The sequence below is a fragment of the Camelus bactrianus genome, chromosome 32 (genome assembly GCF_048773025.1).
Source record: "Camelus bactrianus isolate YW-2024 breed Bactrian camel chromosome 32, ASM4877302v1, whole genome shotgun sequence".
Classification (NCBI taxonomy): domain Eukaryota; kingdom Metazoa; phylum Chordata; class Mammalia; order Artiodactyla; family Camelidae; genus Camelus; species Camelus bactrianus.
Window position 1 is genome coordinate 14147263 of NC_133570.1, and position 565237 is coordinate 14712499.

Consider the following 565237-nt stretch of genomic DNA (forward strand, 5'->3'; position numbering starts at 1 on the left):
AGCTGGCAGCTCTCAGCCTCCCTGCCTCCCTGGTCTCAGCCCCTCCCTCCCGGCTCCCCTCTGCCTGTCTCCCTTACAGAATTCTCCCCGAAACATTTTATGTTCCCTCACATCCTCCCTGGTCTCCTTTCCCCCTGTCCCTTCCTCATCCCAGTTCGCCTCTCCCAGGCCCCCACCCGACTTCTCTCACCCCTTCCTTGGTCATCACACACCTCTAGCCCCTTCCTCCTTTTGGTCTCACCTCCGTTCTTCGGGGCCCCTCTCTCCCCAGCCTCTCTTCCTTCTCTCTCCTCTTTTCTCCCCTTTTCCCCTCCGCCATCCTCCTCCTCCCTCTCCGCCCCCCACCCCATCCATCTTCCCCTCTTCCTCTCCCCAACCCCCGCCACTTTCCTTGCTTCCTGACAGGGAGCGGTTGGAGAAAGATGGATGGAAATGACACGCTGGCTCTGGCGTGACTGCCACCCGCTGATGCATTGGGAGCCGTCGCCCGGCTTTCTGTCTGTGGGAGTCATACAGATGAGACGGTGCCCCCTCGCCACGCAGGGTCAAGGACACCGGAAGGGCAGAGGGCTGGGGCCTGGGGAGGGAAGCTGGGCCAGCATGGACTGGTGGGCTCTCTCTTCTGTCCGTGGGCCTCCTCTTTCCGGGCCCCGGCTGTGCACAAAGGGCCCAGTTTGTCCTCTCTGAGGACTGCAACCCTGGGAGGAGCACATGGAGGGAAAGCCAGGAGCAGGTGTGCTGGGCCCAGCCTCAGGCAAGTCATCAAACCTCTCTGTTCCTCAGTGGCCTCGTTTGTAAAATGGGAATGGTAGCACCCTCCTCAGTGGGCAGTTGGAAGGATTAAACGAGTGAATCCACGTGCAGAATTTAGCCCCGAGTCGTGTGTCACTGGGACCGAATGGCGTCTGCTTGGAAAGCTGCTGTACAGGTTAAATGAGAAACGCACCGCCCAGGGCCCAGGACAGAGGGACATAAGCACCCGCATGGCCCATGGTCTTGCACGTGCCCGGCCATGTTCTCCGTGCCCTCTGAGGACAGCCCAGGCAATCCCCTCCAAGACCCTCTGACGGGGTGCCTTTATTCCCATTACACAGAGGAGGCAACTGAGGCCCAGAGAGGCTCATTACTCCTCCACAGGGATGTCATAAGGAATAAAATGTGACACTTCTCTTCCCCAGACGTCTGCCGACACCAGCTCTGCGTCCAAAAGCTGTGCCCCGAGACAGACACTTATATAAGTCATGTGTGGATTCTGGATGAGAAACTTTTGGTCGAATGTCCAGGGTCTGGGTTGGGCTGGTCCCCTGGGCATCCTGTCTCATGACAGAGACAAGCCCCCAGGCACCTGCCAAAGGGCTGGGTATAAAGAACTTGAGCTATCGCCTGCCGGATACTCAGGCAAAGGGACCTGAATCAACTCGAGATTTCTTGGGGCAAACAGAGTGAGAAGGAAGACCCCAGCCAACAGCATCGCCTAATCTGTGGGCCCCACACTGTCTTCCCGGAAAAAGTAGCTGGTGGCCCCTCAAAGTAGATCCAGCCACAGAACAAGCCTGCCTAGAAACGCTGCTTGTGGACAAGACCCTGTCTGAACTCTCCGAAAGTATTCAGGCTGTGGGATTACGAGGGAATGTTTTTCTCTTGCCTTTTGCCTGCTGTCCCCATGGACGTGCTGCTTGCGAAACTGGAGAACTTCAGGAGCAAAGGGGAAAACCTTGGGCTTTGACGTCAGACAGCCTGCCATTTACTAGCCATGGACCTCACCCAGTTACTGTAATCTCTGAGCCTCAGTTTCCTCATCTGCAAAATGGGGGTGATAATAGTACCTACCTGTGTGAGAATTTAATTCACTCACTCATTTGTTTGTTCCGTCAACAAATATTTATTGAGCATTTACTATGTGCCAGGCACTGTTCTAGGCACCGGAGATTCAGCAATGAACAGCTCGTCAGAAATCCCTGCCCTTCTGGAGCCTAAGCCACACAGAGAGAGTCAGCTAAGTTCCCAAAACATCCCAGGGAGGAGGAAGCCCACACTCCTACATGACCCCCTCACTCTCATCATGTGCTCATTCCTCCTTATTAAGCGCCTGGTGTATGCCGGGCACAGAGCTAAGAGAAAAAGCTACATGACGGTAAGATGGCCCCTGTGCTCTGGGAAGCTGCAAGCTCATCTCACTGCCCTGCCTCCCCTTGAATTGAACGCATTTCCTTTCTCCTTCCTCCTTCCCGTCTCTCAAGACCTAAAGCTGATCTCTTCCAAAAATCCTTCTGATACCACCTCCTCGAAACCCCTGCACCTTTAAGAATCAAACAAGGTGATGCTCATCTTCTTGAGGTCTCCAATCTGCTCTTATTTGCTCCTGTCAACCTTCTACGTTCTCTCTGCATCCAGATTGCAGGTTAGTGGGCAGTTGTGGCCGATGGCTTCATTGGCCCCAATTCTACACACTTCCTTATAGCCATACTTGTCATTGGACTTTGCAGTTTCTCTTTCTAAAAAGGAGTCCATATCCTTGTCCCTTGAACCTGGGCTTGGCCACGTGACTTGCGGTGGCTGACAGAATGCAGCAGGAGTACTGCTGTGCCCGGTCTAAGCACAAGCCTTAAGAGGACTTGCGTGTTTCCACTTGCTCTCTTGCACACTCGTCATCACCACGAGAAGGACATGCCCACTGGCCCAAGGAAGACACTGAGAGATCCATGGGCATGGCTACCATAACTAGGGGTGTCCCAGCCAAGCCCAACCTAGTGTTGACCCATTAAGCCAACCAACCCTTAGCAGGATAAGCAAGTCCAGCTGGGATGAGCTAAACCCAGCCAGCCCACAAGGAAGTGAAATATAATAAGTGATTGTTATGAAACCATTGCACTTTGGGGTAGTTTGTTAAGCAGCATTAGCTGACTGATACAGTAGTCCTAGAAAGGGCATGGGCTTTGGAGTCCTCAGACTCTAATTGAAGCCCTGCCACAGACTCACTCTGTGAACTGATGCAAATTACTTAACCTCCCTGGGCCTCATTGTCCTCATTTGTAAAGTGGGTCTAATGATACCTGCCTCACAGGGTTGTCATGACAACCAAATGAAGAGTAAATCTCCTGGATCTAAGTGGATACCCACTGGATGCTGGCATTATTCTTATCATTGGAATTATTAGTAAAGGCTAGGATGGGATTTTCTTTTCTCTCTGAATGACAAAAGGCTTTGCTTCTCCATGTTCAGTAAACATTCACTGGTCAGTTCAGAAAAGTTGCCTCCATGCTAGGATCTATGACACGATGGGAAGGCAATTCGATCAAGTGAGAAATCTGGGTTTGAATCCCAACTCTGCCACTTCAAAACTAGCCTCTTCCTTCTGTCTGAAGACATGGAACAGAAAGAAAAAAAAAAAAAAAAACACTAGCCTCTTCCAAAAATCCTGTTGTGTGACCCAGGCCAGGGACTTAAATTCTAACAGCCTCAAATTCCCCACCTGTGAAATGGGAATGATTGGACCCACAGGGTTCCCTGGTGTCCCCTTGATGAGCCTGGGATGGACAGACTACCTGCCACCGTCCACCACCAGCCAGTTCTCCCCTCCCTCCCCAGGAGCAGCGAGAGTCTTCAGGGCAGAAGTGCTTTAGATCCTCCCCTCTCAGTTTTGAAGAGCTGGTTTCTCTCTTCGCTGGGCTCAGACTACTGGTTTAACTCACAGCTCCTTCTTGTGCATCTTTGAGCAAACAGTTTTTAACACCTCTAAGCCTCAGTTTTGCTGTCTTTAAAATGGAGACTATAAAATAAATCTGTAAGATTTTCATAAGGTTTATTTTAAAGTTTATTTTCATAAGGTTTATATAATAGTTTGCTGAATAAGGATTCAGGGGGAGACAGAAGGAGGGAGGAAGGGAATGAGGGAAAGAGAGAAAAGAATAGGAGGGAGGAAGGGAAGAAGATTACATACCCCAGGGCCCCCCAAAATGCTTGTGTTCAAATTTCTGCTCTTTGAATAACTAGCTCCTTCTCATAATTCAGCCCTGTGTCATCTCTGAGTCCCCTGAGTCTCCCGGTCTGAAGTAGCCACTCAGTCACCCTTTCCCATCCTCCGCTGTATATCCTTCAGAGAAACTGCAACAATGAAAACACTGACCTGTTTGTTCATTTCATTATTTACTGAGTGTCTCTCCCACAAGACCAGAAGCCCCTCGGGGACAGGGACTGTGTCTGCCTGGCTCCCAGCTGTGTCCACAGCACCTCGCCCAGAGCATGGCACATGATAAGGGCTCTGTAAAGATTTGCTGAGTGAATAATAAAAAGAACACACAAAGGCTGAGACACCTGAGCCACAAGACCACACGCACATCTCCGTCCATCCCAGGCTTCGTTCCCACGTGCCTCCCTCTCGAGGCAGCACCGCCCAGGCCAGCTGCCTCTCAGAAGGGCCTCTGGTTGTCTCGTTTCTTAATCAGTCACCTCATCTCCCCTCCACACCGGTGTCACACTTGTTAGAAAAGCTAGGAGTCCCCACAGCCGTGTTTACCACCAATTGGAAATTATCTATCACTCAGCCTGCCTCCTTCACCTGCCCATCAATCTTATCACCTGTGGAAGGAGCTGGCCTGGGGGCCACTCTCCCTGCTCTCCTTTGTCTCCTGCAGGCATCAATTTTCCTCACTCCTGGCTCTCAAACCCCTCCTGTATTGAGCTGCCTGCCCCCTTCCTCTGCATTGATGGATGTTTCTGGATGGATGGGCCCCCAGCCTCCCATCTTCCTTGCATCCACAGAGCAGTGGCCCCCATCGCCCACCCCGACCCCTGCTGGACCTAACCAGAAATGAGTCCCCAGAACATCCCCCGGAGATCAGGAATAGAGCGTGTCTGGTTCCAGGCTCAGGGAGCCTCACAGCGAGCAATCTCTCCCATCCCCTGCCTCTTGGCAGCAGTGGTTCCAGATTTCCTGTCTGCAGAAGCCCTTGCCCTTAAAAAAAAAAAGAGGAAGCCACACTTCCCGGGTGCCTACTGTGTTCCACACACTTTAACTGCATTATGTGATTTCATTTCCATCACAGCCTTGTGAAGCAGGAGCTGTGACAATTACCCCCATTTTACAGCTGAGAACACTGAGGCTCAGAGAGGTTAAACCCACTTGCCTAAAGCAACCCAGCAAGAAGGTGGCAGAGTGGGGCTTTGACTAAAAGTCTGGCTGACTCCCAGATCCACATTGTCACCACCATCTCAACAAGGAAGTTCTTTGTGTTCAAACCTCAGTCCTTCTGGCTGCATTAATGCGCTCATTTCCCTTAGCTCTGAGCCAGAAAAGAATTTTTTTTTTTTAATCATCAAGACCAGTAGTTCCCAACCAGAGTGATTCTGACCCTCCTAGGGGACATTTGATAATGTCGGGGAACTTTTTCAGTTGTCGCTACCGGAGAGGGATGCTACTGGCATCCAGTGGGTAGAAGGAATTAACCAACCTGAAATGTCAGTAGTGCCAAAGCTGAGAGAGCCCGCCCTAGACCGGGCTTGCCAATGAACCCCGTGAGGACAGACCTGCTCCAGACCTGAGCTGTCCAGGAGGGTGGCCCCTGAGCCCTCAAAGTGTCTAGGGCAGCTCAGAAACCGAACTTTATTATTTTGCTTAATTTTAATTAATTTAAAATTAAATAGCCACATGTGGCTAGTGGCTTTAGGCTGTTTTTTCTTTTTTTTTTTTCTTTTTTTTTTTTTTTAGCTAAGTTTATCCTTTCTATTCTTAAAAATAATTTCCAAGGGGGAGGGTACAGCTCAAGTGGTAGAGTGCACGCTTAGCATGCATGAGGTCCTGGGTTCAATCCTCAGTACCTCCTCTAAAATAAATAAATAAACAAACAAACCTAATTACTTCCCCCCTTAAAATTAAAAAATAAATAAATAAAAACTGCCAAAAATGGTTTCCAAGAAACGGATTGAGGAGTGAAGGGAAAGAGAACAGAGAGCAGGAGCTTGCTGAGAGCGAGGATGTGTCTGCTCATGACTTTTCACTCCTGAGAAAGAAAGAAGGTGAGGCAGAGAGAAAGGGGAGGAGGGAAGGACTGATAAAGACGATGACTTTAACCTACAGGCACACAGTGGCGCCAAGACATCCGATCTTGCCGAAGTTCTTAGCTGTTCTGAGCCTCAGTTTGCCAGTCTGAAAAATGGGATGACTGTACTTACCTCCTGGCTGCTCTGGGTGTATGGATAGAGCTCCCAACAACGGCCTCTAGGATTTGTCATCTCATCCCACAGCCCTCTGAGGCGGAGGGGGCAGGGACTAGACCACCCGCCCGGAGCTGAGGTGCTGGGCAGGCTCAGCTCCATCCAGGCTGTGTGGCCTGCTGGGTCCCTGAGCCTCTTGGAGCCCTAAGTTTGCTTATCTATGAATTGCGGGTGATCAAAATATCTACGTTGCGGTAATTAAATGAGAGCACGCAACACAGGCTAAATGCCTGTCAGGAGGTAAGCGCTCAACTTTAGCCATTTTTATTTTACTTCACAAGCACTCTGAGGCACCTGTTTCAGGCCAGACACTTTCCAAAGTGCTTTTCTCATTCTCCGCACACTAACTCATCCAACCAAACCCACAGCAGACCTATGAGACGGTGTATCAATCAGGATCTGACCAGGAAAACAGACATGCTTTAAGCATAAACCCACAGGGAAGTTAAGGTAATGAACTGGTTGCCAGCCAGCGCTTCCCCCACTTCAGGCTGGAGGGACAGACGGAACGAAGTGATGTTTCCAGAGAGCCCCACAGCCAGGAGTCGCCTGACGGAAGCTGGACCCACGGCTGGGGGCCCTCCAGGTGGAGAGGTGGCTGCTCCCAGGAAGCTCCCAAGGCAGGAAGAGAGAGGGAGAAATAGCCTGGCTTCTCCTGTCGCCCCTCTTCCCATTGGCTGAGCCCGGCTGACACCGGGGAGCCTGTGGGAATGACACAGGACAGGGAAGGGGCCGGGGTTGGGGGGGGGACAGGGCTGGAGTATAAGGCCCAAGACTGGAGCAGCAGGAACTATTATTAGTGCCCATTACACAAAAGAGGACCCTGAGATGCAGAAAGATTAAGCAATTTGCCTGAGGTCACACGGTCTCCTCTTAACCCAATTCCAATCCGTGCCTATAAACCTGAGGTTATGACACCTCCCAAATGATGGTTCAAGTATCATTCTGTTTGTTCTTTTTTTTTTTTTTGCCGGGGGAAGTAATTAGGTTTATTTATTTATTTTTAGAGGAGGTTCTGGGGTCAATGCCCAGGACCTTGTGCATGCTAAGCACGCCTTGTTTTTTTTTCTTTTTTAATTGCAGTGTAGTTACTGTACAATATTATATAAGTTTCGGGTGTACAACAGAGTGATTCACAATGTTTAAAGGTTATATTCCATGTACGGTTATTATAAAATATTGTGTATATCCCCTGTGCTGTACAATACATCCTTGTAGCTTATTTATTTTATGCACAGTAGTTTGTCCCTCCTCATCCCCTGCCCCTGTGTTGCCCCTCCCCCCTTCCTCTCCGCACTGGGAACCACCAGTTTGTGTTTTTGAAGGTACCAGTGATACACGCCAAAGGGACGGGACCTGAGTTCTGAGTGACAGGGCGGGCTGCCCAGCTGGGGAGAGAAAGCAGGCGCCGGCCCTGAAGGCAGGCAGAGGGGCTGGGGTTTGATCTGACCTGGAGGAGGACAGCCCCGAGCGACCGGGAGAGGAGACAGCCACCTTCTCCAGAAGCGCATTAGCAGCGATTTCCCGAGGTGACGGGGACGGGACTCACCCGCGCCAACGTTGCCCATTTGTAATCGCAAAGCAAGCATTTTTCCACCCCTTAATGGGGGACCCAACCAATCCGTGAGACACCCTATTTCTCTTTGTCTTTCCCCTGCCAAGTCAGCAGGCTGACTGATCTCCCCCGGGTGATTAATTTTCCCCTTGACACCCTGGGGAATGAGACGTTTGTCCCAAGGGTAGAGAGACAAAGAGGCCAGGCTCCTGTGCAGGCGGGCAGAGGGGCATCACGAGCCTGGCCCGCCGTCCTGGGCACCCTGCTCCGTGGAGGGCTGCATGAAGGGCAGGCCGGTTGGGAGCAGGGTTTCCAGGGTGAGGGGATCCCGGGAAAAGTTTGCCGGACCTGAGGGTCAGCAGAAGGAAAGAGCCAAGGCAGAATGGAAGGCCCAGGAGCACAAATCAGTGGATGCCCGAATCCCACGGAGGGAGGATATGGGATGTCACTAGACCCAGCTCAGACCTGTGTTCACAGCTTCATGGACCATTTTACTTCCTGAATTGCTAAGATTCTGGATCAGACCAATTAGGGAAACAGTCCAAGTGTGGCCATGGGGCAGGGAACGCATAGAACATATACTACCTCTGAGTGTCACCTCTTCCTCTTCTGGGATGTCAGCCTAGTGGTGGCGAGCACAGTCCCTAAGAGCCAGACTACCTGGGTTCAAGCCCTGCCTTGGCCATTTGCTAGCTGTGAGATTTGGGGCAAGTTGCTTAACCTCTCTGAGCCTCAGTTTCCTCATCTGTTAAATGGGCTAATCATTCTACTTACCTCATAGGGTCGTCGGGAAGTCCTCAGTTTTAGGTATCTGAAACCCTAGAAACATGCCCAGCACAGAGTGGGTGCTATGCAAATTTTAGCCATTTATCGTTTTGAGATTGGTAACAATTCTTATCAGACATGAGTAGAACTCTTAACATAATTTACTTAATACGTTTATTTTAATCGATTCTGTTTTTACCTAATGTTATTTTAGGAGAAAACTTCTCATCCTGACCTTAAACAGGGAATGGCTTAAGTGTTCTAATCAGAAGCTAACCGGACAAACAGATACCACAAGAAGGAAACATTATTGCTAAAGTCTAGCCAGTTTCTGTTATCTGCTGGAGGAGCTGTGTCTGGCCCTGCTCTGTCTTGCTAAACAGGGGATGAGCCAGTGCTGGCTGGTGGTAAAGACCAAGCAGTACCTCACTGAGACCCTCACCTTGACGGAGTCAAAAGGGCTGAAGAGGATGGGAAAGGAAATCACTTTCTCACCATGAGATTCTGTCACACCGCAGTGAAAACCCCCTTCTGGAGCCCTAGGGGTCACGTCCCACCCAGGGGCCATGCCTTTCTGGGGACATTCTAGCCCTGACTTCGATCAGTCGCTACGTCTGGGTCTTGGAATGAGTGAGACCCGCCTGCTGTAGAGGTTGAGAAGCAGCTGTGGTTTTCCCAAACGGGGTGGGATCTGAATAGTCAACCAAGGACTAGCTAGGGTGTGGGTTAAGTAACTTGCTTGGGGATGTATGGCTGCCGAGTGGCAGGGCTGGGACTCGAACCCAGAGACCTAGTTTGCGCTAAAATTTCTGTGTCCCAATAGCCCCCTTTCCCTCAATGAGACTGAGGAGAGAGGCAGGGAGTGGGTGTCAAATTCTCTGGAGGTCCTGCTCCCAGGCCACCACCCCTGCTACATGAGCCATCGAAGCAAATCCCCCTCAATTCTTACAAAAGGTCTCATCCTCCTTAACCTTTCATTTCTTCCCAGATGCACCCCAAAATCCATGGGTTTGGGCCGCATCCCCCAACTTCAAACACACTATAAGCTTCCCATTTCAGACACATAATCACCTCTGCCGCTACTGTTCCTTCTGCCCAGAATCTTTGTTGCAGAAGTGACTCAAATACACACGAACAAGAAGTAACCTTTACAAAATGTGCTCACAGCCGCCGCGTGAGGCAGGAATTCGTTCCCCCATTTTACAAATGAGCTGCTCGGTTTGGGGGCTGCCTCCAGCTCACGAGGGATGGCGTCCACAAGGGTCAGGTCTTTCCCAGCCCTGGGGGAGTGGAAATAGGATGCAAACAAGGGCTCAGTTTTGCACAAGTCTTCCTAATCCAAAGCAAACAGATAAAGCCAGGGAAGAGAGAACAGGGAGTGGGCACTCCCACATTTCAACGCCCACCGCCAGCTCAGGGGGCTCTAACTGCCTTAGGAACCACCTGGTCTCCATTTAGCAGAAAATTGCCCCCTTCACTTGGTGCGGTGGCAGTGGGGGCGGCAAAGGGACGTAGGGTGCTTCTTGGCTGGGAGCGGAGAGGAGGCTGGGACTCACGCCTCCGGCCAGCCTGGGCTCTCATGGCCGTGGGGTGGGCCGAGCAGGCCAGCGGGGAGGCTCCTTTCCTGCCGGATAGAAGGGTTCGCTCGCCACGTTGCTGCAGTTTTTGTTGTCTTTCTCCTACTCTTGGCAGGGGAGGCTGGCAGAGTTGGCTGCAAGCCCTGTGCCTGGAATTTGCCGTCTCAATTAGGACCCAAGATGAGCAAAACACCTGACAGGGAGAGGAGGATGGATGGAAGACCCTCCACGTGATGCCTCCGGGAAGCGGAGCTCTGAAGAGAGAGGAAGGCAAAGGAGGACCTCAGGATCCCCCAGACCTTCTCTTTCTGTAGATGAGGGGACAAGGCGGGAGGGGGCCACCCAAAGAGATGCAACAGTGGGCTGGACAAGCTTTGTGACTCTCTGACAACTATTACTAATAAGAATTACCTTCCAGGGAACACCTGTTTATCTACGTCTTCCTGACAACCCTTGCATGATAAGTATTCATTCATTCATTTATTCATTCCCACAGTATTTCTTGAGCACATACAGACTCGGGCACTATTCTCCATCCTGAGGATTTAATGATGACCTTCCTAGACCAACACTGTCCTTGCTCTCATGGAGTTTACAGTCTGGTTGGGGGAGACAGGCAGTAATCAAATAAATAACCAAATAATATATTTTAGAAGGTGATTGGGAAAGGTCTTTCCAAGGAGGCAGGTAACATGTGAGCAGAGATCTGTATGAAATGAGGGTACAAGTCATATGGATGGGGAAAGAGCAAGTGCAAAGGCCCTGGGGTAGGAATGAGCTTGTGGATTTGAGGGACAGCCCAAGGACCAGGGTGGCTGGCACATAGTGAGCAAAGGGGTGTGATAGGAGGTACAGGCAGGAAGAGAGCAGGGAGTCAACAAGCGAGGCCTTAGAAGTCACGGGAAGAAGGTAGGATGTGGAGGGTCTGAGCTGGGAGTGATGCGATCTGACTGGTCACTTCCGAAGATCCCTCTGGCAGCATGTGCAGGACCAGGGGCAGGAGCCAGGAGGCCAGTGAGAAGGCTGATGCTCTTAGTACAGGGGAGGGAAGACCGCTGCTCAGACCAGGGCAGTGGGGATGGAGAGGAATGTTCGATGTGGGATACAAGTTGGAGATGAAGCCAATGAGAATAAATAATCTTCATTCAGAAACAGGCAAACTGAGGCTCGGAGAGTAAGCATGACCAGCCGAGGCTTCCCAGTGAGCTGGTGGACTGGGACCACGACCCAGGATTCCCAGACCAAAATCTCCTCTGCACCCACAAGTCACCATCTTAAAGCACTGTCTGTAAAGCTTTCCTGTTAAGGAACGGGTCATAAATATCTGGGGCTTTGCAACTACTCAGCTCTCCTGCTGTCGCTCAAAAGCAGTCCTGCGCAGCACATAACCCGAGGGGCGTGGCTGCGTGCCAATCAAACTCTATTGACAAAAACAGGTGGTTAGCCCAGGGGCCAGAGTTTGCTGAATCTTGACCTAAGGATGACTCAGGATGACTTTCAGAAGAAGGGAGTGCCGAGAAACCGTGTCGAGAAGCAAAAATAACCTTCTTAACTGGTTCAGGTTAACGGGGCAGAACTTCTGTGCCCTGAGAAAATGAAAACGCTCAATGCCAAGAAACAGGAGCATCTGACCTCAGCTAGGAAACACGCAGCTCCGAGAAGAAGCTCTGCCTTCAACCCACTGAGAGGGGACGCTGTATGGGGGTCCCCGCCCAGATGTGTCTGGCTGGCTGATGACAGGACCTGAGGAGGTGGGGGATCAGCGGCCATCCCAGTGCCATCAGCATCACAGACGTGTGGGCTGGCGACACCTCCCGTCCACTGGCACTCAGCGACTGTCCCGGGAGAGAAAGCAGGACACAGATGCTGTTCCGGAGCATGAAATGGGTTTGGGAAATGCAGACCTCGCCGAGGGAAAGAAAGCACCCCTGGTGGGGGGGGTCCTCTGTCATCTGTGTTAAGAAGGGGCTGGCACCACGTGCCAAGCAGGGGTTGCCATTTGGTTTGGTGTGAGTCCACGCGTGCATCTGTTGGGAGGATGTGGATAATTTCTCTTTAGATTTGTTGTTTGGTTTAACAAAGGCTTTTCCACAATACCTGGTTTGTGCTGCTCCCATCACCTGGTGGGAGACTTGCATCACAACACTTGGGCTGTCTGAGCCTCAGTTTCCTTCTCAATGAATCGGGAAATAATTGAGGGAGAAGTGGCATCTCGCTGGGTGAGCCCGGTGGCTCTCAACCTTGACTGTGCTTCAGAGTCACCCTGGAAATTTCAAAACACCCTAATGGCCAGGGGTCCTCCCCAGATGTTCTGATTCAATCAGTCCGGGGTGGGGCTTGGCCATCGTTTAAGTTTAAAGTCGCCCTTTTGGGGTGATTCTTGGGGATGGTCAGGATTGAGACCCACTGGGCTAGAGGTTTTACATAGATATCAGGGATTCTCAGCTGGGACAATGTGGCCCACAGGGGACATGTGGCAATGAGTGGAGACATTTTGGGGCTGTTGCAGCTAGGAGGTGGGGGATGCAGGCATACCTAGTGGGTGGAGACCAGAGATGCTGCTAAACATCCCACACTGCACAGGATACCCCCCGACCCCCAAACAAAGAAGTATCCACAGTGTCAAGGCAGAGCAATGCTGACCGAAAGGATTGCTAATGCTGTGATGGGGCCGAGCTCAGGAAAGATCCAAATTGGAATCCTTGACAGCGAAGGTTCAGCAGCCCCCAACGTGCGTACAAGTCCCTCTGTGAGGCTGCTGCAGGTTCCCACCAGGAATGGGGGGTCCCCTCCCCGGGGTGCCCACAGCCCACACTCCGTGTGTATCCATCAGGGTCATCAAAGCCACTTGCAGGGTTCACAGCAGAGGGAATGACGCAGGAAATCGGTTACTCTGGTGATGAGGAAGCTGAGAGCCCACGGGAGACAGGGACGAGACACCGGAGATTAGCAGGAGCAGGAAGCTGCCTCCCTCCTAATCAGGAAGGACAGAGGAGGGGAGTGGTAGCACTGGAGCCCCAGGTGCTGGGGATCCCCAGGAGAAACCAGAGCCACCGCTGGGGGCTCTCCGGAAGGAGCTGGAGCCACGGAGGAGATGCAACTGCTACCAGAGAAGAGAGAGGGAGAAACACCCTGACTTCTCCCTTCCTCCCACCCTCCAGTCCCCTGACGGTGCCTCCCATTGGCCAAACCCAGCTGACCAGGAGCCCAGAGGCATCAACTCCCCTGTGGCACAGGATCGCGCAGGGGGAGGGCAGGGAATGGCTCTGAGAGCAAAGGCGCTTAAGACCAGCCCACCAAGCCCTCCATCCTGCTCCAACTGCCCACTTGCCTTGTTCACAAGGATACCCTGGTGCCTGCCCAGGGGCAGGCACAGAGAAAGTGCTCATCTGTGTCTGACAATGCAAGATGGGGTGCATTTGAGTTGGACACACCACCCTATTCCTCCTTTCTGCCTCCCGCCTGGAGTCGTTTCAGAGACGGGACCCTTGGTTAAGCCAGTCTGGGACTTTCCAGCCATGTCTCCCGGTAGGAATCTATCAATAAACCAAGTCCTGAGGACCTGTTGTATACTCAACCCAGTGCTGTGAGCTCTGGATGCTCAGAAGCCCAACAAGACCGAACAAGGTCAACTAGACAGGCAGCTGTCATTTTCATGGGAGACAGATTATAGAAAATTCTAGGTGGCGGGAGGAAATAAATAGGGTTATGTGATCAGAAGCAATCAGGTAGATGGACTCTTTTCCATAGAGCAGTCAGAGGGGTCTCCTCTCTGAGGAGATGTTCAAGCTGAGCCCTGAATGAAGTAAAGGGAGGAGTCACGAAGCTTCCTGAGGGAAGGGCATCCCAGGCAGAAGGACGAACAGCAAGTGCAAAGGCCCTGAGGTAGGAATGTACTTGGTGTGTTTGAAGAGCAACAGAGGGCAGCGTAGTCAGAACCAGGGGAAGATGAGTGGGCGGGGTATAGCACAGTGGTGGAGTGCACTCTTGGCTTGCATGAAGTCCTGGGTTCAAGCCCCAGTGTCTCCGTTAAGGAGGAAGAAAAGATAACGTAGGGTTACAATCAGTATCAAAAACTGGCTTTTAGTTTAAAAGAGATAGGAAAGCTTTGGGCAGGGTAATGTTATGCTCTGATCCCTGTGTTTATAAGATCACTCTGACTGTTGTGAGGAAATATGGATTACCTTGAATAAATGAGTCATGTTACCATTGAGTCACTTGGATTTTACAGATGAGTAAATTCTCCCCCCACCCCATTAGAAAAAAAAAAAGAAAAAGGGGACCCTTGTAAGGTTGTCAAACCTTCATCTCACCTAGATTGAAAATGGTCCAAAAAAAAAAAAAAAAAAAGATCCTACTGGCTCTCATTATCATAATTTTATAACAGAAAAGATATTTTGGCACCAAAAAAAAAAAAAAAAAAGAAGTAGGAAGGACGTGATCTCAGAATGAGGGACCATGCTTTGTACTGCATACGTTTAGCTTTGTGCAAAGCTCCTGCCTTTGTCCCGGCTCTTTTTATTTTCCCCGAAGAAAGGTGACCACTTCCTCAGGCCCTGGTTCACCCTTGCCCCTCTACCCCGACCTAAGCTGGCCAGGAGGTCAGGGGAGCAGCCTGGGGTGGGATGGAGCCCAGATTCTCAAAGAGGGGCTGTGATGAAGCCCTTCTTTCATCCATAGTCCTTTTTTCATTAAAGTTTAGTCAGTTTACAATGTTGTGTTAATTTCTGATGTACAGCCCAGTGATTCAGTTACACATATATATATATATATATTCGTTTTCATATTCTTTTTCATTATAGGCTATTACAAGGTACTGAGCATAGGTCCCTGTGCTCTATACACGTAGGACCTTGCTATCATCCATAGCCCTTTTGAAAAACCTAAAAGAAGAATCAGGATCAAGTCCCCATCTTCCCCACCATCCCGCCAACTCAGATGCCCCGCCCAGGCATGAGGATCTCTGAGTCATAAAAGGCAGGTATCCTCCCTGGACGCTCTGAAGATGACACTGAGCATGAGTTTACATTACAAATGATAAAAAATGCAGATAATATTTATTGCACACTCATGTATGCCAGGCACTATTCCAAGAGCTTTATCCATAGTAACTCATTTCACAATGATTATATAATAATTGCAATGCATTGTATATAGAATATATATATATTAGTGTTAGATATTGTATATGATATCTGTGCTATTATATACTCATAATAACCCTGTAAGGCAGTTGCCACAGTTTGAGGAGGAGAAACCCTGAGGCACAGATAGATTAACTCGCCTGTGGTAACACAGCACGTAAACAGAACTGGGATTAGAACCCATGCAGTTTGACACCGGTGTCAGTGATTTTAATTTTTCCAATGTGCTGCTGAGGCTTTTTCTCCTTTGCTTCGCAAATAGAAAATTACATTACAATATTGAATGTGCGTTTTCAAACTGCACACACCCCCACCCATTCCTTCCCCAAGATCCAGACCCAGTTCCTAGTTATTTATTCAGCAGAAAGGCATTGAACACCTACGACATGGAAGGGTCTTTACTGGGCACCGGGGGGTGGCCCCCAGCCCCACTGCCTGGCAGAGAGAACTAGAGAGGGCACTCTGGGGAGGGGAGTGGCAGGGGGCAAAAGCTTGGAGGTACGAATGATGACGGGGACTGGCCGGAGGGATGGGGAGGCAGGGGAGTACATGGAGCGGAGGGTGCACAGAGGCGAGGCAGGGGAGGCCAGGAGATGCACTTGGAAAGGACATCGAAGCCAGGCAGTATTTGGGCATTTCATCACCCCACCCACATCCCAGCCTCTGAGCAGCAAAAGGGCGCATCAGTGAAACACATAAAAGCCCCTTTTCAATTCTATTCCAAGGCCTCAGTTCAATGCCACGCATTCTTTCAAGGTTTACTCCTTCATTAACCAAAACCTTGATGGGCACTTACCATATCCCATGATGTGCCCAGCACTGAGGCTGCAGCTGTGAGCCCAGCAGACAGGTCCCCTGCCCTTTCACAGGCAAATGTCGAGGGCACGCACGTGTAAATCAAATACTCGTGCCAATGAGCATGTGATTGCAAAGAGCTGGGGAGAGGAGGCCAGAGAGGCTGGGAGACAATGCAAGGTGACCTGCCCGGCGGTCAGGAGGTAGCCTTTGGGCTCAGATCAGACATGAGAGTAGGAACTGGCTGGGTCAGAGCTTCTCAACCCTCCCACAGCTTCAGAATCACCTAGAGTGATTTTTAAATTATCCACGCTCTGGTGCCACCCCCGAGAGACTCTGCTTCAGTTGGGCTGGAGTCGGGTTCAAGGGCTGGTGAGCTTGAGAAACCTGACCAGGTTTCTATGTGATTCCAGCGTGCAAAGTTGGGAAACATAACCTGGATGAAGAGGTGAGGAGAGCTTTCCAGGCAAGGAGGGCAGCCTGAGGAAGGGCCCAGGGCTAGAAGAGCTTGCTGCTGGGAGGAAGAAAGAGAAGGGAGAGTGAAGGAGGTAAGGTCTGCAGGGCCAAGGCCATCAGCCAGCCGGTCCCATGGGCCACGTGGGGAGCTGGGTTTTAAGCAGAAAAGGGAAATTCTCGAGTTAGGATGTGTCAACGGTCACTTTGTTTCACCCTCTTGGATAAGAAAATGGGGTAATTCCTCCCGTCTTGGCTGGCTACAGATTTCTTTTTCCAAACCAAAGAGCTTTCTAGAATCAGAGGGTTGGACAGATAGAAATGGCTTTTTCTCTCTCATGAGTGCCAAGAGCCAGCTTCCAGAGCCAGCTCCACCCACACAGTCCATGCAACTCTACAATGACTCTGACCCTCAGTTTTCCCATCTATCCAATGGGGCGAATGTTTTCTGATTGCCAGAGGAAGCAAATGAGATCTCCCATGACGTGCTTGCAAGCACACTTTCCCTAGGTGCCTGCCCTGTGCCAGGCCCTTTGCTGGGCGCTGGGGACAGAGCCATGTACAAGCCATAGCCTCTGCCCTCAAGAAATTCCAGTGCTGGTGGAGAGGATGGAGAAGTTGACAGATATCCTGTATCAAGACAGGGGTCTGGGGCCAGGCTGGTGAGGCAGGGCCCTCGTGGTGATGTTTGTCTCCTGTCCTGCACACAAGGCTGAGGTAGGGCAGCAAGGGGCCTCCAAGACAGCAGGCCATGGAGAGAGGTGCGGGGCAGGCATGTCGTGGGGTGGACAGCCACCCAGAGAGGGGACAGGGAGCCGGCTCAGGGTGGATGTGGGGGGAACCTTGCCTTGGGGATCCTAGAGGAGGCAGCCCCAGAAGGAAGTTGACCACACAAAGGGAGCCAGGAGACAGCAGGGGGAGCCTAATGCAACCTTTTAAAAAACAATAAATAATAGTGCCCCGTGATAAATGCATCCCCTCATCTGAATGGCGGCTGGAGAACTGGCTCCTTCTTTCTAATCACTTAATGACCCCCAAGAGGGTGGAGGGGGCTCACTCAGGGCCCCCCTCCTCCTTCCCCTCTTTGCACTGGGGTCTATAAAGAGAAACTCGCTCCTTAAAGAGGGTCATTTACAAACCCTCCTTAATGGAGGGCGGCAGAGCTCCCGGGTGACACCCTTCTGGTCCCGGACAAGGGTCATGAAAAAGGAATTGGCTTCCGAGGCCGAGCACATGAGCTCGGCCAGCCCTGAGCAGCTCCCCCGCCCCCCACACCTCTCTAGCCGGGAGCCCCGCGGCTGGCACGCTCCGATGTATTTATTATTTTTTCCCCTCATTGTCTCGGCCTCCCCCCACCCCTGCCTGAGCCCCTTCACTCCTCAGGGCCTGCCCCCTCCCCAGCCACCCCTCCGGCCCGCCCTCCGCCTGCATCCAGCCTCTCTCATAATAGCATCCTTTTCACAGAGACAAATTGTCCGGCCTCAGGATGCACCTGAGGACTTTCGCCCCTTAACAAATGGTCTTTTAATTTTCTACCAGAAGGGCAGAGGGAAGGGGGGCTGAATCAATCACACATCCATCTTCATCATTGCTGCCGAGGGACTCTTTTTGCTGGCTGGCTGCCCCTGGGGAAGATGGGGTGAAAAAGAGGAAGGGGGGGCGCCGTCGGAAGGGCCGTGGGGGAGGGGCAGCTGCGGGGAAGCCATGCGGAGAAGCCCATCCGCCGGCTTCTGCTTCTCCGAGGGGGCTGCCCCCGCCCCGCACACCTCGCCTTCCAGTTTGATTTGAGTCCAGCCAGCGCCACCCGGAGCCTGAGGTAACGCTGTTTGGGCAAATGGGGAAGCTGAGGCCCACATCGCCAGTGGCCTTACAGCCAGGCAGAGAGAGAGCAGAGGCGGGAAAGCAGTCCATGCCTCTTTGCCACTTCTGGCAAAGTCTTTGGAGTCAGACAGACTGACTTTCCAATCTGCCCGGCCCCTGTTACTAGCTGCATTCTGGCCAACTTCATCCTTCAGCCTAAGCCTCAAACTTCCCATCTGTAAAGTAGGGTAATTATAGTGCCTGTCTCTTAAGAGTGTTATAGGGACTCAGAGAGCCGATGCATGGGGAACGCTTGGCCCAGTCGCAGGCACGGAGCGAGCATTTGATCCATAGTAACTTTTTCCCTGGAGATTCCCATACCAGGTTTTAGGTTTCAAATCTCCCCATATTACCCCTGCTTTGCAAAAAAGAAATGGTACCTCCACTTAGGAATTCATTCCCCTGGACTCTGGGGAGCAGGCATTGGCTGCCTCAGGGCCTTTGCATTGGCTGTTTCTTCGCTCAGATATCAGCCCTTCACCTCCTCTGGTCTCCACTCAAGTGTCAACTTCTGACTGAGTCATTCCTTGATCATCCTATATAATATTGGAACACTTCCATGGCTTCTTTTTCTCTGGGGCACTCATCACCATCTAATACACTATGCGTGTTTCTTATTTATCTAATAAACACTTTGTATAACATTATCCATGAGCCAGACACAGTTCTAAGCACATTTCAGGCACTGGCTCATTTAATTCTCATACAATCTAGGCGGTAAGGACAGTTGTTCCCCATTTAATAGATGGAGAAACTGGCACCCAGCTAGATGTGCTGTAAGAGCCTGTAGGCAGTGACACCCCACTAGCATTGAGCATACCTGGAGCCCAAACCATGGCTTCTACGTACCATTCTCCACTAAAAGGAACCAGGGCCCCTTGGACAAATGGCTGATTCCAGGTCTGGGGCAGGGAAAGTGCAAAGTGAGTCTGAAATATGTGCCTGTGCAAGACAGTAAGGAAGTGTTCAAAGAATGATGGGGACCCATCAAAGGTCACAGGAGTCAGCCTGAAGGGGTCCCGTTGGCCAAATCTAGGACACCTTGAGCATCCAAATAAATAGTGATAGTAAGGGACTATTGCCCATTGAATAAAAGAGTCCACGAGCCCATGCTGACATGGTAAATACATAAATGATTAAGGAATTCTCTTCTTTGCTGTAGAAAGCCAGCTCATAGATGTGGAAGGAAGATTGGAGTATGAAAATCTGCATTTGGGAAATATCATAATAATTGATTCAGGCAAGAATCATCAAATGATGCTAAAATCAGTCAACCAAAGTCTGGAGAGGAGCAAGATATTTACATAATCTTAAAGCATCTCCCCACAATGTGCTCTCTTATTACAGAGGGAAAACAGTAAGTGTTCCGTGGGAAAACTTGACTTACACCACCCGAAGCAAGTGATCAAAGTTAACATCACCAGTAATGGGACAAACCTCGTGCCTCCTGATACAATGTACCAAGAAGAACATAGCATCACCAGTTAGAACTCCTGCCAAAATGCACAATCTGAATCAAATCATAAAGCAATATCAGAGACACTCAAACTGAGGGACATCTTACAGATCTTACATCTGGATCTCAATATCTGATGTTTCACAAACATTAACATCTTGAAACCCAAAGACTGAAGAACTGATTCCAGATTAAAAGAAGCTGAAAAGATACGACACTGAATGCCCTGTGTGGTTCCAGAATTTCTTTTGCTATGAAGGACGGTAACAGGACAAATGGAGCACTCTAGATTAGATCTTGATTAGATAAAATTGCACCAATGTTTATTTCCTGATTCTTCTCCTGTGGTTATGTAAGAGAAAACCTTTGGTTTTAGGAAACAGACATTGAAGCACTTAAGAGGGAAGAGCTACCGTGTTTGTAACTTACTCTAAAAAAGGCGTAGAAAAAAAAAAAAGAGAGACAGACAGAGTAGTTAAGAAAATGTCAACACCTTAGGTTATACAGGAGTTTTGCACTATTCTTTTCAAGATTTCTGTATGTTAATACTTAAAAATTAAAGAAAAAGAAATGAAACTGATCACAGAGAGACGGAAGAACGTACACAGGGTCACACGGCCAGTAAGTGGAAGAACTGAGGTTGGAACCCGGTCAGTTCATGCTCTCAGATGCCTATTGGCTTGTCCTTTATTGTCTGTCTTCCAGCCCACCACTTACGCATCCCTCAAAGCCCCAGGAAGGCAGGGTTTTTGCTGTTATTGTTTGTTTTTCAATTTGGTTTGGTTTGGGGTTTTGATCTGTTTTGTTCACCACTGTATTCCCAGCACCCACAGCAATGCTGGCACACAGGAGACGCTCCATGAGTATTTGCTGAGCGAAGGAGGGGCGGACAGAGGAGTTAAGGTGCTCAGGGTCACAGAGCTGTCAGGGGTGGAGTCACAGGAAGCCCTGGAATCAGATGACCCCCATACTCAGTGTCCCGGGAGAATTCCCACAGGAAGCAGACTCTGCAGCACCACATCCCCACCAAGGAGAAAAGCAAAACCCAAACTCTCCATCTTCCCTGTCTCTAGGGCCACCTACCTGGCCCTACTGAACGACTTGAGCTTGCCCCGCACGTTGGGGCCATTAAACAGGAAAGCAGATCTCAGATCAAGCCTGAGGCCACTGAGAAAACCAGCCCTGCTGGAGGGCTGGAGGTTGAGCTCAGCCCCTACTGGAGGGGAGCTGGTTAAAAAAAAAAAAAAAAAAAAAAAAAAAGGCTGGGCTACCTCTCTCCCTCCCTCCCCTCTCCTCCTCCTCCCTTCCCCCAAATCCATCCCCGGAGGGAAGGCAGGGAGCCCTGGGAGGGCCGCCTCCCTCTCCGCAGAGAGGGAACCGAGGGAGAAGGTTAATTAGATGTTTGCATCCAATTTACGTCTTGTTTGTGAAAGCACCGTTTCAGCTGCAGCCCCGGCGGCAGCCCCTTGGCCTCCATCACGGGTCTGAGTTACTTCACAGCTCCGGAGCTGGTCAGCCCGGGTCAAGACGCGCCCATTATCATTTTATCACTGCCTCTCCCTCTATAATTACGGAGCTCTGCTTTCCCCCCACCACACACACACACTTTTCTGTTGTTTCAACACCCACCCTCCACATCCTCCCTGGGCACCCACCCTGGGAGAGATGGCCTTTGGGGATGTCCATGTGAGCCAGCAACAAGCACCTGCCTTCCTCGGACTGGGCTCTGAGCTGGGTGCCCTGGGAGACACCTGGGGACATAGGTGTTGGGGAAAAGCCCCCATGCCAAGTGGTTGCTCCATCAGGAATTAGAAGACCCTTGCAATCTCAGATGCCGAAAGATAAATGAGGCATGTTGGAGCGTGTGAATCACAGGGACGGGAGGAGACGGCAGACAATGGAGGGCACAGCCCTGCCTGAAGGGGGCACCATTCCTCGGCTCTGGCCAAAGGATAACTGTTGATGGGCAAGTTGGCCAAACTCTGTCTTTGGGGAAGATAGGGGTTTGGGTGGGGTGGCATGTGGGTAGGAAGGCAAGATGGTCCAGGATGAACAAATAGCCCAACCCAGGAAACTATCCAAATGCCCATCAACAATAGACTAGCTAAACTAAATACAGCTCATCCATACAGTGGAATATTACACAGCAATGAGTAAAAGCAATGGACAACTCTACAGGACAACATGGGTTGGCCTCACAAACTTAATGTTGCAAAAGAACATACACATTCCAAGATTTGATTCTAAAAGTCCACTTTCAGAGTCTCCCCTCCAGCTCAGAATCCAACCCTGACCTCCTTGAGACTGCCCCTCCCTGTCCCTCCCTGCTCCTCCCTGCCCCTCCCTGCCCCTCTGTGCATATATGTATATACTGCATCACCTTCAGACAAACTCTGGCAGCATCCTCTTCCCCGGCTGAGGCTCAAACAGCTGCCTCTGAGCAGAAGCTGCCTGCTGCCCCCAGCCCATGAGCACAAGAACACAGGACTCCATAGGCTATTTCTTTTTTCTTTTTTCTTTTTTCTTTTTTTTTTTTTTTTTGGAGGGGGGTAGTAATTAGTTTGTTTGTTTTTTTTAATGGAAGTACTGGGGATTGAACCCAAGACCTTGCAATGCTGGACATGAGCTCTACCACTGAGCTACATCCTCCCCTCTCTGTAGGCTATTTCTGGGACCAGCATTCAGCCGTATGTAATGCCAGAAGGCAGGTTCCTGCACATTCCACCATCGGGAATTGGAAACCCTGAAACCTTTTGCTTGGGGGGAGCAGGAGATTATACCTTCTCCAGCCCCGGCTCCTGCTGCTGACCTCAATGAGCAAAGGGACAGATGGTGACAAAAGATCTGACGAATTTATTGGGCCCCTGCCACAAAGTGCTTTCAGGGAGTAACAGGTTGAAGGGAGTGGGAAGGGGAGTGGTCTAAAAATAGCTTAGTCGGGAGGGGATTAAAGGAGACAGAGTTGGGGGGAGGGGGAAGCGGTGACACAGATGTTTGGTGGAAGGAAATTTCGCTGGCTGGGGAATCAGGAGGCAGCCTTTAGACCCCATGCAGATCGGGGTCAGCTCTGGATCCTAGATAAGGCTTTGGGGTTCTGGGAAGCCACCCCAGTCCTGGCACCTGCGAGAGTGGGTTTCAGGGACTGGGAATTACCTGCAGGCTTTGTCTGAAAGACCTGGGCTGATCCAACAGGAGCCTGAATGTGGAGAAAGCGTAACATTCAACCAGTAATAGTAGCAGCTCACATCTGCCAAGGGCTTCCTGTGTGCCGGCCACTGCGATTGGAGCTTTACCTGGTGTATGAGTTTCTGAGAGCTGCCCTAACAGGTTACCACAAACCCAGTGGCTTAAAACAACACAAAATTTATTATCTTATAATTCTGGAGCTCAGAAGTATGACACAGGTCTCATCCGGTAAAATCAAGGTGTTGGCAGGGCTGCATTCATTCTGGAAGCTCTAGGGGAGAATCCATTCCTTACTTTTTCCAGCTTCTAGTTGCCACCTGCTTTCCTTGGCTTGTAGCCCCCTCCTCCCTTTTGAAATCCAGCAGTGTAGCAACTTCTCTCCTTTCTCTCTCTCTCTCTGACCTCTGCTTCCATCCTCAAATCTCCTTCTCTGGCTCTGACCCTCCTGCTTCCCTTTGATGAGGACCCTTATGATTCCTTGGGCCCACACATATAATCCAGGATAATCTCTCCGCCTCAAAATCCTTTATTTAACCACATTTACACAGTCCTTTGGGCCATATAAATTAATGGTTCCCATGGTTTAGGACATGGACACTTTTTTTCTTCAGTCTGCCATACTTGGTTTGACTCACTTCACCCCTGCAGCTACCTTATGAGGGAGGGACCACTATTCCCCATGTGACAGATGAGAAAACTGAGGCTCTGAGAGGTAATCAACTTATCCAAGATCACACTCCCAGGAAAAGGAGACTCTCCCTTTCTCTGGCCTTGAATTTAGAAGGATGAGCCCCTGGATCCAGTTGTGCCTGAAGGAGTCTAGGAGTCTGCCTTCAACTTTTCAGTTTGTAAGCTAACAAATGTCCTTTTCTGGAGCAAATTAATCAAGCTGGATTTCCTGTTACTTGCAACCAAGGAAGTTCTGGAGGACATGGGAATCCTATAGGAAGAGGATGTGGAGGATCCATTTCCCCAAGGGGCAAGGATTGTACAAGGCTATAACTCCTGGTTACTTAACCTTAAAGAAAAAAATGGTCTCATATTCATTTATTTCTTCCACAAATAAATTTTCAACACCCACTGTGTGTCAGGCAGTGTTCCAAGTCAAGGATCAGCAAATTTTTTCTGTAAATGGCCAGATAGTAAGTAATTTTGGCTTTGCACACCCTCCTATCTCCATTGCAACTACTCAACTCTGTAATTGTAGAAGGAGACCTGGACAGTTCAGAAATGAATGGGAGTGGCCGTGTTCCAATAAAACTTTATTTACAAAAACAGGCTGCAAGCTGGTTCTTTCCAAGGGGTGTAGTCTGCTGGGGCTGTTCTAGGTAATAAAAATACAAGTGAGCAAGTCAAGTTCCCTGCCCTCGTGGAGCTTACATTCTAGGGAAAGACACAATGAACAAATAAGTGACTTTTGAATAATGTCAAGAAGTTATAAGCGCCACGAAGAAAAATAAAACCAGATCGGGGGAGGGAGGGTATAGCTCTGTGGTAGGGTGCATGCTTAACATGCACGAGGTCCTGGGTTCAATCCCCAGTACCTCCATTTAAAAAAATAAGTAAGTAAATTAAAATTACCTTCCCCTTAAAAAAGTTTTTTTCAAATAAAGTAGAAATATTTTTAGGGGAAAGGGGGTGGGAAGGGATACATTTGGGAGTTTGAGATTTGCAAATGTTAACCACTATATATAAAAATAGATTTAAAAAATGAATTTCTTCTGTATAGCACAGGGAACTATATTATTCAATATCTTGTAATAACATTTCATGAAAAAGAATATGAAAATGAATCTATGTGTATATATATATATATATATATACATGCATGACTGGGACATTGTGCTGTACAGCAGAAATTGACACATTGTAACTAACTATACTTCAATTAAATAAACAAATAAATTAATAGTTTTTAAAACTCTATGAAGAACAGGGGTATCTATGCAGGGCAGTCAGGGAAGGCTGTGCAGGAGTCATTTGATCAGAGACCTGAAGGAGGTGAAGGTGAGAGCAGCAGAAAGAACAAACCAAGCAGGGGCAACAGCAGTGTGATACTCCAAGACGGGACCTGCTCAGGGTTGTGAGGAACAGCAAGGAGGTGGTGACTAGAGCAGAGTGGAGAAGAGAACAGAGGGAAGGAGTGAAGACAGAGAATCCTGGAGGCCACTGGAGGGACATCAGCTGTGATGGGGGTGATCTGAGGGCTCGGGCAGAGGAGTGACAGGGTTTGGCTTATTCTTTAAAACAGCTCCGGTCGCTGGGTGCAGAATGGACTAAGGCAGGGAGGCCAGTGAGGAGAATGCTGCAGCGATCAGCCAAGAGATGATGGGGCCTTGGACCAGGGGCAGCAGTGTAGAGGGTGGGAGCTGGTCGGATTCAGGATAAATACTGAAGGTCGTTTCGAGCTGACGTGACTGTCTGACGGGTGCCACCCTAACCCAGGCCTGGCTTTTCATCACCTTCTGCAGTTGCCCCCACCCACCCCCACAGCAGTGAAAACAGCTGTCAAGATTTCTTTTTTTTTTTTTCAGAGAATGAAAAAAATAGCCAACAATCTATTAACTCATCAATACGGAACCCCGCCAATCTGTCCATCACCCGGCCTTCCGTCGATAACTCCATCTCGGGACTGACAGGGCGGGAGGGAAGAGGGGAAAATGAAATATTTATAATTTCTTAAGGGACAAAGCCCTTCCCCAAGGTGATGTTCTCAGGTTCAAGCACATTAAGGTTTCCATCACGAAACACGCTCCCTGACTCCTGCCACCATCTTGATAGGGCAGAAACACCCAACGGAAGAGAAAAGTTCTAAAAGACATTTAGAAACAAAGTTTATGAATTTAATTTTGAACCTAGACTTGGGTATCAGATTCATAGATTTCCATAGCTTCTTGGCTGTGTGGCCAAGGGCCAATCACTTAACCTCTCTGGTCTCAGTTTCCCATCTGTAAAATGGGGACAGCAATGGTACCTATCTCATGAGGTTCTTATGAAGATAAAGTGAAATGATACGTGTGAAATACTTTACACGGTTCACAGTACATGAAGAAAGCTACTATAACAAACATTTCCTAGGTGCCTATTTGATCTAAGCCTTGAGGATAAATAAAATTCAGCCATGGGAACTGCATATTAGGCAGGAGGAACAGCCTGGGAAATGGCCCTGAGGGTGTAAAGGAGAGTGGTTTTGAGGAGCTCTGTAGAGCCTTGTGGGGGAGATCAGACAGATGTAAGTAAATAAATTCCTCCCCTACCACTGGAGACTGTAAGATTAAGTGCTCCAGGGTGTAGGAAGGAAGGTAGGACTTCCCCAGTTTAGGATGAGGAAAGACAGAATCTGGACTCAGTCGCCCTGCCAAGAAGTGAAGGTGCCCTGCAGGATATAGGGAGTTTGTGAAGGGGCGGGTTGGTTTCTTCTGAGCATCAGGTGTTGCAGTTAAGTTGACTCTTCTCAATTCATAGGGTATGTTACTACCATTTATTCACACAAGGCTTCCTCTTTGCTTTTTATTTTATTATTATTTTTTCCCTTTATCCTTGTATGAGTCAGCTACCACTACACTAGTGCTGCATAACAAACAACCTCCTAATCCCAGAGGCCTACAACAACAAATTTACCTTTTTTTTTTTCACACAAAAGGGTCTGCAGGTTGGCTGTGGTTTGGCTGATCCAGCTGGATCAGGTTGGCTCCAAACTTGCTGACGAGCACAGTTCTGCTCCACAGAGCCCAGACTGAGAGGGCAGCGGCTGCCTAGGGAGTGAGCTTATCATGGCAGATCATAGATGTACAAGAGAGGGCAAACCTAAATGCACATTTGAAGCCTTTGTTCGTGTCACATCGTTTAACACTCCACTGATCAAGTCACATGGCCAAGTTTAAAGTCAAAGGACAGGGAAATTCACTCCATTATATTGAAGACCTACAAAGGTGGAGAATTATAATTCTGTAACAGGAGAGAGTGAGGATTGGGAACAATGATCCAATCTTCCCCAGTTCCCTATTCACAATTCCCTTTTCCTCCCCACTACAGGTACCTACTCTGTCCAAGAGATACATAGATACATATACACATATGTATATTCATATGTAGACACAGAGAGACAGACAGATACAATCTATGGTCATTAAAATTCTAAAGCATTATGTTTATTCTTTATTTTATTATCTACAATAAAATATTGTTTTAAATAAATTTTGTTGGTGCTAATTTACATTCAATAAAATCAGGTACCTGTTTTAAGTATCTAGTTTGATCAATTTTGATAGATGTGTATATTCATGTAATCTCCATAATCAAGACTTAGAATACTTCAGTCACCCTAGAAAAACTTCCCTTGTACCTCTTTGGAGTCAACTCTACCCCACCCCTGCCCCCAGCCTTTTTTCTGCCCCTTTAGGTCAGGTTTGCTTGTGCCCGACTTCCATATAAATGGAATCATCTTACTTACCGAACGAAGTCTCTTGCGTCTGGATTCTTTCACTTGGCGTAATGCTTCTGAGACTCATCACAGTGGTGGCCTGAACCAGCAATCTATTCCTCTCCCTTCCTTACGCTTCTCCACTGCATGAATGTCCCATGGTTTATTCATGCATTCAGCTGTTGAAAGACTTTGGTATTGTTTTAAATTTGTATAAGGGATGCAGTTTTAAGCATCCTACTCTGTAAGTAAAATTTATTTTTCACATGAAATATTTGTATGGCCATCCCGTTGCTACGCGTAGCTCTGGTTTGCTTTTCTGGCTGCTGCATGATCATCCACACCTTCCTTCATCTCATTTCCTCTGTCCAATCACCTGATGAAGGACTGTCAGTTTGCCTGTTTGCCATACTAACAACGCTGCAGTGAACAGCCTCCTACAGGTGTTCTTGTATATCTATGTGACTGGTACTCTGGGCTGTATACTCAAGAATTGGATTTCTGCAGGATGATGTATGCAAACATTAAACATCTTAAAATACTGGCAAACTACTCCTCAAACTGACTGCCCACCAGCACACATTGGGGCTTTTATTTCCCCACATGCTCACCAGCTCCTGATGATTTCCACTTTCTAGTTTTTACCCATTAGATAGAAGTAACTTCCTACCATTTATGTTTTAGTATGCATTTCTCAGATTAGTCGTGATTTTTTTCTAATATTTTTATTCTAACTTGCTGTCAAGATTGAGAATTGGGCCACTTGCCTTTTTTCGTTTTTCCCTTTTTTTTCCTGGAACAAATCCTACAATGCAAGAAACATCTGCTTCTTCATATTTGTAGAACTCACCCGTAAGACCATCTGGGCATGGTACTTTTTTTTTCTTACAGCAGGGTGAAGCATCGATCCCAGAAGCCTGGATGTCTTGAGCGCTATCTGTCACATACACATGGGACAGAGAAGATAATGTTGCAGCTGGGGTTAAGGGAGGAAGGGACAAGGGGAGGGGGAAACTAGGGACAGGTGTAGTCACTGAGCCTGGGATCCAGAGATGCAATGTGCGTGCAATACTTAATGCAAGCTTTGTTCAGATTAGAGGTGACAAGGGAGAGAGAAAAGGGATGGGACTCTGAAGGTGTGATATCTCTGTGTCTGTGTGTGTGTATCTAGTGACTCTAAGTATACCCGGTCATATATTGTATAGATAAATGCCTGTGTATATTACACCCAATGTCCGCTTACATAGAAGTCATACATGACACGTGTATGTTTCCATGCATCCACATTTGCACACACCTATATACCTGTCATTTTTACCAGGGCCCACTTGTATAAGCTCTGTGGAATGCGTGTGTGTGTGTGCATTTTACAGTTGATCATTATTTACATCTGCATTATCTGAATGTCACACTGTGTTTCATGCATTTGTATCTATTATGTTGTTGTTAAAGTCTCTGCCCACAGAACATGGATGCATTTGTGTGTGCATGCACGCGTGTGTATGATGGGAGGAAATTACATAGAATATGTATGGTTGTATCAACTGGGGACCTCATTATGTGGGATTATTTGTTAAACAAAACCCATGCATCAATAGTGTGTGTGCATGTGTGTGTGTAGGATGGTGTTACCCTTGTGTTTGTCTCCACAGACCACACACCGCATTTGTGTGTTGGTATCTGTCTATTACACCCACACATCTGCCCCCTCCCCAAGCCTGTTTGTAAAGACACCCGTTGAAATGTGGATGTGTGTGTGTGACTGTGTGCGTGTGTGTGTTTGCCTTTTATTTTGCTCACTGTTCTGTGACAACAGAATGCTTTCCCCCTCCCCGCTTACCTCCTCTTCCACATTGCAATCCTTTGGGGGATATCAAGGGCAAGCCAGAGAAGGGTTACCTGGAGAAAAGGGTTGCTAAGCAACCGAACACCCACCACCCCGGAGCACCACCAACCCAAAACTCCGTTCCAGGCCTGCAACCAGATTAGCATATTAATGAGGCTGTAATTTCCCCCGAATTGTCTGCTCGTACACACTCAACTCACAGCACACTGGCCCAGGAGTTTGCTATGCAAATAAACTGGTTTTACAGACTGCGACTTAATTAACTCATCAGGTTCATCCTCCTAACAGAAAAGGCAGACGAACTACAGATTAATGAACCTGTGTTTGCTCGCCCCTCTCTCTCTCCCCTGCCACGGCAAGCCGCCTTTCTCTTTTTATGGCCCTTTTCTCTTCCTTCTCCTCCTGAACCTGGTAGTTTCCCAAACCCACCTGAGGTTCTTTTCCCGCCTTCCTCCGGTGTTCCCCAGTCCCAGCCTGGTGCCCCCCACCCCCGAAGTGCCCCTTCTTTCTCATCCCTGTCTGGAGCCCCCAGTCCCCACATCCAGCTCCGGGAATCAAAGCCACACGCCATCGGATTCCCCCACCCAGCAAGAGGGCTGGAAACAGGGACGCTGTTCCTTTAACAAGAAGAGCGTGCCGGCTTTATTTTTGACACACGATTCATAGTTTCGCCCCAGCCCTGATATTCAATCAGCTGAACACAGACTCTTGGAAGAAGACGCATTCTCCCTGCCTGCGTGTTAATTAGAAACGCCAGTCCTGGCTGCCCGTAAGACCAACCTGATCAACTTTCTCCAGTCTTGGTGGAAGACATACACCCAGGAGGGGTCCCTAAAACTCTTGGTGGAGAAGTTCTTAAAGCCTGGGACACAGGAAGCCCCTTAGGAGGGAGTAGCTTTGAATCCTGGACCATTTCTCCTTAAATTCCTTTTCTTTTCTGTCTGGATTCGTCCCTCACCAAGGCCTGCGGGCAGTGTCACCTCCTCCAGGAAGCCTTCTCTGCTTTGTTGAAATTCAATGGATGGATCTAAACCGGGAAAAGGGCCCGACGTTGGATGATGGAGATGTTTGCCCCGTAGGCCTGACCTCCATACAAGAAAGGACCTCCCACAACGTCTCCAGCACCACAGCTGATCTGCTTAGTAACTGTCTGCCCCCTCTCCAGACTTCCCTGTCCAACTTCAGGTCCTACTATTTCTCATGTGAATTGTGGCACACATGTCCTATATCAATTCTCCCTGCCTGCTGCCTTGTATCTTTCCAACCAGCTTTCACTCTGCCCCCAGAGGGAAAAAAACAGGTCCCCCACCCTGCTCAAACACCTTTGATGGCTCCCTATGGCCCTCAGGACAAAGTCCAAATGTCACATAGCATCCAAGGCCATCTATGATCTGGCACTACCTAACCTCCCCCAGATTCTCCACGCACCCCAAATGTCTGTGGTTCTGACATATAAATGGGTGTAAGAATCACTGTAAGCCTTTGTCAAAATACAGATTCCTGCCCCCCACCCCCCGCTGAGACCCTGTCAGTCTGGGGTGGACCCAGGAATCTGCACCTTTAACCTGGATCCCAGGTAACGTGGATACAGGTCGCCCTCGGACCGCTCTGTGAGAGGCCCTGCCCTGGGAGCTGAAAGCTCCTCCCGCCGGCACCTGATTAACCCTCCCCCCCCCCCCCCCCCCCCGCCTAAGCACGTGTGCGGAACCAGCCCCCCGGCATCTCCACCTGGTGCTTCTCAACAGCGTCTCCTGTAAGGGATGCTGCCTGGAAAAGTAACTGGGGGACCCTTCCCCCAACACCCCTGCCCTATGGGTCCCCTCACTCTTAATGGGCCGGTTCCAGGAGGAGCAGGGGACATTTTTCTAACTGTCCTCGAAAGCAGGAGATGTTTGGAAATCTAGGGGAAAAATAAATACTCCCAAATGACTGCTCTCTCTGTCAATCAGTTAAGATCTTGAGCACAAATAAAAAAGAAGGTGAGTTGCAGAGTCCAGTTTCCTGGATTTGATCAGCTCCCCGCCGTCTCTCCAGCCACTTGCTGTGTGACCTTTGGCCAAGTGACTTTCCCTCTCTGTGCCTCAGTTTCCCCACAAGCAAAGTGAGAGTAACAGTGGTACCCACTTCATAGGAGTGGAAACGCGATTTTAAAACATCCGCAGAAAGTACTGGAGACACCCAGTTAATGTCTCCGTTGTGTCCTGTGTCCTCCAAGCCACTGGTTTACCTGCTGGTCAGACTCCCAGGGGCGCTGCGAGCACCTTGCTAACCAGATGGTTTGGTTTTGGTTTTACTATCAGGTCACCCCCAGCATGGAACACAGTGCCTGACACATAGCAGGTCCTCAGCCAGAGAGTGCTTAATTAAATTGGGATGCGAACAGCTCAGAGGATGCAAGGAAGCTTCGTTCAGGCATCTAGGGAGGCCTCACCCTCACGCATGCACAAAGACAGACACAGACAGGCACATGTAAAGACCGACACAGTCAAACACACAAAGACAGACACACAGACGGACATGCTCAGATACACACAAATGTGGGCAGGCAGTCACACACACATTCAAAGACACACACAGGAGACAGACATACAGAGATACATGTAGGAACACATACGCACACACAGACACACACCCCCATGCACGCGCGCACACACACACACACACACACACACACACACACACACACAATTCCAGTCCCTTTTATTCTCTTGTACCAGAATCAGAGGCAGCGGCCACGGCAGCAGCTGCCTCCCCATCTCTATAACAAGCCTGCATTTATTTGAAGAGTGTCAGGAGGTCATTCCTCAGCTAAATAGTGTCATTCCCGTCGTTCCCATCCCCTCCTAGGACCTAGTCCACGATCCATTCATCATGCCTGTATCTCCAGCCGCAAGGCCTCCCACGGACGCCAGCCCCTCCCGCCCAGGGGGGCAGCCACAGCCTCTCCGCGGGGGAGGGGCCTCAGAGCCTGCCCCCCACGCACCGATTACTGCCCCCACCTGACAGATGAGAAGGCAGAGGCTCAGAGAGGAGACATGCATTCACTCATTCATTCATTCAAGATCAGGGCTACCCATTTGGAATTGCCATCTTCAAAAGGTCAATGCCAGTCAAACATCAGCAAATTCAAATGGTTCATCTGGATATTTAAGAAGTGAGCCCCTCGTACGGGGCGCCAGGCTAGGCCCAAAGATAACAGGGATTGAACTGAAGCTGACATTGTAGTTGACGAGACAGATGATACACACAGAGAAAGGAAGACACAGAGGGCAGACTTGTGGGCGGTAGTGAGTGCTGTGAATTAAAGCACGCTGGACCAGGGGAGGGGATGTGATAGGAGGGCATGGGGCTGCTTTAGACAAGGATCAGGGAGGACCTCTCCGGCCATCGGTGTCTGGGCCAGTGGGTTTATAAGCAGAGGGAAAGGCCAGTGCGATGGCCCAGAGCGCTGAGTGTGCAGGAGTGTGAAGGGAGTCGGAGGGAGCGAGAGCAGGAGGGAGAGGACAGGGGTGGGGATGGGGGCCGTGGGCCAGGAAGAGCCCAGTCACATGGGCAGCTTAGATTTTATTGATGGGAGCCGCCATCCCCAACAGCTCACAGAAGAGAAATGATATGATCTGACTTACACTGAAAACATCACCCCTTCCTGGGCATACATTCAAAAGAATTGAAAACAGGGACTCCGATAGATATTCAAGTGTAAATGATCGTCGCAGCCCTATTCACAACAGCCAAAAGGTGGAGACAACCTAAGTGTCTGTTAACAAATGGATAAACAGATGTGGTCCAGCCATAGAATGGAATAGTATTGAGCCATAAAAAGGAATGGAGCATCCATTGACCCAAACTATAACCTCAAAGACATGACATTAAGTCAGAGAAGCCAGACGCAAAGGCCAGGCGTCGTACTATCCCACTTACATGAAGTATCCAGAGCAGAGAAATCCATGGAGACAAAAAGGAGGACAGAGGTCCCCAGGGACTGGGGGAGCGGGGTGGGGAGTTGTAGCTCAGAAGGAATAGAGTTTGTGTTTGGAGTGATGAAGCTTTAAAAATAGATGTGGTAATGGTTGCACAACACTGTGAATGTACCTAGTGACACTGAACTGTACGCTGAAAAATGGTTAAAATGGCAAGTTTTAATAATGATAACGATGCTTTAAAAAAAGCCATTTAGGGGTAGAGAAGGAAAGGGGCAAGATGGCAGTGTGAAGGCCACTGCCTCTGTCCACATGAGAGACCATTGTGGCCAGTCTCAGTGACACTGTTAGAAGTAGGGCTCAAACCCAGGATTCTGGCAGCACACCCTCCCCTGTGCCTGAAACACCCAGCTTCGGGGACCTTGGGAGTAGAGCAGTGGCCCAGGTTGGGGAACATGTGTTCAGATTCCCGATCTGCCACTCCCAGCTGTGTGACCTTGCGTTGGTGACCTCACCTCTCTGGGCCGCAGTTTCCTCATCTGCTGAGTGGGACTCATAACAGCACCTATTTCATGGGTTGCTGGGGGGATGCACTGGCGTAAGATAAGTAAAGATTTGCCTGGTGCCTGATAGCAGAAGGTCCCCCCAGGACACTGCCAAGCTGGGGTCACCAATGCAGACCTTGGGTCCCCAGCTCTGGGTTCCCTCCCTTCTCCACCCTTTTGCTCCCTGCTCCTCTCCCCCTCACCTCTCCCCCTACCCCACTTTCTTCCTCCTCCTCTCTCTTCCCTCCAGGATGGGCTCCGTGGGCAAGTCCCACAGGGCCCCCCCGACTTGGTTTGCTGCTCTGCCATCGCCATCATGAACTTCTTGATAATTGCTGAGAGCAATTTCACACAGGCTGGTTCTGCCACCCCCTTGTCCAGACCCTCACCCACGAAAAGAACCCCTTTGCCCATCTCTGGTTTGTGGTAAAGGCTTTCTAGAACTCCCAGCCAGAAGGAGCCGGACCCAGGAGGTTGCCCCAAGTCCTATTCCTTCCTGACTTCATGGCCCATCCTTTATTTTAAAATTCCTCCCTGGAAGAATAATAAAAGCAGGGAGGGGGAACGAGAAGAAACAAAGAAAATACTCCAGATTCCTTCTAGCTCATTCTAGAGATGGTGGGTGCCTTGGGGACGGGGGAGCGGGGAGGAGAAAGACAGCTGGCACAAGGAGACGCCTCAAAGGTCCTCGTATTTGGAGACTGTCTATACTGAGTACGTATCAGAATCACCAGGAAAATGGACCAAAAAATAGATGCTCCAGCCCTACTACCTCTGGGGGGTTTCTGATGGCTCCACTGGAGGTAGATAAAATCCAGGCTCCTGGAAGGATCCCACGCCATCTGGTCCACCCACCTTTCCAACCTCAAGTCCCCCTGCACACTCCCCTGCTATCAATCCCTTATCAAATGCCCACGTTACTGTCTCTTCTACCAGGAACCCTCCCCGGCTCCTCCTAAGGCTGGCTTATTGGTATCCGCTTAAATGTCACCCCCTGAAGCCTAAATCAAAAGCGGGTCTCCAGCCCCTGACCTTCTCCATCAGTGACCTGAGTTAGTTAACTCTGGGGCACTGATCACAACACACACAAAAAAGGTATCTTTTTTTATGTCTCATTGCCAGCATCCCTGACTAGCACGTGAGCTACGTGAGAGCCAGGATCCCATCTGTCCTGTCACAATGGTGGCCTCGCCACCCGGTAGGTACACAGTAGGCACTCAATAAATATCAATTGCATACATGAATGCATGCGTCTGGGTTTTTAGCAAGTGCCCCCGTGATTCTGATGCACCCAGTCTGTGAGTGTTGGGGGACCAGTGGTCTAGCTGGATCACTGTTGGAATGCCCTCTACATCTCATCAGATTTTTCTTGCATACCTCCAATGACAGGAAGACTCAGTCCCTCCTTCAGCTGCCCTAACAGTTGGATACTAAATCTGCCTCCCCACAGCGTCTACCCACCAGCCCTTGTTCAATCCTCAGGACCCCTCTGAACAGATCTAATTCCTCCATCAAACGGCACCCCCTTGAAAACCTTCACCTCCTGAGGTTCCTCAACAGGCCCCATTTCTAAGTTTCCAAACTTCTCCTAGGGGAGGACTAGGGTTTCACTGATGTAAGGCTGTTCTGGATTAGGCACCTCCCATTTATTATTCTTTGACATCTGGCTTCATCTCCAAAATGTTCCACCATGAACATGGATTCCTTCCATAATCAAGAAGAAAAGTATTCAAGAAGCACCCTTATTCAAACCAACAGCCATTGATGGGAGTGCTCTCTCCTCCCACATCACATCACCCCCAAAACTGAAAACAAGTTTCTTCATGGTCTAGAAAGATAACGAGTAATGAGAAGTGAAAGTTCACAGAAAATGCAGAGATGAAAGGATTTTTCTTCAAGATGCTAGTCTGGTTTCAAAGAAGGAAAGAAAGTATGTGTTCTTGTCCGTGAGGTCCACTCGGGGAATCACAGTCAGTCTTTATGACAGACCTCAGGCCAGCCACATCAGAACCAATCAAACACTTGTTTCCGTAAAAGACAGAGTGAGGGATGGTTGCTTCCAGTTAGGGAATTTTCAACACCAAGTCCTAGCTGGGTTGTTGGGAGAAGCAGGTAGATCAAAACAGGACTGAGTGTGAATTTGAACATCTCTTTCTGACCATTGGTAATTGCTCCCACAGACGGGACTAGGACCCCACTTCCCAGAAACTCTGACGGGAAGGTCCTGGAGTGAGCTAGGTTTGGAGGTTGCATAAAGTTCTGCCTGGGATGCCACCTAGGAGTCTAGTGTCACCCAAGGAGACTCCCAGATAGCTCAGGGGTGAGGACTCTGGAATACAGCCCATCCCTACTTCCAGACCATTTTCTGGTGCTTTTAACCAAGGCTTCAACATGTCGCCACCAGCTTTGGTCAACATGCCCAGAGAAGCAACTGGAATGGCGGCTTTTCAGACAGGAGAGAGGGTCCTCGCAGGGAGGGAGCCAGAAGGAATGGCTGCCCAGCCTCCCTCTGACCTCCTGCCAGGGATCCTTTTGGCCAAACCCAACCAGAAGTCAGAGGGAAGAGAGCCTAGGGAAGCTGTGTCCACACAGGTCAGCTCTTGGACCACAGAGGAGCAGTTGGAGAAGGATGGAGAGTGCATCTGGAGGAACAAGAAAACCTCACACACACACTCTAGCCCCGCCCTTAGCATCATGCTTAGCACATAGCTGAAGCTCAACAAATATTTGTTGAATGAATGAGCGAGTGACCCTTGATCCAACCTGGTCTCGTTACCTTGCATTTTTCTGCCTTTGAATTTCTGTTCACACTAGTCCCTTTTCCCCAGAATGCCTTCTGCTTCCTCTCTAAGTCACACCCCCATCCTTCATAGCACAGCTCAAAACCAATTCCCCCTTTATGCTGAATGAAAGGAGCCAGATACAAAAGAATGTATACTGTATGATCCCACTTATGTAAAAAAATTTTATGCAAACTTATCCATAGTGACAGAATGCAGATCTGTGGTCCCTAGGGGTGGGGGAGGGGGAAAGAAGGGATTACCAGGGGACATGAGGTGACCTTAAGGGTGCTGAAGATGCTCCCTATTTTGAACATCATTGTGATGATTGTTTTATGTTATATGTAAACATATGTCAAAACTCAAAGAACTGTACACTTCAAATATGTGCAGTTCATTACACGTCATTTGTATTTAAAGAAAGCTAAATCTCCCCCGCAAAAAAAATTCCCCACAAAATCTTCACCTTCCCTACCTCCTAAAAAGGCTTGATCGCTGGTTGTTGGCACTCGGGCAGTCATCCATTCAGTCATATGTGTTGAGCGTTTACTATAAGGCACACACTGGTCTGAATGCTATGGACAAGCCCCAGCCCACAATCAGCTCAGGGCCCTGAGGAGAAACAGACAAGGGGGATGTGGGAATATGAAGGTTCATGGAGGGGAACATGTCTGAGAGGAGCTCCGAGAGGCGAACCAGGCTGGTGCACGTCGGGGAGGAAGAGTGGTTAAGATAAAAGTCTCAGAAGGGAAAGAACACGTTGGCAAACCCAGTCAAAGCTCAGGATGTGTGGACTGTAGGGAGATGAGGTAAGACGGAGGGACAGGGGCTTGGAAACCAACCAAAGGGCTTGGGTTTTGTCCTGGCAACAATGGGGGAGTACCTGGAAGGCTTTAAGCATGGGAGTAACCTGGTCATTTTTGTTCTATGACACCATTGCTCTGGCTGGGCCATGGAGAATGAATTGGAGACAGGATGGGAGCAGTGTCCTGGAAAGAGATGGCTCTGGCCTGAACTGAGGTATGGCCATGGGGAGGCGAGAGGCGTGAAAGAGAGAGAATCGCCAGGATCTTGGAGGGATAAGAGGTGGAGTGAAAGAGAAGGTGCCAGCGTGGTTCCTGGCTCGGGCAGCTGGATGGATGACAGCGCCCAGAGAGGCAGCAGGTACGGGAGGGAGAAAGGGGTTGATTTAGTATTTAATCATGCCGGGTTTGAGGGGTATCTGTTCCGAGTGTAGTTGAGTAGATGGGCCTGACATTTGGGAGCCCCATTCAGGTCTTGGAGTCCTCTCCTTAAGCTAGGAGATCGTTGAAGAAGCTATGAGATCCTTGAAGATCTTTGCATCCACAGCAAACTGTACTCAATGCCTGAAGCATGATTTTCTCCTAATCGATGTTTGTTGATTGACTCATTGCTGAGTTCTCACTCCAGACTTATATTCATAAGCCCAGGCTCAGAAAACATCTATTTATTTGTTGGTGAGGTGTCCATCTCTCCTCGGTCCAAGCCCCAGGTGAGGGCAATGATGGGGAACAACCCTAAATTCCCATGGGCCCACTCCACCAAGCCCTCCCCATGACCCCCACCTGGGTTCCCCATTCCTAGAGAAGAGCACGTTTCTGGTTGACCTGCCCTCTTCATAATCAATTTGCCCTCAGAAAGAAACAGAATTCTGTGTCTGCCAAATATTATCCAACTCAGATAGCTCCAATATAGTTCTCCAAGAAGCTCTGGTCAATGCAACTTAGGCTGGGCACACATGATTCTCAATTCAAAGATTGAGGGGGTACAACAGAGAGGTTTGGGAACTTTCTCAAGGTCACACAGCAAACGCAAAGGCAGAACCAGGCCTCCTGATGTCCCCAACACCAGCCAATCTTCCCTCCGCCTTCACTCTCCAAAATTTGCCTCTGAGGACCCTTGCGGGTCTCAGATTAGAGAAGCCAGAAAAAATAGAGAAGGGTAAGGTGACTTGCCCACAGTGTCACAATTAGGAGAGGACGGGGTGCTTTTTCATTGGAGCAGAACCTGGAATTCCTGCTTTCCCCTGATTTTCCGTTTCTCCAGGGAACGTGTACATCAGTGATCTTTCTATTTCTCTACACCGGTGAGCCTGGTCACCACAAACTCTTCCTTCCCGCAGCATTTTGTATCTTTTCCTGGTTTCATATTTAATCTTCTCCACTGAACTCCTGGGGCAAGAACTGGGTCTGATTCACCTTCCTGTTCCCCAGCCCCTCTCAGTCTTGGAAGAAGCTCAATAAATGTCTGGTGATTCATTCTGATCCTTCGATGCGGTGGAAAAGGAGAAATCGTTGGAGGAGGGGAGAAAGAAGCCATCGACTTAATAATGTCCACAGCTCTGGGCATATTATTTCCAATAATGCCCTTTGGAAGCCCAGGTTTCTATCCCTGCCCTCTTTGCCCCCATGTGGGAGATACCAAGACAGCCATCTGCCCCAAGCCTTGGATGTTTGTAAAATGGGAGTAACGAGAAAAGGAAGGGCTTGAAATCTAAGCAGTCAGAATTCACAGGAAAAGAATCACTCCCTGCACCAAGGAAAGAGGGGCGGGGCCCTCGGCCACTGTCTCCCCGCTCCTCTCCGAACACCGAACACCACTGAGATCAGAGCCCAGAAAGGGCTGCCACTTTCTACAGTGGAGAATGACCAGTTCAAATAAACACATCCCCGTCAAGTCCCTGCAGGGTCAGGGTGGCTGATTCACCGACTTCGCCTCATGCCCAGAGAGGTAGAGTGATTCCCCCAGCCTCACACAGCAAGAGAGTGGCAGTCAGGCAGCTTGAGGTTAATCAAATGAAAGGATCCCCGTTGGAAGAGTATCTTGGCGAGTTCACCTCATACAGCTCCAGATTCCATCTTGGCTTTGCAACTTACAGGTTGTAAAATCCTGGAGAAGTTGCTCAATCTCTCTGTGTCTCCGTTTCCTCATCTGTGAGATGGGTGAAATAACATCTACCCGCAAAGACACATGTGAAGTGCTTTACAGAGTTCCCAGCACATGCAATTTCGATAATTTGTTGTTGCCACTGTTTACTTTCAAAAAGGCCCCTGGAGAAGTCAATGATAGGAATGTTTTGCACTGAACCAGACAAGGCTGGAGATCTTTTAGACCAAAGGACTTCTGGTGTCCCTCACAGCTCACAGGCATCTGTCAGCAGACCATCCGGTCACCCCTGCCTTGACCCCTCCTGCAGATGCCACAGGGACGTGGTGTGGCCGAGAGCCACGGACAATAGCTGGATGGGCTCCCTGCAGAAAAGGACGGGACAGCATCTTTAAAAAACAAAGCCTTCTCAGGTGTGGTTTCGTGAGATCTCAAAAATGCCAAAGCCTCCTGGAAAGGAGAAAGGCAAAGAGGTTCTGAGAAATTTTCACAGACATTTCGATGCCAGGAGGACCCTCTGGAGAAGCTCATGCACTGGCCCTGGGACCCTGACCAGCCAGGATTCCCCATCGGCTCAGGAGGGAGTGGGCGTGGCACCCTTCTCCCAGGGGGAGCCTTTAGCGCAGGGATTTGGGCACCGGGGCCGTAACCCTGGGCAGTGGAATGGGGGCTTCCTGCCTGCCTTGGGATGTAAGGCAGGGTTTCTCTACCTCTGCACTATTGAGACTTAAAGCTGAATAATTCTGGGGTTGGGGGAGGCTGTCCTAGCATTTTAGGGTGTTTGGCAGCACCCATGGTCTCTATGCGCTATTAGCACATTTCACCGAGTTTTGTCAGCCAAACATGTCTCCAAATAGTGCCAAATGTCCCTTGGGAGACAAAATTACACCTAACTGAGGACCCCTGACGTACAGGGAGCGTCCCAGAAGAGGAGGGAGAAATAGACACCCAGGTTAACAGTGATGGTTAGAAAGAGAGAGAAAAGGAAGGGGGAGCCCCTAACAGATCACAACAGTAGCCCTGGAGGTCTGGTCCCATAAGAGACCTTACATCCTCCTTCATTCTAAGGGATCACTCTTTATTTTTCTTAATAAGGGCACAATTCTATTCTGTAAATATTTATTGATTGCTTTTTGTAGACGAGGCACTCTCACGCATTCATTCCAAATTATTCAACAATTATTTAACAAATCTGTACTGTTCTGATTACTTAATATTTCATCACTAATACTTAGTAGCAGCCATCACGAGTTGAGCATCTACCCTGTGCTAAGCACGTTAGCTTTATCATCTCAGCTGACCCTTCCCACAACTCCATGAGCTGGTTCATTTCTTTTAGCATTATTATTCAGAGAGATTAGGCAACTAAGCCCAAAGCACCCAGCTTAATACACTGGGGGGGAAATGAATGAATGAATGAATGGGCCAGCAGTCCATAGTTCTTCCTCCTCCTATGTGTCCATAGTAACTTGTAGACACTGTATACATTGTACGGAAATTCGAGCTGAAAGCAGGTCTTCCCTGCTAGGCTATGAGCTGCTTAGGGGCCAGGAGGCAGGGAGTGCCCGTTCCCATGGTAACTACAGCCTCTGGCACAGTGCGTGGCACACAGTAGGTGTCCAACCCGTGTTTTACCAAATGAGCAAAGGAAGGCGGGCTCTTTGCACACATCTACTTTACCTTTACAAACCCCACCCCCGAGACCCAGCACAAGCCTGGTCCAGAGTAGGCGCTCAGTATCGCTGTGCTTTGTTTGAAAAGGGTAAGTTGTGGAATCCTGGGGCTGCCTGGGGCTTGAGGATGTCTGGCTGATCTGGTTTTAGATCAGTGGTTCTCAAGTAGGGGTGATTTTTGCACCCCAGAGGAGGAATCTAAAGACATGTTTGGTTGTCACCATTTGGCAGGGGAGGTGCTACTGGCATCTATTAGGCAGAGGCTGGGGATGCTATTAGGCACCCTCCTGTGCACACAACAGTCCCCCTCCCCAACAACAAGTAATTATCCAGCCCCAAATGTCAACAGTGCCAAAGTAAATGAACACTGTTCTAGATGTATTAGCAGATGAATTACAATGGGGGGGATTTGTTACAAGTATTGGGGGACAAAATGCTATGGGGTCACCAGGCTGTTCATTCATTCATTCATTCAAAACACCTTTATCAAAACCTTCTGATATAAGGGGTGGGTATAACCCAGTGGTAGAGCACATGCTCAGCATGCATAAGGTCCTGGGTTTAACCACAAGTACCTTCATTAAATTGGGGGGAAAAAAACCTGCTGATATAAAACAACCATGAGAAGGAGTGGGTAAGAAAGAGACAGAGATGAATATGGCTCAGCCTCCACCCCAGCCTTCCACAAGCTCACCATCTCCTGGGGTCTCCAGAAAGGACGGGCAACACCAGAGTCCGGGGTGGGAAATGGGAGGTGTCTCAGTCAGCCAAAGAGAGAAGAACCCAAGAAGAAGGGGAAGGAAAACCAACTCGGAGCTCCTCCGAGAGAGGGAGACACTGTCCCACTTCAGTGTTACTGTTACATGATCTTTTCAACTACGGGTCCATGAGATGCACCAACACGGGGAACCACACTGAGAGAAGCCTGGCTTTCAGGGACTTAGTCCTGTTTTAAGTGTTTCTCCTCGGTTCACAACTGATTCGTGTGCAGCCTTTGCAGAAGGCTTTTACACACAGTCCATATGATATTGTGACAATTTCTGTTTTTAAACTCTTACAAAAAGGAAAAAAAAAAAAAGGAAAGATACATTTCACATCACGGCCAGGAACTCAGACTGAGTCATCAGATCCAGGTACCAATCCGGGCGGGCTCTGACACTCACAGGCTCCATGACATCCCCTCTCTTCATCTCTCCATGTGTAAAATGGGGCCAATAACAGCCCCTGCCCCTGCACTGCTCTGAGAATGCCAAAAGGTGATGTGTTTTCTATGAATCCTCTCACTGGGTGGCACAATGTCAGGCACCTAAAATGATTCAATGGCTTTTTAAGATTTACAGATTAGGGAGTGATCGTTAACTTAACAAAGGATTATCTCGCCAGGAGAATTATCTTAATGTCACATTCCAGTTGTGCATGTAACACCGGGTGACACTGACCATCGTGGGATGGAGATACATCTTGCAGAGCACTTCTATCATGTAAAGGATGGTTCCCCTGCAGGATGGCAGTGACCACAGTGGCCCACATAATGCCTCTGGAAACCAGCTCTGTCTGAAGCTGGGCCAGCCCCAGCCCCTGGGATTGGGTATTGGAAAACACTTTCGTGACTCCTAGTACATAGTTATTTACCCTCCTCTCCAAGAAGATAGCTCCCTCTTCCTCCTCTGTCTACTCCAGGGCTCAACAGGATGGATTCACTCACTTCTACCACTTCAGGGAGATACTTTGTAAAGAGTAAAGAAATTAGTCCCCCAGTAACAGCAGCTGTCTATTGCTTTCCAGGTTCCCAAACATCTCCCCAAATGCTCCAGGCAACTCTAAGAGGCAGGCCCGATTACCGCCCCACTTTACAGATGGGAATGCTGAGGCTCAGAGAGGCTGAGCGTTCCTACCTGCCATGACTAAGCTGGTCAGCTTTGGAGCTAGGACTCTGGGGAAGACCCTCTAATTTCAGACCCTCTTCTACCTTGACAGATAAGAGAAGAGCTCTTGAAGGAGAAAATTAAATTTTTAAAGGTGTCTCATCTTTTTCCCTTCGTGTCTCAAGTCTCTCTGCTCCATCACCTGCCAATCCCACATCCCTGAACTTATTCTGCTCACCTTTTCCTCTCCTATACCAAACCCTGACACAAACAAAATAGACTAAAACAATTCCTCATGGCCACTCTGTAAGACAAGTAGACTGCTTTTATCTCTATTTCATAGATGAGGAAACTAAGGAACAGAGAGGCTAAGTGACTTGCCCTGTGTCACACAGCCAATAAGAGATGGAGCCAGATTCCAATGCCAGGTGAATTAGGCTCCAGAGTCTGAACTGATAATACAGCATTGTATTACTTTCCTTGCAAATACGACTGGTTAGATTTATCAAAAAGATTCTCTAATTTAAACATCTTCTTGATTTGCTGTGTTTTTCCATTTTCATCCTTTTTTTTTTTTTTTTTTTTTTTTGGTAACCAAGTGAATGTTTCAGATTCAACAAAAACAGATAAAAACTACTCTCCAAGGTCATAGAACCATTTCTCCGTTCTGATTTGATATCTAGTCTACAGAATCTACCCAAAGACTGCACCCTCTTGGGACCCTTGGGCAAACTTTTCTTTCTTCCTTTTTCCAAACTGGGAGCCCACTCAGCCAGCTGTTCCATTTGCAGAGCCCGGGTGATAGGCAAATAAAGTTCAGTCCCTTCTCAGCTTTGCCCATCCATCTCCATTCACTTCTGCAGCTCTCTCGCTGTCTGTGCATTCCTTCATTATTCATTCAGTCAACAAATACGTATTGAACAGCTATGTTCCAGGTACTGAGCTGGGCACTGGGGATTCAACAGTGAACAAAACAAATACAGTTTCTGCCCTCATGGAACTGATATTTTATTAAGGAGGACAGACAATATGCACCTAAACATATACAAAGGATAATTCTAGATAATGATGACAGCTACAAAGAAAACAGACAGAAAGGTGAGCTAGAGAATCACTGGGGATGGGGCACTTTTAGATAAGGTGGTCAGGGAAGATTTGTTGGAGAAGCTGACATTTGAGTTGAGACCTAAGTGACAAGAGAGAGCCAGTCTTGGAAGGATCTGAGGACAGAAGGACCAACCGAGTGCAAAGGTCTTGAGGTGAGAAAAACTAGGTGTGTGTGAGGTGAAATAGAATGGTCAACGAAATGGGAACGTGTTATGAGAAGCCAGCAGGAGCCAATCACCAAGGACCCTGCAGATCAGGGTGAGGAAAATGGGGTTTATTCTAAGTTCATTAGAGAGTCTTTGAAGAGTTATAAATAGGAGAATGACAAGATCTGATTTATGATTTTAAAATATAACTTCAGTTATAGGTAGAGAATGGATTGCAGAGGAGGGCAGGGATAGAAAACACAGGGAGACTGGTCAGGAGGCTACTGCTATAAAACAGATGAGATGATGGTGGCTTAGGCGAAGGTGATAATAGAGAAGAAGATGAGAAGTAGATGGTTTGGAATATGTTTTGGAGGCAGGGCTAAGTGAACTTGCAGATGGATTGGAGACAAGGAAGCAACAATAACTCCTAGGTGTAGGTCTAGGAGATGGCTCTTTTCACATTAAACTGGCCCCATTTTGTAAAACACCCACCCAACCCATATAAAGGGAGATTTCTCTTTCCTTTCCATACTAGTTTCTTGCTTTCACATTTAGGGCTTAAACCAACTTCCAAATCCAGACCACAGGTCATGATGGCCTGGAAATCCAAAGGGATTGTACTAAAGAAATTTAGCAGCGTAACCACTAGTATATTCCTCAAATAGCTGTCAGTGTGGCCCCCAGAAAAGGGTGGGGCATTAGAGGAGGCACAGGCTCCACCATCAATGAGACCCAGGTTATAATCACAGGCCTTCACTGTGTAACTGTAAGCAACTTAATGAACATCTCAGAGCTTCAATTTCCTCATCTGCAAAATGAAGCCATGTTAAAGTTGCAGTGAAGATCAAGGAATCAAATGTACATAATAGTCATCCAATAAAGGCTTTTTTTTTTCATTTCCCCTTCACCCACCCAAGGTCAGGGTTTCTCTCCTTGCACAATGAGGTTCTGCATTCTGAGAGGTTACAATGTATATTATCCAAAGGGATGGCTCTTTGGCTTTAAGGAAAGATTTCAGACTGTTTTGGAGAGAAGATAACAGTCAGTGTCTAGAAGAACTGGGATGTTATTACCCCAACCCCAAAATACAATCCCTTATTACAAATCACTCTGCTCTGAGAATTCTAGTTCCTCTGCCTTTATGGGCAAATTAGCTCTAGAATGTCCAGGTGGGGAGCCAGAGTGAATCTATTCCACTGAACTCACAGGGACCACTCTCCATATGTATTGATAATGCTAACAACTGGGCTTAGCTGACACCCCTGTGGTGGGGAGGGTTGGAGGGTGCTGAGAAGACCAAATAAAGAGGTGGCCCCAGGGCATCTGGACTCTCTGGGAAGCAGTGTATCTATGAGATGCCAGAGGGATTGTGTACAGATCTGTGTGCACTAACATGGGGTGCCTCCCACCCTGAGAGGGCATATGTGATTTTTTTTTCTCCCCTGCGCAAACTTCTTTAGACAAGTGTTGCATATAGATTTGAGCAGGGGAATCAATGCTTGGTTGTACGCTATGCCAGACATCTAGATGACACCACGCACATTAAGAAAATAAAGCACCAGATTAACCCTTTTGTACCCAGACTTTCAAAAGGAGTCATTTCCCTGTTAATAATCCAGAAGATTATTATCCTTGCAAATCTCATCTCTTCCTCAAAGGGTTAAGGCAACTTAATGTCCATTGCTTTCACCCTCATAAGCCATCTATTGACTCATAAGCAAGCACTTAGCCTGTTCACCTTCATATTTGGCCACCAACCCTCCCCCTCTTATACTTTCCTACCCAAGAAGTTAAGATGCCAATGATATGATACTCCTGAAATTAAAAATTCTAAGTCCCTTGCCTCTTCTTCAGAATAAATCAAAAGACAATTTATGGCATTTGTTATTGCTTAGTTCTATTGTTTTAAGCATGAATTTCCACTTATTTGGGGGTAGGAATAGCTGTTTGTATCTGCTTTAGAGTACATTTAAAATAAACATTTCTTGCATCATTTATTTGGGAAGAAAGGAGAAGACACCGTTTTAAATCAATTGTTTTGTTCTTTGATGTATATACCTGCGTAACAGGACGTGAGTTGTAAGGAAAGACAAAAGGTGGAAATAAACGCAGGAGAGGGAAAGAATCACGGGAAAGGAGAGAGAATCAGGACGTTAAGGAGAGGTCAGGTTGGAGGAGCCCATCTGGCCCCGAGGCGGCGCGGCAGGTTCAGCACCGCGGACAGCTCCTGTCTTTGTCTTGGTCCAAACTCCGGCGCCCACGCGTAGCCAGGCAGCGACCCGGGGGCGCGCCCGCTGCCTTCTCCACCAAACCTGCTTCGGGAGGAAAGAGAGACAGACGAGAGCGGGCAGGCAGAGGCTTTACTGTCCTCTCCCCGCGTCGTCCGAACTCGGTCCCGATCCCATCCCACTGCATCACGGCGGACAATTTTAACCTGGTTTCACGCAGAACCTCGCTTCTGTCTACCTGGCGTTGGGGGCCGGGGAAATGGCCGTGGCGAGTTCCGATTAGGTTTGGAATTCGTTTTGCTGTCAGTGCCCCAGGCCCTAGCCGCCCACTATCTGTCCCCAGATAACGCCTAGCCTAGCCTTCGACCAAACTGGGGGGAAAAGGCGAGGGGGTGGGGGGAGTGTCAAACGCTTTGCCGGTACGTACCAGGGCTATGGACAAGCAAGGACACGCAGACCAGCTAAGCTTCTCCCCAAGACCCGCAGCATCAAATCCAGACGAGGAAAACCGAAACTCAGAGAGGGAAGCCAGAAAGATGAGAAAGTGTTTCTTCTGATGCAACCAAAACCCAGCAAAAAGCAATGAATTATGTTATGATCGGAGAGAGACTACACCTTCTGCCGCTCGGATTCCGCGTCGTTTTTTTCTCCCTTTTTGCCAGGAAGGGCATCTTTCCCCGAGTTCGACAAGCTTCACGGATAGAGGCTGCTCAAGAAAAAATTCTTTTTCTGGACCCTTTCGTAGGATCCAGGGTAAAAAGAATTTCTCCTCACGTTCTCTTCCGCCTAAAACCTTGCTTCCCCAAGGAGTGGGAATTGCCCCGCGTGAGGCTCATTCTCCAAATCTTACATCCACATGCATAAACACACACACACAACACACACACACACACACACACACACACACACACACACACACACACTAGCCCAGGGTCAGTAAAGTCATGCGCTCCCGCCAAGCTTCAGAGAAGCCGGCCAGCCAAGCTACGATTTCTTCTCACAGAATTCGCTCCCCAAGTAGAGCCCTAGGCTAGAGGTAGACAGAAGTTTAAGAATAAATCTCCCAAGCAAGGAAGAGCCGGCTGCGAATTTGTTGGGAGGAAATAAAGAGGACTCTTGCAGAACTCCTAAAGCTTAGGGCACCCACCCCTGCGTCCGAGGCACAGGGATATTGCCACCAACCAACCAGCCAACCAAAGGCCCCGAGCCCAGACAAGTCGCCGCGAACTGACTGGTATTCGCCTCCAAAGTAAGACTCCTCACCACCTACCTCAAAAAAAAAAAAAACCCTGGAATTCTTTTTTTCCGAAACAGAACTTTGCCCTTCCCCACCTCTTCCCACAAGAAAACTGGAGGAGAAAGGCCAACGCGCACTGTTGGGAAGCTCAAAGGAGTTTTAAAGAAAGAACGATCTCCCTGCTGTGGTCCCCGCGGAACAGAGGGCCGCGCAGCGGGGTAAACATACTCGCCTTAGGAGGAAGGTGCTGGGGGTCGCCTTCCCTGGGCCCCTCCCCCCCTCCCAGGGTCCGCGACGGTGGGCGGCGCCCCCACCCCCCAGCCGGCTCCGGCGTGTTGTTCAGTCAGGCTGCGGTGTAAACCGCCGCTTTCCGATGCATATGCATATTTCCCTTTTAACACCTTCTAAACAAAGGCTAATGAGGCCACTGCATTACTCTATCAACACACAATCATTAGCAGCCGACAAATACACACACTCACGCGCGGGCTCGCGCGCGCGCGCACACACACACACACACAAACACAGCGAGCAGGCTGCCAAAATCCGGCGAATTCTAAAGGAACACATATTAGGCTAACAAAAAGGAGGTGGGATACGGAGGGCGGGGAGAGGAGGTGGAAGAGAACGAGGGGAGGAGAAGGAACAGAGAGGGAGAGGGAGGGAGGGGGGAGAGAGAGAGAAGGAGGGAGAGAGAGAGAGAGAGAGAGAGAGAGAGAGAGAGAGAGAGATGCTATAGAGACCGTGAAAAAGACGCAGATAAAAGAAAGGGGAAGCAAGATACTGATTCAAACGCAGACTAGCTAATGCAAGAGAGGAAAAGTACAAATTCTGCGAATCCTTAATCTGGAGGTTAGCTCTCCCCATTTGGGCTCCAAAAATGGAGCGGGGTTGCAAGCATCTTCTTAGAAACAGCTCCTGGAGCCCTGCGGATGGCCTTCACCGTCGGATACCTCAATCAGGCCAGAGGGGCCTGCTCCACAGCACTGTGAGCCCCAGCGCTGCCTGCTCCAAGGTCCAGGGCCCGCCCACAGGCTAGATCCCCCGGGGCAAGAATGAGGCAGGTGCCTGAGGTTCTCAGCTCAAATCCTTGCTCGGCTCGTCTGGTCACCTGGGATCTGCGCTTCACCGGGCAGTTGAGGGGATAGCTCTGCAGGAAGTATGGGGTTTTCCCTCTCTGAACAAAAGGTCAGCGTTTCCCTCAGAAGTTGGAAGACAGGCTTGCACCTTTCTTTCTGTCCTCTCCAGGCTCCTCTCTGGCCCCCAGGGATCAGCCCCAGTCTGCACCCTCCCAGTGACTCATGCCTAACATTGGGCCCTGAGTTGCAGGGCTGAAGAGGGTGCTGTAGCCTGCATGAGCTGGCAGGGCAGCCTGAGGAGCAGGGGCCTCTGAGAGATGCAGTCGGGAGAGGGGCTTGCAGGAAGGAGACCGGGGACACCATGCCCCACCCTACCCTGGCCCCAACCAGCCAGGTCTCTAAGCTGGCCAGCTCTCACACGTGCACGCAGTCACTTTGGGGCTGGATCTTCCCAAACTGCCAAGCAGGATCAGCCACTGTCCTTTCACCTGCTCCCTCCCAGAAGTGGCTAGTGGGGCTCTTCAGCAGATTTCCACCAGCCTGCCCCATAAAGCTGACCACAGCTTTTTGGCCCCAGTGCCTGTCCCAAAGCCACCCCACTTGACAGCATTGCCCAACTTCTGCCACTTCTCACGCCCCTTAGCGTCTCTCCCCAGTCTGGGGACTCACAGCCGGAATCCCCAGCGCTAGGAGGGGTGGCTTAGGGAGGGAGGAAGCTTTGCCATTGTTGATGAATGAATAAATAAATGAAGGAAAGAAGAAAAAGGAAGGAAGGGAGGGAGGGGAGGGGAGGGATTCCCTGCCTTTTTGATTAAACGTTCCAGGTCGGGCCTGCCCAGTTAACGAGACCGTTAATTAAGCCGTGCGCAATTCAACTGACAGGAAGGCCCTGCGCCCCACAGAGATGTTCTGGAAACCAAGCAGTCCACCGCAGAATTAGAGGGGGCACATCGGCCTTGCCGCCCCTGCCTTCTAGGGTTCAGCCTATGCCCTGCCCCCTCGAGGACACCCAGGCCCACACACTTTCCCTTCCTGGACTCGGGGCTGCCCCCAGCAGGCCGCACCCGCGGGGACCCCAGAGCGCTCATCCACTCTGACCCCACTCCCATACCTTCCCCATCCCTTCTGCATCCCTGCCCGGATGCCTAGGCCTGAGCCTGCGCCCTGATCCACGCATGGCACCCGGAGGACGTCCACCCGGGCCAGCCTGGGCCCACACGTTCCGGGGATGATCGGGCAAACCGGAACTCCTGAGGGCAGTGACTGGGGACTGGACACGCCGGCTCGGCTCTCTGGGTGCGCCAGAGGGCCAAACCAGTTGCTCTTCTCCGGCCTTCGAGCAGCAGGGCCCAGCCTCCACGCCCGCTCCTACTCAGGGGCTGCCGATTCCTTGCGGCGGCGGGCAGTGCGCGGAGGCGCGGCGGGACGCTGAGTGTGTGTGCGCAGCGCGGCCTATATTTACACCCCAAACAAAATAATTACACTTTTGTCGGAGGGAGAAAGCCAGTGATTAGGCGCGGGCTCTTTGCGGCAAAACAGTTTCTCAGTGGTACACCAGTATAATTTTTCACGGCTGGCTGAAATCAAAGAGGGGAGGTAATGAATCCGGCGAGCAATTTAAATTTACAATTTGTAACGCCGCCGCCGCGCAGACCCGGCCGAGAGCGCAGCTCTGAGGCGCTCGCTGCGTTTGTTTAATGTTAAAGCCGCGCTGGCTAGGGGGGCGGGGGTGGGGGGGATGCGCAGTATGCGTGTTGAGTGGGGGGCGGTAATGATGGAAATCGGGAGAGGACCGGCTGAGCCGCCCAAGAGACCACAGGAAGGAGAGGACAAGGGACGCGCCTCCGGGGTCCCCCCAATGCGCCCGTTCCCCAGGAAAGCAGGCCACTCTTGTCCATTCAAAGGGAGGGGGTGCCTTCAGAGGGGCGAAGGGAGATACCCTGGTTGCCAGAAAAGCCCCCGTTTCTGCTTGGCTGCAGAATCTCCCCAGGCAGGAGGGTTTCCGTTGAGGTGCTCTACAGCCTGCGGGAAGGTCAGCTCCAAATGCCGGGAGGAGTACCCACTCCGGCCGCTGCCCCATGTCCCGGGCTGAGGAAGTCGAGAAACGTGCCTCCCAAACCCCAGCTCAGCGCGCCTCGAAACTCCCACCCCAGGCGGGTGTGTGCCTCCTCGCCGGTAATTAATTACCGAACTCAAGGGGGAATATAAAAACTGCATATTACTAACTCTACAGGGCTTAAGTGATTGGAAACAGATTATTATCTTGTTTGTCTTTTGTCAGTTTTACTTATCCTGCCGCCGTCTGTCGAGTTGTAATGTTGATACTCTTTACTCTAGGAGGAAGATTTTTATATAGTAAATTCCATCAACATCTTGTATAAGTGACATTGCGTCTCCATGCATTACCCTGTTAAGACACAAGCGGTTTATTAGTTACATATAGGAGGGGATTTCGCTGCCTGGTCGCCATCTGTTAGCGCTGTTAGGATGAGGAAATTCGTCTAATAGTTGGTCTGCTGGCGTTTTTTGGAGGCTGTGCGCCCTGGAAGGTGGACTGGCAAAGGCGAAACAGGATGCCCTGCGGCTGGGCTGGGGTGAGGGGGTTCTGGACTGAGGTTGGGCTGTGCTGATTCCAAGGGGCTGTGACCTGGACAGGATGGGTAAACTCAGCTCCAGGAGGCAGAAGGCCAGACACGGGCTTCTGGAAGTGAAACCTTCCTCTCCTGCCACCGGGCATTCTGCCCCAGGTGACTCACCACATCCAGGCCCGGGGGACCCAGGGCTGCTCTCTGAGACTGCCTGCATTTCTCCTGTCTCCCTGGCCTAGCATCACAGCCACTGGGGCCTGGCTGTACATCGGCATTTAAGCACATCCAAGAGCTGAGGGCAGGTGGATCTGTCCTAGGCGGAACCTGACACACAGGCACCTAGCAGCCGGCAGGGTGAGCAGAGCCGGGACTGGAAAAACACAGCAGACCCAGTATTTCAGGTACCCAACTGGGGTTAGGGGAGGGTGGGCACAGCGCAGGGGAGAAGGCTATCGTCTAGATGGAGGCTTTTAATGACTGTGTGGGAGTTCCCCACACCCCCCTCCCAAAATCCACACGCTGCACAATGAGAATCCTTCATCACAGATTTGAGCCCGCTGCTGGATGTGGATGTCCAGCAGAGAGGCAGAGGCAAGGAAATAAAAACACAGAGAGAGAAACTGAGAAAGAAGGCGATGGGGAAACAGAGAGAGAGGAAAACAGAAAAAGAACAGAGGCTGAACATAAGGAAGAAACAGAGACAGAAAGGAAAAGATGTGAAGAGAACTCAGGAGAGAGAAACCCCAGCGAGACAAAGACCAAGTAGGCAGCGTAACTCGCCTTCACTTGGAGCCTGGGCGCCTCTCTCCTCTGGGGTTCTTGTTTCTCTGTTCCTGCCCTGCCAGCTCAAGGACCCTTCACGCTACACCCCCAGGAGGGCAGGGCCAGGCACTGTGTTCATTTGGGGCTCCTGGAGTTCTCCTAGCCAGGCCTGGGAGACGAGGCAAGATCCATTCTGCTTTTTCCTGGCCCGGCCCCGCTCTGTCCAGCCACCAGCCACATCGCTATGCCGTGTAGACAGCTGTCCGTTGCTCGGCAAGCTGGAGGATGGAGTAACGGCAGAATCTGCCCAGTTTGGGGGCTCCTTTTCAGAAGCCCAGCTTGTAAGTCAATGTCCCACCCAGTGACCAGCACCTGTCAATTCCCTGTCCCAGATCACCTCCTGTAGAGACCGTGGACTGTGGGGGAAAGCCCAAAGTCTGGACAGGAACCAGGGGGAAAGTGAGCATCTCTGTGCCTCCACCAACTGCCCCAGTACAGGCGTCCACAAACCCTGCCCCCCTTAAAATCCACAAAAGGCCAGCACTGCCAAGAGTACACACAAGCATACCCCTCCCCCCAAAAAAACTACAGGAGTCACGTAAAAAAAATACCACTATCCTCAGAAACACACACACGCAGACATACACACGGAGTAACTGGCCCACAAACACAGATCCACAAAATTCCACACTCACAAACACACCCAACCCAGCTCAGTCCCATGCACGCACGCTCACCTGCACACAAGCATACAATTCAGATTTTTCCAAGTCCACTTGCACATCAACACTGGCCCACACATACACAAATGCACACTCACACAGATGCACACTCACACAGGCAAACACCCTCACATTCATGTGGCCGCAAGTAAGCATACACATATATACAGCAAACAACAAAAACAGGGGCACGCAGACTAACACACACAAACATTAGAACTATACACAGATATAAATACACAAATGTGCAGGCAAAAAGTACACATGTCAAAGGGTATTCACATGATTGACTCCTGAGTACCTATAAACAGGCAAAAACGTGATTCTCCAGCAGCAAATATACACTAATAAACACAGCAAATGCACACAAACACGCATCCACAGCCAGTTCTTGGCACAAATACACACTCCTCTGGCTCCAAGCCCTTGGGCCCAGGCCCTACAGACCCCATCAGACCTCTTTCCTGGAGCTGGAAGGAAAAATCCCCAACTTGCCTGGCTGGCCTCTCTAACTTAGAGCACCCCATTAGTGGCTGGGTTGGTCCCTTGGGAAAGGGTGCCTGGCCCTCTCCCTCCCCCCACCAGAGTCACACTTCCATTCCACAGACACCTGCCAACACCCCCCTCACCCTCGGTGTCTCCTGCCTCCTTTGAAGGATAGAATGTGCACACCCAGCCCGGACGCCCTGCATGTGCAAAGGGCACCCACACAATCTCGAGCGTCCCCGCCTTGGCCAAGCTACCCACTCACCACAGCACCCAGACTGGCTGACCTGAGATCTGGAAGGTTCAGCGAGGAAAGCAGAGACGTGGTGGTGAACGTCACTTCTGGGCTGGCTTCAGGAAGACCGGTGCACCCTGGACCTCCCCCTCCCCACATCTCCCCAGAGGCCGGCAGCCAGCATGCTCTGGCCAGAGGACACCCGCCCCCACAACCTGGGCCTGGCCCTGCATGGGGAAAGACACCCAAGATACTCAAGCAGCGCGGTCTCTCTCTCTTTCTCTCTCCATGAGAAAGGCCCTGCTGGGCCCCAGCCCCGTGTATGACAAAAGAAGCTGGGGCCGGCTCCGGGAGTCCGAGAACCTCTCTGTCGCAGCTCCAGGGCGCAGACCCCAGGGGCGCACGGATCGCGGAGTCCAAAACGGCGGGCTGGGCTAGGGAAGAAGGGGCAGACGACGTAGAGCGCGATCCCGGCCTCGGGCAACTTCTGCAAGTTCCGGGGATGGCGAAGGGGGCAGAGGGCCCTCCCCCACTAAGCCTTGGAACCCTAGCCCCCAAATATTTGTGAGGAGAGAGAAGAGAGACCCAGTTTTCAGATCGCGCGGCCCCCAGCCCCCAGCCCCAAACTGAAAGGTAAATACTTACTTAGGCTCCGAACCAGGTACAAGCTAATACTCAACAATACTGATGCCTTGTTTTTTTTGCTCTGTCCGGACCGCAACGCTGTAGCCAATTTAGATATGCTATAAATTTAAGAGGTTGCCATGGCCACCGCGCGCCCATTGGCCGCCGGGCCCCCTACGTGCCGCGCCACGTCACCAAATCTGAATAAGGATGCGCGAATTAGGCGGCGGCCAGACAAAGATGAGGATCGGGACCGCTTGAAAGTGGGGGAAAGTGCCGGCGCCACCGCCACCGAGGAAAGCCGCTCGGCAACGCCGAGGCGAGCAGCCACCCAAGACACCTGGGGGAGCACGGAACAAGCACTGGGGCGCGCGGTCCGGGGCATGAGGCTGTGAACGCCACCGCTCCCTACCCCGCCCCCGGGCAGCCCAGCGCCAGCCCAGCGATCACCCAAGGACTTGACCGGCTGAGTCTTGGTTCGGACCGGACTCGCCCGGCCGCGGTCGAGAGAAGAGGCGGAGCGCAGCGGCGGGGCCGGGGGGCCCGAGGGCCGGGGGCCCAAAGGGAGGGCAAGGCGGCCGGAGCCGCCGGGGCGCGGGGCTATGATGGTGCACTGTGCCGGTTGCGAGCGGCCCATCCTCGACCGCTTTCTGCTGAACGTGTTGGACCGCGCGTGGCACATCAAATGCGTTCAGTGCTGCGAGTGTAAGACCAACCTCTCGGAGAAGTGCTTCTCGCGCGAGGGCAAGCTCTACTGCAAAAATGACTTCTTCAGGTAAGAGGCCGCGGCTCCTTGCTGCCCGCGCGTCCGCCCCGCGCGCTCCGTGGGGGCACCGGGGAAGGGGAGACCATGAAACCCATCCCAGCCGCCCAGGCTCACCAGCTTAAATGGGGACCTGCGGAGCTCGTCGCTTTCCTCCTGTCTTCAGTCCGGTCGGGGAAGGGCCCCAGCCCCGGGCAGAATGAGAAGGACACTGCTTGCCTGCTTCCCACTGGCTTTTCCAGGCCGGCTTGGAGCGGTGGTGGGGCAAGGGAAGAAGCCTGACAAACTTGCCCGCACTCGCCTCTGCCTCTTCCTAGCTGAGGACTCCGCAGGGTCAAAGATTCTAGCTCGGTTCTGGGAAAGGAAGGATTTTTCCAAAGTTAGGGGCAACTGGGGGCTCATCACCCATCATGCAGAGTTTGTGAGTCCAGAGGCTGGCCTCCTGGACAAACAAAAACTTCCCAGCTCCAGAGGGGGCTCAGCCAGGAAGGTCTCCTCTGGTGATGCGGGAAGGAGCCATCTCCTTGTCACCCACCCCCCATCAACTCCTTAGACATGTCCTCCCCTGCTGAAAGTACAAACGAAATGAAAGCTGGAATCAGGACCTCCGAGGTCTAGCCTGGGTCATGTCACCTCCCTTTGCTGCCCATGGGGGCCTTTAGGCAGGTCAGAGCAGATCACTTCTCTGGGCCTCAGTTTCCCCAGCTGAGAAATGCCAAGGGTTGGCCTGAAAGGCTGCGGGGTTTTTGGCAGCTCAGCCCTGCCTGCTTCCCCCGGTGCCCAGAGCCAGCTTTGTGAGTGCGAATTCCGGGCGCGGAGGGAAGGGGGGCGTGATTAATGCCACCACGGAGAAAGGCTGCTTGCTGGCCCCAGTGACTGGCACTAGGGAATTTGAATAGAAGAAAATGTCAGACGCGCCTTTACACGTGTAAACTCCCCAGCCCCAGAGGCCCAAGGCCCCTAATGTGGCAGTGCTTGCAAAGCACCTAATGATTTTTGATAAGGTGCATATGGCCAATTACGCTGCCGGATAAGGCCAAAAGTGACTTATGGCTTCTAATGCCCTCACTACATCAACGTCACCCAAATTCGCCCTGTTTAGAGATGTGGGCGTGAGTAGATGCAGGGCCCCAAAGTCCTGGGCCCTCCCCCTCCCCCAACCTGAGCCTCACTCCTCCCAGCGCCAGTCTGCACCACCCATTTCGGGGCAGGCCGGCCTTCTCCCAGCGCTCAAGGAAGAAAGAAAAGGATTTAGACCAGGAACGCAGGAAAGGGGGGATGGTAGAGATCCCGCATTATGGCCGTGCAGGTTTAGGATTGCCTTCTGGTCACAGTCTCCCGCTGCCTGCCAGGACCTGAGATTTGGGGAACTGGAGATTCAGTCCCTGCTCTCTGGACTTGCTCCAGTGGGGCACAGAGCAAGGACTGGAAAGTCTACGGTGCTGGTGATGCTGGGAATGAGTAGAAGGTTCCCTCTTTCCAGCTCAAGTTCAGCTCAGGAAAGGAGCTCCCCACCCCAAGGGTAGGGCCCACCAGCCAGACCAATGGGCCCTACTTGGAGGATCCCAGTAGATTAGAAAGGATCCAGGAGGCAAAGTCAAGAATTGGTCCAAACCCAGGCTGTCTGGCTTAAAATCCTCAAGACTAGAGAGCAGAATTAGCCTCCAGCAGCCTAGGCAGATCTGGAAAAGATGTGGGGCAGGGGAGGGGCACAACTTGGGGTGCTCTGGGCCCTCTGCTTGGATGAAGGCTGCACCTATTGCTGGGGGCCCAGCAGAATCCAAGTACACCTGACTGAGGCATGACAGTTCCAGTCCCAAGAACAGCCCAGGGCATTTGTCTCATCTCTTGCACTCCGGCCAGGGAGGATAGGACTGGGACCTCATCTGACAGATGTGGACATGGAGGCTTCTCAAAAGCTAGGGCAGGGTGGGGGAAGAGGGGAAGAGGTCAGGGGTTCCAGAGGATGGGACACTGGGCTGGCCCCAGGTGACAGGCCGGGTTGTGTCTGCAGGCGCTTTGGTACTAAGTGTGCGGGCTGTGCGCAAGGCATCTCGCCCAGCGACCTGGTGCGCAAGGCCCGCAGCAAAGTCTTCCACCTCAACTGCTTCACCTGCATGGTCTGCAACAAGCAGCTGTCCACAGGCGAGGAGCTCTACGTCATCGACGAGAACAAGTTCGTGTGCAAGGACGACTACCTGAGCTCATCCAGCCTCAAAGAGGGCAGTCTCAACTCAGGTAGGAGGCCCCCACCCCACCCCACCCCAACCCAGGCCCCAGTGCCTTCCCTCCGTGGCCAGCCTGCACTCCCTACTTTGTCCCTGTGTGCCTTAGGTGCCCGGCTCAGAGCTCACTCCCTCCGGGCAGGTCAAGGCAAATGGAGGGGCCCCGGGCTTGGGAAGTGAGTCAGCATTCGGAGCCAGCCTTCCAGGAGACCCACACTGCCAGCTCTTCCCCACCCTCCTCCAATTCAAGAGCCTTTTCCAAGTTGCCCTCCTCCCCCAGTTTGGAGCCGCACATTTTCCCCTTTCTGAGTCTGATCATTTCTAGCTGCACTGGGAGGACACTAATTGGGGTCTGGAGGAAGGAGAGAAGGGAGAAGAAGATTCCAGGCCTGGAGGGCATCTGCACCCTCCTCCCAGCCACCCTCCAAGAAGGCCAGGCTCTCCAGAGAGCGTGCCTCCCCCTTTCCCAAGCAATAGCGGAAAAGTGCTGAGAGGGCTTGAGAAGGGCCCCTCCAAAGGCCTGGCCCCTCCTGGAGGGAGTGGGCGGGCGCCTGGCCCCTAGGGGAGGGGCTGTCGCTGGGTTTGGGAGGGCACCCCGCCAGGTTGGTGGTGGCCTGGGCCCGCAGGAACCTGCTATGGGATTGGAGAGGTCTCGGGCTGCTGCTTACGCCCTGTCCCCTTCCCGCTCCGTCCCCCTCGCAGTGTCATCCTGTACGGACCGCAGTTTGTCCCCGGACCTCCAGGACCCACTCCAGGACGACCCCAAGGAAACGGACAACTCGACGTCGTCGGACAAGGAGACAGCCAACAACGAGAACGAGGAGCAGAACTCGGGCACGAAGCGGCGCGGCCCGCGCACCACCATCAAAGCCAAGCAGCTGGAGACGCTCAAGGCCGCCTTCGCCGCCACGCCCAAGCCCACGCGCCACATCCGCGAGCAGTTGGCACAGGAGACCGGCCTCAACATGCGCGTCATCCAGGTGCGGCCCGGCCCGGGTCACCCCTCCCCAGCCCCGCTTTGCCCGGGCGGCCAGGAAGCTTGGAGGAGTCGAGTCTCCCACCCAGCCTCGTTTGCTAAGAGAGCGCCGAGTTCGGGTCTAGGGGCAGACGGTGCGCCCAAGGTCGGGGCCAGCTGGTTAAACTCTTAACCGAAAGACTCAGCCTAGCCCTGCTGTCCTCCTGGTGGTGTCATCTTGGGCGGGTCACTTCACCACTCTGAATCCCACCCCACGCCATTCAAGGAGGGTTTTAAGCCCCGCTGGAGTACAGGACCTTCCCCTTGTTCCCATCCTCCGAGCAGAGAAAGAGGCAATATTCTTCGCGTGCCCCCTCCCTGCGCGGATGCGCGGGCAGACAGACAAACGGCCAGAGTCCGGCCGCGGAGCCGAGGGGCCGAGACCACAGCCATGCCGGGCGGGAGGCCTTTATAAAGCCGTCAGACCGCGGACGGGCCAAGGACTAGGAAGCCCAAGTCTTTATGAGTCGCCCCACGGGTCCGCGAAATCCTTCACCCTTGGCTGGTTCGCCGAGGCCCCTCTCCACCCCTCCGGCCTAATCCGGCCCGGCCCCCCTGCTCAGGGCAGCCTTGGTGCAGAGGAGGCGCTAGGACCCAGCGGGGGCAGCCGGGGCAAGGAGAGAAGGGCACCCCGAACCGAGCTCACAGCACCCTCCTGTGTCTCAGGTGTGGTTCCAGAACCGACGGTCCAAAGAACGCCGGATGAAACAGCTGAGCGCACTGGGCGCCCGGAGACACGCCTTCTTCCGGAGTCCGAGGCGCATGCGTCCGCTGGGCGGCCGCTTGGACGAGTCTGAAATGCTGGGGTCCACTCCGTACACCTACTACGGAGGTAAGCACCCCGTGTGCGCGCCGGTGCCCTACACCTCGGTAGGTGTACGCCCGTTGGCAGGGCCAGATCTCCACATTCTCGGCCACTCAGGGACCCCCCTTCTACCCATGCAGGGCATACACATTCATGAACACACTTTAATAGACACGCATCAACACACAAATACTTACCCACAGATACCTCCTGGACATAAAATCAGACACATGGGTTTATTCACCCACACAGTGGTACCCACAGAGAAGCACCGGGGGCAAGCTGTGACACATCCCCACAGGACACATACTCGAGTTCAGAGACCTCAGGAACACGCGTCTAGACAGATGGTCACACACAACCACACACAAGTATACCGCCCCCCCATACACTGACAGATACACTGACATTCTCACGCATCACACCAAGTCAGGCACACACAAATCCACCTGCACCTCCTCCCAGCCTGACACCCCAGCCTTCCTGCTGCCCTTGCCCAAGGCCTGGTGTATTTGGCACCCGCAGGAAAGCAGGCATTGGAGGGTAGCACCGGCAGTAGGGATGGAGGGGTCAGGACTCATCTGAGGTCGCCCCCATGCTATCTTCCAAGTCAGCATCTCCTTTTCCACCTCGGGACTGGGGACTGGGGACAGTGAGGACAGCATCTGGCCCTGTTACCCCAGATGCGGGCAGTTGCTCCAGACAAGGACTCCTGCCCACCCTCCAGCTCCAAGCACACCAGGGTTCTTCGGGGCTAGGCTTGGCGGGGCAAGGATTGAGTCAACCCAGTTTTCCACTCTCTGTCTTTGGGGGTGCAAGGAGCTCACTTTGCACAGGCCAGTTCCTCTGTTGGTGTCACCTGGCTCAGGCCTGGGTGAACTCTCCTCTTGATCACCCCTTCCCTTCTTCCTTCTATCCTCTCCTCCCTTCTCCCCACCCTGTTAAGCGAAGGAGCTTTCTCATTTGCACTCAGTGGCCTCTCCTGACTCCCCCTCCTCATTGTTTTGAGACTGGGTTGCTCTGGGGCAGTGCAGCACTGACTCACCATCCTACACTTTCCAGACTTGGGGGGTGTCAAGGAAGAGGGGTCAAGGAAGGCACCTCTCCCTTCTGTTTTCAAGTCTCTGAATTTAGGGAGCCCCCAGGAATGCCTCTGCCTGAGACGGACCTGTGTTCTGAGTCACTCAGTGCCTCCCAGCCAGGAGGAGGGGAGCTGGGGCTAGTGGCCTAGTTTGGGGAGAGGCACCTTCTCTTAGAAAAGTCAGCTTGAGGGCAAGGTGGAGGGAGAGGCCAGGAGTGGGTGCCCAGGCGAACCCAGAAGGGAAAGTAAGAGAACCCTACAACCAGCTTTGGTACATCCTCAGGCCTGGAAGATTAGATCTTCATGTCGGGCCAGGACCCCCAGAAGTTGTGGACAAAATGTGCTAATGTGCTTTTGGGGAAGAGATTGAGATGGCAGGGCCCAGGCTGGGGGCTACAGACGCCCAGGGCAGCTTGGATGGTGGACTCCACTCACCGACTCTCTTCTGCACAAAATCTCCGCCGGGAGGTGCGGGGAGGTTGGTGGGGCGGTACTAGTACGGAATTTTCTCTCCGCCTGGGTAATTAACCAAGGTTTCCCCCAGGACCTGTGTGTCCCCCACCAATCCCGCCGCCTCCTCTGCCCGCGTGTCTGCCGGATGGGGTGGGGGCCTGGACACGCGGGCCCTTCTTTCCCCGGAATGGGGGGGGGCGGGAACCCCCAGCCCCAACGAGGCAGCCCCGCCTAACCCGCGCTGGGAGATCGCGGCGGCGGCGGCGGCCGGCAGCGGGCGAGAAAGGGGCCGGGCGGCGGAGCCGGCGGCTCCCCGTGGGAGCGCGGACAAAGCCCCAGCTGCGGCTTTTGTGCCCTGTTCAGACGGCGTTTGTTCCAATTACCTCCGGCCCGGCCGCCATATGGGCGGAGGCGGCGCGCTCCGCGCGGGGGCCTAGGCCCTTGCTGGCTAGCCCGCTCGCTAGGGGCCGCGGCCGTCCCCCACCTCCGTCCCTTAGGAGCCCCAAATTCGCCGCTTCCAACCCTTCCCTTCACTTACGGGGAGAATGGAATGAGTGGTTTTTAAAAAATAATTGGCGACCGTTTTAGCTGTTGCCTAAACCATCCCCAAGCCCGCCTCCAGACACCCCCCATTTGGAATGATGTCAGGGAGGGTTTGGAGAGGGAAGAGGGGCGGCAGGGGGCGTCCAAAACTCGCCCTGGTGACAGACCCCAACACTAAGCTGGGGGCGTGGGTTTGCCAAGGAGACCCCGGCTTCCGGACTCGCTGGTTTTCCCGCCGTACAAAGCGGGTTATTGTCACCGATCTGAGCTACAAGGTGCTCCTTTCTTGGGATCTCACACCCCAGTCCTTAAGGGGAGCACCTGGTTGGGGGTGGGGGAGGCTGTTCGGAAGGATTTGGGGAAGGGGGCTTGGGGAAGGGGGCTATACAGGGTTGATGCAGAAACTGGTGCTGCCTGAATTTGTGGGCAAAATTCACGTTTGTGCATTTTTCTGGAGAGAGAAACCATAACTTTCACCGGGTTATCAAAAGGGCTCAGTGTCCCCAGATACTCCAAAACCTTATTGTCGGGGCAAACCCGTGGGTAAGCGGGGGGGACAGAGCTTTTACCCCGAGGCGCATGAAACTTAAAGCATAGCCACCGGGGGAGTGCTCGCATCCTCCTCTTCCCCATCTCCCAAGTTCCCGGGGCTCGGCTTTCTCCATTCCAGGCCAGGCAAGGCAGATGCAAATGGTCAGACAGAGACGGACCCGGGGCGAAGGGCTGGGCCAGGTCGGCGGGGCTCAGGGGGCAGAGGGTTCTGAGGCCGCCTTGCGAGCTCACGTCCAGCGGCCAGGGCCATTCTCTCCAGTCCGTCTGCGCTCTGGCCGCTGCTGGGTCCCAGCCTTTCCCGGCCAGGTCGCCGCCTGGTCTCAACCATTTCACACTCTGGGCTCTGATCGCTCCCGCCTCCCCAGCCTGTCAGCCCCCGCGTCTCTGGCCATCTCTCTGACTTCTCGCCAGTCTCCAGCTGCCTGTCTCTTCTGACCTTCCATCTCTTTCCTGCCAGGTTTTCCCTGTGTCTCTAACCATCCAGCCGTCTCATCTCTTTCTCTTTGCCTCTTCTAGACCTTCTCTGCCTTACTCGACCCCGGATCTCTTGGGTCTGCGTCTCGGCCGTGGTTCGGCGACTCTGAGCCTCTTTTCTTGCCCCTGCCCACGCCCTGACTCTGAGTCTGGGGGCTCCCCTTCCTCCCGGTCCTCTGCCGATCTCTCCCAGTCTCTTTATCCGGCAGTTTCCGTGTCCCTCGCTGTATATTTCTCGCCAACTCTAAGACACTGCCTGGAATTGTCCATCTCTGTGCCTCCCGCCACCGCTGTCTCCTCTCCGTCTATGCCAGGGAACCTCTCACTTTGAACTCTCAGGGTCTTTCGCTATGTGTGCCTCGTCATCTGAGTCTCTTGCCTTTCAGTATCTCTCGTCTCTCTCCCCAGTATGAGCCTGGGTCTGGTCCTCCGTCCCTCCTGCCTGCCTCTCCCTTGTTCTCTGCGGGTCTCTCCGCAGCCCTCTCTCTAACCTAGAGTCAGTGTCGCGCTGTCCCCCAGTAATGTCCCGTCCAGCCGGCCCCAACCATGTCCGCACGTCTCTGGCCTGGGTCTGCCCAGGTCCCCTTCCACCGCCCCCCCCCCCGAGTCCCTTAGCGACCTCGCCATCTCTCACGTCTCCCCGTCTCCCCGCTACCCCGTCCCCTCCCGCAGACTACCAGGGCGACTACTACGCGCCAGGAGGCAACTACGACTTCTTCGCGCACGGCCCGCCGTCGCAGGCGCAGTCCCCGGCCGACTCGAGCTTCCTGGCTGCCTCGGGGCCCGGCTCGACGCCGCTGGGCGCGCTGGAGCCGCCGCTCGCCGGCCCGCACGCCGCCGACAACCCCAGGTTCACCGACATGATCTCGCACCCGGACACGCCGAGCCCCGAGCCGGGCCTGCCGGGCGCGCTGCACCCCATGCCGGGCGAGGTGTTCAGCGGCGGTCCCAGCCCGCCCTTCCCCATGAGCGGCACCAGCGGATACAGCGGACCCCTGTCGCACCCCAACCCGGAGCTCAACGAGGCCGCCGTGTGGTAAGGCTGCCGGGCCGGGCCGCCCCCCCTACCCCGCGCTCTCGACCCCGGGGGTCTCGCCCGGCCGGCCCCCCACCCTGGACCCAGCCTTCGGAAGCCAAAGCGCCCGACGCGGATGCGGCCCAGGGCGCCCTCGAGGCTCCCTCTCGGGTCCGCACTCAACCGGCAGCTGCTCCTGGGCGCCGCGAGGGACCGACCCCCATCTCCATCCACTCCGCTGGCTCTCCGGGACCCCCGGCCCGCTGCCAGCGCTCTCCTGGCAGCCGCGAGCAATTTGTTGGGACCAAAGTTAATTCTCCGGAGGGTCGAGGGATTTCAAGCACGCTCTAGACTTCCCTCGATCCCCCAACCCACCCACCACGTCTTTGGACCAAGAGAGGGTTGAGGCCAAGGGGCGGAGACGATTTTTTTTTCCCTTCTCTGCAATCCGAGTGGCATTTTGTAATCTTATTTCTCACTCTGCTTTCCCGTCTTTAAAAAAAAAAAGATAAGTGAAAGAGAGAGATTGAAGGGAGAGAGAGGAAAGGGAGCAAAATGAGTTAGAAGATGGAGAGAGCGCCAGCCAGAGACAGAGAGAGAGAGAGAAGATGGAGAGGGTGAGAAACACTCTTGAATGGGGGTGTCGCTGGAAGACAGATCCACCTGCGCGTTGGCGCCCCCTGGTGGCCAATTTCGAGGATCAAGGTCAGCTTTTCCAGGAAGGGGGGCGGTCCATATATTGCCAGCTCGGGGGCCCGACCCCCACCTCTTCTTTCCTTTGACATTTATTTTGAGCCCGGGGGTCCCGACCAGACTTGAACACTCGCCCACCCTGCTCTCCCCCTGGGCAAGGCGCCAAGATTTCTGGGCTCTGGCCGACAGACCACCCTCCCTGCCCGGGTCCTGGAGGCTGGGCGGTCAAGATGTACAGTATTATACTTTTTTGGAAGTTGAACGCTTCTAGTTTCCTTATTTTGTATAAAGAAGAAACAAATAAAGTATGTTTTTGTGTTTACTGTTTATTTATTGTACTCTAGTTATCTGGGGTTGGACATTTTTATATTTTTAAGAGGAGGGTGGGCAGAGTGAGGGAGGGGAGGCAGAAAGAGGTTTACCTAAAAAAAAAAACAAAAACAAAAAAAACAAAATAATCAACTTTTTTAAAAAGAAAGATTAATAAAAAAATTCTTTTTTCCCTCCGTGCTGTGTGGTTTTCTTTTCTTGCCCCTGATTTCATAGTCACTCAGAGTGAATGGAACTATTCTTTTTGCTGGTTCTTGTTTCCAACATAAAACAGACTTGATGGGTGTAAAGACTTCTCATCTAGCAGAGGGAGTTCTGGTAATTCGCAGAGAAGGAAAGTGCCTGCTATTTTTTTGACAGATACTATGCACCTGGCACCGTATCTCCCCATGCTTTATGTAATACACCAGCCCGCCTGGCACATAGTATGCCTTCGAAATATTTGATGGATGAATGGATGTGTGATTTGTTTGTGCCCAGAAGAATTCTAGCTTCACTCCTGATTTATGCCCCCATGTAATTCCAGGTGACAAAAAAAAAAAACAAAAACCAAAAACAGGCTGGTAGGCGGGCGCTTAGTTATCTGCAAGGCTATGTTAGGGCAGAAGTGCCCCCTGGGAGAGCAATGCCCTGCAGTTCTCCCACTGTGCCTGCTTGTGTCCTTAGATAAAACCAGCAGGGCGGAAGGGGTCTTGGATGAGATTTAAAGGGTCTGAGGCCACTACCTAAAGACAAGTCCATCCTCTCCTTGCCTCAGTGTCCCTACTTTCAAAAGTGGAGATGGGAGTGGGCACTTCCTATCGCTCATCCCTTTCAGCTCAAACACTGTAGGATCAGAAACACAGATAAGGAAGATAAGAATAAATGGAAAAGCATCCTGAATTTGGGTGACTTTTCACCCAAGCTTAGGGTGGGGGGAGCTGGCCCATTTTCGCAGCAGGAGGAAAAGGAGGGGGAACTAGGGAGCCGGAGGGAAGTGAACCACCACAGAATGCCACCCCCACCCCCCAAGCCTGACTCATCTGTCCTTCTTTTATGTGGGCATCACAAGAAGAATGTGCGGTGGCCTGGCTTTTTCTTCTGTCTCCTTAGAGCACATTTGTCTTTATCAGACGGATGCTACTTGCTAACTGTGGAAAATCTAGAAATTTCAGATACACAAAAGAAAGAAAGTGTAATCACCCAGAATCTCAAGTCGTGGATGTGTTTCCTCTCAAACTTTTTTTTTTCCCTCCCTTTTCATTTTGAAACTAGACACAGGTTTACACGCAGCATAGACTTGCCCTTGGCATGCCCACAACTTGAGTCTGGGAGCACCAGGAGTCAGGGAGGATCACTCTTGTGTCAGGGGATACTTAAATAATCCCAGAGTGGCCACATCAAGATCTCAGGCAGTGGCTCCAGAAACCAGATTCCAGGAGGGGTGCTGATCTCTGAGGGTCATGATCAGTACTTGAGGTTAATTTCCCGAGAGCTTTTCCTCTGAGCGCTTGTGAGTAAGGAGTGTTGGGAGCAGAGGTCACCTAGGAGTAGGACGGGGGCGGAACAGAGCACAGAGCAAGGGCCCTGGGGTCCAGGAGACTATCTGGCTGGTCACTGCATCACTTTCCTGAGCCTCAGTTTGCTCCACTGTGAAATGGGCGCACAATGGCACTTCTTCCCCATTGGAGAGATGCAGTTTAACCTGTGGCCAAAAGTTCAGGAAATCTAGGTCTTGGGTTCAATCCTTACCCTCTTCCTCCACACAAACACACACACACACTCCAGCTTCCTTGGAGGATGACAAGGTGAGAGAGAGGGACCCTTGTCAACATCAGCTCAAATCCACTCCCCCTGCCATGTGCTCCTTTCGACTCCCCAAGTGCCTGCAGAGCTGAGGGGCTCTGGGAGGAGAGATCCCATCCACATCGCACCCTGTGGCAGTGCCCTGCAAGTGTCACAGTCATGGTCTTGAGTGTGCTTAGTAAGGGAGGCAGCTCCTAAGGAAGGCTAGATAGAGAAGGGAGAGAGTTGCAAGGGACATGTGTCCCTAGACACTCACAACCATGTTCTCAAAGTGCAATCAGAGGACAATGGTTGCTAAAACTACATGTCCCCAGGCCCACAGCAGGTGGCTGGAACTGCTCTCTGGCGTGGTGCCCAAGATGCTTCACCTTTGTCAAGCTCCCCAGTTGCTCCCAACACCTCCCAAACTTGCAGGACCTCTGCCTGACAAAGTCTTGTCCAAAGTCTAAGTTGACCTTCACACCACCCCTTCCAGATGAGGACTGTTATCCCATCTTACAGATGAGGAGACTGAGGCCCAGGAAGTGACGTGAGTGACTGGGGGACACACCGCCATGGAACAGCAGAGCCAACTTTTGAATCAAGAACTTCTGCTTCCAGAGAGGGGAGGGCATAGCTCAAGTGGTAGAGCACGTGCTTAGCACGCACGAGGTCCTGGGTTCAATCCCCAGTGCCTCTGATAAACAAACAAACAAACCTAACTACCTCCTCCCCCCAAGAAAAAAAAAAGGAAATATAAATTTAAAAAAACAAAAAACAAAGAACTGCTTCCAGAGCCCACATTGTCCCTAGACACAGGACAGAGTCCAGCACAGCTAAGGTCTCATTCTGTGTCTTGCAACTACATGAATGAATGAATGAACAAACGAATAAATGAAATGAATGCACTCCAGCTGCCATAAAAAAGAGATTCAAGAAAGACTTTCATGAAGACTAATTCTTACTAGTATAGCGAACTCACTGGATTTTGTTTAAAACCCCCTAAGGGGTTAAACAAAGCCAGCCAGAAGGGCAAAGGGCACAATGAAAATTGTCAAGGTCAAAAGATAGAGGACTTTCGGCTTCCCCATGTTTGCCCTTGCTTCTTTCTTGCTCGTCTCTTTCCTCCTCCATTAATGTATCTGTTCATCTCCTCTATCTCCTCATCGCCTGTATTTATTAGCATTTAAAAATAAAAGATCTCTGGGAGGAAAAAAAAAAACTGCTCTGAGCTGTGCAGGTAAGGAGGTCAGCCAGCCCCTGGCTGTGCCCTCCAGCTCTGGGAGAAGGGGGGGGGGGGCTTGGCTTCTCCCTCGCTGCCCCTAGGATGTAATTCTGGCCAACACGGGACAGTGAAACCACATAGATTCCAGCCCCACCCCACCCCCCACATGCATGCTCTCCCTGACCCCCATCCCTGTCCTCCTGCCCCAAAAGGAACACCCCACAGAGCCCAAGCCAGAGATCTGGCCCACTGTGCTTAGGACTAATATTTAAAATGCAGAATGGCTGTGGAGGGCTCCTGCTCCCAAGCCTTGTCGTGCAGTAAAAAGATATAAACAGAATAAATTACCTCTCCAGCTCAGATTATGAGAATACCCATCTCCTGACCAGAATTTTAAGTCCTGCCTCCCTGGTAGCGCCGCACACGGCTGATTTATGGAAACCCGAGCACTTCTCTGCATATTTCTTCTGTTCAGCCAAGTGACCGAGTTTACCCTTCCTATGCCATTAGCGTTATTAACACCTGGGCAACCGATCATTGCAAATGGGCCATTTCTGTGATGAACAGAAACCTCTCCCGCTGCTTCTCCCAGGCCTTGCCTCCTCTGGCCTCCTCTTTCTGCATTTGTGCCAGGGCTCAGGACCACCCCAGCACCTGCTGATGGACTCCTGGGGGCTTTGGGAGGAAATCCCTCACCCCAGCAGGTGTCCATGGCTTTTTGGCAAGCACGCAGAAAGTGACGACACCACTCGTTTTTTTAATTCTTCCGAGAATGTTCCAGATGGAGGGCAATGCCTTCACTGACCAGGGAAAGAAATTGAGGCTCAGATATGGCAAGAGACTAGCCTAAGTTGCCAGAGAGAACTTACAGCAGAGCCAGGATCTGAATTCAGAGCCTCTAGCCCCTTGCTACTCAAAGTGTGGTCCACGGACCAGCAGCAGAAGCAGCATCTGAGAGAGGGATAGGAATGCAGACTCTCAGGCCCCACCCCAGAACTCCATCACCAGAGCTTGAACCATCCCTAGGAGATGGGGGTGCACATTCGGTTTTTGAAGCATGGGCTTAGAAACACACCCAGATTCTCAACAATCCCTTTTTCACAGGAGGAAAACCTTGTGGTATAAATTCTCTTTGCTCAGAAGGATCAGGGACCGCTTCCACCATCATCCTAACTGAAGACAAAGCAGCTGGCCAAGCTAGTGTCACCCACCCGGATGCCTGTAGCCCTCTGTCCCCTTCTTTCTCCATTGGGACACTTCAACCCATGCTGTGTCTGTGTTCTCATCCCCAGGCTGTGAGACACTCGAGACCAGGGTCTGTGTGACAATTTTGGGCACTTAACCTCTCTGAGCCTCAGCTTTGCCATCTACAAAAAGGCACGATACAATCTAAGGGTGATTGCAAGGGTCAAATAAGGTTTCATATGTCAGTCTGAGCACAGTGCCTGGCAGAGAGCAGGCCACTGAGCCATAAACACTGAATGAAATAATCATAATATAATCACAATGGCCATTCATTGGATGCTGTAACTATTGCCACCATCATCCTATTTTCTTCTCTGAAGAAGTGCTTAAAACATTTTTTAAAAGCAGGACAAACTTCCAGGAAGAGAAAGAAAAATACCATATGATATCACTCCTATGTGGAATCAAAAAAAAAAGAACACTATGAACACATCTACAAAACAGAAACAGACTCGCAGACATAGTCAACAATCTTATGGTTATCAGGGGAAGGGAGTGGGAAGGGATACATCTGGGAGTTTGAGATTTGCAAATGTTAGCCACTATATATAAAAATAGATTTTTTTTAAGTTTCTTCTGTATAGCACAGGGAACTATGTTCAATATTTTGTAATAAACTAATGAAAAAATATATATTTATATACATATATACATGACTGGGACATTGCACTGTACACCAGAAATTGACACATTGTAACTGACTGTACTTCAATTATTAAAAACTTTTAAAAAATTAAAAAGCAGGACAAACTTCACAGCCTATTTGGACAGATAGGCAATTTATTCCTTTCCAGAACATACTTCAAGATATCAGTGTTGTCTACTGGAAAAATGTGGCCATCTGTTTAAAAAGAAATTCACCATCAACGGATGAAAAGATAAAATGTGGTACATCCCTGTGTGGAATATTACTCAGCCGTAAAAAGGAATGGAGTGTTTGCACATGTTAAGACGTAGGTGAACCTTGAAAACACGATGCTAAGTGAAAAGCCATTCACAAAAACCCCCCACATATTGTCTGAATCTTTTTATATGAAATGTCCAGAATAGGTAAATCCCTAGAGACAGAAAGCAGATTGGTGATTACCAGCGGTTGAGGGGAAGTCAGGATGGAGAGTGACTGCTTGATGGATGCAGAGTGCCCCTTTGGGATGACAAAAATGTCCCGGAACTGGATAGAGGAGGTGGCTGCCCAGCAGTGAGAATGGACTAAATGCCTCTGAATCGTTCACTTTTAAATGGTTATTTTTTTATGTTCTGCTTCACCTTGTTTTATCAAATATGGGAGATAAAGAAATGCGGTTTTACTAGATGCGGGGACCTACCGGACACTCAAACCTCACTAAAGAAATAGATCCTGGTGCCTAACGGAGCATCCTGGGAGCCTATGCTGATACCTCCTGCAGGTGCCCAGGCCCCAGGTGCTTCTCTTGGCTGAAATTACTGGAGGAAGAGCTGGCCTCACACGATCTTTTTTGGGTCCCTGAGATCAAAATCAGTATTGGTGTGCAATGCTGCCAGGCCATTATTTAACCAACAGTATGGGACACGGACCCACGAGAGGAACCAGGCATTTCCCCAGGTACCTGACGTCTCATGAGCAAGTCACTGAATTTTCAGTTCTTTTTCAGCCCTTCTGATTGTTTTCGGGAGAGTCTCCGCTTGGTGCTAGCTTGTCTTAAACGCCTCTCTGACGCTTGCTTATCAAACACACCGCCGGCAGGCTTGGAGTCTTGGCTCAATGGAAGCTAGCTGCAATGTAACAGCATCGTTTTGTTTTCGCTTTTATTTATTGCTACATTTATTACCTAATTCCGGGAAGTGCTACTGCTTCTCCATTTAGAGCGGTGATAACGTTTTCTTTCTAAATAGCATTTAAGGTTTCAAGAAACGTGTGAATTAGGTAATAATGAAGTTGATGTGTGGATCTGGCCTAAGACTAGGTGACAATATGGCTTTGGGGATGATATTTCAGGAATGCGGGTACTCAGAGAAAATGAGCCCCTTCCGGTCCACTGCAGATCACCAGAGACTTCTTCTCTTTGATGAACTCACAAGCCCCATGGGAGTTTCAGTTTTGGACCAGCTTTGATGTGGCTGTGCTGTGTGACTATGATTAGGTTACTCACCCTCTCTGGACCTCAGTCTCCTCAACTGAAAAATGCAGATGAGGGGTGGAATGAAGGCCCTGCAATCAAGTTGCCTTCCTAAATCTTCTCTTCATTCATTCATCAAATATTTGTTGAAATAATATGCACTGGGTACTCCTCTGGGCTCTGGGTTACAGATGTAATTGGCATAGATATGATCCCAGCTCTCACTGAGCTGAAAGTTTACTGGGGGGAGACAGACAGTAACCAAGGGAGGAAATAATTGATAATTTCAAATAGTGGTAGGTATTTGGGTAGTGGGTGGAGATTCCTTTAAAAAACTAAAAATAGACTTATTGTCTGATCCAGCAATCCCACTCCTGGGCATATATCCAGAGGGAACTCTAATTCAAAAAGATACATACACCCCAATGTTCACAGCAGCACTATTTACAACAGCCAAGACATGGAAGCAACCTAAATGTCCATTGACAGATGAGGATAAAGATGTTGCAGTATAGTTATGCAATGGAATATTACTCAGCCATAAAAAAGAAATAATGCCATTTGCAGCAACATGGGTGGACCTAGAGATGATCATACTAAGTGAAATAAGTCACACAGAGAAAGACAAATATCATAGGATATCACTTATGTGTGGAATCAAAAAAAAAATGACACAAATGAACCTATTTACAAAACAGAAACAGACTCACAGACATAGAAAACAAACATGGTTACCAGAGGGGAAAGAGGAGGGTGGAGGAATAAGCTGGGAGTTCAGGATCTGCAGATACTAATTACTATACATAAAATAGATAAACAAGTTTTTACTGTAGAGCACAGAGAACTACATTCAACATCTTGCAATGGCCTATAATGAAAAAGAATAGGAAAAGGAATATATACATATATGTATATATAACTGAATCACTCTGCTGTTCACCAGAAACTAACACAACATTGTAAACCAACTATACTTCAATTTAAAATTCTTTAAAAAGAGAAGGCGGTGAGATTGAAAATCACTGGGTGTTGAAATAGGCAAATAGCCAGGCAGGGCCAGGGTGAGGCAGACAGGGTACTCATCTTGCGTGCAAAATTTGGGGGGGGGGGAGTACATACCAAAAACTCAGTAATCAAGATAAACAGTATTTTCATATAATATTTTGAAAAATCAAAATTAATGCAAAATAATTCATAATGAACAAAATGGCCACATTTTCAGTAAAGACAGGTTCTGACAGTCTGCCCTTGGGGTGAGGTGGGACAGCCAAGTGCAAGGTGAGATCCTGTCTTTTATTTAAAATGTCACTATTGTATTCATAGTGAATTTCTTTTGCATTAATTTTAATTTAAAGATTGTTTTAGCACAATATCATTTCTCTTGATTTCTGAGTTTTGGGGGCGTCCCTCACACTTTGTTCCCAAGGGTGAGCGCTCGCTCATCTCACCCTAGACACAGCCCTGAGTGGCAGGCAGTGGGTCAGAAGGGCCCCTCGGAGGAAGCGACACTTCAACCAAGGCCAGAAGGAGAAGTTGCCAGCTTTGCTGAGATCTGGAAGAGTGTGGTAGGCAAAGGGAACAGCACAGACAGTGGCCCTGAGGCAGGATCAAGCTTGGTGAGTTCTAGGAAGAGAAAAAGGCCAGTGTGGCTATAATTCAGGGAGTCTGGGGGGAGAGAAGAAGGGGATGAGGCCCACAAGGTCTGCAGAAGCCAGATGATATGGGCCCCTGCAGGCCTACGTGAGTGGTTAGCCCTTAATCCTAAATGCAGCCAAGGGATGGGAGGGTTTAAGCAGAGGGGGTGAGGATCTGCCTTGGCCTTGTTTAAGATTATCCTGGCTGCTGAGCTGCAAATAGAGCGTGGATGTGAGTAAGGGTGGGGGAGCTCAAGATTGGCGGCAGGGAGGCAGGGAGGCCAGTGGGGAGGCTGCCAGTCACCCAGGCAGGGGACATGCCAGGCTTGTGCTGTTGTTTGCTGTTGCGTGTCTTCTCCCTGGAAGAAGCCTTTGAGGGGTGCTTTTATTCCTCATTTTGCAGGAGAAGAAACTGAGGCTCAGAGAGGTTAATTTACCTGCTCGGTGTCCTGGCTAGCAAGAAGCAGAGGTGAGCTTTGAACCCAGGTTTTCAAATACTCAGCCTGACCGGGTCTCTGCCCACCTTCCCACCTCAGAAGAAGGGTCTGGATCATGCAAGCCTCAGTTTCTCTCATCTGCATCATGGGATGAATTATAACACCCACTTCCTAAGGCGAAAGAGTTGAGGAAATTGAATACGTGCCACACACGCTGAGTGGCCAATAACTTTTACCATAAAAGGAAGAAAAAAGGCACTTTCCCACTTTCCCACGACTTTCTCTCTGCTGGTTCTCCCCTAAAAGGAGAAACTTTGGTATTTGTTCTTCAAACATTTATTTTATTCTTTAGGGTTTTTTTGGTTTGTTTTTTTTTTTTTTTGGAAGGCGGAAGGATTGGTGAAGGTAATCAGTTTTCGGACTTAAGATAAAAAATCGCAGCAAAGGGTCGACTTGACTTTTTATAATTAATGGGGCGGCTTGTAATAGGATTCTCCTGCCCGTGGCGCTCCCAGGAAACACCTTTTTACATAAGATATTGCCCATGCCGGAGTGGCAGTGGGGTGATTTATGGGGTTCCTTGCTCCAGAAAACCTCTCCTGGGGTTGCCCAGCCAGTGGAATTTATCAGGGAGTTTGGAAGCCAGGCAAGAAACCTTCCCCGTGACATTTTTGGTGGAGTTTAAAAAGCAGAAACACTGGGGAAGGGTGGAAAGGGCCCATTTAGGTCGGGTTTTCCACAGCAGAGCCTGGGATGGGGGTTCTTGGCATGTGATTTATTCAGGGGGGGCTCAGAGTACGAGGTGGGTAAACAGAAGGAGGGGACACAGATGGAGTCAGATCCCAGTCTCACTCCATGGGGACCTCTGCTCTTTGGTTGGTACCACAGGGCTGCCCTGCCTTTAGGTTGCAAGAGAAGCTGCCTTTTCTATCCCTCCATCAGTCAATCATTGACTCTGCGCCACCTGGGGAAGGGGTAACCTCCCAGGCATCTCTGAACACAGTGGCTCCGGTTGGTTATTCTCTGGAGAAGCGGGCAGCTGTGGACCATCAGCAGCCAACACTGGAGGACGGCTGCACCAACCTGATCCAGGAGATTAGAGGTGGGGCCCAGGTGGGCACCCACTGTGCCCACTGCAGAGGCAAAGGCTTCTTGGGACAGGAGATGAAAATCAAGGCTGGGGACAGAGCTAAGGGAGGCAAGAGGCAGGGCTGTGGTCTCACACTCCACTCTCTACCAGCCCCCCATCACCTAGCTCCAGACTGTTAAGTGAAAGGGAAATAAATTTCTATTTTGTTTAAGCCACTTGTGTTTCCTGAATCACAAAGCTGAACCTAATCTTACTGATACACTTATTCATATTCATTCATTCATTCATTCATTCATTCATTCATTCTGAAACAAACCAGGAACACAAAGTAACGGAGCCAAGCGGGCAGATCTGCAGTGGATCCCCCGTAACTCTCTGCATGGGGCACCGAGTGCCCAGCCTGCCCCAGAAAGCCCTGGAGGAGCTGGACATTGGGGTCCCCAGGACACGAGAGCATCTTCATGAGAACAAAGCACCCTACCAGGGCGGCACAAAGATCCTTGGGCCCTCGGGCCAGGTGTCCCCCTTTCTGGGCCTTAGCAACTGCATCACCATCAGCTAACAGCCCTGCCAGGCCTCCTCCCCAGGAAGGGCGGGCATGGGGCTTTAAGTCAGGGTGATAACTGACTTCAAGACCCTAAGGGTGGATGGAAAATTAGGCAACTGTCTTTCTAAAGGGCTTGAGTTTAAGTGGTGGTGGTGTCTCTGGGGTCCACCAGCCCCGACTACCACCACAGCAGCCACTTCCTGAAGAGGCTCCTACACGATGTGATTTAACATGACCTCCCAACTTCATAAAATACTGCGCACCCCCCCACACACACACACACATACCCTGTCAGCAAAATCGCATCAGGTGATGGTTTGCTCTGCTTATAAAGGCAGGCAGCATGAACACCCACGCCTGGGAGCCAGAACAAAAAGTGGGTCCAAAGAGAGGCCAAGGGAATAAAAGATAACTGCCCAGGTGGTCCTCAATTTTGCTGAGGGCCAACCTCAGAGAAGGCTCACACTTAGCAGCGCAAGGCAATTCAATTCAAGAGACATGCGTCAAACGCATACACCAGCAGTCAGGATCCTTCCAGGCTCAAATGACAGAAATCCAGGCTTCAGCACAAAGGGGACTGGGAAATGTATTGGCTTATATAAATGAATGGTCCACGGGTGCCTCCCCGTTCCCAGCCCAAGTCATCCGCTGCTCTGATTGGACAGTTCGGCTCCTGGGCCTGCCCTTGAACCAATCACCACGGCCAGGTGAAATGCAGTGCTTGGATTGGCTCAGGCTGGGGTCACACGCTCCTCCTCTAGATTCAGGTTGGAGTCACGGGGCTCCTCCTTTCCTGCAGGACCTGTCAGAGCCTTTATATGACTATGTGGGCAAATAGAGAACACAGTGTTTCTTAAATTGCTTTGAATTTGAGCTAACACTAAGAAATTGGGAAATCTGTTATGCTGGGCCAGCAGTTAGATAGACTTGAGCAGTAGCCACTTCCTTCAGACAGAATATGAGCTTTCCAATTGGCTCCAATCCCCACCACCCCCTAATGTCTAGCCTCCAACATGAACCCTTGTATACAGATGAGTTTAATGCCTGGGCAGTGCTTGGATTGTAAGTCCCGAGTGCAAAAATGCGAAGCACCATACTCTCCGAGGGAGATAAACTAGGCTTCAATGAACTGGAAGTATTTCCTCATAAATACAAGAGCAAGCACTCTCTCACACATGGACACAAACATGCGTGCATGCCTGCGAGTACACAAGTACACAGGTGCACACATGGCCACACGCAGGTGACTTGAGATGCAAAGCCAGCCTAAGCCATCATGTCCCCAACATGAGGGTCAGACCCTCCCCTGCAGGTCCTGGAATGTGTACCCGCCCTGAACTGGGCTCTTGCCCAGGCCGGGGGTATGGGGCGGCAGCATGAACCTGGTCCTCCTCCCCAGGTCCCTGCCATCCCTGAAGCCAGCTCTCGGGTCAGAACACCTTTGCCAGCCAAAGGCTGGATGTCAAGCCTCCGTGTCACCTTGGCTTAAGTGGAGTGAAGGATTGGTGGGGGTGAGCGCTCTGGAGGCAGGGGTGTTAGAGTTTGCCTGATGAGGGACAGAGGGATCCTCAGCCAACAGACCCCACAGGGAACCAAAGGGGCCCCCCCCCAGGAGAAGGGATCCTGCTGGGATGAAGGCAGGTACACACACCTGGTGGCCCAGTGGCCAGTGCTCTCTATGCAGCCCTTACCAACACAGAGAAGGTTCTGCTCCCAGGACCCTCCTTGCAGCCTCCCCATCTCCCCCACTGAGTGGTCCAAGGGGGCAGGGACAGATGCTGGCAATCTCTGCCCCGGTGCCCACGCTGCTACTTCAGATCACAACCACAACCTCAGCTTTGACCTGCCATGTCCTGCTCTCTCCCTGTGCCCTGCCCTGCCCTTGGCATTCCTTGGGTGTCAACCAGGAAGGGCTACGCTAATGTAGTTGACGTGTGTTACCTGGACAAGGTAAACAGGCCCCTCGGCTTCTTATCTCCAGCTTACCGAGACCAGGAGAGGAGCAAACAGCAGCTGACAAATCTCCCAAGAGAGCAGCCAAGGGCGGCATCCTGAGTGGCAGACAGAGCACCTGGGATGGAGATGGGCTCAGCCGCCCACCTGGAGAAGCGTGGGGTTGGGGAGCTTGGCTCTGGCTGAAGCAATCCCGGGGGGTTTCCAGGAGGAGGCTGCCCTCATGCTGGGCTTGGCAGAATGTGTAGGATTTAAAAGCGTAGAGGGCATGGCAGGCAGGGGACGTGGCGCGAGCAAAGGGAAGGAGGTAGGAGAGTGGTCGCGCTGAGATGCACAAGCCCAGAGGTTTACAGAGCAGGGTTCCAGCTCAGCTGTGGGACCTGGAGGAAGTGTTCAACTGCTCTGTGACTCGGTTTCCTCATTTGCAAAAACAAAGGTAATGATAGTATCTACCATGTGGGTTATTGCGGGATTAAATGAAATGACTGCTAAGACCCACAGCAAACAGCAGGTGCTCTGTGCAAGAGTAAACACTACTTTTGCCACACCTCTCATTGTCGAGGGAGGACTGTTCCAGAGACGGTAAGAACTAGCAATTATTGAAAGTCTACCCATGCCGGGTCTATAGTAAGAGTCTGCAAACAACCTGCTTTACCGATCAGAACGCAGAGGCACTGAACGGGAGCATCACTCACTCAAGGTCACCAGGCTAGTACGTCGGAACAGAGTCCAGGCTCCAATCTGGCTGGGTCCAGCTCTGGAGCTCTCAGTGTCTCCTCTCTTCTGGGAACTCACACAGTATGACTCCAAGGAAACAGGTCTGTGTCCTGGAAGCTTCTGGAGGGGCAGACCTGGCAGTCCAGGGCAGTGTCTGGGGTCAAAGGGCAGATGAGACCAAGACAGCAGAGAAGCAGAGGGAGGCCACAGCCACTCTCAAACCCTCCTCTTGAGAAAAAGAGGAGGCACTTGGTGGAAGGAACCGCTTGAGCAAAGGAAAGGAGGTGGGGAGCAGCACGTGGGCCTCCTCCAGCACAGAGGGGCAGCCCGAGGCCCAGAGAGGGGAGGCACTTGCCCAAGGTCACACAGTCCTTATAAGGCAGCTCCTCAGTGGGACTCAGAAGTCAGGTTCTGCCGTGGGCTCACAGGGTGGGCCCCGCACTCCCTGAGCCTTTTTTTCCTGCAGCGCTGTGAGGGGTTGGAGAGGGGTCCCCCATGCCAGGACACTGTAAGCCCATCCACCTCTAGGACCTCAGCACCTCCAGCTGGGGGTAGAGTCAAGGAAGACCCAGGGGTGGATCTCACCTGACTTGAGCCCCCGCTTCCCCATTGGAGACACTTTGCTGCCCCCTGGTGGCTCAAAAAAAATTCTCATTTTTCTTTCCCATTTCCAAAGAGATCCTTCCCACTGGCGGCAGGTACCCCAACACCAGGACCGGTACCCACCTCTTTGTGACTCGCAGATGTGTCCAGACCGGCCTGCAGGTCCTACCTCCTTCTCCAATGTCCCACCACCACCGACTCCCATACAAAGAAGGCGGAGGTCCAAGAAATAGGGGCATATTGAAAACCACAGCGTTTGAAGCTGGCTGGGCCACATTCCAGCCTGTGTGATCTTGAGGGAGTTATGTCACTGTCCCATGCTTCAGTTTCCCCATCTGTAGGACAGGGATGACAGTAATGGTTTCCACTTCCTAGTGCCTTTGAGAACGTTAAAGAGGACAATGAATAGAGTTCTTCTTTTCTGGCAAATGACAAGCACCTGATAAAGACAAGTGATATTGTCCTCACCTGCCCAGACCTGAAGTGACAGAGCATCCCCTTCCCTACCTGAGCAAGTCTCCCAGGTAAGGCAAGCTGGTTAGGAGCTCAGCCTGGCTGGATTCCCTTAGAAACTCGAATTTGAAAAAAAAAAAAAGTTTAAAAAATTTTAAAGAAATTTTTAAATGGGGGAGGGTATAGTTCAATAGTAGAATGCTTGCTTAGCATGCACAAGGTCCTAGTTTCAATCCCTGATACCTCCAGGGATTATTAAATAAATAAACCTAATTACCTCCCACCTAAAAAATAAAATAAAATAATAAAATTTAAAAGTTTTTTAAATTATTAAAAATTTATTAAATTTTATTAAATTTTTTTAAATTAAAGATTTAAAAAGTTAATATAAAAAAAAGTTTTTTAAAGAAGAGAAACCCGAGTTTGAAATCCTCGGCTTTGTCACCCAAGTTGAGAGACGTAAAAAGAATTGCCTCGTCACAGTTGCTGTGTGCCTTCTCTGGGTTCATGGAGGTGGGGAAAGTGGACCTGCTGGAGTTACAGATTCATCTCAGAAAGGGGTTATTGGCCAGAGGGGCAGGGGAGCCAAAGGGAGCAGTTCAGGAGGGCTTCCTGCAGGAGGCGTCCAGCACAACAGCACAGGGTAGTTTCCACTGCCATCTATGAGCACAGAGGCCCCTCAGCTAGCTATCAGAGTGTCCAGGAGCCTCTTGGGGATCCCTGGGGCCCAGCCAGTCCTCTCAAACCAGGAGCCATCAGTCCTGGCCCAGCTGGGTTTTCAGAGTCTGCAGCTCTCCACTGTTAATATTATTGCCTCCGCACACGATGACCACAACTGAGGCCAGGGAAGGGAGTAGGCAGCCCTCAGCCTGAAGCCTCCCCAAGGTGCCTGAGTAGATGGCAGCTAAGGCTGCCCCGCAGGCAGGCTCCACCAACATCCGTTCGTCATCTGCCCAGAATAGGGGGACGGGGGTGAAGGAGAGGAGAGAAAGGGAGCTAAGTCAGTTAGGGCTCAGCAGGCTCTGGGCACTGCACATCCGTCCAGCCGGCCATCCAGCCATCCACCTCACAAGCCAGCATTTGTCTGACTCTCTCTCTATCCATCAATCTGACCGTCTATCCCTCCATCCATCCGCCTTTCACCTATCTTTCCATCCATCCATCCATTCCTCTATCCATCATTAGACTCTGTCTGGCCATCTATCAATGTATCCATCAATCAATGTATTCATCCATCCATCCATTCATCCATCTATCCCCTATCCATCATTTGACTGCCTAGCTGTCCATCCATCAATGTGTCCATTAATCAATGTGTCCACCCATCCATCCATCCATTTCTATGTCATTTGTCAATTGACTGTCCATCAATCTGTCCGTCCATCCACCCATCCATCCATCTATCCATTATCCACCTTTCTACTCACTCATACATTCATCCATTCATTCAACAAATATTTTCCCAGTGCCCACTCCCCGCCAGGCCTCGTGCTAAGAAGGCCCTGAGGACACAACAGTGAAAGCAACACACCAGCCCCCGCCCTCATAGAGTTCACAGTCTAGTGATGTAAATGGATAAGAACCCAGCAGTTATGAGATTGGTGGGACTGGCGCACAGGAAGTCTTCACCCCAGGTTGGGTTGGGGTGGGAGATCAGAGGAGGCTTCCTGGAGGAGGTGCCGTGATGGCTGAGTAGCATTTAGTTATGTGAAACCAATAGGGAACAGGGCCCGGGATGGGCAACTAGAAGGGAAAAGAGGGTGTACAGAAGCCTGGAGGCTACAGACAGCACAGCACACTCCTTCTCCACCCCCACCCCTTCCATCTATTCATCGCGCATTTATTGCATGATTACTGTATACCCAGCCCTGCCATAGGCACTGAGGAGACAGACAAGGGAGTATAAGCTCTCTCTAGGGGATCCAGGGACTTCTTAAGGTACCGAGCGGGGTGGTGGGGTGGGTGGGCAGTGCTCACTCACCCAGGAAACGCTGCACAGCATTCACAGCCTCAGCATCCTCCACCACTTCAGAGAAGATCTTAAACTCCTTCGCACACACCAGGGCCCGCTCAGCCACCGTCTTGGCACCCAGGGACTTGGCCACACTGAGGAGCAGGCGAGGCAGGGCAGGGAGTGCAGGGATGTGGAGGAAAACTGGAGAATCAGTTCTCCTCCCTGCAAAGCCCCGGCCCTCCCAGCCCCAGGCCCCCTCCCATCCTGCAACGGGCCCCAGCTCGGCATTTCAAGAGTCTAGAGCAGCACTTGGATGAGAGGAAGCGCTCAACAATAGCGTGTCCCAGAAACACTCCCTCTGACTCTACAACCATGATGGTGCGGTTCCTCGCAGACCCCAGAAGGCCAAGCGTAGGAAAGGACTTCCAAAATTTTATTCATTAATAACCGTTTATCATATCTAGACGATAGCTAATATTTATTGAATGTCTACAAGGTTCTGGATGCATGGATTTTCCATTTTAATCCTCACAGTCACCCGTGGAGCTAGAAATTATAAGTTCCACTTTAGAGGTCAGGAAACTGAAGCTCAGAGATGTTGAGTAACTGGCTGGAGGACACACAGCTGGTCAGGAGCAGAACGTGGGTTCAAATGCAGGTGGGCTGGCCCCAGAGTCCATGCACTTGAACTCCATGCCTAGGATCACCTCTCTGCTTGTAGTTTTCCAGAGCTGGGCAGTGTCTCAGGCCTGGGAGAGCCTTTGCTGAGCCCATGAGAAGTGACTCTGAGCCCTCAGGGGCCCGGAGCACAGCCTCTGCTGCCTGGTTTCAAACCTTGTCCCCACCCAAGCTGTGTGAGCTTGGGAAAGTCACTTCACCTCTCTGAGTCTCAATTTCCTAACCTGAAAAATGGGGATAATATTGATAGCTGGCTCACAAAGTGGTCGTGGGGACTGAGTACAAACATTTCAAGGGCTTAGAATAGAGCCTGACAGATAGTAAGTTCCACAGAGGTGTTAGTTGCAGTTTTTGTTATTGCTGAGGTCACGAACCAAGGGTGGGAAGGGGAGTCAGCAGTAACTAAGGAGAAGTAAATAAATGCCCACGGGAGGAAGATGCTGTGAGAAAGAATTTGGAAGGGGAACCTCCTAAGCCAGGGTTATGGGAAAATCTCCCTGAGTGGTGAGAACCCAGCTAAAAGGAGAACGGGGAACTCTGGGGCTTCTGGGCAGAGGACATGGCCTGTGCAAACGTGTGGATGTGGGAAAAAGCGTGACCCATTCAAGGGACAGGAGGACAGACCAGTGGCTGGAGTGCAGGGTCCAGATTTGGGGAACGCATTGATGGGTTTAAGCAGAGAATGAAAAGTCCCGTAGATCAGCTATGTTTGCAGGATTAAGGAGACCCTCTTGAGTGTCCCCACCCCCACTAACTGGGACTGAGAAGCCCCAGCGTCCCACAAATGCTCCAGCCCCCGCCTACCTGGTGATGTCCGGCAGCGTAACCAGCCTGCCTGCCTTGATGGCCGCGTTGAAACAGTGTGCCCCTTGCGTCTCCATGGCGATTATGGGCACGTGTTGCCAGCCCACCTCTGCCAGACCGGCCGACACCCCGGCCAGGAGACCTCCGCCCCCAACTGCCAGCACCAGGGCGCCTGGTGGGGTCCCCAGCGCTGCCTTCAGCTCCCGCACCAGGCTACCATGGCCCTCCCTGCAGGAAGAGGGAGGGGAAGAGGCGGGCAGAGTTGGGGGCGGCCCTGGTCCCAAAGGCTCACGAACACACAGACTCCCGACATCGCCATCCCCTCCCTACCCACAGCTTGGGGTGGGGGGGAGACCTTGCCAGCCTTAGCTCGCTCAGCTCTCATCCACTCAGTTTTCTCATTCACTCATTCTTCCCCGCTTCCTCAGCCTCCCAGGCCCTTCCTCAGTCTGCCCATTGAATCCATTCCACAACGTGGGAAAGAGGCAACGTTCATGTGTCTGCTTAAGAGGAGGCCAGCGTGTCGCTTGGAACCAGCCCGACTTAAGTCCAGGGCCTTGGACCCAAGGTCTCTGCCATTTACTACCTGTGTGATCTTTGGAAAGTGGCTCGACCCCTCTGTGCCTCCATTTCCTCACCTGGAAAAATGGGTATAAAAACCCATCTCTAGGGTTTGAGGGAGGAAAAAGTGGATTAAGTGTGCCCCAAAGTACACAATCCATAAAAGGGATTTCTTATCAGCATTTCCACTTTACACACATGGAAACTGAGGCGTGGTGTGGGGAGACGCTTCACACACAGTCACACAGCTCACAAGTGGCAGAGGCAGGGGCTGGACCCCGGTGTGCCTGGCTTCCAAGCCTCTTCTCCTCTCTGGGCCTCAGTCTCCCCTTCTGTCCAATGGGAGGACCTGACTCAAGGTTCTCTCAGCTCTGAGCTCCGTCGGGGAAGGCGGGGGGGGGGGACGGGGACCAGCCTTACCATATCAGGGGGTGGTCAAACGGGGGGACGTTCACCCAGCCATCCTTCTTGGCCAACTCTTGCGCCCTCAGATTGGCCTCATCCCAGACCTAAAGAGAAACCGAGGCCTTCAGAAGACTTGGGAGTCAGACGGCTACAGAGGTTGGAGCAGAGCCCGCGGCCTCCTGGATGGCTCCAGGATCCAAGGGGCTAGAGAGACCCCCACGGATGGGGCCAGAGCTGGCGTGGGCCCAGCCAACTCCTGGGACAAAGGCAGAGGCTTCCGAGTGGACAAACGGAGGCCATGTGCTTTCCAGAATCCAGGCGGGAGCCATTTGCTGCCACGCTGCAGAACGCAGCCTGCCAGCCTGTGGTGCTGTCTTACTGAATGGTAAAAAATGTTTCGGTGGATAATGTGAAGTGTTAGAGAGGATGCAGGGAGACAGATACGCTCCTGGTAATCTCCAGCTTCCCGTCCCTCCTGGGTTTGCGCAGGAAAAGTCTTCTCAAGGTGGGAAGAGGCAAGCTGAGAGGTCCTAGTCGTTCATACACATCACATCCTCATCCCCCAGCTCAGCCATCGTAAGAGAAGGCTGGGTCAGAGGCAGAGTTCATCCAAAGGAAAAGGAGGCAGACTGTCTTAGGGGCGAGGCAGGGGTGAAGGGGAAACAGCCCTCTCCCACTGGTTTCCCCTTCTTGGGGTCCTTACCTTTCCAGTCAACTGAACCTCGGCCCCCTCCCCCTGCAGCCTCCTCACCACGTGCAGAGGGGTGCCTTCGGGGAGCACAACGGTGGCCGGGATGCCCAGCTTCCGAGCAGCGTAAGCAGCAGCGATGCCTGCATTTCCCCCTGAGGAGGCAGTAGAAGGGCGTGCATGGGCAGTGGCATTAGCCTCTTGACGCACTGCTCCCCCAACCCCTCCATTTCCCTTTGGGAGTCAGTCCTTCCCTACATTCATATGCCCCGCCATCGGCCCCAGAGGTGGACACGCGATCGAGGTCGAGTCACTCAGAGAACTCAGTCACCTGGCCCATGACTGGTTCAGGGATGAGTACATGATACAAGCTGGGCCAAAAAGAACAATTCATGGATTGAGGAGACCGTTGGGAAGCGATGCTCCCTTTTCAGTAGGGTTGGTAGGATGGTAGGAGGCAAGCCTAAAACTCCTGATGGCCATCTTGCTACCATGAGGTCTATACAAGAGTAAAGTTGGTATAGAGGAAAGACAAGCCAAGAAAAGGAGAGATACAGAGGAGAGCTCCTGGATCCAGCTGTGCCTGAAAGCCAGCTATCCCAAGAAGTTTTGAGTTCTTGGAGCCTGTAACTTAAACCTGTATGAATTGAGTTTCTATCACTTACCACCAGGAGGTCTGAATGATGGGAAGAGGGCTGGGAAAGGACCTGCAAAAAGGCCATCTGACCATGATCATGATGAGGCTGGTCCTTTAAGAGGTGGAGCTCTGGACACCTACTGCGGCTCCAGCCAGCCTCTCCTCCCCTACCCCCAGCCCTGAGGATCCTCATGAGGTGGAAAGGGGTGGGCTCACCTGAGGAGCACACCAGGTGTCTGCATCCTTTCCTGGCCACCTGGGAAGAGAGGGAATGGGGGTGGGGGCTGACCCAAGCTGGTGTCATGGAGGCCTGTGCGGGATGGAGTTAGACCCTCCCCACCCCACACCGGTCCTCCTTGCCCCTCATCCTGCCCACAGCTCTCCCCTCCCATCTCTACAACCTCACCTCTCCCCTCCTGCCCCTACACCCTTACCTGCTGGCAGAAGTGCCCGATGCCGCGGATCTTGAAGGAGCCAGTCGGCTGCACATTCTCATACTTGAGGAACACAGTCGTGCCCGCCACCTGGGACAGCGCCCAGCTCTCCAGCAGGGGCGTGATTACGTGGAAGTGCCGCCCCTTAGCACACTCGGCCAGGCAGTCCTCCATTCCCGCAACCACCTGGAGGGCTGGCGGGAGGACACGAATGTCACAGCCCAGGCAGCTCCAGGCAAGGGTCCCTTTAACCAGGGGAGGGGGAGAAGCCCCTCCTCTTGGCTCTCTTAGTCTCATGTCGCTGCCAAGCTGTGAGGCTCTGGGCAGGTATCTAGGCCTCTCTGGGCCTCAGTTTCCCCATCTGGACAAGGAGGTTTGGACCAGGGGCTTTTTATTTCTGTAACTATTGCCACCCACAGCGCTGGGGATGTAGAATGTGGCCAATGCATGGTGATGAATGAATGAGAGTAGGAGAAGTCATTCATTCATCATTCATTCATTCAAAAAAACATTATTTGCTGTACACCAGAAATTGACATACTGTAAACTGACTATACTTCAATTTTTTTAAAAATTGCTGACGGCCTACTATGTGCTAGGCAGTTCCAGGTTCGGGGACTCAGGGGTAGGCAAGTCAGAGGCAGCCCTTGCTTGGCCAGAGCACACATTCTAGTTGGAGAGATAGGATCACAGAATTTCAAACAGGAGGGACCTAGTTGGGGCGGGGAGGGAGTGCCATCTTAGGGAGGGTAGTCAGGAAAGACCTCTCCCAGGAGAGATACATTCTTTAAACTTATAGGATGAAAAATTTAAACACAGCTAAAGTGTCAAGAACTGTCTAACGAAGCTCCTGGGTAACCATCGCTCAGCTTCAACCATCATCAGCTGCCTTGTTTCCTCCATACCTGCACCCACTCTGTCTTCCTGAATTAATTTTTCCTCCTTTATTATTAATATATTTTCCTCCCCTATTATTTCATTTGTAAAAATTTCCGCACGTCTCTCTACAAGTAAAGAACTCTTTTTAAACACTGTAGATACACAGTTTCAAAACAGTATACATTTATCTGTTCAGACTCTTGAAAGTCTAACCTCAAGCAAGCTAATTTTATGTTAACGGAAATTATACCACAGCGATGCTAATTTTTTTAAATGTAATTACAATACCATTATCGCATCTAAAAATATTAATGACAATCTCTTAATAGCATCAAATACCTGCTAATTGTTCAATTTCTAAGCGTCTCATTAAATGTGGTAAACGGTCCGTTTTGTAGTTGGTGACAGTTGAGGGTTTTTAACAGTTTGAATTGGGATGCAGATGGGAGCTGGGCATTTTGGTTGGTTGAGAGGTAATTTCATTCTCTTTTGATCTGCAAGTTCTCAAAGGGGGAACTTTTATGAAGGGAAAAGCATTCCTGCGGAGGGAACAGCAGATGGAGCCACCACCTTGAGAGAGACGTGTTCTTGGGGTGTTGTTGGTGCAGAGAGAAGGGATGGGGGGAGGTGAGAGCAGGAAGTGAGAGTAGAAAGCGAGCAAGGAGAAGTGGGCAAGGATGCTGGCGGGGAGGGGTGTTGCAGCCCACAGATGGGAGGTGGGATGTTACTCTAAGTCCACTTGTTACGGGAAGCCGTTGGGAAGTTTTAAGCCAAGATGCAGGTGAGTAAGTGAGTGCATGAATGAACCAATATGTAAGGGTGAGAATCAGAGAGGGAGGAAAATCAGGAGGGAGGGAAAATAGAAGGATATATATATTTTTTAAGGAGCAAACACTATGCCTATTTTTCTCAGAAGAAAAGTGCTGGGCCACCCCTGCCATTCCACTACTTGCCACTAGGAGGAGCACACTGCAACCTCTCCCACCCACTGCAAGCCCAAACTTCTTGCCCACACTTAACTTAGTTCAGGGCTGGGGTCACCGCATCAGAGGGTTCCAGGTCTCTCATCCCTGGATTTGACCCCGGGCCCTTTTGGGGGTGGCCCTGGGATTCCCCAAGCAGGGCAAAGGCTGAACCACCTCCACCCAGTTCTATCCAGGGCAATTCTTGAGGAGGGCATGTCTTTGGAGGAGAGCAGCCCATGGGTCACCCAAACCCAGCATACCCTGGCCTGGGCCTCACCTCAGCCCCAGGGCTTAAGAATGTTAGCTTTGGGGTCAATCAGAGACCAAAGTTAGAAACTAGGTACGACTTCCTGGCTGTGTGACCCAGACAAGTGTCTCAATCTCTCTGTGCCTGTTTCCCCTTCTGTAGAATGGGAATAACAATCCCAACTCACAAATTATGGTGCAGATGAATAATAATAATGGCTATCCTTTGTTGAATCTCTATTATCTGCCAGAAATTGGCTGAGTCCTTTGGAGGTGTTATCTCTTTTGGGCCTTCTAACAATGCTAGGACGCTCATCCTTGCTCTAGCATGTTTACAGGGCACCTACAAGGTGCAGGCCCTGACCTAGGAACTGGGGATACCATGGTGAACAAGACAGACATCTACTCTTGGAGTGACTTATAGTCTGATAAGGGGGTCCGCATTTGACAAATCCCTGTATAGATAAACAAAATAATCAGAAATGGTAAAAATGGCTAAGCACTAAACATGCATGTAGGGAGTCTCAAAGAGAAGAACAAGGGGACCTACTTTGGGCTGGGAAGTCAGGAAAGGCCTCTTGAAGGAGGTGACCATTAAAACTGAGACCTGAATAATGAGAAGGAACTAACCACACAACAAACTAAGAGAAAAGCTTGTGTACCACAGGATCATCGGGGGATTAAGTGGGGCCATATAATTATGGCATCAACTCTGCCTGACACATAATAATAGCTGATAGTTATGCAGGACTTACTGTGAGCCAGGCACTGTGCCAAGCCCCTTATATTTTCTCATAACATCATTACAACCCTGAGATAGGTTCAGTTATTAATTCCACTTTATAGACAATGAGCCTGAGACCCAGAGAGGTCAAGTAACTTGTCCAAGGTCACACAGCTAGAAATGGCTGTCAGGATTCAAACTCAAGCAGGAGTGATTTGACATCTGTGCTCTTATCCATCACGTATATTTTATTATATTATTATTATTATTATTAAAGGTGTGAACATTAAGTATTTAACTACTGCTTGTCCTTAGGAGCTAAATGCTCCTGGCTTGATCCCCAGGCTCCCCCAGCCTCTTGGTTGTACCAACTGCCCAGTAAAGGATGGCAGGTGTCAGTCAAATGAACAAACCCCGAATTGCCAACAGCCTTATCAAACCCAGACACCCCCAGGGCACCGGCCTCCCAGACCTGAGGCCTTGACCTGGAGACACATAGCTCCCTCGGCATGTGGCAGCTGCTGACAATGAGGTGGGGGCCCTGCGCCCTGTTTGCCATGGAGCAGTGCACTGGGAAACGCAGGGCTTGGATTTGGTCCCAGCAAGTCCCTTGGCCAAGTCACTTTTCCTTACTGGACCTCACCTGCTGCTCCTGTGAATTGGGGTAAACACCAACTAACTACATTTTCCCCCTTCTTGCCCATCAGGGTGACACTCCACAACCAAGTCCCTGGTGCCAAGCCTGGAAGACCCCGGCCAGCCCTTGGCTGGTAGAATGACCCGCCCTGCCCCTCTGGAGGCAGAAAATGCTCCCCTACCCTCAAGGTCTGGGGAACCGCCTTCTTCTCCACATCATAACAGGGCCCCTGAGCTGAACTCATGTTCCTAGGAAGACTTAAGTCACTCTCACCCTCCCACTTCCCATCCACTCAGCTGTCACTCAGCCCCGGAACCTTCCAGACTAGCCTCTGCTCACATTCACACATGCACACAGAGCCCCAGGGCCCTATTTGGGCCCCAGGCCCCCTTACCTTCCTTCCTAAAGGTCCCCAGGCCAGCTGGGCCTCAGCCTGCCTGGCACCAGCTCTGCCAGCTCCCTGCAGCCTCCTGCAGCCTTGGCCCCTCCTCCAGTGTTAAAGGGACAACTCTCGCTGGAGGAGAAAAAGGACAAGATCAGACTTCACTGCCAAGCCCAGTGCTTGTCCCGAATGCCAAGCCACTTCCCCTGGACCACGGTCAGGATCAGCTTAGCCCTGAGACGAGAAAAAATGAGGACAAAGAAACAATTGTTATCTGTCACGTGAGAAAGACATGGTTTTTTCTGAAGCTTCTCATCTCTGATATTTTACACCCAACATTGGAACCCAAACAATTATTTATTGTTCAAATAAATGACTCTGACAATTGATTCATTCATTCAATGAATATTTATTGAACACTTACTATGTGTCGAGCCCTGGGAACTTTAGCCTCAAACAAGGCAGTATGTCCCCTGCCCTCAAGAAGCCCCAGAAGACCACTGGAGAGCAATTATGATCAGTGCCATCAGAGGTTGGCAGGCGGAGGTAGGTCAGGGCTGTGGGTGCCCAGAGTAAGTACTTTACCTGGCCCCTGGGGCCGGGAAGGCTTCCTGGAAGAGGAGACTGAGCAGAGCCAAGAATTAGGAACATGGAAAGCAAAGGTCTGAAACTGAAATGCATGGTGTGTTGCAGGAACGGAAAGGTGTCCAGTAGAATTGGAACAGAGAAGGCAAGGATGGGGCATCAGGTGGGCTTGGGGCTAGAGAAGTGAGCAAGGATCAGAGCACACAGGTTGCCTATGCCAGTCCAGAGTCTGGACCTCACCCAAGGGCTCCAGGGAGCCATGGAAGGCTTTAGGCAGGGGGGTGACGCAATCAGATTCACGCCTTGTCTCTACCACCATCTCACTGGGTAAATCTGAACTGGTCACATCCATTTGGGGGCCTCAGTTTCCTTATAAGTAAAATGGGAGGTGAGGTCCAGGAAGCAGCTGGCAGCCCAGATGGTCTGTGCCCTTCTTGGCCTGTGTGTGATCTCCTCAGGTTTGATTTAACTCCTGGCCACGTGGGGACAAGTGGAACTTCTTGGTCATGATCACTGATAAGGACTTCAGCATCTTCATCCACATCCTCACATTAAACATACACCATCCTTGTCAGGTGTCCTGGCCTGGACTGGGCACTGGGGACACAGAAGTGATAAAATCCAGTTCATGCCCTGAGGTGGCCCCCAAGCTGGAGGGGAGAGGAAGACACCAATTCAGTGACAACCTTAACACCTCCAGGAGGACAGAGAGCAGAAGGTCACCCTAGGGCAGCTGGGGGTGGAGTGTGATCAGGGAGGGCTTCCTGGAGGAGCAGGGCCTTAGCACACATCTCAAGCTTGGAAAAGAAGCATGACAGCTGCATTTGTTGCATACCTACTGTATGCCAGCCCTAGTCATTTTCAGCAATTTTGTTGACCAGTGATTCCCAAAGGTTTTTTAATAGTTGGGTATTTATTTCTGTGTGTATTAGGAGATATATATATAAAATCCCATGATTTCATGGAAGCCAAGGCAGGTATTAAAGTTTAAAAATGGAGTCTGTTTAAAAATAATTAAGTAGTAGCAGTAAGTTTCTGGCATGGAGAGGCAGTATGCTTGACAATTAGAACACAGACCCTGAAGCCAGGCTCCAATACCAACTCTGCCACTTACTGGCTGTGGGACCTTGGGTAAGTTACTTTAACCTCTCTGTGCCTTTTTTCCTCAGCTCTAAGATGGGGATAAAATACTGCTTTCCTAGTGAAGTTGACGTGAGGTCAAAAGAGTTAGCAGATGTAAAATAGAGGAAGTCCTCTGTGTTTGCTGGTGTTGCAGGTGTTGCTTTTCCAACTAATATTACAAAAAAGTGTGATTCAACAATGTGGACAAAATTGCAACGGCAACATGAATGCCCGAAGTCTGGGTACACGATTTCATACTGTCACAGAATGCTTCCAACAATTTGGGGCTAATGAAATCAACATTGTAAAATCAGACTTGGTTCAGAGAGGCCAGGTCACTTTCCTAAGGTCACACAGCAGTGGCAGAGTCAGGGGCTTGGATCCAGAGGGGCTGGCTCCAGAGCTCCTGGCTTGGAGGAGGATGGGGTGGGGAAGCCAGGGTGACTGCATTAGAGAGTAGGAAAAGCTGGAGAGAGGGCCAGGTCATTGACTCTGTCCCTTCCCAGAGCCACATTCGTCAGCCAGCCCCTGTCCCGGACATCTCGGCTGCCAAACACCAGCCATGGCCAGTCTCCTGGATTATTTATTAAGCTTCACGTCACCATCCTCACCCTGAGCTGGACTTCTTGTTCCCAGGGCAAGGGAACTGCGTAGAGAGGAGGCTTGGAATCTTGGATACTGGCGATTGGCCCTTCTGATTGGCAGGTTTACCTCTGGACTTTATGTCATATGAGTTCCAAGCCACAGAAGCTCAGTTGCAGTCACAATGAAAGAACTAGGGATCAGGCAGTCAAGCAACCAGCCTAGCCAGAGAGCAGCCCAACTTTTACACATTTCTACACGCTTTTATACATTTATTAGCACAAGTGCACGGGCAAGCCATGCAATTGGAGGGAAAGCCCATTCAGGAGTGAACTTGAGGCATCCTCGGTTGCTAACAGAAGCTCCTCGTGACTTCAGACTTGAAACAAATCATAGAATCCACCAGTATACAAAAACCACTGAGTTCAGGACAAACGGTAGCAGCAGGAATTAAGGAATTGACTCTTGCCAGTTAGGAGTGTGGGGGCCAGTCTGAAGTGAGCAGGGCTCACTGGAGGCTGGAAATCCAGACATTACTGCTCAAGTCCAGGCTCTGTAGGTTAGAGTAGCCAACAAGAGACGGAATGGTTAGTGCATCCTTCAAAAATCCCCAGTTTTCCAAACGAGTTCCTAGGATGCTTTCCTCAAACAGGGGTAGAATGACTTTTTTTTTTAAACAAAGAAAAATGACTAAAATTCCTGACATACCAGTCTATGACTGTATCCGTACCTGGATAGACTCCTGGAGATCAATGCTGATAACATTGTTGTCCCGGGGAAACCGGGGAGGTGAGAGTGAGGGAGAAGGGGGGCTAGGAGGCAGGGCCATCATGGAAACACACCATAATCCTCACTGTCCAATACGGTAGCCCCTCACCACCCGTGCCTACCGAGCTCTTGAAATGTGGTTGTGCAACTGAGGAGCTGAATTATAACTTTTGTTTAATTTTGATTAAATTTAAATAGCCGCACGCGGCGAGGGGCTACCGTGTCGGACAGCACGGGGCTGGAGAATCCATCTACGAGTGGGTGTGGACCAGCATGAGAGTTGTTATTGTCATTGGTGGGGGGGCGTTAGTCAATCCTCAGATTTGTGTACTGATTTCCTCACTGAGGTAGGATCTGCATGACGTGAAAGCAGAAGGGCAGTCACCCAACAGACAGGAAGTCCCCCAAGTAAACCGGGGATCTTGTGGGTATGCAGATGACCGCAATTCTAAAAACCCCACACCCAGAAAACAGAGGAAATTTACAGTTTACGGTTTCTCTTTCAGTTTTCACTTCTTGGAAGCGACAGTGAGAGGCAGAAACAGAGAGAGAAAGAGAAAGAAAAGAAAGGAAGGAAGAAAGAAGAGAAGGAAAGAAAGCAGTCCTGACCTGTAGCATCTTCTGACTCTAATGGTGTTACCACTGCCCCAGTGGCTAGTTTCAAGGTATCAAAGATTAACAGCAGATAGGATTCTATGCCACACTACACTGCTAGGGGCAGTGGAGGTGGGGGATTCCCACGAGCAGGGAATGTCCTTTGCCTCAGGGAACAGAGATCTGAGAAAGTAGACACCTTGAGTCCCCCACAACTCTCTGGAATGGTTACCGCAGGTCCCAGACTATGGGACAAGGCGCGCCCGCCACCCCACCCCCCCACCACCACCACCACATCCCCAAGGCTGGGAATGAGGAAGGTCCCCCAGGCAAGCTGGGCTGGGGGACAACTGAGGACCAGGAAACATCCCCACTCCACCTTGTGTTGACTCAGCCCTGGAATGTCGCTGCCACGCCCACCCCCGGGGCAGGGGGAATCCCCTCACTGCCTCCAATCAATTATCTGTTTGAAATAAATATTAAGCCAAGTTAGAGGGAAATGAAGAAGTTTTCATTTGTTGCACATGTGGTTTGTGCTCTGAGATTGACTCCCACTGCAAATATCTTGATTTTTTTTCAGTGAACTTTGGACAAAATCCCTCACAGGCCATTTGGACCAATTCCACCCATCACATGTTGGTTGACGGGTGATGGTAACCCCAAGGGGGAAGCTCCAGTGTGGCCAAGGGATCCTGACCTGAGCTGTGGCCAGTTTTAGTCATAAGGGCCCATCAAAGAGCTGTTTGTCATTTTGGGGGATGACTTATCACCACAGACAGCACCCTCAAATGGCCCGAGGAGGGTTCCAAAAGATCTCAGCCAAATCGAGTGATGGATTGAAGCCAGGGGAACAAAAATGAAGAGGGCTAGCTCCCAAGTCCTACAGTCAGGGTCACAGAGGTGAAATGCTTTAAGTCCAAAACAATGGAGGCCTGGCTGGGTTGTATCAATCTCACCAAGAAAAAAAAAACCTTTTAACTTCCGTGGGATTGATTGAGTAGCAGCTGGAGATAGAACAACAGCTTTCCAGATAACGCACATTTTGCCCGCATGGGATTGATTAATTTTACCTGGTCCTATTAACAGAAGTAGAGAAGATAGAACAAGGGAGGATATAGTCTCGTTTCATGTTAACCTTAAGCGGAATTTCTCAATCTCAGTGTTACGGACATTTATGGCCAGACGAGTCTTTGTTGTGCCGTGCGGGTGCTGTCCTGTGCAATATAGGATGTTGAGTGAATGGACAGAGGCGTGGGGACTCCACAGAGAACAAGTTAGTAACAAACCTGCCCTCAGGCTGCTCATGGTCCCCCTGGGGAGATTCTCCAGCAGCTGCCAGGCTGCAGAGTCTCAAAGAGGCTCCAGTGCGGACCTGATGGGGAATAAACATGAATGAGGAGTCAGGTCTGGAGGGAGGACTCGGGAAAAGCGGACCAGAGGTGTGAGAGAGTCCTGGATAGTAATACCACCACCAAAGGTAACCATAGTAACAACTACTCTTCTTTGAGCCCCTCCCTCATGCCTCACACTGAGCTGCCATTATCTCTGTCTTGCAATATCCAGTAGATATCATCGTCCTCATTTCTCGGGGCAGGAGACTGAGGCTAAGGGAAGTTAGGTGACCAGCCCAAGGTCTCACAGCTGGATGTCAGTTTCAGCCCAGATCTGATGGACTCAGGAGCCAGAGGCATTTAAGCAATCAGGAGACTCTGGGGCTGGTCAGCCAGCGCAAACAGAGGTGAGAGCTGTTGGTTCCTCTACAATCTGTGGAAACAATCGTCAGCACTCCCACTTTCCACAGCCAAGGACACGCTGATCTGACCACTCTCAGGGACACTTCCCGGGACGGTGTGATGTAACAGAGCCAGCAGGCAGAGGTGAGGAAGGCAACTTACCCAAGGTTCTGCAGCCAAACTCCCACCCATCCTCCTGGGACTACCGGCTCTGCCCCTGCCTTTCTGCATTGGACAGACCCGGACCTCAGTTTGCCCATCTGTTGAATGGGGAATCACTCCTCCCTTGCTTCTCAAAACCTTTCAAAGGAGGACTAGATCAGAGAGAAAAGCCCTTGTGCCCCATTACCCAGAACTAGTGATGCAAATGCCCTCTTGAGTAACAGAAAATGAAAATGGCCATCACCTATTAAGTGCCCACCATTCGATGGGCACTGTCCTTGCAAATTTACATTAATTAGGTCCCCCATAACAAATCTAAGAGGTGGGTACTACTATCAGCTAAAGAGACTGAGGCCCAGAGTGGTTAAGTGACTTGTCCAAGGTCACACAGCAAGTTCCGGGCAAAAGTTGGATTTGAACTTGGGCCTGGCAGGAAAACTGACTCACTGAAACATAGAAAATCATATGCCTTGGATGCTGGGGTCACAGGCATGGACTGATCTCCCTGAGGTTTGCACAGTGACGACAACCACTCTTCCCCCAAGACCCTCTAGCAGCTGACTGTCAGAATGTCCCCATCAACTGCCACTCTACCTGGTTCTCTGCTCCATTTGCTCCCCAAGTGACGTGTGAGCCCCCTGCTTCTTAGGGTCTCGGGTTCCCATTCACATGATGGAACACGGAAACCTGTACATATTTCTTAATATATTTTAAAATGACGATATGCTCAGAGACCAATGTCCATCAGCTGCTGAATGGATAATAAAAAAAAATGTGGTCTATCCCTGCAATGGAATACTATTCAGACATAAAAAGGAATGAAGCATGAAGACATGTTAAACGTGGGTGAACCTTGAAAATGGGATGCTCAGTGAAAGACACAAAAGGCCACATACTATATGATTCCGTTTCCATGAAATGTCCAGAATAGGAGAAGCCACACAGACGGAAAGTAGGTTGGTGGTTGCCAGGGGCTAGAGAGAGGGGAGTGATTGCTAACGAGTATGGGCTTTCTTTGTGTGATGATGAAAATGTTGTAAAACTGATACTCTGTATAGGGGTGAATTGCATGCTTTGTGAATTACATCTCAATAAAGTGATTTTTTTTTTAAATGCCCAGACAAGATGTCAACAACAGTGACAAATATTTTGTCTTTTTCTTTCTTACATGATTGACTTTCTTAATTCGATGTTTTTCAAATCACAGGAGTAATGCATTCTTTTAGAGGGGGTGGGGGAGGTACTTAAGTTTATTTATTTATTTAATTTTTTTTAGTGGAGGTACCAGGCAATGAACCCAGGACCTTTGCATGCTAAGCACATGCTCTACCACTAAGCTACACCCTCCGCACTAGCAGTGATACACTCTTGTTGAAACAAATGGAACTACATAGGAGGTCAAAAGAAAGAATTAATCATCTTGTATCCACCATCTCCAGCTCCCCACCACCCAATCGGGGCACTCCTGCACTGGAACGGAGATTAATTCAATACTCTTAAGATTGCTGCCTTCCTCCTATGGAGGTTGCATCAAAAGCCCAAATCTGGGACTTCTGAATGTGACCAGGCAGGGCCAGATGTCCTCTCCAACCCCCACCTCCACCCCCTCCATCAGCCCATCAGCAACGTGCTCATAAAGGACTCAGAATTCCTGAATTTGAATTTGACAACTAAAAAAAAATGTCGCTCATCATCTGGTTCTACAAGAATGAAGTCACGAGCCACGGCAGTCGCTGACCTTCCACACACCCCGAAAGGAGTACAGGGCGGAGATCCGGAACAAGGCACTCTGTGCTCTGGCAAAACTGGCAGAACAGGCCGACAGCCAGATATCTTCAAGAGGAAATTTTAGGAACCTGATTTCTTGCATCTTCCTAGAAGAGCACTAAAATCATTAACGGAGATATCTGGTCCTCGTGACGAGCAGCAACCTTCTACTGAGATGTGTTGATTGCACGTGCCCCCATCACCAAAATTATATGTGCATGGACCCCACCACCACCACCTCTTTGGGGCAGCTCCTCAGACTCCTCTGGAAGGCTGTCTCCAAGGATGCCTCCTCAGTAAATCCGCCAATAAACCTGAAACTCACAGCCCTCACATTGTATGTTTTTATTTCGGTCGACACATTTCATCCCTGCCTACTGGGCCATCTGGGGCAAATTTTACTTCACCTCTGAGCCTCTTTCCTCACCTGTGACACGAGGCTCAAGATGCCCACTCACCTGGCTGCCTGAGACTTAAGCAAAACCCCACATGGGAAACATTTGACATGGAATCGGGCACAAGCAGATGCTCGGGCAATGTTGAGTGCCAGCTGTATACACTCAGATGCACATGGGGGGGCTGCGTCTACGCGTGAGTTTCACGACGCCCACATCACTTCAGCTCCTCACCCTGTATCCCCAACACACACCTGTGGACGTCCCACCAAGGAGGGGGCTGGGGAGTGCCTGTGGGAGGTCAGAGGAGGCCAGCACGTGCTGGCGACTTTAAGATGCATTATCCCACACCATCTTCTGCAGTCTGCTGAAAGCCCTTGGGGACGTGGGTTATTTGATCCCATTTACAAGTGAAGAGGCTGCAAGTGGGGAAGGGGAGGAAGAAAGCTTGGCTTGGTGAGGCAGAAGAAGCTTCCAGGAAAGCGCACCGGCTTCTGGTTACTCTCCTGGAAGTCAGGGGCGGGTCCTGGCAGGGGTGTGGCCGGCCCTGGGGCCCTATTGGCTGCCTAGGAGGCGCTGGGGGAATAAAGCCAGGACCGGTTAGCCCCTGAGACTAACCTGAAGACGGTCCACCTGTCCTGCTCTGCATCTGTCTGTGGACTGTCTACCCAGTCCACCCATCTAGACCATCTCCAGTTTATCCCAGCCGCCTAGCTCATTGCCTTTTACCGGTAAGCAGCCCCATCCTGAGCTTCATCCCCAGGACTGGAGTGCCTGCGGCCAGCCTGGATTTTCCCAGGGGAGGAGGGGGAGGTAGAAGCAGTTGAGCATAAAAACTCATATGCTTTGAAGCCAGACTGGCTGGATTCACCACCCGTTCTGTGCCTCAGTTTCCTCATCTGTAAAACAGGGTAGTAATAGAACCTTCCTCTTAAGGTCATTATGGAAGTGAAATGAGATAGGGCACTCTGAGTGTCCAGTCTAGATATAATAATAGTTATAAACTTTTATAGAACTCTTCCTATGAGCCAAGTGAGAGGGGAAGTAACTTCTGACTGCAGGGTGACAGGTAGGCAGACAGCAGCTTCTCACGCCCCTCCCTCCTCCACGCCTGGGACAAAATCTTTTCTGAAGTCTCACCTCCAGCAGCAGGTGAGAATGGCTGCCCCATGCGGTTTACAGATGTTGGCTTTACCCCAGGTTGACAGAGGAGGATCCCTGTCCTGTCACCCAAGGCACCCAATGGTGCAGTGGGAGACAGGTTGGGGGGTACCTCCCCAAGTCCACCTGAAAGGGGTCTTTGGGGTCGATGCCTCCCACCCCTAACCGGGAGAGCTTCCTGAGGCCAGGACTTGGCAACCTGCCCAGGACCTTGGATTTCAAGGTCCAGACAGCCAGACCAGGGATGAGGGACAATGTCCAGGACCTAAAAGTTAATTCAAACAGATGTGGGGGTGCCCCTGTTTTGGAGTACCTCCAGTCTCTGACTTTTATTCAAGATATCTAGGGGACAGGTGGTATGTTTTTGGCCCCCCTCCCAGGCCCTGAATGTCAGTTAATTCAGACAGACATGGTGTGCCCATATCTGGGAGCTTGCTAAGGCTGCTGGGGTGATCAGGGACCCCACCCCCAACTTTTCTTCCAACCCAGGCGTATCTGGACAATTCTGGGAGGAGGGAGGCCTGAGCCAGGAGTGCCCAGGTCCAGGGGCTGGACCACTGGAAATAGAGCGGAGGGTTGGAGGCAGGTAGCCACCCTTGCCTGTTCCTCGGGGATAGTAGAGGATGGAGGTGTTACCGAACTAAAGATTGTGTGCCCGAGGCACCGTGAGGCTGAACAAACCGAAACATAGGAGTTTGGAGCCCAGAAAGGTTTATTGCAGGGCTCAGAAAGGAGGAAGGGCGGCTCACGCTTGAAAAACCTAAAGCCCCGGATGGTTTTGGGGAAGAAGTTTCTATAGGAAAATCTGGGTGAGGGCTGCAGGGTGTGTGACTGTCTTCTGATTGGTTGGTGGGGAGGGAACAGGGCGGGGCTCCAGGAATCTTGTGCTCAGCCTGAAGTTACCATTCTCCACCTGGGGGGGGGGGGGCTTAGTTCCTGCAGAAGAACTCAGAGACATTATGTCTATTCCTTGAGGAGGAACCAGCACCCTGCTCCAAGGCTGCACTATTGTTTCTCGACTCTTCCTCCTTTGTCTCTGCATCACCCCCGCTTCCCTGATGAGCAGCTGTTTGAATCTGCCCATTGGAACTCGGGGAAGATCAAAGAGGCTGAATGAAGCCTATTTCTTATAAACAAAAAAGAAGGGACATGGAAAGGACTTGTACCACAGAGGACCCCACAAGTTCCTGCTCTGTTTCGGGGAAATCGGATGGGCTTCTTACCCAACCACCGTCTGGTCAGTTCTGGCTCAGACCAAGTTAAGGAGAATCAGTTTCCCCCGTGACTCAGCAGGAGGTGCAGTGATGGGAAGCTGGCCTGAGTATGCAGGGCTGTGGCCGGAGTCTGGGCCACTTCATCCTCACAGTCACCCGGAGTCTAGACAGACGTGCTGACCGGAGGGCCTGAGTCACACCCATATGCCCTGGAGAGAGCCTGGGCTCTGGGCCTAGACTGACTTCCTGAGCTCAAATCCCACCTCCCCAGCTCACTAGCAGTGTGACATTGGGCAAGTCACGTCAGTACTCCAGTCCTGCCGTGTGACAAGCTGCCGAGTGACGGAAAACAACAGCAAACATTCACTATCTGTGAATGACTCTGGGCCTTGATTCGACTCAGCTCAGCAGTCCTCCCTTGGGGGCTGCAGTGTGAGGACAGTGGCTGGGCTTGAGCCATCCCTAAGCTGGGTCCCATGTCCGGCCAGCATCAGGGGTCTCAGCTGGAGCTGCATTCGGGGCACCTACCTGTGGCCTCCGCACGCAGCCTGGGCTCCCTCCCATCAAGGCGGCCGGGTTCAGACAGGGAGCTTCCGGAGAGAGAGCAGATGGGGAGGCTAGGTCACCTTTTAGGACCCAGCCTTGGGAGACTTGCTACTGCCCTCGGTCTGGTGCACACAGGCTCTCAGGAGTGGAGTGTGTCCACCTCTTCCCAGCCCCTTGTTCAGCGACATCCTATTGATGGCTTGAAATTGGCCTTGGTCAGGGTATATACAGAAGGGGAGTGCCCACACTGGAAATCAGGGCTTCCTTTCCCTTTGGAGAGGCCGTTGTTAAACATTGCCCAGCACACACTGCTTAGCGGTCACATAGTGTCACTTCTACTGCAACCACAGTGCTCTACTTCCCCCAAGTTCAAGGGGAGAAAGCACAGACCCCCCTTCCCACCTAGAAAACCATCACTGTCACATGGTAGGAGGTGCATGTGGGGTGGGAATCGCTCCCAGGGGTCAACCTGAAAACACACCCAGAGCCTGTTTCCTCAACAGGAAGACAAGCTAATAATGGCATCTCCTGGGACTGTCAAAAGAATTAAATGAGTTAATATCTGTAAAACTTAAAACTGCCTGGCACATGATAATCAACTGAGAAGTGATTGTTAAATAATATACTCATAATTATTAAAAATAACAATAATAAAAAGCTTCCCCTAACTGGGTACAGGCTTTCCAAAGGTTAGATACAAAAAACATGGTGGAATACTACTCAGTCATAAAAAAAGAATAAAATAATGCCATTTGCAGCCACATGGATGGACCTGGAGATTGTCATACTAAGCAAAGTAGGCCAGAAGGAGAAAGAAACTGTGGTTGCCAGGTGGGGAATGGGATGGGGAGGGATAAATTGGGAGTTTGGGATTTGCAGATACATACTACTATATATAAAACAGATAAACAACAGAGCCCTACTGTATAGCCCAGGGAACTATATTCAATATCTTATAATAGCCTATACTGAAAAAGAATATGAAAAGGAATAAATATATATATGTATAACTGAATCACTGTGCTGTACACCAGAAATTAACACAGCACTGTAAACCGACTATACTTCAATTAAAAAATGTATTTAAATAAGTAATGGATATGCACATGGCAAACATTCAAACGGTACAGAAGGGGAAGCTGAGTGCCAGTTCTCCCCAGAGGCCCCCCTACCCTGCCCGGATTCTTGTGTGTGTTTCCTGAGATGTTCTGCGCACACGGAAGCATGCGGATTGCATGTGTGTGCGTGCGTCCCTGCATTTTTCGCAAAGACTATATCTGATATCCCGCCCCTGTTTCAGCCACTTAACCATCTTGCATCTCATTCTGAATCAGCACCTGCAAATTAATTTCCACAGTGGGCTCTTCCAAAACTACAAGGTCTGAACGTTGTTTCTGATGTTCACAGCCTCCCAGCATGGTGTGTGTGTGTGTTTATGTGGTGGGGGTGGGGGTTGGGGGAGATGACCCTTATGCCCATTTTACAGATGTGGCAGCTGAGGCTGAGGGAGCGTGTTGGTCTGACATCACGTGGTGAGCAGGTGGCGGAGTTGAGATTTGAGCTCAGGTTTCCAGGACACTATAATCTGGGTCCCGTCCACGGCCTCCTGGGAAGTGAGGGACAGGGTCCCTCCTAGCCACACTGCCTGCTGAATGGCAGCAGCTGGCACCAGGGCCAGCTCCCCTGACCCTCTGGGTTTTCTTCCTTTCTCACAGCAATGGCATCAGGAGAACCCCTCCATGTAAAAAGCCCCCTCCGTGACAGCATGACTCTGTCCAAAGTTGCCGGCACCACCGTCTACCTCAAGATAGACAGTTCCCAACCTTCCGGCTCCTTCAAGATCCGAGGCATCGGACACCTCTGCAAGACGGTACAGGACAGGCTCTGTATCATCTGGGCGAGGGTGGCAGTTCCTCCTTCTCGACAGGAAACGGCCAGTGCCTTGTAAAACCCAAGGACTTGCAGGCTGGCCCCTGCTGACTCCCCACAATGCCTGAGCATCCACCATTAGCGCCTCCCCTGCTTAAGGGGTGCCCGTCCAGAGGGTCCCCTGGTAGACTGATCCCAGGACCATCAGTTGCCTGCCTCCCCGTCACCCTTCCCTCAGCCAGTCTCTTTGTGGGGGATGGTGTCATCTGAGAGGCTAGGGTGGCACAAATTCCCCGTGATGGAGGGAGAGGTCAGTATATGCTGAAATCATTGGGAAGTAAGCCAAGTAAGAGGGAAGAGCCGTGCCCAATGCCCCCCTGCTTTGTCTCCACAGTGGGCCGAGCAAGGCTGTGAACATTTCGTCTGCTCCTCAGGTAAGCAGCCTGCGTGCCTCCTCCTGTCCTCTGCTGTGTGTCCCGGGGCCAGGTGCTCCACTTCTCTGGGCCCTGGTTTTCCCAGCAATGAGCTGTTGCAAACATCCGCAGAAGTCCCAATCTGGAATTCCAGGGGGAGGCCAGCAGTTACCCAGGGAGGGTTCAGAGCCTTGAGGTTGGGGGTGAGCAGCCCCATGCTAACTTTCCACCACCACCCACCCCGGCAGCGGGCAATGCAGGGATGGCAGCCGCCTACGCGGCCAGGAAGCTGAACATCCCAGCCACCATTGTCGTGCCCAGCACCACGCCTGCCCTCACCATCCAGCGGCTCAATAATGAGGGCGCCGCGGTCAAGGTGGTGGGTGAGGTGAGTGCCAACCTGGGGCAGGAGGGCACAGAGGGCACCTGGTAGCAGGGCTAGGTCCCCCAGCCCTTCATCCCTCCTGCCTCCCCTGTGATTTTGCAGACACTGGATGAAGCTATCAAGCTGGCCAAGGACCTGGTGAGGAACAACCAAGGCTGGGTCTATGTCCCTCCCTTTGACGACCCCCTCATCTGGTACGTGGAGCCCAGGGTCACCCAGGGTGGGTCGTGGTCACCCCACTACACCACTGAGTGGACATCTGCCATGATGCACCCCATCACACACAGCGGGGTACACGTGTGTGTACATACCATCACACAGAAGCACACACACGGACATGCAGCTGGTACCCACACCCGTGCACCCAAGCCCATGGTCCATGGCCACAAGTGAACGCGTGGGCTCAGATACACAAGTGTGTGTGACCGGGACCCCAGAAGCAGACGCCGAGGCAGAGATTTCAGAGAACGCAGTTGACCTGGGCAGTGAGGACACGAGATGAGGAAGGAAGCCAGTGAAGGGTGTGAAAGGGCCGGGGGCGGCTGGGGGTAGCTGGAGCTCAATCCCTCGGGGCCCCTGGGAGCCCGCGTGGAGCCTGAACCAGAGTGCCTCCAGGAAGCCCAGCCCTGACCTGCCTCCCACCACTCTCCAGGGAAGGCCACTCTTCCATTGTGAAGGAGTTGAAGGAGACGATGAAGGAAAAGCCGGGGGCTATCGTGCTGGCGGTGGGAGGTGGAGGCCTGCTGTGTGGAGTGGCCCAGGGACTGCTGGAGGTGGGCTGGGGGGACGTGCCCATCATCACCATGGAAACCATCGGAGCTGAGAGCTTCTACGCTTCCACCAAGGCTGGCCGGCTTGTCACTCTGCCACGGATTACCAGGTAAGCAGCCAGGCCTGCCGCCCAAGAGCTCCCCTCTTTGGTGCTGACTGCGAGGTAGACCCTGATGCTGGCCCCATTTTACAGGTGAGGAAACTGAGGCTTTGGTCACTTGCCCAAAGTCACACAGCCCATGAGTGCTATGACCAGGACTGAACCCGAGTCTTTGTGACTCTGTACCATGAACATCACGCTTCCTCAAATGACAAGTCTAATAGTAATCATTTATTGGATTCCTCTGGGGCAGAGTTTTACACACCTCATTAATTCACCAACCGTTGGCTGAATCCCCAGTCTGTGCAAGACACTGGCTGATCCTGGGGAGAGAGTCGTGAATAAACACAGCTTCTGCTCCCAAGGAGCTCCTATCCCAGCTCCAAACCTTTGACAGATGGTGTTCAGGATGAGGTTTGGCCACATTATGTAAGAGCCCAAAACAGCAATGGCTTAAACAAAATTGAACTTTATTTCCTCTCTTGCGTAAAAAAAATTTTAGAGGTAGGCAGTCCAGGGGCAACTCCATGAAGCTAGGAGCTCAGGATCCTTGAGTGTGTTCACCATCATCCTTATCATGTAGACTTATGGCCTAAAATAGCCGCTGAAGTGCCAGCTATCACACCCACACTCCATCTGCCAGGAAGAAGAACATCAGGACAGAAAACATGCCCACTCCCGTTAAAGACACATAATACTTCCACTTACCGCTTATTGACCAGAACTTGGTCACATGGCCACACCTACTGCAGGGGAGGCTGGGAAATCATCAGGCGACCTTATGTGCAGCTAGAATAAATACTGGGTTAGACGAGTTTGTCATTAATAGGAAGGACTGCACTTTCTGCCTCACCTTTCCCTTCTATAAAATCAAACAAATTAATGACAGAAACTGTTGTGAAGATGAAACAATGCTTGCGAAGTGCTTTTTCAGGAAGTAACCACTATGTGTTACCGGGGGGGAATCATTTGAGAATTCCCCTTGGGGCCATGGGACTGGGTGCTTTCCTTAGAGGATTCCCTGGAGGAGGTGGCCTTAATCCTAAGCCTTGAAAAAGGACAGGGCCGGGGTGGGCAGGCAGAGCAGTGCTAAGCTTAGCAGAGGTTAATTAAGAAGGTAAGATGACAACCTGGAGCCAAGGGTGGGAGTCCTATGAGGCATTTGCTCCTGAGTCAATATTGAACAGAAAATGATGCTATTTACTCCAATTCAAGTGATCTATGCCTTTTTGGGAGGCTGCACTCTGTTCAGTGATTCCCTGGGACTTAGTGTTTTCCAGCTGCAGAGGGTACGCCCCCTCCCCCTACCCACAAACCCCAGTTGCCTCCTCCCTCTTACATCCATCTTCGTGTCTCTCGGGCCTCTGCCTCCCTCCTCTCTCACCCATCTCTGTTTCCCCCCTTCTCCATCCTTGCCTCTCCCAGTGTTGCCAAAGCCCTGGGCGTGACCACTGTGGCGGCTCAGGCTATGAAGGTGTTTCAGGAACAGCCCATTCTCTCTGAAGTTGTCTCAGACCAGGAGGCTGTGGCTGCCATTGAGAAGTTTGCAGGTATGTGCCAAGTCCTTTCAAGACCCCACCCTACTGGTTAAGGACCTAAGAAGCTGTCCACTTTGCATGCCAAGGAATTCTATCCATAGCTCCATTTCCTGTCGCTTCCTAGACCTTTCCATTAATGCAAGTTAATACAGTGCAGTGGCAAAAATAGAAAGACCAAAGGGATAAACGAAGAGGTTATTCTAATAATTATAACAACAAGGAACAATAACTGAGTATTTAAAATGTTGATTCTGAGCTTCCTGGTAGCCAGGGTGAAAAAGGAAACTATGGATCTCAGTGTTGGATTCAGAGGTGGGTCTGTAACTAAGTTGGACTCTTAATGGGTTCATCCCAGGACAGGGATCACACACACATACACACACACACACACACACAGAGAGGAGTATTTATGCTGCCACAATTCTACACCCACAGTTTGGTTAACCAACTCTGGCACTCTGGCTCAGATGATGCTTCAGAATCCTTCTCAACACAGTGCTCCAGAAATTATAATCATTTTTATCAGTGTGAGCACTGATGATGAAAGCCAGCCCTGGCTCAGGCCTTGAAAGGTCAATGCAGGGTAATGATGGGGGTATTGGTCCAGGATGAGTCTGTGACCAGGGCTGAGAGCTGACTGGCTCATACTTTACCACTGGCCAGACAGTTCCCTTGCACCTTGCTCTGCTCTACCCTCACCATCCCCTCCTCTGGCAGATGATGAGAAGATCCTGGTGGAGCCCGCCTGTGGGGCAGCCCTGGCCGCCATCTACAGCAAAGTGGTTCAGAAGCTGCAAGGAGAAGGGAAACTCTGCACCCCGCTGTCCTCCATCGTGGTCATTGTCTGTGGGGGCAGCAACATTAGCCTGGCCCAGCTGCAGGCTCTCAAGGAACAGCTGGGCCTGAACAGGCTGCCGCAGTGAGGGCCCCTCCCCGGGTGCCCTCCTCCCCTACTCAGGAGACCCCTGGAAGGGCTGGAGTTGTATCCACTGTAAATATCTTTCCTGTCTGTGGTGAGCCTGTGGCCCACCTGGGCCAGCCACTAGCTTCCACGTTCTCATGAATCCGCTGTGCAGAGGGGCCAGAAGGACACCAGCCGGCGAGGCTGGGAACGCAACATCTTCGATGTGAGTGCTCTATTTCCACCCTTATCCACCCCTGCCAGGGTGACAACTGCCCAGGTGCCCAGAGCAGGGTGACCAGGAGGGAGGGACCTTGAAATGAGGTGTCCCTCATCTCGGCTTTCTCCCTGGAAGAGCAGACAGGGCCATGGTCCAGGGTTGAAGAACCATCTTGTCTTCCCTCCCAGGAAAAGACCACCCTTACTCGCTTTTCTATTGTGCAAGCTTTTTTACTGAAAAAGAAAATCTGTTTATTGAAACGGAGATCCTTTGAGTTCTTCCATCATGGCTGTCTTCCTCCCTCCCCTCCCTCCACCCTACCATGCCTGCTGCCACTCCCCGGCTCTCAACACTGAGCACCCCTATCCTCCACACCCCACCCCTGGGGCCCCACATGGAGGCCAGGACCCCTACGACAGCTGGGTTTATGAGCCAGAAGAGGGCATGGCAGGGAGCAGGTGAGGGGAACGGTGCTAAACAAGAGGGGCTTGGGATGGGATGAGGGCTGCCTCCACCGGAGGCAGAACCAGCTGGGAAGGCAGATGAAGCCTCATTCTGATAGGAAGTCCTTCTTAATAACAATGATTTTATCACCGAACCACTGGAAGCGTAGTAGTAAGCCCCGCCATCTCTGGGTGTGTGTAAACTGACACTCTGATGTCTTTGATTAATGTCCTGTAAACCCTCTCTTCCAAGCACAGCACAGAAACTAAGCCAAAAACGAGACAGCAGAGGAACTGCCAGGGCTGCCTCAGGGTCCTAGAGGGAGTCCTCCCCGCCACCCTCTCCTCCTGGCTTCCTGCAACCATTCAAAGACGTCCCTGCACCACCTATAGCAACTCCTGGGATCCCCAGGTTCAAAGTGAAGTTTGAGAACCAGTCTAACCCCTCAGGACACCACACAGATCCACACAGGCTGGCAGAGCGCCCCAAACACTTCTATAAAGAGCAGGTGCTGGGAGATTTCAGGGAAAACCCACCCCAGCAAAAAGCCCACATACTGATTTCCAGCCAGGAGGGACAGCAGGTGTACTTAAAAAAAAAACCAGGAGACAGGGCACCAAGAAAGGGCACGCAGGGACAGGAAATTATCGGCCTTCTAGCCCCACAATTGTTCCCAGGGCATATAGAGGGTTTAAAATTGCACTCAGTTCTGGAAGACCTACCCAGAATAAGATTGCTTTCGGTTTCCACAATCCCGCCTGAGTCAGGCACAAAATCCCCCGAAGAAGCGAGGCGGGACCAACTGGCCAGAGCCTTGTCCTGCAGGGGAGAGCAGAAGCCATAGATGGTCCTGCGGTGGCGTCTTGAAACAGGATTGTGGGAAACTCCCAGCGCACAGGGGCTGAAGGAAACTGCCTTTCTAGCTGCCCCTGCAAAGGTGGCTTCTGCCTTTCCCGGATCAGCTGCAGCTCCAGTGGAGGACCGTCTGCACGATCCCTCATACTCTGTTCAGTCGCCCTAGCTCCACATCCACCCTCAACTCCTGGAAAGCAGAAAGAGGGACCAGAAATCATTTTAGGGGAACAGACGAGACATGTTTAAATTCCACCACCAGCCTGAGCCTCTAAGTGCTCATCTGCCAAATGGGTGTCACAGAAGCTTCAGCCTCAGGAGTGGCTGGGAAGATCCCTTGACTGGCACACAGCAGGTGGGGTGACCACTGTCCCACTGAGGCTGGCGCCGCTGTCAGGAGGAGATGGGGAGGGAGCGCTGCGTCCCACGAGAGAGTGCAGACCTGGGCCCCCATCCTGGCTCTGACGTGAATATCTCGGCCTCTCCCACCTAACAGGGCTGTTGGGAGCTCAAGAGACTCCAGGAAAGACAAGACCCTCTAGGGAGCTGGGAAATGTACTGGCAGAAAAGTTAGTTTTTAGAATCTCAAGTTGTCGAATCCCAGGTAACAGGAGTTGTAAAGCAGCAGTGAGAAACAGGAAACTCAACCTCAAACCTCAACCGTGCTTTATTTTCTCCAGAGCAGTTACCAGCATCTTACACACTGTAAGTTTATTTTCTGTACTGTCTACCACCCAATGTAAACATCACAAGAGCAGGGATTTGGGGGGGGGTACCTGTTGTTATAAGGTATCCACAGGACCTTATAACCATGCCTGGCGTGCACTTAGTGTTCGATAAATTGTTGCCAAAGAATGAACGTTGTGTAAGCCCCTGTATGGGCTACGTCACAGCCACCAGTACAGCAAATCCTTACCACCGCCCCCGCCGCCCCCACACACAGGGAAGTGCTGTTCACATTATTCACCCATCTCACAGATGAGGTAACAGAAGCTCAGAGAGGTTAAGTCCCACAGCTAGTAAGAAGTGGAGACAGGATTCGAACCCAGGCCCTTGGCTCCAGGGCTGTGTGATTTCCTCTCTCCAAGCACATAGCATTGAGCAAGTCTTGATTCCACTGTAGGCTCTGGGTAAGATCAGAGGGGGAGGGGTTCTGTGTTGTGTTGACCTATACCCCCCAGTAGGACATGGGAAGGTCTTGGTGGTTAACAGGGCCCTACAACAGGACCCAGAAGCAGGTGTTCAATAAACATATGGTAAATGGATGGTCTGACAGACATGAACAGATGGAGGAATGGGTAGATGGATGAGTGGATGGATGACGGACGGACGGATGATTGGAAATGGATGGATAGATGGATAGATGACTGGGCAGATGGACAAGGGGTGGGTGGCTTGGCAGATGGATGATGCTAGACAGACAGAAGGATGGGCAGGAGGATGGAGGATACATGGGTGAATGGTGCAGAACCCAAACCTGAGAAAAGGCGCTCACCCAGCCGTCCCCACTGCCCCAAAAAGCACAGCACAGGGGCCACGGCCTCTCTTGTTTAATTGGGGCACAGCCTGCGATCTCATTCCTACCATAGGGGACCGGAGGACACTGCCCTGAGGCCAGGGGCAGGCCCGGGCTTGGGGCTGGAGGGGCTGACACTCCTGCCTGCCCCTGGAGAGAGGACACTCAGGCCCCTCTGGCCACAAGTTGCCAGGGACTTTGGTTTTTGTTTGTTTCCTGTCCTCAAGGAAGCTGTCCAGGAGGAGAAACGGGAGCTGCTTCCAGAAGGAGCAGAGTGGGCGGAGCTGGGGGCTGGGAGGAGAGATGCCAACCTGAGGCCACGCCCAGGTCTGGGGCGGGGCTGAAACCCCCAAAGCTCCAGAGTCTCTAGCCAGAAGGATGTTGGGAGGTAGGGACGTAGGGACAGGAACAGGCCCCTCCTGCCTGCCCCACTGGGGGCCCCAGAACCTGATCCCAGGACTCCTCTCTGGCCCTCGGGAAGGGGCAGCATGATGATGCAGCCCCAGAATGAAAGAGAAAGCAGGGCAGGGAGAGCAGAGAGACAGAGACACACAGAGAGAGGTAGGGGGAGAGAGAGAGAGATACGCAGATGGAGAGGGAAATGTGGAAGGAGTCAGTCTTGGGCTCCATCAGGTTCCACGCCCCACCCAGGAGGCCACCTAGATGAGAATAAACCTGGTCTGGCTGACCCAGGTCCCAGATCTGGGCACAGCACAGCAGGGGGCAGTGCCCACTCAGGGAGGCAGGCAGGCAGGAGTTCAGGGTGGCAGCCGGTGGGGTGGCCCTGCTGGGGTCAGCACGGGCGGAAGGCAGCAGAGCAGAGAAGGAGCCTCAGTCCCACCAGACCTCGATGGGCGAGAACTTCCAGAGGTCGGGCTGGCCCATGTGCAGCAGGCGGCTGAAGGGCGAGGTGCTCCACTGGAACGGGGGCAGCTGGTCCCACGTGGGGCCACTGGCCGCCAGGAGGCGCAAGGCCTTGGCCAGTGCCGTGTTCGTCACCTAGGGGTGGGGGGAAGGCAGGTGGTTAAGCTGTCCCAACCTGAGCGGCACTGATGCCCAGCCCCCAGCTTTGACCCCACCCACAGCCCCAGGCCCGGCACCTTCACATCGATGCCCCCGTGGGAGCGCTGGTGCAGGGCCTGGAAGGGGTAGGAGCCGTTGGCTGGGTTGAGGTCGGAGCGGGCCGAGATGGCGTTCTCCCCGTTGGCCTTGGGACTGCAAGCTTTGCACAGTGACAGGGGGTCATGCAGGAAGTCATTGTACCTGGATGCGGAAGGGGAGGAAATATCAGTGCTGGGCAGGGAGGCCAGACCCCTCATGGCCACAGCCCCCCAACCCTAACCCAGCCACCTGCTTTCAGTGTGCCCGGCTCCCTCCCACCACCTGGGCTTCCGTCACCCCCCTTCACCTAGTCACCCCACACCCATCACTCAGGCCTCCTCCGCTCAGCTGTCCCTCCAGGAATCCCTCTGGGCCCCCATCCCAAGCCAGGCTGGAGACCCCGCTTTGTCCTTTTATAGCATCGCCTGGAGCCTGGACGGTCCTAGTTACACATCCACACCAGCATGAATACGTGATGGATTTCTGCATCCCCCACGGGCAGGGTGCTCCCCGAGGATGGGGCAAGGGGCATGTTTTGTGCCCGTTTCCCAGTACCAAGCACGGAGCCCAGCAGGGGCGGTCGCTGCACAGCTGCCCAGCATCCTTACCTATAACACGAGGAGGGCAAGAGGGCTGAGCGCTACCTGGGTGCCGCTGTACCGGCTGCTCCACATTTCACCGCCCCCCGCCGGCCCCTGGGCTTGTTTGTGAGGTTGAAATGGGTATCAATACATAAAGCTCCACAGGACCCTGGGCTCATGGTCCCCCACGCACCTCATAAGCCGGATCATGGAGTCCAGGTCGTGTACCAGCGACTGGTTCCGCCGGAAGATCTGCGCCCGGGGGCTCCCATCGTAGGAGAACCAGTCCCCGTACTGGGCCACAAGGGCAGGCAGCCCGCTGGCATTGAACACAGACTCAAAGGACCTGTTGGGGACCAGGAGGGTCACTCACGACCCTCACTGACCTCACCTGGCCATGGCCAGGGAGGTGAAGGGAGCAGCCATGCCAGAACATTAACACCAACCACCCAGACAGTCAGGAGAGCAATAATCATGTCTTTTGTTTGTGTAGAGGGGGTGGCTTGGTGGGACGGCCAAGCCAGGGCTCTGGGGTCCAAGAGACGTGGGTTCAAATCCTGACTTCACTGCTGACCAGCTATGGAACTTTGGGAAAATTAGGCACTTTCTCGGGGCCTCAGTTTCATCATCTGTGAAATGGGAGCAGGGGCCATAGCTACCCAACACAGTGGTCATGCAGATCAAGTGAGATAACCCAGGTGAAGTGCAGTGAGGGTCAAGAGGTGATGGGTGTGCAGCCCAAAGTAGCTTCGCCGGGGAGCCACCACAGGGTTGGCACCTGAGTGGGTGCAGCCTGGGAAGCCATACCAATGCCGACCCCATAGCTGTACCCCAAAACTGTCCTGGTGAAGAAAGGGTTGGGGTGGGTTTCTTTGCTTTGTGGGTTTCCAGAATCACCTGGGAGGGACCCCTCCCCAGTATGGAGAGCCGACCAAAAGATGGGGCAAGATACCAGAAAGGGAGACTTACGGGATGTTGTAGCTGGCCCAGTAGGTCTTCTGGTACAGTTCCAAGGTCTTGTCGGCCACCACCACCATGCCCCTGCGACCAACAAGACAGACAGGGCAGGAGTGGTGAGAAAAGAGGCTCCTGTGGGCACTGCCCTGCTCAAGGACCCGACATGGCTCCCCACTGCCTGGGGGTAGATTATGTCCTGAATCTTTAGCCCCAGTCACGGACTGCCTTCTCCTCCAGCCTCGCCTCCCTGAGGTTGGCCCCTTCCCGCACACATTGCAGCAGGCCTCTGGGGCTCTGCCTGAGCAATTCCCTCCGCCGGAGCGCCCTGCCCCTTTCCGGGTACTCACGGGATCTGTTCCAGGACGGTGAGCACCCTTCTCCCAGGACTGGGCCCGCCGGGCACAAATGCCTTGTAGTCCACGATCATCCACTGGTTGTTGTACCTGCCGTGCACAAGGACCGGGGACTGAACAGACCCTGAGGCCACGGCCACAACCCACCCCCCAACCCTGCCCCTAGTGCCAGGCATGGCCAGGAATCACGGGGCCGGGGTGGTCTGGGAGTGCCCAGCCCTCCAACTGTCACTCAGACACTGTGGCTTGACCAGGCATCCTCAAACTCTTCTCTCATCCTGCTGTCTGCCTGCTCTAGAGGAGTCCACGGCTCCCTAGTGCTTTTTGCAACAAAGGTCAATTCTTCTGCCGAACGTTCTAAGATTCTGCACTATTCAGTCTGTGTCCCTGGCCCACACGGCCTCCATCCACTCATGTCTACCTCTTCTGACAGCCCTCCCACTGTCCCCAGAGCGCTCAAGTTCTACGTTTATTCCTGTCCTTCCTCTGGGAGCCCTTCCCTGAGTGGAGGAGCCTAGGAGAGAGGGACAACTCCTTTTCTTTCCCCGTGCCTGGCTCCCTGCGGATGCAAGGAAAGGACTCTGCAGAGGTGTGGGGTGTGGCCCCGGCGCCACATCAGGTCCCCCAGGGGAGCAGCGGGAAGGTCGGGTGGGCAGGCCCCAGTGCCAGGAGCCCACTCACGTGCCGCTGTTGAACCTCTTAAAGATATTGGCCCAGGTGTCCCCGTCTGGGGCCAGGCGGTTGGCCACGACATTGCGCATCCACTCCAGCACAGAGCCCTTGGGCTGCACGTACTTCCACAGGGCTGGGTTCCTGTTACCGATGGTGGTCTCCAGTGTCACCTGCGGGAGGGTCGAGGGCACTGTTCATGCAGGGGACACACCACAGTGGCATCAGCGGTACCTGAGACCATCACCAACAGAAACCACAGACATTTTCCCACCACACAACAGGGTTGCACACATCTCAAAATGTTGTTTACGCTCCTCGTACTTCTAAACTACGGCAGGTAGCCCCCCTGCAATCGCAGTTTGTTATTTAATGTGCTAATAAAGCAGCACGTATAGCAGACCTCCACGATATTGTAGGTTCTCTTCGGGACCGCTGCAATACAGCAAATATCACAAGAAAGCAAGTCACATGGACCTTTGGTTTCCCAGTGCATATAAAAGTTGTTTCCAAAAAAAAAAAAAGTTGTTTCCGCTGTACTGTATTCTATTAAGTGTGCAATAGCGTTATGTCTAAAAAAAATAGCATTATGTCTAAAAATGTACATACCTTAATTTTAAAAATACCCGATTACAATAGTCACATCAAAGATCGCTTATCACAGATCACGATAAAAATATAATCGTCATTTTAAAAAGCTTGAAATACTGTGAGAATTACCAAAATGTGACACGGAGACGTGAAATGAGCAAATGCTATTGGAAAAATGACGCTGATAGACTTGCCCAATGCAGGGTTGTTAGAAAACCTTCAATACGTGAAAATCACCATGATTTGTGAAGTGCATTAAAATGAGGTGTGCTTGTATATTACATTAGAAGTGTACTTATATAATATTTCGATAGATGCATGTCAATATAACTGGTTTCCTTTATAATCCTGTATGTTGGTTTATGCATTTGAAGGCATCATTCCAAGAAGGGGTTCCCAGCTCCCCGGACCACCACAGGAGTCTGTGGCACAAAAACAGTTATGAATCCCAGTGGAAAGTATATTTCCTGCCCGGACACTTTTCAGGTAACTGGATTAAACCACTTCATCTGTCCCTCCCCAGGCTTCACTCCCATTTTCCCCACCGCGGGCTGCAGGGAGGGGGGTCTCCTCACCCACTGCCTGGCCCCTCTCATGCTTTTTCCCACGTTTAAGCAGACGAATTCCCACGCTCCTCTCAAAAGGAAATAGAAAAAAAAAAAAGGCCCTTCCTTTCCCCTCCCCGAGAATTGGTGTCTTCTGCATCTAGGGGTGGTTTTTTTTTTTATTTTAAGTGATGTTTTTTCCTCCCCTGCATTGTTGCCCTGACGTTCCCAGCCCTGATTGCCCCGGCAGATGGTGGTGCCAGGAACAGATTTCTAAGAGAGTTTGAAACCCTGCCAGGACAACCGATAAAAACAACACATTGTAAGCAACATTTATTCCGAAAGCCTGGCCAGGTTTAGAGGGGGTTTTCTGGAAAGCAGAACCAGAAAGAGCAGAGTCATAGTGGGGAGAAGGATGACGTCCTAAATCCTAACCACCAGATGAAATCACTGAGGTCAAGGATATTTCAAAAGGGCCCTGAGGCTGGAGATTTATGAGCAGTTGCATTACAGTGCAGTGTCCCAGGCCGGCTGCAGGGTTTGGAGGCCCGGCCGGGGGGGGGGGGGGGGAGTGCGGCGCCGGCTCTACATTTTACAAGCGCCCCCTGGTGGAGAACAGCGTCAGCCCTGGAGGAGGGGTGTGGCAGCTGAGTCTACCTGCTGGGTGAGAAGCTGGCCCCAGGAGAAAGGTTACACTAGAGAATGACTCACCAGCCCGCTGCCTAGGATGTAGAAGTCATCACAGGAGAAGATGGTACCAGGATAGGAGGAAAAGATGACCCTGTTGCCGGGAGCCGGGGTAGACTCTGTGGGGGAGAGTGAGCCCGGTTGGGGGCAGGCGGTGCTGATCAGACAAGCCCATATGGGGACCCCCACACCCCTACCTAACGAGTCTTGAGAGTCTCTAGGAAGAGCAGCGGGCTTCAGAGGAAGCCCCCACTCCGTCCTTTCTGACAGTTAGCAAACCAGGCCATTTGATGTGTGTGTGTGTGTGTATGCATGTAAAAGCTAGCGGCAAATACATACACACATTTAATTTTTTTGTACATACATACATTTAATTTTTTTGTTTACCTTTTTTTAACTGCAAAAATCTATTGTTAAAAAGATAACTCAGACAGCAAATACCCAGAGGTCTGAGAGCATGGACTTTGTTTTGGGGGAGATTTTTTTTACCCTGCTTTACCGAAGTATAATTGACAAAAATTGTCTGTGTTTAAGGCGCACACTGCGGTGTTTGGGGATAGTTGTAGACATTGTGAAAGGATGACCACAATCAAGCTAGTTTACCTGTCCAACACTTTGTACAGCTACCCTTTTTGTGTGTGTGGTGAGAACAGTTTTACTCTCTTGGCAGATTTCAAGTACACCATGCAGTGAGCTTAACTAGAGTCACCACGCTGTGCTTCAGAGTCCAGAACCTTTTTGTCCTGAAATTGGAGGCTCATACTGTCCGACCAACCTCTCCCCATCTCCCCGTCCCCCACAGCCCCCAGCAACCACCTTTCTACTCTCTGCTTCTAAGTTCAACTTTTTTAGATTCCACATATAAGTGAGATCATACAGTAATTTGTTTTCCTCTGACTTATTTCACTGAGCATAATGTCCTGCAGGTTCATCTCTGTTGTCGCAAGTGGCAGGATTTCCTTCTTTTTTAATTAACAGCTGAGTAATATTCCATGGTATGTGTATGTGTGTATGTGTGGGTGTGCAACATTTTCTTTATCCATTCACCTGTTGATGGACACTGAGGTTGTTTCTGTATCTCAGCTACTGTGAATATGGCCATGAACATGGGAGTGCAGATTCCTCCTCAAGAGTTCATTTCCTTTGGATGTACACCCAGAAGTGACATGGCGGGACCATACGGGAGCACAAGCTTTGAAGGGGGGAGACCCAGGGAGAATCCGAGGTCAGTATCTTATCAACTGTTCAGTTTATGGCAAGTTACTTAGCCTTTCCAAGCCTCAGTTTCCTTATCTGCAAAATGGGAATAATAATCCTTCACTCCACACAAGGCAGCTGTAAGGATTTAATTTTCAAGATCATGGAGGTAAAGGGCTCCTAGTACAACAGCAGGTCCACAGAAGGGCCTACAATCAAGGGTACCATGTAACCACACCAGCACTTGTCAAGGGATGGGCTTCAGGTACAAGGGGCTCAAGGGTAGGGATGAGGGCCCCTGGAGGGGATAGGCTGAAAGAGCCATTCCTGTATAACCAACGAATAAATAAAAGTAAAAGGGGCAAAGTCATAACGGAACTGGAAGGGAAAACAACCCATAGCAATGGTGTTTCTTCAGGGGCAGTGGGGATGGTGGGTTACAAGAGATCTGTATTCCTTCTTTGTGTTCCACTAGATTTTCTAACTTTCTACAGTGAACACATATTACCTAATTTGTTATAATTATTAAAAATCAGTGTGGGAGACAAAAAGAAAGAATCCAAATGCCCAACAATAGATGAATGGATAAACAAACCGCAGCATCTCCATAGAGTGGACTATTAGGCAGCCATAAAAAAGAATGAAGTGTTGACACTGGCTACAACAGGGAGATGCCTTGAAAACATGATGCTGAATGAAACAAGCCAGTACGATTCCATCTTTACAGCATGTCCAGAACAGGCACATCTACAGAGACTGAAAGTAGATTAGAGCTTGCCAGGGGCTGGGAGGAGGAGGAAAAGGGGGAGTGATTATTCAATGGCTACAGAGTTTCCTTTTGGGGAGAAGAAAATGTTTTGAAACTAGAGAGAGGTGGCGGTTGCAGGAAACGGTGAATGTACTAAATGCCACTGAATCGTTCACTTTAAAATGGTTACTTTTATGTCACGCATGTGAATTTCACCTCAACAAAGTAAATTAAAATTAAAACGACAACCAGAAAAGTGCTTTAATTAGGGCAGGTTTAGATGAGGTTCTGGAACAGGCCAAAATGACCTCATGGGAAAGAAATCAGAAGCAGGGTTGCCTGGGGAGAGAGGGGTGGAGACTAATTGCAAAGGTCACAGGGAGCTTTCTAGGGTGATGGAAATGTTCATATGTTTATCAAATGGTGGTTACATGACTGCATGTTGGTCCAAACCCATCAGATTATACACTCTATAAATTATCAAAATATACACTCTAAATTGATTATCCATCAATAAAGTGAATACAAAAAAAAACCCTGAGTTTGGGATGTCATTTATCATCCATTGGAATGGCAAAAAATTAAAATGAACCATAATACCTAGTGCTGGCAAAGCCGTGGGGAAAGTCAGCATATTCACAGAATGGCAGTGGAAGTGTAAACTGGCCCAACCATCTTTGGAGGCAATTTGGCTGTACCTATCTAGAGACTAAAATTTTAATTACACCCATTTTTAACCCAGCAGTGCCACTAGGAAACACCTCTGGGGGCCCACTTGTTTGCTGTAGCACTGTTTGAAACAGCAAAGACCTGGAAATGGCTCAAATCCTCCACTGGGGACTAGTGACGATTTCACAACCAGCTGTTAAAAGGTGGGCTGCACATGGTATATAGTAAACTCACCAAGGCCAGCTGTGGAGAAAGAGGAGCCAGACGCAGACAGTCCCCACAGCATGATCTGACTTATGTTTTTGTTTTGTTTTGTTTTTAAAGAAAGCAGGCTTTTTAGGGCCGTGCAACTATTCTCTAGAATGCTCTAATGCTGGCTACATGTCATTGTACACTTGTCAAAAATCCATAAAACTCTATTACTATACAAAGAGCGAGCTTGAATGTAAACCATGGACTTCGGTTGCTAATAATGTATCAATATTGGTTCATCATTTCTAATAATGAACCACACTAATGCAAGATGCTAATAACAGGGGAGAGTGGAAGGGGGATAAATGGGAACTCTCTATTGTCTACTCAATTTATGTCAACCGAAAGTTTTTCTAAGAAAGAGTCTATTAATTTTTTAAAAGGTTCATATATAAATGCATCCAAAAAAAAAAAATCTATGGATCCAAAATGGTATCAGTGCTTTCCTCTTAGGAGAGGTCTGGAATTTGGGAGGAGAGTATTAAGGGAGGCGTATTTCTTCATCTCCATTGCTGGGATTTGCGGCAGAGACAATGTGTTCACATATTACTTGTGTAATAAAAATAAGTTAAAACAAATGGAAAATTGAGATACATTTTTTTTTAAAAGTCTAGGGAAAAAATATAACCAAATGTTCACAGAAATGATCTCCTGTGGCTTTTTGGGTGTTTCAGTGACTTTCACTGTATGTGTATGTTTTGCTGTGTTTTCTGATTTTCCATAACATACGCGTATGGCTTATGTAGGTTTTTAAAAGATATTAAGATGTTAGTGGATACACAGCAATGAGGATGAGAGAGCTAGAGCTACAGACGACAATATGGATCAAAGTCACAGGTGTTATGCTGAGTGAAAGAAGCCAGATGCAGACAGGTACATGCTGCGTGATTCCATTTGTAAACATTCAAAATCGGGCAAAGCTAATCCAGGTGGTGAGAGAGAGTCATGATGGGGTGGGGTTGGAGCCTGGAAAGGGACTGGAGGGAAGCTGCTGGGAGCTGGGGATGCTGTTTCTCAATCTGGGTGCTATACAGAGGTGTGTGCTCAACATGCAAACACTCTAGCTGTATACTTAACACCGTGCACAAACACTTCTCTGTACAAATGTCAATTCTGAAGTTGACTGAAGTTTAAATTAATGGGCATTAGGTTGTCTCCAAACCCCTACTGCAGCTGACGACCTTGTACACAGTCCCCGTGCAGAAATGGAAATGTTTCTCCAGGGACAGATCTGAGCCAGAGGGCTGCTGGATCACGGGCGTGACAGATTTTATATTTTGTTAGATGCCGGCGGGGCTCCTCTTCAAAGTGGCTGTGCCAGCTCAGACTTCCATTAGCAGTGAATGAGGGTAGATGTTTCCCCACCTTCTTCCCCCTCCTGGCAACATGAGGTTGCCACGCCAAGGAGGCACTGCCAACATTTGGCAATGGCTACCTCTGAGGCTGACACCAGGGCCAGGAATGAGGGGGTTGTTCTATGGGGTACGTGGGCCTGAGTGGCAAAGTTTTCACGTGACAGAAAGAAAGCATTTGTGCATTCCTGTGTAGTTGATTGTTTGTTGCAAAAATGGCTGTAATTCTCCCTGTGCTTGTATCCACACCATCTACAGTGTGACTCTGCCATTCCTTATATCTAATGGTAGGGTCTGTTTCCCCACCACTTGAATCTGAACTGGTCATTTGACTTATTTTCAGCAATGGAATGATGTGCAAGTTTCAATCAGCCCTCAAGAGGCCTTCTATACTTCTCGGCCCAGAGGTCACATGAACAAGACTGAGCTAGCCTGTGGGAGGATAAAAGACCAGGTAGCCCAGCTGTCACATCATCCCAGCTGATATCCAACCCCAGTCATACAGAAGAGGCCATCCTAGGTCAGCCAGCTCACCCCAGCTGACTAGTGAAGCATCATGAGCCCGGCCAAGATCAGCAGGCTTAATTGAGAAAAACAAAACCACTCAGCTGACCTATAGACATGTGAGCAAAAATACAGCTGTGTTTTAAGACTTTGTTGTTTTAAATTTGGGATGATTTGTTATGCAGCAGTAGCTTACTGATACATCTTGTGAGATAAAAATGAAAAGGAAATAGACATGTTAAAAATAAAATGAACTCAGAATGGCCTTACAGTGACCCCAGTGTGTATGGGCCAAGGCCCACATGTCCTAGTGCTGTCCCCAGTGTGGACCCACATACATGCTCACACACACACAGATCCATCCACATCTACCCACCTTGGGGCCCTTCCCTGAACTGGAACCAGTACTTCTTCATGATGCGCAGCATGTACTGGTAGGAGTGCCAGGTGTTATGGGCGACCAGGAGGTCACTTTGGCCAGGCAGCAGCTTGATGAGGGCGGAGCAGGAGCCAGAGCCCAAAGCATGCTTGGTCTTGGTCTTATTCAGGGCCAGCTCTAAGTCTTCGAGGTCCCCAGAGATCTGCAACAGGCTGTGGAGGGCCAGGGTGCCGGAGGGTTACCACATCTGCTGGGAGTGCTATTACATACCCATTATACAGAGGAGGAAGCTGAGGCTCTGGGAGGTCAGGTGACCAGTCCAAGGCCACCTAGCCAGGAAGTGGCAGAGCCAGTACTGGAACCCAGGTCTGTCTGACTATAAGGTGTGTGGCCCTTTCCCCTACCCTGTCCACTCTGGGGGTGGCACTTACAGGAACCCCAAGGGTTTGATGGTGAACTTCCCAGTTGGAAAGATCACACTGCCTTCATAGCTGTCCTCTAGGCCTTTCAGCTGCAGGAGGGTCAGCCGCACCTAGGGGGAGGGGGAGGGGGCAGAGGGCAGGGGGCAGAGGGAGGGTGAGGCCTCTCCCCCAGGCTCACACCTTCTCCTGCAATGGGAGGGGCTCCAGCAAGAGAGGCCCAGGTGCACCCTCCAGGCTCCAGCCAGCCCTGACATCCCCCCCTTAACCACCACCCAACTCTCCATGCCAAGCACCCTCCTGCCATCACTTAGCTCTATGTCTCTGCCCTGTGCCAACCCCATATCATCCCAATTTAAGAGTTCAGCTCAAAGCCACCTCCTCCAGGAAGCCTCCCAGCCCACTCTGACCCACTGTTGACTGCTCCCTGTTCTGAATTTAGTTACTGGCTGTGCTGCTGGCTCAGGACACCTGTCTCATGTGCCTGACTCCCCTCCACTGTCACTGTCATTGTTCTGTAACCATGGAGTATATCACCATGTCCTGCACAGGGCCTTGGCCTGCGCTGGGCATACACCAGGCACCTGGTAAGTATCTGTAAGATGGATGGACAAAAGGATAGACGGATGGGTGGATGGATGGACAGGCAGGGCTGAAAGATGGATGGTGGCTGCTGAGTTAAACAACAGAAGGACAGAGAGAGAGGCAGTCACCTGGATGGATGGGAGGGCGGAGGGAAGGACAGGTGTTCAGCCAGGACATGAAGTAGGAACGGGACAAGGTGGATTCGCTCCTTCATCTGTAAGTACTCAACAAACCTTTACTTATAAGGCACCTACTATGTGCCAGACCCTGTGCTAGGCACTGGGGATATCCCAGTGGACAAAGCAGATGTGGTCCTTGCCTTGTCCTCATGCAGCCCAAGTCCAGCTGAAGACAGACTCTGAAGGCCTCACTAGAGTGCTACAGAGAAGTGCAGGGAGAGGACACCGATGTGAGGAATGGTGGGGGAGGGCCGGGCAGAGGGGGAGGAAGAAGAGTGTTCCAGGCAGAAAGAACAGCACATTCAAAAGCCCTCAGGCAAGAGGGAACACAGCTTGTTCAAGGAACCAGAACGAGGCCAGGGAGGCTGGAGCACGGATCAAGAAGGTCAGTAGGAGATGAGGCTGGGGAGGGAGAGGGTGCAGGAGGGTCCTGAGGCCATATTAAGGAGTGTGGGCATCATCCCCAGAGAACCAGGCAGCCCCTGGTGAGATTTACAAGGAGCAGAAACAGAGCAGAGGTGATAGACAAACAGATGGACAGACTAAGAGGTGTCTAGACTCTGGGCAGAAGAAAGATGATGAAGCAGGCAAGGTAGCTGGTCAGAGGGATGGCTGGGCAGGTCACTAGGAGGGTAGATGGACAGACAGGTAGATGATAGACAGAGAGATGGGCAGGCAACCAATGGGGTATATCAACAGGGTGGGTGGATAGAAGAACTGACAACTGGGCTAAGATGGGCAGGGAGGTGATAGATCGGTAAATGAAAAGAAGAGGGTGAAAAATGGATAGGCTTGTGGGTGGGTGAATGAAGGAGCTGACAAACTAGATGCATAGATGGATAGATGGAATGGATGGGTGGATGGGTGGATGGGTGGATGGGTGGATGGGTGGATGGGTGGGAAGGTGGCTGGATGGGTGGCTGGATGGGTGGCTGGATGTGTGGATGGATGTGTGGATGGGTGGATGGGTGGATGGATGGAAGGATGGGTAAGTAGAAGGATAGGTAGATGGGTAGATAGATAGGTAGAGGGGTGGATGAAGGAGGGAGGGAGGGGAAAGGGGCTGGCAAAGAAGAGTGGGAAACTAACAGGTCAGCCAGCTGGAGCAGTAGCAGCTGCACTGGCAGCAGGTCCCCAAAGCAGACCCACCTGCCACCCCACCCCTCTGTGCAAGGGGCGGTGCCCACCTGGTGCCAGTAAGCAGAGTCCTTGTTCAGCTCCATCTCCTCCTGCATCCACTCCAGGTTGGCCTCCAGGAAGTTCTTGAGCCTCTCGCAGTAACTGACTTCATACTCGAAGGGGCCGCAGTAATTCACCACCGTGTTCATCCAGTGCATGTAGATGAGCTGCGGGGCGGGCGAGGTGGGCAAGGGCAGGGGCGGGGCAGCAGGGCTGCTCTCTCCCCTGAGGACCCCACTGGCTCCCCACTCGGGCTCAGATTCCTCACTCCCATCCAAGTCTCCAAACAGCCGAGCAGTCCCGGTGAGGCCACCTCTGCACCTCTGCTCACACGGGCTTTTCTCCCCCGAGGCCCTTCTCACCCAGCAAGCTCTTACCCCCAGCAGAGCCCAATGCCTCTGGATCTTTCCCTCCTCTGAAAGCCTTCAGCATTCAAAGTCTGCCCTAGGTTACACCCCCTTTGTTACTGGGGACCCCCCATCTATACATGTACTCAGTCAACTAACTACTGTTTTTGGAGCACCTACTACGTCCTGCCCTGAGCACTGCGGACACAGCACTGAACTTGACAGGAGAATCCTGTGCCAGTCCCACCAGCCCTCAAGAGGCCTTCCACTCCTCCCTGCCCAGACATCACATGAACCAACCTGGGCCAGCCTGCTGGGGGTGGGGGGAAGGCCCCCTGAGCCCAGTCGCCCCCATCAGCCCAGATGATGGAGAGCCGACCCCAGACACGTGACTGAGGCCATCCTAGACCAGCCAGCCTCCCAGCTGCCCTGCCAGCTGACCGCAGGGTCATCAGTGAGCCCTGCCAAGGTCAGCCAGGCCTGGCCCAGGATGCCAAGACCACCCAGCTGACACGCCAGCAGGAGGAGGAAAGTCTGCTGATCTTGTCGCCTGCAGAGGAGGGGCTGGTGGCCCAGAGTTAAGGTTAACGGCACTCTTTATACAGACACAGCTCACGACTATGCCGTAAGGAAAGTGGTACTGTCACTATCGCTGCCTCCCAGCTGAGGAGACAAGACAGGGGCAGGTGAGTATCTTACCCTAGGTCATCCAGGTAATGAACCAAAGAGCCAAGATTTGAACCTACCAAATGATGTAGATTTGTAATTTCCCAAAGCACAGAGTTCACTGGACTTTATAAAGTTTTAGGGGTAACTTCCAGCCTCATTCCCCCACCACATTGGAGATATTCCAAAACACACACGTCAGTGAGGAAGCATCCATAGCCCCAAGACTGAAAGCTTAGGGACCCCTGCTCCATCACCATTTCATTGAAATACATCCAAAGTCTACTCATCTTTTGAGGCCCCATTAAAATGCCACCTCTTCCATGCAGCCTTCCACTACTTCCAGAAGCACTTCCCAAGTGCCTGTCCTACATCAGGCTCTGGGCTGGATACAGGGGACACAGCTGGGGACAGGACACAATTCCCACCCACAGAAGCCCACAGGCCAGTGGGGAAGGTGGCAGAACAAACCACTTTGAAGCAGAGGCTCCGGTCAGACAGAGCTGGGTTTGCATGCTGACTCCTCTGCTGACTGGCTGTGTGACCCTGGGTAAGTTACTTCACTTCTCTGAGCCTCAGCATCATTTGTTCAGTGGGGGTGGTCAGGCCTCCCTCCGGGGGCTGGTGCACAAGCTTAGCGAGATAACATGGGCGAAGCCTCTGGCGTGTGTGTCTGGGGTTCCTCATTTGAGAACCACTGCCGGCCTTGCCCCAGGGTTCCTGGCCAGCTATGAGGCCCTTGAGAGATGGAATCATGCCTCATTCTCCACTGAGTACCCAAAACAGCGCTGGCCTGACCCAGTGCGTGACCACCTCCCCATACATTGAGAGCCTCCCCTACCCCAGAGGCACCCACCACCCCATCCGTGGTAGCTACAGCTCTCTGTCCTTCACTCATTCACTTATACTAACATAGAATTCACATGCTATAAAATTCACCACTTAAAAATGTACAATTCAGTGGTTTTTAGTATGTTCATGAAATTGCACAACCCTCACCACTGCCTAATTCCATAACATTCTCATCGCCCCAGAAAGAAACCCCATACCCATTAACAGTCACCCTTCTTCTGCCCGCCACCCCTCCACCTTCCACCCAGCCCTTGGTAACCACCAATCTCCTTTCTGTCTCTATGGATTTGCTTATTCTGGACATTTCCTATAAGAGGAATCATACAGCATGTGGCATTTTGTGACTGGCTTCTTTAACTTAAGATTATGTTTTCAAGATTCATCTGTGTTTTAGTGTGTATAGGTATTTATTTATATTTTAAATGGAGGTACTGGGGCTTGAACCCAGGACCTCGTGGATGCTAAGCACGTGCTCTGCCACTGAGCTCTCCCCTCCCCCCATGTTACGTATTTTTAATATGCATCAAAGAGTACCTAGTGTAAATTTCTAACAAACACAAGTGAGCCTTTTCTCCCCAAAGAGACGGAAGGCTGGGGGCGCAGGGGAGCCCCCTCTACACATATCTCAGAACCCTCCAAAGATCCCTGGGGAACACACTTGATGAGCAGGGGAGTCCCGGGTCCCCCCAGGAGGTAAGGTCCCCCCGCCCCTTACCTCCTCGGACACGGCGGCCTCCACCACACCCGCTGCGTAGGCCTGCAGGCTGTCGTTGTACTGGCCATTTGTGTGAAGCTCCAGAAAGGCCCACCTGCAGAGGGAGGAGAGGGGACACTCGGTCAGCACGGGGACAAGCATGAAACGGGCACTCAGCTCGCCATGCCACTGTCTGCAGTTTTCAGGCATAAAAACCAACCAACTGCTGTGCACGTGAATGTGCGTCAGTCTGTCTCTGTGCACGTGTCAGGCTAAATCCCTAAAAGACGAACTGCTGGGTCAAAGGGCACCGGAATTTTTATTTTAACAAATATCAATCAACAGCCTCCCCCAAAGCTGTACTAAGCTTCATTCCCACTGCCCCCGACCTCCCACAATATACCAGCTAATATTTACTGAGGGTTTGATCCATGCCAGGCACTATTCTAATCACTTCCATATCTAGTAACTCATTTAATCCTCATGACAATCCCACAATCCTGCACAAGCCAGGCACTGTTACTGTCTCCATCGGACAAAAGAGGAGGAAGTTAAAGCACGGAATCATGTACCTGCTGTGGCAGCCTTGCTGCAGCCCACTCCCCATGTGTCCCTGCCTTTTGCTGTGACTTTACGTCCCTCTCACCAATGGCCAAGTGTCCTTCCTCACCTCCTTGACTTGGTCTCAGTCATGTCATACGACTTGCTTCAGCGGATGGAATATGGTGGAAGTGACTGTGTACCAATTATGAGATGAGCCTTTGCGGGGCCTTCCATGTTTCCATGTGCTCTCTTGTGCCCCTGCTATTGCCACGAGAAAAATATGCCTGGCCAGCTCGCTGGTCCCAAGAATATGAGACACACATGTTGTTGACCAGGTCTGCAGACCCGTAGCATGAAGCAGAGCTGCCTCAGTGCCCCATGGACCCGTGAGGTTATTGTTTCAAGCTGCTGGGTTTGGTGGTGATTTGTTACACAGCACCATTGCCTGATACTAGCTGATACACATTTCAAAGATCACAGAGCTAAGAAAGGGCACAGCCATGATTCAATTCCAGACAGGCTGGTGCCCACTCCTCCTCTGAAACAACACTTCTCAAACTCTGATGATCATCCAGGTCACTTGAAGACCTTGTTAGGAAGTAGATTCTGATTAGGAAGTCCAGGGTAGAGCCTGAGACCCTGTATTTCTATCCGGCCCCCAGGTGATGCCTGGGTGTACACTGCATTTCTAAAATGTACAAACTCCTGGCTGCCCACTTCCTTGCTTAAAATGATTCTTATCAATTTTTTTCATCCTTACTATGGTGACAGTTGAGAAATTCAATCATGTCAGTTATAGTCCTTGAATTAGTTAAGCTATAGATATTTTATTTTTATTGATCATTTATAGTTCTTTGTTTTTTTAACATTTTTTTATTGAGTAATAGTCATTTTACAATGTTGTGTCAACTTCCAATCATTTATAGTTCTTTGGTTCATGATCTTTACTTATTTTTCTCTACTGTGGTTTTTTTTAACCTTTTCTTATTGACTGGTGGAATTCTCTATAATACATATTAGCCCACGACTTGTCATTAATACTGAAAATGCCTGTATTTTAACTGATTTTTGCTTTTGTCTTTGCTGTAGGGAGGTTTTTGGTTTTGTGCAGCCAAACCTATCAATCTTTCCTTTATGGTTCTGGATTTCATTCTTGCTCCAAGGACACAAAAATATCTACCCAGGTGATTTCTATAACTAAGGAAAACACTTGTGAAGGCAATTTCTATTAAGAAAATGAGGGCATCAAAAGATAGTAATGAGACCTTGAAGGGGCTACTAGACAGAGAGACCCAGACTCAGCCAGGACTGTCTCATGGGAGGCTGGCTAAAAAGCCACCAAAGAGCTCCAGGACAGGAAGAGCCATGTCCTAGGGAAGATGCAGAAGAGGAAATGACTATCAAAATACTCACATCAGATAGTTGTGGCAAAAAAAAAAAAAAAAAAAAAAAAAAAAAAAAGCCTATCTGAGGGCCTAGTAGGTGCCAGACATTGAAGGGATCGAAGAATGAATGTAACTGCAATGATGAGAAAAGGAGTAACACACCACGGAGGTTCTCTGAGGAGGTACACCTCCTGCTGCTACTAAGTAAAATCTAGGAAGGCTTTACAGAAGAGGTGACAGCTGCTCTGGGCTTTGACGTTTAAGTAGGAGCTTGCAGAGGGGTGCGGGGAAAGGAGGAGAGAGGAAAGGGAAAATAAAAGGAAGCTGAGCCCTGAATGTTCCAAAGCAAAGAACTTGAGCCACAGGATAAAACAGAGCTATGGGGATTGGTAATGAGGCCCCCTACGACAAAGAACAATGACCCCCAGCACTAAGCACATCACATGTTTATTTATCTCTCTAAATTCTCTTAAAGACCCTACACTATGAATTTTATTATCCCAATTTACAGATGTGCGACCAAGGCTCAGAGAGATGAAGCCACTTGCCAGAGGTCACACAGCAAGTAAGTGGCAGACTTGAGACTAACAATACAGAGTATGTGCTCTGAGCCTCTAACTAAGTTTTGTGGTGGCTGGTTTTGTCCTTGAAGGTGAAGAGGCTCGTTCTTATCAAAGGAACATGGGATCCATGAACTTCTGGGGAATGATTCACATATAACCACAGATAAGGATAGCAAAACACAGGAGACTAGGATAAAGATCTTAAGTTTTAAGGTGAGTGGAGGATAAAGAGAGTCTGGGCTTGTGGGTCCCTCAGCCTTTGTCTGAATCCCCAGGTCTCTCTCTTATCAACTGCATACCTTCAGGCAAATTGCTTAACCTCTCTGGGCCTCAGTTTCCTCGCCCGTGAAATGGGCACAGCGATTCCCACTGCAGAGGGCTGCTATGGCGCATGCCAGAAAGTAACTCATGTTTTATGCTCACTAAATACTTGTCTCATCACGAGTCTGAGAGGGGAGGTTTGGAGAGCTCCAATAGGTTTGGTGATGGGAAGAAAATTAAAACAGGGCCCAGCGTCTAGATCCCCTTGCAATTAAAAAAAAAAAAAAGCGGAGGATCAAGGGAGACTGTACACAAATTACATAAAACCAGAAAAGCTGTTCAGAAGCCAAGTCCCAGTTATAACGGAGAGGTCGGTGGCCTTCCACCAGACAGCATCCGGTTAAAATCTGCTCCTTCTGTGGGGAACAGGCTGAGTCAAGGCCACGTTGCTGAGGCAGCAGTGAGGAACTCATCCCCTGACCGGTGCTCACACAGCCTTTGGAGATGCGAATGAGGGCCCTTGATCACAGCAGTGTTTTTCACCAGAGCTGAGTAAAACTGGACCCTCCCGAAACATCCACCATTAGCGGCCTGACGCGATAATCCATCCATATGGGAGACTGCTTTGTGCTGATGAGATGTCAGACACAAAGTTGTTTTTAAAAAAATAAGATCAGAGAAGAATAAATGGTAGAATTAGAATAACCCCACATACAGAAGCATCACACACACCCCTACCTATAGACACATGCGTGTATGTACGCTTAGGGCTGTTTATACACAGAAAATTCTGCAAGAAAGAGCTGACCGTGGTTATTTATGGAAAGAGAATGAGAGGGATTTACCTTCCACACACCATCTCACCTTTCCAAACTGCTAGATTGTTTACTATAAGTTAAGTACCTGTTATAATAATTACAAAAATTTACTGGGGAGGGTATAGCTCAGTGGTATAGCACGTGCTTAGCATGCAGGAGGTCCTGGGTTCAATCCCCAGTACCTCCATTAAAAAAAAAAAAAAGGAAAAACATTTCAAAAATTTAAAAGAGAAGAGCAGCATGATTCTTTATAGCTGGACAGAAAGAAAAAGGATGAGGGGAAGGTCACAATTTTTCCAACCTCACCCCCCTAAGCCAGGCGACAGTATTGCAAATGTGAAATTAGTCACCGCCTTTGTTCAAGAGTGGACCTCCTGCCTTTCCTCGTGGGCCGCCTCACTCCAAAGGGCAGGTCGGTCTGGATGGGGTTTATTTACTTTGCCTGGCTCCTCAGAAAACCTGGCTGGGTGGGCTTCTGTCTGTCTTCCCAGAACACTTTGCAAAGAGAGAGGTTCCCATTTATGAGCTTTTGCTCCAAGCTAGGGGATTTCAGTGCTGGAGCCTCTGAGGCTGTTGCCTTCGGCCCTAGGCCCTAACCAAATGATTTTTTTTCCATGACCCTGCAAGGCTGTGACCAGCCTCATCACAGAGACAGGCAGCTGTCCCCGGCCACCTGCAGTAAGTGTCTGGGCAGAGATCTGAACCTAGATCTCTCTAATATTAAACCTGAGACCCTGCCTCATACCTTACCTCCTTCCTCTTCCACCTCAGCTTCTCCATCTGTAAAATGGGAAGGCTTGGCCATCAGCAAATGGTTTCTGGGATCCCTCACTGCTGTGGTGGCTGACAACTCTGAGAAACTTTACCCCAGCCACTGACCAAAAACAAAACAAACAAAACCCCAAAAAAACAAACAAACAAAAAACACTGACAAGCAAGTGTTTCTAAAGCAAAATGTCCCCATTAGCTTGTTCTTGATTCAGAGATCACATTCTTCCTGCCTGTTTAATTTTAAAACAGCAGGTGTTTTATTAGCTAAAAATGGGCCAAAATCGATACATACTGTTCTGGTTTGTTTTTAATGCACTTTCTTGACAAAAATAAAGAGTTGGCTGCACTGAATGTGTCTCTCCAATCTTTCCTTTTTTTTTTTCTGGAAAGTCTATGGGTCGCACTATGATTTTATGTCAAGGGCAGCTAATACCACTGAGATGACTCCAAGGTCTAACGAAGAAGCCACATTTGGGAAAAAGCCAGATCATTCACAAGAGATGAGCAGGGGGTCACACATTCCCCCTCGTTCCCCTCCCCCCATCTGTGTACAGTGAGCCCTGGACACCCTCTACTATGTGGGAGGCACCACCTCACCTGTGGCTGCCACTCCTTTCCCATTCCTGATGGTGCAAGTTTAACTTTTGCGACTTTTCAAAGAAACAGCTGGGTGGCACTTCTCCACTTTGCTTGTTGGGTGGGAGATCTGGGCTGTTTCCCAGCTTCCTAATAGCTTAACTCCCTCTTACAAGTATTTACTTCCTCTCCCAACTCAAAGGTGATTTATGTCACACAGCTGGTTTGGGGGGCGGGAGGTGGGGAATCAGGTCAGAGAAGGAGGTAAAAGTTAAGGTTGGAGAGTTCGGCCTCCCCAGGACCAAGGCCAGAGCCAGGCGGGCGCAGGTGCTGCTTCTAGGGGCATCTCCCATCCCAGAGAGTCAAATCCTAAATATTTTAGGCTATGTGGGGAGCATCGGTCCAGAGTCAGGGAACAACTGAAAGAGGAGAGATCATGAGGGAAGGGGAAGCTATCCTGACAATCCTGGGATCTGGTGAAATCCGCGGGCCAGAAAGAAGGAGGGATCCCAATTCTAGGTGAACAGAAGAGTCAAACCATGATTTCCGCCCTCCAAAAACTGAGACAGTCACCCGCAGATCAGAGGTTCTGCTGCTCGGGGGCCAGGACACTCCAGATGTCTTTCTTACATCTTACTTCTGAGTTCTCAAGAGGGTGTCTTTGAGGACCTCAGTTTCCTCGCTTATAAAACAGGGGCTTCCTATACAGTTTTCCCTAAATCTAGTCCTAAGTGCTGTCAAACTCAGAGGGAAAGGGGCAGACTGGACAGAAAAGGTGCTGGAAACGTGAGGTGAGAGCAAGAAGTGTGGAAGAGGCCAGGGCTCACTTCTCAGGCCACCATTTCCCCCTCTGAAAATGGGGGCAGAAGAGACCCACTCCTTTCTCTTTTACTCAGTCCTTCCTTTAGTAAATAAACAGAGGTGCTTTCTGTGATCCCCCTGAGTGTCCCTTTGTGCCTCACCTTCAAGGGAGGAAAGAGGCCCAGAAAGGTGAAGTGATTTGCCCAAGGGCACACAGCACCAGAGCTGAGCCAGCAAGAACCTTCCATCCATCAAAATCAAGGGAGTCCTCTTCCCACCTGTTTTCCATAACTAAGAGCAACACAGCCTGGTGGGGGCCTGCTGGGGCCAAAGCCCCTCCCCCTCCTGGGCCTTACCTCTGTGCCTTATCCCCTAGGCATCCAGGCACAAACTGTCATGCTCTCTTAGCTCTGCTAAGTGGGGCCAAAAACATATGTGACTCAGCAGAGACCGGGTCACCAGATTCCAGAGTCACAGTCACGTCGCCACAGAGTTCTGGTTCCCTCCATAGATGCCAGCCCACTCTGTGGCTTCTTCTTCCTGGGAGCCCTCCCAGATTAGCCCCACACAACTCCTGTGTCTGCAGCAAATCCTCTCCTCACAATCTCCGAACTATCTAACACCCTCCCATGTGCCACAAAGCACCTGAATGGAGGTGTCCCCAGTGTCCTGTGTCTCCCCAACACCTGCAGAAATTAGTGCATGCTGGCAAAATGGATGGGGACAGCAGCGGGAGGAGCCATGCCTGCTGGAGAGGGCAATGTATTCTAAGGACCAGGATGAGCCCAGGATGGGATGGTGTGGGTGGGAGGTTGTGCGGACATGGGGTTCTCTAAGATCCCCAGCACAGCCTGGATCCAGGGCCTGGGCCTTGATGACAAGGCTTTGAGGCAGGTTTTTCCCCACTCCCAGGATTTTTCTGCCTGCCACTACCTCCCCCACTGAATGGGGATCCCTCCTCAACTTTGTGTCCCCAAGGCCAAGCACACTAGGTGAGTGGATGAATGAATGGGCATAAGTCCTGGCACAAGTCCTGGCACAAGGCCTGAGAGGGGCATTACCAACCTCCTAGCCAGAGCACATCCTCAAAATTCAAGCCACAGATGGGGAAATGAGAGCCCAGACAGGCAGAGGAGTTCGGTAAGAGTCACACATCGGAATGACAGCCTGAGTCCCAGTGATAAGGGTAGTGATCATGACTGCCAAGGATGGAGCACTTGGCTCCATACTAAGTATCTGGTCAATCGACTTTCCGCTAGACCAGGAGAGAGGAGAGAAGCAAGGAGCAGAGGCCAAGCAATGATACTATCTGGCTCTATGTAAATTTAGGGACCCTCTGTTTTCAGACTGGCCTGGAATCCAAGCTCAGCCCTGCAGCTCTGATTGTGGAAAGGAGGCGGGGGGCTGGCACCCATGGGGTGAGCTACAATCAACGAAGTGAGAGTTTCTGTTGGAGAGCTATTACCATCCCCCTGGTCCGTGGTGGTGAGATGGGCGTTGAGGAGGAGAGTGCTGGCCTCCGTAGAGATAGGAGTTACTGTATCATTAGGGGAACAGAGTTACTGTTATCTCTGGCTGAAGGCAAAGGACTGGTCCCCATGAGCTGAGGGATGCTACATCAGCCCCACCCAACCGCGATGCTCAGAGGCGGGAAACTGGCCCCCAGGGAAACAGGGATGGGACGCTGTCACTGACAAGAGGCTGGTCCTAGGGCGAGGCGAGGCCCGGAGCCCACGCAACCCCCTCCCCCGGCTGGTCCGCGCGAGGTCGGGCCAACCCTTACCCGGTCTCGCGGATGGCGTTGGTAAGGTTGGCCCAGGCCACCGCGTCAGGGTGGCGGCCGTCCACCAGGCGCAGCTGGCCCGTCTCGGCGTCCAGGAGCACCGAGCGGCTGCGGGAGGCGGGTGGGACGGGCCTGCCGCGCCCCCGGTGGCCCCCCGGGATCTGGATCGCGCTGGTCTGGCCGCTCAAGAACAGCCCGACCAGCAGGGCCAGCACCAGGGCCAGCGCCAGCGCCCGCGTCAGCGCCCGGGCCAGGCGGCCGCCGGGGGAGCCGTACATCGGGGCCACCATGACCGCGCGGAGCCGGGCGCAGCTGCCCGGCTCACGTGACTGCTCTCCGCTGCGGAGGGCGGGGCCGGGGCGGGCGGGGAGAAGGCGGGCTGGGGGGCGGAGGCGCGGGGTTCGGCCGAGTATTTCCGGGTAGGCGGGGCCCAGACGGGACGTAAGGGGCGGGGCCACCTTAAAGGGGCCCGGCGTCCCCGTCCGCCTACCCAAGCCCTGCGGTGGCACACTTCCTCCCAGCTTTTTATTTCTCAAATTTTTAAGCCTTGAGGAAAGTTGCAAGAGTAATAAAGTAGATACCCATATGCCTGCTATCGATTGCTAATATTTTGTCACAGTTTATTAATCCTTCTCTTATGTATCTATAATTTTGCTCAATCATGTGAGTTAATTGAAAACATTTTAACGATCAACCGTAAATACTGCAGATCTCATAAAAGACATTATCCTTCATAAGAGCAATACCATTATACCACTGAGCACATTTATCATTTATTTAATAGTGTTGTCTAATACAGGGTCTTTATTCAGATTTCTCCAGTTCTCCCAAGAATGCTTTCTCGGTTTTTTTCTTTTGACTCAGGATCCACTCCTCACACAATACACAAGAATAAACTCCTAAGTGATGAACATCTAAATGTAAAAAATGAAACTGCGAGTATTAAAAGAATACATGGGTGAATTTCTCCATAACTTGTGTGCAGGGGGAAAAAAAGTCCTCTAACTATGACTCAAAATCCAGATGCCATAAAAGATTAGTAAATTTGACTACATAAAATTTCCTTTTAATATTTACATGTCAAAAACACCATAAGCAAAGTGAAAAGACAACTGACAAATTGGGAGAAAATATTTATGACATATATAGTGCATAAAGGACTATTCTCATTAATATATGAATGACTCTCTAAATTTGATAAAAATGGACAAAAAATAGGAACAGACAATTAATGAAAAAAGATGCTAAAATGATCTTTAAACAAGGAAAATGCTCACCTCACTCACCATAAAAGAAGTGCAAATTATAGTTACTCTGAAGATAAAATTTCATAGAAATGTACACCAAAAATAATGAGTGCATTAAAAACTGTTGAGATCTGGCTAAGGTCTATAATTTAAAGTATTAATGTCATTTTCCTGATTTTGATCATTGTGCTCTGGTTATATATGATTTTATCATTGGGAGAATCTGGGTAAAGGATGCACAGAAATTGTACTACTTGTCAAAAAAAGTTTTTTAACTACACTGAAATATCACTTCTCACCTATAAGATTAGTAAAAAGTTAAAAGCTTGATTATATATATATATATACATATATTTTTTTTTTTTTGGTGAGCCTGGGAAAACAGGAACACATGTATGGCTGATAGGTGTGCAAAAGTGGTTGACTTCGGGGCTGGTACACATTTGTAGTTACAAAATAAATGATGTACGGTATAGGGAAAATAGTCAACAAATATGTAATATTTTTCTATAGTGACTGGTGACTACTAGACTTATCATGATGATCATTTTGAAATGTATAGAAATATCAAGTCCTAATGCTGTGAACAAGGAACTAACATAGTATGGTAGGTCAATTTGACTTGAAAAACAAATTCATAGAAAAAGAGAGTAGATTTGTGGCTACCAGAGGCGGCGTGGAGGGGAGAGAGAACTGGACGAAGGCGGTCAAAAGTAACAAACTTCCACTTATAAGATAAAGGGATGTCATGTACATGATAAAGATAATTAACACTGCTGTATGTTGTATGTGGAAGTTATCAAAAGAATAAATCCTAAGAGCTTTCATCACAAGGGAAAAAACTTTTTTCTATTGCTTCAATGTTGTACCTACATGAATGATGGAAATTCACTAATCCCACTCTGGTCATCCTCTTATGATGCACATAAGTCAAATCATTATGTTTACACTTTAAACTTATACAGTGCTATCTGTCAATTACATCTCAATAAAACTGGGAAAGTGCGGGGGGTGGAAAGATGAGCCTGGAGTATCTCGTTGTGTCTGAAAGCAAGGAGGTACTCAAAAAAGGATGGGGACATGTCAAAAGAACCAGGAGCCAGCTTGAAGGGGGCTCCCACGGGCTAAAATTGGGACAATTTGAGCATTAAAATAATGACAGTAATGTTTAGAAGCACTGAATTAAATAAAAGCCCATTCTGAAAACAATGGCATCTTTACCTTGGACTTCCCAGCCTCCAGAAATTGAGAACTAAATGTCTCTTGTCTAAGCCACCCAGTCTGCGGTATTTCGATAGGCAGCCCAAGCTGACTAATACGCTGGGTCATATGGTAAATCTATGTTTAGCACTTTGAGAAACTGCCAAACTATTTTCCAAAACGTCTGCACCCTTTTACATTCTCACCACCATCAGAGGGGTCCGTTTTCTCCACATCCTCGCCAGCACCTGCTAATATGTCTTTTAAGTCACAGCCATCCCCTGCTAGTGGGTGTGGAGTAGGACCTTGGCGGGTCCTACAGCCCTCTGGGCACTCAGCCCAGGGTGGCCATGGAGGAGGTGAAAGGCAGTCAGGCGGGGGACGTTTTGTTTCTGTCATTCTCAGGGGAGGATTTGCTGAGGGAAGAGTCGGGGTGGGCAGTGTGAAGGAATCCAGGAGGACTCCAGTTTTACTTGGTCTGGGCACTTGGAGGGGGGAAGGGTGAAGAGATGGGCACAGTTATAGGGGGAGCAGGGTGGGCTGTAGGGGAGGTCATTGGGAGGATCCAGAGTTCTAGGCAATGTGTCTGTGTGTCCTTCGGGTGTTTTCTGAGCGTATGAAAGCATGTCTACATTGGTATCATTCATTCCTCCCTCTCCCCCTCCGCGCCTCACAAATGAACACATGGAGAGCTGTGGGGTTGCGAGGACAAAGGAGGGGGCATCATCCTTCCCCCTCTGAGGCCCAAGAGATAAAGGACAGCCAGGGGAGTGACAGGCTTCTGGACAAGTGTCTGGGAATGTTGGGGCAAAGTCTGTGCCCCAGGTGAGTGGGGGATAGGGTAACAAAGGGAGGGAAGGAAGGAAAGAGGGAGGGAGGAACCTGGCCTTGGGGAAGGGGTCAGGTGGAGGCTGCTGGAGATGGTCAGGGAAGCTGGGGCGTCACAGAGGCTGGGCAAAGGACAGGCTGTGATCTCAGGGCCATTGAGGCAAATTCAAGCAGAACCAGCTGGTGGCAGTGGCCAGCCTAGTGGCCCCTGTACCCTGGGAAGTCCTCAGAAACCACCCTTTCCAGAAATGCTCATGAAAATCACAAGATATCACCTGGCACCCATTAGAATGGCTATAATCAGAAAACCAAAATATTGCAGGAGAGTGTAGCTCAATGGTATAGCTCAAAGCGCATGCTTAGTGTGCATGAGTTCAGTCCCCAGTACCTCCTCTAAAAATAAACCTAATTACCTCCCCCCCACCAAAATAAAAAATAATTAAGTAATACAATAATTAATTAATTTTAAAAATAGAACAAGTGCTGGTCAGGATATGGTGAAACCGAACTGCTGTGCACTGCTAGAGGGAATGGAGATTGGAGCAGCCACTATGGAAAACAGTATAGAAGTTCCTCAAAAAATTAAAACCAGAACTATCATATGAGTCAGTAATCCCACTTCTAAAGGAATTGAAATCAGAATCTCAAAGAGGTTTCTGTGCCCCCCTGTTCATTCGCAACAGCCAAGATGTGGAAACAACCTGCGTGCCCACTGATGGATGAACAGCTAAAAGAAATGTGGTATCTATACACTATGGAATATTACTCAGCCCCCAAAAAGGAAGAAATCCCACCACTTGCAGCTACATGGATGGACCTGGAGGACATCATGCTAAGTGAAATAAACCAGACAGAGAGAGACAAATACTGCGTGATATTGCTTTTATGTTGGGTCTAAAACATACAGCAAGCAAGTGAATATAACAGAAAAGAAACAGACTCACAGATCTAGAAAACAAACTAGGGGTTACCCATGGGGAGAGGGAGGATGAGAGGGGCAAAATCAAGAGGTCCAAATTACTATGTATAAAATAAATAAGATACAAGGATGTACCATACAGCACAGGGGATATATGCAATATTTTATAATAATTACACATAGAATATGCCCTTTAAAAGCCATGAATTACTATGTTGTACACCTGTATATGATGTTGTACACCAGCTATACTTCAATAAAAAAAGACAAATTATTTTCTTACTTGATTTTAAGATTTTCTTGAAACGAATTTTTCAAAACTGGCCCTTAGAGAAAAATCTGGAGTTACTGTGTCAAATTAGAACTGTCTACAACATCACCATGACACCACAACACAACACGGGCTTCCAAATTTGTGTCCTGTTCTGTTTTATAGTCATTCTCCTTTTGATGTTAAAAAAAATCCTACAGGTCTATTTAAATGCGTATACTTACATGTCTATGTGTATGCCTGTTTATATGTCTGTAAGTATACCCATTTGCCTGCCCATATGTTTTTCTCTGTGTGTATGTCTGTCTATAGCCCTCTGTCTATCCACATGTCAATGTCTGTATCTGCGTCTTCAAGCAGTGGTAGGTTAGATCGATCACACTTTGGTTTCCTGCAGCGGGTTTCTGCCATTTCCAACTTTGGACAGAGTTGGGTTAGAATCAAAGGGAGGGGAGGGCATCCCTGGCAGTGAGTGTACAGCCTGTGCAAGGCTGACTCTGGGGCAGTGAGGAAACCGGCTTGGCTGGATCCGATGACAAGCCCCATCTTCAGCTTTCCGCCTGCCTGGAGCCTGACTCAGATCTTGGCACCTGCAGGGTGTGTGCTTGTGAACTTTCTGTAAGCAGAGGATGAGAGTGGAAGGTAGTCCAGAAGGATAGGTTGAAGACAGATGGTGGACAGTGAGCTTTTGGGAGCCATGGGGAGTTATGGATGGTTTTTGAGCCGGGGAGTAAAGGGTGTGAGAAAGGCAGGACTTGGGGAAGATTAGGCAAGACCTGGTAAGTGGTCAGAGTCATGATGGGGGTGGCCGACTGGGCTGCTCTGAACTTCCTGGCTGGACTGGGGTGGTCTTGGAAGAACAGAAAGGAGGAAAGTGAACGAGGGGACAGGGTAGCTTGAGATAATAGGATAGTCTTTGATTTGCTCCCAAAGCAACTTTTTAAAGCTTTGAGGGTGCCCTCCCACCACTTGCCATACCCTTGGTGAGTTGGACTGGAGGGGGCACTCCAGCTCCCTTCCCATCTCTGGAAAGGAACCCCTCCCTCGGCATGAATAACAATCATTGCTACCATTTGTTAATCCAAACCTGTGAACACTTTCTATCACAGAACCCTCACAGTTACCCAAGAGGTCCCCGCTATTACTACCCCCATTTTACAGTTGGGGAAACTGAGGCTCAAGCAGGTGAAGTGACTTGGCCAAGTCCCACAACTAGGAACTGTCAGAACAGGGATTTGAACTCAGTTCTGCAGTACTGTTGACGCCGCCCATCACAGCCACCACCGGGGGCGCATTCCACCTATTTCCAGCTGCTCTGCCAGTTAATTTCATTCCTTGCCTCCCTCAGACAGGTGGTACAGACACAGACTGGGTCCTGTGTCCCCACTCTAGTCCTCATTCCCGGGGCGTGGGGCTGGGGATCCTTGGCCAAAGCGATGTGCCATTCTGTGCCTCAGTTTATTCAACTCCAAAAAGGAACCAAGAGCAGGACCTACCTTGTAGAGCTGCCAGGAGGTTAATGACTCTTGCACAGCACCTGAAACTTACTGGCACTTAGTAAGTGTTAGCATTCATGCCTTCTAAGCATGCGCCACTTGTCTAAGGCTGCTCCCAGGAGAATTCTGGGTGACACATCCTATTGGCATTTGGTTCATGTGCTCACTGTGGACTGACCCCCTGGAAGCAAGAGCAGTTACCTTTCTTATTAGCCAGACTGTGCGGAGTAATGGTTAGGAGGGTGGAGTTGGGGGCTCAGGGAGACTTGGGTTCAAATCCCAGCTCCATCATTTGCTGGCTGTGTGATCTTGCGGAAGTGACCTCACCTCTCTGAGCCTCAGTAAGAAGGGGATAATAATTGTTTGCATCATGTGGGCTTGTTGAGAGGAATGTGAGCAGTGCCAGGCACTAGGGAAGCCTGGAAGAAATGGGAGCCTCTCCCGCCCTGTCCCCAGTGCCACCTCCTTGGGCCTGTCAGCTTACTAGGGGCCCCAGGCAAAGGAGCAGACCTTACATCTCAGGATCCTGGCCCATCCCCTCCCCTCCCCCTACCCCTCTATGGCCCCTATTTAGAGGTTACTCTGTTCCAGTCAGGTTTTGAGGTCCCCATCATTCAAGAGAATGGGGCTCCCAGGCAGAGAGTACATAGGCCCGGCTCAGGCATGGCCCGGTCAGCACGAAACAGGTCCATGTGCTGTGACAGCACTGTCCCAGGGCAGCGCCTTTGACCTTCCCTATGGGTCATATGATCCCCCGTGGCCACCCCTGTGGCTCAGGTGTGACCAGGCTCCCCAGGTATGCAGCATGTGACCACTGAGCAACTCCATGTTCCTGTAGACTTGACCGCTGATAACGACATCTGACACCTCTTGCTGGGCACATGACACATTTTCTCCTTAATCTTCCCAACAGCCCTAAAGCGATCCAGGAAACCCTTAACCTCATTTTAAAGAAGAAAAATGGAGTCCAAGAAGAGACATGAATTCCCCCATCCCGGGGAGCAGACTCAAGTGAGCAGGGGACCTGGGTCTCACCGATCCAAAGACTGAATTCTTGTCTGCTGTTTATGGGGGCCCCAAAAGGGGAACTGCTCTAACATGCAGAGTCCTGGCAAAACTGATGTCACAATTTTGTTAATGGCACAATTGCAACGGCCCCAGAGAAGAATACTCAAAGACTGTGAGCAGACAGCTCACTGAGCAGAAAATGCAATTAACTACTCAGCCGGGAAAAACCTGTTAGCCTTGCCAACAAGGAAAAAATACAAATTAAAGCAACGATAAGAAAGTTTTTGTTTGTCTGTCTGTTTGTTTGTTTTACCCATCTGGGATGGCAAGAGTTAACCCAATTGTTAAAAATTAGTACTGAGTTGGGAGGAGGGTATAGCTCAGTGGTAGAGTGCTTGCTTAGCATGCACAGGGTCCTGAGTTCAAGCCCAAGGATGTCCATTAAAAAATAAAAATAATGATAAATAAATAAACTTAACTACCTCCCCCTTCCAAAAACAAAAAACAAATAAAAATAAAATGGAAAAAAAATCAGTGTTGGGGAGAAAGCAGAGAAGCAGATACTCCCCATAGGACGTTGCTGGTGGGAGTGTGGTGTTGCTACAACTTTCCAAGGAACGGATCTGCTAGACTGTTGACATTTAAAATATGCATGCCTGGTGATCTGCCTCCTGCTTTCAGAATTCTGTCCTACAGAAACAAAAAGCTCTGCACCAAAGGAAATGTCTTCAAGGATGTGCACAGAGCATCGTTTGCAGGGGGCAAAACCCAGAGGCGTAGCAAGTACTCCCCAACATGGGAGTGTTTGCAAAGTTCTGGCACCTTCCTTCCCTATTCCAACAGAATATTGAGCAACTATTATAACGGATGGTTTTAGACTTAAATGTACCAGCAGGAAGGGCTCCTATGAAGCATTATTCATTTTTTAAAATGCAAGTGACAGAACCACATCAGTAATGTGAGCCCACTTGTACCAAATAGTAAATGACATTCAAGTTAGAATTCCTATATGTGTATACTTGCAGACAGCTGCTCATCACTTTGGTTATCCTAGTTGGGGTGGGGGCAGGGTGAGAGTGTGGTGGGTCCCTAGGAGGGAGTAGGGGGCAGAGTTAATTTCATTATTTATTTTATTGATTTTCAGACTTTAAAAAAATTTTTTTCCTGTCCTTCCAATAACAAAGACACACTTGTGACAAATGAAATGATATGTCTAAAGAGGCACACTTGTGACTCCCTTCTCTCCTTGCTCCTGCACAAGCAATCCCACTCCCAGGTTTATAACTGTGAAGGTCAGTGTCAACTTGGCTGGGCTACTGTCCCCAGTTATTCAATTAAGCACTAAGCTAGGTGCTGCTGTGAAGGGATTTTGTAGACGTGCTTAAAGTCCACAATCAGTTGACTTTAAGTAAGGGAGGCTATTTTGGATCATCTGAGTGGGCCTGGTCCAGTTGGTGGAAAAGGCTATAAATGCAGAGCTGAGGCTTCCCTGAGGAAGCAAGTCCACTGTGGATGGCTGCTCCCCCAGAATTTCCAGTCAGCCCACCCCATGGATTGTGGACCTGCCAGCCCCTACAGTCACGTAAATCCATTCCTTACAATAAATCTCTCGCTCTCTCTTTTTTAATTGAAGTATAGTCAATTTACAATGCTGTGTTAATTTCTGGTGTATAGGATAGTCATTCATATATATATATTCCTTTCCATACTGTTTTTCATTATAGGCTATCACAACGTATTGAATGTAGTTACCTGTGCTATACAGTAGGACCTCGTTATTTATCTGTTTTATACATAGTAGTTGGTATCTGCAAATCCCAAACTCCCAATTCATCCCTCACTACTCCCTTCCCCCTCTGGTAACCATAAGTTTGTTTTCTATGTCTGTGAGTCTTGTCTCTGTTTCCTTACAAAAAAATCTCTTAACAGATATCTGCTACTGGTTGTTTCTCAGGCTGAACCCTGACGGACACAATAACCTAGAAAAATTCTTTTACAGATGCACCAGGAGATGTGTAAAAAGAAGCCAATGGTAGCAAAAACCTGGTAACAACCCACATATATCCGTCAACAGAAAAATGGATAGATAAACCTCGGTGCAATCATGCCATGAACTATTTATTACACAGCATGGAAAATACATGAACAGCAACCACACAGATGACAGGGATAAATCTCAGGAGCAGAATGGTGAAAGAAGGAGGCAAGTCACATAGGAATATACAAAATACTGTTTGATTTCTATAAAATTCAAAGACAGGCAAAGCAAAACAAGTCATTGCCTAGGAATTTTTATATAGTGGCAAAACTATATAAACATATATAATACATATTGTCATAACAGTTTTATACATTATACATTATATTTATTATATTATATGTAAAATATTATATTATAGAGAATATATGTGTACACTATGTGTGTGTGTGTGTGTATATATATATACATATATATATAAAACAAAGAAAGTTTTACACATATAGTGAAAGTGATTTACACAATCACCAGGTTGATGGCAATTTCAGGGACTCCTAAGATACTGATAGTTCTGTGTTTTTGGTTTTTTTGATAATTCTGTTTTTAAACCTTAAAGGCAAGGGGTGGGGGTATTTGCTTTTTCATTTTATTATTTTTAATTTGTAAAGGAAAAAAAAAGTTTTCTGCCATTCCAGTGTTACAAGGACCAAGCTATTAGCTACTGCAGTTGCCCACCTACAGTGCACCCTGAGGGAAATTCAGGATGTGGAAAAAACTGGGTGCAGCTTTCTGCATATGGCCCCTAGTTAGTAGAGATGTCTATCTAAGGAAGAATTTCAACGATCCCAGATTCTTATATTTTCCCATACATAGAAAAGGACTAAAATCAGTAACTTGAGATCTCTGGGATTTTTTTTTTTTTTTTTTTTTTTTTTTTTTGCAATTAGCACTTAATCTTCACTGAGTTATATGGTTGCCTACTTATAGTATCCCCCCAACAAGACTCATATATATGCCGGCTCCTCCCTTACCTCTTGGGAGCAGTTCCTCAGAGCTCTCTCAGAGGCTCTCTCTCTGGCTATAGTTCCCAGTAAGTTCCTCCAATAAAACTCAACTCACAACTTTTACGTTGTGCATTTTTATTTCAGTCAACTAAATAATTTTGGCCCCATTTTGCAAGGATCATATAGTCCACAATAAAACATTTTTTAAAACTAAGAAAGCAAGGAAATAAATTATAAGCCTCCGTCAGGAGATGAAGCAGAGCACATTCAGAATATCTGGGTGGAGACTAACCAGATGTTGTGATGGGAGAGAGTTCTATAGCACAAGGCTGGGGAGGGACCAGGAAGAAATCGACTCGACGAGCTAGGGTGGGCTGGCCTCATCCCTTCTTCCCTCAATTAGTTCGGAGTTCTTCTGACTTCTGTACACTGTACACTTCTGTCTACACTGCTTCCACAAGGCAGTGCCAGAACTCAGGTGAACATGTTCTAGAAAAGCAGATTTCACCTCTCTGAAGGAGGCAGAGCAGGAGGAAGAGGGAGGGGAGGAGAAGAAAGAACAACAGGGTATTAAATGGCTGCACAACAATATTTCATAGGAGATTCACAAACTATTTACTCAGTCCACTGTAGTTGGTGATTTAGGTGCAATTTTTGCCCAATCATGCAGGTGGCTGTAGTAAACATTCTTGGGCTTAGAACATGGTCCAAACGCTCTCCTCTTCAGAAGAGCTCCAGGAGCAACTAGTGACACAAAAGTCACATGTTTTCAAGGTTCTTAAGATTGACATTTATCAATTGCCAAGTCTTTCTAGAAGGATTTTTCTTAGGCAGACTCGCAGCAATGGCAGTGAAAACATTTCCTTACAGTTAGGACTGTCTATTGTTGGCTTTTGTGTGTGTGTGCCCATAATTTTTTTTTTAATTGAAGTATAGTCAGTTACAATGTGTCAATTTCTGGTTACAGCGTAATGTCCCAGTCGTACATATTTATACATATATTCATTTTCACATTCGTTTTCATTAAAGATGATTACAAGATATTGAATGTAGCTCCCTGTGCTATATAGAAAAATTTTGTTTTTTTATCTATTTTTATATATAGTAGTTAATATTTGCAATTCTCAAACTCCCAAACTTATCCCCCTGGTAACCATAAGATTGTTTACTCTGTCTGCGAGTCTTTTTCTGTTTTGTGGATGCGTTCATTATTGTCTTTTTTCTTTTTTTAGATTCCACAAATGAGTAATATCATACTGATGCAGGAAAAATGGATGTGGGGCATGAGAAGGGCCGTGTACCAGTCCTTGGTCAAGCCCCTGGGACGTGCCCCGCCAAGCATGGGTCCTTGGCTTCGCACAGGAAAGAATTCAAGAGTGAGCCACAATTGAGTAAAGGTAGATTTATTTAGAGAGATACATCGAAAGGCAAGAGAAAGGCCATGAGGTGTGGGGGTTGGGTGCTCAGATTAGAGTAAAAGTAGATACACACTCCATAGACAGAGTGCGGGCCTTCTCCAAAGGGGGACAGAGAAGGTGCGTTGCCAGTTTTTATGGACTCAGTGGGTTCATATGTTAATAAGTGGAAAGACCAGTTTAACTAGCCTGGGGAAGGGACTGGGATTCCCAGGAAGTTGGCCATTTCCCACTCTTTGACCTTTTGTGGCCAGCATTGGGACTGTCATGGCGCCTGTGGGCGTGTTATTCACCTTGTTAATATATTACAATGGATGTATAATGAAGCTCAAGATCTGCTAGAAGTCAAATCTCCCACCATCTTGAGCCTCAAGGCCTCCTGGGGGTTGAATCTTCCACCATTTTGATATTAATTGCTGTATCATCCCTTGAATGGCTGTGCCCTGCCCCCTTCCTTTCTCAATATGACATATTTCTTTCTCTTTCTGGCTTACTTCACTTAGAATGACGATCTCCAGGTCCACCCTTGTTGCTGCACATGACATTATTTTATTCTTTTTTATGGCTGAGTAGTATTCCATTATATAAATATACCAAAGCTTCTTTATCCAGTCATGTCAATGGACGTATATGTTGCTTCCAAGTCTTGGCTATTGTATATAGTGCTGCTATGAACATTGGGGTGCATGTATGGGACTGTCTGTTGGTTACCATGGGAGGTAATGAGCACCCTGCCCCTGGGGGGTTCAAGTAGGTGTAGGGTGTGACTGTTTGCCCAGGGCTGCTAGGATCAAGAAGGAACTTACATTGGGTTGCAGGTGAGACTCAGGTGTCCTTAAGGAATCTTCAAAGTCTCTGGGCCTCTTCCGCTAAGACTGAAAGTTCTAATTCTCATTCTCTTTCCTTTTTTAAGTTCCCCTTCAAGCCTACTACTTCTGCTCACACTTTCCCCAGATACTTGCACTGTTCCTGGAGCTGCCACTGTAGACAAAAAGAACAGACTTTCGCTCACCTTCCAGTTATGCAAAGGGTCAAGTCACAACCCACTGCAGTCTCTCACCAGCAGCTCACCCAAAGGAGAATTCAGGCAGCAGAAAAATAGGATGCAGCGTTCGCTATTTTGGATGCATGGTCCCCAGATAGTTAAGATGCAAATCTAAGGAAGAATTTCAATGACCTAAGATTCTTGCATTTTCTCATGCAAAGAGAAGCACTAAAATCATTAACTTGAGAGCTCCTTTTTTTTTTTTTTTTGTGATTAGCAGTAATCTTTTACCAAGATGTATGCTTGATAATCTGTACTCCTCCAGCCCAAAAATTCGTATATATACTGGGTCCTCCCCTACCTCTTTGGAGCAGTTCCTCAGAGCTCTGGAGGAACTGTCTCTGGGATTATAGTCTCAGTAAGTTACCCCAATAAAACCGAGACTCAATGGTTGTGCATTTTTTTCAGGAGACACCACCCTGGCCCTAGGCCTTCCAAACAGAGGTGCTGAGTGTCAGGCAGATCTGGCCCATGGTGGTGAAGGGGACTCATTGGGGTCACACAGGTTTCAACTCAGCTTCTGTTTTAGCGGCGAAAGCAGAGCCGATAGGGTGATGACTGCGAGGAGAGTGGAGAGCAGGGAAGACCCTCAGGATCTCCCAGGAAGCCTGTGCCTTTAAGGGAAGGGGCGGGGTGAGGCTTCGGGGGGGCGTGGCCTAGGGGCAGGCCCGCGTAAGGGGCGTGGCCGGAGCCGGGCGCGCTGAGGCCAAGCCCGGGCCGAGCCCTGGGGCCAGACCCGGACGCTGCAGCGGGCGGCGTCCGGGACCGAGGGTCTGGCGGCGCGGTTGGGCGGACGGGGACTAGAAAGAAAGGCCGTGAATCCCGGCGGGGTGGAGGTGCGGAGTTTGCGGGTCCGAGGCCGGGCCTGAGGTAAGAGAGGAGCCTGCCCTCCTGCCTTGGCGCCGCTGGAGGACCAGACACCCGGAGTTCAACTTCTCAACATCCGTTGGGATTGGGAAACAGCACTTGGGCGTTCCCGTGGTCTCGCACCTGGAAAGTGCAGCCACAAAAGTGATGGCATCCCCGATTAACTGTCCCTGCCCCTTCCTTTCAGGTCTGCAGGTCCTCCGAGGGTCTAAACGCCTGGCCTCTGACGGGCGCACATGCAGCGCTCAATAAATGCTCTTTTGTGAATGAGTAGAAGAAATTGGCGGCCAGTAGAGCGGAGACATATGCTGCTCCTCAAATTGGGACACCTGAGGCGAGAGCACTTATTGCCCTCTCTGCTCTGACGCGGCAGCATTTGTCTCATTTTACAGGTGATGAATCAGAAGCTAAGAGAGATGAAGTGACCTCTCCCCAAGGCCGCACAGCCTGTAAGTGACTGAGACGGAATTGCAAATCTGGAGTGTCCGGTTCCAAGTCAGTGCCAAGGGCAGTTAACAGAGAACAACGGGAGGGAAGAGCCTGTCAACAGGTGAGGAAAAAGTGCTGAGAAAAGCCCTCTGCTCCCTTTTCTTTCCCCGGAGCCGCTTCCTCCCCCTGCGGCCCTTTCCAGGAGGTTAAGCAAAGAATTACGGGGGAAAAAAAAAAAAAAAAAAAGCTCTGTTTTCTGAGCTTTATTTTTCTTGGTAGCAAAATGAAACATGCTCATCGACAACATGGGGTGGAACCAAAAGAAGAAAATTAGTTTGCCAAGGACTTTTTTCTTTCTTTCCAGTATAATTTCTTTGGAGGAAAAATGAAGCTGGTTTTGCCCTGCGGTTAAGGGAAAGACAGAGGCTGAAATCCAGCCCAGCTCAGCTGCTAACAGAGTTCTGTGACTTTGAGCAATTGAAAAACAACCCCCCCACCCCCACCCCCACCCCCGGGCCTTGACTTACCCGTCAGAGGAGTTCTTAGCCTGGGTTTCCATGGAAACACTAGAGGAAGAGCAGTCCCTCAGCTAGAAAAGTTTTCAGGCCCCTTCTGTCAGGTCCTGCAGTCTTTGGTGACACTGCCCCTCCTTCTCACCCCTACCCTGCAGGCTGTTGGAGGTGCCAGCTGTTTGAAACTGAAACACTGCAGAGGGGAAGCAGAGAGTGAGGGCCAGCCCCCTTGGGGGCTGATGGCCGGAGGACTGCTGAATCAGTACTGGGTGCTGAGTTTGCTCTATGTGCTGCTGATGGTCGAGACAGTGTCTGGGGCGAGGAGCCCAGCTACAGGGGCCTACATTAGCCCCCAGTTTCCAGCCTCAGGTGTGAACCTGATCCCCGTGGTAGATGTGAGTATCCTAGCAGGAAACTAGCATCAGGTGGAGGTATATTCATCCAATCAAATATTTATTGAGTGTCTACTATGTATCAGGCACTGAGGCACTGAGCTGAACCCTGGGATATGCCTGGGACCATATACTGTAGACAAAAATCTCTGCCCTCCTGGAGTGAACAGTCTCCTGGGAGGTTGGATAAAGACGTAAACATGTAAATTTCAGGTGGTAAGATGCTAAGTGCTTCTCAGATAATAGGATAAAGTGATACAGGAGAGTGGGGGCCATGAGGAAGAGGGAATATTCCCAGCTATTTCAGATTGGGTGATCACAGGTGGCTTCTGTGACAAAGTGAACTTTGAGCCAAGCTCTGGATGGAGAAAGGAAGCCACTTATACAGACATCTGGAGGAAGAGCATTCTGGGCAGAGAGAACAGCAAGTGCAAAGGCCCAGGGGCAGGAAATAAGCCTAATGTGTTTCTGGAGCAGTGAGGAGGCCAGAATGGCTGGAACAGGGTGAGTGAGAGGGAGAGTACAGAATAAGGATGGAGATGTAGTAGTGGTCAGATTACAAAAGGCCTTACCAGCTGAGTCTAGGAGGTGGGGCTTGTTTTATGACAGCGGGGAGCCAATGGAGGGTTTTAAGCAGAGGAATGTCAAAATCTGATTGATTTCTTCAAGGAATGTTTCCAGCTTCTTTGGGGGAGAATGGATAGAGAGGGATGAGGGTAGCAGCAGGGAGACTAGGGCGAGGGCTTCTGCAGCTCCCCAGGTCGGTGATGGTATTTGTGGGAGATAAGAAATGGTGGGATTTGGAGTCAGTGTTGGAGGCACAACAAGCAGGATACACTGATAGATTGGGTGGAGGAGTGTGGTGGTGGAAGAGAGGAATCAAGGATGGCTCCCGATTTCTGGCCTTAGCGTCGAGGGGATGGGAGTGCCATTGAATGCAAAGAGGGAGATGCAATGGGGATACTTGGGGAGGGGCAAGAAATCTTCCTCCCCAGCCAGGGATGGTCTGGGCCATTGAGACAGGATACAGGGAACTTGCATCATTCCACTCTGATATCTGTAAGGGGAGGAGAGGTCACAGCGGATCCCGAGTCAAAGGCTGAAGGCGGGAGACAGCTCAAGATGACCCCTGGAGTCCCCATCAGCTGCAGGGGGCTGGCGTTCGCACCTTGTATTTTCTTCAGGTGGGAGACAGAGTAACAAACTCCTCCCCACCTAAACCGACAGCTAAGCGTGTTTAGCACGCCTACACCAACTTTATGGGGCTGCAAATGCCTTCAAGCCGATTGTTTAATGCAGGCAAATAGGTAATTATGTCCATTTTACAGATGGGAAAGTGATTTTGCGGTTACTGTGGTTATAAAGTTGACTGCTGCCTCTTGGAGGCAGGAAAACTGGGGTTATTTGTGGCTTGTGTCAGACAATCTTTCTGAGTTATTGAGCACTTAGGCCGGCACTGTGCCTCGCGCACCAAACCCTGCCGCAAACCCCCGCGATGAGCATGATTATGTCCATGCTGTAGATGAGGATGCTGAGGTTCAGAGAGGGGAAGGTGGCCCCGAGGGAAGTAGCAGAGGCAGGCTGTGAACTCGGGGCTGCCTCATGCTGAATCCGTACCCTTCGCCTCTAGCTCACCGTCTCCCAGGACTGACACAGGCAGCTGCCCTCCTAGAAGCCCTGCTGGCCTCTGGCTGGCCATTGTTCTGGGAGCCTGCAGGCTGGGAAAGGCCACCCACTCCTCACCTAGGTCCTTTTGAGGTCAATCAACAAATATTTATGGAGTACTTATTATGTGCCAGGAACTGTGCCACATGCTGGGAGTACCGCAGGGAGCTGATAAGCTCAGTCCCTGCCCTCATGGAACTTACTTATACTCTAGTCAGGGACACGGAGAAGAAACAAGTCAACAGGTTAATCCACAGGATGATTTCACGCAGTGATGGGGAAAAAAAAAAAAAGCCAGGATGGGGATGTGATGGAGTGAGATGGGGAGGGGTGCTGCTTTGTCTCGGGCTGTCAGGGAAGGCAAAGATCTGGGGGAACAGCAGGTGCAAAGGCCCTGAAGCAAGAGCAGGATGACATTTCACAAACAAACTTTGAGAGGCCAGAGTGGCTGGAACAGTGAGCTGGGGGTGAGATATGACAGGGGAGGAGACAGGAGAGGTAATAGGGGCAGGTTGCATGGGGTTGTGGGACCACCGTGCGGACTTTCCCTGTACTCAGGGGTAAGATGGGAGCCATGGCAGGATTTAGTGCACAGGAGGGACAAGATCTGATTTCAGTTTTTACAAGGATCCCACTGGCTGCTGTGGGAGAATCAACTATAGGGGCAGAGACAGGGAGCAGGCTGGCAAAGTCATCCAGGTGAGACAGTGGTAGCGGCTTTGGGAAGGGGTCCAAGTTAAGATTTTGGGGGAAGTAGTAAGAACTGGTTCTGCTGGACCACTCAGTGCCCAGTACCCTCAGCCCAGGCTGGTCCAAGTGTGACCTCAGAGGACCAGGGACAAGTCTGACATCAGACTACCAGGGCCCAGTGTTTCCAGGACATTCCTTTTGGGAAAAAGGAGAGTCTGGGGAAAAACTCTCCTCTTAGAACAGATCTGACAGAGGCTGGACATTTAGGACTGACCCTTGGAGGACTGAAGGGGCCAAGCTAAGTGCAGGGAGCACTTTCTCTTTAGTCTCTGCCTCCCCCTCTGGAAAAAGGAGTAATCAAAGCTCATTTTACTGAGCAGTGATTATGTACCAGGTGCATGGATTCCAAGCACATGGATTAATTCATTTAATCCTTCATTTCAAGGGTTGGCAAACTTCAGCCCACAGCTCAAGTTGGGTCCACTGCTGGGTTTTATATAGCCTGGGAGCTGAGAATGGTTTTTGTATTTTCAACTGGTTGAAAAAAACTTTTTTAGAAGAACACTATTTCCTGACATATGAATACTATGTGAAATTCAAACTTTAGTGTCCCTGTGTACAGTTTGATCAGAATTCAATCATATCTGTTTATTAATTATTGTGGATGGTGCTTTTGCAAGACAGAGTCAAATGATTTCCATAGGGACCATCTGGCCCGCAGAGGGCAAAATATTTGGCCTTTTACAGATTTTGCCGACTATAAAATGAGGCAGGAACTAGGGCACAGAGGGGTGAAGTGAGTTGTCCAAAGTCACACAGCAATGAGTGGGGAAGCAGGATTTGAACCCAGGCCACGTGGTTCCAGAGCCCTGTCCTCATAACCACGGCACCATCCAGCAGTGAGCGCGTGGCATGAGGCTGAGGGGCCTCTGGGAAATGCCAGTCTTCGTTTTCTGCTCCTGGGTTGGTGTCCTGGTGGAAGACTTGGAAAAGTCTTTCCACTCCTTGGAAAACTTGCTCTGTGGGGGTCCCACTGCAGGATTGGGAGTGTAGGAGGTGGTGGAGGTGCAGCTCGGGGTCACATCTACAGCGCCTCTTTTTCAGGCTGATGGAATGAGGTTAAGAACATCAGAAGTCTTTGAAAGCATTACAATGTCTCCATTTAAACTGACTCTAGAGTGTATCAGTTTCCTATTGCTGTTGTAACAAATGACCGCAAAGGACTTAGTGGCTTAAAACAACCTACATATGAGGGTGGGAGGGTATAAATTTGGGAGTTTGAGATTTACAAAAATTAGCCACTATATATAAGAATAGATTTAAAAAAAAAAACAAACCCATGCACTTGTTATCTTAAAGTTCTGGAGGTCAGAAACCCAAAATGGGTTTCACTGGACTAAATTCAAAATGTTAGTGGGACAGTCTTCCTTCTAGAGGCACTAGAGAAGACCCATTTCTTTGCCTTTTTCAGTTTCTAGAAGTTTCCTGCATTCCTTGGCTTGTGGCCCCTTCCTTCATCTTCAAAGCTACCAGCACAGCATCTTTCTCTCTCAGTCTAACCTCTGCTTCCATCTCATTTCTTTTCGTGACTGACCCTCCCACCTCCCTCTTATAAAGACCCTTGTGATTATGTTTAAAGGCCCTACAAATAATTCAGGACAATCCCCGCATCTCAAGATCCCTAATCTAATCACCTCTGCAAAGTCCCTTTTGCCGTGTAAGGTCACACATTCACAGGCTGTGGGGAGTAGGACATCTTTGGGGACCACTTTTCAGCCAGGGAGGATGAACCAGGAGCTTGTGACTCTCCATTGTCCCTCCCAGCCCCCTCACTCCCTAAGCCACCCCCGTCCTGCCTGTGCACCTGCACAAGGAGGAGCCTTTGGCCTCGAATAACGACGCTTGGAGAGGACATCTGGATCATGAAAACCTGAGCTTTTCTTGATGGATCACAACTAACAAAATGGAAATGATTTCCAGTTGTTCCCTTGATATCACGTTTGGCTTCTTATTTGGCTTCTGAATGGAGCCAGCGTGGAGGTTGATGGGCTGCATTCTGATCTTTGGTAATAAAGGGAGTGTGGAGGGGCACTTAACAAAGCATGTGTGGCACCAAGATGCCAGTGGCCGGAGTGGGTTTGATGAAGACCACTCTGTAGGGGGGGAAATAAGGCCCAGACACCTGAGGGGCTTGCTGAAGGTCACCCAGCCGAAGGTCACCCAGCCGGCCCCAGCCGGGTCTCAGCCCCAGGGCTGCTCTTCCTCTCTGCTGCCCCTGTCTTCCACACCAGGCTTACTGGTGTAGGATTGAAAACTGATGGCCCAGGGTATTGTCTAGCTGCAATGGTTTTGTTTGAGGTTTTTTATTTGCAGCATGGGGGGTGTTGTCTTTCATTTTACAACTTGAATGCCTTTCAGCAGGGCACGCGCCCTCCAGCTCCGCACCATTCCCTGCAGCCCCTGTGGTTTTCCGCGATTATGCAATCTGCCTGGCCCCCAAGGCATTGCATTTGCGATTCTTTCCTGTCCAGCCTGACCCTTGAAACTTTTCCCACAGCGGGGAAAATGTTTGGCCTTTTTTGGGTTTCCTGGGCATCCTTAGTGACTCAGGGAAGAGGATGAGAAGGGAATGAGGCTGAAAAGTCACCCAGCCCTGACTCAGAGCAGTGCTACTTTAACTATACCAAGAGTTGGGTTGGCCAGCTTGTGGTGGGTGGAGGGGGGTAGGAATGCGATTCTGGAGGCCAGGTTTGGGGAACCCACCTTGCTGACTCACTCTGCTATCAGCTGGGCTGGGAGTGTCTCCCTGCATCTTCCCTGGCGTGCCCTGAGGACAGGGAGGACGGAGGGCAAGAGGTGGGGAAGAAGGCGGGCAGAGGCTGCCCCCATCCAGTTGGGCTGTTTCCCCAGGAGTTTCAGCTAATAATGTTCAGGTAGAGCTGAGTTTGAAACCAGCTAGCAGTGGTGGGCTGTGTGCCTTGGGGCAAGTCCCTTTGCCTCTCTGTGCCCAGTTTTCTCACCTGGGAAGTGGAAACAATTGTGCCAACCTCCTAGGTCTGTTACAAAGACTAAGTTGGGGCCCAGCACAGTGTGTGGCAAATGACTTTGGTGGGAGAGGCAGACATTAATTAAACAAGCCTGTGATCCTACAAATAATTGGGAATGTCAAAACACAAGAAGTGCTTTGAAGAACACCCAGGGTCCTCACCGACACTTGTTATTTGCTAGTTTTGTTTGGTTTGTTGATGTAGTAGCCGCCCTAATGGGCGTGAAGTGGTACTGACAAAGCTTTTGAACAAAAAGTTTGAGAAGCAGACCATCTAGGCATTGCCTAAGCAAATGCACAACCTGCCAGACAGCTGATATCCATTAAGAACTTCTACAAGTCAAGAAGCAGCCAACATTCCAATAGAAAACACTGGCAATTTAAAGAAGGAGTACAAATGGCCATTAACACAGGAAGGAGCACTTCATGTGTCATCAGAGACTGGCAATTTAACTACAGGAGGTTCCCACCATGCTGGCTGGAACCAGATTTGTAGCAGCCAGTGTGGGTGCAGGGTGGGTGGAAGTACAGAGGTATAAATACCCCAGCTCCCTTGCCCTTGGGGTTACCAGCCCAAGGTGGAAACTGTCTCCGTCCAGCCTTCACTGGTTGCTTCCCTGTTCCACTTACCCATCTCGGCTCTTGTATGCCATACCTCCCAGCTCTGCTGCTTATTTAGAAATCCTTGTCTCTGGGTTGTTTTTGGAGGAACTCAGTCTAGGATACTTCTAACTCAGCACTTTCACTTCTAGAATATTCTAACATGTACTCAGAGAGTCATATGCAAGGAAGTTCCCTGTTGGTAATATTGGAAAAATAGACACACCCAACTGCCCACCAGCAGGGAAATGTCATCTCCACTGTATCATCCGTGGTATGAAACCCCATGCTGCTGTTAAAAAGATTCTACAGAGAGGTGGGGGGACCGGGGACAAGGAGTAGTGATGGTTAAGGACAGGGATTCCAGAACCTCAAACCACCTGGGTTCCAACTCTTGACTCTACCACTGAGTAGACCCTGGGGTGTTGCCTTAATCTTCTTATCTGTGTAATGGGCATGATTAATAGTCCCTTCCTTAGAAGATCATTGTGCAGATTAACTGCGATACATTTTAAGCTCCTCAGCCCTGTCCCTGACATATAGAAATCACTAAAAATGTTTAGACTTTTATCATCCTCTTCATCATTATGTGTATCAATATATTAATATATGGCACATATATGAAGTGGTAAAAGTAAGATGCAGAAATAAGAGCTTTAAGATGGACCCATTTCAATAAAACAAAACAAACTGTATGTATAATCAGATGTATATACCAGCATCATTGGACTGAGAATTGTCTGAGGGTACGCTTCAAACTAATCATGGTAGGACCTCTGGGGAGAGGTGGGATTGTGGAGGGCAAGGATGAGAAGGAGGAATTTAGAAATCTTAAATATTATTTGTTTTTGTTTTGTTTTCAATATATGCGTTCATGAATTACTTGTGTTAATTTCAAACACAAGTTTATTTTCAAAAATTCAAGCGTGCGATTGGTACCTGGAGGGCGTGGGAGGCTTAGAGAACGGGCCGAAGGGAGTTATCTTCAGCTGCTTAGATAGGGCTGGTCCAGTCACCCACAGGGTGTCAGCCCCTCATGTCCTCCCTCCCCTCCCGCAGTGTCGAGAGGTGTGTGGCCTGAATGCCTCTGACCGCTGTGGCTTCATCCGGACCAACCCTGACTGCCGCAGCGACGGGGGCTACCTGGACTACCTCGAGGGCATCTTCTGCCACTTCCCACCCAGCCTCCTGCCTCTGGCCATCACCCTCTACGTGAGGCCCTGCCCAGGGGAGCTGGGGGGTGGGAGCTGGTGGCTCTGGCTGGACTTAACACTCCCTTCCCTCTCCGGCCCCCCATGCAGGCTTTCTGGCTGCTTTACCTGTTCCTGATTCTGGGAGTCACTGCAGCGAAGTTGTGAGTTTGGCCTTGGGCTCACGTGCAGCTTATAGATGGGAAAATGGAGTCCCAGGAGGTTGACATTGGGATGACCCTGGGTTTAGGGGGAAGGATGAGGGCAGGGACCACTCACTGTGGATGCTCTGACTGTTCACTTTTTCTCCATAGCTTCTGCCCTAACTTGTCAGCCATTTCCACCACACTCAAGCTTTCCCACAATGTGGCAGTATCCTTTGGTCCAGGTCCTGTACCCAGGAGGGAGGGAGGGAGGGAGGGAGGGCGGGCGGTTAGGACAGGTGGCTGGGAGACAGGTGGCAGCTCACGGCCAGGAAAGGCCCGGGCCCCTGCACTGACGCCCCTTGACACGCTCCCCCCCATGGCGTCACCTTCCTGGCCTTTGGGAACGGTGCACCGGATATCTTCAGTGCCATGGTGGCCTTCTCTGACCCGCGGACAGCCGGCCTGGCCCTTGGGGCACTGTTTGGTACGAGCAGCCCCGGCTGGTGGGGGTGGGGCCGCAGGAGGGGGCACAGGGTAGACCAAGCTTGGCATCTTCTCCTTCAGGCGCTGGTGTGCTGGTCACCACTGTGGTGGCCGGTGGCATCGCCATCCTGCGCCCCTTCACAGTGGCCTCGAGGCCCTTCCTCAGAGACATCATCTTCTACATGGTGGCTGTGTTCCTGACCTTCACCGCACTCTACCGTGGCAAGGTCACGCTGGCCTGGGCCTTGGGTGAGCAGCCATGGGGCCAGGGCCGGGTCATCTCGGGGCTGATGGGTGGGTGGGAGGCTCAGGGACTGGAGGGAGTGGTCAGCAGAGTGCTTTTATTCCCCCATGTGGTGGAAACCCTACCTATCAAGGTGGCTTGAGCAAAAAAGAGGGCAGATCACCGAAGGGGGTTGGCTATAGTCAGGGCAATGCTCTGAATTTTCACAATTTAAAATTTTAATAAGCAGTACAGCTGGGATGCTGACTGTGGCCATCAGGGTCCTGGCAGCATGTCCATTCCAGCCAGATGGTTCAAATGACATGGATGGAGGGACAGTTTACAGATGGTTAGGAAAACCAGCAAGGGATGCTGAGAGGCAGAGACACCCAGGGACCAGCCACAGCAGGAGCCCTTGAAGGCAGGAACTGGGGTCACCAGAGCCTGGTGAGGGCTGGAGGCCCGGTCCAGGGGCCACTCGATGTGAGTGACAGTTATGGAGGGTCACAGGCCCTGCCACAGGCACCACAGCAGGGAGGGAGCAGGGACGAAGTGGCCCAGACCCTTTCCTGCTGCCTTCTGATTTGCCGTCCATTGGCAAACCCAGTGCCACCAGGGCCCAGGGGATGCAGAGTGCAGCGCTCAGCCTTGTAAGAATCCGACCCTTAGCGCTTGAATTGGGTCCTAGAGGCCAGTGTCTGTGCCAGGCATTACACCGATGATTGCCGGATTGATGGAGGGAAAGGAAAATGGGCCACGAGGGCAGGAGAGGGGGTGTTTACCTACTGGAGCCAGCTGGGCTGACAAAGTCCGTGCCACCAGGCGCCAGCAACAGAACAGGCAGCTCTTGTTGTCTGGGTCCTGCGGCCAGGATGCCACTTGGTGACAGCCTGTGCCCTGGTCTGCAGGTTACCTGGGCTTCTACGTGTTCTATGTGGTCACCGTGGTTCTCTGCACCTGGATCTACCAGTGGCAGCAGAGGAGATCCTTGGTCTACTCCATGCCTGCGACTCCAGGTAAGGCCTGAATCGAGCTGCCAGTGGGAGCCAAGGAGCCTGGTGCTGCCATGCCCCTTCTGGCTTTCTCTGAGCCTTTGTGTGTGCTGTCCCCTCTCCCCCGTGCGCTTTTCTTCTGAAAAACTTAAGGACTCAGCCTGGAGGGAGCACCATGGAGACCCCCAGGTGTCCCTTGCAGGCTTGCAGGGCTTCCAGACTCACCTCAGCACAGACTTAATCTCTCCATTCTGTTATTAATTTGCTTATATTTCTGTCTATTGAACTGTGAGCTTCCGAAAGGCCGGACTTTGTCTCATTTCATACGTGTCAGTGACTCCACCTACAGGAAGTCTGCCGTGATTTTCCCTCTTCTTCCCTCTTTATCAACTGAGCCTTCAGAGTTCAGCACCTATTACCCTGTGCTGTCTTCTAAACCCATCATAGCCCATCAGGCTGGAATGGAAGGGGGGAAATGAGGCCCAGAGAGGGACCCAAAGTCACACAGAGGCAGAATCAGGGTTAGCACTGACTCCTCGCTTGAGGAAGGCTGTTTTCCTTTTAGGAAGCCCTTCTTTTGAGGACTCAGGCCTCTAAATCATTCCAGAGGACTCCTGAGAAAAGTTTCAGACTGGAACAGAAAAATCTGATGGGTTCCAAATTCTGAAAATTTTCAAAATTGAAGTCAGTAAATGTTTGAGTTACATCTTCACATATCCTTATTAAATTTAGCATCATAGCTGCATCGTTGCATTTGAAAATGTTTTATGAGTTAGACTTCCTCACTCTTTAAGAATTCTTGAGCGTGCAGGGTGATTATTGAGAAACCCAGAATACCAAGGGGCTGGACACTTACACCCTGGAAACTGTCCTGTCCCAGAGGTGCCCTGCCCTGGGACGGTGGTGGGTGGGCCTGGGCTCCCCACCTGGCTTGTGGGAAACGCCCCTCTCTCCTACAGAGATGCTCTCAGACTCTGAGGAGGATCTGGTGTCGTCTCATACCAGCAGCTATGACTACAGTGAGTCCAGTGCCCTGTGCCCAGCTGGGGTGGGGAGGTGGGGAGAGGGGCGTCCTCCAGGTCCCAGGAATGAGGCTACGAAGCAGCCTTACCTCTCCCTGTGTCTCATCTGAGCTCTGGGCCAGGTTCGCCTGCCCCCGCCGCCAGACACTGGGCTTTTCCTTCTTCCCAAGGGCTGGGAGGACTGGTGGGAGGGAGGGGAGAGGGATTTCTGGAGACTGAGCCAGCCACGGACGCCTGCCCCTCCCTCCCTGGGCCCCCAGGTGAAGAGTACCGGCTGCTGCTTGATCACGAGACCACGGCTCAGATCCTGCTGCGGGCCCTCAACCCCCTGGATTCCAGGACGTGGAGGAACAAGTCGGTGTACTGGAGGGCCCTCAAGTTGTTCAAGGTAAGGGGGGTACCCTGGAGCCAGGCTCCGGCTTCATGAGAGCCCAGGACAGGGGCCCTTCAACCTTCTCCAGAGCAAGGAGGGGGCGCTGAGGCCTTGATGGGGCAATAGATGAGCTGAGACTTCATGGGGAAACTGAGTCATGGAGTTTGGCTGGGGTTCTGCCCCCCATGAAGGAAGGAGAGCATCTTCCTAGGAACAGAGAGGCAGAGGGGAGAGGCAGGGGCCCCTCCTGATGGGGTAAGGGTGGGAACTAGGGCAGAGGTCAGTAGGAGTAGGTCATAGTGAGTCCAAATGAGGCCAACATTGAGTTTTTTTCCCAAGCACATTTTACGCCTCTGTTCACATCATATTCACCAATAGCCCGTTGGCCAAAGCAAGTGACATAGCCAAGTTCAACATCGGTGCGGCTGGGAAATCTATTCTGCAGACTCTAGTCATTTGACAAGGTGTGGGGGTGTTTTATTCTGTTACAGGATGGGATTGAGGAGTTGGGAACAGTATCCAGCCTGCCCCAGTGGCTGTGATGACTTAATGAACTAATAGATGTGAAGGGCTGGCTCTGGTGCTTAGCATATAGTAAGCACTCCATAAGTGTTACTGCTAATTTACTTACTGGCTAAAAACACCAGGTGTGGGGCCAGTTAGAGCTGGCCCTGTATCCTGGCTTCATATACCCTCCTGTGTGACTTTAGAGAAGTTCCTCAACCTCTCTGAGCCTGTTTCTTCATCTAGAAGGTAGGAAAAATGTAGTTCCCATTCACAGCGTTGTCAGGATCACAGTGAGGTGCTGGGTAGCACTTGGTTTGTGGCAACGTGTTACAGCAGCGACAGGAGACTGATACGGGCTGAGGGGTCTGCACACAGTAGGTGCTTTAGTGGCAACAGCCTTGTTCTTGAGTAACTAAGCTCATCATGGGGCCAGCTGAGCACAGGCCTTCCTGGCGAGCCCCCCCTGCCTTCCCACGCTTGACAGCTGCCCGTGGAGTTCCTGCTGCTCCTCACTGTCCCCGTCGTGGACCCTGACAAGGATGATGGGAACTGGAAACGGCCCCTCAATTGCCTGCACTTGGTCATCAGCCCTCTGTTCCTGGTCCTGACCCTGCAGTCAGGGGCCTGTGAGTATCCCCTCCCCCAGGGCAGCCCACCTCCCTCCTCCCCACGTTCCCGACTTTTCTTCTCAGCCACACCAGCCAGCGGGCCAATCCTGGACATACAGCTGGCGTTTAATACACACTTGTGCCATGAGGGACACTGGCCTCCTGCAGTCAGTGGGTCCAGGCCTGCTGGCTCCAGATGGAAGCTGTGCACTGGTGGCCCTTGGACCAAGTCCAGCCCTCTGGCTTGTTTGCCTGTCTTACAAAATTGACAGATTTCACATCAAAATCCAGGGTTGGGCTTCTCAAGAAGACCTGGGCCACATTCCTGAAGGCAGAATTGGGGAGCAGAGATGAGGCAGCCCCTGCCCCTCCCCTACCAAGTGCAGGTGCCCACTGGCTACTTCCTCCCTGGCCCCTCCATTCCCTGTTGGGTGACCTAGGTGGGTTGCTTCACTCATCTGTGTGACCTGTCTGGTCCCCTCTGATGTTTGAGCTCTTCCCCGTCTGCCCCAGGCTTTCCTGTTCTGACCTGCTCTAGCTAAAGCAGTACCCAGCCTTATCAGGTGTCTTCTAACTCCCACTACTCAGGTTCTTCCTGTTGTCTGACTTTAGTATCTCATGCTGTCCACTCCTTTCTCTGTCATCTGGGCTCCTGCTGCTCAACCCAGGGGTATCACTTGGAGGTGGAGGTAGGGCTCTGATGGCAAATGCATGGCTGGGTGTGGCTTTTTTGCTAAAAGAGTGTCAGGATGAAAATGCTGCCAAATCCTCTGTGTTTCTCCTCCAATTTATCACAGGTACCAAGGGAAGGAGAGTCTATCAGGGAACAGTGTGACCCCAGAGCTGGGAAGGGTGCCCCCAGGGGTACCAGCCATCTGGTTCGTTATGGCCCTCTGTTCTCTATTGAGCTGGAAAGCCCTGCCCCTCCAGCCTGGGAAGGGGGTTCACAATCCTTTTGGCTTCTTAAAAGAGGGGTTCCCAATCATTAGTTATTCAGGAACTATTTTGATATTTTTTCCCACTCATTTCTGTTATATTTTTCTTAAATCAGCGCTCTTTTCTTTTTTAAACTTAAATTTATTGACAAGGAATCTGTTATCACTTGCATGGGTAGGAAACTGACATCACTTCCAATACGTTTACTGTATTTAAATTTGTTACAGTGAGAGAATTGCAGAAGGAATCCATTTCCTGAGCCGCGAGTCTATGGTACTTAGTGTTTTGTCCACCTGCCCCAACACCATCTAGTGGTAGCAGGTCCATGCTGGGGAAAGACTGGCTCAGGCTAATGCATTTGTGACCCACTTCTGGGCTGAGCCCTGGCTAGAGAGACAGAGCTTCAAGCGCTGCCTTGAAGCTCATCTGGACCGAAGCATCGTGATTGATTAGTGATGTCTGCCATGGGCATGGGAAAGGATAGCGGTGGTGAGTAGTCTTAGCCATTGTCATCCTAGTTCCACAACAAAAGGCTGGAGAGTCTATTTTTCATGTATCTATCTTTTCTTTCTGATGTGAGTAGCTTGAGGGCAGGGGCTGAGTCTTTAATTTCCCTGTCCCCCTGAAGTGCCTAGGACAGGGCTGGGCACTTAGGAGATACCTATCTTATATTCCAAACAATTGTGTTTTATTTGTGGGTTTTATCCATGGGTCTCCCCTCCACACCCCCTCAATCATCTTGGGAGGCTTCCTGGAGGAGGTGCCAAGCGGACGCTGTGGAGAGTACCAGCTCCCTTTCTTGTCCCCCTGCAGATGGCGTCTATGAGATAGGTGGCCTCTTTCCTGTCTGGGCCGTGGTGGTGATTGCGGGCACAGCCTTGGCTGCAGTGACCTTTTTTGCCACATCCAACAGCGAGCCCCCCAGACTTCACTGGGTAAGAAACCCAAGCTCTCTGAGCTGGGAGAGGGGACACAGAGGTCTCCCGGGCAGATGTCCTAGGACAGTTTGGCCGCTAATCACCGTCCATGATGGCAGATCCTTAAAGCTACTTCTAAGGGGTTTTGTGCCTGTTCGAGGTCCTCTTTTTTGTTAACTGCTTTATTTTATTGAGCTGTAATTCACACACCATACAAGGCACCCGTTTGAAGTGTACAATTTAATAGTTTTATTATAGTCACAGTGTTGTGCAACCATTACCACAATTTTAGAACATTCATCACCCTAAAAAGAAACCCTGTACCTATGAGCAGTCACTGCCCCAACCTCCCCCACCATCCCCTGGCCACCACCAGCATGCTTTCTGTCTCTCTAGACTTTCCAGTCCTGTTTATGTCACATAAATGGAATCGTACAATACGTGGTCTTTGGCGACTGCCCTCTTTCACTTAGCAAGAGGTTTTCGAGGTTTATCCATGTTGTAGGCTGTGTCAGTAATTCATTCCTTTTTATGGCTGAATACTATTCGATCGTGCAAATACAGCATATTTTGTTTCTCCCATTCATCCATTGATGGACACTTGGGTTGTTTCCACTTTTTAGATATTATGAATAATGCTGCCATGCCATTCGTTTCCATTTTTTTTTATGTGGAAAGAATTCTTTCATTTCTCTTGGGTGTATTCCTAGGAGGGGAACTGTGAAGTCAAATGTTTAACTGGATATTTACCTTTTTAAAGACCCACCAGACTCCTTTCCCGTGTCTTCACCAGGAAGAATGTTCACATTCCAGTGATGGGATTGGCTGGTCTTTGGGGGTACCTTTTTCCATTCTCTCCACTCTGCAGGATGCTAAGGAATCTTAAGGCAGTTTGTCAAGAGACTTTTTCTTTAAAAGCTTACTTAAATGTTTCATTTTTTATACTCATGATCGATTTTAAAAATTACAGTTTTCATTTTCAGAAACTCCAAATGAATATATGAGCCCCCCCCAAAATTGAATTTTCAGCCAATGGATTACTTAGAGAAATGGTTTTAGCCAGTGTTTCTTAATAGTCTTGGAAGCACTGACACGTGCTCCAACACGGATGCACCTTGAAAACATGATGCTGAGTGAAAGAGGCCAGTCACAAAGGACCACATATTGCATGAGGCTTTTTATGTAACATATCTAGAATAGTTGAACTCACAGAGACAGAAAGTAGACCAGTGGTTGCCAGCGGCTGGGAGGAAGATTGAGTGGGCTGGGAGGTGACTGCTGGAGTTTCTTTTGGTGTGGGGGGGTGGCATTTGGGCCATAGACTGCTGAAAGCTATGATGAACCCCTTCTTGACAAAATAGTAATAGTGAGCTAACATTTTACTGAGCACTTACTATACGCCAGGATCTAATTGCTTTGCATCTGTTAACTCTGTATGCTCATGACCACCTCATGATGTAGGCACTGTTATCATCCCTCTTTATAGCTGAGGAACTGAGTCCATGTCCCTGTTGGGGACCAGCCTTGGTCCCATCAGCACACTGTTCCCTCCCCAGCTCTTTGCTTTCCTGGGCTTCCTGACCAGCGCCCTGTGGATCAACGCAGCTGCCACAGAGGTGGTGAACATCTTACGGTCCCTGGGTGTGGTCTTCCGGCTCAGCAACACTGTCCTGGGGCTCACGCTGATGGCCTGGGGGAACAGCATTGGAGGTGACTCGGGTCGGGTGGGCCTCTGGGATGGGCTCAGCCACATCGTCACTGCTCTGTGCTCCCCCAGCCAGAACTGCACGTGGGCAGGGGTGTCCAGGGCGTCTGCCTTCAGCAGGTGCTCAGTGCCCACTGTCATTTTGGAGTGACCATCACTGGACATCGGGTGGGATGACCTGGACTGCACCTGAGCTGGGAGACTGTAGAAGCCCCCAGCGTCTCCCCCACTCTCTGATGCACAGACACTCAGTGGCCCCCCAGAGTTCAGGCAGGACGTGAAGGTCATTGCAGCCAACCAGGCTGAATGTATTCATGGGTGTGTGACTTGGGTAGGCACTCACACATACATGCATATATCGTTCTCTATTTACAGCTGCCAGGTAGGGTTGGTCAGGCTGTACACTGCACAAGAGCATCCAGATAAGGGGTCAGGGGGCCCAAACTCTAACTCTCCTTCTCCTCACCTTTTTGGGCACCTTTTCCTAATTTGCACAGAGGTACCAAGTGTGCTAGCAGCAGACGAGGCTTGGGTGAAAAATTGGTGGCAGCATGTCACATCCACTAAGTTGCCGCTGGTGGGAAAGCATCAGGTAAAAGGAATTAAGGAGGGAGTTGTGTCTTACGGGACACTGACCTCCCATAACACCCCAGCCTGCCAGTGCCAGACCCAGGTGGACATTCAACAGTGTTTGTTGACTGAATGATTGTGGGTAGGAATGAAGGAGCGAATGACCAAGGAGGGCCAGGGGAAGCCTCTCACCGCTCAAAGCCTTCTCTTGTTTCCACGCAGACGCCTTCTCAGACTTCACGCTGGCCCGCCAGGGCTACCCGCGGATGGCGTTCTCTGCCTGTTTCGGTGGCATCATCTTCAGTATCCTTCCTGGGGCGGCCCTTCCCTTGGTGCTGGGAGCTACGGGTGTGCTCCCTGCCCTGCCCTTGGGATTGGCTTTCACTGGAACACCTGGGGCAGGTGATGCGGCTGCTGGAGCCTCAGTTTCCTCATCTATAAAATGGGGATATCGAGAAGACTGAGCTTGTAAGTTATTGTCAGGATTGAATGAGGTGACAGAGTGCTTGGCCCCTGGCAAACAGCAGTGGATGGCAGATCAATTAGTATTGTTAGGGCAGAGGTGTTATTAGTGGCTGCCCACGTGCTAAGTTTATGGAAGACCCTTCCCTCTTGCTTATAGGTGTCAAGGTCTGTAGATGGCAGGGGTTGGCTCACTTCTTCTTAAAGGGCCAGAGCACAAAAGGGCCATAGGGTCTCTTTTGCAGCTCTTCAACTCTGCTGTAGTGTGAAAACAGGCGCAGGCAATACATAAATGAATGGGCGTGTTCCAATAAAACTTTATTTATAAAAGCAGGCAGTGGGCCGGATTGATGGGCAGGCTGTCATTTAGCACCCCCTGCTCGATGTAGAAAAGACAGGTTCCGGGAGCCCCGGGGATGTGAAAAAACAGGGCTTTGAGTCCAGACGGTCGCAGGTTCCAGTTCCAGCGCTGTCCCGTGCCCGCTGTGTGACCTCGGGGCTTTGCACTCACCTTACTCAGTGAGCTCCTCTGCACGTTAAAAATGGGTCAGCTTGAGGACTGACGGGGAAAGCAGCCAGGAGAGTGCCCCGCCCGTGGCAGATACGCATCAAGCGGTGGGTATCACTGGTTGTGAAATAGAGGAAGATCATCTGAAGGCGCTTACAGTGCAGCCCTCCCCAAGTGTCACAACGGAAGGACCATGGGGTGAGCTGCCGTGCAGGCCACTAGCTTGCACAACACGGTCCGAATTGATGGGGACTGTGCAGGCGTGCCTCCTGCTGTTTGTCACTTCCAGGCACCCATGTGACCGGCTTCTGGCTTTGGGGCTGTGACCTCTCCTGACCCCTTAGGTTGGGGTGGGAATGGAGCAGCCCTGACTGGAGCAGTGTCCCCTGAACAACCCCAGAGGTGACTCCGTCATCCCCAATGGGCCACCGGCAGTCACTTCACCTCACCTCGCCTCCATTTCTCCATCTTTGGAGGGCTTGCCAGGTACTGAGTGTTTCTGTCACCTCATGCGGTCCTTACAGGAGGGGCGCAAAATGTCCACTGGACGCTGTCTTTCTTAGAGGCACTAAAACTGGAGAGGGTCTCCTCAGATAGGGTTTTTGTGGGGAGTGGGTGGGAGTGCAGGTGGACATCATAAGGAAGGCAACGGGCTCTGTGGTTGGGGACATGGGCATGTGTTCTGGCAACCTTCCTGAGCTGGGCTGCAGACATCCTGGTGGGAGTGGGGCTGGGCTGCCTGCTCCAGATCTCCAGGGGCCACGCGGAGGTGAAGGTGAGTGAGCAGATGCTTCTGCAAGGGGATCTCCTCCCCCTCCTCCCCTCCCCCTCCCCCTCCCCCTCCTCCCCCTCCTCCTCCCCCTCCTCCTCCTCCTCTCGTCCTCTTCACATCTCAGTAGATTACACTTCCCCGGGGAGAAGACATGTCTGAATTTGTGACAAGTCTGATTTGTCACAAATTAAAGTATTTTGCTTGTAGGATTAGAAAAATGTATTCCTTGCAAGGTCACAGAGTCATGATGTAGCTTCAGGGGAAGGAGCAGGGAGACCCTGGATTGGGGTCCCAGTTCCATCCCTGAAGCCTCTTGCTGTATGACTTTAAGTGAATTAGGACTCTGAGGATCTCTGAGCCTCAGTTTCATAACCTGTGAAATGGGTTGATGCCCCCCCCACCCCCCCCAAGCTTCCTGGATAAGCATGCATGAGGTAAGAGCTAGGCTGAACATCTTACTCCAGTGCTGCCTGGCGGGGACAGGCGGGGTGAGAGAGAATGTGGGCGACAGCCCAAGAAGAGGGGAGCTCAATAGATTTGAAGAAGGTTCTGAGACACACTGAGTGGCAGAGGTTCGCAGGTTCAGGGGCATCCAGGAATTTCATGGGGGCACAGGGGCATCCCAGAGGGGTGAGGGCTGGAGATCTGCAGTTTTAAATATGCTCCCTGGGGACTTGATGAAGGTTAAGACACTTGAGAAGAGCTTTTCTAACAAGGCCGAAAACTCAAACACTCCATGAGGCCAGCCAGGTAGCTAAACCGCGTGGTCGACTCAGGTCAGGCCTCGTGTGGCCAGATAGTCCAGCTTTTCGAGAGAAGAAATCAAGATTCCTAGGTGAACTTTTTTCCTTTGGAAATACTGCACAGGGCAAACAGCTGCCCATGCAAGGCAGATTTGACCCATGGGTCCTGAGTTTGCATTTGCCAAGGACTTGGATTCGGAGGCCAAGCCAGGGAAAGATGAAGGGGGGAGGGGTGGGGGTGGAGATGTGGCCCAGGGGATGGTTTTAAGGCTCCAACTGTGAAAAGCACTCGGAATGTGCTGCTGAATGTTGGCGTCATTAATGTGAACAAAGTCGCCCCCCTCTTTCTCCAAGAAGGGGCTGGTTCTTGAATAGACTCTCGTGGCTAACTTGTAATTAACTAGCAGCCGGGCCGGCCTTTCACAGTGGCCATGCCCCTAAGCAAATAGCTACTTAAGAGCTTGAAAAGTTTGCTTTTCTGAAGGGTAAACACCCTCTGTCTGCAAATTGTGTTTATACTTTTCATGGGTTTAATAGGTTCCTTTCATTCTCGACTCTCAGGCAGTTCCAGATAATGAGGCTTTAGGGTTGGCCCCCTGAGGACCCTATTTCTTCTTTTCTCTGGCTCCTTAGGAAGTGTGTGCGGGTGCGTGCGCACGTATGTGTGTGTGTGTGTGTGTGTGTGTGTGTGTCTCTGCATTCCACTGCCTTTGTGCTGAGTTTAGGAAATACTGCTGCTATTAATTGCGTAAGACATGAGGCATCATGAGAAGTCATCCTAGACGGATGTCCGTGGTGTGCTGTTGGCTGAAAAACAGTTTGCTCTTAAACACGTATCTCCCGTACGATCTCATTTCTGGTTTAAGAATGGATGGACTTTGGATTGGGGCTCTGTTACACACTATAGTTGACCCTTGAAAAATGTGGGAGTTCGCAGTGCTGACTCCCCTGTGCAGTTGCAAACCTGCCTGCTGCTGTCTGCCTCAAAAGCAAAGGAATTGATAAATGACTCACCCAGGGGCAGAACACTGAAATAGTTGAATCATGATTCAACCCTAGCTCTTTTTTTTTTTTTTTACTTTATTATTATATTTTGGGGGGCAGTAATTAGGTTTATTTTTAGAGGAGGTACTAGGAATTGAACCCAGAACCTCATGCATGCTAAGCATGCGCTCTACCACTTGAGCTATATACCCCATTCCGTAAACCCCTAACACTTTTGATTCCACATATTGTGACCTGTAATCAAACACAAACATTTCCCCCACGCTTAAAGACCTGTGAAATGAAAATACAGGTACTCCAGTTGTTGAAAAAAATCTGCGTATAAGTGGACCCATGCAGTTCAAACTGGTGTTGTTCAAGGGTCCATTGTATCCGGTTTCCTCGGCTGTGGATGGGTAATGATTGTAATGGTCCCCTTCCAGGATGGGGAGATAAAAGGCTATGGTGTATGGAACACACCTAGCATGGTACCTAGAGTTACGTCATCCAAATATGTTAGATGCAAAGTCTGGAAGGGAGGGACATGGGAGGGGATAATTTCACTTCCTTTTGTTCTTCTGTGTTGCTGGAGAATTTTTCAATGACTGTATGTAATACACATATATATATAAATTTTTTTAACATCTAAGTATTTATTTGGGGTACTCACAAGGTCCCCTTTTTATTATGTCCAAAACAAAATAGTGATCGGACTAGTAAATCTGAGGGGACTTAGGGAAGAAGCCTTTGTTTTAGTGGAAATCCACGATGTGGAACTATTGGGAAAAAGGCAAAGTAAAAGCGAGAGCTAAAAATAGGACGTGAAAAAAACCAAGATGGCAGGACATGTGGTGCATCTGGGTTGGACAGAGAAGAGCATGAACGTGACCGTGAGCTTGGAGACGGTCTCAAAACAGTTCCTCCATCTATATGTGTATTAGCTTCCTAGGGTTGCCCTGACAAATTACTAAGTACTAGCTGGCTTTAAAGATGAAACTTCAAGGTGGGGTTTCCCATCCCACAGGGCAGGCCAAAAGTCCCTCCCTGGCCCCCCACAAGGAGCCCTCAAGCATCACCTTGACTGTTGCCTACAGTGACCCGGCCTCTCTCCCCGTGTCTCCTCCCCTGCCCGCAGCTGGAGCCGGATGGCCTGTTGGTGTGGGTCTTGGCCGGCACCCTGGGCCTCAGCCTCGTCTGTTCCCTGGTCTCAGTCCCACTGCAGTGCTTCCAGCTGAACAAAGTCTACGGCTGCTGCCTGCTCCTCTTCTACCTGACTTTCCTCGTGGTGGCCCTGCTCACAGAATTTGGAGTGATTCACTTGAAAAGCGTGTGAATGAAGCCGTGTCTGGGTCCGCCTGGTGGTCGGGAGGCGTCACTGCAGGCGGTGAGACGGAGGATGGAAGACGGCCTGCCTTCTGTTCCCGTGTGCATGGCGGGGACGGGAGGTGGGCTCTGCGGGGCTGTGCCCTCTGCCAAAGCGTCCCAGTCACTGCTGTGTAGAGCGAGGAGGACTCAACCTCATTTCTGGGACTGTGGAGACTGGGTTTCCTTGTGACAGTTCCAGACAGAAGGTAGAAGGCTTCCTTGCATTATCTCCAGAGCTTCTTCAAAGTTGGGGTCTGGGGTTAGGGGATGCTTGTCTGGGTGCCTTCCGGGCTGGTGTTGGAAGACCCCAAAGTGTTCAGGGCTGGAGGCCCCGGCCTCTCCCCGTAGTCGCCCCCTGCTGCCTTCCTGCGTCTTCTCAGGGCTCAAAGGGCTGCCAAACCCGAGTTTAAGGAGTCAGGGCAACTTGGACCCAACAGACAGAGCACCAGGTACGCTGTGGGCCTCGGGCCAATGCGGGCTGAGTTCTAGAGCTGCGCCATCCGACAGAAATAGAATGTGAGACACCCAGTTTTGAATATTCTAGCTGCTATATTACTAAAGCCAGAAGAAAAAGGTAAAATGCACGATAATATATATTGTTCCAGCAGCACTGGCCCGTTGGTGGCTGACATATTGGATGGCCCAGCGCAAGATGCTGCCCCTAGGACCGTCTGTGGGCTTCAGAGGTTCCCCGGCTGCAAAACAGGAGGCAGTTTGACTGTGCCCTGTGCCTACCTCACGGGGAGCCCTGGCTGGGGTCCCAGTGCCTGCAAGCCCCCGGGAGGGTGATAAGGGCTCCCTAGCGCCATCCTGCTGTCAGCCAGTGACCTGCCCTTTCACTAAGCAGCTCTCCCATTTGCTCGATGCCTTATGCCGGCAGTAAAGGGATTTAACTGTCTTTTTTTTTTTCCAATGAAAAAATTATTAAATATTTCAAGTGTACGGAAAATAACACCCAACTGTTAATTGGTTCTTCTTAATCTGGGCCAGGTGATGAGTGGCTGGTTTCAGGGCCGAAGGCTCTGCGGCAAGTCTAGGGATGTAGCTGAGATGGGATCAGGGATGGCCACGGACAGGACCTCTCCCTGTCCCCACGATCCCAGAAGCCATGGGTCTGTGCCTGATGGAAGTCACGAGGCAGCAGTCACACGTACAAAGCAGAGGCTCTTTTATTAATATGCCAGAAATCCGGAGACATCGTGGGTTTTCTAGGTAACAAATCACCAATATACAAAACTTTAACAGCGTTGCTCCCGCTCTTGGTACAAAATGATTGTCGCGTGGTGTGGAGTAAGGCTGGGTTGGGGGAGGGAAGCGAGGAGGAGGGGCCATATGGCATCTCTCCCCAAAGCAGGGCAGAGGCACAAGGCCACCATGGCCACTGACAGGTGGTATGATCCAGGGCCAGTCGGTAAGTCTCCCGTGGTTTCGTTCAGCTATGACACGGGAGGTGAGGGTGTCTGTGCTGGATGTCCTGGGTACCACACAGCTCACAGCCCTGGGTGACACCTGCTCCCTGCTCCATGGCCTGTGTGTAAGTCGGAGGGTCAACTTGCCAAGGTCCCCCAGTGATACCGAGGGGGCAGCTGTCCTTAACCTCAATGACAAGGGCGCCCACCAGTGGCTGGAGTCAGGTCCATCAGGCCTTCATCCTGCCCTGGCTAAAAGCCTTTCCCAGGGCAGGGTTGGGAGGCTGGGACTAGACCCCACCCTTCCTGGGCCCAGCCTTCCCCTTGGGGGTGGGGCGGGGGGACTCAGCTTCCCTGGCGCCCCTCCCAGGGTTCAGCCTCCTGGAGGCAGAGGCAGGGACGAGAACGAGACGCTGAGGTTGGAGGACTCACCCTCCTTTAGAAGCTGCCCCTTGACTCCTGCTTCCAAAATGCCCATTTCAATTCAGAAAAGCTAAAAGGCACCCAGTTGTGCAAATAAAGTTCCTTCTCTGGAGAGCCAAAGGGGTTCTGGCCTGGGGCTTAGTGCCAAGCTGCCTGTCCCGGTCGGTGGCCCTCCAGAGACCAAGAGGACGATGTCCGTCTCCTGATTCCCTTTGGGAATCTCAGTGGTTCTCAGTGATTCGTCATTTCCCCAAAGGGCTGTGCTTTAAAAACAAAATCACCCATCACGTGTCCCCTGGTGAGGGGAAGAGCTGTGGGGCGTTGGCTACGGCCAGCCCCTCTTGAGGCCACACCTGGGGACACAGGGTTGGGAAGCCAGGAGCTGCGCGCCTGCCTGGCTGGGAAGAGGACATGGTGAGGGGAATCCTGCCCACCCATCTTCTAAGTTGTGGAGGCAGCTGGGAAGCTGGGGTTGGAGCGGGACGCCCAGTGGGGGCAGCTTGCTCGCTCCCTCTGGACCCCTTTCATCCAATGCACCGCGCTGGGCTTGTCGCCCAGGAGGGCTGAGCCAAAGCCCCGCTGTCCTGACCCTGCTTCTGCTGCCACCACCACCACGGCTCCCCAGGACTGCCAACCCCCACGGTCTGCTCTGGGCTCAGGCACCAGGAAACCGAGGAGTCACCTCAACCTACTCCTGGGAGCGGAAACTTTGGGGTGAGCCGAGTCCCCCACTGCTGCCTCAGCTGAATCCACAAAGGGTGACTGCCCTGGCTGAGAGGGAACTGGCCAAGCGCAGGGGCAGGATCAGCCACAGGGCTGCGCTGGACGGCCCGCCGTGCACATCGGTGCTCTCTGCCCCCGTTCCCACGCCAGTGAAGGATCTGCTGTTGTCTTTAGCAGAATCCTGAACTAACCAAAATGTCTTTTTGTTTGAACAGGACCATCCCCAGGAAAAGATTTAGTGGCAAAAGCCCATTTCAGGACTTGGTGTGGGTCTCAGCCGTCGGCCTGGCCTCTTTCTTCTTCCCGCTGGGCCTTGAGTCCCAAGGCCATTTTAGGAGCATTTTCAACAACAAAGGTTGAAACTGAAAGAAGTGAGGGTGAGGAGGCTCAGGGAACCAGGATGCAGCCTCTCTCATGTCCCAGCACAGGCTGAGATCTGACCACCAGGAATAACCCCAGCCCTGAATTACTCTCTCAGTAGGTCCTAGGCACTGGTCCCCCAAAGGAACGCCATATCACATGATCACATAGAGATACTCAACCCGAGGATATGGATTCTTTTCCTTCCCAAGTGGTTTTGTCCCCAAAGCAGGACACACAAACCCCGGGACGTGGGCCACAGGCGACGTTAGTGGGGAAACTAGCTGTCGGCTGGGATGGGATTCTGAATGCGGCTTCAGGAAGACGGTGTGGAGCTGTCCTAGGGACAGCTGGCCCACTTCAAAGGCAAGCCCTGCAAAGATCGGCAGAATCTATTCAACTGCTCTTGGAAAGGGGCCTTCTGGAGCTTTCTGTGCTATGGAGAGCTCCTAGTGGCTGGACCCCCTTGCCGAATGAAACTGACCACTGGGGTTAACAGGGCAAGGTGGTTACAAACCAAACTGCGTCCTGTCTGCCTGACTTTTCTTCTTTCTATATATAAATATGTGCATATATATGAATATGTGTGTATATATATAAAATACGTATATATATACCCACACATTATTTTGATACATTGTAGTAAATAATACTATTGTGTTATTGCATAGAAGAGATGGCTTTTGCAGGCTGGGGCTAGGTGATGGTCTGGGAGCGCTGGCGGCTGCCTGGAGTCTGCTGGGTGGTGGGGACAGCGCAGCCGCTGAGCTGTCGCTGCTGTTCCTCCTGCTCCCGGGCGTGCTCCTCGTACCACTCCTAAAGCAGAGAGCAGACGGGGGTGATGAGAGGGCTGTCCCGCCCCGCCCCGCCCCGCCCGCAGCCTGACGGGGGTCCCCCAGTGCTGTGACCCTCCAGCCCACAGTGGGCAGCGGGAGGAGCCCCAACAGAGGAGGCGGGGCTGCTGGCCCCACCCAGTTGGGACAGAACGCCACCCACACCAGACACGCTGGGAATTCTGAATACAGCCATAAATAGAAGATTTACAGTGCCGCCTTTCCCTTTTTAATTAGAGGTTTGCAAATCTCCTTGTCAATTGTGCTTGGCATTCGCATCTCTTTAAATGAGTCTGGGTGGTAATAAGCACTCTTTACTTGCGAACGTAATCTGTTAGTCAGAAAGGGACGTCCCCCCCCCCCCCATCCCTTGTATTTATCCCTTTTTTCACTGGGCAGAAACTCTGTCCTCATTTTATACCTGGGACACCCAAGACTCAGAAGTTATATAACGTGGTATGAAGCTGGGTGCCTCTTCTAACTCCCCTGTTGCGTCTGCTGCCCTCCACAGAGGCCATGGGGGCATTTTGAAAAACATCAAACAGCTCACCCACCTAAGACCATTACTGTTACATCATCCAACATTGTCAGAGACAGACAGGTATTCAGGTAATTAAGAAATTTTAAAAGTAAACCCTATGCTTTTTTTTTTTTAGAGTTTAAAAAATGCTGAGGAGGCCCAGTTCTGCACCCCCTCCTTTTACAGAGGCTGGGAGCAGGCGGACAGGCAGGGGCCAAGAGGCCAGGATGGGACCCGAATGCATGTCTGTCTGGGGCCGTCGCCTCGCTTGCTCCGTGGGGCAGACTGTCCTCTTTCAGATGTGAATTGTCTGAGTAACTTGCCCAAGGTCACAGAGCCTGGAATCAAAGCCAGCTTTTATGATACCAAAGCTCATATTAGTTCCTCATCTCTGTGACAGCCGAGCCACCAGGTATCTGCCCAAACCCCTTGTGGTTGTACAGAGAATGTGTGAGTCACTGCAGGGGACGGCGGCCTCCCAGCCTTTAGGGCGTGGACACCGGTCATCACCATCCCAGGGAAACAAGGGTTTCCAGCCTGAAAACAGCATAGCCACAATGGCTGGCGAGGGAGGTGGGACCCTGAGTGGATGCGTGGCCCGTGGCCCGTGGGCTGTCTGGAAGGCAGACCGCCAGCCCGCGTGGTGCTTTGCAAGCTACTTCACTTAGCTGCCAAAGCGGGAAGGCTGGGAGATTTTGCAAAAAGACTTATTTGACTTTTCCCTTCTCTCAGGCCCTTGTTCCCATTGGGCAGTGTTTGGCTGGATGTGGGAAGAGGACACCCTCCTTGAAGAGGCTGGTCCCGGGCAGCCCACCGTGGCCCCCTTGCTCCCTCTGCCCGCTATGTCTCCTGCCGTCCACATTTCCTTTGCGGTTCTGGCTCAGAGTGGGACACTGAGGTGAGGTTCAGTGACTTATGTGTTAGACCAGACAGGAGGGTTGCCAATGTCGGGGAATGCATCAAGGGTTCAAGGCCAAGCCCCCAAACCTAAGTCCCAGGCACAACAGATCATCTAATAGTTCCCCACCAAGCCCCACCCCCTGCAACTCAAATGGGGACCAGAGAGCAGCCCCCACTGAGCAGGGGCGAGGACCTCTCCCGTCAGGAGCTGGGGGCAAGGGTCTGGGTAGCGTGGTCGGGGTGCTCCTACCTGAATCTCCTCCTGGTACATCTTTAGGCTCAGATCACTCTTGGTCCTTGATCTCCGTCCCAGAAACACCAAGGTGTTTTGCTAGAAAAGAACAGAGAGGTTGCAGGGACCTAGTGCCTGCTCCTCTGGCTTCTGTAACAGTGCCCCCTGAAAAGTGTCACCACAACTTGAGGGGACGGACAGTGCGGGGGGGAGGGCACTAAGCTACAACCTGCTTCTCCATTGGGTGAGGCCCCGTCCCTCACCTCATATTTCTCCATCTGGGAGAGGATCTGGAGCAGCTGGGGGACGTCCGAGGTGGCTCCCCGTACCTCCCGGTAGAGCTTCAGGACAGCGACCAGTTCGTCTTTGGACAGTTCCTTCTCAAGGGTGATGCCACCGTCAACTGCAGGAGGGAAGGGCGGCAGTGGGAAGGGGCCTGGGGGTCAGAGCCCCCGGTCTGGCTCAGTCTGGTTTAGCCATCCTCCCTCCTGCCCCTGGGTGGGGGCTTAAGGTTCCCTCTCCACGCAAAGCTCTGGATCTGTGTGACATGCCCCCCGGCCTCTTGCCATCTGGAACCCACGTCCCTTCCCCTCCCTTTGCTGGGGATGCCAGGAACACTGGTCAGGCCAGCAGCTTACAGGGGACAGAGGGTTTCAGGAGGGACTCTCCGAGCAGAAAGAAAACGATCAGGTAGTTTGATAGGATAGAGGTTTGGAAACAAGTAACAGGGATGTGACCGTATTGACGGAGAATCTGGAAAGAATGAAGGATCGGCACACAGAAGGCTCTGCAATCCGGAAAAAGGGGGGCAGTTATTAAAGTGGGGGTCGTCAGCTGCAGAAGGAAGTGCCGTTTGGCTCTGCGGCCAACAGCAGTTACACCACTTAAACCAAGAACCCCAGTGCAAACCTGTCATATAGAAATGCAGAGGTGGTAACTAAAAGGGAAGACAGCTTAGGGTGAGACGGGAAAGGTGGGACCGAGGGCTGCTAGGTTCACAAGAAGCCTGCGACTTTCCTGGATTCTGACGTGTACTGTTGTTCTTTTTAAAATGAGACCATGAGCATTCTTCTGTCATTATTTGAAAATCAATGCAAATAAGAGATCTAGAAAGAGAAGGCAGATCTGTAGGCCGAACTGCCCGAAGACTGGACAAGCAGACAGCTGGAGTGGACAGTCGAAAAGCTGACAGCCGGACAGACGGCAAAGGCCCCTGCACAGCCGCTCGCACGGACCTTCCGAGTCCTGGTTCTTGCGGCTGTAGTTCATCCGGAAGACGAAGGCTTCGAGGATGAAGGCCACGATGATGGTCATCACCACCTGGCCGGGAGTGGAGAGGAGGGGGAGTGAGCCGACAGAGCCGGGTCAGAGGTGGCTACTGGCTTGGAGGATGGAGGATGGAGGGTGTTCTGTGGCCCCGGACCTACCATGGTCACGATGTAAAAGGTCATGAAGTAGAGACGGCTCCAGTGGGAGGTCTGAGACGTGACACCTTCCTGGAGACAGAGGGAGGCCGCCAGTGAGCCAGGGCCTGGGGCAGGGGCGGCCAGGTCACTGTCTCCTCAGGCTTCTCCGTGGCCCCCAGCTGTTTACAGATCCTTCCTGATTTGCCTTCAGTTGTGGGAGACAGAGGAAGGGGACCTCGCTCCCCTGGGTCTAAAAATTCCTCGGTGCTCCTAAGGCCTGGACGCGCCCCAGAACTAACAGGGTTCAGGACTAACATGGAAGGTCTTTGTCCCTGTAGGGATGGCACTTGGAAGAGTTTAAGGAATGGAAAAAAAAAAAAAATCAACTAGCCAACAACCCTTGGCACACTGTTTCCCAGCTGAAAGGCCTCTCCCATAGCGTTGGGAGGCAGGACAGAGATGCGGAGGCTGACTGGCCCCTCCTGGCTGCTGGGGGATGTGCGGAGAGTGGGGACAAAGGCCACGTTCAGCAACTGTGGAGGGGGTGGCTCTTGGGACCCAGCCCGCACTGTGGCCTCCCCGCAGATCCCCGCCTCTGCAGGGAATGGGGAGAGCCATGCACCCCACACTGGGCGAGGAGGGACCCAGAGCCAGCCTCAGAGAATGATGGCAAGACTCCCCCAGGAGCTGACAGAACTTACCATGATGATATACCAGTTGTTGACAACTGTAAGCTCGAACAGGGTCACTGCCAAAGGGAAGGGAGAAACAGAAGCGTCTCGATCACGCTCGCTTTTGCAGAGAGTTGCAAGTGGCCTCTCTCCACCTATCCTGGGTACCAGGCACCTGTCTGCCAGCTTGGGCTGTAAGCTCTAGAAAGATCAGCCAAGGCCCTCCCTGAGCGCCCCCCATTCCTTCCTTCACAGCGAGGGCTGCCTTCTTGGCTTGTCCCCCAAAGGGTGCATCCTCTGCCAGCTCATGATGGACGTCCCTGCAGGGAATGGGGACAGCGGTGCACCCCACGCTGGGCGGGCATCTCTCTACTCACCAAAGCTGTTGAGGATGTTGTCAAAATTGTTGAGATAGTAGTAGCCTTCCTCCACGACGGTCCTGTTGCCCACGGTGTGGTTGAGCCAGCGGTAGGCGTCTGCCACTGTGCTCATACTGGACGGGGAGACAGAGGAGCAGAAGGAACATCACAGACAATTGGTCCCCTCGATGGAGAACAGAAAGTTTAAGCCAACCAAGGTCTGATTGACGAGCCTCTGTCCTGGCCCAGCCTGGTTTCCTGCCCAGCCCCCTGGCTCTCCTGCCGTCTCCCTGACTTCAAGGACACTGGTGGGAACCCCCAGACTTGCCCCCCACCCCCATCCACCTCTACTTGGCATTTCTCTGCTGCCAGTTAGGGCTTCTCTCAGCAGCCCGAGGGGGGTGCTCTGGGAGGGGAGAGAGAGGCAGTAGCTCCTTTGGACACCCCCCAACGGGTCTGGGATCTGCCCTGGAGGCCGGGTGCCCAGCAGCAACCCTATAGCGGGGTCCACCCCTCATCAGCTCTCTCTAGCTCCTGGCCAGAACTTTCTGTTCTATTCTAACCAGTGTCCCTGTTCGGAGAGCTTCTTTGCTACTCTCCTTCCAATCCTTTATGGCTGATCGGCTTTGGCCACGCTGATGTTTTGACAAGTCTGGTCCTTGAGCCCCCAGGGAGCTCCTTCAGAAGGCAGAGTCTGAAGCCTCCTGCTGTGTTAGACGCACAGACTGGGGTCTGGAGCTGGCACCTTTAAGCAGCTCCCCTGGTGATTCAGAGGTGCCCTAAAGTTTGTGACCCACTGCTGTAGGCTCTGGTTCTGAGCTTAGCCTGACACTCAAAACTGCCTACCAGTGTCTTTAGGAACTTGATCAGTGCCCGAGGCCATAAGGACCAGTTTTAAAGAGAACACTGGATGGAGTCGTGGCTTCATCGTGGTGGCTTAGGAGGAAGAGGGAGGGAAGGGGAGAGATCACGGGAGGTTGTGTTCCCTACTCTCCATCCCTGCCCCAAAGACCTTCCCGCGTGTGTCCGTCTTATCCTAAAGGGCCACCCCTAGCTGGTGTGTCTGCCCGGGTCCCCCGGAGAGAAGTGGGAGGAAGCTATGAGACTCAAGCCTTGGAACTCAAACTGCTCCTGGTTCTGGAGTGGCTTCCAGTGCTCAACCCGCAGGGTGAGGGGACGGAGGCCTGGTTGGAGGGTGGCTCGTGGGGGATGAAACTTGCTCAGATGTCCTCACAGAGGACCGTCTGCTTCCGGGTCCCGCCCTTCGCTGCCGCACTGAACTCATAAGCCCTGGGAGCAAAGCTAAGTGAGTCCCAGGGCGTTACAGGGTGCTGCGGCTTGGAGCGGTCCCTGGGGGCCCCGAGGCCGAGGCTTGGCTCCTTGGGAGACGCAGGCTGCCCCGGGCTGGGCAGGGCTGGGAGCCCCGCGTCATACTCACTTGCAGCAGTTGGGGTAGAGGATTCCACAGAAGAATTCCATGCCCACGATGGCGAAGGAGTAGTAAAAGATGAGCAGGGTGAGGCCCAGGCTGGGGAGGAGGGTCAGAAGGGACGGGGTGATGGAGGGCCAGGCCGGGGAGACCAGCTCGCCCGGCAGCCCCGCGTCCTCAGACCCCTGAGCTGACTGATGGAGAGGCATGCCCCTAGCCAGGTTTACCAGCTGGAAAGTGCCTGCAGGGAAGGGGCCTGGTGATTCAGGTCTGGGGTGGAAAACGGCTCGAATCAGGACTCTATTACCAGACGCCCCTTAACCAGCGATTCACCCCTTACCTGTGAAGGTAGACTCACAGGTGACCCTTACCTGTGAACGTAGACACAGGTCATAAGTGAGTTGACGGCTCCCTGCCCTCCCTACTAAATATTTCAGACAGATCAGTGGAGAAAAGTGGAGCCAGGGAGACCTGTGGTGGTCAAGCTCTTGGTCTCCTTGAAGACCCGTCAGACCCTCGACTTCAGTCCTTCTCGGAACTCCTTGTCACCCACCGCTGAGACCACCCAGCTGCCCGCTCCGAGGGGGCACAAGCTTCGCGACGCCTGGCCCTGGGGGCCAAGAGGCGGGGCAGTACCTGGCCATCCGGGGCAGCAGCTCAAACATGGTGTCCAGCACGTTGCGGTAACGCTTCTTGAGTTTAAACAACCTGAGTGAGGGAAGACGGCTCGGTCACTGACACACGCCAGGCGTGGCCGCAGCCCCACCATCCCAGCACCAGGTGGAGGAAGATGGGCCGGGACCTCCCTGCCACCTGAGCACCGACTTCCCTCGGAGCCGCCAGCCTGGCTCAGGTGATCTGCATCCTGGGCCCGGATGGTGGCGGCGCCAGGATGTCAGGGCTGGATGGGCCCTTCCCTGAAAGGATGCAGGGCAAGATTCAGGCAAGGAGGTGCGGCGGCTCTTCACACGGCTCACAAATGATGCCCGAGGCTCAGAGCGGGCAAGGCCTTGCTCAAGACGGTGCAGCCACCCCAGGAGCCAGGAGAGTGGCAGAGCCCACCCCTGACCACCACCTCTCCCCCTACGAAGGACGGGAGGGGCAGTGGGCAGAACGGGACCACAGCTGGATGTTCTAGGGGAAAAGCAGGCTTCTGAGGACACAGCGAGATCCCTCACTAGTAAAGGACACTGTCCACGGATTTTTCCACATTTTTACTGATTTCTTACGATGGTCCCTGGGGGAAAGCTGAGAGCAAGTGAGGGTTTCTCTTGACAAGAGACTGGGCCAGAATAGCACAGGGTTAGGTAGGCGCTCGCGTCCCTAAGCCGACTCCGGTTTTTGACTCCGAACAAGTATGTTTCTGTGGCTACAGCCGATACCAGCACAGGCCAAGGTCACCGGGGCCGTGAGCCATGTTTCTCTCCCACAATCAGAGGCGACCCGTCCCGGGATGTGAGGAGGCAGGTGGTCTGCACACCTGCACAGGTGGAGACAGTGCCCCCGGGTGCATCTGCAGGGGGTTGCCGCCTCTGACACCAGGCCTGCGGGCCTTCCCGCTCCTTCAGGTCGCTCCCCAGACCAGCCCCAGGGCTCTCCCCACCCTCCCCTGCCCACCATTCCCAGCCCCAGGCCTCAGCACATCACCTCAGCAGCTGGAGGGGACGCAGGACCACTATGAAATAAAAGGGCTCCATGTTGAAGGCCAGAGCCAGCAGCCCCAGGAAGGCGAACGCTGTGACGGAGAAGTCGAATCTGGGAGGGAGGGGAGAAGCCACGGTCTGTTCGGCCCACCCCCAGCATCCCCCACGATGGCCGGCTGTTCCCCGGCCCTGTGCCTGGTGCTCCCACTCAAGGGGCCCATACACCAACCCCCGCAAAGGTGGCAACGGGCCCAGCAGTGGCCCGCAGCCGGCCAGCTTCCCACTGCCGTGGGGTTTCTGAGGCTGGTGTGGCCAGGCTCCAGTCACAGCCCACATCTCAGGCCCACAAATACCAAGAGACCCCCTCCTGAAGGTCCCCCACTGGCCTCACGGCAGACACGGGTTACACCGCTGGCCGCCCACCCTGATGAAGTTACTGAGGGAAGGGGCAGGACCGCAGGTCAGTCCCACCTGGAGACCAGCTAGCCCTGCTTGGGACAGAGGGCCCCTCTCTCCTCCAGATGCACATTAAGCATGCACACACCCTCCTCTACTTATTAACTTGTTTTCATCTCCCGACCCAGGACCTCGTGAGTGCAGCCTGACTTCGCGGCTGAGTTAACTTTCGTGGGCGGCGAGCGGCGTCTCGGGGTCTCTGGAAGGGGGAGAAGGGCCACCTGCTTGATGCTGATGGAGCATCGGGACGTGGTGGCACTTCGTTCTCTGTGGGTGTCGTGGTTTTTATGGAGGAGGAAAGAGCTTAGTTGCCGGGGAGGGGTGTAGGGTTAAGTGACTCAGGAAGAGCCAGCCAGCCTGAGGACACTCAAGAGGCCACGTTCAGGAGGGATGGGTGGGGGTGGCCTGAGAAACCAAGACAAGAGTCGGACCCTGGGGAGTCCTGGAGCCACAGGCAGAACTGCTCCAGGAGACAGAGGCTGTGACCTGTCCTTGGACCTTCCTTCTGAAACTGTGCTGTGGGTGTGGAGGGAGAGGACCTGGGGCTTCTATTACAGTCTCCCACGTGGTTAAGAAACATGATCTCTACTCACAGATTCCATCCGGAGGACAGGTACTCAATGGGGCCAAGCCCGGCCACTTTTAGGAACAGCTCCACCCCGTAGACTGTGAACAGGAGAAGGCAGTTAGCAGCGGCCTACCACAGCCTCTCCCACAGCTGGCCTGGTCCGTTTCCACCTCGGGAGTCATCCGAGGTCTGGCCGCGTGCCCTTCAGGTGGCCACGTCACACCCACGCCCCCCGTGAGAGTGTAGCTCCGGACCAGGGCTTGGCCCAGATGCTGGTCAGCTGGGGCTGCCTGCTAACATGAGAATGACTCACTCCCCCACTTTGGGAGTGGTCCAGCCATCGTCCGTCCATCTGACAGCTATTTCCTGAGCTCTTCTTCCGTGCCAGGCATTGCGCTGGGTGTGCAGCAGTGAACAACACAGAGCTTAGAGTCTGGACTCGGGGGAAAGCCAGCCAGCGGCTGTGTTATACTGGGGGAAGAGTGTTATATTTGAAGGAATCAGGGGCCAAGCTGGATATGATCTTGGCCTGCTTGAGGGACAGAAGGAAGGTCAGGGTCACTGGAACATAATGAGAGGAGGACGTGAAGAGAGAGGAGGGGAAGGGGCATCAGCTCACACAAGAGACCCAGTTGGGAAGAGATCCCAGGTCTTTCTGATCCCAGAGTTTGTGCGCTGAATCACTATGCTACTCTGAACTCTGTAGAAAAAGCCAAGGGGCAGGGATCAAGGCAGTAAAAGTAATACTTTTTAAGAACAGTGAAAACAATTTGGGATGCAGTGTGTTCAGGATGTTTGGACATAAAATGAGAAGGGTGTCAGGCAGAGCAGTGTGACGAGAGGGCAAGTGCACCGGGCAGATGAACCCCCTGTGCAGAGGCGCAGAGGTGAGAAAGGGCCCGGGGGCCCTGGGGAGCAGGATGTGTCCAAGAGGCTGCAGGTGGGGCGAAGGCAGCAGTGCCAGCAAGAGATGATGCCCGAGAGGAAGGCTGAAGGTACCCCGTGTGTCTCCACGAGTCGCACTCAGGATGGGGACTTGGTCCGGAGGGCAGTGGAGACCCACCAAAGAGTATGAAACATAGGGAGGATAGAATCAGACTCAATTTCACCTCCACTCTCACTAAGCTTCCCGGTTTTGGAGACGAGCCGTGGTACCCTAACCCAAAAGGGAGTTCTAGCCAGGCGTTGGGATAAGCAGGCGAGCAGAGCCACGTCAGAAACTTACTAGTCAGAAAGACGAGGTAACTCCAGGGCACGTGCTTGGAGAAGAAGTTCCCACCTGTGAGACGGAGAGGCAGCATTTCAAGAGGTGGGCCAGGTGCACCCACGGGAAGGGCCAGTCCCCTAGCCGGGCTCACCTTGCAGCATGAAGGTCTCCACAAGGATCCAGACCCCATTGACGGCCACCACCAAGTCTGCAACAGAGAAAGCACAGGCAGGTGTGGAAATGTACAGGTCACAGCAGCAGCCCCTGGTTAGTTTCTACGCAGCTCTGAGATGTTCAGTGAGCAGGGCTGCTCCATACACCCGTATAATAGGTAACTTTTTCCTGCTCAATGCTTTTACCGTGAGCTAAATTGACCAGTGGCTTCACTTAGAAAACAGCTACAGAAGGGAAGGGTAGAGCTGAGTGGTAGTGTGTGCCTAGCATGCACAAGGTCCTGGGTTCAATCCCTAGGACCTCCACCAAAAGATAAATACCTAATTACCTCCCCCAAAACAAAAAATAAAAGAAAACAGCCACAGATTTCTAAAAACTCACTCTGTCCCTATAGGGATACTAGTTAAGATGTTTCAGTAAAACCTAGAGATTATTCCAAGTTGGTGTAATATACATAGGATGTGAGTATTGAAAATTTTTTTTCCCCTAGAGATATCTGATTTTTAAATCACTGCAGGAACTAGTTAGTAAACCTGCATGTGCATTTGGCCTTTCACCTAGCAAGCCCACCTTCAGGGATCCAGCCCAGTGAGTCATTAGCAAAGACACAAAATGATGTGTACCGAAAAGCTATCCACCGAAGAACTATTTTTTTTGTATTTTGGAAGAACTATTTGTGACCGCAAAAAATCTAGAAACATCCTAAATGATCAGTAGGGGACTGGATGAATAATCTATGATATGTTCATGAAACAGTGTACTATTGACCATGAAAATAAAGAACATTTCTGTATAGTAATATGGTGTGGTCTCTAGGATGTATTTGGGTTTTTTTTTTTTTAATTTATTGAAGTATAGTCAGTTACAATGTATCAATTTATGGTGTGCAGCATAATGTTTCAGTCATACATATACATATACATATATATATTTGTTTTCATACTCCTTTTCATCATAGGTTACCCAAGATAGTGAATATAGTTCCCTGTGCTTTACAGAAGAAATCTGGTTTTTTTAATCTATTTTATATATAGTACTTAATATTAGCAATTCTCAAACTCCCAATTTATCTAGGGTGTATCATTAACTAAAAGCAAGGTTGAAAAAAGTGAGTAAATTATGCTAGTTTATTTAAGACAGAGAAATATGCGTATATGCATATCCACTTATAGTTTTTCAAATAATGGAAGGATAAACCAAAATGAAAGTTACCCACTGGGAGAGGGAACAGGATGGAAATGAGACTTTCTTGAATATACTTTGGTCTGTAGATCTGACTTGGAATCATATACATATTTTACATAATTATAAAGCAAAATTAAATGTAAAAAGCAATCCCTAAAATTTTTTTTTCTTTTTTGTAGGGGGGAGTAATTAGGTTTATTTGTTTGTTTGTTTGTTTGTTTCTTTGTTTAATGGAGGTATTGGGGATTGAACCCAGGACCTTGTATATGCTGGGCATGCACGCTACCACTGAGCTGTATTCTCCCAGTTACTAAACAAATTTTTAAAAAAATACAATAAAGAAACATAAATGTGTATCTAGTTGGTGACATACCCACATGGAGGAAAACTATTCCAGTTGACCTTAAAACACAGTCATCTGAATGTATATCCCTGGAGTGGCATACAATTATATTTTTAGGGTTGTGTTGGATTGGGTTTTTTTGGAGACTCTTATGTATGGACTGGGGGATAAAGCAGTGGAGGGGCTGAATCTGTGTTGTTGGGAACCAGGACTTTAAAACTGGGTGTCTAGATGTGAAAGAATGATGAAGTTAGCTAAAAACCCTATAGTCTGGAATTCGAACTGAGAATATCAGGATAAACTCACAATATAGTTTATCTTTGAAAAAAAATAAAAACAAAAACAAAATCCTACCTCTGTCCATGGAAAGGCCTAGAAACAACAATCAACTCCAAGCAATGAGACCTCTAGTGTCTCAGATTGTGGTCTCTAAACACCATTCAAGGGAACCAGAGCTCCTTAGAAAGACTGCATCTAAATCAAGCCTCTAGATGGGTAGAAATTTCTGAATCTGTGCTGTCCATTTGCTCATCATTAGCCACGTGTGGCCATCGAGCACATGAACTGTGGCTATTGTGATGGGAACTGAATTTTTCAATTTTAGTTAGCTTAAATTTAAGTAGCCACAGGTAGCCAGTGGCTGCCACACTGGACAATATAGCTGTGGCTCTAACTACCAAATTACAGGAAATAAGCAACAGAGGAACATGCAAAAAAAAGACTGAAGGACAAACAATCCTATTTCTTCAACTGAACATTGCAAGAGGAAAAAAAACAGATGGAAGAGAAACCTAAAGATTTAAATAGACTGAAGTGACATATCAACCAACCACACTCTGTGGTTCTGGAATTTGCTTCCAAAAACTCCAGTTTTCAGAGAGCGGCTGGTGAGCTGGAGTGAGGGGACAGACGGACAAGAAAGGCAGGCCATGAGATGATAACTGTTGAAGCTGGGTGCTGGGTACGTGGACGCCCATTATAATTTCCCCGCTTTGATACACGCTTGGAATTTTCTATACTAAAAAGCCAACATCAGGATTGCCGGATTTCTCTCTTGCCCTGCCACCTTCTGGAGCAGTAAGGATCGGGAGGAAAGGTACCTCAAGCTGTGATATTTCACACTTACACATGAAGTACTGGAAAGCCTTGGACTTCACAAGGATATTAATTCCTATTTGAAGAGAAGAGATGTTCACGGTGAAATTTTCATACACAAGTACGCATTCCCCTACCACACATGTCACGCAGGTAAGCAACCAGGGTGTTTCTGCCCGGGGGTGAGTAAGGAGGCTGCTCTCAGAGGGACTCCCACACTTGTGCCCAGACCTCTGGACAGGACTGAACTGGCAACAGCCATGCTGGGGAGGGCCTGGACAACCTGGAGCCGGGACAGAGCAGAACAAAGCTTTGTTGGCCACCGCTGAGATGTTAAGTTTGCTCCTGGCCTAGACCCGGCACTGTTTATTCATCCACTTGAGTACCTATCATCCCAATGGGTGGGAAAGATGCTAAAGAATACGGAATAATAACAGCTGTGCCCAAAGCCCCAGCTGTGAGAGAAATCACAAAATAGGAGACACCATCTTAACTCTTATTCATAATGGCCTGGATGCCTGGGAGCTAACCATACCCCGAGTGGAACTTCAAAACTGGCATTAAATTCAGGGAAACCTATTAGGTACGTAATACAGGCACTCTGGTTTTAAAATTTGGAACTTTATACGATGCAAATGTCACATAAGGGATCATGTACACTAGCTCTGTATCTTGCCCCAGGAGGAAAGTCAAACTCCATTATTAGATAAAAGGCAGGTTTCAGAACAGAATATATAATGTAACCCCACTCCTGTTTTTAAAATGCACAGTAGAAAAACCATCAGCAGAAGGAAACACATGAGAAAATTAACAGTGAGTCATCTCTGGTTGGGACAGTTCCATTTTCTTCTAATTATCTGACTTTGTATCAATGTTCTTCAATGAATAAATATTTCACAAATGTTTTTTGGTTTCTTTTTTGTTGTTGTTGTTCTTGATTGCCTTCCTAGTCCAACAGTATTTCCCTGCTGAAATAATTACACTCTGTCTCTTACACACACAGACATTCACACACACACACAAACTCTGAACACACACAAACTCTGAACAAGCTCTTCAAATGCTCATCTGGGGTCTCCAGAAACCTCCATCTGTCCCCAGCTGCCGAGGTACCATATTCAGACCAACCTTACCTTTGAAGATGAAGAATGCTGTCCTGGGAAGCTCGTCAAACCAGTGCTCTCTATTTTTCTTTGCCTGGCCAGGGAACAGGGCCATGGGGCAGAAGGCATTAGGACCAGTGACCAGAACCCAGCCCTGGGGGCCAGGAAACTGCTTCCCTTCCCTGCTCTCCCAGCTAACTTGGGGAACAGTGAAAACACTCGGGGATCTAAAGAACAACGAAGCCAGCCAATGTTTGCTGAGATTTTCAACGTGCCACGCACCGGCAGTAATTTTATATAATCCTGAAAATAACTCTGTGGGTAGGGATTCTCATAATCCCATTTCCCAGGTGAGACAAGCCTTGGAAAGGTTCCATAACCTGCTTGATGTCACACAGTGACTCGTGGGGTCTAACTGAGATTCAGTGCTTAACCACGTTGCAGATGGAAGGGCCAGGGGCCACCTGTTAACCCTACAGTGCACAGCACCCAGCGGAGAGCCAAGCAGCTCAAAAGGGAAGGAACAGGACGCCTGGGTGCCTCCTGGCCTCACCCACCTCCCGTGGAGTGTCTGGCCGCCCCCTCCCTGGTCTCACAAGAGCACCCACCTTCCACTTCAAGGCGGTGACTTCGTAGATATCATAAAAGTCCTTCAGGCTACCACAGGCAACACAAAAAGGCAAAAAAGAGATCAGAACACATTCCCACTGAGCTTCAGTCCTCTCACTCGCCTGCCTGTCGTCACCTTTGAGTGGTGAGGGTGCGAGAGCAGGAGGCGGTATCTGGGGATCCCAGCTCGTCAGGGCCCAGGGGACCCGTACCTGCAGGCATCTGACTTCCTCCTTCCTCCAAGTACTATGGATACTTAATTCACTTGGTCTACACTGCCGGCTGCTGGCTTTCATCCCCCAGAGAGGCAGCCCCTGGATTAACAGCATTCTTAGACGGATGGGGACTAAGCCTCCTTCAGCAAAGGACTTAATGGAACAACTAAGGCTGACAGCTCAGACCACACGGGCCTGCTCCCTCTTGTCTCTATAGCAGGCCTGCTTCTTCTCAAATCACAAAGAAGCGTTTTGAGGGGAGGGTATGGCTCAAGGGCAGTGTGTGCCTAGCATGCACAAGGTCCTGGGTTCAATCCCCAGTACCTCCATTAAAATAAATAAGTATCTAATTACCTCCCCTCAAAACAAAATTTTAAAAAAAGAAGAAGAAAGGTTTTGGTTGTCAGCCATCAGAAGACCAAGGCTGCCCGTGGAGAGGTCAGAGGCTGTGCCCTGAGGCTGTGCCAGGGCTGTGTGTGTGTGTGTGTGTCTGTGTGTGTGTGTGTGTGTGTGTTTCATGTCACTCTGTGGATCTGCTCACATGCAACTACCCCACCTTGTTTGTGGCTTGAGGGTGAGCAGCTGGGCCAGCCCATTCCATGAGTCAATATAGTCCTTTTTTGTCAAGCAAGTGTAAATTGGATTTGGGTAAGACTTTTGTCACTTGTAAAAAGAATCTTGTTGAATAGGGTCTGCCTGTCTAAGAATCTCTGTGAAGAAAATTAAGTCTCTAAAAGCCTCTTTGCCTGCCCAAACCCCAGGGCCTTTGCACGGCCCAGCTCCCTCTTGCAAACACCTTGTCCAGCCACACTGTGCCCACCTAGCATCGGCTCTTACCTGAGCAGAGGCGTGCTGCTCTGATTCAATGCCTTGAAAGTAAGATAGCGCTCCCCGGCGCTCATCCGGGGCTTATAGAAACGCATCAGGCCTTCAAACTGCCTGTAGGAGATGCCAGCAGGCCTCTGTGGGGAAGGAAGATGGCCAGGTGGAACCCAGGAAAATGCAGAGCCCAGAATGCCCTTTCCCTTGGGGGCAGCCACACAGGCTGCCCAGCACAACCTGGATCCCAGGGCGCCCTGCTCTTTCTTGTTTTCCCAAAGGCAGGACTCCCGGTTTCTAAAGCTGCTACCCACCCACCCTCAAACATAGGGACTTCAAGGAGGCAATGGTGGGAGAGCAGGGACCAACCCACCTCCCTGGCCCAGGCCCCGCCCCCTACCCGCTGGCTGATGAGCAGGCGGTAGGCGTGCTGGATGGCGGTTCGTTTATGCAATAGCAAAGACTTGAACTTGCGTTTCTCGATGTCATTGAAGGTGTCAAACACCACGGCCAGAAGCTGTGAGTGAAAAGCAAGAGACCTGGCTCCCCCGCCTCCAGATGGCACTCTTCCAGCCACCCCAGAAGGGGTGCTCAGAAGACCCTCTCCCCTGCCCCGTGTAAGGTAGGAAGTTTGTCTCCAAGTCTCAGCAGAAGGTCATTCATTGCCCCTTGTCAGTTTCCCCTCTACAGATCTGTCAAGATATTAATTATATTTTCCCCAAGTTGTCCTTCTCTCCGCCAATGGCTTGTCCCTGGCTGGGCAGTTTTACAAGGGGAGAGAAGCAGTGAGGGGGACACGCTGGGTTCTTTGCCCGATTCAGCTCCATACGATGGCCGGGGAGGCTGTGTGTCCATCCTGTGCCCTCCCAACCTTGGAGCAGGAAGGAACATCACTGTGCTGGACGCTTCCTCCCTCACCCCTTTGTTCCCTCTCCTGGGAGGTCACCCGTCGTGCATGGCCCCAGGAATCAGGGGCAGCAGGTGGCCTGCACACAAGGGCACGTGGTTCTAGAACTGTCTAATTGCAAAGTTAGCACAGGAGCAACACAGTCCATGTCATCAGAGGGCGATGGGAGGGCAGGAGCGGAATTAGAAGGGAGCCTTTTTTGGAAACTCTTTTTCTTTCTAAAGTGTTTTGAGGGGAACTCTCTTATCCTTTCCATCCCTTCAAAATGGTCTACCATATATCCCTTTAGAGCAAGGCAGAGCCAGCAAACTTTTTCTGTAAAGGACAAGAGAGCTAATACTTTAGACTCTTCAGGCCAGATGGTCTCTGTCAAAATCACTCACCCCTGCAGCTGCAGCACGAAAACAGCCACGGGCAATATGTAAATGAGCGGGTGCGGCCATGTGCCAATAAAACTTTATTGAGAAAAAAAACACGTGGTAGGCTGGGTTTCAGCCCTGGTTGCTGACCCATGCCCTAGATTTTCATAGCTCTAAATATCTTACCAATTAAAGCAAATTAATTGCATACGATACTATTTTTATGATTCTAAACTAACAACATTGTAAGACCTGTAAGATGTACGAAGAGATACCCAACGTATTTATTTTGGGTTTGGAGGAATTAAAAAAAAAGAAAATATTTTCATTTTTAAAACTTCACATTTTTAAATTTTACAAGTCTACCCCAGAGAAAATGTTTTCCGTTTCTATACTGGGCCTGGCTGTGGTGACTGGTGTGAGAATGTGCTTCAGAACCATAAAAATAAATGCAAGACTTGATAAAGGCCTCTCGCTGACAATCCTGGCATTGATGTAGTCTTGGCACCGGCCTGATGCCCAGTTTCGGAGGCGATCTGCTGATGGCAGGAACATTCCTGGTGGCCAGCCAAGCCTCCACAAACACCTCCAAAGTTCTCCGTGGGCAGGGGGACAGAAAGGAATGTGTTCTCTACCAAATTTCCCAACGATCTGTGATAGATGGGGTGGAAATACACAAAACACTGCTTGCACGTGGGTGCAGTGAGATGGTGAGGTTAAGAGCAGGGCTCTGGGATCAGACCAGCTCATCTGGCCAGCCTGAGCTGTGCAGCTGCGGGCAAGTCGCTATCAGTCTGATCCTCAGTCTCCTCATCTATAAACTGAGAATCATAATGAGACCTCCAGGGTCTGGGAGTGAAATGATTTAACCCTCATCCGTAAGGCACTTTGCACGGTGCCTGGCTAAGGCTAGTTAAGTACCAGCTTTTATAGTTATTATATGCTTGCTGTGAGAAGGAGACAGTCACAGGGTAGCTTTGGTTTAAACCCCAGTATGATCAGCAGCGTCAGAGGCAGTACTAACCCCAGGAGGCCGCCATGGCTGGTCACCAGCTAAACTCAAGTCCCAACAGGGTATTTCCAGCCACACCATACTGGATTATGGTCTGGGACTTCCTTCCCCAGCATTCTGCCCTCGGAGGCTGATGGCCGTCCCTACCTCTCCATCCCATGGTGCCCAGCATAGTGTGGGCCGGGGCTGCTCCAGCAGAACGCAGAGCACGCTCACTCACCAGGTTCATGATGAAGTACAGCTCGATGGAGAGGTACACGATGAAGAAGACACAGGACCAGGGGTTCCGGGAGTAGGATGGCATCATCACGTCTGGGAAACTGTGTTTGCAGAGCGTTAGCCGCCGTGTGTTTGCAGAGCGTTACCCGCCGTGTGTTTGCAGAGCGTTACCCGCCAGGCCGGCGCCTGCTGGGCTCTGTCTTCTCCAAGGACATCTCTCTTTTCTGCCTTCCCAGCCCCCTCCCCTCTCCCTGACGCTCAGCTGGCCAGGCCACTCCCATCCCTCAAGGGGCCCTGAGCACCTGTCTGGGCCAAGATGTGAAATATTCTTGGCTGAAAAGAGGAGAGGACCCTGGGCACTAGCAGAGGGCAGAGCCAAAGCAGAGCCCGAACTTACTTGGCTGTGGTCAGAAGGACAAACAGACTGATGATGCTGTTCTCCAGGGTGCTGAAGTACTGCGGGGGGAAGGGGGAAAGGGGGGAAGGAGGACACATGGGCGCCAGGCCGAGGAACGGGCTGCATGCGGCGGGCCACCTCCAGAATGCCCCCTCCCAATTCCTTCCTTTTCCCAGGGGATCCCCGAAGGATGGCGGAGGAACAAGCAAACATGGGCTCCAAGGCCTCCTTCCTGAGCTCAATGCTCCTGGCAGAAGCAGACAACTGGCTCTGGGACTCCTCTCCCAGAGAATCACATGTTTGCACAGTTAGCTAGGCTCTCCTTCCACTGCTTCTCTGCCAAAATGTCCCAATGTTCCAAAGCTGATTGTGTAAACACCCTTCTCAAAGATTGGCCAGGGGAATCCCCTTGGCACTCAAGGAAGGAAATGGCTCAAATCTGGGTAACAGGGAACTTTTGGGTGCCATAAGCTATGAAGAGAAACTAGGCAGGGCATCCCGTCCTAACGGGGCAAGGAGGTCGGTCCAGCCGCCCTGTCTGAGGGGAAAGGCCTCACATAAAAGAAACAGATGAACACGTCGATTACTTACGGGGTCTGAAGGATTAGGGGAGAACAAGTAGAAACCTAGGAGAATGGTGGGAAATAGATTGAAAAGAGGGTTAGGGCAGAAGTCCTGAACCCAGATGTCCAAGGGACTGGACAAATAAACATAACTGAGTATAATGGGCCCAGGGAGAGCACAGGGAGTGGGGGACTGTGGCAGAGCGGACCGCACGCTCTGTGTATAGGAGCAGGTGCTACTGGGCACCAGGTAACTGCTGCCATGTGGGAGTGTGATCGAGTACCATCGTGTCTATTATTTAAAAAAAAGGCTGGATGTTGGGGGGGAGTATAGCTCAGTGGTAGAGCACGTGCATAGCATGCACAAGGTCCTGGGTTCAATCCCCAGTACCGCCATTTAAAAAAAAAAAAGGCTGGATCTACAGCATGGTGACTACAGTTAACAATACTGTATTGTATATTTGAAAGCTGCTAAGAGAGTAGATCTTAAAAGTTCTCATCAGAAGGAAAAAAGACTACCTACAGTGATGGATGTTAACTAACCTGATTATGGTGATTATTTTGCAATATACACGTATCAAATCACTATAGCGTAGACCTAAAACTAATACATTGTTATATGTCAATTATATGTCAATTTCTTTTTACAAAAAGAGGTTGAAAAATTTTTTTTTTTACATTTTAAGGCTAGAAATCTGTACTTTCAGGTGAAAATCAAATTTTAAAATGCTGGCTTGGCACTGTGAGACCAAACAAAACTCATCCACAGGCTGGATTTGGAACCCAGGCTGCTGGTTTGCAATCTTTGGTTTTGAGAACATGACAGTCAAGTAACAGCTCCAAAGGGACTCCGTTGCTCCCCTGCAGCCAAGGGAGGGACCAGGGTGGGGAGACCATTAATACCCTCCCTCTCAGGGCTATCCCCCTGAGTCCCTGAAATCCTGAGTTGGAAAAGGAGAAACGCTGCCCCCAGGGGAAGTCAGCCCCCTTGGAACACAAAGGAAATTCTACCGAGAGTTGGGGGGGGAGTAAGGGGGAGCCAATGGCTCAGGACATGGTTGTCATAAGGGCTAAGGGTCTCAGCACCGGTGCGGGCCTTGGAGTCTGGGTTCTCTGGTTCCGCTGTTCAGCCATCCGAGTCCTAGAGAAGGGACCGCACCCAGGCTCCCCAGCCATGTTTTAAGATCTGTGCAGCCTAAGCCCCGTGTCTGGATGTGGGTGTCGCATCAGTACTTGATCTTATCTGAAGTGGCAAGGCCTCCTCAGAGTTTGAGAGGCCCTTTACAACTTGCTTTTACATCTAATGGAGCCGAAGTGTGCAGACTCTAATGTCCAAGGCACATGCTGCAAAGAAACTCTCCCGCCTGTGTGTCAGGAAACATATGAGACTGTTCGCTGCAGCACGATCTGTGATAGTGAAAAGTGCCCCCCAACAGAAGCACGGAGAAACAAATGTGCTATACTCACAGGCCGGATCACGACATTCTAGTGAAAATGAATGACCTACCCCCACATGCATCAACACAATAAAGGACAGGGGTACCCCTGGGAGCAGAGGGGAATTGAGACCATGAAAGGTTACGAAGACAGCTTCTGTTTTGTTTCTTTTATTGCATTTCTTAAGTTGGAATCCACGGGTGTTTCCATCATTTCAAAAACCTTTCTGAATTTCGAAAGCTGTCAAAGCGCATTTTTCTTCAACTGTGAGCTTGCTTTTGGGGAGTGCCTGGGTCCCGGGGGACGTGCAGGGGAAACTCACCGAGGATGGCGAAAATGATCATGAAGAAGAGCAGCAGGAGGAGGATGTCCATGAAGGGCGGCAGGGACTGGAAGATCTGGCGCAGGTTGCTGGGGAGAAAGAAAGATGGGGCCCAGGAGGGGTGAGGCGCAGCCTGGGGCGGGCTGGGGCCGGGGGCTGCTGTCTGGAACTCCTCAGTGGGATATGTGCTTGTTGAGATGTGGAAATGGAGCTCCTGATCCCAGGACACTAAATCCCATCGCCACCTGGCTTGTGACACCATGAGCGACTCCCTAGGACTTCCACTCACTGGGTGACGGGGAAGACCCAGGGCAGGAGCAACTCCTTACAGAGCCCAAGCAGGCCAGTGCCCTGCAGGAGATGGAGACAAGTAGGAGAAGGCCAAGGGCATGGCCTCTGGCGCCAAGGTCAGCCTGCACAGGATGTGGGATGCGGGAAGACATTTCAGAGCCACCCAGTCCTAGGACACTTGTTTCTGGCTTCAAGGACAGGCACAAAGAGTGAACCACTAGCCCACTCTCATCAACAGTACCCCAGCCAAGGAGTTTTCCAGATGGATTCTCAAAACTCAGTTTGCCTCTAGGCTAACGGTCTGGTTTGAGTTCAGCCCCCCAGTCTCCGGGACATGTCGGGACAGCCCGCCGTGTCACGTGGACTTGGTGGAGTTGTCTGCTTTAAGCTGCGGCAGATACTGCGCCCAGAGTGAGGACCAGCCCCGGAGAAGCACAGGTAGTCAGGAGAACCGAACCGCACCGGGAACAGCACCTTCCTCTCTGTGCGGGTCAACGGGCAGAGGGAAGTGAGCGCACTTCTATGCCGCAAAGTGCAGGAGTGATCTTATCGCTCCGTGACTCACTGGCTCCTGCTCCACTGGCCCAGAGGTCACGATAGCGACCGTCGGGGCAGCTCCTCCCTCAGGCCTTACCGCCGGACGCCACCGCAGTACCGACAGTCCACCAGGAAGATGCAGCGCAGCGCCCGGGTCACCCGCACGTGGGACGTCTGCCGTACCAACACCACGATGGCCTCGATGAACTGCACCACCAGCACGGAGGTCTGGGGGCGGACAGGCACGGCGCACCGTCAGCTCCTCCCACCAGCCCTGTGCCACACACCCTGAACAGAGGGGTTGGCTGGACACTGCCCACTCAGCCTGGAGACCGGAGAGGCCCCGCCTTCCATCAGGCTCTCTCTCTTACCTCCCCCAACATCAAAGCAGGCCCCCAGGGAGAAGGCTTCCGGCTGCTGGCACAGATGTGTGGTCCCAGGAGAATGAGCCCCAGGGCAATGCTCCCAGCAGCTCACAGATGGTATTCACCGAGCAAAAGTGCCACTCCCCCAGCCACATCCACCCACCCTCTGCTGCCGTGAGGGCCCCTCGCGTCTGCAGCACATCCTGATCTCCAATTCCTCGGACACCTTCTCCAGGATCAGCGTGCAGACTTTTTATGTTGCCAAGAGCCACCCTGACACATCTCTACCTACGCCTCTTTCTGCTGCACAGAGAGAAGGTGTCCAACATGGTACTGATCAGCGTAGGCGTCGAGGCCACGCTGACCTGACTTTGAGTCCCACCTCTCTGGGATTTGGATCCCATCCCCTTCCGACCAGCTGGATATAAACTAGGACTAACAATACATTTCCCGCAAAGGTCATCGTGCCAGTGCTTGGTGTGCATTCAAGACCGAATCACATTTGCTACCATTAGCATCGCTGTGACACCTGGAGCAAGGTCGTGGCAAGGCTGGAGGCAGGGTGAGGACAGGGACCCGAGGTCACACTTCTGAGCACAGGACTGGGCCCATGGGGGATTTGGAAATGAAATGAAGGTACAGGCTTGAAGATGAAATGGGAGAAATGCTGTAAGGAGATGGACACGTCACCTTGACCATGGTCCGTTTGTGCCGGATGAAGGTGTGCAGGCCCAGCCACCGCAACTTCATGCAGAGTTCAAACACGACCACCATCAGGGCGAACAGCTCCAGGGTCGCGTGGACCTGCAACCGATGGGTGTAAAGGAGGCGTGGCATCATCGGTCCCTCTCCTCCCCTGGTGGCCAGCACACCCCCTGCCTTTTCCTCTGAGGCTGGAGATGGTGAGCAGGGCTGCTAATCAGGTGCGCTGCCCACCAGGAGCCAAGCTGTGGCCGCTGGTCCTGAGTGAGGCAATCAGACGGCGCCCCTCCCTGGAATTTACAACAGAGGGACTAGGGAAGGTGCCTTCACTCGGGCGGGGACCCCAGGCAAGACTTTTAAACAGCTGCTCCCGGGGCCTCCCTGTCTGAAATCTGTTTGGGGTCTGCCCTTCCAGACCCTTCCGGTTCCCCTTCAGGTGTGAGTTACTTTGCCCCCCGAGAGCCGTGGCACCCAGCCAGCCGGACACTCACGTAGATGCCCAGCCGGAGCGCGGGGACGGCGGGGGCCTCGCACAGGGAGAGCAGCAGCAGGAGCAGGGCCGCAGACAGCTCCATCAGGTAGAAGAGGTGGTTGTGTGCAAAGAGGTAGGCCGCCAGCGCTTTGGCATCCTTGGGGTGGGTGAAGAACTTGTCATTGTTCTCACCTTCCTGCAAGAGCAAGAGCCGTGTGGGCGAGTGAGCCTCCAGACGGCGGGGCGCCGGGGATGCGCCGGGGATGCGCCGTGGGCGGGGAGAGGAGGAGGGCCCCCGGCAGATGAGAGAAGACTCTGGCAGGAGACGGGACATGACGGAAAATCGGACATGTCATCCTCACAGAACCGCACCCCGATCAAGTCTCACCCTTGCCTGCAGACGGGGCTTCGGTGACTTGCTTCTTCCCAAAGCTACTTGGAGGAATCAAAGAATAAAAAGTCCAAGAGATTGAAGAGATGCAGGCACATCTGGTCCCCTCTGAGGTCACATCCTCACCCTCAGGCATGCCTGTGGGAGGTAAGCGCTCGGGGTCTGGGGCAAAGGAACAAGAGCTGGGAGCTGGCTCCCCTCTCCTCCCTGGGAAACACGGAGCACGCGCCGTCACCGTCACACCATCGACGGGATGACATGCACTCACTCCCAGGGCTCCTGCAAGACACTTCGGACGGCTCTCCATGGATGTCACCTCTTGGTACTACTTTACATTCTAGTAACTTTGAGAGAAAAAGAAGCTTGAGGGCATCTTTATTATACTCCTGCTTAACTCAGTTTCCCCATCCCACTTTCCACCTAGTTTCAGAACCCCTGCAAAATGCCAGGCCTTGCCCTTAATGCCTTCACCCCAAGAGTAACAAGACAGTGGCTGAGCTCTGCCGTGTGCCATACAGATCACTGCCCTCAACACTCCTTTTACTCTCGACAACTTCCCTGGGGCATCTATTACCCAATTTGACAGTGATGCGAAGCTTGAGGCACTGGGAGCTACAGTAGCACCTGAGCTCAGAGCCAGGTGGCCTGACTCCAGCCCCCTGCTCTATTCTCAGCCTCCGGCGGATGATGGAGAAAACACATGGCAGATCCCAGGAACGGCCCACTTGGGAATACAACCCTACGGTCCCTGTCAGATCAGCCTTCTTGGGGAGGTGGGGGGGGGGCCTTCACTGCCTCCCTGGGGCTGGAGGGCACAGGGATCCCACCTCATCAGCTTTGTCACATTGGTACCCCATCCAGCAGCCAACACGCAGCGAGTACTTACTTGGCCAAAGCTTCACATGAGTCACCTTGCTTCAGTGCGTCTCCCCTTCCCTGCCCCCACTCCCTCCCAACCTGGAGGAGACATGTTTGGTTGTCACACACAGCAGAGGAGGGGGTTGCTGCTGGCATCTAGTGAGTAAATTCCAGGGATGTTTCAAAACCTCCTAAAATGCACGGGGCAGCCCCTCACGACAAAGAACTGCCCAGGCCCCAAATGTCCATGATGCTGAGTTGGGACAGCCTGTCTCATTCACTCCCAGCACAAACTCTCAGAATACAGACTCCAGAACGGACGCCCAGAGCCCTTCTGAAAGCATTCCGGCTGTCCTGGAATGCAGTCAGACCTTCAACTATTCCAGCTATTCGACTCTTCTGGGACGAGGCCACACTCAGCCATCCTCACCAACCCTGATTCCGGGGAAGGCAAAACTAGCACATGCCAGTGAGTCCTGCAGAGTTTGCAAAGCCAGGCTAATGGGGAGGAGTGTCTCTGGCCGGTGGGCTCCAGTGCCAACCCGAGGTGGGAAGGCAAGAGATATTGTCGACCCCTCAACTGGTACGGTGCCTGGTGCACACAGTAGGTGTTTAATAGATATCTGGTAGGATGAAGCACTCCTGCAGGAGATCATTCTCCAGGCCCCTGCCCACCCCCAGGACCGTCCAGTAGCTGGAGGCGGGGTGCTGTGACTTGGCTATGGTTTGCAGGGGGACGTCAAACAAGTCACTTCCCTGAAGCTGGATACATCACTACCCTCATTATCAAAAAGTAAAGATGAACCACAGACTCAACAGGACACCCCCAACAAAGGGAACAAACATCCTGGCAGCCAAACGGAGGGCAAGCTGGACAAGCCTGACTCACAGCCTTGTGATCTGTGCCGGGCTGTGGTTGTCACCACCACCACCATGGCCACGGGGGACACATGTGGTGGCCTGGGAAGCTTCCTGTTTGGATGATTGAAAAGTGCAACTCTGGAGTAACTTCTTCCAACAAGTAGCCAGGATTGAAGGTCTGGCCAGAGGAAACCACTGACGTGGGAGCCTCAGAGTTGACCTCTGGGACTTGGAATGGCCACAGAGGAGATGGGGGACGAGGACTCCCCCAGCAAGGACGGAGTGAGATATTACCAGTGTCACTGGATTCTGACCCAGATCCTAGGGAGAGTACTGGCCTTTGTTTCTCAGCTGCTGATCGTGGACTAGATTAGGAAAAACGAGAAGGCAGGCCAGTTGTACGTGACTTCCAGGCCTCTGCTCTCTGCTCCCAGGGACAGAAGTCCACACAGAAAACTGGGCCTGTCTGGGAGGCGACAGGACCGCTGAGCACACGGCTCCTGAGTGAGGGTGAGTTAGTTAACAGGTGAAATTCGGAAAGAGAGGAAACCGCGGGCACCAGACAGCCTCAAAGCAGTGAGGGGCCAGTTACCCCAGCACACCAACGGCCTGGTGCAGGGGCCACCCTGCAGCGCCCCTGCAAGCATGAGAAGGATTACTGGACACCAACTAAACCCATCCTCCAGAAACAGCCACGAACTGCAGTCCACAGGGATCCAAGTTTTGCTTCTATTTTTTTTTTAATGGATGCATCTTTGGTAAAAGAATTCAAATTATACACAGAACTATAAGGTAGTTAAAAGTTCCATCGGCCAAATATAATCATCTTTAATATTTATGTAAATAACTTTCCAGATGTAAATGAGTATCTGAGCATACATACAGAAACACACAGATATGCATTACATACAATTATAATTGTATATAAAAATGATCATACGACACCTTCTGTTCTGTAACTAACCTCTTTTCCCACCAAGGCATGACCCATTTTCAAGTGACTACGTGGGATCAGGTACAGAAATGAGGGAACAACATGTAGAAGAAAGAACATCAGTTGGAGGCTGGATGGATACGGTTTAAATCCAAGCTTGGCAATTTACTAGCTGGATGGCTTTGGAACTTCAGGCGTAAGAATTGGGAGGTGATCAAACTGTCTGGGAGGGTTGTTAGAAAGATCAGCAAGTGTCCACTTAAAGTTAGATTTTTTTTTTTGTATATAGATTCATTTGTATTATTTTGCAGATTCCATGTGTAAGTCATACCATATGATATTTGTCTTTGTCTGACTTACTTCACTTAGTATATCTCTAGGTCCATCCATGTTGCCACAAATGGCAATATTTCATTCTTTTTTACAGCTGAGTAATATTCCATTGTGTGTGTGTATGTGTGTGTGTATATACACACACACATATATATGCACATACATACATATATGTACACACACCACATCACCTCAAGCCAATTATCTGTTGATGGGCACTTGGGTTGTGTCCATGTCTCGGCTACTATAAATAGTGCTGCTATGAACATGGGTGCACGTATCTTTTCAAATTAGAGTTTTCCTCTTTTCCGGATACATGCCCAGGAGTGGGATTGCTGGGTCACATAGTAGCTCTATGTTTAGTTTTTTAAGGAAACTCTCTACTATTTTCCATAGTGGTTGCACCAATTTACATCCCCACCAACAGTGTAGGAGGGTTCCCTTTTCTCCATACCGTCTCCAGCATTTATGATTTGTAGACTTTGTGATGATGGCCATGTTTATTACTAACGCTCTCACCTGCCTAAGGAAAGAAGGAACGGTCAAGCTATTCTAATTCCCCCCCACCCCCTCTTATTTAGCATCTATTCAAGGTGCTAAAGCACCTGGAGAAGATGACAGTGCATAGGATTATCCTGGGTGACCCTGCCATCGCAACAGGCATGTCCGAGCTGGCGAAAATTTCCCCAAAACATTTCTATTGCCTTAACCTGAAGCAAAACAAGTTTCTTGAGGAGTACAGCTATCTGTGATGCTGCATAAAACGTGAGACACTTACAGACACCTGAGCAATTACCAAATAAGTATCTGAATTTAACTAAGTCTTCTTTAAAAATAGGAAAGCAAATACGTACAAGGGAGAGCTGCTTCAAAGAAAAAAAAAATTAGGGGAAAATGACCATTCAAATGGATTTAAGTAAAATTCCATTTTTCCTTACTCAATGCACAGCAGAAGCTGAAATCTTATAATGACAAAAATGGCAAGATTAAGGTAAAAACTGCCAGGCAGTTAACAGGCCATACCCTCTTCGGAAACTATTCGATACTATATACCAGGGGCCCTAAAAATGTGGATTCCTTCTACCCAGTAATTCCACTTCTTGGATCTTTCCTAATAAAATAATCCTAGATATTAAAGAGAGAAATAACTGTAGACAGAGATTGTCCTCAGATTAAGATTTATAATCGGGAAATGCATAAAAAGGGAAATACATAATAAATAAGGGAAATATAAAAAGAGAAGATCTCCAACCTTATCAGGAAAGTATAGTAAATTAGGATGCATTTACCAGATATAAAGTCTTTAAAATTTATAATAATGTGAGAAAAAAGCTGATGCTACATGCTATGAAAAAAAAAAAGAAGCAGGCTGTACAAATGTAGATCCCACTGGACTTTTAAATTCTTTTAGAAAACATATGAAACCTACATATAGTCTCAAATATGGTTGACAGTGACTGCCTTAGGTGTTTTTTTTTCATATCCCTTTTGTACCTAAACTTATTGTAATAAGCATGTATTATTTTTATTTGAAAGTATCATTTTTATTTTTTAAAAAGCATAAAGTAATAATAACCATGAAAGCCAGAACTGAATTTCCAGGCATCCAATAGAGCCCCAACCACCCTCCTCCACCAACAGGTGCCAAGAACGGCCAGGTCCTGGCCGGGAGCTACTCACCTGGAGGTAGATTGCTGCCTCTTGATAATTCATCTCCCAGTTGTGGCCGGTGGGACTGGAGGGAGGACTCTCGCCCCCTGAGCTCAGACTGGGGACCTGGGAGTCAGGGATGTCATATTTGCCTCCATCTGCATTGCAAGAGGAGATTCACTTAAAATCAGGCTTAAGAGAATAAAAACACGGTTCACCGGAACAAAAGGCTGGCAGTCGCCGCGTCTGCTCACATATACATCCTATTACCTCCAAGTCAACACTCAATCCTATGTACTAACGACAGTAAGAATTAGGATGGCTAGTTCAAAATGTTTTCCTTTCTCTTATTAAGTGAAAAAAGCAAGTACAAAAAAAAACATATAGTATGCTAACTTTCGTGTAAAAAAGGGGAAGAAATAAGAAAACATACAGGTATCTATTTAACAAAAGAAACGGGAAGAATAAATTAGAACTGAATGAAATTGGTTACCTACAAGGGATGTGGGGAGAAAAGAGTGGAAGTCCCTCAAAGGGAGTGATCTTTTTGGTTACTTTCGACTTGGGAAGCATGTTAATAGTCTACCTTGTCAAAAAATAAAAATAATTGGATTTGTTCCCTGGTGCGGGGTCATCTGTGGGTTTTCCCTGCTGACACACATGCCCTCTTCTTCCAGTAACACAGCCCCCCTGCCTTTGAAGAACATCCTAGCCCTGCTTTCTGTCCAGAGTGTTTGGCTCTGGTCGACTCCATCCCTGGCTCCTGGGCAGGTGATCTGGTGCAGTGAGACTCCCTCACCCCGCCCCTGGACAGGCACTGGTTCAGGCAGCGGTGCTGAGGACTGTGGCCAGTGAGGACCGAACTGGGAACTCTCCCGGGACCAGTGAGAAAGGAGGGGTTCTTTCCCTGTTGCTGCTGGCGGCTGCCTCTGCCACCACATGGGGAAAGCCTGCCTGAGTTACACCCCTAGATCAAGCCGTGCCTGAAATCTACCTCGTGGCATTTCCAAAATCTGAGCCACAAAGATCCTTTGTTACTTTAGCTTGTTTGAGTTGGGTCTGTCACAACACTCAAGTGTCTCCACTGATTCAGGGTAACCAATGGCACCGAGAAATGACTCACGGCTTGTTAATGTACTGGGAGAAGAATCTGGGATGAGAATCTGGTTCTCATAATCCACACTCTGAATGCCCCACCTATAGGAGATAAAGAATCAAATGTCTGGATAACGAGTTATGCAAAGGTCGCAGGGACTAAATGTATAAAGCTCACAACCAAAGGGGAAACGGAAGGAAACTGGCAGGATTCACAGGGCGATTGGGTCACATCTGGTCCTTCTGACCTTGAACTGCTAAGCAAGGGCAGACAGGTCTGCACATCTGCAAAGCTCTTCTCTACCCATTTTTAAAAGTACTTTTATTGAGGTCTATATGACACACAATAAACTGCACATATTTAAAGCAGTCAAGTTGATGGGTGTTGACATGCATACACACTTGTGAAACAGTTGCTCCAAACCAGACTGGTGAGATCCTAATTGGTAACCTGCATGCCTATCAAGAATTAGAAGGGGGACAAGGTGGTCCCAAAAGGGTTAAAAATATAGCAGTGGTTCCATCCTAAAATGGACTAACATTTAGGATGCAGGACATCTGGCTGCCGCCGGCATTTGGTTAAGTCCGGTCCTCCTCCACCCACTGCTAACCTTTCCCAAATCTGATCCCAGCGCCCATTTCTGAAAGAACTAAGCCCCAGGCGGAGACAGGAGAAGGTCAAACCACTTTCCTTGACCTGCTCACGTGGCCCAGGGAAGCGTGAGCCGAAACGTGACTCCCAAGTAGGAGAAAATACAGCCAGGCAACTGGGGGGGGGGGGGGCTGCTGGGATCTCCTGCGCATGCGCCCTGTCCTCCACGACCTTCACACAGCCGGCAGCGCCGGCGCCCAGGACTTGGCAGCCCCAGGTAGAATGAGGAACAGTGCCGGTGCAGGGTGGGTGGCGACATGCTGGCACAGATGGCGGCGGGGATTAGCGCTGCCTTCCCAGCCCCCGCTAGACATAAACATCTGTGTGAGCCCCTGCCTTAGAGACCCCCTGTGTGAGTCCTCCCAGCTCTTCCTCTCACGTGGCTGGGGAGAGAGGTCCTCAGCAAATGGATCCAGCTTCTACATCCCGCCTCGGGGAGCTCTCTCAGCCCACCCTGGCGGGGAGAAGGCGCATGGCCCTCCTCAACTCCCCGCCTCTGCCCCCACCACTTACATCACCCACTGCTGTGACAGGGGTGAGGCGGCATGGGACTGCAGGGTCCCGCGCTACGAGCCAGTCCTTGCCACCTCCGCCTCACTCACACTCACACGATGGGTTTTGCCTGCGAGGCAGTGGGGCTTCCCTGTGTGGGTTCTGGAGGGCTCTTTGCTGTTCGTCTTAGAAACAATGAGTGTCAGGTCTGGAACGGGTCGTAGACACCACTTAATTTAATGCTCTTCTCTTAGAGACGGGAAACCAAGGCCAGGGTGGGGATGTGTGTCTGTGTACCCGAGCGGATCAGTCAGACAGCCAGGTGTAGCACCCCAGCCTCCGGGCTCTCCGTCTGGAGTTCTCCCCACCACAAACGCTGGTCACTCATCTCTCACTAGAGTAACGTGGACGGTGGCTCCACCACCCTCTGTCCGCACCCGGTAACCACTGGCACGTAGCTGTGAGACAAATCAGAGAATCAGTGTCTGGACCTTGCACAGACTCCCACTCCCAATGGTCGGAGCTCTTGGGATGTGCCATGAGGGTCCCAAGTGATTGGTGGACAGGCAGAAGGGCTTGACGGGGAGGGTGGCCAGGAGAATATTTTCCTTGACCTACAAGTGCTGAACGAACAGCCAGACCGGCAGAGGATCCTGGGCAGGAGGGTCCTCAGGGAGGCAGGAGGCTCAGCCCCACAAGTCCCCCTGCATTAATTACGCTGAACGACCCCCCAGATACTGGCTGCGTGTGGCCCGTAAGCTCTCACCCTCACCTGCTCAGCCACGGCCACGGCCACGGCCGAGCCACCTCTCCACTGGACGGCACAGTCCCTTCCACTGATCTGGCTCCCTACTCACTGTCCTGCCCCTCTGTGATCTATCCTCCATGCCAGTCAGAGAAATCCTGTGTTATGTGTGTGTTTTAAGTAAACTTTCAGCTTAGTATAACAATAATCCTTAGGGGAAAAAAAAAACCTAAGCCAGGTGGTGTCCGTCCTCTGCCCCAAATATGCCGTGGCCTCTGGCTCCTGAGAACGCTCTTTAGTCCTCCTCAGGATGACAAGGTCCTACGAAACCCAGTCTGAGACCTCTCTGCTGTCATCTCTCCACACTCGCCCCTCGCTCCAGCCACACTGGCCCCCTTGTCATCCCGGGACAGGCCTGGAACATTCCACCAAGGGCCTGTGCCCTTCCCTGGATCTTTGAAAGGCTGGCCCCCTCACATCTGTTGGGGGTCCACCCAAAGGTCATCTTCTCAGAGGCTGCCTTTGGCTTCCCTGTCACACCCCCACCCCCTGTCTCCCTCACACAGCTCTGTGCCTCCCCTGGGGTTGTATCATCGCCTGGCAGGGCACTGGTTTACCTGTGGGCCTGTCTAGTGCCGGTTTCCCCACCTAGATGTCAGCTCTGTGAGGTCAGGGACTTTCGTCTTGGTCCCTGGTTGTCCCCACAGCCCAGAACACTGTTAGGCACGATGCACAAGAGCTTAACAAACATATCCCAATGGAAGCCGCCTGAAGATTCCAGAAGCACACCCCCGTGGAGGGCAGACTCCATCCGGGGCCCAGTGGGGAGTGCCCGCGGGTGCTAAGAAAAGGTGTGACATGACCTCTCTGTTTTCCAAAGATCATTCTTATAATATGGGTTTGCTGAAGAGGGTCTATTTTGTGTAAGAGTAATTCGGGGCAGAACCTTGAAAAAGAAAAGGGGGAACAGGGCTCAAAGAGCTGAGGGGAAAGAATGGAGAATTCACCCCTCCAGGGAAGACTTTGTTCAGCACATATGACCAGTCAACCTTAAACACTTGCTCAGAACACAGAATTTGGCTTGCTTTCCAGGTCCCAAAAGGCAAAGTCTGATAGCTTGTTTGTGGCTGTGACTCGGGGAGAGGGCTGAAAGGCCCTCGATGACAAGGATGCTGTGGGGCTTTTCAAGGAAGCCACAGGTGATTTCCAAGATTTCTCTCCCTCCCCAACTTCCTAGCAGGGCAGCACATTTAGGGATTATGGGAAAGGCACGAATGGAAGGCAGGGGCCATGGCCCTGCAGCCAAGACACAAAGAGGTGGGGCTGGGGCGCCGCGTGGGCCTGATTCCTATTCCCTGCCCCTGTTCCCTACTTCGCACTTCCTGGGTTGGAGAAGTGGCCAAAGAGGTGATGGAAACGCTCCAACTCCCAAGTGCTTTATTGTCAAGTATAAGGATGCCCAAAAGCTTGGCAGCCTCCCAAAGGGAAAGGATTAGGGTAAAAGAGGAAGGTTGGTGGTGGCTGGGGCAGGTGGGGACAAGGGAGCTGGTCAGAGGTGAGACAGACTGTAGGCCTGTAGTTCAGATGGGGTGGTGTCCGGAGGCACAAGGCCCTGCTTGCTGGGGCACTGACCCGAGGGGGCTTCCCCAGAAGGAACTCTCTCAAAGCAGGAAGTGAGGCTGTGCAGGAACTCCCGGGTCCCCTGACTAGTCACCACTGGGAGTGAGGTCCCAGGGGATGGTCTGTGCTCATGTCACCACTGAGGCCCACGCACCATGCCCGCTGGGTCTGCTTCAGGTCATGCCTGGGGAGCCTCAGACCCCAGTGGCTCTTAGCACCCACCTTCCCCGGTCACCTGGGGCCCTGCCCTGGCCTGCTCCTAGCCACCTGGGCCAAACGTGCACTTCCTGGGAGGAACAGTGGCCCCCAGGTCTCTAAGTAAATGACTGATGCTTGCATCTTTCGGGGCACCCGCTGCACAGGGAGTCCTGGACAACCAGGCGGTCGGGAGGGCTCTCACACAACACCCTGGGTGCCCCCCTTCCTGTGACTGGGGCCCTGGCCTCACACCGGTGATTATTACAGACTGCATAAGAATCAACATATTTGACCTCCAACTTTAGCACCAACTTTGGCACCATACTTGCCCAGAGCAGGGCAGCTGCTTCTAGCCAAGCTGAAGAGGCAAGGTCAAGGCATACCGCAAGGGCCCAGCTGGAGATGGGATGACATCACCACGGGGCTGTCGGGGAGCCAGCCCTCCACTGCCTCCTCCAGGAAGATGATGGCTGGCCCTCGCCTCTGCATTTCCGCCTTTCCTGGGAGGCAGCTGGCCCGGAAACAGGGAAGAAGCGGTAAAAAAGATACACGGCCGCCCAGGAGGGTGGGAGCAGCAGTCTTCCTGGTTCCCACAGCAATCCAGCCTCTTGGCTCGCAGGAGGTTTTAAAAGGGCCAGAGGAAGCTGACCAGGAACATTCTTGGCAACCAGGAAGATCCCATTCTGCACCTCTGGGGAAAGTCCCCTGAAGGGAAACACTTTGTTCTGCACTTCTGGTGCCCCGGGCAGAGAGCTCTCCTGTGAAACCAGTCTGCAGCCTTCTCAGGCCTGCCGATCTTAGCCACTAAAGACTCATGCAACACCCACTCCTTAACTACCCTCCTTGCGTCCTGGCAGCCAGCCCAGGGAGGTGAGCATCAAATCACTCTCAGAAGGAGGAGAAGGAACTGAAAGAAACTGCTGAACTGACAGGCGTCCGAAGACAAAACAAGAACAAAAAGCTCTGCCTGCAAGGAGGAGAGAAGTTCTGCACGCAGAGGACAGCCAGACAAACTGGGATGACCTGTTTGCACAGATGGTAACGCTTCTTCCACGCTGATGTAACAGGGCCCAGACGCTCCCTGCAAAACAGCTGGCTGCTTTGCATGCAGCCTCTGAAACGACCCTGCGGGGAATCCAAGGTTTCCGTTCGCTGGAGCACAGCGGGCAGCAGCATCCTGGTGGCGCTGGGTAAATAGAAACAGTTTCCATATGCCGGCTATAAAGCTGCGCCCGGGGAGGAGGGAAAGAACCGGCAGGAGAGGAGGGCTTCTGTGACCTGCCCCCTCATCCAGCGAGCCCTGGGGCTGGGCAAACCACCTGGGCCAGGCCTTCCCTGGGGCCTGGGCAGAAGTTCCTTTGGATAAAAGGCTCTGATCAGAAAGGAAATGATTGTTCTCCAGGAGGTTTACCCTGAGGATCCTGCCCCCAGTCCATCTTCACTCCTTTTCACTCTCATTCTCTCACACGTACACAATCTCATGTACACACACACACACACACACACACATAGAGCAATCCTCTTCAAGACAAAACGTAGCTCCGGACAGTCAAGTTCACTCCCAGCTGTGCCCCTCCCCTGCCCTTGGTTCACGATCTTAATCCCCAGAGCCTCAGTTTCTTCATCCATTCACCGGGACCGGTGCCAAGTGTGCTCTGGGCATCTCAGAAACAAATGCAAATACCCACAAAGCACTTGGAGCCCTCCGGACACCGGTGCCCACCAGAATGACAACGAGCAATCGCCCGACCGTTTGCCAGTTGTCGCTGAGAGCCCCACTCCATGGGAAAAAGCTTGAAGAGGAGAGGAAAATAAACCAGAACGAGGCTGCTGAGTGTTCCAGGCGCGGTGTCGCCGGCCCCGCTTCTGGGCCGGCTGGCTCTTTAAAGGCCCCCGGATAAAAATCGGGCAGAAGACACTACACCGAAAGAAAGCAGAGCACACACTTCCTTCTGCTCAGGGCTTCACTGCTGATGACTGGTTGCAAGATGGTGTGGGAGGTAGACCCGCCGCCCCGTTAGGAAAGGCTGTAAACCCAGGCAGAGCCCCGGGCAAATAGACCGACCTCCAGAAAGGCCAGGGCTGGCACGCGGCCTTCCCAGTTGAATCACTGGCTTCAAGCCCGAAACCTGTCCTGCCAAAGGCTTAAGCCAGAGGAGGAAAGGAAAGATGAAAGGCTCACCCAGGTCGGTACTGGGTCAATCACTGTTCTAGAAGGAGGAGCTCTGGTTTGGAACTGGCCAGGGTGACACTAGCTGCCAGGGACCTAAGTAAGCAGTCAAATCCAGAGGGATTCTCTGCAGATACACAAGGCCAGCCATGGAAGGGCCTCGAACTGGTGAGAAAGTTGAGAACAGCAGCTCTAAACAGAGGAGATGTTTGGAGAGGTATGGGAAGGCAGGAGGGTGAAGATCAGAAACCACAGGAAAATAAACATCCGTTGGTGACCTCGGGTAGTGACTGCTGCCCTGGGGGCCCGCCCCCAAACTGGCCACCCAGGGAACTCGGCCCCTGAGGTTGCAACCTTGACCCTGAGAGCAAGTCCCTAGTCTTAACAAACCATTTGGTTATCTGGAGGAGAAAAAGCGAGGGGAAAGTTTTTACAAGGCTGACCTTCTGGATGCAAACAAATATGGTTTCATTTGAGGAGGCATTTATTCAGCACCTACTGTGTGCCAGGCATTGGGCTAGCTGTTGGGTTTGAAAAAGTAAAACCATGAACTTTGCCCTCACATGGCTCACCATCAGAAGGCGGAAGAAGGGATGTGATTAAAGGCATTTGTTAGTTACAACAACCCAGACAAGGATGTGACAGCTGCTGTCCCTGGGGGCTGGGGGAAGAGGCAGGGAGGGATTCAGGGGTGACGTCCACACCAGCTTTTAAAAGATGAAGGATGAAAAGGAGCTCAAACCAGGGGATGGGGATGGGGTGAGGGGTACGTTCCAGAAACGGAAGGTCATGCATAAAGCCCAGAGAAGCAAGTGCAGGCCATGTTAGGGAAACTGCAGAGGGTGCAGTAATTCTGAAGCCTAAAGGGCTAGAGATAAGGCTGAGGTGTGGGAACAAGAACAACACCTCACACTCAATGCTTTACAGCTGTTAATTCTTCTAAATATAAAAAAGCTCCATGAACCAGAGACCATCACTGTCTCCAGTTTCCAGAATGGGAAAGTAAGACCCAGAGAGGCTAAGTGACTTGCCCAAGGTCACAGAGCAAAAAAGTGGCCAGGCCGGGGTTCCAGCCCAGGCAGCCTGACTCTTCTGCGAGGCAGAGCAGTGGGCAGGCTATAAGCTACTTTAAGGAGACTGGACTTGAGCCACTGGGTTCTAAAGACAGAGCAACTGGACCACATGTGCCAATCGGAAATACACAGACGAGGTGGGCCATCTTGCTGAACATCGCAACCCCATTTACAGACAGTCTGCACAGGCCAGAAAGCAAGGTCCTCTTCCTGAGGGAGCCCTAGTGAGCTCCCATTTACAGAGCTGTTAACTCGCCAGAAGTCCCCCCAGGTCATTTGTCTGATCGTCCTTACCACACTGCAGGGGAAGAACTGTGTCTTGCCGGGGCTACACACCGCACCACCACCCACCCTTCGCTGAGGCAGAGAGAGAAAGGGTTTGCCAGATGCCTGCAGGGGGTTTCTTGGTGAGGCTGTACATGATTTCTACCTTCTTTAGTGTGTGGATTTCAAGGTTTGACATGGAATTGTACTTCCTGCTCCTGGGCCCCTGAGTTTATTTTTTATTTTTATTTTTTTTATTGAAGTATAATCAGTTACAATGTGTCAGTTTCTGGTATATAGGTTAATGTCCAAGTCATACATATATATATATATATTCATTTTCATATTCTTTTTCATTAAAGATTATTACAAGATGTTGAATATAGTTCCCTGTGCTATGCAGAAAACACTTGGTTTTTTAAATCTATTTTTATATTTAGTGGTTAACATTTGCAAATTGCCCCTGGGTTTATTATGAAACAAAAGGCTTTTACTCCCACAGATCACTCAACACAAAGTATTTATTGAGCACCCACCATGTGCAAAGTGCACTGGATGCTTGAAGAAAACATTTGTAGAGACAACACACATCTCCAAGACCTATGCTTCTCTCTCTCTCTCTCACACACACACACACACACACACACACACAGAAACATGCAAACTCCACTCTGTTTACTCAGTGACGAGCACAGCACCTGTGCAAACATCTGTCCTGTACTCACTTGGAAGCACTGGAAATGCTAATTGTGAAGCGCACAGGGATGGGGAAGGGATCCGTACAAAGGCAAATGGAGACAAAGGCATTTTTCACTGCACCTGGGTGCTCCCTGGGCCTCTGCTGGGGGTCAGTAGATGAGCAGTGCTCAGAGGAGCAAGTCTGGCTGTGAGACTGGCTCTCTCCGTGTGGGCTACTGATGTATCAGCTGACAGTGTCCACTCAGCACGGATCAGAGGTCGGCTATAGATCCTACCTGAGAGCACTTGCGGGGCTGGCTAGACCTGGCTCCCATGAACGCTGGCCACACCCCAGCATCCAGGCTTCTGTTATGGCAGGCGGCTGTGCTCAGAAGAGCAGCAAGGTGGACAGGAGGCACAGGCTCCCTGTGGGAGTGGCAGTTGCGAGGAAGTCTCCATCCTGCCGAGAGCTTGATGGCTGAGGCATGTCAGGGACCTGAGCTTGCCTGGCTCATGCTGCTCCGGGGGAGCTGACAGGGCCTAAAAGCCTGTGCATAGTCACAACAGCCAAGACATGGAAGCAGCCTAAATGTCCATCAACAGATGAATGGATAAAGAAGTTGTGGTATACACACACATACTACTCAGTCATAAAAAAAGAATAAACTAATGCCATCTGCAGCAAAATGGATGGACCTGGAGATCATCATTCTAAGTGAAGTAAGCCAGACAGAGAAAGAAAAATACCATATGAGATCACTTACATGTGGAATCTAAAAAATGACAAAAATGAACTTATTTATAAGACAGAAACAGACTCACAGACACAGAAAACAAACTTACAGTTACAGGGGGCGGAAAAGAGGGGGTGGAGGGATAAAGTGGGAGTCTGGGATTTGCAGATACTAACTACTACATAAAAAATAGATAAACAACAAGGTCCTTCTGTAAAGCACAGGGAACTATATTCAATACCTTGTAACGGCCTATAATGAAAAAGAATATGAAAAGGGATATATACATTTATATGTAACAATCACTATGCCGTACACCAGAAATAACACAATCACTATGCCGTACACCAGAAATAACACAACACTGTAAATTGACTGTACTTCAATGAGGGAAAAAAAAAAGATAAAAGCCTGTGTGGTCATTGGCCGGGCACTAGGCTCAGCCTCCTCCTCCTCTTCCTCTGTTTCCCTTTCCGTTGAGTGGGGAAGGCATCTCAGAAGAGGCATCACGAATAAAGAAAAACAACAGACACCAAGGAGCCATCTCTGGGCAGGAGATGGGACTACCTGAGTTGAATCGTCCCTGCAATGCACCTGGACAGCCAAGGAAATTCATGTATCTTTCCCCCATTTGCCACAACAGGATCCTTAAGAAAATGCAAAAGCCAGCTGACGCTCCTTAAGAGGAAGCTGGAGAATATACTAAAAGGAAGGGCAAGCTCCAGGCCTCAGTTCCGAGAGTCTTTAGATTACCTGCTCAGAGGCTCAGGAAAGGGCATCGTTGCTACTTGGTTGCAAATGAAACCCTGATAACTTTACCATTAGCCAGTTTCCACTTGCTGAGTTGGTGCAGGGGCGACGTGTACGGAAATTCCCCACTACATCTTTATGTCAACCCCGAACGGAGATAATTTTATCCCCATTTTACAGATGAAGAAATTGAAACTCAGGAAGAAACTGGAGCTTAGCTCCTCATTCGAGGTTGCACAGCTGCTAAGAGATGACACTGGAAATTCAACCCCATTTTTCTTCTGTGGATGGAGAGACTGAAGAAATGTTAGAACGCACGTATTATCAGCACACATTATCACTCCCCCAACACACACACATTTCTAACAACCAAAGGATTCTCCCAAGCCACCCTGCGTCTCCAGACTTGGGAGCCCCTGCCCATCCCGGGACAGTGTCCAGAAGGAAACAGCACAAAATATCATGCAGCAAGCAGGCTCTGGTACCGAGAAAGTCTCAGACCCATTGAGGCAACCAGACGGGCTCTGGGCTGCACGGTAAAATCTGCCGTTGGCAACAACAAGGCAGGCCAGCCAAGTGCGAAGAGCCGAGCCTGCAGGAAGAGAGGACCCTGGGGAGTCACAGAAAGAAGGCGTCACAGTTGTCAACGACCACCCACAAGTGAAAGCCAACGCGTCGGGCAGCTTGGCGCGGCTCCAAGCCATTAGCCAGCGCTGAGCACAGTCGCTCTGCCCGAGCTGATTTCCAGCAAGGGCTGAAAGAATACAAAAAATAAGAAAGGAATAAAATCTCAGTCCAAAAAAAGAGATTAGCAAGAGAGAGGTGGCCCACGAGGAGCAAGGTGGTGGAGGGGCGAGCTCAGATGTGAGGGAAGGTAGGAAGCACCCCAGGCTACCACAGCAATTAGGGGACACGTGTGGACCCCTGGAGAACTCCAGAAGCAGTGAGACCAAAAACATCCCAAAAGCAGGCTGCTCCTAGGAGAAGCAGGGGCGGGGCCCCGTCTGGGCTCTTTCTGACCCGATCACATGTGAGTGAGTCTCCTTGTCACCCCAGATGGTTCCAGGCACTGGTCAAGCTGGGACAGACAGAGTCACTCGGGACCCTGGGTGTTTCTGGAGCCTGGTGACTCACTCCCAGATACACACATCTGTTTATTAGGTGTCCAGGGTATGTGCAGAGAAGATGTGGCCCCTGCCTTTGCCAAACTTGTTCTCCCAGATAGAGGCACAGTTGTGTGATACATCAGGACCCAAAACAACAGCATTACCCAGGCATGCACCTCCCGCCTTGTCCAACCAGGCTATCTCAGTCACAAGAAAGAAACCCACCAACAGGTTAAAAGCAACACAGTTTACAGAACCCAGCCAGATGCTGGATGAACTAAGGGGTATTAATCATACGATGAAACGGTGCTTTGCCAAACTCAGCCCTCCTGCTCCTATTTTAAATTGTCCACTTCACCAAAATTCCATTTTCTCATAACCTTTAGGAATTCATCACGGCACAAAGCAGACCCTGATGTGGTATGCAAGACGTTCATCACGTCTATCACACGCGGGCACTGGGGAGTGAGTGGGCCCCTGTGCAGGGTATTTGGAGGATGCAAACGTGCGGAAGGGCAGCCATTGCCCTAACCGGTCAGGGAGGGTGAGGGACGGCTCCGTGGAAACACAGGACAAGAGCTTCAGCTGAAGAAAGCTCACGTGGGTGTCCATCAGCAGCAAGAGACGGCAGCCCAGGGGGAAGTTTGGTAGTGAAAGTAGTTCAAATGAAAAAAAAAAGCAGTGAGATGATGTGATTATTGAGTAAATGGGATTTTTATGAGCAGTCCCATGTTTCAAACTTTCACTTACTGGTTCTGATTTCTGAAAGGCAGTGAAAGAACAAAGGAGGGGGTCAGCTAGGGGTGTAACTGATGTGGAACTTCTCAGTGGCCCCGAAAGTGCTGGGGCCACTGCCAGGTGAGCGGGGCCAGGCTGGGAAGGCGGGTCAGAGCGCTGGGTTTTCAAGGGCTTCATTTTCACTTGCTCCAAGAACCTGGCCTAACAGCCACCAAGTGAATGGGGCTGAGTTTATGGTTTCCTTATCTACATGTTGAAGTTAACGAGACTTTCAAGGTCACTCGAGCCTGGGTGGGGAAATGCTCCCTCTGGGGAAGCCTGAGAACAGAAATGGCAGGTCTGCGATCAGAGAGCAAGAGGGACACCACAGACCTGCCTGCCCAGGTGTGTGCCGGACACGCGGCAGCCCACCAACATCGACACCAACACTGACGATGAACGAGGGCCACGGCTCCCCTATCTGCCTGTGCAGGTTACATCCCTCCCCATGCCTCGAATTGCACATCTGAGAAATGGGGATAAATATGTCACTTCACAAGAGCTCTCAGGAGAAGACATCTATGTAAATTATGGCACACAGTGTTCCCAACCACAGTTGTAAGAGTGTTTGCTGCCTCCAACAAGAGAGGAACACGAATGGCTCTGGGCAGACTTCTACTTTAATGTGACATTAAGGACACCCTGATTTGTAAGCTCTTGGATTCACTGTCCGGCCGGGGTGCAGGGGTGGCGCCCACAGAGCACTCATGGGAGATATTTGCAACTGTCATTCCACCCAAATGCAGGCTGAAGCCACCAAATGTTCACCAAGGAGATTTCCCCGATAACTGAATCTTCCAAGGAAAAACAAACACCCTAAATCATGCCTTTAAAAAAAAAAAACAACTGCTGTTCCCATATTATACACTTGCTTGTTCTATGCCTAAAATACACAGAGAAATAGATCTAAAAAAAACATTTTAAAATTTGTAATCCAAATACCCTAGCTGTAGTCCAAGATGCCAGTTCCTCAACCCACGGAGGCTGGTCATGAGGGCAGAACCCCACCCTGCTTTCCTCTGCTGAAGGGAAGTATGAGCCATCCAGGCGTTATCATGAAGGACGAGAGATAAAGTCAGACCTCCGCTTCCAGGCTGAGCAGCACTTCATGATCAACCCTCAGTTAGGATAGATGGTCTAGGGGGGGCTCTGTCAGGGCACTGGAACAAAGCAGAACCGTATCTGCCAGCTACAGTTAGAAGCCACACCTTTTTAAATCAGGAGAGTCGGTCCTTTCTGATCCTAAGAGCTTGGCATGGTGGGGCAGGGCCAGGGCTCCAAAGAACAGATTCCCCCAACGTCTGCCTTTCTTTTACTAACGGCTTTCTCCTTGCCAGATAACTTTCTCCTTGCCAGATATGGCTCCCGGTGTCCCTAAGCTAAGACACACCTGCCTACATTCAGGGCGGGACAGGGGAGCCTGTGAAAGGACACCTCAGTGCGGGATTGTCCAGATGCTTCCTGAGTGGCTAGGATGAGGCGGGAACTGTGCTGAGCTTCAAGGTTGTACAGATGAGGTGATTCTGGGGAAGTTCAGAGGCTGGTCAGGGAGACACACAGAAAGAGAGAAAGACACCCAATCTGGCTCTTCTCGCTACAGAACATGCTAGGAGTTTCCTATCCACCCACCTCCCAGTGTCCAGAGAGAAAAGTCACCCCTCTTTGGGGCTGACGCATCCCGGGGTCCCTAAGCTCGGGGGAGACCGGCATCAGGAATTGGCAAGAGGTCAGCGGGAAGACACGCTGTCATTACGACATTTTCTGGTCTAAACACAAGTAATAATGTAGCTCCAATGTCCTGCTCAACCAGGTCTGAACTGCTGTCGGCATTCTAGGCTCTCCGTATAATAGGTCTACCTGCTCTGACCCCGTCCCCTGATAAAAATGGCCAGCATCCACCAAGGGCTCGTTCTGGTATCAGCCAGGCACTGTGCTTGTTTCAACCTCGGCACAGCCCTCTAAGGTAGCGTTGCTGTTGGTTTCCTTTTATGGGGAGGAAATGGAAGCTTAGAGAGGTTATGTTCAGTGCCCGAGGCCCCACAGCAGTAAATGGCAGGGCTGGACTCAAACTCGGCACATATCCTTAACCCCAAATCCAAATCCGATCTGCCCCTGGCACACTCATCTCTGGCCTGCACCAGGAGGCCCGGACCCCTCTTTCCCCCCGCCCGGGTGTTCAGTCCTCTCCCCAGCATCCTCAGCTCCCACCTGCCCCTAAACTCCACTTGTCCATAGGCTGACCTTCTGTTCCCTAGCTGAGTCTTCATCGCTCTTTGCTCTCTCAACTCCTGCCATGGTGCTGTCCTACCAGAATTTACTGCAAGGGCTACAAACTCCAACGCCTACAGGCACCAGGCAGGGAACAGACGTGGGCGGCTGGGGTGTGTGAAGACTGCAGGTGCTGAATCCCCACGCTGTGACCAAGCATAATACATGTTTCAAACACCACTCAGGATAACAGAACAGGTGCCACCATGTCCCGAGGCCCCCACCATGCCACCTGGTCTTGCTATCTTTGCAGGGCAGCCTGGGTGAATTTTCAGATGCTTCTCTGAAACAGGACCAGGTCACTCCCTTGCTTACAGCACTCTGGACTTCTCTGTCACCCCAGAATGAAGGCCCAGCTCCTCAGCATGGCTTCGTGGGGACAGACAGACCCTCCAAGATCTGGATCTCTGAACACCGCCCTCCAGCCTAAGCACCAAGCACACCCACCCACCCCCCACCCACCCTTACTCTCCCCTCCGCTAAATCCTTCCACGGTTATCATATAAGCCACGAAAGTAGCATTTTACATACTTGTCTGTCTCACTGCCAGCCAGACTATAAATCCTCAAGCTGTAACTGTATCTGCTACGTTTCTGTAACCTCCACAACAGTTGCCCTAAGTTCTTGAGAAATACATGTGGCCCAGTTGAAAAACTCCACTTTTCAGTTGACAAGATGACAATGATTAAAAAAAGAATTAGAAGATGACTTGCTGTTAAACTATTATTTTTTTTAGGCTCCTACTGACCACTTGAATCTTTATTACACAGCTCAATGTCAAAGCCAAAACAAAAGTCCCAGACAGCTTGGATCAAATAGCTAAGAAAAGAGAAAATCGTTGTAAAGTTGGCTGGGATGCAGATAAGAAGAAAGAATGAACAGTGGGCCCTCCCTCGGGAGAGAACCAGGTGAACTGCAACACAGAGAAAGGAGGGGTAAACAGGAGGGGAACCTGGGAGATGCCTGTTCTGCCCTCTCACCTCACCTGCCTGGCCAGCCCCACACACCCACCCTCGAGTCGCGCTCCAGCCTCGATTCCAAAGGTGAATGAAATCTGGTCTTTCTTTAGGCAAAGCACGTGGAGGCAGAGAGAAGGTCCCCCCTCCCCAGCCAGTTCTGATTCCCATGGAACGCCAGCCCCACCCCCACCCCCAAAGGGAACAGCACCTCCCAGGCCATGGAGAGCTGGTCGGGTGCTTTTGTACTGTTCCCTTATTGGGAAGGAGTTGGTTCTGAACAGAAGACAAAGGCTGAATGGGGATGTCAGGGATGTTCTGTGTCACAGGTCATAAAGTGGCACCCACGGATGAGGTTTACTCAGCTGGCTGTGTCTAAGAAATAGGAATTGGTCGCCGATATTTAAAAGTCTAGAAGACTTCCAATGAAAAGCGTAGGTTTTGACTTCTCTTGAAACACTGGAAAGCGTGGTAACCATCAGCCTCCAATGGTAACGAATGGCCAGCGTAAAGTAGCAGCTACCCAGTTAGATGGCACACGTGCTCCCCAGCGTGTCCCAGGCCCACCAGGCCCAGCGTTGTCACATGCTCAGATCCTTGCTACAAGATCCCTTCAGCTGAAACCTGACCCTTACGCGTGCTCTGAGCAGAAAAAGAGCTGCCCATTTTTACGCGTAGATAAGTACCTCCAACAAAAAGCAAACGCGGCAAAGGGGGACCCCGGTGCAGAAGGCAATCCAAACACCAATGGCCTGAATCAGTTCTCCCAGCCAGGGACACCCTCCAGGCAAGTGAGGATATGGGGTCACCTGGCCCCGGGAACCAGTGACCTTGGGGGATGGCCCTCCTCGGCCACCCTAGCCAGCCTTTTGGGTCTCATGCCTCGCTCTAAGGCTGGTCCTCTTTTGCCCTTCCTTTCCCATTCCCAAATCTTGACTCCTCTGAGTCCCCATTTTCAGCCCAAATTGTCTTGTTCCAACCATCATGATGGAAAATGTAGCCAAATGCCTGTGCAGGGGAAGAGCTGAGGAAGGGCGTGCACTGAGGCGAAAGCTGCATGAAATCGTGGCTCCCCTTTGCAGGCTAGTATTGTTATTTTTTTTCACTTGCCCGTGTCTTCCAGTTTCTCTGTGATGATCCAATACCGTGGGTACAATGAAATCCCATCGGTTTTGCTGTTTTTATAACATAAAAGGAAACTTCAGGTGTGGAGCTCCAACTTAGAATAACATGCCTTGTAGGAAAAGAAAAGTTTAACTGAAAAAGGAAAAAAAGATGAAGACAGAGATAGAAACGAACTTCCTTTTGGAAAAGAAAACTCTGGCCTAAAATTCCACCTCTTCTACAAAGCTTTACTTCATGGCGTGTGGCACATCAGTTCAGAGCCTGAGTTCCCGGAGTCAGAAGACCTGGGTTTCAATGCTGCCGTTGGCACTTCCTGGCTGTGTGACCCTGGGTACGTTTCACGGTCTCAGAGTGTCAGTTTCCTCTTCTGTCGGAGGCAGATGCTGAAAGCACCAACCTCTCAGGACAGATAGGAGGACCCAATGACAGAGACAGTACAAGCAAAGTGCTTTCAGACGCTGCCTGGCACATGGTAGGGGCTCGGTACCCATGAGCTGTTATTTTTGTCTTTATTACGAACTTTTTATTTTTATTGTGAACTTTGAACTCAGCTTGAACTGATAGGGAGAGAAGGGAGAGAGTCAGAAAACGTCCAAATCAGGGAATTCACGCAGCAAAGGGAGTCCTGTGGGCTCCCTGAGCACAAAGGTGGGATGCAGGCGGTCTTGGGACTAGCACCCCTCCGGGGTATGCTTGATCCCTTGGTGCTTCCTCCAGGTTTCCTGTCACGGTGGCCGGGCGGGTACTGCAACCAGGAGCCACCAGAATCCTGCCCTCCCGTGTTCCCTCCCTGACTTGGAGGCTGAGAAGCTGTTCTGCCTCATAAAGCCCTCTTGGAGCAAATGTGAAATTGGATCCCCCCTAAGGCGATGGGTAAAGAGCAGTGCCACAGCCGCTCCAGCCCGCGCCCAGCTGCCACCACCGCCGTTTCGACACAGCGGCTTTCTACATGCGGAGGGGAGAGATGGCATTTCGTAGCAGGGGGGCCCGAGGCAACAGACAGGCTCACCCATGAAGACTCAGAGGACGGAGGAAGCAAAAGGTTTCAAGTTGTCAGTTACAGGGCTGGAACCCAGCATGCTGGGTGCTTGCTCATTTTAACTGGTGCCTCCTCCAGCCTGGTGACACCAGCATCCTCCCTTGGCGAGGCCCTTAGAAAGCCAGGGGACTGACTCCAGCGGTGCCCAATGTCCAAGCTCCCTGGGAGGCTGTGAAAATCTAATTGCCGTTTCATCTCCTGCTGCTGGGCTGCCTCTGCTTCCCGGCTTGGTAATGGCCACCTGCTGTGCCAGGAGTGAGGCAAAAAGGATTCAGATCTTGGCGTGGGTTCAGGACCCCTGCTCATGCAGCCTGATCTTCCAAAAAAGCAGCAGCCCAGTCTCTGGCCATGACGACCTGAGCACTTATCATGGGCATCACAGACGTGATCTCACTAAATCCCCCCAACTCTTCTGGGAGATGCTTTCTTGATCCCACCCTACAGATGGGAAGGCTGAGGCTTAGAGGCTCAAGTCCCATGCTTGCCCAGGACTGGAAGTTTAGAGCTGGACTCCATAGCCCGGATGTTTAATCGTTCCACTACCCAGGGTATCACAAGTGACAAAGGCTTTATCTACTCTTTGGCAAGTTTGCTGGGGAAGCTCCTTCAGGGAAAGAATCGCAGACACAAGTTTCCACTGTGGGGAGCCCCCGGTGGAGGTGGCCATCCTGAGTAAACAGCCCCAATGCTCTTTCCTGGCTCACGGTGACTACCTCTGCCCTGAGGCCAACAGCGCTGGCTCACCTTGACTGAGCCTGGTACCAACTGGCTCCGGTGCCATGAAGACTCTGGAAAGGGAGCCAGGGCTCCCACCATGTGTTAGCCCCTGCCAGGCGGTGGTAGCCCTCCACCTCGTACTGGGTCCCAGGTAAATCCTAGTGATGTACGAGGCACTGAGGTGAAGGAGGGAGAGAGGGTCCTCTGCTCCATCACCTGAGGCCTTATCCCAGCATGGCTTGTCACCTGGAAATCATGAACCACCAACACCAAAGGAGTCCATGAGACTAAGTGCCCTACTCAAGCCTCAGCCACCTGCCTCACCCCAAATCCTTTTTTCACCCAGAAAAGGCATGTAGAACTGGCCCATCTTAGGCAGTGTGCAGGCAAAAGCTGAACGTGACCAGAATTCCCCAGGAAAAAAATCTCTGGTATTACCCACAACATTTGGACTCTATGGTCTAGGGGTGGTCCAGACCACAGATGGATGCGCAACGTGGACAGTGGGCTGTCTCTAAACAAACACCGGCCGCACTGACTCTTTCCAAGGTTATTCCTAATTTCCAGGCTTTAAATACCTCTGCTCATACCTGCCTCCTTTATCAACTTGACATCTCCTGCCTGTGAGTCATTCATTAGCATTTCAGCAGCCCACAGATGTTTGCAGCAAGGAGAAAATCCATCCTTGCTGATAAAGAGGGAAAAAAAAATCCAAAGCTTCCAGCTTCCTGTAGGGATGATGCCCCAGCATAGGTCATCCTTAGCATAAGGTCAAAGGTCAGAGGCAACACAGCCAGATTCCTGCGGACCTCGAGCTGAGGAAAGGGCAGGAGTGTGACGGGCTGAATTGTGCCCCTCTAAGGTTCCTATGAAGTCCTAACCCTCAGGACCTCAGAAGGTGGCTTTATCGGGAGACAGAGCCTTTAAAGAGGTAATTAAGGTAAAAGGAGGTCACATGAGTGGGTCCTAATCCGATATGACTGGAGTCCTTATAAGAAGAGACTAGGACACAGAAACCCAGACTGAGGACACAGTGAGGAGGCAGCTGTCCAGAAGCCAAGAGAAGCCTCAGACAAACCAACCCTGCCGACGCCTTGATCTTGGACGTCCAGTTTCCAGAACTGTGAGACAATACATCTCCACTGGTTAACCCCCCAGCCCCCGACTCTGGCTCCCCTAATCTGCAGTATTTTGTCACAGCAGCCCAAGCACACCAAGACAAGGCATGTGAAATACACAGCCAGAGGAAAGCATCAGTGACAGCTTGATCAAGGCTCACGCTCTTGGAAAGCTGGCTTAGTCCTCAGTGGCTGTCATGCCCACAGAGCTGCCAGCTCTGCTGAAGGCCTCAGTCTGCATTCTGCCAAGTCCTTAATACCTCCAGGGTTCATCTCAGCCACAGACTGGAGGGCAATGATGCAGCCCCTGGGACAATCAGCTGTGCTGGGAGCAACGGGACCCAAACTTCTGGTTAGAAGAGGCAGAAAAGGATGCCGCCCACCTCTGACGGTGCCCTCAGTCAGCCACTTCCATGAGCCACAAGGCTCCAGAAACCCAACCAGGTTCATTTGATCCTGACTTGTTGAGTACCTACATCCGGCAGGCATCGAGCTAGGTAATACAGAGATGAATGAACATCAGGGCCTGGTAGATGCTCAGATGGTTAAACAAGTAATTACCACACAGTCAGCTACTGTAATAATGGAAGCCTAATCCAGATACCACAGCAGAAAAGGGCAGTGAGTAATTAGCCCTGTCGGGAAGGGGGAGGTTCAGTGAAGGCTTCAAAGAGATGAGATTACCAGCGGGATTTTCGAGACAGAACTGAAACTCATGAGTAAACAAGAGGCTGGGAAAAAACATGCCAGACAGTTGCCAGCAAGGCACAGAGGTTTAAAAATGTACACGGGACTCACAGAACTAGAATTGTGGGCTAACGCAAAAGACGGGACTGGTCAGGAAAGAAGGTGCTAGAATACACGTATGCTGGCATAAGGAGCTTGGCCTGCAGCCTGCAGGGGACAGGAAGGTCCTGGGAGCTGCAAGCTGGGGAAATTACCAGCCCACCGCTGAGATATTGCCGGTTCGGTCCAGACCACTGCAATCAAGTGAATATGGCAATAAAGCGAGTCACGCACATTTTTTGGTTTCCCAGTGCATAGAAAAGTTATGTTTACACTACACTGTAGTCTAGTCAGTGTGCAACAGCATTATGCTTAAAAAAAAAACACAATGTATACACCTTAATAAAAAAATACTTTATTGCTAAAAAAATATGCTATCATCTGAGCGTTCAGTGAATTGTAATCTTTTGCTGGTGGAGGGTTTGAAATATCGCAATTACCAAAATGTGACACAGAAACAGGAAGTGAGCAGATGCTGTTGGAAAACCGGCGCTGAGAAACTTGCTTGATGCAGGGTTGCCGCAAGCCTTCAATTTGTAAAAAAAAAAAAAAAGAAAAGAAAAGAAAAAAAAAAGCAGTATCTGCAAAGCACAATAAAATTAGGTATGCCCATACCAGGTTGGATCTGTGTTTTCAGACGGACTGCTCAGACAAGCAGAGATGGGGGACCTTGGGTAGAAAGTCAGTGCCAAAATCCCAGTACAAAATAAGAAGGGCCTACGCAGAGGAGGCAGAGCAGGCAGACCTCCTCTGAAATCTCTTTTCCTCCTACCGTTTCTCCCAGCCAAGCCTGGTGGGTTACACCCTTTAATTCTTAGAGGTTTTAGCAAATATCTCTAGAAGAGGGTGAGAGAGGAAACTGAGGCACTGATGCACTTCACAGAAAGCACGATATCCCTGGACCCTGTCAGTTTCAGATTTCATTTTTCTTTTCTTTTAATGGAGGTACTGAGGATTGAACCCAGGACCCTATGCGAGCTAAGCACACATTCTACCACTGAGCTATACCCTCCCCACCTAGATTTCATTTCTCTTAAACTAAAACAAGCCACCGACTTCACCAAGAAATGAACGGCCTCACTATCCAAGGTTCGTTTTACTGTCTACTTGGTTTATCCCTCGGTCATTCAGACCCGTCATCGGTTCACAACTTGATCTTGACACTGAACGTGGTTGCTCCTCCCACTTTGACTCTGCTAGAGAGCTGGACACCCTGCCATCAGCTCTGAGACAGCAGAAGAACTTAAAAGTGGCACCCGCGACAATGACAAAGATTCCAGTTTAGAACCGGTAGCCTGACTATTTCCAGAAAGATCACCCCCTCAGCATGTCAACCAGCCCTCCTCCAGTCCATTCCCTCATTGGCCATGGATGTAACCGCCCTCCTCAGTAGAGGGTCGCCTACTCTGAAGCTGAGACCAAGTCATACTCATCTGTGTCCCTTTCCCCAAAGCACCTTACCCCATGCATGAGAGGGCTGATCATGGAGGCATTGCTGCTGGCTAGCTGTGTGACCTTGGCCAAGTTACTTAACCTCTCTGAGGCTGTTTCTTCCTCAGTAAATATGGATAATAATAACAACTCTATCTTGAGGTTATATGATAAAATAATACATGTAAATACTAAGGGCTGGCATTCACATTTATTAAGGGCTTGTGAAGAAAAAAGGAGGAGAAAAAGGAGAGGGAGGAGAGGAGGAAGAGGAAAGAGGGAAGAAGAGGGGAAGAAACTCTGGGGTCAAAGAGTCTTGGGTTCAAATCTCTGCTCAACCACTTGCTTGGCTGTGCGACATCGGGCGAGTCGTTTAACCTCTCTGACTCAGTTTCCTCCGCTGTAAAACAAAGATAACCCTGCCTTCCTTACAAAAGGATCCTAGTTAAGATAACAGGTACGGAAGAGCCTAATGCTTAGCTTGCCAGCCCTAGGGCATTTAAGAAGTGGGCCTGAAATCGAAGCCAATGATTTCTCGGCCCTGAATGGCGCTTAGGGAAAAATCCGGTTTGCAACCTAACCTTCCTGGACCACCCAGCTTTGCCACCCTCGCTGGGTGAACGTGTCAAAGCAGGGGGGAGGCCAGTTTAGAGGGAGCTAGGCCTCCCACTGCACTCCCATCCATGGGAACCACGCTGTCCTGCACGCCTTCCAAGGGGAGGCTGTTAAGCTCCCTGTAAGCCAACTGCGTTCTCTCTGGACAGAGGAGACGGGAGAGCCAGCTTATCTAGCACCGGACCCAAGAGTTTTCACCTGTGCACCGGAGGAGCGCAACACCCCTCTGTCCTGACTCAGGAGCATGGCTGATGGGTAGCACACCTAAGGAGACCCTAAAGCACTAGCCCCTGACATCGTAGGACACCCCCTCCATAAAAAGCAAGTCATTTTAAGCCTCTCCTGAACGAAACGCTCGAGCAAATGAAGTAAATAGCTTCGGGACAAGGACCAGAAAGGTTTTTAAGGCCTCTCATTCTGCCAGAAACACACTCAAAATCTAAAAAATTTAAAGCTCACAATCTCTCTTGGGTTCACTTTGTGCTGCTGGGCTTTGCTTTAAAGGAAGACAAAGCAAAACCTCAAACCCTCCAATCAATGCATCACAACAAATGCTTGCTCCCCTCCACCGTGTCCTGGGCAGTGCAGGGAGCGAGCACCAGCAGGGAGAAGCAGTCAACTCCACTGTCCTGCCAAAGGTTTCAGACTGGGACAGACGGAGGCCGATGTGGAAATCTGTTTCTTTTTTTAACAGGGAATGGGGCAGAGAAGTCAGCCAAGGAAGAGTTTGCCTGAGGTCCCCACCAAGCATCCAAGAACAAAGCCAGGGTACCACAGGTACAAGAGAAGGTAGGCTAGCCTGGAAGCATCCTTAAACTGGGGACGCAGGATCAGGACCCCAGTTTCCCAGAGTCTCTGTGTCAGAACTTGAGAGTCAAAAGTGGGGTCAGGCATTCAGGTACATGGGTCTACCATCGGACCACCAAGTCCATAACTCACGCCCTAAAACAGAAAAGCTGAAACCCCTCCCCCAGCCCACACTACCATCTTACTTCTGCTAGGCAGATCCTCTTGGTCCAGGCCATTGGAGGGAGCCAGCGGGGCACCGCCACCCTCATCCAAGGTCAAGATGAGGGGAACGTCATCATCTAAACTCACAGCCATGTTCTCCTCTCCTGCAGTTCTCAGGATGTGATGTCCAGAGCTTTAAATAGTCTCTGCTTTGAGCTCCCAATCAAAGCCACGGGCTCAGAGGTGCTTCTCAGAAACTCCTCCATCAGAGGCATCTTCTAAGGGTTTGGAGGATTAAAAAAAAAAAAAGAAGAAGAAAAAGAAGAAAGAAAACTATCAAAATACAACCATTACTGATGAAAATGTTTTGGAATTAGGTAATGGTGATGGTTGCATAAACTTACGAACATACCAGAAACCACTGAATGGTTCCCTTTAAGATGGTGGGTTTTATAGTAATGTGAATTATATCTTACTAAAAAAGGAGTTTTGCAGTATAATACCACTAAAATATGAGGAGAGAACTCTACAAGAACTAACACTGAAAAGTTAAGGGTAATTCTGTCTGTACATTAAGATTATGGCTAATATGTTCCACCTCCACCCCTCTTATCCCTTGTTCATGTGAGTTTTATAGAGGTCTTAAAGACTTAAAAAATATATATACACATGTGTATATATATATATATATATATATATATATATATATATATATATATATATATATACACACACACACACAACCATTAAATTAATAGTAGTAAGTACTCAGTGAGTACCTACTATGTACCAGGAGCTCTACTAGCAATTTTTAGGTAAAGCTGATGGAAACTTCATAATACATAGGTAGGATTATTATCCCTCATCACACAGGGAGAGACCTAAGGCTCAGAGAGGTTAAGTAACCTGCCCAAGAACCCACAGCTGGAAAGCCAGGCTTTGAACTGACTCCGGACACAATCTGACTCCAGATCGGCAGTCCCAGCCCCTATGCCTCCAAGTCCCAGCCCTGGTTTTCAGGCAGCACGGAGCCCCAATGACCTAAAAAATGTTAGTGTGTCAGGTCATCTACACTTGCCCCTATCATTCTTATACAGGTAATATTCTCTTAGATTTAAATAGTTGAGGAAAGGGAAGAGACTAGACCTTTTTTTTTTTAAGTGATGTCCAGAGTCACACAGCAAAAACGCTCATTCTGAACTCCCAGTCCAAAACGGTCAGAGCCAGCCTATGACAGTTCCTATTTATACACATCCCCATTTCTGCTGAGAAGGACCAAAAGAAAAGCAACACTCAGCAGATATGACAGCAGAACTTTGAACTTGAAAACAGCAGCAGGTTCCTTCCTCAAACTGTGGCCTTCTAATCTCCATCAAGTTTGCTTCCAAACTAATGCACTGAATGGCAGCCCCGCAATTTACTTCCCTCACGAATCACCACAATCCGGGCAGGCCACTGTGAGTCAGTATCTTCTTAAAATCAGGCAGTAAAAGTGATCACCGTTTTTTGCTGCCAAGCATGTAGGGCCCTGCCCAGCAATCTTCCTGAGATTTTTTTTAAGTTGCCTCCAGATTTGGGGATTAATTTTACTTTTAAATCTCAGTAGTGGGGAGACAGAAAAGGAAATCCCAAATGAGACACTACCATTTGGCTGTCTTAAGAATTATAGGTTTGTTTTTTTTTTCCTTTTGGCTTAACTTTGTATAACAGATATTTTCAAACATACTCAAGAGTAGAGAGACTATGTAAATGAACTTCCTGGTATCAACCACTCAGCTTTGACAATGATTAACATCTTGTCATTCTCTCCTGTATTTACTTGGAAGGCGGGAGAGTCTATTAACCTTCTCAACTCAAGACCTTTCTTAATTTTATCATTGTTATCATAATAGCTACCTATTTTTATTTACACTGTATAATATGTCTGTTTGCTTGTAATACATGCATTAGTTCTGTGACTCTCAGCCGGAGTGATTTTTGCCCCCAAGGGGACACTAGCAATGTGTGGAGACATTCTTGATTGTCACAACTACGGGGTGGAGGTGCTAGCAGGTAGAGGCCAAGAGTGCCCAGAAGCATCCTACAGTACACAAGGGAAACCCACCACAACATAGAAATATGTGGCTCAAAACAGTGCTGCTGTTAGGAAATCCTAATTACCTAATGCCCTCACTTCACAGGTAAGGAAACTGAGGTTTAGAGGGGTTAATTTAACCAGCCTCTTTTAAGTAAACAGGAAGGAAGTAATAAAGCCCAGATTTCAACCCAGGCAGTCTGAATTCAGGGACCCTCCCCCCTTAACCATTACTCTTCACCTCTTCCCAGAATGAGTCCCCCAGTTTGAAGGCAAAACCATCATCTTACAGAAAGGAAAAAGTGAAGCCCAGAGAGGAGAAGGGATTTGCCCAAGGTCACACAGTGCAGGACTCCTGAGTCCTAGCCCAGTGTTCCTTTTGCGGGCTTTGCTCCTCCATCTATAGAAGACCCAGAAGGGAAGGGTCACCCCTGGGAACAGGTCCCAGAGGAAGAGGGCCAGCAGCCAGCCCGCTGTCCACTCGGACAGCCTGACAAAGCACGAGTCTCTTGCGGACTACAGGGATATGAGCAGCTGAGGGAGGTGAGGAGCAAAGATACGCGAAGTGTGCTGGCTCGTGTTCCACTGGCTCCTGTTCCACGTGCTCCGCTTTGCGCCCCCTCTCTCCGCCCCAGGCTTCCAGGAGCGATCCCACGCTGGGGCCGCCCCCGACCAAGGCTGGAGGGAGAGATGCGCGGTGATAACTTCCCCGCAGCCCCTCTGGGCCCGCCCTGCCCGCCTCCCACACCCCAACGCCCAGCTGCAACCCCTTACTCCGCGCCCTGACCCCTGACCCCTGCCCTCTCCTCCAGGCCATCCCTCGCAACCCTTGGATTCTTACACGAGCTGCCCCAGCAACCCGGACCACGCGCCGGGGTCCACACTGCGCAGCCCTGCCCGCCGGCGCCTCCGCCAAAGCCCTGAGCCCGGAGCTGTTGCAGCTGCAGCAGCCGCTGCAGCCACCGCCACCACTTCAGCCGCTGCCACCACGGCAGCTGCGCCAGCTCTCCCATCCACCGCCTATCGTCCCCTCCACCCCGCCAGCCCCACCCCATTCCCCTTTCGCCGGGGCCTATTGGCTACCTACGCTGTCATGATGCGCTCTGATTGGCCAAGCCTCACTTCCTCCCCAGTTCTGCCCGCTGCTGATGCAGGATTCCCTGCCTGCCTCCTCGAGAAGGGGTGGGACGAAGAAGCCCCGCCCCTTTCCTCTTCCCATTCTCCCCGCCTTACACGTTCAGCCCACCCCAGAGGGAGGCCCGAGTCTTTCAATTGGTGGAGGGTCAGAAAGACGGTGCTCCTGATTGGTCAGTCTTCAGCAGGTGGAGCGAACTGATCGGAATAAGGAATTGAATGGTGAAAAGCAGAGTCAATCAGACGCCGAGCCCCGCCTTCTGAGATTGGTGGGTAACCTAGCAACGCAAGCACAGCGTTGGTTAATCACGAATAGAAAAACCTAAAGTCCTCCGAGCAGGTGAGTGCCCAGGTGGGGAAAGGCTGGAGATGAGGGAGAGATGTTAAGTGGGGTCTCGCTCGCTATCCTTTGGCTCTCTGAGGGATCAGTAACCCCCCACAGCGAGCCTGTCCCCGCCTAAAGGACCCTGCTCTCCAGCCCCTGCCACAGTCTGACTCTCCCCGCAAGGACTACTGGGCATCCTTTTCGGTGTCTCCGCCTCTACTCTGCCCCTCCACTTCTCCACTTCATGATCCCTCTTCCTCATCGGTAAAGCGTGGATGATACTAGTCAAGTGGAGTCACATCATAGTTAACTAATTTCAAATCAAACGCATGTTGGGAGGAGGAGAGAGAGAGCAGTTTTTTAGTCCCCTACCATTCTGCCTGGGGTGAGCATACAATGAAAGTCAGTGTTTAACTTGGGTAATTTTGATTATACCAATTTTGGAACTTAACTCCCATCCTTGTCCTTAAAATATTATTTCATTTACATACTTCAAACAAAGGCTTGTTGTGAGGACTAAATGAGGTTAAGGCACAAAGTAGGGGTTGCCAGGGGCTGGGGGGAGGGGGAAACAGGGAGTTATTTAACAGTTACAGAGTCTCAGTTGGGGATGATGAAAAAGTCCTGAAGGTAGATGGTGGTGATGGTTGCAAATAGATGTGAATGTAACAATGCCACTGAATTGAAAATGGTTTTGATGGTAAACTTTACGTTATGCATATTTTTATCACAATAATAATTTTTAAAAAAGCAACTGTAACTCTGGACAAAACTACAGTGCTATATTAGCACTCTGAAAAATCAACCAAAGGCACAGAACAAACTAAGAGCTTTTATTCATAAAACCAGTTTGTAGTGTATTTACCTGAGGCTTCTCTGGTGTCCCCATCCCCAGTTCTATCAGCGTAATAGTTCAACTAGGGTGGTAGTCCATGAAAACCGGTAGCTTCACTGTCGCTGTCTGATAGAGCTCACTTGATTTGGAGGATTGTTGGCTAAAGTGACCATCTTGGTGGGAAGGAAACAGGGGAGGCCAGCAGCTCCAGCGGTCCAAGTTTGTAGTCCTATTTGGCACAAACAATGGACTGAGAGCTTGGAGTTCCTGGTAGTGAGGCAGCCGTAGGGGGCGTGATGAGTTCCCTGTATGTCCTGATTGACCAGAGGTTATGCACATGTATAGTAGAGACCAGAGCAGGGCCAAGCCACTTACACATCCCTGGCCATTGGAGCCAGTGTAGACGTGTGTGCTGAGTGCGTGCTGCACGCACCAGCAGTGAATAGAGGTCTTACTGGCTTAAAGTTTGAACATAACCTCTGACCTACTTTTGGCTGAATATTAAACTATATAGATACAGAGATGACCCCTAGGAAGCCAGATTTTAAAATATGAAAAAAAAAAATTGGGCAGAGACATCAGTAGCTGCACACTGGGGAGGAGACCAGCTTGACAGATTTAGCCCAGCAAGTAAATTACCAAACACTCAAGCAAAATAAAAACAAGAACAACAATCATTAGGAAGGAAATAATCAGAAGACAGAGTTGCTATAAATAAATAATCTTCCCTCTAAAATTTCCAGTATTCAATAAAAATTGTGAGATGTGCAAGAAACAAGAAAGTGTAAACATACTCGGGAAAAAAAAAGTCGACAGAAACTGCCTCTATGCGTCCCCAGATGTTGGCTTTAGCAGACAAAGACTTCAAAGAAGCTATTATAAATATGTTCAAAGGACTAAAGGAAACCATGTTTAAATAATTAAAAGAAGGTAAAATAACAATGACTCATGAAATAGAAAATATGTAGTATTCCAAAACATACTGTGATAAATTAAGATGCATCTTATAATCCCTAAATCAACCACTAAGAAAAATAACTCAAAAAATGGTTTAAAAATCAACAGAGGACTCAAAATAGTGGCCTAAAAATATTTAACACAATAAAAGGCAGTAAAGAAATAACAGGAGAACAAAAGAAGACTTAAGACGAAACAAATTTAAAAAAACAGTAAAATGGCCCATGTAAATCCAACGACATAAATAATTTAATGTAAATTATTAAATGTAAATGGGAAAAACATTTCCATCAAAAGGCAGACATTGCCAGACTAGATTAAAAATGTGATACCAAACTATATGCTGCCTACAAGAGACCCACCTTAGATTCAAAGACACAAAGGGGCTCAAAATAAAAAGTTGGTATTCCTGCAAAGAGTAACCATAAGACAGCTGGAGAGGCTATACTGCTAACAGACAAAATTGACTTTAAGACAAGAAATATTACTAGAACAAAGAGGGACATTGGATATATTGATAAGGAAAGTCAATGCATCAGCTAGACTGACCAAGAAAATGAGAGAGGAAACACAAATTACCAAAATCAGAATTAACTTAAAGGATTATGAGGAATATTTTGGACAACTTTATGCCAAAAAATAAGACAACTTAGATGAAGTGGATGAATTCCTAGAAAGACAAATTATTAAAAGTGACTCAAGAAGAAAGAAAAATTGAATAGACTCGTAACAAGTAAAGAGATTGAATTCGAAATAAATAATCTTCCCTTAAAGTAAAGCCCAGTGCTAGAGGTCTTCACTGGTGAATTCCATCAAATACTTAAAGAAGAAATAATACTAATCCTTCACAAATTCTTTCAGAAAATAGATGAGGACGGAACACTTCCCCACTCATTCTGTGAAGCCAGTATTACCTTGATGACAAGGCCAGACAAAGACATCACATGAAAAGAAAACTTTTGACCCAGAGTCTCACCAAATCTGGCCTATCAACTGCTTTTGTAAATAAAGTTTTATTGGAACAGAGACATGCCCATTTGTTTACATATCGTCTATGACTGCTTTTGCTCTCCAACAGCAGAGGTGAGTAGTTGCATCGGAGGTTCAACAGCCACCAATCCCCAAAGACTCACTATTTGGTCCTTTATAGAAAAAGTTTGCCAACTCCTGCCACAGACCAATATCCCTCAAGAACACAGATGCAAAAATATTAGCAAACCAAATTTAGCCACATATAAAAAGGATTATACACTATGAAATTTATTCCAAAAATGCAAGGTTGCTTTAACATTTGATAAACTATTAATGTAATATGCCATATTAATAGAATAGGTGAAAAAAAAATGCATGGTCATCTCAACAGATGCAGAAAAAGCATTTAACAAAATCCAACATCCATTCACAATAAAACTCTCAATAAGTCAGGAATAGAAAGGAACTTTCTCAACCCAATAAGTGTATCTACAAAACACCCACAGCTAATATACACTTATTGGTTTCCCCTAAGATTGGGAACAAGTTAAGAATGTTTGCTCTCATTACATCTAGTTTACGGAAGGTTCTAGTCAGTGCCATGACGGGAAAAAAGAAATTAAAGGTATCCAGACCAGAAAGAAAAAACGTAAAACTGTCTTTATTCACATATGACATCATCCTATATATAGAAAAGCCATAGGAACTCACACAAACTACTAGAACTAATAAACAAGTTTAACAAGGTCACAATATTTTAAAAATCAATTGTATATATTATAATAAATGTGTGCAACTAACGCTCTGAAAATGAAATTAAAAGAACGATTCAGAACAACATCAAAAGAATAAAATACCGAGAATAAAGTTAACAAAACATCGCTAAGAAAATTAAAGAAGATCTAGATAAACTGAGAGACATTTATGTTCATGGATTGGAAGATTCAATGTTGGGAAGATGTTTTTTCTCCCCAAAATGAGCTAGAGATTCAATGTAATACCTATCAAAAATCCAGCAGGCATTACTTGTAGAAATTAACAAAACGATCTCAAAATTTATAAGAATGCAAAGGGTCTAGAATAACCAAAATAATTTTGAAAAAGAACAAAGTTGGAATAAAATTTATACTGCCCAGTCTCAAAACCTTCTATAGAGCTATAGTAATCAAGACAGCGTGGTATTTGCCTGAGGATTGCATATAAATCAATGGAGCAAAACTGAGAGATGAGAAATAAACACGTACATTTACTGCCAATTGATTTTCAACAAAAGTACCAAAATAATTCAATAGAGAAAAGATAATCTTTCCAACAAAGGGTGCTGATACAAGTGGATATCCGTATGCCAAAAAATTAACTTAGACTCTTACCTCACCAGTACATAAAGATTAACTCAAAATGGATCATAGACCTAAATATAAGATCTAAAACTGCAAAAACCTTAGAAAAAAAATTAGAAGAAAATATTCATGACTTTGGGTTAAGCAAAAAGTTCTTAGATACAACACCAAATCATGAAGCCATCAAAGAAAAAATTGACAAATTGGACTTCATTAAAATTAAAACCTGAGCTTCAAAAGACATTTTCTTAAAAAAATGAAAAGACAAGCCATAGACAGGGAGAAAATATTTACAAATCATCTATCAGATAAAAGACTATATCTGAGAATATGTAAATAAACTCTTACAACTCAATTAGAAAACAAACAAGCCAAGTTTTAAATGAGCAAAAGAAATGAAGAAACATTCAAACATCAAAGGCAGACATCACCAAGTATTGGTATATGTATGGAGAAACTGAGATTCTTATACACTGCTGGTGGGCACATAAAATGGTACAACCAATTTGCAGTACAGTCTGGCAGTTTCTTAAAAGAGTTAAACATACATTCTCCACACAACTAAGCAACTCCACTTCTAGGATTCTATCCAAGAAAAATGGAAACATGTCCACACAAAGACTTCTATATGAACGTCCTGAGTGGCATCATTAATAATAACCCCCAAACTGGAGACAACCCAAATGTCCTTCAACAGGCGAATGGCTAAAAAGAGGTTGGGCATTGGTTTCTGGCCAAAAGAACATTGTGTGTAAAGATCCTGGTGCTCTGAGCACTTTGGAGAAGGCCAGTGTGGCTGCAGCACAGAGAGTGAGGGCAGGATGGCTTTGAGATACGGCTGGACAGGTAGGTTGGAGCCAATGAGAAGAAATTTCATCAAAAGAGTGAAGGGCTTCGTACAGCCATTATGGAAAACAGTATGGAGATTCCTTAAAAAATTAAAAACAGAGTTACATATGCTCCTGCAACCCTACTCCTAGGTGTATACCTGGAGGGAACTCTAATTCAAAAACATACATGCACCCCAGTGTTCATAGCAGCACTGTATACAATAGCCAAGACATGGAAGCAACCTAAATGTCCATCAACAGATGACTGGATAAAGAAGTTGTGGTATATTTATACAATGGAATACAACTCATCCATAAAAAAGAATAAAATAATGCCATTTCCAGCAACATGGATGGACTTGGAGATGGTCATACTAACTGAAAAAAGCCAGAAAGACAGAGAAAAATACCATGAGATATCACTTATATGTGGAACCTAAAAAAATGAGACAAATGAACGTATTTACAAAACAGGAACAGACTCACAGACACAGAAAACAAACTTACGGTTACTAGGGGTCATAAAGGTGGGGTAGAGGGATAAATTGGGAGTTGGGGATTTGCAGATACTAACTACTATATATAAAATAGATAAACAGCAAGGTCCTACTGTATAGCACAGGGAACTATATTCAATACCTTCTAACAGCATATAATGATAAAGAATATGAAAAGGAATATATATATATATGCTCACACACACACATACGTATAACTGAATTACTTTGCAGTACACCAGAAATCAACACAATGTTGTAAACTGACTATGTCCTTCAGTTAAAACAAAAAAAACTGAAGGGCTTGATCCTTCTCACTCTGCACATCCCCTGGCCCTACCAAGGCTTCAGTCACCATCTGTATGGCAATAGCTCTCACACTTCTGTCTCCTTTCTGAGTCTTTCTTGAAATCTACTCCGGACAGCCACCCGCTCCTGCACATCTCCTCGCAGATGTCCCACCTAGCAGCTGCTAGTCTGTACCATGCCTCGGTATGAATAAGGAAGAGGTGTCTCTCTGGGCACACACAGCTTCATAGTTTCAAGACTTGGTAACTGGACAGCACGTTCTAACATCACTAAACCCACAAGCCCTCAAACCCTGCCTCTCTTCCAGTCTTCACCCTTTGGATAAATACCACAACGACCCAACCAGTATCCAAGCCAGAACACTGGACATCATCCCTAACTCATTCTGCTCCCTCCTTCTCCACATCCCATCCTTCTCATCTAATTGATTCTATCTTCTCGGTATTTCTGGAGCCCATCCACTGCCTTGTCCCTGGTTCTCTTCCCTAGACCACTGCGACAGCCTTCCAAACTGGTCCTCCTGCCGCCTTGCACCTGCCAACCCTTTAACCACAATTTTCCATGCTGCAGATTTGGTCTTGTCGCTCACTCCCTGCTTAAAATTTACTCCTCCCAGAACCTTCAGTTCCTCCCTTTGAGCAATGAGGGAAGCTGTCGTGGCTGAATTTTCTAACCCATCAAATCAGGGTGATTTTCTTATTCCCCGACCCACCACCACCTCCTGCTGTTAGGGGAGCAAGAGGAAGTGAGACTGGATAACCAGGCCAGGCCAGGACAAAAAGCCAAGTTGGGAAAATGGTGGGCAAGTCAAGAGTAAGGAGGGGTGAGTCCCAAGGTCACTGAATATTAAAAACTTGTTGGAAGAAGGCAAGAACATAACCCACCTTCCCCTTTCCCAGATTTCACCCTCCACCTAGAAAGCCCCAAACAGCCTTTTGATTGAAAGTCAGCATCAATATCTTTGCCTCCAGGCTGGATACGCTGCCGGGGGCATCCCAGCCAGAGCTCTGCCGTGGCTCTGGGCCAGGCACCCCTCGGGAACACGCTTCAGGCATTGACGGTTGGATGTAAATGGCAGGGTTTTAGCTTGGGGTTTTCACTTGATTTACAGTAAAAAACTGAATTGAAGGGGTGAGTCTTTCCTGCTGACTCAGTTGCTAAATTCCCCCCACGCACTTCCCTTTTTCCCAGAGCCCAGGGTGGTGAGGCCGATGCGCTACCTGATTTATCCCTCAAAAACTAACAATCATTCCCCTTTGAAGAGAGCTTTTAACTCTCCAAAGGCCTTTCCCATCTATTAAATCATCCCTTCTCCACCCGGCTCCCTTCTGATGTGGCTGGAACAGGTGTCATGTCCCCAGATGCCAAAGAGATAAAGGACTTACCCAGACTTGCTCCAAGAGCCCCTGGCAGGGGAGTGCCACACCACCCCGTCTCCTAAGACCCAGACTGTGAATCTGATCTTGATTCTGTGGTGGCTTATTACTTTTGTGTTGTTTTGTTTTGGAGGGGAGGTAATTAGATTTATTTATTTTTACAGGAGGTACTGGGGATTGAACCCAGGACCTTGTGCGTGCTAAGCATGCGCTCTACCACTTGAGCTATACCCTCCCCCAATGATGCCTTTTGGATGGTACCAATTTCAACTTGACAGAGCTGGGCTAGGCTTGGGCAAGCCTTCCTTTGAACCTGGATGGAGCACTGGACTTAGCATGGGTGAGGCCTGGAGTTTTATAGGGGAGCCAGGCCACTGTGGTCTAGACCAGCGGTTCTCAGCCACTGGCACCCCCACCCCCACCCCACAGGGACATCCGGCAATGTCTGGGGATACTGCATCCCCAACTGGTCAGAGTTCATGGTGGGAGAAGGGTGCTACTGGCATCAAGCGGGCAGAGGCCAGGGATGCTGCTAGAAGTCCTGCAACACACAGAACAGCCCCCACAGGAGAGAATCATCTGACCCAAAGTGTCAGTAGTGTGGAGACTGAAAAACCCTGCTCTGCCCTCCTCTGGTATTTTCGCATACACAGACGCACGCACGCACACACACATGCACACACAGTTTACCTTCAAGTCCTAGTCAGTGGAACTGAAAACAAAAGGGGTTTAAAAAAAAAAAATCAAGCTTATTTGAGGGGGAGGGAATAGCTCAAGTGGTAGAGTGCATGCCTAGCATGCTGAGGTCCTGGGTTCAACCCCTGGTACTTCCAGGAAGAAAATAAATAAGTAAACCTAATTACCTCTCCCTGCAAAAAAAATATTTTTTTGTTTTTTTAAAATCAACATCATTTGAAATACAGAGCATCAGGGGAAAGTATCTCTTTGTCCTTAGTTCTCAAATAATAAATAGCAGGAGGTTATACCCTATGACCAATGAAATGCCTTTACCATGGGGGCTTTTGAGCACAGATTGTTTTTTTTAACCATAAAGCCAACAAAGAAACACATTTTCCTCCTCCACCCAGCACACACGTTTAAATACAAAACACACACGTTTAAACACAAAAGAGTACTTACTACATGCAGTGCGCTGTAATATTTTCTATTCTATTTCGTTTATTTTTAATGCTAGTCCCAACTGGCAAATTGATTTCACCACTCACGAAAGGGTTCACAACCCTCAGTTTAAAAGACTCTTCTTGAGGGGTTCAATCCCCAGTACCTCCTCCAAGCAGAAATCAATAAATAAACCTAATTACCTCTCTCCCTCATAAAAAAAACAGTACAGAAGACTCTTCTTCAACATAATCAGTCAGGAAAAGCCAGTGTCTTACATTTAATAAGATTGCGATTTAAATATAAATATGTATATTTTTTAAGTGGGGGAAGTTTATTTTAGAACCTAAATTCACTGCTAGGAAAGTATTCCTTCTCTCTGAAACAGCCAAAGTGATACTATCCACAGTTGCATATAACCAGAAATAAACACTTCAAAAGCTACACTGCCAAGAGAGGAATTTAAAATTGTGATGAATTAATTTGCAAGGAGGAGGAGACTGGAAAATGGTGAGCGGTTTTAGGGATCTCTGTCCTCCTCCATCACTCACAGAAAAACATGAAGAATGCAGAAATCTGCAAAATTTAAAACAGAAATAGTAAAAAGGAGTAAAAAAAAACGGATCCATTTTGGCTCTTTATAAACCTTTCTGCACAAAAACAAATATATATTATTTTGAGGAAAAATACATCTTATATATTAAGAAGTAGTCAAATGTTAATATTAATTGTATTTTTTTTTTTTTTTTTTTTTGGTGGAGGGAGGTAATTAGGTTTACTTATCTTTTTTTTATTCTTAGGGGAAGTACTGGGGATTGAACCTGGGACCTCACACATGCTAAGCATGAGTTATACCTTCCCTCCCAATTGTATCATTTTGAAAGTCATCATAAAAGCTAAACATTCTTGAGGGGAGGGTATAGCTCAAGTGGTAGAGTGGTTTAGCATGCACGAGGTTCTGGGTTCAATCTCCAGTACCTCCTCTAATAAATAAATAAATAAATAAATAAATAAATAAATAAACCTAATTACCGACCCCCCCCCCAAAAAAAAGGAAAACTGAAAAAAAATCTTAAAAAAAAAAGAAGCTAAACATTCCTGGGTCAGGACTTCATTTCACACTCACAACGATTCTACCAAATGTGGGTTCTGTTACTGTCCCCATATTACTGACAAGGAAGCCAAAGACACTTAGAGACTTTAAGTGACTCACCTAAAGCCACACAGCGAGGAAGTGGTGATCCCCTGGGACTGAACTCCGAATTTGTCTGACCTTGGAACCCACAAACTTAATCACTGTGCAGTAGGCCCTTTTTTTGCCTTTCAGCTTCTGAGATGTGGGTTCAGAAGGACAAGCGAATTTGCCTAGGGTTATAGCCGTGGCCAGTGGCCAGCAGAGAGATGTTCTTGACAACCATCAGCTTAGAATTCTGTCCCCGGGAGCCCATTCCCTTCCAACCTCAGCCTCTGTTAAGGGTCCTCTTGTCTCCAAAACGCGGGATAACATTGCAGCCAGCGGTCACAGAGCCATCACCACCGATGAGATCCTGTCTGTGAATACCTCCAGTGTTCACTGCTACAGCCCCAGCCTGGGAACCTTTTGCAAGCCAAACGGAATCCACAAAACATGGGTTCTCAAAAAGGACGACAGAGGATTGGGTAATACTTCAAAAGTGGCGATAGGAAAAACACAAAAAACACAAAAAAATGCAGCTAAACCATGAAAAAACCAAAACAGATTTAAATCTTTTATTTTAAAATTCCAAGCCCCGAGTTAAGGGATGGGGAAAAAAATCCATAGACCAGATCCTGGCTCACCATTTTTCACTATGAAAATGTGACACTGGGGGAGAGTGTTGCTGAGCAGTAGAGCGTATGCTTAGCAGGCAAGGGTTCAATCCCTAGTACTTCCTTTTTTTAATATATATATTTCTTTATTTTAATTGAGCTGTAATTCACATATCATAAAATTCACCATTTCAACTGCCTGATACCTCCATTAAAGTAAATAAATTAACTACTTTCCCTTCACCCCCCAAAAAATGCAAATCAAATCTAGCACTTATATTTATCAATAATTTATGATATAATATGTTACATAAATATATATAACAACTATGAATATTCATATCTATCACTGTTAATTTGATTGACTGCTATAGGAATTGAATTTTGAACACATCTGTTCTCTATATCTCTACGGGACAGGACTCATTGAAACTGGACCAGCAAAGGATGATTCTACTATGTTCAACATAGAAGTCAATCTTAAAATTGACAGACTGGGCAGAATAGCGGCTGTGGGGTGCAGACTCCTGAGACAGATTGCCTGGGCTGAAACCCCAACTCTGTCACTTACTAGGTGTAAACTACAGAAACAGCTAGACTCTCTCTGCCTCGCTTTTCTCTCCTGTAACACGGAGGGAATAAAAGCACCTACTTCATGAGACTGTTGTGAGGAATAAAGGAGTTAGTTCGTGTAAAGCATTTAGAACAGCGTTGGGTATGCAGTGAGTTACCAAGAGTTAGTATTAAAATGGCATTCTTTAAAATGAGAGGCCCTCCACCTCTACGTACACACACTCTCCAATATTTTTTTTTAACACCCTCTGACCTCTCCACAGACCAGTGCTGGATTTGTAGGGTAGTCGTAGGTGTTGGGTTTTCATCTCCTTTTTCTCCTCAGGGGATAAAATATATATAATTTACCTCAAACCTTTTTTTTTTTTTTGCCTTCAAAATATTCCGAGAGCGAAAGTAATAAAACATCCAACAAGCCCATTTGAATGAAGACGAGGTCTAATTTGCATGATAAAGATACATTTCCATTTATAAAGTTCATCAGCAGAATTAATGACAAATAAAAGGAAGATCCAATTAAAGTTCCCCATCCATTAACAACCTTGCTTCACTCTCAGGGCAGGAATTTTAAAAGGAGAAATGATTTAAATATTAAGGTTGGTGGCATTAAGAAGGACATGAAATGATCATATTAGAATTCAAGGAAAAGAGATTCTCCAGTGATTTTTGTCATCAGAGTCAGACGCGTGTCCCCCGATCCCAGTTCCACCGGCTTTTTCTCGTTCACCCAAATGAGCTGTCAGGAACTGACAGGCATCGTCATAATCAAAGAAAACAAGTTTGCCCTTTAAAGCAAAAGAGGTAATTTGGCTGAAAGCAAATTGGAAACATTTCCTATAACGTTGCGTTTCCAGCCGTGCTCTCTGAAGAATTCAGGCGTTTTGATTTATGCTAGAGAGCTTTGGGGGCCGATGCAGAGAAGTGCGTTCATTAAACACTTTGTTCACATTCATCCTGTGGCCGCGAGGCAAAGATCCGTCATCCTCAGAGAGGCAGAGGACGCTCCGTGGCTGTCCCTAATGTTATTTTCAGGAAAAGCCTTAAGGAACATGCAAGACTGACTGGGGAGCAGGAAGTGGGTGGGAATCAAAGAGATGGCACAGTGACGCCCTTCTCACCTCAGCCCTCTGCTCCCAGAGGCTCCCGATTTGGGAGTCATTTTTCCCAGCCAAGGAACACAGCATCCTTAGCACCTGACCTGGCTGCCTTTCTTCCTGTTCTTTGTCACATTAGGTGTTTCTTTGATTCCCTCCCTTTCTCTCTGTTTACTCTGCTTTGGGAAGCTGAAGGTATCTTTTGTGGCTTCAGGTATCACGTCTTTCTCCCCTGCCTTCATATCTCCATCCCCAAGGTCTCCCTGGAGCCCCCTGGACCTGGTGCTGCCGGTTGCCTGGAGTATTTTGTCAGCTAGAGGTCTTTGATTGCAAGCAACAGAAGCTGACCCTGGCTAAGCAAAATGGTGAAGGGAAAGCTGAAGAACCAGGTCTCTGAAAGGTCAGCAGCCAAGGAAGTAAAAACACCCTAACTGGTCTACCTGCCAACAGACCTTTCTCTATGAATCATCCATTACAACAGATCCTTCTCAAGCATCTAATTGTATCCTGTTACACTCTTCCTGAAATCAAAATGGATCCTAATTTCCTACAAGATAAACTCCAATGTCCCCACTCTGGTGCTGATGGCGGGTCATAATCTCCACCTACTCTATGAATACAGCTTCATCCCCTGCCTTCTGTAGTTGCTGAACCTACACGTGTGCATGTTTCACATCCCAAACTAGGATATAAACTCTGGGAGGACAGAAATTAGACCTTGCATCTTTTTTTATACCCCCAGGGTTCAATAAATGCCTAAATAGGTGACTACAGGGATGATCTTTATTGCGGGGAGCAAGAGCAGATGGAAGCAGGCCAGTTAAACTCTTAAATCACCCAAGTGAGCGATATTAAGGCCCTTACTCGATGGCAGAGAGGCTGCTGAGAAAGAAGTGGACTGGGGGCTATCAAGGAGAGAACACAGATAACTGGGTGGTGCACTGGATGTGGAGGGGAAGGAAGAATCTGGGTGGCACTCAGGATTCTGGCTTAGGCAACAAGGGAGGCAGAATTGCTGATCGTCAAGACAAGGGATAAAGAATCAGCAAGGTGAGGGGTGGGGACATGTTGAGGTCCATCTTGGACACAGAATGTTGGGAGGTCCAGCTGATCCTGGGCAGTAGGCATTCACTAGGTCTGGGCTAATAATATTAGTTATTTATTGAGCACTGACAACGTTCAAGATCTGTTCCAGGAACTTCCCATCGAATCCCTGTTTAATGGCTGAGGAACCCCAGGGTCCCCCAGCAAGGATCTGAACCGTAGTGGGGCTGCTGCAAAGCTAGGATATCATGCCATATATGCCACATAAATCACTGATTCCTGATTGCCGCCGTAGATTTTTCTTTTAAATAAGCTTTTAGTTTTGTAATAATTATAGGTCTACAGAAAAGTTGTGAAGGTAGTACAGAGAATTCCCATGTGCCCTTCATCCAGCTCTCCCTGATGTCAATATGTTACATAACCACGGTGTTTGTCAAAACTAAGAAATTAACATTGGTACGATGCTACGAACTCAACTTCGACTTTATTTGGATATCACCAGATTTCCTGCTAATGTCTTTTTCTGTTCCAAGAACCAATTCAGGATACAATACTGCATTTAGCAAAACAGTTTTTAAAACTACATTCCGAAGTCATTGTTCAGCCCCACCCTGATTTTTTCAAATCCATTCTTAAAGTCCAATGCAAATGGGCTGTGCTGGTCCCAGTGCTGTTTGCCCTCAGCACCATTATTTGCTCTGTCCCTCTTCTGCTCTGTGTCTCAGGCTGCCACCCCCGCAGGATGCATTGCCCAGGCTCCCTTGTCAGCTGGTTTCCCACAGGGTTTGGCCAATGGGAGGCACTGGTGTTAGATAGGAGGAAGGGAGGAAGGGAGAAAGGCAGTATTTCTCCCCTTCTCTCTGCTTTGGGCTGCGTTTCCGGCTGTGGCCGCAGGGGCTATCGCTCCTCCTGGACGGGAAATGGCTGTGGCTCCAGCTTCCCCTGGGTGACCCCGAGCCCCAAGCTCACCCCCTCCTCCTCCTGCGTGGCTTCCTGCCATTGACAACTGGGTCACTTCCCCTTCTCCCGACTGGCCTGTCAACTCTTTCATCACCCCGTGTAACCAGTTTGCTGTGTTTAAACACTTAGAATGATGTCTGCATTCCTGGGTGGTCCCTGCCTGACACATGTGCCTGAGACCCACCTCCACACTTGGTCCTCCTGCCCTTGGGGCCCTGACACTGTCACAAAGCTAGAAACTGCTTTCTGTGAGAGGTTCTGTGTAAAAGCTGTGGAGCTCCTAAGATGAACTCTCAGTGTCAAGGGTTGATGGCGGCTGGGGTCACAGCAGCCAGTCCCGATGTCAGCGCGGCTCTGCTAACTGCTCACTCCTCCCCTTTTCAGGGTTGCCAGAGACAATACATGGAGGAGACCCAGACAGTCTACCAAGGTCTCGATCTCTCAGGGCGCACAAAGGCTGCTAATAAAATGGCTTTGGACATGCTCGCCGTGGCCCCTCTCTACCCGGGCCCTGACATCAACAAAATAAGGCTGATAGCAGAGACAACCAAAAAGTCAACCACCCCACCGAAACTCTTGGTCCCCACTGAGACCAAACTCACCACCACTGAGACCAAGAGGATCATGTCCGTCCTAGACGACACCATCCACAAGGTGGAGTTGGTGACCCTGCTGTCATACGTGGCGTCCAATCCCGAGGATCTGGAGAGGATGCTGGGGGAGGACATCATGAAGGCAGTGAGAGAGCACGGGCACCTTTGCCAGATCCTCCTGGATCACGTCGGTTACCTGCAGGAGGAAGAACGGCAGTTGCAGGAGGAAGACGTGTTCGAGGATGAACCGTGGTTCCAAGACCGCCTCCTCTCCATAGAGCTGCAGAGATCCCACCTCCCACCACTTGTGCAGCAGGTCAAAGAATCCACCAAGGACATCGTGAGACTCCTGCTCAATAACCCCCAGGCAGCAGCCAGTCTCCTGCAGGTGCAGCCACTTGGCAGAAGTGCAGAAGCCCAGAGTTTTATTGATAGCCTGATAGAGCTCCGAGGTTTCCTGTTTGAGAAGCTACTCACTAGCCCCATGGAAGCCAGAGACAAGGCTCAGTTTGTACAGGACATCAGCAGACGGAATCGGAGGAACCAGGAAATCATCGACACGCTGGAAAATGAATTGGCAGCATGCGTGAAGAACAGGGATGCAGAGGTATCACTGGACAGCATAGGTCATGTTATGGAAGGAGCCCCGGGGAGGGGCCCAAATCTTTCGGCAGTTGGGTTTTTCCTCAGTGATTTAAATAGCTGTTTTCATTCATTTACTCCGCATATATTGTTTTGAGCACTTACCAGTTGGCAGGTCTTATAAAGAAAGCCTACATGGTTCCAGCCTCATGGAGTTCACTGCAGGGAAGGCAGGGCTTAAAGAGGTGATTTAATTACAGTTTTGAGAAGTAAAGGGCAGGGTAAGTATAGGGTGCTATAAGAGAGTGTTAGAAGGGGAGGGTATAGCTCAGTGGCAGACCATATGCTTAGTATGCACAAAGTCCTGGGTTCAATCCCTGGTACCTCCATTAAAAAAAAAAAAAAAAAAGTGTTACAGGAGACCTGAACTTTGAACTCAGGAAACTCAAAGCCAAGACCTGAAGGAGAGGGAGTAAACCAGGCAAGTGAGGTAGGGAGGGACCTTCCAGGCCAGGGGCAGGCAAACCTTAGGCTTTGCTGGCAGATCACACAGGGCCTTGGACGCCTAATCAGAGAATATGGTCTTTGTCCCGAGGGCAAGGGGTGGGTGGAGGGGTGGGCGGGTGGGAGCTCCAGAAGAATTTTTAAGAAGAGAAAGGATAACATGATCCTGATCTATTAATAACCACTTGGGGACACATATTCTTAATATACGTTTTCTCACAAAAGCCTTTAAAAGTCCCTGGGAGGTGACGTATAAGTTGCTAAAACAAAGAGCCTCAAAATAACAGTGGCTTAGTCAAGATGGAAATATATTTCTGTCTAGCCAGAAAGAGAAAGAAAAATACCATATGATATCACGCATATGTGGAATAAGAAAAGAAAAGAAAAGAAAAGAAAAGAAAAGAAAAGAAAAGAACACAATGAATTCATCTACAAAACAGAACCAGACTCACAGACATAGTAAACAATCTTATGGTTACTGGGGAAAGGGAGTGGGAAAGGATAAATTTGGGAGTTTGAGATTTATAAATGTTAGCCACTATATATAAAAATAGATTAATATATATATATATATATATTTCTGTCTAATAGGGAGTTGGCATAGGAGCTCTGCTTTGTAAAATTGTCAGGGGTCCAGGTTCCTTCTGGCTGGCATCTTTGCCATCACCTACATGGCACCTCTGTGGACCGGGAAGGTTTCCCCAGCTTTCTCCCAAGCTGTCGCCACTGGTCCAATCAACAGGAAGGAGAAAAGGGGAGGAGGGGCCTTCGTCCTGCCCTTTTGGGAGGCCACCTGCAATCAGCGTACAGACAGTTCTGAGCTACACCCAGTGGCTGGAGATGCTGGGGAAAGTGGTCTGTAGCTGGGGCCACGTTCCCAGTGAAACATTCTGCTGTACAGCCTTTCTAGGGGGAACAGATCCTGGGGAACAGCCAGCCAGTGCTACCATAGGCATTTTCATCACCCTGTGACCCATGAGAGGTCGTGGTTGGCCTCCCTCCCCGACGCAGGGGTGTCACTTAGGGACAGGGACGAGACACACAAGTGGCTTTGCTGGTCCCACTTGGGTGGTGGAAACAGCTTGGGGCTGCCAAGGTGGACAGATCTGGGGTCAAATTCCATTTTGGCCAGGTGGGCACATTTTATCAGATCCATCAGTTCTCACCGTGAAATAAGGAGGTGACACCAATAAGGTATGTTTTGTTGGGGTTGGCGGTGGGGGGGAATCCACAAGCAAAGCTCTGACTGCCAATAATACTACCTGCTCCAAAGCCAACACCTGGAGCATGAAGACTTGCCCACAGGACAGACTTGCCTCAAACCCGCCCCCCAGCACTCGATGAGACAGGCAGTGAGCTCAGAGCCCCCGCGGCCCCGCAGCCAGCTGCCGCCAGCCCAGCCGAAGGCTCAAGTCTCAGAAGGAGACTCCAGCGCGTGTGATCAGCCTTTGGAGTTTACTTACGGGACAGCCCCACCCGCCCACCCCAATTCCTGTTTTAGAATCGACTGAGGGCAGGGGCCAAGCCAGGTCCGCGAGGGGACAGCTGGGTGGCAGTCCCTGCAGCATGTGTTTATCTCACGCTCCCAGCATCATGCCAGGTGTCTCTGCCAACTGGGCACTCCCCGACTGTGCCCTGGGCGGGCGTGTCGCAGCTGTCCCTGCTGTCCTGTGGCCTCGCTCCGGCACGCCTGTGCACTTCATTCATACCAGGAAACAGGGTGGTGGCCACGAACATGGGCCCTGGACCAGACAGAGCCGGCTTCATATTCCAGCTCAGCTGCACAACCCGACAGACAACTCAATCCCCACTGAGCCTCAATTTCCTGGTCTCTGGTCAGTCTGTCCTCGTCCTTAGCCAGGGCTGGGGGTAGGGTTTGGCCAGGCAACGATGCTCTGCCCTAAGGGAGCCACAGTCACACCAGCCTCCCCTGGGATGATCGGTGATGACAGAGGTGTTAGCGGACCCTCTCTTCTTCCTGGCCCAGGTGGAGAAGGAGAACTTTGTGATCCAAGAACTGAAAAACCAACTGCACCAGGTGTGCAAGTTCTCAGAAAACAGCCTCCTTCGCACCAAGCTGGAGGCTGAGAAGCAGCAGAAGGCAGACTTCCGGGCCTCGCAGGCCAGGGTGGCCAAGATCCAACAGGACATCCTGATGCTGCGGTCACAGTTCCACAACCTGGTCTCGGAGAACTGGGAGGCGGAGCAGATGCTGAGGAAGGTGCCCTGGGGAAGTGGGGAGGGGGCGGAGGGAGGGCCAGTGTGCAGGGCAAGGCAGGGCTGCTCCAGCCACCCAGGGAGCAGCTCCACAGCACCCCCCAGGAGGACACAGGAGCAGAGGAAGCCCCAGGTTGAGGCCGCATCCATGGGGAGGCGGGAGGGAGCAGCACACAGGCCCAGGGGCTGGGGATCGGGAACTTAGGCAAGTTCCTGAACTCCTTTGAGCCCTTGAGGAGAACACCCACCTGTCCTGCAAAGGAAATGACAGAGCACACAAGCCTCTGGCAAATCCCTGAAGTCCTTCTGAGCCTCGGTTTTCACGTCTTTAAAATGAAAGTGATTAAAGAGGCCTTAATGAGTTAAAATGAGAATTAAATGAGATGACAGGTAGAGAGCTGGTGCCTAGTAGGTGCTCAATAAGTATCATATCTTCATTTGCCTTTTCCCTCCTCTCAGCCAGGACCCAGGCCAGGTGTGTGCCCCCAGTTTGCTTTCAAATCCCTTTCCTCACAAAGGTTCCCAGATTCATTTTAGTCTCACGACTCTTTTGAGCATCTGATGGAAGCCACAGGCCTCTCCCCATAAAGAGGCATAGATGCACACACACATAGCGCTGGACAATTCCTGGGTCACAGGCCCCTGAAGCCAGCCTGTCCATGGGGCCCAAGTTAAAATTCTTGCTCTGTAGGATTAAGAAGCTGCTTTATTTTTTTAATTGAGGTGAAATCCACATAACATAAAATTAATACTTTATTTTTTTTTAAATGGAGGTACCAGGAATTGAACCCAGGACCTCGTGCATGCTAAGCATGTGCTCTACCATTGAGCTCTATCCTCCCCGCCTTAAATGAACCATTTTAAATAAAGAATTCAGTGGCACTTAGGATATTCACGATGTTGTAGAATCACCACCTCTATCTAGTTCCAAAACATTTTCATTACCTCCAAATAAAACCCTGTGCTCAGTAAGCAGTTTCTCCCCACTCTCTCCCCTCCCCCCAGCCCCTGGCAACCACTAGTCTATTGTCTGTCTCTATGGATTTGTCTGTTCTGGATGCTTCATGTAAATGGAATCAGACAATATGTGGTCCTCATGACTGGCTTCTTTCACTGGGCATCGCATTTTCAAGGTTCATCCACATAGCATTCACCGATATTTCGTCCCTTTTTATGGTTGAATAATATTCCATTGTATGTACAGGCATTAATCTTTTAAAAACAAAATTAGATCATGTTCCTCCACCGCACCTAAATCCACCCCCTTCCCAGCTTCCATCCCTCTTACACTAGAAACCAGACTCCTTCCCCTGCTGACACGTCCCCCATGACACGGCATCACTCTGATCTCACTGGAACCATGCTCCTCCCCAGCCACGCCATTCCAGCCACACTGGCTCAATTCCTGTTCTTTAAACATCACAAGCTTGTTCCCACCTCAGGGCCTTAGCAACTGCTGCTCCCTCTGCCCAGAAGGTCCTGGAGCCAGACTGCTGGCTTCCAATCCAGGCCTTACCGCCCGTTAGCCTCACGATCTTGGGCCAAGTGAGTGAGCATGTCTGATCCTCCGTGTCCTCATCCTTGAAGTGGAGGAGAACCTACCCCGTGGTGTGGATTCAGTGGGTGAGGTGCGACGTAGGGCCCGCTGATACAGAGCCGGCTCCGTGCCATTTATCGCTAATATCAGCCTTTCGAACAATGACTAATTGAATTTTTTTTTTAGAAAAAATATAAAGTGGAGACGGAAATCGAGAACTGGATCCAGAAATATGATACGGAGATGAGTGAAAAGCAGGTATCTGTCTGCCTGAGTCTCTCAAGTGTGTTGCCCAAGATCCTCTAGGAATGGGGAGATGGGAGGAGAAGCTCTGGATGATCCGTGGTCTGAGCCTCGCCTAGTGGCTTCTCTGCCCCTTCCTTAGGCTCAAGGGTTTGTCTAGCCTGGGGCAGTGAGAGGAGAGGTGGGAAAGGAAGGCTCCAGAAGCTGTGAGCCACTAAGACGTGCCTGACACCAGGCCCAAAGATGGTGGCTCCACCTAGTGTCCACATCCCAGGCTCTCTGTTCCCTCCTCCCTCAGCTCCGGCCAGCACCTTCATCCCCACAAGCCAGGGCTCATCCCCGCCAGATTCAGGCGTGAGCTTACCTCCACCACCTCACTGTCACTCAGAAACTTTCTACCGAGCGGTTGAAGTGTGCCAGGTGCTGGGTGACAGCGGCGAAGGAAGCCCCTGTCACCACTCAGAGGTTCTACTCTGGAGTCACTTACTAGCTGCGTGTGAAGCAAGGGACTTGACCTTTCTGAGCCCATTCCTGCACGGGATCAACCGAGACAGTGACACCCACACTGCAACCCTGGTGGGGATTCAATGAGGCACTGTTGTCACAAGTGCTTGTACAGCACTGGATCTGGCCTGGAGGAGGCGCTCAGGGAACGGCCGCCTATAAAACGGGGCGCCCTCAAGCCTCCACCCAGCTCTGTGATAACATCGGTGGCCCACAGCCCCGGCTCTGGGGCCAGGGAGGCTTGGTGAGCACTGGGGGTGACATCAGCCTGTAGGAGTGGTCCAGTGTCAGGTGTGCTGTTCAGAGAAGGGCAAGTGGCGCCTTGCTCTGTGTGACACGAGTGCTCCAGGAACGGGGAGACGCAGGAGGCTGTGCTCTTGTTTCTCTGGTCCCGATGAGGGTGGTGGGTTGCTTGACGGCAGAGACCAAGTCTACTTAGCTCTGCGTCCTCTGGAAGTACTTCACTTCTGGTAGACGCTTGGTAAAGGTTAGTGCAAGGGAGGCAGGGAGGCAGGCGTAAAGTGAAGGAGAGGCTGTGGTTAAACAAAAGGGAGAATTCGGTCCCCTGAGAAAGGTCTTCTCTAGCTATCTTTGTGAAACGGACAGCTAGTATTTTTTATGTTCCCACTGTGTGCCTGGCGTCACACCTGGGAAATTGTGTCCATCCAGTCATTTAATACCGGAAACAGCTCCTACTCCTGCTCCGGGTTTGGAATTGTCCCCATGTCTCAGATGAGGAAAAATGAAGGCTTGAAAGGTGAAGCCCCTCGAGGTGTGGCCAAGCTGGAATGATTGGGAGACCAGTCTGCCCAGCCCACAAGCCGCATTCTTTCCTTGTTCCTGAAATTAATTCCTCCGGGTCCCTCCACAAGCTCGGATGGACCGCGTCACCTCTCCCATTCTCATCCGGGCCTCAGTTACAGGAAGGCTTAGTGTCAGTGGCACTGCTGGGGCAGAAGCCCCTTTGGGAAGGGTGGGAACGTGTGCAGAAGAGGGTGGCAGGCAGCGCACCATGCCTGGAGATCCCCACCCCCTGACTCTCCCCCAAGGACGAGTACCAGGAGCTGGACATCATCCACAAGGAGGAGAAACTCCAGCTGGAGGAGCTGAAGCAACGGTACGAGGTGCTGATGGAAGAGTTTTCCCAGATCCAGGCCGAGCAGGAGATTAACACCAAGAAGAGGCTGGAGGCCGAGCAGGAGATGGTGCGCATGGTGCGGGCCGCCACTCTCATCCAGGCCCTGTGGAGGGGCTACCTGGTCCGTTCCATGCTCAAGTCCAAGAAGAAGAAGCGGGGCAAGAACAAAGCGAAGGACAAGGAGAAGGGCAAGGGCAAGGGCAAGGGCAAGGGCAAGGAGAAGGGCAAGGGCAAGGGCAAAGGCAAGGGCAAGAAATGAGTCCTCCCCACTGTCCCTGCCCAGACCCCTGCACTCCCCGTGACCTCGCCTCTCAGAGAGCCAGCCCGGAAGCCCCTGGGATAGGGAGCCCTGCAATTCATGGCTTTAACGCTTTTTGAAAATTAAAAACCAGTTAAACCACGGTCTACAAATAAACTTCACTCTACCCTGGGCCACTGGCTGCACACACGTCCATGCTGCACATGCCATTTCCAAGGGGAACACGCAGGCTGGGTGTCAGCACGCCACCATCCCTTCCTTTAGTCTCAGTGGAAAGCCAGACCCCAGGCTGTAGCCCCCTCGGTCCCAGACCAGAAGCTGCCATGACTGTGATGGCCACATCACCCAGCAGGGCAGCAGGGGGTGGGTCACAACGCCCACAAAGGGGGCAGGGCAGGCAGAGAGCTGCAAGAGAAAGAGGGAGGGTTTCAGGTATCAATTTGCCACAACTTCTCTCCCATTTAACACAGTGAAAATTCAGGGGTCCCGAGGTCATAAACCAGCAACCTCACATTGGCTTTATCTGGTGTCCAGGTAGTTGAACAATCTCTGTATTTTTTTAATTCACTGTCAGCATTTAAAAAATCAAGAGGCTACTGCTTAGAAATACCTTTTCTGGGGAAACCTCATCATCCAGATAGCCGGGGCCTGCATGTCCTCTAGAAGTGAAAAGCAGTGCCCCCCTGGGATGGCAGCGACAGGTGGCCCCAGTCCCCACCACCCCTAACTGTCTCCCAGACATCATGGCCTTGTGTAAGTTGCCCCTTATCATCATACTTGGGTGGTGGCTGCTCTTTTAGTGCAGTTGGGAGGAGAGACGTATTTGAGGCCAGTGTCTATTAAAACGTAGGGAGGCGGGTGGTATAGCTCAAGTGGTAGAGCGCATGCTTAGCACGCACGAGGTCCTGGGTTCAATCCCCGGTACCTCCTCTAAAAATAACTAATTACCTCCCCCCACCAAATAGGGAGAGGGGACAAAGGCAAATGAGCTGAATGTTTCAAGTAAAACTGAGGCGAGAAGTTTAAAACACTAAATATTTGTGCCAAGAATGCAGTTGGCTTGCTTCCCTGGTCCTGGCCACTGCTGCTTCCTCCCAGACTGTTCCCCAGAAGCGTCCGCTCTTCCTTCCCCAGGGTGGAGATACAGAACCGACAATGTGGCTTCCTGCTGGCCTCTCTGTGATCCCAGTGCTTCCTGGAAGTGCATCAGGGGAAAACGGGGACAAGGCCTAGCCCCCACCCAAGTCCACTCGGATGCTGGGATTCTGGGCTGCAACTCCAAAAGAGCAAAGGCTTTGCTGGTCTTCCCAAGGGGTCTGACCCTCTGACGCAGGATGGTGGTGCAGAACAGGAGAAAAGTGCGCCCCGACCGCTTAGGCCTCTGTCCCGAGTGCTGTCCAGATGCACATTTAACTTTCTCATCTTCCTGGACTCTTCCACTTTGCAAAGTCCCAATCACTGTGGTTTGCTTTTGTTTTTTGAGAAGGTAGGAAATTTATATAATATTATATATTTATATTTATATTACATCTATCTATCTATCTATCTATCTATCTATCTATCTATCTATCTAATTTCAACACAAATTCTAGCCCACATTTTGAGCTTAGGAAGAACCAGCCAACCCACTAATTAGTGGTATTAGCTAGAAACAGAAGGGAGGAGCCCTGTGTTTCCAAACTTCAGTGGCCCATTAGCAACTGTCACGATTGCTATATTATTTCACTTTGTTGTTTAAATCAACTCAGGCCTAACACTGGCCTTTACCCTAAGAAAAAAGAAATTAGTAAAACTCACGGCTTTGATGAGCTGGTGATACATTTAATGCATGAAAATAAATACATGACCATTAAAATTTTTAAATGTCCACCCCCATATCACCCAGATCCCTTTGTTCCCCGCTGGTCTACATGCTGTGCCTGGGAAAATTCCCGAGGCCTCCAGACTCATCCTGAGCAGGAAGCTTGGCTTGAAGGGAGGGAGAAGGGTGAAGGTTGGCGATCACACCATTTATTCACACTTGGCGGCGAGACAATGTTGTGGGTGTGAAGGAGGAGGTGAGGGGGACCCTCCCCAAGGGACACCCCTGGTTGGCACTGACATGCTGTGTGACTACGACAGGACAGGAGGCAGGCATCTCAAGGGGCGGCCCTCAAATCCGCATCAGCAGAGAAAGCAGGGAGCAGTTAGAGGTCAGAGGGAGGCACTGCCCACCCTCGATGTCTGTCTCCATGAGCCGTGGGCTTCTCCCCTGCCTGCTGGTCTCCCCAGAGGCCTGCCCACCAGCACCATCCTCTGAAACCATGCCCCTCGCTGTGACGCCCATGGGCAGACCCGCAGAAAGGACCAAGAAACTCATTTCCAAGGGGGCTTTGGTTTCTGGGTGGCCCCGCCTCGTCGGGGGGTAACTGGCACTGAAACACTGACTGAATGAGCCCTGGGAGTCACCAGGGGGCTTCGGAAGGTCACCCCCGACGGGGAAGGCCTGGGATCCCGAGGCCCATTTGTGCGGGGGGTACCAGTGGGCGGGCGACCTGCGCTGGGGGCATTAAGGTGGGTGAGGGAATGGGAACGTTCCCGCCCCAGAGGGCGTGGAGACTCTAACCCATCCACCGACAACCTCCGGGAGTCTGCTGCCATCCTGGGCTCTGTCTTCGCGGGACCAGTTGGGTGAATGGCTCGTACTGGGGTCTCCCTGGGGTGGGGCGAGTGGCTGCCCCTAGGGGTAGCTGGGGGTGTCCAGAAGAGGGCATGGAGCTTTGCAGCATCCCCCTTCGCCATCCATGGGGCCTCCCAGCTGGCACCCTCGGGTCGGGAGCCAAAGAGTGACTCATCGCAGTAAGAAGGAGTGTGTCTGATCAGTCTGGCAAAGGGAAGAGAGACAGTGAGCTGGGGGAATAAACCCTAAAAACCTTGCCCGCCCCCACTCCCTGCCAGGCACCTGCAGCAGCACAGGGTTGCCTGTAGATCCCAGAAGTCCGTCTCCCAGCCTGGCACGCACAGTGAGGCCACAGCCCTCGTGTACCACTACCCCCATCTCTGCTATTTTTCCCCTGCCAAGCATCCAATCCCACCCCCCATTCCCTGGCATGCGCCCCAGGCCAGGCCAATTTGCATATTCCATCCTCCTGACCATACTGATTGGCTCGGGAATAACAACATGACCCATTCTGCCCAATGAGAGCCTGTCTTAGGATCTTTGCTAAAACTGCTAGGAGAGAAATGTTTTTCTTCCACCTAGCCCTGAAAAACTGGCATGCTGTGAGGGCAAAACAGCTGGTGACCCTCCTACCTGGACTTGTAGGGGAAAGCTGCACTAAAATGGAGACAGAACCCCAATGACATTTTGAGTCCCCGTTACATGAGCCCCAAATGCCCTTTTTCTGCTGAAGCCAGTTTAGGTAAGTCTTTTCGTCACTTTCAACCAAAATCTCAATATAACCTCAGTCTTTAGAGCTTTCACTTTTTCCTTTGACCCACTACTTTCCCCTTTCCCTAGTGATCTTGTCAGCTGCACCCTCTGTTGTCACGTGGCCTTTCTGACTAGACTTGAAACTGCACAGCCCAGCTCCTGGCACATAGGGAAAGCTCAGTTTGAACTTCTGTGATAAAGCTGACCTGGCCTCACCACCAGAGCACCTTTCATGTACAGGCCCAGGACTTAGCATGTCACTTGTGTTACCTCATTATTTCTCACAACATCTCCAGGAGGAAGACTATGATAGGCCCATTTTACAGACAAGAAAACTGAGGCACAAGGAGGGTCGGGCCCCCAATCAAGAAGGAGGATACAGACAAGATGCAAATGCAGCCGCTCCCCTCCCTGCAGCCCTCAAGGACCCAAGATCTTGATCACTAAATCAGATTTATGCGCCTCTCACCTTTGATTAGATTCATTCAGCAATTTTTTAAAAATTAATCCCACAAATATTCATGGCATACCTATGAGGAGTCAGGTCCAGTTTTTGACCAGTACTAAAAGTGCTTCCACTCTCAAACTCCAAGTCTTTGAAAAGTCAACCTTTGCCACTTGATTTAACTGCTCAAGCCACGTCTGTTGATGCCCATGTCTGTCTGGTGCCAAAGTTTTAACTCAACAGCATCTCTACCTCTTATGCACCTTCTCACTTGACACCCTCTGCTTGTCAGCATCCAGCATAAAATTCCATCCTCCAGGAGAACGTGAGATTGACTGTTAACCTCCCTTGTCATGGACATCATACTTCTGTTAATGCAGCCCACCTTGGTATCAGTGTTTTCAGGCACGTTGTAGGTGTCAGTGCTGCTAATGTCAACCTGACCCTGCCTTGTGTTCCACGGGACTTGTCCAGTGTGTCTCCCTCAACCTGACATAGCAGTGGGGTCTTGCTTTCATCTTGCTGACTTTAATCTTAAATATGCACCATTCCCATTCTCAACTAATGTGCCTCTTGGCTCAGAATGGATCCTAAATATGATGGGCTAGTTGTTACAGACTGCATTGTGTCCTCCCAAAATTCATGTTGAATTTTAAAGAGGTAATTTAAGGTTAGATGAGGCCATAAGGGTGGGGCCCTAATCCAATAGGATCCGAGTCCTTCTAAGAAGAGGAAGAGGAACCAGGAGTGTACATCCTCACAGAGAAAAGTCCATGTTGAGGACACAGTGAATCTATCTGCAAGCCAAAGAAAGGATTCAGGAGAAACCAACCCTGCTGGCATCTTGACCTTGGACTTCAAGCCTCCAGAACTGTGAAAAAATAAGTTTCTGTTGTTTAAGCCCCCAAGTCTACGGTATTTTGTTATAACAGCCCTGATTAATACACTAATCTCTGTCTTTGTTCAAACAAACCACTGATGACAAAAAATATGACAGAGCCCTTTGGCCCACCACTGGACACCTCCCTCCTGGCTAATAATCCAAATAATTTAATTCTAATTTACAACCACAACCGTAAGTATTAGATTCTGTTTTTCTAACTTGTTCATGAAAATGCAGCAAGAACCGTTTTCAAAGTGACTTGCTGAAATTTGGAATCACCACATCTATGTTATTTCATGAATCAATCATGTTAATAATCTTATGCAAATTGCTGTGTGATCTTGGGCAAATCACCTGACCCCTCCGGGCCTTAAGAAGCCCAGTCTATGACATTTGGGGATGGGGACATCACAATTGTCATCGCTACCATTTATTGTGACCTTCCTAAGTGTCAGGTTACCCTCCCAAGTACATGTCTCATCTCATATAATCCTCTCAACAATCCTACTAGGTTCCACCTTCCACTGTGAGGAAACTGTGGCTCAGAGAGGTCAAAGTGCTTGCCCAAGGTCACACAGCATGTGACCAGCAGGGCATCTCCCCGTCCTGTTACCTGTATTTGTTCTTCTTCCTTGGTGTGAGGGTCGGGATGCTGCCCCTGCAGGAGGTGGTCTCACAGCTCCCGCTAGCCCCTGAGGCCCCTGTAGCCAGTCCTCTGGTTCTGCTGGCTTTCTCCACCCAGGGTGGGTCAAAATCTGGTGGTGCAGGCCGGGTGCCTGCAGGGCTGCCAAATAAAGTCTCATCCACATACGATGGCCTAACCTTGACCCGGCAGCTGCCCCGGCAGCGCTGCTGAAGGTGGAGGGTCTGCATCCCACTGATGGCCAGCTCCATGGGCGTCTTCATGCTGCCCATGGTCCCCAGTGACAGCAGGTGTGCTTTGCCCACCAGGCCCTGCCTCCAGGGCTCCCTGTAAAAAGGGGTCAGGGTGGCAACCATCTGTCATCAGCAAAGACTGGCAATCTCTTCAGTCCCCCTCCCTGTGGCAAAAGGATCTCGTTCTCCTTCAGCCAGTCCTCCTCAAAGGGAAGCTGCCAACCCCAGGGGACATTTCAGAAATATGTTTGACCTTTTTTTAGTTGTTAATGATGGGGACAAAGGTGCCACTGGCAAATATGTAATGTATAAGTATGCATTCCTAGCATACAATGAGTGCTCAGTAAATATTTATAAAATGCTAGAGGGGGATGAAGAGATTTTGCTCATTTCGTCACCAAGCAGAAAACAAACCATGGTGGGAGGAGGGAGACAGGGCAGGTTCCCATATCCTGTTCATATTTATGGGGCAAAAAAAAAAAAACAAAAAACAACCAGTATCAATCCCATGCCTACCTGGTGCAAAGAACTTTACAAGCATTGTCTCATTTAATCGTCTCAAGAGTCCTGTGAAGTAGCTTCCATTATGTCCATTCTACAGATGACAAAACCGAGGCTTCAAACGGCGAAATCACAAGCGGAAGTCCCACCTATAAAGCTAAAACAGTGGAAGCGGAAGTTGAACCTGGTAGGAGTCTAGAGCTTATGCATTATGCACTTAACCATTTTACTACGGGGGAATCACGCCCAGCTCCACACCACCCCGCCTCCCGCGCATTGTCCCACATTCCTCGATCAATGTCCCGTCCCAGTTCACGCCCGAGGTCCCGCATTCTTGAGTTATTTTCCTACCTGAGCATCTTGGCTCACGGACGTCGGCCGCAACCCTCAGCGCCCCCTCCCCTCAGGTCTGGACTTCTCTGAGGGGACCCTCGGGCCCCTGTGGCACGCGGTACATCCGAGTTCTGCAGCTTGGAATCCCCGGGACCAGGGAACCCCAGCCTGGGGCACCGCGCGGACGGACTCCACAGGAGCAGCCAGGCCCTAGCGACGTGTGCTCGGCGCGCTCATTAAGCAGCAACCAGCGAGCGGCAGGTGGGGCGGGGCGGCCAGAACCATTAGTTCCAGGGGGGGGGGGGCTTCGGGGTCTTGTTCCGGATGCCCTGAAATTCCTCAAAGCCTCGGAGAGGAGCCCTCTGCGCCAGTCAGGGGAGTTGTACGCGTGTATGCTGTGGGCCAATCCTCCGGAGGCTGCACAAGAGGGGCAACGGCGTCCCCCCCTGCCCCGGCCGCGCCGTTGGTACGTCCCCGCAGACTCCGCCCCCTCTCGTTTCCCTGCGCCGGGGCCCGCATGGCGGCCGGCACGCGCCCGGCGGCCGCACCGCGGTCCAGAGCTGCCATGGCCCAGTGGAGGAAGAAGAAGGGGCTCCGGAAGCGCCGGGGCACGGCCTCCCAGTCCCGCAGCAGCGACTCGGAGGACGGCGAGTTTGAGATCCAGGCGGAAGATGACGCCCGGGCCCAGAAGGTAGGAGCGTGGGGCTCGGACACACGTCGGAGCCCGAGTCCCGGCTTCGCGCAGCGCCCCACAGCCTCAGTTTCCCCAGCTGGGGAGTGGGCACGGTTGAGTGTGGGGAGAGGTCGGTTGCCGGGTGGTCGGGGCTGGACGGCCGGCCTGAGCACGTGTCTCGGGGCCCGGCACTCTCGGGATCCAGAGGACCGAAGCTCCTGTGTTCAGGGGCTGGGGCCTGCGGGCGGGCCTCCCTGGCCGGCTCTTGGTCTCTCGCTTCTCATTGGCTACTTCTTGGCCAAGGGGGCAGGTCCCACTTCCCATTCGTCCAATGAAAAGTGCGAATGCTGAAGCTCTGACTTTGAGAGTTTCGGGGATTCTTGGGAGGTTGAATTGTCGAGAAGGCTGCACCTTGTGCTTTTGGACAGTGATGCCCCCAACCTCTGGGAAACTAACAATAAAACTTGCTTTTATGAGTCGCTTACTATGTGCCAGTCTGCTTGTTAAGATCTTTACAAGCCTTGTCATTTAATCCCCCCAACAGCCCTGTGAGCTAAGTGCTGTCATCCTCATTTTCCAGAGGAGGAAACAGAGACCTAGAAGGGTAAAGGAACCTGACCAAGAACTCACCGCTTGTGAGCGGGAGAACCAGGATTCAAATCCGGGCCCTGTGCTGATTTCACCACTGAGTGCCAACTGTATACAGATGAGAGGAGGGCAAGTGTGAGCGCCAAGGGGGCCAAAGAGCTGTAGCCCTTTATTTCTCACAGCTTTATGCTTAGCCGGTGCCTGGCACAGAGTAGGTTCTGGGTAAGTAGATGAATGAGTGGGCAGTTACATGAACCGGCATCTATACTCCGAGACAGGGACCAGATGGGGACCTTATCCCACCCCAGCTGAGCCTCTGTCCGGCACACAGTAGGTGTTCTATAAAGGCGCAGCCCCATGTTGAAAGGTGACCCAACCTTGTACTGGTTGTGGGACATGGGAGAAGTTGCTGAACCTCTCTGTGCCTCAGTTTCCACATGCATAGAAAGCAGATGATTATGTGTGCCTCAAAAACTGTGAAAAAGATCGAATGACAGTGTTCATACTTTCTACTTGTCATAAAATATTGCTGGGGCACCAGTGTGTTCCAGCCTCTTTGTCAATCATGTGTCTAGAGCAAGGGTTGGCAAACTTTCCCTGTAAAGAACCAAGTGGTAAATATTTTAGGCTTTGCGGGACCAAAAAAGGTCACTGTCTTCTTTGTTTGAATTTTTTACAATCTTTTAAAATTTAGAAACCATTCTTAGCTCAAGGACTGTACAAAAAAGGTGCAGCTCTGACCTAGAGGGTTGTAGTGGACCATAGAGGGTCACAGAGGAAAGAACAGACTCTGAAACCAGGGTTCAAATGCCTCACTGGCTGTGTGACTTTGGCAAGTCACTTCGCCTCTCTGTGCTTCAGCTTCTTTCCATGTAAAGTAGAGTAAATAATAGTACCTACTTCACAGGGCTGTTCTGAGGATTAAGTGGGTTAACTTATATGAACGCTCAGCCCAGCACCTGGCTTATAGTAACTATCACGTGAGTTTTAGACATTATTATGAATGAGTGCTTTATATATGTTATTTCTGAGAGGAAGGGGACAGCCCTGTGGTCCAAGAAGGCTCCCAGGAGGAGGTGTCTGGGTTTGATTGAGCTGTGCTAGGACACCTGGATGGGCAGAGAGGAAGCCAGGCACCAGAGAGACCAGGACTGGTGAGGGATGATGTGTCAGAAAGGGGATGGGGGTGGGGCAGGGCAGATTGGAAAAGTCTAGTACCTGCCACATAGTAGATATTTTGATTGGCTCCCTAAAGTTTTGAGGGCTTTGAATGACAGGCCAGGATGATGATGATGATAATGACACCAGCATCTGGACGCTGCGCTCAGCTTTATACTTAGTCCCTTTTCAGTCTTCACAACACCCCGTGAGGCATTCGCTCTTGTCATCCCCATTTTCCAGATGTGGAAACACAGGCTCTGGGAGATGAAGTCCCTGGCCTGAGGTCTCACAGCTGGTGAGTGACAGAGTTGGGATTGAAATGCAGACAATCTCTCTGCAGAGCCCCACTCGCTGACCCTCTGCCCTGTCCTGGTCCCATCAAAGGAGAGACCTTTAGCAGAGAAGTCATGTGATCTGGCAATGGCGTCATCACCTTGGATGGGGCAGGGGGAGACTGGCGGCAGGACAGTCCCCCTCCCTGCCCCCTGTGGTCTGACTGTGCCTAGGGTGATGCTGGCTCCCTGTTCCTCCCAGCTGGGACCCGGCAGACCCCTCCCCACCTTCCCCACCTCGGAATGCACCTCAGACGTGGAGCTGGACACACGGGAGCTGGTGCGAGCCCAGAACAAGAAGAAGAAGAAGTCGGGAGGCTTCCAGTCCATGGGTGGGTAAGCCAGGCATCCAGGGAGTTCGGGGGAGGAGCAGCAGGGGGTCACACACCCTCCGAGCTCTGCTCTGGGCCCGGCACTGTGGGAGGTGTTGGGTGGATGGAGGAAGCATTTTCCTCATAGGAGCCACCGGCCTGACACAACAAGGGAACAGTTAGCGCCAAGACTTGGGGCAATATTGGTGCAGGAACAGGCAGAGATGTCCCGCGATTGAGTGGCACCACAGAGTGGCATTTCAGAGCTGAAGGGAAGAGCTGAGATAGTTGGGTGGGATCAGGACATCTGGGCAGCAGAAGGAAAGCTGAACTCTTTCTTGGCTCTTTACAAATCAGCAGCATCTGGAGCAAGGCTTTAAAGATCAAGATGAATATTTTTATAATCTGAGAAAGGAAAAGAGGGCTTTCTAAGTGTGACCTGAGCACGGTTTCATTTGACTTTTTTTCTAATCGGACACGCGTATGCCAAAGACCATTGGAGACTAAATTAAATGCTATAGTAGGAATACATTTGCCACTATGGGACAGACAAAGGGTTAATATCTGTAACATACAAAGAGCTTTTACAAATCAGTAAGAAGAAGACAGACACCCTGGTGGAGAATTGGGCAAGGAAAATAGTCAACTGACAAAAGAAATCTAGGCAGTCAATTAATATATTCTAGACATACTGGAATTCATCAAAAATCAAAGGAAAAACAAAAACATATACCTGTGGATGGTTTTTGCCTTTCTGAATCCCTAAGATGAACGGCTGACCACGGAGCAGTGGAAACCATAGTGCCTTTCTGTCTCCGGCCTCCCACCATCCTCCCATCTCCACAAGCCCAGGTCACATCGAGGTTCCTCCTGCCCTGCTTGCCCATAGTACCGCGTGCCTCAGTTGTCAGCACCATGCCCGCAACCATCACCATCCCTTGTCACATAACACACTCTTTCTTATAATTATAAAAAGCTTCAAATGTATAAAAAAATAGAAAATGGTGAGTCTCCACAATACCCATCACCAGCTTCAGCAGTTTTAACCTGGTCAGCAGTTGATCTTGTTCTCTCCGCATCATCCCTGAGGGTTCTGAGGCAAATGCTAGGCATCCCCTCCTGTTAGCCCTGAGTACTTCCCACATGGCTCCAGGAGATGCAGGACCTGGCCACGCCGAAAACAAACACAGTTCCTCCGTATCATCCAAGACCCCGTCAGCGTTCAGACCCCCCCCATCATGTCACAGCACTGAGAGTGTGGAATCCCAGTGACGTTCATACCCCACGATCAGTAGATTTGTCTTTTAAGTCTCCATGAATCTGTCAGCTTTGCTCTGTCACTTTTCTCTTTTTCCTTGCTGTTCATTCATTGACAACAGAGTCATTTGTCCTGTGTAGTTTTCTGTCACGTGTCATAGGGGCTCCTCCAGCCCCCTGGCCATTCCTGTGTCGTTCCCAGGCTTGAGCTACCCGGTGTTCAAAGGCATCATGAAGAAAGGCTACAAGGTTCCAACGCCCATCCAGAGGAAGGTACGGGCCGGGAGGCGATGCGCATTGGGAGGGTGACCAGCCTGGCCCTCCTGTCTGGCCTCTTGACATCCACCCCTCGTCCCCACCGTCATATCCATCGTCCCCTCTTACTCTGGCTAAAGCCCCATGAGCCTGCCCATTTCACAGGTGGAAAAAATCAGGCCCAGCAGAGCAGAAGCTCCACCCTGGATCTCTCTGCCACTCACACTGCCCACTGCCGAGTTGCAGCCTGGGCAGCTCGCAGACGCCCCATTATCACCTGGGCCTCATGGTTGTTGTGCTGAAACATTTAGTTTAGAGGGAGACAACATTTCCGTGGGGCCCTGAGAAGGACTAGACAGGGACATAGAGTCAGGCTTAACCTGAAGAAGGATGTAGGAACAGTGGGGAGAGTTGGGAGTCACAGGCTGCTCATCTCTGGAGGTGTGCAGATAGGCTTTGGCAAGAATAGGATCAGGGCTGGGAGGCAGGCCGGCCCCCTTCACTGAGCTGCCCTGGTTCTCCCAGGCCCCGGGGACCTGCCTCTCTGGGTCACATGGTGCTTGGGTGCAGGAGGTGACCACGCCCCTCCCCCCAACCCATTCCTCCACAGACCATCCCGGTGATCCTGGATGGCAAGGACGTGGTGGCCATGGCCCGGACGGGCAGCGGCAAGACGGCCTGTTTCCTCATCCCCATGTTCGAGCGGCTCAAGACCCACAGCGCCCAGACCGGGGCCCGCGCCCTCGTCCTCTCCCCCACCCGAGAGCTGGCCCTGCAGACCATGAAGTTCACCAAGGAGGTGTGTCTGGCGGGGGACTGAGCCAGCGCCACGCAGGGAGGCCTGAGTCAGCTTCCATCACCATCTCAATCTCTCTCTCTCTGTTTGCACAGCTTGGCAAGTTCACTGGCCTCAAGACTGCCCTGATCCTCGGCGGGGACAAGTAAGTGCCCGTCGCCTGAGCTGCTGCCCGCCCCCCCACGCAAGCCCACCCCGTGTCTCCAGGGGGCGTCAGATTGACTAAGCCCACGCTTATTAATAACAACAAGTCTCCACACGTTCTTAAAAATGCTTTAGTTTGCTTGACTTGGGGCTGCTTTAAGTGCAATGCGCAAAAATCACAGAACGTTTGTAGTAGCTCAAATTTGCAAAATATTGTATTTTTCCTGATGTGCTTATACCATCCTTCTGAGGTAGCAGGCACCGCACCTCTTTTATAGATGAGCAGACTGAGGAAGTGGCGGGCCCAGAGAGCCACGCGGTGCTTTGATAATAGAGCTAAGATTAGAACCCCCGTACGCCCATCCCACAGTTTCTCCCTCAAAGGGCAGCCCCTTAATCTTCTCTCAGAATGTCACTGTCACCAATCACTCTTGATTCTGAGAGAGTGTTTTGCTTTTCAGGGTTCTTTTGTCTACATTATAATGTATTATCTCTATAGCTGTGATGGTCAGAAATGCCTCCCTGAGTTAGACCTGGCCCAGAATCGTGACTCCTACAGGTGACCCAGGGGCGATTCAGAGGAGAACTAAAGTTAGGGATGTGTGCTCAAACAGTTTGAGAACAAGGACACAGAGATCAAGGAAACCTGGTTCTAGGTGGAGCGGGCAGTTCCAGGGTTAGTTTTTAGGTGGCCTGTGGGTCAAAGGTGGTTTTGTTGCAATCCAGACAGAGCCAGTGAGATGAGTCCATCTCTTTGGGGAACTCTGTTGTATCAGTCCTTTTGTATGTTTGAACTTGTATCTCTTGTCAAGGCAGTGATTTTGCCTAGTATCTCAGCAATAGCCTTTCCCGGCTATTGCCAGTTCCAAGCCCGGGATCAGGGTGTGAAACTCACCTGGGTGTTTGGTGTTGGGAAGGGAGAGAGACAAAAGAGACCTGTTCTATCAAGCTGACACCCCCTCTTCTCCCTAGAATGGAAGACCAGTTTGCAGCCCTGCATGAGAATCCCGACATGTGAGTTTGTGGATTGGGGGTGATGCTCTGGGGCCCCTTCCCACATGGCCAGTGAGTGGCTGGGGCATGAGCGGAGGGCTGAGCTGGTGGCCCCGGCCCTGGGTGACCTGGCATGCACATCCACTTCCAGAATCATTGCTACCCCTGGGCGCTTGGTGCACGTGGCCGTGGAGATGAACCTGAAGCTCCAGGGTGTGGAGTACGTGGTATTCGATGAGGCCGACAGGTAAGGCTGCAGATGCCACCCGGGCACTTGTGTCAGGATTGGCCAGGAGGAAGCGCTCTGCCGGGAGAGATCTAGGTGGCCAAGACTGAAGCAGCGGTTCCCCAAGTGTGGGCCACAGATCGACTGTAGGCAATGCCAGAGCTGATGGGGCTCCCTGGACCAGCAGTTTTTATCTTGTATTACTTTTAGGAATATTGAAAAAAATAGTAAAACAACAAACCCACGATTTCAAAGAGATAAAAAGTAGCACAAGGTTGAGAGCACGGTGTGGAGCCAGACCCGGGTGGGATCAAATCCCAGTAAACTGTGAACTGGGACAAATCCCTGAGGGTCAGTGGGCCTTGGCAGCCTCAGCTACAAAGTGGGGACAAAATAGCAGGGACCTCACAGGGGTGCTCGAGGACTAGGAGAGCTGGTATTTATAAAGTGCTTAGAACCGTGCCTGGCCCAGAGGGATGGCTGCTGCTGTTGAAGTTGTAGGAAAACTGAGAGCAGACCCAGGATTTCAAGGTCATTATTGCTTGGGAGGAGGTTGTCAAGTAGAGAAAAAGTGGGCTGAATTAAGGAACCTTATGAAGCAAACACCAGTCCTCGTGGCAGGAAGTGTGATGGGGGCAAGGATGACAGGTTTGGAACTCACCAGAATGGAAGCTCTTGTCCTGACCCGGTCCTGCCCTCCACCCTCCCAGGCTCTTTGAAATGGGGTTCGCAGAGCAGCTGCAGGAGATCATCGGCCGCCTCCCCGGGGGCCACCAGACAGTCCTGTTCTCCGCCACGCTGCCCAAGTTGTTGGTGGAGTTCGCCCGGGCCGGTGAGGGAGCCGGGGGAGCGGGGCTGGTGGCTGGGACTCGTGGGGGCGAGGGTGGGGCAGGGGGCGTCTTGTCCTTCAGCGACACCCCACCCATCCTCCTCCGTTGCCCACCGCAGGCCTCACGGAGCCCGTGCTCATCCGGTTAGACGTGGACGCCAAACTCAACGAGCAGCTCAAGGTGAGGCTCCGCGCCTGCCCCTTCCCCAGCCCACGGCCTGGACCCCCTGAGCCAACCCGAGCGGCCCCTCTCCCCGCAGACGTCCTTCTTCCTCGTGCGCGAGGACGCCAAGGCCGCCGTCCTGCTCCACCTTCTGCGCACCGTGGTGCGGCCCCAGGACCAGACCGTGGTGTTTGTGGCCACCAAGCACCACGCGGAGTATCTCAGTGAGGTGAGCGTGGGAGGGGATGGGCACGGACGGCTCCTCCCACCCCACCCCCCTCCCTCGCCCCCTTCATCACTTGCTCGGAACTGCAGTTCTGCGTACGGCCGCCAGGGGACAGCACCGGAATGGCACTTGGGCCTGGCCAGGGCTCCGTGCTTTTATTACTCTTTTATACTTTTCATTATAAAAACTTTCAAATATCTACCAAAGCCAGAAAATACCATAATGAGCTTCCAGATACTCAGTTATCAACTCACGCCACCTTTGATTTATCTGATATTCATTTGCTCCTTCCAGGGTATTTTGAAATTATCCCAGCCATTCTAAATCCCAGCCATCCTATCATTTTTCTGTAGATTTTCAGTGTCGCATGTGCTTCAGCTTTTTAAAACTGAGCAATAGCCTGCGCACTGTAAGCTGTGTGAGGTCCCCTGATCTTACGTGAGCAGTTTGATGAGCTTTTCCACACGTGTACACCTGGACTCTGGTGGAGGAGGGGGTCCCCTAACCCCCAGGGCTGCCTGGGACCCCCCTGAGTTGGTGCAGCCACTGTCAGGACAGCCACACCTGGGTTCTGTTATTTGAAGACACAGTTCGCTGAGTTTCCCGTATTTAATACATGTTTGACATAACGGTGCTTCCTCCATGTAGTCACTGATGAATAAAACCAAAATAGCTATTTTTAAGGAGCAGTTAACACTTTCATGGTGCTTCCTGTATTCCGGGCCCCGTTCTCACCACTTTATGCGTATTAGCTCATTTAATCCTCATAGCAGAGCTACAGAGAGGGAACTGTTAATTCTCCCCTTTCTGCAGACGAGGAGCATGAAGGCACAGAGAGGTTAGGGAGCTGGGGCAAGGTCGCAGAGCTGGTTAGTGACAGTCAGGATGAGGCTTGTGTCCTGGGGCAGGGGGGCACGTGCAGCTTCCCTAAGGGAGTTACCTGTATGTGCCATCTTTTTTGGCATCCAAACAATCCTACAGAGAGGTGATAAGAGCCCCATTTATACTGATAAAGATACCGAACCAGGGTCACCCAGCTGAGCTGGGGTTCAAACTGAGGGTGCCCACCTCCAGAACCAATGTCATGGCACCCTTCCTCTCCTCACTGCCCAGCACACACCCCTTTCCCTCCCTCCTGTCTTCACTCTGAGCAGCTGCTGACGACCCAGCGAGTGAGCTGCGCCCACATCTACAGCGCCCTGGACCAGACGGCCCGCAAGATCAACCTGGCCAAGTTCACGCACGGCAAGTGCTCCGCCCTCATCGTGACGGACCTGGCAGCTCGGGGCTTGGACATCCCGCTGCTGGACAACGTCATCAACTACAGCTTCCCCGCCAAGGGCAAGCTCTTCCTGCACCGCGTGGGTAAGGAGCCTGGGGCTGGACGGGGCTTCAGCAGGGGCGGCTGGGATTAGAACCCCCCCTCTTCACCATGGTCCCTCTTTGCCACTCTGGTACACAGCTGTCATTTTGGGGTGTCCTTTGCCACTGTGACATTCTTTTTTTAAACTATGATGAGATACACATAATATGAAGTTATCATTTTAACCACTTTTAGGTATAAGTTCAGTGGCATTAGGTACGTTCACATGGTTGTACAATCATCCATCTTCAAAGCATTTTTATCTTAACAAACTGAAACTGGTTAAAACCCTGTACCCAGTAAATGAATTCCTTATTCCCCCTCCCCCAGCCCCGGGTAAGTACCATTCTTTCTTTGTCTTCTTTTAACTCATAAATGTGTGGATTGTATTTACAAATATGGGTACACTAGATAAATGTGTGTGAGAGAGGCATCTGGCAGGCAGGTTCCTTTGAATTGTCCTGTATGTGATTGAACGTCGTTGACTCTGTAAATTCTGGCTGCCCGTGGCAGGCTGCCCATGGCTGCACCTTCGGGGTGCAAGGAGGGCCTCCACCTGGGTCTCCAGCCTCGGGTCTAGGGGGGCTCATCTCCCTGTTGGCCACTGCCTACTGTGCCCTGGTTTCCATCATTCTCGAAGGGCTGGCTCTGCATGTCCCTGGAGGCATCCTTAAAACCCCCAAAGGGACTTTCTCATGTGCTGTGTGACCAACAGTGGGAACCAGACCACCTCAAACGAGTCTTCCAAATGTGATGACACTTTGTTTTTGCAAGATGCAGAAACCAACCAAAGTGGAGTTGCTATACATGGATTTACCGAACACAAAATTAGAGTCACACTGGATGCTCTTTCCTGTAATCTTCTCCTGTCCTCTGTGTACATCATGCGTGTTTTTCGTTCACCATTTAAACATCATTCTATGACCAGGGCCAGCAAATTGTTTCTGTAAAGGATCAGATAAGAGCAGCCACAGACAGTATGTGAATGAAGGTGCATGTCTACCTGCCAATAAAACTTTATTTTATATACAAACAGGCCCGGGGAGGGGGCTGGATTTGGCCACAGGCCACAGTTTGCAGCCTGTTTCCTCAGCTAGGTGGTCATCAGCTAATTAATCCTCTGCCCTTAAGTCTTCCAAGTGGTTTCCAGTTTGGGGCTGTTCCAGGCAGAGCTGCAGTAGGGATCCCTGTGAGTGAATCTTTGCACCTTGGGTTGTTTCTCTGGGAAAAATCCCCCAAAGTAGGGATGCTGAGGACTTCTGATACTGATAACGATCAGTGTCTTGTCTCTGTTTCTGCTCACCTCCCAGAGCACCATATGGGCTCACGCCGCCCCACACAGGTAGCCCCGGTGACGATCACTGTCCCTGCCCCTTTCGTAGGTGGGATACTGTTTGGCGAGGTGGGGCCGTGACCTGGCTCGCATCCTTAGGGCTGGGCAGGTGGGACTCGTGCTGGGCTGTGAGTCCTCTGCCTTTGCTCCATCCTGACCACCTCCTCCTGCAGGCCGCGTGGCCCGGGCTGGCCGAAGTGGCACGGCCTATTCCTTGGTGGCCCCAGACGAGATCCCCTACCTGCTGGACCTGCACCTGTTCCTGGGCCGCGCCCTCACCCTCGCCCGCCCCCATGAAGAGCCCTCAGGTGAGGGGAGGCTGGGAAGGGGCTGAGGTCCCCCCTGGAGTTCATGATGTAGAGGGGCAATGGTGGAGGTGGGCCAGACTGTCCTGGCTTTACGATTTAACCCCTGGGGAAGATCCCTATATTTTAAAGTCAGTAAGAGACAGTAAATATCTTAGGGTCTGCAGGTCATGTAATCCACAGCAGCCCCTCTCCTGCGCTCTCGTACAAAATTAGCCGCACAATGCAAAAATGAATTAATAGGTCTGTGTTCCATCAAACTGTGTTTATAAAAACAATAGGAGCTGGTTTGGTTTCTTTCGTGGGGGTTATTTCGTGGTTCAGGACCCAGAGCAGGGCTGGGGGGGAGGCGGGGCCTTAAGACATCTGATCTGGCTCCCCGCGGGCCGGCAGGCGCGGGCGGCCTGGATGGGGTGCTGGGCCGGGTGCCGCAGAGCGTGGTGGACGACGAGGACAGCGGCCTGCGGAGCACCCTGGAGGCGTCGCTGGAGCTGCGCGGCCTGTGCCGCGTGGCCGACAACGCCCAGCAGCAGTACGTGCGCTCACGGCCGGCGCCGTCCCCCGAGTCCATCAAGAGGGCCAAGGAGCTGGACCTCGCGGCGCTGGGGCTGCACCCCCTCTTCAGTGAGTCCTTGCACCGGGCGGGGGGCGGCGGGCCCTGCAGAACCCACCCCCGGCCTCACGCCTCCCTCCCCACCAGGCTCCCGCTTTGAGGAGAAGGAGCTGCAGCGGCTGACGCTGGTGGACCGCATCAAGCACTACCGCTCCCGGGCGGTGAGTCGGGGGTTGGGCCTGCGGGCCCACGGTGGCCCCTGTGGTGCAGGAACTCTGAGCTTCTGACCCCCAGCAGGACCCGAGCAGGGATTTTCTCAACCCGCAGCTCTGGCTGTGTCAGCTTCTCTAGAGCCGCCCCTTGCTCTGGAACCATCCCTGCTGGACCACAGCAGGTTTCCCACGTGGCAACCATTTCCTACCCCTTCCAGATGGGAAGACCGAGGCCCTGTTAGAGGCCTGAGGAGCTGGCTTTTCCTACCGTTAATCTCCTCCTGACTCCCATCAGGGGCCCCATCATGTGCCCAAAAGCAGGAAAGACCTGCCTGCCAGCATCAAGAAAAAGGAGCTGGGGCCTGTCATGGTTAAGAGCAGTGGTTTTGGAGCCAGTGAACCTGGGTTGAAATCTCAGATCTGGCTTGTCCCAGCTGTGTGACCTTGGGCAATTTACTTGCCCTCTCTGGGCCTCTCTTTGTAATTGTGAAAAGCAGATACTGAGCGGAAAGGAATTGGGAATAACGTTCCAGAGAGCACACCAAGCTGGGGAGGGGGTAGCTGGAGAGGAGGAGGCAAGGGGTGAAGGCCTTGGGTGTCCATCCACAGACCATCTTTGAGATCAGTGCCTCTAGCCGGGACCTCAGCAGCCAGGTGATGCGCGCCAAGCGGCAGAAGGACCGCAAGGCCATCGCCAGCTTCCAGCAGGGGCGGCAGGAGCGGCAGGAGCGGCAGGAGCGCCTGGCCGGCCCAGTCCTGAGCCTACCGGCACCAGCACCGCAGGAGGAGCAGCTTGAGAAGGAAGAGGAGACGGTGGGAGAGAGCGTAGAGGTACAGCGCCCACCCTGGGGACCTTGGTGTCTGGCCTGGCGTTAGGGAAGGGATGGGTCAAGACCCACCCCCATGGGGCTGACCTCGGGGCTCTGAGCAGCCGCTGGGGTGGATGCAGTGTTTCCCGTCCCATCTCTGATGCTTGTGGAAATCAGTGACCCATCCTCAGCCTCCCCACTGCAGAATGGGGTCATGGTACTTGTCCACCATCCCTTGCCTGAAACCCTGGGGGCCAGATACATTGTAGGATTCAGAATCTTTACAGTGGGTAAGCTATGTATGATATGACACCTTCAGCACAGTCTGAGGTGTCACTGCTGTCAAATGTATGAGTTTCTGCAGCGAGACATGCAGGTCCCCACACTAAGAGGGCAGACACAGCTTCTCATTGGCTCAGGTCGGCTTTTGCCACCACGTGAATTTCAGGAAAGTTCGTTTTCAGAATGCTGTGGACAAGGATGGTGCAGCCAAGTGACTGCATTGCCTGGTCCTGGGCCCGCTGGGCAGATTTAGGGCAGCACGTGGAGGATTCCCATAGGCCTAGTGTTTGCTGTGACAGTGTCATCATCACCACCTTCAATCTCAGCCTGAAATCCTGGGCAGGTGGAAAGGGGCAGAGCAGGGACTGTTAGCAGTGAGGACGTGACACAGGTAGGGTCAAGCACTGGGCCTTCGTGGCATAAGGCAGGGGTGGGGGACCAGAGTGTCCTCTTCACCTGGTGGGTAGAGTCCTGGGCCTGTTCATCCTCCAGTACATCCCTCTTACATCTGATTAGGACAGAGGGTTCAGTAGGCAAAAATGCACTTGAAAACCCCTGGACTTGTCCATGTCGTATAGAGCAAGGCCAGTCCCAGAGAGGGACAGAACCTTGCCTTGGTCACATGGCCTGGGGGACCGAGCTGGGACTGGAATGGGGCTCTTGCCCTGGTCAGCACCCTGCCCTCCTGCACCCCCGCCTGTCCTGCCCCTGCTGGTGCTTGAGGCAAGGACTTGCTACGTGTGCAAGAGGAAACAGAGGATCTAAATGGCAATGCCAAGCTTTCAAAGTCCCAGAAGCCCCTGGCCCTCAACCCCAGCTGGTGGGTAGGGAGGCCAGGTCCACTGTCCAGGGGCTGCAGGTGTGACCCGGGGCCTCGGTCTCTGCCAGGACGTCTTCACAGAGGTTGTGGGCCGGAAGCGCCAGCAACCAGGACCTGCCCGGGGAGCCAAGAGGCGGAGGGAGGAGGCCCGGCAGCGGGACCAGGCGTTCTACGTCCCCTACCGGCCCAAGGACTTCGACAGCGAACGGGGGTGAGTGGCCACTGGTCCCAGGGTGGGGTGGGTGGGCTTGATCCCTCACCAACCCCATGGTGTCTCTGCACCCCCTCTCTGCAGCCTGAGCATCAGTGGGGATGGGGGCGCCTTCGAACAGCAGGTGGCTGGTGCTGTCCTGGACCTGATGGGGGACGAAGCCCAGAACCTGACCAGGGGCCGGCAGCAGCTCAAGTGGTGAGTGAGCCAGTGGGCTTGCCCCTGCCATGCCCACCTGTCTGTCACTTAGTCCTCACAAGCAGCGTATGACCCCCCGACTGTCCTGATTCTGGTTTGATCCCTTAGATCAGGAATTATGACATCCCCACCCCTCATTTGATTCGGCACAGCATAAATTAATGACTCCCCGGTCCTGTCCCCGTGTGGTCACACATGACAGGGATCTTGACCCCATCTGTCCTTTTGGGTACCTAGTCTTTCTAGACCTGGCTCATGACCCTTTTGCCTATTTGGACTATCTTTCTGGAGAAACGATGTGGCTCAACCTAGAGTCACAGAGCCAGGTGGTGGCAAAGCAGGGATCGGGAGCCCCCAGGGTCCCCTGTCCTTGATCCAGGTCCCCTGACCCCTTCTGCCTTTTGAGACCTGGGCTGCCAGACAGATGAGGAGGGGCAGAGAACAGGCCTTTATGGAGCACCTGCTGCCTGCTGGACGTGGGTGTGCTGCATTCCTTGAATCCAACAACCCAGTGAGAGGGTCAAGGGAAACAGGCCCCGAGGGCAAGCGGGCCACCTCCCTCCCCTGCACACCTCCTAACTCCTTCTCCTGCAGGGACCGGAAGAAGAAGCGGTTTGTGGGACAGTCGGGACAGGAGGACAAGAAAAAGATCAAGACGGAGAGTGGCCGCTATATCAGCAGCTCCTACAAGCGGGACCTGTATCCGGAAAGGCGGGGCCATAGAGGGCGGGGCCGAGCTGTACCTTTGCACTTCCTATTGTGGATGGAGGGCGGGGTCAGGGAGGGGCGTGGTCTAGCATCTCAACCATCCCAGCTCCTATAGGTGGGGGCGAAAGGGGGCGGGGTCGAGGGGATTGAACCAGCACACCCGCTATAGGAACAGCCTGTATCTTGATGGGTAAGGGGGGGGTGCCTGCTCCCAGCCAGAGGGCATCAAGATGCTGCACGCAGCCTCCTTAATGCAGACTCCTAGCTACCAAAAGTGGAAACAGAAACAGAAAATTGATGATCGTGACTCAGAAGAGGAAGGGGCATCGGACCGGCGAGGCCCAGAGCGAAGAGGTGGGAAGCGTGGCCGAGGGCAAGGTGAGAGCCGGGGTAGGACTGTCCTTAAAACGCAGGTTGGCAAATAGTACATTTGGTCATTTTGAGGACCTGGTCCTCTTGATCTGGCCTGGGTCCCTCAGCTGGTGACTGGCTATGGTGGGATTTGAACCTGGCTCTGCTGCCAGAGCTTGTGCTTAACCACCATGGCCTGGGCCAACTGCCGTGAGTGCCAGCACCTTGGTCAGTCCCTCATGGCAGAGGGGCGCCTTGGGGGTGGTGATGATCGTGACCTTTGACATGCTGTGAGGGGAGGAGGTGGAGCCTGGCCCCTTCCCACTGCTCCCCCACCCTGGGGCCGAGCACCAACTGTCAGAGAAGGGTTCCCACTTGCTGTGTGGGGACAGGTTCTGCTGGACCCTCACCATATGTGACCTGGGGGCAAGAAGCCTGAGAGTGCCCGTCTTTTCAGGCGAGGAAACGAGGGACTCTCAAGGGCAGTGACTGGTCCTGGGTCACCTGGCTGCCCGCCGCCTCCACCCAGGGCCTCCCCTATGGAGAGGGGAGCTTGGACCATGTTCTGGGTCTCTCTTTTGGGGGGGCCTCAGCCCTGCTTACCTCCCCTAGGCCTGCAGGGCTGCTCACTGCCTCCTCAGTGTCCGAGTCTGCATCCTTCAGCCTGGGGCCTGCTCCCTGTCAGGGTTCTGGGGGCCCCTCCTGTCCACCTCACCCAGGGCCTCCTTTGCTCTCTGCACCTTCCCCTCAGTCTCTGTCGGCATTTCTTCTTCTCTAACAGAGATGCCTCCTCCATTTCTGTCTCAAGCTCTCCCTGTTTCTGTCTTTGATTTTCTCCGATGCATTCTCTCTCATCCTGTGGGTCTCTTTGTCTCCGGGTCTGTGTTTCTTTCCATCTCTGACTCTGTGTCTCTGTCCTTTTTTCTCTCTTCATTCTCTTTGTCTGTCTTTTTCCTTGTCTCTGTCTTTCTGTATCTCTCTCTCCATCTTCTCTCCCATTGTTTCTGTTGCTTTCTCTCTGCACACACACATGCACGCGTTTGCATGCGTGCACGCGCACACACACATACACACACACACACCTCCCAGTCTCTGTCTCTCCCTACTCTGTCTCTGTGGATGTGCCCTTGCCTCCCTGGGGCCCTTCACCCCTCTCTCCTCAGCTCTGGATTGGGCCTTGGGTAGAGCAGGCCGCTGCTGTGGGCTCGCTGGGCCTGGCGTGGTGAGGGTGGCCTGTGAGCTTCAGGAAAAAGCAGCTCTTCTCCCCCTGTATTTTGTCCTTGCTGGGGGTGATGGGTCCTTGTCAGGTGCCCCGGCCCCAGTAAAGACATGAGGGCCGCCTTAATGATCATCTGTGTGGGAGCCATGCGAAAGTCACTGCCATGGGGGAGGAGAAGCTGGGCCTGGGGGGAGGGGAGCACAGAAGAGGAGGGGCACAGGGCTTAGTGGGGAGCCAAGGGCAGGCTGTAAAGTGCCCTCCCAGAGACCTGGGAGAGCAAGCGGGGCAGGGCCGCTGACCTCTGCCGCTTTGCTGGGTGACCTTAGACAAGTCCCTTCCCCTCTCTTGCCTTCTCTGATTTCTCTCCTGCCAAAGGAAGGTTAAGCTCCAGCCTGTTTTCATCTAAAAGGCTAGAGCATGCAGTCCACAGAGACAGAGGCTGGATTCTGCCTGGGTCCCCAGTGCCCGGCATAGGGGAGGCGCTCAGAAACCTTTGTTGAATGATTTGTAATTGTAATAGTTACACGTAGGAGGCCCTTACTGTGGACTCGGCCTTGTTGTGAGCACTGCACACATAGTAACTCACTTACTCCTCACTAGGACCTGTGAGGCAGGTGCTATTATTCATAATTCACAGGAGGGGAAACAGGCACAGAAGAGTAAAGAGGCTTGCCCAGGGGCCAAGAGGTCACACTGGGATTTGAACTCCGGCAGTTTGGGCTGGAGGATCCATGCTACTGTCGACTGGACTATTTAAGCTTTACTAAGCCATTACTATGTGTCGGCTGCTGGGACCGCAGCAATGAATGCAGATTGTAAGGGGTGGGGGAGCAAGCTGGAGGCTTTTGGGAGGAGGAGACATTGGGAGTCGGCCCCAAAGGCCAAGCTCCCTGAATCCCTGTCCTGGCAGGTGTGTCCCAGCCCCGCGCCGCCAGCGCCACCGGAGGCCGCGTGCGCTCAGAGCTCAAGACCAAGCAGCAGATCCTGAAGCAGCGGCGCCGAGCCCAGAAGCTGCGCTTCCTGCAACGCGGGGGCCTCAAGCAGCTCTCTGCCCGCAACAGGCGCCGCGCCCAGGAGCTGCAGCAGGGCGCCTTCGGCCGGGGTGCCCACTCCAAGAAGGGCAAGATGCGGAAGAGGATGTAAGGAAGGTGGCCCAGCCCCATGGTTCCTCGCTTGGTCTGAGTGTGGATGTCAGCACCGTTCCCCGTGTACCGCCGTGGTCCTGGCCCTATGCTGAGCGCTGGGGGGGTTGTCCCTGCAGGAGCCGTCATCCGTGCCAGGGAGTGTGGCCACAGAAGGGCAGCAGCCGCCTCTGCCTGAGACAGGGACATCTGAGCAGAATGTTGAAGGGTGCATAGGGGTTTGCCAGCAAGGCCAGGCAGGCCAAGACCTGAGTTGGCAACTCGGTTGCTGCTACTTCCATGTGTTCTGGTTTGGAGGTGGTGGCCACATGTGTCTCAGCCTGAGTGCTTGAGGCCCAGTGATGTATTTTTAATGTAATAAAACTTTATTGAGCACCTCCAGTGGACCAAGAGTACAGTCTACTCCAGGAGTGGAAGGGACAGGCCTGGGTACTAAGTCTCAGCCAGTGTGTGGCTGAGTTGAGAGCGTGTGGGCAAGTCCTGTGTGGGATCTGCTGGTGTCTCCATTTTGCAGATGAGGAAACCCAGGCTCAGAGGATGGGTGGGTTGCTGAAGTGGGAGTGCCCCAAGACTGGCAGTCGATCCCTTTCCTTCCACCAGGACAGGCTTGCAGCTGGGAGTGGATGGTGAGGGGAGATGGGATTTGGGGTCCGGGGCAGAGACCTCGGCTGTGAAGGGTGGGTTCACACTGCCCCACCACATACCACACCACATAGTGGTCAGAACCTGGCCGGCCTCTGTCCCCCTCTACCCCCTGTGCTCCTCAGCCCCTGCTGGGGGCCCTGGGAAGGTCACGGGCAGCCTGCAGCAGCTGGGTTCTCAGGCTGGCCTTTACTCAGCACCAGTCCACAACAGAGGAGCTCTGTGAGCAGGTGCCCCAAGAATGGGTGTCTTCCGTGTGACCCTCCTGCTGACCCTACCTATTATACTTTACTTATCAAACACTCATCTAGAATTTACCAGAATTTGTGCCAGGCCCTATTCCAAGCACTTGACAAATACCAGCTTGTTTAAATGCCCCCAACTCCCCTAGGAGGGGGGACCAGGTCCCAGGCCATGTGGCGGATGCAGAATTTGTCCCCCCGCCCCACGGATCCCACATTTGTTTAGTACTTGCCGTGTGCCTCTTGTGACCACCCACTACAGTCTGAGTGAGCACACCCATTCCATCTTTCCAGTGACGGCCACTCAGCCTGCACCCCATGCACCTCCTGTCCAGGGCCCTGGTCCTCGAGGGGGCCCCTTCCCCACTGCTCACCTAGGCCAGAATTAGGAGGCCGGGGTCAAGGGCTCAGCCTGGCGGAGTCTGGCCAGCATGGTGGAGAGGTCCAGGATGAACAGCTTCACCTAGGGGTCCCCAACATGGCCAGAGTCACATCCCAGCCTCTTGAGTGTCCCGGCTCCTCCCCCAATACCCTGGAGGCTGGAAAGCAGGGGTGGCGGTGGAGACCCCTATTAGACAGCAATGATGGTGGTTCCCAGGAGCAGCGAACCTGGCCTAAAGTGTTCTGGATTTTTTAAGTCTCCTAAGCGATTCGTTCACAGACACCTACACCATTGTCTAACCTGCTACCACCTGTATTGTAATTAAATTAGAATTCTCCCTTACATAATTCTTTTTTTTTTTCCTTTTAATTGGATCAGTCGCATTCACTGGTGAATGACCTACTCTTTTTATCTTCTCTATGGAGGGTCCTCCATTTTGTTTTAAGTAACCTATTTATTGATAATGAGCAGAATGAACACCCACGGATCCACTGCCAAGACCTAGAACTTGATGCTCAGAGAATGGGCTCGCATCACAGAGGGTCATGCTTAACCCAGAGAAGGTGGGATTTCAGGGACTATGATTTTCCCAGAGGTTTAGAGGCCGGAGTGACATACAGAGGGGCCCTCACCTGCTCCAGCTGCCCCTCGGTGTCCTCGATGTCCAGATCAGGTGGCCGCCTCTGGTGCTGGCACACAAGCTGAAACAGGTTCAGTGCTGCCATCCTGGTGCGTCCCAGGAGCAGGGTCTTCTCAGCAGCTGTGTTCTGGATCTGAATCCACTTGGATTCCTGGAGAACACCCGTCCCCTTCCCCATTAAGGTGTGAGCTGGCCAGAAGAGGGCTGGGGCCACATTCCCATCCACCTCCCACCAGTCAGATGCCCATGGGCGCTCTCAGGGAGAGGACTGCAGGAACCGGGTGTCAAGTAGGACCGGCCTCCAGCGCCCTCCAGTGCTTTCGATGCCTGAAGCCTGCCCCTGAGTGCAGCATTTCCCCAGCTGTTCTTATCCACCCTGGCACTCTTCCCTGCGGTGGGAGGCTGGGGTCCCGGGCGTCCACGTCCTCCTGGCGGCGGGAGTACCCAGTGCAGCGTGCGCTCCCGCGCCGCCTCCAGTTGCTCCAGCAGCTGCGCTCGCCGCTGGCCCTGCCGCAGCAGCTCGTCCTGCCAGGCGTCCCGCAGCCGCTGCTGCCGCGCGCGCCCCTCTTCCAGCTCCAAGAGCTGCTGGCGCTCCGTGACCCTCAGCGCCTCCTGCGTGTCAGCCAGGCCGTCGAAGCGCGCCACCAGCTCAGAGATCTCTTGGAACTAGGATGGGGTCGGGAGGGAGATTAACCAGGCCTGCTGCCTCCTGCCCTCCGCATCCCCACCTCCGCCTCCTCGGCGGAACTGTGAAATGGGGACATCACACAGCTCCTGCCCCAGAAGTGGGGACTATTCCTGGCCTTCCCCACTTCCACCAAAAGCTATGCTTCATTGCCTCTGATTAATATTAATTCATTGTTTCATTCAACTAATACTTACTGTCTGGATTCCCCCTACCCCCACCTCCTTTTGTTACCTTTCTGAGTATCAGTTGCCCCACCTGTAAAAATGGGGTTGAGAATAACAAGCCCCACTTCACTGGATCTTGGAGAGCATTCAAGAACACAGCGTGTTCTTGGCATAGTTAGTGCTCAATAAGTGGTGATTCCTGGCATACAGTCAGCGCTCCAGTAGTGCACATTTCCAAAGCCTTTCCTGAGGCCGCCCAACCCCGCATGCTGGCGCTGAGCACCAAAACCTCTTGCAGGACGCTCACCTCGGGCAGCTGCTCCAGCACTTGGCCGAGCAGGCGCGCGCAGGGCTCCAGGCGCTGCAGTCGGCGCTGCAGCCGCGCGCGCTCCCGCCGCAGCTCCTCCAGTTGGGCCCGAAGCCGCAGCGCCTCCGCCTCCTGGCGGTCCGCCTGGTGCCGCTCTTCGGCCGCCCTCCGTAGTGCGCGGCTGCGCCGAGCTTCGCCTTCCTGGGAAGGAGGGATGGAGAGGAGACGACGACCCCCAGGACTTGGGAGCCTGCGGAGCTCGCTGCTTCCACACCGTTCCAACATTCGCACGTTGAGTCACGGGATGCAAACAGATGGCCCGCGGGCCAAATCCAGCCAAAATCTCTGATTTTGGTCTCTCACTCCTCCCGCAGGCTTTTATCTATCTATCTATCTATCTATCCATCTATCTATATCTATATCTGCGGGGTTTGGGGGGTTGGGAAGGAGGTAATTAGATTTTATTTATGTATGTATTTATTTTTTTAAAAATTTAAGGTACTGGGGATTGAACCCAGGACCTCGTGTATGCTAAACACACACTCTGTCACTGAGATACCGTCCCCCATTCTGTACGCTTTTAAAATGCTTCAGGCAGTGCGTGTGTATTTCCCACCACTCGCTTTTGTATTGGGGATACATAAAATGTTTAAGTTTGTATCACTGTCTGGCCCCTATAGGATTGTGCCTTTGTGACTCTGCTCCGCCTCACCCCCAGCAGTCTCCACCTACCCGCAAAAACTTTTCAAAGCGGACAAAGGACCTCTTTAGCTCCTGCTTTTGCTGTTCCAACTGTTCCCACCGCCGTTGCAGGGATGCCTTCACAGTCTGGAACACCTGGGAGGTGAAGAGTGGGTGTCTGTGTGTGTTTGGGGGTTCAAGTCATCCAACGCTTTCAGGTTCACAATTAACCTCTTGCATCTGTCGTTCTGATCTGTGGCTGCACCCTTGCTCAAATCCCACCTCCCACGATGAAGCCCAAATTCCATCCTGCAGCCCATGCTTGTCAGTGTCCTTGCTCTTCCTTCCAGCCACGATGGCTCCCACCTCCCACCTCCCACGATGAAGCCCAAATTCCATCCTGCAGCCCATGCTTGTCAGTGTCCTTGCTCTTCCTTCCAGCCTCATCTTACCCTCTCTCCTCTGACACTATCTTCCAGCCACTTACACATCCTTGCTTTCTAGTCTTTGTATATGCTGTTCCCAATGCCTGTTTTTCCCTCCCCACTCTGTCCCTGTTTGCTAGATAAGCCAACTTGTCCTTCCGCAATCCCTAAGACATCACTTCCTCCAGGAAGTCCTCCATGACCACTCCTGTGTAGAGACAGAGGCTTTCTCTGGGGTCCCACAGTCCCAGCTCAGTGCTTCCCCCTCATAGCAATCATTTGTCTGTCTCCTCCTCTAGGCTGTGAGCCCATGAAGGCAGGGACTGTGGTCAGACCTGTAGATCCCAGTGCAGTGCCCTACACATAGTAGCTGCTCAATGCACCTGTATTTGCACCAACCACTGATCTCATTTGATCCCCATTTGACAGATAAGGAAACCAAGTCTCGGAACAGTGACTTTTCTCAGATCTTGTAGAAATAAGTTGACTCCATCCCTTTCCATCCTTTTTTTTTTTTCTCTCACTATCATTTTTTTGGTTTGGGGGTCCCAAATTTTTCAGGGGCTGCACTGAGTGGTTCACCTCCTTCTGGGCCTGAAGGCCCCGGTCAGCATCCACCAGCTCCTGCCTCTTCTCCAAGAGATGCAGCAATGGAGGGACATGGTCCACATTCTGCTCCAGGATCTTCCTGAAGGGACTCAAGGAGGAAGTAGGGGTGAAGGAGGCAAGACTCAGGGCTCCCTAACTCCCCTCTGATGCCTGAAATGCCCCCATTAGCCACCTCCTGGCTGTTGAATTCTTCATTCATTCAACAAATTGTCCTGAGCACCTACTCTGTGCCAGGCACTGTTCTAGGTACTGGGGATGCAGCCCCGAACAGGCCAGTCAAAGATCCCTGCCCTCCAGGAGCTGGCATCCTGCTGGGGACCACTGAAAAGAAAGCTAACAAATAATAATAAATAATGCTAAGACATGGCAGGTGCTAAGATGAAAAACGCAGCAGAGGAAACCTCTCAATAAGGAGATGGAAAAGTCTCCAAGGAGGGGACATTTGAGCAGAGACTTGAAGGAGAAGAAGGAGTGAGACATGGGGATACTGCAGGGAACAGATTCTAGGCCAAGGGAACAGCAAATGCTAAGCCCCAAGTAGTGTAGAAGGAGCTGTTGGAGGGGAGGAAGGGAGGAGCAGAGAATGGGAATTCATATCAGAGAGGTTGTGATGGTTAGACAGTGGGCCATGATGACGGGGTACTTCTGAGTGATGTGGGAGGCCTGGGAGGGTCTGGAGGAGAGGAAGGACCCCTCTGGCTGCTGTAGGGAGCAAGGGCAGTAGGAGGAGGGTCAGCTTCAGGGGACCAGGGACAGGTCATGGGATGATGCTGAGAGGATGTGGTTCTAATCTGAGTGGGTGTACTAGAGGTAAGAAGGGGTTGGTTCTGGATACTGTTGGAGAGCAGGGCTGATGGAGGAGGGGAGAAAGGAGTCAAAGGTGAACACAGATGCTGGAAGGATGTTGCTGATGGCAGGCTGAGTGGGGAGAAGGGGAGATCAGCTCTTTGCTCTGGCTAAGTTTAGATTGGGCCGCCCTTTGACCTCTGCAGGAGGGTTCAAAAGGAGGCTGGGATCCGGAACCAGGCTCCCAGGGGACAGGAGGGGCTGGAGACAGCCCAGAAGGTAGGTTGTGTAGGGAGCAGAAGGAATGCACTACCATTCCACTTGGCAAGGCTTTCCCAGCTCTGGTCCAGGGGAAACCCTCTCATTTTACAGATTCTGAGAAGGTTGCCACCCCCGTGCCCCCAACCACACTGCTGAAACAAAGCAGGCACGGGACAAGCTCCCCCCACTCTTCCTTTAAAATGCAGTTGCAGGGAGAGGGGGCAACAGTTCACAGAGTAAATCCCTCCCAACTTGGTTCAACCGGTTTAATCTCAGCTGGATATCAGTAACAGATTAGGAAACCAAGCCACTGACCCAGCTCTGCCCTGACTAGCAGACCTTGGGGAAATTGCCGTTTCCTTCTAAGCCTCAGTTTCTTCCTCTGGGAAGTGGAGGCAGTAATTCTCCACCAAGAACTGCCTGAGGAAACCAGGACCCAGGGGTAGGGGGAAGGGATAGGCCATCCCACCTGCTCCTGCCCTCCTCCCAGTCCTCCCTGCCATTCCGTGCCACTCACTTGGGCAGTTTCTCTTGCAAGGTCAGTCGGAAATATTCCTCCCAGGGCACTGCCATTCTCCCAGCAATTGCCCTCGCTTGCTTGCTTGCTTGCTGAAGTTTTGCACCAGCCTAGGAGGCCCCGGGGTCCTGATGGAGGGGAGAGGAGGGCGCTTAGTACTCCCGGAAGGCAGCCACCCAGCAGGCCTTGGTTGCCTGGGCAACCAACAACGCAGCATTCCAACGCCTGCCTGGAGAATCCACCCCAAGGGTGAGAGGGGAGGGGAGCAGCTTTTGTAGGTTCTAGGGGAAGATCTAACTCCCAATCTAAATTGGGGTTCAGTGGAGAGGACGTGGGTCTCTTGGCCAAGAATTTGCCCCTCTTTTATTGTTTTTTTTAGATTTTTTTTTGGATGGGTGAGGTAATTAGGTATATTTATCTATTTATCTTAATAGAGGTAGTGGGGATTGAATCCAGGGCCTTGTCTGTGCTAAGCATGCACTCTTCCACTGAGCTACTTCCCTACCCCCAAGAAATGTATTTTCTTATTGTACAGTAACACTATAAAAAAAATACTGTAGTTCCTGTTATGCCTACATTGCTTAAAACAACCCCCAAGCGTTCTGTCAGAGCATATTTAAAAAAAAGAAAGATGGAGCGAAAATAATATGCATTTTTATCTTTGAGCATTTTGCATTAAATTGCACATGACATCTTTCTGCATAAATTGAGGTAAAGTTAAAAGATACATGGTCTAATCTTTTTCTTGACTTAAAACATACTGAGGTATTAATTTACATAAAGTAAAAAATTTTTTTTCCACCTAGAACTCTAGGCTTTAGCAAATGCATAAAGTTGTGTAACCACCACAGTCAAGTTACAAAATATTCCCATCACCCCTAAAAGTCCTCATGTCCCTTTGTAATCAACCGTTGTTCCCCACCCAGCCCCTGGCAACCACGGACCTGTTCTCTCTCGCTACAGATTTGCTTTTGCCAGAATATCACCAATGGAATTACATACTTTATAACCTTGTGAATCTGGCTTTTTCACCTAGCAGTATTCATTTGAGATTCATTCATAGTGACATGTGTATTAGTGGTTCATTCTTTTTCATTGCTGAGTAGTATTTGATTACATACCATAGTTTGTTTATTCATCCTCCAGTTGGGTTTTTCTAATTCTTAACAATTATAAATATAGCCTGTATTCATGTGCATTTTTCCTGTGTGAACAGAAGCTTTCATTTCACTTGTCTAAATATGTAGGAGTAGGATTGCTGGATCATATAGTAAGTGTATGTTTAACGTATCAAAAACTACAAACTTGTTTTTCAAAGTCGCTGCGCCGTTTTCATATTCGCACTAGCAACACATGGATCTGATCGCTCCATCTCCTCACCAGCAGCTGGTACTGTCAGTTTTTGTAAAAGTTATTCTCATAGATGTATAGCTGTATGAATACAGCTTTTTTATTTACAGATAATTGTAGATTCCTGAGCAGATTAACCCAGCAGATTAACTGGCCGCTTCACCCAGTTTCCCCCGATGGCAATATCTTGCACAGCGATAGTCCAGGAAATTGACATTGATACAATCCACCCACCTTATTTAGATTTCTCAGTTTTACATGTACTCACTTGTGTGTGTGTGTGTGTGTGTATTTAGTTCTATGCAGTTTTTTAAAAATTACCTATTGGGGGGAGGTGATTAGGTTCTTATTTGTTTATTTTTAGTGGAGGTACTGGGGATTGAACCCAGGACCTCGTGCATGCTAGGCAGGCACTCTACCACTCTGCTATACCCTCCCCCTTATGTAACTTTATCACATGCAGATTCCTATGACCGGCACAGTCAAGATACAGAACATCCCAAGGATGCTTCAGGCTACCCTTTTAGAGGCACATCCATCCTCCTCCCTCCTGCCTCCCTAATCCCTGGCCACCAGTCATCTATTCTCCAATTATTAAGATCGTTTTGTCATGTCAGGAGTGTTACATAGTAATTGGAAGATGACTGTGTAATCTTTTGAGATTGGCTTTCTTTCCTCAGCATAATTCTATGGAGGTCCAGCCTGGTCGTTACAGGTGTTTGTTCTTTTTGACTGCCGAGTAGCATTCCATGGTGTGGGTGTACCTCGGTTTCTTTAGTCACTCACGTTGGAGGACGTTTGGGTTGTTTCCTGTCTTTGACTAGTAGGAATAAGGCCACTGTGGAGATTCCTGTCTTCCCTTTCGTGTGAACATAAATTTTCGTTTCTCTGGTATAGATGCCCAGGAGTACCATTGCTGGGTCATAAGGTAGATGCCTGTCTAGCTGGTTTTGGTTTTGTTTTAAGAAAGTGCTGTATTCTTTGCCAGAGTGGCTGTACCCTTTTACACTCCCATTAGCAATGTGCAAGTGGTCCAGTTTTTTTCTGCATCACCATTTTTGTTCCAGCCATTCTGATCGGTGCGGAGGGACAGCTCATTGTGGTTGTACATTGAGTGTCTCTACTGGCTAATGACGATGAACATCTTTTCGTGTGCTAATTCACCATCTGTATATCCTCTTCAGCAAAGTATCTGTTCCTGTCTGTGGCTTGTGTCCTACTTGGATTTTTTTTTTAAACTGTTGAGTGTTGAGACTTCTCTGTATATTCTAGATCTATGTCTAGATGTTCCAGATAGCTCTCTGTTGGACATCTTCTCCCAGTCTGCAGCTTGTATTTGCATTCTCTTCAAGTGGGCTTTTGCCAAGTTTTCAATTTTGATGATGTCCAATTTGCCACTTTTTCTTTTATGGATTGTGCTTTTGGTGTCAGGTCTAAGGTGGGTTTTGAATTCAGGTCGTCTGGCTGTGGAGTCCACCCTCTTAACCACATCACCCCAGATATAGTTCTGCACTTTTTGGATCTTTTTTACCTTAGTCCCATTCCCTTCCTTCCCTCCCCAGAGGATGCCATTATCTTGAAGCTGATATGCAGTTTACCCTTCTTAATTTCTCTTCTTTTAGAGGTGGTTTTTTGTTTGTTTATTTTGGTCAATGTTTATTGGGCACCTACTATGTGCCAGGCACTGTGTGAGGATACAGCAGTGGATAAGACAGAACCTGCCCTCATGGGGCTTAGAGGCTAATGGGGAGGCCAGATGAATCAAATAACCCTGCAAATGTGTCATTACACTCCGATGGGATTGCCAGGAGGGGTGCAGAGTGCAAGGAGGGGGGCAGGGAGGCCTCCCTGAGGAAGTGACATGTGAACCCAGAAGTGAAGGATGAGTAAGGGTGAGTAAAGGAGAGGACGAGTATTCTAAGTAGCAGCAATAGCAAGTGCAAAGGCCCTGAGGCAGGAGGATGTGCCCCCCACCCCCAAGAGAACAAAGTCTGTAGGTTGGTTTGCAGAACTCCAGGATGATGGGGTAGGTCAGGACTGCCTAGGGCCAAGGAGGGACAGTAGTGGACCACAGGTGACAGACAGAGAACGAGTTAAGTGACTCCTCCAAGGACACGAGTGCTTGAGAAGTGCTGGGCCCTGGTGTTTGTTTATATAGAGATAACTCAGCCTATCCCTGCTTTGGAACTGCTCTAGGCTTAGAGGAGAGGAGACGGTCCCTACACAAACAACCTGTCTTCAGGAAGCTGGAGCTGGGGCTCTTGCTCTGCAGCCAGACAATCCACCCCTCCACTCTGTTAAATACGGCCTTGCTCCCAAATCCTTTCTGGGCTCGCCTGCCCTGCTGTTGAAGCAGGGCCTCCGGCTTGTCTCTGTCCCCACGTCCTGGGGGATGGGTTGGGTGGGGCTGCTGAGTGACAGCAGGACACAGCTTCTCGGCTGGCCTTGCCCTTGGCCACAAACCCAGGATCTCTGGAAATATCCACTCTCCCCAACGCCACCCACCTAGTCTCACGCTTGAGTGGCTTCTTCCTTCCCACTTGTCCTTTCCAAGGTGGGGGCAGGGGCGGACACTCCCCTTCACGGAGTAGGGCTGAGGAAGGAGGAAGCCACTGCAGCCTGACAGACAGACACTTTGTCATCAGGCCGTGGGAGGAGGGGACTTACTGGCCCTGCTTGCGAGGCAGCCAGCCCACAGGGGGGTGGTTTGGAAATCCTGCCCACTCCTCCCACCGCTGCCTCCTGGCCCATGTGGCTCCCTGCCCAGAATCGTGCCCAGCACTCACAAATGAGGCTTTGTGTTCCCGAGACAAAGAACACGTTCCTCACCCCCAACCTGGACCAGGGCTTGTCCGCCTTGCCCTGATCTTGGCCTCAGAAGGGATGGCCACTTCCCAGCAGGGGAAACAAACAGAGGTCTAGAGATGGACAGGTTTGCAGAGCCAGAGGAGGGCTCTGCCTCCTGCTTTGGGGGTGAAGGTGTAGCAGGGAGGTGGGAAGCTGGCAGTGTTAAGGCACCATGGGGAAAAAAATAAAAATGACCATTATAAATAATATGACCATTATCACAAGGGGAGAGACCGGATTCCAGCCCGTGAGGGGCACTGAGTTCTATTTAACCTGGAGAGTGTATTTTGAGTCTTTCTGATGTGCCAAGCGGTGTGGGAGGCACTGCATGAATCAGACATTGTCCGTGACATTTAGGAGATAAGACGGGCATGTAAATCACCATGAAACAAGAGAACAAGAGACCAAGGTCACAGAGTGGTGCCAACCAACGGGCAAGGGGTGAGGGGGTGGTCCTCTTCCTGGCTGCCCGGAGGCTGAGTAGAGATTCAAAGCAAGGGCAGCGGAGCTGTCAGAAACCAGAAGAAGCACGAACTCTTTTATTTTTTTTTTCTAGATTTTTTTTGGTGGGGTGAGACAGGTAATTAAGTTTATTTATTTTTAAGGGAGGTACTGGGGGTTGAACCCAGGACCTCACGCATGCTAAGATCGCCCCACTGCCTAGTACGTAGTAGGCGCTCAATACGCATTTGTTGAGTAAGAAAAGTATTTTATATATATGCATGCTTTTTATAGATAAAATATTATATATAATTCTTATTTATATAAGAATTATATATATCATTTTATATATAATATCATAAATACAACACAAGCATACAACATATGAAAAAATATATGACAATAATTTTATATATGTAATATTTTATGGCCTCAGTATCACGCTGTATACACTGTGGTTTTCCCATGACTTAGTTTTTTTTTTCTTAATGGAAGTACTGGGGAATGAACCCAGAACCTTGTGCATGCGAAGCACATGCTCTACCACTGAGCTAAAACCTCCCCTAAGACTGCCTTTTAAACAGCTGTATAGTATTCCATTAAATTGCTATCACCCTGTCTGCACTCTTTCACCCCACCCCTCCTCTTTATTTAATTGCATCTAAGGGACTTATGGAAATAGGTAGAAAAAGGAATGCAAAGGAAGGAACTGTTGAGGCCAAGGCAGTGTGGGGGGTGGGGGTGGGGAAATATGAATAAAATCTTCAGGGTGTTGAATTCAGGAGGCGAGAGGGGTCTAGAGAGCCCTGGAGCCCTGGAATCCTGGGGCCGGTGGTGTATTGTTAAACTGACTCTCCAAAACAATTGCAGTGTGTGTTTGCTAATTTCCATGGTGCAAATTCTCCTACCATGATTGATTCTAAGTTCTGGACGTGGCATTGCTGAATGCGGGGCTGGGAAGTTCTAGACACAGTCGGCTCTCAGGAACCAGTAGGAACAGCCTTCGGCACACCCATGCTCGTGCTCAGGCCTGAGCCCACTTTGGGATGAGGAGCCCCCTCCACTCCGTGTCTGTGAGCCCTCCCAGGGTCCCAGCCCCCGCATCTCAGACAAAGGCTGTGGGACTCAGCCAGTCCTGGGCCATGGGGCCCGTCAGGGTGCAGGAGCCCAATCTTGGGATCTCATATCAGATTTCTCAGCTGGGACACAAATCCCCAGATTCCCCCAGCTCAGCAAGCCGGAGCCGCTCTGGCTACTGAAGTGTGGCCACACCATACATCCCTGGAATTCAGGGTTGGGCCTGGGGCTTTGCCCCAGCCACGTGCTCAGGATCCAGCCTCAGAACTCGATCAGAGGTGGAATCAGGACATTGCATGATGGCATGACACTTACTGAGCACTTACTGAATGCCAGGCTACGCTGAATGTCTGATGTTTATTTCATCCCATCCTCCCACCCATACTATGAAGTGGACACTATTATTATTCCCAATTTACAGATGAGGAAACTGAGGACACCAAGAGGGTAACTTACTTGCCCGAGAACATCCAGCTTATAAGTGTTGGTGCCAGGATTCAGTCCCAGGTTGGCTGAATGCTAAAACCTCTGCTCTTAAATCCTGAGTTCAGCATCTCTTTCCACTTGGCTTTATGAAGTATGGGCTGTGTGCATCCCATGGGCGCTAGACACTGCAGGGAGTTGGCAAGAAGATGATCATGGGTTTGTCTTGAAGAAGCTCAGGGGAAGGAGAGGTGGTTGACCATTTCTTGAGAACCTACTAGGAATGATGCCAGGTGCCTTTCACAGCCATCTTGATTAATTCTCACAACAACCCCACAAGAGGAGTGAGACCCACGTGACAGCCCAGGCCTGGGCGCTCATGACTTGCTCTCTTCTCTCCTGAATGGCCTCTAGCAGATCACACTCCTCTGGGCCACCTTTCCCCTTCTGGTTCCTTGACACGAGCTGCCCTAGGAGACCTCAAACCCTCTGCCAGCTTCAAGTCAAAGCTTCTCAGAACAACAGGATGTGGCCAGGCCATTTGAAAAGTATGGGGATTGTGGCCACAGGGCCACAGCCCCTGGCACATTGTTGGGTCGGTTGCTGGATATTGGACAGGTGACAGAGCTAGCTCCCTGGAGGCCTGGCTGGCACAGTCCATGGCCTTAGTAAGCCCTCTGGGGGCCTGCGGAGGATGTCTGGGAATGTGACTTCCTACTCAGTTCCAGAAGATGGGCTGAGATGGCTGATGGCCCCAGGACAAGGCCCCCAGTTCCCATCAAGGGTCCTGGGGGCAGGGTAGCTTATCTGAGGCCTCTTTTTTGGAAGAAAAAGGTTCAGCCAAAAGCTCCCACCTAGGTGAGGGGGTGGAGGAGAGGCAGGACACCTGTCATGAAGCAGCAGTCATGTAAGTACCATTTTCCTCTGGTGAGGATCTGGGGTGATGGATAAAGATGGGGGAGGGCTTAAACTACTCCCTTGGGGCTACCAGTGTTCTAGATTCAAGCCTGATCACCCCCTCACACCCCACTGAAGGATGTCGCAATACTTCTAAGGCTTAGAGCCAGCCCTGCTAGACCTATTCCCAGATAGGGTAACTGAGGCCCAGTCTCTGGAAGTTAGAAGACTCACCAGAGAGTGGCTAGCTGGGGAGAGAATTCCAGGGCTCTGAATCCCTCACCAGCCTGGCTGGGGTGCTGGGTGGGAAGTCAAGGAGGGAGATGGGGAGGCAGATCATTGGGTTGCTCCCGTGGCTGGGCAGGGCCCTCCCAGAATTGCCGGTCTGGGCGTTGGCTCCCAAACTCTTTCAGTCGGCCCTTCCCACTGGTGCCCAGGCCTGGGCTGACCCCAGCAGAGTGAGTCAGGCTCACCGCCAGCCCTTCTAAGACCTCTTAGGTAAACAACAAACTCACAGGGAGAAATAGTGTATCTGCCCTGGGATAGGCCCTTCTGGTCACATCATCTCATTTAAAACTTGAAAAATGTATGAACCTGGAGCTGCAGGAAGAAAACCTCTGCCTGGTGTGGGAGGACATCCTGGAAGAATTCCCAGGAGAGGTGACATTTGAGCTATGCCTTGAAGGGCAATAATAATTATAGCAAACACTTTCTGAAAGCTTCTTATGTGCCTTTTCGTGTTCTGAGACCTGTATTTGAAACCTTCATACCTGCTGTATCTCATCTGATTCTCTCAAAACTCTGTGAGGGAGATACTGTGTTATGCCCATTGAACAGATGAGAAAACTAAGCCAAGGCACAGAGAAGTTAAGTGACTTGCTCAAGACCACACAGCTACCAAGTAGCAGAGTCAGCATGCAAATCCAGAACGCCAGATCAGTTACTGACTGTAATACCTTCTATATGCTATTTAATCCACCTAATTACGCCCATTCTACGGATACACAAACTGAACCCAACGTATCCATAGAATGTGGGTAATAGTACAATCAATGGTAAGTAATGCATAGAGTTATTGTGAGTACGAAGATGAGATAATCCCTGTAAAACGCTTAGAACAGTGCCTGGCACACAGTAAGTGTTCAAACACTTGTAGATGGCTTTCATCATTGCTGTAGTGGTTGTTATTGTCAAGCCTTCCCCTCCCCCTCCGGCCGCGGCTTCCTCCCCCGCAGTCCCAGCCCGTGACGTGAGAGCTGCCGCTCGCACTGTCTGGGTTTAATTGGGAACTGAAAGAGATGGAAGGAGATGTTCGAGGCCCCCTCCTTGACTCAGAACAGACCCCGGGGGAATGTGCGACTCTCTCTGTAGCGACGCCTCCCGCCAGTGTCCGATACTGCTCCGGGACAGGGCAAGGAGGTGGGGCGGAGGAGGCGGCACCCGGATGGTAGGCAGGAAAGAGCCCGGGAGGTGTGAACGTGTCGGAGGCAGGGCAGGCAGGGGACATACTGTGTCTTCAGAGCCCAATGCCAACTCACCAGGCGCCTGCGGCCACGCCCATCATGGCCGTGAGCCGCTCCCCACCTGGCAGTCCCAGCCTCCGCGCGCCCGGGTCTCCGCGGCCGGTGCGCTCTGGCACGCTTGGCTGGGGTGCCTGCAGAGGGCGCGCGAGGGGGCCCGGGAACGCGCGGGCGGGGGACCCAGCGGGAGGCGGGATTGCGGGGAGGGCCCTGGGCCGCCCCCTCCCGTCCCCTGAGCGCCCCGCCTGCCCACCAGGAGCGTCAGACTAGAAGGCAAGGGCTGGCGGTGTGCCCCGCGCGCTCTGCCTGCTTGGCTCCGGGCTCCTACCTGTAGAGTCCTGGGGGGCGCCCCCTCCCCGGACACCTATCCTGTCTCCTATTTCGGAAACCTCCCGTCCAGCTTCCCTCGTCTTGAACAGACGGCGCTGGAACCCCGGGACAGGGTGCTAGGCTCGCTGCTGGTGACATGTAGATGCCCTCCCCGCCGCAATCCAGCCTCACAACCTGGGCGCCCTCCTGGCCGGAAAGTTTGGGGCTAGGCGCCATGGCCAAGAGCAGCTCCTTGAATGTCCGCGTGGTGGAGGGCCGGGCGCTGCCCGCCAAGGACGTGTGAGTACCCCCAGGGCCTGTCGGGGATGAAAGGGTGTGCCGGACATGGGATGGGGCCGGGGTTACCCATTCCGCGTGCCAGGGAAGGTCGGTGAAGTGGGCAGGGATTCTTGTCTAAGACCAAGTATTGGGGCAGATCCACCTTCATGGGGTGAGAGGCCCCATGCCCATCTCTGTCAGGTGGGAGGGGGCGCCTAGACTTAGCAGATGCCCCGCCCCGCCCCCAGGAAGGGGTGTTTTTGTTCCTGGGACGTACTAAAGGTCTTCCAGGGCTTCAGCCCTGGGGTTTAGAGGGTCGGATTCCGTCGGAGCTGGGGAGAGGGTTTGGGGAGACTCTCTTTCTTAGCCCAGCAAGTGTTGGAAGTGGGGCTTCTCCAGGCCTGGGTGGGCACTTCTTAAGAGAACCCTGGGGAGGATCCTCAGAGAGCCTGGGACCCAGGCGGCTCCAGCATGCCTCTGTGCATCCGGTATTTAGGTTTGCAGAATGTCACCAGGTGGCCCAAAGGGCCAAGCCTGAAGAAAACGAGTCCTTTAGACCCACAGCCCTGAGCTCCCCAGCCAGCTCCCAACCTAGTGTGGATCTTCCCTTGATGCTAAACCGCTTAAAGAGCCAGCTCCCCACTGCAGCCCCCTCCCCAGCCAACTATGATGGGGCTGGAGGACCCCTGGGCTCCCCTTCATACCAGTCCTTGGCTGTGCTTCCCCCAGGGCTGAGTCAGCAATTGCCGAATCCGCAGGATGGAGGGAGGGGTCCCCCCTCCTGCTTGGCGTGGAGCCCAGAAGGGGCTCTAAGAGTGTCAGCACCTGAGACAGGTGTGGGATCCTTGGCGGGACATTGGCTGTGTGACCTTGAGCCTAGTCCTCTCTGGGTCTCGATTTCCCATCTGGGCAATGGGAACTCTGGACTGGAGTCTCCAAGCTGCATGCAGCTGCAAGAGTGGAGAACCTCATAGGATTTACCCAGTGATCAGGGTGAGCGAGAATTTGGATTCTGAGTCTTGGAGCAGGTCGAGGCTGGGACTTAGCTATGCCTTAACTCCCCCAGTGAGGGGCATCCCACCTTTGACTTCACGAACTGCTCCCTCTCCAACTCTGCAGCCGTGTCAAAAGGGAAGTGGCTTTGAGCAGTTGAAATGTTGCGGAAAAATTACAGCTCGGTGTCACAGCTCGGTTGTGACAGAGACCTGGATCCGGGCGAGAAACAAAGTAGCACTCAGAGACTTCGGAGAACTCCGGTTTATTACGCCATCAGACAGAAAGGAGTCAACACTCCAAGCTCTGGACCCCGTCTGTACGTTTACACAGGCCTTTTATAGGCTGCCAGTTTTACACTTTGCAACATCATATGCAAATAAAGTACAACAGAAGTTGACCAACCAGAAACAAGCTTTGTAGAAGTAGGCCAATCAGGAGTGAGCTCCATGCAAATAAAGTACTACAAATGGACCAATCAGAAGTGAGATTAAGAACCAATCAGGAGTGAAGGAAATAACCAATCAGAAGTGACCTCAGGGAACCAATAGAATTCTAGGTGTAAGTTAGCCGCTTTAGAGGCAAAAAGTGAGATAAAGCCTCTGGGCCAGGAAACCGGTCCCTATTGGGAGGAGAGCGGCTACCCTGCTTAAGAGTCCTGCCAGTCTTTTTATGGGGCTTCCCGCCTCAGTAGCTCCCCCATCCTCATCAGCTGCCCCAGATAAACATGCACCTGAGGAAAGAAAACAGAGGGCTTGCTTGCTGGGCAAATACAGCACTTGGACAAGCCCCCTGCCTCCCCTCTTCTGAGATGCCCTCTCAGAACCCCCGAGAATGAACGATTTTGGAACTGTCGAGGGAATGAGGTCAGGAGTGGGGACCCGGCAGCTGTTGGAGGGCTGAGTGTGGAAAACCTTCCAGAAACCCAGTTTCCATCTCACTGTGCTCTGGCCCCTCCACCAGTCCTGAGTGAGGCCCACGAGGGAGTGGTGGGTGCTGTCCTTGGACCCGGACACGGCTCTCAGGGCTCCGTTTGCCTCTCCTGCGGAGGGGATTGACTCATGCCTGGTTCCTGCATCTCTTGGACACCTCTTCCCCCCCAGGTTCCCCGGGGCCAAGGTGAGCTCTGAGGTGGGCCACGCCCCAGAACCAGGGTAGTGAGGAGTGACCAAGCTCTAGCTGATGACCAGCCACCCTGCCTCGGTTTCCCCAGCTGTTGGCGCCCTTCCTCAGAGGCGCACCCTCAGAACATGCTGGGATCTCCGTGCCAGTGGGGACTCTTAGATGGGGGTGTGTCCTCTCTCCCCTCTCCTAGGGGAGAGGGCCCAGATTCTTCCTGAAACCTCACCAGGCCTCCAGAACCAGTCCGACATGGTTCTGAAGGAGGCCTTGGCCAATAGTTTTCGAGTTATTACTCTCATTACTAATTGCAGCTGTACGTGATTGAGGGCTTCCTATGAGCTAGGTCCTGTGCTTAACACTTTCTGAGGTCCTATTAGCATTTCCATCTTATGAATGGGGAAACTGAGGCTCAGAGAGGCAAAGTCACTTGCCCAAGGTCACACAGTTGGGATCTGAACTCTGACTGCTCCCATGCACCAACCAGGCAGTGGCCAAGGGGCCTGCTTTCCCATGCTTGAGGTGGAGCAGGGGCCATGGGAGAGGCCAAGGGTCTGGAAAGATCAAGAGTCTGGAGGGGGTGGCCCCCTGCCACCACCGTCACCCCTACCTGATAGGAGCCTGATAAGGCCCTTGTGCGTCAGAGCCTTGGAGCCGATGTGCTGAGCTTGACTCCCATGAGGGGCCCAAGGGTCAGGCCAGGTGGACGGGAAGGGGCATGTCTCCCAGCCCTTTGCTAACGGCTCCCAGCCCATCTGCCCCACATCTGCAGTTGGGGAAACTGAGAAATGGGAGCCTGCCTAAAAGAAACTCAGGAAAAAACAAAAGAAACTTAGGAATAGAGAAATGCGATCGAGGGGACTACTTAACCCCAGACAACCAGGGAGATGGAGCCCAATGGGAAAACTGAGGCTCCCAGGTTTGCTCTCAGCCCAATGGGCTGGGATAGATCCAGTAGGAGCCACCGAGGCCTGGGGAGTGCAGGGGCGGAGCCCAGAGAAGAGCTCAGAGACACAGATGCTGACCAGTCTGAGGTTTCAGGGCTGAAGGACTGCTGGGGAAGGGGAGGCACACCCAGGTGAGGGAGCTGTGGGCTCCAGAGAGGAAACTGAGGCACAGGGGAGGGCTCAGCCAGCAGACCAGGTTGGAGCCAGCTCCTGGTGCCAGTGTCCCAATTCCCAGGAATCCCCGAGGCATCTGCGGATCAGTGACAAACTGTACCCAGAGAGAGGGTGGGGGCTGGGGCTTCGAGGAAGGGGGCCATTTGGGGAAGGGGTCGTGAACTGGGGTGTAGGTATTGGTTAAGAGCATTGGTTAAGAGAGTGTGCGCTGAGCCCCACAGACCTGGGTTCGAATCCTGACTCTTCCAGTCAGGTGTTGTGGGGGTGGGGGGTAGGGGTAGGGGGAGATACAACTCCTCCCCCAAGGAGCTCAGAGTTCAGAAGTTGCCCGGAGCCTGGGAGACAGACACTGGACCCAGAAATAAGGGAGCAAGGTGATTTCACATGCTCAGAGGAATCGGAGATCAACCTTACACAGTCCACTGTTGGAGGATGGTGGTAATCAAGGACCCCCACTCTGAGGCAGTGACTTCTGGGCTGAGGTTTGTATAACAGAGTGGAGCCAGCCACGACAAGCTCAGGAACAGAGCAAGTGTCTTAGGCAGGTGGGACAGCAAGTGCAAAGGCCCTGAGGCTGGACTGAGCTTAGTAGAAGTCAAAGGAAGCCTGTACGATGGCGTTGGGGAGGAGATGAGGGCCCCTGGTAGACAGCTTGGGGTGCACTAATGACTCTTATTATGAAGGGGAATGGAGCTGGCTTTGTTCCCCAGTGGCTCATGGCTACTCAAGGGGGTGCAGCCCATCTCTCCTACTGGTTGAGTTTTGAGGTCTAGGTGCCCTGTCCATGCCTGCAGCGAGAGGGTCTGCTGAGGTCCATCCTTGCTGAAGCCTGAGCTATGCGTGAGTCTCCTCCCAGGGAAACGCCCAACGAAATGAAAAGCTGGAGAGGACACTGTGGGAGAGCTCTGGGGTCAGCCGTGATGCATTCCACCAGCTTCTTGACTCCTATAGACACTCTCGGAGGTGTATGATAGTATTGTACCTGACTTACAGGGCTGAGAAACTGAGGCCCATAGAGGGGAGGGGACTTGCCAGGGTTCCACAGCAAGCGGGCTTGAAGCCAGGGATGGCTCTCCAGCACAGCACGCGCTCCGGACCCGCCGCTTAGGGCTGCCTGGGATGGGGACTCCAAATTTTCAGGCTTCATGCCTCAATGTTCTATTTCAAAGGGAGCCCAGGGAGCCCATTCAAGGAGATCAGGCACACAGTGGGTGGGCTGGACAGCCATGACATCGTCTGCCGGTCCTCAGAAGTCCTTCCTCTTAGCTGAACTTGCTGTGTGACCCTGGGCAAATCCCCTCCCCTCTCTGGGCCTCAGCTGCCCCATCGATAAAAGGAAGGCAGGTTGGGACTCCCACTCACGGCTGCTCTCTCACCTCCACTCCCCAAACCTCCTCTTTCCGCAGGTCTGGGAGCAGTGACCCCTACTGCATAGTGAAAGTGGACGACGAGGTGGTGGCCAGGTGAGGAAGGGAGAGGCCAGGCCTGGGGCGGAGGGAGCAAGGCCAGGGCAGGTGCTCCTTCCAGACCCGGGGAGTCCAGGCACAAGAGTTCACGTTGGAAACAGGACGGAGGGTGGGAGAGTGGGGCGAAAATGAGTAGAGCTCAGTGGTAGAGCACATGCTTAGCATGCATGAGGTCCTGGGTTCAATCCCCAGCACCTCCATTAAAAAGGAGGAAGAAAAAAGATGACCTGGCAGAGGGAAGCGCTTACCTGGAGAGTGGACCTGCAGGCCTGGTGGTGGGTGCTTTGTGTCCTGGGCCACGGGCTGGGATGGAGGAGGTGGGGGGAGGCTGCCAACTCCTCTCTCCACCTGGCCCCACCAACTGGCCCACACCCCCGCATTCTGACGATGTCCCTGCTGGCGTCCTGGGGCTGACTCAGCGGCTGCCAGCCTGTGCCTTCCACACTGGCCTCCCCGGGGGCGGGCATCTCACGCTTGGCTGGGCTGGCTGGTTCCGGGCCTGCCAGGTGCTGCGGGCACTGGGGTGTGAGTCTGTGTGTGCGCGCGCACTTGGGCCCATCTGGGCTGGCTTGTGAGTGTGTGCGGGGGTGTTGGAAGGCTAGGGTGAATGACTGTGAGCACTGGGGCAAGCCTGGGGGTGTGCAGGCTCACATTGTGTACCAGGTGGGGGGGGGTTGCGTGTGGATGTGTATGCACACATGTGGGCTGCTATGTACACGCCCGTGTGCACCAGTGCCTGCTTATTTGGGTACACGGGCCCCAGGGAGGATGTGAAGATATTTGGTGTGTGCGTGAGTCTTGGGTGGGAGCTGGGGATGTCGGGCTGGGCTGTGCTTGGCTGCCACCCCTGCAGGCCAAGGGCCGGCTCTCACCCCCCTGCAGGCCTGAGGGGTGTGGGTGGGCAGGCGGCTGAGGCCTCGGTTCCTATGGAGACAGCAGGATTCAGGATCCTCCTGGCGCCAGTTCTGGTCCAGATGGGCCGAGAATTGGGGGTGGGAGTCCGCAGCAGGGAGGGTCATCCTGCAGCTTTGCATCTGACCCCCTCCATCGTTCTCTCTGTGCTCAGGCTGCCCCCTTACCGTGTTCTGTGATACTGCCCCAAACCCACAGGTTGATTTTTCTGTGTGATCCCAGGCTGCTGTCACCCCCTCTCTGGGCTCTAAGGAGCCTCCCAGCTCAGCAGCTGGGGAGCCTGAGGGGACTTCCAGCTGGGAAGAGGTCAGGGTAGGGGAAGAGGCTGTTTGGCAAGAAGGGTCCATCTGATGATGGTGCTCTGGGCTGTGTGTGTGTGTGTGTGTGTGCACACACATTCACACTCTTTGTTGGGCAAGAGTGTGATGGAAGAAAGGAGGAAAGCAGTGGAAGGTGTATGAGTCAAATTTTGCAGCCATAAATGGATGTGTCTTCACTGGGCAAATAAATGGATGTGTATCTGCAGGGCTGTTGTGGGTGAGGATGTGTGCGTCTGTTTCTGTTTTTGTCTTGGTTCTTAACCCTCCTGGGGCTCCCACCTGCTTACTGAGTGCTCTGGCCCCTGCTGACTTCATGGTCTCCTGGCCCCTCCTCTCCTCCCCATCCCACCTGCCATCTTCTTGTTCCTCAAATTCACCAAGTTCATTCCTGCCTTGGGGCCTTTGCACATGCTCTTCCACCCATCTGGAATACTTATCCTCATCCTCTCCCCGGTTTGCCTGACTAGCTCCTGCAGGAATCCTTTTCTGATCCCTCCTAGCCTCACCCCCAAACCCAACAAGCACCAGGGAGCTAACCAATGACAAGACTTCTCTCACTGTGTCATAAGGGCTCAGGAGGGAGCACCTGTCTGCTGAGGGGGGGCTTTGTGAGGGCAGGGACCTTGGCATCTCTTCCTCTGATTCCCCAGACCTCACAAAGCTTGGCCCGTAGTCAGGGTGACTGTTTATGGAGTGAATGAATGAAGGAATGAATGAGTGAAGGGAATTGTATGGATTGTCAGTTACTGTGTGTTTGTGTGATTCTGTGTGTGTATCTCTGCTGTCCGTCATTATATGTATGTGAATGTGTGTCTGTGGGTCTGTGTGTGTCTCCATGTTCTGGGCATTTCTTTCATCTGTGTATCTGTGTGAACGTTTCTGTTTTCTCTATGTGAGTCTGCATGTGTTTGGATGTAGCAACACATAGATGTGTATTTCTAGAAATTTCTGAGGATGCATATGTTATCTGTGTATGTGTGAATGTGTCTCTTTGTGTCTGTGGCTTCTTTGGTATATCTGTGAATATCTCCGTTTCAGTGTGTATCCCCATGGGAGTGGGTGTGTGTGGGAGTGTATATGTGTGTAGCTGTCTTTCAGTGTATGTGAGTAGCCCTGGGTGTCTGGATCTCTGTGTGTGTGTGTCCCCAGGTATTTGCTGCCTGTGTGGCCCAAAGGCCCCTGGCCCCCTGTGTCCCCTTTTGCAGGACAGCAACCATCTGGCGGAGCCTGAGCCCGTTCTGGGGGGAGGAGTACACAGTGCACCTGCCCCTGGATTTCCACCATCTGGCCTTCTACGTGCTGGACGAGGATACAGTGGGGTGTGTGCACTGGGGACCCAACTGGGCATCTGAGGGGAGGCAGAACACCCCAAAGCAGAGTACCCACCCACCCAACCCTTGATACCTGCCCCCACTACTCGATGGGCAGAGTAGGGGTCCCTGACTTTGACCCTCACCCGCCCGCCTTTCCGCAGGCACGATGACGTCATAGGCAAGATCTCACTGAGCAGGGAGGCCATTGCAGCTGACCCGCAAGGTGGGTGAGGGGTACCATCCGCTGGCCGGGCAGAGGGAAGGGGTGTGGGATAGCAAGCAGCACCAGGGAACACAGAGCCTTAGGTGGAAAATTATTTTGGTTGTTACTTCTGTTTTCAATCTTTTTTTTTGGAGGGGGGAGATATTTAGGTTTATTCATCGATTTATTCCTGGAGGAGGTACTGGGGATTGAACTCAGGACCTCATGCATGCTAAGTATGCGCTCTACCACTTGAGCTATACCCTGCCCCCTGTTTTTAATTTTAATTCAGTTCATTTATTGGGCAGTTTACTTACGCACATCGTTCAATATTCAAAATGTACGATTAGAAAAAAAAAGGTACCATTAGCAGTGAAACTCTCCCTCTTATCCCCAGTGTCATCAGTTTCTTGTATGTCTTTCTAGGGACATTTGAAACATATACAAGCAAGTGACAAACAGGAATGGCAGCAAAGGCTTATACAGTGCTTACCACATGCCAAACACTTTCTCAGTGCTTTACACGTATCAATTCACTTAATTCTCTTAATAACCCCTTGAGGTAGGTACTCGTATTATGCCCACTCAGTGAACAAACTGAGGCACGAGGAGTTCAGTCAGTTGGCCAAGATCACAAAGTTACCAAGTAGGACCGCTGGGATTTGAACCAAGTTGTCTAGCTCCAGGGTCTGTGCTCTGAACACTCTAGTATGTGCGATTTGTTCTCTGCTTATAGAAATAGTAGCCTCTTAAATTCAGTGTTCTGTTTCTTGTTTTTTTACTTCCCTATGTATCTTGGAGATTTTTCCATATGGGTGCTCATAGAGCTTCCCCATTCTTTGATCTTTGTGACATCTCAGCACCGCATCGTGTGGATGTACTGTCATTTATTTGGCTCCTTCCTCCTTGATGGGCACTTCAGTTGTTTGCAGTCTTTTCCTAGTTCAAACAATGCTGCAGTGAATAGCTTTGTACAACGTGATGTCACACGCATGCGAGTTATATCCATTGGCAGGATAAATTTCTAGAGGTGGATTTGCTGGATCCAAGAGTACCCACATTAGCACCTTTGATAGTTATTATAGTTATTGTTAAGTTACCCTCCTTGGAGGAGTTAACCACTTATCCCACCTTGTATCCTTGCCAACAAATATCAAACTTCTGGATCTTGTATCTGATAGGTTAAAAAATTGCCTTTTAGTGTGGGTTATTTTGCATTTCTTTGAGTGAAATTGAAGACCTTTTTATACAATACAAGTCACTTTGTTTCCTTTTTTGTCTATTGCCTATTCACATTTTATGTGTATTTTTCACCCACGGGGTTGTTTACCTTTTCTTACTGATTTGTAGGAGCTCTTTACATATGAGGAAAATTAACTTTGTCATATTAGCTGCAAATATGTTTTTCTCCCTTTGTGTGGCTTATATTTTGATTTTGCTTATACTTTTTTCCATGTATGAAATTTGTTTCCTTTTCTGTAGTCAGGTTTTTTTTGTTTGTTTGTTTTTGGCTCTTGATTTTCTGTGATACCTTAAAAAGCCTTCTCAACTCTAGGATTAAAAAAAATTTTTTATACGATTCTTTCTAGCAATAATTTTTTCCCATTTTTTTAAAGTCTTTGATCTATTTGAAACTTACCCAGATACAAGGTATGGGGTAGGGATTGAATTTTACTACCTTTTCCCCCAGATGACTATTAATTGTCTTGACATCATTTGTTGAATAATGTATTTTTTCATCAGTGGGAATTAGCTGAAAACCTACTATGTGCTAATCATCATAATCATCACTCCAATTTAATGATATGCCAGGGACTTTGCCAGGCACTTTACATTTAGTTCTTACAACACAGAGTGAAGTATGCACTAGAATGATCTTGAATACATCCGATGGGAAGTGAGGTTTGGAGAGGTGGGGTGACTTGCCTCTCCTAGAGGTTGCAGAGATGTGAAGCGAGACCAGGCTGTGCCTGCCTCCAATGTCTGTGTTCTTCACCTGTCTGCTGGGCTATCCTCGATATGCCTCAATCATTTACTCAAGGGGGTAGAATTAAGTTAATGAATTATAAGGCTGAGTTTCAAGGAGCTTATGGACTGGATACAAAAATAAAACACATTGATATAAAACAGGGAAGAAGAGAAAAAATGAAACTGTCCATGCATCTTTGGATGCCTTTTATTTGTTAAACATAGCTGAAGTGTGGGGGTAGAGGTATGTGGAACATCACTGGCATGACAGCAGATAAGGAGAAGAGGGCAGGGAGGGTTAGTGTGGTCAAGGAAGTCTTCCTAGAGGAAGGGGAATGAGCTGGTTCTTCAAGGTGTTTTGGCAAAGATACTAAGGCACATCTCCATGGATTCTCTTCTAAGGTCAGGCATAGGCCAGGCCAGACGGAGTTCTTGGTTGGGGTTGATTGGAGAGGGCACTGGGTACCAGGCCAGAGTCTAGACTTTCTTCTGGAGGCTTTGGGAGTCATTGATGGTCCTCAAGTAAGACAGTGAAGAGATTAGAACCGTATTATCAGAGGATGGAGAGACAGAAGCGATTAGATACATTTTTCAGAAGATCCCTGTGCTGTTGTATGCATATTGGATCACAGGTGGGACAGGAGTAGAGCTGGGGGATCAGTTAGGTGTCTGTTGCAGTAATCAGGTGAGAAAAAGCTAATGGCATCCTGGACTTGGGGGTAGCAGTGAGATGGAGGTGAGATGGAACTTACCCACCTGGCAGCACTAGAGCCTCAGAAGGGCCCTCCTGCCACATAACAGTGAAATCCTCAATTAGGTGGGATTCCTAATACATTGTTGGAAGCATGTAAAGAAGGAAAAAAACCCCTCAGTATTCTCTCCCCTCCATCCCTCACCCAATCATGAGCTAAAACCTAACAGGAAATGGTGAGCAACAAGCAACAGAGTAAGGAAGGATTTCCCTAAAAGTGAATGTCAATGTCAGATTCACAGTCAACAAAGAGACTAAATCTTGGGCTAGAGGGAAGGCAGATGTTACTGAACCTGAGAATTCCCCATTAGTCTGAGACCCTTAAAAAATCTCAGAATAAGCAACCACCACTCCTCTCCAGGGACAAGCATCCTCACATTAAATTTCCCACAGAGGGAGCTCAAGCAAACATGACTTCACAAAGATCACCACACACACAAGGAAGTGAGCCACCATGGAGCAAGAGTCAGCAGAAACAATGGCCATCAGATTGAGCCTCACAGAGACCGCAGGTTTTGTAATTATGATGTATAGAATTTTTTTAAATTTTAAATCAATAAAATGTAACCAGAAAGGGCTAGCAATAACCACAATAAATTAAAGCAATATGAAAAAAAAAAAAAAGACTGACTTGGAAAAGAACCAAATCAAACTTTTAGAGATAAGTACAGTTGCTGAAATTAAAAAAAACTAAGTGGCTGTGTTCAACAGCAGATCATTCATTCAGAGCTGAAGTCAGAATTAGTGAACTTGGAGAGAGAACTGAAGAAATTATTTAAACTTTAGCCCAGAGAAATGAGAAGGAAAATATAAAAGAGTAGTGCAAGACATAGAAAATAACTGAGGGGTCTAACATCCATTTAATTGGAGTCCTAGAGGCAGAGAATAGAAAAAACTGGGGAGAGGAAATGATTTAAAAAAACAATTGATGACCTGGAATTTCCCAGAAGTCAAGGAAGGGCATGATTCCCTAAGCAGAAGAAGTACAATCTGTATTAAAATAGGATTAAAAAAAAAATCCTTACCTAGACGCAATATTATGAAACTGCAGAACACAACAAAGACATGGTCAAACTTAGAAAAGATAGACCATTCACACAAGATGAATTATTCGGCTGAAATGACTTCCCAATATCTGCAATCAAAGCGGGAAGTCAGTGGGACGGTATCTTCAAAGTGTTGAGAGAAATAAGAGACAGAGAGGGAGGGGATGAGAGGGAGAGGTTAAGACTGAGATAGAGATCGACTTGGCTGATTCAGGCGGAGAGCCAGAATGAAGGCTCAGAGCTGGGAATGCTCAAGATTTTTTTTAAGTATGCCGGGGCTAAATGATAGAGAGCTTTATATACCAAGGGGAAGAGTGTGACAGTACACGGTCGGGGGCGCTGGCCCTAGAACGATACTGCCTGCATTTATATCCTAGCATCCTAGCTCTGCCGTTCACTAGCTGTGGGCTCATAGGCAAAGCTCTTTCCTCACTGTGCCTCGTTTTCCTCCCCTGGTAGTGGGGATGATTACAGTACATCAGAAGGCTAACAGGAGAGGTCCATGACTCAATACCATCTTGATGTTAATTGCATTTTTAAGTTAACCCAATGCCTAGACCATGGTAGGTGCTTAATGAATGTCAGTGTCTGCACCCTCCAGGAATTGATAGCTGGATCAAACTGAGCTGCGTGGACCCGGATGCGGAGGTGCAGGGTGAGATCTGTCTGGCTGTGCAGATGGTGAAGGATGTGCGTGGCCGACGTCTTCGCTGTCATGTGCTCCAGGCCAGGTATGGGCATGAAGGGGAGTGAGGTGGGGGGAGGGATGGTCTGAGAAGGAGCAGGAATCCACTGGATCCTCCCAGCTGCTTTGAGACCACCTCACTCTTGGGACACTTCTGGGCTCATAATCAGGATCCTTTGTAGGTAAACAGTCCAAGCTCACCAGGTTGCAAGTTTCTTGGGTTAAAGCACAAGCAAAATCTTTGTTGGGTCCATGACCAGCAACCAAAGGCCAGATACTTAGGATGACCAGACAGATCAGCATGGAGGTATATTAATCAAATCGTAAGTGGTAGACACCCAGTTCATACTGGCTTAAGCGTCTGTAAAATGACATGCAGCTTCAGGCATAGCTGGATCCAGGTACTCAAACAGTGACATCAGGGATCTGTTCAGTAATTTGTAGACACAGATTCCTTGGCTATCTTTTGTGTTAGCATCATCCTCAGACAGTCTCTCCCCAGAGGAGGGCAAATATGACCCCAGCTGTCCCAGACTGGCATCCTACCAACTCGGCAGCTCCAACTGAAAAAGAACTTCTCTCTTACCATTTCCAACGAATATCCTGGGACTAATTCTTACTGGCTCAGTCTGGGGTACATGCTCATCTCTGAACCAATTACACTGACTCTGGACTAAGTTGCAAGCCCATTCCTGGAGTGGAGGGAGGGATCAACCCACATAAATCTTGTGGGCTTGGAGTGAGGGAGGGGTCGATCCTGTCCCAAGAAACATCAGAAGGAAGACAGATGGAGGACCAACAAAACCCACAGATGACCCTCCAGGCTTTCCTCCTGCCAGTTTATCACTCTGTAACCCCCTCTTTCTTTCTTAGCTCCCCCATTATTCTGCTTCCTTAAATACTTCCACTCCTTTCCCCCTCCAGTCTCCTACTTTTTTTTTCTGCCTTTTCTTTTTCACACCTTACTCCTCCAACCCTTACTTTTAGGCCAATCCTCACCCAGGTTAGGGAGAAATCTCTATCTCTAGTTTGCTGTGTGACCTTAAAGCCCTTTCTTGCCCTCTCTGTGCTTCTCCCACCACCTTCAGATTTCTATTCCCAGCTGGGGCTCCCTGAAGTCTGGATGGAGTAGCAGGCAGGCAGAGGACAGGCAAAAGGACTCAGTATGGGGCATGGCCTCCTCCCCAGCCACAAGGCTGCTCCGGATCCTTGCAAGCAAGAGAGGGACCGATTGCTGTCTCTTAGCAACTGGGCTGGCTCCTAGGAAACCAAAGAAAGCTTTGGATGCTGAGCAGGGGTGAGAGAAGAGCAGGAGGAAGAAACAAGCAGCCCCTAGGTGTGGGGGGAGAGTGTCCCTGGATTTGGGGGACCTTGGGAAGGAAGGATGGGAGAGACTGGGCTGAGACTTTGGGTTGTCATCGCAACCAGAGAGAGGCAGGTTGTGGGCATGAATGTTTGTTGAGTGAATGAGTGAGCTGAGCACTTACCACTGGCCTGCTGCTATGCTAAGCCCTTTACATACATCATCTCATTTAACCTCATTGGCCCTGTAAGGTTGGTCTGTTATTACTCCCATTTTCCAGATGAAGAAACTGAGGCTCAGGGAGGTGAAGTGACTTCCCAGTGTCACCCAGCCAATGATTGGGAGAGCCAGCCTTTGAACCCTAGCATCTCGTCCCCCATCCAGGGGCTCCAGGGAAACTGAGGCTCCCTTCCCCCTCCCCACTGCACCTTCACCTGCTGGGCTTTGCGATGTCGAAATTAACCTTTCTGTGGCTCAGTTTCCTTACTTAGAAAATAGGGGCATAGTAGTGCGTCCTCATAGGGTAGCATTAGTCTACAGGAAGATTTGGACGGGTTTGGATGGGCCTGGTGAGGGATGCTCCATGCTGGGTTCCTACAATGGGGCAGTTTGTTGCCTTGGAAACTAGCAGCATTTGAATGCTCTACCTTGAGCCCCTTTTCCAAGATCCAGCTTCGGTCTTGGTCCTCAAGTATCCTGTGTCCCCCACTCCTTACCTCATCTGTCCCCAGGGACCTGGCCCCTCGAGACATCACCGGCACCTCTGACCCATTTGCACGTGTGTTTTGGGGCAGCCAGAGCTTGGAGACTTCGGTAAGTGGTGGAGTGGAGCTGGGAGAGTGGGGGCATCAGGTGACCTGGGGAAAACCATTTAACCTCTCTGAATCTCAGTTTTCCCAACTGTAACGTGGGGACAACAATGGTCCCATTAGCTCTCTCTTTCTCACTCCCTCCTCCCTCAGACCATCAAGAAGACTCGCTTCCCACACTGGGATGAGGTGCTGGAGCTGCAGGAGACACCAGGCTCCCCATCCCCGCTGCGGGTGGAACTCTGGGACTGGGACATGGTTGGCAAGAATGACTTCTTGGGCATGGTGAGCACCCCGTCTCAACACCGTCCATGGCTCCCCACTGCCACCAAGGGGGAAGGGGAAGATGGGCTGGGCATCTTGGGGCTCAGAAAAGTAGATGTGAAGGCTGCCTCATCATGTGCCCTGGCCAGACCTGGGTGATGAAGTCCCATTGTCGCATTTATGCAGGAACCTGCCCAAGGTCACAGGGTGGGTCCAGATTCTTATTCTGAGTTGCCAGTATGCAGGATGACTGTGTGCTGGCCCTGGGCTGAGTGCTTCTCCAGCATCCCCTCATTTGTGTAACCCTGATGGCCACCCTAAGAGGCTGGGACTGGTGTTGTCCCCATTTTATAGATGGGGAAATTGAGGTTCAGAGAGGTTAAGTGGCTTTCTTAAGGTCATATGACTAAGAAATGGCAGAGTTAGGATTTGAGTTTCTGGTTCCAGAATCTGAGTCTAATGCCTACTCCTGGAAGCACTGGGCTCAAGGTCTTTCTCTTGGAACCTCAATCTCTCCATCTATAAAATGGATGTGATTTTTCTTGCCTCTCAGTAGTAGTGGATGTATACTCAGGGCTGACAGTTTTTAAAAGGAGGCAAGATTAAAGCAAATAAGAGGGAGGCTCAGCTTTTCCTGGTGGGAATGCAAAATGGTGCAGCTGCTTTGGAAAACAGTCTGGCAGTTCCTCAAACGATTAAAGATTCCACCCCTAGGTGTATACCAAAGAGAAATGGAAACACATATCCACACAAAAACTTTTACGTGGATGTTCACAGCAGCATCATTCATAATAACCAAAAGTAGAAACAACCCAAATGTCTATCAGCAGAGGAATGAATAACCGAAATGTAGTGTAGCCACACGATGGAATATTATTCAGCCATAAAAAGGAATGAGGTGCTGACACATTACTACATGGATGAATTTTGAAAACACAATGCTAAGTGAAACAGAAGCCAGTTCGGAAAAACCCCACATAGTATATGATTCATTTATATGAGATGTCTAATACAAGTGAATTTATAGAGGCAGAAAGTAGATTAGTGGTTGCCAGGGAATAGCGGTTGGGGAATGATCACTAATAAGATTTCAAGGGGCAGGGGCAGACCGATAGAAAATGATCTGAAATTAGTGGTGATGGCTGCACAACTCTGATTATACTAAAAACTGTTGAATTACATACTTTAAATTGGTGAATTGTATGGGATGTGAATCATATCTCTTGAAAGTTGTTATTTTTAAAGAGAGGGAGGTGGGGCTCGGGGGCCTTCTGGATTACCTTTAAGCCTTTCAATAGATGCACATTGTGTCTCTAAATAGAGATGAAAATACACGCGGTCCAGACATGCTGTCTCTAGCAGCTCTGTGACCTTGGGCAAGTCAGTCCACCTCTCTGAGCCTCAGTGTCCTCAACTGTAAATTAAGTGTGCCCTGGAAGCCCTCAGTGTCCTGGCAGGAGCTAAGAATTTGGGACTGGCGGAGGGAGCGTGGCTGCTGTTGTGTTGATAGGGTGCGGTGGGGGAGGAGATGACGCCCCTGGTGGGTTATGCCTCCCCTCCTTTGGTGCGCGGGTAGAGCCCTGCTGAGGATCTGTATGCCCCCGCCCCCAGGTGGAGTTTCCCCCGCAGGTCTTGGAGCAGAACCCCCCCAATGGCTGGTTCCACCTTCTGCCCTTTCCCAGAGCAGACGAGGACGCTGGGTAAATGCGGGTGTGGAGGGAGAAGGCCAGGCTGGAACCCTGCTGGTACCATCTTCAGCTTGTGGGCCAGGCCTCATGGGTGCCACATGTCACTTCATTCATTCATTTAACACAAGCCTGTTGAATGTTTCACAATGTGCATTTACATGTGTCTAAATGAGGTCACCTTATTCCCATCCACCTGCGAACATGTCAGTTCACACCTGATGTATGTGTAGAACTTCGAGTCCTTCCACCCCTGTCCACAGCTGTTCACACTGTCCATACCTGTATGCATTTGTTTACACTGGCTGCATCCTTCTAAACTGGCCATATCTGTTTACACTGCCTGCGCCCGTCTGTTCTTGTTGATACCTGTCCACACCTGTCTTGCTTTGCAAATATCCATGCTTCTTACCCGTGTTCACACCTGCTGAGCTTGGCTGTCCACACCTGCCCGTACGTACTGATATTCCTTTACCTGTGATCTGGCCCCGGCCAGGGGGAACCTGGGTGCTCTGCGGCTGAAGGTGCGCCTGACTGAGGACCGCGTCCTCCCCAGCCAGTACTACCAGCCACTCCGGGAGTTGCTCATGGAGTCTGTGCTGGGGCCGGCAGAGGTGGGTGCGGCGGGCCAGCGGTTCCACTGGGGGCATGTGGGGGTCTGGCCCCTGGCCTTCCCCCGCTTTAGGGATCCCTCCCTGGGGTCTTCTGCTTTGGGGTCCCAGGGCCCCAGGCCACCTCTCCTGCCTCCTATCCCTGCTCAGGTGGATGCTGCTAGCCCCCTGGCTGTCCTGGAGGAGCTGACCTCAGGGGACTGCCGCCAGGAGCTTGCCACCAAGCTGGTGAAGCTCTTTCTTGGCCGGGGCCTGGCTGGGCCCTTTCTGGACTATCTCACCCGGCGCGAGGTGGCACGTACCAGTGAGTTGCCTATCTGACCCCAGGCATCACTCCCCAAGGATGGGTCTGGAGGAGCTCTGGGAGAGAAATGGGAGGCCTCAGGCAGAGGGCCAGGGCTGCTGTGTCTGGGTGGGTGGAGGTGGGCGGGGCAGGGTTGCTGTGGACCCCCAGCCAGCTGGGAGCGTGGTCCTGGGTTTGGGCCCTGGTTTTGCTCCTCATGAACTGTGTGACCTTGGGCAGCTCCCTTACCCACTCTGGGCCTTGGTACTGGGAACAGAGTTGATGTTGCAGATCTCCTAGCTTCCTGACGCCACCACCACCTTGGGTGGGTGGTGTGAGGTGGATCCAGCCCCCCAAATCGTAGCCAACTCTTCCCTCTGTCTTCCCAGCCGACCCCAACACCCTCTTCCGTTCTAACTCCCTGGCATCCAAGTCAATGGAACAGTTTATGAAGGTGAGTAGGTGGAGGCATGTTGGGTCTGCTGGCAGCTTCCTCAAGGGGAATCTTTTCCCGGTGCTTATTCGGACCCTGGAGCTGGCTAGCTGGGCTCGGGAGCTGGTGGCTGGTGGCCGGCCTCTCCCTGAGCTGCACCCCGACCCCAGCCCTTGGGCGCGCCCCCGGCCTTGCCCTCAGCCCCACCCCGTGTGGTGCCCCCTGTCCCCAGCTCGTGGGCATGCCCTACCTGCACGAGGTCCTGAAGCCGGAGATTAGCCGCGTCTTCGAGGAGAGGAAGTACATGGAGCTGGACCCTTGCAGGATGGACCTGGGCCGCACCAGGTGAGCAAAGCCTGAGGGATAAATCCTCCCATAGCCCCTTGTCCGCCTGGAGCCTTGTCAGGCACCCTCTCCCTCCAGCACGACTGCTCAGGAGCCCCGAATCCCACCTCTAAGCCTCACCTGCGAGCACCCAGCCCCTTAGGCTGCATGGTGCAGTGGTTACAAGCAGGACTCTGAGACATGAGCTCCCTGGGTTCAAATCCCAGCTCTGCCAGGCTGGTGGGCAAGTCACTTTAACCCCCATGAATCCATCTACCTGATGGATCGTCATGAAGATTAACTGAGTTACACACACAAAGCCCAGCTTTAAGTAATACCCCTAATGTACTAGTTATTTCTGTTACTGTTGTCGTGGTGGCTGAGGCCCTTGGGGGAAGGCCTTGTGTGTGTCTGCGAGCAGAGGTGGCATCCTGGAGGCTTGGTGACACTGGGATAGAGAGGGACGGCAGAGGAGGGCAGGCAGGGGGTCATTCCATGCCTCCATGGCTTCCTCCTTGCTTTCGAGGACTCTCCCTCTCCAGCCAGGGCGGGCCGGCTTGTTCCCACCAGGCCATCAGAGGTGGTTGCTGGGCAGTCCAGCGGGGACCATGGTGGAGCCAGGAGAGGCTCCTTCCTTTACTTTGGGCCCTGTCCACCTTCCTACCACCCAGGAGGCAGGCATCAGGACCCTCTTTTTTACAGATGAGGAAACTGAGCTTCAGAGAAGGGAGATCACCTGCTTAAGGTTACACAGTTGGGAAGTTACAAACTGGGGATTTGAACCCAGGCCCTGAGCAGAAGGGCAGAGCCCCTCTGTGAAACCTTAAGGCCACATCTTTTCCCAGGATACCTGGTGAGGATGGCGGGACTTCGTGGGCTCCTGCAGGGAGCAGGGATGTCCGGGGACCTGAGCAGGGCAGGGTTGCAGCAGACTGGACTTGGCAGTCCTGAGTTCTAATTTCTGCTCTATTGCAAGGGAACCTTTCTGAGCCTCAGTTTCCTTATCTGTTAAATGGGAACAATCAGGCTACTTAATCTAACATTGGGTTGCCATTAGGATTAAATAATACAGTGCCAGAGATAATTAGTTCAGGACTTAAGTTTGTTGGGTTTAGGGCACTGTAGGGCCAAGGACCCCCAGCCTGATGTCTATGGACTTCGCAGTTTGAGGGTTGGCAAGACAGACCCTAAACCTATATGGAGACAGGAAGGAAGGGAACAAGATCACTGCAGGTAGAAAAGTGCTATTCCATCATCCACTCAATGAAACAATTGTTAAGCACCAACTATGTACCAGGCACTTGGCTGAAGGGAACAGATGGACATACATCTCTCTTCCTGGGGGAGACAGACAATAAACTAAAGAAGAAGGTTATTGCAGGCAATCAGTGGAATGGAGGCAAATAAAATGAGGGAGGGTCGTGGGAAGTGCCAGGAGCAGGGGAGGGGCATGTGATATTCCATAGCGTGATCACAGGGGCAGCCTCACAGGGAAGGGGACATGGAAGCAAAGACTTGAAGGAGTTGAGGGAGGGAGTCGTGCACAGATATGCTGGAAGAGTGTTCTGGGCAGAGGGGAATGGCAAGTGCAAAGGCCCTGAGGCAGAAGTGTGTGTCTGGCAGGTCTGTGCTGAAAATGCACTGAACCAGGGTCCATGATGATGAGCGATGGAAGCGGGGCAGCCTCTTGGAGGAGATGGCTCCCAGCAGGGAGACGTGAACAGCACGTACAAAGGCTCCAAGATGGGACGGAGCTCTGTGTGTTTAAGCAGCTGCAGTGGGATGGTAGGAGGGAGGTTGTGGAGATCGGGTGGGAAGGTGGGTCCTCTCTGAGCTCAGTGCGGGCCGGCGGAGGGTTTTGAGCAGTCAGATTCCCGGCTCTGAGGTTGAGATGCTCCGCTTGCTCCCCCAGGAGAATCTCCTTCAAGGGTGCGTCCTCAGAGGAGCACGTGCGGGAGGCCAGCCTGGAGCTGCTGACCGGCTACCTGGGGCCCATCGTGGATGCCATTGTGGGCTCCGTGGGGCGCTGCCCGGCCGCCATGCGCCTCGTCTTCAAGCAGCTGCACCAGCGTGTGGAGGAGCGCTTCCCCCAGGCGGAGCACGAGGTGGGCCAGATGCTCCCATTGCACAGATTGGGAGACTGAGGCTGGGGAGGGTCAGTAGCTTGTCCAGGGTCACAGGGAGAGGCAGGCAGAGGTGGGATAGAACCTGGGCTGCCCACACTGAAGTCCTGTGGGTCTTGGCAGCAGTGGGGACAGTGTTCCTGGCAGGATCTGGGACCCAGGGGAGGTGATGATGATGATGATGATAATAGCAGCTAACACTATTTATAGGGTTCAGACCTCGTTTTACGTATTTATTACCTAATCTAGTCTTCACAGCCACCCTATGAAGTGGGTTACCAGTATTATTTCATTTTACAGAGAAGGAAACCCAGAGAGATTAAATTACATAGCTAGGAGCAGGTGGTGACGGGCTAGCTGCCCACCCAGGCAGGCTCCTGAATCTGCTCAGAACCACCAAATAATAGAGTCTGGTACAAAGTTAAGTGCTTCTTAAATTCCAGCTGTTTGAGAGAAAGAGAGAGAAAGATGGCTGGCACACAGAATTCAGTAGCAGACACCTAAAATAAGGTCTAAAAATAAATCCCCACGTGTGTTAGTGCTTCTCCTATACTGTACAAAAGTTGAACACTCAGTTGCTGCAGGTGAGGTAAAGGAACAAAGCAGTGAAGGTGTGGGGCAGTAGGGAGTGGTAGGGACTGTGGCAAAGTGGAGCTCCCATAGCTGGTCAACAATCGGTTATTACCATGTAGGAATGGGGACCCAATGTTGCCAGATAGTTCAGAGTTTGGTTTTTTTTAATCCAACAGTCTAGATTTTATGTGAGGTCATTCATTTAAAAATTTTTGGCAGTAATTCACCTAACATTTACAACAACAAAACAGTACTCTGAGCCCATCACGCTTGAGGCTGGACTGGCCGGTGGGTGACCAGTTTGAGGTCCCCTGGTTTAACGTTCAGTGTGCCTTCTGAGGTGGCTGTCATTGTCCTTGTTTACAAATGACATCAAGTGAGGCTAGCTCTTACATCGCGCTGACATAATAGAAGTGCAGGCTTGGGGCTCACCTTGCAGAAAGATCTATAAGTTACTAAATCTTGGAGATGTAATGGCCCAACCCCTAGAGTGTGGGTTAAGTAGTCTTGATTTATGCCACTTCCTGCTTACAGGTGGGGAAACTGAGGCTCAGAGAGGTGAAGCAGTTTGGCCAAGAGTTGCAGACTCAAAGTTAGGCCCCCAGACTCCCAGCGGGGATCTCTGCCTTCTCCCTCACCCCCCACTGAGGAGTGAGCTTCTGGCTGCAAACTGGGACGAGGCTGATTTACGCTCCACTCTGCCCGGCTCTTGCCTGGGTTGCTGCGGAGGTGCTAAGTGGGACACAGCCCAGGCAGGGAGGAGGGGAGGGAAGCCAGAGGCCAGCTCCCTGAACAGCCTGGCCCTTGTGGGAAGAGCCAAGATCAGTGACACTCGAGCGTCCCCAGTTCTCAGCCCCCACGGTGCACAGAGGCCACAGGCAGGGTGGACTTTCTCAGGCCCACGAGGGCGGATGGGGTCAGGGGAACCCAAGGGAGCCCCTTTCCCTGCCTCTCCACCACCTGTTCCTCTTTCTCATGAAAGGAGGGAGTTAATGAGCTGATGCCAGAGGCTAAAATTACCCTGAAATGTGGCGGGCGAGGGGGTGGCAGCTTTGGGGGCAGTTCAGGGTTCCAGAAGAGCGGGACCTTTGCCCCCACCTCCCGGCCACTCCAGGTACCCTGCTCCCGGCAGGGCTCAATGTCAACACCAAGGTTTCCCAGGAAGTTGGCCCGCACCCAGAGAGGGTTATGTCTTATGTGTGAATACCACCCCTAAATAAACACTGCAGCACATTCTCGGGCTAAATATAGCTCGGTGGGTGAGAGAGGTAGGTGAGGAGTGGTTTGGGGGGAGCCCGATGCACCCAGGATAGAGGCACCCGCTCTCCCTGAGTCCCCTCTGCTGGAGCTGGGGGAACCAGCCTTACCTGCAGGCAGGCCAGGCCCGGGACTCACACGGAGGGGCGCCACCCTTTACAGTTTGTAGAGGGCAGACTCTGGGCCTGGGGGGTGTGCAAGGGAGCCAGCTGAACTGAGTTCACCAGCAAGCCTCAGTTTCTTCATCTGGAAAATGAGGGTAATAGTATCTATCCCATGGCATTGTTTGAGGATTAAATGTGATCGTTCAGGCTTAGTTTCCTGACACTCAGCAAGGCCCCCTGGTAACTAGTGTTGAGTGAGGAGCAGGGAGTTCAGATTCTGCTTGGGTTCGAATCCCAGCTCTGCCACTTACAGCTGTGCAGCCTTAGAAAAGTGACTTTCCCTCTTTGGGACTCAGTTGCTTCCTCTGTAAAATGGACATATGGTTCCTCCTAGGGTGAGTATTAAATAAGCAAATGTACAGAGAAGTATTTGGCCTATTGCCATTCATTATCAGAAATCATAGATCTGGGTTTGAATCCTGTCTCCTCCTCACTCATCAGCTGTGTGACCTTGGGCAAGTCACTTGACATCTCTGAGCTTCTGCTTCCTCAACTGTAAAATGGGAATAACGAGAATGCCTCCTTCATAAGGCTGTGCCCGTAGCACAGTGCTTGGCACAAAGCAGACTCTGAGGCTAAATCTGATCATACAGGATTGGTGCAATTACTCCATTTTCCAGGTGGGGAAGCTGAGGCCCAGAGGGGAAAAGCCCCCTTAGCAGCTCAGGATGGCCTTCTGACCCATCTCCCATTCTACTTCCCCTTGTACCACTAACCTCTAGTCCTTCCTGCCTCCATTTCCCCAGCTGGGAAGTGGGTTTGGGGGGCCCCTCTCACCTGCTGCTTCTCTCGGCAGGATGTGAAGTACCTAGCCATAAGCGGCTTTCTCTTCCTGCGATTCTTTGCTCCTGCCATCCTCACCCCGAAGCTGTTTGACCTCCGGGACCACCACGCAGATCCCCAGACCGGCCGCTCACTGCTGCTGCTTGCCAAGGTGCCGGCAGTGGGGCCCCTCTCCTGGGTACTCTTAGCCAGGGAAAAGCAGGGTGGTGATGGAGCTGGGAGGCCAGCCCCGTGGAGGACCCAGATGAGACTCGGAGACTACCTTTCCATCCCGAGTGCGACAGCATTTATTTCGCTAATTTCCTCTTTGGTACAAAACCCCTACCCTTCCAGTGAGGGAGTGGGAAGCAGGCTAGTAGTCATTTATACCTTAGTATGAATTAGACAATCCTTTGCTACATTTTGAGGTTCTGATGGGCTCGAGTATGCATGGGAGGATCAAGCAGTCCTGGGTGAGTTCAAGAAGGAACAGAGAAAGGGCGCTGGGGGTCCATTCCTGTCCACTGGGAGGGAAAGCTATTGTCTAAAGCAGACACTGCTATGAGTTTTCTCCTTTCGTTGAGCACTGATTTGGGGACCAGGACTCTGGGGCTGTTCTGGGTCCACAGGGGGCCTTCCCCAGGAACACTGCAGTGAGCTTGGTCCCACCATCCCTTGCTTCAGGCTGTGCAGAGCATCGGAAACCTGGGCCAGCAACTGGGCCAGGGCAAGGAGCTGTGGATGGCCCCCCTGCACCCCTTCCTGCTGCAGAGTACTTCACGTGTGAGAGACTTCCTAGACCAGCTGGTGGACGTGGATGGGAAGGAGGGTGAGTTCCTGTGGCCCTGCCATAGCTGGCTTGTCACTCCATTGGACCTTTGGGACCTGCTCTTCTACCACCCCTCCCTCCCTCCTAGCACTGAGACTGTGGACCTGTGGGTCAGCTAGTCAGTCAACCAACATTTCCTGCCACACACTGTGCTAGGTTTCAGAGATGAGAAGAGCTCAGGCCCTCCAGGCCATTCCAGCCAATGTGGAGATGTGGGCAGGGACTGCGGCATAGCGTTCACGTGATCAACAAGTGTCTATTAAATGCCTACTGTGTAATAGACACTGTTCCAGGTGCTGGGGGAACAGCCGTGAACAAGAGAGAAGAAACTCCTGCTCTCATGAAAGTTTTATTCTAGTAGACAAGATCTAGGAGACAAGATGAATTAGTAAATCATCTGGTGTGTGAGGGAGTGATAAATGCTATGGAGAAAAAAACAAAGGAGGGAAGGGAAATGTTGGACTGGGGGTGGCAAGTCAAACTTTCAGAGAGGGTGGCCAGGAATAGCCTCACTAGGGTGATATTAAAGTAAAGACCTAAAAGAGGACAGGGAGCAAGCCATGAGGACCTTGGGGAAGTGTTCCAGGCTGGGAACAGCATGTGCAAAGGCCCTGAGGTGGAGACGGAAAGTGACAGTGAGGGGACCAGTGAAGGAGAATGAATGACGGGGAATGAAGGAGAGGTGAGGAGGGCAAGTTGTATGGGGCTGTGGGAGGGATTCTGGCTTTCGCTTGGAGTGAAATGGAGCCACGTGACGGTTTTAGGCAGAGGAGTTGGGGGCAGTAAGTCTATCGCAGTGCTGGCCCCAGGTCATGAGATAGTTGAATCCAAGTCACATAGGAGCAGCCTGTCACAGTGTGGAGCCCTGGTTTTGGCATGGTGGGGTCCCTGCCACGCTGGGGAGGGGCGTGTGTCTGGACCCTCCAAGGGTGGCTAGATCCAGGGCACTCCCTGGACTGACTCCAAAAGACGTGGCTCACCTGCAGGCTGCCTGCACCACTGCCTGCAGATCCCTCGAGTTGGAAGGCGACCCTCAAGGCCAACTTTGGGCCCCCAACTCCCTGCCATCCCCTACGCAATAACACTATTCCTTATGGAGGGCGTGGAGTCCAAGGTCACCTCGTTCCTCCACCTCACTCTAGGGGAGCAGAGAATCACGCTCATCCCTGAGGCCCTCAGCAGGTTGGGCCCGGGTGGGAAGGGTTCACAGCCTGCTATCCCCATTTCCCAGAGGCTGGGGGCCCAGCCAGGGCCCTGGTCCCACCCTCGGTGACTGTTCGAGAAGGCTACCTGCTGAAGCGCAAGGAGGAGCCCACCGGCCTGGCCTCACGCTTTGCCTTCAAGAAGCGGTACTTCTGGCTCAGCGGGGAGATGCTCTCCTACTCCAAGAGTCCTGAGTGCCAGGTGGGGCTCCTGGCCACAGCGGCGGGGTTTCCAATGGGTGGCCTCCCTCACTGAGCTACGTTTTGTACCCAGGGGGATACTGACATCCAGGAGGGGACTAGGACTTGCCCAAGGCCCTGTAGCAACTTAGCAAGTCCAAACTCTCAGGTCAGGCTCTGCTCACACCTTTAGGTCAGCGTGGGCACAGGACACATACCATCAAAGGTCCTTCAGGACGCGCCCTCCCAGATGTGGACACGCACAGGCATGGACAATGCTTAACCGCCTTCAGATGTTCCCACCTGGGCCTCTGCCCACATTCTATACAGACTCATATAAAATTGGATCTGCTTACCCAGGGGTACATGCTGTATCAGCGCACACACCCTGGCATTCATTCATTCATTCCTTCATTCATCAGGCATTAACTGAGCACCTACTATGTACCATGCAGTGTTCTAGGCACTGGAGGATACAGCAATAAACAAAACATAAAATCCCTGCTCTCACGGGGCTGCCATTCAAGTCCAGCACAAACTGAGACACACACTGGAATCTACCCATTTCTGCATCTGCACAGCCAAGAAAAATAATAGCTAACACTAGAGAGGGGGCTCACACTCTGACTCTTTCCAATTTATCAGCAGAGTGTAGATTCTAGACTTTAACTCCCTGGGTTCCAAGTCTGGCTTCAACAGCTGAGTGACGTCGGAGGGTCCTTGACCCTCTTGTGCCTCAGTTTCCTCATCTGTAAATTAGGAAGTATTAATAGACCTGGCCTGAGAAATTTGCTGTGATGATGAAATAGATTGATAAGTGTATAAAATGACATCCCAAGTGACATATCCGTGATGCTGGTGGTGGTGATGATGATGATGATGATGGTGATGGAAACTGATTCCCAGGGAAGCTGTCACTTAGAGAGCGCGGGGTGGGGTGTGTGTGTGAGGACTGCGGGATTCATGGAACTGCCAAGTGTACATGCACGTAGCACAGACGCACAGGGTTGAATGCCCCCACGCGGGGAACACCACCTGATGCACTCACCTATAGGAAAGCTGCCCAGCCCCCCCCCAACCGGTCCCAGTCCCCAGCCCGCCCTGCAGCGACAGTCCTCTCTGACAGATGCGCACCTCCATCCCGGTGTCGCACATCCGCGCGGTGGAGTGCGTGGACGAGGGCGCCTTCCAGCTGCCGTACGTGATGCAGATGGTGACGCAGGACGGCGCGGGGGCGCCGCACACCACCTATCTCCAGTGCAAGGTGAGGGGCTGCCAGGATGGAGGAGGACAGGAGGGAGGGCCTTTGGTTTCGCCCCACCTCTGACCACCCTCCAACTCCCTGCAGAATGTGAACGAGCTCAACCAATGGCTGTCGGCCCTGCGCAAAGCCAGCGCCCGCAACCCGGACAAGCTGGCCACCTGCCACCCGGGCGCCTTCCGCAGCGCCCGCTGGACCTGCTGCCTCCAGGCCGAGCGCTCAGGTGAGGGGGTGGGGCGGACTCAGGCTCCGCCCTCCACGCTTATCAATCAAGAGGGCGTCCCACCTCCACCTGGGCTGGCGGTGCAACCTTGGGCAAGTTATTTAACCTCTCTCTGCCTTAGTCTCAAGTGTGAAGTGGAGTTGATAAAGTTGCTTCCTTGTACGGTTGCTGTGAGGATTAAATGAGTTGATATATGCAAAGCGATGAGAACACTGCCTGGCACACAGGGCTCATTAGGTGTGAGGTGTTATCTTTTAAGCACCCACTAAATGCCTGGCGTCTAGTGGTGCAGGGACACCAGGCTTGCTCTCAAGGAGGACAAGTGAATAACCAGACAATCATAATACAGTGTTACAAGTGCCAAGATGAGGCTTTTGAGACTCCAGAAACTGTCTTAGACCCAACTCCAGGAGGGCCTAGCCTAGGACAGCAAGGAGGGCTTCCTGGAGGAGGTGCTGCTTAAATGTGCCCTGAGAAGAGTGAGGGCTAAGTAGAGAAGTTGGAGAAAGGGCCGGAGGAAGGGAGAGTGTTTGAGGCAGAGCAAAAGTAGGCCGAAGGATTGAAGAAGTCTGTGTGGCTGGAGCCTAGAAAGTGGGACGGCCTCAGGGAGAAGTGAGGTTACTGCTCCGTGCGAGGTGGAGGCAGTGGGGCTTGAAGGAAGTGGTAGGTTTGAAGAGTAATTTTAGAGGCAGAAGGGGCAGGGCTTGGTAACGGCCTGGCCATGAGGGCTTCTGGAAGGGGAATGGGAAGTTACTGATGACGCTGGGCCCCCCTCAGCTGCCGGTTGCAGCCGCACACACTCGGCTGTCACCCTGGGGGACTGGAGTGACCCGCTGGATCCCGATGCTGAGACCCAGATGGTATATCGGCAGCTGCTCCTCGGGCGGGACCAGCTCAGGTGGGTACCCACTCCCAGCCTACTTCACTATGACCAGCTGGGGCAGCCACCCAATGTGACCTCCCCATGATCATGTGATCATTCTTTCCACGTGCATCTAATGAACTTCTCGGGGGTCCAGGCACCAGGGGAGGGCTGGGAAGCATCCTTGGGTGGGCCCTGATGTGGAACTGGATCTTGGGGTCTTTTGATACCTGGGACTCCAGAGACACAGGCATGGACCTTGAATGTGTCCCTTCCACTTCCTGGCTGGCCTCAGGATCGCTGTAATTCAGCGATGGAGATGTGTTCCACCTCGTAGCATGGGTTCTGAAACTGGCCTGCCTGGCTTCAAGTCACTGGGCTGGGTACTCACTGGCTGTGTGATCCTGGGCTAGTTGCTTACTTTCTCTGTATCTCAGTTTCCTCATCTGGAAAATGAGGATAACAATAGTACCTACCCATGGGGTTGTCCTGAGGACCAAATAAGCTAATACAGGTAAAGCACTTTTAGGTGCCTGGCTGCATAGTTAGCTTTCAGTAAAGGGTAACAATTATTATTACGCTGTGCAACCTTAAGCAAGTTACTTAACCTCTCTGTGTCTCAGTGATCATCTGTATAATGGAGCAAACGGTAAGTACCTACCTAAGTGTTTTGTGCTAATTAAATGAGTTTATACATGTAAAGGGGTTCAATAGCATCTGGCATTCTACACATGCTTACTGTGATGATGGTGATGGTGCTGATTTACTGGAAACCTGAATTGTCTTGTGGAAAGAGTGGAATTTCTGGGTTAGAGACCAGGATTGGGACTCAGGGAGCAGCCTGGTTCTCCCCCCTCTTAACTTCCAGGATGAAATTCCTGGAGGATTCCAACATGGATGCAACTCCGGAGGCAGACCCAGAGAAGGGCTCCAGTGCCACGGAAGGTAGGGGGATAAAGAGGTCCCATTTCTTTGCCCCTCTGGTACCTCCCACAATTTGTCCTCTCCACCCCCGCTCTCCTGTTTCCAGTCCACAGAGGGTGGTGTTGGGAGTGGGAGGGGGGTCTGGTACGTCTTAGGATTCTCAGGGCACCCGGTTCATCTGGAGCCTGAGAAGCTGCTGGATCTGGATGACAGCAGCCTGCCCTGGTCTGGCTGAGCTGCTGCGGGCTCCTTGTCTCCCTCCCAGGGGCCTGTCCTGATGCCCTGGCTGGGCAGAGAGAGGCCGCCGCCCGCCTGCTGGAGGTGCTTGCAGACCTGGATCAAGCCCATGAGGTGTTCCAGCAGAAGGAGCAGGGGAAGGTGGCCCTGGGGTGCCTCAGACCCTGAGGAGATGCCAGAGTGAGCCCAGAAGGAGGAGTAAGGAGCTGGTGGGCCCTTCCCAGCATCCCCATCCCAGGAGTCTCCTCATGGCTGTCCTGTGCCTCACTGATGCTGTGGCTCGCAGGCTTCTGGAAATATCCTAGTCCCATGTGTCCTAAGCCTGGAATGCAGGGCATTGAAGCCCTCTGGCAGGGGACCAGCCTTGTACTGAATGAGTCTCACCCTCTGGGTTGAGGCAGACTGGAGTAGATGGAATAAGGAATCTGACTCACTTGGCTAAGCCTGAGGTCTTTACTTCACTGTACTGGCCTCTACCCACACTGACCAGGCCAGTCTGGCCCTGAGCTGCTGGATACAGCTGTACCTGAATCCCTAATACACATGTGGCCCCAGACAGGCACTAAACGGGCTCAGCCCTTCCTGTTTTCATGTCTGCCAATCCATGTGACCTCAGTGATCCTCCTGAACCCTGTCCTTGGCTGAGAGTCCTAACCACAAGCTTCCAGAATCAGATGCCCATAGGAATAACAGGCTGAGAGCCCAGACTCAGACCCGTGGAGCCTGGGAGACCTCGGGCCAGGCTCTTTCCCTCTCTTTGAGCCTCAGTATATCCTGTAAAAAAAAAAATGAGGAGGGAGTGAGTCTAGATGTGTGGTTTTCAAACTGGGTTCCATGGAGGTAGCCTGGGTGCCAGGGAGGGGTTTCTCAGACTGTGGTCTCAGTCTGGTTTGTCTGCCAGGAATGTAGATTCCTGGGACCCACCCAGATCTATTGAGTCAGAATCTGAGGGAGTGTGAGGGCAGGAATCAGGATTTTTGACAATTTTCACAGGTGATGTGGATGCATATGAGATTTGAGGGTCACGGTGATTTTATATATTAGTGTTTGAGGTGAGATTTTGTTTGAGGATGAATCACAAGGTAAACTGTTTTGGAACACCTAACTAGTGGAATTGGAATTTCCAATTTTATGTGACTAGAGGGTAGGACAGAAACCAAAGCCTATCTGGCTGGGTTTGGGTTTTAGAGGGTTGTTGGGAGTGAGTGAGGAGGTGTGACTTGGACCAGGAAAGATACAGTGCTATACTGCAAGTGGCCAGCAGGGGTCGCGTGGAGCCTCAGCATCCACCACAGCAACCCAGCATCCTGGGATGTTGCAGAGGCTGACAGGAGGCATGCTGCCGATCCTGGGATATGTCCCTATCTCTCCTTGGGCAGAACCTGCTCCTCCAACCTGAGGGCAAGGGCTGGGGGGTTCGGAGGAGCTAATGATGGCATCCCCCAGCTCCTCCATATTTTCTTGGAGACTCTCAGCTCCCAGCCCGAGTTCCTTATTCCTAGTAATTGTACCAGGGAGCAGCCGTGTGCACTGCTTTGCACTTGTGCCTGAGAACGAAACTTTCCCCTCTGCCCTCTTGAGGACTAGCACTGGGAGGGTCTGCCTCTACCACCATCACACCCCCTGCCTGACCCAGGACAAGAAAAGTGTGGAGACCCTCCACCTCCAGCTGCCCAGTGCTGATGGGGTAATGGTCCTGGGTCAACATTTTGTTGCAAGCTCCCCCTTCGGATGGACCAGAGACCCTCAGAAAGAGCCACCCACTCCCCCTTCTTGACAGGAAAAGACCCAGCTGAGGAGGAGAAAGAGCGTTTATTTCTCCACCCACAGTGGGACTGGTAGATTTTCAAAAGAGCAATCACTGGCGTCCCTTTAAATCTTGGCTGACTTCCACCATGGCAGCCAATCAACAGAGGCGGAGCTGGTGAGTTGCCTGGGCAACAGGCCCCTGGTTGGCCGAGACTATCAGCCACCCCACTGCCCACTCCCAAGGAAAGGGAAATGGACTCTTTGCTGTCCAGTCTGCTTTTTAAACCTGCTGGCCTAAGGTAGGCCTCCTCGTCTCGCTCCTGAAGCCAGAAGCTCCTCCAGCCTTTTGATCTTGCTGTTGGTAGGGACTTGGGTGGGGAGGAAAGGAAAACAGTGCCTTTATCAGGTACAGACATAAGGCCTGGGGATGGGAGGGGAGAAGGAGGTGGTCAGGGTCCCAGAAGGATGAAGAGACACAAGCACAAAATAAGATTCTTCTAGTCCCTCTGTCTGCCCGCCCCTTTGCAAAACTGCTGAATAATCTGGGGGCTTTCCCTTCGTGGGCCCACAATTGCCTGTCAGTGGGTGGCAGAGATAGAGGGAGGCTATCTGTCCCCCCCCCCAAGTGGCCCTCTGTCCCCTGCTGGAGCCCCACCAGGCCCCCAAGTGCCGGACCTGAGTCGTCCTGCTTGCAGACAAGCCTGTACAGCTGACAAAGATGGGACTCCACATGGGAGTATCACAGGGGTCTCTCCATCTCTCCCCCCACTCTGGGGATAAGTAGAGGCACGTGGGTGTGCGTGCATGTGTTCAACAGGACACCTGTGTTTGTGTGAGGGAGTGGGGCTCTGTCTTTCTGATAGGGAGGTTGCTGTGGTTTCCGGTACACTCTGGCGACCCTCTTGGGGAGTAATTGGTCAGAGCCCGCGGGCCCGCCATCCTCCCATCATCCCAACTGCCACCAGCCAAATCCCCGGATCGCTTCTGGCCCCTCCCACAGGCTCCTCCCCAGACCTGAGCCCGGGCTGCCAGGGCACACCTGGCGCAGGAAGGCATGTGGCGGACCAGGGGCAAAGCAGGAGGGAGAGTGGGCAGCCTCGGGCCTCAGGCCTTGGCCACGGCCTCAGACACACCCTGGGCTGTGAGCTCGGCCAGCACGTTGTCTAGGTAGCTAGCGTCCGGGTAGCCATGGCCCGTGAGGTTGGATCCAAACTCCGTCTTGTGGTGGATCTCGTTCCACACCACGGTGTCCGACTCGCCGGTCGTGTTGGATGTGCCGATGGTGAAGATGAGTCTCCGCTCCCAGGCGGTGATGAGCAGCCTCAGCACCTGGAGGGCGGGGGTGGGGCGGGGCGGGGCGGGGTGGGTGGAGGTCACGGGCAGCCCCGCCCCCAGCTTGAGTCCCTCCAACCCGCCTCCCTCTCTCCCTGACCACACTGGTTCCTCCGCAGGATTCCCTGTAGCTGCCCGGCTTGGCCACTTCCTTCCCTAGACTGACTCCCACTCTGAGCAACCCCAGTAAAAGCTCCTTCCATGGTATTTGCCTGTTTCTTTGAGGGGAAGGGTCCGAAGCTGATGGTCCTCAGCTGTGTTTGGTTCAGACCTCACACTATATTAAATAGCCACTTCGTGACTTCATTGGCAGTATTTGAAAACCTGGTGATTTCACATGAAAATCGGAATTTCTGGACTCTCTTGAAAAACAAAAAGTAAAAGTAGACAACCTCTAGCAGGGTAGTGAAGAGCCTAGACTTCTTGGATTCAAATCCAGGCTCCACCACTTACTAGCTTTGTGATCTTGGGCTAGTGGCTTGCCCTCTCTGAGCCTGCATTTCTTTATCTCTGAAATGGGGTCAAGACCTTGACCTCAGCAGGCTGGTAAATGAGATGAGGTGTGCGAGGGGACCAGCAGGGCCAGGCGCGCGCGCACACACACACACACACACAACACACGTGGTTATGGTCGATACTGGTGCCGGGACTGGGGAGAACGGGGACCACAGGCCAAGCTGATGGTGGCTGGGGCCCAGCCTGCTCCTCACAGCACCCACCTTCCGGCCCTTCTCGTTGTTGGGCAGATAGCAGTGGCGTGGGAAGCCTCTTGCAGTGAACTTCTTGCCTGGATTTGGGTGCTCAGGGCCCTGTGGGGAGGGGCAGCAGGGGCTTGAACTACAGACAGCAGTTGGGGGGGTGTCTCTGGAGGGTTCAGAGGAGTCGGGGTCTGAGGGCTCACCTGGATGCCAGTGGGGATGTCGTAGACGATGCGGATGGTCTGGGTGTCAGCGAAGCCGGGCAGCGAGTGAGGGATGAGGTGAAACTCCATCTTCCCAGGTGGCTGAGTGCCCGTCTTCTCCCCATAGATGGCCTTGCAGGTGGGGCACTGCAGGCTGCCATCCTGGGGCGGGGGGGGGGGGGGTCGTGAGGTCCCCAGGTGCCCTGGCCCCGCCCAGTCCTCCTGCCAACTCCCCACCTGCTGCCCCACCCGGCCCACCTTGTTGCCATTGGAGTACATGGCCACGAGGCACAGCAGGTGGTACATGTGACCGCAGCGGCCCAGGCGGCCAACCAGCTCTGGTCGCACGACCTTGTGCCGAAGAACGCCGTCATAGCCAGAGGCTGTGACCAGACGCTCCATGCAGATGGTGCAGTCCTGAGGGAGGGGAGGGGGCACAGACGGGAGACTGAGAACTGGGGAGGGTGGGGCACCCCCCTGCCGGGGTCAGTACTTCCCCTCCATAGGGGCCAGACCCCAACCTCCCAAGGGCAGCAAACCACCCCCTCTCTGGCACCCATTAGTCAAAGGGAGAAGCCCACCCCCAGCCTCCACCCCAATTCAGATACCTGGCAGAGGAAGAGCTGGCTCCCTCACGCCCCCCTCTAGTGGGATTAAAGGCTTAGCTATTGAAAGCAAAACTTAAACACATTTGGCGGAAAATATGGGTGAAAATAAGATGCAAAAACTGTTAAGCATCAAAAGATTGATAATTGTGATTCTGCTTAACGTCAGCATTTCTGTTTATCAAAAGATTTATCGTAAAGAAAGTGAGACGGCAAACCCACAACAAACTGGGGGAAGAGACTGTAACCCATAGGAACAGGAGGAATTTGTATCACGGGAGAGGCGGGGCAGGCTGGGCTCTCCATCTCTGGAGGCGAGGCTGCCTGCCCTCCGCCCAGGTACCCTCCCCTAGGGGCTCACCTCATCAGGTGGGTTCTTCACTTTCTGTGTGTACCTTCGAACCACATCCTCGGGGTTCTTACCTGCAAGGACAGAGGAGTGGGGTAGGCTTGAGGGTACCCAGAGTCTAGCCTTGAGGGCTTGGCTCAGGACAGGGTCAGGGGTCAGCAGGGTGGGGTCAGGAGCTTAGGGGATGGCAGGAGTCACGTTTGATGTCATGGGAGTTGGTGGCGGATAGGGTCAGGGAACGGGAGCTGAGATGGGGTCATAAGTCCTAAGAACAAATTGGAGGTCAGGGGTCAAGGCTTAATGGGGTTAAGTTCAGGGGTCGGGTGTGGAGGGCGTACTCTTTTTGAGGTGCTTCTTCTTGGTCTTGCGGCACACCCCGGGCACGCCTGGCACAGGCTTGACGTCGCTCTTGCTCACGGGTGGGGGGTGCAGGATGGGCTTGGGGGCCCGCGTCAGGCACACGGGCAGCCCGGCGGCGCAGAGCAGGATCCCGGTCATCCCTGAGGGGGCGGCTGGGACAGTTAGTGGGCGGGGCACTCGTCCTGGCCCCGCCCTCCCTGCGCTCCCGTCCTGGAGTGGACTCCTGGGGGTCCCCCCCCAGAATCCTCCCTCCTGGTGCTCCCAGAAATCCTCAGATGGGTGGGTGAGGTGCCCCCTGGGCCCTGTCACTCAGCCCCACCCAAGGCTGAAGCCAAGTGGAGTGCCTTCTGCGGTCCCCGCCCCCAGTGTTACGGCCCAATGGTAGGGGGCGTTTCCTCTGGGCCCTGCCCACCATCCCCGTTAGGGGGCGGAGTCACGGGGGCAGGCGGGGCTGTCTCCTCGTGGGCCCCGCCCTTCTTTCCTGTCCCGGCCTGGACCTCACCTGCCAGGGCGGGGTGAACTGGCCCCGTACCATTCAAGTTCTTCACCGGGAGCGCGGGGACCCTGAGGGGAGAAGAGAAGAGGCTGCAGCCCCCTCACACCAGAAGATCAGGGGACCGTGGGATGCCTTCGGCTCTGGCTAGTGGGCGTGCTCCGACCCCTGTGTGCCTGTCCCAGTCATCTGGAACGACCACCAGCGAACACCATTCCTACTTGACATCCTTCTATTATGGGGTGCGGTGTGACCAGGACCTCTGTCCCGGTGATAATGGAATGTACCCTAGACTTAGTACTGACTCTCCCCCATTCCACTGCCGGCACCCTCCCTGGTGAGAACACTCGGCTTGCAACTGCTCCCTCGCGTTGGCCACCGTGCCTGAAACCCAACTGTTAGTGATTTAGCTATTCCAGCTTCTCTTACAGTTTGCTATGAGGATCACTGATCCCCATAAGAAGTTCTGGGGAAGGATTTAGCGGTCAGTTAGGAAATACTTCACTGTCTTCCACTTGGAAATTCACAACATACATGAGTACTTATTAAAGGCTCTGATAAGTCCTGCCTCTGATAAGGCAATATGGTTAGCGATGGTAAATACCGGTTTTCCAAAGACATTTGATGATGAACATTTTCCCCCTCTGGAATATTTACTGATGTCAGTTCCTGTGACCAAGGCATTGTCCCCTCTTCAAATGAAGAGTCCTTAGGAAGATGTAACCTGCTTCTGCTCTTTGCCCTTCCTTCCAAAGAGGCACATCATCGCACCTCTCGTGAGTCTGTTTCCCCATCAGTAAAATGGGGATAACATGATGCCTCCTTCATGTTTGCTGTGAAGAGTCAATGACATTCTACATGGCAAGGGTTGAGCACAGTTCCTGGGACCTAATAAAGACTCTGACAGCTTTAATCGTCATCACCATCGCTGTGTAATCCTAGTTGAGTAATTTCACCTCTTGCACCTCTGCCCACCAAGTCACGGTGTACCTTCTCTCCACGTTGGAAAGTACTGCAGTCATAAGCTTAGGAGAGTCACTTAACCTCTGCGATCCTCAGTTTCCTGAACTGTAAAATGGGGATGCTAATACTACGTCACCTGTAAGGTTGTCGGGAGGGCTGAAGGGGGAAGCCTGCTGTGACACGCACAGTGTGCCTGCCTGAGTCTTCAGGACTTTGGCGCTCAGTTACGTAGGTGAACTGATAACTTGCTGTTGCTGGGCATGGGACCTTGGGTGGGTAAGTTTTGATGAAGAGAAGGAATGTAGTGAAAGCCAGGGGGCAGGGACCTGGGGGATGCGCCAGGAGGAAGTGCAGGCAGGGATCGGGGCAGTGACAGCCGGGGAAGGAGCTGCTCCGGCCCCCTTTGCCCACCTGCTAAGGTCTGAGTCTGGCCAGTGCTGCCTGGTCACCTGCCCTTGGCAGGCACAGTCGGCACCAGGGAGCTGGCTGGAAAGTGTCTTTAAGCAAATGGTACGCTTGGCAGGCTTGTGGGCTGCTGCAGTGGATCCAGAAACACACATTCTCACCCCGGAGAAACGTGGACTATAGATTCATGTGCACGTATACGTAGGGGACATGGCACAAGATACGGATACACACACACATACATGGAGAACACTGCGAAAACAGGCACACACCCCTGAAGACATGCCCCCCACACATGTACACACAGACACACACACTGCAGGGAACACATGACAGATATATGGACACACAACCCAGGAACCCCTCTCCCTGTTCTCAGATACAGATACAGACCCACATATACTTGGGGAATAGGCCACACACGTTTGCACAAAAACACACAAACACACACATCTTGGGAATAGACACCATGCACACACACATACAGAGATACACACAGACACACCTCAGGAAGCACACCCCATGAACACACACAGGTTCAGACAGACACACATGGAGAACACCACACAAACAGGTACACAGACACTCCAGGGAACACGCCACACACACGGATACCCACGTGGGCACATTTTGAGGACACTCAATTGGACAGGAGAAGCCAGCTCATGGGGAGTGGTACCCCCGCTCCCACCCCTCGCCACAGCTGCCTCTCCCCCACATTCGGGGAAAATGCACCTTAGTCCTCACGACCACCCAGCAGTCTGCAGCCTGCAAAGGGACACTGCCACCTGCACATGGGGACACTGCCACCTGCACATGGGGACATGTGCAGGCACGATGACCCACACTGCATGTGGGGACACACAGACACGATGCACACTTCCCCACATTGACATGTAAACACTAGGCTGAGAGACTCACGCTTTGCACAAAGTCACACACACAGTAACACACACACACACACACACACACGCACACGCACACGCACGCACTGCACACAACCCTCCACTCTCTGGCTACCCAGGCATACACCAGGTCGGCTGGGACCCCCCTCCCAGACCCCTCTGGGTGGGGGCATCTGAAGCAGACAGTTGGGTCACTGACCACTTGGTGACTTGGGGTTGCTGAACACAGCTCCTGAAGGAGGTGCAGTGGAGGGCAGGGACCATGGGGCCCCCAGGTCTGGACAGCTGAGTTGGGTGGGCGGAAGATGCTATGTCTCAGTTCCCCCATCTATAATGGGGATTCAGTCTTGTGAAGGTTCAATGAGTTAAAACATGTAAAGCTCATAGTTTGGTGCAGGGGTGAGAGTGCAGGTGTCCTGTTTTCGTCCTTCTAGCAGCCTGCTGGGACCCAAGGGATGGGGGCTGAGTATCCACCTGACCCTTCTTAGGATCTGTCATAATCTTCCAGGACCTTCCTGGGGGACCACCACCCTATAGGAAAGCATGGTGGCAGCTCCAGCTTCTCCTCTTCCTGCCCTGTCCTTCAAAACACTTCTAGTCTAGATACACTGTTAAGGTCCTCTACATATCTAGGTCTCCCCCATCCTTTCTTCCTTCCTTCTCTCCTCTCTCATGAGAAAACATCCTTCCTTCTCTCCAGGGCTATCTGTAAAATGGGTGGAAAGAAATGTCTTTAGCACTCATACCACCACTTCTTGTCTCATACCGGTGGCAGACATTACTAATCCATCACAGCACTTGAGCAGAATCATCAGCACAGCTCTCCAGGTAGCCTTTATCAATCAGCAAGGACAGTTTGCTACCCCACATCTATACAATGTCCAAAGTCTGGTCCAGCTCATGACCCTGGTCTTGCTGAGCCTTTGGGCAAGGAGTTAGGCAGCGTGAGGGGCAGAAAGGGAATATTCTAGATTTCAGCAGCCCTACAATCTCTGTCACCCTTTAAAAACCACAGAGCTCTGGGTTACAAAAATCAGTCTTGCTCCTGGGAGGAGGGTTGTGAGTGGGGCGTGATGGTGGGGCTGTTTTTTATTTACCTATCACCAACTGAGGGACAGTCCCTGAGTGGCCCCCAGCCTCTCTCAATCTGCAGGCCCCCTGCGAGAACCCAGGGTAGCAGGGTTCCCACGACGCCAGAGCGTGGGAGCCACGCAGGCCCCCTTTTGATGTGGGATGCGCTGTTTCCTCCGAGTCAGTGAGAACATCCTCCTGCCCTGGACAGGAGACCGCTGCCCGCAGGCCTCCCGGAAAGGGGGCTGGCCTTCATTCTCTGCTCCACCCTCTTGGGGCCCCTCCTGGCAAAGGGTCACAGGAATCCTTCAGGCTTTTGACACCTGCTCTGAACAGAGCTAGGCCTGGCTGCCGCAGGGCAGAGATGGGTCCCGCTGCCTTGCCCACCCTCAGCATCTGATCCTTTTCCTTCTCTGCTCTCAATGCCCTGTGGCTCCCACCTCGCTCTGAGTAAAATCCAACCTCTTTACCCTACGCCATATAGCCAGTACCTTACCCCTTGAACTCTGTTTCCCTCGTGCTCACCCCTCACCCACTCCTTTCCAGCCTCCCTGGCCTCTGTGACATTCTGCAAACATGCTTGGTGCATCCTCACCCCAGGGCCTTTGCACTTGCTGATTCCTCTCCCAGAATGCTCTTCCCCAGATATCTTCATGCTTTGCTCCCTCACTTAACACAAGTTTCTGCTCAAATGTCACTTATCAGAGATCTTCCCTGCCACTTCATTCTGGAGAAGCTTCTGTCTTTGCTCTTACCTTTTTTTTTTTTTTGTCATAGCACTAATCACGACCTGATATTTTAAAGTCTTTGGCATGACCAGGCCTTTCCAGCCTCTGTAACCTCCTCTCCTATGCCCTCCAGTTCTCTACTCCAGACACCTCTGCTGTTGCTCTAAAATGCTGAGTGTCGTCTTCTTTGGAGAGCTTTGCACTGGCTGTGCCCCCGGCCTGAGGCTCTTCCCGCAGATGCTGAATGGCTCACTTGGGTCTTCTGCAACGCTACCTCTCAGAGAGACCTCCCTTACACTAGTACACAGCACATAATAGGTGTTCAAGAAACGCTTGTTGCATGAATGAGGAAAGAAGGCTGGATCTTGTGGGGATGTTCCGAGCAGACGGCCGTGCACGCGTGCTCAGGCATAGTCTCCCCACGCATTTTTTGCACATCTCGGAAGTGAACCTTGCAGCAGGTGTCCCAGAGATGCGCTTCTGCAGCCTCTGGCCCCTCAGAGATTCTCTGCCAACATTCATTCTAAAGTGAGCATGCTAAGTTGGCATCCTGTGGGAACAGCCTGGGCAAACTTTCTCTAAGAAATTCCCAGAAATACTGCCCATCCAACTCTAGGCAGAGATTCCACGGCAAGGTTCTGGGGAACCCAGACATTTCCTGGAAACTGTCGCAGTGAATGTGCCACACAGAGACGGGCCGTGGGCACCCTCAGGGGTCAGTCATTCCCAGAGCTCACAGGTCCCAGTCTCTGCTGTAGAGTTTCAATTCTTCATCTAATCGCCCCAACAAGCCTGTGATATCCCGTTCTATAGAGAGTGAAACTGAGGCACAGAGAGGTGAAGTAACTTGCCAGTAAGTGATAGAGCCTGATTTGAGCCCAGGATGTCACGCTATACTAAACCCAGTTCTCTCACCCTGGCTTAGATACTGAGACAGGAGGCTGTATCTGAGAAAAAAAAACCTCCCCAAGATGAGTCTGGGAAAGAGAGATGGGGTGTTTGGCTCCCCTCTCTTTCCTTAGCCAAGGAAGAGCAAACAGAGATGCCTCGTACCTGCTCTGGCTGGCAGGCAATGTTCAAAGGCAGGATGAGATAACGCACAGAGATTTTTCCTAGTTGCTGTTCCTCACACTCTTCCCTGCCCTTTCCTGTCTGGGTGCCTTTGTCACACGGTTCCCCCTCCCTGTCCATACTATCTATTCCCAATTCACATCTTCCTTCTGAAGACAGGTTCAAAGGTCACTGTCTTCATGAGGCTTTTTCTGATCTACTTCAAGCAAAATCCATAACTGTGCCTTCTCTGAATTCCCAGGGGACTGTGTTTATCTTTTTTTGAGGACACAGACATTTCCTGTCTTGCTTTCTAGTTGTGTAAGTCCACTCCCACCTCTTCCACCAGACTGAGAGCTTCTGGAAATGTATCTGACCCAACTCTGTGATCCCAGGACTGAGGGTGAAACTTGGTACAAACGGTAAGTACTGAATGGAATAGTTGAGCCAAATAAGGAATTGGTCTACTAGTTCTCTGGTCTCTTTGTGGGGGTTGGGGGTGGCTAGTGTCCTTAGAGACAGTAGTTCTAACACCAAATGTGCCTCAGAGACCAGGTTGGAGCAGGGATGGTGAATATATGACATGTGTACGATTACTGCCCATCCGGCATCCATGGCAGGCATCACCAATCAATCCCAGCACTCCTTTCCACTAAGCTAAAAATGTAACTTCAGACTCCCCTCAAGAGCACTCCAGGAAGTCATCTCCATTCAAGCAGGGGTGGCACATGACCTGAAATCTATTTGTCATTTATCTTGCAGATGATGGGACTGAGGCCCAGAGAGGGGAAGTGACTTCACTAAGGTCACCCAGCTGGTTAGTGGTGCAGCTGGCACCAGGTCCTGGAGTTTCTGAGTCAGAGACCAGGGCTGAGCCCACCAGGCTGATCCGTGGGGCCATGTGGAGTTGAGCCTGCTGCAGCCTTTGACCTGGACCCTGGAGCTGGCTCAGGCCTGCGAGGGCTGCACCAGGCACTGCCCAAGTTGGATACCTTTGCCTGTTCTGGCCTCTGGTCTCCGTCCCAGGCAACTAGGGGGTTCAGGACCCCAGGGATGCAGGAAGCCATACTGATACTCCCTTTAGGGCAGCTGATTTTCTATCCATCTACCTAGGCTGGCCTCCCTCCCCTCCCTGACCCCTGCAGGCTCCAGGCCTGTCACATCCTCTGATGATGGTTTCAGGTCCCCTGATTGGGCCCCAGGTGCCCTCTGGACACCTGACACTTACCCAGCAGCCCCTTGGGGAACTTTAGGAGGCTCAGGCCTCGGTCATTTGGGTCCAAGTGGGTGAGAAGGGGTCAGAAGTGAGAGCACCATGTCACAGGGAGAAGGAAGTTCAAGTTCCCTAGGTCTGCTCCTGCCTCCTGCCCCCAATCAGTGCCCACTCCTCCCCTTCCTGAACCCCTGATCCCCACAGTCCTGGGGCCAACCAGGTCTCCACGCCCACTCCCTCTGCAGAGCCCGAGGGCTAAGAACATCACAGTGAGCTCCAGGGAGCTGGGGTGCCCCAGGGGTCCAGCAAAATCCCACAAACCATCAACGGCTGCCATCTGGGGGCCTTGCTCACTTCCCCTTTTCTCACTCCAGCACCTCCTGGGCTGCCTGGACAAGCCACTGAGCTTCTATGGGCGTCAGTTTTCCCTCTGTCAAATGGGACCTCTCACCTCTGACCCCGCCCACTCCCAGGGATTCAAGGGTACAAAAGTCCCCTGGAGAGAGATTTTGAGGGGTGGTTGTCATTTAGGGCCCAGGTTTATCCAGAGGCCTGGGGGCCTCCAGGTCACCCTCCCCCACCCTCCCTGGTCTCCCAGCCCAGCCAGTGCAGAGCTTGCTCTCAGCTGGATGGAGCCCAGGCGAAGGAAGGGAGGGCAGGGGAGGGCTGGCGGTTCCCACGGCCTGGGGCTGCCACGTATAGGCAGGAGTGTGTGGTTTGGCCTCCCAGGGAGCGGGGCAGGAAGTGCTTCAGGTCTGGGGTTGGGGGGGATGGGGGTGTTTGGTCTGACCTTGTGGTGAGGCACTGGGGGAGCCCAGTGACAGGAGAGGCAGTTACAGCCACTTCAGGGTAGGGAGGCCAGGAAAAGGGGGAGCAGGCCAGAGGCCCCGTGGGGACACAGTGAGGGCGAGACTTTACGTGTCGTGCCTTTTGGGGCTTTGCTTTTTCTGAAGCATTTAAATGTAATACCTACTAAAGAGCTGGAGAAACAAAACGGGGATCCTTTAAAACATAAACGTCAAATCACTGCTGGAAATAAAAAGGAAAACACTCAAACATACCTACCACATCAAAGCCCACCTCCCCAGATCGTCTCCAGATCCAGAGCGAACCTGTGACAACAAAGTCCCACCAGTCTGTCGCCAGCTCACAACCCTGCTGGCTCCCATTGCACGGGGAACAAAAGCCAAAGTCCTCATCACAGCCTTCGGGGCTCCACAGGCCCCATTTCATCTCTGACCTCCTCTCCCACCAGACGTCCCCTGTATCCTCTCCAGCCACACTAGCTGCCTCCAACAAACCAGGCCTGCTCCTGCCCCAGGGCCTTTGCACAAGCTGTTCCCTCTGTTTGCATTGCTCTCTCCTCAGTTCTCTGCGTGGCTTGCTTCTCAACCTCCATTCAATCCCTTCTCAAATGTGAGATTCTCAGTGAGGCCTCTTCTGACCACTTTATTTACAATTAACATCCCTCCCACCAACTCCCTACACCTGTCCCTTCTTTATTTTTTCTCTGTAGTAGTCACTACTCTCTCCCATGTTCTAGAATTTATTTTGTCTCTCACTAGAATGTGAGCTCTGGGATGGCAGGGATTGTCTGTTTTGTTCATTGCTGTATCCCCAGGGCCCCAGACAGCACCTGGCACACAGTAGTTGCTCAACACATTTGGTTAACGAATTAAACAACAGCCAAACACAGGCTGTAAGGAAGGTGAAAAGAAACAGTAAATGGGGGAAAGATGATAGCTGCAGGGTTCATACCCTTAATGCAGAGAGAACGCTTGAAAATCAGTAAGGAAGCAATAAACAGCCCAGGAGACGGATAAGCAAAAGGAACAGGCAAGGAGGAATCACTGATGGCCACTAAACAGCAAGAGGTGCTCAGGCTAAGAACCAGAGGTATGAAAACTCTAATGGCATCTCTATGGCGCCGATTAAGTTGGCGACATTGTACTAATCTGATAGGGATGTCCAGGGGTGCGGGACGGTGGGAGGGCAGGGAGGGAGGCACCCTCTTCCACTGCTGGGGCAGATGTATATCAGTACAGACTTGAAAATACAGGCACTTTGATATCTGCCCTCATGTTGGCCTGTGTTGCCAGCCCCCCTTCACAGGTGCAAAAACCGAGGACCAGAGAAGGCAATGAGCCCCACCGGAGTCCCACAGTGGGAGGAGATGCCTGAGCTGGGCCCAAACTCAGCCTGTCTGGGTTCATCCACTCCCTGGGCTCCCCAACACCATGTGGAATCAGGGCTGGGTATCTGATTCCACCTGGGACTCTGGCCTGAAACTTGGAGAGGGTGGACGGGTATGGGGCACCCCAATACCCTGACTGATTGGGGTTTTTGAATGAGTCCTAATCACGTGACTTTGAGCAAGTGCGAGCCTTTCAGGGCCTCAGTTTCCTCATCTGAAAAATGGGGATAACAGGACCTGCCTCCTTGGGTTTTGTGTGCGTTAAGACAGGCGATACATGTAAACGCTGCGAAATGAAGCCTGGGACATAGTGAGCGCTCAGTAAGTGGAAACAGGCCTGCAGCTGTCCCCCACCCTCTCCCCTCCACCACATGGGGTGGAAACTCTGAGTCGGCCCCACAGCTGTGTTTCAAAGTGCTGGACGCTGCCCTCTCAGGAGACAGGGCGGATCTTCCCCACCCCTGTGTGTCTGTCCCCCAGGCCCAGGCTGCCAGCTGGCTTCCCGCCCCGTCACAGGGGTGAGTGGAAAAACCCCGGCCCCAGGGACACTCTGGCCCCACTGGCTGTGTGGTCTGGGGGCAAGTCACTGCTCCTCTCTGGACCTCTGTCCTGAGATGACAATGGGAGGTGAGAAGGATGACAAAGAGTGATGTGAGAGTCCACTCCTCTCTTGTACACCGATCATACATGGCAATTTTAAATGCATTTGCCATCAGCTCTGCTGAGCCAGCACCTGTGAATGGTGGTGATTTTTAGCTCCGTTTGGCAGATGGGAAAACTGAGGCCAGGGAGCCAAAGCCAAGTGCCTCTCTGCAGGGGAGAGGGAGGGGGGAGAGGAGGGAGAAGGGGGAGAGAGAGTGGCTGAGAGGGAAAGAGAACGGCTGGAGAGAAGGAGCAAGAGACAGACAGAGACAGGGAGACATAGTCCCAAGGGGATACAGAGAGACTGAGAGGCTGAAACTCAAAAAGCTGTAACAGGAGAGTCACAGAGACATTGCTATGGGTTGAACTGTGGCCCCCCCTTGAAATTAAGTGTTGAAGTCCCTGAAACCCCAGCTATTTTAGAGACAGGGTCTTTGCAGAGGTGATCAAGTTAAAATGAGGTTATTAGGGTGGGCCCTAACCCTTATGACTGGTGTCCTTATAAAGAGGAAACTGGGACACAGGTGCAGAGGCTAGCCCATGGGAGACACAGGGAGAAGGGGCCCATCTGAAAACCCAGGAGAGAGCCCTGACGAGGAACCGACCCTGCAGCCCCCAGAACTGTGAGACAATACATTTCTTTTGTTTGAGCCCCCCAGTCTTTGGCACCGGGCAGACTGACAGACACAAACACAGAGGCGGAGAGACCGTGGGAAGGGTTATGAGATGCCCTTGGGGTTTGGGAACCAGGAAGGAGGTGGGGAGCCTGGCTGCCTGCCTCAGAGTCCACAGCCTTTTCCCCTCATAGGCTGCACCTGGGTCTCGGTTGCCTTGGCAACGGGAAGCTTCAGCCTGGAGGAACCAGGGTCTACCATCCCCATGCCTCCTTCCTCCCACTCCCCTCACCCAGCGGCAGACTCCACGTGTCCTGCACCCACCCCCAACCCTTGCTCTGAGCCAGGGGTATTTTTAGCTGGAGTTTCTGGGAGATGAGGGTTGTGGGGCCTTGACACAGACCTGTCTGGCTGAGGAGGGTCTGTTGGAGGGGCAGAGGTGAGACTGGGGAGGATCTGCATGGCTGGGGAGGGATGAGGGAGCCCTTGTGAGCCCCCCATACCTCCTTTCCAGGCCCATATCTGGTCTCAGAGAGGGTAAGAAACAGCCCAGGAAGAGGAGGGGGAGTGATACAGACTGGGTGGAGGGCACATGGCTGGGAAGCAGCAGGCAGGCAGATCAGAGGAGGATGTGTTTAAATATCAGCACACCCAGGGAGAAATCTTTCTTCTCCCCACAGCCCTCTTGAGCTCAAGCACACTCTATAGCTCCCCACTGCTGCCAGCACCAAGGCCAGGCTCCCCTGAGGCTCCACAATGTGGCAAAAATCTCAGCCCTTACTGTTCCACCAGGGAGCCTCCATCGCTGCGTGGTCTCCACACCTGCTGGATTCATCCCCACCCCAGCCCCTTTGCACTGGCAGTGCCCCTGCCCGGCACTTCACCTCCTGCCCTCCTCACACCTCTAGCCCTTTCCTGAACCTGCCATGTCCTTCACGCCCCATTGAAGTTATACACACTGTTCCCTCTGCCTGGAACAGCCTCTCTCCGGGTCTGGCTACCTTCTCAGCAGGGTCTGCCTTGACTACGCCATTCCCTCTCGCCCACACCACCCTGTCCCTCCACCTCCCCAAGCACTTCCCTCTCTCTCCAGCAATTGTGTTCATTTACTTGCTCACTTGTTGTCTGTCTGTCAGTTCGGACCCCTATTATCTTGTTCAGCTCTGTGAACACACACCCACAGTACAGATTTGGAGAACTGATATTAAGCAATCAAAGCTGAGTAATTCTCAGCTGGCCCTAAAACAGTGGTTTTCAATAATTTCATCAATGACAGAAAAATTCATTTCACCTGGGAACCCATTACACACATGTAGAAATAATGCAAAAAGTTCATGGAACAATTTTTACTGTTACTATGTATGACACATGCTAATATATTCTATTCTATTTCATTCCATTCTATTCCCAGAAAATTCTGGCTAAAGCCTTCTGATTTCATAATCTACTAGTGTGTTACAACACACAGCCTTGGAGAGAAGGTTCTCGAATTCTTGCCGCAAAGGTCCCTGGGACTTTCCTGGTCCTGCCCCTCCCACATTTACTCCAACTTGCTGTTCCACTCTTCTTTGTCATTCTGGGGCCCTCCAGCCTTCCCTCTTCATAGGGGAGCCAGAGCCAGGTAGCTATGTACAAGGAGGCATAAGGAGTACCCGTCTGTGATGCCCAGGCGGGCAAGTCCCTCCCACAACATTTCCCAAAGAGGCTTTCTCCAACCTCCTTAGGTCTCCTCTCTGGGCCTGCAGGAGGCGTGACCTGGAGGGGAAGGGGAAGGGGCAGGGAGGCAGGCAGGTGGCAGCTACTGTGGTCTGTTCCATGGAAGATTACGCTCCCCCCAAACCCCACATCGACCCTCCTCCTGCATCACAAGAGTAGTCCTAACAGCGACCGCGGGACTATCGCCGTGTGCAAGCGCTACGTTCAGGCTCACAGCTCCCATTTGACAGATGATGAAACTGAGGCTCAGTGAAGGCAAGGGACTTGTCCAAGATCTTACGGTTCAGGAGTGGCTGCCAAGAGGGGATCTGAACCCAAGCAGTTAGTCTCTCAAAGGGACAGAAGGCAGATAGAGCAGCCTAATTCAGGGTCCCTCCCCTTCCCCAGGCCTGTGTCCCTGGGTGAAAGGGGAGGCCTGGATGTGATGACCTCAAAGGCTGTCTCCAGGCCTGACTTGTGCCAAACTCAGGTCAGCATGGTTGCTATGCATTCATACAAGCAAGCAGAGCTGGCTCTCGGTGCCTGCTCTTCCTCTTCGGCCCCCAACCCACCCCCATCTGCTCTTGGCCCTTCTGGTCTCTCTCAGGGTCAAGGTCTTTGCTCCTCCCTCTCACGATCAATCCCTCAGGGTCTGGTCCTCTGCTGGGATTAACCGAATCTGGGCTCCAGGGACGGCAGCTGACAGGCTCACTGGAGCCTGGACGCCTTAACGCAGGGACTTTCAAAGCTGGGATGACCCCGGTTCCCTTCCTCAGTGAACAGAAGAGATTCCAAAAAGGGCTGCTTTGGTTAAAACAAGAGCGGAGAGGCTGGCCCCTTTGTGCCTGACTTCTTAGCCACCACCCTCTCCTGCCACTATCCCAGGTCGCCCCAGGAGTCCCTGAAGCTTGAAAACCATGGTATTAGCCTCAATTAGTAACGATATTTCAGGTGCTGCCTGGAGGCAAAATATTTTGGACAAGGGGCTAATGCCTGTTTGAGCCTCCACCTGAGATGGGTATGGCCTGGGGCCAGATTGGAAGCCCTCTAAAAATTCAAAGACAACACGGCACAGACTCTGGAATCCACAAGTCTGAATTCCAGTCCAGGCTTCCACCTGGGTGGCCCTCAGAAGGTACCATACCTCTCCCAGCCTCAGTCTCCCAATCTGTAACAAGGGCATGGTAGAATTTGGGGGAGGGGGTAATAGATGAGGTGGTGTAGATAAAGAGTTTAGCAAGTAATAAACATTCACTAGACACCATTATTGTTCTTGCTGTGGCCCCATCACTTGTGAATTGCGTGATCTTGGAGATATCAGTAACCCTTCCTCTGCTTCATTTCCTCATCTGTATATTGGGGATGATGGTGGTTCTTATCTCGTAGAGTCCTTATGCCAGGAGATACATGAGCGTTAAGGTGCTGAGTCCATGCTTAGCATAAAGTGAATACTTAATAGATGCTAAATATTACTTATGATTATTAGAATTATTGTAATTCTTTGTTCCTAGCCCCGGTGGGCAGCCACCCCTGCACCCTGGGCCCGGCTTACCCCGGCGGGATGGAGGCGCGTGCGCTCACGCCGGTGACGCGCTGGGGCCCAGGCCGGTTGAGGTTGTTCTGCCCAGGGGTGGGCGCGCCGCCGGGGGCGCTCGGACTCCGCGGGGGCGCCCCGGGGAGCTGCGCGGGCTCGGCGGGGCAGGCGGCGGGCGCGGCCCAGAGAGCGGCGCCGGCGAAGGTGGCGCTGGGGCGCACGGCGAGCGTGCCCGGCGGCCCTCCGGGCGGCTGCGGGGGCTGCGGCGGCGGCGGCGCGGGGGGCGCTTTGCGGCGCTGCGAGGCCAGGATGGCGTTGGACGCGGCGCGCGTGCTGTTGACCAGCAGGCACTGCTGGCACGAGCAGGGCTGGCCCGAGCTGGAGCCCACGGGCCACGACTGCGACTTGGGGATGGAGCCCACGGTGAGCGGATAGGCGAGGTCCAGGCGGCGGCGCAGGCGGCGGCGCCGGCGGGTCTGGCGGTTCATCTGCGACATGCTGTTAAAGTAGATGAGGTAGCAGAAGCCGAGCGACGAGAGGTCGAGCCACGGGTGCTGCTTCTCGTAGGCGTTCTGGATGGTGATGCAGATGTCCATGTCGTAGGCCGTCCACGCGCCGCCGTCGTTCTCCCATTCCCACACGATGCCCTTGCCCGGCGCCGACGACGGGTCGTAGAAGTTGCGCCGCACCGGCCGCATGGTGCCTGTGCTCACAAGGGGGACGGGAGTCAGGACAGGAGGACGGTTAGCATCCGCGGCCGGCGGGGGCAGGCAGGAGTGCGGATCAGGACGGGCCGGCCCGAGGGGCGGGGGACAACACAGAGGGTCAGCCCGGGCTGGAGGGGCAGTACAGGCAGGGGCGAGGCTGAGGGTCAGCACATATGGGGCGAAAGGAGTGCAGGGTGGGAGCGGAAGGTCAAGGAAGGAGGGGAGCGTGTAAGACAGCACGGAGCTGCAAATCAGCGAGTTGGGCAGGGGATGAAAGTTGCCCCCACCTCTCAGGGGTCTACACAAGCACCGAACCAGTGGCTGTCAACAGTCCTGGGGGGAAGGGCCAAGGGGGTGTGGGGGCTGTTCAGACAAAGAAGTGAGGGGAGCAGAGTTTGCACCTGGCGTGAGGGCAGGGATCAACAGGGGCCATGACCGTGCAGACACCAGTATCAGGCAATCCTTTCTCTCATTAGTTCACTCACTCAATTATTCGATCATCAATCCATCCATTAGCTGATTACTTCAAGCACAAGTTCATTTATGCAAAGGATCATTCTTTCATTAGCTCATTCATTTATTCATGCCTTGGGTCATGCATGCATGTGTTCCTCAGTTCATTCATTCAGTAATTCTTTTCATTTGCTCATTGACCCATGCCTGCCTGCTGTCATTACACCTGCATTTATTCACCATTTCATTCATTCCTTCATTTACCACCATCCTGTTTTAAAATGTGCACCCCCTTTCCCCTCTCTCCTTCCCTCCTCCGTTTTCTCCATATGGTATACTTTATATTTCACATATTTATCTTGTTTTCTGTCTGTCTCCTCCCACTAGAATGTCACTGCCACAAGGCAGAGACTTTGTTTTATTCATTGCTGTATCCCCAGCGCCTGCACACAGTAAGTGCTCACTACGTATTTGCTGAATGTGTGAATGAATTCATTAGTTCAGACACTGATCCATTTTGGGTTTGGTTATTTTTATTCCTTCATGCCTTTTGCTACCCGTGCATTGGTCCATTCCTGCACCCCCTTATTTATTTCTTTTTTCATGTATCGGTTTGTTTATTTGATCCTTCTTGTAGCAAACATGCTGCCTGTCTGCGCTGTGGAGGGCTTCACTTGAAATGAACATGAACACCAGCCAGGTGGGTATTCATGCCTCTCACTTGAAAAACAGAGGCACTGAGGTTTTGCTCCCAACCTCTGCTCCATGTTTCTCAACTCTAGATGCTTCCTGAGAGCAAGGCTCCATGGACACTGGGTTAAACAGAGATAACCAAGGTCCAGGCTGCAGAACTTCTCAGTGCCTTTAGCCTGCTATATGCCTTGGGGCCAGTGTAAAGATACTCTTTTTCAGGGTTCACTTGGCACACTTGCAGGAGGGCTGCTCGCCTGACTGCTCCTCAACTGTGGGCAAGTCCCTTAAGTCTCCCTAAGTCTCGTGGCCCCATCTCAAAAATGAAGGTGATGCTAATCCATGAGCCACCCCTCCCCCCTCACACAGGGCTGCTGGGAGGATTCAGTGAGAACAGCCACAGAGCACTGGGTCTGGGTGGGGCACCAGGGCTGGGAGGCAGACTGACCTCATTTCAAGTCCTATCTGCCCAACTTTCCAGCTCTGTGTCTGTGGTCAGGTGACTCAATGGCTCTGAGCCTCAGTTTTCTCATCTCTAAAATGGGCATAAGCAGACTGTTCTTATGAGGTTGTTCAAAGAATCAATCAAGACAAATACTCTCTCTACTCTGATGATTCCAATATCCTCTCCCCCGACAGCCAGACTTGTGTACCCAGCTGCTTCCTCAGCACCCATCCCTGCAGGTCCCCCTGATTATCCCCCACCCCAAACCTGCTCCTCCTCATTGCAGTTACTGGCATCTCCATCCTTCCAGCTGCTCAAGTCCCCAACCCCCAGTCCTTGGACCCATCCCTGACTTCTTACCTCATACCCCGCATCCAATCTATTAGTAAATCCAGTTGCCTCTGTCTTCAAATACATCCCACGTCTGACTGCTTTGCCCTCTCACCACTGCACTGAATCTACCTGGTCCAAACCACTGTGTCTCTCCTGCCTGGATCACTGCAATAGACTCATGACTGGTCTCCCTTTCTGCCGTCTATTTCCCAGATGGCAGCCAGAGGGTTCAATGTAAGTCAGAACACACTCTCCTTCAGCTCAAAATTCTCCCATGGTTCCCTGCTTACTTGCAGTCCAAGTCCTGGCCATGACCGACAGAGTTTGCCGTGTCATCTATAAAGTTCCTACAAAGTCCCACGGGTCTACAGAGCCCCCCCTTTTACTCAATCCACTCCAGCCACTCTGGCCTACTTGCTGCTGCTCAAACATCCCCACATCCCAAGCAATGTCCATCCTCAGGGCCTCTGCACCTGCTGTTTCCTCTGCCTGGAATATGCCCAGGCCACTCCCAGATGTTCTCCCAGTTTCCTCCCTCCTTTCTTTTAGGTCTCTGTTCAGTTGTCACCTCTTTGGAAAGACCTTCCCAGACCCCCCTTCCACTGGCCTCCCGCTGTCATCCTCTCCTCTTGCTCTGTTTCTCTACCGGGCGCTCAGCACTACCTGCGTGATACATTCACCTGCAGACTTTCTTTACTCTCTGTCTCCTCCCACTCGGCTGTTGGCCCACGAGGCCAGGGGTCCTGCCTGCTTTGCTCACTGCTGTATCCCCTGTGCCTAGCAAGGTGCCTGGCACGCAGTGGGTCCTCCCTACAGGGAGGCATTTCCATTGTTAATTGGCACAACCCCAGGGGGCTGGCCCAGGGGTGTGCAGCCAGATGGATGGGGACCCATCGTGGTCCATCCTGAGGCCCCCTTCCGCCCCTGCCTTGCTCAGGCCTCTCTCTCCTGGGCACAGACTCTATCTTACCTTCACTTGGGTCCCTACCCAAGGGTGAAACAGCTTGTCCTCTGCTCTCTCTTCTGTTTGAATCCCAAGGTCTACAGGCTACCGTGCCCCCTGTCGACTGAGAACTGGGGAAATTAGGGCTCAGAGCTGTTGCTGTAAAGAGAGAGGCACAGTGGGCCTGGGGTCCCCGGGCTCCCATAATGTTCCAGTCAATCATATGAAACCTTCCTCTGGGCTTCTGAGGCAGCCTCATTCTGATGTCTGCTTTATCATTTTAATTGAGTGTACGCATATTGATTTTTTCCTTGACAGCGTTGTTCTTCCAAGGCAGGCCTGAGAGGGGATTAGTGAGAGGGAAGCTCCAGGATCCTGAGTCCTGGTTTTCCCCTCCCAGAGCCTCAGTTTCCCCATCTGCAAAATGAGGGCTCGTGACAGATGACTTTCAGGTCCAGTGTGCCTGAAGTATCGTCATTAAGCCTCGTGGTAAGGGTTAAGGCACAGTGATACCTGGAAAGTGTAACCCCTAGATGGGAAGGGAAGGGGTGCAACTTTCTATATTTAAACCACCTCTGTGTGCCAAGTCTTGAGCTGGGCAGGGCAGGCTCAGGGGTGGGAGGTGCAGAGTGAAATGGCTGAGAGAAACAACTCAGAAGTCTCACAGGCCATGTGCAAATCCTGGCTCCACCTATAGCCTCAGTGTCCTCATCTGTCAGATGGGGGTATTTATACCTACCCCAAAGAATTACTGTGGGACAAAGTAAGATAATGCATGCTATAGGTGCTTAGCAGAGCACTTGGCTATGGTAAGGGCTCCATGAATGTTAGTTAAGATGCTGTTATTACTACATACCTTACCCACATTTACCCTCTCCCAGCTCTTGTTCACTCGGCAAACTCCTATTCATGCAACAAAACCCTCCACATGCCCACCTCGTCTAGGAAGCGCTTTTCTGTTCTGCTGCTATAGCTAACACGTGCAGCTTTTTATTGCTTGTCTATCCTTGCACTGTCATCAAATTACTCATTTTTGTTCTTCATCTCTCTCAATAGTATGACTTTCAGGAGGACAAGTATCTGTGTTCGTGTTCCCACACCAGGCACAAAGCCTGGCGCAAAGGAGGTGTCTGCAACTGAACAGGCAACCTACTTGGCATAGGTCAGGGCTCAGAGAGACTGAGAAAGAGGAGGGGTTGTTCTTGATGGAGATCAAATACAGACTGGAGCAGGGACCAAAGCACACACAGAGTACCCAGGGTGGGGGGGACAGGGTTCCAAAGGTCAGCGTTGGCCAGCTCTGCAACAAAGGGCTCTGGGAGCTCCTCCCGGCCAGGTCAGGGCCAGCCGGACCAGGCATCCCTCTCTCCAGGGCTCTATTTACCAGATATCGATTTTCCTGCCTGTTTACTGGTAGTTATTAAAGGCTGCGTCCCTAGAGTCCTTTTCAAATGAGATCGGAACCTGGAGAGCTGGAGTAATTAGGGCAGCTGCTGTCCTGCCCGCCAGGCCCCGCACCCCGCAGCGCCCAGAGCTGCCAGCCTGCCCACCCGCCCGTCCACCTCCCCGGCTCATGCTGGCGGGGGACCAGCCGAGGGGGGCCAGCTGGTTCCCCAGTGACCTGCCTGGGCCTCGATCTTGAGATTTCCAAGGGAGCAGCAGCAGAAACAATCTTTCTCCTCCCCAGTGGCCTTGGCCTAGATTTTCAGCCAGAACAATGGGTCTAAGATGGGGCTGGAGGTTCTTTAGCCTGGGAGACGGGAGGGCCTCAGACTGGTGGCCTGGACGCATGGCTGGTGGACTTTCTAACATCCACCAGCCCTGCCGGGTCCACTCCCCTCCTCCGGCCTCACAGGCACCCAGCTGCGCTGGCCACCCGGGTCTGCGTCCCCATGGCAGTTAGGAACCTGTGTCAAGCACGTACTATTCTGGGCCTGTTTCTGTGTGTGCTTTTGTTCTCTGTCCCCCCTACCCCCTCCTTAGTTACTTAGGAATGTTTGGTTGAAAAATTCCAATCTTGTTCCAGCTGAACTGAGGGGAAAGGGGTTTCGGCCAAATGTCAGCTGGAGGATTGCAGGAGATGGGCCCCCGGAGACCGGGTGGTGTGGGGGCGGCCGCAGCCACTGCAGCCAGTGACCAGTTCATGCCCGGGGCAGAGACAACCAAAGAGAGATGGAGATACTGGAGGAGAGAGAGACAGGGAGAGACACACATGCCCGGAGAGGCCAAGATCAAAATGGGAAATGCTAAGGCAGCTACAAGGAGAGTCCAGGGGGTTAAAGAGACAAACAAAATCCTGAAACCTAGGGACTGAGACAGTCATGGACAGTCAGGGAGAACAAGGGGCCAGGCCAAGAGACAGGAAGGAGCGGAGAGGAGAGACCATGGGGGCCGACCGTTCTGCGGCAGTAACAGTAAGGCTGACTTGGCCTGAGTACCCACTATGTGCCAGAGGCTGTGCTCAGCACTTTTCCTGCACTAACTCATTTCACCCTCACATGGTTCCTTCCAGGGAGGGACCAGAATTATTCCTGTTTGACAGGAGGCAACGGAGGTCCCAGAAAAGTGAAATCTTGGGAGGGTTGAGGATGAGGCTTGCTTCATGGAGTAAAGGAAAGGCCAGGATGGACGGGTTCTAAGGAGTTTAACTCAGTCAAGTGGTCGCTCAGGCTAGGATACCTCGAGCGACAGGGAACTCACCACCTCAGCTTTGCCCTCAGTTGTTTCGCTATGAGAGGTTTCTGCCTGGAGAACGTGGTCCTGGTCTGACCCCTCTGTCTGAAGGTTGGGTGTGTGGATGTCTCAGCCCCCATCTTTTGGCCTTAAGAAGAAGCTGACTTGGTGGAGAGGGGAAGGCCCTGAGCCCCTGTGACTGCTTCTTTAGCCTCCAAAGGGTTCCTCCCTGGGCTCAGCCATGATCCCCTCCCTCTGGGGGTGGCTTCCTGGAGGGAAGTGACCTCAGTTTGGGGGCACCCAGACCCTGACGGGAAGGGGTGCTCGTGGGAGGCAGTCATGGGACATCCTGTCAGGTGGGGGGAGTCCCGCTGCAGGCCGAGGCCTGTGACTGGGGGTTGGGCAGTGGTTGAACACCCGCTGGATTCTGGGCCCAATGAGGTAGTTTACTGAATCCTCCACCAATGCAGAAGTAATCATAACAACAGTCATTCACACTCAGGGGACATACTTTCATGGCCCCAGTCGCATGTTAACTCACTTAATCTTCACAACGGCCCTACAACGTGTTATCACCCCATTTTAGAGGAGAGGAAACAGAGGCACAGAATAGATGAGGAACATGCCCAAGATTACCTGCAAGGAAGTGGTCTAGCCAGAACCCATCCCAGGCCCCCTGGCTCCCTTCCCTGCTCTGCTCTTACTGGCCCATGTTCCAGAAGAGAAAACTGAGGCATGGAGGTTACACAGCGAGTAAGGGACACAGCTGAGGTTCAAACCCAGACTGCCATATGGCCTTCCGGAATAGCAGCCCTCTCCCTTAACCCCTGAGCTGATTATCTGCGTGGCTGGCCAGCTTCCTGACAGCAGTAGTGATCACCCTCCTGCTTTATCGAATTCTGCTGTGCCAAGGACTTCTGTGCACCGTCCAGTCTTCAAAACAGCTCTAGAGGTTTTGTGCACTACTGTTAGTCCCATTTGGCAGACAGGGAAACAGGCTCCCTCGGGAAGACTGGACGCCCCCCCCTGGGGGCAGTGGTAGGGCTGAGACTCGAACTGCTGTCTGTGGACCCAGGGAGCCTCCCCCTCCCGCCCTGTGATCAATAATCCTGCCCTGTTCTGTTTCCCTCCAAACTCTCCCAGGGGACTTGTCAACTGAGCCGCGGCCCATTAGCGGTTTCTGCACGTTTGAAGCTGGCCCAGACTCCCCAGGGTCTGCTGGCAGCCAGGCCAGGGCCGAGGAGAAGGGAGGGGAGGAGGTCTCCAGCCTCGCCTGGGGAGGCTGAGGGGCTGCAGGGCACTCGGAGAGGCTACCACTTTCAAATTGGTTTCAAAAGGCCCTGGCTCCGGAGGCTGCCGGCAGCTGCAAACTGGCTATGCCCACGTTATGGGCTGAATGTGTGGCTTCCCGGTCACCTGGCTTCCAACACACTTGGGCTCAGACCCCTGGCACAGAAGCAGCAGCTGAGAGAGGGAAAATGAGGGCGTAGGAAACAGAAGGAGCAGCGAGTCCTCTATCTCCTGGAGCCCTGAGCGGCCTTGGGCAACTGCCCTGATCCTTCCAAGCCTCTCCCTCCTCATCTGTGAAATACGCATTATCATCATCATCAGTGCTCACAGAGGGCCTACTATGTGCCAGGTACTGTTCTAAGTGTTTCATGTGTTAATTTTTAATCTATACAACCCTCTATAGAACAGGTACCATTATCATCACTGCCTTGTACAAATGCTGAAACACAGAGAGGTGAAGTGACCTGCCCCAAATCACACAGCTACGGAGTTATTAAGCCAGGATTCAACCCAGCTGGATCTGAACTTCTCCCCACTTCCACTGCCACCACCCTGGTCCAAGACACCATTACTACTCGCCTAGACTACAGCAGCAGCCTCTGTCCTGTGTCCCAGTTTCCCTTCTTCGCACCCTGTGATTCATTTTCACAAGGCAGCCAGAGGATCTTTCACAAACTCAAGTCTGACCACATCACTCCTCTGCTCAACATCCATCAATAGCTCCCTAGTGCCTTTAGGAATAAATCAGTCTAAGCTCTTTAGCTCATCTTCAGGGCCCATCACAAGCTGTCTGCACAGCCTCACACTGTAATTGCACCAAACTTCTAGTTACTCTCTGAACGCACCGTGTATTTGCACGTGCTGTTCCCTCTGTCTTGAATGTCCTTCCACTCACACCACTCCATTTTCCTCCCTGCTGAATTCTTACACAATTGTCATGGTTCAGCTGAAGCACTGTCCTCTTAAAATCTTCTCTGCCATCCTTAGGGAGAATCACTCCCTCCTTGGGACTCACATAGCACCTTGTACCCACAGTCCCACCGTTAAAGCACATAGCTCACTAAATGTTGAGGCATCTGCTCCCTCCAGCCTAGAAGCCTCTCAAAGGTTGGGCTGGCTTTCAGCCACCTTAGCATCCTTCCATAGCCAGAGCACAGGGATGTAGGCACTTGGAAAACGCTAGGTGAATGAATAAATGAATGACCAAATACACACAAGTGAACCTACTTGTGTACTACAAATGATAAGGCTGGAGGTTGCAAGCTGAGGGTGAATGTGATTTTGTTTTGGTCCCCATGCTATTTACATCTTATGCATATAATGACCAGGCATTTCAATACTGGGGTGGACTCACTCAGAACTGAGTTTCAAAAATCCCCAAATAGCCAAAGATGCAGCCACAAGGGTTGCCCTTCTTGGCAACAGTTAGCAGAAGCTGAGTCACAATCACTCCATCATGTTTTCAAGTATTGAGCACCTGCTGTGTACCGGGCACTAGAGTACCACAATTGAAAACCTTTGCCTTTCCAGCCACTGCACACAATCCTATTGGCTGCCCAGGCCCTGTAAGCACCTGAATTTAGGGAAACTGAGCCCCAGAAAGAGAAAAGGATTTGGCCAGAATTACCTGCAAATGTGAGACAGATCTTGACCCCAGGCCCCCAACTCCTATTTTCACAGTCCCAGGTGACTAAGACCTTGGCATGAATGAAGCTTTGTTCCCTAGAGGAGAGGAACCTGGGGAGGGCTTCTAGTGGTACGATTTCAGGTGAACCTTACACTTCCCCTGGCATGCTTTGCTTGTAGTCGGAGGGAGAGGGGACAAAGGCTTAGTGGCGGCGGGGCCCAGCCTGTCACTGGGAGAAGAGGTGGCTACGCTGCGGCTGCTGGCAGGACTGTCCTGGCCGCCAGCACGGCCTCCTTTGATTGCCTCCTCCTTTGTTCTGCATTTCAGGGCGTTCAGCTCCAGGCCCAGCGCCAGACTCCCTCCTGTAGCCCATCACCCGCCTGCCACTACTGCCCGGGCAGGTGGAAGAGGTTGCCTGGAGCAGCTCCAGAGAGACGATGGGAGGAGCCCAGAGAGGGAGAGGTGCTTTGTCTGGGCCGCAGAGCAAGGACGCAGCCACACAGGACCCAGGGGAGACTCAGCACCCAGCCTGGCTGCTCCTGGGACCTCCAAATCAGAAGCAGCCCCACATCCCAGACCTCCTCGGTGCCTGGCCTCCTGCGTCATGCCCATCACTCCTACCAGAATAGAAGAGCCTTGAGGGCAGCAATTTGTATCTGTCCTGTTCTGCTGCTTCCCTAATGCCTAGGACAGTGTCTGGCACATAGTAGGTGCTCATTAAATTCCTGCTGAACGAATGAATACTGACCACAATTCCTTGAGGTAGGTACTGTGATTGGGCCCATATTACAGAGGAGGAAACTGAGGCTCATGGAGGGAGTGTGGTTTACCCAAAGTCATAAGCCAGTGCCCCCTCCCATCCCCACCCCACCTCACAATTACCAGAGGGCAGCTGGGAAGGGAACCTGGAGTCTGGGCCTCACCAACAAGGCTCCCTGAGGCAGCCAGTTCCAGATCTGGGGCCCATACTCTCAGCTGGTATCAGCCAGGGGCACCTGGGAGCTGGTGGGGGGGGTCTGAGTTGATTGGGAGGCTGGGGTCTTATAGGGAGCGACTATCTTGGGACCTGGAGGCTGCCCTTGGGAGGGGCTACCACTGGGTGGGGTACAGGAGTGAGCAGAAGGAGGGAGGCCCAAGGAGACAGAGGTGTCAGGGGAGGGAGGCCTGGGAGGGCCCTGGGCACCCTTCTTACTCTGAGAACTTCACACTGAGGAGGATCCCACTGCCAACAGCCTGAATGGGCACCTCCACTGTGACCAGTCCGGCCCATCATCTCCCTATCCTGGCTCCTCCTCATTACCCTCCCATCGTGTCCTCTGTCACCTCCTCTTGAGAACCTTCATGCTTCCTCCTTCACCCCTTATCACCTTCTTCACCACCCTCCATCACAGCCTCCACAGCACCCCTGCTGATCCCCCATCGCGGCCCCCTTTATCACACCCCCCCCCACTTTACCTTACCATTAATAGCTCCAATCATAGCCCCGATCACCTGCCCGTCCCTTCACCTCCCCCTCCCCTCCCCCACCTCCATGGCGCTCATCACCTTCCCTATCACCTCCCCTACTCCAGCCCCCACACTTCCCATCTCAGCTTCTATCACCTCCCTCCTCTCTAGGTCAGACTCTACATCTCCCTTGGACCTATGAGGATGAGGGTTGGGAGAGAGCAGGAAAGGATGGGGAGGGGAGCAGGAGGGACTGGGGACATGAGAGGAGAGAGAAGAGGCTGTGAGGAGGATTTGGTTCAGGATCTTTCACCCGCACGCCCAACAGGAGTGGTCTGAGCGCTGGTGGCGCTGTCCAAGGTGCTGGGCAGCCAGGCCTGGCACAGTGTGGGCCCTGCAGACCACCTGGATCTGAATCTCTGACCCATCTCTTCCTAGCTTGGGCAGGTGGCGCCCCACCCTCAGAGCCTCAGCTTTGCTTTGTATAAAATGGGCCGATGCCTGCTGGCTGGGAGGAGGGAGCCCAGATGAACTGTCAGGAAGTGCCTGTGTCAGCCCCTGCCCAGCCTGCTTCAGTTCTGGCCTCCAAGCACCCATGATTAACAATGCTGGTCCTGCAGTGTGGCTCTGGGTCCCCCGGGGCCTGGCCGCTAAAGGGTGACAGCTGGCAGCCCAGCCATGCCCACTGGGACTCAAGAGGCCTCCCTTTCACTCTTCACCTCTCCCCCTCTGTCACTGCCTCCCTTTCCCATTCAGGCCTGCGGTCTCCTCCAGGACCTTGCGGAAGCTGTTTCCTCCACCTGGAAGTATTCCTCAAACCATACAGACTCTCAGAGAATGCCTCTTCCAGGAAGTCCTCCCTCTCAGAGGACTCAGGCACACACTGCCCACATCACCTGGCCGAGGGCAACCTCCTCTCCGAGGAGGTATTTAAATCTTTCTCCTACTTGAACATGAGTTGTAATTACATACAAAGTAATACTCTCCGTGTTTTTACTTACATTTTCTCATTCAGTCCTCATGACAACCCTCTCAGGTAGGGACTATTCTTATTCCCATTTTACAGAACAGGAATCTGAGGCTCAGAGAGGTTAAGGAGCTTGCCCAGGGTCACACAGCCAGCAAAAGGCCAAGCTGGAATTCACATCTATATCTGAGTCTGAGGGTTCATCTGCCATTCCCATGATATGTATCAGCCTTTGCCTCCACAAGACCCTGAAATCAGTTTGACAGAGGTCTTGTCCTTCTTTCTGAGTCCCTAGGAATCAGCCCAGGGCCTGGCACTGGGCAGACACTAATGACTGTCAAATAAAAGTGATGATGAATTTATGGTGTCAGAAGAGGCTCCAGGAGCCAGACAAGCAGCCAGAGGTGAAAGGATGGCTCCGTAATGGTGGAGATGCAGGCATTATGACAGGTGGTAGTGGGAGACACGCATGTGTGGATTTGTTGGACCTGCCGCCACCATGGGATGGACCCCACCCGGCCCATAGACACATCATCCTTCTTTCCCCTGGGGTCAGGCTCAGCCCCAGCCCCAGGGGCTCTCCAGGTTGTCTGGGAGAGGGTCCCAAGGGGTCCTGTAACCAGGGAGCTGGGCCCTGGAGGCCTCTGGGGTTGCACAGGCTGTTCCTGTTTTGTACAGTACCTGGCAATAAGCCCCAGCAGAGCTCTCAAGAGAGAAGGGGGAGGGAACTCTCTCAGCTGGCCAATGTCACCTTATACTCCATCCTTGAAACCTCCCTGAGAGGTGTGTGTTCCAGAGGACTGACTGGCTGTGTGACCTTGGGCAAGCCACTCACCCACTCTGGGCTTCTGTCGCTCTGTCTATATAACAACTTGCCTCATAGTCTGAATTCTGGCAGTGCTTTCCCTGGTGATAGCTACTCTTCCCTTTGGGTGGTCCCACCTAGTCTCCAACAGCCTAAAGATGTCTTCAGATAGGACGTTCCTATAAGGGCACAGGGCTGAGTGAAGCTCCAGCTACCCAGAGGAGGGGTGATGTAGGCTTGGAAGATGCTGAAACCAGCCACCACCTGTCACTCCAGCATGACAGCTGGGGAGTGCCAGACACAGCTGTGCTTTGAGCTGAGGGGACAGCAGTTGTGGATGGTTTCCAGCCCAGCCTCCCCCAGCCTCAGCTGTCCCATCTACAGAATGGGCAGAAGGCTGCCATCAGTGCCCCTAGCAGCAGAGGGAAAAGTGAATGGGCATCACCAGTCAGTCCAAAAGGTGCCCCCGTCCCCCAGACATGTGAGTCCAGGGAGGAACCTGGAAACTGCCTGGAAAGTGACTAGGTCACATCTCTGTCCAGTTGTGGGGACTGGGTGGAAAATCCAGGGTCTGGGTGAGGACCTCAGTGGCTGCTGGCCCAACAGTAGGTGGGAAAATGACTTTCAGGGAAGCAAACAGTTCCCAAGTCTTTCTCTCACTCCTGATGGGAGCCAACACCTTCCCCCAAGACCCGTATGGCTCCTGGGCCCAGCTCCACTGCCAGCTGCCCCGCGCACCTGGACAAACCCCTAAGCCTTGGTCTTCCCATTTGTGAAACCTCAGTTTGGACGGCTCAAGACAAGAGAAGAGTAGGAAAGCTTTAGGGGAACAGCGCGTGGCGCAGCGGAAAGATTATCACCAATATCGCAGCACACATGCCTGGGAAGGGAACACCCGCCTTCCTTCTTGCCCCCCTCCCCCGACCCGGGCTTTCCCCTCCAGCCTATGCCGGTGACACCACCGTGAGCAATCTAACATCACGCGGCCCAGGGTCACAGCATTTTCCTCCACGTGGGCTCCAGACCTGCAGGGCTTCAAAGGGAACCTCACCCTCTGTAGACAGCGATGAAAACAGCCCAGCAGGGGAGAGGTGAGGGGGCATCGGCTGAACAAACAGGAGCCTCATGGGACGGGGGGGGGGCCTAGCCCCTCCCTTGTGATCCAAGCCTGATACCTGGGTTTTCTTCCATTGGCCGCATGACAGGCATATAGACAGGGCATTTGTGTGTCAGCGGCATACAAGCAGGTGGGTGCCGTGTGTGTGTATGCACACCCATGTGCCCCTTGGCCCACGCCACAGGTATTGCACTATATGCCACTCTGCGTGTGTCCTGACACCAGCAATGTCCTACCCTGCGGGCAGGTTAAGAATATATTAGGGCAGGGGTTGGTGAACTGCAGCCCACGGAACAAATCCACCCACTGCCTGCTTTTGCACCGCTCACAAGCTGAGTGGTTTTTACGAACAGTTGAAAAATAAAAAGAGTATTTCATGACCCGTGAAAATGACATGAGATTCAAATTTCAGTGGCAACAACTCGTTTTATTAGAACATAGCCACATTCATTCATTTGCATGCTATATATGGCTGCCTTCAAACTATAGCAGCAGTCAGGCTATAATGGCAGTTACAACAGAGATTGTAGGTCCCACAAAAGGTAAAATATTTACTATCTGACTGTATCAGAAAGTCTGCGGCTCTAATATCAGGGTGCAGTGAAGCTGGGGCATGCTGCTATCTCCCCCCAAAACTTAGAGTTCAGCTTCTGAGAACTTGTCGAGAATTTTACAACTGAAATATCTAAATAGAGGCTGTGTTCATTTCAGTACATATATGCGAGCTTTGGGTTTTACAACTTTATATTGTTTTGTGTGTGTGTGTGTGTGTGTGTGTGTGTGTGTGCATGTGTGTGTAGCACAATCTTTTCAAGATTTAGGACCTCCTACTCATCTCTTGTGCATCTGTAGTGTTCAGCACGTGCTAGGCACATGGTGAGTAACTAGTTAAGGTTTGTGGGATAAAATAACATGTGTGATTCTCTCCATCAAGTCAACAATCCTGCTAGCAAAGCAATGCTCTTGCCCATTTCATAGATGTGGAAACTGAGGCCTGGGGAGGTGACAACACCTGCTTGATGCTCTTCCCTGGACCATTAAGAGTGAAGACAAGTGATGTCGTTCCTTGACACTGTATTGTTCCTGGCAGAAGTGGGTGAGCACGTTATAACATGTCTGGTGGGAGACAGTTTTCCCCTCCCTCCTGCAGTTTTCCGAGCATCCTAGGTCCCCTGCTGGTCCCATTGGTTTCCAGGACTTCCTCCCTCCCTGGGGGGTCTTGGCAGGCTCCCAGGAGCCAGTGGAGAGATGACTGCTTTTTTCCCTTTTCCTGCAAACAGGGGGCAGGTGTGGAGTGAACAGCCCCAGGGAAGGGAGAAGGGGTTACGGTGGGGGGAGTGACCGAACTTGAACTGCTGGGGGATCCAGCGAGGTTGAGCCATAAAAGGGGTGCCATTGAGAGTAAGGGGCCTGCTGAAATAGGGAATGGAGTTTGGGGAGCTAGAAACCCAAGTAGGAATGCTGGGAATAAAAAAGGATCCCTTGAAAGTGGGGGGGGGGGGATCAAAGACAAACAGGGCCAACTTGGCAGCCTTGGGTAGGGCTATCCCTGCTTCTGAGGACCACAAGCCAGGCCCTGGAAAGTTTCCCTACCCAGCACTAGCTCTGAACCTGCAGAAAACCACAAACATTGAGCCAAAGAGAAAACACACTCCTTCTGCAGTCAGACCCCTGCCCTCCCCCAAGAGATCGTTTGGCATAAACCAGAGAGAATGGGGCAGGAGACACCTACCACTTCTCCATCAGGGGTCTGCCTCTCTAGAAGAATGAGCATGAGGACTCGATGGTGACTTCCTCTACTCTCAGGATAAAGTTCAAAGCCCTTTTCATGGCAGTCCAGGGCTGTATGCACCAGTCTCATTTTGTACCACCTTCCTGTCATCCACTGCACTCCAAACCCAATGAACTTGAATGTCCTCTGCTCCTTCCCACCACAGGGCCTTTGCACTCGCTGCTCCCTCTGCCGGGAACACTGTCCCTCTCACTCATTCTTCAGATTTCTATTCAAACACCACTTTCTCAGAATAGCCTTCTGGGACCACCCCTAGACCAGGATTATTTCATGTTCTCAGACTTGCAACTGGTGACCTGCATAGATATTGTGTTTTCTTGTTCCTTGACTACACTGGGATCTCCAGCATAGGTCCTCCACAAGTAGACTTCTACTAAGGGCCTGTCTGTCTTGCTCCTTGTAGTATTTTGGTGCTTAAGCACAGGGTCTGACACACAATAAATGATCAATGAGGGCATGAATGAATGATTGGCACCACTTTTGAACGCAGCTAATAACTGAAGTTCTGGGACACAGATGTAGTGAAAAGTAACACTGACAAACCATTTAATATGAATTCACCTGTGTGTCCATACTTGGTGGCCACTCTGTAGGTACCAAGCAATGGTCTACAGCAGAGTTATCCACTAGAACTTTCTGTGATGATGGCAGTGTTCTGGACCTCTGCTCCAATATGGTAGCCATGAGACACATGTGGCTACTGGGCACTTGAAGTGTGGCTAGTGGGACTGAGGAACTAAGTTTTAAGTTTCATTTAATTCTAATTAGCTTAGTTACATGTGGCTAGTGACTACAATACTGGACAGCACAGCTCTAGAGAGAAGGAAAGTGTCCTACTGTCTCAAAGTTCTGTCTTCTAAGGATTCATAGTTACTCCTTCAAAACTCCATCAGCTGGTCCTTGGGGGTGAACATGCCAAGGATTCTTTGGCAGCTTCCATGAGGCAGGAACTCACCATCTCCCACTGCCCACCAAGCTTGTCACAGAGACCACCAGGCAACAATGACTCAGGGAGATCTCCATAGTGCTGGCGAACAAAATGCTGAGAGTGGGCCCTCACCATTTTTATCACCATCATCACCTGTCACATGACCACCAAGACTGTCACCAGCCTCATTCTCTCCATCATTATCACTATCACACCTCTCCTAAGACCACCACCAACACAACCATCAACACCACCACCACCAATTCCACGATCCAAACTACCACTGGCATCACCACCAACACTATCTCCTCCATCATTACTACCCCTGCCATCATCAACACCAGCAACTCCTTCATCCCGCATCATTACAACTACCATCACATCACCCCAACATTACCAATACTTAGAGCCAGTCTAAGATACCAGTCAAGAGTTTTGGCTCTGGAAATCAACTGTCTGGGCTAACCAGCTCTGAGTTTAAATCACTCAGCTTCGGGGGGGGGCTCAGTTTCTTCATCTGTAAAATGGGACTCCCACTACTACTAATATAACAGTAAGACTAGCTGTGACCGTTGGAAAAAGTCAAATGAGGAAGTAGACGGAAAACTCTTTTACTATAATGATTGAGTGCTAATGCTCTTGTAGGTTCTGTGCTCAGTGCACACAATTTTATTCAGTCCTCACACAGCTGCGAGAGACACTGATCCATCCACTTTGCAGATGAGGAAACTGAGGCTCAGAGAAGTGATGTAACTTTTTCCACAGCCCTACACCTAATATAAGAGGCTGGATTGGAACTCAAGTCTTAAATTGGACTAGGCTAGACTGTCCCTTTTTGGGTGGAGTGGGTTGGATCAGCATATTGGCCTCCCACTGTTCCTGGTTCCCTCCTCAAGGATGCCGGGGGCATTTCAGCCTCCCATCACGAAAGGTGATGGTGGTGGTGGTGATGGTGGTGGTATCTGTGTCTCCGCCTGGCCCAGGGGGTGGGTGGGGAGGGTAGCAAGTCCACTCACCTGTGTCCTGGCGAAACTGGTGCATGGACTGCAGGTCGATGATGTAGGGCACGAGCTGGGCGTCCACCTGCCCCAGGACCACGGAACCACGGGCGTCCTCCTTGAGCACATTCTCGATGTGGTGGCACACAGTGGCCGTGTAGGGCCGCCAGCGGCTGTGCTCGTTCAGCCACTCCCACACCACCACCCGGGCCACGTTCTGCGGTGGGAAGCCCAGCCCGTTCACCGGCATCATCACACCCTGGCCTGGCCGTGACATGGCCGCTGCCTCAGGGGCCAGGACCCTACTATTAGTGGCCCAGCTCCTCCTGGGCCTGGGAGCAGGCAGGCAACTTCCGCTCTCCCCAGGGGGCCAGCAAGGACTGTCCGGCCTCCTTTCTAACTCCGGCCCTCTCTGAGGCCCAGAGGCCTCAGTTAAAGGAGTGTGGGGTGTGTTCCAGGCTCCACGGACCCCTTCCCGGCAGAGCTGTCTCAGACAAAGGTGCTGCTCTGGAAGGCAAGTGTCTTTCTTATGCTGGGGAGAATGATGCTCTAAAATCCTTGGTTTCCTCAGCTCAGACAAGGGGCTGAGGCAGCCGCCTGTACTCTAGGTCCGGGCTCTTTCCTGCTGGTCTCCCGTTCTTCCTGGCAGCGCAGGGCCTGTCACCCAGGAGGCCCAGCCCCAGCCCGCGGCTCTCTGCAGCGCCCAGCCAGCCCTCAGCGCTCGCAGCTGCGTCCCAGACCCTGCGCCTGGCTCCAGTGGGGCTGCTTGCCTTGTCTCGGGTCCGCCTCCCCCGACGGCTCCCGCTGAAGGGGGCGTCCCTGTCCCCCTTGACCCCAATCCACGGGTCCTGGAAGGCCTGGCTGGCTGAAGAACGCACGGGGGAGGGGTGCCGCCGGCCTGGGCTGCGGCTCCGGAGCTGGGCTGGGGGACGAGGGGGGCGGGGGCCCGTGGGCACGCCCCACCCCACTCGTGCTCGCGACCTGCCAGGCGACAAGACGGGGAGAGGGCCCTTTAAGAATAGAGCGCGGCACCCCCTCCCCCCTTCCCGGGAGAGCGATGGCTGAGAACAATGGGGAGCCGATGGGGGGTGCAGCAAGGGGGGCTAAAGGGGGTCGCCTGGTCGCGGTCCCTTGGGGCAGGCCTGGAGGGAGGGCTGTGGCTGGGGCGCGATTTTCCGAGCCTCCTCGCCTGCGGCGCCCCCTCCTCAGCCGCCTGAGCGCTCTCCTCCTCCGGGGCCCGCGCTCCGCCGTGAGGTGCAGGGTGCGCGGGGATGTGCGAGGATGCGCGGCGCTGCAGGCGCGGCCCAGGGCCCCTCGGGGGTCGCGTCACTGAGGCGGCGAAGCCGGGAACTGGATCATAGCTGCCTCCCGCTCTAGGGGTAACAGCCCCCCTTTCCCAGCGCAGACCTCCCCAAAGCGCGCGCGGGCCTCCCGCAGGAGCCGGGGGTGGGGTCCCTGAGCACCCCGCGCTCTCACCGCCTCTCCTCCGCTCTGCCTGCTTCCCCGGCTCACGCTTCAGCACCGCCGCCTCCTGGGCTCCCCCCGGAGTGGGAGGGAGCCGCGGTCCCGCCTCTGCGCCCTTGCCCTCCCAGGCCGCGCGCCGGGGCGCTGGGCTATCCGCGCGTGGACAGACTACCCCGCCGACCGACGGACGCGTGAGCGGGCTGCCGGACGCCGGGATCCCGCGGGTGGGAGGCGGCCGCAGCAGCGCTCAGGGGAGGGAAGGGGGAGGGGGCGGAGAAGGAGGAAGGGGAGGAGACAGATCGCGGCCCTAAGCGCCGCCGGCGCTGACACGCGAGTCCCTGGGAGCCCCATATCCTCGGCTAGGCCCACCAGGGACCCCACGAGGCTCAGGGCATGGAGTGAGGTGTCCATGGATCGCCTGCTTGAATCTTAGTCATCTTTACATTCCAGTTGCCCAGACCAGGGCCTGGTACACAATAGATGCTCAATAAATGCTTGAACGAATGAGTAAGTTCCAGAGATTGTCTAATGAAAGATCTTAAAGCGTTCTAGGGTAGGCTTCTTTCCTCTTTCCACTATTCTGGGTGAAGGGAGTGAGGAGGGGCTGGCAGAGGGAATCACGGAATCTGGAGTGCACATGTGGGAAGACTGAGGCCCACAGAGGGTGAAGGATAGGCCCAGGATCTCATAGTGGCTTAGAACCACTTTGCTTAGAGCTGATTCTCCTCCCAGTACCCAATTAGCCACCCCAGAGCCCACTTCCCCAAGGCAACCAACCTGCTCAGGTAAGTGCGACAGCACAGCATCTTGCCTCCAGCGGGGCGGGGGGACCAAGACCAGGAGGCAGAGACCATGGAGGAAGGTAAGGGTAGGCCCAGCGCTATCTCATTCAGGGATGCTTGTAAACAACAGGTGCTCAATAAATGCTAGGTGAGTGTTGGCTGGATGGAAAGGGAGGTAGGTGGTGGCAGCAGCTCAAGTGTTAATGGGATGGCCAGCTCTCCCTCCTCTGGCAAGCTGGATGCAGCTGAGAACACACATCATCTGGGAGGGGGATGGACCACCCGGGGCCTGCGGGTGTTTAGATTAGGGAAGATGAAGGATGCGTCCGGGAACTCCAGCCTGGGCGGCAGACTGGGGTCAGCAGTCTGTTTGGGAGCCTGTCCAGAGCGGCCCACGCTCCTCTTCCTCTCTCCCTTCCAGGGCAGATGGTGATAAACTAGGCGAGGTCAGGGGCAGACTGCTCAGGGGAGATTTCCCAGAACTGAACTCTGGTTCCCTAGCCAGCTGGAGTGACCTCCCCTCCCAGGCCCCTTCTATCTCCTGCAGCCTGGTGCCCGATGGACTTTTCCAGATCGGGCCAATGATTCTATTTGTTTGTGCCTGCTGCAGACTAAAGAGAGAGGCTCTGTTAGAGGGCAGGGCCAGCTCTGCAGTGCTACGGCTCCAACAGGATCGCCGGGCTCTGGGATTTTAGTCTGGGGTCCACAGATGGCTTCCTGGGAGGAGGTCCATGAAGCCCCGCCCCCATTACAGACAAACCTACATGTCTGTGCATTTTGCTAGAAGGGCTCTGGCTCTCAGCAGATTCTTCTCAAAGGAGGCTGGGACCCAAAAGATTCAGAGCTGATGTTGAACAATCTTGTGTTATGAAAGGGGATCTGGGGACCCCAAGATGGAGGAGAAACTGGCTCAAGGTCACATGGAAAATTAGCAGCAAGTTGGAAAGAAGAACCCAAGACTCCCGACTATATAATGCTATTTAAGGTCTGACCAAATGACACCTCCTCCAGGTAGTCTTCCCTGATCTCATCCCATCTTCCTCTGTGTTCCTTTACCCATCTTTGATGTGACACCCTATATCACAACTAGCCACTACAGTGGAACCTGTCCCTGATAGAGTGAGACATCCATGAGGTCAGAGACTGTCTGCTAGTGTTTATTACATAAGGTTGTTGTTTATTGAGTGCCTGTTACATGCTAGATATTACATAATGCTCACTCGTCTTGACAATTGTCCCACAAGGTCAGTAATGCTGTCCTCATTTTACAGATGGACAAAAAAAATTCCTGAAGCTCAAAGAGGTTAAGTGGCTTACTCAAGTTCCCACTTAGAGGGAGTAAGTGGTAGAGATGGGGTCTGATTCCAAACACTTTTGCACTTCCTGCATCATCCTGATGTCGCTGTGTTTGTCCGGTGGCTAATGAATGGCATCCAGCTGAGAATCTGGTGCAACATCACCCTACTGGCCCCTCTCATCTGGGCTGTGGAGCATCTGGATGTCAAAACCCTGCTCCCAGAGCATCCTGGGAGAAAGGGATTGCAAGGAGGAGAAAGGAATTTGGCCTCCAAGGAGCTCACAATCCACTGGGGAGATGGCTCAGACACCAGTGGGGAAGCCAACAAAACAAAAGCGATCCATCATGAACTCTTTTTTAAATTTATTGTATGTACGTATGACATCCCTGGTGGAAGAATCCCAGGATCCTCCCTTCTGTGTGTTTCTGTCTTGCTTCCTCACAGCCTTGATACCGGCTGAGGTCATCAGTACCATGAAATCCAACCGATGAGATGGGAGAAGATGGTTCTGCCACTTTTCTAGATCTTTGAGTTCCACGTCAGATCTGAAGCTGATCACACTTGTTGAACCTGCATGTGAGGCTCGCAGTGATTTTCTTGACCTGTGATCATTAGTGATTTTTAATTTGCCAAGGTAGCCATGCGTCACCAACACAATTAGAAACCAGACGATGACATTGGAGCATGACCTAAAGGAACCTAGAGTTTGTCTTTCTTCTTGGCACTGTTGATGCTCCTTAAAAATTTTTTTTTTCTTTTTACTTTATTACTTTTTTTTGGTGGGTGGAGGTAATTAAGTTTATTTATTTATATTTCTTTATTTTAAAGGAGGTACTGGGGATTGAACCCAGGACCTCATGCATGCTAAACATGCGCTCTACTGCTGAGCTATACCCTCCCCACGCCCCATGGCATTGTCGATGCTCTTAAGCATCAGCCTGGGTGTTCATGTGCACCATTATAGCAGCATGGAAAAACGGCAGAAAGAGACGAACTCACTTTTTGTTCTCCTATCCATCCATCCATCCACCCATCCATCCATCTGTATGTTCAGCTGTAAAAGAACCCTCCCTCCCTCCTTCTCTCCTACCTACTGATCCATCCATCCATCTATTCACTCTTCTGTCCATCCATCCATCCAAATAATACTAGACCCAGCCCATGAGCCAGGTACTTGGCTATGTGCAGAGACACAGAGACAACCAACACAGCAGGGTTCTTGCTCTCCTGTTTTTCAGAGTCTAGTGGGAGAGTGAGACACGAAACAAAGGATCACATAAAATAGGATTACAAAATTTTGCAAGAGCCATGAAGAAGTTCAGGATATCATGAGGACCTCTAACAGGGGTCCTATCAGGTCTAGGGAGTCAGGGAGGGCTTCTCAGAGGAGGTGACATTTTAGCTATTCCCCAAAGGATCCATAGTCTTAATGTGGCTAAGCAAGTGGGAAGAGGAGCACAGGGAACAGGGATGTGCAAAGGCCCAGTGGTGGAAAACAGCTTGGTGTGTTAGAGCAACAAAGAGGAGGCTTGAGTGATCACTGAGAAAGGAGCAGGGATGAGAACTGGGTAAGATGAAGTGGGCAGAGCCCCCATGCAGACCTTGTAGGCTCCAGCATGGATTCGAGATATTTATCCTGAGAGCTACAGGGAGTTGCTGAAAGGGATTTAATGTGATTTGTGTTTGAAAGAGCCTGAAAGCAACTAGACTTTATTGAGCACCTACTGTATTCCCAGCCCTGGGCGAGGTCCCCTGGAAGGGGAAGCGGAGATGTGGGAACTGTGCTGTGTGACATAGAACAAGAAGACCACATCAAGGTCATGTACAACTGGGGTATGAGCCTGGAGAGGCAAAGGTCACCCCTGCCCCCCACCCCGAGGAGCCAAGTGACTTAAGGCTTCTCTGAATTCTCTCCAGTTCTCTATGTCCTGGTGCACGGACCAGATGTGACCTTTCCTTCAGCAGTGGGGGTGAAGTTTAAGTGAGAAACAAGAAACAGCAAGAAGGACTGTTTGGGCATCTCGGGGAGTGAAGCAAGGTCTCTGGAACTCAAAGAATTCTGCTGAAATCAGGGGACATCCTCGGGGCTGCAGGACATGGGTCGCGTGGCAAGCGGTAAAAGGTCATTTGCTGCCAGCTGAGAACTGAGTGAAATTACAGAAACTCCACTGGTGACATGCACAGCTGGCCCTGGCTGGCGAGGAAGGCCCGCAGACAGAGCAGTCAGTATTTGTTCTGAGTGGTGGTTTACAGGTGTTTATTACATTATTAAATGTAATCATTAAATGTTGATAAGAATGGGCTATGGCCCAAAGATTATGATTAAACCCCCCTCTCCCGTTATTTTTGGTGAGCCTAGGTTAAAGAAAAAAAGCAAGCAAGCGAGGGAGGGACTAGAGGATGCTGGTGGTGGGGGCTGAGTTGCAATTTTCAATCAGTTGGTCAAGGAAAGTGCCACTGGGGTGACCTCTGAGCCGGGACTCGAAGGAGGGAGGTAATGAACCATGGGCGATATCTAGGGAAGGGTGTCCTGGGCAGAGGGCAAAGGAAAGGCGAAGGCCCTGAGGTGGGGCTGTATCTGGCTAGCTCTAGGAATGGCAGCAGGGACCCGTGGCTTGGAGGGAGTGTGGGCACATGCCTATCTGGGGGGGGGGGGAGGGAGTGGAATAAAGCAGCTTGGGGAGGGAAAGAGAGAGAGATGGGGAGAGGAGAGAGGACGGTCCAGGGTTCCCCAAAGATCCTGAATCTGCTCTTCCCAGGGATTTGCTCTTCATTTTTTATCTTAGATTCCATGAGACACTTCAGTATCCGGGAGGTGGTTTAACTAGGTTTCTGTTACCTGGAACCCAGTGAGTCCTACTTGGTTCAATCAATGAGCCTGTCTGGTCCAGAGATTATGGTGTGGATTTCTTCAGGAGAGGTTTCTTAAGAGACAAGTGCAACCTGGAGAATGGATGCTGTGCAGTAGAATGCCACTAGGAGATAGGAGGAGACCCAGGCCAGCATCAGATACAGGGCATGGAATGGTGATCAGCCCATCCATGGAGGGCTTTCTAAGCATCAGGGATTTTTATTAACCTCTTTCCATCCTCTCAGGTGTTAATACAGATTTTACAGATGAGGAAACTGAGACCCAGAGAACTGATGACAGTGAGCAGCTGAGCTGGGAAAACCCCAGGTCCGGTTGACTGTGAAGTCCCTGCGCCTGGAATAGGAAGTCTCTGACCCATTTCTACTGCAGTGTCCCCTCATCTTTGGGTCACCCGGGAGCAGGTGAGTCCTTTTCACCGCTCCCTCATCTCCGGCCCCTGGGCAATCTGGAGGCTTGTGGGCATCTAGGCAGGGAGGGTGAACTCCATCTGGGACCCTCTGCGTCTCCAGCACAGAGGGAAGGGACCCAGAAAAAGAACTGGGCGTGTGGTGGGGCTGTGGTGCAGCTCTGGGGCTTACGCAGGGCTGGTTCATCTGGGGAAATGGGGCTCGGAGGAAAGAGAAGCTCTTTCTCCAGGATCCTAGTGCATTTTTCCCTCTTGTAGATATGACCAGCTGTCTGTGGAGGGAAAAGGGAGGGCTGTGAAATGAAATGGGAGTGTGTGCACGGCGCCCCCTGGTGGCCTATTTGGGGCCATCGCTCTAATGCTGGAGGGATTTCCAGGTAATACATTTTTAATTTATTTTTACTGTGGTAACAACGCGTAACGTAAAATTTATCGTCTTAACCACTTCTCAGTGTACCGTTCAGTACTGTTAAGTTACTCACATTGTTGTGCAACTGACTTCCAGAACGTTTTCCTCTTGTAAAGCTGAAATTCTATACCTATTAAATAACTCCCCATTCCTCCCTTCCCAACCCCTCTCCAGCCGCTGGCAATCATCATTCTACTTTCTCTTTCCATGAATTTGACTACTCTAGATACCGCATATAAATGCAGTTATACAGTATTTGTCTTTCTGTGACTGTATATTTAATTGGCCAGAATTGTCACATGCCCACCTCTAGACCAATCACTGGTGAGGGGGCAACAGGATGGCAGGATTGGCTTAGACCAATTGAGACTCACCCCTTGGAACCAGGTGGATGATTTGGGGAGCAAGGAAGAATGCAGGAATGACTGATGGGCAGGCAACCAACAGCACTGGTGCATACTCGATGCTGTTTAAATGCTGAGGAGGGGACCAGTGGATGACTGGACCTTGGTAGAGGCAACAGTCCCATAAAGGAAGGCAAGTGTAGAGAGTTGGGTCTCCGTTCTCTCTCTCTCTCTCTTTTTAATGGAGGTACTGGGGATTGAACCCGGGGCCTCCTGCTTGCCAAGTATACTCTACCACCGAGCAATTACTCCACCCCCTGTCCCACTTGGCTTGGGTCTCCTTTGCAGGAGACTTTCATGGCTTGCCCAGTGCCCTTGATGGTTAACTGGCTATCTGGGGGACTCCACCTGGTCAGGGAGACAGCTGCAGAGGAGGAAGTGGCCGCCACCAGTTGTTGTCCTCTCTGATGTGACAATGTGGTTCTATCCCATGGCCCCCCAGCCTGGGCTCTGGCCAACCCTCTGACACCTGGACAGCCATCTGCTATTCTAAAAGCTGAGTCTGCAGGGGAGACCATGGAGATTTCCCCAGCACAGAGGCAGGTGGAAGGAGAGAGGAGGGAGGAGGAGGAGCTCTTGACCCCAAAGCTAATAGCCAGAGAGGGAGTTCAAGGGTATGCTGAAATGAACTGGAAAATTCAATCCTCATTTACAGGACACTTTCCAAGCCTTTTCACACTTACCGTCTGGTCTAAGTATTCTCACAGGCAAGGGAGAAAGATTTCATTCTTCTCATTATATGGATGAGGTCCAGAAAGTCAAAAAACCTTGTCTGAGACCACTGTATGAGTTTCCTATGGCTGCTGTAACAAATTACCACAGGCTTAGGGGTTTTAAACAAAACAAATGTATTATCTTACAGTTCTGGAGATATACTAAAATCAAGGCATCAGTGGGCTTGAGTTTATTCTGGAGGCTTCAAGGGAGAGTCCGTTTCCTCGCTGTTTCTAGCCTCTAGAGGCCACCTGCATTCCTTGGCTTGCCACCCCTTCCTCCATCTTCAAAGCCAGCAATGTAGCATCTTCCAATCACACTGCCCTTCCTCACTCTGATCTCCTGCCTCACTCTTTTCAGGACCCTTATGGTGACACTGGGCCCACCATCTGGATAATCCAGGACAGGCTCCCTCAAGATCCTTCATCACATCCGCAAGTCCCTTTCGCCATGTGCAGTCATGTATCTGTCGGTTGTGGGGATCAGGATGTGGACACCTTTGGGAGGATGTTATTCAGCCTATCACGGCTACACAGCTGAGGAGTGGTGGAGACCTTCTGAGCCCTTCTCTTCAGCAGTTCCACTGTGGCTGCAGCCACCAACAGATCCTGTGTGCCTTGCACACCTCAGTGACAGTATTTCAGTGGATCTTGCATTTGCCATTTTTAAGTCAGGAATGAACACGTGGGGCTTGGAGTCTGGCTATCTGACTTGAAATCCTGGCTTTAAGCCCTTCCTAACTGGTGAGGTTGAGCAAGTTACCTTACTTTTCTGGGCCTCTGTCTTCTCATCTGTCAAATGGGAACGATGATAATAGACACCTGTTGTAGGGGGGATGGGGGATGAGGATGGAATGATTTCATGAATGTCGAGTTCTCAGAACAATGTCTGGTTCTTAATAACTTCAGTACACTGGGCCTCAGTTTCCTTATCTGTAAAGTGGGGATAATGGTATTCAACCCAGAGGGCAGTTTTGAGGATTTAAGGCCACAAGGCACCAACCTCACTTCTTGGCCGGAGGGAAGTGAGTGCTGAGTGGGTGAGTGGCCGCTCTCATCCCAGCCTTTCACCTGGGCCAGCAGGTCCTTCCCTCCCCTCCCTCTTCCCTGGGCCCTTACACTGCGGCAGACACTGCTGGGTTCTGTTCCTCCAGCCGCCCAGCCTCCTAAATCAAGCCAAGCGTTGAGGCATGCACTGCCCATTAATGGGGACATTTTGACTCAGCGCCGTTTTGAAATAGCAGGGCTGGGCAGTGCCCCGAGAATAAGCTTTGCTAATGGAGTTTCTGTCTTGGCGTTGGGCCTGTCTGGGCTGTTTACTGCAGGAGACTTGGAGGATGTAGGGCCGGAGGGGGAAGAAGGACTTGGAGCCTTATTTGCTTGCAGGAGCCCTGCAAAGGCAGGCAGAAGGTAGTAAGGCTCCCTGGCCTCCAGCTGAGCGTGAGTGTAGTCCTGCTGGGGTGGGGAGGGTCCCGGGGTGTGAACCTGGCCAGTGACCTCACGCGAGAGAGCAGCTTGGGAACCTCAGTTTTCCCCTTTGCCAGATATTGATGGAAGTCTCCACCCGGTGGGCAAAATCATTCCCCAATGACCTGACCATTATGAAATTAGACTGTATTCAAATATTTCCAAATACTTAGGTGTATAAGCACCTTGTGTGTTTCTAAATGAAGGATACAATTTTATTGGGGGGAAAAAACTGATTTTGTCTTCTTTTTGAGTGTAATTCATTAGAACAATGTCAGACATGTTAAATGTCACAGAAAATAAGCTTATTTTCATAATTCTTATTATTTTTCAAGATAGTTCCACCATCAAGCCTGTCTGCGCCCTCTCATTTATTGTGACATTTTTGGTTCTCAGTATAAGTGGATTCGTTTATGTGATCTGTTGCCAGTTCCATCTGTTTTTAAATTTTTTAAAAGTTGTGTTAAGATATATATAAGCTTTGCCATTTTAACCATTTTTAAGTATGCACTTACATTCACTATGCCGTGTTAACCACCACCTCAATCTATTTCCACAACTTTTTCATCATCCCAGACATAAACTCTGTATCCATTAAGCAATAACTCTCCATTATTTCTCCCCTTCAGCCCTGGTAACCTCTAATCTACTTTCTAACTCCTGAATTTGCCTATTCTAGATAGTTCACAAAAGTGAAATCATACCGTATTTGTCCTTTTGTGTTTGGCTTCGTTCACTTGGCGTCGTGTTTTCAAGGTCCGCCCACGAGGTTGATGTCTCAGTATATTCCTTTTATGGCTGAATTATATTCCACCGAATGGAGGGACCACTTTTTGTTTTATTGGTTCATCTGTTAGTGAACACTTGGGTTGCTTGTTACGAATATTCCTGTGCAAGCATCTTGTTTCGAGTGCCTGTTTTCAATGCTTTGGGTATATACCTAGGAGTGAAATTGCTGGGTTATATGGAAATCCTGTGTCTAACTTTTGGAGGAACTGCCAAACTACTTTGACAGCAGCTACATCATTCTGCGATCCCATCAGCAACGTACAGGAGTTCCAGTTCCTTCACATCCTCTCCAACAACTGTTTCTCTTTTTTTTTCTTTTAAAAATGATAGACATCCTAATTGGTGTGGAGTGCTATTTCATCGTGGATTTGATTTACATTTCTCTAATGACTAATGATGTTGAGCATCTTTAAATGTACTTACTGGCCATTCCTATATCTTCTTTGGAGAAATGTGTATGTCAATGTCTTGTCAATGTCAAGTCCTTTGCCCACCTTTTAATTGGGTTTTTGTATTTTTGTTGTTGACGTGTAGGAGTTCTTTATATATTACGGATTTTACATCCTTATTTATTAGATATATGACTTGCAAATATTTTCCTCCCATTGTGTGGGTTGTCTTTTCACCCTCATGATAGTAAACTTTGATGCCCAAAAGTTTTCAATCTTAACGAAGTCTAATTTATCTTTTTCTTTTGTTGCTTGTGTTTCTAGCAGAAACCACTGCTAAATCTAAGGTCATGCAGATTTTCCTCTATGCTGTCTTGTAACAGTTTTATAGTTCTAGCTCTTAAAATTTAGGTCTTTGATCCATTTTGAGTTGATTTTTGTATATGACATAAGGTGGGGGTCCAACTTCATTCTTTCATGTGGATATCTAGTTTTCTCAGCACCATTTGTTGAAGAGAACTTTTTTTTCTTTCCTGCATTGTATGATCTTGGCACCCTTGTTGAAACTCAATTGACCATAGAGGTGAGGGTTTATTTCTGGGCTGTCAATTCAATTTCAACTGAAGTATAGTGAGTTACAATGTGTCAGTTTCTGGTGTACAGCATCATGGCCCAGTCATGCATATACATACACATATTCATTTTCATATTCTTCGGCCATGATCTTGAGTGGATCAGCTCCACACTTCAGTCTTGGTTCCATGACACACATGCAGGGACAGGAAGTGGGAATGTGAACCCTGTTGATTGAGATGTTGAAACACAGGGTTCAATCAAATAAAAGAGATTCTTAAAGTCCAAAGTGCTACCAATGACAGTAGGCAAGGAAAGCTTTACCACTGTCCCATGGGAACGCACACAAGCTTCTCTCTGGGCAAAGCTCCAGCTGAGAAAAATATGGTAAGTAACTCTAGGATGAAGGAGCCAAGTCCCACCCACCTGGGTCCCAGGAGAAGCAGGAGGTCTGATGACACAGGTGGGAGTGGTGACTCTGCACCTCCCACACCACACTCAGAATGACCCATCACGAGACTCGCACTGTAGAAATGGGCAGAAACCTGGAATGCACTTTTTCCCCTAATAATCATTTTTCTTTCTAACACCTCAGAGCCAAACGATGCCAGTGCCTCTCAGTTAAAAGCCAAGTATTATGCTTTAATAGTAAAATCATAAATGTTATGGCCTTAGTATATTGCGGTAAGAAAAGCTCATAGGAGGTAACTGCCTTTGAAAATATAACACAAAGTGTATTTGTTTTATTTATTTACAAAATTGGAAAATTAAAGAAATGTAACTTGTAATCTTAATTCCTGAGCATACCCCCAAGGTAGCACTGCATTGAATTTCCTTCAAATCTTTGTTTTTGTTTGATTTTTATTTGCTTATGAAAAATCTGTAGAACCATAGCCCAAGAAATGGTGCAGTGAGGTGACCCAGGCCCTCCACAGGGCTCCACAGAGGCTGAGGGCCCCCCCCCTCGGGGATTATGTGACTCCCAGCTGGGTTTGGATCCTTCAGTGTCCCCTACTTGACGCCCAGGCTACCATGTGTCCACAGGGAGACAGCAGCTCGGGGCCAGGTGAGCTGTCCTGCTTAATGAGGAGGAGCCCTTGTGCCTCTCTCCTCCTCCTCACCCTTTTCCCACACGGGGGAGGTCAAGGACATCCCACACCATCTCACCACAGTGATCAGCCGAGGTGCTCCCTGCTCACCTTGAGAGGGCCGGGAGGGCAGGGTTGGGTCCTGCAGGGCTGGGATATTGAACCACTCCAGGGGCACTTTCCACAAAGAACACAATGTGACCGGCACCTCCCAGAATCACGCATACAGTGGCCCTCCAGGCATCTCCAGCCCTCTCTTCCTGGCCTTGCAAGGTCTGGGTATCCACTCCCTGGGACACGTCATCAGTCCATCCTTCACGCGCTGGCACTGATTTTTAGCCATCATTTCTCTCCCTCTTCCTTGTACCCTCTCTACACTCACATTTCCTCTTCTTGTTCTTTCTCATCTCCGTTTACTTTCTTGATTCATTTTCTTGAATCCAAGACAAAAGGATTTCTGCATTCAGGTTCCTGATGGAATCTTCTTTTTTTTTTTTTTTAATTGTGTAATCTTGACAGCTGAAAGGCTGAAGACAACCGTGCGTATCCAGGGCACCTGGCGCAGGAGAACACCCACATGAGGGGTGCCAGCTCCTCTGACTCCCAGCCCTCCTGTATGCCTGGGCCATGCAGCGTGGCTCCACACGGCTCGATAGTGCAGACGGGTTGTCAGGAGCTGGGACAGTGCTGCAGAGAAAGTGCGAGAGGAGGGCTGGAGAGAGATTTTGTAGACACTGGAGATCCCAGGAGTTCAAGTGTCTGGATGAGACCAGGTCCTTCAGGGTGAGAATCATAAAAAGAGGGGATGGGGAAGAGCGACAGAGAGGAGTCCATGGGTAGCAAGTAAACAGGATTTAAAAAAAAAAAAAAGAGGAATAAGTAGTAAATAAATTACATGCAGATTGCTGGTTTTGGTATCTTAATCCTCAGAATCTGTAGAACAGGCTTCTGCGTGCACGAGGGCAGTGGTGGTGACGGAGTGGCTTTGGGAAAAGAAAGCACAGAGCTCCGGTGGAGGTGAGAACTTGGGCCCCCACTGGCCCCTCTGACTTACCCAACCTTGGGAGCGCCCTTAAACCAGGAGTAAACATGAGGACAGGACACGGAGGTGCTGTCACTAGACCTGAAAGTGCAGAGGGAGAGGGTCTACTTCTCACCCAGCACCTGCACCGCACACAGAGAGCTTTGTCTCCAGGTTCAAGGGTTCGTGAGAGAGCTGTGTCCCACCACACATCCTGCGCTGTAAGTCAACGCCCAAATCCAGCCCCTTAACTCTAGTGCTCAGTTCCCAAGAGACGCCAACCACACACAACCAGAGGTTTTGGTGTCCGGCAATGGCAGAAGCAGAAAAAAGCAGGCCTTGGGGGAAAAGATAAGCTTTAAGTATCAAAGTGAGGAAAGATAATTACAAACAGTGCACTCAAAGCCCCCAAAGCAGGAGACACAACAGTTCTTATCCTCATGTCATTAAAACATGAAAAGAGCACACGTTTCCTCTCTCTCTCTCTCTCTGATTTTACACCTTCCTCCTCAGTCGCCAAAGCAGCAGGTGCCACCCAATCGCTCCCAGGAACCTTCTCCCCATGGATCCGCCCTGAGCGGGGTCCCCTACCTGAAGAGTCTTCATCCTCACTGCTTGAATCAAATCTTCTGTCAACAATCCAATCTTTAGAGACACAAACATCAGCAAGAAAGTTATGAGAGAGAAGGGCTCAGCCATTCCCCCAACTCCAGTGGCGGCCGTGCTGGCTCACTCGGCCCCCCATGGTCTTTCCTCTGGGTTCTTACCCCTTCCCTGGGCTCCACGGAGCCTGAGCCCTTCCCCAAGTCATTAATGACCGTTGCAAACCTTCAAATGAGAGCGAGGATCCCCCTTCAGCTTCTTACTTTCCCATTTCCACCAGATCTGTCTAGTTCTAGCCTCAAAAGGGCTAACCCTCAAATTCCAACTGTTACGGACACACTTTGGATCAAATGACTTCAGTGAACAGACCATGAGCCAGGCTCAGAGTGGCCCAAGAGAACATTCTATAAGGATGGAAATGTTCTGAGCTGGAAACACAGAGCTGCTGGGCACTTGAAATGTGGCGAATGTGACAAGGGAACAAATGCTTCATTTTATTTATTTTGATTAATTTGAATATGAACGGGCACATCTGGGTAGTGCCTACCACACTGGACAGCACAGCTCTAGAATCCAAAGATAAGGAAGACGTAACCACCTGTTCCCTGCTGGTTCCTTGCAGGGTAATTTACTAGCCTTCCCACCCCTGATGCATTTGTAGGTTCTTCCAGGGCTCGCGCACACGTGCCAGGCACCACGTGAGGCCCTGGGGACATTGCAACAGTCAGGTCAGCACTCAGGTCCTAGAGGCTTCCCAACAGGGGGCCCGCCTGTAAGCAGAGGTGAAGAGCACGGCCATACAATGCTCTCACAGGCCATGACAACCCCATCCAATGCCATCCACACTCAGAAGGAGCCCAAATGGCATCGTAAGTGTGGGCAGGGCTGGGCCCATAGGGCCAACATTGTACCGTTTCAGCCTTGGAATCCACCCCCCTCACAAGACCTGGGTGTCCTTTATGTCTTCCTTCTGCCACAACTCCCCACCCCGCTCCACCAACACCACTGCCAAATTTTCCCTCTTAAGGTCAAGCTCAAGGCTCCACCCTATTCTCACCCACGGAGTCCACTGGGCAACAGTCGATGAATTCTTAGAGCCCCACTGATTTGTACCGTTCATCACACACAGCCGGGGTCGGCATCACGGACAATCTATAATCTAGAGGTTAAGAATTTCTAGGACAATCTTTTCACGAGAAGATAGTTTTGGGGGTTATCAAGTAACATTTTTTCAAGCCAGCGGTCTCCTCATTTTGCTTTGTAGGGGAAAACACTGACACCTACAGGACTACCATGTTCTACTAAAATACAATCCATGCCACCCGAGATTCATGATCTGAAAGGAAACTCAAACCATACCTTGTCCCATTTTATACTTATACTGACTTAGAACAACTCCCTCGACCTGTTACTCTCAAAGGCCTTCAGAAGAAACCCAGACCCTATTTCCTCTGGCAGGTTCGACAGGGACGTGAGTAGCGATGCTCCTGTCCCACCACTGAGCTCAGAGAGTCTCCCCACCTAGCAATGCACAACCTCCCCTGTGCCCTCCTGGGAAGGGAGCCCAGTGCCCACCCTGATGCTCGGTCCCCAAAGAAGGTCTCTTGTTTCTCTTTTCCCTGTACACAGTGTTCTGTGCCCAGCCCACAGAAACCAGGGCTGGCCTAGTGATGGTTCTGATTTGCCACGTGACAACGGCATTTCTGATTCTTGGCAACATTTTCTGAAGCAAAATTATTGGACCTCAGTTGGTGAGAGTTGGAGCCTGTCTACTCCTGGAGGCTCCCCCTTTCTCGGATTCCTCCAGAACCGGGTGTGACACGTGGGTTCACCCGGGTGGGACTCCTGCAAAAGGAGGGAGCCCTGCCCCAGCGCCCCAGATGGGGTCGCGGAGGATTAAGACTGAGACCTCGCACACTCCAGAGGTTTGGGGGAGGAGGGAAGGAGCAGGAACCAACTATCACTGGGGGGAAATGTACACTTAAGGCTCAACTATCAGAGGGAGCAAGGGCTGGGATTACGGCATTTCAGGTCTAGTGAGCATCCTACACAAGGAGGCTCAGGAACAAGGATTAAAATCATAACTGATGCCAAACTCATAGGAGAAGTTCAGAGTCTCCCCCAGGTAGTAGAGGTGTGGGAGAAAGCGCCTTGGCTCTGGACTGAGATCCCCACTCGCAGGCTGTGAGACCCCCACCTTCCCCCCCCCCAATAATTCATCCACCTTCTCCAGCCTCTGCCGTTTTTTATGAGATACAAGGACAGTGACAGCTGCTTTTCATTCATCATCAATCAAACTGCCTGAAGGGAATATTATGGGCTGGACGGAGGTGAGACTTAGTAATAGAAGTTGCTATGGACCCCTCACAGTGATTCTGAAACACACTATTTTTCCACTTGGAACCCTGTGAACATTTTCCCAGTTGGCGATGAGGTTTTTCTCCCCGGAGTTTATGGAGGCATGCCTGCTATTCCATGAACCGCACACGTTTAAAGTGTACAGTTTGACACATTTTGAAATGCGTGTCATCCCATGACACAGCGGTGATGGGATTCTTTTCATTTAGAAGTTGACACTGGCAGTTGCGTTGCTGGCGGGGACATCAGTCTAGGGAAACACACACGGAGACGCACACACGCACACTCAGAATCACACCACACGGATCACAGAGGCGGCAGCCCGCTGCTCTGCATGCAGACTGTCGCCGTCCGGGTTCTTTGCCTGGGAAACCAGCTTCCTTCACCGCATCCTCAGCCCCCTTTCCCAGCAGAACCAGGGTGGCTCTCCTGATGAAAGCCAGCAAACAAGGCTCAACAATCTTACCACCTACACTTTTTCCTGAGCAAGGGCATGACTCCAGAGTACGTACCATGGTCACTTACTCCGGAGGCCACCTGCAGTTAGAGAGAAGAAAACTCTGTATCAGGTCACGCTGTGTAGTATTTACATGAGTCCTTTGTCCCATTGGTGACTTTAGGAAAACAGATGGCAAACTGTCCGGTCAAAGGTCCCCAAAGACAGTGCAGAAGACACTGGGGAAAAAAGCACATGCCTGTCCCCTCCGCACCCTGGATCTCCCAAGTCCATATGGGTTTCCCATTGCAAAATGCTTAATCCAACGATTAAATTCTAATCAGTTCTGCTGAGGAAAGGCCCTTGCATGATGTATAATCCAACGCTGTATTTGTGAATGGCCTCTTGAATCAGGAGTCACTGGTGAGCGACTCAATGCTCCCCGACAAGGACACTGTAAATCCCATCTCTAATGCACGTGCTCAGATATTCATACGTGACTTCAATTGAATTTTAAAAGAAAGAAACCAGGAAAGCCGCTCTTCTATCTCAGACAAAGACAGGCGAGCTCACCTTGGTATTAGATGGGAACTCTTTCTCCGCCTCGTCCCTGGGGAGCTCCTCCACCGGGCCCTCGGGGGCAGCTGGAAGGACACAGGGTGACTGTCAGTCATTGGTGATGCCACGCAGGGGTGACTCAGGGTGGTTTGCTGGACGTGGACCCGGGGTGAGAGAACATGTCATCGACTGGTCTCCAAGCAAGGACTGAGCGACTAGGGGCCATGCTCCTTGCTGGGCAAAGGAAGGCAGAGGAGAGGGGCAGGACAGAAATGAGAAGCAGGGTCCAGGCAAAAGAGTAAAGCCATATGTTGAGTTTTCATCTGCCACTGTTCTAGGGTATCAAGTTCACACAATCTGACAATCCCAGGGCTTGCGGTGATAATATTACTGAACACACTAAGATATCTCCTTGATTCTTATCTGCTTTGAGCCAGAGGCAGAGGAGTGACCTCAGCACTGACAGATGCCGCCCTGCGTTGTTTACAAGGAGCCTCACGCCTCTCGGAATCTGTGGGCCGACCGGGAGCACGCGGCTCCCTACGTGCGTTCACACTGATGACTGTGCCGAAGCCGGCTGTTATATGCACCTAGAGCCGCCCTGGGTTCTGGGACCCCTGAGGCCGCCTCACAATGATGCGCAGTGTCTGGTTCTCTGGGGATGCTAGCGCTTCTGGTACGTACATGGACACTGGCTGCTCTTGCCCCGTGAGGGGTGATGGGTGATCCTGTGGCTGAGTGACAAGTGCAGGCCAGTGGTTTAGAGCACAAGTCACACTCCTGGGCTCACATGTTGGCTCTTCCACGTGGGAGCTCCTGAGCTTGCGTCAATTGCCTCTGCACCTCCGTTTCTCTCTCTGAGGAGTGGGGATCATAAACCAATGCCCACACACAGCTCTGGGGAGGGCTGAACAAGACGATGTACATAACGTGTGCAGGGGTGATGGAACTTTCTTTGAGAAAGGTGGCCCTGGCAATTGTGAAGTGTTAAGTGGGACGTACCTACTGGGGAAACGTGTACACATTTTTAACCATACGCATTGCCCACACATTTACAATCAGACCACGCAGACCCAGACACAGACCCCCACCACCTAAAGGGAACAGAGTTGCCCCCAGGGGCTGCAGACTGCGGCCATAGCTCTCCACCTGGAAAATCGGTCCTTACCCCCAATCACCAGGCCCAGCAGGAAGCTGGAAATAAGGCGACTTTCCAAACTGAAACCAGCAAGAAAGCCCCACCTCCCTTTCCTTCTAAAGACGTACCATTTTCACTGGTTCTTGAGGCTACCTGCAATTACAGAAAAGAAGACACCATGAGGGTCAGATCATGATGCTGTATACGGCTTACCCAGGTCTTTCGTTCTCTTGGTGAGTCTAGAAAACCAAATGGGAAACCGCAGTTGACTCAAGGGGACGCAGAAACCAAATAGACCACGCCCACTCGTGGCAAAAGGCACCACCAGCTTTTCCTGGAGAACATGTCACTCAAGTCCATTTTGCTTGGCAATCACGTAATTCTTGTCCAAGGAGGAGAAACTGCCGCTGGTGGAAATGCCAGCTACTGTAGAGTTTGTCATTGATGCCACCATTTTTTGGAATGCCTTCTTGAATCAGCTGTCAGTTGGAAAAAGACTCCCAAGTGACACTCTCTCCGACATGGAAATCGTGTATACCATCTATAAACGTCATTGTCAGGTTTTCACACATGAATTCAATTGAACGTAAAATAAATGAACAAAGCCAGATATTGATCTCAAAGACAAGTGGCCTTACCTTGGCATGAGTTGGGGCTTCTTCCTCCACTCTGCTACTAGGGACTTCCTCTAGCAGGCCCTCAGGAGGATCTGGGAGGACACAGAGTAACTGTCAGTCACTGGTGCTGCTCAGTGATTACTCAGGGAGGTTTGGTTGACCTGGGCAAGGAGGGAGGCTGTACAGATGTGGCTGGTAAAATACACATGGACTGAGCTGCTTCTGGGCCATCTGCCTTGGTGGAAGGCAGACGAGAAGAGCAGAAAAGAAATGAGAAACAGAGTCCTTGCCAACTGAAGGCAAACTAAATCAATGCGAAATGTTCAGTCTACAAGAGGTACTAGGCTACAAGCTGTGATTCAGTGACAGAGTCCATCACTCATCCTGCCCATTATGAAGTCCAGTTAAATCGCTGCTATATTTCTGGCATCTTCCAAAACCGTTTCAGCCTCCGTGGATTCACAGATGCTGCTAACACATTTATCATCTGTTGTATAGAATTTTGCAAGTGATTAAAAGCAAACTTGTATTGGGGGGGGGGACTGGATTTAATTCCAGACAAAATATTCTGGAATTAATTTATTTATTCACTAACATTTTGTCATAAACATAATCAATTTATAGAAGTTTTGAAAATACCAATCTCCTGCTATTTGAAAATAACCACCATTAATAGATGATATTTTTGCTTCCAGTCTTCCTATTCTGTACCATTTATGTGTAGTCATTGGTTAGTGGCTGACCAAACTCATACCAGTCAGGCAACAGTGGGAGAGGGCATGGAGTTCATCCTCTATGCTTGACCCCCATGGCAGGAAGCCATACCAGCATTCCTAGATCAGCTTGTGGGAGCTAAAATGGACAATAAGAATCTTTCACTCTAAATACTGTGGATCTGTGTTCTGATTGTGGATTACTGCTTTCAGCAATGGAGGTGTAGACACACAGGCAGGCCACCATCATTTCAAACCCCACCAACCGAGTGACTTCCAGGAAAAGCACCCGTTTTTTCCTCTTTCATTTTTTTTTCTTTCCCTTTTTTTGGGGAGCCAGATATTTAAAGATAAGGATAATGAAAAGTAATTGCAAGTATAGGGGAATTTAGAAGATGAGTGCACGTGCCCAGAGAAAGACACAGCCTCAGAAAAGACCTGACAAAAGCTTAAGCTTATACCAAAGGGAGATCCCCACACAGAAACATCTTACAGCAATTCAAACAAACCAACAAACAGCACATGCTGTGGAAGAGAAAGAATCGGATTTCCATAGATACCACGTAAGATTCAAATGTCCGGTATTCAACAAAAAAAAATTACAAGGCATAAAAGGAAACAAGAAAGTATGGCTCATTCAAAGGAAAAAAATAACTCACAAAAACCATCCCTGAGGAATACAACATGGCAGACTTACTACACAAAGACTTTAAAATCACTGTCTCAAAGATGTTCAGAGAACTGAAGAGAGAAAAGAGAAAAGTCAGGAGAACTACATATGAACAAAATGAAATTATCAATAAAGAGTTAGAAGACATAAAAGTATACCTTGATAGGCTGGCTCTGGTGGCCGGGGGTGGGGGGCTTGCCTTCCTGGGCTTAACAGGACAAACAAAAAATAGCTCTTAACTGGCTGTCATCCTAAGGCTCGGAGCATATAGAAAATCCATCTCTAAATTTTCCCCTGAAAGAGGTCTATTTGCCTACTTTGAAAGCTGCTGCCTGAGGGCCTGGCTTCCGATCTGCCTGGCTCTAGGTGCCGACTGACATCCTCCCCTTTGGGGACACTGATGGGTCTTGGCACACCCTTAACTACTGGGAGCCACTAAGAACAAAGTAGGTTGCTTTGACAATCACAAAGGTTTGAGAAACAACCAAGAGCTAGGGTAGGGTTGAACAGTAAGTGTCATCTCCTACACGAGGCCACTCCTTCAAGACTGGGAGAGGTGGCTCCAACTATTCCGGAAAACGCAAAAATGCAGAGACAGTAAAAAGATTCGTGATTGTCAGGGATTCCAGGGAAAGGACAGAGAGATTAACAGCTGAAGCGCAGGGGATTGTGAGGGCAGTGAAACTATTCTGTATGACACTGTGATGGTCAATACGAGACATTATATATTTGTCCAAAACTATAGAAACACATAGCACAAAGAGTAAACCTTAATGTAAACTATGACATTGAGTTCATACTACTATATCAATACTGGTTCCTTAATAATAAATGTACCACATCAGTGTAAGATGTTACTAGGAGAAATTGGGGTGGGGGGAAGGGAGAATATGAGAACTTTCTCTATTATCTGCTCTTTTTTATGTTAAAGTAAAAGTGTCCTATATTTCACAGAACTAGAGCAAATCATAATAAAATTTATATGGAACCACAAAAGACCTAGAATTGCCAGAGCATTACTGAAGAAAAAGAAAGAGGCTGGAGGAATAACTCTCCCAGACTTCAGACAATACTACAGAGCTACAGTCATCAAGACAGCATGGTATTGGTACAGAAACAGACATATAGATCAATGGAACAGAATAGAGAGCCCAGAAATGAACCCACAAACTTTTGGTCAATTAATCTTCGACAAAGGAGGCAAGAATATACAATGGAAAAAAGACAGTCTCTTCAGCAAATGGTGTTGGGAAAACTGGACAGCAGCATGTACATCAATGAAGCTACAACACTCCCTTACACCATACACAAAAATAAACTCAAACTGGATCAAAGACTTGAACATAAGACAGGATACAATAAACCTCCTAGAAGAAAATATAGGCAAAACATTATGACATACATCTCAAAAATGTTCTCCTAGGACAGTCTACCCAAGCAATAGAAATAAAACCAAGAATAAACAAATGAGACCTAATGAAACTTACAAGCTTCTGCACAGCAAAGGAAACCATAAATAAAACAAAATGACAACCTACAGAATGGGAGAAAATTTTTGCAAGTGAAACCGACAAAGGCTTGATCTCCAGAATATATAAGCAGCTTATACGATTTAATAAGAAAAAAACAAACAACCCAATCCAAAAATGGGCAAAAGAACTAAACAAGCAATTCTCCAAGGAAGAAATACAAGTGATCAATAGGCACATGAAAAAATGCTCAATATCACTAATTATCAGAGAAATGCAAATCAAAACTACAATGAGGTATCACCTCACACCAGTCAGAATGGCCACCATTCAAAAGTCCACAAATGACAAACGCTTGAGAGGCTGTGGAGAAAAGGGAACCCTCCTACACTGCTGGTGGGAATGCAGTTTGGTGCAGCCACTGTGGAAAACAGTGTGGAGATTCCTCAAAAGACTAGGAATAGACTTACCACATGACCCAGTCATCCAGCTCCTGGGCATATATCCAGAAGGAACCCTACTTCAAAATGACACCTGCACCCCAATGTTCACAGCAGCACTATTTACAATAGCCAAGACATGGAAACAGCCTAAATATCCATCGACAGATGACTGGATAAAGAAGATGTGGTATGTTTATACAATGGAATACTATTCAGCCGCAAAAACTGACAACATAACGCCATTTGCAGCAACATGGATGTTCCTGGAGAATGTCATTCTAAGTGAAGTAAGCCAGGAAGAGAAGGAAAAATACCATATGAGATCGCTCATATGGGGAATCTAAAAAAAACCCATAAATACAAAACAGAAACAGACTCATAGACATAGAATACAAACTAGTGGTTGCCAAGGGGGCGGGAGGTAGGAAGGGACAGACTGGGATTTCAAAATGTAGAATAGATAAACAAGATTATACTGTATAGCACAGGGAAATGTATACAAGATCTTGTAGTAGCTCACAGCAAAAAAAATGTGACAATGAATATATGTATGTTCATGCATAACTGAAAAATTGTGCTCTACACTGGAATTTGACACAACATTGTAAAATGACTATAACTCAATAAAAAATGTTTTTAAAAAGTGTCCTAAATATTAAAATCTACTAATAAAAAATCTGGCTGCACTGCTTCAGGGAGAGATCTATTTCTGCTCATGTTCAGTAATCAGCTAATGTGCAAACATTAGCTTGAGACATTACTTACTATTAAGTGTAAATCAAACCTGACTTGTTTTCTTTTTCGCTTTATGTTTTTTGCTCTTTGCTTCTTTCTTTCCTTTTTTTTTTTTTTTTTTTTTGGTAAGGGGAGGTAATGAGGTTTATTTATTTATTCTTAGAGGAGGTACTGGGGATTGAACTCAGGACCTCGTGCACACTAAGCATGCGCTCTACTGTTTGAGCTCTACCCTAGCCCCGCCCACCCTCAACCTGACTTGTAAATACATCTTTACTTCCATGGTCCTAGCACAACTGACTGACAGTAAATTAAAATTTTCATACACGCAAAAGTAAGGGATATGGCTTAGCTTTCCTATAGTTTTCTCCTACACATGGTACACTCTAAACTTCAATTATTACTCTTGAATCTATTTCATGATATAATTTCCAAAGTACCTTCCACTGACTCATTCGTAGGGTACACTTTGGGGTGGGGCAGGATGCCCATTTTCCTGACCCTCTGCTGGGGGTGAGGTTTGTATCTTCTTAAATGAGGAACAAGTTTTCTTTTTGTGTCCATCAGGTGGGATTCTGGGAAACGCATTCACAGTAAAGAGAGCTGTTGACATTTTGCTGGCGGAAGAGCGCAGGAGAATGAGTGGTAACTTATTACAGTTCAGACATCTCATCCCATTATTCGCCAGCTGCCTACCAGAGCCTCCTGAATCCAAGTTGGGCTTTAGGAAGATCCTGCAGTTTGGGATGCACTTAAAGCACCCAACAGGCAGACGGATGGGCAAATACTTTTATTTAGATGAGGCAAAATAGAAAAAGGCAGCAGACTAGATGGACCAGGAATCTGGGGGCTGGTGCCTGATGACCTGGGTTCAAATCTTACTCGTAGCCATATGGACCCAGGGAGGTTATGTAACCCCTCTGTGCCTCAATTTTCTGCACTGTCCTATGAAAACTTGAATAGACCCTACTTTTTAGTCTATGGTATGAGGCTTAAAATGACTAAATACAGATAAAGATGAAGAACAAGTCCTTCAGAAGTCCTCTATAAGTGTCTGATCATTAAAACGTCTGGAAGAATAAGCTAGAAGCTAGGTGGCGTTGCCTCCAGAGAGAGGGGACTTAGATGGTTTACAGGGCAGGGAAGGGTGCCGTTTCCTTGTCATCCTTTACATGAGAAGGGCGCTTTACAGCTCATGGAGGATGTCTGTCATCATCTCCTGTGATCCCCAGGTTGGCCCTGTGGAGAGGGCAGTGCTAGGGCTGTCGCCCTCCATTCGGTAATTCACAACATTGATACCTAGAGATTTGAAGTGCTTTGTCCAGAGTCACACAACACACGTTGGATCTGGGACAGGAATGTAGTTGGCTCCCCGAGGACAGAGATCCCTAAAGAGCTAAGACTTCTAAATCACGCCCTATACACGTATCAAGGGCCCCTCTCCTGTTTTTCCTCAAAATATCCTGCCCCAAGTTTTCCATGCAAGAGAGCTGACACCCCAGAAGAGAGTCCTGAACCAGAAGGGCTCAAGCCCGGACCCAGCCTCCTACCTCTAGGCTTCAATCCCCGCCCTCAAACATGACAGACTCCTCCAAAAGAAATCCTTCTGAAGGACAAGGGGAAGCATCACCACGTGTCCGTCCTCCCCCGGCGCCTTCACACTGTCACCTGTCTCACATTGAGCCTTCTCGACGACCAGTTGAGCACCCTCAATGACTGGTAGTCTGTTTGGCCCGCAGGCTGGCTCGGAACTCAGAACACTCCAAACCAACTGCCAAGAATTAACTTCCCTTCAACTGACCAACCCTAGATGAGCGGTAAATATGAATTAACTGGGAAAGTAGCCATCTAGGTTGGCGCATTGGTAGTTTAATGAATTAAGTCTGTGACCCTCCATGTCTCCCTGACTACTGATGTGAGCAACTGTCTGAGAAGCCTGGCTGAGAAGGGGCTGTGGCTGCACTGGCCCTGAGTGGGCATCTTCTCTGCTCAAGTCCTTCCTCACCAGAATCCAGTCCCTGCAAACTCCTCATCCATCCTTAGATGTTGCAGTAGCAGGGGACAGAGTCCCATCTCTTAAGGGGCTCCTCCATAGCCCCACCCTAGAGACCCCACCTCAGGACTGACCCTGAGGATGACCCAGGCCCTCCCAGCCTCTGTCACCAAATGTTCATCCCACTAATCCAATGACATAGTCCCTTCTCTCCATTCTCCAAGCAGCATCCAAACATCCAGAACACTGTCCACATCAACCCATAGGAGGCCCACCATGAAATCTCACCATGCTTTTTTCCTTTCTGAAAATCTCTAAATGTAGATTGGTAATGATTGGTTTTTGACATCAACATTCAGAAGAGTTTGGCCTGTAATCCCCCTTTCCTGTAATGTCTGTTAAGATGGTATCAAAATTCTCCTGATCTGATAAAATCAGTGCAGGTATGTCCTCTCTAAATCTGTTCTCTGGGAGAGTGCGTTGTTCACACTCTTAGGATTGGCATTATTTCTATCTGAAATATTTGGAAGAATTCAGAGGAAGACATCAGGGCCAGAAGTTTGCTTTGTGAGAAAAATATTCTCTGTGTTTGTTTTTTATGACTGCTTTACACATTATTTTTTGCACAGATATCATGTGTACAGCTTGATAGCTTCTTATAAACACGTGTATTGCCAACATCCCAATCAACACACAGGATTTCTGAAACACTTAACAGCATTGTTTTTATTATTTCCCAGTCAGCAGTCCCCAATAGGAACCCACCATTCTGACTATGATCACTATATTTTAGATTTCTCTGCCTTCAACATCAAATAAATGGAAACACAAATGTGAAAACATTTGTGTCTGGCTGAATATTATGCCTGAGTAGCATTTCAATTCATCTATGTTGTTATGAGAAGCAAAAATTTATTTTGAATTACTATCTCGGTATCTAAGTTTACTTCCTCTGCATTTTAAGTACCGTGTCATTTCCCATGGTGGTTACTCAGAAATGATGCTGCAGTGAATGTTTCTGTGCAGGCCTCCAGGTGGACGTAAGCATGTCTCTCTCATATGTTGAAGTGAGAGAAGCCAGCCAAAAAAATAACATGGTGGGGAGGGTTTAGCTCAGTGCTCAGTGGTAGAGTTCATGCTTAGCATGCCCGAGGTCCTGGGTTCAATCTTGGGGCAAAGTGTCAGCCACAGTCCCTGAGGAAAACGTGTACACCCAGCAAATCAAGCTAGTTTCTTCAAACATCCTTTCCCTCCACCCCGCCTGTCTATGGGCAAGAGACGTTCTGCATAAATTGTGAAACACAAAGAAAGGGACAAATCAACTCACATTTGTTTCCTCTTGATTGAAAGTAAGTGTTTAGTGACAGATTCCAAATGGCTTACTAGTTGTAGGAGTTAGTTCTTGAGTCTTTACACAAACTTTGAAAGGTTATTAATGTAAAAGAGAAGGTTCATTTACACAGAAAACTCCCTGACCAAGAGGGACACAGTTCTCTGGAATAATATTGTGACTTGGTGTCATCAAACAAAATGCAACTTTTGAGGTACTCAGGGTAGATGTACTCAAATTGAGGGAGGGCAAAAGTTGCCACAGTTGATGGTTTTAAAATTAGAACATTGATGAAACGAAATTTGACCCGGTCTCAGGACATAAGAGCATAAACATGATTCTGTTTGAGGAAAACGAAAAAAGCAGTCTTGATTAGCAACACAAAGGACAAAGGTACAGGAGAAGAGAGCAGCTTCCCTGCTCTAAATGTAGGTGAAAAAAAATATTTTGCAGCTGTATTTTAAATATACAATTTTCTTGGAGGCCAGTCTCTTGTCATTATTTAACACTCTACTTCTGCTGGGGTTTATTTTGAAAAATGTAATCTCGAGTGCCCAATTTAAGAACGGCCTAAAGGACACAAAAGTCATGTGTGGAATTCCTGTTTCATGTCAACATGCACTGAAATGAATTGAGGACATTAAAGGGAGGAGGCGAGAGTGAAGAGGGCTGTGTCCTACTTCAGCTGAAAGGACAGTTCAACAATTGAGACAGTCACTCCCTTTGCTCAATGAGTTGGGATACTTCTTGTTCAACCCAGGTTTCTGCAGGTCTACCATGTCAGGATTCTTTGGGGTGACTCTTTGGGGTGTAAGTCAGCCACCTGACTTAGCAAAATAAGCTGAAGCAAAAAAAGAAAGAAATGCCCCAGTATCTCCTCTAAATAAATAAATAAGTAAACCTAGTTATCTACCCCCCTCCCAGAATTTAATAATAATAATAAAAAAGAAGAAAGAAAGAAAGAAAGAAAGAAAGAAAGAAAGAAAGAAAGAAAGAAAGAAAGAAAGAAAGAAAGAAAGAAAGAAAGAAAAGAGAGAAAGAGAGGAAAGAGAGGAAAGAGAGAAAGAGAGGAAAGAGAGGAAAGAGAGGAAAGAGAGAAAGAGAGAAAGAGAGAAAGAGAGAAAGAAAGAAAGAAAGAAAGAAAGAAAGAAAGAAAGAAAGAAAGAAAGAAAGAAAGAAAGAAAGAAAGAAAGAAAGAAAGAAAGAAAGAAAGAAAAACGTGTTGGCTTTAGTGAAGGCAAAGTCTAGCCCATGGGCTAGTCGCTTAGCATCATCAGACTTTCCATCTCTGTGATCAATCATCTCAGACCACTTTTCTCCTGTGTTGGTTTCATCACCTCAACAGATGGTAAAAGTGGCCTTTAACAACTCAGGAAGGAAAAAAAAAGGAGCACCTTCCTTGAGAAAAAGGTTTGGATACAACTCTCACTGGTTCAGCTCAGAGTCACACGGTCCTGAGCTAATCACTGTTCGGGAGATGGAATGTGCTGATTGGTTCTGTCTGAACCACGTGCCCACTCACAAAGCTAGGCTTGAAGTAAATTACCCCAAAGGCTGGGAGGAATGTGTGCTTCCCCACAAGTCACCTGCTATACTTGGAACAAGGGGGAACAGACCCTGGGCAGATAGAACAGCCAGCATCCATTCTGTCATTACTGTGATATGTCCTGAGCCTTCTCCGACATCTCCAAGGATTCCCTAGATGGTCACTTCTTGCTCAGAATTTCTCCCATGTCTTTTTTGTCGCCCTTGGGGCTTTCCTCAACATTCCTAAGGCTGCAGTTATCCCTCTAGCCCAAGTCACCCCAAACATGGACACAACCCCCCTCCTTTGTTCCCCAAAGCACCCCTATTATGCATTGTTATGCATAATCTCTGCTATGTTTGAACGTGTGTGTTCCCCAAAATTTCTTTGTTGAAATCTTAATTCCCAGTGTGATGGTAGGAGGTGGGACCTTCGGGAGGTGATCAGGGCATGAAGGTGGAGCCCTCACAAATTGGACTAGTGCCCTTATAAAAGAGACCCCACAGAGCTCCCTCACCGCTTCCACCAGCAAGAAGTTACCAGCCATGAACAAGGAAGGGGGCTCTCACCAGAAAGCAACCATAATAGTGCCGTGATCTTGGACTTTCCAGCCTCCAGAGCTGTGAGCAATAATTTTTGTTGCTTATAAACTACCCTAGTCTCTGGTATTTTGTTACAGCAGCCCAAATGGACTAAGACAATCTCCTTTTTTCTGCCCCGCCCCCCCTTCATCACGGCGCAGCCGTGAAGGGGAGGGTGGGGTGGACGTTGCCGGAACCCAACAGTGAGTCCCCTGAAAGCTGGCCCCGGCGGAAACGTTGGTTCTGGGAGGAACCTTGGCGAGGGCCGAACTCTGGCCTGGGCGGAGAGTTACCCTGGCAACGACGCGTACCCGGTATGAAGGGAAGCGGTGCGCCGGCGGTGACAGAGGCGGGGCTTCCGGCGGAAGTGGGTAGCTCTCCACTGGCGGCCGAGGAAGATGCCGTGTGCTGTGTGGCGGTGGCGGTGGCTGTGCCTCGGGCTCTGCAGCCTGCTCCTGACGCAGGCGGAGGCCCCGAGCCCTGTGGAGCCGCCGGAGCGGAGCCGGCCGTATGCTGTGCTGCGTGGGCAGAACCTGGGTGAGCGGCCGCGGGCTGGCGGGCGGCAGGTCGGGCCTGCGCTTCCGCCGCTTCCCCTAGCCGGAGCCTGGCACGCGCGGGGCGGGCGGTGGGGGCCGTGTGAGGACTCCGGGTGCAGGTGCGACCCCCTCAGAAGGCCTGAGCTGCACCGCTCAGTACAAGGTCCGGTATACGGTAGGCTCGATATGTGCTGGTTGCGTGAATGACTTGGGAATCCGGAAACCTGGGTCACACTCTGGGTCCCCTCTGTGGCTGTGTGGACCTAAGCTAGACAAGCCGCCAGTAATATATACCCCATCTCCTCTTCTTTCCTGATGGGAGTAGTAGTCATAGTCATACTCACCACGATAGTTGACATTTGCTGAGCATCTCAATATGTCGTCTTGTTCCGAGCACTTTGTATATGTGATTTTATGTGGTTCTCACAGTAACTTAATGAGAAAGGTACAGTTCTTCAGCCTTATATTACAGATAACTGAACTCAGAGAGGTGAAGTTACTTGCCTAGGGTTACACAGCTGGGAAGTGGCAGAGAACAATACTGGAACCTTGGTTTTGTGGGGCTTGAAACATACGTTTTGGGAGGATCTCGTCAACATACACAGGTTTATACACACGTACATACGTACATATGGGAGTTCATGGCTTCGGAAGGGGCCCCGGAGCTTAAAGCTTGGGCGACTCAATAATTCTGCCTCTTGTCCCTCCAAAGCTGTTTCTTTGCGCTGTACGTCGTTGGTATGTCTGTATATGTACAGGGTTGCCACATAGTATTATTGGTGGATTATCTTGACTTTCCATAAACTCATTGTCTGTCATGTATGGACCACTTACTGTGTACCTAGCACGCTGCTAAGTGGTTTCCATACATTATCCGGCTTAATCCTAAGCAGGATTTAGAACACGGTTTCTCAGCCTGGGTATTGCTGATCCGTTGGACCAGGTGATTCTTTGTTGGGGTGAGTGGAATGGAGGCACACTGTCCTGAGCACTGTAAGATATTTAATAGCATCCCCAGCCTTTACCCACTAGATGCCAGTAGCACACCCCACTCCCAGTCCAGATAGTCAAAATATCTCCTGACATTTGCCAAATGTCCACTGGGGGCAAAATTTCCCTGTTTGAGAACCACTGCTGTGGTTCTATTCAAAGCATGGTGGCAGCAGAGCAGTGAGGTTTGGACACTGTTACCTGCAAAGAGATACCTAGGGAACTTGAGATTGTTTAGAAATTTAACAGTTTGACGTTGTTGCAACATCCAAGCAAGTAGAGCCCAGTCCTAGGTCCCTGAACTGGAATGCTTTGCAGATAGAGGGAGCTGCTTATTCGTCATACACAGTGGGGGCTATGTAGGAAGTGGCCTGGGACAGACAAAAAGTTACAAAAATCAGTCTTTTCCCACAGATTGTTTGGGAAACACTGCCCTAGACAGTCCTATGCAGTGGGTATCATTATCTCCATTTTTACAGAAGAGGAAACAGACACAGAGAGATTGTGTAAATTCTGTAAGGGTACGTAGCCTGTAGGTGTAGATGAGAACTCAGACACTCTGACCCCAAACCTTGAATTCTTGACCATCGTGCACCATCGTGCTGTGCTGCCTGTCTTGGCAGGGAGCCTTGGCAGTGATAATGGCTTTAGTTTATCATGTGCTTATTATATGTACGGCACTGTGTTGAGCACTTTTCATATAAAATATAAAAAAAATTTTGAGATATAAAATAAGATTTGAGTAAAATACAATTGATAGTTGAAAAAAAATATAATGATGTGGATATGCTTTTCTAATTTCCCGATCTCTTGGTTGACAAACAAATGCACAGGAGTACTCCAAATGGGAGTTGGGACTGCAGGAATGTTGCAGAAAAAATGCACACATTCAATAGGAAACTGGACTAGATGTCTTTTGGTACCCTTCCCAGGCTAAGACTTTTGGATTCTTTAATGATCATATTTAAAACAATAGATTCCATGTTACAGTGTTAAGCTTTAAAAAAATGCAAATATTAGAAAAGTTTCAAAAACACTGCAAAACATTTACTTGAAATTTGCTATTTAAATGACATTCATACTTATGCCTCAACTCTTGTGAGATGGGTTTCATTTGCTCCATGTTATAGATGGAGAAAATGAGGCCCAGGGAGGGGCAGTGAGGTGTAAGGAAGGACCTAAGTAGTCAAGTTCTGTCTGGGCCTGCCATTCAGGCAGCTAACACTATGTGCAAAGTGAGGGAGAAGAAGAAAGATGGAGGGTGGGAGAGTTTATCAAGCCCCAAAAGGATAGCTATCCCAGTGGGAACTGTGTACCTAATAACTCATGGTTTTAAGCTTTTTTATTTTTATTTTTTAAGATTTCCTTTCTGCAATTCCCCTGCATTCATGCTTTGGGAGGTGGGTTGTTTTTGTTTGTTTGCTTGTTTTAAAGAGTCTTTCTAAAATGCAAGAGATTGGTTTAAATGGAATAAGACAACTTTAGGTCCAACTATAGTCAGAGCCTTAAAAACTGATGGAATTCAGGACTTTGGAAATTAGGGCAGGTATGTAGGTAACGAGGGCTATTTTGAGATATGACATTTAGCTCGTGTAAGTCGTAGATTTTGTTTGAGACCTTTAAAATTCTTTCTGGCCTCTTGGAGTTGTGACACACTGTCTTTGTCACCTTCTTCATTCTTCCTCCCCCTCCTTCACCAGGAAAAGATGAAACCATAGTCAAATCTTAGGCCCCAGCTGGAACCTGGGATGGGTCCACACATTTACAAACACATATGTGTACATTTGCTTCTTTAAGGTAATATTTTGAACTGCCTCCAAGATTTCTGAGATAGTCACACAAATGGGATTGCACATCACTTCTGACAGGTTGCTGGTTAATTTAAATCCCAGGTCCTTATATCTAGTCTCGTATCCAAGGGTCAACTTTAGTTATCAGCTGTAGGTCCCATTTCTTGTCTGAGCACCTTAGAAGTTTTAGATGTGAAATTTACTCTCAAAAATGTAATAGCTCTGTGAAGTTGTGTAATTGCTGCTTTGATCAGAAGGCCCTTGCGGAGACGCCTGGAGAGACTGAAGTTCATTATTCTTACTGAATCTCTAGTTTTTATGAATGGTTTTCAAAACAGAGCTGGGCTCCATGCTTCTATTCTTGCCCCCCTATAATGGGATGGTTCTCCACACAGCAGGTGGAGGGATCTCTTTTCCCAACCAGATCAGATCGTGCCCCTCTTTGTCCACAACCCCCTCTTTAAACTTAGAATAAAATCCATGTTTCCCTTGTGGTCTACAAGGCCCTGCCTGGACTGGCTCCAGCCTTCCTGTCTGGCTTCACCTCCCGCCTTTCTTCCTTCACTCCTGCCTCCCAGCCATGCATGCCTCCTTTCTCTTCCTTGGTTTTCTGGCTTGTTCTGACCTGAAGGGCTTGCATTTGCTGATCCTTGATGCTCTCCTTGCAGACCTCCACACATTAAAGCCTCTGCTTGTGTGTCCCCTCCCTGCTTCTTCCCACATCCTGCTGATGGTGCCCACCCCTCCCCCATTGCTGTCCGTGACAATTTCCTTGCGGCACTGAAAGCTTTGTGAAATGCTGTTTGTGTACGTTCTCTCCCCACCTTCACAGAGGCATCCCCAGAGGGCCTGTCCTAGCTGTTCCCCCTACACCTGGCACAGTGGCATTTGGTAAATCATATCAGTGAATGACTTACAGAACATGAAGCTGCCGTTAGGAAGTAACCTGTGTTCCTTTTGCAGTTTTGCTGGGGACCCTTTTCAGCATCCTGTTGGTGACTGTGATCCTTATGGCATTCTGTGTCTACAAGCCCATTCGGCGTCGGTGACAGCCCGGCAAGCAAGTCCTTCCGAGAGCGTTTGGGAACAGAATAAGTTGTGTTGCTCATGGGTCAGTGGAGAAGTTGAATCAGAAATGTCCGGCTTGGAAACGACCTCTGGTCTGGACAGTTGGTAAATGCTGAATTAGAAAAAAACACCTAGCATGAGCATATTCTAGCGCTGTAACGTGAGCGTTTGGCCGCTGAGTCTGCTTCTCAGTGTTTCTCTTTAGATTTGGCTCTTCTTGTTAGAAGACCTGAAGCTCCAAGTTTCAGTGTAAAGATGGAGCGCTCATGAGAAAGAAAACATAACTTTGTGAGTGATGTGAAAACCACACTGGGAAGGACTAATCATTACTGTTTGAAAATATTAAGAGGAAGATTTCACGTGTAGATGTTCCCTACTTAAGATTATCATTTTGGTCACAATGGGTTAAGAATCACTAATGTTTTAAATTATCTTGAGTTGGCCTAGAACACTTCGTTTGCAAAGGACTGTCAGCTGTGGGGAGCGGAGGCCGCCACTCCGCACGCTGCACGAATCTCTGCACTCAGATCCTCGCCCTGAAGTCAAGGTCACACCAGGCAGGCCTATGAGCACAGGCACCCTTTGGCTGGAAGGCTCTGGGGTTGGGCTGCAAGTGTTAGCAGTCGGCCCGCCTGAAAAAGAACTCATCCTGCTCCAGCACATCCATCTCCTTGCCCAGCCCACGGCCTAGAAGTTGGGCTGCTTTTCTGATCTGGAATCTGAAAGAGACTCAGCAGGAACTCTTTTCAGCCCTGGGTCGGGGGAGCGCAACAGAAGTGCATGTTCACTGGACGAGGCAGAGTGGTCAGTGGGTGTGTGTTTACACAAATTTAATTTCAACTTTAAAGATGCTGCTATTTGTTTGCACTGTTGGTAAACTGGATTTTTTCCCCCTATGGAACTGATACTTTCATACTTACAGTATTTATTTTAAAGGTGCTAGGTTTAACTTTGTTATTAGATTAAAATGCTTATCTTGTGCGCCATTCAAGCACAGCACTGATTTTTTTTTTTTTTTAAACAACCTGTACTTAATGTGAAATAACCAATGTGGGATACTGTAACCATTTGACTAAAGGATTTTGTTTGTAACCCTAACATTGAGCCACTGAAATGTTCACTGTTCTGTGCTTTTGAGCAAAATGTCAATTAAAATTAAAGTAAAATTGTACGTGCTGTTTTATGCCTAGTAATTATTTTTTAGGCCTTTAAAATGCAGGAGTGTGTGTGGTTGAGTCTGATTTAATCTCTTAAGGAAGCACTGTGAAGTGGGATTTTAAATGGATACGTGAAATAACACTACTGCCTCAAGGCAAAGTATTGATGAGTAATCTCAGGCTGGGCCGGGGGCCAGAAGACCAGGGTTCTTGTCCGAACTCCAGTTACAAAGAGCCTTAATTTCTCCAGAGCCTCGGTTTTCTCATCTGTAAAACCGTGATACCCACACTTTCTCTTTATTACGGTGAGGATCAAATGATGTGAAGACCAACACAGATGAAGTTCAGGTCACCACAGCTGGCCTGTGCCAAGAAGCCCGGTTGGTGACTGGAGGGAGAAGGCAGAGTGGCTGGAACTCTGAGGGACTCCAGCACAGGCAGAGTTACGTCCCAGGAGCCCACATCCTCGCCTCATCTGGGATGCCACGTTTTGATGATATGCGGCCTAAAAACTTATTGCCATTTTTAGAATTTTAAGAGGAAAGAGTAAAAACTTGTCAGGCCCATAAACCTTGGGACCTGCCGTTTGCACAGGATAACAGCCAGGTAACACGATCATGTTCAGTTTTCTGGAGCAGTCTTGCAATAGTTACTCCACATACAAATCCAAAACCCAGCCTACATCTTCATCTCAGTGTTCACATCTGTTCAGTATGAGATTTTAAGTGGAAGTAAGACAATAATCTTTGCAGAATGAAGCTTATTTCAGAGAGATGAGTAAAAACGAAAACATCAGTCCCGGGAGTGAGAGGGACATAAACTGAAAACTTACATGCACCAGAGGTTGACCAGCTGCTACTTCCAAGTGGAATTATCCTCCTGACCTCCACCTTTAGGAGTGCAGGGAGGCAGTGGCCAAACCTCAGACTTCCTAAAGTGAACTGTACTCAGGATGCTTAACCGTGTCCCCTAGCGAACACACTCAACTAATCTATACCAATCATAAAAACGAGTTACTTTAGCAAACACTACACTTCCTTTAAAGTTGAGATTAAGAAGTATGCAAGTGGACTGTGGGACCTGAGATTAAGAAGTATGCTGCTTGAGATCAGGGGCTCTGGAGTGTTATTAGTAGATTACGTTTTTCATAGCTGGACCTCAATCTTACATCCACACCTTATTTCTAGCCATGGGCCTGGTTTGGACTTCGAACTCCATCAGTTAGTGCTCGGCATGCAGCCAGGTGAAGCGGCCATAGTCCAGCTCATCTTTGATGTCATCTGCATTCAGCAGGAAACTGGGGCCAAGCTGGTGGTTACGGTAAGTCTCTCTTTCCTGTCACTATTCAGAGCAGATTTAGCCACCTTGACACTTGGCGTCATGTAGGGTGCGATGAGCTTGTTTTGGGAGCAAGGATCTTAAAACTTTGTTACGTGGTCATCCTTCGTATCCCAGGGCTCCACATCCACAGATTCAACCAAGCACAAATCAAAAATACTTGGGGGAAGAAACATTCCAGAAAGTTCCATAAAGCAAAACTTGAATCTGCCTCACACCTGCAGCTATTTACATAAGCATTTACATGGTACTTATAACTACTTACATTTCATTTACATGGTATCAGGTATTATATGTAATCTTGAGATGATTTAAAGTATGGGGAGGATATAGTAGGTTATATGCAAATACCATGCCATTTTATAGAAGGGACTTGAGCATCCAGATTTCCAATGTCCAGGGGGCATCCTGGAAACACTCCCCTGCAGATACTGAGGGATGACCACTTAATTCCTAGCAGTGTCTTATAGAAGTTGCTCAATTAAAGTTCACTGCTGACATTGGGCAAGCTTTAATAAACCCTAAACATAAATTAATAAACTATTAGTTTAATTAAATAACCCATAGGTATTACATCTCTTGACCTAAGAAAATCAACAGTTTTATTCATAACGCTCAAAAGTATTGCTATTTACTTTCCCCCAAAAGCAAAGCAGAGCCTTCACATCTGGAAATACCAAGGCCTCGCTTCTGGGGCTCAAACGTTCTTTTTACTGATCACTGCCTTTTTTGTTGTAATACCAGCATATTTAGGTATGAACTTCCAAGAATAGCCTCACAAAGCACTCAGGCTTCAACAGAGAGCGCAGATTTACTCAGATTAAGGAGATGTGGTGGCAGCGTGGCTTCCCACACTCCATAAGAGCCAGTCCCTCTGCAGGAGGTGGGCAGCAGAGGCTCTCAGGGCAGCCCAGCGCCCACGCCGCTGGCTTGACTTTCCATTTAAAATGAGTAGCGTGGGGTGTGTGGACTGTGCGACTTGGGCAGGAGGGCCGAGGGGAGCTGCCACCTCTGTCATACACAGAGTGCTGGCAGGCACTCCAGCATTCCAGTAACACACAAACAGGAAGTGACTAGGAAAACGTGAAGAGGAAAAAAGACTCGAAGGCTGTCTAGAATATTGTACGAGCACCCTCTCAGGAAGCAGTCTTTATTTGTATTTTAAGAGAGTGAGCACATACATGGAAAACGCTGTGACAGTGACAATGGTCAGTTCCTTTTTAACTGACTTTCTGGGGAGAAAGTCAAAAGACGTGGGGAAGCAGAACAGTGGAATGCAAACAGAGAAATTACCTCCGTTCACCTTAGTACACGCTGTGGCCTGACTGCGGCCGCTCCAAGATGTATCTTTGCTCAAGAGAAACGCTGAGTAAACGGAATGCCAGGCTGTGTATCTGAAACACACGTGATGCTGCGTGTACTGGCCTCGTGTGCAGAGGAAATTTTGGTCAGACCATGACAGGAAAGGCAGGTGGTTATGTGGAATCAAAAGCACAGCTCCTGGTGGCTGGGAACGTTTCATTGGCAGCGCTGACTAGATGAACGGACGTTACTGGATCGGTAGTCTCCCTTCCCATCCCCAAAGCAGTGCAACAGGACGGGGAACGGAGGCAAAACAGAGGAGGAGGCTGTTACTAGGCGATGTCGGTGCAGCCTGTGGAATGAGTGCACGGGCTGGGCCGTGAGGGCGCCCTCGGCTGTATTCCCCAGGGTTCTGTATGCTGTGCGATGGTTATTTACAGAAGGATTAGACAAAATAGTTAACTACTAAAGGTATCCAAAAAAGGCCTGAGAAAATCTGGTTAAAATGTATAACCTTGTATTGCTACTGATGGGAGTAGTCATTTTTATATCTTTTAAAAATAATAAAAAGATTCTGTTAAAAAATATATTTATCCAGAAAGATGTTGAACTCTAAAAAGCAACGTGGAATCATCATTTTCCCTTTTGAATACAGAGCCACTGAGTTCCGTTTGTAGCTCCCTTTCTAATTTCAACTCTACCCCTTCCCTCAAGTGAGCCTAGGGCACATGGTGGGGTCTTCCTAGGCTTCTGCACAGAGACCCTTCACTAGAGAAGGCGTGGAACACACCCCTGGTTTGGTTCTATGCTGTTCGGGTATTTTGGCCAGCCTACCCACTTCCAGAAGAAGCCTCAGGGTCTCCTAGCTGCTCCTTCGGGGCCAGGATTAGCTGCCTTGGATTTAGCCTGGAGGATCCTGCTCCCAAAGAAACTGCCTTTACAAATTCACATCAGACCCCTCGATATGTGGAGTGAGGTGGTTTGAAACTATTAGTAATTTTTAAGGCTAAGGCAACATCCGTTGTCATTTGTATATCTTAATTTGATGCAAATAGTTAACCCTAATCTAAAATAGATCCTGTACGTATCTCCTCTTCAGCTCTAGCTGGGGGTGGGAGGTGGAGACGGAGTAGGAGTGACAGTGTCCTAGAAACCCTGTATAAAGGTACAAATAAAAGAGCAGATCGGCACAGATGATCCATTTCTTTGGTGAACTGTAAAGAAGTGTCTCATAAACTCTCACACCACACTCTACAAAGGCTGCTGCTCTCATATAGAAAAGCACCCTGACTCTGCAAGAACTGGTTATCACTCCTTGATAAAAATTAATCTACAAACCTGCGGGGGTCAGGGGAATTGGGTTTTTATCTAAAGCTGGTAGTAAAAATGTGACCTGCAAGCCAGTACAGCTAATGGAAAGTGACGATGCTCTCCTCCCCTCGAGCCTGGAGGTGGGGCCCCGGTCCCCAGCCCCTTCAGCGGGGAGCGGCGTGGGTGGACCCGGGAGCCCCCGGCCCCACACCTCTGCGTAAAGGAGGGGACAGCTGCCTTCTGCTGCGAACGTGCGAGGCGCAGCCCCCTGGCCCCGCGTGCAGACAGCGCCTCGGCGGAGCGCGGCGGCGGCCAGGCGGAGGCCTACTTGTCGGTGAGAGACAGCTGTAAGACGTGCTGCAGCTCGGCCTCCTCCTCCCGCAGCTGCAGCTCGCGCTCCTCCAGCTCTCTGGCGGAGAGCTCCATGGCCAGCTGCAAGTCACTGTCGAAACGGCTGGTCTCGCTGGAGTCGTCCAGGCACAGGCCTTCTGAGCTGGTGAGGAGGCTCTCCTGGATGGCCCTGCGTTAGAACAAAAGGGGGAAGAGATACGGTGACCGACATCATGATTGTGGCGGTGGCAGCAGCCACATTTCTCATCCGCGCACCCAGTGCACGCTGTCCCCTTCACATACACTCCGTGTGCACGGAGCCCTCGGTCCCACGTAACGGGGTGGAGGTGCTGTGTGTGGTGAAGCTAGGAGCTGAACTTGGATCTGTTTTAAAGCAAAGCCCAGGTTCTTCAAGCAGTTTTCATGTGCCCCAACCACAGGAAAATGCTTTGTAAAAATAAGTCTTTCCAGTTATTCCTCCCTTTTAAAAAAGGATAATCTGATCCTCTCGTAGCCCTTCCCCAAAGGGTCCTCACCCTCAGAATTGTATAAACTTCGCACTTAGGGCACCCAGACCCTCTGTGATCATACATTCTTCACAGAAGAGCAGGCCAGTCAGAAAACACTGACGCGGTGCCCCTCTGCCCACGGCACTGGCCAGTACGCTGGTCAGCAACTCTATCACCGGTTCCTGGAAGCTCAGCCACCAAGAGTTCTGAGCTAATCCGAGGAGTAACTGCCACAGGAGGAAGCGGGAGAAAGACTCGGTCAAGTCTCTCCTGCCAGGGACACTGCTGCCAACCTCGGTTTAATCAAGAGTCATGTCAGTCACCTCTCATACTGGGCGTCATAGGCATATGTCTGGCCGATCCCTCCATTAGAAGCTGGTCCTGAAAGTTCCTAGGAAAAACCAACGTGAGGGACATGAATACCCCTTAGAAGGAACAGAGTGTTGTACCGATAACAAAATGAAAGCAGCAAGAACAAAACTGCAAATGTTTACATGTCCATTACTGACAGTGCCGAGTGAAGAACTTACAGGGACCGGGATTAGCTCCAAAATGATACCCATTTGTCACCCAGGATATAGTACGCTGCGCTGATTAACAGCTCCCACCTTCTCGTACTTGATATCAAGTCAGTCTATTAAAAACAACTGAACCTTAGGCGAAGTTTATACGAACAAAGCAGGCAATTCTTTCAGAGCAAGACTGGAACGTAATTCATTATTTGCGGTCTTTGACTTCGGCTACTCCTCTTTTCAAAATTTACAAAAAGCAAGGTTTACGCAGCCACTGGGGGCAAAAGTAAGCTCACTTACAACAGGGGAAGGAAAAGCATGCCAACCTGACAGTGGTGTCTGGGGAGAGTCGCCTCTCAAGGGGTATGTGCCAGCCCTGGGGTCTGGCCCTCGGCCCAGCAGACTCAGAAAACTGAACGGCTCTAAGAATGCGTCCACAGGAAGTGGAGGGGAGATTTTGTGATTATGCCCCTTACAGCAGAATGAAACATTCGAGTAAAAAGAATTTTTTAACAGTGAATCAACCACCCTCTTCCTCATACACTATGCAATGAGCGGTCTTCCTTGAGGAGAAGTTGGGATTAAAATCCACATACCTTCCTATGAGACTACTGACAGATAATGTCCTGGGAGAAACATGATGGTGTAAACTCGCAAGAATTTCCTGTTTCAGGACTGGGAAATTACATCGCTCACTCCAAAAGATACACAAGTATTAGCTACATGGGTGAACGTGAGGAAAAGACAAGTCTGTCGGGCGACATCCTGTGAATGATGGTGACTGGGGCTACGCAGATGGTCTCATATAATACGCTTTTGTAAAAGACCAGGTGCATAAACTAGAAAATAATCCACGTAAATAGCACGAATATGCCAAACTTGTCATCTAGAGAAGGGCTGTCAGGTTAGCCAAAGGCTGAGGCCAGACTGGAGGGTAAAACCTTCCAGGCACGGCCGCACATTCTGATAAAAGCACCTGGCTTCTGCTGGACTCCAGTAAACTCTGCTGGATGGCAAACTGCATTATCTCGTAGTCTTCGTCCTGCAAGTGCACATTTCTGCCGTTGTCTTGAACGTGGTAAGATTCGGGGATTTCAAACACAGATTGATCGACCTCAAAGTTTGTGAGGGGGGAAGCTGCAACACAAAAGGTGACGGGCCAGTGCCTGAGCGAGTGAAAGAACAGTCCTCCTCAACTGTTTATAAAAGTTTTTTAAAGTAAAAAAAAATGAGAAGATTAAAATGATTAAAATCAACATTGGCTACTATGTGAGATAGATTTTGAGAAAAAATAATCTTGACCAAGAAAAGTACCAGAATACTGCTTTTTCCTTTTTGCCTTGAATATGTTTTTAGTAATGCATAGTCATAAAAAAATTACAGAAGACTGTAGGATGAAAAGTGAAGCTCTCTCTCGCTTCTATTTCCAGATTCCCGCGGTAACCAGTGTGTACTTCTGTGTCCTTTGAGGAACGTGGGGTGTGTGTGTGTATGTGTCTATACACACAATCACACCAATGTGTCTTCATTTTTTCCTTTTTTATTATGAAATATAGTAAACATGTAAAAAAGTATATAAGATATCTGTCAACTTAGAATAAAAAATGATAATAATAAAATAAATGCCTGTATATCCTTCAGCTAGCCTAAGACACAGAACACTATTTTACCACGATAAAAGAAACTGAAAGAAGTTCAATTACGTTTTGATATACTAGCAATGAGTAACTGGAAGAAAAAATCTAAGAGATAAATCCATTTACAATAGCATCCAAAATCTGAGTTGGGCTGATGGCAAAGGAGCCCGAGGAAACTGGGGTGGGGGGGACAGGGACGGCTGGAAATGTTCTATATCTTGCCTGTGGTGGTGGTTACATGATGTATACATTTGTCAAAATGCACTGAACTGTCTCATCTTAAATGGGAGAATTTTATGACATATATGTTATACCTCAGTAAAGGTTTTTAAGAGTATGCTGTCTTTTTAATTCAAGTGGGGTCATACATATTCTATGTTTTTTTTTCACTTAATCTAAACTAAATCTAAAATTTTCTTTCATTCAAGACAGAGATCCACTTCATAAGATACTCTATAATTTCAAACAATAATTAGTATAATGACTAAATGTATGAATTTTTTTTTAATCACAAAATCTTTTTTTTTTTTTTTTTTTACCTGAATCAGGCTGGGTCCCTTCTGCATTTTGAGACACAGTTTCTTCAGCAGTACTGCAACCATTAACGTTTCCAAATGTAATCCGTGCATTTAAGACATGAAACAAGGGAATTTCTAACAAAATAAAAGCTTTTATAAATAAACTTTACTGAGAAGAATAATAGCCGTCATTTACTGAGTGCTTACAATGCTGGTACCATGCCAGGTGCTTTTTATAAATATGATTTCATTTAATCATCATAACAACCCTTCCCAATACACAGATGGGAGAAATGAGATTCAGAGAGAGGTTAAGCCACTTCTCCTCAATCACAGAAAGTGATCAGGCCAGGATTCAAGTGTCAGAAGTAGACAACTATACTCAATGTGAATTCCTCACAAGTAACATGCATCATATATAGTATTTTACCTACTAAGTCAAGCCCTAAAACATACTTATATATAGAAGGAGCTTGATGTCGTCTTCCTCAAATAACCGCCTAATCTGAAGTTTCACTTAAGGAAGGTCTGACATTAAAACAATGAATGTGTCGCATTTTCTGCCTTTTTTTTATCTGTCAGCACCACCTGTAAACAGAACTGATGGTTGGGCAATCTCCTAATTTCGATGTGCAAAACGAACTAAGAATCATGACTCGTCCTTGAACCAGATGAAACCCAGGGTAACTCTTCCCTCCTCTGTAAGTCTGCTGTGCGCTACTGCCGCCTCAAGTGCTCCGATCCCCTGAAGTGCACTCTGTCACCCACAGAAACGGGCAGCACCTACAGGTGCTCCGGTGGTGTATTTAATGGTACCTATTTTGACAGGAAATCCAGGTGGGAATTCCAGCTTGATGAAATCTCTCAGTCTGGCGAAATGAGCGCTAGTTCGGGCCATCAGGTCGATGATGGGAATGACCTGCTCCACGAGCGACAGAGGGAAGTCCTCACACATCCACAGGGTCGCTTTAAACCTGCCGGGTGTGATGAGAGAAGGCTGAGGCCATCCCCACGAGACAGGGAGACTCAGGTACTTGGACGCAGCAGGCCCGACAATGCCAGCTTCCCTGCTCCATGTTCTTCCCAGTTATCTGACACCCCCTCAGTCAGAGTTGTGGAGGGACTAGAATCATAAAGAACTTGCATCACCCTGAAATCTGGCAGTCGGGGCAAAAACCTGCATGGCAAGCCTTAACTGAGAGCAAGCTGGATGAGCTGACAGCTGGTGGAAACCGCTTCATCTGATCAGCTGAAGCTTGTCAGCAGTGTAAAGAAATAAGGAATTCTTGTATCTGATCTATATTCTATTTGGAGAAGGACTCATGTTAAGATGGGCAATCTACTGTTAGCTGCCATCAGGTAAAGTAATTTGAAATTATTTTTAAAGGAAGGGGTCAGAAGAAGGACCGAACAGGACACCATAAAAAGCACAACTTCTGAAACAAACAAGAATCCAGAAGGTGAAACACGGTCGCAGCATCTCTCTTACTTTTGCGTCCTGATCGTCAGCTCTTTCGGCCTTCCGATGTCCCTGTCTTTCAGGTCAAACTCCTCGTTGAAGTACTCATCAGGTGTGATGGCTGTGGGGTTGTTGGCGGTGGCACGTTCTGTGGTGAGATCCTGCAGAGCCAGAACTCAGGGGAGTCAGAAATGCCGAGTGACGCGGACAAGTGAGGCCTAGGGCACCCAGGCTCTGAGGTGGACATGCTAACCGGCTACGGAGTGGGAGGTTCTCATCATTAACTTTTTTTTTTTTTTTTTGATTACGTGACTGCACAGAACAAGAAAATCTACAAAGGTGGTACCAAACTACACAGCCAAGTCTAATGGATTTCTCCATTTCAAATCACTTCTCCACTCTCCTTTGCATTTCACGTGGTTATTGTGAGGATCAAGTAAGAAAATGTTTGTTAAGGTGCTCTATTAAAATATAAAGTCCTGAATCCTTTTTTAAATTCCATTTTTGTAGAGAGGTCTGAGTTTAAAAGAGAGGCGCCGAAGCACCTGATTTCTACATAATTGCTACCTGCCTCTACAATCTTTATTTTCAGAGACTCACTCATCTAATTATCTTCCCAAAGAAGATCTCAGATTGCAGCCAGGGAGTACTCTTAAGCTTTTTCAAGTAGAGCAGCCTGCTCAGGAGGCAGTAAACGCCATCACAAGCACAGAAAAGCCATCTTTTGCACTGTGCTGGAAACTCACGGCTTCAACTTACCCCTTGAGCACCAAACTGGTGTTCCACAGTTCCCAGCAAAGATTCCAGTGGGTTCCTGTCCGCTGCAGAGAGGGGAAAAGTTTAATTTCTGTCTAGTATCATACCTTACTTATGAGTACAGAAAAAGACTGTCAGCCTAAAGCTTCTCCATCATGCATTAGGAAATCCACTTATGGACAGGCCGATAGACTCATTCTCAATAATCATCAGCCAACTTATCCTTTAGAGGACATTTTTTATTAGGTTCTCTAAACTAGATGAACAACAGTTGCAAGAATTAAATCAGAGTAGCAGAAAGAGTTTGGATTTAAGAATGAGCCAGTTCTGGACCTCACCGTCACCTTGGCTGGTCCCTACCCATGTGTCCGAGGCCTCAGTTTCCTCATCTGTCAAACTGGACTACTGGGAACAGTAGTCTGGCGGCGGGAGTTAACCATTACCACGTGCTGACCACACTGCAGGCCCCAGTCTAACAGTTTATGTAAATATCTCATTTAAGCCCCCCGCTAACTCTAAAGGAGGGCTGGCAGCACCTCATTCCGCAGTGGGTAATTCCAAAGGCCACCAAACCGGCCACTGGCCAGCTGGGATATGGCAGCCACATACTGGTCATGTTTTGGCTCAGCACCCAAGTTCTGTCCAAATACTTCACTGTGATAGTTTGGAATAAATCACTCATTCCAGTGATAAACATTTTCCTATATCCTTAACTGCTTTTTCAGCCGAATCCAACAATTATTCTTCGTAACACATAAATAAGCCTTTGTGAATGGCTTTCATTACAGCTGAAGTCAGCTATAGGGGAGTACCTCCAAGAATGAGTCAGACTAAGGAAAATTTTATAAAAAGGGAATTAGAATTAGCATGACCTAATCACATTAACCCTCAAATTTAACAAGAGCCACAAAGGCTCCCTCTAGGCTAAAGCAGGGAGGAGGAGAGAGATTACCTTTATATCTCTTTTTTTCCTCTTCAGTCAGATGTTCTGTCCGTATTTTGGTGATCACACTCACATTGTTCACTGTGTAAACCTTGAGAGATGTGTGCAAAAGGGAACCGTGACACAGGGAATCAAAACTCAGAAAGTAAGCATAGCAAGAGCAAGAATGCTGAAGCCAAAAAAAAAAGAAAAATCCAGCAAAATAAAAATGAGAAATGGTTAACATTTATTAGGACCCTTCAGAGAAAATACACAGCTACCGACTGAGAAATGCATCAGCAGTTACTTTGCATCTAACATTTTAAATGACCCCCAAGGAGTTAACAGCGACAGGCTGCACCTTCCTACTTGCCCTTCTTGTTGCTAAACCCTCTCAGAGAATGTCCTGTGATTGGCTGGCTGGCTTCCTACTTAACTAAAGTAACCAGACCTGCACTGAGTACCTGGACTGCTCTGTGGTCGTCTTTCTTGTAAGACTGACTTAGACAGCCATCTGCTGGGCAGGAGAGGAAGAAGGAACACAAGGTTCCCTACCCGGCAGGATTTAGAGAAAACCAGCAAGCCACTATTTAAAAGGTATTCCGTATATTGACCAAAAATTATTTCAACTGCCAGGGTCAATGCTCTGTTTTCAGGGTTGACTGAGGTATATGGGGGGTTGGAAAATCAAATCCCAACGTTCAAAGATTCAGGAAACGCACTGGAACGACTATTTCCAAATGCATCCTGCTGAGCATGACATAAGGCTCCTCTGCTGACTCGGACGTCACCAGAGGACCTGCAGCTCCTGGCCCCATCCCTGCGAGCCATCAGTCCCCGCTGTACTGCAGGGCTCATGAAAAGCCAGGACACAGCTTTCCAGCTGACACAGCGCCATATGACTCGATCAACTGTCATCTCCACTATGACAACTATTTTCTAATTCACTGACGTCATGTTAAGTGGGCTGTAAGCCTACTGGTTACAATTAGGCTGACTAAAAAAAATTGGGCGACTCATAAAAGCTACTTAATTTTTTTTTAACCCACTCAGGTTATCCAAAAAGATGAACAAGCATTTTAAATCTAATCCTCTCTCTCTCTTTCTTTCTTTTTTTTTTTTTTAAGAATGAAAGGAATTGCCAACCCTACCAGGACAACTGGTAGCTGTACTCATTTCTCTACAACACTGTTTTTCTCTTTGGCATAACTAGAGATCTCCTCAGGACATGCTATCCCATTTTCTGAAAGTCAAAGAAGGGTATAATCCAAGTAAGAGACACGCTAGACAGAACTTATTCCCCAGAGCACCTCATGGCACAGACGCATGACAAAATCGGAACAGACTCCTCATTTGCATAGAAGCTAAATAGCTATATTAAATCTTATTTTAAGAGTTTCCTTTTACCTTTGCTTCGTAACCATTAACAACTTCTGCTTTATCTGTCCTCCAGCCCCAGAATCCGGATTTAGTTCTGATAAAAAGTGAACACCACAAATTTCTACATGTACAATATGCCATTCAGATTTATCCCTGCAGCCTTTATAGTTTTCTTCCCCCAGCTTAATTTAGCGAAGGACACTTGGAAATTATGGCCCTGTTGTCCACAAAAGGATGTTATTAATGACAGATGGCTCAAGCACCCCCCCACCCACCTCCCCACAGTTATTAATCAGTTTGCCTCACCCCTGGCATAGAAAGCCTCCATTCTTGGCTTCTTTACAAAAACTGCCGACATGGGCGACAAAGGTGGTGACATTTATTGGACAGCTGTCCTAAAGTAAATGAAGAGGACCAGTGTTCAAGGGCTGGCCACTAGGCGGTATCTGGGCCAGAGCATTTATCTGGGTCATCCTAACTGTGGACACGGATGTCAGTGGCTCTAACTCCATAAGTAGCCGTATTTCAATCGAGGAATTCTTAGAACAATGAGGCCACAGACCATCCTGCTCCTCAGGAGAAAACGTGTGGGGCAGGGACTCATCACTGTGGAGAGCTGCTTGCAGAAGCCACGAGTGCCTGCAAAATGGCTTGGGAGTCATGCATTTTATCAGGTTCAGTGCCGCAGGGGGAAAGAATGTCAAAAGCAGTTTTTCAGCCCGGCTGTTGAGTCTAGCCCTGTGGACCTGCTTTTAAAGTAGCCCAGCATTTCAGCAGCAGCTGCAGCACTGGTACAGTGCCCGAAAACCCAGTTACTCAACTCAGTATACTCCTGGAAAATTTAGGAACCAAAAGCGGCCGAGAAGCTCTGATTCTTTTTTAAAGCAGCTCACCCTGGAAAATGCTCCCACTCATGGGGCAGCCCTGCCCAGACTGCCCCTTTGTCTAGGACATCACATCCTAGCTCCACTGTGACTGCTGCACTTGGCCGTGCTGGGCCACTGCCTCCTGCTCCGACCCCAGAGTGAAGCAGGACCCCACTCGGGAAGCTCCAGGAATGGTGGCAGGAATGCGGTTATCTGCAAGCTCACTTTTCTTCTTCTAACGGGGTTTGGTAAACGAAAGCAGTCCAGACAGGGTCTAAGGAGTTTTCTGTGTATATTACAGCATGTCAGAGAAAGGAGGGACCAGAGCTTTCATCTTCCTATTCGTTATCCACAGTCAGTACAACGTGACCCCTGGAGGGAGAGAGGAACCCTAAAGGGAGGACACCACATGCGAGCTGCCTCCAATTCACATTCCAAAAACAAGAGAACAGGCCCATGGGCAGGGAGTGAGGGACCACACCTGACTGATTGATAAACCAGTGATCAATGAAAATCGAGGTGTTCCTTTTGGTGAAGAAATTCAACCCTCAGTTCCTGTCTTTCACTAGGTACTTGGTATCTTGGCAAGGGAAATCATGGTTCTCTGGTGCACAGTCTTCTGAGGGACCCAAGGATGACGAGGTCTGCTCCACTTCATCCTTCACGGATGTGGGAAAATGAGAGCCGCACCTTCTCCCTGGGAACCGCCGCACTCCTCACTCACCTCCACCTGCTCTCTCTGCCATCCTGGCTGCTCCACTTCCTCTCCCACATCCACTGTCTGACAGTTTAGCTACTAAACTCAATGTCTACATCCCATTTTAAAACCAAAAAACAACTCCTTGGTGCCTCAATTAACTGTACATGCAGAGGCATCCGAAAATGACAGGAGAAAACCCAGCATCCTCTTTTGCCATCTTCCCCTCTGCCTGTCTCCACTGAGACCACCACATCAAAGGCCGCTTCGCAGGTGCTGGTACCTGGAGGCTGCTAAACAATGTGGAGAAAGGCTCTGCAGGTGGCAGGGAGTGTTTTAAGGTAGACAGAGCAGGATCTTTGAGAGGAGAAGAAAATCCAGACTGCAACCGGAAGGTATATATCTGCAGGCCAAAAGTTCATGCAGGAAGAGTATTATTTTGTAAGCACTAAGTTCCAAGTTACAGATTAGAAGAAAGAAATGGATGAAAATGACTAATGTAATATAAGACAGCCACACCTTACAGATTTAATCATACAAACGCTCGCTTACCCCGCCATAAGAAGCAGGCAAGCACACTTTTTCTATCAGCAGACCTCACCCTCAAGAGTGGCCTTCCTGTCCGAGGCATGAGAAGCTCCCTGAGCACATGTTTAATTCTGAACACCACTAAAAACAGGTGTCTTCTAGAAATTCTCTCAGCAACCCACTATCGGTTGCAAAAGGAGGGTTAGCCTGAACCATCTGAAAACCTTGTGACCACAGGAATACAAAATGCGACCTGGTCTCAGTACAGACGGAGGGGCTGTCATTGCCCATCTGTCCTCCACTGGGTAACAGCCAGTAACCATCACACCCTGTGTAATTGACACTTCAGAGCAAACGACGATGCTATAAGTCCGCTGCTGAACTAGAGAGGACAGTGGCTCTTCTCATGACATCTGAGACTTCATCTTGAGATTCATTCATTTTTTTTTCAGCTGAGGAAACAGAAACCTGGAGAGATGAAGCCAGCTGCTCAAAGCCACACTAGCAGCCCTGCCGATGGGGCCAGGTGCCTCCAACTCTGGTCTCTGCTGCTGCCCGTGGCCAGGAAGGCAGCCTGCCCCACCTTCCAGCTTTACGAACAGAACACTAAGCCGATGGGCCCTCCTGGTGTGTGGGAGTCTAGAGATGTCTTCCCAGGACCCTTCCAGGTAAAGCCACCATCAGTCCCTAATCCTGCTGCCCCTGGAAGACAGCAGCTGTCACAGGGCGAGGCCGGTGTGAGGAGGTGGGCACTAAGGGACTGACCCTGCCTGGGGGGTGCTACCAGCAAAGCTGCAGCAAACCTGGTGTTTCTCGTCTGCTATCAACAGGCACCCTAATTCCACGGCCCGATCTCAATTAGGGGAAAGGGGCACTTAGGTCTTACATCTGACTGAACAGAAAACTCAGTTTTATTTTATAAATTGTATACTGGAAACAAAGAAGAAAACAAAAAGAGAAGAGTTAGTATATTGAATAAGAGAAAAGCAAGCCTAAATCCGGCAGGACGCTGTCCACGTTAGCTCATGTTACGCTGCTCTGCTCTACAGAGCTGGGTGTGACATCCTAGCCAAACACTCAGGGCTCCTCCAGACTACCTCGGTTCAGGTCCTCCCCGCCTCAGCGCGGCCCAGAGGCAGATGCCCAGAGACGGTGTCCTCATCTGGGTTACCGGAGGCACAGACCTCTCCAGGAGTTTCCTCAGGTAGTCTGGAATAAAACTGAAACCCCTCCAGACTCTTGCTCTAAACTATCAGGCCTTGTGTGGAAGCAGGGGGTGGACAAGGGGGAGAACCGCGTTTAACTGTATGATAAGTGTGAATCTCACTGCCTAATATCAGTATAACCGCTTTCAGTACTGGGTCGATTCTGCCTCGGAAGCTCAAAGCTCCATGGTTCGGGACTAGGGAGTTTTGTGGATTGCCAGACACAAAAATAAAATTCAAGTCAAATCCATTAGAAAGGGCCCATAAAAGAGTATGAAGACATTTCTCCAAGACTTAACAATGTGCTATAAAAATGATATGCTGTGGAGGATGTCAGCTATAGTTTGTTCAGTTAGAGCAGAGATCAACTTTAAAACCCACTGGTGTTTATTATTGCCATATCAGAAAAATCCCAATGCACTCATCATTTCCAATTAATATATACATGCCACTAAAGATGGCAGTAAAAGGATTAGGCATTAAAGTGCAGAATCTAAATCCATACCTTTCAAAAGCAATGTTTTTAGTGTCAAGGCTGGTGTTAATGACTGGGCTTGTGAGCCGCCTCTCAACCTCCCTGCTTTTCGGCTTCATCAAGTCCAGGGTGAGGCGCTCCATTTCCTGGGAAAGGTCAAAGTGTTCAGTAGTGACCACTTTGTCATCGTGGTTGACTTCCATCAACTCCGCCCAGTTGTCTGTTAATAGAAACAAGAGAGCAGCTAAGCACAAGGCAAGGAGAAGGCAGAAGCAACCTCATACGGCAGATGCGCCATCTTTCCCATCCCCTCCGCAGGCGCCATCTGATGAAACCTGAAGACCACTGACTAGCGACTGCCTACTTGCCCAGGAATGATCTGGCCAACTTTCCATAATCAGAGGAAGCTCTGGGCCACCTGCCCCAGAGACGCAGACTTTTAAAATAATTTGTGTTAGCATTCTGTGTTGGCAACACATTTCATCTGTGTACTTCTTTACATATATGACTACATAATTAATGTAAATTACTTGTGCGTGACACTGGGTCAGCCATGCCGTTTCTCCCCTCCACCAGGCAGGTCGCGCCTGCTTATGGAGGGAAGAGGAAGAGATGTAAGACAGAGCCAGCCTTGTGCTCAAAGGTTCAGGAACGTAAGACAGATATATGTCAAGAGGGTAACAGTGTTGGGTGGTACATGATATGTGCAAGAGAACTACCTAGACAAGGAAGAAGATGTAGGAGCTGAGAGCTGAATATTTAACAGGAATAGCAACTACCACCACAGAACACGCCCCAGACAGGCTCAGATAAGGCACATCGGTGGGAACACATTTCAATGGTTAAGAATCACTCTGGACTGAGCAAGAGCAGTGATTACTGCAAGAGAAACACTCACCTTCTCCCTTAAATATAAAACTCCGCCTCCCTCTTATCCAGCTCATGTTCTCAAATCCCAGCAACGTGATATCCACACGCAGTTTGGCACCACTTTTCCAAATGCGACAGACATCATTCGGGCATATTCTGGAAACCAAGGGCACTGGAGAAGAGGAGTGTACTATTGAGAAAAACCCGAGGGCCGAGCGGGACAGCCAGGCCCAGGAAGCCAGGATTCTGACTTTCTCAGAAGGACAGGAGTGGCAAGATGGTGACCGTCACACAGAACACTGATGAGAAGTCATTCTTAAAAAATAAAAACGGCCTTCTGTTCTGTAGCTGTTTATAAAAGTGCAGACCTGTGTGTCTCATCCAGAGAGAACACTAAATGGATTTCCCAAGAGTATTCTCAGTCCTGAAATGAGGGACCTCGTACTGCCGGCCCCCAGGGCAACAGGGCATCCATCTGGCCCTCCTCAGCCACATGCCACTCTCGCCACCTGGCTGCGGCCCACCCCCCTGCCTTACCCACCACTCAAGACATCACATGTCTGAAATGTGCTGCTTTTGAACAAAACCTGAAATCAGAGTGATTATCTACATTAAAAAGAACTCAGTTCCACAGAAGAATCTGAAGTTCTCTTCTTTTAAACACTTTTTACTTCATTTACATGTTTCATTACACATATGACTTCTTGCCTGAAAGGGAAGTCTAGAAATGAAACTGGCTGAAAATCTGGGAGTTAGAAGCTGTCATTCACTCATCTACAAGAGACAGAACAGCTTGGAAAATCACTGTCAGTCAATGTGCCTTACATAAGATTCTGGAGAAATACATCCATTTTGTAAAAAACAAGCTATTCCAATATTCATCTTATCTTCTTCCTTAGACAGACAAGTTTGAGAGACTCAAGTTGACCATCATAAGGAAATGAGTAACTGAGTTACGATAAATCTGTTTACTAAGATTTCAGCCATTTAAAGGGACATTTTTAAAAACTAATAATATGGATAAATGTCAGCTACAAACAACAAAGGAGGAGACAAAATTGTCTATATATTACATTTACGAATGCCTGGGAGGAAAAGTCCTATGCATGTGGGAGAAGATTGGAATGCACCTAAAACATTAATAGCAGTTATGCTTGAGCCGGGACTATTGGTGACTGTTTTTTCTTATTCTTATCTATGCATTTCCTAGATTAAAAAAAAAAAATATATATATATATATATAACTTTTACAAAGGAAAAATAAGCCTATATTCAAGCTAAATAATTTTTAAGCCCACAGCCACTCACCCCAGCTGGTGAATTCCCATTTCATCTGCACATAGAAATCCGGAGCCTGAAGGACAAAGATTTAATAAATTACCCTTGGCACCATTAACTAACCACAGGCACGGTAAGGGTTAAGAGGATTTTTTAAAGGGGGAAGGGGATCAAACAGAAAATAAGAAGAAACATAAATTGCAAACCCATCAAATGAAATGCTTATTTTACGTTCAGGCTGTTATTTTATCTCCATATAAAATATGTCTAGACAGTTAATAAAGTTAACTGCAAGCAACAAGGTTGGAGGGAGATAAAAGTCAAATCTAATTTAGGGGCTCAATTGGGTTCCTAATAGTGGCAGCAAATGAGCCAGAAGGATGGGCTCAAACACCACCACTTGATGTGGGTAACAGGCTAGTCTAGGCGGAGGGAGAAGAATGTGGACTCCATCTGCTGTACAGGGAACATGACTGTAAAAGGCTCTGTGTGCTGGGAAGTGCTTCGTGTTTACTGGACCGCTCCGTGAAACCAAGAGGGTGCGAGGCACCACTTCCCCCAGAAGCTGAGTTTTCCCTCCAGTTAACAGATTTGCCCCAACTCTCCTCTTAAACTCTTAGAATTTGTCCCTGTGATGCGTCACACCACCCCATCAGCCCTACTTAGGATGATTATCTGACCCACCATGAATTCCTATAGAAGGTTATTGGAGAGCTACTTAAGAAATCCAACAGTTACCATCCAAGAAGAGAAACGCTAGAAATTCCAGGTGTTTTTTCTGTTCCAAAAAAAACAGATTCCAATGATAGGCGAGGATACTCCAAGGGGCAGTGGACAAGAAATGGATGTATATAATAAGGAGACGCTGTTGACAGACCGACCATCAGCCACGGCCTCTGGTGCCCATAGGCACAGGGCATTTGTGGGCTGTCTATAGCCTCCAGCAGAGAATACAATTCAATGCAGTCCACTGCTATGGATCAATACAGGTGAAAAAAGAAAATCCTTTACACTGAATTTTTAAATGTGGGTGACTCCACATTAAATAGTCATTTTTCTACTTTGTCAAATGGACAAATGATGTTTTTACTTCTTCCTGCAGTGAGTTAGAGAAAACAATGAATCTATGTGGCCTTTGTGCAAACACACACCTATTTTAAAAACGATGCATGAACATATGTATGTATATGCATGACTGAGACACTGTGCTGTACACCAGAGACTGACACGTTATAATTGACTGTACTTCAATTTAAAAAATAAATAAAAATGATGGATACAACTATTTCACATTTCATGAGAGGTTTCTGTGTGGAACATGGAAAATGAGTGTCTTAGGCAGGATTTAGCGTAAGTGTCTTAGAAATTCTTTTTAAAAAGCGTGCTCAGATAACAAGCAGTGATTGTTTTACAGCAAAGTTATTCCTTTTCTCAACAAAACTGTTAATTTTTCTCAAGAAATTTATTTTGACTGAAGTTGTAAAGCTGATTTATCTAGCAAATATGTCTGGAAATATTTAGGGGGGCTCACTTCCCTGCTTCAACTAAACAACATGAAAATTGAACTGTGGGTACTTTGTCTCCTGCTGCCCCAGGAATATTGCACATGGTTGACCAATAAGATGGTTATTTCTGGTGACAAAGGCTATCTGAAGAATGGTAACCATCATCCAAAACAATCCATGGGTCTAGAAGTAAAAATGTTTAGGAACATTCTCTAAGTGTCACAGAGCCCACACACTTTAATTTATAAGACAGACTGCCCCAAAGCCACTAGCTTTATGTAAATTAAGGTGATGGATTAGAAGCCACAAAATACTAATGGCTAGACGTGACAGGGGTGTCCAGGAGAACTACACATAGACTTCTGAGCCTCAACAAGCCCTGAAAATCCCTGTACAGTAACCATATTCATTACAATTTCCCCAAGATGACTTGAGCTCAGGATGCTACTTTTAAGAAAACAGGTACCTAGACAAATTAATTGTTCAATGTCCATTTGTCTTGTTATAATTTTAAAATAGCACTTAAAAGGGTAAGCCTAGTGAACTACAAATAGCATTCGTCAAAGACCTCATACATTTGAACATGATGGAAAAGCCAGGAACAACGTTATTCAGTATGCGATGTCATGTTCACCATTCATGAAACTCTTTAGGAAGGCACACAAAGATGTCAAACTTTGTCTCCGGCTGCTGTGTCAGCATCTAACTCAAATTATGGCATTGTCAATTTTTATGGATACCTCGAGAATTTTTCGGAGCAGCTCGGGAACTCCCTCAAGGGCCATGGATGTGTTGTGGTAGTCTCGGTGTTGAAGAACCGTGTACACCATCTCGGGATCGCCCGTGCTCACAGCCTCGTGTAAAACTGGAAGGCAAATAGGTGAAATTTGATCACCCAGTATTCTCATACTTTCTGACAAACTCCAAAGTCAGTTTGAAAAGTCATCTATATGGACCAAAGGCCAGCATTTTCTTCAAAGCGGGACAGAGGCTGTAGTCCCGTCTTATCTTTACGACCATGACTATTTATTTCTGCTCATAACTGAGTGAGAAGAAAAGAAAACAGAGCACTCAGCCTCTTGATCAACCCTTCCTTCCCTTTCCCCTCTTTCTTAGCACTGGCTCTGAAATCCCAATAGTGTCTTCAGAAAGCTGGCTTTAGCTGAGTGATCACAAACCTGTGGTTGCATGGAGGTGGGCAGGCAGGGCTTGGACTGTGTGGATCCTTGCCCAGTCAACTCAGAATTACTCTGACCAATAGTATGAGAGCTTGCAGAAAGTGAAGTGCCAGGATTGCACTGGAAAAGGCTACTACTTTCAGCCATAATTTTTTTCATTGTGTCCATCCTGATGGACTTGCTGGAGTTACCATCACATTCCTCAGGGGGAATCTGGCCTCCACACTCATGTATGTGGCACTGAGAGCCGCTTTCTGGATGAGGAGTCACCCTCTACCCAGGGCTTTTGGCCCAGGACACAATTGGGACCATTGTGCTGCCGCTCAGCCAGCAGCATCTGAGGCTCTCATCTCCTCGCCTGGCGCCAAGTCCCAAGAGAGAAAGAGCCTTAAGATAAAGATGACTCTGAGCACAATGAGGATTGAGACTGGCCCTTACTCAGAAAGAGAAAACAAAATGAAAGGCTTTACATTTATTTTTGACAAGTATACTTGCCTGTCCAGCCCTCGCGATTTTCTTTCGTAACATCTGCTTTATGTCGGAGCAAGACTCTAGCAGATTCCAAATGTCCCAGAGAAACAGCAAGATGCAATAAGGTTCGACCTCGTGGATCCAGAGCCTCCACGTTCTGTAACGAAAGACTGGCATTTATAAAATTGGATATATTATACAAAAATGTGTAAGTGAGTTTGAGGGATAATATTAAGTATAAAAATTTAAAATAGTATTCGCACATTCATGACAGCAATATCGGAACAATGACAATATGTGGGCAAGACTGAAACATGAATCTGACGGCTATAAATAAAGATGACAGTTACTGAGTTCCTTTTTCTATAAAGTTAAGTGCCTCATAAATAAACACTGGCTATAGGCCTCAGATCATCAAACATAACCCCACGCACCAACAGCGCTCAACCCAACAGCACACAAATTAAGTCCACATGGAAACGCAACCACCCGATGACCCGGAACATGGGGGATTTCTCCAGCACATATCAGCATTCAGGTCTAGAACAGGAAGTGAAGGACTTTAATCAAAACTGAAAGCACAGAAGATAATTTGGGCTAGTATAAAATTACATCCTCTAGCTGGATTCCCACCAAAACACCTCTCTCGTGATTGTGTGTTGAGTTCCAAGTGCCCTGAAGTCGCAGTACCCACAGGTCCTACAGTCAGTGAGCCTGATCTGCCAGACATGTCTGTGGACATTTAAAACAAAAAGATTTTTTTATTTTAAATTTTTGGCGAGGGAGGCAGTAAGGTTTATTTATTTATTTGTTTGCTTATTTATTCATTCATTAATTCATTTGGCAGAGGTACTGGGGACCGAATCCAGGACCTTGTGCATGCTAAGCACGCACTCTACCACTGAACTGTACCCTCCTCCCACGTGGACATATTTATAAATAAACATAAGACTGCACACATGCCATTTCAGTCCATCTCCCAGGCTAGACAAACCTATTTGCTTGTTACTCTTCATTCCTATTCCGACCCTCCTTCCGGCACCTGCGCTGGATGTCCAGAGCCAACCGGCAGGCTCTCTGGTGTGAGCTCAGTCTGAACGAGTGGTTGCTGCCTTCCAAAGATGGCTCTGAGCGTTCTTCTGAGAACACAAGAAACTGCCACTGGACCTTCAGCCTGTGAAAACGTTTCAGTGCCATAATACTTCTTAGAAAATGTGCCTTATCTAGATTTGAGATGCTAGTCGTTGGGCAGCCTCTAAAGACTCCAGAACATGCCACTCTGGGCCACAGGAAAGCAAGTAAGTAGGACTGGGGGTAAACAGCTACGAGCCACCAGCTTCTGCACCTCCCGTTTTGCTAACTGTTGTGGTGGAGTGAAGATGGGAACCGTACTGAGGAATAACTGAGGTGCTTGAAGACACTGCTGAGTGAACATACGTCCTCCTGGGCCAGCCCCAGGCCTCAGCGTTCACTCTAGCACTGACACGCCAACATGCCCCCTGGAGTGGGGCCCACACCACCTCCTGCGATTCCCTGACTTCTCCCAAAGCTATGGCTTTTCTGTCTCACCAGAGAGATGGAGAATTCCAAAGGGCAGGATCCAAGTCTTATATTTCTTAGCTTCTGCCACCCTAATGTGCCAGTCTCTAATGTGCATTAAATCATTGTTCTTTAAAAAAAAAAAAAAGTATGGAGGAGAATATAGCTCAGAGGTAGAGTGCATCCTTAGAATGCCCGAGGTCCTAGGTTCAATCCCCAGTACTTCCAATAAATAAATAAATAATAAATAAACTCTATTTGCTCCCCCCAAAAATTTAAAATTAAAAAAAATTTTAATTAAAAAAATTACCCAGTACCTCCATTAAAATAAATAAACAAACCTAATCACCGCCCCCCCCACACAAAGTAATATAAATAGTGTAAAACTATTAACTTAGTCGAAGTTTAGCAGGAAATAATTAGCAAATTCATTATCTTCTTTCCTGTCTATTATAAATACTGTTTTTTTTACCCAGCAATTTCAATCTACTGCATGAAAGGTATTAGGTTTAGCACACTGCCTGACATTGGAGATGCTTAACAATATTTGTGACACAAAAGGGGAAACTCTACTTCAATTCACACCCCAGAACAAAACTAACATTTCAGACTAAGGATTAACAGGGCAAGCTCCTGGGCAGTTAGATAGGATGTGTACTGTCAAACACAAATATATTAAGTTGTTGACTTTTTTCTGTTTTGGACCACAGGGAGAACTGTGTGTCTCAGACACGAAGCAGAACACTCTGCATGGCTAATTATGACTGTTCAGAGCCTCCAACGCCTCTCTTTCTCGTGAAAGGAGAGGAGAAAGGAAGAATGATATAGCATATTCTGGTGACTGTGATTTAAAACAATAAATGGACAAAAAGAAAAAAAAACAATGGATGATTATAGTGGAGGTCAGTGAAAAAGAGGATACAAAATAAATGGAGAAAAATCAACAAAACCAAAAGTTGGCTCTAGGAGAATATCAACAAAAACTGACAACTTTCAGCTAGACTGACCAAGGGGGGATAAAAAACTCAAATTATCAAAATCAGGAATGAAAAAGGTATATTAACCAACTCTACAGAAATAAGGCATCTTATAAAGGAATACTATGAACAACCATATGCCGACAAATTAGAGAACTTGGATGAAATGCACATATTCCTAGACAGACACAAACTAGCAACACTGACTTAAGAAAAAAATTGAAAATCTGAATAATCTTATAACAAGTAAAGAGACTGAATCAGTAATTTTAAAACTTCCCAGGAAAAAAACCTCAGGCTCAGATGCCTTCACTGGTGAATTCTACCAAACATTCAAAGAATTAATACCAATTCTTAACAAACCCAAAAAAATAGAAGAGGAAGGAAGACTTCCCGACTTATTTTATAAGCCCAGTATTATCCTGACGACACACATATCACACACACACAAAAGAAAACCACCAATATCTCATGAATACAGATACAAAAATCCTCAACAATATTTTAGCAAAGCAAATTCAGCAACATATGGAAAGGGTTATTGTACACCATGACCAAGTGAGTTTACCCCACAAATGCAAGGATGGTTTAACATCTGATAATCAATTAATGTAACATACCACATCAATAGAATAAAATAAAATAACACATGATCATCTCAATAAATGCATGCTGTGGTCTGAATGTGATGTGTCCCCCCAAAATTCATATGCTGAAATCCTAATCTCCAAAGATGATGATATTAGGAAGTGGAGCCTTTGGGCATGAGGGTGGCTGCACCCTCACGAATGGAATTAGTGCCTTATAAAAGAGGCCCCAGAGAGCTTGTTAACCCTCTTCTGCCTTCAATGAGAAGGCACCTGCTACAAATCAGAAAGAGAGTCCTCACCAGCCACACCAAACCTGTTGGCACCATGATCTTGGACTTCAAGTCTCCAGAACTATGAGAAATTAATATCTATTGTTTATAAACTACCCACTCTGTGATATTTTGTTATTGCAGCCCATATGGACTAAGACAATGTAGGAAAAGCATTTCACAAAATCCTACACTCGTTCATGATAAAATTAAAAAAAAAAAAAAAAACTCAGCAAACTAGGAATAGAAGGGAACTTCCTCAAAGACCATACACCTATGGAAAACCCAGAGCTAACATCTTACTTAATGGTGAATGACTGGACGCCTTCCTCCTAAGATAAGGAACTAGACAAGAATGTTCTCTTTTATCACTTCTGTTGAACATTGTACTAGAGGCTGTAACCAGGGCAATAAGGCAAGAAAAAAAAAGGCATTCAGATTGAAAGGAAGAAATAAAACTATCTCTACTGACAGACAATATGATCTCATATAAAGTCCTAAGGAATCCACTTAAGCTATCAGAACTAATAAATGAATTCAGCAAGGTTGCAGGATACAAGATCAATATAGAAAAATCAACTGTATATCTATACACTTGTAACAAACAACTCATAAATGAAATTAAGAAAACAATTTATAATAGCATCAAAAAGAATAGAAAATTTAGAAATAACTAAAGAAGAACAAAACTTACACTCTGAAAACTATAAAGCATTGCAGATAGACATTAAGATCTAAATAAATGGAAAAACAGCCCATGTTCGTGGTTCATATGACTTAATAGTTAACATGTAAAACTTTCTAAAGTGAGCTACAGAGTCAATGCAATCTCTGTCAAGATTGCAGTTGACTTTCTGCAGAAATCAACAAGCTGATACTGAAATTCATACAGAAATACAAATATCCCAAGACAGCCAAAACTATCCTAAAAAGAAGAATAAAGTTTGAGGACTCACACTTCCAAATTTCAAAATTTACAAAAACAAAAGCAATCAAGACAGTGTGGTACTGGCATATGGATAGACATATAAATCAACAGAACACAAGTTAGAGTCCAGAAATAAACTTACACACTTATGGTCAATTGATTTTCAACAAGGTGCCAAGATAATTCAGTAGGAAAAGAATAATCTTTTCAACAAATGGTGCCTGAACAACCAGATATCCACATGTGTACACCATATGCAGGAATTAGCTCACAGTTGATCAGAAACCTAAATGTGAGAGCTAAAACAATACAACTCCCAGAAGAAAACACAGGATTATATCTTTGTGACCTTGGGTTAAGCAAAACCTTCTCAGATCCAACACCAAAAACATAAGAGATAAAAGAACATACAAATAAATTATACTTCATTAAAACTGAAAACTTGTACTTCAAATGACATAAAGAAAGTAAAAAGACAGAATGGGAGAACATATTTGCAAGTCATATATACTTAATAAGGGGCTAGTATCCCAAACTTATGAAGAACTCTAACGACTCAAGTACAAAAAGACAAATAATCCAGTTTTTAAATGGGCAAAGGATTTAAACAGACATTTCTTCAAAGAACATATGCCAATGGCCAACAAGCACATGAAAGATGCTCAACACAACTAATCATTAAGGAAATGCAAATCAAAACCACAATGAGATACCACTCCATAACCATTAGGGTGGCTACAATCAAAAAGACAGACAATAACAAGTGTTGGCAAGGATGTGGAGAAACTAGAACCCTCATACACTGCTGGTGGGACTGTAAAATGTGCAAGCAACTTGAAAAAACAGTTGGAAGTTCCTCAGAAAGTTAAGACCCAGCAATTCTTCTTGTAGGTATTTACCCAAGAAAAAGAAAAATATACCACCACACATGTACACAGATGTGCGTAACAGTATTATACATAATAGCCAGAAAGGGGGGGGGGGAGCCATAAATGTCCATCAGCTGGCAAATGAATAAACAAAATGTGGTATATATACTATTATTATATACATGGTATTATTCTGCCATAAAAAGGAATGAAGTACTAAAACATGTCATGACATGGATGAACCTTGAAAACATCACGTTAGGTTAGAGAAGCCAAACACAAAAGGCCAGATATTGTATGATTCCATTTATATGAAATGTCCAGAATGAGCAAATCTATAGAGACAGCAGGTAGCTTAATGGTTGCCTGAGGCTGAAGGGATTGGAGGGAAATGCGGAATGACAGCGAATGGGTGTGAGGTTTCTTTTTGGGGTGATGAAAATGTTCTGGAATGTGGTAGTGGTGATAGTTGTGCAACTCAGTGAACATACTAAAGAACAGTGAATAATACACTTCAATCGGTGAATTGAAGAAGTGAATTATATCTCAATAAAGATGTTTTAAAAATCAACCTAGGTATACGGTTCATGCAAAACATAAAACTAATCTACCATCAATATATGTAGTATATGGATGACTGAAGCATTATGCTGTACACCAGAAAATGATGCAACATTGTAAACTGACTATACTTCAATTTTAAAAAAGTAAATTAAAAACTAATCTGCCATCTATATGCTGTTTAACAAGTTGCTTAATTTCTCCTGGGCTTCAGTTTGCTCTCTTGTAAAATGGAAATTTAAAAAAAAAAAACAAAAAACCACCTACCTTGCAAAGTTTTTATAAGGGCAAAGGCACAACGCCTAACCCAGAGTAAGCACTCAGAGGAGTTCGCACTTACTACCATATACCCACACTGCATAGTTTCATGTAAGCTGTCACTTTCTCCCTAAAAGGGATTTGTTCAAATTATCTTATGGTTAATAGGGGTGCGTAGGGTCTTCAACTAATGACATCAGTTTAGTGAGCAAGAGCTTTCAGAATTGAACTGGAATTCACTTTCAAAGCTCATCATTTACGGTTTTCTTTTCAGGTTCTTCAGTCGTGAGCTATACCACATAAAAAAATGCCCACCCCTCTTCCACTATCATAGTGACCCAAAAGAAGAAAGGGAAGGAGATTTCTGCACATCTCCCTGTGTGCTAATTGAAGGCCACCGACTTTTCTCATCCAAGCTCTCTTGACCAGCCTGCTGAACTCCAGCGGCAGTACAGGCGGAGCTGAGTCTGTCTGTCTTTCTGTCTGCAGAGCAGACAACTGGGCCCACTGCCGGGTCCCTCACTAGCCTCAGGTGAGTCACTCAAGCCCTCTGAGCCTTGGTACCTAGCACGCAGTGAAAGCTCCAGAAACTATCACAGGGACCTCCTGGGGGGCCTCAGGCAAGAGGATGCTCACTGGCCCCAATGCATCCTCTTAGGAGGACAACCACCCTCATTCCCGTGCACCCTGGTCCTCTGCGGCTGCGGCCTGAGCTGGTTCTCCCACCCCAGTTCGGGAGTCGCGGGAGGTATCCATATAGGCCTGGCTCCTAAGCCAAGCCTGAGCCCCTGCGGGCTGAGGAAGAACACCTGAGAGCAGGCTCCCGGCTCTTTATCTTGGATTCACAGCCTCTGGCTCCTGGCAGGCCTCCAGCTAACAGGCACTGGCTTGACTGTGTGCCCAGTGGCCTCACCCAGCCTTGCCCCAGGCTGGGATGAGAACCCCAGGGTAGTTCCCCGTCCAGCTCTGAGCACTGCTGCTGCTGCTCAGAACATCCTCTTCCTCTTGCCCAGATTCTGTGCTTTTTCACCTGCTGGCTCCTAACCCGGGGCTGCCACCCTCCACCCGACTCGGTCCCAGGGTTTCCCCTCCCCTGACTAAGACGGCACTGACTGACCTTTGCATTTGTCCCCTTAAATTCTTCATTCATTCTCCCAGCATCAGTAGGAAGGCCAAAGATGTTGAACAGACCTCTTTGGCTAAGTGACAAATGACACAACCATAACACAAATCATTTCAAACTGCACCAACCAACTTCAAGGCTCCAGTGAATATTCAAGAGAGTAGAGCTGATGGGTTAAGAGGCACTTAATAAAGTGCATCTGCTGAGCAAACGTTGAAAGCTTGAAATAATCTCATAGTTGGCAAAGTTATACAAGCAGCGAACTCCAGCTATTAGCAAGACGGTGGGACTGGGGCTGACTCACACACGCTCAGAAACATGTGCTTCTCCTCTTCATCTGGATAAACATGATTCTTTCTGTGCTGCTGTTCCTTGAGCAAAATAAAATTCTTACAGCTACCAGAGTGCCTACTTCAAGTCTCACTCATGGGACGGAAGGAATGAAGGAACAGACAGCAGAAACTTACTGACAAACAAAAGCCTTAAGTGAAACAGCTGGTTTCCTTGCTGGGGTGATAGGAATTTTTTGTTTTTAATTATGCAACCAATACATGTTCTTTGTAGAAAAACTGGAATGCACGTAAAAGAATCTACATTCCCAGGACGATTACAATAATAACAACAGCAACCAGGGTGAATGGTAGGTACTGCTCCCATTTATGACATGCCTGGGCTGTCAGATCTCTTCTCCGCCTCGTTGTCTGGAATCCTGACATGGGGGCACTTCTACTGCAAGGAACAAAGTGGAAGGATTAAGAATACAGGATTAAAGCAGGGTCCAACTGTCTGGGTTGACATCCTGGTTCGACCCCTGGGTAAGCCCAGGACTGAACCTCTCCAACCTCAGTTTCCTCATCTGTAAAATGGGAATCACAACAGAGGTCACCCCAGGGGATTGGTGTGAGAATTAAATTGAAAACTGCACACAAAACATTTCAGCACAGTGCCTGGCAAAACAGTAAGCATTCAGTGTCACTCTATTTTGACAGGTGATGAAACAATTTGGCAAGGGTCAGTTACGCACCCAGGATCACAACTGGATCAGCATTAGTACTGGCCATTAACCTAACTGCTTCCAAGTCACAGGAGTAGGTAGCTGTTTTGTAATCAACAGAGGACCTCGATAAACAGGAAAGCAACAAAATATTCCCTGCCTTGTATTTTAATGATATCAATTATCAATTTCTTCACTCTGAACCAGTTACATTATTTGCAGGACCCAGAGAAAAATGAAAATACTAGGGTCCTAATTTTTCTAAAAAAGTTAAGAATTTCAAGATGATAACAGCAGAGCATTAAACCAAGCACGAGGTACTTCTGCACACAGGGTCCTGTCCAACTGCCCTTGAAGCCAGGCACATCTCCACCCCTTCAATGGCCAGGATTCAGGATCGAAATTGGATTGCGTGGCAATGACAGTCAAGACTCCATGGTCAAGATGTTCTTTTTGAATACACTTCAGCTACCCCAGCCCAAGAGAAAACAGAGTCCTGTGGAATGATCTACAGTGATAACCCCAATAACAAAAGCAAAACGAAATAATTAGCAAAGATGAATGTTCTTTCTTGACCTCCTTAGCAGTCAAAGGCATTAAAAGACCAATTTACTCCAGGACAACCTGCTGCAAAATTTTAATTTTCTAATCGCAGACGTTCTTAATGTTTTTCAAGGTAAGAGGCACAGAGAACTTTTCGATGAACATTTCTGTCACAGCTTGCAGGAGAAAGAGATAACTCAACCATGCCACACTGCAAGTTACAAACCAAGACTCTGTTCTTATCAAACAAGTTTTTCTAAAAAGAAAGACTGCACTTCATTTAAACTCCTTTCTTCCCCTCCAATGAACAGGAAGCCTGCTTTTTTCAGAAATCAGTATTGAACATGTGTGTGGTTTATTGATGGTGATGAACCTCTCCATTAAATAGGATTTTGGTTTTGTGACTTTCCTGGTACTGTACCTCAATATTTCGCAAGAAGCTGGGTGGCCCCAATACTGAGGAAATGCAGATGCAAAACGCAGCAGACCTAAAAGCAGGACTGTCCGGTCATTTTTAAAGTGTCCAAGGTGAGACTTAAAACTGAGAGCAAAATGATGGAGGATTCCCTCTGAGCCACATCTAGTTAGAGAACGGGAATTAAATCTTCAGGTACACCGAGATGCCTAACAGTGAATCATTTACTCTGGGGGCATGATCTAATTAAGAGCAATGATTCTTACAACGAAAGCTTATTCTGTCTGGAAAGAGAATTTAAAATGAAAAAAAGGGCGTCTTCTGACTTCCAGTGGGCGCTCAACAGACTTAAAGAAGGCAGGGTACAAGAACATGCTTAGCAGTAACCGTTCATCAAATGGGGTGGTGTTGACCTTGCTCAGTGTTTGCCAACCAAAAGAGTACCAATGCTCCTTTTCCTCTAAAATTTCTTGACAATGACAGCATCGAAGTTGAGCCATTCAAAACCCAGAACTTTAGCCCAGTGGAAGTCCAAAGTGAAGTCAACAAGAACAATTATACCAAATAATTACAAATCCTTATCCTAACTGCTAAGTCTGTTAGCTTGTAACTTGAGGGTACCAATACCTCCCAGAACTCCTGGGATACCTGTAGGACAGAGTTTCTCAAGCAAAAATGCTACTGATATTTTGGGACAGATAAATCTTAGTTGGGGAGGAGGGGTGTCATACACTTGTGCATTATAGAATATACTGAACAGCATCCCTGGCCTCTACCCACTAGATTCCAGTGGCACCCACTCCCCACTTGTAATGACGAAAAATGTCTCCATGAATTACCAGATGTGTGGGATGGGGGAATGAAGTCAGCTCCAACTGAAAACCATTGCTTCTAACAATGGCAATAAATAAAAGACAAGCAATCAAAGCACTTTAGAATACCAAGTGATTCTAAGGATGCTGTGCACCAGTGATTCTCAAACTTTAGTATATATCAGCCTCCCTGGGGAGCTTGCTAAAATGCTGATTCCTGGGCCCCGCCCCAGACCTGTGGATAATAGTCAAGCACCAGGTTTGCCTACATCGGTATCAACACTCCCATTCTACAAATAAGTGGATGTGGGCCAGCGAGGGAAAATGCCTTGCCCAAGGTCACAGGGCAGGTTAGAACCTGGACTTCAAACCCAACCAAGCCCTTCCTTATAAAAAGGATGGGTGGGGTGAGACGTGTGTATGGCTCATACATTTCGGGAAGAGGCAGGCCTAAATGGTTAAGATCCCGAGCGCTGGAGTCCGCGGGCCAGAGTTAAAATCCCGGCTTGGTATTTATTAGGCGAGCGTCCTTGTGTCAGGCACAAAATCTCTGAGAGCCTCAGTTTCCTTCTCTGTCAAATGTAATAATAGTACCCACCTCCCAGGGTTGTTGGAAAGGCTAAGAGAGAGAATGTACAGAAAACCCTCGGCACAGGGCCTGGCACACATTAAGCACTCAACACATGTCCTGTTGTTGTTATGATTATTGTCCCACGACTGCAGAGTGGAAGAGGTCTGCGAGGCCCCGAGGACAGAGGGCTGGAGATGGGCTCAGCGAGGCGATACGACCCCCGACTCCCCCCTTCCTCTCGCCGGGGCGGACCCCCGCCCTGCCCCTCACCTGGCCCCGCAGCTCCTTCTCCAGCTGCCGGTAGTCGTTGTTCCAGACCAGGAGGTGTAAGGGGAAGTGGCTGCTGGCGTCGCGGGCCGAAGACATGGCGAGGAGGCCGCAGCCGGGCCCGCACCGCCCGCTTGCCAAGCCTCGGCCCCGGCGGGGTCTCCGGCGCCCGCCCGCCCGCCCCGCGGCCGGCGAGCGAGAGAACCAGACGAGCGAGCGAGGGGCGCGGTACTCGGCTGCGCGGCCGAGCGGGCCGGGTGCGGGGCGCGCGGGAGGTCGGGGGTCGCGGGCCGGGTCGGGGACGGGGTCGGCCGCGCCCACCCCGCGCCCCGCCGCGCTCCCGCCCGCGCTGACAGCTCCCGAACCGACTTCTGCGGGCCGAACTGCCCCAAACAGGGAAGTGCGGAGAGCGAGCCACCGCGCGCCGCGGCGGGGGGAGGCAAGGCCATCCACCCGGCCCGGGGCCCGCCCGATCCCGCCCACCTCCAGACCCACACCGAGAAACACAGTGTCACGACCCAAACAGAGATAAAACTCTCTCGTTTAGCTCACGATCTCTGTGTGGGAAACCCGGTCTAGCCTTCATCAGCCCCTTTCCCCCTTCTCCAGTTGTCTCATATGGTTCGGTCCACAACTGGGCCTCTTCCATCCGCTCTGCGGTCGGGGGTGACCAGAGGAGCCTGGACCAAACCATTCCAGCCACTGACTCCCTTGCAGCCTTTTTGGACCTGGGCAGATGCACCCACGATTGGTCGGGAGCCATTTTGGAAGTGGGCAACACTGAACAATTGTCAAGGGGGAATGATAAACCCCGGAGAAGTGGCATTAAATCGTTCCATAGGGGGATGATTCTGTCTCAGGGTTTCTCAACTTTGGCATGTTTAGAACCACAATTTTTTTTTCCTGTTCTGGTGTTCTGGCAGCTCCAATTTTTTTTTTTAACTTTCAAAAAATTTTATACAATTTTTAAAGATTACTTTCTGTTTACAGTTATGCAATACTGACAATATTCCTCATGTTGTACAATATATCCTTGAGCCTATCTTAAACCCAATAGTTAGTGCCTCTCACTCTCCCACCCCTATATTGCCCCTCTCCTCCCTCCTCATGGGTAACCACTTGTTTGTTTTCTATATCTGAGTCTGCTTTTTTGTTATGTTCACTAGTTTGTTGTATTTTTTAGATTCCACATATAAATGATATCATACAGTATTTGTCTTTGTCTGACTGACTTCACTTAGCATAATGCCCTCTAAGTCCATCGAAGTCTATCTGCAGTGAAAAAGCTTTTAAGTTTAAGTAGGTCTCATTTGCTCATTTTTGCTTTTATTTCCTTTATTTTACGAGATGGATCCAAAAAAAATACCGCTGTGATTTATGTCAAAGAGTGTTCTGCCTATGTTTTCTTCTAGGAGTTTTAGAGTAGACCTTACATTTAGGTCTTTAATCCATTTTTAGTTTATTTGTGTAAATAGTGTTAGAGAATGTTCTAATTTCATTGATTTACATATAACTGTCCAGTTTTCCAGCACCACTTGTTGAAGACACTGTCTTTCCTCCATTGTATATTCTTGTCTTTATTGTCATAGAGTAATTAACCATAAGTGTGTGGGTTTATTTTTGGGCTCTATATTCTGTTCCGTTGACCTATGTATTTGGTTTTGTGACAGTATCATACTGTTTTGATTACTGTAGCTTTGAGTATAGCCTGAAGTCAGGGAGTATGATTCCTCCAGCTCTTCTTCTTTCTCAAGATTGTTTTGGCTATTCAGAGTCTTTTGTGTTTCCACATAAAATTTAAAACTATTTGTTCTAGTTCTGTGAAAAATGCCATTGGTAATTTGATAGGGATTGCACTGAATCTGTAGATTGCCTTGGGTAGTATGGTCATTTTAACAATATTGATTCTTTCAATCCGAGAACACAGTATATCTTTCCATCTGTTTGTGTTGTATTCAGTTTCTTTCAGTGTCTTACAGTTTTCAGAGTACAAGTTTTCTGCTTCCTTGGGTAGGTTTATTTCTAGGTATTTTATTTTTGATGCAATGGTAAATGGTATTGTTTCCTTAACTTCTTTTTCTGATACTTCATTGTTAGTGTATAGAAATGCAACTGATTTCTGTATATTAATTTTGTATCCTGCAACTTTACCAAATTCACTGATGAGCTCTAGTAGTTTTCTGGTGGCATCTTTAGGACTTTCTTTGGATGGTATCGTGTCATTTGCAATAGTGACAGTTTTGCTTCTATTCAGTAATACATTAAAGGTCTCATACATCATGATTAAGTGGGATTTACCCAGGGATGCAAGAATTTTTCAATAGCCACAAATCAATCAATGTAATATACCACATTAACAAATTGAAGAAAAACCATATGATCATCCTAATAGATACAGAAAAAGCTTTTGATAAAATTCAACACACATGTGTGATAAAAACTCTCCAGAAAGCAGGCGTAGAGGGGACATACTTCATCATAATAAAGCCCATATATGACAATCCTACAGCTAGCATCATACTCAGCAGTGAGAAGCTAAAACATTTCCTCTAAGATCACGAATAAGATAAGGATGTTCATTCTGGGAACTTTTATTCAGCATAGTTTTGGAAGTCCTAGCCACAGCAATCAGAGAAAAAAAAATAAGGAGACTCCAAATTGAAAAGGAGGATGTGAACCACATAGTTCTTTCTGCGGGGCTTGTCCTGTACTTTGTAGAATGTTGAGCAGCATCTCTGGCCTTTCTATCAACTGGATGCTGGTAATACTCCCCCCAAAATGTCTCCAGACATTGCCAAATGTCCCCTGGAGGAGAAGAATCACCTCTAGCTGAGAAGTATTGTTCTATCTGAACTCTAAGCTGAGTTATGATTCAAAGTTACCTAAGGTGGTCGTTTATTCCATATACGAGTGTCATTTATTTTTGAAGCCTTCCATTTGAATTTGGGGTTATGGCTGAAAGAACTAATAGATATTACTTAGACTCGATCACAGTCGGCTTGATATTAAGTTCATTCTTTGGGTTTCAACCTAAGATACTATAGCTCCTTGATTCAACAAAGAACCAAGTCAATTTACAGCTACTCACCAGCCTGAGCTTTCCGCACAGATGTCTACAACTAGACCACATAGCTGGGTGAAGTTATTTAATGCATTCTGAAAGCATATCCTCTGCTTGTGCACATTCAGCTTTTCAGATGCCTGCAACAACAGCTGTTTAAGAATCCTGGCCTAATCCATTCTCCACACATGTTGACTCCAGAAGATTTGTGTCTGTGAGCCAAAACAGGATGCAGGAGCATCAGGGTGGCACCCAGAGGCTCTCACTGTGGAATGTGTGGGAATTGTGTGGTTATGTCCTCACCACCCCACATGTTTATAAAAATGGAAAGATGAACCAAAGACCAGAACCTCTGAGACCTCTTCCAGGACTTCCTATCCTTTCAGAAGACTTGTGCAATTTAACCTTCTTTCTCTTCATGTCCCATGTTTATTGAACATCTCTCTTAATTCCCTAGTTGGAAAACTCCACAGCAGCTGCTCACCAGAGTACCTAAAGTCAAAACAATACCTGGCCATAATAGGCATCGAATATTTGCTAAATGGAGATTATAGTTGTGTTCATATATACCACACACAGTATTCATTAGCATTAGGGTCACATCTCTGCTCTCCTTCACACTGATTAAACTCATTTCATTGTGTTTATCTCACAGTACCCTGTAAATTAGACTATCTATTCTTATCCTCAAAATAACAAAAAAAAGTTGTGATTCGAAAATAATAGTAATATCAAGTTCCAATAATAATAAGGGCTACTATTATTGAGGGCTTACTGTGGGGTAGGCATACCACACTATTCTGTAAATTATTACATTTGTCCGTAGCCAGATAGTAAATATTTAGCTTTGCATGTCATATATGAGTTTTGTTAAATATTCTTTGTCGTCTCCTTTTTCTTCCTTACAACCTTTAAAAATGTAAAAATCATTTTTTAGGTAGCAGGCTATACAAAAGCAAAGTGTGGGCTAGAGGTAAATACACGTTATCTCCATCTTGCAGAGGAGATTAAAACTGTAGCATAAAAAAAAAAACCTAACATATCCCTATTTTACCTAATTTATTGTAGACCTAGTGCAGTTGAATGTAAGCTCCATAAGGACAGGAAATTCTGTCTTGGCTCACTGTTCTTTCTCCAGTGCCTGGAACCGTGTGTGGAGTATAGTAGATGTTCAACGAACAGTTGTTTATACAGAAAGGAATAAATAAACGAACTTGGCCAAATTTATGCTAAATGACTTTACTGTTGATCGCCTCAGGAAGGTTGTGGCTGCAGACTTCTGGTCACAACGCTTTGCTCCTTCCTCTAATATTAAGCGAATGTCCCCGAGAGGCAGAACCAAATTCAAGGAGATTTGGAAGTAGGACAGAAGATACCTGCCCTCACTCAAGATGGCGACAAGGCAGCGTGCCCTCTCGGGTCACATGACCTTCCGTCACCGAAGGGCACCTCCCCGCGCATGCGTGCTGCGCGGCGGCTGCGAGGCGCTGAGGGGAGAGGCGCCTCCGCCAGCGCCGCCGCGGGGACCCGTTAGAGCGGAAGCGCCGCCGTCGCCGCCTTCGCTGTCCCGGGGCCCCAGGTTCCCGGCAGGTGGGAGGCGGGAGCCATGTCGAAGCGGCTCCGGAGCAGCGAAGTGTGCGCTGACTGCAGCGGGCCGGGTGAGTCGCACCGGCCAGGCCCGCTCCCCTCAGCTCTCTGAGCCGGGACCCCTGCCCCGGGGCCGCCCCCTTGGGCCGGGCGGGTCCCGGCGGTCGAGCTCTGCACCCCGTGCCTTGGGTCGCGGCAGGGAGGAACCGGGGCAGCCTGGGGGCAGGACCCGTCCCGGGCCTGTCAAAGCGGGGCGGGCAGGGGGCCGCCGCCCTCCCGCCCCTCCCTTCGCTCTCTTCCCTCTCGTCCCCTCTGTCCCAGGCCGGGCGGGGAGGTGGCGGGGTCGCGGCCGCTTTCCCAACAGGAAAGGGCTTGGGCAATCCACAGGAAGGCCAATTACAGAAGTAAAATTCGAGAGCGTTCCCCCAACTGCGGCCCCCAGAGGCTGCAGGTGTCACCCCCACTCCCCACAGCTACCCAGACCCCCATCCCCGGAGGGTGCCCTACCGGGATGGTGCTTCCCTCCACTGAGACTCGCCACAGGACCCCCATGGATGATTTCCCCGCTCTGGATACCCCAACACCCACTCCACCGGGGAGAATCTCCAGGATGTTGGGGTCTTGCAAATGCATCCAGCACCTAGGAGGCAGGGCTTCTTGTCAAGTTCTGGGATCTGAACGGCCTGACTTCAAACTAGATTTTTGCCTCTGGGTGACCTTGGGCTGGTGACTTCGTTTGGCTAAGCCTTGATTTCCTCATTTTTCCGATGGGGATCATCCGGAGTACCGTGCTCAGTGTTAGGGACGATTCGTTTAATAGTCTTACGATCATCAGAACTAAGGTGTTTTGGGGTTGGTTTTTTTTTTTTCTTTTTTGTACAGAACCTTTACTATCCTTTAAAGCTATAGTTGAATTTCTAAATCATACATGAATTACAGCTTACAAAACAAACACACACACACCAAAATCACTAGCAGGTAGACCCATTTGGGCGTTAAGGCAGTATCGGCCTGTGGGCGCATTGAAAGGCCAAAACCATGCGTCGTTTTCAGATCTAGAGTTCAGATCCGTCTGAGGAGTTGGAACTAAATTGACAGATCCTTATGCTGTTTTTAGTGGTGGATTTATCTGCTTTGAATTTGAAGTGATTCCAAAGATAAGGTGGTTTCTTTGGCCTAATAGTGTCCAGTAAACAATCTTAATGAAGTCATTGAGCACCAGTGTTTTTGCAACTGTTCCAAACTTCATCTTGTCATGTGAAAGTAGAGACTGATTTTAAATCGTACTATGATAACTCACACCTTATGTGGTTATTTCATGGCCTGTATTATGTAAGTGGGGATGCCAGTTTCCTTTGAAGATAGGGAGATGGGTGGAGGAGTTTAAAAAGAGTTGTTTTAGAAACCAAGGTGGTGTGTTATACAAACTCCATCGTATTCTCTGAAAATGTTATTTGTTCCACTTCCTTATTTTCTCGCCTGTTTCTGGTTGAACTTTCTGTGATGTTTGATTCACATGAATCTAGATTCAGACTTCCTCCTGAAATGCATTTTATTTGCTTCTCAGTGGATGGTTATGGGGCAAAGGAAAACTTACCTCCACTGGCACCCTAAATACTGCCTTTGCTTCTGCAGCGTTTTGTGCATTTCAGAACATTTTCTCTTCCATTGTATCATTTTAGTTGTTGTCTCATGTGCCTAATCTACAGAGACTTGAGTCACTTCCTTCCTGTTTTGAATATAATTAGGCTACCTTGAAATGTTCTGTGAACTTGAGCAGCTGGGAATTTGTGCTGCCTTTTTTCTGCAAAGCCCCAGTGAGTTACCGTTAGGGTTCGAGATTCCTTTGAGATTCTGAAGAATGCTAAGGCCTTCTCCCCAGAAAATGCACACATACTTACTCTTTCACTCAGAATCTACGTTAAGGCTTCTCAGTGGGGTCACAGATTTTTCTGAAGCCCGTTTGTTGTGCTCCTGGACCCCAGGTTTAGAAGCCCTGGCATAAAACTCTCAGATAAACTGGAAGGGGTTCACCCAGCCTCAGTCATACAAACTTGATTTGGATTTTACAGTGTTGTTAACATTCTAATATTCTATCCATGGGATTCTGATTCATGATGTTAAAGTGATTAATAGAGACTCTATTAAATTCTTGCTATCTTGTTCCTCTTTAATTTCCTCCAAGAAAATTGTGAATCCTCTGAATGATATGGGAAAACCAAAGCTGATCTTCAAAACAGATTTGTGTGTGTGTGTGTGTGTGTGAGTGTGATTAGTAGCAGGACTGTTCAGCAAAAAGCAAAGCTGTTGTATGTGTTTGTAGGGATCTTTCATCTTGATGTTTCCAATCTTTGCTTTTTAGAATGACATAGTGGTACTTTAGTTCCTGGCACACATTTAATTAACTATGATCACATTTTAGTAAACAGTTTACCTTTCTTTTAAATGAATCTAGTTCATATCCTACTCTGAGTTCAACTACCTGAAGACCCCACTGAGATTTTTCGCTGTAGTAATACAGTGTTCATGTGAAACGTTCCAGGTTATAGCAGCGGACGCTACTGAGAACTTAACCGTATGCAAGGAACTCTACTTACTCTTTGTATCCTCACTCCCCTGATGTGTGTTGTTCTTTCCCTTTGATCCATGATGAGGACCCTCAAAGAGGTAACTCGCTGAGATCATTATGCAAGAAGTGACAGAGTTGGGATTCAAACCCAGAACCGCTTGTCTCCAGAGTCAGCCCTCTTAACCACTACATTCTCTGACTCCCAGGATTTGTCTTTGATTGAAATCCCATAACTTTTCATTATATGGTTGGAAGGGGTTTGAATAAACTGTTAAAAATGGTAAAGATAGTGTACATGCATTTTAGAGATTTTTGTGGACATCGAAGAATTTTTAAATACAACCCTTAAGCCAGGCAGTTTGAGCGGCACCTATTGTCACCCCCTGGTGAGTGCTGAAATGTAGGTCTGTCTTTATGTCGAGCTTCTAAAGATTCAGTTTACCTTCCACTGTCAGTTATTCTCACTGCTTACCGAGTGTGAATTATTCCTCGTTTCAAAGGAAGTCTAATGAAGCTCTGTGGGACTTCATAGGAAAAAAAGTACTGTGCACACACCAAAAATATTAGTCATTTTTATTTTACATCTTTGCCTCTGTGAAGCCACTGTTCTTTCAGATCAGTTGCAAGACTGGACTCAGCAGTTTATTTAAAACAACTAATGGATGTCACAGCACGTTTCCTAGTGGAGGAGGCCAGGTTTCCCAGTCAGTCTTCAGAGCAGTTTGCAGTTGTGTTGCATGCAGCTTCCTGCTAAGCCCAGAGGCATGTAGCTGTGTAGCGGGGGATTAGGGTAGCAGTCTTTTCACCACTCACTTCACATGATGCGATGTGGACTGTTGACTGACACAGTTATGTCACCTTGCCATCTGTGGAGATGGATTTGAAATGATTGATCTGAACCCTCTCAATTGGCTCCTCTTACACTGAATGAAAGAACCCACGCCTGAGATGGCAGATCACATGAGGGCTGCAGGCTGTGGCCCTGAACAAGAAAGGAGATAACTGCTTATTGAGGGCTTCAACTCCTGTTTTCAGTCTCAATTAACATTGTACCCCCAGCCAAGACAGGTGGCATCATCAGAGAAGCTCACCAGCCTGATATGTTGACTAGCATACTAAGACTTAAGACAGCAAAAATGTCTTGTTTTTCTGAAAAACCAAACCTCGGTCATCTTTTGCCATCTGGCAGTATACTGGCCACCTGGTATCCGTGCCACTGATTTCATCCTTCTTTCCAGATCCTTCCTGGGCATCAGTAAACAGGGGAACTTTTATATGCGATGAGTGCTGTAGTGTCCATCGGAGCCTTGGGCGCCACATCTCTCAAGTAAGGCATCTTAAACACACACCGTGGCCTCCAACATTGCTTCAGGTAAAGGCTAAGACTTCTCCTGGTTTCTAATTTAAGTTTTTAGCAACTGAAATTATACTTCTTAAATCTTACAGAAGTGTTTGCGTCATGATTGAGTAGAGGTGCCATGCTTATCAATGTGATACATAAGTATTGAATTCATCATTTAAGATTTTTTTCCCTCCTAACATAAATCTTGTCCTAAAAGCTCGATTATAGGTAGACAGTCATTAAAATTTCTTGCTAATGTTTCGCTGCTGACTTTCTAGAATGTCACCAGAAATTGTTTTTAAAACAGTCCGTCTTTTCTGACGAATGTTTCCGAAAGTGACTGCCTTAGAAACTGTTCATTAAATTTCCTGCTTTGACAGAAGCGTGGACTGGGATTCCTTGGACATTTCTGAAACATCTGATTTAAGTTTTCTTAAGGTTCTTATAACTAGTTAGAGACCCAATTAAATTAACATGTTTTGATTAAATGCCTAACACTCTGCTAAGTGTTAAAGTGGGCTCTTTGTTTTATTTGGGGCCCATTGTCATGTCACCTGTACTTCTATTTTGGGGGGCACATCCTTCAAGTTCTGTTAGAACTGAGACTTAAGCATGTGTTTTGCCTTCATTTGTCTTGGGCACATGTTTTACTAAATCTGAGGCAGCTGCACAAAATGTCTCTTAAACTTGCCTGTATGAAGCAAGGGATCAGATCAAGTGAGTTTTGATCTCTGATGTGACAGTATCTCCATTAATGTAAAAAACAGACAGGGCCACGTCAGGAGTTGTGCTTTGAGATGAAATTGGGAGATACAGTTTATGAAAAGTTTTTGCTCAGAAGTTTCTAGCAACTCATTCTCATGTGAAAGTGTGTGCTTACTGCTCCCAGATTATACGGAGTACAGATTATATCATAGGATCTGAATGAAGTCGAGAGATGAGTAATTTAAAATGCCAGAGTTGGGGGGAGGGTATAGTTCAGTGGTAGAGTGCATGCTTAGCATGCACGAGGTCCTGGGTTCAATCCTCAGTACCTCCATTTAATAAATACATAAATACATAAATATTTCCAGATTTCTAAGAAAAAAATTTTAAACTAAAATGCCAGAATTGACCTAAGACAACAAGTCCCAGAGTCTGGCATGTGAACCACCAGTGGTACTCAAGATGGATGTAGGTAATACTCAAATATTTACTTTAATGGTTGCAAAAAACTCTCACTAGCACATCAAATTATAACTGCTAGTGTGAGTTTTAGAAAGTAGATTTAAAGAAGAATACTAAGTGGATAGTCTAGATGGTACATGGCTTGTTAAGAATATTGAACATAGTGTTTGGATCATCAGACTGGGGAAATCCTAAACTGTCAGAGTACTCTTCATAATCTGTAAGAAAAATATAATCAAACCCACTGAGGTCTTCAGGTATCCTCCTGGTGAGACCTGAGCCCTGCAGACAGGTTGATCTCTCTTATTCTAAAATCAGGAAAGAATGATGGGTATCATATCCCAGTCATGCTATTGTTTGTGGTGGGGCTTTGTTGTCCCAGTTTAGTCACTGATTCCCGCTGGCTATTTCTGGAAAGAAATTGAAGTGTGATTTTTATACGGCTTGGTTTTAGATGGTTGAAACCTTGTATAATAATGGTGCTAATTCCATATGGGAGCATTCTTTGCTGGACCCTGCCTCTATCATGAGTGGAAGACGCAAAGCTAATCCGCAGGATAAAGTACAGTGAGTGGAATGTTTATAAATACTCCTATTTCTTCGTCACCCATGGGGCCCACTGAAAGGAGTGCAGCTGTTCTTGACCAGCCTCCACAGGGGCAGCCCAGGAGGTGGTCACCCCGACTGTGCATTGAGTTCTTTGCTGTTAGACATGCAGAGGGAGGCTAGGCACAGGACCATCTCTTTTGCGTGGTAACCCAAGCACAAGTCATGGTTTCTCATGGTTTAAGACTAAGGCTTGGTAGCTGTTAATGTAATCAGATTTGAGCTTAGATGCTCAAACAACAGGCAGTCAGACCAGAAATCTGGGTTCTGAGCTCCAGTCTGCCTGATGCCTCACCTACAGGTTGGGCTGAAGAGCTGTTTCCTCCCAGCGTTGCTAGGTCAATTAAGCAAATTACACAGAGTAGAAAGATGCTATAAAAAGCAGGTATTCTGCAGTCCTGGCCATTATAATGACTAATGTATGTTTTCAGACTTCAGCTCTTAGCACACTGCTGAAACTTAACTTCAGTATTGTTCATTTTATTTTTAAGTGGGGGATGTGGGCCACTTCCTCTTCTTCTTACAGTTAAAGAATGGGGAATGTCGTATCTGAACTGCAAGTGAACTGTTTTCTTTTTTTGTTTTCGAACCAGTCCTAATAAAGCAGAATTCATCAGAGCCAAGTATCAGATGTTAGCATTTGTCCACCGCTTGCCCTGCCGGGATGATGATAGCGTGACTGCCAAAGACCTTAGTAAGGTGGGTCACACCTTTTAAAATCCCTAAATTGCTGGATGAAACAGCAAGTTGTCTGGTTTGAAAAAAAAACAAACTTAAAAAGAAAGAAAAACAAAACAAAACTTTTTTCTGCATACTAAGTAATTAATAACAGCTTTTTTTTTTGCAGTTGATTTCTTTAATCTTAATTCAGATGGCAGCCGTTCATGTTAGTGGAGGTACAAGGGGCAAAGAGGAGAAAAAGAATCTGGAAAGCTATTTGTGTTTTTCAGATACGGCTCTAAAATTGTATTTCTGTACTTTTTTGGTTTGTTTAGCTTTGAAATGGGAGCCATCTCAACGTTTATTTCTAGGAGGGACTGGAAGGTTTGTAAGACTTCTTCAGGTTCCTAGGTTGCACACTGAGTGGGATCTTCAGGAAGCAGGGTGTGACTCAGAGCTGTAGTACAGGGGATGGCTTATTACACTTGCAAAATGAGTAGATGGTTTTCTTTACATGGGCCTTTGCATGGTTTTTTTTTTTTTTTTTTTTGGCCTTTGCATGTTTTTGAGAGATGCCATGAAAATGCCCATCTTTATTTTCAAAGCACTGCTTTTGGCAAATACACAGAGAATAGGCACTCACAATTTAGAATTTTAAACTTTCAGAAATGTGTATGATTGTTGCTTCCATTCATTAATAAGATTTGGTATGTGTTTTTTTTTAATACAGTTTAAAAAATTAATTAATTAAAAAAAAAAGACTTGGATATAGATGTTAGAGTAGATTTCTCCATTCCTATATAAAGGGTTACTGCATTTGGGGCAGTTCTAGGTTAGGCTTGAAGGAAGGCAGCTCATCTTCTGAATGTATAAGAGCTTTTCTGTGATGGTACAGAACTTGGCATACTGCAGGCCTGTCTGTCACCCTGAAAGGCTTCATTAAATCGTCGTATACAAGTCTAGGAACAGTGCTGTGGAGAGGTGTGGTATAAGGCAGAATCCTGTGGTTTACACAGTACAGGATGCGACACCCTGAAGCCTTAGGTTTGATAACAACAAAGAACGACAACAATAGTAATAGCAGCTGTATTCTTTGAGCATTTCCTACGTACCAGGCTCCGTATGTATCGTTGACTCCTTTCAGTAACCTTATGAGTAGGTGGCATTATTATCATTTGAGAGATGAAGAAACTGAGGTTCAGATTGCTTAAAGAACTTCCTAGCGGTCATACAGCTTGAAGGGTATATGGTTTGAAATTCAAGTCTATCAGACTTGAGAGCCATGCTCAGCCACCTCTTCACAGTGCCTCTCACTCAAGATCTGGTTGTGCCACTGAGACGAAAGCATACATTTGGGCAGGTCAGCCTCCGCAACCCTAGTTTCCTTATCAGTAAAATGGGCCTGACCCCCGCCTTAGAGCCCTGGGGTGGTTGTGACCAATAAGGGAGAGACTGTTTCATCCACCTTAATTAAGCTAAATACAGATTATGAACTACTGCTGTGAACATATATTACAGTGGTCTGCCAGCTGCTCTAGTACATCATTCTTTACGCTTTTAACAAACATTCTTTCTTGTTTGTGTGTTTTTCAGCAACTCCATTCAAGCGTGAGAACAGGGAATCTTGAAACCTGTTTGAGGCTGTTATCTTTAGGAGCACAAGCCAACTTTTTTCACCCTGTAAGAAAGCATGAACTGATGCAGATACTAAATTGAAACTTAATCGGTTGTATTCATGTAGCCCTTCATTTACTTAATTTGCTTTTTAAAGTATACTTTTTACTAATGATTCTTAGGAGAAAGGAAACACCCCACTCCACGTTGCCTCCAAAGCAGGGCAGATTTTACAAGCGGAATTACTGGCAGTGTATGGAGCCGACCCAGGCACACAAGATGCTAGTGGGAAAACTCCTGTTGATTATGCCAGGTAAGAGACTAGACTCTTGTCACCTCCCTCTGTTTGGGCTTATATATGTTGTATACAATTCATTGCTAAGTGGCTAAATTGTGTACGATTAACATGTAACTCCTTTTAAGATTTACACTATTATTACTCTGCAGATGAAGACATTTCAGACACATAGGATCTTAGAACCAAGCAAAGTCAGGGAAGGTAGAACCAGTAATCAGCATGCTTTGCTTCCAGTCTTTCACATAATCCTTTCTAACACAGTGGTATTTGAGACATAGTTGGAGTCCAAGTCAAGTATAAAGAATCACAGAACCCACTCCTCAGTTTTTTAATACTTTTAGTCATTACATGAACTTAGAAACAAATCTGTACGATAGATATGTGATTAAACAAGTATAGTAAAATGTTAATGGCAGGATTTAAGTAGTGGACATCTAGGTGCTGACTGTAAAATTCTTTAAATTTTTCTTTGAAAATTTTGGCTGTGAAATGCTGGGGGAAGAAATAAATCCACAGATCAGTCTTGAATATTGTTTAAGTGATAGAGGATGGATCATGTTTCCTTCTTTCTCCAGATTAACTGTGTTAACTGCAGAGAACTATATATACTCTGCTCTGCAGAGGATAAAATGGGTGAAATGACAAAACTCTGCCTTCCTTGAATTTACTCTCTCATGGAGGAGAGGATTCATACATGCATGTAAGAGTTAAATGAGGCAAGATAATGTAGGACTCATTACCAGAATGGGTACATATACAGGATTTCTCCACTGTGGCCCGGATCATTAGGAAATGTCTTTAGGTGGTCTTGGAAGAGTAGGTTGGATTTAGTTGTGTGAAGAGAAGCTAAGTTATTCCAGGTGGAAAAAAGGACATGGGTCAAGTTCAGGAGGGAGGGATGGACAGGGCATGTTCGGCACAGCAGGGGACCTGACTGGGTAGAGCAGAGTGTGTCAGGAGTAATAAGAGCTAAGGTATTGAGGAATACAGTATTTCATCAGGTCTAACACCCCCCTGATTATACGGGTCATCATTATTTCATGCACCACTAAAAAAGAAAAACTCAGCCAATTAAATGATGGTGTATCGTCAACTGTAGGATACTCCTGATGTCACAGATGTTAAAAAATGAGAAAAAAGTCAAAGATTGGAGACCAGGTAGAGAACTGGTAGGTTGGAGAATATTTTGTAGTGCATTATTTGTGGGAAAAGAAACTGGCAGAAACCAGATTTCATCTTTTAAGAGGAAGAGAGCCCTCAGTAAATGACACTTATTATTATTTACCTTGGAGCTTCCTCTCATACTTTGCATGGAGTAGCCTCTCAGTTTAATGATTTATTTGTATGCCTTGTTACTAACAGGATTTCAAGCAGCTTAAGTATTTGTTTCAAAGGCAAACAATATTTTCCATTACGGAAATTGAAGACGAGGAGATAAGAGCTAGCTACGCATTAGATTGGTCTGTCACTGCCTGAATTGAAGACCCTGAGGTGGTTACTGAACTCTCATCTAGAAGTCAGACTGGCTGCATGAGAAGCATCTGGTGGGGAGGACCTTTTTTCAAAATATTGATGTCCACATTCAATCCCATCCTTACTGACTCAGAATTTCCAAGGGTGGGTCCTGGACATCTGTATATTTCTTAAAACACTCTAGTTAAAAATTTTAAGAACCTCTACTCTAGACCATTGATTAATCTTATTTTCGACTTCATTAGATGAAGTTATTTTTTATCCCTCTCATAAGTCCTTGGATTCTTTATTAAGTATTCTGTCTTCTAAATTAATAAAGGGAAGGGAGAAGTTGAGATTGTGAAAACAGTTTTATAAAGGTGGGACTCAAAGTAGACCTTGACAGATTACCTCATACAAAAAGGTTGATTACTCTAAGAAGTCACATTTGCTAAATCACTCAGGTATCTCAGGGGACGTCTCTGTACTTTCCTATTCCAGAGCCGGTGGCCAGCAAGCATTATAAATGGTCCTTTGTTTTCTCTTGGTAGGCAAGGAGGGCACCATGAGCTGGCAGAACGCCTTGTAGAAATACAGTACGAGCTGACTGACAGACTAGCCTTCTATCTCTGTGGCAGGAAACCAGGTGAGTGAAAGGACAGCCGCCCCTCCACACCTCCGCTCGGTCAGTCTCCGGAAAAACAAGTTGGGGCACTATTATTTATGACCTGTGCTCTAAGGTTCCCTTGGGAACATTGTGAATAAGGATTTCTCTTTGAAATGATAACTGTAGCATTTTCAGTTATGTGTAAAATATGTAATGTCGGTCACATCTTGAATTTTAGTTTTTAAAACTTCAGCTCTGCAGTAGGGACTGTTTCAAGAATCAAAGAACCAAAACTGAATGTGCACCACAGTTCTTGTCCATAATGGGAGTAGGAATGGAAATGCAAAGCCGTAACTTTCGTAGTTATTTGAAGAATTCCACTATCTAAGGAATGGGGAAAAGTCAAAAAGTGAACTTTACTGATAACCAGCTTTGTTCGTGAGGTACAACTGGAGTCAGCAAACCATGGTCCGTAGGTCAGATCAACCTATCACCTGTTTTTTTTTTTAAATAAGGTTTTATTGCAAGATAGCCATACCCACATTACACATTGCCCATGGCTCCTTTGGCATGTAGCAGCAGAGTTGAGTAGGTTGAGAGGTTGCAACAGAGACCATATGGCCACAAGGCCTAAAATACTTACTTTCTGGCCCTTTACAGGGGTTTGTCAACCCCTGACGTAGAGTATCTACGTGCATGTATACAGTGGTTCTCCACCCTGGTTGTACAATAGAGTTACGAGCCCCTAGTGTGGTTCCAGTTCCCAGTGAGATGGAGTTTAAGCACACCTTTCCATGTCTCTTCTGCTGAACACAATTAAAACCCTGGACCAAATGCATTGAGTAGCCATCTAAGGACTCTAGCAGGTGGATTAGGGAGCTCAAAGTGCTACCAAGCTGGTGGTAAGTGTCCTATTTATTTTACTTCTGATCTGGCCTCCTGGACAGCCCCAAACCTGGAACTGCATATCAGGTGCGAAGAATTCTTCTCTGTCTGGTCTGAGGAGCAGGAAATGGGACTCCCACAGGACAGAGAGTCAGGGAATTCCCTGGAGGTTTTTTTCTCCTTTTTCCTCCAGTTTCCCTCATCCTGGCCCCTAGGCAGTCCTAGGCTTCAATAGTGGCAACAGCAGTGGCCACACACACACAGGTGCCTAAATCTCTGACCAAGAACCTGAAGGGAATCCTGATTGCTTTTGTTTTTTCCTCAATTCTCTCACCACTTGGCCCAGGAGGCAGAACCTAGTCTGATCAGTTACCTGTTAAAACAAAATATTAACATTCCCCATAGGATTTAAGGAAGACTCCCAAAGACTCCACAACATAATATGCATAATGTCCAGGATACCATCCATAATTACTTGACATATGAAGAACCAGGAAAATCCCAAAGACTCGCAAGGGGAAAGGTAGTCAGCTGGTGCCAACCCCAGATGACTCAGATGTTAGAATTATCAGACAAAGATTTTAAAGCAGATAGTAAGATGATGCTCTAAGAAGTAAGCGTGAACATTCTTCAAACAAATAGAAAATAGAAAGACTCAGCAGAGAAAGGGAGATACAGAAAAGAACAAAATAGAAATGTTAGAACTAAAAAAAAAAAACAGTAACTAAAATTTTCAAACTCACTGTATGGGCTTAATAGCAGTTGGAGATGACAAGGAGAAGAGTCAGTGAATTGAAAATAGATCACTAGAAATAATCCAGTTTGAGCAAGAGAGAAAAAAGAGTGGGAGAAAAAAAGAAACTGAGAAGAGCCTTAGGGACCTATGGGACAAAATCAGAAGGTCACTTTTATATCATCAGACTCCCAGAAAGAGATCAGAAAGAATGTGGTGCAGAAAAAATATTTGAAGAAATATTGGCCAAACGCTGTAAATTTGGCAAAAGAGATCAATTTACAATTCAAGAAGCTCAGAGAACTCCAAACAGGATAAACTCAAAGAAATCATCACTTAGATACATCAAAATCAAACTGCAAAAGAACCAAGAAAGAAAACATCTTGAAAGCAGCCAAGGAAAAAAAATGACATACACCATATAAAACAATAATTATTTGAACGACTGGATTTCTCATCAGAAACCATGGAGACGAAAAGGAAGTAGAATGGTATTTTTTTAAGTGCTGAAAGAAAATAACTATCAACTCAGAGCTCCATTTCCAGTGAAAATAACCTCCAGGAATGAAGACAAAATGAAGACATTTTAAGATGAAAGAAAATGAGAGAATTAGTTGCTCTACCAGAAATGCTAAAGAAAGTTCTGTGGGTGGAAGGGAGTTGATACCAGAGGGAATCTTGGAACTTCAGGAATGAAGGAGCAACAGTAATGATAAATATCTGGATAAATGTAATAGACTGTGTGTCTTCTTAAGTTTTTAGGATATATATGACAATTTAAAGCAAAAGTTATATCATTGTCTGGTGAGGTTTTCAGCATATGTCAGTGTAATACATGTGACAATCACAACAGAAAGGGGAGAGGGTAAAAAATATGGAAGTAAAAAAATTTGCATTCTTCTTAAAATGGTAAAATATTATTTCTAAGTAGATTGTAAAAAGTTATGTTTATAAGAACCCCCAGCACAACCATTCAAAGACTATGCAGTGATACCTGATCAGAAACGCTAGAGATAAATTAAAATGGAATATTAAAAACTACCCAAATAATCAAAAGATATTTTGATTCAAAAAAAGAGAGGAAAGAGAGGAACAAAAAACTGAAGCCCAAACAGAAACTAAATAATAAAATCATAGACTTAAATCCAAATATAACAATAATTACATTAAATGTTAATGATCTAAATGCACCATTTAAAAGCACAGGTTGTCCGAATGGAATTAAAAAACAAGCTCTAACTGTATGCCGTGTCCAGGAAACCTACTTTAAATATATGTTATAGGTAAATTAAAAATCAGAAAGGTGTAAAATAATATTAAGTAAAAGAAAGCTGAAGTGGCTATATTAATATCAAACAAAGTAGACTTCAAAGCAAAGAAAATTAGCAGGGATAGAGAGGGACACAGCACGATAATTAAAAGGGTCAACTCACCAAGAAGACACAACAGTTCTAAGTGGGGATACACCCAGCAAGAGCTTTAAAATACACGGATCAAATCTGATAGAACTGAAAGGAGAAAAGGCCAAGTCCACAATTGCTGTTGGAGACTCAGTGGTCCTCATTTAGTAATAGATAGAACCAGGGGCAGAAGACCAGCAAGGATGTTGAACTGAAACCAAGCCACCAACCAACTGCACCTGATTGACAATTTACAGCATGTTCTACCTAACAGCACCAGAACATACGTTCCTTTCAAGTACGCGGTTGAACATTCACCAAGATAGATCATATCGTGGGCCATAAGAAAAGAACCTTAGCCAATCTAAAAGAGTTAAAGTCCTATAAAGTATATTCTCCGACCGTGATGGAATTAAACTAGAAATAAATAAAATATAACTGGAAAATACCCAAATGCTTGGAAATTAAACAACATACTTCTAAATAATCCAGGGGTCTAAGAGGAAGTCTCAATGGAAATTAGAAAATATTTTCAGACGAACAAGAATGAAACCACAACATTCAAAGTTTGTGGGATGCAGCTAAAGCAACGCTTATAGGAAATTTTATAACATTAAATTATTACATTAGCAAAGAAGAAAGGTCTCAAATCCTTAATCGAAGCTTCCCAACCCTCAAGAAACTAGAAAAAGATGAGCACAATAAACCCAAAGCAAGCAGAAGGTAGGAAATAATGAAGATAAGAATAGAAATCAATGAAAGTGAAAAAGGAATACAGTAGGGAGAAATCAGTGAACCCAAAAGCTGATTCTTCAAAAAGATCAGTGAAATGGATAAATGTATAGCCATACTGACAAAGAAAAAAGGAAGGAATACACGTAGAAGGGTATCACTACAAACCCCACAGATGTTGAAGAGTAGTGCAAAATCCTATAAATAACTGTGTGCAGAAATTGGACAACTTAGAGAAAATGAACCGATTCTTTGAAAGCCATAAACTGCCAATACCTACCCAAGAAGAAAGGGATAATGTAAATACATAATCCTGTATTTTAAAGAATTTGTACTTAAAACCATTCCATTAAAGAAAACCCCAGCCGAGATGATTTCACTGGAAAATACTGTGACCAACTGAAGTGCTATTGCCATCCAGCAGTACAATAACTATGGTTTATGACTCACATGGCTTGCTAGCTTTGCAATTATGATTCTTTTTTTTTTTTCTTTTGAGTAAAGGTAGATTCGTTTAGAGAGATACATACTACATAGAATGTAGGCTGTTTCAGAAGGCAAGAGAGAGGCCACAAGGTGTGGGGGTTGGATGCTCAGGTTAAAAAAAGTAGATCCATAGTCAAAGTGCGGGCCGTCTCCGAAGACAAGGGAGCCAGGGAGGCGGCGCAATTACAATTCTTAGCAGGTATTTTTAAGTGTTAAGTTTTAAGTGTTTCAAGTTTTGCACATAAAATGAAACTTTTCTACCAAACATTTGAAGAAGAAATAACATCCATTTTACATGATCTTTTTTTTTTTTGAAAACAGAAAGGGAGGGAATACTCAAGTCACTTTCTAAGGCCAGCATTACCCTGATAGCAATCTCAGCAAAGATGGGGCAAAAAAAAAAAAAAAAAAGCCCTTGTGAACAGACACCAGAATTCTCAACAGTGTTAGCAGATTGAATCCAATAAGCATAAAAAGAAAAATACAGCATAAAGTGGGATTTCCAGATACACAAGACTGATAAAACATTTGGAAGCCAGTTAATGTAATTCATTACACTGACTAAAAAAAGGAAAACTATATAATCTTATCTGTTGATGCACAAAAAGCATTTAACAAAATTCAACATCCCTTCACAATAAAAAAAAAAAAAAAGAAAAAAGAAAAACCTCAGCAAACTAGGTATAGGAGGGACTTCCTTAATCTGATTAGGAGTATCAGTTGAAAAACCACAGCTACATTGTAATTGACTGTACTTCAATCAAAAATAAAATGCAAAAGAAAAATAAAAACCACAGCTAACATCGTCCTTAAATAATGAAAGATTGAATCCTTTTGTCTGAAAATCCGAAACCAGGCTAGGATGTCCATTCTCACCATTCCTATTCATCATTGCACCAGAGGTCCTAACCAGTGACATAAGGCAAGTTACTTGGAAAGGCAAAGGAACCAGAATGGCCAAGACAGTTTTGCAAAAGAACAGTAATCACATGGGAGGAATCACACCACCCAATTTTAAGACTTGCTATAAAGCTCTTCTATGCTCAAGACAGTGGTTATGGTGAAAAGATGGCCATGTATATCAATAAAACCATATAGAGAATCCCACACAATTGACCCATGCAAATATGTTCAATTGACTTTTGGCAAAAGTTGCAAAGGCAGTTCAACGGAGGAAGGATAGTACAATATATGGTGTTGGAATAACTGAATATCCATATGCAGACAAATGAAACTGAACTTCAACTTAAACCTCACACCTTGTATAAAAACTAACTCAAAATGGAGTAGACCTAAATGTGAAACCTAAACTATAAAAGTTCTAGAAGAAAACACAGGAGAAAATCTTAGTGATCTTGGTTTCTGTAAAGTATTTAACTGTCACACCAAAAGCACAATCCATAGAAGGAAATATTGATAAATTGGACTTACTCAAAAATTTAAGCTTCTGCTCTGTAAAGACTGTAGTTAAGAGAATGAGAAGACAGGCCACAGACTGGGAGAAAGTATTTGGAAATCACATACCCAGCAAAGGTCTTAGATCTAGAATATTTATACTTAAAACTCAACAGTAAGAAAACAACCCAATAAAAACTGGGCAAAGATAACATACACATGGCAGATAAATAAGCACATGAAGAGAGGAGTTCTTTAGCCATTAGGAAAATGCCAGTTAAAACCCAGTGAGATACCCCTACCTACCTATTAGAGTGACAAATTAAAAAGAGAAAAATACCAACAGTCCAAGTGCTGGGGAAGATGTGGAAGAAGTGTTAACTCTCATGTGTTGCTGGTTGGAAAACAAAATGATAGAGCTACTCTGGAAAAAAGTCAAGCAGTTTTTTTTCCCCCAGGTTAAACGTACATTTATCTCTAACCCAGCAGTCCTAGGTATTTACCTGAGAGAAGTAAAGACTTACCTTTGCACAGAAACATGGATGTGAATGCTCATAGTGGCTTTTTTCATTGGCACATGATCAATGGCCTCCAGAAGCTTGAGTAGGACTCAGTCAGGAGGCATTAAAGAAGATGGAGCCCCTGCCAGTTCTGCCGAGACCACCCGGGCCAGCCCTGACTGTTGAATGCTGATTGATTAATTTGAAGATGAGCCACCAAAGCTCAAGGAAGCTCCACCGTTTCACACAGAGAGCTGATGGAAGCCTGCTCTGAGCTAACTCAGCTCCCTCAGTGTTCTTCCCGTGGCTGAAGATCATCAGTTATACCGGGGACAAACAAAGTGTAAGAACTAGGGTGAGCCTAGGCCTTCAGTCTAATGATGTCAGGATCACCTTTTACCAGAAGAAAAGGAGGAAATGATCGTTGCTATTGGCCAGATTTTGGGAATTTGTAAGCCAGCCTGCCAACTTCTGTTTCCCCACATAGTTCATAATTATGGGAAGATACTAATTTTGCACGTCGTAAACTGAGAAAATAATAGTGGTGTTCCTTTACAAATCTTAACGGTATTTGTATGAACAAAACTTTGGCTTGGTTTCTGTTTCAGATCACAAAAATGGACAGCACTTTATAATACCTCAAATGGCAGACAGGTAAGGCTGTTGCAATACCAATCAATTTTATCTGTCGCTAATATTGCCTTGGTTGTAGAGTCTTTAAGTGTATTATATTTTGTATTTAACAAAGCCCATACATTTTTCTCTTTTACGGCTATACAATTTGGAAATAAGACGGCTGTAAGTAAACCACCATATAAAACTTAAGTTTGAAAGAGTGCAAGTAACAAATTTGCTAATAAGAAAATGGGAGTCAGTGATGCCGTCACAGTTTTAACCAGCTGTGACAGTGTATTGTGGTTATAGACATATCACAGGCTATTTCTCTAGTGTGAGAAAGTATTTCTTTTGTCTATAACCGGAACCAGCAAATTGTTATTGTCGTTGTTAAGGGGTAGTTAGTAAATATGTTAGGCTTTTTGGGCCCTTTGTGAGAGCCTCTGCCGCAAATACTCAACTCTGCCACTTATGGATGACAACATCCATGGAACACTATGTAAATGAAGGGCGTGCCTTTTCCAATAAAATTTTATTTCTGCATACTGAAATTCGAACTTCATATAATTTTCACATGTTATGAAATACCATTCTTTGGCCTTTCCCCCCCCCCCCCAACCACTTAAAAATATAAAACTATGCTTAGCTCATATGCTGAACAAAAAGTGGGCTCTGATCTGCTGACCCCTGGTCTGTAAGGTCAGATGAATTCACAGCTGCAGAAGTGAACCTGAAACCCTCATTTAGCCAATTGCCTTTACACAAATACCATCAAGAGTTTATGAAATGATTAACTGCTGTTCCGGATGTAGTCTTGCCATTGTAGTTTTTCGCATTCTCCCCTTTTTGAATTTTCTTCTATTGTGGGTTGTTTTTTTTTTTAATACGTCAGAAATTATGGCTTCTCCCCTAAAGGGCCTGGGGACGACCCTGGCAATGTTTTTTGTCTTTTAGTTAGTAGGTGCATTATCTTTTTCTTTACCATGTTGCATGATTACGATATCTCTAGGGGTTACTTTCGCCAAGTTCTCCTCCAAGTTTCCTCACTGACTATTGGGCTGTAGAATTTCGGCCTCTGACCATGTCCATGAACTGTAATTAATATCCGAATCCCTTGGCTGTCTTAATCTTCTACAGAGTTCATGAGAATGGTTTTACTTATTTGCTTATTAGTTTTGTACGTTTTCTTAGCAGCCTGGATTTGTCTGAACTGGCAAAAGCTGCTAAGAAGAAGCTTCAGTCTGTGAGTATCTCTCTTGCCTAGCGAACTCCAGTGTGGAAAACTGTGTGTCCCGCTAATACCTGTTTTCAGCCCTCTACCGAGTCCATCAGGTGACTTGGTTCCATGCTCTAGGATGTTAAATCAGAAACAGACCATCCAGTACCATCAAAGAGTGAAAGTACTACTCAGTTTATCCAGTTTATTCTCTGCTTCAAATAATGCCATTTTTATCTGTCTTTTTGAAAGTGAGGACTGTGCCTATGACATTAGGAAGTTTCTCCCCATGAGTTCCCTAGTTTCTCCCCATGAGTTCCCTAGTTTCTCTCAGTGTAAACGAGGGAGTGGGACACGCTTCTTGGGATTACTTCCTGTAGCCTCTTAGGATGCTAGAGAATGATGAAAGCTGATGCTGGAATGGTGAGTACCGCAGATTGACTGGCTGCCCTTTGGGGTCCAGCCCCTGTCATAACGGTCGTGCACGTCCCACACCGTTCATCAGAGCTATGTGAACATAGACTTTTAAGAGCTGGTTCTGCCCGGGCTCTGTGCTCAGAGTTTGCCCAGTCCTGCAGGTCACAGGCTCACTTTAGTCAGCCTTAGTCAGGACCCTGAGAAATCTACTCCTCTGGGAATGATGTCTCTCAGAGGAAGCCTCACCAGGGTGCTTCCCCAGCCATTCTAACCACCTCAGCTGTTCTCATCGCTCTCAAGATCAGAACCAAATTCTTAACTTCTTTTCTTAACCTCTAAGGGCGTCATCCAACTGGCACCCTTCTGTTCTTGCCCCACCTCTCTTCTGGTTCCCGCTGTGTGTGGGGGAGGGGCTGGAGGTGTGTGTGTGGGGGGGTGCGTATATTTAAATAATTCTTAAAGGTTAGCAGTCTGAGGCACCTTCAAGGCCACCTTCAAGCCCTCTTTCAGGAATTCTCTTTGGCCTGCAGTGTTCTCCTTTCCCAGCTTCCCTCCCTTTCGTCAGGCAAGTAGCTGAAATCTGAGCCCCTTCACAGCGAGGGTGGGGGTTTTCCCAAAGCCTGACTCTGAACTTGCAGCTCCCCTCCCTTCCAGCTTACTCCTCATTCCCGTTTTCACACAAGACTCTTCACTAGAACTTCATGTAATATTCAGTACTAAATAGTACATAAAATGAATTTCTCATGACTAGCATTTAACTGTAATATGAAATAAATGTATTTTATGCAATTTGTTTGGTGTCTCTGTGTTCTGTATCTATGGTTTTGTGTGTATATGTGTTATTGCCTTTCTTAAATGAAGGAGTTCATATACTAAGATGATTAAGATGATAAGCTTTTGAGTCAGATAGCACTAAATAGCCTATGACTTCCTTTTAATTACTTGCACTCTGGAAGCCAATTTTTATTTTAAGTAATTCAAACTTTATAGATAAAACCCACACTCCCCTTGACTGTCCTGTTCTGCATTTGCTAGGCTGAAAGCTGGGGCTACTTCTGTAATACTTCTAGCACACAGCAGGCACTAGCTAAATATCTGGAGCAAAGTTGAGTATAGCTCTCCAGAGCTTGGGCTCTGGGTCATACTGGTCAGGCACGGATCTCAGCTCTGCCAAGCTTCTTAGCCTCTCTGTGCCTTGGTGCCCTCGCCTAGAAAGGGAGCTAATGACCCAGCAGGGGTGGCAGATCAGAGCTGCTCAGTAAGAGTGAGCTCCCCACGCCCTGCGGGCTCCTCCTCTTACCAGGACCAGTTAGTTTATCCTACAGTATCCCCGTCCTCCCCTTCCTCTCTCTCCCTCTCTCCTTTCCTCCCTTCCTTCCTCTCTCCCTAATGAAAAGCTGCGAGAAATGTAATAAGACTAATGTATTTCTTGACTTAGTAAATGTTAATATTTTGAGAGACTTCAACTTGCATCTCAGGTCCATCACTTCCTGGCTTTTGTGACTTTAGATGAACTACCAACTTCTGTGCCTCGGTATCCTGATCTGTAAAGTGGGATAATAGTAGTTCCTGTCCTCAGAGAGGTGTTGTATTTAATATGATGATGTTAGCAAGGTGCTTGGAATATAAGCTCTCAGCGGTATTGCTCTGGTAGTTGTTGTTAGTAATAATAACATTAGTTTATAACCCCTTAGAGGAAAGAGACTGGGTATTTGAGATGCAGGTTCAATTTCCCAGTTCTGTGCCACCTTATCCAGCAAAAGGCTCTCAGAGTTTGTTTTTTGTTTTTTTTTAATACCCACCCTCCTGTCAGTTTATTTTGAATTATAAATGTAATATAACCACACTAGGGAAAATTTAGAAAATAGAGAAGGGGAATCCTCCTCATTCACTGTATTCTTAATGGATTCAGGCTCAATGTTTTGGTCTGCTTTTTCTAATTCTTTCAGATGCGAAATCTTTTTGTTTTAACTGAGACGTAATTATAAGTATAGAATTTTGTATCCTGCTTTTGTCACCTGACAATGTGTTGTACCCATTTTAATGAGTTCCCATGAGGTCTGTGCAGCCAGCTTTAAATTCTGCATAAAATGCCTTCTGGTCAGTGTGTGAATGGCCACTGACTGAGTCCCGTCTCAGTGCCGGGTACCGTGTCGGGGTGTAAGGAACAGTAGCGAATGGAACGAATTCAGTATCTGTTCTCACAGAGCAGGGAAGCAATCAACTCAAAAGGAAAGCCACCAAGAGGCAAGGGTGCATTTCATGAGGGAAAAAGTGCAGAGGGAGCTGGAGCCGGCCTGGGCTGGGGTTGGGGTGCTGCGCCTTGTCTCGGGCAACCTGTCCTGGTTGCTGCCAGGTGGGCACTCCTGTCTGTGGGGCCTGTTTCGTAGGGACAGCCTACTGATGAGACAGGCTGTCCTTGGTTGGGGACGCTCAAGGAGTTTGGGGGGGGGCCTGAAGGACTGCTGCGGAGGAAGACAGATGTCACCAGGGCCTGAGGGTGTTTTCCTGCAGTGACCTGTTTTAGCCTCTCAAAATGGCGTGTTCTGGCTTCTTTATCCTACCAAGGGTTTAAGATCCCTTATGGGGGTGAGGACTTGGCAAACATTGTCAGGAAAGAGCAGAAGGAGAGACTTTAAGGTGATACCCCCAAAGAGCAGAGACCCAGAACCTGCTTTGAGATTCACACCTTAGATGCCTCTTGTCTCCCTTATGGCACATGTTGGGAGGGAGGGAGGGAGGCTGCTGTGGGTAGCAGGTATTTCCAGAGGGCCTGTACTATTTTGGAAATGTTACTGTCTCATTAACAGTGGGTGTTCACTAAGTAGGCACTGGCTTTGGATTAGATGTTGGAGGTAGATAGGTGAATATGTTGTATTTCTGCTCATTCTCCGAGTGTTAATCCTTGTCCCTTGTGTCCCTGATATGTTCTTACTTTCAGCTAAGTAATCATTTGTTTGAAGAACTTGCCATGGACGTGTATGATGAAGTTGACAGGCGAGAGACTGATGCAGGTGACTGAACATGTGGCTTTATCTACTAAGCTTTGTCATCAGTGGGCAGCAACAAGCTGCCAGCCTGAGTGTTACTTGCCCAGTTTCTACTGTCTTGATAAAACATTTGTCGATACTAACTTTTGTGTCTATCGGCTTCGGAGTGTGCTACTCCGAGTCTCCCTAGTAACGTGGGAGCCGCGGCTCTCAGAGGAGCGGTGGCACACCCGTGGTGATGAGATCCTATCTCTGGCTCTTTCCTCTGGCTAGTCTGGCTTGCTACGCAAAACCACAGCACCCTGGTGACCGAGACAACTGTCGTCCCCTTCCTTCCGGTCAATCCCGAGTACTCATCGACACGCAACCAGGCAAGTGGCCGAGTCCGAGAAGTAGATATATTTGGGGAATGGCTGATACGATGGTTTATTTTCGCAGGGCTGATGTTTAAATTTTTTTGATCCATTAAAATGTTAATATCCTTTATACACACACACAGACACACCACTCACAGATTGATTAAGAAAAGCAATAGATGTTAATAGATGACTGGGAAAGAATATAAAACGATTCATAGAAGAAATATTAATGGCCTTCAAATGTGAAGAAATGTTTAACCTCATTAGTAATCAAGGAAAGCAGCCTAAAGGCATCAAATTAATAAAGGATATAATAAAAGGTGCTCCAAGCTGGTAAAGATGTGTGGCAAAATGGGCTTTCTCCTGCTGCAGGTAAGAGTTTAAATTGCTGCAGACTTCAGGAAAGCAATTTGTTAACTGGCTGCAGAGGCTTCGAATTAACTGCATCCTTTTACATAGGAATTCCTTATTTGGGAATATGTTCTAAAAATACAAAGCTTTATGCACAGCGATTTTCATCAGAGCACTGTGTGTAATAATAGAGCATTAAAAAAAAAGCCTAAGCACCCATCAGGAGGAGAGAAGTTGAGGAAATCAGGAAGCCCTTTTCATTTTTATTGATTCACAGCTATATGTAATCATGGAGTCCGAGGGAATAGCTCAAGTGGTAGAGCGCAAGCTTAGCATGCGTGGGGTCGTGGGTTCAATCCCCAGTACCTCCTCTAAGAATAAATAAATGTAATGATGGAGTCCAAGCATCTAAACTATAACGTTATCTTGAAATTTTAAAATTTCCCTCCAAATTAATTTTTTTTATTATTAGTAGGTCTACTTCAGAATGGAGTTGATATTAGGGAAAAGGCATTCAGTAGAGCCATTTTGCTTTTGTTTACAAAAATAAATATGCATTTTGAGAAGTTAACTGTTAAATAGTTCTATTATGTAAATAATTTTGGACTGTTCATAAGGAAAATGTTAGGTTTGATGGAATTGTGGCTGTGACTGAGTATGCTGGAAGGTCTTTGCTGAAGTCTAACAACAGTCTTTACCAGTTTTATGTGAATATTTATATTTTTACATCTGAGACAATTTCCAATTTTCTCACCCTTAGGGCAGACAGAAATTAGCTCGGTTTAACGCCCACGAGTTTGCCACACTGGTTATCGACATTCTCAGTGACGCCAAGAGGAGACAGCAGGGCAGCCCTCTCTCTGGTTCAAAAGGTAACAGTTCCAGACCTCTAAATGTTTGCTACTTTGGCCTTCTAAACTTCACACAAGTGTTAAAGTTATAAAGAACATAATAATAATTAAAGCCACCATTGACACAACTTAGTTAAAGCCTTGTAAGTTTTATTAGTGCTATGTTGTGATGGAAAGTTTCTCTCTCTGAGCCCTGGTGAACTATAAATGTTTCAACATTATTAACTGCTATTCAGATCTATCTTATATATATATAAAATTGCATCCTGAAGTTATCTCAGAAGTCTGACTTAGATCTTGTTAAAGGACCTAAGAAAATAAACCCTCTTGATTGAAATTACAGCTCCCCCGCTGTTGCTTACCTTCAAAACTGAGTTCTAAAGAATTAAAATTTGTGACTATAAACTTTAAATGTCTACAGTGAGAATTACTGGGGTTTAAAATTGTGAAGGGAGCATCTGTTTCTGGGTGCCCTTTGAATCTTGTTCAGGACCTTGTTGAGGTCCTGTCCCTGTACTTTGGATCACCCTTCTTCCTCAGCCCTGATACTATATTTTTGTGGTTTTTTTCTAATTAGAGAAATAATAACATTTTTACAGAAGAAATACACACCATAAAAGTTCAGTTTTCAGTCAGCATCGCTTTCCCCAAAGACAGAAATCATTAACTGACAACAGTGTGTTCTTCTTGGTTTTACTGGCTCAACCGGGTACAAATAAGCTCTAAGAAACTTTGTTAAATTTTGGTGAAGTTTCAGTGATAAGGGTCCTTTCATAAACTTGAAGTCTCAAAATGTACATCCTCTTTGGTGGTTCCATCTCTAGGGGTTAATTGAGGTGGAATAGTAAGAGATATTGTATGTATATTGTATACAACACGGAAAACATCTGAAACATAATAACAGAGCAGTGATTAGTCACCTATCTGAATAGTGCACAGGCCTTTTTTTCAGAGAATGTGTAATGACATAAAGTAATATTTTTTTAAAAGGTTTAGTATAATCCCAATTTTGTAAGGAAAACATTTGTAAACATGCACACGTACAAGGGAATATACCACATGTAAGTATAAATATAAAATCAATCCTCATTATTCATGGGTCCCATTTGGCCAGTTCACCTACTTATTAAAATGTGTTACCTCAGAATCAGTACTCAAAGCACTTACACGGGTAATGTGTGTGCAGAACGGCAAAAAAATTGAGTCCCCCAAAATACACGTTCCCAGCTGAGGTTGAACAAGGCGTTGCTTTTGATTTCAGCTCACACTGTAAGCAAGTGTCCTTTTCGAGGTCTGTTTAGTGCCACATTTTTCACATTTTTATGCTTTTTGTTGATGATTTCACTGTTTAAACTCGTCCCCAGGCATAGTGCTGAAGAGCTGTCCAGGGTTCCTGAGTGCAGGAGGGCTGTGATGTGCCCAATGGAGAGAACACGTGTGTTAGATACATTTCAGGCCTGGGTTACAGTGCTGTTGACCGTGAGCTCAGCATTCGTGAATAAACAATATATATTAAAGGTGTCTTTAAAAAAAAAAGATACATGTAAAACAAGGTTCCGTATTGATCGGTTGACAAAAACATGACCAGAGGTTTGCAGGAAGCTAACCCTGTGTTTCCACTCAGAGCAATCATTAAGGTAACTGTTCCAGACCTCTTAAGGTTTGCTACTTCCTAATTTGCTAATTCAGTCTTCACAGCAACTTTATAGACCGTTACTGCTACAAATTGACTGTGTGTAGGTATATTTGCTTAGGAAAAAGACTGGTAAGAAACAGAACAACATGTATCATAGCCATGAATGATTACCCTAGCATTAGTTTCCATTCTTCTACCTGAATCTTTGCTACTTCTGTAATCTGATGATGTGTATATTTTAAGTATTAATTTTAAAAATTAAAATTCCTTTTAAGCAGACATAATTTATCACCCAGATATTATCTGTCAAAAGATCCGGAAACAGTATTGGGAATTAGAGGTTTGCTCGAGTTGCCTGAAAGAAAGTGGAGAGACTTGGATAATTTGTGAAATCTTTCATTCAAAATGTATGAGCCGATAGAATCATCCCTGCTTCCTTGTAGACCACACGTTCCTGATATGCATGTGTGTGTCCAGAGGGTCGGTCTCCTTTTTTTTTCTTCCTCTCACTGGCATTCAGCTGTCAAAATGCCAATCTGCCTGTTCTTTGAGAACCTAGTTTCTAGGCTCCACTTTAACAGTTTCCTTTCTGTTTTGACTTGACATCACTTTGTAAACAAGTTACAGTTATAATTGAATTCCAGTCCATCTTACAATAGTTACAGCTCTATTTTCATGACTTCTGAGCTACACCCTGTTTCCTTGAATGATTACAAACTTGGGAACCTGCCTTCTGAACCTGAGCAGCTCTTTCCTAAATCATCTAATTAATTTGCCCGCACTTGGCAAGCAGCTCAGGGGTGTTTAAATCTCTCTGCGCAGTTTACAGTAGGCTCTCTGTCCGATTCATAACTTACTCTGTTATCCCTGTTTTGATGTGAATATAACCTTGCTATTTCTGTCGTTTTCTTTTAGTCTTTTAAATGGCTAGTTTTTTGGGGGGGAAGTTTTTTTTAAGCCCGAAGTGAGGTTGTTTGCTTCCATTCACAGACAATGTGGAGCTCATACTGAAAACAGTCAATAACCAGCACAGTATTGAGAATCAGGACAACGAGCAGCCGGACTATGACAGCGTGGCGTCAGACGAAGACACGGACCTGGAAGCCGCCGCAAGCAAGGCAAACAGGCAGAAGGTGAGATGGCACATCGCACACACAAAGGGAGACTGCGTTGCCCTGTCACGCCTCTCCTCCTGCGAAACTGCCTTATTTGTGAATCACTTGAGGGCTAGCCCTGTGGGAAGTGCTCTGGAGGTGAAGCTGAGTTTACTGCTAGCTTGGGCCAAGCAGAGGTCAGTGGGGTAAATCGTTTAAAATAGGAAGTCTTTTGTCCCTGAGTCAGTTGCTAAATCACAGCCCTGCCGCAGTTTTGACTTTATGAAACCTGTGAGGAGGGGCTGGTGGGTTTTATTCTTTCATCTAGTGTTTAGCGTGTGACTTCTCTGGATAATACCCTCCTGAGGGAGGCCTAGTCCCTCTCGATTGTGAGGCCGTCACTGCCCAGTAGGGGAGGTCACGGTGCAAGTGTAATGAGCACAGACAGAAGCAGAGGTGGAGGAGTCACACCTTGTTGTGGAGGAGGGGTGTTCGGGAGGTTTTGTAAGTGGGATAGCTCTTAACTAAGTGCCTTAAAGGATGCATGGGATGTGGGCGTGTGGAGAGGCAGAGGCGGGTGGTCCAGGCAGAGAGAAAGTGAGAGAGCAGTGTCTAGGGGGATGTCTGGTCACGTGTGGTCAGCCTAAAAGGAGTGGGATTCAGAAAGCTGCCATAGAGGCTGGGGTCACACTGCACAGGAATGTGACGCCAGACCGAAGAGCCTAGCCCTCAGCCACCAGTGCAGAGCCCAGGAAGCTTTTAGGCCGAGCAGGAGGTTAGAGGTTAACCACTTTGAGTCCCTTTCTGGGAAGACTGTTCTGGGGGGCCGGAGAGTGGAGGAAGGGAATCCAGTCAGGGGAGGGCTGAAGAGGTCCAAACAAGAGCTGCCACAGGCTCACCAAAGGGCCTCCACTGGGAGGGTCTGGGTGGAGGAGAAGTCCCTGTAGCAGAGGGTGAGGCTGAGGACAGGGCAGCAGGGGCCTGGCTGGCCCACCCACTGCTCAATCTCCTGGACCTGGCCAGGAGAGGGGCTCAGCAAACATTTGAGAATGGGTGAACAGGAAGATAGAAGAGACAAGTCTTGGCAACAAGTTGGATGTTTGAAGTGGGAAGACAGACTTCCAGGAGATGTGCCCCAAGTTTTCCAGCTTACACACAGTGGTGCCATTGGCAGGTGCAGGGAATGCGGAGGGGATGGCAGGAGCCACTTGTCCCATCTGAAGCGTCTCTGTCCAGTCTCCCCAGAAGTTCCAGGTTCACTTGCGTGAAAGCCAGGTCATGACAGGGCCCTGCATGATGGGGCCCCTAGACTGACCGGCCTCCTCCTCCTCTCCGCCTCGCATTCCCCTCTAGCTGAGCTCTGCCTCTGGCTGGAACGCTCTTCCTCCAGACAGCTGCCTGACTAATGTCTTCACATCCTTCAGGCTATTGCTCATGTCCCACCCACCCAAAGGCTTACCCCCCCATCTGGTTAAAATGCACCCACCTTCGCCCCTACTTCAGCTTTCTTCTTCCCACTCTGCTCTTCCTATTTATTTTCCACAGCACTTACCACCTTCCATCATACTCTACAGTTACTTATTTTTATTTCTTCCCTCTCTCACTCTGTTGGGATGTAAACACCATGGAAGCAGGAATTTTTGTCTCTTATGTATCCCAAGCCCCTAGAACACTGCCTGATGCTCAGCAAAAATCTATTGAAATGAGTGAATTAATGAAATAATGAATGAAAAAAAGAAAAATGAATGAGCAGAAAGGCAGACAATGCAGATGAACACAGAGTCATCATCAGAGCAGATTTGTAGCCCCACTGTCTGATCTGTTAGAAAATATTGACTTTAAAATTTTTCAAATATTACAGTAGCCCTGCCTTTATGTTTGATTTTTGCATTACTCTCAGAAGCCTTGATTTGGTTTGATTAACTTTGCAATCCAGCTGGCATGGTCAGAATTTGAAATTCTTTAGCTGTTAGTCTTGAATGTTATCGTCATCTCAGATTGTGAACATTTTCCCCAATTTATTTTTAGAGCCTAGATTCAGATTTATCAGATGGACCAGTCACTGTGCAGGAATTTATGGAGGTCAAAAACGCTCTAGTGGCTTCTGAGGCCAAGATACAACAGCTAATGAAGGTGAATAACAACTTGAGTGACGAGCTGAGAATTATGCAGAAAAAGGTAACATGTCAATAAATGCCAGGATGGTTGACCCTTTAACCCCATAGTATAAGGAAGACTCCCAGGCACGGTGCTTGTGGTCAGAGGGAAGAAAAGCAGACCTAACAGTCTTGGGGCCACACTGTCTTTTTGGAAGCAGTATGTATTTGGATATTTTAAATTGAAGTAGTTTGACTAGAACTAACTCCAGTGTAAGTTTCCCAAATAGGACAAACATTACAACCTGTTAAGTGTCCGTGTCAGCTGTAGAATCCCTTGTGCTATCCTTTGCTTCCTGGGGAGCTGGATGCCACTCCATGCATGTGATTCTTCCTTTTTATTTTTGGCTCATTCTAAAGAATAATCACACCATGAAGACAAGAGTAGACGAAAGCCCAGAACAGGTGTATGTGTTTATCAGCATTCCAAACCCCATCCCACACCATGTAAGGGGTGCTGTCCCTGGTCCCTCTTACTGTAAGGTGTTACTCACCCCGGCCCTGGCAACCCAGTCCCACATCCCCGCTTTATTTTTCACCAGTACTTACCACTAATGTATGATGTCCTCAGAGCCACAGAGTAGGTACTCAACAAATAAAGAAAACATTTTGTTTGCACTAGTGAGAACTGTACGCTAGTAAGAAACAGTCCCGTTTGCTTAGCACTTCCTTGTCCGCTGCCTTTTGAGAGAGTTAGAAATATATGAATATATTAATCTCTAAAAAGAGTGTGGCTAATAGTAGCAAGAAATACGCTGAAGAGGAGATTGCGTATGTAATTCTTTATGAGAATGCCAAGACAAGGAAGCTAAAAAAGTTTTAAATTCTGCCTAAGTCCATGTGGATACTGCTCCCATCATTCAGTTCTCTACAAAAGGAGGTTTTTGTCCGCTTCCCTTAAACAGAAGTGAAACAAAATATATGTCTATGTCTTCCTCCTATCCTTTAAAGAATAATGCTTTAGAGTCACTATCAAGAACAGAGGACATGGCGCATTGCATTTGTGGCCAGGCCTTTTTCAGTGTTGCTTCTTAAGGGACAACGAAAGAACTGCAAAGAGCCCGGGGCCCTCAGCTTGTCAGGGAGGAACACCGCAGTGCACCCTCGCCTGGGGCGCTGTCTAGGATTCTTTTGATGTTGAGTTCTAGATGATTTTTGGAGACATTTTGAGATAGATGGCCTCAACACCTATAATAGAAGGGGACAAAAATACCTGAAGATCAATCAGATTTTAATTGAGCACCTGTTCTGAGCCACCCTGGCCCTGTCTAGGGCTGCTTTGCGGCCATGAACCAGACAGACCGCGCACCCTTGTGCTGTAACATGCAGAGATTGCACTTCTGTATTTTCTGAAATATCTTTTGTTTACTGAACTATATAGTTTGTCCTATTAATTGAACTAGTAAATTTTTTTAAGGTGACGTTTTTGGAAACGTGATGACTTTGCCACTTGTAAATCAGTCTGCTGAGCATCACCATTTTTATCCTGTAATGCTCCTTTTTTAGTATTTGTAGAAATCACCAGAGATAACCTCATATTTCTGAAAGCAGACATCTTGAGCTTCTTTAAGAAAAGCAGTGTGGAATTATTTGTCATATTCATGGATTACCTCCTCAGTTCTTAGAAATGCTTTTGATTTCTGAAACTACTTTCTGTAACTTTTCATTTCCTGTTATACTGCTTCCAAACAAAAAAGTGTAGTCTGGTTCTTAAGATAAGCATCATTCAGATTTATCTGAGGACATCTCCCTAAATAAAGAGTACTAAAATTTTTTTAAAAATTGAGACCAGAAACTTGTGCTCATCAAAAGCACATTCAAGCAAAATCCAAGCTGGATGTTTTAGAGGCGTGAAAGTGTTAAGGTAAAGTTTCAGATTTCAAGGCCTTGTCTAAAAATAAAAAACTCTAGAAGAAGGTTTTCACATAGATGGACAAGCATGTAACCAGACCCCCTGGTCCTTCGCTGAGCTGTTGTGCTCTTCGCTGGCTGGACCTTGACCATTTCACGTGAGGGTACGAGTTCCCTAGTAAGTAGCTTTGACGGGCACTTTATGCCTGTCTGTGTTCTGGAATGTAGGGATTTTCAGTAGCTGCTTGTCACTCTGCAGCTGTTCTCCCTTTGGAAAAGGAGTTGCAGTTAAAAGTTACGCCCTGAAAGCCTTTCTGGCGTCGAAGCAATCTGTATCATTCCTTAGGGATCCCTCTTTGAGAAACCTGAGAATGAGAGTATTTCTGTGGCAGAGGCAGTAAATCAGACTTTCACAAAAGTTTGGCACTATTATTATAAAGTATGCAAAATGTGTTTATTTAGTGAAGATACATTGATTTCATTTCAAAGTTAGGTAAAGTTTTTATATATAGATGTGTGTGTATATATATATATATATATATATATATATATATAGTTGACAAAAGTAGCATGATTTGTGTCTGATCTTTCACATTTGACAGTTGCTTGGAAAAGATGCTAATTAATGAAGAGGAGCAGCCACTATTGGTGTATTATTCACAGATCGGTGCTTTCTAAATAGAAATTGAAAGTAACTCCTAACACTGAATGGGTTTGCTATTGAAAAAGTAATGATCTTCTGGTGCAGACACAGTTGCCTGTGGACGTAAGCCTTGGCCCTAGTGGGGAATCTGGTCAGATTTTACAATCTCTGTCAAAGAGTAGACAGCTGAACTCATTACCACATCCAGCTTTTAAAATGTCCTGGAAGATGGAGGAGCACCAGAGGGGAAGGACGTTGTGCAGCCTGGACTCAGTTAATTGTGTTTAAAATGCCAGACGCTAAAGAGTAACACGATTCCTTGCTGATCCTTTAACTCTAATTCATCCAGCACGATGAAGCGGCCTGCATGTGAGGAATGGAGAGAGCGTTCAGGGCCTCCAAGTGACAGCTTCTAACTAAAATAGGGTGGTGCCTGGCATAGTAGGGTGTTTAAAGCCAACACCACCATGGTCACATTTTTGGGTGACAGAGCCAAAGGAGAGAGAGGCCAAGTATTCCGGCCCTGGCTGAAAGATGACCGATCACCAGAGGGCAGCGTGCCACGCGGAGCGTTCAGATGAAGACGCTGGTAGTTCAATAGGTCTCCGGTTCTCTCTCTGATATGTTAATATAGCAAACTTACCATGATCTGGTTCCCTCTCTTTTTTAAAAAAAAAAAAAAGTGCTAAATTGTTTGGAATATCAAAGAGTATTATGTAATAAAAATTTGTTGATCTTAATTTTTCTTGTTGGCTCTTTGGGAAGCAATAGCTCATCGGATTTTTCGTAAGCTGAATTTCACTGTCTTTCTTGCTTTGCAAAGTGACTTCTAGTTACCTTTGTGCTGCTTCCATGGTGTCTGCTGACATTTTTGGCATTTGCAAATTGCTCAGGGCTCATTTCAAAAGCAGGTTACCTAAGTGATGTCTTAATGATCTCAAGCGCTTGCTCGAAACAGCCATAGAATAATCCAGAGTACAGCTTGCCTGCAAACATTTCCCAGGCCCGCCATGACCAGTTTTTAAGCAGTTAGACATTTCATTTTTAAAAAGTCCAAACTGCAACTTTTTCACATTCAGAAATTAGCTGTTTAATTTGCTTAAGTGGTGAAGTGAGTTGATCGTGTTTCACTCATTCTAGAAGAGTTTTTGTCTGTAGATGCCTTTGACTTTCCACCCAGCGAGCTGTTACTGTTCTTATTGTATGCGTTTACTCGGTGTTTGCTTTTTCTGCTTGCTGTAGAACAACACAGTCCCACTGCCAAACATTTCTTTCAGCTTCAAACACTCCAGAGTGAAAATTCGAACCTCAGGAAACAGGCCACAACCAATATATATCAGGTGCAAACTGGTTCTGAGTACACAGACACTTCCAACCACTCTTCCTTAAAGCGACGTCCGTCTGCCCGGGGCAGTAGGCCCATGTCTATGTACGAGACGGGATCAGGTCAGAAACCGTATCTCCCAATGGGAGAAGTGAACCACCCCGAGGAGAGCAGGACGAGACTCCAGCCTTTCCCCGCACACGTAAGTAACCCCACTGGCGCTTCCGCTCTTCACTCGCTGTGCAGCCTGACTCCCGCCTTCCCTCTCCTGAACCTGCACACCCCCAGTCTCTGCTTTGCAAACTGGGCTATGTGAGTCCTTGTGTTTGCTGTATTAACATGTCCACGGACGCTTACAGAGTTCCGCAGGCACGCAGGGCCACTGGCCGAAAGTTTTCCACCAGCACTGGGGGTTCTGGCTTTTGCTCAGCACTCCCCCCACCTTTTACCTCCCCTGTATCCATAATGTCTTTCCCAGCCAGCCATTATTGGAACCTTTTTGGTAACAAGCTGCTTTTCCCATTTCCAAAAACAAAAACAAATTGTATAGGTCACCAGCAAAGTAAGTGCCGTCTTCTTTGAGGTAGACACATATGGTACGTGCCCCTTTACGGACAGGAGCCCCTGGAATTCGTGGTGCCTTCCCTGCTCCTCCCAGTTGAGCAGGTGGTGTCTGGCCTGGGCTTGCTGGCAGGTCTGGAAGCCTCTGGGCCTCCTCAGCCCCTGGCCCTGTGGTCGGTGTGCCTGCTTGGCTGCTGCATCCCCCTTCTCTCCTGCGTGGACAAAGTGTTGCTTTGTCATTTCAGAAGGATGAGATATAAAAACTGCATGGATTTTACAAGCGTTGCATTTCAAAGATTGTATTCTGTAACAGGCTGCTAACACTCTTATTTTACAGTGGAATAAGTATTATGTTGTGAGGTTTTCAAATATAATCTTTCTATTGGATTAATTTATTCTAAAAAAACCCTGTGTTTTGACAAAATGTTGCAGGCATTTTGAAGCCATGTGATGTTTTTTCAGAGAGTAATATTTATGTTTTTGAATGTCCAAGTTGTTCTTCAGTCAACTTTTATAGGAATTTGCAAAAAATTCTCAGAGTAAATGCAAAGAAAAGAATATGGTCTAGTAAATTTAACCCTAGTTTAATTTTGTCAAGCTTTAGTGTGATAAAATTACTGTGTTGTTATATTGTAATTAGGAGTCGACTACTTCAACTTCTTAAGTTGTTTGGGCCAAATATTCAAAAACAATTGACTTGCTACGTTTGATGTAGTTGGAGTGCCATTAAACTAAGTTAAGAATCTCATTTTTATATAACTGAAAACAAACTTTAGGAAAAGCCACTTTGTTAGTTTTCACAGTGTACTTTTTGATTTTAGAAACATGCAGAATGTAGGAATGTCATATTGCAAGAGTTTTATCTGTGCTAAAGGATAGATTGATAGCATGTACTAACTTTAAATCATTTGTATAGCTTTTCGTTTCATATCGTCTGTCCTGATTAAAAAAATAAATTTCACTTAAGGCTATCCATTAAAAAAAAACTATTGGCAAATTTGACAAATTATGCTAGGTATTATCTTTTCCCTCATAGAAAAGTAGCCTTACGAACTCCAGGTAATTTCCAGGAGGCATTCCACTAACGGATTAAACATCTCTGGGGATCTGTCACTGGCTAGCGTGTAAATTCCAGATCCTGTCTCACATAGTGAGTTGCTTTTTAGGATTCTTTTACTGGGAAACCTGGGCTGAAGCCAGGGTAGGTGGTCGGGTTTTTGGTTTGTTTTGTATTTTCCCGAGTGTGTTTCTTTTTCCCCTTCCAGATCGGGAGGAGTGCGCTTGTGACCTCCTCTTCGTCTCTGCCTTCCTTCCCCTCCACACTTTCCTGGTCAAGGGACGAGAGCACCCGAAGGGTTAAGTACACTCTGGATGGTCTGCTCTCTGGAGGAGGGGCAGTGCTCCTGGGCGCTCTGTGCTTCTCCTGGCCCTCCGCTAACCCCCTTCTGTCCTGCATGAGGCAGCGCTTCCCTCCTGGTGTCACCGCACGTGCGCGCACACACGTGCACACGTGTGCACACACGCGCACACACGCATGTCTGCCAGAAGTGGCCTCCCATTCCTCTAACCCCACATTGCTCAGTCTCACGTGATATTTAACAAAGTTCACGACTGACCCTGTAACATTTATTCTGAGCATACTGACTTTTTAAACAATCAGAAAAGTAGCTGGCTGCTGGTTAAATATTACAATGGGGCAAATCTGCCCAGTTCGTTCAGAGAACTAGTGTATTTGGACTAACGGAAACACTAAGACATCATGCCTTTTTATTTTTTATTTTTTTAACCTCTTGACGTATTCTGTGTCAGCCCCATCCTTGACACACCAGGGTTTTGCAGTCTCTGTCACACATCAGGACTGCAGCACATGGCAGCCCTGGAGGTGTAGGCGGCCATTAGTACGAAGCTGTCCACTTCGTTAGCTGGTCAAGGCCAGCTTGCTGATGGACAGCATGCGCTCCCCACAGCAGGACGTGGCGCAGGTGAGCCCCTTTTAGAGTAGCCAGGCAGCGAGTATCTATCGAGCACCTCCTCCACACCTAGCCTTTTGATAAGTCAATTAAAGGGTCCCAGGGGCTTCGGTGACAACCCTGCTCCCAAAGGCACTGTCGATTCAAAAATATTTTCATGCATGGGGAGTATGCTATGGCAAGCGGGGAGAGTCGTGGAAGAGCACTGGGTGAGGGACCACCTTTACGGACAAGGTGGGATTTGCTCAGTCGAGGCCTTTGTCCATTCCCTCCACATCGGCAGGAAGGATGGAGGACCCTTCCCACTGCCAGTGCCTTACAGCTCATGGAGGCCCTCTGGCGACTCTTTGCTGCACTTTGAGGTAGTCTATTAAAAAGATGTCTGGATATATGCTACAGTCTTCTGAGCAGTTCTGAGATCGAACTGCAGTGTTTTTATTACATTTCAGTTTAACTAAGGGACAGACAAATAGAAATGAAGTCATCTCTTTTGAAATTGTGTTAATGAGTCGAGGAAACCTCATTTGTCCACCCTGAAAATTAAAAAAAGAATTTTTTTAATTAAAAAAAATGACTGAGACAGTGTGTTATACAAGCCATTTAAACCAGTGGTCCTGACTGCTCCTGACAACTCCATCAGGAGGTTAGGATTTTATGGCATGTCCATATTCAAGAGAAAACTGCGAATCTATTAAATAAATGGAACCAGCACCAGCTATTAGGTACTTTTCTATTAACAGCTTTGAGAGAGCAGCACTTTTAACTAATAGATCTTAGTTCTGCATGTTTACAGTAATTTTCATAAAATTAAATGCTGGCTAATTCGAAACTCTGAAATACGCTTTTGTTGACAACGATGAAGGATTGAATGTAAGTAACTGATTTCCTGGGCGGTTATTGCTATACGTTGTTTTGTGTCCCTGAGAAACATTTCCTGAGTACTTTAATTAGATGTATGTATCGTTACTCTTCTAAAATGTTTAAGTGAAACTTGGTACTTCTGATCATCGTGAGGGTCATGCATTTGATTTATAATTATCAAATTTACGTCAAGGAAGGTAAAAAGACCCATTATAAAAAGGTGGGATTTTCTGCGTTTAATTCTGTTTTCTAGCTTTTTCCACTGGAGCAACACTGGACAAATTTCCCAGAATAATTATTTAAATGCAAGTTTTTTACATTCCATTTTATGCTGTGTATGTGTGTATACACACACACACACACACACGTGTGTGTGTGTGTGTGTGTGTGAGTATACATAAAAGCTAAAAGAAAAGAAATTTAAAGATCAGTCAGACATTCCCTGTGAAAGGTAAGAAAAGATGTTTCGTTTGTTTGTTTTGTCTTTTGTCCTTTGTTTTGTTTTATCTTTTGAGATCACCTGGAAGAGCCTGGTCTCCCTGTTCCCTGCCCCAGTTACAGTGTCTGCCTTTGGTCTTCCATTTAGGCATCTGGTAGCCAGTAACTCACTGGTTGACTCATAAAGTCAAGTCAAAACAGCAAGTGAAGAGAACTTCTTGCTGGTAGGGGCTATAAGCAAAGGGATCTTAAATGTGGTCGTTTTTACAGAATTTGGCTTTCCAGACACCCTGTGTAGCTCCAAGCCAACACTTTTAATCATTTGCCAGATGAGTTTGAGTGGGTAAAATATGGACTCATTGAATTTTAGGGGCCCAGTGCAAGTGTCTTACGTTAGCGTAGCTTCAACCAAATAGAGCATTTGGAGGAAACATGAAAGAGCTCAGCAGACAGAGAAAGAGTGTTCGCACTGGGAGAGGAGAGAGAGAGGCCATGGGGATAGGAAGCAATGTGTGGTGTTAGTAAGGAGGCTTGCCCCACCTCGGGGCTGGCTGCCTGCCTGCCCACATAGGGCCTTCGCAGGGCCAAGCAGCATTGTCAGTAAGGAGCAACTAATTAAACTCTATGTAGACCTTCTTAACTGACTTACTCTAAAGGAGCCATTTTTGGGGAATGAAGCTACAGGATCTCCATATGTTTAAGACTCTGAATTTATAGCTATATCTTTAGCCACATTTTATTGCAGCATCAATGAAATTTACATGTTTTAATTAACCTGGATTCGATTCAAGGTGTAGAACTGGAAATAGCCCATATTTGTATTTTGCAATTGGTAACCAATTTAGGTTTTTAAATCAGCCTGTTCAAACAAAGAAATTCTCCAGTGCTATAGATAAAACACATGCTGAGGGAAAATCATTTTTATTAAATATTCCAGAACTAACGTAGTCTCCTTTGAAGGAATGTGGTCTCCTTCAAGTGTTGTCACCTTGGAAGGCCCTGTACTTAGCAATGCTGCCATTTGCTCAAAACAGTGGTGGGAATCCTGTGTCCCACTTTCAATTTTTAAAAAGACTTTTTTGTTTTTTAATTTTTTGGTGGGGGAGGTAATTAGGTTTTTATTTATTTATGGTGGAGGAACTGGGCATTGAACCCAGGATGTTATGCATTCTAAGTATGAGCTCTACCACTGAGCTATACCCTCCCCCTCTGCATCTGGTTTTTCATTCTCCACAGTTGCACCCCATCTTTATATTTTAAAGGATAGATGTTTGGGGAGACAGATGAAAGTGTTTGGAAACCAAGTGTCACACTGGGTTAATCCATTTTGGTTCACAAGCAATGTGTGGCAATAAACGAACAGTTTCTGGTTTCCTTGTGTGGCTCCTACAAGCCATCTCTGAGGGTTGTTCTTGGAGAGCCGTCTGTGTTGAGCAGTGGAGGTCCTCAGAGCCCCAGGCGTGGAGTACTGGAGATAGCAGGAGACGGGAAGCCCGGGGTCTTGGTCCTGGTCTCCTGCCGACTCTTGGCCTTGGGGATGACACCCAGCTTTTTCAGCCCTTCATTTTCCCACCTGCTATTAGACTAGCTAATCTGCAGGTGGCTCCCAGCACTGACGGTCTGTGGGTATATGTGCTGGCAGGTCTGCTTTTTAAATGGGTCCCCTTATATTACAGTTAAACTCCATACCCCTTAGAGAGCTCCGCATGAGCATTGCCTTTCGTGTCTGTGTTGGTTTGTACCAGGGATCTGTGTGTGGAGCAGCCGTGGAGCTAAGAAGAGAGTGGGGTACAGAAGGAAAGAAACCATCTCTGGACCCACTGTTCATCTTTTACTAAATTTTCAATGAAGTGTTGGCTCCCATCCCAAATAAGGTCTGGGATGTCAAGGCCACGTAGCCTGACAGGTGACAGTTCCTGGGGAGGCACCGAGAAGCGTCTGGTGCTCTCAGCTCACGGGGTCGCCTTTTTTCTTGTAGGCTTCCAGGCTGGAGAAGCAGAACAGCACACCCGAAAGTGACTACGACAACACTCCCAACGACAGGGACCCAGACGACCTGGGGTACATCTGCAGGAGGAGCGGCCTGGGGGCTGGGCCCTTACCCCAGAGACCTAGCAGGCGCGGGTGCGGTCAGGAGGCGCAGCGCACCGCCTGCACCCTCTGTTTTCAGACCCATAAGGTCGTCAGACATTGAGGCATGAGTTCATAGTTCACACCTCTTCTCATTTCACGTTATTCACCAAAAAAGGGGGGCCTTTTGTTTTCCTTTCACTAGCTGGTGATGCTCGTCTCTAAGTCTCTGATGTGCTTAAAGTCAGTCCTTCATTTTCGAGTCGATGGCAGGTTACTTTCTGCGTTTGTATCCCAAGGAGTCGGCTCAGTGAGGGCTGGCTTCCTAACAACACAGCCTCCCTGTTCTGGTCGTTCCCTCCCTTTCCCCTTCTTTACCCTTCCTGCAAGACTCATACCACTTCCAGCCCCACGGCAGAATGAAACAGCCTTCCTGTGAGCTGTGGCTGCCTGCTGATGAACCAGCCTTACCCTGAGTCTCCTGCCAGACAGGATAAAGGAAACCACAGAAGCAGCCAGCTCGTGCCTTCAGCAAGCACACGTGCAGTGGCTCCTAGAAGCAGAGAGGCAGCCAGTAGGCACCTGCCACTTTTAACCACTTCTTTAATGCTCACAGGTCAAGCAGAAAGGGAAGGCAAAGGAGTATGGTGTGGCAAGGTGATGGCTCAGTCCCAGATCCGGCAGAACCCCACGCAGCCCCGAGCCCCATCCTCCCCAGCACCGAAGACGTCATCCGGAAGACTGAACAGATCACCAAAAATATACAGGAGCTCTTAAGAGCCGCCCAAGAAAATAAGCACGACAGGTAAGGGGGCTTGGAAATCCTGCCTGGCAGGACGTGTGCACACGCTCTGGAAGAGATGCTGCTGCTCCAGTTATGAACGGGGATTTTTTTTCAACATGCTGACTTGGAGAGTTGTTGAAAATCTCAGGTTTATATAATTTCAGGCTTCAGAACAAATTTGTAAATTTGGTTTTGTTTTTTCTTACATGGTATTTTCAGTTTTTCATCTTCTTATGGTGTGCTCTGAATCTAATAGGACTGCAGCATACTTGGGGTAGGGTATTCCTGGTTCTCAGTGGCGAGGTAAAAGAGGCCACCTCAAACCCGCAGTGCATTCTCCCCGTCACCGTGCTCCGTGTGGTCTCCTTAGCTGGGGGACGTCTGCTGACTTAGAAGGCATCCTGAAACGAACTGATTTTGTACCTGTTCCCCTCGTGTGTGCATGGGTGTGCGTGAGCGTTGATTTAATCATAAAAGGTGATTTAATCGTCGCCCAAATCATTCTCTGCTCCTGAAAAAAGAGTCTGTTCACTCTGAGCAGAACCATGTCGTGCAGAGTTGTTCCTCCCTCTCCCAGCCCTTGTTCTCACTCACCCCTTTGTTCTCTGAGAGTGAATTCTCTGAGAACACCTGGCAGGTTCTTAACTGTTGTGGGTGGCATCCTGGTTTCACGTGGCTGGCCTGCTCCCGACACCCTCCTGACACGTTTAACATCATCCCACTGAGTTTATGAAAGCCGTGGTGTTCGGTCAAAACCCAAGAACTACCTCATTTTTTTTATCAAGTCAGCAAAGTTTAGGGCTTGAGTGAAGAACTTCTCTTTGTGCCTTTGCACAAACAAAAGTCGTTCAAGGAACACTGCACTGCCCCTTCTTTCCCCTCTCTGTTCTCTTCCATGAAGAGATGCACCCCTGTCTTTTGCACAGCCTGTGTCCCTGGCACTGCCGTGCCCACCTCCCCACATTCTGCCCTTTCCCTTCTTGCTGTACAGCTGGGACTTCTCCCAGTGTCATTATTTCCACACAGTAGGAGAGGAGTGGTCAGTGTTTACTGAAGGAGCAGAGTTAGTCTTGATGAGTGGACTGCTGGAGGAGCCCCAGGGAAAGAGAGGAACCTGCAGAATTTCTCAGCCTCTCTCCACCAAAATTACGTAGCCATTTATCTGCCCCGTTCCCCAGACATCCCCTTCATCACACGCCCTTCACGCCTCCCACGCTGCAGGTGCGTACTTCCTTTGCTCAGCACCGCAGCCTTGGCAACAGGCACCTTCATTATCTCGTTACATCAAGCAAAGTGGTTCACACTTTTCCCAGTACAATCTTTCACGGAACCTCGATGCTAGGGTGAACGCCTTCCCCCAGGGCTCTCCCACCAACACCGGGCCTCACTTCTCATTTCCCCCAGCTCAGAAGGGCCTGCTCGTATTTCAGACAACAACACAGAGATGTGCTTACGTTAGGTTGCTCTCTTTGATAGTTGTCAGAAATATGAATGTGTGCCCTGGGGCTGTTTCTGGCTTTGGCAGTCACAATATGGTACTTGGTACAGTTGGGAAATTTCTTTTTTTTTAAGTTGTACAAATCCATTCAATAATGTTATGATCCGATTTTTTAAAGATTGTTAGAGAATAATGCAGAGATTTTAATCATTAGCTCACTCTTTTGGTTTAAACTAGATTTGGCCTAGAGAATTTATATTTTATAAATTGTTCAGCATTGTAGTAAAATCTCTGGCCACTTGCATATTGGAGATGCTTTCATTTATAACCTTGTGTGGTACTGATTAAACCCATCCCCTTTCCTCTTGTTGATCCGTTGCTTGTGCTCATTCTAAGTGGACCAGCAGCCCATGCATGCATGGTCAGCCTTGGTCCAGGTACCCTGGACTGAGCAAGCTCCCCACAGCCCCTGACCTTCCCTCCCTCCTCCTGCTCCCATCTCTCAGCCTCCGTCCTTCTCCCTGCCTGTCTGTGTCTGTCTGTCTCTCTCTCTTACACGCACACACACATATAGTTAACAGTTCAGGGATTACTACACATTATGCACAAAAGCCTTTTTGAGGAAAGATAACAATTTGAAGTTGTGGACATGAACTGCCTCTGATAGAGCAGGAGGACTTGGTCGTTATCTGCACATGCTTTTTTCTGTGGCTTTTTGAGGACCTCCTCAAATACTTTGTAATGAGTGAGCTTTTAGAGATGTCCTTAGGAAAAACTTCTTCTCTGTGTAGTTGGTGGAAAGGGTGAATTATGTTTCTGGATCAAAATGAAAATCATAACCAGCAAAACATGAATGGTTGAAGAAACATTCATGCCTTTTACGATGGTGGTTGTACAAGTGCCATTTTTCGAGTGTCTGTGTCACCAGATGGGTTGTTGCCCCTTTGTGTTTGCAAGTTAGCTAACTCCTTGTGCACTGGCATTTTTGTTATTACGTGGTGTGTGGTTCTAACTGCTCACAAAGGTTAAAGTCAGGATTTCCCATTTGAAGACATCTTGGTATAATTCAAACCATTTTCTTGAGATGTAATGATTTAATTAAAATGTAGGTAGTCTTAATTAAAATAGTTGTAACACTAGATTTGATTCTTACAAAGGTGAAGTACAGAGGTTGTTTATGACAATCTTTAAGCAGAAGCCTAAAAAATGGACCTAAAAAATGGAGAAAGAATATTACTAGGGCTTTCAGTACTAGGATGGATGACGAACAGCATTGGGTTCTGTATCTTAGAAGGGAAGTTTTAAAGCACAGCCACGTGGGTTCTTGAGCAAAGCCAGGCCCATGTATTCACACCATACCCTCTGCATGCTGAAACCAGGCTCCAAAAGAGCTTTTCCCATTTCCCCCCTGGGCTCTGTGGGTCAGTTCTAGAAACAAAACCCAGGCCTTGGGTCAGTGTGGTGTCTCAGAACTGTCACTACGTACCATCTTCATTTTGTCTTTGTCTCTGCACCTTGTGACACCTACTACCCAGGACAGAAGCCTAACATTTTTAAGATGCAGGAAACGAGCCCCGTATGTTGCTTATCACAATACTGAGAGTTCTGAATGAAGTGAAAAGTCTCAGTTCTTCTAGTGCTCATCACTTGAGAAGTCAGAATCACCAGTCATCAGTGGGAAGAGGCTTTACATAGTGATGGGAGTCTGATGCCAGGAGAGGCCCAGTAGGTGGAGTAAGGGTCCCTGGCTCGGTTGCTGGACGGCCAAGGTTGAGCTCATCTCTCTCTCACCAGCCGTGGGACCTTGGACAAATTCTCCACCTCTCCAGGCCCCGTCTTCCTCATTTGAGAAATGGGTGTGATAGTAGTACCAACTTCATGGGGCTGGTGGGCGGATTACGCAGTTCTCTGCAGAGCACCAGGAACAGAGCCTGGCCACACAGCCAGTGCTCCTGACGCTTCGGCTCTCGTGCCGTCCTCTTGGGGGCCCACAGGAGGCCAGGCGGCCTGGAAGAGGGATGAGGACAGGCAGACTTGACGCGCTTTGTCTGCTCAGAGCTCGTCAGCGAGCAGAGAAAGTGCTGACCGTGCTCAGACCGTTTTATACACGTTCACGCAGCTTCACGAGAAAGCGACGTGACAAGTGTCTGAGCAACTCGATGAGGCTGACCTCAGTGTTGCCTCTTTACCCAGAATAAAGCTTTTCTCTCCCCAACAATTCAGATGCATTGAAGGGAAGGAATTCAGAAGCGCCCGTTGGTTAAGATACCCGTGGGTGTTGAGGTGTAGGCTCTGATCCTAATGTAAAGGAATTTTTTCAGTCCTTTCCTTTTAACTTCTGTGGCTTTTTGCATGAAAATCCTTGTTTCTCTTTCAAGAAATTAGGAAGATGAAACACATGAGAATTGAATAACCACCTGGAGGCGGCGTGGGTATCTGTGCAGACTGTGGCTCCTCCTGGCTAGCAGTGTATGTCGCCTGCATTTATACCTGGAAACTGTTTTCATCAGATTGAATGAACTCACAAGGAAGGATGGAGGGGGGGCCTGTGTTATCACCGCGCGTCTTCTGCTGGTGTGGGGTCATAGCAGGCTGCCCACGGCCGCAGCCCCTTTGCTCAGGGAACGTCAGTGGGACCTGTTCTTGCCCGAGAGTTCTCCGTCTCTGAATTATTTTTACTGTCATTGAATAACCTCTTCAATAACTTCTTCTTGCAGTTATATTCCCTGCTCAGAGAGGATACACACAGCTGTTACAGAAATGGCAGCATTATTCCCCAAAGTAAGTCACTCCCTACTCCCTTGGTTTAGATCCTTTTTAACGAACTGCAAGAAATGTCTTTATGACTTTTATATTCTATTAACCTTTTTGCAGCGCAGAGAATTTTAACTATGCAAATAGCCCTATGGGGCTTTGAAATATTTTTGTTCTACATGAGTATTGATGTGGGTTTAATAAGACAAGAATGTACGAGCCAAATGCCAAAAGGCAAAAAGCATGAATAGGATAAAATTGTACCTGGAATGTTTCATCCAAGTGGATTAATATTTTTCAAAAAGCTACTTGAGAATAGCACTACTAAATGAGCACTGCTAAATCCACTGTGTGCACTTTGACCTTTGAGTCTGAGCGCTTCAGCATCCGTCGCACCGTGGGTCACCGAGCTTGCAGTGTTCCGAGCACCCCAGTGCAAAAGTGCATGACAGAACTGCCGTTCACTGCGGAGCGGCCTGAGCTGTCGTCCGGGGAATGCTTGTCCCTGCTCCCGGACATGTCCGCCCTGCAGTTCATGGCGAATGGCTGTGTTTTTCTGTTTAGAAACCCAAGTCTGACATGGTGAGGACTTCCCTCCGGTTACTGACATCCAGTGCCTACCGGCTCCAGTCTGAGTGCAAGAAGACCCTCCCCGGGGACCCGGGCCCGCCCACGGACATCCAGCTGGTCACGCAGCAGGTCATCCAGTGTGCGTACGACATCGCCAAGGCCGCCAAACAGCTGGTCACCATCACCACCAAAGAGAACAACTGAACAGCTGGACAGGTGCTGGCCCTTCCGTTTTCTAGGCTTTTTCAAAGTCCAGTTCCCCACTTAGACATGGAACTCTTCCAATTTTTACAGAAACAAACATTTAATGAAAGTCTCAAACTTTTTAAAAGAAAAACTCAGTATTATTTTTGCATGTTTTCTAACAAGTTTTCAACTATTAATTTAACCCACTTGCCTTATTTTGTGCCTGTTTTGCCAGTTTATTTCCTGACGTTCTGTTGTGCTGTCGGTGACCGCTGAGTTCATGGTCATAGACATCAAACGCAGAGCTTCATTGTTTAAGTCTGTTAGAACTTCTCCATCCCTTCAGACTCCGTGCCTGTGGCTAAAACTGTAAGTGAGGTTTTTAGTGAAACGTTTTCTAGAGAGAGTTGGGTTAAAAAAAAGAAATTCAACCTTGTCTGTTCCCTATCAAGCATTGTGCAATAAGCAACATTTCCAGCCTCTACTGCGAAATCTCTTTGGAGTATCTCCAAGCAGGCAGGTAGAGAAAGGACTTTGCCACTTTCTAAAAACAGTGTAACAATCTCTCTTGGAAGGAAACAACAAACTGCGCCATTTCTTTTAACTGTTCTCTCACATTAGGTGTTCTTTCATCTAATTTTTCTGTCCTGATCTTCTGTCTGTTTTCTATTTTACTGTCATCCTGAAGTCTCCCACGGCGTCCGATAAGCGCTCACCCTCCGTGTCGTGTGCCATTTGGCCACGTTACCGCGCACAGTCCAGTGCTCTGCCTTACCCCGGGGAGCCAGGCGTTCCATTCCAAACACGCGGCAAAGGGGAGCCTCAGTCCCCCCCACGAGCCGTGACTCGTTTCATGCCCCCCCATTCCGGGATCACTGCCATAACCTGCGAGAAGAAGATGACCCACTCCCTGGCGCCGCGTCATACCTCTCAGCCCAAATTCAGTTGCTCCTTTAGCCACTTACAGCCTTCTCACACCACCTGCTTCAAATACCACACCACCTTTGAGGACTTCTTACAAGGTGAGATTTATACAGTCATCTGGGTTCGTTTCTTCTCCCTTACCTCGCCAGTACTTCAGAATGGGACGTCACCTTTCAAGAATTCCTTAGAGAGCGCTCTCGCTGAGCACCAGCTGTCCCAAAGCTACGAAAGAGTGCGGGTGTAAGCTCTGGAACCCACCGGGACTGAATTCCAAATTACTATGGAGAGCTTTCCTGTTCTGAAAGCTGAAGTGTATTCCTTCCCTGCTCGTTGCAGTGCTTCCGTGTGGGCGTGGCTCAGACCCTGACCGAGACCCAAGGAGCCAGGGTGGGGGACAGTTTACCAGTGGGGACAGCGGCCCCCAGCTCCACTCAGACTGCCTTGTGGAAAAGGGGCTGGGGTTGCCAGAGCTTTGATTTGTTGAGAGACACCAGGTATTTTTTGTGCCGTCTCTCCATTTATAAATGTTGACGGCTGAGCTAAATGTTCTCACAGCACAAATGGGTGAGCTGTGGCCCCTAGGCTGCCGGCTCACAGCTCTGCCCCGGGACCCTAAACTGTGTAGTGTGAAGGCCTGGCTTCCTCGGTCTCACCTGGTTTAGCCCCTGAGCCTTACCTGTAACGTGGCCGCCATCCCGTGTTAAGTTGCTGTTAGGCCTTATTTCTCCTGCATAGTGCTCGTTCATACGTGTGAAAAAGTCAAAATATTTTATCAAAGTTGCCTAAATACATGGCTAAATAAGCTTGTGTCTTCACAGAGCTGTTCGATGCACAGGCACCTTTGTAGCTTGACCGTGTGCTGTCGGGAGAGGAGCGCTGCGCTGGTGTTTGGCTCAGAGTCGCTGTGCGTGGCTGCTCTCGCTGGGTTTTGCTACACTGAGTAGCATGGGGAAAGGGTCCACGTCTCCAAGACTTGTCTGCACAAACCTAAGTGCCATGCTGTTGTTGGATGCTGAGAGGACACCTTCTCGAAGGATGTTTTCTACCTTAAGTTCAAGCACCATTTGAAAACCTTTTCTGCATGCTGCATGTACCAAGCTGCTCCTCCTCTTTTTTTTGCAAACCCCTGCCACTCTTTTGGGCCAACACAGGCTGCTCAGGACAGGCCCAGAAGCAGTCCAGTCCCAGATCGGGGCCCTTGGCCTCCACTGGAGGACGGGATTCTGAATAATGAGTCGCCTGCTGTGAGGGAAGCGGTGTCTTTACTTGAACACTCAGGACCTGCAGTGGAGGCCATTGTTCCGTGCCCCTAAAATCCAGGAATGTGGGGACCAACAAAGCATTTCCAACTGTGAGAACATCACAGAAGTTCGCTCTGTAAGCCCACAGTGCCAAAACTCGGGAACGATGTGCCCAGGTGGGGTGACACGCGGTGACAGGAGGGCTGCAAGGCGTCCCTCTCATCAAGTGCCCTGCGCGTTTCCTCGGCCCTCAGGGGCCGGGGTCAGAGGCCCCCTGGTCCTGCTGGCAAATCGCACCTTGTCTGAACAGCTGTTCACCACCTTTTGCACATGGGTTCTTTGGCCTTGCACTAGTGTCTGAGTTCTGTAATGTCATTTTTTTACCCTTAATTCTCAACTCCCCACCCCTTCAAATGCCCCACGAAGCTGGTAGGACGGAGGTGCACTTTACGAAACTGGCACTTGCCGAGAGAGGGAGACAGCTCCACCCCTGCGCTCCTCTAACTGAAGCCGTCTTCTGCCTCGGAATGCAGATAGTTCATATTTGCCAAAGAACAATGAATTGGGCCCAAAGATAAATTACAGCATTTCAGAAATTGGAACTGCAAACGCACAACTCGGGAGCTGTCGTCCGATTCCTCGAGCGATTTAAGCTGCGGAAGCAAGCGTGAGACTGGCGTGTGTCTGTCCTCCCCTGCAGCCCTGAGCTTTCCAAGCAGAGTTTCCCTTCTTTCCTTGTCCCGGTTGAAGGTCACCTTGATTTTACAAAAGAAAATGCTGCATAGGAAACGTGAAATGCCTTTTATTGAAACGTGTTCTACCCACGTCACCCGTTACTGTGTACTTACTTCTCATGTTTGTTGTACATTCTACTCCTGTAATTACTGTGCGACCCTTTCAGCGTTGTAAAATCGTTTTGGAATTTGTGCCTGCTAGTTATGCAATAAACAGGCTCTCTAAGTGTCCTTGTGGTTGGTAATTCTGTGCTTCCCACCAATTAGCTGATGTTTCCAGACTCAAGTTGAAGTTCCGAGAAAGTTCTCTCCACAGAACCCCATCTTTGACACAGGATGGGATTGAGTGTGCTTCATGTCCTTCAGAGCTCCGTCAGGGCACAGGAATGACCACCTTTTCCCCTGTGCTCAGCAGATAGCGTTCTTAAAAGAAGTCCTACATCAAGGTACCAATTCATGTATCTTACCACGATGTAGTTACTCCTTACGTTTTTTAAATTCAATGAAAGCCCCTCACCTCTTCTCAGCAGGGGAGAGTGCTGAAGTTAGTTCGGTCTCGCAAGGCCACCAGTCTTTTACTTTAGAGCCTGGCCCGTTGTGCAGGTTCACTTAGGCATCATGGTGTAGATTTATACTGGGTTCATCGGAGCCACTCACAGTCCCCAACAACTGTCCTTCAGACAGGCGACTTGGGGCACTGCTCCCCAGTGGAAGACAGGGTGGGCAGCATGCATGCCTTTCCATGTGAGAAGTCTGGGGAAGACGGAGGATCCTCTCTCTCTGATCCAGCTGGTCTGAGGACCCAGCAGGGCGGACCCATCAGCTCACACGCGGGGGCACCTCCTAGGGCGGGATCCTCTGACTTGCCAGCATCAGAGCCCCTGCAGGGCTTGCTGAAACAATCTCCCATTCACCTCCGACTCAGCGGCTCTGGGGTGGGGCCTGGGAGTCTGCATTTGTGACAGGTTCCCCGGGACACTGCTGCTGTTGGTCCCGGCACCCCACCCCCACCTGAGAGGCACTGCTGGAGCCCATTTTCAGGATTCACCACCACCACCACCACGCAGCTCCTTGCTTTCTGCCTTTAACCCTGTTTTTATAATAATTATAATTAAAGCTTCTGTTTATCATCTATTTACTCTGGCCAGGGACTGTGCTTTATGTGTATTAATTTGTTGAATCCTGACTACAGCGCTGCGAATATGAAGCAAGAAGAGTTGTTCCCATTTTACAGATGAGGAAGTTTACACTTGAGGTTAATTCCACATCCAGGGAGTTAGTTAGTCTGGTGTGTCTTCCTCTTAATCAGCCAAGATGGGTTTTCCTGACCCTGGCGGGGTCTGGGAGTGGCCTCTGCTTGGTGGAGAAGCCCTGAGGCGCTGCATTTCCTGAAGCTCTCCATTATGAGGTGATGTGAGACTATGTGAATAAATAACTTGGTTGAATAAACAGGGCACAGTTATCTTGTGCCCGTAAGACGTGTCTCACCCCTGAGCCCCAGGTGTGGGGACCCCTCCAGTGTTTGAGTTGCTGCCTGGTAGGACCGTCCCCTGGCTCGCAAGCAGCACAGCAGCGCTTTCCCGCCCAGGGGGCTGCACAAAGGTAGCCTCACACAGGGGCAGCTTGGGGGCCATCTGAGGGTGACGTGCTGCGAGGTTGTCCAGGAGCCGGTCCCTGTGGTCCACGGATGCTGGGCAGAGGTGGCCACCCAGCCAGAACCAGAGCCACACTAGGTGGGACAGATTCCTTCACAGCTGTGACACGTGACACAGGGCATGTTATCAGCTTGCCACAGAACAGGTCCCTGCGCAGGGGCCGCTGGGGACAGGAGACAGGTAGGGAAGTCCTGCTCCATCCTGTCCCCGCTGGCGTCTCCCTCCCCCACACCCAGGCCCTTGCTCTCAAGCACAGCTTTCCTGAGCATGCCGTCTGGACTTCTCAGCCTGGGCCCCACCCCAGTGCAGCTTCTCACCCAGATCCCTCTTCGCACCCCTCACCCCTTCCCAACACCATCCCTTCTTGGGACTCATCTTCGCCTTCTCTCTCTTCCATCAGGCCCCTCAGCCCTCGTAGCATTGCCCTCTGTGTCCTGCCCCTCCCCTCAGCCAGCTCTCCACCTGCTTTCTCTTTCAGAACCCCAGGTAACTACCCCTCATCTGGCCTTGGCCTCTTCCCTTGGCTTAGTCCTGTAAACCATGTCTCTCTCCCACGTCTTTCCACAGGAGCCCAGAACACATCACGGACAGGGAAGTTTTGAAATCTCACTTGGTCTTGGAATTTGTACACCCCCCCCACCCCCCACCCCCGCCGAGGACCTAAGATTGGCTCTTAGCCTCACTGGGCCCACACCTTGCTCCCTGCTTCCCTGTTCCAGCCCTCTCCTCCCAGTACTCTTCCAGTACTCCCAGCCCACCCCACCCTGTTCCTTTCAGACCAGAGGGGCTGAGTTCACCCTAGCACTCACTGTGTGCTGTCACGGGCTGAGTACAAGTTCATAAAGTAGCAACTGAAACAACCCCCCATTTTGCAGATGAGAAAACTGACGCTCGGCCCTCAGAGCCCAGTTAGTGGTGGTGGAGCCTGTCAGAGCACAGGGCCTGTGTTCTTAACCACGGGGCTCTTTCTGCACTTGGGACCATCCGGATGAGGGTTGGAGGAACGTGGCAGATGGCAAACCTGGAAGCAGAGGGTGAGAAATGGCCACGACATGGACAGAGGTAAGGTGGGAGGGAGACACTTCTCTCCGGGGAGTGTCAGTGCAGGAAGGCCGGGAGGCTGGTCTCTGTGTGGTCCTCTGCCTGCCTTGGGGCTTAAAGGAACGTTGAACACCTGGGTGGCCGAGTTTGTGTTTTGTCTTCCAGTTCCCTATTTTTGCCGCAAGTATTTCTCGTCTGTCTCAAATTGAGACATTTAGTAACCGCTGCTTGAGTGAGACTCTGATCTCTGAGTGGAGGGCATTGCCCAATTCAGCAGGCTCAACGGTTCAGGGACCTCACGGACCCACAGGGCACACAGACAGACACAGCCAGGCCGGCCTTGTGGGAGGAGCAGCCCTGTGCCTGCCATTGGAAGCAGGAGGGCCCCCTTCAGGTTGTGGGGCGGGGCGTCTACCCATCCATCCCCAGACTCCAGGTTGCTCCCTGGGTTCAGGGTGGAAGGAAGCCTGGCTCAGTGGTGGGGGGTGGAGCGTGGCCTGAGTTGACCTGCTTCTTGCTATTAAAACAGGGGGGAAGTCCTGCCCAAGTCCTGCAGCAGAGACAAGGGCACTGCCACCACCAGCAGGTTGTTTCCTGGGAGACTGGGGACAGGGGGGAATCCTCTTGGGAGAAAAAACAGGTCCATTTGAGCTTTGTGCTTTCTGCCTCTGTCTTACCCATCCTCCCATCTCCACATCTCACAGATAAAGAACTGGCCCAGAAAGGGGTCACCCAGCCTCTCAGTAGTGGGGCATCTGGGTTAGAACCCAGGCCAGAGACCTGGCTCACATCACCTGGGGAGGGCCTGTGTGGTGAGGAGAGGCCTGGTTCTCAAAGGCTGGCACTCCTCAGGTTACACTTGGCAGAGGTTGAAGTAACTCTGCACAAGTGCCCAAAGAACCCCTTTTGTATCGTCAAGAATGCACGTGGTAACTGTCAGCCAGAAGGTTCAGTCTGTCTCGGGAGGGCCAGGTCGGCAGCACAAGTAACAGCGCCATGCGGCTCGGTAACCACACACGCGGGAGTTCCCACGCACCAGCGTTCTCCACCGTAAACGCTACCAGGGAGAAACGGAAGTCAGCATTTAGGGGAAAAAATGAACAAAATGAACAAAATGAACAGAAAGGAGCTGCAGTCTTTCGGGTCAGCTAATAACCAAACTAAAGTGAGAAAAAAAGGGCGAAAGCACCACAGAGACGAGACGGTATCACAACATAAAATGAGACTTTCTTGTCCTCATCGCTGTGATGTTGATTAGTTCTGCTGTCTACCTAGAGGTAATCCTGAATGTGCAACAGAAATTATGTCCATACGTTTATACAAACACAATTTTTAAAAGGAAAAAATTAGAAGCCAAACAAATGATAGTGGATAAATAATATATTTACACAATAAACTATGTATAGCAATAAGAAATGATTGCAGCTATGTGTTTTAAAAAATCAAAACCATAAAATAACAAATTTAGGAGAACAGAACTCATACAATGTCTGCTCTCAGATCACACTGGAATTAAACTAGAAAAATCAGTAACACACTTCTAAATAAAACAAGTCAAAGGAGAAATCTCAAGAGATATTTAAAAATATTTTAAACCAGATGAAAATGAAAACACAACTTATCAAAATGTGTGGGATGCAGTGAAAGCAGTGCTTAGAGAGAAATGTATAGAATTAAATGCATATGTTAGAAAAGAATAAAGATCTAAAATCAGTTTAAACTTCTACCTTACTAGGAAACTAGAAAAAGAGCAAATTAAATCCAAAGCAAACAATAAAAAAAGAAATAGTAAGAATTAGAGCAGAAATCAATGAAACTGAAAAGGAAATCAACAGAGAAAAATGAACAAAACCAAAAGATGGTTAAAAGATCAATAAATCGATAACCCTCTCGCCAGGCTAAGTAAAGAAGATACAAATTACTAATATCAGAAAGGAAGAGGGAACATCACTACAGGGCCCATGGACATCAAAAGGATAATAAAAGAACACTGTGAACAACTCTGTGCCCACAGATTTCATAACCTAGATGAAATGGACTTCATTCACACAAGAAGAAACAGACAACCTGAGTAGGCCTACATCTATTAAATAAATTGAATCGGTAATTAATAACCTTCCAAAATATAAAGCACCAGGCCCAGGTGGGTTCATTGGTGAATTTTACCAAACATTTAAGGAAGAGAGTATACCGGGTCCCTACAATCTCTTCCAAAAGATTGAAGCAGAGGGAATACTTCCTAACCCATTCAATGAGGCCAGCATTACCCAAAAACCAAAACTAGATAAAGACATTACAAGAAAACTACAGAACAATGTCTCCCAAGAAACATAGATGCAAAAATCCTCAACAAAATATTAGCAAATTGAATCTAATAAAGTACAAAAAGAATTACACACCACAACCAAGTGAGATTTACCCCACATGTGTAAGACTGGTTCAACATTCAAATTTCAATTAATATAATCCATTACATTAGCAATCTGAAAAAGAAAAATTACATGACCATATCAACAGATGCAGAAAAAGCATCTGAAGAAATCCAACAGCCAATTATGATAAAACTTGTCAGTAAATGAAGAACAGAGAGGAACTTTTCAACTCGATAAAAAAAAAAAATCTATAAAACAAACAAGTTGTTAAAAACCACGTTTGCATCCTTTGAGGTAGATATTTTTTCCCTAAAGTTCCCTTTTAGAACTTCTGAGTGATCATTAAGTCATAAAGTAAATACCCCTCTAAAATGAAGACATGACAATGTCAAACTCCCTAAAACTCCACGTGGCTTCATGGCTGAGTTTCGTCAGGGTCAGCAGGCATTGCTAAGGCTAATGCTTTTGAAGGCGTTATAATGATGCTCTGTATTTCATGAAGACAACACTACCTAAAAAAATACTCCTTATATCCATAATGAACTATGGATGTACTGAATGTATTTATTGCACCAATGGTTCCTTCGGTCCGTGAGTTATGACTGGCTCTGGGCCTGCCAGTGCCGCCTGCTCACCTGTGTACTTTCTTGATTCCTGTCCCTGTTCTTGTTCAGCTGTGCACCTGCCCCAGGCCTAGCAGTGCATCCTCCCTAGAGAGAGCATGTGCTGAGTGACCAAAAAGAGGAAAAGCTGTTCACATACAGAACGTATTAGGAGTGGCTTCAACACCATCTCTTCTAAATGAACTGAACTTTGTAGAAGCATCTGCTGCACAATGATCTATAAGTCATTCGTTTTATAGTAAGTAGGAAAAGGCACTTAAGAATAATAAAACCAATATATGTGTATATACAGCCACAACACAATCAACACACACGAGCTAAGAAGAGTATGTGCTATACCAGAAACAGTAGACGGTGGAAGCTCTAAATCTGGAAACAAAGACTGAGGCTCAGTTGAGAGAGGAAAACATTTAAATATATTAGGGTAGAGAACCAGTATAATATAATCTTTAATGCTAATAAGATTACTCCCAGGCTTCAAAAACAAAAAACACAAAGAAATAAAAACTATTCAGTACATATGTGAGTGCCTATTTAACAGGCATTCTGTCCACATCCATCCTATCCTGGAGCTCAAAACATGTATGATGGCCAGTAATTCTGTGGTTTACTTAGAAGAGACTCCAGTGGAAGTGAGAGGGGAGATAAGACCACTTTCAGAAGAAAAATTAATATAACCTAGAAAATGTGACCAGTCATAGAAAATATCCAAACCTGTAAGAGGTGTGGATTTAATCAGTAATAAACCTATCATTCTATGCAACCCACGTTGCAGCAATTAAGAAAAACAACAGTGACAAAGCTTGGAAGCAATGCCGTCAGTCTGGAACTTTATTTCACAATTAATGAACATCTGAAACGGGAAGTAAATACGAGCGTGCATAATGAAAGTGGTGCTCAGGGGATCACATCCAAAGAAATTTAAGACAAGGAAATGAAGAACAGATTAAGGATGCAGTATGCAGCTCAATTTGTTTTTACAGCACAATGGAAGTGAACAGCAATACTGCTTTTAGACTGGAGATTTTTTTTTTTAATAAACTCTGGTTTTTAATAACCTGGAACACAGCCCTGTAATTAGCTATAATTTACTGAGAGATGGAATCCGGAACACAATATAATGAAAACTGAAACCTCAGAGGAAGAGTATGAAAAAAAATGCAAGTCATAAAAATATGATTATTGCTGCAAGGAATTTACAGTTATTTATAGAGATTAATCTAGAACAATGTCCCATTGATAGAACAGTGGGAAGAGAAATTTTTGGCTGATCTGTGGTTGAGTCTGATCTAGTTTCTTCAGGTTCGGCGCCCCTTCCTCTGGGCACATAAATCCCAGAAGGCTGCGCAGAGCTGAGCCCTTCCTCAGACACCGGAGGTCCAAGGCGTCCTGCCAGGTCAGCCAACCAGGTGACCTTCTGAGGCTGTTACATACATGTTGGGATCACTCCCCTGCCATGCAGTGCCCTATGGACATTCTACCAAAATGCTAATTTTTAAAGGAAGAAAGACTCATATCTCACCACCTTTCCAGAAAGCATCCATGGACCACATCAGACTGTCAAATTTCATCGTTCTTTTCTTCCAGAAAACCAGATGTGATCCTTTCGGGACCACTACATTAATAAACCCTGAAATTAATAAACTACACCAAGACCCGCAAGTTTATTTTCAATAGAATAAATTTAAATGGCAATTTTTAAAAATTTTAAAATTTCTATCTCTGGCTGGAGTCCTCACTGGAGGCTGACAGTTAGGGGTAAGACAACAGGAAACCACGTATCTGGTCATGGAACACAACTTGTAACTCCTGGCATTGATTTAGAATCTTCTGTTACTTATAAATATATTACAAGACTGTGACAGCACTGCCAGCATGTGAGTATAAAGCCCCTTTCTGGGATAAGAAGGGCAGGAAAGGGCCTCTTGCTGGTGCGGCTTATCCAGCACACCTTGAAGTCCGGCCAGACCCTTGCTCTGTTTAACTGTGAACCTGAACAGGCTCGGTGAGCTATGTTACAGTGACCCGAACACGAGAACAGAACATATAAAACTGTCTGGCAGCTGCATATCCGAGATCTCACCATCCTGGCTCTCTGTGCTTACGGTACCAACGGCGTCAGTTCCAAGCAATTCTGGGATGTCCGTAAGGCTGAGACAAGAAAGAAACCATAAGACTGATTAGGTCAGGAGTCTCTGGAGCACTGGAAATTAATCTCATTTCAAGAGCTAAAAACACAGTATATATGGCTGTTTTCATTTACAGCTAAAATGTCTTTGACCCTAAGCCATAAATGAGGCACCTTATTTTTTTTTTCAGCACCAGCCCTAAGTAACAATTCACATGGCTCTGGGACACCTTGACCTGAGACACTTACTGATCCATGATTAATTAAGTTTAGAAAATGCATAAACAGCAAGGTCCTGTATAGCACAGGGAACCATAATCAATATCCTGTAATAGACCATAATGGAAAAGAATATGGAAAAGAATACATTTATATATATAGAGAGAGAGATATACACACACACATATATATATAATTGAATCACTGTGCTGTACACCAGAAACTAACACGATATTGTAAATCAACTATACTTCAATAAAAAATAGATACATAAAAAGAAAAAAGAAGAAAAGAACATGCCGTTCCCTGCACCTCAGGAGCTCCAGCCAGTCAGGACCCTGAGGCTCTGCAGCGGCCGGAGCACCTGCTCTGACTGTTCCATCAGCTTCCCAGACTGATCTGACCACGAGGGAGCCAGCCTCTGTCTGGCAGCGCTTTAGAGCAGCAAGGTGGCCAGAGGGGCCTGGTAAAGGAGGGGCAGAGGAGACACACCCGCTGGGCCCTCAGTCAGTTCCCAGGTGCTTTACTCATCAGCTCCCTGGAAGCAGGGGTGACGGCCTTTGCTTCTCTGTGCTCCCCTGGCACCCTGCACTGGGGGTCACTCGAGTACTTTGAGAGACAGGGAAAGGAGAGAAGAGGTCCAGAGGTGCCGAGAGCAGGAGAGGAAGGGAACCAGGCCCTGTTCCCCTGGCCAGGCTCTGCCGTCTGGACAAATGGGACCCAGCACCACTGCGCCCCCAGCCCTCACCAGCCGTGCCAAGGCCCTTCTTGGAGTGCACTCTGTCCCCAACAAGGTTGCCAGGCAGGCCGCTGAGCTGTCAGGATCAGAGTCCCTGGGCTACAGAGGCAGCAGCCAGAGCAACCAAGGCCTGTTTGAGGCCCAACCAAGGACTGAAACAGACTCCATGTTGAGGTTCCCTACCAGCTGAGAAAGGAAGAAATACAAGAGAAGAGGAGCAGGGAAGAATACGAGCTGCTGGGAAGCACCACTGAGCCCTGTGAACAGGCCTGGGAGAGCAGGGCCGGGCTGAGCGGCGCGGTGGCAGCACCCATCCCCGGCCGGCTCCCTACCTTGGGCTGGTAGCCCTGCTGGGCCATCATCTTTGCCTCCTGCTGCAGCAGGGCATCCGTGAGCTGCTCTGCCTGCCTCACCTCCTCTTCCTCCTCCTCCTCCTGCTGTTCTGCTTCCCACGCCTGCAGCTGGCGCTCTGCAACCTGGGCACCAAGGGCAAAGTCACCCCGGGACTGGCTACGGGGCAGAATGCTGCCTCCAATCCGGAGGGACAGCTGGGGTCCCCCTGCTGGAGCATCAGCACTCAGCACGAGTGGCGGCGGTGCCCTCACAGGAAGGACATTCCCGGCACCAGAGAGGCTATGTGTGTGGTACTATGTACCTTATAAAAAGCTCTGGACGTGACTGTGTGTTTGGAAGATTCTTTTGTGTTAACTCTTACGTACTCAATTGAATTAAAAAAGTCCCGGGGCCAGTGAGCCACCTGCCTGCAGATGCAGACAAGAGAGCAAGATGAGGGACAGTCACGGCAGTCTTGCTCCCACCTGACACGGAGACCTGGAGTGGAGCTGGAGCTACAATCGGGAGGGGCAGGGTTCCCGCGGAAAATAAAAAAAGGGATGCCCTGAGCCCCAAGATGTGGGCTTCCTGGACAAGGTCCAGGCTGTGGAGGAAGTCAGGGTCTCTGTGACCTGTGCCATGAGGACGCGGGAGCCCTGGCAGGGCCTGCTGCCCGCCGCTCTCATCCCCTCACTGGGGCCTCCTCCCCGGCCCAGGGCTTAGCCCCACCTGGGCTTCCAGCTCCCGCTTCCTGGCTGACTTCAGTTCTTCGCTCTCCTCCTTCTCACGACGAGCTGACTCTCTTGCCTCCTCAAGATTTTGAATGAGTTGCTCCCTGTGTCTGAGGGATTCCTCTTGCGCCTGTCGGTTTTGTTCAATCTTCTCCTGTATTTGTTGTTGTCTCCCTGTCAGAACCTAGCCTCAGCAGAAAGAAAAGGGGAGGGTGTCAGTTAGACTTTAATAGGTGCCTGTTCTACCAGCTGTGGACCGTCTGCAGCTGCAGCGACACCGAGACGCAGCCTAGTCCTCAGCCTCAGGCCCGGACGCACCAGACGAAGGCAAGCCAGGCTACAGGATCAGCCACGGCCCCACCACACCCGTCACAAACAGGGTGCGCGCAGACTGTGTGCACGGAGACACCGAGCACCAGAGGTGAGGGCAGGCGGGGCAGAGCTCCCTTCCCAGGGCGCACGCACAGCTCTCTCTATCAGTACTAGAGAAAGAAAGAAACCACAAGCCACGCAGATGACCAGAGTTAGAGTCTGAGTCACCCTGCCAACCTCGTGGATGTAAACTTACTGCTCAGAGCAGCTGAAACCTGCTGTGTTTGAGACTTGGCCACAGCGCAAGATCACATCCAGATCAGGGTCAGGACTTGGGAACTAGGAACAGTGGGAGGCCACCTGCCATAACCAACAGTCATGCTCTCCAGAGGGGGCATGTAACATTTCCACGATGAGGAGGAACATTTTAAATGAGGGGGAATCAGAAGATGCTCAGGAATATCTGGTATTCATGTAAGGGAGAAGCATCAGTTGGGGCCTGATTTCCCATGGATTCTAAAATGTAGCATGCTGGCCTGCAGAATATAATTCCCATTTTAACCCACCTTAAGATAACTTTCCTTAAAAACTAAAAATAGTTACCATATGATTCAGCAATTCCATTCCTGCGCATTTATCTGGAGAAAACCCAAATTTGAAAAGATACATGCACCCCAATGTTCACAGCGGCATTATTTACAACAGCCAAGACATGGAAGCAACTCAAATGTCTATTGACAGATGACAGAATAAAGAAATTATGGTGTGTGTGTATATATATGTATCTATACAATGAAATACTACTCAGCCATTAAAAAAGAATGAAATAATGCCATTTGCAGCAAATGGACCTAGACATTACCATGCTAAGCAAAGTAAGTCAGACAGAGAAAGACAAATACATCACTTATATGTAGAATCTTAGAAAAATGACACAAATGAACTTATTTACAAAACAGAAACAGACTCACAGACATAGAAAATAAACTTACGGTTACCAAAGGGGAGGAGGGGGTGGGGAAGGATAAATTAAGAGTTTGCATTTAGCAGATACAAACTACTACATATAAAATAAACAATAAAGTCCGGCTGTACAGCACAGGGAACTATGTTCAATAGCTTGTAATAACCTGTAATGACAAAGTATATATACACGTGTAACTGAAGCGCTATGCTGTCCACCATGGAAACAGCAGCACAGAAGGAAATGAAGAGTGGCTATGCGGGTGATGGGAGTCTGGGTGACTTTTTTTTGTTTTTACTTTTCTATACTGAATTCTTTTTAATAAGCTTGTATTACTTTTATAATGATATTAAAAGTCTACTAAAAATAACCAGAGGGGACTCGGTTCCCAGGACATCTGGCAGGGTCGGCAGTGGCTGCTAACTCCCCGGCCCCCGCCCCAGGCTGGCCCACGTCCCTTGCAGCCGGGACCATTACCTCGCTCATCAGCCGGTCTCGAGCGCTCCTCTCACGGGCCCACTCTGCCTCTCTCTTCTCCCACATTTCCTTGGCCTCCTCCCTAGGGAGACACGGAGCGGATGACAGCAGGCTCCTTACCACCACCGACGGCAGAAGACAACCAAAGAACCAACAGGGCTGCAGAGCACCAGGTCACACACGCCTCTGCGGGGCCAGCCTTCACACAGGCCTTCAGCAGACGCCAGTTAAGGACAGCGTCACAGCATCACTGTCGTAAGTACTTTAAGTTTCCTTTTTTCAAACTCCACCTCCTTACAGAAAGCACTTGTGATGACGGGCACCCAGGACATTTAAACACTGAAGTGACTGAAACCATCGGGACTCTGGGGAGGAGGAGGGCACTGCAGGTGCCTGAGCTCTGTCACCATGTTCCTGGGGTCACTCTAGCTCACCGTGACCTGGGACAAGTGAGTGACCACCTCAAGTCCCCGTGACCCAAGAACTCTGTGACCCTAGCACTTGGCTGGATGTCAGGATTAAACCGGATGAGGACAGTTAAGCACTGAACACAGTGTCTGGCACACAGTAAGTGCTCAGCAAATGTTACCTGTTACCGCATTACTTCAATCTAAATTTTAGGATCCAGATCTATTTACATAGACCCAAGAAGCATTCAACATCTCTGAGATCTATAAAAATTTCCTTTCGAATTTCTAAGATTTCAGATGCACAAATCCTTACTCTAAGCCCTAACAGCTTCCACCTGACATAACCCGAGGGAGACACCCCGCAAGCCAGGTCCATTAGCAAGGATGTGCGCCCCACGAATGATGGACCAGATGGACCGAGTAACAAGGTCGGGCGTTTTAACAACAGCAGGCGACCCTCACGGCGACCTGCTGACCTGCAGGGATCCAGGTACCAGAGGAGAGGCCAGGACGCCACCTCTCACCTCAGCAGAGTCTGTAGCTCTGCCTCCCGCTCCCTCTCCAGCTGCAGCTGCTCCTCGATGACCTGCTTCATCCACGCCACGTCAGCCAGGGCCTGCTCCCGCCGGGCCAGGTGCGCGCGCTGGTTTTCGTCCTCCTCCTCCAGCAGCGCCTGCAGGATGCGCCTGTCCGCCTCCTGGAGGAAGAGGAGGAAGTGCCGTGGGCCGGGTGCCCTGCCCCACAGGCAGCGCCGCTTTATGCCCCTGCCAGCTCCTCTCCTGTCTGGGACTGACTGATCAGTTGATTGACTGGCACTGAAAACAGGCATTCTTGATGCTTCCTAATGCTCTCCATACAGACGGGAGGATGTGGGCTGCTTCCAGAGCTGCCCGGGTATGATCGCTTAGGGACGGTTTAGGTGCCACAGGGGCCCAGGAGCTCCTCTCTGCCCACAGGGAGAGACCCTCTGCCACCACACGCATGTCCCTGCCCCTGGACACGTCTGGGAGTACAGCTTTTCAGAACAGAATCCAGCAGCAATCCCACAGGCTGCACAAAATGCTGACTGAGCTGCCCTGTAAGAGGGAAGCTGGCCAGGTGAAGGGCCACTCTCCTGTCCGGTCTCACTGAGGGAGCCCATCAGAATAGCTGCCAAGAATACCGAACAGCTAGTCAAAAAAGAACAAACTCGATCTAAGAACACGGATCCTAAAGGCTAAGGTCTACTGTTAGGTAGATATGCTGGACACTGCCGCTTCCAGCACAGTTAAAAACAAAACCAAAAAATCCCCCAAACTCACCGCCTCCGTGTATGCATGTGCGTGTAAATACAGTTGACTCTTCAACAACGTGGGCCTGAACAGTGTGGGTCCACTTACAGGTTTTTTCCATTAAGTACAGCACTTGTGTTTTCATTTTACAGATCTTTAAACTAACCAAATGTGCAGAAAAGCGTCTGATTAGAGACTGTAGTATGTGGACTCAAATGAACTGGGGTTTGAGTCCTGATTCTGACCGAGCCGTTTCAGCTCCCTGCCCTTGGGTGAGATATTTATCAGTGCCTTTGTGTCTGAGGCAGAGACGGCAGAACCAGGATTTCCGACTGCTGGGGGGGACGGGGGAGCTTAGCCCCCATGTGGTTCAAGAGTCAACTGTATATCCAGAAAGATGCATACCCAGACAGACAGCTCTGGGGAGGGGCCTGGACTGCGGGCGCTGCTGGTCAATGGGGAATCTCACTTGGTGTTTTCTTACGAGAACACACTCATTACTGAGCAATGGAAAACAGTTTTCAAAGATGGAAGAAACCCCAGGCTGTCACTTCAGACTCACCAATTCCTCTTGGATCTGCCGTGTACGTCTGTTGAGTTGCACGTTATACTGATGTCTCAAAAAGCGTCTAGAAATGAGAAAATACGGTTTGCCTTCAGTGTTTCATAAAGAATTAAACAGGTTAGATGGCTACTTTCTATAGACTGTATCCCTCCTGGCTTCAGGGACACCAGTGCAAGTCTGAGGAAGGGAGAGACCGGCCCGCCGGGGAAGCACAGGCGAGGGGCTGGGGGCTCTTCCCACACGCACCCCAGTTCTGCCTTCTGCCGCAGGGCCGCCATCTGCTTCCTCTCTTCCTCCAGCCTCTCCAGCTCCCAGCGCTGCTTCAGCAGATTCTCCTGCACCTTCTTCAGTTTCGTGGCCTGTGGTTGTGAGACAGTAAACCCAGTTACGCTCCTCAGACTCACAGCTTCCTCCATCCCTCCTCTCCATCTGCAGCTGCCATGACATGACAGGACGACCTGGCCACCTGGTGCTCAGAACCCCCTCCCGCCTCCAGGGCCCTGAGGCCTTTCCCAGCCCCACCGACAAGGCTGAGCCCCCTGCTCGAGCTCCCACAGGACCCTGCACAGTCCACGCCTTACTGTGATTAACATCTGTCTCCCCACCTGACACAGCTCCCACCATGAAGGCCAGGACTGTGGGCCTTGCTCCCAGCAGCACCTCGAACGGCCAGCCCAGGGCTCAGCACCTGGAGTAAGATCTAGTTCTTTGATCATTCAGGCCTGGGGACGGGGCGAGGGGGTGCTCCCCTCGCCCGACTGGGAAGATCCAGCCCCTCAGAGAAACTGCACAGCACTCTCAAAACAGCCTCCTGAGCCAAAGAGCCTCATGGCTTGTGCCCTGGCACCCGCAACCTGCTGCCGGGAGAGCTGAGCGCCGGATCGTCAGCCTGGGTGCAGTCTACTTAGTGCACTTACAGCCCAGGCTCTAAGGAGGCTCTCACAGCAGGTCTCTACGCACGCCTGAGAGGACAGGTGCTCTCTCCTGAGCGTTCACGCTGCAGAACCTGGGCACACGAGCTGGGAGAATGGAAGGACCACACGGGGGAATGCACGTCAGGAGGGGGAACCCAGGGTCGGTCCACTTCTCAGAACCACCTCCCCGACAGGATCTCTGTTTAGAGCAGCTTTCTAAGTGCCCACTTGTAACAAGCAGCAGCTGCAGGCGAGGCCCTGGCGGTCGGGCTGACCCTTACCTCCATCTCCTTCACCTTCAGCTCCTCCATCTGCTGGCGCAGCGCCTCCGCCTGCAGCTTCCCCTCCAGCTGCCTCCTCTCCTCCTCGGCTCTCATCCGTTCCAGCGCTTCCCTCCGGGCTGTCTCATACTCATTTTCACACTGCTTTTCCTCTTCCTCTTTGGCAGTGTCTTGCTGCATGGGGCCAAAGGAACCAGGGGTCAGTGTCTGTAGCACGGAGTTAGTAAAGATCCAGGGCCTGGTCCTCATTCCCACGCGTCCACACCCGAGAGGCCGTGCCACATGTAAGCTGTGTGACCTGGCGAGGGTGCATCTTCCTGGGCTCGGTTCTCCCTGGGGGAAGCACGGGAGTGGTGCTGCCCTCAGAGATGAGGCTGGGCGGGCACTCAGCACAATGCCTGGCACGGAGGAGGGACTCGAGAACCCCGGGGTCCCTTCCCCTCCCACAAGTCAACAAAACACTTTCCAAAGTGAACCCAGAGGCAAAGCAGTAGGTCCATGGAGGTGTGGACTTTTATGCCCAGAGGCTGCTGTAAACCAGTGATGTAACCTTTATGATGCAAATTACACCAAAAGAGGGTGCCAGCAACAAAAACCACCTTAAGGATGCATGTTCCATCTACCATCGGCCAGCGCTGGTCTCCTGGTCTCACCCTGCCCCGGGAGTGATCACATAGGATTCTAGTCCATGTAAGAGCAACAAACATTCAGTTTTAACATGTTAAGTAAACGGAGAAAAAGTCTATTCCTGGACTGGAGTTATTAACACCAAAACAAGGAACAAATTCAAGGGCATGTCTCCCACTACAGCACGTGGGACTACTGCCAAAGCCATATACCACACCTGTCTTTTTTCTTCTTTCTGTGTTTCCCAAGAGTTTATCACATGCTTCCTGTGAAGGTCTAGTTCAATCTGAGGATGAGAAGAGGGAGAACATTAGCTTCCTCACTGGTTCATCAGACAGACACTCACTGCAGCGCACAGCACCATGCCCTCGAATGCGGCCCAGGCGTCTTACAAGGAGGTACATGTAAGACCCAACATGACACAGTCTGAATGCAAGTCAATTAGGAAAGCAAAGGACCAGGCAATTCTAAACACATTAAGAGTTGGAACAAAGTAGCAGAAACTTCTCCTGGTAGCCTTGGGGCTAAATGGGAACAGGTCAGCAGACACTGACATAGAAATCCAATCGCAAAGGCCACCCTGTTTGGTCTAAAGCCCGCCAGGCCCCGGGGCAGCAGGAGCTGGGTGAGGAGCAGACTCAACCTTTGGCCTGGCTCCCCAGCACTTCCTCCACAAAGCGGCAGCTGTGAAAACATGCACGCCTTGCATCAAGAGATGCAACAAATTCGGGGTATTACAAAGAGATTTGGACTTAAACCATTTTTTGGATCAGAAAATGAATTACAACACTGTCCAAAAGCTTTTGTTTGGGAAATTGTTTACAGAATTTTTAAATTTCTTTCTCAACTTAAAAATGTAAACATTTGCAACTAACTTGAATGTTCTGAATAAACATTTGCATACATGACTTTGGAGCCTCCACTGAAATCGACAGATGGCGGGGGACAGGCGTCGTCCCCTGGTTTACTGCTATCACTTGTGACTGGCAATTTCTCCGTGTAATTATGGATACATCAGTTAACACCACTAAACAGATACACAAATTGTGAACTGAAGTAAATGAATGATACTCGTCATGGGATTCTCTCACTCCAGCCCAATCTCCGCTGAACGATGTCACCCCAGCCAAGATGTCTCCCTCTCTCCTCGCCCAGAGCACTTGGAGACTGGTCCCCCTTCCTCCTGCCACCCCAGTTCAGACCTTGACCGTCACTCACCTGGGCTGCAGTGGCAACCACTTAATTGACAACCCCCCTTCCTGCCCACCTCAACACTGCTGCTGAAACTGCTGCTCCCCAAAATTCAGCTGGGACCCTGCTACACCTCTGCTTAAAATCACAAAGGCACTCCCCAGTGCTTCCAGGGGACGGCCACACAAGGCCGTCCAGGGTGGCCCTGTCTGCCTACCCAGCCTCAGCTCTTGGTGTTCCCCCACCCTATCTGATGTCCCAACCTCCCAGCCACTTGTAGCTTCTAAACAACCGAATGAAACCGATCTGCCGGGGTGCTTTTTTCAAAGTGGCTGTAGTGTTCTGTTTCACCCCAGCACAAGATGCAAGTCTGAAAACAAGACGGGAAACATGATTTCATCTACTTAGGCAAATCAACAAAAAGAACTCCTTGGTTTTTACCTCTCGAAGTTTGGGGTCGTTCTTTTTCCAGTGTTCATACAAAAGTTGTTCAGCAATCTGTCAAGAAAACACAAAGAGGGAAGCCTGATGTTGCTTTTCCAATCCGCTGACATTCTGGATAACCCAACAGTGGAAGTCAGCTCAGGCTAAGAGCCCCTCCACTGGCACCTGCCGTGCAGAACGCCTCAGACCCACTGTGCTGGGAGCCAGACGCCTGACTGGAACCGCACAGCACCAACAAATGACTCTTACACTAGTGACAATGCTACTGATGGGTCCAAGATGCTAAAGATCTGTATCAAAATACACAGCAGGCTTAAAAACACAGACGGGGGCTCACCATCACACAACTACTTTGGAAGATAAGATATACCCGTCCCAGCCCTTTGTGGGACCACAGAACTAGAATAAGAAAAAGGACTCAGATGTGATGATTTAAGGGGCCATAGAGAATAGAGATGACTCATGGAAACGAAGAAATCAGAGTAAGCGCTTTTCCTGGCTGGCTCTGGAGTGAACTGCAGTTTTGTCAGCTCAGAGCACCCGAGGGTGACCCCACATGGCATCCCTGACAGGCTGGGGACACCTGCTCCGTGAAGTTACCAGTTTCCTTTGCTCTTCTCGGGCTGACTTCAGATTCTCGTGCCGCTCCCGGATTCTTCTTTCCCTCAAGTTCATGCTCAGCCTCAGCTCCTCCAGTTCTCGGGCCAGCAGGTCCTGCTCCTCCAGCAGAAGCTGCCTGAGTCTCTGCCGTCGGGCCTCCAGACGCCTCCTCCCCTCCTCCTTCATCTTCTCCCTCTGGTAGGCGTGCATGCTGGGGGAGAAGGAGCCACCATAAACCAGCCGTGAAGCAGCCACACGGGGAACGCAACGCTCTGCCGTGTGGGTGAAAGACGCTGAGGCGGACATAACCTGGTGACATGGGAGGTGTCCTCTGGCCAAAGTGAAGAGAGCAGGTGGTGGAGCACTGTGCATAACAGAATCTTACTTTTGCAATAAGAAACATATAGTGAGCTTATATATGCATATGATAAGAGTGCTAGCTAATATTATTTGAGCAGTTACCGCATACCAGGTACTACATACATGGACGGTGTTATATTAATCATCACAGAAATCCTATAAAGTAATTCTGTTTCAGCCCCATTTCCCTGATGAGGAAACTGAGGCTCATTCATATAGCAGGTGTCCATCTAGGTCTGTCTGACTCCAAAGCCTATGCTTTTTTTTTTTAACTTTTTGTTTTAGGGGAAGAGTAATTTGATTGATTGATTGATTGATTGATTGATTTTAATGGCTGATTGAACCCAGGACCTCGTGCATGCTAGGAATGCATTCTACCACTGAGCTATCCACCCCCCTCAAAGCCTATGCTTTTAACTTCCATGTTTTCACATGTATTTCTATACAAATGGGCATATATGTGTAAATATATTCACACACAAACACAAATGGGGAGAAGTATGGGAGGATATGCATCAAACTGTTAATTGTGGTTCTCTCCTGGGGATTTGGGGTTACAAGGAGACGTCCAGATTCTACATGCATTTTTTGTCATTTTATGTTTTTCAGCGTAAATGTGTTACTTCACTGATGATCTTTTTTTCAATTTCCAGTTGGAAAAACATCACCGTGCAGGTAATCTGCGTGGTCCCGCAAATCCCTTGAGACCGCATGCTGGCCAGCCACACTCCCCCAGGTCTTTAAGGTCACATCTGATCAGCAAGTGGCCCTTCAGCTCTCACCAGTCGCGGTCACCACAGTTACCTCCGCTGGTAGGAGGTCTTGGAGCTCCATTCCGCTTGTTTGGAGCTACAGATGTCCGACACCTTGAAGTAGCGGCTGTTCTGATCCCACTGCTGCCGCAGCCGGGCCTCCTGCTCTCGGTGTCGCTGTCGCGCTGCCTGCTGATCCAGGAGCCTCCGGCTGCACCAGGAGGAGGGCAGTGTGGGGAGTGCCATCTGAGGAGACCAGCAGTGGAAAAAAAGGTAGCCTGCTGCAACCCCTCATCCCTTTAATGCACGGGCCTCACCCCCTGGCTGTACACTGGAATCGCCTGGTAGAACCTGGGCTCCCACTGCAAATCAACTAAATCAAAAAAGTCTTAGTGTGAACCTCCAGGCATCAGAATTTAAAAAATGACTTGCCAACAGAGCTGCAAATCATCCACTTTAGTAAACCTGTACTGCACCCAGCTGTGAGCCAGAAGTCATCAAGGGCCCTGCACTGCAGACAGACAGGGAACCAGTCCTGGCAACGCTGGACAAGCACACTGGGGACTTCTATGTTCTGCATAAAGTAACGGAGATAATAATTTACAGAGTATGTATATGTACCAAGTTCTCGACATATATGACTTTCTTCATTGTTACTATCACACCATTATTTACTTGGCCAGTGAGGAACCGTTAAGTTCAAAGAGGTAAAATGACTTGCTAGAAATCACAAAGCCAGGAAGTAAAGGAAATTTGTCAGCGCTGGGATCCTAATTCATGCCAGTCTGAGCTGAGGGCCCAGGCTTTAAAGACTGCAGGAGCTGCCTGTTGGGACCAACATGCCCTGGCTTTGACAACCCCCAGAGAGGGGCCCAAGCCAGGTGTCACAGCTGGAACTGTTCTGGGTTAGCGTGGAGGGAGCTCCTTCATTTTACAGATGGAGAAGCTAGCACCTGGAGAGAAAAATTGATTTGCGCAAATCAAAGAGCAATCTGGGGACACCACTGGAGACTTGAAAGCAGTCTCACTCCAGACACCTTTTCCCCTGGTCCCAAAGCTGTCCCCACGTGCAGGGTCTTCACAGTGCCCGGCTATGACAAGGTTTAAGGAGCTTCTGTTGAATAAGCAAACAGACCTGGGCCCACACCAAGTCTCAAACTCAGAGGAAAATAATCTGCGTCTACGGACCAGCTGAGCCTGAGGCTGCCAGTTTATGACCTGTCTTCAGACTGTGGCAAGCTTGACAAACTTTGTTCCTTGCCCTGTGAGCCGCCCGCGGATGAATCTTTGCACTTAAGTCAAGACACTTAAGATTCCGGTCCCGGATGGGCCACCCACCAGCTGGGCTGCTCCTTGAACAAGTCGCATCCTTCCCTCAGCCTCAACATGCAAATATGACGACGAAAGCGGTTGCAGACAAAAGTGTCCGCCTCAGAGCGCGCCGGGAGCAGAGTGAGGACGAGAGCCGAACGCCCAGGCGCCCTGCCCTCGCGTCCCGGGACGGCGGGCGCGCTTCCCGCCAGCGCGGGGCCGCCTGCGGCGGCGCTCTGCGCCTCCGGGCCCCAGCGCCGGCTCCTGGCCGATCCCAAAGTCCCGACTCACATTTCTCTGCGCCCCGGAGTTTCCGAAGACTGCTGCAACCCGCGATCCCGCAGACTTCCAGCAAGACCTGCTTGGCTCGCTCGGCTTCGGGGAGCTGTGCACCTACGTCGGCCGTTTCACCGTTCGTTGCCGGGGCAACGGGCCGACGACGGAGCGCCTCGAGGGCCAAGCCTCCTCCAGCGCGATTATTAGACGCACAGAGAGGAAAAAGGAGGCTGTGGTTTTTTTCTCTGACGCCCCCGTGTGGTGGGCGGGAGCTCAATTGCAAACGTTACTAGTCCTGGAAACAGAAGGAAAGAGGAAAAGAATTGTTCACCACACGATATTCAGGATGGTGGTTACCTGGCGGGGATGAACCTGAGGAAGGAGGAGGGGGGCGGAGTCAGTGGGATATTATAAGCCTGGCTGCACACGAGAATCACCTGGGAACCTCTTAAAAATCCAGGTGCCCAGGGTAGGGAGGGTATGTCTCAGCGGTAGAGCTGCCTGCTTAGAGTGAGGTCTTGGATTCAATCCCCAGTGCCTCCCTTAAAAATAAACAAATAAACCTAATTAACAACCCCCGCCCCGGGGAAAAAATCCAGATGCCCAAATCAAACTCCGGACAAATCCCATCGGGCTCCCAGAGGGTATCAGTGGTTGTCAAGCTCCCCAGGTGCGTTTGTGCTTGGTAAACCAACCGCTGGTATAAGTAGGTACAAGTTATTGGTAACTTTCTAAGGTGGTGGTGGGGCCAAGGGTGATCATTCTGTTTGTGTGTTTAATAACTCACATGTGTCCCATGTATTATTTTAGGTATCAACTATTACATTAAACAAGCAAATAAAAATATTCACTCTTTCATTCATGGTCTTTCCATTTTCCCATCCTTGTCTTCATTTATTCGTTCTTTCATGCCTTTATTCATTTCTGTATTTTTCCTGGATGCAGTATAATGTCCTGTTGAACCTCGTGGCCTCTCTTCCAGCCATGCTTGTTGTGTGGTCTTGGATGGGTCACTTCATCACACTGTGCCTCAGCACTCTTGTCCGTGAAATGAAAATGCTAAAGTAATTAAACAGGAGGCTATTACACTGGGAGGCTCTGACACGTCAGTGGCCCATGCAAGCAAATCAAAACCCAGGCCCAGAGCGCTCTAATTCGAGAAAATGGAATTTACCAATCCCAGACAGCCAGTAACTAGGCTTCCCCAAGCAAGACAACCATGTAAGCTATAGCCCACTTCTCTATAAAAACCTCTCCTAGGTCCTGCTGGTAGAGCACTCCTGACCACCTGCCTGATTCAAATCGATGTTTTGAAAATTTTACTGTGCCTCAATTTTACCTTTTAGCGAGAATTCTATCAAGGCTGCTCTCTAGATTTGCCCCTGTGAGACGAAATGAAGGTTTCAATGGAGGGTGCCCAGAAAGCAGAGCACCTGGTGCATCTCAGGTAAGCACGCCCTCTCACATCTCTCTTTTTTTGACACCTGTTTACTTAGCATCTGCCCTGCCCTGGGCAAGAGGTTCCCCAGGGTTACCTACTCTGATTGGTCCCAACCTCTTTGGCTAAGCTCATGGCCACTCTTCCATATTATGTCCCCAGTGGCAAGGGGAAGCAGCTACCCTCTCTGATCAGCCCAGCCAGAGCTGCCCATGCAACAAAAGAGCCCAATAAATAAATTCCCTTTGGCGGGCCTCCTTGAGTGTGGGAGGAACTTCAGACATAAGTGAATGGTGTTGTAGGAGACTTGCCTTCAGGTTCTGATTTTGTGCCTCTTGGGCAAGGGCTTTCCACTCTCTGGGCCTCAGTTGCCTCATCTGTATCATGACCTTAAAGGATCAAACAGGCCACACCAATGGGATCGAGGGCCTAGGGCTTGACTGGCCTGGTGCTGAAAACCTGGGGCCCCAGGCCGTAGCCTCTGGGCCTCTTCTGAGATGGCACTTGCCCGAGGAATCCTAGCCTGAGGTGGTAGAGTCAGGGCTTGAACCCAACTCTGTCCGATTCCGGGGCCTGAACCCTCTGTGCAGCACCGAGGGGTAGGGATCATCACCTTCCCTGCTGTGTTTCCCATGCCTGGCACAGAGCAGGCACTTAATAAACATTCGTCGAGAATGAATGAGTAGATGCCCCCGACTTTGAGTTCCTTCTTTTTCTCCAAAAAAAAAGGGAAAGATGGTGTTGAAAGAAGGCAAAAAGAAAGACCAAAAGGAACTAACGTTGTTGAAATACCTACCATGTGCCAGAAGCTTTTAGATGTATTTTCTTGTTTAAGCTTCCCTCCAACACGTGAGGTTCCTGCTCCCATTTTGCAGATGAGGAAACTGAGACTCGGAGAGGTCAAGCAACTCTCTGGAGGTCACACAGCAAGGACATTGAGAGCCAGGATGTACACCCAACTCCAGCGCTTGTGAGCCTCTTTCTAGTCTGCTTTTCCGGGAGTTTGTAGCTTACAGGTGTAGCTCCTGAGTTTTGGGTTTTGGTTTTTTTTTTTCTATGGATGTACTAGGGATTGAACCCAGGACCTCACACATGGTGCTATACTGCTGAGCTGTACCCCACCATACCCCAGCAAGGATAGATCTTAAAGGAGGCCAACAGATGTGGACCAGCTGGGCTATGTAAAGAGTTCAGCCATATGAAATATTGGTGACAGGCAGTTGACCATGGCCCACAGAGGGTTAGGAGGGGACGCCCTGAAAGGCAACCGTTGCGGTTGACGCTGCGCACACTGGGCCCTGGGCCAGCACGCTGTTCTTAGGGCTGTTCTTGGACTTTCTTTGGGTGTCCTGGCACAGGAGGAGAAAACAGGAGTGGGCAGACGGCATGACAACGGGGAAGCAGCTCCCTATTAGCTGAAATGTGACAGTGCTGAGGGCCTCGCAGTGCCCTCACTTAATTACCAGGTGGCGTTGCCAAGTCACATATATATATCTATGCTGGGTTTTCACAGCATTTCAACATCAACCACCCTGGTTTCTGTTTCATTCCTGGGCTGGTCTCCCCACCCTCCCTGAAGACAAGGTTGCAGAAGTAGACGATGAGCTCAAAGGCCCTGGGGCTATGGGGCTGCCTCTCAGAGCCGCAGTTTCATGTTTTAGTAACAATAACAACAGGAATAATAATAACAAGGGAGGTTAGGGATCCGTGAGGGAAAAAAGGGTTAAAGGCTTTTTCACCCAAAACAATGGCTATCCCTAGAGGCCAGAACTAGGGGTGATTTTTAATTTTTATGTCTCGCTGGGTTTTTAATTTTACCATGGTCACTGTTATTTCTGGAGTGTGATTAAAAATAAAGCATCAGTTGGTTAATTATAAAATCCTGCATTTCCCTCCTGCTTTATACTTTATGAGTTACTTTCAGTGCGTGAGTAGCTCTCAACCCAGGCAGTTCGGAATCACCTAGAGAGCTTTTTAAAAATCCTGACGCTTATCCCCCGAGACAGAGGTTCTGATTTCATTGGTCAGGGTTGGGGCCCGAACATCTGTATTTTTTTTAAACTTTAAAGATTTCAGAATAGTTTTAGATTTACAGAAAAATTACAAAGATAGTACAGTTTCCTTAGACTTTGCACCAGTCTCCCCTGATAATTAACGTCTTATTATTTCATCTTATGACAGCTAATGAACTCCCCTGTAGTTAACATCTTATGAACATTGCATATGCCTGTAGGACAGGCGTCTGGCATGGGACCCCCCAGGGTTCAGTTCAAGGTGTCAACAGAACTGCATTCCTTTCTGGAGGATGCAGGGGAGAGGCAGTCTCTTTGCCTTTTGCTGCTTCTCGAGCCGGCCACAGTCCTTGGCTCACAGCCCCTTCCTCCATCTTCAAAGCCAGCAGCATAGCATCTCCCTCTGACCATTCCTCCATAGTCACATCTCCTTTTGATTGTAATTGAGGAAGCTTGTCCACTTTTAAGGATTCAGGCACCCACCTGGATAATTCAGGATGGTCTCCCATCTCGAGGTTTTTAACCTTAATCACACCTGCCAAGTCCCTTCCGCCTTGGAAGGGAACATATCCTCAGGCCCTGGGATTAGGAGGTGGACATCACTCCACCTTCCACAGAGGGGAGGGGAACATGCCCTGTTAGTTATTGTCACTCAATTTTGTTGTTGTTGTTGTTGTTTTAATCTGGATGCTGCCATATCACTTACTCCTCTGAGTGCTCTTGGCCTACAGCCCTCCCCTCATCCCTCCCAGTGTGAAGGTCATTGCCCTGCAAGAACACTGAGCAGGAAAGCCTGCCCTCTTCAGGTGTGGCCGGGACCGCCCATCACACCAGGTGAGCTCATCAGGACTTCATTCTAACAGACTTGCTCCAGTGTGCAGAGGAGGCTGGAAAATGGAACTCTGCTTCAGAACCTTCCATTCAGAGCCCTCTGGGAGCTCCGACTGCTTCCGTCTACTGGAACACATTGATCTGATGGAATGGCACCAAACGTTTGTTGGGGTTCGTGTTATTTTTCAAGGCCAGCCCAATGTGAATGAAGGAGGCTCTGATGGCTCTGAACTATTTCGTATCTCTGAGCTTCAGTTTTCTCACCTGTACAATGGGGATATGATTAACAGCTGCCTTAACCCAGTGCTGGGTGCAGGATTAGCCCTTGGTGCGGGATAACTACTGGTGTCATAATTGCCCTGGTGCTGACAGTTTACTGCACAGCAACCCCCTCGACATGCTGGACTTAGTTGCCTTTCTCCTCAAGGAAGGAAGAAATTGTTACAGGCAGACCTCAGATATTGCGAGTTTGATTCCAGAGCACCGCAGTAAAGCAAATATCACAATAAAGTGAGTCAAATGAATTTCTCGGTTTCCTAGTGCATATGTAATTTATATTTTCACTATACTGTAGTCTATTGAGTGTGCAGTAGAATTATGTCTAAACAAAGAATACACACATCTTAATTAAAAAAATATTTTATTTGGGGGTTATGGCTCAGTGGTAGAGTGCATGCTTAGCATGCACAAGATCCTGGGTTCAATCTCCAGAACTTCCATCAATCTGAATCAATTAATAAATTTAATTACCTCCCTCCAGAAAAGACAAATAAAAAGCTTTTAAAAAGTTAAAAAAAAAAAAAAAAAAACTTTGTTGCTAAAAAAAATGCCAACCGTCATCGGAGCCTCTGTGAGTCATAATCTTTTTGCAATCATCATATCAAAGATCACTAATCACACATCACCGTAACCAATATAACAATAATGGAAGAGTTTGAAATATTGCGAGAATTACCGATGTAATTGGTGACACAGAGACAGGACGTGAGCAAATGCTGTTGGAAAAATGGTACTGATAGACTTGCTTGACACAGGGTTGCCACAAACCTTCCATCTGTAGAAAAGGCTGTATCTGCAAAGCACAATTTAGAATGAGCCCTGCCTGTACTAAATGGCTCACTAGGGTTGATAAGCGCATAGCCATTCTCCCGACTTCTCTGCTCAAGCTGCACCCTGATTGGGGCAGGGTATCCACTCCTCTCTCTATGATTCTAGGGTAACTCCTGATTTGTCTAAGCCAACTGGGATGGATCCATGCCCTCGTGGGTGACTGGGCTGGCGGTGGGCTTGGGTCCAATTCTGACCAATGGCACTTGAGGGGACATCCCCTTGGGGTGTGGGGTGGTTTTTCAGGGTCTGCAGGAGACCGTGGTCATCACAGGGCAGGAACAGAAAAGAATCTGGTCCTTGACGGTCATGTTGAATATGGAATTAACCCACCCCATGGGCTCCTACCCAGTAGCTTGGGATTCCTTATTTTGCTTTAAAACACTTTATTTTTGTTATTTTTTATGGTTAAAAAAAAAGCATGCAATCTGAGATCTACCCTCTTAACAGATCTTTACATATACAGAACTGTTGTAAATGGATACAGAAGCCGTAGTATATACACACAATTGTTTTTAGTCCTTTTTAGGAGATAAAATTGTCTTGTTGCCCAAGTCATTTTTCAGTCAGCAGGAAGTATTCCCATCGATAGATTTTTCTAGGGCAGCATTGCTCAAAGTTCAATTCTTTTTTTTTTAATATGACTTTTGGGGGTAAAATACACATAAAATCACCATTTAACCATTTTCAAGTGTACAGTTCAGTGGCATTAAGTATATTCACCATGTTGTAGAAGCATCTCAAAGTGTGATTTTTTTTTTCTGTTTCCACTATTTAATGTAACAAAAATCAGGTCATGGACAGAGAACGTCAAATAGCATATGGTGTCACTTATGTGTGGAATCTGAAAAAAAAATACGAATTTTATTTACAAACCAGAAATAGACTCACAGACATTGAAAACCAACTATGGTTACCAAAGGGGAAAGGAGGGGAGGGATAAATTAGGAGTTTGGGATTAGCAGACACACACTACTATATATAAAATAGATGAGCAATAAGGATGTACTGCATAGCACAGGAAATTATATTCAGTATCTTGTAGTAACCTATAATGGAAAAGAATCTGAAAAAAATATATATATGTATGTATGTATATGTATAACTGAGTCAGTTTGCTGTACACCTGAAGCTAACATTGTAAATCGACTACACTTCAATAAAAAATAAGAATTAAAAAAAATCAGGTCATGGAAATATAAATCATCATCATTATCATCCTGCGCCACACGTCGCACTGTGGGTGTGGATATTTCCATGACCAGGGTATTATTGGCAAGAGATGCCACTAGAAAACAAAATAACTATTCATACACTGCTTTCCCCAGGCAGGTTGGCAGCTGGCTCCGGCCCACCCACACAAGAGAATTCCAGAAGAACGCTGCTCCCCGGCAGTGCAGCGGGGCCTGGATTAGCAATGGTTGTTCTTAACTCAGCTTTCATCACTCGGCATGGTTTCCTTGGCCGTGGCTGGATTTCTGAAGACCAGCCTGCGCCACGTGCAAACAGCAAGCTTCCTGGAAAACATGTGGTGTATGAGACCCTCGCTTTTAGAACCAAAGTTGAGTTCTTGGACTGTTACAACAGCTGGGGAAGGGATGTCAGAAGTTCGTCCCCAGTTCTCTCTGCAGGGTGAGGCCCGAGCGCAGGCCTCTGTGACAAGTCCCCTGCTGGATCTGACGTCCCCACAGCTCAAGAACCGCCTGGCACAGCTCAGTGGGGCTCACCCCTTCCAAATCCCTCCTTTTACAGCGGGGAGCCCGAGGCCCAGAGACGGGAGGACTTGCCCAAATGAGGTAAGTGGCAGAGCCAGCCTCTCTGGGGGGAACAGCTGGTGGCCCCAGTGTGGGAAGGTGGAACTGGAAGCTGCAAAGGAGAGGACACTGAGCTGGCACCTGCTTAGCAGCTGTGGAACATCAAGTGTCCTGGGTGACTTCCCTTTATCCTCAGTGCCTCTAGGAATTATGGGTTCTCACAACTCCATGTTTCAGATGGGGAAACTGAGGCTTAGCGTGGTTGAGCACAGGACACCGGTGGCTGTATAGTGGGGGTCAGGTACCCACTACAGAGCCCACGCCAGTTCCATTCTGCTGGGCTGTCAAATGGGGGCACGGTCCACCAGGATAGGCAGGCACATTGAGCCAACCCTGGGTTTTCCATGTCTTTCCCAGACATGGGCGCCCACTGGCCATCCCTGGAACACAGAGAGCCTTCACTTCCTAAGTTCCAGGTGACTGGTGGATGGTGTCGAGGCAGCTGCCTTCCCTACTTAACCATGAGCCTTCCTCGGCTCCCCATCTCCCTCCACGTGAAGCCACGCCATGAACAAGCCACTGGACCCAGCATGGTCCAGTCCCTGGCTGACTTCACCCACCACACCAGCCTTTTCTTTAAGTCTCACGGCCAGTGTTTCCACTGTGCTGTTCCCTCTGCCTGGAAGGCTCTTTTCCTTCTAACTTCTCATCCTTCAGGTCTCGGTGTAAATGCCCCTTCCTCTGAAAGCCCTCCCCCATGCCCTCCAACTAGGCCAGGTCGCCTGGCCTCAGAACACACTGGATTTTGCCTCCATAGGGTTCACTGCAGCGTCAAATAAGTGATTTTAAAAATTTACATCCGACCCATGCTAGAACATGAACTTAGTGAGAGCCAGGGCCCTTGTTGTCTGTCCCAGACTCTGCTATACTGCTTGCACACAGTAGGTGCTTAATAAAAACTGAGCAAGTGAGTGAATGAAACTGGCCAGTGGGGCACTATGTCCTCATCGTCAGGGTTGTGGGAACATGAGCTGGAGGGCCGCGCCTCTGTTGGAGAGGTTTGCCACAGAACCTGGACAGTGTGCAGGACCCGGTTCCTAAAAATTAAGTGCAGTCCCTGTTGAGCAAAGCACCTGGGATGTTCCCAGGCTCCAGTGTTGAATTCCAGGAGCCTGTGTCCCTGAGAAAAGCTTCACCACTCATCCTGTCCCCTGAGGTGCGCCTCTACTCTGCCCTTATCGGGACAATAAATTGCTCACATTATTGGCCAGGGTCCTGCAGAAAAGCCAGCTGCCAGGGGCAGCAGGAGTGAGGGACACACCTCCAAAGCCACTATTAAAATGAGAACATAGAAGGGGCTTTTGAAATCATCGTGCCAGACCCATTCACTCAACACGTGGGGAAACTGAGGCTCACGAATGGAAATAGAGTCTTGAAACCTGTCGATAACAGAATCAGGGCCAGATCCCGGGTCCCCTGAGGGGTGGGCCTGGGGGCTTTTATACTGCTTCTACCCAGAATTACTGAGAGCTGGGGAAGACAGTTTTAGCATCATCAACATCCTCATCTTCAGCTTCCCCGTGTGACTGACATCGAGTGCCAACCTGTGTCCCAGGTGGATCCCTAAATCCTTCAGTGCCATCTCCTTGAATAATCTCAATACTTTGTAGGAGGGGCTGTTATGCTCCCCATTTTACAGATGAAGAAACTGAGGCTCAGAGAGCTTATGTCATCTGTCCAAAGTCACACAGCTAGAAGTAGTAGACTAGGGTTTGATCGCATCTGTCTGTCAGACTCCAGCATCTGTGCTCCTCTGTGTTTCCTCAGGCCCTCATTTTCTGATGCTCAGATCCAGGGAGTGATTCATCCCTGGTGACAAAACCAGGATGTGTGGGCTCCTTGAGTGGGCGCCATCTTTGAGCCCACGATGCCTGGCCAAGCCGGCTCCGCGTTGGTTGTGGAATCAAGAAGTCATTGGGATAAATTGGGAGTTTGGGATTTGTAGATATTAACTACTATATATAAAATAGATAAACAACAAGGTCCTACTGTATAGCACAGGGAACTATATTCAATACCTCGTAATGGCCTATAATGAAAAAATGTGAAAAGTTATATATATATATATATATATAGAGAGAGAGAGAGAGAGAGAGAGAGATCTGAATCACTATGCTATACATCAGAAATTAACCCAACGTTGTAAATTGACTATACTTTGGTTATAAAAAATAAGTGATTGTGGAACTGGATGGAATGCAGAAGGCCAGCTTTCGATTTTTCAGTTTCTCCAATTTAATAGCAATGGTAGTTTGTTGTGACGCTGTCTTAGGTCAGTGACAGGGTTGGGTTTCCTGACAGCATTTTCCCCCTCCCCTCAAGGCTGCCCCTAAGGGGACAAGATGAAGTGGTATTTCTCCCTTTTCCCCTGTGCTGTTTAAATGCCCAAAATACTATTTTCATGCAGCAACTGAAAAAATGTTCAAATATTTAGCCGAAGTCTGCTGCGCTGTTTCCCCGGGATGGCAGCGCGGGGGGCCTGCTGGCGAGCGTCGCCTTGGCGTTCATTAGGGAGAAACGGCAGACGGGCCCGTGAAGCAGCCAGGCGGGTTGGCGTGGCAGCTCTTCGCGCCCAGAGGAGTTGGCTCAACAAAGCCAATTTGGCGCATTGAATCCTGCTGAAAACCTGGCAGCTGGGGAGGTGACATCCCCGGAATCAATTACCCCCACAAGTGCCAGTCCTGGGTAGAAATCGATCCGTAATAACCGCACCATTCATTGAGGGCTGCCTGCCTGCCTGCCTGCCTGCCAGCACACCAACGGCCTGACTCAGGTTAACCCATTCAGCCTCACATCAGCCCTGAGAGGTCGTTAGCATGATCACTGCCCTTGTTTTACGGGTGGGCTAGCTGAGGCTCCGAGGTGGGGATGCGCGGTAAGCTGAGTAATGGCCCCGAAGAGATCAAGTCCTAATCTGTGTAGCCTCTCCATGTGACCTGGTTGGGAAAAGGGGGTCTTTGCAAATTGATGTGATTGAGTTAATGATCTTGAGATGGAGAAATTATCCTGTGTTATCTGGATGGGCCCTAAACGCCATCATAGCTGTCCTTATATGAGAGAGACAGAGGCAGACCTCACACACACACAGAGGAGGAAGCCATGTGGAGATGGAGGCAGAGACTAGAGTGATGGAGCCACAAGCCAATGAACGCCTGGGGCCTCCAGAAGCTGGAAGAGTCCAGGAACAGATTCTCCTCTGGAGCCTTCCGAGGGCGTGCAGTGCTGCTGACACCATAATTTGCCCCAGTGATGCAGATTTCAGACTTCTGGCCTCCAGAACCATGGGAGAATAAATTCTGGTTGTTTTATTTATTTATTTTTAATTTTTTGAGGGGGAAGTAATTAGGTTTACTTATTATTATTTTTTTTTTAGAGGAGGTGCTGGGGAATTGAACCCAGGACCTTATGTATGCTAAGCATGCGCTCTACCACTTGAGCTATATCATCCCTCTTTGGTTGTTTTAATTGGCCAAGTTTATGGTCATCTTTTACAGCAGCCGTAGGAAACTCTTGTCCACGGAAATGACTTGTCCACGGCCACATAGCTATGGAGTGGAGATGCTGGGCTTTAGATGTAGTAAGAGCTCAGTAAACGTTACCTGGTACAATCATTTTTAACCATGTTGCACATGAAGAGGCCGATTTACAGGATGAAATGTCAAAAAGACCGTGAACTTGGTCTACTTTATCCATCCCAACAGACACAGGTGGGGAGAGATAGTCTGAGTAGCCAGGATTTGTTGATTCAGTTTAGGAAGAAGCTATTAACACGGGGTGGAGCTGGTTAGGAAAGTGATGCAACAATTTTGCAGGATGAACACCACACCCCCAGTGAGTCAGTGCCAAGCACTAGAATGAACTCTACTGGCCAAGCTGGTCCTGCAAATCGATTTGAAGGCAGGTTTACAACTGCTGGAACAAGTATGATGGCCCCACAATTCAAAATGATGAGGTGGTGACTCTGTGTCTGGCAGTATTTCCCCCACAACATTTTGTTTATTGTTGATTACACCCTCTGTCCTCTTTGGTTCAGAGTGAACACTCAATACATATGTATCGAAGGCGTGAAGTCTGCCCCACTCCGGTAAACTAAAGGTGGGGACAGATGGCCCATATCTCAAGCCAGCTCCCTAAAGGTTTCTGTGGCTCCTCCCCTTTTCCTTCCATCCTCTCTTTTCCCTTCCCCTCCCTTCCATTCTTTAACAATTTAATCCAAAAGCCATAAGGTGGGCCCCCAGCAAGATAAACATCAGCAATGGGGGGGGGGAGATGCTGGTCCACAGAGGAGTGTCATAGCCCAAATGGGGTAAGAAGACTGTCTGGGGTGACGATGGCCCAGCACGGGAGACCAGGGCTTGTGTGAGTGAGGAGGGCATCCTCGTGGAAAGGCAGCTTGGTGTGGGGTGTCAGAGCTTGAATGGGGTGTAGAGGGTATCCTTACTGGGCAGAGGGCAGCCTCAACAGTAAAAAGTTGTTACGTATGGGGGATTGGTCAAAAAAGTCAACATACTTAAAACAATGAGAATACTAGGTTTCTCATGGTTGGTAAGAGAAGGGAGTTACCAGTATGGAAAGACTAAAATTAACCCTGTGGAGTTAGGGTGGAATTGGATCTATTAGGGTGAACTCATGGTTTTCAATATAGAGAGAAGACTGCAGAGACAAATATAGATAAATATGGATATAAATGTGTGTGTAACTTGGTCCACTGAGGGGATCTAAGAGCAGTGATACCCCAATAACCATGAGCACATCTAGGTCTTGGTTTCTAAGTATCATTTCTTGCTAAAAAGAACCTGGATTCTTTGGAGAAATGGCTGGTTTCAGAACTTGGGCAGAGAAAGATGAGCCTGGCATATGTTGTGCCAGTCAGTAAGGAAGAGTTTGAAGAATGATGGGGACATATCAAAGGACACAGAAGCCAGCTTAAAGGGGCTGTCATGAGCCAAATCTAGTATATATTGGGCACCCAAATATATAATAACAGTAAAGGACTATAATCCATGGAATCAAGATTCTGTGCTGATGGAGACAAATAAATAGGAAGTTTGATGAGAGATGGGGTATTTACCTAGGCTCAAAGTACCTCCCTATGAAATATTTATTCATTTCAAAGAGGGAAAGAGCAGATTCAGAGTGGAGAAGCCTGGAAGACATCACCTTATTCAAGCGATCACAACATCACCAATAATGGGACAAACTGAAGTCACCTATCATTTGTTATGATGCACTAAAGACACAGCATGACTTCTGTGCTATTTCACAATGTACAGAATCCACCACCTGCGTCTAATTGAGAAGAAACATGAGGCAAACCTAACCTGAGGGACATTCTCGTTCTCCAAAGCAGCTGCCCTGCCTCTTCAAAAGTGTCCAGGTCATAAGAGCCAAACAAAGACTGAGGAATGTTCCAGACTAAAGGAGACTCAAGAGACAGGACAACCACATGCAATATGAGATCCTGAACCAGACCCTTTGCTAGACAAGACATCGTTTTGACAAATGGGGAGACTTAATGAGGTGTGAGTATTAGATTGGTAAAAATGTATCAGTGTTAATTTCCCGCATGGATGGATGTCTTGCGATTCTGTAGGAGAACATCCTTCTCTGGAGGAAATACACATTCAAGTATTTATGGTGATGGGGCATTGTGTCAGCAACTTATGCTCAAATGATTCAGGAACAAAAAGCTATTTGAACTGTACACCTAAAATTTCTCTGTAAGTTTGAAATCATGTCAAAAGAAAAAAGAAAAATTTTGTGTTGCTTACATCATGTTTAAAATGAAAAAAAAAAAAAGTTGCCAACATCTAAAAAAGCAGTCAAGAGATTTTGCCCTCAAATCTAGGTTTCTGACTTCCCTTGAGAAATCTGAAAAGCTAAGAAGTGTAGGCAATGAGTGGACAGGTGAATAACTGCAGTGCCCTTTAGATGATCTGTGTGACTCTCAGTTTTCCACAGTCCCCACCAGTCCTTACTGTGTAACACTCACCCTACAGCATCCATTGATGCTGCCAACCTGGCCCTGGGACCTGCCAACCTCTGTCATTAACTATGAGAATCCACCACAGACAGGCACTTAAAGCATTTGTTAGACGCATGGGTGGGTAGATGGATGGATGGACGATCTTTCAAGGCATTGCATTAACCCAGAGCAATGACCTATCTTAACACATCAAACCTATGATGTCCCATGGCCAGATAATTCTCCCAGACTTGAGGTTTCTTTTTTAAATATCAGTCGTGGTCTCTGGTGATTTGGCTGCAGTGGAGCAAGTTGAGAAGTCAGGGCATCATCTGAAGCTGGAGGTCCCCTTGTGGGTTGTGATCTCTCTGTGGAATTAATGGAGGTGTCTGAAAGGTGGGTGGGGGTCTGGTACTGGGTCAGAGTTCTGGGCGGGCTGGTGAGGGAGGCTTCAAGGAGATGGTATCTTAGGATGCCTGAGGTGGTAAGGTTGGGTGGGGTGAGAACAAGTCAAAATTGATGGCTTGGGCTCCTATCAGTGGGAGATCTGACGTGCTGGGACATGTCAGGGTTGGGGTGATGAGTAAGAAGTGATGACAGTCTTGTCTCCCCTAGATCCACTTGCTTCCTGACTATCCGTGGGTCATTCTCTTGGTTTGGAACAGCCTCTTCTCCCATCTGCTCCCTGAAAGATGACATTGAAAATAGTAAATAAGATCTGGCCATTTTTTTTGCCCTGACACCAGTGATTTCTCATTGCCTTTAGGATAAAGTCCAAACTCTATACCTCTTTCTACCTAACCCAGCAAACCCCTGCTTACCTCCTATCACTCCACTTCTCTGCCTCTTGTTCTCGCTCACTGCCATTCCCTTCCCTGGTCCCCTGGGCTGCTTGCACACACCAGGCTTTGCCCCCTTAAGGCTTTGGCATGTGTTCCAGCTGCTCAGGCTGTCTCCTCCTTCTCCTTCAGGTCTTGGATCAAATGGCACCACTTCACAGGTACTCACTGCCCCTAATTCCCTACATCCCATCTCAGCCATGCCCTTAAGTCATCCCCGACACTCCACTCTGTTTATCTTCCCCATGTATACTTATCAGTATCTGAAATTGTCTCATTCAGTTGTGTATTGTATTGTATCACATTGTATTGTCTTGTGGTGTGTTGTCACCCCAACTAGAATGTCGGCCCCACAGGAGCAGGAATGTTGCTGTACTGTTCATCACTTTATCCTCAGTGCCTCACATAGTGCCTGACACACAGTGGAGGCACAATGAACTGTTTATTCTGGAATGAATGAGCTGCTCTTAACAACCATGTGCTAGATTTTTGGAGCAGGTAGGCATTGGGTTTTAGGACACAAGCATCTAGGTGGGTAGTGGCTGAGGTTAATTGTGCTCCCAGTTGTGACAAGCATACACCCTGGGCTATTGGGGTGAGGTTAGGTTTGGGGAAACAAGCACTAATCGGGTGGTGATTGAGTTGGATTATAAGCTGGGTTGGGTCCTTCAGGTAACATCAGACTATTGAGGTCAGACTGGATCCCAGATTTCAGGAAACGGGGGTCCTAGTTAGGCATGGCTGAGTTTAACTTGTGACTTGAGCAGTGTCCACGGATATAAGATCACTGGAGGAGAAGAATCAAGCGTGCCCACTGGTTGTAGCTAAAGAGAACTGTGACCAGAGCAGTGTCCCAAAAGTCACTTGGGGCTGTTGGGGCTGTTTGCAGGGAAACAGGTGTTCTGGGGGACGCTGGCTGAGTTGGGCTGTAACCTGGGCTGGGTTGTGGGTTATGAGTTGTGGCCTGGGCCAGCTCCACGCCCCCATCAGGGGAGGACTCGATCCAAGCCGGCCCGCCCAGGTTGGTGGTGCCACGCCGAGGGCGGCAGGAGACACACCTGGGGACGGCTCACCTGGGCGCGGCTCACCTGGGCGGACTTGCACCCACGAGTCCGCGCGCTTCCGCGCCGGGCGGGCTGGCCCCGCCCCCCGCCCAATGGAGGCGCGGAGGTCCGAGGCGGCGGGCACGGATTGGGCGTGCGGGCGCGGCGGCGGGCGCGGATTGGGCGCAGAACGGCGGGGGCGGGGCTGCGCGGCGGGCCGCTTAGGCGCTCGGCCGGCTGGCGGCGCTCAGCGCCCGGCTAAGCGGGGCGCGGTGCGGGCGGAAGTGGCGACGCTGGCGTCCCCTGAGTCTACGGCGGGCGGCAGTGACGGCCCCGGCGCTGACGGCGGCGGCCCGAGGGGCGGCGTGGACGCCCGCGGCGCCGGCTGGGGCATCACCGCGGGCCTCGACCCCGAAATGGCGCTGCTGGCGGAGCACCTGCTGAAGCCGCTGCCCGCGGACAAGCAGATCGAGACCGGGCCCTTCCTCGAGGCGGTGTCCCACCTGCCGCCCTTTTTCGGTGAGCTGGGGTGAAGTGGGGAGCTGGCTCGGGGCCATGCCCCGAGCGCTTCCACACACACCCGCATCCTCCTCCTCCCGAGCATCCCCAAACCATACCTCCCCCAGACACCACAAGTCTTACTTTCCCAGGCACCCGAGATCCCCTTTTCCTCCAAGCACCCCCAATTTTCCTTATCTCGGACCACTCCCAGATCCTCTCCCCCTCGAACATGTCACATCCTTCATCTCTTCCCAGACAGCCCCAGTTCCTCCATCTCCCCTAGACATTCCCAAACCTGTCTCTCCAGACACCTCAGGTTCCAACATATCCTTCAGATGCCCCCACTCCCTGTGCGCCCCAATCGTCCGTCTCCTGACAAACACCCCTTACTCTTTCAAATCCCAGTTCTTCTAACCTCCATCGCATAGAAAGCGTCCCACCCCCTCGCCCCCTACAAAGTCCTTTATCCCCTACCCCATCACTGCTTTCAGAGTGGCCCTCAACTCCTTTCCCCTAAAAATGAACCGACCCTCATTTCATAAACCCCCTATTTTCTGTAAATTCTCCCAGCCTCTCCCTCATGGGACCTAGTGAACCCTTCTTTCCTCAGAGTCCCCCCATTCCAGATCAAAGACATCCCCCAGCCACCCCCCCCCCAAGGGCAGGAAGCCTGGCAAGGTGAGGAGGGGGCTTTTGAAGATGGAGTCACAAAACTCTGGGGCTCCTCCCTAGGGAAAATCACCTAAAATTTTCCCTCATTTAGAACAGGGGTCAGGACCAGGGGAGTTGCTTTGTGGGGTGACATCAGACACTGGGTGCTTGGCAAAAGAAGACCCCTCCCTGATCTGGCATGCCCTAGGAGGTCACAGGAGAACTGGAAGGCGGCCTTAAACCAGTTGCAGACCCTCCTTTCTCCCCTCCCTCAGCCCAGCCCACACCCTAGATAGAAAATGGGAAATGGAAGACACCACCATTGGCCCCTGCTCTTTGCCTTTCTGGTCCAAAGTAAAGGATGCAACCTGAGCTCTGCTTTCTTCTCTCCCCTGTGAGCTTGCCCAGAGGCCAGCCCTGCTGGTTCACTTGGTGGTCTTGTAGGAAGAGACCAGTCCCCAGGGCAGAGTCCAGCTGACACCTGTGAACTGACAGAACCTTGACACTGACGTGGACAGAATGGATGTGGCACCCAGGGCAGTCACTCCCTTTACCCCCTAGTGGGTGATCGGGGCTCTCTGTGGGGCCGATGCTTCTGCAGTGGTGGGGGTTCTGGGGTGGTTGAGGCTATGTGAAGTCGTATCCCCCACTCTCCTTCTCTACCTCTTGAGCCTCCGCATCCCCATCTGAGAAATGGGCATGCTGATCTCCTAGACCAGCTGCGAGGAGTCAGTGAGGTGGTGTGTGTACAGTTCTGAGGTCTTAAGTGCCAAACAGATCTTAGCTGTTGGGAGACTGGTTGTTATACAAGTTCCTGGATGCAGTTTTTGGTTCCTTCTTAGAGTAGATGATTGACTAATCAGTGTTTGAGTGAGTGCCATTGACTGGTTTGTATGATTCTCAGACTTGGGTCTTTTATGACCACTTCTGCATCGCCGGTAACCAGAACCATGGCCGGCGCACAGTAGGTGCTCAGCAGTACTTGTTAAATGTACAGAACACTCTCATTATCAGTATCGCAGCGTGGAGATGACATCAAATCTCCAGGCAGGGGCTTGGGAGCTAACTGGTTTTCGCATTGAGGAATTGTTTATTTTGGTGACAGTGCCTCCGCACTCCCACCTTTGGTTCTATGAACATTCGCAGAACAGAGCCCACTTGCCCTAAACAAGGATTCAGAATGTGTTGAAGCTAGTCCTTCTCAACTGAGGGCAGTTTCGCCACCTCAGGGGACATCTGGCAATATCTAGGGGCATTTTTGGTTGTCACAACCTGGTGGCGGGGGGCACAGGGAGTTGCTACTGGCAGCTACAGGGTAGAGGCCAGGGATACTGTAAAACATCCTCTAGTGCCCAGGACAGCCCCTGCCCCGAATGTTAGCGGGGCTGAGGTGGAGGAGCCCCGAGTGAAGCTCTGTGGTCTTTTCCTCCCTCAGCGTCAGCAAGATTGCCCGTCTGTTCTGCCTTTGGGGACACCTTCCTTTGATGTGATTATCTGGCTGGTTTTAGAGGAAAAGGGATGGTGGCAGCTGGAGCCAGCAGTGATCTGGTGCCGGGGTGGATGAGCGTTCCCCTCCCCCTCTCCCTGAGCTCAAAAGACCCTTGTCTTTGCTGCAAGCCGTGTGCTGTGGGGCATTGCATCTGTTGACAGAAGCGCCCTTTATGCAGAAGCCTCAGTGGGTTGGCTCACAGAGGACCATTCTTAGCACTCAAAAAAAAACGTGATAATCCATGTTGAACCATTAGGCTCTTCTTGGGGGAGGGTTCCTCCCCAGGATTGAAGTTTGAGGAGGATGCCCCCACCAGTGGATTTCCTCCGGTACTCAGGGGTCGAGCTCTAATACAGGGGCTTCGTCTAGATCTTGGGAGCATCTGGTCCCTTGGATGATCTGGTCGGCATGTGTGTCTCTGGAATGGAGCAGGCCTGGGACACAAGAAACCCGAAAGGCACTGCCCTGCCAGTTTCCTCCAAATCAGGGTCTCTCCACCGTGGCACCGCTGACATTGGGGCTGAGCCATTCTTTGCAGTGGGGGCTGTCCCCTGCCTTGGAAGATGTTTACCAGCATCCCTGGCCTCTCTCTACTCAATACCAGTAGCCCCCTGCCCCCTTCCCAAGTCATAACAACCAAAAATACCCACAGGGAGACAGAATTGCCCCTAGTTGAGAACTCCTGCTCTTGGCATAAATATGGCAGAGGGCTGAAAGCTGTGATTTTGAAAAGTATTTAATTCTGTAAGGAAGATCTGTTTCTCCTAGGAAAACTGGGCAAGAAGAAATGATATGTTAAAAAAAAAAAAAACTACCTGCCATTTATTGAGCATTTACTGTGTGCTCAGTGCTCTGTGTAGATTAGTCCCTTAATTCTCTCTCAGCCTTTTGAGGCAGAGTTGTTTTTGTTGTTGTTGCTGCTGTTGTTTTAAGAGAGAATCAATGCTGACATTTCTGAGTATCTTCCTCTCAGACTCATTTATATCTTTATCTACCTTTAAGGGAAAATGGGGGGAGGGTATAGCTCAGTGGTGGGGTGCATACTTAGCAGGCACGAGGTCCTGGGTTCAATCCCCAGTACCTCTGTTAAAAAAAATGTAACTTTAAGGGAAAATGTACAAGCTGCTTGTTTTCACCCAAAAATAGAGCATAACTGCCTTTCCATGTCTATCATCACTTTTCATGGCTACTTAGAATTTTGTTGTTTGAATGTGGCCATAGTTTAATTTAACCAATCCTCTGCTTTTGGACGCTTACATTGCTTCTTGGTTTTTGGCTCTAGTAAACCATGCTACACTGACCATTCTCATATATATTTCTTTGCATACTTCTTTGGTTATTTCTAATTTTTAGAAAGGAAATTGCTGGGTGGAAGGAGGTGAAGGCTTTTCACCTGTTAGAACAACCACATTTCTTAAACCTTCATCAGGTGTGGTTTGTGACAGAATTAGTTGGGCCTGATGAATGCCGATCCTTTGGGCTGCAGGGTAGATGTGGCTCAGAGCATCCACGTCCTGGACCTGTTCTTCTTCCACGTTCAGCCTGAGTCTCCTGAGTTGTACCGGTTTTGCTCTGTCCACTTAGAGGTCAGCCCTTTGTCCATCTCTTTTCTCCTCCTTGACCCAGTAATCGGATCTCACATCTGACCGATCAGTTTGCATCTGACTTCTGTGAGTCCCTGCTCGCTCATCTTTTATGTCAATTATGCAGCTGTTCTAGAACATTAACAATTGACGGAGGGAAGGGGAAGGGAGAGGGAGAGATGTAGTTATCATTTAATCTTGTCACTCCCTGCCTAGAAGCCTCAGTGTCTCCCTATTACCCTGCCTTGAAATCTGTGCTGTAGCCTTTCTGAATGGCTTGCAGCCCTGCAGATGGTACCAGGCCATCACTTGCCTCTGGCACCTCACCTGTGTCAGTCTCTGCCTAGTGTACCACTCCTCTCCAGCCCACGGCCTTCCTTTTACCTGGCTGGATTTCACTTACCCTTAAAGCATCAGCTTAGGGGTCATCTTATCCAGAAAGTCTTGCCTGACACTTTGAGTTATTTCAGTGCCTAGCACTTGGTGAGCTAGTGATGTTTCTTGAGTGATTGCTTTGGTTCCATTCCCATTTTTCTGGGTTCTTTCTAAAAGTGTTTTGCTTTCTTCTCTCTCCTCTCCTTCTAAATTAAAACACAGGTCCAAATTAAAATATGTAGCTCCCGCCCTGTACCCATGGCAGACATTAATAATCAATCATGATACTGTTTTCCCCTTTGAGTCTAAACACAGCCTTGGCATTTTTCTTCCCACAACCACTCCAGGTGCATTAGAATTGATGCATGAGATGATTGACACCTATTTGCTCAGACTGTTTAGGGAGCAAGCAAAGATTCAGGAGCTGAAAGTGATGATTTCTACCTCTTGGTTCTTAAGATCCAGACACTGGGGGCAATTTTTCTCCATTCAGGCCTTTAAGCTTAATTAAATGAATGTCTGTAGAATCGAGCCTTACAAGTATCAGACACTCATTAAACAGTCTGAGAGTAACCCCAGAAACAGTGTTTCTTCCATTACTCTGGTTCATTGCTTGCTGTCTTGTCGGGGGATGGGGAGGGGCACTGGCAGTGCAGAAGCCCAGAATTATCTTCTTGTTTTGCAGCCAAAGAAACCAAGGCCAGAGAGGTTAGGTGACTTGCCCAGGGACACACAGCCAGTGAGGAACCACAGAGCCAGAGCAGAACTCAGGCCTCTGGGCTCTTTCTGCAGTGCTTGTGCCGTTGTGTCTGCCCGGCTTCCTGTCTGGTCGAGGAGAAGACCCCCACCAGTGGAGCCAGCTCGCTCGGCCACTGAAGAAATCCAGTAGCTCAGCTGGCTCCGCAGTGACTTATCCAAGATGCAGGGAACCCCAGACCGGATAGGCAGGTTTCCTCCGAGGCGTGTGCCTCCTAATCATCCTGCCGAGCTGGGCCCGTAACTCTGGCTTGTGTGAATGCAGGTTTAAATGACTGGGGTATGGAAATCGTCCAGTGGGAAATCGCCCAGACAGCTCAGTCTTTCCTCAAATTGGGACATCGCATGAACCGCGGGGGAGCCAGCCCCACCCGCACCCCTTGGTCTCCAAGGAGTTGTCCCATTGCGACACGAACCTTTTGGAACTCGGGACCACCTACCACAACTCCGCAATGGGTTTTCTTTTTTTAGGTTGATAACAATTTTGGGGGGGGGGGTTGTATAGAGTATCCCAAGAAAGAGAAACAAGAAACTATATTAACTTTTATCCTATAGCAGGTGTGTTATCATTTTTTTGTTTTTTTGGGGGGGAGATAATTAGGTTTATTTATTTATTTTAATAGAGATATTAAGGATTGAACCCAAGACCTCATGCATGCTAAGCATGCGCTCTCCCTCTGAGTTATACCCTCCCTATCATTTCTACCGCTGAGCTGTTACCCCCACCCTCTCCTTATCATTTTGGTTGAGTGTTTTTTGAGAGCTGAATTCTGTAGGAAGGAGAAGTAGACTGTGTGCCTGGGACACTTGGAGGAGGAAGAAACAATGTACGTTGCAACAATGTACTTTGGGGAGAACAGGGGAGGAGCCACTTTCTGCAATGGGTTTTGCAATTTTGGAACTGCCTGTGGACTCCTTTCATCAGTTGGAGGTGTGTTTGCAAGTAGCGAGTGAGGTTTCATTAGCCTTGAGGAGCACCTACTGTGTGCTGGTGGTGCACCTACTGTGTGCTGGTGAGTCACACCCCAGAGCTCCCCTGGCCCAAGGAAGACCGGAGTAACACCTGATGAGAGGGCCACCAGGGCCCCATTGTGTTATCCTGTCTGTCTGTATCAGCCCATGAGTTGCTGCTTTTGTCTTAGAGGGAAGCAGTTGCTTTGAACCTGGGTCTATTGTCCACTGAAGCCTATGAATTAAAGTCCATAGGTAGACGAATGGAAAGAAACTTGACATTGACATCAAGCAGAGCCAGCCTGAGCCTGCATGCTGGTTCTATGGTGCCACAGCTGTGTGCCCACACCCAAGTTCTTCCCCTCTCTGAGCCTGCAGTTCCAGCTGTCAAATGGGGAAGCTGGGCCTCCCTCAAATGCTTCTGGTGCCCCACGCCCAGAGTCGCTCCATCTTTTTGCACAGGTGGGAGAGGCAGCCTCAGACCTGTAGCAACTGCGCCTCTTGCCACACAGCCCCCTTGGGAAACAAGGATCTTGCAAAAAGAAGCGGCCTCTGGCTTTTGGTGAGCAGCTGCCAGGGCTCGGGGCCAGCTGGCTGCTGAAGCAATTCTCATTTCCAGAGGCCAGTGCAGAGCACAGACCAGTGGTGCTCACCTGCTCTGGTCCCCCGGTGACAGCAATTAGATCCTCTTGCTCCTCTGTGTTCAGAGAAACCTGGCCCTGAGGTCAGGGGTTGAGGTCTGGTCTCTGCTCCAGGAGGGAAGAGGATATAAAAGCAAGAGGGAAAAGACCCAAACATCCCCTCTATCACTTGCTAGCTCCTCCACCCCCGCCTCCTTCCTCATCTGTGTGGCATCTGCTGCACAGGGTGGCTTGGAGGAACGGTGCTCCACTGTGCATCGCCTCCCAGGCCCCAGCAATGCTCCCGGCAGAGCATAGGTGCCCAGCCAAGGTGGAACCTGAAAGGGAGTAGAAAGAAGGCATGACAAAGGCCTTTGCAAAATATAACGACCCCATATAGTTCAGTGACCCCCATCCTGGCTAGCATAACCCCTGTTTTGAGCGACTCCCAGGGGCCAAGCGTTGAACTAGGTGATAATCTCATTTTCAGTCCTTATCCTAACCTTCTGAGTTAGGAGGAATTGGCAACCATTTTACAGAAGACGAGACCGAGGTTCAGAGTGGTGAAGGGATTTGACCAAATCATGTAGCTAGTTAAGTGGCCTACGGAGCTTTGAAGGGGACCAGCCCTGCAACAAGTCTTCCAGAGCAGAAAGGGCCTTTCCATGCTGTTTGTGAGGGAGGGGAAATGACAGGACGTCCCCCTCTGGCGCTGGTGACAGTGTGCTTATTTCAGTGAGCTTATTAGAATGGCAATGTCGACTTCTCGTCTGAGGTTTCATTGTTTCAGTTTAAAAATGGCCAGGACGAATGTTAACTCCTTGTGTTACATTCTTACACTGTTACTTGTATCAGAGCCTTTTACTTTTTTTTTTTCTTCCCCCAACGTTATCATGTTAACCATATCTGAGCTTTTAAAAGTCATTACAACTGATCAGCCCTCTCCAGGGCACCGTAAAACCTCCGCTTTCCATCCCGGCCAGTGCATACTCCCCCTGACTCAGAAAGAATTCATCTTTTGCACAGCTGTTCCCCCACATTCCTTATTCCACCTCCTTCTGAGATCTCAGACTTTAATGGTCAGGAATACATTTTAAGTCCTTATTTTATAACTGGAAGACCCCTGCTAATTTTACCCATCAGTTGACAACATTTGTTTGTCTGTTTCTCTCATTCTTTCTCCTCCCTCCCTCCCTTCCTCTCTTTCTCTTTTAATTTCTTCATCCTTGGAATCATTCTTTTCTGGATTTCTTCTCTGAAGAATGATGATATCATTTATAACCATAGTCACAATCGTGAAGAGTGCCTTTAAAAAAAAAAACTGAGCCAGAAACTATGCTAAATCCTTTATTTGCACTACCTCACTTAAGCCTCGCAACAACCCTGCAAGGTGGGGTCTAGCGTTAGCCACATTGGACACAGGAGGCAACTGCGGCTCAGAGAGATTAATTAATTTCTCCCAGGCCACACAGCAAGCTAGAGAAATCATTTCCCCATCTGCATTCCCAGTTCAAGGCTGGTCTTTGCCAAAAGGGACAACTGGACAAAAAGAGTTGGCATGTCACAGGAGGTGATTTTTAAAAGCAGCATTTGGAGACGTCGAATAAACATTCTCTCCTCTTTGAGAGCAGAATTTAGAGTGGGAACCAGTTTTAGGAAGGCGGACATTCTCGGGGCTCTTCCTCAAAATAGGCTTTATCGCAGACTGAGCCATCACACACGCTCACACACACACACACACACATACACACACACACACAGACTGAGCCATCTCTCTCACACACACACACACACACACACACACACACACACGGGTTAATAAATGATTCATCTCCATCAGCCGTAATTTGAGTGCCTTCCATTGTCATCCTTGCAACCCAGGATCTGTAAAGTTAATCTGCCCCACGTGTTTAACACCGAAACCTTATTGTCCAGCTATTGAAAAAAAAAATTGAATTGGAAATAGATAGAACCTCCCCAAACCAGGCTCCCAGCATCATAACACAGACATCCTGTTCCTCCTTTTTCAAATAAGTATGTATTCGTTGGCTCAGGTATTTCTACACTGGATCACACAGTTTTTCCAGTCTTAAAAACCAGAATGCTTTTTGTTCTTGAATGAAAGTATGCCTGAGATGAACAAGAGGGCGGGCCAGGGTGGAGGCGATGCGTTCACCCTGTTACCCAATGTCCGGAACATCACCTGCTGTAAGAGGTGGTTGTCTGAGGAGGCAGGCGTTGGGGGGCAGCTTGGATGGAAATTTCCACATTGGCGCCGTGGTCTTGCTGGGAGCATAACGGTGCTTTCCAACTACGTCAAGGCCAGAAAAAGAGGAAATGAATCTGATTTTGTGCGGCATGTGGTGACTGCTGGCTTACAGGGAATTCTCCTGCCTGGGGGATGCCACCCATTTGAACGATGGCGCAGACCAAGGTGGAACTGTCACAGGGGTCATGCACAGAATGCTTTGCTGGGTGCCTGTTTCCTCTTATTTTGCAGATGATGCTGACAGAGCTGGCTATTTGTTTTCCAAGAATCTAGCAGAATCCCAGCACTGCAGGAAAAGTGGGAGGAAAGGACCATCTACCATCAGGAGTTTTTAAAAAGCTATGCAGAGCTGTCCTAAAATCCTGAAAACATACCATATAGAACCATTTAAGGAAGGGTCAAGGGGAGCCTGTGATGTCACTGGGCCACATCTTTGTCATAATTCCTATTTTTGATGATGACCCTGTTTAGAAAACTGTGACTGTCTTGCTGTATGAAAGCAGGGACACTGGAGTCACATTTTTTTAAAAGTTCCATCCAGAATGGTTGAACTAGAGAGAAGGTTGGGGCATTCATAAAATTTGGTAGATGAAAACTATTTCACTGTTCTTTTTTTTTCTTTTTATTACTAAGATTAAAGGTCTTTTCATTTCTTCTGTTAATTGTCCATTTTTCTATAAGGTGGTGGTTGTTCTTCTTATTGATTTGTTAGTGCTCTTTACATATTAGGGATAATAGCCTTTGGCCTATGATTTTTGTTACACAGACCACCCCCTCCCCTGATCAGTTTGTTGTTTGGCTTTAACTGGTGATGGGGATTCCCCCTTACCCCTCCCCGGCCCCATATCAAAGATTTCTGGGTTTTGCAGTCAGATTTATTGGTCTTTTTCTTATGCCTTTTGGGTTGAGTCACATGCTTAGAAAAGCCATTTGCCATTTGCCACTAGTTCCAGATAACCAAGGCTTGACTGTATTTAGAATCTGTGCCCATTACAGTTGCTCTATGAAGTGAGATGGTGTGACTGTATCTGATTTTCCTTTTGTTTTTGAGACAACTTCTTTTCACCCTGGAGTTAAGATACGAACTTAAAAACCATCCAAGCCCCTCCCTCCCTCCTGGCAGGTTCTTGGTGGCATTTTTTTTTTTTAAGTTGGATGGGTGGCATTCTAAAGAGACTATTTGCTGACAACAACAACAAAAAAACAAGTTTGGGATAACTGCAAAACAGGTAAGACAAGAAAGGTAATTCTCAGGCAGGGCTGCCTTCTGTCGGAAAGGCAAACCTGGCTGACTGGCTGGAACCTGTCCAGAGCAGGGCCCAGTCTCAGTGTGAACTCTTAGGCCACTGTGTGCCTGGGGATGAGAATTGTCTTTGGGTTTTCCTGCCAGAGTTCCCTCACTTTTGTTGAGTTCATGCAGGCAGATGGAAATGTTCTAGAAAGAGGGAGGAGTGGAACCAGCCTTGGCACTTGTATCTGAGTGCCTGGCTCTCGCCACATAAACCTGGGCAAGTCTCTGGGCTTTCCTGGTGGCCTTGGGCCACATCAAAGGCACCTGTGAGCCCAGTGTCCTCTGCAGGATGATTTGAAGCCGCTTCAGCTCCCCTGGAGCACCTCCTGTTTGCCCAGCACCTGGGGGCCATGGAAAGTGAGGGGCCTGAGCCCAGCGCAATCAAGTCACTCATCCACAGTGACACCAGAACTGAGGCCCAAACCCAGGACCAGGACTCTGGAGCTCTGCCCTGCTTCTCCCCCTGATAGCAGGTGGCCCACGTCCAGGGTCTGCCCACCTGACTCCAGTGTGCGCACCTCTGTGGGAAGTCACGCGTTTCCTGCTGGTGCAGCGGGGCAGTGGATCCTGAGGTCCCTCTCCCAGCCCCCACCTAGCCTCCCCTCTCTACTTCTGCTCTGCTCCCAGCTCCAGAAGTACATCCCGGCCCCACGTCCTGCCCCACGGCTGAGCAGAATCTCTGTCCCGGATGTCACACGGAGCACAAGAACAGCTGCCTTTGAGCCCAGCTCCCACTGACCACAGTGACCTTCAGGAGAACCCAAAACAAAAAGCCTTTCTCCCCGCCACCTGGGGGGCTGCTCAGAACTGCAGGAGAGCCATTTTCAGGGCCAGGGAGGCCGAATTACATTCTCTGTATCTCTAAAATGCACATCGAGTGACCTGAGTTACTGGGAAAAGCTAGTGGTTGGCGATGATCTGTCCCTGGGGCTTGGTTCTGCATCCCCATCACTGGCGCCTTTACTTAAACGTCAGCCCGTGGCAGTAAGGAAATCACAGCCAGGCTCTGAGCGCTCCCTCTGCACAGATGGCACCTCTCCCCATCACAGCCACCCTACACGGTGGGGGTTCCTCCTAGTGTTCTCCCTTTACAGACGGGGAAACTGAGGCCACGCCCCTTCCTGCAGTGTCTGCCGTCTTAGTCCTCCGGGTCCTCAGACCCCTGCGAGAAAGTGACTAGAAAAAGAGCCTGGCAGGAGGTGTGCTTGCAGATTCACCATCCCCACGATCTGCTCCCTCGTGCATGCTGCAGAAGCCCAGGAACCTGCTGGGGTCCAGCTCCACGCCAGGCGCTGCAGGCACAGCAGGGGGACCGAGGCCACCTGGCCTCTGCCCTCTCAGAGCGCAAGTCCGCAGGGGAGACAGGTGGAAAACAGAGGGTTATGAGTGTAACATGTGACGTGTAATTGTGGTAGCAGTGCCGTGGACTTGGAGAAAAAGTAGAAAGAAGTGTGACTTTTTCTGATCAGGGAAAAGAAAACCCTGACATTTTTTCCCCAATATTTTATATGAAGAATTTCAAGCATACAGCAAAATTGGAAGAATTTTACAGTGATTATTCATACACCTGCCACTTAGATTCTACCGTCAGTGTTTGATTGTACCTGTCGATCCATCCATCAGTCTGCTCTCTGTCTTTGGACAGCATACATTTTTGAACGATGAGGACAGGAAGCCGTCAGCTGGAGCCACGGAGTGGCTGTCCCCTTGGAAGGGTTTTGCCCATCCACACACAGCCTGTCCCTGGCACCTGCCTGGTCCCTGTGAGGGTCGGAATTGGTGACCGCTGACTGCACGGTCAAGAGGGGAAGAGTCACTAGTGGTGGGAAACCTTGGCTTTCTTACATCATTATTTAATTCTAGAATATGTTGTCCTTTGGGGGAGCCAGTAGTTAGTGTCTCAGGAGAGAACCCGTCCCAGGGCTAGCAAATTGCACACCCTCCCCAGGTTGGTCTTGCAAGATGAAGTCAGTGATACATCATGGAAGATTAAAGGATGGGTGGAGTCGTTACATCATTTATGCACTTGGCAGGCCCATCCGGGAGGCCGGGGCACCCATGATTAGGTGTTACAGGCTGCCTGCACCCTCCACTCAGCACCTCGGAGCAGCTCCTGTGGCCACCCTAGGGGAGGCTCCAGCCTAGCCCGTTGGGGAGAGGTCCAGTAGCTGAGAGGAGGGGGCTGACCACTCAGCCCATGGATTCTGTGCCCAGGAGCCTGCAGCAGGGCAAGGCAGGGAGTCCAAGTGGCAGGGGGCGCAGGCCCAGGGTTCCTGCCCAGAGGAGGTCCCAGAGGGCCTGGCAGCTTCCAAGCCTGGGTGACCTTTGCTAGACCATGGAGCCTGACCCTAGTCATGATACAAAGTCATAAAGATGCTCAAGGGGCAGGTGTAGCTCAAGTGGTAGAGAGCGTGCTTAGCATGCACGAGGTCCTGGGTTCAATCCCCAGTACCTCCATTAAATAAACAAATAAACATAATTACTTTCCCCACAAAATGTAATAAAAAGATTTATTTTTAATAAAGATGATCAGAGTTCATTTCCTGAGGGTTCATGTGCTGAGCTAAGTGTGTTCAGTGCATGGTTTTGGGGGCATTTTTTTGTTTTTTGTTTTTAATGGAGGTAGTGGGGATTGAACCCAGGACCTCATGCATGCTAAGCCTGTGCTCTGCCACTGAGCTGTTACCCTCCCCGCCAAGTCCATGATTTTTAATCCCTACAACAACCTATGAAATAAGTACTATTACTGCCCCATTTGACATGTGAGGAAACTGAGGCATGCAGAGGTCAGGAGACTTGCTTGCCTAGATTCAAACCCAGTCTGTCGGGATTTCTACCCTGCCTTTCCATTGGGTTATGGGCTGTTTCATTTATTATGTCTAATGCTGTTTCCCCAAAGCACCCTCTTTTAACAGCTATGATTAGAATGTTCCACATGGCTGGCCAGGTGTGCTTGGGTCACCTTGGGTGGAATTCAGTCCACAGGAGTCCCTCCCCCAGTCCTCTGCTCTGGTGAGGTCAGTTGGCACGTGTTCCGAGGGCCCTGCCTGGCCTGCGGACAAGGGGAAGCTGGTGCTGGCGTCCCCCTGCTGTGGGTTCGGGACCCACTTGTGGCCTGCTGGGACATCTTTGTGTGGAGCCCCTGTTCCTCACGCTTCGTTACGTCCCCCTGCTGGTGGGTTCTCCTGGGCTCTTAAGTAGAGTCTCAGAACCATGACACCTCCCAGCCACCAGCTCCCTTCTTCCTTATAAGCTGGTGAGCAAGAAGGTCATACTTCATAAATCTCCCTCTTCTCCCACCTTGTGAAGTTCCTCAATCTGCCTCCAAGCCAGCTGGTTCATTGATGGCCATCTGCCATGTTGAACAAGATGGTTTCTCAGAACATTAGTCCTGCAAGATACGGCTGTGCTGTCCAATATGGTAGCCACCAGCTGCTTGTGGCTATTTAAATTTAAATAAATAAAAGTTACATAAAATTACAAACTCAGTTCCTCGCTCACACTCAGCATATTTCAAGGGCTCAGTAGCCACATGCGGCCCATATTAGACAGTGCAGTTACAGGACATCTTGTCCCAGAGAGAAAGGGTGCTGTGGACAAAAGGGTTTGCCTCCTAGAGAGTCTGTTTGCATTTTAAAGGCTCTGACAAGTCCTGCCATAAGAAACTGGACTCATCTGGAGCCTAACACTCCAAATTTACTGGCCCATGAACTTTTTTGACACCTACAAACAGCTCTGCCTTTCCCTAAACACATGAAATGACCCCCTACTCCCGTCCCCAGGCCTCCATGACGCATGGAGATCCTGAATATCGCCCTTGTTGAGAATCTAAATCTCTGTTCTTGTTTTGTCTCCAGATTGCCTTGGCTCTCCAGTGTTTACTCCCATCAAGGCGGACATAAGTGGCAACATCACAGTACGTACTTGGCCCGGCAGCCCCAGTACCCGTGATGTACCGTCCCCCCAAACAGGATCCACTGTGCGGCTGGTTCTGTGTTATTATCCCCATTTTACAGATGAGGGAGCTGAGGCTCAGAGATGTTGAAGGACTCACAGCAAAGAAATGTCAGAGGTGGGATTCAAATCCAAGCAGCCTGGCTCCAACTCAGGAGCCTTGTTCCGGGACATCTTTGAATCCCAGGAATCTTTCAAAAATACATATATATTATTTATTTATTTGTTGTTTTTGTTTTGGGGAGAGGCAATTAGGTTTACTTATTTATTTTAATGGAGGTACTGGGGATTGAACCCAGGACCTGATGTATGCTAAGCATGTGCTCTACCCCTGAGCTATACCCACCCTGCTCCAGGAACCTATTTTCATTTGTCCACAAAAGTGAAACTTCAGATACCTGGGGTCCGAGGCTCTGTCAATAGCGTGGGGAACAGGGACTCGCCTGTGCTGGAACCCGCTCCCACCTGCACCAGCTGTGTGACGTTGAGCACATCACTTCCCCTCTCTGAGCCTCAGTTTCCTCATCTGCAAATGGGGACAGTGAAAGCAACGTCAGGGGTGCCACAAGGATATGATAAGGCTGCACCCAGGAAGAACTTGGCGTGTCCTGACTCAGGGGAGGTGCTCAGTAAATGCAGACAGTCCGGTAGTTATTGTTACAACAAGCCCCACCGCGGGTCCTGGCCCTGGCGGGGTGCTCCTCTACCCAGCACGCGGGTTGGCCATCATTGGGGACAGCCTTCCTAAGGGATAAACGCCCATGTGTTCCCGTATGTTCCATTTCAGAAAATCAAAGCTGTGTATGACACCAACCCAGCCAAGTTCCGGACCCTGCAGAACATCCTGGAGGTGGAGAAGGAAATGTACGGAGCAGAGTGGCCCAAAGTAGGGGCCACGCTGGCACTGATGTGGCTGAAGAGGTGATGGATGGGCTCGGGTGGCAGCCTGTGTGTGGCTAGTGGGCCTGGGGGTCTGCCCTGTGGAGGAGAGATGTCACACCCTGCTGCTACCCCACGGTGTCTGCACTGATGGCACAGGATGGTCACTTCCATTCTTTCACATAGGCATTCTTCTCATGTGACGCTAGTTAGTGACCAAGAAAGCACCCCCAGGGCCAAGACTTGCCTGATGGTGACACTTCCTGGCTTGTTCTAGCCCCATCAGAGGCATAGCATAATAGCGCACACTCTGGCCATTGTGCAAGCTCTTTAGATCCCAGATCGCATTTCATGCATGGTGAGTTAGGTGTGATGATTATCCCCATCTTCCAGAGGAGGCCCCGGGGCTACCAGAGGCCAAATCCCGTGCCCAGGGTGCAGGCGCAGAGCTGGGACTGAGTGGCCGAGCACAGTTGTGCAGAGTGTGCACTGCACAAAGATGTCCTGTCTAGTGCTAGTCACATCACACACGTGGTAGATTTGGGTAGTATGACAGCTTCTTGACAGAAATACAGCATCTGGAGGAGAAAGGACCCTATCTAATTTGCACAAATTCATCCTGTGGGCTGGGGGCAGGGTACCTCGATACGGGATTTGACCCCAGACAATCTGACCCCGGGGTTGACAGTGCTTGTAACCAGGATACCTACTGTCCTAGCAAACTTGAAGCCACATGCAGTTGTTCCCATCTTACAGATGAAGCTACTGAGGCTCAGAGAGGCCAGGCAGCTTGCTTGCTGGGCTCACACACTGCTCTCTGCAGGCTCCAGAATTCTCCTTTAGCTGTGCAAACACCACAGAACCCAGCAGCAGCTCTGAAGCCAGGGACCCATTCTCTGCCCCATGGATGTTCCCAATGTTGCCCTTTCTCTGGGGCCTGGAGTCAGGAAGGGCGCTCTTCCCCTCTCTCTGCATCCCCTGAAGCTAGCCCCCCTCCCACCCTGCACGTCTTTGGTGAAACAGAACAGGAAGTCTGCTCCCTGGAGGGTGGGGCCTGTGTGGGCATCCCGGGGTAGGTGGGCTGTAATTAACACCCTTACGGCCTCTTTTACGACTCGCCCCCACTGAGCTGCCTCTCAACACTGCACTCACGGACCTGGAATGAGGAATACCCCCAGTCCATCCAGTGGCAGGTTCTGTAGTTTTCTTGGGAAGAGCAAGGTAGGTAGGGACATTCAGATCAGTTAGATTATTTGTGTCCAGATCACACCTGGGCAGAGCCAGGTGACTGGGAGGGCAGATGCAGGTGGATGTCACCACGTCAAGCACATAATAAGCACCTGCTGTGTGCTGTGCCCGGTGCTGGGTGTGTGGGATACTGTATCGGGAGGCATGGTCCCTCTTGGGGTGTCACAGCCTGGGTGGGGGTCAGGCTTGGGGCAGATCCTGACAGCAGCATATCAGAGCCTGGAGAGGAGGGAAGTTGGGGAGGGCTTCCCAGATGAGGGCCGTCAAGCAGGGCCTCCAAGGCTGAGCAGGAGGGTCCCAGGAGGAAGAGGCCTAGCAGAAGTGGGAGGGCAGGGCAGGGACGGCGTATCTGCCCTTCCAGGAGGGTCTGGTCCAGTCATGGCTCTGGACACGAGGCAGGAGCAGGGAGAGATGAGGTGAGTTTGGACAAGGATGAGTTCCAGTCTGCCCGGGGGTCCTGGGGAGCCACTGAGGGGCATGGAGCTGACCAGCAACAGGGTCTGATGGGGCTGGAGAAGGAATCAATCATCCCAGCTTCTGAGAAGATGGGGGATCGTTAGGGCTGGGAGAGGCAGAGGCTCAGGAGAGGTGGCCAATCAGGGCAGGGCTGGGATTGGACCCTGAGCTCACTTTCACACCCCAGGCTGATCCATGATGGCTGAGGGTTGGGATCCAAGCACAGAGCAGTTCCCTTCCCCTCATAGGTGACAGAGCTTAACTTTATTCCTTCAGTCCTGGGGTAGGCCCAGCTCTCCTGCCTCTAAAAACCCCTCCCCCTAACCTGGTCCCCTCCCCTGCAGGGAGGGAGCAGAGGAGCCCAGTTGGGGAGTGAGACAGGCTGGGTTCACATCCCAGCCTTTGAGTGGGCCTTTTGGGGGTGCTTCAGTGTTCCCCTCCATACAGTGGGCAGACGGCACTGAGCTCAGCCTCATGAGACGATGTGGATTAAAGCCACTGGCATTGATTTGATTTTCAAGTTGGTCGCCCTGCTATAACTCATGCCTTTCTCCTGGCTTTCAAAGCAGTATCCTACCCCAGAGGAAGGGCCCAGGTGGTTACTGGAGGATGCAGACTGTGGCTTGGGCAGTGGTCGAGGCGGGGAACCCGTGCCCAGGGTTCAGGCTCTCCAGTGTTCCCAGGGTGTCCTTGCTCGGTGCTCCGTGAGCCCTCAGAGGACCAGTTCTGTGGCTTCAGTCCTGATGCACTGATGGCCCTCTGCCACATGCTGGCCTGTGGGAGGCCATGTGGCCACGGAAATGGGCAAGAGGGGCCCAGACCCTGTCCTCCTAGACTGTACAGCCAAGCAGGGGTGGCCCCAGGCCTCGTATAGACAGGGTGCTTGGGACATGTGAGGTCAGCCAGGGGGTCACGTTACTCAGAAGCCGGTGTAGACATGCCAGTTGGGGAATAACCGCTCTCTTCAGTGCGCACGCATCCCCGGCTCACAGCAGGTGCTTAACTCAGCGTGCATCCGGGTCCCTGGCGGGGGCGGGCCGGCTGGAGGAGCGCCGCGGGCAGGGCCCTAAAGCGGCGTCTCCTTTCCTGCTGCAGAGGCCTCCGCTTCATCCAGGTCTTCCTGCAGAGCATCTGTGACGGCGAGCGGGACGAGAACCACCCCAACCTCATCCGCGTCAACGCCACCAAGGCCTACGAGATGGCCCTCAAGAAGTACCACGGCTGGATCGTGCAGAAGATCTTCCAGGTGAGCTGCCACACAGGCCCCAGAGGACCCCCGGCCTGTGGGGGTCCGCCCCCTGCTCCGTGCTCTGGAGCTGCGCCCCTCCGCCGCCACTGCTGCGTTTGCCCCCCACCCCGGGCTCAGGAAGGGCTCCCCCGTCCACCTGGGGTGAGGCTGGTGCACCGAGGGGCCCCGTGGGCTGGCGGGCCTTTTCCTAGATGCTCAGTGGTGGTTCTGATGAGGGGCCTTGTCCTGGGAGGCCTGATTGGGAGGCCACGGGAGAAACCACAGCAGAGACCGAGGACCTCAGGCTGATGGTGGGCTGGCCTCCCTGGCCCCCTGGATCATCTGGGACCCTTGCACCGGTGGGGGAGAGGAGGATGGGCCCCTGTGCCCACTGGCCCAGGAGGCTCATGATGACTTGTATTGGGGAAGCACCAGCCTGGCTCCGGGAGAGGCCCCCACAGGAGGCCTTGAGAGCCCCTCGGGTTGCCCCGCACTATCTTGGCCTCCTGGCCTCTTGCCGCCCCCTCATCTGCTCAGCCTGCTGTGGCCACCTCTTCTCTGCAGCTCCCACTGCCTGCCCATGCTCAGTCCCACGAGAACTGGGGTCTGTGGGCGTCTCTGTTCCACGCGGCACAGGTCGTGAGCAGGCTGGGTCAGGAGTCCGCTGGGTCCAAGCAGGAGCTGCTAGTCACCAGGAAATCTGGCCACCTCTGGGTGCTCCGCCCTGGCAGGGCTGGGGACAGCACCTATCCTGGGTGGGCACCACAGAAGCCCTGTCCCCGACCCCTCACAGGGCGTTGCCCCCTCGCAGCCACTCCCTCAGTAAGAACCGTGGGTCCTGAGTGTCTGGCCCAGGGCGGGCCGCCCATGAGGGGTGATCTTCACAAATGTACCACGAGGTGGGCATTCTCCTCGCTTCCATTTCACAGATGAGGAAACTGATGCCCAGAGAGACATGACGTATCTTGGCAGAGGTCACAGAGTGAGAAGATCAGGGGCTGGGATTCTGCCTCCCTGAGCCTCCATATCCACATCTTGCAAATGGGTGTAAAATAGGCCCTACCTCACAGGATCATTGTGAAGAGTCAACCAGTTACTCTGTATAAAGAGCACATGGTTTATAGTCAGCAATCAAGCTGTTATTATTTTGATTCTTAATGACAACGTTACTGTTTGTGATTTCCTCGCCCTCTCAGACTCTTCCTAGCCGAAGTTTTTATTCCAATTGCATCCTTCTCCTTCTGGCTATGAAAATCCTGTGAATTTTTGGTTCTCTGGAGGGTCCAAGTTGTTGGGGAAGCCCTGAAGTTTCGGGAAGTGTCACCCCCTGAACGACAAAAGAGAAACAGCATAGATTTGCAGTCATCTCTTCTGCTCAGAAAGTGGGTTTCAGAAGAAGCTATTCATCTTCTCCAGAGCAGGGAACCCAAAGGGAGGAGGCTCGTCCATGCTGAGCACCTACTGTGTGCCTGGTGCTGTGCGGGGCACTTTGCATGACTTCCTTAATCCTTACCAAAGCACCCCAACTGGGTAGGTGCCATTGTTATCCCATTTTACAGATGAGGAAACTGAGGCTCAGAGAGGCTAAGTAACTTGCTCAAGGCTCACAGCTAGTCAGCGGCACAAGCTGGAATTTGAACCCAGGTCTGTCTGTCCCCAAAGCTGGTGTCCTTCCTGCTGTCCCTCACGGGGGTAGAAGGGAACACACACACATTTCCCTTTGCCTTTCCCTTCCAACACCATGAGTAGCACAGACGCCTGCCCAGCACGGACCTCGGGGGCATCCCCTCCCAGCACCTGACATGCCTGGCCTGGTGGCCCGGGCCACCCTCCTCCGCTAACACCACGCCACCTCCCCTCTCCTCCATCTCAAGGCAGCCCTGTACGCAGCGCCGTATAAGTCCGACTTCCTGAAGGCGCTCTCCAAGGGCCAGAACGTGACGGAGGAGGAGTGCCTGGAGAAGGTCCGCCTCTTCCTGGTCAACTACACGGCCACCATCGACGTCATCTACGAGATGTACACCAAGATGAACGCCGAGCTCAACTACAAGGTGTAGGCACACCCGGCGGCGACCACCCCGGCCCCACGGCCACGTGCAGAAACAGGCACACCCGAATCACTGTGAATCCAGCTGGCCGCCCCCGGCTGGCTGCGGCGCCCCCCAGAGCGGCCCCGAATAGGACCGGGTCTGCAAGGGGCCGGCCCTGGTTTTTAAAGTCATTTTTTGGGGTCTAACCTGGAGCAATAAATAGCGATCTTACTTTCCAAATCTCCTTTGAATTTCACAACAGCACAGGCTGACTTTGTACCTTCATTTCAGTGTGGCAAAAATCGATTAATGTTTCTAATAAATCAAGTCCTAGGGTTTTTTGGCTTTTTGTCCCCCCAACGCAGAGCATGACTCTGGGGGGACTGGTGTCAGACACCTCACTTTAAAAATAGTCACGTGTCCTTCTGAGGATCTGACTGAATGATGTTTGGGGTATTTTAAGGACCATGAGGCGTTTGATTTGAAATTATGCAGGGACCCTATTGCAGGATTTTTTTTTTTTTAAAGCAAACTGGTGTGTGTTCTCATGTGGTTTGCACAGCCAGACCTCACAGCACTGTCATTAGAGAGCCTGCTCTTTCTTCCTGTCTTTTGCCAGACAGTGTTTTTATAGCTGAAACCAACCAGCAAGCCTTTGATGACAAAGGAGGGGAGGTTATTTTAAAGCTGTCAGGCACAAATAATTGATCACAGACGACTGCATAACTGTTTTCTTCAGGGACAGCTTTTCCAACCTAAGAAACTACCTACCACGTGCGAGGGGGAGTGGATGAACCCAAGACCATGCCTTGTTGCCTTAACTGTCCTTCCTGGCGCTAAAAAGAGCTGTATTTTTAAAGTGTTGGGGCGATCAATGCAAACCTCCCCCCAAAGAATCAATGTGTGTGAAAAACCCAATGAGGAACAATTGGTGATTTTTATGCAGAAACTAAATAATCCTTAATAAATAAATCTCTATTTTGGAATCACATCAGTGTGCTGTCTTGGTTCTGGATTCTTTTGTGGTGCTGGTTTCTAGATCAGAAGTTACAGCTGCGGACCAGCCAAGGACCTGTTTTCTGGCCTCTGGGTCCTATTTTCTGGTTTTGGAAATAGAACTGGTCGCCTTAGGGAGAAACTGGGTACATGTCACATACAAATCTTGCTTTCTAGCTTCTTTCAAAAAAGCAGACTACTTGACAGGAGTGGAGAGATGACTGCCCCCTGGGCTGGACGGTGCAAGAGGGTGGCTATATTTTCCACTTTGCCTCAGTCCCCACCAACCCCTGTTGCCTCCACATCCCCATGACCATTGTTTATTTGTGCTTTATCGTGGGCTGATGCTTTTTCTGATACTCGGATTAAATGTAGAGGGAACTATTTTACTTCATTCCTCCTCCTACAGAGCTGATTGTCTAGTAACAGGATGGACCAGTGAATCACCAGTGATAGGACAGAGTGGTCAGTGCCCTGAGGGAGCCTGGGGCCACAGATGAGGGGCCGCATGCTGGGATGTGCACTGAACCTCAATGGAAGGGTTGGGGTTGGGAAGATCCTGGTAGAGGAGGAGGGGCAGGGGACACTCCAAGGCACAGGCAAAGTCCTGGTGACTTGACCCAGAGCAGGCTGTGTGTATGTGAGACATCATGGCACCAAGGGATTTGAACTTGACACTGAAAATTAAGAAACACCTTCAAGGTGCATAATCAATCAGATAACCAGTTTGGAAGGCTGCCTCTGGTGTGGCCAAGGACTGGACACCTGAACTAAGTTTTTCTTTCTGATTTCATTATATTTTCTAACATAGCTGATAGTAAGAATGATCTTTCTAATCTTTCTGATCTTTCTAAGCTCTGTGTTTTAGGATGTTTTCCCTTTGAATATAAAATTCTGCCAACAATATTTTAAATTCTGTATATTCTTTTAAAAGAGGTTTTCTTCATGTTTCTAACACAATACAGTGAGGGCAGGAAGGCAGTTTCTTTGTGGAAGGCTGGAATATTTCCAGGACAGCCTCCATCACTCCTGGTACCTGCCTGGGCCCAGGAGCACTTTGGGTTTCTGATCTCAGAGACAAAGCCAGCAGTGCATTTATGCCTTCCCATTTCATCCTTGTCAAAGTAAGACTGAGTTCTGCCTGGGGCAGGGAGGAAGGAACACACATTGAGCAACAGCTGTATACCAGGCCCTGCACAAGTACTTCACACACCTCATTTCACAAGCATCCTGAGATGTGGGCATCAGGAGCCCCCATTTATCAGTTGAAGAAATTGAACCCCCCGAGGTGGGGCAAGAAGACAGCCAGAGTGATCCTGCCAGAGTAGGGGGCACTGGGGTTTTGCATCTGACTCTATCTCCCCACAGCTGTGTCCACTTCTGGGCCTGGGGATTGAGTCCACATGCCAGCACATCTTCCTGCCAGAACTTTCCCACTGTGGGAAGCCACCAAATGTGACTCAGGTTAACCTGATGGTGCACAGAAACCCAAGTGAGCCTAAAAGTTTGACAAGGGCTGACTCTACTTACTTGCTACATGCAATTAAATCTCCCTGACCAACAGTTCAAATCCTTTATAATTCATCTCTTACAGACAAGGAATTGAAGTTCACTTCTCCATCAAAAAGTCTGATTTCCCAGACTCACAGACATAGAAAACAAACTTATGGTTACTAGGAGAAAAGAGGGTGGGAAGGGATAAATTGGGAGTTTGAGATTTGCAAATATTAACTGCTATATATAATAGATAAACAAGTTTCTTCTGTATAGCACAAGGAACTATATTCAATATCTTGTAGTTACCTGTAATGAAAAAGAATATGAAAATGAATATATATGTACATGTATGACTGAAACATTATGCCGTACGCCAGAAATTGACACACTGTAAACTGACTATACTTCAATTAAAAAAAAAAATCCTGTTCCCTTTTCTTCACCACGGGGTTTTGCTAAGGCCCATCTCATAGGTTGTGAGGCTTAAATTAAGTGCTACTATTTGTAAAGCAACCAGAAATGTCTGAAGCATACTAAGCTGTCTTAGGAAGTGTTAAATAAAACTGCATGGATTTTTTTGTATGTGATGCAGAATTATGAAAATGTGATCAAGTGCTGGAGTCCAGGCTCTGCTGTTTATCAGCTGAGTGGCCTTGGACAAATCACTTCACCTCTCTGAGCCTGTTTTCCTCTTCCGTACAGTGGTGCTACTAATAGTTCCTTGCTCACTGAGAGTCAGTGAAACTACCGAGGTGGGCACTTAGCTGTGTAATCGTTCACTGTTGACCCAGTTATCATCATTTACAGAGGCTTTTGGAGACTGGAGGAGGAAAGGGTCCATTTCTCAGGTTCACACGGTCCCAGACTAGGTCTGCGTGCGCCTGCGCACTGACTCCTCCAGGTCCCGCGCTTCCCGGTAGGTGGCGCTGTTGGCACCGCGGCGCTGCGGCTGAGCTGCGTGCCCCGCCGCTCCTGCGCCTGCGCAATGGCCTCCTCCAGGTCCCGCGCGTCTCAGTAGGCGGCGCTGTTGGCGCTGCGGGGACGCTGCTAAGCTAGGAGTCCCCACCTGTCCTCACCTCCCGAAAGTGAGTGTGTGTGTGGTGGTGGGGTGTGTGTGTGTGTGTGTGTGTGTGTATTGGGAGGGCCTTGCCCCCCTAATGTGTTTGGGGTGCTACTGGAAAAGTCAAGCCTCTCAAGTGGACACTTTGGGATTCTGACCTCATGTCAGCTGCTGGGTCGAAGGTATGTCCTGTTACTTTTACTGCTACTACCACCACCAGCAGCAGCAGCAGCAGCAGCAGCAGCATCACCATGATCACCTCACAATTTTCGGGTTCAAGTCCAGGTTCTGTAACGTTGTGGCTGTGTGATCCAGGGAAGGCAGTTCACCACTCTGAGCCTCAGTTTCTGCATCTGTAAAATGAGACAGGAACACCTCTGCCTTGCAGGATTACATAAGACAGTATGTGTAAAATACCTCACCCAGAAGATGGTCAATAAGTGGCTTTTATTAATATTTTTCTTTATTATGATGCCATGACCTGCTAGGGGGTCCTGAGGGGCAACCAAGCCCCTAATGCAGTTAAACCGTAGCGTGTTCACTTACACAGATATGGTAGGGTGCATGTCGACAGTAACACCCCAGAAAATGTCGTGCAGTTTGGCTGTTCTTCCTTGCTCTGTGACTCTGGGCACGTGTCTTCTCCCCGCTGGGCCTCAGTTTCCACATCTGTAAAGTCAGGAGATTGGACATTTCAGAGGTCCCTCCCAGCTCTGTCCATCTACAGTGGACACCTGTCATTGCAACCAGTCCCTGGTTTGTATTCATAATTCCAGTGAAATCAACACTCCACCCAGAAGTGGCCACATCATTTTCTCCTGTGACACCTAACGGAACGACACGTGCAAAGCCTTAGCACAGGGCCTGGCACCTACAGGGCAGTATGATGATGATCAATCCTTAATCAGCTCTCAGTCAAGCCCGGGGAGGATTGTCTGGTAGATGAGTCATTCAACTCCTCTTTGCTGAGCACTTATTAGGTGCGAGGTCCTGGGCTCTGCTCAGGGGACCCTGCAGGGACAAGACAGATAAGGCTGCACCTTCCAAGGGGCTCACAGTCCACTGGAAGAGATCTAGATGGGGGGTGGGGCAGAGAGAACCCTTCTGAGGAGGTGACATTTGAGCTGAGATCTGAAAGGGAGAAAGAACAGACCATTAAAAGAGGCTGGTTACAGATGGTGCAAAGGCCCTGGGCAGGAGAGAAAGCAGCATGTTCTAAGGACAGAGAGAGAGAGAGGCCACAGTGGCCAAAGCATGGTAATCAAGTGGCGAGGACAGTGAGGGATGAAACCTAGCGATGCTGAGGCCAGGGTGAGTTTGGTTTTTGTTTTAGAGCAAAGAAGGTCATAGCTTCTGTTAAGTGGCAGCTGACAGAGCCAATTCACAGTTTAAAAAACTGTTAGCTAGGATCTCCATGGGTCCCTGCCATCCCCTTCCTCGCCCCAACCTCTGCCTCTTCCTGGCTGGGAAAATTGAGCCTTCACCACCTACGTGCTGGGGGGCGGGGTCCCAGGTCTCTGCGAAAGTCATGGGCCTCTTAGGGAAGTGTTCATTCACCCCCCTCACAATTTCAGTCATCACTCCAGGAGCCTTCACAGACCCCCAGTAGCCCACCCAGGAAGCCGGGAATTACTTGGCCCCTACTGGCACCAAGGGATCCCCCTCCGTCCCCACTGGCTGCTCTAGACCACAGCTCCAGATGAAGGCTAACTTTGCAGTGCCCGTGGCCAGCTGTGGCTCGGCCACACCCACTGGCCACCAGGCCTGCTGCCGGGCCGACAGGAATCACAGCCAGTGGCTGAGGGCTGAGAGTGGCTGTGCCCATGGCAACGGTCATCTGAGGGGAAGGGCTTCCTCCCCACCTGGCCTCAGGTTTCTGCCACAGGGAGAATTCCAGAAGAGCCTCATTGAAGGTCGCTGGCAGGGCGGGGCCTCCAGTCTCTGGGAGGAAGCCAGCTCTTTGTGGGACAGAGGTGGACAAACCAGCTGATTGTCTCCTGTCGCCAGGGCTTCTAGGTAAATGTGGGGTGGCGGGGTGATCTCCTGAGGGGCCTGCTGTCCACCGGGACAGGCTCCCAGAGGAAGACCATCAGCCTTCACCCTCCCAGCTATGTGACGTTGGGCAGATTCCTTGACCTCTCTGAGTGTGCTTCCTCTCCTGTAGCTGGGAGGGATGTGTGAGGCAGACCAGTACACAGCAGGTACTGCATAAATGCACACCTGCCACCCCTGGTCCTCCCCCCTGCCCGCCCCTGACCTCTTCCCTCAATTGTTTCTTCCCATCATGACTTGAGCCTGTATGTGGCTCTCGCAGGAGAAAGGCCAAGCAGAATTTCTCACCTCCCAACCCCATACACTCTGATCTCATCCAGGTGGGTGCAGGGCTCCCATGTCAGAGGTGAGGGGACTAAGGCACACAGGGTAGGGCCAGGTGGCTGCTAGATGCGCCGGGGAATGCCATTTGAATTCATATGGTCCTGGGTTCAAATCTTGACCGCATCACTGGCAGGTACCTCAGGCTTTCCCTGTGCAGAGCCTCAGTTTGTCCGTCTTTGAAAAGGATCTGGAGAAGGCCCACCCCTCTGAGGGTTGTGGGGAGGAGGGGATGAGATGGCCCAGGTCTGCAGGCATCCAGCCCCACGTGGTGGTTTTGGCTGCATCCTTAACTCTGAGGAGCACTCCAGGCCCCCAGGAACCTGGACACCAACTCTTGGCTGAAGCCGAATTCTGGAGCTGTGAGGTCACCAACTGGACCAAGGGGGCGCCCATGGAGGAGAAAGAGGGGAGAGGGCAGAGGCAGAAAGGCATGGGGCGTGGGGAGGGAGAGGAAAGAAGTTTCTGCCTGAGAGTGGGGGAGAGAGCCGTGCCAGGGGTGCTGGGCTCAGTAGTTCTCTGTAAAATGGAGGCGCTAATGCCAACCTTACAAGATTCCTGGGAAGGAAGATGGGAGCTGGCATCAGGGAGCCGACTGGGTAAACATGAGAGTGCTCAGACGGGGGTTTGAGTCCATCTTGGTGGGGGAGGCACGGTGACCTCATGGGACTATTTACTGAGCAGTTACTGTGTCCGGCACTGCCCAGCCCTCTCGAGCCCGATCGTGTTTAATCTTCTCAACCACGTGAGGTAGGGGCAGTTACCACCCCCATTTTATAGATGAAGAAGTGAAGCTCAGAGAAGCAGGGTCACCTGCCTGAGGTCACACAGCTTAGAAATGTGGTAGAGCCACCCTGAGATCCTTTGGACTCCAAAGACCACCTTCTTTTTTAATCTTTTGTAACAGCTCTATTGAAATACAATTCACAAACCATGCAGTTCACTCATTCAAAGCGTACGATTCAATGGCTTTTAAAATTTTATTATATTTTAAATTATATTTTGTCTTTTGATGGAGGGACTGGGGATTGAACCCAGGACCTTGTGCATGCTAAGCATGCACTCTACCACTGAGCTACACCCTGCCCTCAGTGGTTTTTAGCATATTCACAGATAGATGGAATTATTACCACCGACAATTCTAGAATGTCTTCATCATCCTAAAAGGATGATGCTTCAAGCTTCCTCTCTCCCCAGCCCCTTGCAACCACGAGTGTACTTTCTGTCTCTCGGTTTGCATCTCCTGGACGTTTCACATACATAGGATCATACAGTATGTGGCCTTCGATGTCTGCCTGCTTTCACTCAGCATCATGTTGTCAAGGCTTCCCCGGGTTGTAGCCGAGTCAGCACTTCATTCTTTTTATTGTCGAGTAGTGTTCCTCGGTATAGATGTTCCGCATATTTCTTCGATGTACCACATTTTATTTATCCGTTCATCATTTGAGTTGTTTCCACTTTGGGCTGTTATGAGTAATGCTGCTGTGAACATTTATATACAAGTTTTTTTTTTTGTATTCATATGTTTTCATTTCTCTTGGCTGTATCCTTAGGAGTGGAATTGCTGGGTCATATGGTAAATCTATATTTAACTTTTTGGGGAACTGCCAACCTTCCCCACAATGGCTGTCCCATTTGCCATTCCCACGAGCAGTGTCTGAGTGCCCGTCTTCTCCACGTCCTTGCTAACACGTTATGATCTGTCTTTTTGAGACCATATCCTTTCTGACTGTGCTGCACTACACAGCCGGCTGGGTTTGGGTTCAAATCCTGCCAGCTTTAGGATCTCAGGCACGTGGCCTCTCTGTCTCCTTTTACAGAAAATGGCATAAGAATCTCTCCCTTCCTGGCTGTCAGGAGATGAATTGGCAGCATCAGGGCTATGCCAACTGTAAAGTGAGGGGCACATGCCTTATTTTTATAATTAGGTGCCCGGGTGATGGGGACAGATGCACCTAGTGTAAAGTCCCTGAGATGTGGACCCTTCTGGCTCACCAATCTCTCTCCAGTGCCTGGCACTGATTCTGGTATACAATAGGTGCTTGCTAAGTGCAGACCCTCAGTGTCACCCAGGAACCTCCCTTAGTGGAAGTGGCTGAGCCCCCTTCCCCCTTCGGGGACCCTGGTACCCACGTGGGGCAGGGCACTGTGCCCGCCTGTAGCCTTTGCAGGACTCCCCACCCGTGGTAACATTTTTTCCTCCCCTGAGAGGAAAAGTTCTTTCCATCAAGAGTGTCTGGCCCTTCCAGAGGCTGGAGTGTTTCACCAGCGACAAAAACAGTCAAATAATGGCAGTCACATCCTTGAGGTGGCCCTTGTTCATATTTAGTCAAACCAGCGAGTCTTTGCTGGGTGCCCCGAGCCCCTCACTTTGTCTTCCTACTCACCCCTTCCCTGCAAGACAGACCTGCTTTTGATCAACCAGTATTCCCCGCCCCCCAATTTGTCTTTTATTGTGGTAAAATACACCGAATGCAATTTGCCATCTTAAGCCACTTGTAAGTGGTCAGCTCAGTGGCATTAAATACATTCACATTGCTCTCCAACCGTCACCACCACCCATCTCCAGAACTCTTTTCATCTTGCAAAACTGAAACTTTGTACCCATCAAACTCTAACTCTGTTCCCCAACTCCCTCCAGTTCAATCGACCAGTATTTTAAAAGTACCTCCTCCATGCCAGGGGCTGGTTCTGCAGCTGCAAACAAGACAGACAAGTTCCTTGCCTCATGGAAACTGATACCCATTTTTCAGATGGGAAGACTGAGGTGCTGAGAGGGAGAGGCTCTTGCTCACAGCTCCCACCTAATCTGTGGCTAAACAGAGTTTGAACACAGGTATCTGGCACAGAGGCCAAGGTCCAGCCTCCTGGCCCGAGATAAGGCACTTCCTAACAGGAGGGCCTCAGTTTCCCAATCTGTGAAATGGGGGACAGGAGGGAGTTGGGTTTGCAACACTGATGCTGAGGGCTCATGCCTCGTCCCCCTCACTTTGGAGAAGAGCAAACACCATCCTTGACTCCATCTCTCCCCGTCCCCTCTGTCAGCCTCCTGGTGACCTGAATTAGCCCCATCATTTTCTTTTCATCTGAGAAGGGCCTTTCTCAGATGAAATGGGCCCCAGCTAGTTATGCCCATGACTCCTCAGCTTCCTAGCCTGGCCCAGCCCCAGCCCAGAAGGCCCCCAACAGACGGACTTTCCACTAGGGAGGGATGAGGGGCCCTCTGTTTACCTTCTTCTCGGCCGGACAGCTGACTGTCTGCACTGTTGAAGACCCTGGAAACCCAAAGGGGAATGTTTCTCTTCCTCACCCCTTTAAGGAGGGAGCTTTGGGGAGCCTATACTCCTCTCCGAGCCTCAGTTTCCCATCTGTAAAATGGGCACAGCAGTCCCTCCCTGACAACCCTTGGGAAGAAGGTTTACTTGACTCCCTTCCCCACCCCCATGCTCAGTGAGTTCATTTTCAGGGTTCATTTTTTCATAAATATTTCACACTGGTGATTTGAACACATCATTTCCATTAAGTTTATCTATCTCCAACAGTTCCAAAATTCCACTTCCTAGCTGCTGAACCAGCACCCTACGGGAGCTATTTCTACTTGCAATCTGAGAAGGAAAGGCCTACCCCCACTGTCTTCCCAATGGGGGAGTCAGCTCAGTTTAGTAAAAGCAACTAACTGATTTTAAGAGGGCCAAGAATGTTCTTTGGGCTCTGCACAGACCTGATGCCCTCAGCATCTTCACCGTGTGAGGTGAAGGGAGGCACTGAGGCACAGAGAAGGGACTGACTGCTCAGCTGGTGAGTCATAGAGCCAGGGCCTGGGCTCAGGAGGTCTGGCTCCAGGCTTCCAACCACTCCCCGCAGAAGTGAGGTGCCCATCCCATGGAGGTAATCAAGTGTCTTGGGTGGCAGGTGAGACAGCTGGGATGATCACCTAATCAGGCTCCCTGCTAGGCGCTGGGTCAGGAGGTGACCTTAAAAGGAACTCACATGGAGTTGGTCTGGACCAGCAACTGTGTGTAACTCAGATGCCTCCCCTACTGGACGTGGAGCTAGCACACACCTGTCTGAATTGTCTGCTGGATGAAGGAACGAGCGAAGGCGTGGAGGAGTCAGCCAGGTGCCCATTCTCAGATGAGGAAGTCGCCTGGCGAGCCGGGAGCCCGTGATCTCGGGGATCCTTCCACGAAGCGCCTGCCCCTCTACCCGGGAAGATGAAGTCCCTTTTCCAGGTGAGGACGCGGAAGCCCCGCCCCCGCCCCCCCCGCCCCCCGCAGGGGCCGCGGGCCGCGGGCGTGGGGTGGGCTCGGCTCCAGCCCCGGCGCCCGGGCCGGGTGGGCGGGGTGCGGCCCGGGGGCGGCGCGCGGCGGTGGAACCCGAGCCCGGGGAGGAGGGACGCGGCGGGCAGGCGGGCGCGGGGCCGGCCGCCGGGATTCAGGAAGCGCCGCGCTCCCGGCCGCCGGCGCCGAGCCCTCCCGGAGGTGAGTGGGGCCTGGGCCTTCGGGGTGGGGACCCCGGGAGGGACGGCCCAGCCGAGGGTCCCCGCGCGCCACCGGGGACATCCAGGAGGCTCGGGGGTGCCGCCTGGGGCGCGGGACCCCGCGAGCGACCCTTGGGCCCGGCACCACCTCTCTAGGCTTCCGTTTTATTATCTGCGAAATGGGTGCCCACGTGGGCTCTGGGGATGCAAGTCTGGGAGAGGGAGGTCCCGGGTCCCGCACGACCCAGGCCCAGGAACCAAACTCAGGAGGCCCTGCAGCCCACCTCGGGGTCACCTCCTTTTCTGGGGGCCTGAGGTTTGCCCTCTGCCCCGGGGAGGGAATTGGGAGTCTGGAGCTTCCAAAGGCCACTTCTTGGTTACTGAGTCCCAGAGAGATGGCTCTTGGGCAGGAAAATCGTTAACCTCCCCTCTGGCTCTGCCCTGGAGACTCCCGGGAGGTCTCCGAGGACAGGCAGCGCCCTCCCACCCTCCCCACGTGCCTGGCGATCCCAACCACAGACATCCTGATTGAGCTACCACCACACCGACCTGGTCCAGCCCCAGGGGTTTTCTCCATCTTTCCTCCTCATTTTGCCCACGAGGAAACTGAAGCTAAGGTCGGGGATATAGCCAAGTGGAATTTAAACCCAGGGCTGTGCAGCTCCAAAGCCGCCCCTACCTCTTGCCCAGGGGGTGCCCTGGAAGTTACCAAGGAGGGGGTGGGCTTCCGGCTGCTGAGTGCCTGGAACGAAGGCTTCTACTGGGGATAGGGGTTGGGGCTGTGATGTCATGTGTGAGCCTTGATCTGGGATGCTAAGACCCGCTGGAGGGTTTAAGCTTTGCCACTGTATCTCTGGGGCGAGGATGGTGGGGAGGTGGGGGGGGGGGTTAACTTGGTGAAGAGGTGGCCTCTTTAGAGAGGTGAGGGAGGAGGGTCAGGCCTGGGTCATCTGCGGGGTTAAAAGTGGGATCTGCATGGGCCTTAACCCCCACTCTGCTACCACACTGTGGTGTGACCTTGGGCTGTTCATCTGTAAAATGGAGGCTGGCTGAGGGTGACCCCTGGGGCTTGTACCATCTGATGCTTCTTCTGGTGGTTGTTGCCCCAAACACCTTCTTAGTGGAAGGGGTGAAAAAAGGTAATTGACCATTTCCACATTTCTCTTGATCCTTCAGTTTGAATAACCAGAAAGGCTAGGGACCCTACTTTCCCACATTTATTGGTAAATTGGAGGGAGGAGGGGCTCCCAAGACAAATGACAAATGGTGGTCATGGGCCTATCCAGTTCACATTTGTGAAAGCAGGGTGGAGTCATTTTGAAATGGAGTATTTCCAGGTTTAGGGAATGGGCACCTGAGGGAAAAGGGTGAGAGGGAGAGAGGGAGAGAGGGAGAGAGAGCTCCAGTGAAGATGCTTGGGATTCCCCAAGCTAAATCCAGACCAGATGCTGTGGACACCCCTCTCACATCATCAGGTGTGAGCTGGGCCTCAGCCATTTCCTCTTTTGTCCATCAGACCCTCCTGGAAAGCTGCCGTGTACCAGCCCTGGGCTGGGCACTGAGGCACCTTGGATCCCAGCTTAGCTCTGGCCTGAGGTGGGCGTGAACTGGGTGGTCCAAGAAAGGCAGTGAGATGGGAGGAAGGGCTGCCTATCCCCCAACCCCAGCTGCCCCCTCCACCCTGGGTTGCCCCTCATGCCAACTGTGGCCTCCAAGCAGGCAACACCCATGCCCAACCTGTGGGCACCCAGCAAGGGAGCATGTATGGTAGATGCTCGGAAGTGTGTGCTGTCGATGAATGAGGGCCAGGAGAATGTGCTGTCGGTGGGACTGGGACAGGATCAGGGAAGGCTTGATCAAGGTGATGTTTCAGCTTTACCTTGAGGAATAAATGCAGATGTCAGGGAAAGGGCATTCAGGTAGAGGCCTGACTTCTACTCATCACCAGGTGGTAAAACTCAGGTTTGTAGAGCTGAGAAATTGTCCTGTTTGGAGTGTGTGATGTGAACAGGAAGGACAAGGGATCAGACAGGCAGGGGCTGGGGCAGACCCCGAAGCCTTAAAAGTCTGGGCTGGGAGGGACATGCGGATGTGTGGTCTGGAAAGGTCTGCAGAGTCGGGGCCAGGCAGGGAGGCGGGTCCCCAGGCTGGGGAAGTCATCCAGGAGAGAGGTTTGAGGCCCCAGGTACCAAAGAGAGGCGGCTAGAAGATGTGGGAGGAAGAGAAATGTGCAAGCCTTGACCTCACTGCACCCGGCACATGGTGCTCAGTGAATCCCTGTTGCACTGTTGAGTGACTGAACACGTGGTTTGCAGAGGGCCAGTCCTTTGAGGTCCTTCATGTGCTCCTAGGAGGGAGGGGGCCATGTGGAGGGGCCAGCTCTACCCCTCACAGGTCCCCAACCTGCTGTCTGCCTCCACCTCTCCCATTCAACTCTGGGAAAGCCACTCTAGGCTCCTCCCCAATTCACGGGGACCTGGAGACCAGGTCCTCTTCTTGTCACACACAAGATCTGGGGAGCCAAGGGAACATTTCATGCCAGCGGGCCCTCTGGAATTCTCCACATCGTCAAGTTGGGATGGAATTCACCTGTTAAAGATTAATTCAGCTCTCTCAAGATACTTGCGGTCCTGGGCCCTGCAGCTGCCTCTCTGAACTCTCGATGCAACATTTCATCTGGCTTCAGCCAAGCCTGGGCTGCATTAGTGGTCATTACGATGGTAGTGAGCATTTATTGAGCACTTACTCCGCCAGGCACTGAGCCAAACACTCAGGACATTTAGATGCAAAGTTATGATTGTGCCCATTTTTGAGAGGGAGGAACTGAGGGTCAGGGTGGTGCAGTCACTTGCCCAGGGTCCCTCCGCTGGGAAGGGCCTGACAGGGATCTGAACTCCATTTATCTGATTCTAAAATCCATGCCCTTAACTGCCACAGTGGCCTGTCCCCGCTTGTCTAGACTCAAGGTCATGGGAAGATAGTCTGCAGTTTAGAGATAAAAATCTGAATTGCTCTGACAGGCCTGGGCTTAAATCCTAGACCTGCTTCCTCCTCCCCAGGAGAGCTTGGGCAGGCCACCTCGTCTCTCTGAACCTCAGTTTCCTCATCTGTCAGATCAGGTTCTCAGTTCTCTCTTTGGAAAGACAGTCCAAGCACACGGATGGAGCCCTGAGCTCATCTTCTTCCTCATCCTGTCCCTGGCCTGTTCCAGGGCGTGTTTTCCTCCAGGTCATCCTGGGGCACCCTCCAAGAGCCCCTCTGAGCCAGGCGGGCGGGCGGGAGGTAGCAGGGGCAAAGCCAGACTTGCATTCAGACAAGGGACGTTGCCTTTTAAGCTGTGAAATATTTACAGGCGTTGACTGAGCGCCAGAAGCCATCCAAGTTTCCTACTTTCCTGATTTAATGCTGAAAAACAGGGCCAGAGCCTGCCTACCTGGTTCCAATCCCAGCTGTCAGTAAATTCCCTCACTCCTTGGGCCTCGGTTTCCTCATCTGTAAAATGGGATAATGATAGCATTGGCTTCGTGGGGTGACTGTGGACAGTCTCCAGAGCAACACTGACTGCTCGGAATGTAACGGGTGTCTGTTCACCTTGTTGGTGTCACAGCATCACCCCCGCTGGAGGTGGGCAAGGGGAGGAATGTTGAATCCCATTTGACAGATGAGTAAACTGAGGCTCAGAGAGAGAAGTGGTTTGCCTAAGGACGTCCCACTGGCTTATGGAAGTGCTAGACCTGGAAGCCAGATCCAGAGTCACTGGACCCTGAAAAGCCCAGTGGCTGGCTCAACCTCCTTCCTGGAAAGCCCCTAAGACTCTCCCCTCTTGGAGTCTGACCCACTTCCATTCACATCCCAGCTTGGCCACTCCCTGCTGTGTGACTTCATGAGGTGGGCTTAACCTCTCTGTTCCTGGGGCTGCCGCTCGGGGTTTACTGGACTTGAGAGCACTGCCAGTTGAGGTGGGGATTCGGGTTATTCTGGCTGCCACTCCTGCCCCAGCCTGGACTCCCCCTGCCTTGGGTGCCCTTGGGTCCCGTGAGCTGTCACCCTGGCCGATCAGGAATGAGGAAGGGAGGCCATGCCCTCATTTTCACTGTGACTCTGACTTCTTTCCCGCCTCTGAGCCCCTTCCTGGTCATTGGCTTCCCCTTTCTGCCCCGAGCCCTGCCCGCTGCTGGCTGTGTGACCCCAAGCAGGCCACTGCACTTCTCTGAGCATGCTTCATTATCGGTGAGGGACGGTTACAGACACCATGCTGGGGGCATGGGAGGCCCCCCAGAAACGCTCACAGGTCCGCTGCAGATGAGGTCAGAGGGTGGGAAAGGCCACAGAAGGAGGTGGGGGCGTTGGGGGCAGACAGGAGGGCCATTGACCAAAAGGGAGTGCTTATTTTTCTTTGGGTGGTGAGTAATGGCTGCCCCTCCTGCCCCCACCCTGCCTGCCCGCTGCACAAAGGGCTTCTCAGTCTCAGTGGACGTCTGTTTTTCCCTGAGGGTGGAGTGGCCTGGCCTCCTCCCGGCTGACCCGGAGGGCTGACCATCTTCTGGGACAGCTCCTCAAGAGTGTGTATGGGGAGACCCCAGTGGGCAAGGGGCCAGCCAGCCTCAGGTAGGGACCTGTTGGCTGGGTTCATTCCTGTCCCTGTGCCCCTTGGCAGAGAGGAGGGGCTCAGGAAAACCTGTGGATGGAGCGAATGGATGCAGGAAGGAAGGAGTGGTTGAACAGCTGGCAACAAGGCAGGGGCATCAGGAGAACCCACCTGCTCCAGGTCAGACTTGGGCTTGGGCTAGTGTCTTGCCTCTCCGAGCCTCACTTTCCTCATCTGCAAAATGGACCCATAGCTGTCTCCCTCACAGGGGGCATTGAACCTCACAGGTCAGAGAGCCCAGCAAGCAGTAGGTGTTCAGTAAATTATCTGTTAAAGGATGGGAGGGAGGAAATTAGCTAGCAAGTTAGTTGGGTGGAGGTTCGGCTTCAGTGATCTGAACCCAAGGAGAATGACTTAACTGTCTTGGATTCCTTTAGTTTGTATCCATGAGTTCATTCATTTGTTTGTTCATTTCTTCATTTATGCATTCAGCAAGTGTATCTTTAACAGCTACTTTGTGCCAGGCCCTGTTCTCGGCACCGGGGACTCAATGGTGAATGGAGCGGAAGAGGTCCCTGCCCTCCTGGAGCTTGTGTCCGAGTCCCCATCGCTTGGGGCTGCCCTTTATGGGGCTCTGACGCCCACAATGACCGAGCAACCCAGCAGCAGGTGCTGTGATTCGCTCCCTTTCAGGAATGAGGAGACTGAAGCTCAGATTGGTGAAGCGATCCACCTGGGGTCACACAGCTCTAAGTGGCAAAGCCGCGATTCAGACCCCCAGTCTGCGCTGCCCTGCTCTGTGAGCTCAGGGTGTGGGTGCGGCATTTAGAAGGGGGGCCCCAGGGAGAGGGCTTCGTAGACCCTGAAGCGATGAACTCACACGGGTTTAAAAGCAGGTGGTTGGAATCCTGGCCACCTTCCCTTCCTGTTGAGTTGTGACCTCAGCTGGGTCGCTTGGTCTCTCCGAGCCTCAGTTTGCTCATCTGTGAAATGGAGATGGCAGCACAGCCTACCTCACAGGAGAGGGAAACAGGAGCATCCTTAGCGCATGCTCAGTGTTGGATAACTGTCAGCCCCTCACCTCCATCCTCCCTGGATGTTTATTCCTCTGAGAACGGGTGCAGTAATATCTAGGTAAGTTCTAGAGTTCCTATTTGGATTAAAGCAGATAGGAGGTGCTGTGTGACATTTACCAGTGGGGTGTTCACTGCTAATGTGAGCTTTCAGGCTTAGTCTCAGCCATAATTTTTTGGGGGGGAGAAGGGGGAGGTTTGTTTACTTATTTATTTATTGACAGAGATCCTGGGGATTGAACCCAGAGCCTCATGCATGCTCGGGCGTGCGCTCTACCACTGAGCTATACCCTAGCCCCCCTCAGTCATAATTCTAAGCAGTTAGCCAGAGACAGCAGCCTACTGTTGGCATAGGCTGGTGGTGAGGCGGGCTGGGGCAGAGAGAGGATCTCAAACTGGTTTTCTGCTGCCTGGGGCGCCCTTCCCCCGCTCCTGCCCTTCCCGCTCCTGCCCTTCCCGTTCCTTCCACAGGTGTCTGCTCTCTTCCCTGACTTGGTAACCTCAGGACTTTTGCACAGGGGAGTGAGGCCACAGGGGTGTGTGCGTATAGGTAGGTGGGTGTCCTGTCCCCTCCGGGCCTCAGTCTCCCAGCTGGGAAATGGGGCAGGAATGGAAGAGAGATGGAAATGAGGAGGGGAGAAAATGCTTTCAGGAAGTGAGGTCTCCGGGCAAAGTCATGAGCCTTGGCCTTGGAGCCGGGACGTCTGGGTCCCAACGCCTGCTCCGCCCTGCCCTCTCTGGGCCGCGTCTCCCCAGCTATAAACTGAGGGAAGGTTAACAATGAAAAGGCAGCTGCCATTTATTGAACACTTACTCCGCACCGAGCGCTGCCTGAAACTTGAATCATCAATTCAGTCAAGTCTCTGCCATTATCATTCAGTCCTCACAACAGCCCTTTGGTGCAGGAGCTACCATTTTTTTTTTAATTTAAAGCATGAATGTCCAACCAGTAATTATAAAGCAAATATGGGTTCACCACTCCCAGGTGGCAGTAATTATTTCCCCCATTTTACAGATGAGGAAACTGAGGCCCAGAGAGAAGTGGTTTGCTCCAGGCTGCCCCACCAGAAAGTGGCAGGTGGAGAACAGAACATAGATTGGGTGATTTCTGAGGCCGCAGACTCCTCTCCGGGTGGGTCTCTGTGGCTCTGACTGTCCTCCAGGAGAGGGGCTGGGCTAGGCAGAAGGGGGTCCTAGGGTTTGAGGCCTCCATCCTCCTGGTCTGGAGCTGGGGAGCATCACACTCTGAGAAGGGCTGAGTCTGAGAGGGTGGGTTCCTAGGCTGTGCTTTGCTGGGAGTGGGTGAGGCAAGGGACGAGGGAGCCGGAGCCTCCCGGGACAGGGACTTCATGTCCTTGAGCTCCTGCCGTGTGCCAGTCCCTGTGCTGGACCCTTTAGGTGCACGTCTAACCTGGCGATGTTCCCACGTTGCACCCAGGAAACTGAGGCTCAGGGTAGGGAAGTGGCTTGCTCAAGGTTCACCAATAATCTCAAGAGTTATTGAGATGTAATTCACATGCAACTCACCCTTTCAAAATGTACAATTCAGTGGTTTTGTAGAGTGGTTCAGAGTTCTACAGACATCCCCACTGTGTAGTTCCAGTACATTTTTGTCACCCCAGGAATGAACCCGGACCCATTAGCAGTCACTGCCACCCCAACGGCCTCAGCCCCTGGCAACCACTAATCTGCTTTCTGTTTCTAAGGATGTGCCAATTCTGGATGTTTCCTGTAAATGGGATCCTATCGTAGGTGGCCTTTTGTGTTGTTGTTTAAGAGATGCGTGCTCTTAAACCGCTCAGCCACATAGCCTCCCCATGGCTTCCACCTTGGGGCTGGGGACTCTCGGAAGTGATGGGTGCCCATGAAAGCTCAGAGGGCCGGAATCCCTCCAGCCAAGGACTTGAAGAATGACCGAGTGACTGCCGTCCGTGGTCACACTGGCCTTGCCCTCTAGGGGCCTGGTGAGTCACCCTCCGATCCTGCCCCGCCTGGGTGGTGTGAGCTTGAGGGGGGCCTCCTCCTGGGTGAGGGCACCCGACAGGACACTGGAGCTCTGTCAGCCCTGGACAGACAGCCACTGTGCAGCAAACAGGAAGCGGGCTGGGCCGAGACCTGCTAGGTAAACACAGGCTGGCTGGGGAAGGTGCCTGGCGTGGCGTGATGCCCCCGCTGCTGCCACCCACCGGAGCCTGGGGAGCTTCTGGCAGCCTGGCAGGCAGCGGGTTTTGCCTGGCCAAGGGCCTGAGCGCTCAGCAGTGGCTGCTGTGGGGTGGCTGCCAGGGTCCCAGGCTCTGGGCCCAGCCACTCCACCCTCCCTGGTGGTCATACCTTCCTTGGTCCTCCGTCTGTCTGTTCATCCATCTTCTAATAATTGTAATACGATACTGATAATGCTGACCCCAGCCATCCTTTACTGGGCATGTGCTGCCTGCCAGGCAGTGGGCTCTGTTTTATACCCTCTCTCATTTAAGCCTCACAGCAATCCCGAGGTAGGGGCTAGATCACCATTTACAGGCACAGAGAGGCCAAGTGACTCGCCCAAGGTCACACAGCTGGTGAGTGGGCATTAGGCCTCGGGGCCCATGGTCTGCACCGCCCACCCTGAACCACTCTCCCTCCACCCCCATCTTTACCCTTTTCTTCTCGAGTCCCCTGGTCCTTGTAAAGTATCCATTGAAGGCATAGTTCCTGGGGCCTCATGGACTCCTAGACCTGCTTCAGCCTCTCAGGAGCCAGGCAACCTTGTAAGAGTGACTCCACCTCTCTAAGCCTCAGTTTCCTCACTTGGAAGGTGGAGGGGTTGGGTGGAGCTGGTGTTTCCTCCCTCAACACCAGCAAACCTCGGGATCCCGTCCTCCTAGATGCCTCCCACATCATTCCTCCAAGACTGATCTGGAATAGCAGATACTCACAGTCATGTCTATTCCAGGCTATGGCAAGAAGTGGGGGCCCCACAGGTTGGACAAAGATCCCCAGGATGGAGGGAGGAGGAAGTACAGTGAGTCGGTCTGGGAGCCCAGAACCTCCCCCTGGTCTACCTGTCTCCCCCTGTACCTGTCTCCTTCCCACCTACCCATCCACCCGCCCACTCACACATCTCTTCGTCCTTCTTGCCTTTCTTCTCCCAGTGCCTCCGGCCACACCGTTCCTCAACGCTCCTTGCACTTCCCCAGCTCCGTGCTTTTGACCTTGCTGTCTCCTTTGCTTTTTTTATCCCATTCCACTTGTCAAGCCCCAGTTCAGCTATTCCTCCTCCTTGCAGCCTCTCCCTGTGCCCAGCAGGATGACTGCTGCTTCCTCCTGTGTGCACCCTTCCAGAACTTCAGAGCCTTACAGTTTAAGAAAGCACATATTTACTGATGCCTTGGCACAATGCTGAATGCGGGGGAGACAGTGGGCACAAAATAGTCCCTCCTTCATGGAACTAAAACGCCAGAGAAGAGGGAAGATGGATAAAAAAATGATCTAAGTAAAGGTCAGAGTTTAACCGTGAAATGCTATTAAAGGAAGGCACAGTTTGCTCTAAGAATGAACACAAGGGAGCTGGTTTAGACTAGGGGCGGGGGCCAGGGTGGCTGGTTAAGATGACGCCCCCGAAGAATGGGAGCCAGTGGAGGAAGAGCATCCCCAGTGGAGGGAACAGCCCAGGCAGAGGCCTGGAGTGGGGAGAGCCATCTGCCTTCCCTCCTGGACTGTGAGTTCCCTGAGCTTCCACTCTTTTATGCTTCTCCAGGCGCCCTGCAGACAGGTGGCACTCAGCAGATGCCTGTGGGAGTGCATCGATCCCAGGTCCCTGAATTCTTCCCCCTGGGGTGGAGCAGCCCCTGCACGCCTGAACTTGCCCCCAGATTTAAGCAGCTTTCTTTGGTCACGTAATCAGGAGGATGGGATTTGCCAAGTACGTGGCACGGTTTCCATGAGATCAGGCAAAGCCACGGGGGTGGGGTGGGTAACACAGTGAGGACGGGCCCCTTCTTCCAGCCCTCTGCATGGGGACAGAGGGGTGGAGCAGGAGACCTCCACTCGACTTCACTCCTGTGGAATCTGGGATTCGCAGGGAGAAGGCATCTGCCATTCAAGTAATCTTGTGGTTTGCTGTTTATTGAAGGCTTACTCCGTGCCAGGTGCTTGACTCAATTCATATAATCCTCACAATGACCCAGTTAAGTTCCCCAAGGGCAGGCGAGGCTCAGAGAGGCTATGTAACTTGCTCAGGCTCACCCAGCTAATGAGCCGTGGGTCTGGGAGCCAGCACCGCACCCCCCCCCCCCCCCGTTCTGTCTGACGTCGGAATGCACGTTCTTTCCATGTCCTGCTAGCTAGCTCCTACCAGGTGCCCCTCCTTGGGGGAGGGAGTGGGTTTGGCTGGCCTGACTGAGTCCCCAGGGGCCAGCCACATTTCTGGAGAGCCTGGAGTCTGACCCAGGTAGAGAGGAAGGCTTGGGGATCCTGGCTTAGCCCTGTAGCTCCTTACCCTGGTCAGGACCCCTGTACCCCTTAACTTGGCCACTCCCAACCCTTCTGATCAAACCAGCTCTTAATGCCACCAGACACGCCTCAGCTTATTCCTGTGTCTAGCTGTTCCCTCACCAGGTCCACCCCAGGAGGGCAGGAATTCTTTGTCTTGCTTACATCTGTGTCCCCAAGACCTGGTACACAGTAGGTGCTCAGTAAATATTTGTTGAATAAATAAATAGGTGAACGGTTTCTAATCTTGCTGTTTGGGCCCTAAGATTCAGATTCCTGCTCCGTCCATCCTGCCACAACTACCGTCTGTGTGTGGACTGCCGTCAGGTGTGTGTGTGTGTGTGTGTGTGTGTGTGTGTGTGTGTGTGTATTCTAAAAAAAGGATTTGGATGCTTAATACCAAGATGTTTGGAATCCACTGCGTTAAATGGACACAGTGGTGACACAGTGTGTGGGATGTTCACCCTCATGTGTAAATGCCCTTTGTTGAGCCCCGAGGGGTGCCTGGTGCCAGCTGGGTGCTGCCCACTGCAGAGGCATTCCCAGGAGCTCGCAGCGGGCCCACGCGCATGCGTGCACACAGGGAGAGACAGGAAGAAACGTACAGGACATTCACACGCAGAGGAGACACACGAAGACTCTGAGCCTCTCTCCCCGCCCCGCACCCCTCCTTCCCCCTAAGTCTGGCATGGGTTTGGAATGTGTAATAACAGCCTACAGGGCAAATTAGAACTGGGAGTGAACTCTCCCCAGCCACAGAGAACAGGGTAGTGTTTGGGGAGGGGATTGCCACAGACTGGCTGTGTGTGTGTGTGTGTGTGTATGTGTGTATACACACGTGTACGTGCATGGGTGGGGTGGTGTGGAAGGAGTCCAGGGTTAGGAATCTAGAGGCCTTCTTCAAGGCCATTCACTCTCCATGTGGCCTCCCAGGGCCTCAGTTTCCTCAGCTGTGAAATGGGACCAGTAGCCCAGCTCTGCTCCCCAGACTCTGGGAGATGGGCTGGGGGAGAGGCTGAGAAGGCTTGGTGAATGTTGATGTGGTCCGTGAGTGCCAGGCTGCAGTGCTACATGTATGTTCCCCGGAGGTGGGGAGACAGTGAGGAGGACAGGTAAACTGGGACTGTATCCTGATGGCGATGATGATTAAAGCATTTATCAAATGTTTATTAGGTACCTGAGAGATAATCTGAGCTGTCTGTTACAGCAGCCTGTGGGATAGCAGCTGTGTTGAGACCCTCAACTTATAGATAGGGAAACTGAGGTTCAAAGAGGTTAACATGGGCTGGTAGTAATAATCCTTACCTCCCGGGGCTGTTGTTAAACAAGATACTGTAAGAGTTTGGGGTGGTGCCTGGCCTGCAGGCCACACTGTCAACTGAGGGGTTAGCGTAGCCCAGGCTCCACAGCCAACTGCCCGGATTTGAATCGTGATTCTGTTGCTAAGCTGCTGTGTGGCTTCAGGCAAGTCACTTACCCTCTCTGAGCCTCAGTTTCCATGTCTGTTGAAAATGAGATTTATAGTAGTACCTACCCCTGGGGCAGGGTTTTTTAACTTCAGCGCTATTGACTGGGTTCGAGATGGATCATTCCTTGTGGTGGGGACTCTCTCATGCCATGCAGGGTGTTTGGTGGCTTCCCTGGCCTTGACTCACTGGATGCCAGTCGCCCTGTCTCCTCTGCACAGTGTGACACCAAACATATCTCCAGACATTGTCCAATGTCCCTGGGGAGCAGAATGGCCCCTGGGTGAGAGCCACCAGTCTCGGGTTGCCATGAGGGTTGGATGTGAGTGCACGTGTGAAGCACTGGGGCTGGTCAGAGCAACACAGTCACAGTGATGATGGGGTTTCTGTCACTCTCACTTCGTCATAATTAAAATGCTAATTTTGATCTGCATGTGCCTTGTTCAAGGCTTTGCACAGCGAGTGGGCAGCTGAGGGGGGATTTCAACCTGGGGCTGGCTGACCCCAGACCCCCTGCTCTGGAGCCTCAGAAACCCTGAATGCTGTCATGTTTGAATTTCTTAGAGGAGGGGCTGCAGGCATGGTGGGGGGTTGGAGGGGCCTCCCCGCTGCCTCCTCCGGCCCCTGCAGGACCTCGGAAAGGAGTTCAGTAATTAGGAGGGTGTTAACAGCCCAACTCCTCCTCTTCCCCTGACCTTGGGGTCCCCAATGAGGTGAACAGGACTGTGCCCAGGGAAGTCTAATCTTCGCCCTCAATGCCTGCAGCCCAGTAGATACCCCTCCCTGCCTCAACATACCCCCATTCCTGCAGAACAAAGCCCAGACTCACGCGGCAGCCGCTAGGGGTCTCCGTCTCCCACCTGGCTGGTGGATGGGAACTGATGTCTCCTGAGGTCCTACTAGGTGCCAGCACCCAGTGGGCGCTTCAAATTCCTCAGTACACTGGCATCTCCCAAGAACTTTGCCCATGGTTACCCTGGTTTTACAGGTGGGGGAACTGAGGCCCAGGTAGAGGAAATGATTTGCCCAAGATCACACAGATGATAATGAACCAGGGCCAAGATGGGAACCAGGTACATCTGACTTCAGCACCTGTGCTCCTAACCCTTCCTTCCTCCTTTGGCTATAATCATTGACAGCCCCCAATTTAATCCCGGGGACAACACTGGACATGCCTGATCTCATCTAGTTCTTCCTGCAAATGTATGGAAAAGCTATGACAGTTGTACCCATTTTACAGATGAGCAAATGGAGGCTCAGGTAGCTAAAGTAACTTTCTCAAGGTCATGCTGCACATAAATAGCAGAGCTAGGGGTAGAACCCAGGCCTGTCAGACTCGGAAGTCTGGGCTCTCCCTCCCCACGGACGCCCAGAGTGGGGCCGGTCCCCAGCAGGCGCTCTGACCCTCGGTGTGCCCTGCTGCGCCTGCCAAGAGAGGCCTCTTGTGGTGCCCGGCCTTCCCTCCTGGCAGCCACAAAACAAACAAGGTGGGAACCAATCTTTATTTGCTCTTCTGCTAACGCGCGAGGAGGGAGAAACAGAGAAAAGAGGGCTTTTCAGACGTTTCCCCGCAGCCTGGGTGGGATGGTAGGTGTTCCAGGAAACTCGCCCTTGGTGCCCAGCACTCCCAGCGGTGCGCTGCAGCGGGCAGGGGGCTGACAGCCAGCCAGCGGGGCCCTGCCCCTCCCTTGCTCCTGGCTAAAGGTTGGACCTGGGTTCAAGTCCAGCTCTTCTCCCTGCAAGCTATGTGATTGCCCCTCTTCCAGCTTCGTTTTCCTCACCTGAGAAGTGGGAACAGATAGTACCTTTGTCTTCAGGTCGTCTGTCTGGATGGCGCCCTTCTAGGTGCAGGGGATGCAGGAGTGAACAAGACAGAGGACATTCCTCCCTCCTGGTGATCACAGCCTGGGAGTTAACTAGTCCCACGAACAAGTGGTCAGGGAGGGCTTCCCAGATGAAGGAATGAGAGCTGGGAACACAGGTGGGCAGGAGTTAACCTAGCAGAGAGGGGAGGGAAGGGGTCAGCGCTTGGTGCCATGGGGAGCAGAGTTTGTGCGCTGTGAGGAGTTAAGTCTTGGAACCTTGATTTCCTGTCCTGTGAAATGGGGGTCAGAATGATGGTGCTGGGTGAGGAAATTGGGTGCTACTGGCTCCCACAGTGTGTTCATGTGTATTTTCTGAGCACCTATTATGTCTGAAGCGTGCTTTTAATGGTTGGGTTTTAGTAAGTGATTACTGACACACAGTAATGCGTGCTTTGTTTCAGAATCCCCATTTCACAGACGGGGAAACTGAGACTGAACCATCAACCTGCCCAACATCACACAGTTGCTAAATGCGGAGCTTGGATTTGAACCCTGCTCTGGGGGCTCTGAAGCCAGTTTGGCTGGCCAGGAGTAAGCCCCGGGCTCCAGGTTTGGGGTCCCAGCATAACTCTGAGGCCCTTCCTCCTCCAGCTGATGTCCAGGGTCTCTGGACCTGAGGCAGACTCGTGTTTCCAGGTCCCTGAAAGAGGCTCCTGTTGCAACTCCTGCCCGGGGGCTGGCGGCCAACCACATCTGGGAGTGGCCACCCTGCACCCCTGTCATTACAACGGTGGCTTTGAAGCAGCTGGCAGCAGTGCTGTTTGCCCATGTGGGAGGGGGCTTCCTGGAACTGGCCTGACTCCCCTCCCGTTCATTCTCTTGCAGGCCGAGCAGGGCAGACTGGTCCCAGGGCAGCATGGCGGATCCCAGTGAAGGCCCCCGCGCGGGGCCTGGGGAGGTGGCCGAGCCCCCTGGGGATGAGGGTGGCACCCCCGGCGGGGAGGCCTTCCCCCTCTCTTCGCTGGCCAACCTGTTTGAGGGGGAGGATGGCTCCCCCTCCCCCTCGCCGGCTGATACTGCTCGCCCTGCCGGCCCAGGCGACGCACGACCCAACCTGCGCATGAAGTTCCAGGGCGCCTTCCGCAAGGGGGTGCCCAACCCCATCGACCTGCTGGAGTCCACCCTGTATGAGTCCTCGGTGGTGCCCGGGCCCAAGAAGGCGCCCATGGACTCGCTCTTTGACTATGGCACCTATCGCCACCACCCTAGTGACAACAAGCGGTGGAGGAGGAAGGTCATAGAGTGAGTACTGCTGGCTGCCTGGCCAATGGTCTCCTCCTCTGTGTTGAATCCACCCACCCACTCACCCACCTGTCCATCCATCCATCCATCCATCTGTCCGTCCATCCATCCATTTGTCCATCCATTTGTCCACCTATTCACTGAGCCGCCCATCCATCCATTTATCTACCTATTCATTCATCTATCCAGCCACCTCTGTCCACCTTTCCATATGCTTGTCTATCCATTCATTCATCTATCCACTCCTCTGTCCATCTATGTGTCCCTCTGTATATCCATCTGTCCATCCATTCATTCATCCATCCATCCATCCATCCATCCATCCATCCATCGTCTACTCATCCAAACATCTATCCGTTCTCCCATCTACCCACTGTTTCTATTCACCCAGCCAGTCAGCTGTCAAACTATTCATAATTCACTCATTTCATGTCCATGTCTTTCTTTCTCCTCTCTTTCTCTTTCCCTCTCTCTCTTTCTGTTTCGTTGCTACCTGTCTTTCCATCTGTCCATCCTCTTGTCCAATCCATCCGTCCATCATCACTCATGCAAATATTAATCAACCCATCTGTCCGTCTGCCATGTCTCTGTCCAGCCATCCATCATCTTCTCATTCAAATATTTATCTGCCTGTCTATCTGCCATCTCTCTGTCCAGCCATCCACCCATGCGCACCCCAAAGAGCCCGCCTCAGACCTCTGTGTGTGTCTGGAGGACAGTCCTAAAGTCTGGAGATGTCCTGTTGTCACTTGGTCCTCCTCTGTCCCCCTTGCTGATCACAGGCTCATTAATGCCCTTGGATGAAGCCCGTTCACCTCCTCAGCCCTTGCTGGGTCAAGAGTTATCTCCTTTACTTATTCACTGAGTCACCAATTCATGCAGTGAATGTTTCTTGAGCACCCACCATGTGCCAGGTAGGGGGATAGGGCTCCAGGGGTGAGCCAGACCAGGTGCTACGACTTCTCAGTCTAGCCACGCCACTGAGTAGCCTTCACTGGCACCTTCAGTTTGGAGGGTGAGACAGGTAATAAGCAAGTGAATAGACAATTCACTTCCGGGGGGGAGGTCCTGAGGTGGGAGAGGGGAGCTGATACAGGAAAGGTAGTCCAGGAGGGCTTCCTGGAGGAGCTGACATTTAAGCCCAAAGCTAAAGAGTGAGAAGGTACAGCCACACAGGGGCAGGGGAGGGTATTCCTGGTGGAGGGAAGTGCATGTTCAAGGGCCTAAGGCTGGAGAGGCTTGATGTATCCAAGGAACAGAGCCTCCCAGTCTGCATGCAGTGCTTAGATGAACTGCATAACCTCCACTCAGAGGTGGAAACAGAATCAGACCTGCAACATGCCCTCCTTCAGGCCCTCATCCCCACCCCTACTCCAGACAGCCAGGCCAACGGCTTTAGAGAGGTTGAGAAGGAGCTGGGAGGTGGCTGAGCAGCTGAGGTCTTCCGAGACCCCGAAGGCTGCCCAGGGAGGTCTGGGGCGAGGTTGTTCTTTTCATCTTATTTTTTGGCTCACAGGTCACAGTTCAGGAGCAGATAAAATGGGGGGTGCACCAGTCTGTGTGCTCCCATCATCAGGAAGCATCTCTTCCCCCTTCCCTGGTACCCCATCACTACAGGCCCTGCCCCCGGGGTGGAAAGTCTGGGGCCCGAGCGGAGGAAGGAGGGAGAGCGGCGGTCCACTGCCCCTGGCGAGCTGCTGGCTCTCTCTGCCCTGCCGCCCCCTCCTCTGTTTCCCCTTCCCCTCCAGCCCCGCCTCCTCTCTGTCCTGGGTCGCTCTCTGCTCCCCTCCTCTCTCCTCTTCTCTCCCCAAGTCTCTGCCGCTTCCTCCTGTCTGTCCTCTCCTTCATTTCACAGATTCCGACTGCGCCCCTGTGCGTGCCCGGCACAGGGCGGGTGAGGACGTGGCCCAGGATTCCTGCCCTCGTAGTACCCTGGGCTAGCGCTGCTCCCAGCTCTTTGCCTCTCCAAACCTAGCACACAGTAGGTGCCCAATGAATGTTTACTGAAGGACTGAATGAATGTGTTTTTTCCCCTTTGTCTCCGTTCCTTTCCCTCCCCCAGCCCTCTCTGACTTGTTCCTTCTCCATCTGCCGCTGTAGCTCAGTGTTTCTCCCACACGTGTACAGGCTGCAGACACACAGTAGGTGCTAAATAATAACAGGAATATTAGCTAACATTTATTGAGTGTTTACTGTGGTGGGGCCTTGAACTAAGCACCTATGTGCATGGCCTCATTTGTCTCAAATGTTTGTTGAATGAATAAATCAGTAAGTGAATGATTGAATAAATGATAGAGTTGCTTTATCTTTTAGTCTGATGTTCCTCCTTTGTGTTCTTACTATCTTTGTCTCTTCTAGTCTCTGGCTTTTTAAGTACTCAATAAATGACAAATGGAAGGATAGACGGGTGGATGGATGGATGGATGAATGGATGGATAGTTGGATGGGTGGATGGATGGATGGATGGATGGATAGTTGGAAGGATGGATGGGTGGGTGCGTGGGTGGGTGGATGGGTGGGTGGGTGGATGGATGGATATGTGGTTGGCTGGCTGGCTGGCTGCCTGGGTAGAACGGGGGCTTGTGTGTTTCTTTTGTCTGTCTGTCTCCACCCAACACACAGTAGGTAGAATTTGTTGGGATAAAACATTCCTTTGTAGACGTCTTCAGCTGTCCCTTCCCTCTCAGGCTGGTCCCTCCCTCGGGACCATCCACGATCCCTGGGCCCCTAAGGCTAGAGGTGGTGGTGGGCAGGGGATGAGCCCTCCTGTCACTCTGCCTCCTCCCTGCTCCAGGAAGCAGCCACAGAGCCCCAAAGCTCCCGCGCCTCAGCCACCCCCAATCCTCAAAGTCTTCAACCGGCCTATCCTGTTTGACATCGTGTCCCGGGGCTCCACCGCCGACCTGGATGGACTGCTCCCCTTCCTGCTGACTCACAAGAAACGCCTGACTGACGAGGAGTTCCGGGGTGAGCCTCCCAGGCAGGAATAGTGGGCAGGCCAGCTGGGGGCTGGGGGAAGACCTGGCATTGGGGGCCCCCTTTCCCCTCAGCATCTTCCCTTTGGTCAGTGTGCTGCGCCGCCAAGAAGAGCACTGGACAGGGAGTCTGGTCCTGTGTGTCCTTTACCATATTACTTAACCTCTCTGGGCCTTTGTTGCCTTTATTCAGTCATTCATTCATTCAGCCTTTATTTATGAAAAGGTTAGTGTCATGGGTAAGCAGAGTCTGCCCACCTCCACCACTTACGGGATGTGTGGCCTCTCTGAGCCTCAGTTTCCTCATCTGTACCCTGGGGAATAATATTAGCTTAGTCCTGGCCTTTGAAGAGAGAGAGACAATTTTACAGTGCCAAGCCCAAGGCAGCTGGGGGGGTCCTGGGAGCCTCTGGCCCTCTGAGCGGAGCTCTGGACAGGGGAGCAGGGCATTCCTGCTTCTGCTCCTGGGCTCTGCCCCACCCCTGCCCAGCTTTTGGGCTCCCCGCTGTAGGTTGAAACCCCAGTCACCACTGCCCCTGGACTTCTCTCTGCCCAGAGAGCTCACCCTCCAGCCTAGTCCCAGCTCAGAGCACCTACCTCTGGGCACTAGCTCCCTCCGCTGGCCCAGACCTTCCTTGCAAATCAGGGAAGTTGGCCTGTGACCAGATGAGCCGTAATTCACTGGCCAAGTGACCCCAGAATCAATATAAAAAGTCAAGAATTGTGGCATCTGCTAGAAAGGAGGGCCTGTCTCGGGTGGGCTGGCTGTGGTCTACAGCTAAGGCTGATGAAGCTTCAGGGAGGTCAGGGGGCCACTTTTGGAGACTTTAGGGACTTTAAATAAATTAAATGCCAAAATAGGCTGACCATATCTGCAGTATATTTTTCACATATACCCTTATCCACCAGTTTCTTTTTTTTAAATTTATTTTTAATGAAGTATAGTTGATTTACAATATTGTGTTAGTTTCAGGTGTACAGCAAAGTGATTCAGTTATACATACACACACACATATATATATATTCTTTTTCAGATTCTTTTCCATTATGGGTTATTGAATATTGACTATGGTTCCCTGTGCCAAACAGTAGATCCTTGTTTATCTGTTTTATATATAGTAGTGTGGATCTGTTAATCCCAAACTCCTGATTTATCCCTCCCCCCTTCCCCTTTGGTAACCATAGTTTGTTTTCTATGTCTATGAGTCTATTTCTAATTTGTAGGTAAGTTCATTTGTATTTTTTTTTCGATTCCACATATAAGTGATACATGATATTTGTCTTTCTCTGTCTAACTTACTTCACTTAGTATGATCATCTCTAGTTCCATTCTTGTTGCCACAAATGCCATTATTTCATTCTTTTTAATGGCTGGGTAGTATTCCATTGTGTATATATATGTGTGTATATATATACATACACACAAACACCGTATCTTCTTTAACCAGTCATCTGTCAGTGGACACTTAGGTTGCTTCTAGGTCTTTATCAACCAGTGTCTTTGAACACCAGAATGATAAAATACGGTATCACTGTGTCTAATCAGAAGGGAATTACCCGGTTTATAAAAATATTCACTCATGGTGCCTCGCCAGATGGTGTGGCCTTGTTTGGGGCACAGGCTTAGGGTTGTGGGGAGATGGAGCCCCTCTCTGCCCTCAGAGGGTCTCTGTGACAGTGTGAATAATCTCATTTGGAGATAAGTCACATTTAAGCCCTGGCTAAATGGCCCAGCCTGGTCCCCTAAGTTCATCAGGCAGAAGTGGGGAGCCTTGGGGTGGAGTGAACCCCTGTGAAGTGGGGACCGTGGTGCCTGTGCCTTCTGTGGGCAGAGTAGCACCAGGCTGGGCTTGCCAAGGCTTCTGGCTTCTCCTGAGTTCAGGACTGAATTGGGGGTGCCTCTGAGCCTAGGCCAGGAGCCCCCAGGAGAGTGTGTCTGCATGAGCATAGGTGGGGGACTCTAAGATAATCTGGGAGGGGGATCCCTGAAATTGTATGGAAGAATGCGTGTGTAGAGGATTTACTGTGAGACCCATTAATTAAGCTTCAGGGCCCCTTGCTTGCTCTGGCCCCTTCTACGGCCCTCGTATTTTGAATTCATAATTGTATGTTTGTTTTCATAAATGGGATACCCAAATTGTATGTCTCAGACCTGAATCTGCTCCTGTATGTTTTTCTAGCCAGAGACTCATGCGCTCATTGATTCTCAAGGGAGCCAGTAACACCCTCCCCCCAACCCCGCCCCCAAACTTTGACAAGCTCCAATTTGGCAATTAGGACCCCTGGCTCCAGCCTCCCCCGTGAGAGCCACTTTGCCACCTGGTGGTTGAGTACTGTAGCTGCAACCTCTTCCCCATTCTGTGTAGTTGCTGTTCTTGGAATCTTTTCCCAGGACCCAGGCTGGCAGCCCCCTTACCCTGCTACAGCCTGGGTCTAAGGGTGTGGAAGTCCAAATCCAGAGTCTAGTTCCAAATCCCACACAAACCACTGGGTTCCTGTGGCTTGGAATTACCTGCAGTGCCCAGCGCATCCCTTCATTGAATGTTTAACTCAGCAAGTGGTTATTGGGCACCTACCAAGCATCAGGCGTTGTGCTGGTGTGGGGCAAAAATGGTGATCGAAGCAGACATGACCCTGCCCTCAAGTTGCTCACAGTCTCTGGGGTGAGACCAACATGGGTCAAGCAATCACAGAAATAAATGCACAGTTACAACTGTAATGCATGTCTGCAAAGAGGCTGTATTGGAGGATTTGACCTAATTAGGGAAATCTAGGAGGACTTCCCAGAGGAGGTGACACCTGAGCTGAGTCTGAATGAATTGCTGTTAACCAGGTAAAAAGAGGAGGAAGAGGGACTAGAGAGGAGGTGAAGAAACAGCATGTGCAAAGGCCCTGTGGCTGACCACGATCAGAGTTGGACTCTGAGGTGACTACTCCAGTTCCTATGTGGAAAGTGGATTGAAGGAAATCCAGAGAGGCTGGTGGAAACCAGGCAGGTGTCCTGGGCACGTGAGAGAGATGGTGGCTGGGCCAGGTTGGTGGCAGTGGAAAGTGGTGGAGGGGTTGGAGAAACTGGTAGGACTTGCTGGGGGCTGGGTGTGAGGGAGAAGGGAGGACAAAGACATGAGCGATTCAAAGGTTTTGGCTGGCTGGGGACACCATCCTCTGAGAAGGAGACATACACAGATCAGGAGGGCTTTGGGGAGGGAAAGAAGATGAGGTCAGCATGGAGAGTTGCTAGTTGCCTGATAATTAGAAAACAGACTGATCCATCTTGAGACCTGGCTCAGCTGAGTGTGGATGTGCCTGGACAGAATCCCCAGGGACCTCGGCCAGCATTCGGGGTCCCCCTCCCCTTTATGCAGATGGGGAACTGGAGTCCCTTACTCAATACATAGTTACCTGGTGTCGACTTTAGTGGACGCCGGGGATATAGCAGGAAGTAGCCAGAACGAGGCTTGCCCAAGCAGCCTCTCTCCTAGGAGTGATGGGACTGGAATTCAGGTCTCCGCAAGCCTTCTGCGTTCTCCCTACTGATTCCCGGCATCTAGGGAAGGGGTCTAGAGCACCTGTCGTGGAGTAATAACTGCAACAGTATTATTTATCGAGGGCTCCTATCTGCCTGGCGCTGGGCTCATCAACAAACATCTATTAGCTCATCGATTTCCCTTTGGAACCTCAGTTGAGCTGGACAGGACATTGAAGCAGAGAAGGGGTTGCACAGAAGCCAGGAGCAAAGCCCGATTCGAACCCCAAGGGTCCTGGCTCCAGGGCGGGCACCTCAGCTCACACCTGCCTCTCCCATGTCCCATTCCTGCCTCAGGCCATTTAACCCTGAGCCTGATTCACTGGAGAGTTCTCTTTTCATTGACTTGCTCCTTTTAAGATGTAGATCAAGTCATGTCACCATAAAAATTAATACAAGGGAAAGAAAATTGCAAAGGGACGTTAGCAGGCGTTAGTGGGCAGTGTTAAGGACCCATTAGTACCAAACAGAGACAGACTTCGCAGGAGAGACTTGACAAGGGGATGAAACCTTGCACACTTGGGCCTTCAGTGTTACTGCTACATCCGTGAAATCCCCAAAGTCCTCTCCAGCTGCTCCTAAGGTAATCTGATGTCGTCCACTATGGCTCCCAGCTGTTTGGGGTAAGCTGCACTCCCTCTGCTCCCCGCTAGGGGCACTAGTATGTAAACACTTCATGGAAAAAGGATTTATGTTTGAACAGGTGGGCAAAGGCTTCCTCCTGGGTCTACTTTTAGAGGTTCACTGTTCTTATGAGCATGTGAAAGGCTCTGAGAAGTCCTGCAGTGAGGAAATACAGTTGGCTTTGTTTACTCCAGCATTCCCCCTTTTTATTTTTTATTTTATTTTATTTTTTAAAAGAACTTCTGTGCTTCTGCATTTATTTGACCTTCTTAGTTCCATGCAGGGCAGAAAGGGGACAGGCTCGGAGGAGAGGCATGACACGGCTGGACCTTTGGCTCCCTGCCCAGTACCCTGTCCCCCTGCTGCCCAGCAGTTTGAGCTTCAGGCCGAGCACCCCTCCTGTACGTTCCCCCTGCAGAGCCATCCACCGGGAAGACCTGCCTGCCCAAGGCCCTGCTGAATCTGAGCAATGGCCGCAACGACACGATCCCTATGCTCCTGGACATCGCGGAGCGCACGGGCAACATGCGGGAGTTCATCAACTCGCCCTTCCGGGACATCTACTACCGAGGTGAGGTGCAGGGCCGGGCGGGATCAGGGGCACCATCCTCACTTGTCCGACCCCCCACCCCCACCTCCGCCTCCACGAGCTTCTGTCTGGGCCCCAAGCACCAGCAGGTCTCCAGGAATCCATTATTGAATGAATGAATGAATGAATGAACAGACAAAGGGACGATAACTACCCCTTCCAGCTTTGATAATTCTGAGTTTCAGAATCAAAGGTTCCAAGGTTTTTAGATGCAACGAGCCAAACAGGCTGTGAACCTGGAAGTCTGGACGTAAAATGCTCTGGTCCTGGATTCTCTGAGGCTCCATGATAATAGTTCTATGAGCCAAGAGCCCCCAGAGGCAAACGTGTCACCCGTCCCAGCTCCCTGGGTCTGAAGGTCTGAATTCTGCGATCTATGAATCTGACTTGACCTTCCAGATTCAAAGGCTGTGAATTTTATGTCCCGGGTCCCAAATTCTGTGAGATCATGACGCTCTTTCCTCTAAGACTGAGGCCTCCTTGTGAGTCTGAAAGTTCCCACTTTGGGGATCCTGCAAGTCCTTTGACCCTAAAATTCTGCTTGCACGATGCAGCAGATCTGGGACCTCAGGCATCAGAGAGTCCACATTGGGAATGTCTTAAGGTCCATCCGCTGCCCCTGGGTGGACTTCCATTTTCTGCACCCCTCCCACCAAGCCTGGTCAGGTCTCTGCCCACCTAGTGACTGTCCCCCTCTCCCTTGCCAGGTCAGACCGCCCTGCACATTGCCATCGAGCGCCGCTGCAAACACTACGTTGAGCTCCTGGTGGCTCAAGGTGCCGACGTCCACGCGCAGGCTCGGGGGCGCTTTTTCCAGCCCAAGGATGAAGGAGGCTACTTCTACTTTGGTAAGAAGGGGCCTGGTGGGGCTGGGAATGCAGGGGAGAAGCTGGGGCCTGGCAGGGGGGTACATGATGGTGGTGGCAGCCCTGACCTCTCCCCCAAACACCCAGAGCTGCTCTGGTCACAGCCCGGATGGTGCCCATTCCCAGGCCACCTGCGGGAACTCGGTCACTGAGGTCTTGTCTTTGAGGGGTAGAGCATCACCTCGCTTCTCTGAGCCTCCCCTTCCCCGTTGGTACAGCGGGGATGGTGGTGGGATCCTAGGGTTGCACTGGGATGTCCCTGTGCCTTATCACACGCGTCCTTTAGTCCAATCTAAGCTGGGACCGATGGTCAGATTGCAGGGCCGACTCCCTGTCGCTGCTACATCCCAGTTGGACCCATGAAAGGTTTTTAATTTCATCCCTGCTTAAAGGCACATATTATTTGGAACTCAGAGACAAAGTCCCTCAAAGAGTCCCTCACAGCCTCCATGTCGCATGGCCACCCCCCCAATAGCCACCCCTGTCTCCCCAGACACATGCAGTTAACCCCTAGACACGTGCGGTAGACTGGGGCTCATCCACGTTGACTGTGGACACTGTGTCCATCGTCCTGGCATCTGCCCCTGAGTGTCCGAAGGCAGAGCCTCACCCGGGACCCCATCACTGACCTCCCTGCATCCACCCCCACCCACAGGTGAATTGCCCCTGTCGCTGGCTGCCTGCACCAACCAGCCCCACATCGTCAACTACCTGACGGAGAACCCCCACAAGAAGGCAGACATGCGGCGGCAGGACTCCCGTGGCAACACGGTGCTGCACGCGCTGGTGGCCATCGCCGACAACACCCGCGAGAACACCAAGTTCGTCACCAAGATGTATGACCTGCTGCTGCTCAAGTGTGCCCGCCTCTTCCCCGACAGCAACCTGGAGGCTGTGCTCAACAACGACGGCCTCTCGCCCCTCATGATGGCCGCCAAGACGGGCAAGATTGGGGTGAGTGCAGGGCCCGGGGCATGGCCAGCCCAGCCGTTCTTGCTCCTCTACACACATACACATTCATGCACGCACACACACACTCACACACACATGTGGGGCTGCTGCTGGCGTTCATTATTACTAATACACACAGCACCTCCCATCCTGCCAACCCCATTGTGCAGATGCCCCAGCTCAAGAACCTGCTATGGCTCCCTATTGTCCAGCCAAGCTATTCAATTTCATCCCAGAGCCTCTCTCTTCATCCCACCTACCTGGATGCTCACCGCCCAACTCCCACCAGCCGGGACAAGCCACTGAGAGAGAACTGAGTCGCAAGGGTCCAGCCCTGCTGGGTTCCCTACACTCCACAGCCGGATTTAGGCTCAGCCCCTAAGCTGCTGGGTGGCCGTGTGCCTGTTCCTTCCCTCTCTGGCCTCCCAGCACAAGGCCTAGAGCAGGACCTCTCAGCCTGGGCACCACTGCCGTTTGGGGCTGGATGGGTCTGGGGTGTGGAGCTGTTCTGTGCCGTTGTAGGCTGTTTAGCTGCATCCCTGGCCTCGACCCACTAGATGCCAGTGTGGCCCTCATGTACTCCACCAGTTGTGACAACCCAGATGTCTCCAGGCATTGCCAGGTTGTCCCCTGGGGGGCACCATCACCCTGACTGAGAACCAATCCTGAGGTTCTCTGCAGTCGGAAGCACCTGGGTCCAAGGCCGGGCTCTGCCACTGCCCTGCACTTCGGCTCAGGCCTCTTGCCTCTCCTCCCCATGCCTCCGCTTCCTTGTCTCTAAAATGGGAGCAATAATCATGCCCTGTGGTGTGGTGTTCTGACAACTCAGTGAGGTGATCCACTTAAAGCTGTTAATAAAAAGCCCAGGATGGGCACTAAATGCTAGGGTTACTACTGCTCTGTTAAAAATATAGCAAAAAAAAAAAAAAAAACAAAAGACTAAAATTGCAATTATACCAGGGTCCTGAGTGGGTGGAAAAGGCCTGGGTTTAAATTCTGGCTTTGCCCTACTGAACTCTGTGGACTTGGGCAACTCCCACACCCTCTCTATTCCTCAGTCTCCCTGTGTGTCAGCCAAGGAGAGTAGGGGCAGCGATAGGAAGGACCAAATAGGATAATTATTGCTAGATTTAACTTGCTAATAAGCTTGATTCATTGCTGTTTTAATTACATAAAGAGGATACTCACCACAACTGAGATTTGTAAGGCTCACCTGGGTTCAATCTGCCTTCAGCTGACTGTGTGGCCTCAGGGAAACTCCTTCTTTTTTCTGAGCCTCTGTTTGCTCTCCTGTCAACCAAGACAGAAGAGTAAGAATTAAACAAGATGATGTGAGTAAAGGGTCTGTCATACAGCAGGTGCTCAGTAAATGTGTTCCCTCCCCTCCATCCTGCTCTTGGGGTAGGTGCTATTTGATGGGCTGGCCTGGCCTCCTGGGGTCCCTCCGAGGTGAGCAACTGAGCAGCAGTCCCTCCCGCCCTGCCCAGGACCCCCTGACCCTCCCTTCTCCTACGCAGATCTTTCAGCACATCATCCGTCGGGAGGTGACAGACGAGGACACCAGGCATCTGTCCCGCAAATTCAAAGACTGGGCATACGGGCCGGTGTATTCCTCGCTCTATGACCTCTCCTCCCTGGACACGTGTGGGGAAGAGGCCTCTGTGCTGGAGATTCTGGTGTACAACAGCAAGATCGAGGTGGGCATCTGGGCATCAGGGCAGGAGACGGGGCCCAGGGAAGGAGGGGCCTGAAGCGGTGGGTCTGTGAACTGAGTGCAAAAGAAAGTCACAGCTAAGTGCCCAGAACAGCGTCTGGTACTGGGGGGAAATGGGAGGGTTGTAAGGGTCGGACTTCAGGGGCAGGCAGGACTGGCTTTGTAACTTACATGCTGTGTGACTCAGGACAATGTACCCAGCCTCTCTGAGTCCCAGCTTCCTCTTTTGTACCATGAGGATAAGGATAGAGTATTTCTAATTGGGTTGTTGCGAGGACCAAATAAATTCATTCTGGAGCAGTCTGGCACAGGGTAAATGTTATGTGTCAGCTGTTATCAGTAGTCCTTACATGAAGTTTTGAAAGCTCCTTTTTTCACTTAGCAGTACTTTGTGAACATCGTTCTGCACCATTAAATATTCTTCTGCAGTGTCATTGCTGCGTGGAAATGTATCACATTCTAATTAACCATTCCTCTCTTCTTGGTCATTTGGATTTGTTTCTGCAGTTAACTATCAGGAATAACACTGCAATGGCATCTTTGTGGCTAAATCGTTGCACAGTTCTTTGATTATAAAGAAACTCAAGTCATTAAAGGGACAGGACACTGTACAAATGGGTCAGCAAATGCTGGGGCCTGGGTGCAGAAGATCTCCCTTCCAGCCCCGGCTCTGTGAGCTTGGACAGATGCCTTCCCTTGTTGGAGGTTACTTCCCTCATCTTTGAAATGAGTGACCAACTTGATTTACAATGGGGGTGGTGGGAGGCTTAGCATCTCTGCTGCAAACTCTGATTGATTGGTAGTGTCTACCCAGGGAACTAGATAGAGAACTTTTGTGCAGGAATCAATTTTGATGTCTGCCCTGGGTTCAGAATTGGAAAATTGTGGTGACTCAAGTTTTTATCATCTTTGGGCTAAATTTCCCGATCCCACTTTCTAAATCAGAATTTCTGAGTTTGGAGCCTAGGGATTTATATTTTTAACAAGTCACATAGGTGACTTTGCTGCCAGTAGCTTGGTACCATCCACAGAGTGGAGTCTGGGGACCACAAGAATAGATGTTCTTTAAGGTGCCTTCTAGCTCTGGGTTCTGTGAGTCTAGAAGAGGCTGAAAAGGTAAGCTGGGGCAGAACTGGGCAGAGTCTCAAATGCTGAGCCCAGAAGTTTGAGTGTCACTAAGAATGGGTTAGGAGGGGAAAGATCTCTTAGGGCAGTGGGTGGGGGGAGGCATACTGGAGTCAGCTGATCTGGCCCCTGACCACCCTGCCTCCCACAGAACCGCCACGAGATGCTGGCTGTGGAACCCATCAACGAACTGCTGCGGGACAAGTGGCGAAAATTTGGGGCTGTTTCCTTCTATATCAATGTGGTCTCCTATCTCTGTGCCATGATCATCTTTACCCTCACTGCTTACTACCAGCCACTAGAGGGCACTGTGAGTAACCCCCACCACCACCACCAAGCTAGGCAGGAGCTGGGGCACAGCTGGGTCCTCCTGGATCCCCAGTGGGAGGGACTGGAGAAGGCTTAAAACAGGATGGGGAGGTGCTCCCACACACACCCAGGGGGAAGAGAATGAGGGAGGAGGTGCCACAGGACCCAGGTGTTTGGGGCATTGGAGAACATCTGGGTCTGGGGCCAGGTGTTGGAGGGGCTGGGTGAGGATGTGTGTGCCCACCCTCGCCCCCCAGCCGCCGTACCCTTACCGCACCACGGTGGACTACCTGAGGCTGGCCGGCGAGATCATCACACTCTGCACCGGGGTCCTGTTCTTTTTCACCAACGTGAGTGCTTGGCCCCCCAGTCTCCCCCGACCCTGCCCACCACCCCTCCTTCTCTTCCTCCACCTCTTTTAGCTGCCCTCTCCTCCCCTCTGCTGGCTCCACCTCTCTCACGTGCCCCCTCCCCTCCACCAGATCAAAGACTTGTTCATGAAGAAATGCCCTGGAGTGAATTCTCTCTTCATTGATGGCTCCTTCCAGCTACTCTAGTGAGTAGAGGTCCCCAGACTGGCAGCTTCTGGGTGAGGAAGGTGGGGCTGGGCAGGGGCATCATCCAGGTTTGGTGGGGGGTGGGTTGGGGGGGTGACTCTATTAGGAGTGAATTCACCCAGACTGAACAGCTGCAGCCCCAAATCAGGACAAGGCCAATGTCAAGCAAAAAGTATTCTGATTAAAGCAAGATTCTGGTTGCTAGAGAGTTACCACCACAGACACCATGGATAGAAATAACTTAGCATCTTACATGTTTGATTGATTGCTAATGTCTGCCCAGAGTGCCCATGTTAAGAATCTTGAGGTTCTGTCAGTGTTTCAGTGGGAAAGAGTGCTGGGATGGACTGATGATGTCTGCCTAGGGCACAGGATGAGTTGCTTCACGTATGTTACATCATCTCGTTTTTCCTTAGCATTAGAGAACAATGAAATTCACTTAGCTACAAAATCTCCACTGAACACCACTGAGTCTTTTTCTACCAATCCCAAAGACTGTCACTGTGGGATCTGGTAGAGCCTCAGGGCCATCACACACACATCAGTTGCCAATTAATGGAGCGTTTGGGTTAGAATGCTGGGGAACCCAGTGAATCCACATGGTTTCTCTTCTGGTGTCATCAGGATGTCCTGGGACCTAGAGGGCTTGAGGGCATATCTCCCCCTCCAGGGCCTCACTGTCCCCTCTCCCCTCTGGCCCCTCTTGCGGTCTCTGCTGCCCTGTAGCTTCATCTACTCTGTGCTGGTGATTGTCTCAGCGGCCCTCTACCTGGCGGGGATTGAAGCCTACCTGGCCGTCATGGTCTTCGCCTTGGTCCTGGGCTGGATGAACGCCCTTTACTTCACCCGTGGGCTGAAGCTGACGGGGACCTATAGCATCATGATCCAGAAGGTATGGGGTGGGGGGTGGGGGGTTCCCTCTGGCCTCGTGTGTCCTTGGAGGGAGCCACAGGCACCATGTGTGTACAGACAGTGCTGTGGCCTTGAGGATGTGGACATCGGGGGATGTGGGATGTGGGATGTGGGATGAGGAGCTGGGAAAGCGAGAAACCATGTGTCTCATCCTTGCCTCCGTATTCCCCCCCAACCCGGGGCCTTTAGATCCTCTTCAAAGATCTTTTCCGCTTCCTGCTGGTCTACTTGCTCTTCATGATCGGCTATGCTTCAGGTGAGCGCTGGGTGCCCGGGTGGGCCTGGCGGGGGCGGCACAGGACTGGGACGGCCACCATGATGTGTGGAGGACAATAACCAGCGTTTGTAGAGTCCTCCCTGTGGGCCCAGTACTGGGCTAAATCCTTTCCCACCCCTGCCTCGTGTAATCCTCCCTACAAGTCTGTAAAGTAAGTGCCTTTATTGCCACCTTTTACAGATAAGGAAGCTGAGGCTTCAAAAGGTTAAGTAACTTGTGCAAGTGCAAAAGCTAGAAAATGGTAGAACTGGTGTGTTCGCTATTGTTGCAAAAGAAGCCACCGCAAGTGTAGTGGCTTAAACAACCCCATTTATTATTACTCACAAATCTGGAGGTCAGCTGGGTGATGTGCTGACCTGGGCCAGATTTGGCTAATCTCAATGGGTTCCTGTGTCTCTGCTCCACTGGTGGGTCAGCTGTCACAAGGGTGGCCTCACTTGGGGGTGACTTTGCTGTCTTCGCTGGGGTCGCTCATCTCTAGCCGGCTGGCTTGGACTTGGTCACGTGGTGGCCTGAGTGTTCCCAGAATATGAGCGGAAGTGTTCAAGGTCACTGCCTTGCACAGCATCACTCCTGCCTCACTCTGTTGGCCAAAGCAAGTCTCAAAGCCAGTCCTGACTCAAAAGAGGGAGGAAATAGACTCTGCCCTCTTGGTGGAAGGAGATATAAAGCCAGCGTTGACGGGATATAGGGGAGGGTGCATTTTAACCATTAATCTACCAGCCCACGTGTTTTTTAAGCTCAGTATGTTCCCTCCGGTAGACTTTCTCCTTGATGTCATGATGCCATGGGACCCAAGTGGCACAGGCCATGGGGGAAGGACCCGGGATGGGGAAACTGACAAGCTGTTGAGTTAGTTCCCCAAGGGTTGGGTGATCTGCCATGCGATGCCTAGTATCCAAAAGGGGGCGGCCAACTTGGCCTTCACCAGGTCGCGTTCACATCTGGGGAGGTTGGTCTGAGACCAGCACTGACAGGGCTTCCCCTGCTAGGGGACACCAGATCCCCATTTTGGGGCTGACATATCCCAAACATGGCACATGTGCTGCCATTCTCAAGATTCAACTGTTGGCTTGGCTTCCACACTGCGTAACTTTGGGCCAGCACTCTCCCCTCGCCAGGCCTCAGTGTTCCCTCCCCATCAAATGGGACTGGTCCTCCCCTCTTCGTAGCTGGCATCCTCACCCTCAGTGAACATCACCGCCATCCCTCCCACAGCTCTGGTCTCCCTGCTGAACCCATGTGCCAACATGAAGGTGTGCAGCGAGGACCACACCAACTGCACGACGCCCACGTACCCCTCCTGCCGCGACAGCGAGACCTTCAGCACTTTCCTCCTGGACCTCTTCAAGCTGACCATCGGCATGGGCGACCTGGAGATGCTCGGCAGCACCAAGTACCCCGTGGTCTTCATCATCCTGCTCGTCACGTACATCATCCTCACCTTCGTGCTGCTCCTTAACATGCTCATCGCCCTCATGGGGGAGACGGTGGGCCAGGTCTCCAAGGAGAGCAAGCACATCTGGAAGCTGCAGGTGAGGCCCCGGGACTCCCGTCCCTGCCCCGCCAGCCACTCGGCTCCTTCTAGAGATGGGGCGACCTGACCCACCGCACCTCCTTGGCCTTCGGCACTGGGGGAGCCACACCGTCTCATTCGGCCTCCACTTCCCTGTCTGTAAAATGGGCATGGAAGGCTGCGGTCTGTTTCCCAGAGCTGCCGAGCGCACTTGCAGGTGGCTTCTTGCCTGACCTCCGGCAGTGGCCTCAGATTCCCTTGTGGTCGAGCTTCCAGGATACAGTCAGCTTCACCCAGCACCACTGAGTGAGCTGTCAGCACAAGATATGCTCAGAGAGCATCACATTTCAGCAAGGGTCCCACACTGGGCAGGTTCTGTGCCCTACGCCGGCTCCAGACACGAAACTGATGGCTGCTGTCGGCACAGGCCACCCCAGAGCAGGGAAACGTCAGCATTCTCATCAGATGGGCTTTTACCAGCCCAGGCTCCACCCCTTCAACCAAGCCGACGTGGACACGGAGGGCTGCAAGGGGCTCGCCGGCAGAGGAGCTGCCGCCTTTACTTCCCACCGGCTTCCGTGCAGTCCTGGAGAGCAGGGCCCTGGGGGTATCACAGCCCGCCTGGCCGCGTGCAGTATTTTGGCGTTCCTAATAAACAAGGTCGCCTCAAGGCCCGTGAGGGCAGCACCCACGTTTACCATGACTTGGTACATTTCCAGGAAGTGGCACAGTGAGATAAAAACAAACTCCAAGGTCCTCCTCCCAGGTCTGGGTCTCAGGGAAACGTCTGGACCTGCTCTTTACCGTTATCTGTACCGCCTGCTTCCCCGGGCTGCCTTCCCCACCAGCTGTAACTCGTAAGATGCCAACTTATGATGCTTGTGGACTGGATTTAACCAGCAAAGATTTTTTTTTCTGTATCACCATATTTTTTTTTAAAGATTAACACAAAATTTTTAAATTAAGAGCTTTCATAGAAAAACCCCTATTTCTGGCCTTTCTTGAAAAGCTGGAAGCCTGGTGAGGCAGGCCCACACTCCTGCCTGGCCTTGCCCGGGTGGATGAGGGGCGGATGAGACCCTCCCTGGTCTGCCCCGAGTCCCCACCCCTCCCTGGGGAGGCTCAGCACCGAGGGGCAGCTGCTGTGTGTGTGTCCTGGGGCTTGAGCTGCTAGTCCTGCTTCATTCATCTGCTCCTGCCAGGCCCCTGTGGGTATTTGAGTGTTTAACCCTGTTTCCAGGGGCAGCGAGAGCTGGAAAGCCTAGGTCTCTTCCCTCCTAGTCCCGTAGCATCATTTCTGCCATTAGAGCAGTTAGGCGGGGCTGGGGTGGCTCACCCGCAGCCCTCCCTCCCTCCTTCCCCGCAGTGGGCCACCACCATCCTGGACATCGAACGCTCCTTCCCCGTGTTCCTGAGGAAGGCCTTCCGCTCGGGCGAGATGGTGACTGTGGGCAAGAGCTCGGACGGCACTCCGGACCGCAGGTGGTGCTTCAGGTGAGGCTGGGCGGGCTGGGCAGGACCAACCTGGGCGGATGTGGTCCCATATGCTTTCTACCCATTGCAACTTCCCGAGCCATCGAGGCCCAATGGGCCCGACTAGAACTCAGTTCTACTGGATGATCTTGGGCACATTGGTTCAGTTCTCAGCCTTGGCTTGTTCCTCTGTGAAATGGGGACAGTGACAGCAGCACTCCCTCGGCCAGCCATGTGGATTAGACGGGTTGCACGTGAGGCATGCCGGGCCAGCACCTGATGCAGCTGCGACACCGCGCGCCAGCTGGTGTTGCTGCCCCTCTGTCTCTTACTGGCGGAAACAGGTTCAGAGGCAGTGCTTATGCCGGGCATCGCCCTCTATCGACAGAAAAATGGGGTGGGCTTCAGGGCTTTTGCTAAACTGGGAAAACCAAGAAATCAGCGGCTTCCAGGGCTTTGGACGTTACCCAGATGCATCAGGAATGCCAGCTTCTCAGGGGAACCCGCTGGGTGAACCTTTTAAGCTGATTCGTTCTTTGTAACGTGATTGCCAGCCCAGAGCACCAGCATCATGTTTGGAGTCAGGCACAGTCAGTTTCCATTACGATAACCCCCACCTCACAGGGCAGCTAGTCAGCCCGGTTCAATTTGAATCCAAACTTCAAGTCCTGACTCTGTGATTTGTCAGCTCAGTGACCTTGGACGTACAGTTGAACAAGCCTCAGTTTCCTCATCTGTAAAAGGGGAGCAGTGAATGTCTAGCTTCCTTTCCGGCTCCTGACCCAG

The 565237-nt window shown here is 49.9% G+C and overlaps 18 protein-coding genes, 4 long non-coding RNA genes and 1 other non-coding gene across 56 annotated transcripts in view; 11 read left to right on the forward strand and 12 right to left on the reverse strand.

The window, feature by feature from the left end:
• Positions 1 to 43545: 43545 nt before the first annotated feature.
• LHX5 (LIM homeobox 5) lies at positions 43546 to 64253 on the forward strand. Its single transcript, XM_074355974.1, has 5 exons — positions 43546 to 54955; positions 56958 to 57181; positions 57871 to 58148; positions 58850 to 59015; positions 62764 to 64253. The coding sequence occupies exons 1-5, from the start codon at positions 54783 to 54785 to the stop codon at positions 63129 to 63131; spliced, it is 1209 nt and encodes a 402-aa protein (XP_074212075.1). The 5' UTR covers positions 43546 to 54782; the 3' UTR covers positions 63132 to 64253.
• SDSL (serine dehydratase like) lies at positions 64104 to 88084 on the reverse strand. Of its 5 annotated transcripts, none has more exons than XM_074355973.1 (9): positions 87900 to 88084; positions 84055 to 84248; positions 83837 to 83876; positions 82999 to 83138; positions 82311 to 82399; positions 81330 to 81557; positions 79875 to 79999; positions 77564 to 77775; positions 64112 to 64221 (listed from the first exon to the last, which is right to left on the reverse strand). In XM_074355973.1, exons 2-8 carry the CDS (start codon positions 84226 to 84228, stop codon positions 77606 to 77608), a joined length of 966 nt encoding a protein of 321 aa, XP_074212074.1. In that variant the 5' UTR covers positions 84229 to 84248; positions 87900 to 88084; the 3' UTR covers positions 64112 to 64221; positions 77564 to 77605. The 5 variants fall into 5 exon arrangements, 3 of the variants coding, with proteins under 3 accessions (XP_045379032.1, XP_074212074.1, XP_010961899.1); XR_012503549.1 differs by having other exon boundaries at positions 64117 to 64221; positions 76816 to 77775; XR_006727870.2 differs by lacking the exon at positions 64112 to 64221 and adding an exon at positions 64403 to 76218 and having other exon boundaries at positions 76816 to 77775.
• Positions 88085 to 96168: 8084 nt separating this feature from the next.
• SDS (serine dehydratase) lies at positions 96169 to 104973 on the forward strand. The gene is made up of 8 exons (XM_010963596.3): positions 96169 to 96326; positions 100232 to 100386; positions 100780 to 100819; positions 101047 to 101186; positions 101286 to 101377; positions 101836 to 102063; positions 103480 to 103604; positions 104310 to 104973. Exons 2-8 carry the CDS (start codon positions 100234 to 100236, stop codon positions 104513 to 104515), a joined length of 984 nt encoding a protein of 327 aa, XP_010961898.1. The 5' UTR covers positions 96169 to 96326; positions 100232 to 100233; the 3' UTR covers positions 104516 to 104973.
• LOC141575817 (uncharacterized) lies at positions 102504 to 103482 on the reverse strand. Its single transcript, XR_012503718.1, has 2 exons — positions 102763 to 103482; positions 102504 to 102690 (listed from the first exon to the last, which is right to left on the reverse strand). It is a non-coding gene; the product is annotated as an uncharacterized LOC141575817 (long non-coding RNA).
• A 1685-nt stretch (positions 104974 to 106658) lies between the features above and the next one.
• Positions 106659 to 130880, reverse strand: PLBD2 (phospholipase B domain containing 2). Its single transcript, XM_074356757.1, has 12 exons — positions 130533 to 130880; positions 123053 to 123146; positions 120481 to 120639; positions 118542 to 118642; positions 118108 to 118322; positions 113034 to 113128; positions 111199 to 111359; positions 110512 to 110607; positions 110177 to 110248; positions 109401 to 109553; positions 108626 to 108788; positions 106659 to 108524 (listed from the first exon to the last, which is right to left on the reverse strand). The coding sequence occupies exons 1-12, from the start codon at positions 130820 to 130822 to the stop codon at positions 108357 to 108359; spliced, it is 1767 nt and encodes a 588-aa protein (XP_074212858.1). The 5' UTR covers positions 130823 to 130880; the 3' UTR covers positions 106659 to 108356.
• Positions 130881 to 139598: 8718 nt separating this feature from the next.
• On the reverse strand, positions 139599 to 144914 carry LOC141575768 (uncharacterized). Of its 2 annotated transcripts, none has more exons than XR_012503563.1 (3): positions 144767 to 144914; positions 142705 to 142879; positions 139599 to 140995 (listed from the first exon to the last, which is right to left on the reverse strand). It is a non-coding gene; the product is annotated as an uncharacterized LOC141575768 (long non-coding RNA). The 2 variants fall into 2 exon arrangements; XR_012503564.1 differs by lacking the exon at positions 142705 to 142879 and adding an exon at positions 142911 to 143054.
• On the forward strand, positions 143597 to 166604 carry SLC8B1 (solute carrier family 8 member B1). Its single transcript, XM_074356008.1, has 17 exons — positions 143597 to 143813; positions 144203 to 144360; positions 144910 to 145146; positions 152204 to 152356; positions 152446 to 152498; positions 152649 to 152705; positions 152858 to 152964; positions 153045 to 153212; positions 154095 to 154202; positions 155138 to 155197; positions 155461 to 155588; positions 156565 to 156706; positions 158438 to 158559; positions 160098 to 160251; positions 161039 to 161119; positions 162497 to 162561; positions 165421 to 166604. Exons 3-17 carry the CDS (start codon positions 144991 to 144993, stop codon positions 165616 to 165618), a joined length of 1752 nt encoding a protein of 583 aa, XP_074212109.1. The 5' UTR covers positions 143597 to 143813; positions 144203 to 144360; positions 144910 to 144990; the 3' UTR covers positions 165619 to 166604.
• Positions 166605 to 166801: 197 nt separating this feature from the next.
• TPCN1 (two pore segment channel 1) lies at positions 166802 to 238268 on the reverse strand. 2 transcript variants are annotated; one of them, XM_045523071.2, is made up of 28 exons: positions 238132 to 238268; positions 220344 to 220580; positions 196973 to 197100; positions 191935 to 192111; positions 191432 to 191545; positions 190474 to 190604; positions 189549 to 189637; positions 187818 to 187852; positions 187227 to 187285; positions 186831 to 186930; positions 184733 to 184849; positions 184351 to 184475; positions 183298 to 183346; positions 182720 to 182783; positions 181618 to 181662; positions 178941 to 178997; positions 178808 to 178861; positions 177608 to 177680; positions 176563 to 176670; positions 175552 to 175623; positions 174925 to 175014; positions 173505 to 173620; positions 173158 to 173204; positions 172478 to 172546; positions 172286 to 172370; positions 171314 to 171453; positions 171069 to 171149; positions 166802 to 169381 (listed from the first exon to the last, which is right to left on the reverse strand). In XM_045523071.2, the coding sequence occupies exons 2-28, from the start codon at positions 220453 to 220455 to the stop codon at positions 169262 to 169264; spliced, it is 2457 nt and encodes an 818-aa protein (XP_045379027.2). In that variant the 5' UTR covers positions 220456 to 220580; positions 238132 to 238268; the 3' UTR covers positions 166802 to 169261. The 2 variants fall into 2 exon arrangements, with proteins under 2 accessions (XP_045379027.2, XP_010961895.2); XM_010963593.3 differs by lacking the exon at positions 238132 to 238268 and adding an exon at positions 223218 to 223413.
• On the forward strand, positions 223592 to 245106 carry DRC10 (dynein regulatory complex subunit 10). The gene is made up of 6 exons (XM_010963623.3): positions 223592 to 223850; positions 235783 to 235925; positions 237914 to 238729; positions 241196 to 241429; positions 243149 to 243220; positions 244759 to 245106. Exons 3-6 carry the CDS (start codon positions 237932 to 237934, stop codon positions 245104 to 245106), a joined length of 1452 nt encoding a protein of 483 aa, XP_010961925.1. The 5' UTR covers positions 223592 to 223850; positions 235783 to 235925; positions 237914 to 237931.
• A 1988-nt stretch (positions 245107 to 247094) lies between these two features.
• On the reverse strand, positions 247095 to 251834 carry RITA1 (RBPJ interacting and tubulin associated 1). The gene is made up of 4 exons (XM_010963592.3): positions 251575 to 251834; positions 251239 to 251380; positions 250460 to 250816; positions 247095 to 247969 (listed from the first exon to the last, which is right to left on the reverse strand). The coding sequence occupies exons 3-4, from the start codon at positions 250759 to 250761 to the stop codon at positions 247462 to 247464; spliced, it is 810 nt and encodes a 269-aa protein (XP_010961894.1). The 5' UTR covers positions 250762 to 250816; positions 251239 to 251380; positions 251575 to 251834; the 3' UTR covers positions 247095 to 247461.
• Positions 251835 to 252063: 229 nt separating this feature from the next.
• Positions 252064 to 269397, forward strand: DDX54 (DEAD-box helicase 54). Its single transcript, XM_010963591.3, has 20 exons — positions 252064 to 252247; positions 254513 to 254642; positions 256081 to 256151; positions 256744 to 256932; positions 257025 to 257074; positions 258046 to 258087; positions 258218 to 258313; positions 259003 to 259124; positions 259241 to 259302; positions 259382 to 259513; positions 260665 to 260875; positions 262380 to 262514; positions 262905 to 263135; positions 263212 to 263285; positions 263886 to 264107; positions 265256 to 265398; positions 265483 to 265596; positions 266191 to 266295; positions 266570 to 266682; positions 268785 to 269397. The coding sequence occupies exons 1-20, from the start codon at positions 252074 to 252076 to the stop codon at positions 269015 to 269017; spliced, it is 2649 nt and encodes an 882-aa protein (XP_010961893.2). The 5' UTR covers positions 252064 to 252073; the 3' UTR covers positions 269018 to 269397.
• A 94-nt stretch (positions 269398 to 269491) lies between these two features.
• Positions 269492 to 275551, reverse strand: CFAP73 (cilia and flagella associated protein 73). Of its 4 annotated transcripts, none has more exons than XM_074356006.1 (8): positions 275361 to 275551; positions 273770 to 273875; positions 272814 to 272918; positions 272082 to 272282; positions 271367 to 271588; positions 270915 to 271073; positions 270275 to 270363; positions 269492 to 269629 (listed from the first exon to the last, which is right to left on the reverse strand). In XM_074356006.1, the coding sequence occupies exons 1-7, from the start codon at positions 275414 to 275416 to the stop codon at positions 270286 to 270288; spliced, it is 927 nt and encodes a 308-aa protein (XP_074212107.1). In that variant the 5' UTR covers positions 275417 to 275551; the 3' UTR covers positions 269492 to 269629; positions 270275 to 270285. The 4 variants fall into 4 exon arrangements, with proteins under 4 accessions (XP_074212107.1, XP_074212106.1, XP_045379029.2 ...); XM_074356005.1 differs by having other exon boundaries at positions 273770 to 273884; XM_045523073.2 differs by lacking the exons at positions 269492 to 269629; positions 270275 to 270363 and having other exon boundaries at positions 270957 to 271588.
• Positions 275552 to 280487: 4936 nt separating this feature from the next.
• On the reverse strand, positions 280488 to 280560 carry TRNAA-CGC (transfer RNA alanine (anticodon CGC)). Its single transcript has one exon. It is a non-coding gene; the product is annotated as a tRNA-Ala (tRNA).
• A 3450-nt stretch (positions 280561 to 284010) lies between these two features.
• RASAL1 (RAS protein activator like 1) lies at positions 284011 to 313145 on the forward strand. Its single transcript, XM_010963590.3, has 21 exons — positions 284011 to 284524; positions 289143 to 289199; positions 291640 to 291753; positions 291909 to 291970; positions 296316 to 296445; positions 298434 to 298515; positions 298665 to 298796; positions 300387 to 300475; positions 300957 to 301074; positions 301222 to 301375; positions 301744 to 301808; positions 302020 to 302132; positions 304024 to 304216; positions 307025 to 307162; positions 307675 to 307819; positions 309051 to 309223; positions 310328 to 310465; positions 310550 to 310685; positions 311463 to 311583; positions 312416 to 312492; positions 312737 to 313145. Exons 1-21 carry the CDS (start codon positions 284388 to 284390, stop codon positions 312874 to 312876), a joined length of 2514 nt encoding a protein of 837 aa, XP_010961892.2. The 5' UTR covers positions 284011 to 284387; the 3' UTR covers positions 312877 to 313145.
• A 1356-nt stretch (positions 313146 to 314501) lies between these two features.
• On the reverse strand, positions 314502 to 350404 carry DTX1 (deltex E3 ubiquitin ligase 1). The gene is made up of 10 exons (XM_074356606.1): positions 350202 to 350404; positions 348744 to 349706; positions 331530 to 332214; positions 318507 to 318568; positions 317983 to 318144; positions 317657 to 317718; positions 316949 to 317107; positions 316691 to 316852; positions 316509 to 316598; positions 314502 to 315786 (listed from the first exon to the last, which is right to left on the reverse strand). The coding sequence occupies exons 2-10, from the start codon at positions 349000 to 349002 to the stop codon at positions 315562 to 315564; spliced, it is 1866 nt and encodes a 621-aa protein (XP_074212707.1). The 5' UTR covers positions 349003 to 349706; positions 350202 to 350404; the 3' UTR covers positions 314502 to 315561.
• On the forward strand, positions 350315 to 358959 carry LOC105075685 (uncharacterized). 4 transcript variants are annotated; one of them, XR_012503710.1, is made up of 5 exons: positions 350315 to 350413; positions 354187 to 354763; positions 355366 to 355542; positions 355806 to 355924; positions 357435 to 358959. It is a non-coding gene; the product is annotated as an uncharacterized LOC105075685 (long non-coding RNA). The 4 variants fall into 4 exon arrangements; XR_006727887.2 differs by having other exon boundaries at positions 354187 to 354522; XR_012503711.1 differs by having other exon boundaries at positions 354187 to 354491.
• An 18955-nt stretch (positions 358960 to 377914) lies between these two features.
• On the forward strand, positions 377915 to 383129 carry LOC123619315 (uncharacterized). Its single transcript, XM_074356605.1, has 2 exons — positions 377915 to 378106; positions 381849 to 383129. The coding sequence occupies exons 1-2, from the start codon at positions 377968 to 377970 to the stop codon at positions 381932 to 381934; spliced, it is 225 nt and encodes a 74-aa protein (XP_074212706.1). The 5' UTR covers positions 377915 to 377967; the 3' UTR covers positions 381935 to 383129.
• A 2437-nt stretch (positions 383130 to 385566) lies between these two features.
• ANKRD13A (ankyrin repeat domain 13A) lies at positions 385567 to 415249 on the reverse strand. The gene is made up of 15 exons (XM_010963589.3): positions 414877 to 415249; positions 404182 to 404314; positions 403249 to 403373; positions 401034 to 401079; positions 399754 to 399897; positions 398886 to 399075; positions 395112 to 395178; positions 393735 to 393816; positions 392786 to 392847; positions 392057 to 392187; positions 391384 to 391541; positions 390589 to 390702; positions 389389 to 389549; positions 388224 to 388291; positions 385567 to 387581 (listed from the first exon to the last, which is right to left on the reverse strand). Exons 1-15 carry the CDS (start codon positions 414970 to 414972, stop codon positions 387386 to 387388), a joined length of 1773 nt encoding a protein of 590 aa, XP_010961891.2. The 5' UTR covers positions 414973 to 415249; the 3' UTR covers positions 385567 to 387385.
• A 4145-nt stretch (positions 415250 to 419394) lies between these two features.
• On the forward strand, positions 419395 to 466232 carry GIT2 (GIT ArfGAP 2). Of its 19 annotated transcripts, none has more exons than XR_012503601.1 (21): positions 419395 to 419592; positions 423329 to 423462; positions 425054 to 425166; positions 425799 to 425904; positions 427459 to 427545; positions 427662 to 427792; positions 429781 to 429875; positions 436576 to 436621; positions 437774 to 437825; positions 441157 to 441229; positions 441479 to 441576; positions 442676 to 442787; positions 445393 to 445535; positions 447525 to 447674; positions 451424 to 451672; positions 453297 to 453386; positions 457279 to 457361; positions 457987 to 458175; positions 462310 to 462373; positions 462911 to 464124; positions 464845 to 466232. XR_012503601.1 is itself a non-coding variant. In XM_074356128.1 (21 exons), the coding sequence occupies exons 1-20, from the start codon at positions 419541 to 419543 to the stop codon at positions 463118 to 463120; spliced, it is 2277 nt and encodes a 758-aa protein (XP_074212229.1). In that variant the 5' UTR covers positions 419395 to 419540; the 3' UTR covers positions 463121 to 463132; positions 463338 to 466232. The 19 variants fall into 19 exon arrangements, 17 of the variants coding, with proteins under 17 accessions (XP_074212229.1, XP_074212228.1, XP_074212231.1 ...); XR_012503602.1 differs by having other exon boundaries at positions 462911 to 463471; XM_074356128.1 differs by having other exon boundaries at positions 462911 to 463132; positions 463338 to 466232.
• A 3830-nt stretch (positions 466233 to 470062) lies between these two features.
• TCHP (trichoplein keratin filament binding) lies at positions 470063 to 486752 on the reverse strand. 2 transcript variants are annotated; one of them, XM_010963586.3, is made up of 13 exons: positions 486613 to 486752; positions 485063 to 485256; positions 483899 to 484109; positions 483296 to 483352; positions 481881 to 481949; positions 481037 to 481210; positions 480088 to 480200; positions 479839 to 479905; positions 478530 to 478702; positions 477596 to 477677; positions 475841 to 476026; positions 475111 to 475254; positions 470063 to 473843 (listed from the first exon to the last, which is right to left on the reverse strand). In XM_010963586.3, the coding sequence occupies exons 2-13, from the start codon at positions 485254 to 485256 to the stop codon at positions 473811 to 473813; spliced, it is 1503 nt and encodes a 500-aa protein (XP_010961888.1). In that variant the 5' UTR covers positions 486613 to 486752; the 3' UTR covers positions 470063 to 473810. The 2 variants fall into 2 exon arrangements, with proteins under 2 accessions (XP_010961888.1, XP_074212245.1); XM_074356144.1 differs by lacking the exon at positions 485063 to 485256 and having other exon boundaries at positions 486613 to 486731.
• Positions 486753 to 501903: 15151 nt separating this feature from the next.
• GLTP (glycolipid transfer protein) lies at positions 501904 to 522918 on the forward strand. The gene is made up of 5 exons (XM_010963585.2): positions 501904 to 502165; positions 515990 to 516048; positions 516874 to 517007; positions 519765 to 519915; positions 521772 to 522918. Exons 1-5 carry the CDS (start codon positions 502063 to 502065, stop codon positions 521952 to 521954), a joined length of 630 nt encoding a protein of 209 aa, XP_010961887.1. The 5' UTR covers positions 501904 to 502062; the 3' UTR covers positions 521955 to 522918.
• A 2568-nt stretch (positions 522919 to 525486) lies between these two features.
• LOC141575769 (uncharacterized) lies at positions 525487 to 532051 on the reverse strand. The gene is made up of 3 exons (XR_012503572.1): positions 531917 to 532051; positions 526027 to 526149; positions 525487 to 525833 (listed from the first exon to the last, which is right to left on the reverse strand). It is a non-coding gene; the product is annotated as an uncharacterized LOC141575769 (long non-coding RNA).
• TRPV4 (transient receptor potential cation channel subfamily V member 4) overlaps positions 531948 to 565237 on the forward strand; it is a 40260-nt gene continuing 6970 nt past the window's right edge. Inside the window, exons 1-14 of one of the 3 annotated variants that reach the window (XM_074356011.1) lie at positions 531948 to 532085; positions 546621 to 547037; positions 549832 to 550004; positions 554581 to 554733; positions 555459 to 555599; positions 556273 to 556571; positions 558086 to 558265; positions 559559 to 559717; positions 559974 to 560066; positions 560199 to 560272; positions 561000 to 561165; positions 561375 to 561441; positions 562681 to 562997; positions 564345 to 564472. In XM_074356011.1, the coding sequence (XP_074212112.1) occupies positions 546652 to 547037; positions 549832 to 550004; positions 554581 to 554733; positions 555459 to 555599; positions 556273 to 556571; positions 558086 to 558265; positions 559559 to 559717; positions 559974 to 560066; positions 560199 to 560272; positions 561000 to 561165; positions 561375 to 561441; positions 562681 to 562997; positions 564345 to 564472 (2336 nt within the window). In that variant the 5' untranslated portion in view covers positions 531948 to 532085; positions 546621 to 546651. Of the gene's footprint in view, positions 532086 to 532180; positions 532335 to 533283; positions 539959 to 546620; positions 547038 to 549831; positions 550005 to 554580; positions 554734 to 555458; positions 555600 to 556272; positions 556572 to 558085; positions 558266 to 559558; positions 559718 to 559973; positions 560067 to 560198; positions 560273 to 560999; positions 561166 to 561374; positions 561442 to 562680; positions 562998 to 564344; positions 564473 to 565237 lie in introns of those variants that run through there. The other 2 variants (XM_074356010.1, XM_074356012.1) reach the window with 2 other exon arrangements.

Coding starts and splice junctions, on each gene's coding strand:
- LHX5 (XM_074355974.1), top strand. CDS start 54,783: ATGATGGTGCACTGTGCCGGTTGCGAGCGGCCCATCCTCGACCGCTTT. Junction 57,182..57,870: donor AGAGGGCAGTCTCAACTCAG/GTAGGAGGCCCC, acceptor TCCCCCTCGCAG/TGTCATCCTGTACGGACCGC. Junction 59,016..62,763: donor TCCGTACACCTACTACGGAG/GTAAGCACCCCG, acceptor CCCCTCCCGCAG/ACTACCAGGGCGACTACTAC.
- SDSL (XM_010963597.3), bottom strand. CDS start 84,228: ATGGAGGACTGCCTGGCCGAGTGTGCTAAGGGGCGGCACTTCCACGTA. Junction 80,000..81,329: donor ACGCTGCCGGACATCACCAG/GTAGGCGGGGGC, acceptor CCTGCTCCTCAG/TGTGGCCAAGTCCCTGGGTG. Junction 78,843..79,874: donor TGCTGTGCAGCGTTTCCTGG/GTGAGTGAGCAC, acceptor TATTCTGGGCAG/ATGACGAACGGATGTTGGTG.
- SDS (XM_010963596.3), top strand. CDS start 100,234: ATGGCATCAGGAGAACCCCTCCATGTAAAAAGCCCCCTCCGTGACAGC. Junction 100,820..101,046: donor ACATTTCGTCTGCTCCTCAG/GTAAGCAGCCTG, acceptor CCACCCCGGCAG/CGGGCAATGCAGGGATGGCA. Junction 102,064..103,479: donor ACTCTGCCACGGATTACCAG/GTAAGCAGCCAG, acceptor TGCCTCTCCCAG/TGTTGCCAAAGCCCTGGGCG.
- PLBD2 (XM_074356757.1), bottom strand. CDS start 130,822: ATGGTGGCCCCGATGTACGGCTCCCCCGGCGGCCGCCTGGCCCGGGCG. Junction 118,643..120,480: donor ACTCTGCTTACTGGCACCAG/GTGGGCACCGCC, acceptor CCCTCCCCCTAG/GTGCGGCTGACCCTCCTGCA. Junction 109,554..110,176: donor TGGGCCAGCTACAACATCCC/GTAAGTCTCCCT, acceptor GGTCCCCAACAG/GTCCTTTGAGTCTGTGTTCA.
- SLC8B1 (XM_074356008.1), top strand. CDS start 144,991: ATGGCCGGAGGACTGCTGAATCAGTACTGGGTGCTGAGTTTGCTCTAT. Junction 152,965..153,044: donor GGCCCTTGGGGCACTGTTTG/GTACGAGCAGCC, acceptor CTTCTCCTTCAG/GCGCTGGTGTGCTGGTCACC. Junction 156,707..158,437: donor GACCCTGCAGTCAGGGGCCT/GTGAGTATCCCC, acceptor GTCCCCCTGCAG/ATGGCGTCTATGAGATAGGT.
- TPCN1 (XM_045523071.2), bottom strand. CDS start 220,455: ATGGCTGTGAGTTTAGATGATGACGTTCCCCTCATCTTGACCTTGGAT. Junction 186,931..187,226: donor GTCCTTCTGACCACAGCCAA/GTAAGTTCGGGC, acceptor CTGCAAACACAG/TTTCCCAGACGTGATGATGC. Junction 177,681..178,807: donor TTACCTCGTCTTTCTGACTA/GTAAGTTTCTGA, acceptor TCCTGTTCACAG/TCTACGGGGTGGAGCTGTTC.
- DRC10 (XM_010963623.3), top strand. CDS start 237,932: ATGGAGGAGACCCAGACAGTCTACCAAGGTCTCGATCTCTCAGGGCGC. Junction 238,730..241,195: donor TGAAGAACAGGGATGCAGAG/GTATCACTGGAC, acceptor TTCCTGGCCCAG/GTGGAGAAGGAGAACTTTGT. Junction 241,430..243,148: donor CGGAGCAGATGCTGAGGAAG/GTGCCCTGGGGA, acceptor TTTTTTTTTTAG/AAAAAATATAAAGTGGAGAC.
- RITA1 (XM_010963592.3), bottom strand. CDS start 250,761: ATGGGCAGCATGAAGACGCCCATGGAGCTGGCCATCAGTGGGATGCAG. Junction 247,970..250,459: donor AGGAAGAAGAACAAATACAG/GTAACAGGACGG, acceptor TCCCTTTGCCAG/ACTGATCAGACACACTCCTT.
- DDX54 (XM_010963591.3), top strand. CDS start 252,074: ATGGCGGCCGGCACGCGCCCGGCGGCCGCACCGCGGTCCAGAGCTGCC. Junction 259,125..259,240: donor GGTGGAGTTCGCCCGGGCCG/GTGAGGGAGCCG, acceptor TGCCCACCGCAG/GCCTCACGGAGCCCGTGCTC. Junction 259,303..259,381: donor AACTCAACGAGCAGCTCAAG/GTGAGGCTCCGC, acceptor CTCTCCCCGCAG/ACGTCCTTCTTCCTCGTGCG.
- CFAP73 (XM_074356004.1), bottom strand. CDS start 275,416: ATGGCAGTGCCCTGGGAGGAATATTTCCGACTGACCTTGCAAGAGAAA. Junction 272,919..273,769: donor GCCTTCAGGCCCAGAAGGAG/GTGAACCACTCA, acceptor TTCACCTCCCAG/GTGTTCCAGACTGTGAAGGC. Junction 272,283..272,813: donor GCTTTGAAAAGTTTTTGCGG/GTAGGTGGAGAC, acceptor CCTCCTTCCCAG/GAAGGCGAAGCTCGGCGCAG.
- RASAL1 (XM_010963590.3), top strand. CDS start 284,388: ATGCCCTCCCCGCCGCAATCCAGCCTCACAACCTGGGCGCCCTCCTGG. Junction 298,516..298,664: donor GCCAGAGCTTGGAGACTTCG/GTAAGTGGTGGA, acceptor CTCCTCCCTCAG/ACCATCAAGAAGACTCGCTT. Junction 309,224..310,327: donor CCAAGAGTCCTGAGTGCCAG/GTGGGGCTCCTG, acceptor CCTCTCTGACAG/ATGCGCACCTCCATCCCGGT.
- DTX1 (XM_074356606.1), bottom strand. CDS start 349,002: ATGTCACGGCCAGGCCAGGGTGTGATGATGCCGGTGAACGGGCTGGGC. Junction 318,569..331,529: donor CGCGCCTCCATCCCGCCGGG/GTAAGCCGGGCC, acceptor TTCTCCCCTCAG/GGTCCCCGCGCTCCCGGTGA. Junction 318,145..318,506: donor AGTTCACCCCGCCCTGGCAG/GTGAGGTCCAGG, acceptor CCGCCCCCTCAG/GGATGACCGGGATCCTGCTC.
- LOC123619315 (XM_074356605.1), top strand. CDS start 377,968: ATGCCGTGTGCTGTGTGGCGGTGGCGGTGGCTGTGCCTCGGGCTCTGC. Junction 378,107..381,848: donor GCTGCGTGGGCAGAACCTGG/GTGAGCGGCCGC, acceptor TTCCTTTTGCAG/TTTTGCTGGGGACCCTTTTC.
- ANKRD13A (XM_010963589.3), bottom strand. CDS start 414,972: ATGTCTTCGGCCCGCGACGCCAGCAGCCACTTCCCCTTACACCTCCTG. Junction 392,188..392,785: donor ACCAGTTTGGTGCTCAAGGG/GTAAGTTGAAGC, acceptor CTGGCTCTGCAG/GATCTCACCACAGAACGTGC. Junction 391,542..392,056: donor CTGACGATCAGGACGCAAAA/GTAAGAGAGATG, acceptor CACACCCGGCAG/GTTTAAAGCGACCCTGTGGA.
- GIT2 (XM_074356127.1), top strand. CDS start 419,541: ATGTCGAAGCGGCTCCGGAGCAGCGAAGTGTGCGCTGACTGCAGCGGG. Junction 419,593..423,328: donor CGCTGACTGCAGCGGGCCGG/GTGAGTCGCACC, acceptor CCTTCTTTCCAG/ATCCTTCCTGGGCATCAGTA. Junction 447,675..451,423: donor TGAGAATTATGCAGAAAAAG/GTAACATGTCAA, acceptor CATTTCTTTCAG/CTTCAAACACTCCAGAGTGA.
- TCHP (XM_010963586.3), bottom strand. CDS start 485,256: ATGGCACTCCCCACACTGCCCTCCTCCTGGTGCAGCCGGAGGCTCCTG. Junction 483,353..483,898: donor GAGAAGAGCAAAGGAAACTG/GTAACTTCACGG, acceptor TTTTCTTGACAG/ATTGCTGAACAACTTTTGTA. Junction 479,906..480,087: donor CGGCAGAAGGCAGAACTGGG/GTGCGTGTGGGA, acceptor TCTCATTTCTAG/ACGCTTTTTGAGACATCAGT.
- GLTP (XM_010963585.2), top strand. CDS start 502,063: ATGGCGCTGCTGGCGGAGCACCTGCTGAAGCCGCTGCCCGCGGACAAG. Junction 502,166..515,989: donor CCACCTGCCGCCCTTTTTCG/GTGAGCTGGGGT, acceptor TTTTGTCTCCAG/ATTGCCTTGGCTCTCCAGTG. Junction 516,049..516,873: donor ACATAAGTGGCAACATCACA/GTACGTACTTGG, acceptor GTTCCATTTCAG/AAAATCAAAGCTGTGTATGA.